This window comes from Emys orbicularis, chromosome 3, assembly GCF_028017835.1.
Source record: "Emys orbicularis isolate rEmyOrb1 chromosome 3, rEmyOrb1.hap1, whole genome shotgun sequence".
Taxonomy (NCBI): Eukaryota; Metazoa; Chordata; order Testudines; family Emydidae; genus Emys; species Emys orbicularis.
The window spans coordinates 172,499,251-172,927,771 of NC_088685.1; the positions used below are offsets into that span (position 1 = coordinate 172,499,251).

The following is a 428,521-nucleotide window of genomic DNA, read 5'->3' on the forward strand; positions in this document are numbered from 1 at the left end:
CCATGGTTCACAGCAACTGGAAGAAAGAATGATGACTTAACCATAAGTACAGATTTGACAGAGGTCAAAGACTGGGGGCCCGATACTTCTCCTTCTGATTGATCACCGATTTACACCAGAAAGCTAGAATTCTATTTTTCAAAATCTGACTTTAGTTATTTGTATGTTATTAACTGCATTAGTCATGTCTGAAAAGAAGTAGGGAGAAAAGCAAGACTGCAAATCAGAACAGTAACTTCATATTTTTCTCTCTCAGTTTTGCCAGAGTTTGAAATAGATACACCATTAATTTCCAGCCTAAATGGTTCACAAAGAAAAAAAAACCAGACCTTAAATCTGTCACAGGTCCCTCGGTCTAGCAATACATTTTTCCAACGGGTCTAGGACTGATAATAGCAAATCCTTACCTTGAACCAGTGTAATTTCCATTCCTTAAGACTCAACATACATAAGAATTTATTTTTTTTCTGCTCACGTTGCTGTTTACTGAACAACAGTGACGTTTACTTAGTGATGTTAACCTAATTAAATACATTTAGTTATGGGATGTGTGTAGCCGTAGAACACCTGTCATATTAACCTACATTTAAGTTACAAGTTCACTCACAACACACACTGTTGGTCATTTTTCATCTTCTTCCTTACTCATAGCGTAGAGCACAATTAACTCATGCAAACATGGTTTATGGTAAGGTAATTAAAGTGTTTACTTTTCTTTTACAGCACTGTCTTTAGGGCAACACCGATATACAAGTTATCTTACTGTATATCAGTGTGTAAGAAACTCAGCCAAGATCTTAGGTGCTGTCCAGGGCCGTCAAGCAATTACAAAAATTAATCATGATTAATCATGCTGTTAAACAATAATAGAATACCATTTATTTAAATATTTTTGGACGTTTTCTAGATTTTCAAATATATTGATTTCAATTACAACACAAAATACAAAGTGTACAGTGCTCACTTTATATTTATTTTTCATTACAAATATTTGCACTGTAAAAAAAAACAAAAGAAATAGTATTTTTCAATTTACTGTAGTGCAATCTCTGTCATGAAAGTTGAACTTAAAAATGTAGAATTATGTACAAAAAATAACTCCACTCAAAAATAAAACAATGTAAAAGTTTAGAGCCTACAAGTTCATTCAGTCCTACTTCTTGTTCAGCCAATCGCTCAGACAAACAAATTTGTTTACATTTACGGGAGATAATGCTGCCCACTTCTTGTTTACAATGTCACCTGAAAGTGAGAACAGACGTTCACATGGCATTGTTGTAGCTGGTGTCGCAAGATATTTACGTGCCAGATGTGCTAAAAATTCCTATGTCCCTTCATACTTCAACCACCATTCCAGAGGACATGCGTCCACGCCGATGACAAGTTCTGCTCGACAACGATCCAAAGCAGAGCCAGACCGATGCATGTTCATTTTCATCATCTGAGTCAGATGCCACCAACAGAAGGTTGATTTTCTCATTTTTATGGTTCGGATTCTGTAGTTTCCACCTCAGAGTGTTGCTCTTTTAAGACTTTTGAAAGCATGCTCCACACCTCATCCCTGTCAGATTTTGGATGGCACTTCAGATTCTTAAACCTTGGATCGAGTGCTGTATCTATCCTTAGAAGTCTCATATTGGTACCTTCTTTGTGTTTTGTCAAATCTGCAGTAAAAGTGTTCTTGAAACAAACAACTTGTGCTGGGTCATCATCTGAGATTGCTATAACATGAAATATATGGCAGAATGCAGGTAACACAAAGCAGGAGACATACAATTCTCCACCAAGGAATTAATTCACAAATTTCATTAATACGTGATTTTTTGTAATGAGCATTATCAGCATGGAAGCATGTCCTCTGGAATGGTGGTTGAAGGGGCATACGAATGGTTAGCATGTCTGCCATGTAAATACCTTGCAATGCCTACTACAAAAGTGCCATGCAAATGCCTGTTCTCACTTTCAGGTGATATTGTAAATAAGAAGCGGGCAGCATTATCTCCCATAAATGTAAACAAATTTGTTTGTGCTAGCGATTGGCTGAACAAAAAGTAGGACTGAGTGGACTTGTAGGCTCTAAAGTTTTACATTGTTTTAAATATTTGGAATAAAAAATAATATAAATGAGCACTGTACACTTGTATTCTGTGTTGTAATTGAAATCAATATATTTGAAAATGTAGAAAAAATCCAGAAACATGTAATAAATTTCAATTGATATTCTATTGTTTAACAGAGCGATTAAAACGGCAATTAATTTTTTAAATTGCGATTGATTTTTCTAATCATGATTAATTTTTTTGAGTTAATCACGTGAGTTAACCATGTGAGTTAACTGTGATTAATCAACAGCCCTACTTCTATCATATCTTGTTGGCAGGATTCCTTTTTATGGCTGTTTTGTGGCACATTATTTCTCTTCCACAGTTATCCCCTACCCCTTAACCACTTTCTGTTCAGATATATTTTGTGTATTTTCGCTGTTCTTTGAGTTTTCATGAAATTCTTACCGGCACAAGCAGCTCTTAAAGGGCTGAATCCAGATCCTATGAAGCCATTGGGAGTCTTTTCATTCACTTCAGTGGGGGTAGGACTGGGCCCAAAACATAATCTCTAATAATTTGACTACTGCAATAAATGATATACCACTACTGATGTGTTCAATTCTGCAACATAATTCTGACCCGAGAAGCCCCTCTAGTGTGGCTATACTATTATAGAAAACGGAGACACTACCATACCACTTTCCAGCTCAGGTTCAGTAGATACAATTAACCAAAAGTTTAAAATTTAATGTTAAAGGCAAATAAGAGTGTGAGATTAAAAAAACAATGAATTTCACGATAAACATTTTCATTCTCGTCCCAGGTCAGTGTCCTACTTCTGATTTTTACATTACATTTAAAGTGCCAAATTCATCTCATAGAATCATAGAAGATTAGAGTTGGAAGGGACCTCAGGAGGTCATCTAGTCCAACCCCCTGCTGAAAGCAGGACCAATCCCCAACTAAATCATCCCAGCCAGGGTTTTGTCAATCCTGACCTTAAAAACCTCTAAGGAAGGAGATTCCACCACCTCCCTGGGTAACCCATTCCACCCTCCTAGTGAAATAATGTTTCCTAATATCCAACCTAGACCTCCCCCACAGCAACTTGAGACCATTGCTCCTTGTTCTGTCATCTGCCACCACTGAGAACAGCCGAGCTCCATCCTCTATGGAACCCCCTTTCAGGTAGTTGAAGGCTGCTATCAAATCCCCCCTCACTCTTCTCTTCTGCAGACTAAACAAGCCCAGTTACCTCAGCCTCTCCTCGTAAGTCATGTGCTCCAGTCCCCTGATCATTTTTGTTGCCCTTCGCTGGACTCTCTCCAATTTCTGTACTGGGGGGCCCCCAAACTGGACGCAATACTCCAGATGTGGTCTCACCCCCTTTGCCTTCATTTAGATAGAATGTCAGACTTACACAAGTGTCTCCAATCAGGCATCATATAATGGCTGCAACCCATAGGGGATATAAGCCCTAATAACACTACACAAGCAAAAAGCTTTAGTATACAGCAGGGGTTCTCAAACTTCACTGCACCGTGACCCCCATCTGACAACAAAAATTACTACACGATCCCAGGATTGGGGACTGAAGTCTGAGCCCACCTGAGCCCTGCTGCCCCGGGCAGGGGGCCAAAGGGCTTCAGCCCCAGGCATGGGGCCTGTAACCTGAGCCCTGCTGTCCAGGGCTGAAGCCCTTGGGCTTTGGCTTTGGCCCTCAGCAGTGGGGCTCGGGCTTCAGCTTTGGCCCCAGCAAATCTAAGCCAGCCCTGGTGACCCCATTAAAATGGGGTCCTGACCCATTTTGGGGTCCCAATCCACAGTTTGAGAACCACTGGTATACAGTAAATCCAGACAGAATATATATATTGTACATATGGAACTGCTTGTGTACAAAACCACCCTTGCAGATTGTTCTGTTTAGTCACCCCCCAGTGAACAGTCTTCTGTTTCAACCCAGGGGCAATTTTCCATTTCTCTCCGTTTATTTTACAATTGCTGATCCTTTCCCCTCTGAAAATGGACTTCCTACTTCTCTGGCACTGAAACCTTGATCAGGGACAATTTTGCTTTTCTGCCACTAATTACTACCCCCTTCAGTTAGTGGCTAGAGTGCCCTGAAACTTTTCTCTTTTTTAACCCCTCTCGTCTATGTACTTCCACAATGCTTTTTTGAATCCTACTATGCTCCTGGACTGAGCAACCTTTAATGGTGATGAATTCCACAGATTAATTGTATGTTGTGTTAAAAAAGCACCATCACCTCTTTGTATGAGTTTTAAAAAAATTTGTGGCCTTTACATTAACTGTACCGTTGTATTTATCTTCTCTTGTAATATTTTTGCCCAGCTTATCTATGCCGTTCAGTATTTTATATACCTCTTTAAGGTCTCCTTTGAACCAGTGTTTCTCAACCAGTGGGCAATGAAAGGAAAGCAAGGGGCTGAAAATTTTATCACATTTCCTATACGCCAGGAAAATAACATTTCAAAAATAAATTTGGGGTGGCCACAACCTTCTAAGTTTGTGGGGTCTAATATAGTAACAGAAACATTTTTTCTTACTTTTATAGCAAATGTGATTATTTATTTATTTATTTACTTAAAATAAGCGGTGGCCAACCTGGAAAAGTTGAGAAACACTGCTCTAAACTAATCTTTTCAATTTTTCCTCATATGGAAGTCTCTAAACATTTGAAACCCCCTGAAGTAAGAGATATTTACAGCCAACACAGGAAATTATCCAACATGCAGGCATTACAGTCCACTCATCTCATCAAATTAAATAAGAAAAATGTTAACCAAACTAAAAATAATCAACAAAAAACACAACAAGAAGTCTCTAAGCAAAAATAGCCAGAGGTCTCCAGCATGGTACAGTTTAATATCAAATAAACCTTAGCACAGAAAAGTAAATAGAAGAATAGCTTCCAGCCAATAAAGTTACTGGTAAATACACTCAAGAGAGAAAGGTCAAGGCTTGAAACAGAAAGCCTACAGAACGAATATAATCAGTGTTATGAAAACACACTGGAGTTACAGCCACAGCTATTCCTAAACCTCTCTATGTAACACTGAATCGTAGGAATGGAAGGGACCTCGAGAGGTCATCTAGTCCAGTCCCCTATACTCATGGCAGGACTAAGTATTATCTAGACCATCCCTGACAGGTGTTTGTCTAACCTGCTCTTAAAAATCTCCAATCATGGAGATTCCACAACCTCCCTAGGCAATTTACTCCAGTGCTTAGCCACCCTAATACTTGGGAAGTTTTTCCTAATGTCCACCCTAAACTGAATTTGCTGCAATTTAAGCCCATTGCTTCCTTCTTGTCTTATCCTCAGAGGTTAAGAAGAATAATTTCTCCCCCTTCTTCTCGTAACAACCTTTTATGTACTTGAAAACTGTTATCAAGTCCCCTCTCAGTTGTCTCTTCACCAGACTAAACAAACCCAATTTTTTTTTCCAATCTTCCCTCATAGGTCATATTTTCTAGACCTTTAATCATTTTTGTTGCTTTTCTCTGGACTTTCTCTGATTTGTCCACATCTTTCCTGAAATGTGGTTCTCAAAACTGGACACAATATTCCAGTTGAGGCCTAATCAGCGTGGAGTACAGCAGAAGAATTAGTTCTCATGTCTTGCTGACAACACTCCTGCTAATACATCACAGAATGATGTTCGCTTTTTTTGCAACAGTGTTATACTGTTCAGTCATATTTAGCTTGTGATGTACTATGACCCCCAGATCCCTTTCTGCAGTACTCCTTTCTGGGCAGTAATTTCCCATTTCGTGTGTGTGAAACTTATTGTTCCTTCCTAAATGGAGTACTTTGCATTTGTCCTTATTGAATTTCAGCCTATTTTTTTTCCACACCATTTCTCCAGTTTGTCCAGATCATTTTGAATTTAATCCTATTCTCCAAAGTACTTGAAACCCCTCCCATCTTGGTATTGTCCACAAACTTTATAAGTGTACTCTCTATGCCATTATCTAAATCATTGATGAAGATATTGAATAGAACCGGACCCAGAACTGATCCCTGCGGGACCCCACTCTATATGCCCTTCCAGCTTGACTGTGAACCACTGATAACTACTCTTTGGGAATGGTTTTCCAACCAGTTATGCACCCACCTTATAGTAGCTCCATCGAGGTTGTATTTCCCTAGTTTGTTTATGAGGTCATGCGAGACAGTATCAAAACCTTTACTGAAGTCAAGATATACCACATCTACTGCTTCCTCCCTATCCACAAGGCTTGTTACCCTGTAAATGAAAGCTATTAGGTTGGTTTGACATGATTTGTTCTTGACAAATCCATGCTGACTGTTACTTATCACCTTATTATCTTTCAGATGCTTGCAAATTGATTGCTTAATTATTTGCTTCATTATCTTTCTGGATACTGAAGTTAAGCTGTCAGTGGAGATGAGGATGACTCTGTAGTACAAGGTTATTACAATGCCTAGCACCTACTTAGTGCTTTTCATAATCAACGTGCTCTACCAACACTAATTAAGTCATTTTAATAACACCCATGAGTCAGAGGTGTTAATAGCCTCAATTTACAGGTAGAAAAATCGAGGCAGAGAGATTAAGGTCCAAATTATCAAGTGTGTCCACTAATCTGTCAGACCTCAGTTGCGACACCTAGGATCCAATTTTTAGAAATGACACGTACTCACAATTTGACTGAAGTCAGTGGGCGTTTGGGGCAAAAACCAGGCCCTAGGTGTCTCAGAATGAATATTTTAAAAATATTTAAAGCACTGAAAATTAATGGACACTTTTGAAAATTTTGGCCTAAGCAATTTGCCTAATGGCCACAGGAGTCAATGTCAGAACTGAGATTAAGATTGTGGAGTTCCCAGTACCCAATCCCATATTCAGATCAGAGCCCACACCTCTTTTCTGAACACATCCAGAACGCAAATTTCACCATCTTCAACCCCTCACATATGCACCTGAAACAAAGTTCCTTCACCTAGACTTGGAGACAATATCAAACAACAAGATAAATTCTTCCCATATGGGCTACCAATAGCTGTGTCGTATCCAGTAACGTCAATACATAAACACACAAATCAGTGATATAAAAATACCAACAAAAACCTGAAATAATACATTTAATTAGAAATGCAATTGTGATCTAAAGTCAAATCCAAAACCTCGTTCATAAATCTCTTTGCTAATTAATTCAACAACACTAGTCTCTATCTCCTTCTGAAAAGCATTCTTTTATTTCACCAATAGCTTCTGTCATAACTATAAAAGGAAGGGTAACAGCTCTCTGTGTACAGTACTAAAATCCCTCCTGGTCAGAGACTCCAAAATCCTTTTACCTGTAAAGGGTTAAGAAGCTCAGGTAACCTGGCTGACACCTGACCCAGAGGACCAATGAGGGGACAAGATACTTTCAAATCTTGGGGGGGGGGAAGGCTTTTGTGTGTGTCCTTTGTTTAAGGGGTTGTTCACTCTTGGGACTGAGAGGGACCAGACATCAATCCAGGTTCTCCCCATCTTTCTAAACAAGTCTCTCTTATTTCAAAATTGTAAGTAAAAGCCAGGCAAGGCGTCTTAGATTTACTTTGTTTTCTCAGCTTGTAAATGTACCTTTTACTAGAGTGCTTATCTTGTTTGCTATACTTTGAACCTAAGACAGAGGGGATTCCTCTGAGCTCTTTAAGTTTGATTACCCTGTAAAGTTATTTTCCATACTGATTTTGCAGAGATGATTTTTACCTTTTGCTTTAATTAAAAGCCTTCTTTTTAAGAACCTGATTGATTTCTCCTTGTTTTAAGATCCAAAGGGGGTTTGGATCTGTATTCACCAGGAGTTGGTGAAAGGAAGGAGGGGGGAAGGGTCAATTTCTCCTTGTTTAAGATCCAAGCAGTTTGGATCTGTATTCACCAGGGAATTGGTGAAAGGTTTCTCAAGGCTTCCCAGGGAGGGAATTCTTAAGATGGTGGCAGCGGACCAGAGCTAAGCTGGTAAATAAGCTTAGCAGTTTTCATGCAGGCCCCTACATTTGTACCCTAAAGTTCAAAGTGGGGATACAGCCTTGACAGCTTCCAACTACTTTGCTGGAATTAACATATTCCCTTCCTCAGGCATTTTTAAGATTCACACAAGATCTGAAGATCGTTACTTTTAGCAAGGTAAAATACTAAGACTATATTCACCCCCCTCACACACCTCTTTTCTTCATGAAGGCTTCTCCTCCATTTCAGCAATGCTTACATGTTTACAGAAAATTGAAAAAGTCCAAGTGTGCAGGGAGGAGTACTTTCAACGAAGTACTTTCTATATGCAAGTCTGCCATCAGAAATCTCAGCTAAGAAGTCTTCTTCATCCAATGCAGTCAAAGCACATATAGGGTCATTTAAAGGCCAAGTTTCCTATCTGCCTCCCTTCTAGGGGATGGAAAGGGGAGCTAGCTGTGGCCTTCACAGGTTCAGCACGTAATGATGGGGACTAAGTTGTGGAGCACGTGACTGCAATTCCTTGTCCAATAGGTTTGTATTTTCTGGTCCAGGCTTCGATTACAAACTAATCTTTCAATAGAGAAGTAGACCATCAATGGAGTCAGCACCTGTAGCATTCCAGGTCTTGCACAGCTCAAAAAGATCATGGGTTCACACTGCTGAATTGAGCTATTAAGGCCAAATTCACTACTGGTATAAGTCACTGAGCTGCACCTGTTTACATCAGTGATGAATTTGGCCCAGGGTGACTAGTTCAGCAGTGTAGCTATACATTAAAACAAGCCTGTTGCTACACAACATCCAAGATGGTATGATCTGAACCATTACAAATAAACATGATGCCTGGATATGAATGTGTATGTCCTGTGTAACTCACGCTAGACACAGGAAACTAGGGTGCAGACACTGTAAATCCACTTCCGGCTTCAAGTATTTGATGCCTGTGTTCTTTCAAGTCACACCAAAGCAAAACAGGCACAGGAAAAAGTAATTTTTGCAATATAAAGAGTTATATGGGTTAACTGAATCAATTTCCTGCTTAAACTGATGTCTGACCAACACAGTAGGTACTGTATGCTTTAACTTTTGCATGTCAAACAGCTAAATATGCAAAGTGAACATACTGTACTATTATAATGTGAGCACGCACACACACATCAAAATATTATTTTAAAAATATTAAATGGGGGTGGATAATATGAGACACACTTGTGTCAGAAGGGAAACCTAAATAAAACAAAAAAGATTTGATTTAGAGTAATTTCTATAGGCTGTATTACATAATTAATTTTAACCCTACATTACAAAAATGGATTTAAATAGTGGTCACAAAGCCCATGTCCCACATTAGAACTAATCATATAGCTTCACAAGAACTAGACCTTGGTAGCAACACAATAAAGAGCTGCTCACTGTCACCCCTGCTTTTTACTTTAGCAACCCACACCCATGCCACCATAATAAAGGCCAACCTCATCAAAGGCAGGATAAACACAATGCATACAAAATATCTTTCTGTATGCAGATGCTATTTTACAATAGGTTTCTCACTCTCATAAATCCTTAAGCCACACTGTTTTGAAAAAAAATCTACTATGGGAAGTTTTCAGTACCAAAAAAAAAAAAAAATTGTTCTAAATCAGGGCAATTCCCCCTTAACTAGCACCCGACCAAATGAGGCTATGCACCTTCTATTTATATAGGCCATGTATAATCTAAATTATTTGTCATACATATATGCAGAACACACAGTAGGACCTGAGTGGAACATGGTATGAGTCAATCAGGATGATACTACTCCCTAGAATGTTGCCCTCATGCCAACAAATTATTGAAACAGGTCAACCATTCCTCTCAATCTTCAAACTTGCCAGTGTGTGAACCAGCAACCACAGGCGTCGACTTCCTCTCTACCCGGGGGGTGCTCGACACCCCCCCCTCCACTCGAGGCCTGCCCCCACTCCACCCCTTCCTCCAAGCCCCCACCCCGCCACTTCCTGTCCTGCTCCACCCCCGGTCCTGCCCCTTTCCCCAAGGCCCCACCACGTCTCTTCCCACCCCTCCCCGCTTCTCCCCCTCCCTCCTAGCACCTCCTGCATGCTGCCGAACAGCTGTTCCATGGCGTGCAGGAGGCAGTGGGAGGGAAGAGGAGGAGTTGATCAGTGGGGCTGTGGGTGGGAAGTGCTGGAGGGGGGGGGGGAGGTTGGCTGATGGTGGGTGCTAAGCACCCACTAATTTTTTTTGTCGGCGCCTATGCCAGCAACCAAAATATGTGACAAATGGCCAAAGTGTGGAATTCCTATATTGTGTGCACTATCAATAACACATGTTTTCAACTATAAAACCAGTTTTCAATATGTTCTCTCACTAAGTGAATTAAATACATTTTAAAAAGAAAACTGGAAAAAAAACAAATTCAATCACATGCAACCATTAAGTCCGCCTATATGGGTCATCAGCTGGATCTGAATCCTAGATCTTCAGATTCCCAGCACAGACTCTACCACTCGAGCTACAAAAGTAACCGTTAACCTCTCTGGGAACCAGCCACTAGAGCGGGACTTGGACCACACCTTGCCAGTATTGCACAACTATTTACTAGACAGCAGTAGAATATTAGAGATCAGGAATCCTCGTTTCAAGCCTTAGCTCCAAGATAGGAGAATGTTGTAATGATTAGAGAGAAGATAACCAAAGCACATTATTTGGTACATTCCCTCTGAAAGGTGGTGCGGCTCAGTGTATAAGAGTTGAGCCTCCCGTACTAGAGACCTGGGTTCTATGCTCAACTCCCTTATCTGTAAAATGGGAGGCAAATCGTGATTGCCTTTTAGGGTTGGGGTACAAGACATTGCTCAGCAGTAAGGGCTATGAAGTACATGGAAGTATAAACAACAGTCATAAGGTATAAAGTTTAAACTCATGGTCTCCTGGCTCCCAACTTAGTATGCCCTTGGCTCCAAAGTATGTGGCAGAGCAAACAGAATCTCTCTGTCCCTCCCTCAGAAAACTGTCTTCCTTTGTGGTACACTAGGATAGGAAGTCTGATCCAGCCAAAATGTCCTGCAAAATCCGGTATAAGTTAGAGGTCTAAGATCAACTCACTGCAGTGGAGGTGTGGGGAGAGAAACATGAAGGAAAAGAAGGGAATACCATTCATTAAATTATCCACTCAAACTGCCTGATGGGCAAGGTGGTCCAACTGACTCTATTATTGGGCTATACAGTTACAGTATCCAGCAATGTGATTTACTGGTAATATGGAGCCCTGACATGCAGTAATTGTACTGGGAGGGTGGGGGGACAAGAGAGTGCTCGAATTATATCACAGTGTGTGGAAATGTAAAATGGGTTAAAGATCTACTGCATATAATTAAATACAGATTAAAGATATGGCAGATTATACTGAATCACCTGAAAATAACAGCTGGCCTACCACATATTAGGAGTATATATTTTAAGCACTGGCAATGCAATCCACATCCATGGATCCCCACAACCCTGTGGAGTGCTTCCCATAGGGGAGGAAAGGATTCTGGATATTTGCTGGGTAGCTTCTCGATCCTGAGGCTCCACGAGTAAGAAGACCCCTTGTTGCATTGGAGGGCTGGCTCCCATTCCACCTACCTGCACAGTCCTCATGAGCTGTTCTGCCACCGGCCTAAGCCCTTAGTGGCCACACAACAGTAGCCACGGTTGGTATGCAGGAGCTAATACTTCTAACAACAATAATTCCTGATTGGATACTAGCCTGAAGATCCACAGGGGATGCTGCTGCAGAAAGCACAAAACCAAATCCAACCTGAATTCAAATGTCACCTTATTATAAAAAAAAAAAAAAGTGAGGAGTCCTTGTGGCACCTTAGAGACTAACAAATTTATTTGGGCATACATTTGTTAGTCTCTAAGGTGCCACAAGGACTCTTCATTGTTTTTGCTGATACACACTAACACACCTACCACTCTGAAACCTGTCGCCTTATTATAAATTCACAGTAAAACCTTGCTAATTATCAGTTTGCTAATCCTCAAACCCAAATTCTCATTAACACCCTGCAGTCTCACTCTACTTCTTTGTGAAGATTTAACAGGCAAGTATTGTAGTGAGATCCCATAAGACTAAGACTTCTTTATTTTTTACAAAGCACACTATGGTGTGTACATATATCTAATAATTAAAACTATAAATGTAAAAAAAACCCCAAAAGGAATTTTTGTGCTGCAGTAGCTTTGAGTTTGTATTTTTCTGCTGACCTGCTTATTTGTAATGTTGGCTGATTTACTATGGATCTCCCAATCATTAATGTTAATTAGCGAGTTTCTACTGTACAAGGAGTTCTCTATAGTATATCTGCATTGCTATATTTGGCAATAACGTGGACAGCATTAGTCTTAAACATACTGTTTTTTAACTATGAAAAAATAATTTTGTCCTTAACATCTAGTAATAGTTGTAACTATAAAAAGGTAACACTCAAGAGCTATAAACCAAGTAAAATTGGTACTGCACTTAGTACACAGTAATCCAGTCACTCATTAAAACACTTTAATTTTCCTACAACAGCATTTCAAGTGTGTAGAGTACCACATTAACTTTATGAAAAAGAACACTGATATGGTAAGAGTCACCTTTCTTGCTCAAACTATAATATGGTGAAATTTAATAATTAAGCCTTTCCTTTTCTACAATCACTTTGAAATTTCTGTGTCCATGCTTGGATGTCTTAATGTCTCTTCTGGCAACAACATAATCTGATGTGAATTCTTAAAGTTAAACTACAAAATCATTCTCAACCCCTTTCAAATCCTAAAGCTTTACATTAACAAATCCACATGTTATTTAAACATCAGGTTTAAAATTAGTTAATATTTGAAGAGTGCTTTGAAGATGGCAAATATAAGTGCCATTATTAGTCTATTGCCAACAGTTACAACATTTATTTTGAAAGAACTGTACCTGAAAACTGTGGCTGTTCCTGAACAGAAAGTGAGATGGTCTGTGGTTAAAACAACACTATGGTAGGTTTTAAACAGCAAGGCAGTGGAAATCCCCCAAGACTAGCTTTGCAAAGATCACCTCTACAAACAAAACAACAAACATAGAAAATGTTGGGACAAAAAGGCAAACCATTAAAGAATATTCCTCCTTTAAACTTCTGCTGCAGTGACTGAAATAATACAACCCTACCCACTGCAGCATGATTGTCTCTGGAGAAACATAAGCTTAGAAATACCCTTTTTCACATGTTTCCTTGCTGAGCATTTTTAGTTTTCATTAAAACGTTGCCAGTTTCAATGGAGCTGTAACTGATTTGACAATTCTTTGGTCACAAGGAAACATGGCATTTGTAAAGATGTAAACAAAACGAAGGGCCTATTCTTGCATTTTCTTACACAAGCAGTCCTCACTCACACAGGTAGACCCACTCATGTCAGGTGCATAAGGGCGTGTCAACACGAGAAATTGCCACCAGTTTAATTTAAGATGCTATTTTAAATGGATTTTGTTAGATCTGTGCAAAAGGCTGTGTGGATAGTCTTATTTTGGTTTAAACCAAACTTTTCAATTTAACTTAAGTCGACACCACCAAAAGAAGAGCGACTATACTGGAGTTTGAACCAGTTTAACTAAATTGGTTTAGAAACAGATTTAAATTAGATCAACATTTTTCAAAGTTTGGGTTGCGACCCACTACTGGGTCGCGGCATGTAAGGCACTGGGTTGCTCTGGTCAGCACCGCCGATCGGGATGTTAAAAGTCCTGTCAGCGGTGCTGCCCAGCTAAGGCAGGCTAATGCCTATCTGTTCCAACACCACGCTGCGCCCCGGAAGCGGCCAGCAGCATCAACAATTTTATTCAACTGGGTCCCTAGAAAAAAAAGTCTGAAAACCACTGAACTAGTTGATCACCCATTTTGTTGCTTCTGTCTGCCAAGCTAAATGGATACACTGAGGGCTACTTTCATCCTTCCATCCCCCCCTCCCCCAGCTTCCTTTGTGCTACCCTCCCAACCCCCTCTATTTCAGTGACTTCCTGAAACCCTACCACTCTTCCCTCATGCCAAGGTGTGACAGTTCTCAGGGAACCCAGGACTGAGGCTACATCTACACTACAGGGGGGGGGGTCGATTTAAGATACGCAAATTCAGCTACGCGAATAGCGTAGCTGAATTCGACGTATCGCAGCTGACTTACCCCGCTGTGAGGACGGTGGCAAAATCGACCTCCGCGGCTTCCCGTCGACGGCTCTTACTCCCACCTTCGCTGGTGGAGTAAGAGCGTCGATTCGGGGATCGATTGTCGCATCCTGACGGGACGCGATAAATCGATCCCTGAGAGGTCGATTTCTACCCGCCGATTCAGGCGGGTAGTGTAGACCGGGCCTGAGAGATACCTTTATACCCTCTGCCACCACCAACCTTTCAGCCACTCAAGTGCTCTCCTCTGGGCTATGCCAGCCCTGTTTTTGCCTTAACAATAGGTGCACCCCAGTCCCCAAGTCCCCTTGAAGCATTCCCCTGCGATATCCAGCCCAACACTGGCTATTCCCAGAAATCCCAGATCCTCTGCCTCCAAAGGAGCATTGTACCCCAGTTTACCAGTTTTACCTTAAACCGCTGCTCCTGTAAACCACACAACACTTGTAATGAAACAAAAGGTTTATTTAAGCAAACAGAGAAATTGCACTACAAACAAGAGTGTGTGATAGAAACAAATGGTTACCATACAAAATAAGACCATAAAACACTAACTTGGGCCTACACTTATTAATACACCTCTACCTCGATATAACGCTGTCCTCGGGAGCCAAAAAATCTTACTGCGTTATAGGTGAAACTGCGTTATATCGAACTTGCTTTGATCCACCGGAGTACACAGCCCCACCCCCCCGGAGCGCTGCTTTACCGCGTTATATCCGAATTCGTGTTATATCGGGTCACGTTATATCGGGGTAGAGGTGCAGTTATTTTTCCTACTAAGGCCTTGGCTACACTGGCGCTGTACAGCGCTGCAACTTGCTGCGCTCAGGGGTGTGAAAACGCCCCCCCCCCGAGCGCAGCGAGTTCAGCACTGTACAGCGCCAGTGTAATCAGCACCTGCAGCGCTGCACGCTCGCTTACAGCGCTGCAAGCTACTCCCCTCGGAGAGGTGGAGTACATACAGCGCTGCGAGAGCTCTCTTGCAGTGCTGGCGGCGTGACTACACTCGCGCTTCACAGCGCTGCCATGGCAGCGCTGTGAATTCCCAAGTGTAGCCAAGGCCAAAAAGTAAGTTCCCTCCCCACCCCCACCCTCCAACATGCAGTCTGTTGCAGAGCTGGGTGGCTTCACAGGAACCACAATCCAATTATTTCATGACAAAAACCCGCATTCAGCAAGATGTCTCTTCAGTGATTGGATCTAGCACGCCTCTCCCCACTCGGTTATACTGTACTGGTCTTTTGTCTTAATTCATAGACCGGACAATTCCCCAAACTGATATAATGTTCCTTTTTTACCTCCAAGTGGTTTTGATTGTTTTCAGTTGTCCTTGATAGTTTTCCATTGACTGTTCTGGGATGGGGCAATGGTAAACAACAGAGCCTTGCATTAGATCACTGGCTAACCAGGGCGGGGTGGCAATGAACAGACCATCACTCCCATATTACTCCCTTCTGACTCCTTTTAACTTTAGGACCATAAGAGTATAAACTTCAAGTTTCATTATTCCTTCAAAACGACCCGCACACAGATCATTCTACAATCATGAACATAAATGAATTGCAATCTTTCAAGAGAGACCTTACGTGTTACCCTTTATGGACAAATACACTGTAAGCAATGCATTTGATGTAGTGAGTTTGTCAGGCTTGAGATGAGAGCTGTTTACAAAGAATAGGGATCTTTGGGTCACACAGGGTCTCTGTGTGTCCACCCCCCTCCCCAACATTTCTCTCTCCCACATTCCATTATTCCCATTTTTCCCCCTCCCATCGAGGAGGGCTCTGGGTACTCGCTTTTCCCCCCATGCCCTTCTTCCTCCCTAACATTCTTATCATTTCTTTCTATCTGGGAGATAAGTCAGGATGTCAACATTATAAACTGCACTGGGACAATGGGCAGAGCTGAGACTGTTGTTATGCTGGAAGTTGTTAATGGCTGCCATCAACCAGTTCTTTGATCTACAGTTACAGAGATGGTTGAAACTGTTGGATCTGCTAACCAGATTCAAGGGACTCCATTTTCTTGTCCTCCATCTCTTTCCAGTATTCTGATTTTCACCCAAATCAACAAGTTTCTACCCACCGATTCCTAGAACGTTTCCTGACATTTGGAATAGATCAGATTGAGTGGTCAAAAGTTATCCTGCTGCATACAAGCAAACAGACAGATAGAAATGCCATCAAGTTTTAGCGTAGGGCCTTGCTTCAGTTGGACAATTAAACTGTTGCAACTCCTGTACAGACAAGGCCTAAGACTACTAGCATGATTAAGGGTTTGCAGGTTTGGGACTTTGATTCCCCCCCCACCCATCTTTACAAATGACATCTGCCCTCAGGACTTATCGTGACTGAGATGTTGAGTATATGCAACCTTTGCACTTGTGGAGGTCAGAATAACTGCTGTTATATGGATTTTCCACAAAAGTCTGGTAGCTGTAGAAGGAAGTGCTACTCCTACTTTATTTCATTTGCATGAGATAGCACTTGGAGGAAAACAATTTTATGTGAGCACAGCACCAGAAAATGTCATCTGCTTCTAGGAAAGCTTAGGGGAAAGCCCTGAAAAGAGAAGTTGAGACGGACTAGGATCCCAGTTTTAGTCAGGTTTCAGAGGGGTAGGTAGCCATGTTAGTCTGTATCAGCAAAAACAAAACAAAACGAGGAGTCCTTGTGGCACCTTAGAAACTAACAAATTTATTTGATTTATTAATCTCTAAGGTGCCACAAGGACGCCTCACAGTTTTAGTCAATTTCACTCTGCAAGTGAAAAGAAAGCACTAGTCTCACGCTATTGTTCAGGTACCCCTTTCCAATTTCTTCTGCAGGTAGAAGTATTTTGCAGACCCTCCAAGAGAAAGGAGGAAGGATGTAAAGGATGGCAAAGGATTATTTATTTTAAGTATGTGGGGAGAGGATGAAGGTAAGTGAGAAAACAGACAGGAAAGGGATAATGAGAGAGAGTGAAAAGAAATGTGGTAGGAAACAGAGAAGGGGGAGTGTATTGGGACAGAGGCAGCACATAGAGAAGTGGCAGGAAGAGAGAAAGAAGAAAAGGATGATGAGAGATAAAGAAAGGTCATAATACTAGTTTTTAAAAAAAAAATCTTAAATGGAAGTGCATTAGGGCCAAAATAAGGTCTCACTTTTGCAAACAAATGAGTCGACCATTGCATTTTTTGTAGGACTGGGGTCTTAGCGATAATCTGCCTATTAACTCACTGACAGCTGCTATACAGGGCTTCAACTGATTTCCCCATCACATCCAGTGCAAGGACCTAAAAGATTTTTGTTTTTAAATTTTCACCACTCTTGGCAATTTGATTTGTTCTGAATGTACTAAACACCATCAGTACCAGGTCGAGTAATTGAGACCGCCAGCCAGGGAAACAACCCACTTCCTTCCCTGATGAACCAAGGGACGCATCCCACCCGTGTACTTATTCACTACACCAATACTGACTTGGACTCTAAATACATTCTATGGGTGGCGTACCCGAGCCCACTTATCCACTGACGTTTTAAAATCTCCCGCACCCCACTCTGGGTCTATGCTGGTTATGTGCTATGTATGTATCTCGTGAACCTTGCAACCGATACTTGTAATCCCTCATAACTCAAGCCTGACCCCAGAGGTACAGTACCTTCCCTCTTAACTTGTGTAAATTTGACTTTAAACATTAACTTTAATAAAAATTTTAATCAGCATGTGAATAGAAACCCCAGAATCAACTCAGCTCATTCATCTGAATTACTACAATAAAGTTACACTCTTATCTTAATTCACCCCCACAAAAGGTTGCCCCCCTCCCATGCTAATTTACATTATTAATGGCTCTCAGATCACTCTCCTCCTTCATGAGCCCTCTTTTTTATTCAGTCACACCACTATGTCTGATATGATTAAGAAAATGTAGATTGAATTTTAGCAATACACTATCAAATGTCTGAAAGCAAAAGTGATTTTCAGTGACCATCTGAAATCACTATTGGCGGCAATGGTGACACCGAAGATTGGCTGCTCTTAAAATAAAGGGGAAATATTAGCTTTAAAAAAAAATCTGAAGAAAATCAGACCATCTTCAAAATACTGTGAACGGTAAACAGAGAAGGATGTTTAATAAGAAAGAATATTTAACATCATACATACTGTATGATTAGAGGGCTATAATTTTACTATCAATCATTTACAGAGCAAATGCAAGCCAGCTATTTTGAGCAAAGCCCTCTCCTTAGCAGCCAGCACAAGCAATTTGACTGGGCACCAGGGATCTCTGCTGGGAGAAGGGGAACGAATCCTTTCTGCAGACGGTGGAGCAGGAACAGACACACTCTGTGGAGACAGCTTTACTGTTTTGTACTGCAGGGGACTTAACATTTAGATCAGCAGTTCTAAACCCACGGCCCTATGCGGTCCAATTAGTACACAGCTGCGGCCCAGCTGTACGCTAAAAAAAATTCAGAATTTGCAGCTCTGATCTGAAAGGGGGCTGGCTGAGGGGGAGACAGCGTCTGGCAGCCTGCATGAGCGCTCCTGCCAGCAGGGGGCTGGTAAGCGCCCCAGGGAGGCAGGGGGCAGGAGAGTAGGTCTCTGGGCAGATTTGTGGTGCAAGCTCTGAGCAGCGAGGGGGTGGGGGGGTGCTGCAGCACCCCCAGATTTTAGGTGGGGCTCTGCTACTGGCCCCGCGCCTTGGGTCCTCACTGCCGGCCTGCGCCGGGTACTCTGCTCCAGGCCGGGTGCCAGGGATCCGGGTCCTGGCGGGTCACGAGACGGGTCCAGCTGCTGCCCAGCCCCACAACCAGGACTCCGCTCCTGCACCAGCTCTGTGGAGGGGTCCCTGGGCAGGGGATGCTGGGCATAGAGGACTGTGGGGAATTTTTTTTTGGAGGGGGGTGCTGTGGTTCTCAACCTGTGGCCTGCGTAACGCATATGCATCCCCCAATGATAAATAGGTTGAGAACCACTGGTTTAGATACAGTGGCCTTACCAACCCCTCTCTCATTGGTAGAGCCCTGCAAATCCATGTATATCCGGGGATGCGGATACAAATGTTGTGTCTGTGCAGAGCTCTACTCATTGGGAAGGAAGATCCTACATCTGGCTTCTTTCTTGAGTGACCTCCGCTGGCCAGCCCTGGGCACCGCACCAACATGGTCCACATGGAGTTCTGACCATTGGTCCTTGAGGGAGGAAGAAAAGCCATACTACATAGTCTGAGGACGGTGGTCATTGATGAGATAAATAGAGGTGGATTTCACAGACAAAAGCAAGCAGCCCACATTTGTATGGTCATCCATTACATTTCTGATTTAAGTAGTTGTGAGATATACCTATTATACTTAACGGAATAGTAAACAATACCTTATAATTTATTATTCTTTGATATATTATTAAGGGCCATATCCTGACTATGTAGGCACAAGTCCAGTTATCCCAGACTTAACAAGGGTAACTTTGTATCTTAAGCCAGACTATGTCCCAAAATAGCAAAGACTGAAAAATGCAATATGACTGGGTGTTTGTATTTTATAATGATTGCGTTGGATGAAACTTGTTTGTAGGTTGCTCTTCTCCTTGTGGTTTATGTAGTCACTAGGGGTTTTTACATAACAGTTCTATTTTGCATTTCTACACTACCTTCCACTAAATGATCTCAATGCAATTTACAATTAATGAACTTAATCTTACAGCACCCGAGTGAGGTAAGGAACACACACACAAGGAAAAAACTTAAGCATACATTTAACTTAACACACTATGAGCTGTCTCCATGAAGTTAACTGGGCCCACATTGCACAGAATTCAGCATGTGCTTAAGTCTTTGCAGGACTGGGGTCAATGTACCTACACGATTTGCCACCTCCATCCAGTCAGTAGGTAGTAAAACTGAGAACAGACCCAGATCTGCCTACTTCTCTACTCTCAACATTGGATAATTCTTTTCATCTTCTGTTTTTAAGTCCACCTTGGACAGAGAGGTCAGTTGCTCTAGGGATCATTTCAGAGCCAGCATACCATGTGCCCCACTATGATGCTAATCAGCTCAAATCATAGAGGAACTGTTCAATGAAATCCACAGGAAAAAAATAAATACAAATGCAAACAAGATATTTATCTAAGCCAATGCCTCCAATACCATAAAGTGACGGAACAGCTGAAGTTTTCTGCTTATTTGTTAATTTTTGTACAGTGCTGTTGCTCTTAGGCCTTCAAACAGAATGGTTAAAAAATATAAGTGTATATTATTGTTTCCAGCCTAGAGCCCCCCACTGACCTGAATACCTTGACAGAATTATTTCTTAGTAAACAAAGCACTGCAACCTTTCATTCACCCCACGTGTAAGAGGAACTTATGAAAGGAAAAATTGTACTGGCTGATGCCAGGAAGCATCAGCCAAATGAACAAAAACCAAAGCAGTACCAGCTTCAATAAATGCAGTATTATCAGCGCTCCTCTCTGCCAGTTCTCAGATGACTGACTGTACTTTACTTGATCAAAGCCTTGTGCCTCACAAGTAAACACACCCCTTGCATATCTTTAATCAAGTACAGCCACATCCCCCATTGCATAATACAATGCAGATTCTCTACAATTTAAAAAGGTCAGAGCTGCTAAAAAGGCATTTGTCAAGAGAGTTCCTCCACTTTTGAATTTGCTCTCCTCCCCTCATCTGCCAGAATCCAGATCTGTTAACTTTCAGGGCATGGTACAAAACACCCACATTTTCCATTGAGCATTAGGGGGGAAGGAAGTGCACTAAGTGTTAAAGGGGAGGTATTATACCTGCTCTGGGGATCTTCTATTTTGTTGGCTGGTATGTATTCATTAGGGTGGTAAGAGAAATTAATGATGTTAGATGCCCTTACCTAATTTAACACAGGAAATGGGTGCTTATTTATGCTTTTATAAATAAAAAGGAAATCATATACTGTGGTGATGAGGGCCTTATAAACTCAAAAATAGAGAAGATAAAGAACTGTATAGTGCATTATCTGTGTTCAGGTTTTTTTAAGTTGACCTTGTCACACTAAAAAGAAAATTATAAAGCGTTATAAGGGCTACATCTAAATTAATAAGAAAAGACAAAAGCACTTGGAAAAGTGTTTTAGAGAGCATTTAGTGTCTTGGCTATATTAAGTGACAAAGAGTCCTGTGGCACCTTATAGACTAACAGAAGTATTGGAGCATAAGCTTTCGTGGGTAAATACCCACTTCGTCAGACGCATTTAGCTATATTAAAGAATGACAATCCAATAGGAAGCTGCTGCTTTGGCAGCTGTTAGGACTCAGGGAGTGCACACACCACAAAACAGGAGACAGTGAATATTGTTGCAAGGTAAATTTTGCTTACTTAAAAAAGGGTGCACATGTGTGTAAATTTAATCTAAATTGAAGGGCCCTGTATCCACCTTGGGCTGTCTCAACCCAGCAACCCTGACCCTAATTCACTCCTTCAGAGAGCCTCGAGCCCTACCAGAAAGTAACTAGGCATAAACATTACTAGAATGATTTTTCTAAAACAACAGAATGGTACCAGAGTTGACTTTACAATAAGTTCAAAAGGTTCCCAGTTTTGTATGGCTCAGATATTCCAGTAACAGCTGCATTTCCGGCCTGCGTTCCCGGCCGGCAGACGGGGCACCTGCTGCCGGGCATTAGGGGAGCTCTAACCGAGACAATACACAGCCATGACTATAGGGAAGAAGAAATAACGGGTACTTCCAAGCACGCAAAAGGCCGGTTCTGCAAACACGGTGCAACCAACGCGCTCGGTGACTTGCAGCGGGACTCCGAGGCGTGGAAGGGCTGCGCCGGTGGCCCCTAAGGGATTCGATGCTCCCAGGCGGCCAGCCAGGCTCGCCCCGGGCCTCCCCCAGGGCGCACACCCCGCAGCAGGCGGGCGCGGGAGCGTTGCTAGGAGAAGCTGAACTTTTGCATTCCCTGGCTCCGGCGCGCTGCGCCTGCCTCCGAGAGCAGGCTCTGGCTGGCGGCATCGCCGCCTCCCCTCCGGGCTGCTGCTAGCAGTGGAGCCAGACACAAAGACCCACAACGCCTCGGCCCAAGCCCCGCACGAGAGCGAGCAGCACGGAGGCGGCCCCTGGCAACCAGTCCAGCCCAGCCCCTCTGCAGCTGGGTCGCTGGCGCCCCGGCCCCGCGGGTGCAGAGAGCTCGCCTCGCACGTGGGGCGGAGCTGTCAATGCAGCCAGGCTTTGTTCTCCGCGCGCCCCGGGCCGCAGGGGCAGAGCTGCGGGGCCGATGCCCCTCCCACCCCCGCACGCCTCGGCCAGCTGGCGCGCTACTCACCGGCAGCGGCTCGCTTTGCTGCGGGCGGCAGCAGCCGGGTCCGGCTCGGCAAACTTTGTCGCCAGCCGCGGTGGCTCCGCAGCCCCAGCCCGGCCCCGTCCGCAGGGGGAAGGCAGCGCAGGGCGCGGCGAGGCTCAGCCGCTGGGGCGCGGCGAAGGGAAGCGCTGGCTGCTACTCTCTGCTTTCGGTTTCACGGCAACTGCGCGCCCTGCTGCCTCCGGGGATGGGGAGAGAAAGGGGCATAGCGCCTCTGCCTGAGCCCGCGCGGGGCTCGGCTCCCCCGGGAGGGGCGGGCCATGCAGCGGGGAGGGGTTTGCAGGGTCCAGGCCTCCTGGGTAGGGCTCATTGTGGCTTTGTTCCCTACCCCCACCCCGCGAGCTCTGGCTCGTCTCTAGCCTCGTCCGCCAGAGGCGCTCAAAGCGCTGTCCCTGCATGGACGGGGGGTGCAGGGAAAAGCCAAGCAGCTCTGTACGCGCTGAGCCTCCGGCATCACCCCACGCGGCAGGTGCGGGCGCGGCTAAGAGCCGAGCAGGTGTCTTCATCTCTAATGACAGTGGTCTTAAATTATACAGTTGCGTGAGTGGGGCTAGTTAAGGCCCCATTTCTGCAAAAGCTTAAACATGACTGTAACTTTATTCATAGTAGTCCCATTGAGGTCCATGGGACTACTCCCATGTAAAAATTACACACCTGTTAAGTCACTGAAGCCACCAACCAAAATTTCAAATAATCTTATGAAATAAGTGTAACAAATAGAAAATATCACCCATTTCCAAAATGCAACTGGCTACATGGAACACAACAAACAGTAATGCTAAACAATGGTAGCATGTAACGCCTCTGATTTTATACAGAAAGCATTCTAGTCTACTACCAAGATAGAGTCAGACATTCACCCACTTTAAAAAAAAATACTTACATTGCAGAAGTAAAGCAGTAGTATGTCTTGATAAATAGTATGATACAGAAATGACACCATGAGGCATTTCCTAATTAAATTAAATACACTAGTAGTCTACTTTTGCTATGGGCTGTTTAGAGAATGTTCACTTTTATCCCAGAAGTGGCTGTTTTTCAATGATGAAGTGCACCCAGCATCCATATATACATAGTTTTAAGATTTGTCAAACACCGTGGCAGATTTGAATGAAAGACAAGATAATAGTACATAGCAATGGAAAAGCACCATCAGACCAAGTTGATTCCCCTTCAAAGACTGAAGCAAGTTACCTGCTAAAGGAAGTAGCAAAATTAATTATTGCCCTGAATCTCAGTTATTTTAAGGCATCCAAAAGGATCCAAAACATTGAAAATGACTTTAGCAATCTGAAGTTAGGCATCCTTGCTTGTGGAGAATGGTACTGAGGAAGCAAGCTCTTCAAAGGGCTTCCATCAAAAGATTCCTTAATTTAAGGAACATTTAGTAGAGAACAAAACAGAAGAAAATAATGGTTTTTTTTTTAAAGGCAGGTTCAATTTTAGTCATCAACTTTGATAGTGTCCTAAGAGCTGTGCAAGTAACTTCCATGCACTTCAAAACATCCCTTTAATAGAATTCCTTGTAAAGCACTTAAACCTGGCTTCCTATTCTTCTCTCCATTTAAAAAAGCAACCAAAAGATTCATATTAATTTGTACCAGTCTATAAATATAATTTTAGCAGAACCATAAATATTGTATTGAGAAGCTTACGTTTGTCTATTACCCTTCACTTACTGTCCTGCTCTCTGAAGACAACTGTCTTTATCATGACATCCTGTAATTACTTTCACAAACCAGAGGGATTCAGCTCTTACTCTTACCAACTTTCAGTCTCAGCATGACTCTGCAGAAGAATTTGTAATCTAACTACATTTACTAAAGTTACCCAATTTTTACATTAAAATAATAAAATGCTTGTTTTGCACACTAGTGATTTCTTTTAAAGGCCTATTTGCTCTTTATTCATATATATATATATATATATATATATATATATATATATATATATATATATATATATATATATATTTTACAAAGACTCCAGAGCAATCCTTCAAATCCGTTCACTGGCTTTCCAGTTTAACACATTTTGAAGATCCTTGCCTTCCTATAGTCCCTTCCTTATTGCAAGCACAACCTATTCCTCTTATTACTCCCTTAATTCCTTGCTCTGAGCTTCACACCTTGTTTCAAGCTGCTTCCTCTCCTTTGCAGGCAAAATACACAAGCCCATACCAGTCAACATTATACGCAAGCCACACTTTTCCAAGAGTGCCTCTTACAGTTGCAATGTCACTACGTCCATCTAGACTCCCCCATAACTTAACAGTTGCTCCATGTTTTACTTTATATGGACTGTAAATTCTTCCAAGTGGGGACTGTCTTATAAGTGCTATGTACACTTCCTTTATGGTACCAAAAGGTAATGTTCCAATTCATAATCAATGTCATTTAAAGCCGAACAACTAAGACTGGAACTTTGTGTGCCTTTATATTCCATTTCTGTGAATCAGTTTCTTGAACCTAGAAACTCTTTGTCCAGATCATACCTTGCACTTTTAATTTTGTCATTCATCTTCAATAGTTGCTGTTTACATTTCTTTATTAACTGAAAATAAACAGTACAAAAGAAGAGCTGTAAAGTTATATTGTTTTCGAACAATGTAGGATACACTTTCTCTGTCAAACTTAATAAAAGTGTGCAATCATTTTATATTTCTTAAACATGACAAAAATAAGACAACTTGAAAATTAGTTGAGTTCATTTCCTAAACTAGTTATAAAAAGACAAAACCAGGAGATTAGTGGTATAGCAAAAACAAAATCTCCACTGAAATTAACACCATTGTATAATTTTATTTCTAATTATTAAAAAAATATAAGTGAATTTAGAAGATAATCACAGTATAAGGGCCCTAAAATTTCAGACCATTACAAGGTACATAAAAATAGAAGACACAGATTCCTTTAAAACTTTAATCCTTTGATTAAGCAGCAAGCATATCACTCTTCCAGGCAAAAACACTGTTTAAAAAACAAACCCCCACCCCCAAAACGAGACGTGCAAACTGTATGCACATATTCTGCAAAGCACACAATAAAAAGGACATTTTGCTATGTACATATTTGTTTAGTACTACAACTGCTAGTTTCCCTACTGTGTGCCACAGTGTACGTAAACTAAAGTACACTACACCCTTGCCCCCCAAATACAGCACCTTTGCCCAGTTACAGAATATTTAAACAGGATTAAATTGAATTACAATGTACTGAACAGTTGATAGCAGTCAGTGGTGTCCAACTGTACTGCAACACCCAACATTTTGCATACTGAAATTCTATTGACAATAGACAAGACAAAAATTAGCAAAGGTACAGTACACACACCAGGGAGACTTGATATCAATACTTAAAAAAATACTGAAAGATGCATTCTACTTAAGTAACAATTAAAATTAGATATTTATTTAAACAGTTATGTCAAAATGCACAAGACAGGGTTCTTGTCAGCCTAAAAGTCTGTCGGTCAGCCAGACTTCATGTAGTTGTTTGAGGGGCCCTTTTGACCCCCCAAAACAAAAAGTTCCAACAATCACGAAGAACTCTTCATAGTTTGTTTTACAATGCTGCTTTTCTTTCTGGAACAGCCACTATCTAATGTCCATGTGGTGGCTGGGAATCTAATTTTGGTGTGAAACCCCCCCCCCAAAAAAGGGACTTTTGAACTTAGAGCTAAGAACATTAGCAGAGACAGATGTTTCCAAAAAAAAAAAAAAAAAAAAAAAAAAAGTCTCCTAAGTTTACCATTTCTGGAAAGTGTTTTTATATAGGGTTGACACTGTAACCACAATTAAGGCTACATGTCTGATTTTAATATTTAAGTTACAAATGTAGTAGGTAAAAGGCTTCTACAAGAACTTCCCTTTGCACAGATACAAGATTTCAGCAAAACTGTTAAACTGTAAAACATCAGGACAGTTGAACCACTGAATCTGTAGGAGACTGAGGATTGTAAATTCCAATTTCAAACTGAAGATCCAGTTTATTTTTAAGGCCCAGTCTGTGTTAGGCCAAGAACAGAGAGTTATGGAATTATACTTAAAATATTCAAACACTGTTCCAGCTAAAAGAGCTTCTAGAACAGTGAGGTGGTCAATATGGGTGCAGGACACAGTGTTTAAAAGCAAACACTTTTCCATAGCTTGACCCAGTCCACACTGGCTCCCAAACAGTAACTTTAAACACTTCCTTACCCAAGTTTCTGGCCTAGGTTTTTTAGGAGAGCTGACAAACTTACAACTTCACATTTTACCTTTTTGTCACTAAAGACACAAATTATAATTTCAGATAATTGGGATAATTTAGTTTCTCCAGAGAAGTCCCCCAACGCCTAACCAAAAAAAATTTAGAAGGATCAATAAACACCAAATGCAGACCTGCATTACTATTTAATTGTTTTGTATTTGATTTAATACAAATAAACAAAAAACCAAACCCAGATGGGGGAAGGGAAAGCTCAGATAACCATTTAGCCTTCTCTGAAATTAGGTTGTTTCACATAGTCCCACCATCACAACATTTGAGGACACATTCCCTGCTAATTGGCATTACCAGTATTTTAGTTAAAGCTTTAGGTAAAGAGCAATAATATAGAGTATGTAACTCTAGATATGACCATTTACAAAGGGATTAAAAACTACTGTACTTCAATTGTATGTGTAATAAGTGGAGTAGCCACATTACAAGTGGTCATTACTGGTATTTTTCATCATCTCCTTGGACGTGGAAGTTGCTGGCACATCCACTTCCTACAATTTTGCACTAGGAAATCAGATGTCTGGTATCAGAGGGTTTATATGATTAGAACACACACTGCTAGATTTAACACGTTTGGTACAATAGCTGAGCAGATCTTCAGATTACTCTTTCAAAAGGAGTATTTAATGAGAAAGTATCTTTTTAAAGAAAGTAAAGTCTGTTTTGAGAAAGCTATAAAAAAGTCTATAGTTTAAAAGTGCATGAAATACTTCTATTGTATATCTGAACTGCAGACTATTAATTCTTGCACTCCTAACATAGGAAAACAAAAAAATAATCCCCCACATTAATTTCTACTGTCAGTTAAGGAGTTGTCACAGTTCCTAAATCTGCCAGACTCTTTGCATTCCTGTACTAAGATGTTTCAATATAAAGAACTTTAATAAAATAAATAGAGTAAAAAATCAGTTAAACAAAATCTTGGTGCACAGAACATTTATTTGCTTAAGAGATTAGCTTCCTTCGACCGTTATTCATATGGATAAGGGTGAACTGTAGGCATTGTTTTGCTGTACAAGACTTCTGCACAGAAGATTCTTTTATACAGATGGTCGTTCATGTGGTTCCACTGCTAAGATTATTAGCTTGCTTCTCTGTGTAAAACTGCTTCACAATACCTTGGAAGGCTTGCTCTTTTCTCCCCTTCATTATTTGAGAAAAGTGGACATTGATAAAATTTTATCGAAGGAGTTACGATAGTTCTGGCCTATTTCACTTCTTTAGTGCAGAGTGGACTGTGATTCTGTCTGAATTCCAATAAGTGAGGGTGGCTGTTGGCCACTGACTGTGGATAATACCGGCCTTGGATTTAGACGAGGAGGCATAGAATTAGCTGGGCGGATGAGTGGTGGGGGGGGCTGGTTTAGGGTTGGTCTTGGCTGAATAAATCGAGCCTGTTGCTGAAGTGGTGGAGGCTGACGATGGAGAGCAGGAGCAGCCGGAAGCGTTGGACGAAGTAACGGAGGAGGCTGGTTCAAAGTTGCTACAGGGGTTGCTGGAGCAGATGCCTGTGCTGGAGGCGAAGGGCCTAAACACTGAGTGATCTGCGTGGCTTGTCCCTACACAAAGACAAAATGTTATGTAAAAAGAGCCATCCTGTCCAGAACAAAATGCAGTTTGGGTTGCCAGTGTCCACTATATCGAAAGCACAAGCTTTTTTTGACATTGAAAAAACAAAAGTTACTGAGCATTTTAATTTCTAAACTGCTGAATAGTGGAACTAAAAATAGAATATTGATGAAACAATAATCTACTTTTTTTTTTAACATTAAATACAGTCATAAGAAATTCACTATTAGAGGCCCAATCCTGTTCCCAATGAAGCTTATAAGATCAAGATCAGGCCTTCAAGTACACTAGTGTATCACAATCAGATTAAGCTTAATTCAGTGAAATATAATGTAAGTGCTATTCCTCAACTCATGCTTACTAATACGTGATACACAAAACACACCTCATCTTCTTCATCAGTGCTCTTTCCTGATGGCACATTAGAAGTATTTTTTGTGTCCTCCCCTAAAGTAGAAGCATCACCATTAGAAGCCAGGGTTCCTTGTTCAGCTTCCCATTCCTGCAACACCTCCTCTAAGTTAAACCGACGCCTGTAGTTTACAAAGAAGTTCTTCACTTGGCCAACTGTCTTGTTGCCAATTACATCTGCAATAGCTTGAAAATCTTTACCATATTTGCGTACACCTGAAAGGCAAAGTAAATAATACACCTGTGAAGGATCAGTCAAGCACAGCTATTTGTGAAGTATGTATACAAATATGGCCTTTGGGGCCTACAGCTAAGGGCTCACTTTAATTTTAAGGACCTCTCCATTAGAAGGTAGACTACAGCTTCCATTTAGAATAAATACATGAAAAACAAAGCAAAAAAAAATTCCCAGAAGACACACTGACTCTTATTCTTTCAAGGCTATCTTTGCAAGGAAATTTTTCACTAGGGTTAGGGTTTGTCACTGATTTTTCTAAGGATCCTGGTAATTGATAGGGCCCTCCCTACAGCCATGCAGGGCTGGTCTCTGATGTGTGAAATAGATCATTTGATATTTTTGGAGGGGGAGAGAACAGTACTCTGTGAGCTTCAACTGATGGTTACAAGTCGTCTTTGTAGGCTTCCCCCAGCTAGCTGCATGCTAAGCTAGCTCTTTTCCCAAGAACCCATGTGACATCTGACTGAAAGGAGCAGCAGAATTCAATAGCAGGAGTCTACTGACTCAGCACAAGGCAGAGCCAGGACACTAGAATTCTAATCCTGGCTCTGACACTTCCTTTGTGCCCTAAGGGGAACAGGCAAACAGCCTGTCATTTAGCTATTTATGAAATGGGGGAACAGCCCTCTGAATATAGGACAAATTGGCAGATATTCACTGGGCTTATTTGGAACAACTGCCCTTAAAAAAAAAAAAAAAGTGATGGCAAAATAGCTCTCAGCAAAAGCACCTGAGACCCAATTCTCCTGCAGTGGGAGTCTATGAATAGTTCAACTCCTCTCCCTTTCATTTATTTTTATATCAATCAGTTTGATTTGGGAGTGCCTCAATTTATTTCTGATCCTCCCCAAAATCCTAAGACTGCTTTTGGAATCAAAAAAGTTAGTTATACCCGATTTTGTGGAAAATTTTTACTTGCCCACTCAAACACATTAAGGCTGGCTCTGTATGCTTCTCTCTCCCAATACAATATACTAGCACTGAAAAATTCCATCTGAAACCTTGATATGTCAGTTATCAAGGAATGGTCGATCAAATAAACAAAATACATGTATTTTAAATACCTGAATCAGGTCGTCTCAAAGTGACATATTGAAGTTTACCAGTTCTCCCTCAATTCAGTTTCCATTTTCTTAAAAACAAAGATATGAGAGTCTCTCCCCTTTTAATACATTAATGGTAACCCTGAAGTTTCTCCACTTTCCTGTTCTCAAGGGGAAAATCCTCATGTTCTCCTGCACTCTGGAGCTTTGCTTTTAGCTACTGTACTAAAAATGATATTTTTGATACCCAAAGAGTCCAAGAGTTTTGTACCTTTCAGACTCCAGAGACAGGACCTGCTTGTATTTTATAGCCTGGGATAAAAATTACTCTACAGTAATCCATAAACTGGAGACAGTCATATGATTTTTGCTTTCTGCTAGGTAACCTTTCATATCATGAGCAAAATAAGATTTGACTTATGTAATGTGGAAAATTGCTGATGACTTTAAGTACTATAATGGATTCTGAATGGGTAAAGGACATGCATTTTCTCCCCCAATAGCAGAAAATTATATGCCAGATGTAATGTCTCATTTCAGAAAGGTGAAGTAAAGGATACAGAAGGAGAGTTATTTATTTCAAATTAGAAAATCTGAAATGTATGCTCTTAGAAACTTGATAAAAAATGACATAACTTTGCTCTTTCTACTTTTCTCTTTGAATAAGTGCTTCTAATATGCAGTGTCTTGTTCGCTGCAGTGAATGTACAAGAGAAAATTCAGTGCCAATAAGTAGTTTAACTACAGTTGAAGCTAAGCTGAAGCTTCCATTTTAGCCATTAAGGGCCAAATAAAATTATGGCTGGTTCTGCACATATGTACTAGTAAGCTCCTGCTCCCCCACATAGAGATCTGCAGGGAAAAACAAAAAAACAAAAAAAACCCACAATCTGGCTGCAGGGAGTCACAGTGTGCAAGACGGAGCAGTAGTGTTTCTAAAGAGGGTAAGTCTGGGCAAGACAGAGACAACCATTTGCTCTGTGCACTGACAATGGCAGGAGATGAGAGAGAAAGACGAGTGATATAGCGACATCTTTTCAAAGTATGCTCCCTCCAGTACTCAGTCTTTTGCCTGTCATAATAGACCTGGCATAATAGGAGAGCTTCACTAAGGCCAGGTCCACACTATCACTTACTTCAGCATAACTTACATCGCTCAGGGGTGTGAATACGCCACCCTCCTGAGCAACATAAGTTACACATATTTAAATGCCCGTGTGGACAGAGCTATGTCAGTGGGAGAGATTCTCCCGCCAACATAGCTACTGCCTCTTGCGGAGGTGGATTTATTATGCCAATGGGAGAACTCTCCCCCGTCGGCATAGAGCATCTTCATCAGACATGCTGCAGCTGTGCAGATGTAGTGCTTCTAGTACAGATTAGCCCTAACTCACACGGCTGATTAGAAGACCCATTGTGACTTATTTACCAATTTGCAAAATTCATTAAGTGAACAAAAGGATAATAAAATGAAATGCATCTCTCTCATTTGACCACTGAGGTTCAGGTTCCTTTCAGATTCCCTTTAGCATACTAGTAAGTATCCAATAGTGTTACTGAGACTGATTTATACAAGACTTCAGTACAGCACTCTTAAATCTTCATTGGGAGACAGAAAACCTAGCATACTGACAAAGCACACATTTATCTTGAAAGGGACTATCAGCTTTCTAGGTCATATAACGGCAAACTGGTGAACAGACTACTCATTACATAATCAAGTTTCAAACACTACCTTAAGTTATTTCCTAAAGCTTTCCTCCCAGGAGACTGATTAAGCTTGATAACTTGCCTAGTCTTATAAAATGAAGCTCAAAAAGTAGAAGCTCTAGCCCAAGTCCAGAAGTCTACACAGCAATGAAACAGCCCTGCAGCCCAAGCCCCGCGAGCCTGAGTTGGCTGGCATGGGCCAGCTGTGCGCTTTTCTTTGCTGTGTGGACATGCCCTAAAAGGCAGCACATCCTTAGGAGTGAAGTTAAGCCATGATCTGGCACAGCACTTAAATGTGTGCCTAGAGTTCAGCACCTGAGTATCCGTATTAAAACTAATGCTTTGCCAGATTGGGGCCTTAGTGAATGGCATGGTTAAGTAGTACTCAGCATATCACTGTACAGTCACTGGACTGGAACTGAAATTGTTGCAGACAATAGATTAGAAGGGCAATGGGAGTGGAGGCTCCAGCAGGGCAGTGGGGAGCATAGGCCACTGACTGCACAGAGGTGGGGGATCACTCTGCAGCCCCCTGCCCCCTTTGGGACAGAGTCAGCAGTGAGGCTGCACCCGACCCTGACACAGCGCAAGGGCAAGGCCTGACCCAGAAACACCCTGGGACCTTACCCCTTCATGCCAATAGTAAGCAAGAGGGACAGAGTATCACATGCAAGCCCAGCCCTGCCACCTGATCCAGGTGTGGGGCAAGCAGGCTCATCCCAGCAGGATCCAAGTGTGGAGGGGCTTAGTGTGGGGGGATCCAGGTGTGGGGTGAGCGAGTTCTGTGTGGGACAATTTAGGTGTGGGCGGCTTGGTGGGAGGGCCAGGTCCAGGTGTGTGTGTGGGGGCGGGGGGGGGGGGGGAAGGGGATCTGGATGCAAAGGGGCTCGTTGGAAGGTCAAGATGCAGGGGGAATAGGACTCAGCAGGGGGGATCCAGGTGAAGGTGGCTGGGGCTCAGCACAGGGATCTGGGTGCAGGGGGGCTGGGAGTGCGGGTGCAGCTCAGTGGGATGGGGCTTGGCAGGGTGGGTGGAGGGTCTAGATGCACAGGGGTTGGGCAGATGGGGGAGCAGCTCACTGTACAGCGACCTCTTCCCCCGCAGCTGGGGAGCAATGGGGGCAAGAAGCAGGGGGTGGGGTGCATGTGCGGAGCTTTCTGCAGTTGGGGGGTTCCTGGGGCTGGGTTGGACCTGGCCCCAGGAGCAGCCGGTGCAGGGGAAGAATAAGTCTTGTCCCCACGCTGGGCTAGCAGCTGGGGGGATAGCTCAGTTGTTTGAGCACTGGCCTGCTAAACCCAGGGTTGTGAGCTCAATCCTTGAGGGGGCCATTTAGGGATCTGGGGAAAAACAAAAAACCACCTGTCAGGGATAGTACTTGGTCCTGCTAGTGAAGGCAGGGGACTGGACTCGATGACCTTTCAAGGTCCCTTCCAGCTCTATGAGATAGGAGTCTGGCACATGGTAGAAGCTACCGGCCAGGTGTCTCCAGGCCTATCCCTTTCTGGCTCCAGGCACATCACGACAGCGAGTGAGAGGGACAAAGTCTTGTACGCATGCCCAGTCCCACCCCCTGAGGTGGTGATTTACATCTTCCCTGGCTGCTCCCAATGCCCAAACCAGACAGTCTGTTCAGGACCACTGCCTGGGAGGGATGCATGAATCAACTATTCTGCAGGGAAAGAGTAAAATCTGCAGGGGACATGAATTCTGCTCTTGCACAGAATTCCCCCAGTAGTCCCAGAGCCAATATGCCAGTGATGCCTTATCTTTTCCCATCGTGCCCCCCCCCCCCCCCCCGACCAGTAATGGAATCTGTCCACATCCCCACTCCGTTACTGTACAGTTAGCTCAGCAGAGGAGCTTGGGCTGACAGCAGAGCTGGGGGCAGAACTGGGGATGGGGACAGAGAGGGAAAGGGGTGAGGGGGCCTGCAGCTGGGGCAGGGCTGGGTGGCACTCCCTCCCCGTCCCCCAAGAGAGCTAGCCTGGGCCCTGCCATGTGCCCCATCACCACCCCAAACGTTCCTCCATGCCCCCCTAAGGGAGCATGCCCCAGTTTGAGGACCAGTGCAATATACAGAGTAAAACATTCAGAAAGATAGTTTGCAGTGATCTTATTTGGGTCATATTTCCTAAGCATGGAATAGGTCTAGTAGTTTATGTACTTGCAGCAATTTGATTTCACAAAGTTAGTGTCATTCCCCCACCATGCGCCATCAAATGTAATAGGTTCTGTACTTGAAAACTGTCGTTTGATTTAAGTTTTTGCAGACCAAATAGTATGAAAAATGACTGAGCATGAACAAAGCTGTGTTTTTTCTCAGCCATTTCAAAACTATGTTCACCAAAAAATATGAGGACTTATTCAAAATAACCAATCCTGTACTAAAAAGCACTATAAGAGTTTACTGGTTGCGTATAAAAAAAATAAAGACCATTCAACCTTTGAAAGAATCCTAACTTTCGAAGCAGAGTCAGAATACTAAAAGTTATCAAATACTGAATGTTCAGTAACTTATACATTATGATATTCTAACAAAACATGGGGCAAGTTATACTAATTAGTCTAAGCATTATTTTAAAGCAGGTCAACAACGTGGAGCAGAGGTTCTCAAATTGTGGTCTGCAGACCACTTCCATTAAGGTGGTCCATGGATAATTCCCTCTAAGGTGCGCACGCCTGGGCGGTAGCACATGAGAAAATGACAGGCCAGCCACCTAATTAGTGGAGCCGTGCAGGCGTGGCTCCACTAATTAGGTGCCTGGACCCTGGAGAAGACGCAAATGTAAGGTAAGGTGGTGGCCTGGGGGGGGGGGACGACAGGGGGCATGTGGGAAGGGGCAGTGGAGTGAGAAGAGGGGGCAGGGGGGAATTTGGGACATGCAGGGCCAGAGAGGCGACTTTCCCCAGCTCCAGGGCTGCGGCTGCTGGGGAGAGACACCCCCCTCCTTCCCAGCTTCAGCTCGGTGGCTGCCGCAGTGGGGGAGACCCCCATCCTTCCCAGCCCAGGAGGTGCCACAGCAAGGGAGAGAGGGCACATTCATCGCATTAGAAAGGTAAGACTACTGATATTAAAATATGAATTGTGTGCTTTTATTTGCAGAACAAAAAACAATTATTATTAATGGTTTTTTTAATATAGCGCTTTTATCCAAAGCGCTTTACAACAGTTCGTCAATGGTACAAACAACATTTAGAAAAATCATTAAGTGGTCCGCTGAGACCCTCAGCAATTTTCAAGTGGTCCGTGGAAAAAAAAAGTTTGAGAACCACTGATGTAGAGAACTAGCTCGATTACTTCACTGAAGTAATATTGAGCTGATGTATGGTATCAGAAAATACAAGAGATGCAACTTATCACACTTTGACGTTAATACACTGAGTTTCATTTTTATGTTTATATTTCTATCTGAATGCTTTTTCTGGACTGTGCAGTGCACTGTTTTAACAAGACAACAATCTGAGATTTTTCATGCTTAGATAAGAGATTATTGCATGTTAACTGTACCCAATATCCTGTTGGTAAAGTGCACTGCTAGCCACTAAGAAAATGTGTTAGTACAGCATCTGTCTCCAGCCTCAAACTTTCACAGCAGGATGTTGGATGGGAAGACTGTATCTTGTCTCTTCATGCCTAGTTAAAGATGACCTGCAAACGAAAGAAATTGGGCTTCTGCCTTTTTGCTTCTTTTTCAATGTATAAAGGCCGCCTGAAAAATATTTTTTCCCCTACTTGTTTCCTACTTTATTTCACGTCTGTTTCGGCTAGAAGACCAGGAAGAAGAGTTAGTGTCTTGTGATGTGTAATTTATACATTAAGAGATGGGATTTTTAGTCAGACTGCTTAGAACACCAGTGGGCTTTAAAAAAAAAAAAAAAAAAAAAAAAAAGTTAATACCCATTTAACTTCAATGACTAAACTCTGAATCTACTCAATGTAGAGTATATACCACTCACACCCCTTCAATTAAAGAAAGGGCTTACAACAACAACCACCACCACTGTGTGTGTTCCACTGGTCTTCCAACAAAGCCAGAGACTTTACATTCTCAACATTTCAAAGGGGAAAATATATATATATATATATATATATATATATATATATATATATATATATATATATATATATATATATATATATATATATATATATATATATTAGCAATCTCCCTCCCCAGCTACCTTTAAAAAAAAGGGAAAAACAAAGCATTTTCTCAGGTGTTCTTTATACATAAAGCAGAAAAAGGGCACAGGCCCAATTTTTAAGAAATCTGCAGGTCACTTAAGATTTTTAATAGTTATAGGTCATTACTACTTTTCTGTAACATACCTTGTACTGCAAGAAGCTGCTCTTCTGTAGTCCAACGGGCATTGATTTTCTGATTCAACTATTAAAATTAGAGAAATTACACACTAAGGTCATTAAAGCACATTCCAAACACATTGTAAAATATCTGAAAGTCATTATAAAAACATTTTAATGCCTGAATTTCTTTGATAGTTTTCCCTGTTTGCAGTAAGACTCAATTGCAAAGACTCAATTGTCACAGAGTAATAATCATCTTCATGAAGGTAAAAACATTGTTAGTTTACTGTTTAATATTAAATTGTATTATTAGAACATAATTTCTAAATTATTTTGCATTTTCAAGTAATATGCTCACCATTAAAAGAGTAGCTTCAGTAATTGAAAAAAAAAAAAAAAAAAAAAAACCCACCCCAATGCTTGTCACATGTTGGTGAAAGTAGAAACTAATTAGCTGACAGTTTCACCAGAAAAGCTGGTTTGTAATGGCACATGATTCAGCTCCCTAACTTCATGTATAATCATGCTAACCTCACTGCTTCTGTTGTCCCTCTATCCACTCCCACTTACCTCCCATTTAAAAGATTGAGGAAAAGCATATTTTGCTGACTTCCTCCAGAGAACCAACATATTTACCATTGCATGAATTTCAGTGTTCCAGTTAAACTGTTGCTGAAACACAAACACTGTTCAGCAGCAAACGACTCAAACTATACATTAATGTATCTTCCCACCAATCCAAGTGCAGTGCCACACATTCTAGCACATTATATTAGTTTACCTCAGGAGGTTTGAATTCTTCAATTCCACCTTCCATTTTTTGTTTCAGTGCACTGTTTACTTGCTTAGCATTTTGAACCTTGGTTTAAAAAAAAAAAAAAAAAAAAAAGTTAATCAGCTCCACAAAGAAATCTGATCACTTCATACAAACATCTCCACTAGGATTGCCACAAGTATGCCTCTTAAATTACAGAAGTAAACATTATGGTTTAATGCTTCTCTACTTTTAACTGCTGCTTCACAGACAAATCATATTTTACCCTGGAGAGTGAATGAGAGAGAGACGACTAAGACAGTGTTCTTTGAAAGGCTGGTTAAAATTTGTCCACCAGGATTATGACAAACCAGGAGGAAGATAAAAGCTAACTTTCACAAAATTACATGTCTATATAGAATAAGAAATATTTAAGGATACTACAAACATCTTTTCATTTGATGCTCTTACATTTTTACTGAGTGAGAGAAATTCTATACATAAGTTGTTTCTCAGAAGGCTAGGTTCTCTCCTTCCCCAACAGAACTCTAAAAAGTGATGAGATATTTCTAGTTACTTTCTTGTCGCAGACTGCTTTTTACTAGTTTTGTTGGCTTCAGGTTATGATCTCCTGATATAGTTCATTTTGGAATTATTTTTGTTTACAAAGGTGTACTTTCTAACTCACACTTGCACATCACTATTAAATTAAAATGTGCTGATGCAATGCACAGATGAACACATATATGAGAAAATGGATTTGCATGGCTGGTTTGACAGCATGCAAGGGCTTGAATGCATGGGAAGGCATTGAGTATGGAGAAACTCTGTTGCACTCAGTCTAGGCAAAGAAAGAGCTGCACCCTTCCAGCATTTTAAACAGAAATACATCTGGATCCATGATTTTTCTAATGTTTTGAGGATTCCCCCATCCTACACACACACACTAAAAAAAGCTATAATATACGATAAATAAACAGATCACATCCACCCCCTATTAGATTTTATTCAGTTTAAAATCAGATAAGATGTTAAAATACAATAAGATTCTATTTCCCTCCAACATAGAAATTAAGAAGCTGTTGGGAGGATTACCCCTTGACAAGAATTAAATGTACATGTGTTTTTAGAAAGAGGTAAATCCCACAAAATTATATCCTCAATAGTGGGCAAGGGTAGCATTAAAACAGAAGAGGCTATTTTCTAACTTCCAGCCTATTATCAGTGTAGAATTAACAAATATAGGAACAATCAATTTAACAAGACACTTGTGTTGAAGCAACTGATACATGATTTCAGAAACCCCATAGAGGGATTAGGACAATGATTCTCAACCAGTGGCCCATTCAGCACATAGCTGTGGCCCATGTGACATCCTCAGGGCCTGACTGATAGTGTGTTTTTTATATCTATATCTAGATCTATATTGTGTGGATGTGGCCCACATAACACAGAGAGCTGCATATGCAGCTCACAATGGTAAATAGGTTGAGAACCACTGGATTAGGAGAATACACACAGTCTCAGGAATTCACAGCAAACAAAACAAGACAGATGACCCAAAGTACCTGGCGCTTCAATGAGATTAGCTCCATGTCCAGCTGTCTAAGAATTGTGTTGGCTGCATTGGGGCTACAGGAAACTGCTACCACATCTTCCTGGGTCAGATACATGCCCTTAGGTGGACGACATTTAGAACGCTGCGAGTGATGGCGATGCTGTAAGCTCTGATACTCTCTTCTACCCAGCCCTATTTTACTGGTCTGAACAGGTTGTTCATTATTGCCCTTAAAAAGTTAGAAGAGGTTGGTGATTAAAGTACACAGCTTTTGAATACCATGCAAGCATATTTTACAAACAGCTTACACAAAAGAGAAAACAAGGCCATTTCTACAGCTACTCAAAAAGGGCATTAAAGCCTTAAGTTAGAGTTATGCTCTCAAGTCAGTTGTTGGATAGGTCTGTCATCAACCTTTAACATATTAACATTTCTTTCAAACTCTACAGAGTATGGTTCCATTACAAAAACTGTATTTTCAATTGGGTTAGAGAAAGGTTAGCATACATACTATGAAAAAGGATGGAGTTTCCTAACCTCCAATGCTTTAAAAAAAAAGTTACAGGTTATAAAATATGCTTTACATAAATCTAGGCTCCTTAGTCTCTATATATTCTACATTAAAAAAATTTAAGGTTGCAAAGTGAAGCACTAGAGCTGGTAAAAAAAAAAAAAAAAAAAACCATCAAAAATACTGTCTTGCTGAAACAGAAATGTTTCACAGGAAGATTTCTCGGTCTAGAATGGACTCTGCTCAAAATATGAGAGAAACAGAAAGAGACACTCTTCCGCCTGGTGGTTAGGGCCCAGGTTCGAGCCCTCTGCTCTGAGAACAGGGTTTTCCATCCCAGATTACTCTGAATGCATTCGAATACAGAAGGAACAAAGTTTGAAACATTTAATTATTTCATGAAATGGAACTGTTTTCTGGACAGCCCTACCAAATGCCAGAATTAAGGTTGCCTGTGCAACCCTAATTCCCCCACCTCCACCCTTTGTATGTATGCATTATGACACAGCCTTTAATAACATGATCACTGGTTTTCCTACAGGACCTCGGCTTCATTCAGTCCACAGGATTTTGTCTCCATTGTTCAGTGTGTGGTTCTAGGCCTTATTTACAGCATACTATCCAAATTTTACTACAAATACCATTAATTTTCTTATAGCTTTTCTAAAGTACTCATATATACAGTTTTTATAATATATATATATATTATATATAAGGTCTTGGATATATATCCTATTCAAGATCTTCACAAACAATTTATCTTCACAAAATTCCTGTGAAATGAGGTAATATCCCCATTTTACAGATTGGGCCTAAAGTAAAAAAAAAAAAAATCCATTAATTTCAGGTGCCAATTTGAGATGCTTAGGACCTGATTTTTTGCCGTATTTTGCATTTTATAGCACTTGAAATATTCTAATACAGCTCCCATTGACTTCATAATGCAGTCAATGCACATCTGCAAATCAGGGTCCAGGGCCTGAAGTCAGAAAATGAGGAACACATGATGAGGGAGCATCTCTGAAAAGTTTGGTTTAAGTGATTTGCTCAGCATCGCATAGGATCTGTGTGGCAGAGGCAGCGATAGAATCAAATTCTCCAGGGCAGCATTCAACTGTCTTAATAATGAAACTATCCTTTCTATTCCTGCAACCCCCCAACTCATGCACTATACACTTTTCAGTTCCTACAATAAATGAGGCAGGGGTCCTACAGACAACAGCCTTCTTTACTACACAACTCTGATTCATCTCCAAAGCAGGTCCATCTGGCACACTGATGGAATGAGACAGAGTTCCTGTGGAAAAAACAGTATGATCATGTAACTGAAGTCTATCAATGCATATGCACAAGAGCGCTGAATTAGATTGCATGGGCAATCCTAATTCTGGCATTTCCTAACTTGTGAGTGCTTGGCTTTTGCAACTTTAATAATGTTCTTTTACATAGTTTGCAATTTCCTAGGTTTTAAAGAAACTGAAAATATAAAAATTCTACCAAAATGATACCCCATGATTCATCAGCAAGGGTGGAACCTTCTGATCCATCACAGAGACTTCTGCCATTTAAGCTAACTGAGTAACTGACCATAGTGATAAGTTGTCATCCTGTATTCCTCCTGGGGGAATTCTGCGCCACTGCACATGCAGAATTTTGCAGAAATTAACATTGAGTGCGCAGAATTTCCTTTCCCCCACAGACATGGGCTGCAGTGCTGCTGGCTGCCACTAGGGGCTGCTGGACCAGCAGAGCCCAGCTCACACACAGAAGACACTGCTGGGGGGAGGGGGAGAGAGGGTTCCCGGCAGCTGCAGTTTCCAGCATGCCCTGAGGCAAGTAGAGGGTGGCATGCAGGAAACTCCATGCAAACCTAGGACTGAGCATCACGCAGTTTCTCCCTCTGGATCCCTGGGCTTGGAGGAGGGGTGTGGGTGTCTGGCCACCCCAGCTAAGCGGGGGGGTGGGGAGGGGTAGAGAGAGAAAGAGCAGAGAAACAGGAACTGGGTTGTTATAGGGGTTTCTTTAACTCTCTACTCCTGGGGGAACTTATGTGCGTGTCTGTATTGTTACAGACATACTTGCTGACAGGTATTTTGAAATAAATTACCAAAATAATTAGGGCTGTCAAGCTATTAAAAACATTGCGATTCATCGTGCAATTAAGAAAATTAATCGCAATTAATTACACGATTAATTGCACTGCTAAACAATAGGATGCCATTTGTTTAAATAGTTTTGGATGTTTTCTACATTTTCAAATATATTGATTTCACTTACAACTCACTTTATATTTATTTTTTATAACAAATATTTGCACTGTAAAATACAAAAGAAATAGTATTTCAATTCACCTAACACAAGTACAGTAATGCAATCTCTTTATCACGAAAGCCGAACTTAAATATGTAGAATTATGTACAAAAATAACTGCACTCAAAAATAAAACGAAGTCCACTCAGTCCTACTTCTTGTTCAGCCAATCATTCAGACAAGTTTGTCTAAATTTGCAGGAGATAATGCTATCCACTTCTTGTTTACAGTATCACCTGAAAGCGAGAACAAGAGTTTGCATAACACTGTTGTAGCCGGAGTCGCAAGATATTTACATGCCAGATGCACTAAAGATTCATATGTCCCTTCATGCTTCAGCAACCATTCCAGAGGAATGTGTTCATGCTGATGACGGGTTCTGCTCAATAATAATCCAAAGCAGTGTGGACCGACGCACGTTCATTTTCATCAACTGAGTCAAAGGCCACCAGCAGAAGGTTGATCATCTTTTTTGCTGGTTCAGGTTCTGTAGTTTCCGCATTGGAGTGTTGCTCTTTTAAGACTTCTAAAAGCATGCTCCACACCTCCTCCCTCTCAGATTTTGGAAGGCACTTCAGATTCTTAAACTTTGACTCGAATGATGTAGCTGTCTTAGAAATCTCACATTAGTACCTTCTTTGCGTTTTGTCAAATCTGCAGTGAAAGTGTTCTTAAAATGAACAACTTGTGCTGGGTCATCATCTGAGACTGCTATAACATGAAATATATGGCAGAATGCGGGTAAAGCAGAGCAGGGGACATACAATTCTCCCCCACGAAGTTTAGTCACAAATTTAATTAATGCATTATTTTTTTTAAATGAGCATCATCAGCATGGAACCATGTCCTTTGGAATGGTGGCCAAAGCATGAAGGGGCATACGAATGTTTAGCCTATCTGGCATGTAAAGACCTTGCAATGATGGCTACAAAAGTGCCATGCCAACACCTGTTCTCACTTTCAGGTGACATTGTAAACAAGAAGTAGGCAGCATTATCTCCCGTAAATGTAAACAAACTTGTTTGTCTTAGTGAATGGCTGAACAAGAAGTAGGACTGAGTGGACTTGTAGGCTCACTGTTTTGTTTTTAGTGCAGTTATGTAACACACACACACAAAAAAAAAAAATCAATTTGTAAGTTGCACTTTCACAATAGAGAGATTGCACTACAGTACTTGTATGAGGTGAATTGAAAAACACCTTCTTTTGTTTGCCATTGTTACAGTGTAAATATTTGTAATAAACAATATAAAGTCAGCAGTCTACTTTGTAAACTGTGTTGTAATTGAAATAAATATATTTGAAAATGGAGAAAACATCCAAAAATATTTAATAAATTTCAATTGGTGTTCTATTGTTTAACAGTGCAATTAAAACTGCAATTAGTCACGATGAATTTTTTTGAGTTAATCGCGTGAGTTAACTATGATTAATCAACAGCCCTAAAAATAATTGAAACTGGCGTGATTATGTAGTGTTGAATTTTTAGTTTTTTGGCACAGAATGCCCCCAGGAGTACCTGTATGTGAGCAAACACTAGAAGGGAATGAGACCCACTGTCAGAAATTTGCTGACATCAGGGGATTGGTAAAATTCAAGAAACTCTGGTTCCATTTTTTTGGGGGGGGAGGGGAGAATGTTCTAGAGGGCACAGACTTTTGCCCCATTCCCCCCCAAGCCTGACCTCTTCACCCATCCCTGGCTCCTTGTCCCAGTCCCATTCTCCTTGTCTACCCGGCCCCAGTTTCTGCTCCTCATCCCAGTCCCATTGCCAGCACCTTCTGGGATCCTTGACTGATCTGTCTCTCCTCCCACATTGGTTCCCAGTCCCAGTTTCCTTCTCTAGGATCCTAGCCAATTTTAGTCCCCTGAATCCCTGGCTCCTTGTCCAAGTCTCTTTGTCCAGCCAGTTCCAATTCTCCCTCCACACACCAGTTCCTTGTTAGATCTCAGTGCCCGCCCCCCCAGCAGCTCCCAGTTCTCATGCTTAGCTAAGCAGTCAGTCAGTCCGTCCCAGTCTTCCCCCTCCAACGTCCAGTCACGTTTCCCATCCCACCCTCCAGTCTTAGTCTCCTTGGACTCCTTGCCCCAATCTATTCCTTTTCCTCCCCAGTGCTACTTTCTCCTTGCTGTCCAAGTGCCACCACGTATACGTGTGTCACTGTGCGCATAGACGAGAGAGTGTGTTTCTCTGTTCTCATTTCCAGTGCCCAGCCCCAGCCAGGAGCAGCCACTACAGGGAAAGTGCCTCTGAGCGCCCACGGTCCTGGGCTGACGCATGCTCAGTCACTCCGTGGGGCTGGTGCACATGCAGTCTGGTCAGCACTAGAAGGTGAGAGAGGCGCTCAAGCACGCTCACTGAGGATACACTCTTTGGCTGTTAGTTCTAGCAAGTCTCTGAGCCTCTGCACAAGTACTCAGTTTAACTTTCCAGTTTTTCAAAGGCTTATAACTTTGCCAAATGTGCATGGAATTTCACTGGGGCAACAAAAAAACATTAACTGCACAGGAGCACGTAGGACCACATTTTTAAAAGGTATTTAGGTGTTGCTGAGCTCAGCATTGCTAGTCTGATTTAAGAGCCTAAATCTCATTTTCAAAAGGGAGTTAGGCATGTAGGAGTCTAAATCTCATCACACTGAGCATAGCAACACCTAAATACTTTTACAAATCTGCGCCTAAAACATTTTTTTAAAAATAAGTTTGCTTTGCCCATGTTAAAAAAAAAAAAATACCCACAATGTATTACTCCCTAGCCTCATTCTCTAGAACAGCTGAATCATTTTGACTGAAAATTTTCCAAAAGCCTAAAGCAAAGACCCGGGTTTTTGTTTTTGCTTTCCTCAGCATGGGCGAGGGGTCACTTGCAGGTTTAAACTAGTGTAAATGGTGGATTCTCTGTAACGTGACGTCCCTCAAATCATGATTTAAAGACTTCAATAACTCAGCCAGTGGTTATGGGTCTATTACAGGGGTGGGTGGGTGAGGTTCTGTGGCCTGCAATATACAGGAGGTGACTGGATAATCATGATGGTCCCTTCTGGCCTGAAAGTCTATGAAAGCATCAGCCGTGCCATCAGCCAACTATAATTATATGCAAAAAAACTAAGTTAAAAGAACCTGGTGCTAAAGTTGCACAGCCAAGCAGTCAAGGAAGTGCAAAAATTAAGGTTTCTTCCTGGCAGCACCTCCTAACTTTTGAGTGCTTGACTCTGCAACCTAATGACTGTTCTTTTAACTTTGTGTTTAATATATACTTACACTTCTCTATGATCTTAGTTACAGATTATTAAATTAATTCCTGAATTGCTCCACAGGTTCTGGGGGTGGGGGAACAAAAAAACCCTCAACCTCTCTCAAATCTGCTTGCCTACTTCATTATTTATAGGACTATCACTGTTCCCTTTCAGTTTTCTGCCATCCCATAGTCATCTGCATACTGTATTTGTTCCTTCTCTTCCTCCCCTCTCCTCTAACTCTAGTATACATTTCTCCCTTAAATTTCTATGGGCTTGTCTTCACTACTGGGGAGATCGACGCTCGATTTAGCGGGTCTAGTGAAGATCCGTTAAATCGACGGCAGCGTGCTCTCCAGTCGACCCCGGTACTCCAGCTCTCCAAGAAGAGTAAGGTAAGTCGATGGGAGAGTGTCTCCCATCAATGCAGCACAGCGAAGACACTGCAGTAAGTTGACCTAGGCTACGACAACTCTAGCTACGTTATTCATGTAGCTAGAGTAGAGTAATTTAGGTTGATTTACCCCAGTAGTGAAGACAAGCCTTATGTTGTGTACCTTCCTCTCTCCACTACAGGATGTTTCATTCTACCTTAGTGGTCTCATGGAAATTTTGTAAGAGATATATGCTTTAGAATAGATCAAAGCCAGAGTTTTTAAAAAAGGATCTACACATCTTTTGATTACTCTACTTTTCATTTTTGAAGCAACAGCCATAGCTTACCTGTAGACTACTCTAAAAATTATGATTTTTGTTTTATAAAATATAGGATTTTTCTACTTGGCTTAATTTTGCTTAGAAAGTCAAGGTATGTAAGAATCAGAAACATCAGACCACAAAATAAATCTTGATTTAGGTCTGACAAACTTCTTAGTCTATCTGGCCAGTTTCTACAAACTTGTTAGTTATTTTTAGACTCTAATTTTATTCTGTATCATATTTAATGGTTCAAATACAGTAATTCATGAAAGCAAATTGGGCAAGTCTTTAAAAGTAGCGTGTCCTCTTTTTGGGGTGCTGAATCCAAAAGAGGACATTAGAGCATTCCCCCATTACGAAGGGATGAACAAGAGCGGCAGAAAGACTCTCTCCGCTGGATTTGTGCCATACCAATTCCAAAAAATGTTGAAGGACACACAAGACAGTGGCAAAACTAAGACTAAGATCCATCTCTTTGGGACTCCCAGACCAATGCCCTGTCTGCTGGACCATTCTATGTTCCAGGTTTCTTTTGGCAGAGATACAAAGTTGTATTAGCAGTGCTATTCCTTTACTGTCTTTGAAAGGACCCTTGCTAATTTGTGATTTTCTCCCCCACACTCAAAAAAAATCTTTTTTTTTTTTAAAAACCAGCAAAATTTTCTAATATTTAGAAATGTTTTCTCTCTCCTGTGGTATGGAAGACCCAAATGTGCTAAGATAACTAAGGAAACTTACTAAATACAAAGGGCTTGGCTACACTTGCGAGTTACAGCGCAATAAAGGAGCCCCGGGCGCACTAGCTCACTTCCCATCCACACTGGCAAGGCACGTAGAGCGCTCTGACTCCGCGGCTACAGCGCTGCTGGTACTCCACCTCGATGACTGGAATAATGTTTGCTGCGCCCCTGCTGGAGCGCCACGGCGCCAGTATGAACAAGGTGTTGCATTACTGCGCTCTGATTGACCTCTGGAAACGTCCCATAATCCTCTTAAATCAAGTGGACACTCTTGTCATTGTTTTGAACTCGCTGTAGGAAAGCGGATATGCCCTTTCAAAGCTTCGTTTCTGACAGCTGGTTGCTTATCTGCTCCGGGACCAAGGAATGCTGCTTGCTTTGAGTGAGTGAGAGAGAGGCGGGGGGGAGGGAGGAGCCACACTTGCATGCTGGGATAGCTATCACAATGCACTGCTCTTTGTGGCATTGCAAGAGCTGCTAATGTGGCCACACCAGTGCGCTTCCAGCTGAGAGTGTAAACACTCGGCAGCATTTTCCCTGCTGCGGTCCCGAAGGCTGGTTTAACTCCTAGCGCTCTACAACTGCAAGTGTAGCCATGCCCAAAGTTGTGTAAATATGTATAGTTTTTTCCTCTAGATTTTCAGTTTTAATAACCTTTAGAGTCTTATTTGCAAGAACAGAAGGTAAAGGGACATCACACTTCTGACTGTAAAGTTTTTAAAGATTAAAGATACTTTTACAGATACCAAAGAATTTCCTTCCCTCTTAAAGGGACAAAGTAAGGTCATATCCACCATAATTTCTACTAGAAAGAAGTATTAAAACAAATTAAAGATATATAGATATAGATATCCTCATTGCTTTGAATGAAGAGGACATGCTATACTTTGAGAAACACCACTTTGTATTTTAATGAACAAAGAAAGTACTTGATATCCAATTACTCAGCATCAGTAAGAAACTAGAAAGAGTATTTGACAGAACAGCCAAACAAGTGTCTCTTATTGATTAGTCGTGACCTATTCTTTGAAATTTCTTCTCACTGGCTGATCAGCAATTTCTTTACTTCTCTCTCAAAAAAGAGGGGTGTTACATATAAGACTGAAATTGTCTCAGCAAATGAAATAGTAAAGGTTAGCTTCATTCAAAAAGCATCAAAAGCTTCTATATTTTAAACATGATATGAGGACTTCACCATGTTGGAAGTTATACTCTTTACAGAAGGCATCATGGAAAAATTACTAACATTCATTGTAATTAGAGTGTTACCTCCTTTTTGGTTTCTTTTTTGGGATCATAATCACTATCGTTTCCATCCATTGGATGTGCTTCTTCCACATCATCATCACTGAGGATAGACAACAGATGAGTAAACTTGGTCCTATTAGCCTGTTGTTCCACTATTTTTGCTGACACTATCTACAATTATACAGTTTACATACATTCTAAATAATGTTATAGTCATACTGTTACAAGACACACACACAGACTGGAGTTATGGTTATTTTGGAATTTCTTTTTAAGATGTAGTACACCCTGGAAGCATTTTTCTTTCATTAAGCTTGTGTATGTTGCCATAATTAAAGTAACAACAGTTGGCAAAAAAAATTCTTCTCTTGGGAAAAAAGCTAAGCAGGAAGACTTGGATACATTTGGATTCAAGTTTATGATGTTTAGGCAATAGCACTTCTGGTGAAATGAAAAGTAAAACACACTCAGGAAGTTCAGTGTGTCTGTAATAACTGGAAAGTCTAACCAGACTGAAAGCAAATGGATTTGATTTTGTAGTCCTTAAGTGACAGGGTCACTAATTATTTTGAATTTATTTAAAAGGCTTGCCTCCTTATGATGATATGTAGTTAGAACCTTTGCCTCTAAAAAACTAAATAGACCTCCATTTTTATGGTAAATACTGTTTTTTAGAATAATAATTGCATGTTAAAATTTATTTTTAAATTGAAGGCTATTTAAAGGTTTAAAAACATAGTACTTTAAACTGCAGAAAGCCAGTAAAACAATATTACTGGACATTTCAGCAATTTGTAGTTGTTTAGTTACCTATTCCTTCCCTCCTAATCCCACCCCCAACCAAAATTTCTAAGTCTTGTTTCATAGGATTTGTTTCACAAGACGATTTGCTAACCAGTCTGCTGTGCAGCTAGCTACTGCATTCGCCACAGAGCTTTTTACTTCCTAGAGCACAAGTAAAATACAGTTTGTCTTTTGAAAGGGCATAAGTCTAAACTAGTGGTACTCTCACCATTAGAAATGGCCTCTTCAGGTTAGAGTTGAAGCACATTGTCAGAAAAATGCTGCCATATCTGTACCTAAACAAAGAACTTCACTCTCGGGCAATTAGCTATTTAAAAGTATTCAACCCACCTGTCACCTTGATTATTTCTATTGGCTAGTTTTCGAGCCTGTCGATCCATCAAGCTTGTCCTAGAGCGAGTTTTTTTCCACGAATAGTAATATTTTACAAGGCTTGCAATAGTCTTGTCTGGAAGCTAGAAGAATTAGTTCAAATATTTAAAAAAAAAAAATTCAAACTATGTAAACTAGTAGCTGAAGCATAAATTACCTTACAATAACCCTTATATGAATGCTTTCTTAATTTTCCATGCATTTAGAGAAAGGAGAAAACACTTTTTTTCCACTTAAAAAGCTATTTCATGCTTTAACCAAAAAAATCTCATGCCACTTTTGTAAATAAATTGAGAGGTTTTACAGCTCTAAAAGACTGAATAATACAGAAGCAAAAACTGAATTTAAGTTTCTTAGACAGAGTTCTTTGGAGTACAACCCCTATCTTTGAATATGTTTATATGGTACTTAGCACAATGGGGCTTTATTCTGATAGGAGCCTTCAGACTAAAAATATTTATATTGAATAATAGTTATAACCAGAAATATTACCTTACCATTTGTTGGATCCTGTGAAAGCTCTTCCCATGGAAACTAAAAGCTTGTTCAAACAGGACTTTATCCTCAACTGTCCATTCATCAGGGAAAGGAGTGAAATTAGGGAGATCCGCAAGGGACTTCTCAATGTTATGTTTATGCCAGAACAACATGCCAAGTGCCTTTGAAAAGAAATAATCCATTTTTGATTTTAGCTGACTTGTTCAAAGCACACTTTAGAAAGTTATATTTAACATAGGGTTTTTTAATGTGACTAAGTATCTGACATCAGAACCCCCACTATCAAAAGAAATTCACACTTAAGCTTCTCTTCTATTGTGCCTATGTAATACAGCTTATAAGATTCTCTCCACAGATACTCTGATCAGTGGGCACTTTTGCATTCCATCCATGCTGCAATACCTGGACCAGTCAGTCAATTCGAGGTCAGTGTGGCAGCATCACCTCTGAATTAGTTAGCATAGAATAGTGGTAGGCTCAAAATCTGACCTACTTTCTCCCTCTACAAACAGATATAGACTATGTAGTTCTTTACAGACCTTCCTGGGCCCATTCAAACAAAAAAGATTTCTGCTGTTCAGTGACCAGAAAGCTTCCCAGCCCTCTACCCTCACCTGCTGCATGTGCACATGCAGTAAAAATATTCATTAGGGAGACAAGGTATTTGCAGTTTTAAAAGGCTGCTAGTGAGTAAATAAAATACAATTGTGAAACTCTGAATACATCCTGAATGTCCTTTTAACAATCCCCCACCTCTCAAATAAAAAACACACACACCAACCAGACTGTCTGGCTTGTGTTGGGCATTTCCATTGTCCATGGCTGTGTATGATACACCATAAAACAGACAATTTTAAATAAATCTCTTTACTGGGTGTAAATAGAGAGTAATCCCTCTGTATTTCTGATAAAGACTCTAGAACAATTGGAGACTTCTCCCCCATCCCCTAAAAAAAAACACCACACACACAAAAAAACCTTCATAGATTTTGCACCAAGGCTTATTCAGGACTTGGGGAATACTCAAACAGAACTGACTAAATTAGTTTCATACACAGTGTATATGATCAATAACAGCTCATCAAGTCTCAGTGCCTTGATTTAATGGATCTACCAGCTTTTCCCCTGACAACATTTTTCCACTGTAAGCACAAACTACCAGCAGTTTGTGTATGCAGACCTTCTCACAAGCACTGTATCTTTTTCCTAAAGAGCACTGGAAAAAACAGTACAAGCTAAACTTTTTTTTTCCTGTACACATTCTAGACACCACAACATTGTCTGCCTCTCCTTCCAACAATACAGACTTAAATAGCCACGTATTGCAATGAGTTCTCATTACTACGGTTTCATTATTATTTGCCCTACTCTTCTTCCCCAAAACAAGGTTATACAACAGGATGTTTTACTGGTACACCAATAACTCAACTTTTGTTTTCTGTTACCCTTACTTTTACTGTATTCATTCACTTGGTAATTTTTAAAATACAAACTTGCTACAGTTCTTAGTCATTAGTGTGAACTAGCAACGTTTACCTATACTGTTTTTCATGGGACAGTGGTTAAATAGTAAAACCAAAACCAAGCTTTAACTACAACCTCCAAACACTGCAAGTTTTGAAACTTTGATAGTGTTTTTCTTGCTTTGAAACATGACAGTTGAATTATTTTTGTATCACCCCATTAGCTGAAATGCCTCTGCAACATGGAGAGCATTGAATCAATGTTAGCATTTAAAAATATTTAAAATTCTTAATTCCAAAATGCACAAGTCCATACCCAAAATTGCTTGCCTAAGAAATCGGTTTTTTTAAGTTACATAAACACACAATTACATGACATGCCCAGTGTACCGAAACATACCAAACCTTTCAAAACTGTGCATTACAAGCTGAGCATGTCATAAAAATAAAGAACTCAATCTTTTGTAGAGAATCCAGACCACAACAGTATGCAGATCCATAAAACTGCAGTGTTTGCTGCCAGGCCTGAAGAGAGATAGCATTAGTTAATGGAAGCCAGATGAAAAAAAGTGAGTTGTGTTATACTCACAGTAAACACCACATTAAAAATCATTCATAGAACTTACCTGTTCCACATTGTATCCATGTTTTTCCTTTGCTATTGCAATATATTCATCCACTGTAAGAAAGCAATGCCAGAATTAATTTCTCTGAAAGTGTTAGTTCTGCTATAAAACTACAAAAAGTTAATCACTTAAATGTAGCAAAGCAGAGGTGCAGTTATCCATAACTGATATCAAAGTTTTGATTATATGTTTCAATCCTTCTTCCCTACCTTTCGTACATTGCTTGTTTTCACAGGGCCTGATCTTGCAAAAGGTTATGCACGTGCTTAACTTTACACACTACAAGCAGTTCCATGGAAGTCGGTGAGGTTTCTTGAAGTGTGTAAAATTGAAGCAGTGCAGAAACTATTTTCCTATGTTTGTACAGTGCCTGTATTGTAGGGACTACAGTAATAAACTGTACATAATGGTATCCACTAAGATACTTATGTCAATTTTAACAATATTTAATTAGTTACCAGAGATTTGTTGATCGAGTGATCTTTCACCGATCTCACCGCTGAGGACTTTCAAAGAGTGGAGAATTGGGACATTTCAAAAGAGAATTGAGAACTTTTATTTTAAACATAGTATATTAAACAGTCAGTTAATCTAAAAAACCCCACCCAGCCACAGCTGCACAATCTCACAGGTCCTTAGTTTTTAATCCCTTGATTATCAGCATTATATTTAGCCATCCATGGAGTCAATTGTCAATAGAAGTGTATATATGAACGTCTGACCATTACCTTACCAACAGTAAATTTGTGACTTAACTGCTATACTCTACTTATGTCTAGCCAAAATGCTTGGACCAAGTATCTGTCACTGACCTTAAATACAGTAACTCCTCACTTAACGTTGTCCCGGTTAACGTTGTATCGTTATTACGTAGCTGATCAATTAGAGAACATGCTTGTTTAAAATTGCGCAATGCTCCCTTATAATGTTGTTTGGCAGCCGCCTGCTTTGTCCACTGCTTGCAGAAAGAGCAGCCCGTTGGAGTTAGCTGGTGGGGGCTTGGAACCAGGGTGGACCGGCAGCGCCCCCATAAGCTCCCCGTGCAACAGCCGCCCAGCAGGCTATCAACTGCAGGGCAGTTCAGCTGTCCTTCCCCCCACTGCCGTGTGCTGCTCTTGCCCTCTGCCTTGGAGCTGCTCCTGGGAGCCTCCTGCTTGCTGTGCAGGCGGGTGGGGAGGGGGGGAAGAGAGAGGAGTGCTAATGTCAGGGTGTCCCCCTCCCCCTGTACCCCATCTCCACAGAGCGGGGGGGGGAACCCCACAGGGCTCAGGACAGACGGCGCTTGCTGGCAGCAGCTGCTGTCTCAACTTGCTGATCTACTTAAAAAAGCAGCGTACTTCAAGTGGGGTCAGCGTACTTAAAGGGGCAATGCGCGTCTCTCTTTCACACACACACACACACACACACACACACACACACACGGTGTGTCTCTCTCTGCCATGCTGTGTCTCCTTCCTCCATTCATGCTGCCTTGTAGAGTGGGAGGCTACATTAACAACAATGTGTTAACACTTGAGGGCTCAGCCGAGTGCTAGTTCCCAGGAAATGCCTTATTGCTAAATGAAATATCCCACCCTCTGACTCCACCACCTCTCTTTTGTCTGGTGAAAACAAATTTCCCTGGAACCTAATCCGCCCAATTTACATCAATTTCCCCATACGAATTAGATTTGCTTAACATCGTTTTGCTTAAAGTATCATTTTTCAGGAACATAACAATATTAAGTGAGGAGTTACTGTATTCTCCATTATTAATTGACCCACCCTCACAACTGAAGAGTAAAGGGACATTCCTTGTAATTGGAAGGTGACAGATTTAAAAAATGATTATAAATTTATATGGATAACAAAAATCTTAATGCGATAGCTGTAAATATTAAAAAGATAAAACCAGAGATTTGGAAAGGATATAAACCCTCAAGCTTTTGGGCTTACGTCAATTTGTTACTATTGTGATTAGGAGGAAACTTTCTCTGGGGTCAGGTTCTCATAACTGCCTAGTGCAAGGTTTCTTCCTCTGAAGCATATACTGCTAGAGGCAAGATACTGGACAAGACTGACCGCTGGTCAGATCCAGTAAGATAATTCCTATATTTTGATTATCTTCTTAGGTGATGAAACAGAATAAGCGCTACTTTTCCAGTAAGAGGGCAACAGGTATCTATGTCTGCATAAGGTCTTCCCCTTGAACTGGTCCCCACTGCATTTCCTCCATGGTAACTCATCTATGCAGACTTCCATAGCAACACATTTTCTCCTGGAATTGTACAATGAGAATTTCTCAAGATTACATCTTTTGCCATACTATTAATATATGTTGTAGAGACCAGTGGTAACAATAGATGCATTTCAAGAGGTCTGAAGGCTTGATTAGACATCAACGCCTTCTTCCCAACCACAGGATGATAGAAACATTCCACCTTTCCTTTCCCAAAATCCCCTGAATGAGAAATAAGTGGGGGGGGGGGGGGGGAAGACACATCATCTTGTTTGTTTCATACACAGTATAACTTTATGCAACTTTCCCACACTGCAAGAGGGATTATGTGCTAAAAATTAGAAGTAGACAGTTCATCAGAAGCAATGAATCAGTTCTAGTTAATAGAGTACAATTTTCTTGGGAGAAGAGGACTTACACTTGGCATCTGGAATACTATGGTATGGAGACCACACAAGCATCCCTCCATTGTCTTTATCAGTATATTTTGTAGCACCTGTAAGAAAAGTTGTCTTTTAGTGTTCATTAATATGACCGAAAGAACAGTGCATTCACAGTTATTTTCCTACACGTATATAAGAAGACTAGCACAACTGAAGTGATCCAACTGCCATTCACAACTGGATATTAGAGATGACTCCAGTTACCAGAATTTGACAATTAAAGCTGCTTGCCAGGGTTGGATTGGATGCAGAGTTTAGGGATCATCATGTTGGGCTAGTTCCTAGTGTAGCTGGAGGCAGTAAGTGTGTTAGTTTCCTTGACACTGACAACGTTACCACAGTCTGATTTGTCATGTGTTCTTGGTTAGGCTTCTTTAAAAGAGGCTAAATTACTTGTTGAACATAGCTGCTCAATGATGCTTGACCCTTAGAGCAAGAGAACAGCTATATTGACTACTATATTCTTACACAGAGTTAATAAAACCATATATGATATAAGCCTTGATTACTACCTTTCTTGCCAAGTCTCTACCCAGCAATAAGAGTAGACACTCCCTGCGTTTATACAGAACCACAGTTTTCCTCAAGGAGCTGTCTTCCTGAGGGAGTCCAGACCCATCCCCACCTTTCTTTACTAGCTACTGGGTTATTTATTTAAGTTACCTATTGGCTCCCCCCACACTCCAAAGATGCCTTCCTTTGTTTTTGCATTATCTCTAGCTAGTAGGAAAATGATCATTTTGGAGGAGAGATGAGTAATGTTTTTTGGATGTGTACTATACTTAGTCAGTTTTCTTCCTTTCGATTTGTAGCGTTTTGTATTTGGTACGGTCTTTGCAGACTAATGCCAGTTACAGATGTTATATCAAAATACAATAAGCAAAAGTTTAATTTTAAAATAATGAAGTTATTTAAAAAGTTAGTTCCTTACAATCACTTTCTACTCTTTGTTTATAAGAAAGAATTCCACTTCGGGTTAATATGAATACAGTAGCACAGGGGTCGGCAACCTTTCAGAAGTGGTGTGCCGAGTCTTCATTTAGTCACTCTAATTTAAGGTTTTGCGTGCCAGTAATACATTTTAACCTTTTTAGAAGGTCTCTTTCTATAAGTCTATAATATATAACTAAACTATTGTTGTATGTAAAGTAAATAAGGTTTTTAAAATGCTTAAGAAGCTTCATTTAAAATTAAATTAAAATGCAGAGCCCCCCAGAGCGGTGGCCAGGACCCGGGCAGTGTGAGTGCCGCCGAAAATCAGCTTGCGTGCCGCCTTCGGCACGCGTGCCATAGGTTGCCTACCCCTGCAGTAGCATCACAATTAGTTATGCAAATATATTAAATGCATCTCCTTCACTTGCAGCACAAGTCAAATTTTTGTCAATTTGAGCCAGCAATAGTAACTCATCTCTTGAATGTAGGATAATTAAAGACAATGAAATAAGAGGACTACCAGAATACATGCTTGTGGAATGTTCAAGTTTAACATGGACATCAAAATCAACTAATGTATGTCCTGGATACCAGCAGCTATTACATATTCAAGTTTAGAAGAAGATTCAAAGCTTGAAGTTATCACACAATTATAAAATGTAGGGCTGGAAGGGACCTTGAGAGGTCATCAAATTCAGCCCCCCACACTGAGGAAGGACTAAGTAAGCCTAGACCATCCCTGACAGGTGTTTGTCCAAAAACCTCTTCTTAAAGACCTCCACTGTCAGGGATTCCACAACCTCCCTTGAAACTCCCTTGTAGTAGTGTTATTTGCACTTCAACATAATCTTTCAAACAAGAGCCTCAAAGCACTATGCAGAGAGCAAAAAGATACAAAAATAGTATTAAAACCAAAAAGTAGTAAATAACGAGATGATGATTTTGTAAGTCTGAGAAACAGAACTCGATTTTTTTTATTATTTTTTTTTATTATAAACAGTGAGCTCTGTGTGTTATCTTGAAGAGCGCTCAGCAGTGGACTAACTTTTCCAAGGGAGAAGTCAATTGAGTCCAAAGCTTAGCACTTCCTATCTTGTACTCAGTGGATTTATTTTTTAAAACCTCACTCTGAAGAAGGAGATAGTTGTAAAGATTGAGACAGAGAAGTTTTCAAAGTATTGTTATTTTAAAAAGCCAAATTGTTTGAAAAAAAGTATCTGAAATGTAAGGTGCTTCAACTTTTTTAACTTAAACCACACTTTTAACCATTTAGGGGAAAAAATAAAGATATCAGAGTCCACCTGGGTTACTTATAAAACAATGCCATATATAGCCAAATATTTTTGTTTGCCAAGCATACATACATAAAAGTCAGCATTTATAGAGTTTATTCTGAACCAAGAAATAAGTCTTGAACAAGCCACCATTCAAGTAATACTGAAAAGGCATGCTAAATTTTAAAAACACTCAATATTTTTCATATTATAAAAGTAATATCTGTTATTTACAGCCAGAAGCTTTGTACTTGGAATGACCATGGAGCGAATAACAATTCCATCATGCCCCATTCCCAAGAGTTGAGCCTAAACCTAAGTAGCTTAACTTTCATGTTGCTATTCCCTCCCCATGTCCTAACAGGATGTCACACTGTTCCCTCCCACAGTAAAGCCCACAGATGGAAGGATGAAACAAACAAGGAATCCTTCCTCTTTACCTTCTCCCACATATTCTACTGCAGGAAGGAGCAACCTAGATCTGATAGGCCATTGCAGTGTGTCCTGTAAGGGACTGATGGGGGCTGGGGGTGGGGGGGGAGAAGAGAAGTTGGGGTTTTAAGGGTTGTATAGGTGGAAGGTTGGAATATTCCATGGGACAAACCCTCAGACCCTTCAGATCCTTTTAAAAATGGGTGATGTTTTTCCATTGCAGAATGGATTTCACATGAAAGGTAACCTTTTCTGGGTAATTTTCATAGGGAGATGTGAATCCCCCCTCCCCCCCATACAAGACCACTCACTCCCTGAATTCAACCAAGCAGAGTTCTCCACAGGATGCAGGAAGGGAGAGGGTGTAGGGAAAGACCATGCTGAAGAGGCGCCTGACCCAACTGCCTTCAGCACAGAAGGGAGAAGTCCACGTGGAGAGGACCCTTTACATGCAATGTAGGGGAATGATGCGTTCCATGGGAACTGGAATGAAAGTACGCTAGCTGAGGAAAAAGGACTCCAGCTCAGAAGACAGCATGGTCTTTGACCAGCCATTCCATTCTGCTTATTGATAAGAGGTAGCGGCAAATAGATGGAAATACTAGGGAATTTAGAGACTAATGAATGTGAAAGGAAATGAGCTATCAGCCAGGGAGGATTAGGCAGAGAACTATGCAGGTCTGAAAAATACTAGAATTCTCAGCGTAAAAGGTTGACCAGTAAAACCTCAATGTAAACTCTTCTGGTAGAGCCTGTATGTTGCACTGTGCATTGTACATCACCATGTACGTCAGTGCTGCTCAACAGTTGATACTTCAAAAATAAGTTTCCATCCAACTGAAGATGGCCTTTAATTCATCAGTTCTCCTATTTGTTGCTGTGCTAAAGTTATTCCACTATAGACTTGGAATGACACCTGTTAGTTTTGAATTAATGTTAATAGCAATTACTTAGGCACACAGGGGGACACACTGAGAAAACGTGATGGGTACAAAACTGAAGACTCTGGATTTGAAGTGAATACTACTCTTAAAAGGATGTGTCAACTTCAAAAATACACCAAAGACAACTAACTGAAAGAGCAGAGAAATTTGTTTCAATTTTACTTTGTGCCTTCAACAGCACTTCGTATGTAGTCAATTTCTCAGCATAGTCAGGTTATTTGGTTTGGGTGGGTCTTTCACTCAGAGACAGGGAGAATGAACATTTTAAAAATAAATAAGCAAGCATCTCTGGAAAAACTGGCAGAGGAACATGGGGGGGGGAAGGTATAATATGTGAGACTAAATACATTTTTAAAAAGCTGAGTAGAACCTGTTCTGAAGAGCTTGTACTGAATATAATGGGGAACATAAGAAGAGCAGTTTTGATACAGGAGAATCTCTGAAACAAGGGCAATTAGGGCCATGAATACTTAGATAGGACCCATAAAAAGGCCTTAAAAAATAGGCAATATCTTAAAGTCCACAGGGGGCTCTTCTGGACACACCTGTGAAAGCTCCAAAAATAAATGGATCAAGTTCAGGTTGTAAGCCTTGCTGAACTCCAAATAAATCAAAATCTATCAGATTTAGCAGAAAAGCCAGACAGAGGACCATCCTTCTCCCTCCCTTCTAAATACAACCAAAACCTTTCTCTGCTGCCCATCTCCTCTCCTTTCTTCCTTGAAATACATTCAATTGACTCATGAACCACACAATGACCCATTTTCCAACACAGCAATTTCTTTATCCTCTCTTCCTGGAGGAACCCAAGGGCCCATGAGATTTAGAAAAGAAACCAGCTTCATGATATTGACACTTCTATGGTGTCAGTGGGATATCAGTAAAAATAGGGGCTTGTTTGATATGGGGTTGAGGGGGTGTAGGACAAGGACAAAGAGACTTCAGTTTTAGAAGACGTAGGAAACAGAATGAGTAGTTCCAGTGACAAACCAGCAGGAGATGACAAAATCTGGTTCAGTTGGGCAGAAGAAAATCAAAAAGGTTTATTTTGGTAATTGGCTAATTTCAGAATTTAGGCCAGTTATATTGTCAGAACTGTTTCTCCCATCCAATACGTTTCTCTTATTCCTATTAAAGAGGTATTCTTGTGTAACTTAGGTGTTAAAGTGACAACTACATTATGTCTCTCCAGCTGTTCTATTTAATGATTATATACATGTAGTTTTCTTTGGTCACACAATAGATTATTTCAACATTAAGGATGTGAACATTTTTAAAAAAAAAAAAGTTGTCTGACACATTGACCTCCCCTCATGCTGCTCTACTCTCAACCAGAATCCCCTTTTCATGTTCTACAATGGCATGACAGCATCAGTACTAACTCTGAATTTTATGACAACTACTTAAGATCCAATGGAGTCCATCCAATTATAATACTTAACATCTAGTTTACCATTATCGGAGTGACACAACTATAACAATTAACATATTTTGTCATTTAATATAGCTACTCGCTCAACAGAAATAATTTGCAACAATGTAATATTTTTTAAAATTTGATCAAATGAAGCTGAGGATTCGCTGCTCACACATGCATTCAAAATCCATTTGTTTTGTAGGTACAACTATCAGAGGCCAAAACTGGGCGTTAGACTTTATAGGCAGTTTTAATCAGCCACTGATTTTTCTCACTGTTTTAATAGAATGATTGGTTTCAGAGTAGCAGCCGTGTTAGTCTGTAGCCCACGAAAGCTTATGCTCTAATAAATTTGTTAGTCTCTAAGGTGCCACAAGTACTCCTGTTATTTTAATAGAATGAAATTTTAAATATCAATTTGATGGCTACCTACATAAAAATCTAATGGAGTGCACCTAATTAGAACAACATTTAACACCTCAGTATACTCTTCATAAGAGGTATCTTAATGCCAAGACCAAAGACATCAGGAGAGACATTTAGCTTTAAAGCTGCAGTGTTATATTTAAAACTAGATATACATTTAACTTTAACAGGCATTACAAAACGTATGTCATCTTATTTGCTATTAACAAAAATGTTGATTTTTCTCTTTTTAAAAACAATGATCACTCCACAGCACGCACAGCTTTGTTACAGCATGATGTCTGGCTTTCAAACTAATGATGCCTCATAAACCTGATCAGAAAGGAGAACAATTGTTCAGATAGATTTACAAGGCAACATCTCTTTCGTTAACACACAGCCTCACTAACGCGGTAGACGTTTATTCTTACAATTCATGGGAGCAGTCATTCCAAGTTTAACTTTAATTTTGTAGTACTAGTATCAAGACGACAATGCAGGAGACATTTTAGAAAGATTTCCATTACTAGTTCAGAAATAGTGAGAATTACAGTTCTTCTAGTTACAAAAATTTTCTGTAAGCGGATATAAATCTTTAAGTTCCTTCCTCTAGAACTTATGCATAAGAGGCAGGAGTACGCACAATCCTAAAGGCAATGCTATATTTTTGGATTATAAAGACCATTAAAAATATGTAACATTTAGTTTTTTCACTAGTTAACACAACAGAAATTGTTGTTTTCAGAGATCACTTCTAAAATGACTCCCATCCACTTATAAGCTCTTGAATGCATACAAATTAATTTTATGCTGGTAGTTTCAATTCTACTGCATGTATGCATAATATATATGGTGTATAAAAGAAAAATTTTAATTGCAGAATTGAATGATTTTGCTGACCTATGAAAGCTGGAGGATGTTCTCTCTTCACTACCCAGTTATTTAAAGTATTAAAACAATTGCTAAACATTTTGCTTCTCTAGGTGGCCTGTAGGCAGTACAAGCCTAGACTGCATGCCAGGAGTGATCATTTTTATCTGTTAAAACAAACACGTTTAGACTTACTAATGTAAACATAATAAGCTTTAACCATAACACTATTTATTAACACAAATAGAAACCTGAAGTATGAAATAAGGTACTAGTTTCCAGAGGAAACCTCCTTACATCTCCCAAATTTCTAAGGGATGTACCCACTCCTAAGACAAAATCATTTTCAAAACTGCTTCCAGACCCAAGAAGCAGGCTAAGGGCAACTAGTCCCCATCGACAGAAGCTCCAACTTGGGAGGTACCATGGGAGGAGCTCTGGCCCAATCCTCTTCCAGGCAGGAATCATCTGACACCAATGGAGCCTGTTTGGAGAACAGGAAAGTAGACAGGCTTCACTGTGACCACCACAGCAGGACTGACAGATGCGCTTAACACATTATTACTCTACTATAAATGTACACAAAATAAGTGTCTGATGTTCAGCTTATTAAGACCGAACGACAGACTGTATGTGGCTAGCCGATATCCCTTTCTTCCCCCACCCTCTGTGTGGGCAAGAGAAGCTAGTCTGCAACAGTACAGATATTGAGACTACTCCACCTTACAAAACAAGGTGCTTGAAAACCCAGCAAAACGGGTCTACATTTTAGAGGTGTTAGAACAAGGTATCCACTGTTTCTGCAAAGATGCAACTCCTCCCACCCCACCCCAATAGAGGTAACATTAAGAGCATTATAAAGCAAAGATTTTTTCATTCCCTCTTGTAACCTGCAACTCCTATCTACAATGGGGGGGGGGGGGGAAGAAGGAGGGAGGGAAGAGACACTGATGCTTTGTCTGTAGCCCTGCCATCCAATCTTGGTAAATTAAACACAGCTTTCCCCCTCTCAATGCTTTTCTCCCCCTCAGTCACACAGCAGATGCTACCCCTGCAATGCTCCTGTGACTGACATAAAACAGCAAACACAAAGCCTAAAAACAAAAATCCACGTTAACCTTTGCAAATGCAATGCTCCCACACAGTATTCAAGTGAAACACACACACACCCCTCTCTATTATAAATCATATTAACCCCCATTTTCAAAACAGCAGCAACAAGATGTCAGGTTATAGTACAAAAGCTATTTACCAGGATCAAAGTCAGGGATTCGAGCTTGATATTCTGCTCCGACCCGCATTCCTACATCTGCAATGCAAGAGAAAACAAATGCATTACTGGGATTTTATCTTTAAAGGCCGGGAGGATGAGAAAGGGGGTGATATTTAAATGAAAACTGGGACATTCAGCGATCTAGACGGTCTGCACTCAATCCGAGGCTACCAACAATCTTGCAAATTCAAGTGCTGCTGCCTGCAACCCTTGCGCTTCAAAAAGCCTCCAACCGCATCTCCTACAACAGCGATGCAAAATGAGAAACCCCTCCCCCCCCCCCCACGGATGAAGGTCTATTACTTAGTGAAGGTGGGAGTTATTTACGGGAATTCTGGCGGTCCGCCGCAGACACTCCGCGCAGCGCCCCGCACCTCCACCCCAGCCCCACATGTGCAGTGCGGTGCAGCGCACGCACGCGCTGGCTGCCTAGTGCGATGCGCACACGCGAACCATGGCAAGGCACCGCGCGCAGCCGCCCGACCTGCACGCGCGCAAAGGTCCGAGATGCGCAGTCCCCCGCGTTGGCCGGCGCAGACGACAGCGCTCGTTCCCTGAGCAGCGCTGCGCCCCGCCCCCTCCCCCGGATCAGCCTCGCCCCGCTAGGCCCGGCAGGGAGTCCGCGGTTCGTACCGTGCTCGTCGCCGCTGTCGCCGCCGCCGCTCTCCGGCTCCGAGTAGTGCCCGTTGGAGGGGCTACTGCTCTTGGTGCCGTTGGGGGTCGCCCGGCTCTTGCCCCCCAGGAACTCGGCTCCCTTCTCCATCATGCCCGGCATGGCGGGGCGGGGAGCGGCGGCGGCGCTGACTGACGAGGGGGAAAGTTAAGACGGAGCCGCCATGTTGCCCCCTCCCCGCCCCCGCTGCTCCAGCCGGCGCCTCCGCCCCCTCACACTCTCCCCCCCTGCCTCGCCCGGCCCGGCCCCTACGCAGCCCACGGCCCGGGGATCCCTCCGCCTCGGCCCGGCCGGATCTATCCCCGAGGAGGAGGGACAGGGAAGCGGCGGAAGGATTATGGTCGGCGGCGAGGGTTCATGGTCCTGGCCATTAGCTGCTTCCGCCCGATCTCCCTCCGGCTGGGAGGTGGGAACTACTTAGTCCTGGCCGCGCGAGGATTGGATGGGAGGGGGGAGGAAGGAGCGAGCAACGAGCGCAACGCCAGAGCAGCCTCTGCGGCGACAGGGACGTGTCGCGGCTAATCCCCGCCACGCACCGCGGGGAGCTCTGCTGGGGCGGGAGAGCTCGCGGGAGGGGCACTACAGGCTGCGAACTGTGCCCTGGGGCGGGGTGGCGGAGCTACAGGCTGCGAGCTGTGCGGGGCGGAGTGGGAGTGATGCAGGCTGTGAGCTGTGCCCTGGGGGGTGGGGTGGGGGGGAAGGGAGCTACAGGCTGTGAGCTGTGCCGTGGGGGTGGGGGGAAGGGAGCTACAGGCTGTGAGCTGTGTCCTGGGGGTGGGGGGTGAAGGGAGCTACAGGCTGTGAGCTGTGCCCTGGGGGGGGGAAAGGGAGCTACAGGCTGTGAGCTGTGCCCTGGGGGTGGTGGGGGGGAAGGGAGCTACAGGCTGTGAGCTGTGCGGGGGGGAGAGATGCAGGCTGAGAGCTGTGCACTGGGCTTTGATGTGGCAGGGGAGTGCTACAGGTGCTGACTTTCTCATTTTCCCTGGGGGTGATGGACTCCTGCTCTGCCCCCACTCCACCGCTTTCTGCCTTGCCTCTTCCCGCCCCATTCCGCCCTGAGTGCACTCCACACACACCGCCAGCGCCTCCTTGCCACTGAACAGCTGATCCATGGCTAGCCGGTGGCGCTGGGAGGGAAGGAGAGAGGGGGAACAGCTGATTGGCAGGGCCCGCCAGTGGTGCTGAGCACTCACTATTTTTTTCCTGTGGGTGCTCCAGCCCTGGATTCAACGCCTATCGGGAGTGCTGTATACTGTGTGCATGGGGAGGGTTGTGCTGGGGGTGGGGGAGGTTGAAAGGAGGAGAGAGGGTGAAGGAGGCCTCCATACAAAGTAGGATAGTCGGCCTGAGTTCCACACAGCAGTGGGGAGATGAGCAATGCCACAGAGTAGATGAGAGCTGAGCAGGGTGGTGAGCTAAGCAAGGCCAAGCTGCATAGAACAGGAAGCTAATCAGGGCCTGCAGGGGTGCATCCAAGATATGGTGCCCCTTGAGCTGGAAGTATAATTTTGAGCTCCAGGAGACATGCCCAGCCAACTCTAATCCAGCCAGCATGCTAAAAATAGAAGTGTGTTAGTAGTGGTGGGAGGGGTTAACTGGCCTGAATACGATCCCATCCAAGACACTAGGTGTGAACTCAGGCAGCTAGTCTGTCCAGCCCTGGGCTGCCACAGCTACGCTTCTATTTTTAGCCTACTAGTTCATCAGAGCTAGCCTGGGTATGTTTCTTCGAGCTGGAAATTACTCCTCTAGCTCAAAGTACAGGCTACCCTGGGAGTTCTGCAAAGTGGAGGCAGCTGAGTAGGGCTGAGGTGGAAGGGATAGCTCAGTGGTTTGAGCATTGGTCTGCTAAACCCAGGGTTGTGAGTTCAATCCTTGAGGGGGCCACTTAGGGATCTGGGGCAAAATTAGTACTTGGTCCTGCTAGTGAAGGCAGGGGGCTGGACTCAATGACCTTTCAAGGTCCCTTCCAGTTCTAAGAGATAGGATATCTCCATTAATTTATTTATTTATTCATTCATAGGGATGCAGGGAATGAGTTCTGCACAGCATGGGGCAAGGAGAGAACTCTTAATAGATGATGGGCACACAAAGTATGACACAGAAGGATTAGGATGAAGGAAGGGGAGGAGCAGTGAGGTGAGTAGTTGCACAAGTAAACAAAGTCTAGATGCCTGTTAAGAGTTTTGCTTTAGAGGAAACAGATCTCTGCATCTAGGGCAGCGAGTCTCAAACTGTGAGTTGGGACCCCAAAGGTGGTCAGGACCCCAAAGGTGGTTGCAACCCCATTTTAATGGGGTCACCAGGGCTGGCTTAGACTTGCTGGAGCTCAAAGCCTGAACCCCACCACCTGGGGCCAAAGCCCGAGCCCCTCTGCCTGGGGTCGAAGCTGAAGCCTGAGGGATTCAGTCCTGTGTGGTGGGGCTCAAGTTACAAGCCCCCCTGCTTGGGGCTGAAGCCTTTTGGCTTTGGCCCCCCAGCTCAGGGTGGTTTAGCTCAGGCTTTGGCCTCTCCCTACTCGAGATGGCGGGGCTCGGGTGGGCTCAGACTTTGGTTCCTCCTCCTGGGGTTGTGTAGTAACTTTTGTTGTCAAAAGGGGGTCACGGTGCAATGAAGTTTGAGAACCCCTGGGTATGGAGTTAAGCAGAGACTGATGGTAGAGGACTTGGGCAAAGGTGAGAGGTAAGCTAGGGAGCCAAGGGTTAAGAATAGATCACAGGTTGAGAAGGGGAGAATTCTGCAAAGGGGATGAGTGAGTTCAGGAGGGAATGCTAAATTGGGGTTTGGGCATGGGGGGAGAGCGCCTCATAGGGCAGCAGAGACTGAGATGAGCTGAGCATAGGATCTAAGAGGGTGACTAACATGAAAAGTCTACAGAGTTGGGGTGCAGATCACAACATAGTAAGAGCTGTGCAGAGCAGTGGGCCTGCTCCTACCAAAATTAAAACTCATTGACTTATGTGAAAGCAGGATTGCACTATGTGCTGCACTACAGAGCAGAGGATAGGGGTGTGGAGATTTTAAGGGTATGTCTACACTGGCAGAGTTACAGCGCCGCTCAGAGAGCGCTGAAGGGAAACCACTGTTGTGTGTTCACACTGTTGCCTGCACAATAGAGTGTTCACACTTGCGGCACTTGCAGCAGTATTCAGAGTGGTGCACTCTGGGCAGCTATCCCACAGAACATCTCTTCTTCTGCCACTAAGAGTTGTGGGAAGGTGGAGGGGGTCGTGGGGCATCCTGGGTCCTCTCCCAGTGCCCTGTGATGCATTGCTTCGCATCCCAGCAATCCCTGTGCTTCCGTCCACATTTGGTGCCATCTCTCAATGGTTTGTGTACTGCGCACTCTGCCTCTTCGGTCTGCAGGAATGGATCCCAAACTGTTGGGTGTTTCACAGACATTATCGCAGGCTGGTCCAGAAAGGTGCATGACGCACATATCTTTCGGAACACTGGCCTGTTCAAGAAGCTGGAAGCAGGGACTTTCTTCCCGGACCAGAAGATCACTGTTGGGGAAGTGGAAATGCCCATTGTGATCCTGGGAGATCCCGCCTAGCCCTTAAAGCCATGGCTTATGAAGCCATACATGGGACACCTTGACAGCAGCAAGGAGCCATTCAACAACAGGCTGAGCAAGTGCAGAATGACTGTTGAGTGTGCTTTTGACCATATAAAGGCCATCATTTGACCATCTAAAGGCCCCCTGGCGCTGCCTATATGGGAAGCTGGACCTGGCTGATGACAATGCTTATAGCCGCATGCTGTACGCGCCATAATATTTGTGAAGGCAAGGGTGAAAGCTTCACTCAGGGCTGGACTGCTGAGGCTCAGCGCCTGGAGGCTGAATTTGAACAGCCAGAGACCAGGGCTATTAGAGGGGCACAGCACAGAGCCATAAGGATCAGGGATTCCTTGAGGCAGTGATTTGAAGCTGAAAGCCACTAATATTTGTTGCTCGGGAGTGCAGTGCTTGTAATGCTAGGAGGTGATTGTGATTGGTGCAGTTGATGCAGTATGAAGGTTTAAGATAATTGTCTGTTGCTTTGCAGGGCTCTGTTTGCTTTCAATTAATAGAATAAAGATTTATTTCAAACCAACACAATTTTTATTAAAAAACAACAACTGAAGGAGAGAGTCAAACAAAAAAACACATCAGCACTGAGGTGGATGGGGGAATGCAAGGTCCCAGGAGGAGGTGGGGTCCTGGGACGGTTAAAGATTTGTGTATGTCCAGAGATTGTATCCAACCTTCTCCTTTGGAGTACAGTGCAGCGGGTACTGTACTTCAGGGCTATACTGCAAAGGGACAGGTGTTGAGTACTGTGGGTACTGGGAGTGCGCAGTGCTGGACTGTAATGGGGGAGGAGTGGAATGCCGTGAGTAAAGACTGGCGCCCGGAGGTTGATAAGAGTGTGTTGGCGGTGTCTGGGAGGAGGGTGGGAAAGAGTTTTGTGACGGCGGCTGCAGGGGAGGGCGGGCACAGAGCTAGTATCACCTGGAGCATGTCCACTTGGAGCTCCATAAAGTTTAAGAGCCACTGCGTGGCTTCATTCTGGTGTGCTGCGTTCTCCTTTCGGTCCCTCTTCTCGCTGTCCCGCCATTCCTTCAATTCCTGTTTTTCGGCTGCGGAGTGCATCATAACATCACGCAGAAAGTCCTCCTTAGTTCTTTGTGTCCACTTTCTAATTCTGTGCAGCCGTTCAGCTGGCGATAAGAAAGAGGGAGGCTGGGCTCCCAAGGTCATCTCTATGAAGCCAAAACGCAACATTTTATAGAAGCAGTATTGTTTGCAACACACAGAACACTGATTCAGTGATTTAAAACACAGCCACTATTCACATACCTGTCACTAACTGGCTGACCCCAGGCAAGCACACATGAGCCACAAGACCCCCAAAATGGTGAGTAGCTGCAGGGGCAGGGTAAATCAGTGTTCCCGGACCCTACTGTACACTGGGCACGTGTCTCTTGGGGAGAGCCAGCTCTGTAAGGGTGGCCTGATAATCATTCCTGGCCCCACATTTTCCACAGGCTGTGTCCATTATGGAAGAGCTCGCTGCTGAGGGTGAGCAGGAAATCAAGGGAGGGTCTTCTCCAAGACTGCGGCTTCTGCCCTGGCCCTTATGCGGCTCACCTGTATGCAGCAATGGTGTCGTGTGTGTCGTTTTCTCTCCCCCCTCCCCCGTGATGGCACAGTGACACATGAAAGTTACCGTTAATGGGGCAAGAAACAAAGCATCATACAGACACAAGCCTGCTTTCTGCAACCCTCCTGCCCCCAGAAACTCACTTCAGTGATTCCCAATATCAAATCAACTTACCAGGGGCCTCCTCTCCTGTTTGCGCTTCGCCAAAATCTGACAGCTGTGACTGGCTAGCCTCATCCGGGGTAGAAAAGAGCTCCTGGCTGCATACATCTCTGACCCCTGGGTCGTCCTCTGCCTCTGGGTCCCCCTCCACATCCTTGTCCAAGATTTCATCCTGGCTCGATCCAATCTCGACTGGCACATGAGCCACCAAAGTATCCACAGTGGCCTTCGCAGTGGAGGTGGGGTCGCCACCGAGTATCGCGTCCAGCTCTTTGTAGAACCGGCAGCTCGTGGGCGCAACACTGGAGCAGCAGTTTGCCTCCCGCACCTTGTGTTAGGCGTTCTGCAGCTCCTTCACTTTTACCCTGCACTGCATTGTTGTCCCGGTTGTGGCCCCTTTCTGTCATGCAACGTGAAATCTGTCCGTAGGTATCATAATTCCTACGGCTGGAGTGCAGCTAGGACTGGACAGCCTCCTCTCCCCAAATGCTGATGAAGTCCAGCTGCTTGGCATTGCTCCAAGCAGGGGATCGCCTGGTGCATGGAGCAGGCATAGCCACCTGGAAAGATGCACTGAGACCACTGCACGCATCACTGAGCAAACAGGAAGGAGACTTTCAAAATTTCAAAGGAATTTACGGGGTGGGGATGACGGTTGGTGCCCTGGGGGCAGGGCAGTAGAGTTCAAACCGATGACCAGAGTGGCAAGAACAGGCATTGTGGGACACCTCCAGGAGGCCAATTGCAGCGCTGTAATCGACCAGGATGTCTACACTGGCACCACGGCACTGTAGCCCCGGCACAGAAAGCTGTACGCCTCTCGGGGAGGTTTTTTTACAGCACTGCAGCTGCGCAGTTTCTGCGCACTAAGTGGCTTGGCAGTGTGTACACCTCAGGAGTTACAACGCAAAAAGCTGCTTTACTGCGCAGAAGCTTGCCAGTGTAGACAAGACCTAAGTTTACAATGCTAATCTTAGGAACAGATAATGGAGGTGGGAAGCTTTTTCTCATAACTCATTTCTTTTGATGTTGTAGAATTTTACATTCTCTTTGACCAGATGTAAATAACTACAGAAGTTGCAACTCTGGAGAAGCACAGGCCTGAAAAGTTTTGTTAAGCTCGGGTGAGCTGATGAGCAGAACCAAAGCAGCATCATGAAAATGAGTTAGCAGACCAATAGTTCCAAGTGACATACGCTTTGTGTATGAAGTATTGCTTTATTTTTCTTTCCAAGCTCTACGTGTTTTCTGTTATGCAGAGCTACTGCTCCCAAATGCTTTGTTGCTACCTTCCATTCCATGTGGATGTTTGCAAATTTCAGGATGATCAAAATGAAACTCCAAGCCAGAGAATAGGGGTGAACTTCAATCTTTATGCATATTGAGAAGGGCTTTTCCCCATATGGACTTTTCAAAACACTCTTCTAAGCAAAATGAGGGAAATATTGCTATAAAAGAGCAGAACCAGAAACAACTCTTAAGAAATTTTTGGCCGAAACATCTTAAGTGGCAACTATTTTGGGTGACCCAGTTCTCGAGTGCTCAACTTTAGACATCTAAAGGCTGATTTTTATTGTTTTGGTTTTTTTTAAATGCAGAGCATGCACATCTGCAACTGAAGTCAATAGAAGTTAGGGGTCCTCAGCACCTCTGATAATCAGCTCCAAGGTGTCAATCTTAAAATTAATAGACATTTCTGAAAATGTTGGTTTAATTGTTTTGTTGATGCAAAAATCAGCAAATAGAATCTAATTTCTGTTCTATGCCAGAATTGCTGGGATTGAACAACTCGAACGTACCAAACTTCATCTGACTGCAATGCTGGTAATTCATTTATGTCCGCTGGGTAAGAATGCTAGCTGTTTTAAAGGTGCTATATTTTAATTAATCTAGGCCCTCTAACACTGCCTGCCCTCTAAAGCTGGCCAAAATTCTTTTCTCAGGATCCTAGAACTCAATGAAGTGCAACCTGTGTGAAGCCAGCTGGCAGCTTTACACTGGGCACAGGGGAGTGTCAGTGTAGTTTTTTTGAAGCCAGCTTTTTCATAACTGACCAGCCTGTCTTCACAGACCCCTGGGTATAGTAACCCAGAGAGCACGGGTTTTTTTTTGTTTTGTTTTTTTTAAATACCTGCTCCCAACTGATCAAAATCTGTTTTAGCTAAAGATTGCAGGTGACTAAAAAGACCTTTGCTGAATGTAGTTGCATTGACAACCTATGTGGTGCACAAGCTAGTACATAGGTGAAGCAGGCATACAAGAATTGTGTATTATATTAAAATATTATCCCTTTGAAAGGTAAACTTGTCAAAATCACTTCCTGCACTGTAACTTACACTATGATAGTTCCTATATTTGCTATCAGACCCAAGGTCCATCCCATCTAGTATCCTATCTCTGACAGTGATGAGAACCAGGTGCTTCAGAGGAAGGTGTCAGAACCTGGCAGTAGTAATAATACTTCGTTCTCTTATAGCATGTTTCATTAGTGGATCTCAAAGAGCTTTACAAAGTTGGTTAGCATTGTTATCCTTATTTTACAAATGGGGAAACTGAGGTACAGAGAGTAGAAACAGCATTACCTAGCTGCTGAGTGGGGAGTAGAACCCAGGTCTCTTTGAATCCCAGGCTAGTGCTCTGGCCACTAAATCATGCTGCTAGTGTCCTCCCCACCTAGTCATATCCTAGTCTCTTAGAGCTAGGTTTAGGCCCTGATGCACAAAGTTTAATATCCCTTCAAAAAATGTGCTGCCATTTAGTACGATAATCCTGAATATTCTTGATATCCATGTACATATCTAACCCCTTTTTAAATCTTGTTAAGTTTTTGGACTCAATGACTTCCTAGGGCAACAAGTTGCATAATTTAATCACACATTTTATCTGTTTTGATTTTCCCACCTAATTTCATTTAGTGCCCCTTGCTCTTGTTTTATGAGATTGGGAAAATCTGTTCTCTCTACCAATCTTTTCTATACCACTATAATTTTATATATTTTTATCATGTCCCTTCTTTCTTTAGCATATTCCTTATTACAACTTGTTTAAAGTTTTTTTAAGACTTTTGTAGGGAAAACTATTCATTTTCTCCTAATCCATGATTAACATGTTACAGACTCTCTTACCGCTGAGCCAAGCCCTGTTTTGCTTATCTGTTGCATGGCCACGGGAGATGATAGCTACAATAGAACCTCAGAGTTACGAACTTACGGGTCAACTACACACTGCATTTGGAACCCGGAGTATGCAATCAAGCAGCAGCAGAGACATCCCCCCACTAAAAAAAAAAAAAAAACCTAGTACAGCACTGTGTTAAACGTAAACTGCTAAAAAATAAAGGGAAAGTTTTTAAAAAATTGACAAGGTAAGGAAACTGTTTCTGAGCTTGTTTCATTTAAATTAAGATGGTTAAAAGCATTTTTCTTCCACATAGTAAAGTTTCAAAGCTGTATTAAGTCACTGTTCAGTTATAAACTTTTGAAAGAACCATAACGTTTTATTCAGAGTTATGAACAACCTCCATTTTCAAGGCGTTCGTAACTCTGAGGTTCTACTGTACTTATTAAACAAAGACAAAATGTGTATGTTTTAAGAAAAACAAGGTCTTTAAACAGCTGCACTCAATGAAGTATGTGCGCTCTGTTGTGCTTAAATTGACCATTTTAATACCCTTCTGTATTGCTCCACTCTGATTTGTCAGCCTGTCCAAGTCTGCATACTGGAAACCATCCAGTGACTATGAGCCGAGCATTGTTCCCCCTGAGATTTTTGAGTTAAGGTATTTTTGCCCTCTCTTGTGAACCAGTAATAGAAAAGGTGCATGCTGTGGAAACCTTTTTATTGCAGCATAATATAGATAATTCTCTTTGCAACTATTTCACTTCATGGAAATATTGTTTAACTCTTAATTTTATGTAACATAGCTTTTCATTACTACTAATTCTATTATGTATCCCCCATCATACAAAGACCGAGTAAATTAAGTCCTCTGCCATGAAGAGTTTACAATCTAATTAAAATGTGATGTTACCAGTGAGTGTAACAATCAATCAGAAAAACAAGGTCAGGAGGAGGGGGGAAACAGTAATAAGAATGTTTACATGCCCTACAGACTAATTTGAGGAGAGTTTTCCATGCATAAAAAGAGGCATTGAAGAAAGGTGGACAAACAGGCAGTGGAGGCTAAGTGCTTGGATTAGGCTGCTGTGAAGTGGTGCAGCATAGCAGCACTTCTTTCATGCCATATTGTTCTTCAGATTTTAACCTTTCTTTTTTTTAAGTAAGTCTCTAGGTATTCCAGTTGCTGAGATACACTTTGTATTTGAGGAACAGAGAGGAGTAGTAAAGGGGCAAGGGAATGCAGTGGGCAATGAGACGGGACAGGGATCAGGGAATGTGGGGAAATATAAGACTGGTGTAGAAGGAGCGGTTTCCTGTAAAGTGCTGAAAACTCTGTGTGGGAGATGAGGGTGCCCAGCACTTTATAGGATCCTTTCTTGCTCAAGAGGGATTTAGAATTGAGTGTTCACCATCGCTGCTATCTTGAGAACAGGATTAGGAAAGAGCATTTGCTTTAGGTGACTTAAAGCAGGTTCCTGAGGTATTTTAGGAGTTTTACTTTTCCTTGCACAGTTCCCCTAAGCTTCAAGAAGGCCCTTCAAACGTTCCTAGAAACCGCTGTCATGGAGCTGTGCAATAGGTACCTGGCAGGCAATGCAGTTGCATAATGTAGAACAGCATGAGTGTGAAGGTGTTGCAGAACTGTACGTGAAACAGCATGGTTAGTTTATGGATACGTTGGACTTTTGTTATTTACATTACGGTTGTTCTACTAATTCAGTTACCTGTGGTTCAGTTCTCTAGTGTACACAAGGTCAAATCGACTCCATTTTGAGTATGTCTGAAATATAGATTCATTAATTGTACTAATATAACTTCTAGTTACGATTTTTTGAAAGACATAAATAAGATTTGTTTTCCTATTTGTAATTAACATTACAAAATAGTTTCACTAGCTCTCTCTAGGAGCATGAGTGGTGCTGTTAGTCTTAATTTCTTTAAGGAAACAAAACATGACTACAATATTTATTTTGGGTGCTTTTATCTGATGCTTTCAAAAAGAATCGTTTTCTGTTCTCTGTTTCTGTTTGTGAAGAGAGAGATTGCATCAAAATACAAGACAATAGCCAATCTATATTATACTAAATTGACATGATAGTAAAAGTGTTGGATGGCACCAGAGACTATTAGAAACATTAGGATCTATAATTCTGCACTAGAGGAAGTCATTACTGCATATATTTAGGGCCAGTCTATGCTAGGGAATTTTAACATTACATTCCCACTGGCTCTGACTCTGGTTCTGTGCCACCAATCTGGAGTTTCACCAGCTTCCAGCATTTTTACTACAATGTTTATTAAATCACAATATAAGACAAAAACAAATCTATAGCATGCTAAACTGACACGATAGTAAAAATGCTGGATGTCACCGGAGACTTTTTGACACAAGGGCTTCCACAATAGGAAACATTAGTAAAAAGTTCCTGGTGTAGATCTGGTCTTAACCAGTGTATTGAATACTTCCATAGTTAGAGCAGGGGGGTGGGATAGCTCAGTGGTTTGAGCATTGGCCTGCTAAACCCTGCATTGTGAATTCAATCCTTGAGGGGGCCATTTAGGGATCTGGGGCACACACAAAAAAGGGGGGGTGGGGGACAGTACTTGGTCCTGCTGTGAAGGCAAGGGACTGGATTTGACCTTTCAAGGTCCCTTCCAGTTTGTGGGGGGAGTTATAGCTCAGTGGTTTGAGCATTGGCCTGCTAAACCCAGGGTTGTGAGTTCAGTCCTTGAGGGGACCACTATAGGGATCTGGGGCAAAAACCTGCCTGGGGATTGGTCCTGCTTTGAGCTGGGGGGTTGACTAGATGAGGTCCCTTCTAACCCTGATACTCTATGATTCTAGACAAAGCTTGTCTTGGAGCATAAGAGTTCAAGTCCCATCTGGCATTTCATTGTTTTACTCAAGGAAAGTATTCATTATTCCTCAGTTTTGTGTATCCCCTAAGTAGAGACGTTTATTTCTTCCTAGTTCTTTTATGTTCTCTGTTTAGTATTTTTGTAATGTGGTAGAGCCTAGAAACCCCATTTGGGGATCTGGGCTCCATGCTACTAGATACTCTATGTTCATATAAAGCAAAAGATTTAAATTCTTTAAACTCTATGGGGCACAGACTAAGTCCAATGAGATCCACTGTATGCATAGATAGTGCAATGCTGCCTAGGTGAGTTAGGATGCCTGTGCTGACCTATCTTGTGCAATTTTTTAAAGTTATAGATCCTAGTTATGTTTTCCCCTAACGTCTCCCATTGTGTCACGGACCACACCCATCTTTTGGTGTAAGTGAATACATTTGGATATTGTGGGGTGCATAATTTTTTGAGTTAGCTCTGATATAGCATTATACCATATAGGCACTTTGTCACAAATGCTTGTGTGCTAAATCAATCAAATTGGATCTATTGTATTCACTCTGCATCACACTGGTCTTATAGCATATAGAAGAATCCTCTTATATTTATTTAAAACATTCTGAATTAATTTAGGTCATCTATATTAATGACTGAACACCTGTGTCAAGCTGATTCCCCCACTCTGGCACTTTGAGTGCAGAAGGTGGGGGCCCGCATGGATTCTAAAAATTAATACAGGTCACTCCAGGCTTGTATTAAACTCTCAAGGTTACAGCTTTTCTCTGACCTTGGATGGGTAGATGCTGCCACCACCCAAGTGTAAAACCCCTTTGAGACGCCCTTGGGAATTCCTTCCTGTGCAGTACCCTCAAGCCCTTTCACCCCCCCCCCCTTTCCGGGGAAGAGCTGAGAAAGGAAAAACATTGGAAATCAGCTGTTGCCACCAGCTAATTAAACAACATGTGCACAAACCTCTTAGGACACAGAACTCCAATCCTGTTCTTAAAAAAAGTAAATTTTATTTTAAAAAAAGAAAGAAAAATACATCTGGAAACTCAGGCTATTGCTAGATTTTAAAAGAGCAAATACAAGGATTAAGCACAAAAAATAGCTTTCTTAAGGTCCAGCTTAAAGGTTACAAGCAAAACAAAAGCACCTGGGGTTAGCACAGAGGAATCCACAAGCCATAAAGAAATAAAAGAGAATCTAATTGCATCTTCCTAGCCATTTCCTGGTCTACTTACATATCTGGGGTTTTAAATGAGTAGTTTCTAGTTAGGATACAGATGATTTTTCATACCTGGCCCAAAGCTTCTTACAGCATCGCTGCAGTTCTTCTTCCCGAGAACAACAACAGACAGACAAAAGGGGAGTATTGTTTCAGTTTAAAGTTCTAGCCTTCCCATTGGCTCTTTTGGCCAGGTGCCCACTTACTTCCTTTTACCTATGCATCACAGTGAGCCTTTTAACCATTTACAGGTAAAGCAAGTAGAGAATAGCTACTAAGAGGGATTTTTTAGCTAGCTGGCTGGCTGGGTCCATAAAAGGAAGCTATCCCCCACCCCCTTCATTTATCACAACCTATAAATATGAGACTCTATAAACCAAGGTACATAGTAATAGGTGAGCTAAATATATCATAAAAATTAACCAGGATTTAGAGAAGATGTAAAAGGTACAGCAGGCAGCCAAGTGTTTACAAATTTGATAAAAGATCTGAGTTGAGGTGAGTTAATATTATTCACTAGAGGGAAGTCATCCAGATGAAGAGCTGGAAGAATTCTAATAAACTACTTAGAGTCTGATGAAGTCTTAAGAACTTGTGTCAATACAGAGAGCATCAGAGAAGAACAGACAGTGAGAGGTCATTTTAGAATCGGGTGATATTAGTCCAGTTTTTTTTTTTAAATTGAGACTTAAGCTGGCCAGTTAATAGCTATTAAAAATACAAAGGGTGTTATTTTTAAAAGCACTTCAATGACTTAGGAGCACAAGTCCTATTGAAGGCACTGTTGAAAATTGTCTTTTAATGGGACTTGTGTGCCTAAGTCATTTAGGTGCTTTTGAAAATACCACCTAGTATCAAAGAAAGAAGCAATGTTCTGATTACATACAAGGCAAATTATCAAAAGCAATTTAATCTGTCAACATGATGAGCTATAAGAGATAAAATATTTGATGAAATGTTAAATCAGCTAAAGACATTCAGATTAAATGACTAGGAAGAGAGCACAGCTTTTGTGACAGGAAGATGTTATTTAGGCATGAGCTTTTTGTATTTTCGTTTCCATGTATTAACAAAAAAAAGTTAGGGATTTTAAAATCCTAACTACAAATATAACTAATAAAACTGTAAGATAAGACAGTCACTTCATAGTAAATATATATTTAGAACAAAATTTGTAAATATACGTAATACAGAAGTTATAAAACACATGCGCTGTATATGCATTAATTTCCTCTTTATTTTACTGAATACTGTCTATATTGGACAGTCTAAGGCAGCTCTTGGAGAGATGACTATAAGAGATGGCAGTTTCTTTATCAATGTCAGGCTTAAAAGGTATGGTATATTTGTCCAGAGGATTCAACCAATGAACAATATGCCTTATATCAACCCATTCTTGTTTTTTTTTAAATGAAACTAATGGTTTTTTGGGGTGTATTATTTGATTTTGAGATTATCTGCTGGGTAAAGCCTATCACAAAATGCCAAGAACATGCCTTCAGAGCTTGTATGACATTTTCCAGGCTTCCTGAGTCAAATATTAAAAGTTTAAATTTGCAGGAAGTGTCACCATCTTTTCCCTCAGTTGTAGATAAACCTCTTTGCCTGTTTCCCTTTATGAAACACATCAAAACTTTTAGAGACTTCCAATGCAAGACCCTCCCCCCCACTGCCTGGTGGAAAAATATTTTGTACCGATGTATTATCTTTCAGCTTAGTGACACACATCATTGGCAAAGCTGTAAATAGAACCCAGGTCTCCTGATGGCCATTCCCAAGACCAGATCACAGTTGATACTCTCAAGTGATACAGTTAATTGATATCTGTATATCTACATTGTGCTCCCAATTCAGGAAGGCACTTAAGCATGTACTTAAATCCCTCCTTATGCACGAAAGCACTTAACCACATGCTTAACTTTTAAGTGTGTGCTTGAAGTCTCTTGGACTTCAATAGGACTTCAGCAGTGTCAAAGCTCCCTTCATGAATATGGATATTTTCTGGAATCTGGACCTAAAAAAGCTTTTTGCCAAGCTTATTGTGGAAAAAGTGATCATTAGATCATTTAATTTTAGAAGCTACTATTACATAATTTCTGCTGATTACACTAAACCAGTGGTTGCCAAAGTGGAAGTTAGACAAGATGAGTGAAGTAATATCTTCATTGGATCAACTTTGGTTGCTGAAAGCCACACAGAGCTCTTTTTCAGGTCTTGGAAGTTGACAGGCCAGATACAGCTGATGGGGTTCTGCAACGTAGCCTACAACAATACTTGACTTTAATGGGAGTCATGGCACATAAGAACTACATGTCCCACCTTGCAATGGGGCCAGAGTGCTTAGATCAAAATGTATATGTAATGTAATGTCCATTTATTCATGCCTGAATACAGGTGACATAGCAGAATTTTTGGAAGCCTCCTAATTAAATCACTAGCTTTGCACACAGCAGCTAACCTCGCAGTGATCTGCCACACACCATCTACCCATGTCCTCACTCATCATCCCCGATTATGATGGTCCACCATCATTCCTTACATGATACTTTTTTGCAGGTATTTCCATCTCTGTGCCTGATGTGACCAAAATACTTGAGTTTGCACCTGTTGATTTCCAGCAACAGAGTCTGCCTCTCTACAGTAATATTTCTAACAGAAGTGTTCATTGTCTTTTCCATCCAGGGTCTTTGGCAGCATCACATCTCAAAGGCTTCAGTTTTCTTCTTGTCAGAAGCATTAGCTTCCCAAGATTCACGTCCATAGTCACTGTGGAAAAAAATAAGCTTTTGACCAGTTGATCCTTCATACATTTTGAGATGCCATGGTTTTTCCACACTTTTGTAAGGGAGGCCACACACAAAAAGTTCATGATCAAAATCATAGATCAAAATGTAATGTGGCATATTGAAGCTTGCCATTACTTCAGTATCCGCCTCCATCTAAAAGATGTGGGGGGAGGGGGGGGACTGCAAACTGTTAACATTTCAAGGTTTGGCTCTCAGGCTCCCAAGCAAGCTGCCTCAGTTAAGTGGTATTTGGGTGCCCCTGTGCTGGAATGATCTAGACTTAGGCGTTCTGAAGCAAATTCACAAAACGCAACAGAAACATCAACAAAAAACCTTACTGGTCCAGAAGAGAAGCAGTCAACAGCAGATTTTCCCTGTTAGCCCACACACATATATTAGGGTGTGCCCTCTCAAAATCTTTTATTTTGAGTAATATTTTTCCATGCGGAACTTAACTTTTGTTAAAAAAAAAAAAAATTTCCCATAAGAAAGCCAGAAGAGTGTTCAATAATTCCCGAACTGGAAAAACATACACTTTTTTTTAATTAGGCTTATTTCTCATGATCATTTAAGTACTGTTGATAATTACTTAATTCCCAGTCCTGCAACCCCTTATGCATGTGAGTAATTTTTTTTTTTTTGTGTGAGTAGTCTCATTTAACTCAATGGTACTACTCACTTGGATGAAGTAAGTCACATGCGAAAGTGTATGCAGGATTGGAGCCTTAGATTGTAAACTTTTTGGAGCAGGGACCTTTTCAGAACTGCTGTATATGTTATTCGGCCTATATAAATAAATCACTGTAAGAACTAAGGTATTTTGATTTTTTTGTTTTACCTTTTAGTTATGATTTATCTATTCTCAGAGTTCAGCTTTTATGTTTTTTGCATCTCTATGAGACAGTGACTAATACAATGTCTTTTATGGTTTGTGTTGTATTGTATTTTATTACTATGTCCCAGCAAAAGCCATATGGCAGTAAGTAAATTCAACTTGATTTAAGGACTAAATATTCCTTTGATTTTCAGAGTTGGCAGTTGTTTATTATATTGTTTAATTTTGTTTTACTTTTTGTTTAACTTTTCTTGGTAGACAACAAAAAAGTTGCGTGCAGAACAGTACAGATCAGAAAAAGATCTTTCATATAATGAGCTGATTTACAATACAAACTAATTAGATTCTGAACATACAGGGCTTAATTAACCGCTGCATTATTTCATTGATTCAATAGTGTTATGCTGGTATAAAAATAGAGTAACATAGGCTCAGATCCTCAAAGGTATTTAGGCTCCTAATTTCCATTGATTTCAATGGAATTTAGGAGTGTAAATACCTTTGAGGATTTGGGCCATAGTGTTGAACCAAGTCCAAAGAGCCTGTTCTCACTAGGCCAGCATCCAATCAATGTGTAACAAAAACAATACTTTTTTTTTTTTAAAACTTCTAGCACAGTGGTTCTCAAACTTTCGTACTGGTGACCCCTTTCACATAGCAAGCCTCTGAGTGCGACCCCCCCTTTATAAATTAAAAACTTTTTTTATATATTTAACACCATTATAAATGCTGCAGCCAAAGCGGGGTTTAGGGTGGAGGCTGACAGCTCACGACCCCACCCCCCATGTAATAACCTCGTGGCCCCCTGAGGGGTCCTGACCCCCAGTTTGAGAACCCCTGTTCTAGCATTTATTATAAATGCTATCTATGTGAAATGGGAGTGCCCCAAAGTCATCCTTTTTGGGGGTAAGGTTTATGTCAGATTCAGTCTATTGTATCGTGATCTCCCAGTTAAGTTTGAAATGGCTATTAATTTATTCATGTAATGGACCTTGCTATATGCCAGTAGCTTTTGTTACTAAGAATTAACTCCTAGACCAGTGTTTCTCAAACGGGGGTCCGTGAGGGTACTCCAGGAGGTCCGCGGACCGCACTGATCAACTCTTCCTCCTCCCTCCCAGCGCCTCCTGCATGCCGGGGAACAGCTGTTCAGAAGCGTGCAGGAGGTGCTGGGAGGAAGGGGAATGGGGTGGAAAGAGGCGGGGAAGAGGTGGGGTGGGGCCTTGGGGAAAGGGAGGGTGTTTGGGGGTCCATAAAATTTTTTAAATGAAAATGGGGGTCCTCAGGTTGCTAAAGTTTGAGAACCGCTGTCCTAGACATAACAGAACAAGAGAAACAAAAGCCAAGTAAATATCCAACAGGCCAGAGAGTACTGAAGAGCAAATTTTTATATGCCTTACCAGGAACCATAAGGTAAGAGGGTCCTAGATTAGAGGATAAAAATATGGAAATTTAGGTTAAGTATCTAGTTTACTATTAGGTCCTACCTTTGGATGCACCTTTGCAACTTTCATTGAAGTCAGTTTGAACTGTGCACATATCCAAAAGCAAATACCGTCAGACCAGATCACATCATTTTCTGTATTCATCTCAGTGATAGGTCCCCATATCTGCCCCCATGAAGTCTACTCAACCATGTGTATCAAATGGTCTCATGCTCTACTGGGTTGTTCCAGTTAGGAACATAGGCTATGTCTACATTGTGTAGTTAACCTGGGCCTTGCCACCATGTTTATGTGTCTATACTGCGCTACACCGACCTAAGACCTCTGTTTGTGGGGGCATATTGCAACATATCCCAGTGTTCCTAGCACCCTTGGCAGCTGTAGCTGCTCTAAGGCTTAGTTCATAATGGATTGTGAGATGACTTGTCTGTTCATACTACAGGACATGACAGGAAGTGGTTTGAGCCTGCCAACGCATGCAGCTCAGCCATTCTTGGATCCACACACTGCCATCAAAATGGATCCTGACCCACTGGAAGAATTTCTGCAACTTGCACTTTCACTCCTATTTCAGGTATCAGACAAAGCACCTGTGAGATGCTGGTGGACATTTTGGTGATGGTATTTGACCTACCAAAGGCACCTCTGAGAAGGGGGTACTGACACACCAGCCATGACCCAGATGCTGCTGCTCATGCCTGTTGTCATAAACACACATTCCCCATGAATAGACCAGTGGTTCTGGAGTAGGACTGTAAACACAGACTGGTGGGATTACACAATCATGCAGAGCTAGGGTGACCAGCAGTAGCTCCAGAACTTTTGCATGAAGAAGCAGACATTCTTGGAGGTTTCTGATCGGCTTACCCTGGTCCTCTAGCACGGGGAAGTATGCATGAGACTATGCCAGTCCAAAAGTGGGTTGCTATAAGCATCTGGAAGATGGCTACCACAGAGTCCTACAGATCTGTTGCTAACCAATTTGGAGTTGGCAAGTCAACTGTGGGAGCTGTTGTGGCAGAGGTTTGTGAAGCAATCGGGACTGTGATTTACCCAAAGGTGGTGGGCATTAAATATTTTCCTGAAATAATTGCTGGCTTTAAGAGAATGTCCTTTCCAAACTGTGCTGGGGCCATTGATGGGACTCTTGTGTCCATAATTTGCCTTGTGCAAGAAGCACATGAGTACGTTACCTGCAAAGAGTGCTACCCTATTGTTATGCAGGCCCTGGTCAACCACAGAGGCAGATTCATGGACACTAATGTGGGATGCACTGGCAAGGTTGCATGATGTGAGAGTTTTCTGGAGACTGGGATTTCATCTTCATGGAGAAACTGGGACATTATTCCCACCAAATTACATGGTTATAAATGGAGTCACTGTCCCCACTGTTATTCTAGGGGACCTTGCTTACCCTCGGTTGCCATGGTTTATGAAACCATACCCTGATTTCAGGGGATCTGGCAAAAGAAGTTTCAGCTACACACTCAATAGCTATAGGATGGTGGTAGAATGTGCATTTGGCAGATTGAAATCCTATTGATACTGTCTTCAGAACCATTTGGCTGCCAGTGTCATCAATGCCATCTGTATTATTGTGGATTGCTGTCTTCTGCACAATGTCTGCGAGGACAAAAGAGAAGTTGAACCCTTTCACCAAGAGTGAACTCTGGATACTGCTGGACTGCTGAACTGGAACACACAGCCAGCAAGTGCACCTGTCATTAGTGGGGCTGGATCCCCTGCAATGGAATTCAGGGTGCTTTTTGCACCCACATAATGGGTTTGTATGGTCCCAGACATGAGGGGAAACAAAATGGTATTTGTAATTGTGCTGTTTCAGGGTGTGGGGCAGCTGTGGGAGTTTTTTTTTTAAATGAATTTGTATTATGAATTTTGTAAACACACTAATTTGCCTCTACACACAATGTATTACTCAATGTGCTGAAATGTATGGATATTTTTAATGCATTTTATAAAAGCTGGCCATGTACTTCAACTCTCAGCTTATGGACTATTGTGATGATGATTATTGAATTTTATTGAGACTGGCCATGTATTTCAACCCATAGCTTATAGATTACTTTGAAGAAGTTCCACTTCATTACATCCAATAAAACTTGCTATTGAAGCCTTGCGTGCCAATTCAAGTTTTTGTACTTTAATACATGTTTAAAATAAAATGGCAATGTAAAACTCAGAAAGGCAGACCAGCTGCTATCCTAATGACCAATAAAATAACCAAATTCAGTGCAAAAACTGAACAGAGCATGTTAGTACATGAAACGGACAACTATTTCTGGGTGTCCCCGGCCCTTTGTTCTCCTTGATCATTAGTGCATTTTGCATGTGTGGGCTATGACAAGTGGAGGGTACAAATGCACAGGGTACAAATATGAAAGTAAAAAAATTGCTTGAGCCCCGGCACCTCTTTCATTACAAATTAAGCACTGGACGTAACCCCATGCTTTGGGTGTCCCTAAGCCTCTCACTGCCAGATGCTGGGACTGGATGGATCACTCGATTACCCTGTTTTGTTCTTTCCCTTTGAAGCATCTGGCATTGGCCACTGTTGGAAGACAGGATACTGGGCTAGATGGATCATTGGTCTGACCTAGTATGGTCATTCTTATGTTCTTACAATCCTTTCAGGTGGGGCAAGCTCTGGAAGAGGTTATTCTGGAGGTCCCTAAGTGGAAGTGTGAACTTCTTTTCCAGGCCGGTGGAGGACAGAGATCTGTGTAGGCTGAGGAGATTTTTAGGCACTTGGTGACTGACCAGCATCTCCAAATATAGGGAGCTTATGAGCTACAAAAGCAGCCTTAATAAGCAGAGGAATGTAACTGACCATCTGGAGTTCCTACTCCATGAGAAGTTTGCATCATCACCTGCCAAAAATGGGTGAAAAATCATGGTAAAATCAACAAGCTGCTAATTTAGCATGGAGACATAGTACAGTCATCTTACAAGCACCCTGCATCCAACCATAAATCCAACAGATTGCCAGCCATGGGGAGGCCTAACACAGACAGACAGACATCCTGTGCTGTAATCTGAACTCCAAACACAGGCATCTGTGGACTAAATACACAATATGGTATTGTTTGGACTCATATTTCAGACAGCTACGGGACAAATACACACACTGTTTTGTTTTTTTGGGACTGTGTACAGGTGGTCAATTTACAAGGTACGCTGTATTAGCAGGGAGGGTTATGTAAGGCTCATAAATGTAGCTCCCCAACCCATATTTCTAACAACCAGTGAGAAACTAGTAAAAATTTCACGATACATGCTTGTTTAACATTTCTCCCTCAGTTCCTGGTGTCCATTTTGAATCCCAGGTGGGGTGTGGGTGTGAGTGCAGGGGCACTATGGAATTGGTGTTCCACCCTGAAGGAAGCACACTATTATCCTGGCTTGTATTAATAATTTCATAGGGCTACAAGCCAGAAATCCCTCCCATTCATATATTAATAACAAACATAAAGGCAGAAACTTACCAGTCTCTGTCTGAAGTGCTTTCTCTGCTGCTGGTTCCACTATGGGCTGTTCCCTAGAACTGTCCCCAAACAGCTTCTCTGAATACAGATCCAGGAGGTGCTGTAGGTGCTCCAGAGGCATAGTCTCTTCAGGTGTCAGCATTGGGGTCACTTTGTGTGCTTCATCTGGCAACTGGCTCACCTCCAGCAGTGTCTGTGACTGGGGGTTATAAGGATGCCATCACTGCTCAGCAGATTGTCATGCACTATTGTCAGTGCACTATTAATGCACTATTGTCGTGTGCTTGGTGAAATTCTCAGCACCCAATAAAATCATCTTAAAAGAGACAGGAAGCTGGAGAGTTCCCAGAGGTACCATTAGCATACTTGACTGGGTAGCAATCAGTCTTGAGGTGCTTGATTCTCTCTCTGTATTGGTCACCAGTCCGGTCAATCCCCAACACCACGAGTCACTCCAATATAGCTCTATAGACATGATCATTTCTTGGTTCTTGCTGAAGTCAGATGTCTTGCTCACCTTGCACTGGAGATTAACCAGAATCCAGCTGTGTTCCTCTGACTAGCTTTAACTTGATTGTCAGTTAACTTGGGTTAATTAACACAGTTTTATGTTCTAGTATAGACACTTGTCACAGGGTGCCTGGCCCCTTTAAAAGGGAACAGGACCAGTCCCCTGTGATTAATTAGCTGCCTCCCAGTAGGAACTGTTTAGCTCACTTGATTCCCCCAAGCCAACTCAATGAGTTATTCATCTCAGCTGAGGAGGGGCTAGGAGTGTCATAAAAAAGGAGCGGAGGGTAATAAGAGTAAGTGGTAGGGTAAAAAGAGACATTTTTTGTAGGCCCTTTTTGGGGATGAGAGTGAGCTGTATCAGAGAAGTGCAGACAAGGGGGAGCTAGGGAGATCTCCTAGCTTCCCAATATGCAGGAGGAAGTTTCCTGTGGAGGGTTGAGAGTTCATGTCAAGGCTGTATCCCCACTTTGAACTTTAGGGTACAAATGTAGGGGCCTGCATGAGGACTTCTAAGCTTAACTACCAGCTTAGTTCTGGTCCGCTGCCACCATTCCCTACCCTGGGAAGCTTTTAGAAACCTTTCACCAATTCCCTGGTGAATACAGATCCAAACTGCTTGGATCTTAAATAAGGAGAAATTGACCCTTCCCCCCTCCTTCCTTTCACCAACTCCTGGTGAATACAGATCCAAACCCCTTTTGGATCTTAAAACAAGGAGAAATCAATCAGGTTCTTAAAAAGAAGGCTTTTAATTAAAGAAAAAGGTAAAAATCATCTCTTATCAGCCCTTAGTGTTAAAGATAAGGCTGGTAAGGGAAGCAGAGAAGTGCTACTGAGAGAGTGTGAGGAGGGAAAGGCTCAGGGGAGTTGCCCTGGAGCCTACTATCCTGCCTAAGGGACAGGATAGGTGTGAAATCTGGGTTAGCTTTCCCAAAAGGAGCTTGGGAGGGATGTATACTAAATGTGTGGGACTGTTGTTTCTTCCTAGCCTGGGAAGACCTTGTCTTAAATTTCTTCATTTCTCAGGCTTCATCTGGAGCATGTGCTTGTCCTAGACCCAGAAGGGTAAGCTGCATGAGATGGGAGAAAGGTCTGGGTAGGGAGTAAACAACAAGAAGAGTCATGTGAGAACCCTTAAGGTGTGACATCTGAACTCTTCTTTAAGGCTATCATGGGGTGGTTTGAAGCTTGTAAGCAAGTAAAAGAGCCCTCAACAAGAGTGGCCTTTGTTGAAATCTTTGCAGAGTGATTGGTAGGAACTGCAGGGTCATGTTCCTACCACAAGGTGGCATCAGGAGGCCTCTACATGTTAAGACCCTACAAACATTTGTTCTAGGAATAAATGTTTGTCTACTCTGGTATTGACAAATGTGTAAGTGCATCAGTGCTAGAGCCTACAGTTGTGTTAGCTGGGCCAAGTTGCAATCCACTCTTGAGTTCTAGCATCATAGACAAGCTCTACTAGAAAAAATTCTCAGTGTTTCTATGACTGACTTCCCCTGAGAGGTTTGGTAGTGAAAGGCAAACTTTGATGCATGTATAGGTGTATAATACTATATAGTCATCTCACTCACTCTAAATAAAGTGGGCTCCAGATGCTAAGCATATATCCTTGTTTAGAAACACAAATCATCTCAAATTTGTACCTCCTAAAGAATGGAATGTGCCTAGTGACCAATATTTACCTGAGAAGAGTCCTTCTAAGAGATTAATAGCTGTTATCCCATCAGTGAATTGTCTAATATCTCTTCCAGTTCATTCTTTTAGAATACCTGCTCTGAATATTACTAAAGGCATATTTGGTTTTAACTGGGTTTTTTGGGGGGGAGGAGAGTTGTAGAAATGATCTATAACTTTCTTTCAGACCAATGAAAATGATAGCCCAGTAAAACATGAGTGACTGTTCCTATTTTGCTGGACAACTTGGCCAATCTGATTCTGACTGACAGCTGGTAGCTCTTCCTAACAAGGGGGAGGGTCAAGATTATTCCATTTTTAAGATCTGCCCAAATGCCTTTACTGAACAAAAACCAGCACCTTATATTTTAAAGTCCTAAAGATACCTGAATAGTCATCTCTTCAGAGGACCATTGAACTGTAAAGGCAGGTGGATGACCCAAGCAAGGTATTGCATCTGTCTTTGTAACAGTTTAAATTTTTCCAGAAACCGAGCTAAATTAGACTCAAAGTTGGAATGTCCAGTGTGAAGCATCAGTGCAGTATCCACATATTAACTAAGGGAAAATTCACTACATCTACACAAAGCCTGAGTAATCAGGCTTTGTTGTGGGTGAAGTCTAGAGAGGAGGAGATAAGGAGAAGTCTGTTTGCTTTCCACCTTATATCGCCATTTAAACTGTGCGAAGTTAGAGCACAATGGGTATAGAATCCTGCATAATCATAATAGTAGCCTTTTATGCTGAATCTGTATAGATGGTAATGAGTAGGCTTTGGAAAATCCCTTCCTTGGAGGGAAGGGAATTCTTACTTGCAAAATGAATTAATTAATGTCCAGAACCTGAGTTGCAGCCATCAGTGCTTGGTGCAGTTCAGGAAGGGGAAGGGGTGTATGTGTGTAAAAAGGTGACTTTACCTGTATGCTTCTCTGATCCTGGGTCTGGCCAGCTGCCAGAAATAACGGGAGCGGGGGATACCTGGGGAAATATTCTGCTGACTGGTTTAAAATGTCTTTAGGGATGCTTTACACTGCTGGTGTCAGCAGGAGTCAACTGCATATTCTAGCTCTTGATAGATGCCTAGTGGGATTTTCACAATCATGTATCTGCATCTTTAGACACCTAACTACCTCTTAAAAATTTGGCCTTTTGAGACCATAAACATAGAACCCATAATGCTACTTCCACAGAGTGATTCTTCAGTGTGGAACCTGTGTGTGTGTGTGTGTGTGTGAGAGAGAGAGAGAGAGATCTTGGGTGTGTTGCATATACACAAGGAAGCAGAGTCTGAAGGAACTGCACTTTAAAAGGCACTATAGTTAGTAAGAGCCAACAGTATTGGGAATAAGATATGTACCTCTATCTTCTGTAAATTAAAGAGAGCTGAGTATGCCCTTACTCCCATTTATCACTAGAAGGGAGAAGAATAGTTTAATCCATTAAAGAGAAACCTTTACAAATTAAATAGATCAAACTCTTTGAAACATCAAAGCTTACACTATTTAAATATATCTCTCTTCACTCTAACTGAGCTGATGTTTAGCCCCATAATACAAAACAGCCTTTTAAAATAAGTCATTTTAGGAATGAATGAATCAGAGTCCTTAACTTCTAGACCTTAGTTGCTCCATTTGTAAAACAGGGGCAGTAACTCTTAATTCCCTCAGAGGGGTGTTGTGAGGCTTAATGTTCTTAAAACATGTTGATATAACACTTTACACTTCATTAGTATTTTCCATCTGAGGGTCTCAGTGTGCCTGGTAAAGGTTAGTAAGGGTGTATTTATTATTTCATTCTTAAGTGATAAAAGTTTTGGGGGATGGCTCTTAGGGGGCAGCAGAGATGAATACCCAGACATTATTTGGTGTAGTAGTCAACTCTTGTTAGAACTCTGAAGCCCTGGGTTTATTTCCCCCCCTTTTCCCTTACATTGGGATTACACCATTGTTAAATCAGTGGAGCTATTCCTAATTTACAAGGTTGGGAGGGTGACTCCAGCCCTCTGTTTTGGCTGGCTGGATTCACGCCCTAAGCTTTGCCTGATAGGTTTGAAGGATCTCTATAATTCAAAGCAAATTCAGATGAAGTTGATATGTTTGGGGGTTTCCCATGATTTTTACCCTAAGCTATGAAGTGGCCTGGGTGTGCTTGGAACTTGGCCCTGGTCTTACAAAGCTGACCCCAGCTGTACAGGTTAAAGGTCCACACTAGTAGTGTGTCGTTAGGATTTCCCTTCCCTTTATGCTGGCTCTTTGCCTGCAGAAGGGAAGTCGGGCCAGGCACGCTTCAGACAGCGCCATATTTCTTTGTGCCCAGGTGAGGGTGCTGCAGTACAGGCGTTGCCTGTCTCCTCCAGCATCCTCGGGCTCCCGCAGCCTGAGCATCAGGACCTGGGTTGGGAATGGCTGAGCTTGTGCCCAGCAGAGGGCGCTGCCGGACCGGTCCAGGCGGCGGCCGAAGCAGCAGGGATGCAGTGGGAGGCTGGGTGGCTGGAGAAGCTGATGCTGCAGAGCCGGTGGGGTCCCAGCGGAGAGCATGAGGCGCTCAGAGCGGGAAGAGCGTGGAGTGGGAGCGCTTAGCTTCGCGCAGCCCTGATCCAAGCCTCCGCGCTGGACTCCGGAAGACATGACTATGGCTGGGGGAAGGAGAGGGCTGGTGGCTCCTCAGAACACCTTTCTGGAGAACATTGTGCGAAGATCTAATGGTAAGGGGAGGATTGCATTCACCAGCGGCACGTACCGTAACGGGAGATGCCTCGGAAGCTGCTTCCCAGGGGCGTCCAGAAATGCTGCTGAGAGTGGGGCTTGCAGGGGGCAGTGGCAAAGAAAACACAGTAAGTCCTTCCTGCAGCCGGTCTCCGGCCAGGGGCTGCCCAACTGGCTTTGAACCATCACGGCTCGGAGGTGATTGAATGAAGCGGTCTATGCCGGTGCCCTTGGAGAAACGATCCCGCATGCGTTGCCTTTTCAAAGTCCCACCGAAAGTAGAGGGGAGAGTCTGAACGGACCCTCCAAAGGGGGGAGGTGGGGGAGGAAGCCCAGGCTCTTGGGTTGCACGAAACCCCCGTGATCTGGCGTAAAGCACCCGGGACACCTATCTGCAGGGCTCAAGTGTCTGCTGTAGAGATGTGAGAGGGTGAAGGGTTTGGGGGAGAGAGGCTCGTGCGTGCTTTAGAGCTGCCTGGATGCTGCCCCAATGAAGACCCCGCCATACTCAGGCTGAGACTCCCACCCTCTCCTCGCAGCTGGGACTGCACCCGGACCCCTCCTCAAGCCTCTTCCCCCATCACTGGTGGTGCCCTCCTCCTTGCTCAGGGGCTGCATCCTTCCTTTCCACTGGGACGTGCTGCTCCGGGGCTAGGCGACCCAATGTGCCTGGCTTGGCAGAGCCCGCTACTGTTGTTTGGTAGTTGGCGATCGCCTTAGTTTTAATTTGCTTTCCGGGAGATCTCTCTGCTGTTGGCTTAATTCTATTCTACCTCTTAGCTCAGGTGCCAGGCAGGGTGATAGAGTTCAGGTGCTGCTGTAATCACAGATATGATCCGTGGATCGGTTTAAATTAAGGATATAGCAAAAAGCCCATCCTGTGTCTGGGTGTCTAAGGAGGGGGTATATTTCTTACGCATTCGCCTTATACACAGCAGTGTATGCAGGATAACCTCATATATCAGCCATTCAGTACTCTTGTCTATTAGATCTAAGTAGCTGCCTGTCACTTCTGTAATAGTAAGGAGTGAATAGGTGTTAGCCTGTATATGGTTTAAATTGAATACTGAAAATGTTATAGTTCTTCTATAGCCAAATGTCAAAACCATCAGCCATACTATGGGCCCGATCCTGCCGAATTCACTCATTCAAGTAGTTTACACTCACCCGAAGGATCCCACAGACTTCAAGGGAATACAGGGTATGTAAGAAGTCATTTGACTGTCAGGGAGATTCTTTTGGTCTGAGAAATTGCTTTTTAATGACTAAATGATTCAGAAATTCAAGATGGTCTCTAGGAAAAAAAGGAAAAAAACCCTAAGTCATCTTGGAAGATACGGGAGGTCTATCTCGCTGAGTTGAAATTAAGTTTCTTTTTTAAGTAAAGAATATGGTATTTGCAATTTTGTGAGCCTAAGGATGGATAATTTTTCCAAGAATACAGTAATCAGTATATTGTTGCAAGGGGAAATGTCTAGAATTGCACAACTGCATGTGAATATGTATTAATGTGATCTGGATTTTGCTAAAAGGCTGTTTCCTTAAAAAGGCCTCAATCATGCAAATATTATGCGTAATACTTAAAACTAAGAACATGTATGTTAGCAGGGTCTTGGCCCAAGTCCTACCAATTTTTAACTCCGATTCACTTCACTGAGGATGCTAAGCAATTTAAGGACTTCTTGGATAAGTTAGCGTGTAGAATCAGGAAAACACAATTAGTGAATTACAGTATTTAAAAAAAATCAGCTACATGATGAGAAAGCGAAGAAAGACAATTCCTCATTTGATCTGGGGCTGGAAACTCAAATGACTCCAAGGAATGATTTTCAATTTATTTTTTTTTAAAACTGGAGGCTCTTATTGAAGCAGCAGCATTTTGGAAAGACTTGGAGTGCAGAGAATCTGGGTACTACTAATGCATCTTCACACGTAATTGTGACTCTAAAAAGGTTGCCTTCCCCCACTCTCTTCCTAGAAGCAGCAAAGAGTCCTGTGGCACCTTATAGACTAACAGACGTTTTGGAGCATGACATGCATCCGAAGAAGTGGGTATTCACCCACGAAAGCTCATGCTCCAAAACGTCTGTTAGTCTATAAGGTGCCACAGGACTCTTTGCTGCTTTTACAGATCCAGACTAACACGGCTACCCCTTTGATACTCTCTTCCTAGAGAAATGTTTGATTGCTGTATTCTTAGAACAAAAGATACTATCCATCCTTACTGAAAATCCTGTTATTTATAAACAAAATATTTTGGCTGGCTGTGGTGAAATAGAACCTCTAATCTTCCAACTTCAATTATTGAAATGTTTCCTAGAGACTGTTTTGAGTCTTTGAATAATTTCATCATGAGAAAAGTCAACTTCTCACTTTATTCAGCAGAACTGATGAGTCATCAATCTGAACATATAATCAGTTTTCCATCCCTACACCCCCACAATCAATAGAAGCGGTGTCAAAAGTTACCTTGACATTATTATTTATATGGTGCTGTGGGTGAGCAAGGTGCTTCACGGGACAAATAAAAAGACCAGGCCCCTGCTCTCAGGTGTGCATTAGTTCATGAGGGTTGTAATAATACTAGACTGAACCTCTAAGCTCAACCTTGTAGGAGGGGATGGAACACAGCTGTACCACACTAAGGAGGAATTTGGGAGGAATTGTGACTCAAGTTACAGTCCCTTCCCTTGCTGTGAAGAGGGTGTAATTTAGTGAAGTCCTTTCCCCACTTTGTGCTGGCTCAGCTCTGCTGGCCACTTTAAGGGAGGCATGGGGGAGTCAAGGCTCCTCCCATTTCCTCTTCCTCTGTACCTTCTCCTGGCCTACCTGCGTGGAAGGAGAATACTGGGCTGCAGTCTTTACTATGCCTCCTATACCCAAGCTGTGCGGCAGGGGAAGCTAAAGTGGCCATATAAAAGTTAAGGTTTTGGTCCCCCTTTATTCCCCTGCGCAGTCACATTTGGCTGGGCCACAATCTGACTGACAAGAAAAAAATATAAAATGATGGGATTTGCCATTGAAATGTTGGGAGTTTTATCAAGCTAGTACTTAGCTGGCAGCTCAGAGCAGGTTACACACTGCCTCCAAATATTGAGTGGATAAACATACACAAATGCATGCTCTTGGGAGTCTGTTCTCCCACTGAAATGTGGGGGACTTAGCATTAATGTCAGTTCTATGACTAATTGGTGTGATGCATATGGACCTTGCTGTGAAGGGGGAGTAGAATAGTACCCACTCTGTTTATATCAGAGATACAAATTAATTGAGGACCACATTTGTACTCTCTTTTTAGAGACTGAGAGAAGCTAGCTATCTAAATGAGACTAGATAGCAGTAATAAAGCAATTATCTACAACCATTTATTGGGAGCAATAATCAACACACACAACTAATTATGCCATTTCACCATTAGTTTAAAATGTAATTCTATTAATAGCATTTGATATGAGATGTGAAGCTTGAAAGCTGACATGTCTCCATTGCCAAGTATAGCTCATAAAGAGAATACATGTGGTTTTAAATTTATTGTGCATGCATGTTCAGGTCTTTTCATTCTGGCATAGTGTTTTGCTCATGTCTATAGCGTGTCTTCAGGAGGAAGATTGTCATATCCATGTGCAGTGATTTGGGGTAAGGGAGCTTAAGTACCTCCCCACCCCCAAATGTGGCTTGCCTGAGTTGCCACCCCAGGTGCAGGAAAGAGAGCAGGTTTGTGAGGTCAGTGCTGTCTCCCCAACCCTGCGTAGGAGTGGGCTGAGGAAAAGCAGGGAGATGGGGAGCAATGGGTCTTCTCCCCTACATGCCAGCCAGAGTGAAGGGGGAATTAACATTTCAAGAGCTACAGTAAACTACTTCCCTCATAGTGGAGCAAAGAGGAATCCCTTCCCTGAGCTGCTCCGAGGATGGCATAGGCATGTACCACCCCATACATATGTTGTTTACAATTCTGCTTGTGAACAGCTTGTCTTATGTTTAATATTTTAAAACAGTGCTTCTGAATTACCCATGTATAGTTAGAAAAATAAATGTTGTGCATAGGACTTAGTCAGGCTTGGTGAACAGAAGTTTTTTTTGTTGGTTCTGAAGAAGTGAAAAAGCTAAAAAGGCCAGAACACCCTGTGGGGTGGAAAATTGCCTATGCTGTAAAATAGTTCAGTACAGAAGAAATCACTAGGCTGCTGATGGATATTGCTAATGTCATATTCATGTTTTTCCTGCGGTAACACAATATCCCTGTGGTATACAGCATGCTATAACAGTATCACAGCTATCATCTTGGTCTGCAGCCAGTGCACTCCATTCAAATGGTGCAGTATGTTATAGGCAACTAATTTTTATAAAATGATATTTTAATGCTTTATCAATAATCTAGAGAAAAAATCCTTTAAGTTTACAGAATTATAGGCCTGAGTTTTGCAATCCTTACTCAGGCAAAATTCTCATCGAGATCAGAGGGAGTTTTGCCTTGTAAAGGCTGCAGAATCCAGCCCTATTGTCTAATGACTATTGAATTTCAATAGAGTGCAGACACTTCTGAATATTAACGATAAAAGTAAGGAAATATATCACCAAACCAGAACTTTGTCCAGATGATGACATAGCTAAACAAAATATTAAAAAAGAGATCTATTCCAGATCTCAGCTCAGATCATACAACCCTAAGACCAGTGTGAGGAGCAAGTGGCTTCAAACCTTTGAGCTACATGTATTATGCAAACAAAGATTGGTAAGGCCATATTTCTAATCTGTTATAATTAGTTTTAGCTCAAGGTCAATCTATTTATATGCTGAAAGACACTGGCATACCTACCTGAGTATCAAAATTCTGCTCCAATACCCATGAATCTACCCATATATAAATCTTTTACCAACTACTTATAGACTTCTCAATGTACAATAATATGGTGCTAAATAACGCATTAAATAAGAGAGGTGCACCAAATACTCGTGTTTTCTTTTGTATAACAATTTTGCTTCAAATGCTTATAGAACAAAATAAACAATTCTTGTATAAGATAATGTTTAGGCAATAACATAGATGTATCTTATCTTTTTAGTTTGAAAAGGATGCGCCAAACTTTTATACCTCAAGGTCCAGACTCTTGGTTCTGCCTAAGTCCCTTTTGAGCCAAAGCTGCCTCAAACTGGGGCCTAGCACAATCTGGCTCTGGTTTTGGTTGGGGTCTTGAGGTACTACTGTAATACAAATAATGAACAGGTCATGGGGTGCTGAGAGGGGGCCACTCTAATGGAAGTAACTTAGAGCAGCCCAGGCACTGCTCTAAGACATATAGAAGGCTCTTTCTATTCCTCTGGTTCTGGGACTGCTGGGTAGGTGAAAGGTGGCTTAGGGGGGCATCTATCCTTGCTCACTGTATCTGAGGATCTGGGCCCAGTCCTACAATTCCAGCACACTCAGATTTTCCACTGACGTCACTGGGAGGTTTGGATGGGCTAGGAATGCCAATACAGACTTCAAGAGGGTAAACTTTGGTAAAAATCAGTTAAGTGTCTTTCCAGTAGGGCTGTTTTGTGTGTTTTTTAGTACTGAGGCATTCATATCAAAGCACATTATAAAAGCACTTACATTCATGCACAGGTAACTTTTCCCCCACAAACAGGCTGTTAATGTTATCAGACCACATAGAAGATTTAATTTGGGTCAAGTTGTTAGTACAATTAATTAGTAGAGAGGATGAGACACTGAGACTTTTTGGTCTGCACAGATCTTTTTTGAGCTACAATGCATCAAATCAGGAGAAAATAGCATGGCCCTGGATAGTCTCTCTTAGATCCACAGATGCAGGAGACCCTTCACTTGTGGATCTCCCCAGTCCTGTGCTGATGGGTAGCTCAGTCACTTCTGTGGCACCATTTCTCCCTTCCCATCCTCCTCTGGACCTCAGAGAAGATGCTCTGCAGGTTTAGGTTTCGCATGGAGGAAGGGGGCAGAGTTTGGGTGTGGGAGGGCAGAGGTGGGGCCCAGGAGAAGCACCTTGTACCCTTCAGGGAAAAATAATATAGCCTGGGGCTCTAATATCTCTTCTGTGGTGCTCACTTCCCATGGCCAGGCCAGGGAGAGCCCCTAGTAGCACTGTTTTAATGGAGCAGAATAGTAAGAGAATCTGGAGGAGAGGAGAGAGGGTTTGGAAGCACAGGACTTCTATGAAGTTGGCCATTTCTGTGGATTCCCCGAGATCTGCTTTGCTCACTGGGGACTGATCAGGTTCAGGGGCAAATCCTGTATCTCTTGAAGGAAGAGTGTAGAGGGATCTCCCTGAGAGGAGCCTCACAGAGACTTCCCTTGTGGGTTGTACTCTGGGAGGGAAAATCAGCCCTGTTGATTATGCCATATTTTAGGGTTACCATATTTCAGCAAGCAAAAAAGAGGACGGGAGGAGCCCCGCCCCTGCCCCTCCCACTTCCCGCCCCCCTCAGAACCCCCAACCCTCCCCCCGTTCCTTGTCCCCCGACTGCCCCCTCCTGGGACCCCTGCCCCTAACTGCCCCCCAGGACTCCACCCCCTACCTAAGCCTCCCTGCCTCTTGTCCCCTGACTGCCCCCTCCTGAGACCCTCCCCCCATCCTAACTGGCCCCCTAGGACCCTACCCCCTACCTGTACCCTGATTGCCCCAACCCTTATCCACACCCCCATCCCCAGACAGACCCCTGGGACTCCCACGCCCCATCCAACCACTCCCCACCCCCTGACAGCCCCCCCAGAACTCCCGACCCATCTAAACCCCTCTGCTCCCTGTCCCCTGACTGCTCCGATCCCTCTCCCCACCCCTGCCCCCTGACAGCCCCCCCCAGAACTCCCAAACACCCCCCCCGCTCCTTGTCCCCTGACTGCCCCCTCCTGGGACCCCTGCTCCTAACTGCCCTCCAGAACCCCACCCCCTACCGAAGCCTCCCTGTTCCTTGTCCCCTAACTGCCCCCTCCTAAGACCCCCCACCCTAACTGCCCCCCAGGACCCTACCCCCTACCTGTACCCTGACTGCCCAAAACCTTCTCCACCCCCCCAAAAAAGCCCCCCCCAAACTCCCGACCCCCCCGTCTCTTGACTGCCCCCTCCAAAATCTCCCTGCCCCTTCTCCTGCCCCCTGGCCCCCTTACCCTGCCGCTCAGAACATGGTGTTGGGCTCTGTGCAGAGCCGGACACGTGGCTGCGCTCCCCAGCGCAACACACAACCCGGTCCCACCCCACCCAGTGCTGCCGGAGCGGGGCGCTGGGCAGCAGGGGAGGAGGAGCTGCCGAGGCCCGATGCAAACGGCCCGGCAGGCCGGCCGGCTCAGAATGCGGGGGAGGAGGAGCTCTACAGCTGCTCCGGAGTCCAGCCCGGCAAGCTGCGGGGGAAGGGCTCTGGCTGCCAGAGCCCCATGTGAGCAGCTGAATTTCCTGCAGCCCTCCCAGCCGCGCCTCGCTCTGCATGGGGGGGAAATCCCGGACATTTTTAGTGATTTACAAATTCCCCCCCGGACGCTATTTTTAACACAAAAAGCAGGACATGTCCGGGTAAATCCGGACGAATGGTAACCCTACCATATTTAATAGAATAGGCCTTTTTCCTTGGTACTGGAGAACATCACCAAGACCCATCCTTCTAAGGGATATGGTGAGTAGAATCCTATTGACTCTAGTAACCCATGTGGATTCCTCTTGAAGGGTTCAGACCTAATTCTCACATTGTGAATCAGACAAATCTCTCAACCTCCCCACTCAGAAATGGTCTGACTCCACAGTGTCCAATCAAATTTGGTCCTAAATTTAGATTTTTTTTTAATAAAAGAAAAACCCCTCTTACAAATCCTGAATGACAGAATTGTTTCCACGATTGTATCATTAATTCCAATGGAAATAGTTTAAAAAAAATCAAACAAGCATTCCATTTTATTGTCTGCAAACCAGACCTTGCAACATTGTGCCATACATGAGGCCTGTAAGAGAAATTAACTAGCAAGATAAAAAATGAAACTGGCCAGGCTATGTTCTGTTCAATCTGAGAGAAATGTAACAGGAAACAGCATAAAGAGTGGAAAAAACTAATTGGATTTCTAAAGTGTTTTTGCATTTTAATAATCTAAATTGTTCTTAGTATCATAGGAAACAAGAAAAAAGATCTTAACCTGACAATGTGGCTTTAGCAGCAGAGTGCTGCATTTTGGTATCACTTTACTAAGATTTACTTTTACAAGTTATGCATATAACTTCCTATACTATGAGATATTTACTTAGATGGTAAGATCTTTGGGGCAGTGACTGGTCTTGTTTATTGTTTGTTCAGTGCCTGGCACAATGGGGTCCTGGTTCCTGACTGGGGCTCCTAAGTGCACTGTAATTTGGATAACTATTAAGTGTTTTCATAATTTAAACTAAACGGTGGTTTTCAAAATAAATGAACAGAGTATAGTTTGGGGTCTATTGTATTTTTCTTTTTGATCATGTATCTGTTTATCAAAATTAATGAATTTGCAGATTCTGCAATGTCTCCCAACCATTAGTAGGTGAAATTCACTCTGTGCAGTGGGCTGGCACATAGGCTTTGTGGCATTTAAGCTGTTTTTTGAGAATGTAAATGGGTGCATATGCCTTGTGCTGCTTGTGAATTTCATTCCAGCATGATTGACTGAGTCTTGGGTGCATATTGCCATGCATTTTAGTGAGTATCTCTGATACACAAATTGCTGGAATGAACAAAGTTAACCTTTAAACAGGTGTTGCAAGTGGCAGGGGGTATTGACTTTGCTGTGGAGTGTCTGTGGAAGAATGTCTACACCAGTTAAAGCTTCTAGAGGGGCTGATGGGAAATCTAGAGCAGACACAGACCACTTGTTTTTCTGCTCCTTTATACTGGTTCAAGGCACTATAACTCCATTGGTTTCAGAGGTCTCTATGCTAACCCAACATAGGCCAATGCAGAGGTGGCACTGGGGACAGTGGAGTTGTCAGTTATGTGGCTGCTGGGGCCTAAAACCCTGAAGAAATGGCAGCGAAGGCTGCTATTTCACCTCATAAATTGTAGTAGCACCTGCAGAGTGGTTTTGGCTGGGAAGTGAATTTTACCTCCCTCCAATCCCTGTCACTTCACTTGCATAAGGCAAAGTGAATTTCACCTAAACAAAGTAGGCATCTGATATACGAACTAACTTGCTACACATTTATTAAAGGCAAATGCATAAAGCTGACATTCCTTAAGTACCCAATCCTGCAAGACTGTGTGGGCAAGATTCCATCCAATGGGAGTTTTTGCTTAAATAGGGTCTTTAGGTTAGGCCTGATTCCAGTGGCTCTGATTCATCAAAGTATTTAAGCATATGAGTAGTCCCTCCCGGGCTTCACCACGACCATTCAGCTGCTTAAAAGTAAGAACATGTTCAAGTACCTTGCTGAATAAGGGCCAATGTGAAGCAACAATGGTTTTTGTTCTTGCTTGGTCTCGCTCCTTTTGAAGTCAATGGCAAAACTCTTTTATTAACTTCATTGGGAGCAGTACAGATCTAGAGTTTGCAATATAACTCTTTTACTTCTCTAATAAGCTAATGTTATCCCAATATTTTGCCCAATTTGAGTACTGAAATTTTTCCTTGCTAGTTATTACGAAGCTAAGAGCTTCTAATTTTTATAGTGTTTGGAAATGTATGACCTGATCTAGTAAGAAAAAAAGAATAAATCATAAGGATGATAGATATGCATTTTAAAATTAATGTTCTGTACGCCTCAAAAGTTCCACAGTAGTAATTCAACTCATCCATCAATCAATCTCTGTATTAAATCCTAGAACAAGATCATAAAACAAATCTTAATGAAACCTGTTTGCTAGAGAACTTGCTAATGCATTTTTGTAATGCATACCGTTAAGACTTTGCATAAAATTAGGTCTGGTCAAATGCTTTTAAAGCTCTTGATGGCTGAAAATATCAATAAACCAAGTGGTTTATTTTAAATTGTCAGAAGACCTATATGACTAACCTACCCCAAAACAGGCTCTTCACTGGGTTTCTTTTTAAGACCAGAAAGGGAAAAAACAAACAATTAAATGAAGTCCAACTGTTAAACATTATTATCTTTGTTCTTTTTAAAACAAAATAATACATTATATCGCTTTTGCAGATTTGTATAGGGTGAAGTTTTAACATTAATTTTATTGACTGAACTTTAATTTTGGAAAGTTACTTCATTCTAGATGCCACATTTGCTTTAACATGCTTTCTTTTTTTAACTTTCAGTCTGGACATTATCTCATAGACAGACAGGTACAGAATGATGCTATGTACAATATACACATGACAGCTTCCATGCATTCTGTCCATTTCAGCCATTACTTCTCCATTGTTCTGTACCAATTTCTGTTAATTTACAAAGGGGGGAAATGGTTTGCAAAAGTGTTTATTTAAAAAAATTATTTTGTAGACTTAATTTGATATTTGACTATCTTTCTGAAGATATGTAATCAAAAGAGCGAGGCTTATCACTGTTGGTGGGATGTGTTGCTGTTTGCCGTTGACACTCTTCTGGTGGTAGAGGTCTATTGTGAAATATTTACTATAGCAATGTAAAATAACAAATGTTGGCATGGAACTATTAATCTCTGTGTGAACTGCTGGCTGAAAGTAGCTTTCATTTTTGTGCAATTGTTCAAACCGAGTCACTTGAAGTTGTTGTTTTAGTTAGTGTCTCCTTTGTTTTTTGTGGTAAGTATGATGAAATGCATCTTCTGCAATTCTTTTCAGTCTGTCTGTGTACCATGCTCTGTGTGCAAATAGTAGGCTTAGAATGCAGCATTGAAATGTGTGTACTGCACTGAAGCTTTGCTCATACCCTAGCAACTGTAGAGTTTTTAAAACCCTTTTTGTCTCAGTAAAGTATGTGTTTTATTATGTGAACCTTAATATATACATACAAATGGCCATATTTAGGTCTTTATAATACATTGTTTTGAACTGTAGAACCAGGCTGTATCTGAAAATAGAGGTAGAATATTGAGGGCTTACATTACAATGGCCACAGATTTCATTACTCAGCACAGAAGATTCATTTTAACATGGCAAATCAGGTCACATAATGTGGTGATCTTTAAATATCAACCCATTCCCACCCAAGAAATCAGCTCAATAGATACTGAGCCAAAATGTGCATCTGTGCAACTCCATTGATCTCAGTGGAGTAGCATGGATATGAGAGCAGCATGTTATCCCATTGGCTTTACTCTGCTACCCAATACCTATATAGCAGTATAAGTTGCTGTTTGCATTTGAACAGATTAATATTTTCTTGAGGGCCCAGTACTGCACTTCTTATTCAGACAAAAATTTTGTGATTAGTGGGTGTGTCCCCCTACTCTGCATCTGAAGTTTAGGCTCTCAGCCCCTTGTGCTCAAAGAAATAGTTACATTAATCTTTTGAAAAGAATTCCAAGAATGTATTTTCTTACAAAGTTGTCTAGATGTTGGGCCTTATTCTGATCTCACATTGGTATTACACCAATATATCCCCATTGGCCTTGATAGTTACTCCTAATTTACACCACTGAGAGCAAAAGTCTGCACAATTTAGGGATAGACCTGAATTAAAATGATCAAGTAAATAATTGCTCTGTGGGAATCACTAATGCAAACTGTGAGTGTAGAGGTTTTGAGAGAGATGTATTTACAAGGGAGTACTATATTTTTTTAACTACATTTGCTATCAAAAATGAAAACCAAAATACTATATTTTTTTAAAAAAATCTTCAGGTTGCAAAGTCAAGTGTTCCATAAATTTGGAAATACCAGAACTAAGATTGCCTGGCAAACGTAAACTTACTCCCCTTATGTTTATGCTTTTTGGTGTAGTTAATTACATGATTGTTACATACTATTTTTTTCACAGGACCCCTTGTTAATTTCAGCAAGGGAAGGGGTAGCATGTTGCATCTATTTCAGTGACGTGAAAACATAAGAATGGACACACAGGGTCAGACCAGTTGTCTATCTAGCCCACATCCTGTCTTCTGCCATTGGCTGGTGTCAGATGCTTCAGAGGAAATGAACAGAACAGGTCAATTTATTGAGTGAGCCATCCCTTGTCATCCAGTCCCAGCTTCTGGCTGTCAGAGGTTTACAGACACCTAAAGCATGGGGTTGCATCCCTGACCATCTTGGCTAATAGCCATTGATGGACCTATCCTCCATGAACTTATCTAACTCTTTTTTTTTTTAACCCAGTTATGCATTTGGCCTCCATAATATCCCAAACTATGTTGCACTCTGCCATTGGTTGTAACGTGCCATCTATGCAGTTCAATGCCCAGCTAACTAATGTAACACTATCTAAGTGTTCTATGTCTGCAGATAGGATAAAAGACTGCTACAGATATCAACTAAGAGGGTTACTCTTTTACCTGAAATGTAGAGGCCCATGCTGGGTTCAAACTCTACTGAAGATCTATGAAGTGTTGTCATAGTAATTTGGGGCATAACAAGGGGAGGTGGTGTGATGTACTCTATACATAGGAGTGTGACCACAAAGTGGTTACCTGGGCTCTAAAATCCCAATCCTACATAACCTACTCACCCAAGCAGTTCTTAATCATGCAAATAGTCCTACTGACTTCAAGATGCCACAGACCTTCATGGGATGACTTCTATGGATCTGCTTGCATGAATAGCTGTGCATCTCATTGGGTAGAAGAATTTATAAGCTTAGTTGTGGAAGCACGAGGAGACTGGGTCTAATCTTGTGTTGCATCTCCAAGAGCTTTGTGCCCTATGGATTCAGGATGTTCCAGATTGCCTATGGCTTGTAGCTCAACCCAGAATCCCCATAGTGCTCCCAGTTCCACCTCTTTTGGAGATCACAAGGGGGCAGGGTTAGGGGTCTTACAGCCTATGCTGTGGCAGGGGCATTCTTGCCCAGCCAGCTGCTGCTCCTGCACAGCCCCACTACGCCACTGGAGCGATGTGTAGGGAATGCTATGTGGCCAAATGAATATTGTGGTAATACCTTGGGCCTGATCCACCAATATATTTTGCACCACTTCCCCAGTGCAGAACAGCCCTAAACACAGCTTAAGTAGCCAGTGGAGGATTCTTCTTCGTCCCCCACCCTCCCCAGGCATAGCGATTCCTATGTTACCTCCCCTCCTGGTCACTGGCATAGACTCGAGGGTATGACCTCTTTAAAAAGGTATGGCTGGGACACCCCTTCATCCAGCTGCAATAATGGTTCCTGGGGGGAGTTGGCAGAAATGAGCCACTCTAATCTACGCTGTGGATTGGATTGGTACCCAGCCAGCTCCAGGACTGGGCATGGGGGCAGGGAAGGGTGGCTTGGGGGCACTTTTGCTGTCAGGTCTTGACTCCTGCTGAGTGCTCCTCAACCAGACTGGAGAATTGGGGCCCTGTCCTCTTGGGATTTGAGAGCTCCATTTCACAAACATTGTGATGCATCCAAGCTAGGACTTCGTGTGTAATACGTGTCCTTGGCAGTCTAGTCATGTTTGGAAATGGTGCCACAAATCCATATAATGGGGTAAATCTTGTCTCTGGGAGCAGCCCAAGTAACCAGTCTGGGAGATAGCCTCACAAAGAGCTGCCCCTGGGCCACTGCTGTGGGCTTCAACAGCTCCTGTGAGTATTTTCACACACCCTCTGTGAAGAGGCGTGGCCTGTGTTTTTTGTCTAATCACGTCCTTCCTCTTGCCTATTCTTTTCCTGGCCTCCCATGCCCTCCGGGAAGTCCCTAAGGGGCTGTAACATGTTGCACAGGGGTCTACGAGGGAGTCCCTCCTTCCTCTTGTATGGCAGCTCCACAGCAGTGCCACTGCCTCCAGGGCGGGTGCCCCTGCAGCCGGGAAGGCAAGGCTTGCCTCAGTAGAGGTTTGATATCTTCTTATGCGAAGGAATGACTGCTTAACTGATTACCAGCTGTGTCTTGTCAGAGACCTGTCGGAAACGTAACGTCAAATCAGTGCAACTGAGCACTGACTGTAGCATTGGGGATGTTAGCTGACCACAGCCCTTCTGCCTGGGGGACAGTTGATCAGAAGGAACTGTGCAGGGTAAGTGATATGTAGGATTCCTTATTTTGGGCCCTATCCTGCAGTGCTCTGCAAAGGCAGGACACCCAACAACTGAGATGCCTGCTGGGTTATACACATGGAAGGCCCGCTCTGTGGCAGGTGGGATGGGGAGAGGGCTGTACAGTAGAAAGCAGAGTAGTTCATATTTTTCTGTGACACTCCATTCTCTTCTATGAGGGTGAAACCCCCCAGCCCACAGACTGTGGAAACAAGCAGGGTTTGGTGGGATGGAACCCCCCTCCCAACTTAGTGGGCAGGATGCTGGGGAGCAGCTCTCCCCCTCTGCTGCCTGTGACATGCTTTCTGGCCACTGGATCCACATAGGCAAATATCCAGGAGCCCTGTGTGTAGCCTGCTTCCAGCTCTCCTTCTGCACCCCCATATCTACAGCCAGTACACAGCTGACCTTCTTGGTGCACACGGGGCTCCAAGGATCTCATTGCATGGCAGCGTGGTCCACATCCTCACGATGGGGTACTCTGGGGTTTCTGCGGTGTGCAGGCTTTGTGTGGGCTCTTCACCAACAGACGGACTTCTCACCTTGTGAGTACTAATGGAGTGGGGCAATAGAGCTGGATAAGGAAAGGAAGGATCATCCAGTGGTTGTGGTGCTGACCTGAGACTTGGTAGACCTGGGTTCAGTTCCCTGTTCCATCACTGACTTCCTGTGATCTTGGGCAAGTCACTTAGTTCCTCATCTGTAAAACGGGTATTGTGACTGTGAAGCACTCAGATATGACCGTAATGGGGGGGCCATAGAAGCACCTAAGATAGCTATAGATAAATTCAGGTCTCTAGTTCTAGAACTTGTTATCTGGAGCCAGGTTCTGTGCTCAGATGCTTGGGGAGAGCCACCCTATAAATTAATAGGAGCCCCTGTACACAGCTCTGGGAGTAGAATTTCCTTTTTGGGACGAGGAGATGATAGTCAAACTAAAATGAATGGGCAAAGTCATCAAAATCATTGCTATTGGGACAGAATGTGACCTGAAGTTCATATTTGTGTATTTCACTGCTGCTTTTTGTTTCCTGATACATTTTTTTCAAATGCATCCCGACAAGATACAGTGCGGTGTTCGTAGTTAAAAAAAAATCTCAAAAGTACTTGATTCAGGCAAAAACAATAAGAAACAACTTATCTTAGTGAATCATAGTAAGGGGTAAAGTACATGTATTGCTTCTGGAGCAAGCTGCTTTGACTAAGAAAAACCATGGTATTTAAAATGGTTGTGAGAAACAAAGCAGTTAAGATGTCCTGCAGATATATTACCAGCATATTTCACTCTAAAGTGTGTATACAGATACTTCTCCTATTGCAAGTAGGATTGGGCAATGAAAGTAAATGGATAAAGACTTTTCTTTTTATTTAAACCCATTTTATGCTTGCTACAAAATTTTGAAAAGGAAAAAATCCCCCCCCCCAATTAATAGTTAAATTGCCTTTAGTCTTTCACTTTCAGGAATCATTAATGACTGCCATAAATACGTTATCGGCCAGAGTGTGCTTTAAATACAAATATGGAGACCTAGATAACCCTTTTTATTCTTTGTTTAAATTCACTTGGGTGTCTAGCCACCCTTCATAATGGTGGTGGGCCTGATTCTTCCCTGCCTGGCTCCTTGTGTCATCATTGATACCTGTGAGAAGTCACTGCTAAAATGAGAGCAAATTAGATTCCTCTGCATGAGTGAGTGGAGCGTCGTGTTTTGATCTCACGTTGTGCAGATGTGGCTGGCTGTGCAAGGTCCAGGGCAGTGAAGAACCTGGCTGTATGTACAATAGTCAATCTGCTAATTATGTAAATGATACATCAATTCTACAAAAGCAGTAGTAAGCATTAAGGCTTGAATCCTGCTCACTAAATTCCTGCTGGGTGAAATTCACCCTGGCATGGATGGCCAGCAAAAGGCCCTTAAACAGGGCTGGATTTCCAATTAGGCACAGTAGGCACATGCCTAGGGGTGCCTGGCCTCTCTAAAACTGGGTGCAACACGAGGGTCACATGTTGGGGGGAGGGGAGCGCTGAAGATGCTGTGCCTACAGGTGCAAAAGTGTAAATCTGGCCCTGCCCTTAAGCACCATGTTCAGTCTGCTAGTGGGGCTCTGGGCCCTGTATGCCATGGAAAAAGGTGTTTGCATAAGTCCCAGATAGGTCAGAATTGACAACAGCAAAGGGTGAAGGCAATAGGAGGGGCCACTGAATCCAAATTCAGAGCACATGCCAGACAACTGTTGCACAGAGGTCTTGCCACTTATCCAGTGGGTGGAGCTGGATTGGTGAATGGCGGTGGGATGGAGAGGGGGAGGAGAGAGGGGAAAGAGGAGCAGTGTTGTAATCCATATGTTAGCCCTGGATTGGGGATGGGATTCACCTCCCCATACCCTATATTTTACCTGCATAAAATCCAATCACTCAGGCTTTATGCCAGTAAAGTGAATTTAATCTGTAAATAATCCTGTTGATTTCAGTAGGAATACTATGTGAGTAAAGTGAGTGGGATTGGGCCCCAAACAATTAAATATATATAGGAATGCAGCCACAGAGCTACCTAACTGTCTAACCAATGTGTTCTTTCAAACAGATACTAATTTTGTCTTGGGTAATGCCCAGATAGTGGATTGGCCCATTGTATACAGCAATGATGGATTTTGCAAGCTATCAGGATATCACAGAGCAGAAGTTATGCAAAAAAGCAGCACCTGCAGGTATTTGAGTGCAGATTTACTTTCTATTAAATAACTTGTAGTGTTGTGTTGTCGCTTGAGAAAAAAAAATCTGTTTGTTCCATTTTTCTCTTTAATTTCCCTAGGATGCATCTGTCAGTTATGCTTTGCAGGTGAAATAATAGGACACCGTCAAACAAGGGCAATTTTTGTCTAGGCCCTCTTTCACGCTGTAAACAAACGGCTTTGTACGTCTCTCCAATATCTTACTTGAATTCCTTGGTTTGTTTGCAGTTTTATGTATGGGGAGCTGACAGACAAAGACACAATTGACAAGGTGCGGCAAACGTTTGAGAACTACGAAATGAATTCCTTTGAAATCTTGATGTACAAAAAGAACAGTAAGTTGGGTTTTTTTGTGGGGGGGGGGGTAAAGTGTGGGGCGGGGGAATGGTGATGGTGTGTGTGTGTTTTTAATACTCATGAAAGCTACCAGTTTGCTAGCCTGGGAGACTGCAGTCTTATTAAATTAACGTTAATACCCGATTCTGCAGTCTGATCCATAAGGGCAAACCCTTTCACCCGTACAGAGTCCCAGCCAAGTCAAGGGCTTAGGGGTCTGCCCACATGCATCAGATTGCAGGATTGAGGCCTTCACTTGCTCACACCTATAATATTACAACTACTTCAGTTTCCAGAACAATACTTCAGCATGTCAACATTAGAATTCAATAAATAATACTGCGTGGACTATCCCATGACGACGACAAAACCCATCCACCCAACCTGACCTCTCTAAATACAAACCTATGGAGGCTCCAACTTGCAATCCACCAACTCAACTCTGTCCCAAATATCCAATTAAAAAGATTAGCTTTGTAGCTAGCCCAAGTGTTAAACAAATTTGGGCTCTGTCAGATCAGTGAGGGAATCCATCCCTAGTGAAAGATCCCTGACAGAGAACCCTGCTAGCAGCTGCTTCCCATTTAAATCCAGGGGGCTCCCAGGCAAGAACCTCTGCTGACTGTAGCATTTAATGGAGAGGCAATCACCTCTTTGCACCAGCCTATATTGTACTTGTTCTGTGAGTAATGTAACCTTCCCTACTTTGTCTCGTCAATGCCCTTCAGCCTTGACCTACAGGAACCAGCTCATTGGAAAAGGGTAATCCAGTCTCTTTGCATAGTTGGTCCTTGGTCTCTCTGCTGAAACTGCCAATTAGTGCCAGCTGTGGTGTAGCCATCTGAGAGACTCAATCACTTCACATAGGCTACTGAAGGGTAATAAATAGGGCCCTACCAAATTCACAGTCCATTTTGGTCAATTTCATGTTCATAGGATTTTTAATATTGTAAATGTCATGATTTCAACTATTTTAATCTGAAATTTCATGATGTTGTAATTGTAGGGGTCCTGACCCAAAAAGGAGGTAGGTGTGTGTGTCGGGGGAGGGGTCACAAGGTAATTGTGTGTGTGTGTGTGTGTGTGTGTGTGTGTTTGGGGGGGGTGTTTGCAGTACTACTACCCTTACTTCTGGTGGCGGCACTGCCTTCAGAGATGGGCAGCCGGAGAGCGGCTGCTGGCTGGGAGCCCAGCTCTGAAGGCAGAGCCGCTACCAGTAGCAGCGCAGAAGTAAGGCTGGCATGGTATGGTATTGCCACCCTTCTGCACTGCTGTCTGCAGAGCTGGGCCTCAGTCAGCAGCCACCACTCTCCAGCTGCCCTGCTCTGAAGGCAGCAGCACAGAAGTAAAGTGGCATGGTATGGTATTGACATCCTTACTTCTGCACTGCTGCTGGTGGGTTGCTGCCTTCAGAGCTGGGCGCCTGGCCAACAGCCACCGCCCTCCAGCCCAGCTCTGAACGCAGCAGGGCAGAAACAAGGGTGGCAATACTGTGACCCCCCTAAAATAACTGTATGTCCCCCCCCCACGATCCTCTTTTGGGTCAGGACCCCAAATTTGAGAAACACTCGTTGTCCCCATGAAATCTGTGTAGTATAGGGTAAAAGAGCACAAAAGACCAGATTTCATGGGGGGAGACCAGACTTCACGGTCCGGGATGCATTTTTCATGGCTGTGAATTTGGTAGGGCCTTTGCAATAAGGACTTTGTACACCAGTGCCAATCAGTGGGTGCCCTCAGTCCTTTGTTTTCTAAAAGAATCTACTCAGTCCTGTAAGGCTGCTGATGTCACATCATTGGCCTTTGTCGTCATTTTCAAATAATCCTCAAACCACCTTTTCCACCCCCCCAATCTCCAGCCTCTAGTTTTGCTGCCTGTTACCATGCAGTCTGAGGCACTATTCCATCTGGGACTGCACCATGGCTTGGGGTGCTTTCCTGGAGCGCAGCCTTGCTAATACCTAGTCACTAGAAAAGCCATGTGCACCGGCTGACTAATGCTGAGCATTTTTGATTCTTTCATTCCTCAGTGTCGTCTGCCTCCTGTGTTTACCTGTGTCTTGCTATTTTCAACCTAGTTAGCAGCCACAGGGACAAATACAGCTCACCTCCATGCATGCAAAGCCAAGTAAATGAGCAGTTGTCAGGGTATCCAAGAGGGGCTGGAGGAAGGAATCGTCTCACCATTAACCAGTGACTTGGCACTGAGTGGCTATGCAGCCACTCGTCTGTCCCTGCTGCAGCGTATGGGCTATAGTCACATCTGGGGACTCTTGCTGTCCCCCATACAGGTTTAAAGCATCCAAATTGTGGGGGATGCACCGTGCACTTCCCTTTCTCCAGCCCTCCCATGCACATAGCCATAAGGAAAGGCACTGTGGAGCACATTCCCCTGTGCAGACTCTTCACCACCTGCCAGGTCAAAAAAGTGGTGCTGTGGTGGTTCTGCTGCATTGAAGGAATTTCAGGCCATTGGAGAAGGGAGGTGCAGGGAAGAGGCAGCAGTTAAATCTGGTATTTAACTCTAGTAATGTTTTAAATTAAAAATAGTGAAGATCTAGGTAAATGATGGCACACTGGTGTAACTCAATGAAGGATCCCACTTCTTAGAGGCCAACAGATCTTGTTTCCTATTGCTTTCCAGGATATAACATAGACCCATGATTACAAAGTTGTACATTTTTCAACCCCATTAGTCATATTAGAGATACCTGGTCTATTGTGAGACAGACCTTGAGAGAGAACCTATACATCACTAGAACCAAGGTATAACATATAAGGCAGAGGTTCTCAAATTTTTTCATAGCATGGACTGCCTCTTAAAAGAGGCTTGTGGCTAACCTTCCCCCGCTCCCTTCATTATTACATAGACCACAACCCTTTCTCCCCTGCACCCCCAGCCTCCATTTGTGATCACATAATAGCCCTGTGTAAATACAGCAGTTGCTTATTTGGAAAATTAATATTGGATAAATATTGAAGTAGAGCTGATCAAACAATGGTGAATATTGCATGAAAAATGTGGAAACTTTCAAATTAACTTTCATTCAGCAGGTTTTGAAAAGGACAATTTTTCCCCTGAAACTTTTTTCACAACAAAGTTTTGGCTTTGAACACTTTTTTTTTATATAAATTATATTCCTCCCGTTTTCTACTTTTTTTTTTTAAACCTGTTTTTGCTCTTTTTGTTGCCTTTTCCCCCTTGTAGCCACTGAAATAGGGGGGACAGAAAAATTAAATAGTTCTATTTTTGTTACTAAATAAACAGAATATTTTGAAAAAATGAAAATTTGTTTTAGAAAAAGGCCATTAAACATTTTTGTTTGAAAAGCATAGACTAGCTCCACATTTAATTAATGTATTCTTAGATCCTTTTAAATGTAACTTACCAGATGGAAACAAGGAATACAAAGCAAAATTTTCAGATGTATCATAAGTGGGTATTGGGGACTAATCAGCATGTTGACATGCATTTCATACATGATGGCTTTGCGAATGGAAATCCCATCTCTGCTCACATTCCAGTTTTGGGAGATTTATGTCCTGATCCTAAACCATTGATTTTTAAATGGAAGCAGGAGCAGGTGTATAGTCAATAGATGGAAGTCCTTTAATAATGTAATCTGGGTTGGCATAGACTGCTGACACCACAATCTCACAAGCAGTGACCTGATGTCAATATTTACTTAGCAGCACTAAAAAAAAAAAAAGTGGTCATTGTAGGCAAGTTCATACCATCACTGGGCTAGTACAGAATGGCTGTGAGCCTACGCTGGTTCACAGTACTGACTTAGCCTCTAGCATTCTATGATGTATCCTAAAGACAGTGAATCTGTATTCTGCCTTCATGTTAGCGTGTGTTGGTACTTTTTCTCTAAATAAGTATGCAGTACTACTCTTCACTGAACTTTAAGGTTTGGAGAAGATTTCATAGCACTGTATGCTGGGGTCTTAATTTTGCAGCATATATATGTGGAAACGTATACAGGTAGTGCTTTATAGAACTGTAACTGCAGAAAGTCTACAGATGAAGTGCAAGCAGTTAAAATTTCGGGCAGAGAGAGACCAAATTTTCCTCACAGTTACGCTGGTGAAACCCAATGGAGGGGTGTCATAACTATAAAGGGAAGGGTAACAGCTCTCCTGTGTACAGTACTAAAATCCCTCCTAGCCAGAGACTCCAAATCCTTTTACCTGTAAAGGGTTAAGAAGCTCGGGTAACCTGGCTGACACCTGACCCCAAGGACCAATAAGGGGACAAGATACTTTCAAATCTTGGGGGGGGGAAAGGCTTTTGTGTGTGTCCTTTGTTTAAGGGGTTGTTCACTCTTGGGACTGAGAGGGACCAGACATCAATCCAGGTTCTCCCCATCTTTCTAAACAAGTCTCTCTTATTTTCAAAATTGTAAGTAAAAGCCAGGCAAGGCGTCTTAGATTTACTTTGTTTTCTCAACTTGTAAATGTACCTTTTACTAGAGTGCTTATCTTTGTTTGCTATACTTTGAACCTAAGACAGAGGGGGTTCCTCTAAGCTCTTTAAGTTTGATTACCCTGTAAAGTTATTTTCCATACTGATTTTACAGAGATGATTTTTACCTTTTTCTTTAATTAAAAGCCTTCTTTTTAAGAACCTGATTGATTTCTCCTTGTTTTTAAGATCCAACGGGGGTTTGGATCTGTATTCACCAGGAGTTGGTGAAAGGAAGGAGGGGGGAAGGGTCAATTTCTCCTTGTTTAAGATCCAAGGAGTTTGGATCTGTATTCACCAGGGAATTGGTGAAGGTATCTCAAGGCTACCCAGGAAAGGGAATTAGCTTTGGGATGGTGGCAGCGGACCAGAACTAAGCTGGTAGTTAAGCTTAGAAGTCTTCATGCAGGCCCCTACATTTGTACCCTAAAGTTCAAAGTAGGGATACAGCCTTGACAAGGGGTATGGTGGATTTGAGGGGGAGAAGTTGGCCCACTGAAGGTAATTTGTAAACCTAAGTCTCCCAGAGCCAACACACAGGTTTACAGTAACTTCAGGAAAAAGCTTGAGCAGTTTAACGCCATTATTTTATTAGAGCTGGATTTGCAGTGGTGTCAATGTTCTGAATGTTTAAGGAAAATTAAAGCAATGATGTGTCTGCATTGAAGTCAAGGGAGCTGTGCAGATATACAGCAGCTGAGAATCTGGCCCAATATATTCTGTTCTGAATAATACCATTAGATTAACACTCAAATGGCTTTAAAAGTCTAATTTACTCTTCACTCTTTGAAGTGTATGTTTTGCTTTTGACGTTTCTCTCCGTGTGAAAATGAAAATGGATGAGTAAATTTCACTTGTAACTTCTAATCAGTTTCATTTCCTGGTTCCCACACCTTAACACAACGCTCTAGGATTTGGGTTATGAACAATGCAGGGGCAGGTTTGTCTTTTATTCCATTGCTTCCCTTGCAGCTGAAACAACTATGTATTTGGTTTTGTAAGACTGTAACTTTACATGCCTACGTTTTTGTCCAAATTTGAACAGCTAGAAAGGCATTTTTGTATAGTAAATGGATACTATCCAGTATGTGGTGGTGCTGCCTCAAAGGAAGATTGCTGTAGCGGTAAAGACTAGCCTAGACTCTTAGGAGCAAAGACATAAGAGTTCCAGGATTAAACAGACCAGCCTGAGAGGCAAAATATACTACTTAGTAGTTTTACTGTATTTTAATGAGGAAGATTCCCTTCTGCTAACAGAAACCTTCAGATTGCATAGCTTTTCTTCAGCTGCATATGGAGGGTTTTTTTTGTTGTTGTTTTGGCCTAAGAAGGGATTTTACTGTAATCACTCACCTCCATAAGCAGATACAGACGTTCTCCTGTTGTGCAGGTCTGAGCAAGGACCTTTGTGCCACTTACAGACCACGCTGAAGCATTGTGAGAGGTGGGATGGGCTGCAGCTATAGAGGGGAGTCTCCTCCTAAAGGGGTTTCTGTGCCAGCTCTGGGTAGGCCAAGGGATGGGCCACAGGCTCTGTGATTAGGAAGCGCTGGTATTCTCCCAAGTGGTTCAGAGGAGCTGTGACTGATATTCCAGAACATAGGCTGAAGTAGTGGCTATTGTGTTGGGAGGATGGATTTCACCTCCCTGGATGCTGTGCTTTTCATTTGTGTACAACCTGCTGCCTGGCTGTATGTGGGTAGAGAGAATTTCACCAATAATGCTATCTGCTTATTAAGTTTAATGAAATTATTTTTTCCATCGTACATCTCTCAGTGCACAAGAAGGCACTCAGGTAGTACACAGAACGGTGTATATAAGCCCAAACGAGTGACTTGGGCCAGACTGTGTACATGCATATAAATAAGTATAGTGCTTTCTATAGGGTGAAATCCCTCCCCCACCCCTCCGACTTCTACAGGGTTAAAATCACTGAAACGGAGATAGGGCTTGTGTTCGCCCTCTGCACCAGGTGAATTTTGCCCAGTTGACTTAAGCAGAACCACAGGAAGCAAGTTGCAGTAGGCCTGTAGTGTTTGCAGCATAGACCATGTAGTGATTTATGAACTGGTCCAAATCATTGTATGGGAGCAGAGGGTGGAGAAAGTGAAAGAAGGGTCACAGTGGGTCACATTCTCAGCTGCTATAAATTGGCATAGCTGAGGATTAGCTAGCTGTGATTCTAACCCAATGTCTTGTTAAATCATAAACCCACTGCCTTTCATCCCCGTAAAATACATACGCCTAACTTCAGTTTGTCTCAGGAAGGCCAAACTAATATGGCTATGTCACCAGGCGACATCCTGCTCCTGTCTGATCTGTCTACACAGACTCTAAATAAAATAATGGAAATATCCTATCTCCTAGAGCTGGAAGGGACCTTGAAAGGTCATCGAGTCCAGCCCCCTGCCTTCACTAGCAGGACCAAGTACTGATTTTGCCCCAGATCCCTAAGTGGCCCCCTCAAGGATTGAGCTCACAACCCTGGGTTTAGTAGGCCAATGCTCAAACCACTGAGCTATCCCTCTCAGAGAAGACTCTGAGGCCTTCAGTTGTTAAACTGTGCTGGGGTGTTTTGTTTACACTTGCAGTTCCCCTACCTTACCAATCCGTACACCATGTTATTTAGTTTCAGTCTCTCCTCGGAAGAGATCTCTCTCTACCCAGAAATCTCTCCTTCCTGCCTCTCTCCCCCCCCTTCCTTCCTGTGCTGCCTTATACTTCCTGTGTTAACAGACCATTTCTCTTGGTAGTCCTCCCACAGCCCTTCTAATCCATTAATTTGGCCCTGCCAGGTCCACCCTGGGGAAAATTAATTGGTGTTTAAGTGACCAGAGTGCTGGCTCAGCTGTTGGTTCCCAGCCTTCTGTCACAGGCTAGGACTCATAAAACTGATAAACCAAGTTCCCATTGACCATGGCAACTTTACCTGGACAATGTGTTTGCAAGAAGTAGCTACCATCAAACAATTTCTCTGATGTATTCACTGCAGAGACACTTTCCGATAACTTCCCTCATTTCTTTTATCTGAAGCAAAAGCAAGGGAAATCTTGAGATGTACCTGCCTTCCAATCCCTTACAGCACATCAGAGCTTCATCTAACATAAATCATAACAAATTGCTGTAGTACTCAGAGCTGGCAATAGGCATAAGCAGACTAAACAATTGCTTAGGGCCCTGATCAGCTCAAGGGGTGAGGGGGGCTATTAATTATTAGTATGTGTTGTGTGTGTGGGGGCAGTCCCCCCCAAATATTCCTACGTAGGGCCCCCAATCGACTGGCACCAGCACTGGCAGTAGTGGAGCATGTTCCAAACCAATTTTTGTTCTTTAGTTACCCTTCGGGATTCTAGCACGCTAGAGTAACCTCTGTGTCCAGAGACTTGACCTTTAGGGACCTGAAATTATTTTTCTTTATCTTACCATGTAAAGATCTGACCTATTGACCCATTATTTACTAGTGTAAAGTGGCACCTAGTGCAGAAAATGTGAAGGCAGTGCTTTTAAAGCACTGGAAATGGCACCATAAAGTCTATCAATATAACCACACTGTGCTGAGTGCTTCTAGACACTAAGCTGGTTGGTTCTCATTCAGTGCACACTGCCTGTTAAGAGGTAAAATCTATGGTAAGGCTTGAGCATTTACCTTACTTTACATAGTCAAATGTCAGATACTCCTCTCTATTCATAGTTAAAACTTGTATTGAAAATGCCACTTGCCTAGCCTCCTAACTGAACACCCACGGTTAAATTGTTTGTGTGTTTAATTAATGTTGGGCAAAATACACGGCCTCTGCTAGGTCGAGAAACAATGTAAAAATGAGAGGGCATTAGTGAAATATTGAGGGGGGGGGAATGTAAAAGTCCGCTGTACCTCTTATGTAACTGAAATTCAGCTGTCTGCTTCACTGCACGCAGTAATTGATAAAGATATTGCATGTGGTTCTAACCTTTCCAGCACCAGTGTGTGTGGTAGCTTTTACATCCAAAGTAATACCGCCTCGTCTGAGTGTGTGACTGGAACTTTATCTGAACGTTGTATTTGTGAGCGCTGTTTTTCACCAAAGTTACCAATTCCGTAACACCATCTTTGCCATCAAACATGATTTCCATTGTGTTTACACATGAATCTTGTTTTATTCTGTCAAAAGATAAATATCACCTAGTGTGATTTAAAAAAAAAATTAGGCTTTTTACAGCTAACACAGTATTTTACACCTACTTAGCACTATTCATTGAAGGATGTCAGACTGCACATTGAAACATAAATTAATCCTCATGGTGCCCGGGGAGGTAGATACTTAGGTCTGATCTACACTACAGAGTTAGGTCGATAGAAGCCGCCTTAAGTCGACCTGTTAATGTATGTGTCTACACTACCGGGTCCTTCACGCCGACCTAAGTCACCTTTAGTGTCTCCTACTGTCAAATGAGCGCCACCAGGCAGAGAAAGTAAGTGATGTGGCTACAGCACTGTAAACAGTGTGAGAAGCAACGATAGAACTTGGGATCTCCTGCCTCACTTCTGCAGAACATTAGCATCCAGAGGATCCAATCAAGAGCAGGCCTCATTGTGCTAACCACAGTACCTAGCCAGAGTAAGGTAGTTTTGCCCTACAGATATTGCAATCCAAATAGACAAGAGAGGAAAAAAGGTAGGAGAAAGGAAGCGTTTTTCCCATTTTTATATTTGGAGAATGGGGACGCAAAGAGACGAAGTCACTTGTCCAGGCCAGTGCTGGGAACTGACCTAGCTCTCTCGAGACCTAGATCAGTGCCTTATCCACAATACCATCCTGTCTCTGTGTCCTATACTCCGATCACTAGACACCAACTCCCTTAGTGCTGGATTAGATAGGTAGCAATAGTAAACATCATGCAGCATGATCCCAAGGGCCATTGCAGTTATTGTGTAATAGTTTTTTCACTCCCCCCCACACTCTGCTCAGAATGCTTCCTTACAAACTTGAAAATCACATTCCTTTCCCTCACAAAATTGGTTCTATTCCATTAAGCAGGCACTGGATTCCTTCACTGTTGATTCCAATATAACAGAAGTCAATCTGGCTCAGGAGGGTTTACTTCATTGTTTGTGCACTGGCATCATCATTGATCTTCACCAGGAAGAGAGTTTGCCAAGTCTAAAAACAAAACATAAATGAAAGTAGTTGTATTGTTGGAGACACTGCTAAACAGTCTATGCCCCCATACATCAGTCCAGAGGGGTGCATGAGGAGAGGTATAAATTGTGGACTAGATTTGAAAATAACACTGCATTAAAAGAGGCATTTCTGAGCCAAGAGTGACTGTCTGGCTGAGCAGAGACGTCAGCTTTGACGCTGATAGTGTGGGGTCTCCCTGTTTAGAGGCTGAAATCCTAGTTTCTGGCTTGATTTATTACTGGTTTACTCTCAGAGCTTTCATATTTAATATTAAAATAAACTGTTTAATGTTTTTAAAAAGTAAAATTCTTCTGATAATTAAGCCAGGCTGCAGAAAATAACTCGGTACAGCCACAAGCTCACCCAAACCTTTCCATGTATTCCTACAGCTGAGACCTGCTATCAATAATCTCTGAGCAGCAAGAGCATTGTGGGTAACCATATGCAAATGAACACACCCCGCTTTATTATAGAAATTCCTCTACCCAGTACCTGTCTCCTAGCCCCAGAAACATTTAAAATGAGACTGGACAAAGCACTAGGAAATATAGTATCGGGAACATCTGTGCATTACCTCCAGGGATGGGACTGAATCAGTTAATAGGATTTTTCCATTCAATAATCTTTGCTGTTGCTATTTACATATAGTTCCAGAAATGGAGTAGGGTTTACCCAGACCAGCTCTGCAACCATGAGCATGTTTTGCCATGGGAAGTCCCATGACTGCTCCAAAGGATACCTAAATAATGGCAGTTACTAAAAACACCTCCTTGTTGTTTGGTTGTTTCCTGCTGTTGCTGGCCTAGGTGCAGAGAGCTAGAAACTCTACCTGGCTCTCAATAAAACGTTCAGTAAGAAACTGCAGCTGGCGCATAATGTGGTGAGGTAGGTCATGAGAAGGAAATAGCTGATCAAAGCTGGTTACGTAGGAATGCTACAGGCTGTGTTTGCTTCCTGTTCACTGCCAAATCCAATGCAAGGTTATGGTACTGATCTATAAAGCCCTTAGAAAGAGCTCACAGTCTCAAAGATTCTTCTTCTGAGACCAGCCACAGCAGTTACTTTCATCTGGCATGTTATTATTGAAAGAAAACACACATGAAATTGAGGGAGCCATAGTGAGAACCTTCTTGATAGAAACCCATGGGCTGGTACAGCCTCCCCAAGCAGGAAAATTCCGTTGCCTCATTCAGCTTATGCTGTAAAAATCACCTTTTCAATCATTTGTCCCTCTGTAGAACCAAAGCACCAGAAAAAAGCAGCATGTACCAGAGAAGAAGCCAATGTTTAAACCAGAGCAGGAGGGTAAATTGCCTATCTTTTCTGGGGAGAACCCACTATTTTCTCTAGCTTTTATACAACATCTAAATGCCAAGGTGTTTTGGAAATGACAGGTGGAGGTGAAACTGGGTATATGACACTGCCAAAGTACTATGAAGGTTTAAAATTAAGCGTAGCACCATGGCAATAGCTTGCAGTGCAACAAGGCAATTTGGGGTGCTTCTGGCTGAAAGAAAACACTAGTGCGAAAAGCTAGTGACCGCTGGCTATTGGAGGAGATTGGCTCACTCCCAGCTGCACTGTAGACATGCCCTAAGTGTAGGGTGACCAGACAGCAAATGTGAAAAATCAGGACAGGGAGTAGTAGGAGCCTATATAAGAAAAAGACCCAAAAATCGGGACTGTCCCTATAAAATTGGGACATCTGGTCACCCTACCTAAGTGTGCAGAGGAGTAGGAGAAGCTGGAACACAAGTGAGTGGGTACGCACATGGGGTGTGATGGAACAAGTGAAGGTGAGCGGTGCAGAGCTGGACGTGCATTTGGTCAGACTGGGGACAATGCATGCATGAAGGTAGGAGGGAGGCCAGATGGGAAAGGATGAAAGAATACACATGCATGGTAAACTGGGTGGGAGTTAGGGATGTGGCTAAGAAAGGATCCAAATATAGAAAGGTGAGTGCAAAGGGGAAAAAAATGTTACAAAAAGATTCTGGCTTCTCTGTAGATGAGACTCTTTACGTTAATTAATAACTTGCTAATGATTTTTATTGGGGCAGTCTGTTGTCACAATTTTGTAACTGCTTTAGGTTTTATTTATTTGTTTAAGGCTTGCTCAGGCACTTTAGTGCCTTTCTTAATATAGAGCCCTTAAAATGTCTGTGCTCCAACTCTTCTCCCCAAATGGCCTTCAGTGACTCGAAGTCCATCTGTTGGCTTACCCTGCTTTTTGAATCAGAGACTCCATCATTCAGTTACCCTGAAGTTCACAGGGCTTGCAGCAAATATGGTCTGGAAGTTCATTCGATGTCTGAAGCTGCCTGCAATATCCAGGCACAGCGGGATGTGTTAAAGATTTGAGTTTCATTTTTGGAAACTGTCTATGGGCCTCTGAGCTTTCCTTATCTTCAGTGGCCCAGGAAGACTGCTACATGCAGAGGCTGGGGGAAGGCTGGGTGATGCATCAAGAGCAACATGCTTCATACACATTAGCACAGTGGGAAAATTGCCAGTTGCTTATTTCAACAAACAATTTGTGAACTTCCTGAGGGCCTTGTGCTCCTCTGGGAGCCATGAATAGCCACAGTCATTACTAACATCTGAGTGAATTATGGACTATCATGTAAATACAGTTTGTACTCTTGAAAAAAAAAACCTGGATAGTTCAGCTGATAAGTAATGCGATATGCCTCTCTCATCTTCAGGTTGCTGGAACCAAATGAACCTAGGTAGGGGTCATATGGTGGGGAAGAGGTGGTTCTCTTCAAGGCTCCACCCACAAAATAAGCTCCACCCATGTGAGGTATAAAAATGAGATGCTGCTTGCTGTAGGTTGTGCAGATGGTCAAGATATAATTGTGCAGCTCTTTGAGCTCCACTGGGCTTCTAAAACTTGGCTACCCTCTGTGGGCTTAAATATACCCATGGGCTGTACTAGGCCCCTTGGGCTGAGGAAATAACTAGTGGTATCTCCCAAGCATCACTCACTGTGACACCAACAAGTGGCACCAACATGGGACCTCGCTCTGTGAATTATGTAGATCTGTGAATCCTCCCTTTGGTTTCTTATATGCAGAATGAAGTAAGTGTTGACTTCTAAATCACCATCTTTAGGTAGCTTGGTTAACACCTCACTGGGATGAATGGGACAGCTCACACCTTTTAGAGCTAATGTTCCAGACTCTCTGCAGCCTCACTTGGACATCTCTGCATGGGTTACACTTGGTTTGACCTCTTGACGTTTCTGTCACAACCATAACAGTTAGAGACTTACTTTTTATTTTTAGAAGAAAGCTGAGATTCTGGGGGGAAAGACTAGCTTCACGGAGGAGCTGGTATGGTGTATGGGCACATATTGGCTCTGTTTGAGCCCTTCAGCCTGCTAATACCCAAAAGTCTCTAACATCTGACAGCTGTAGTTTGTGTGAAATGAGTCTGTTGAGATCAGTACTGGAGCTAGTGGACAGGGACCCCATCAGTATAATTGACATCATTTTGGCAGCCTCAGCAGAAACATCAGGGATTAAATGGACCTGGAGATTGAACCTGGAGATTGAATTACCCTCTCCCCACTAGAGATAGTCTGTCTGTCATAGTTGAGGAACTCTGGCAGAGAAGCTGGTATGGCCGCTGTCTGTGTGATATTTTTACTGTGATAAACAGAGGACTCCAATCTTCAGAGCTGTCATTAGCACTTAATCCATTTAGGTAATTACAAAAGCACAGCTATATTGAAGTGTCAGTCTTAGTCACAATCTGTGGGCCTGATCCTGATCACATGCACACTGATGTAACTCCATTGACTTCACTGGAGTTATTCCTGCTTTATAGTGGGGGTAAGCGAGAGCATCATCAGAATGAGCAGATATTGAGATGGCCTGAGTGGTCAGTGGAACGTTTCCTTTGCTCAGAGGAACCTTCCGGTAACACAGATCTAGCATAGCCAGTCCTGTGCCATCCTCCTCACAGCTCCTGGCACTGGGGGCATGGCTTGACCAAGGCCGTGCTTTGGTCCTCCCTAGCTGCCAGAATGGCCCTGTGGGACTCTTGCAGTTAGGCATAACTTAGAGCCAAACTGACCTCCAGCCATCCCCAGGATGGGGTGTGTGATATCAAGGTGGCATATAACTACCTTTTCCCCCTTACTCAGGCCCTCAGCTCCGAGAACAGCTCAACTGGTCTCAGGGATTGGGCCTTTGCACTTGGGATGTTTTCATCTGTAGATCTCAAAGCACTTTATAAATGTGGGTAAAAATTATTTTAACCATTTTGCATATAGGAAACCCCAGGCACAGAGTGGGGTAAGTGACTTGTCCAAGATCACACAACAAATGAGAGATCGAGTTGAGACTACAGCCTCCCTGGCAGCTGCTCTGTCCTTTTTCATTTGGGGTGTTTGCGAAAAAGTAATAGTCACAACTGACTTCTTTTAAAATCTAAACTTAAAAAAGATCCCATTCAATGTTCTGTCTACTATTGACCAACTTTTTGATTTTTTTTTTTTTTTTTTGCAGGGACACCTGTCTGGTTCTTTGTGAAAATTGCTCCGATTCGAAATGAACAGGATAAAGTGGTTTTATTTCTTTGCACTTTCAGCGACATAACAGCTTTCAAACAGCCCATTGAGGATGATTCGTGTAAAGGTTTGTCTGTCTTGTCATACAATTGTGCATTGTGCTGCTTCTCTTGGTGCACGTTGACTGTGAAATAACTGAAGACCTCTAATACCCACACTAAGAATTGGACTTTAAAACAAGTGGTAGCCATGCAGTGTCAGGCACAGCCCCATGTGGAATGACTACGAGCGTTAGAATGATCTAAGCAGGATTGACTCTAGTTAGTGCTTGGATGGGTGACCACTAAGGAAAAATCCAAGTACTCTTGGAAATTGGGGCTGAGGATCCAGTGGGTGGAGCTTTTCCTTTTAATTCAGTTCTGACCAATGCCTCAGCATGGTATTGGGGGCACAGAGCTGTTACAAGTGCCAGCTTTTGGATGAAGTGTAAAACTGAGGTCCTGACCCCTTATCGTTATTATAGCTAGTGAAGGGTGCCGAGTCCCTTCTCTGAGGCACTGAGCCAACACAAAGCCTTTGTTCTCGGTGGGAACGGGGGCTGTTCAGCTTCTCTCAGGGCAGGTCTTCACTACGGGGGGGAGGGGGTCAATTTAAGATACGCAAATTCAGCTACGCGAATAGCGTAGCTGAATTCGACGTATCGGAGCCGACTTACCCCGCTGTGAGGACGGCGGCAAAATTGACCTCCGCGGCTCCCCGTCGACGGCGCTTACTCCTACCTCCGCTGGTGGAGTAAGAGCATCGATTCGGGGATTGACTGTCGCGTCCCGATGAGACGCGATAATTCGATCCCCGAGAGATCGATTTCTACCCGCCGATTCAGGCGGGTAGTGTAGACCTAGCCTCAGATCCGTTGGCACTCTGTGGAAGAGCGAGCAGAGGCATTAACCCTGTTGCTGGAATCTAGCCCAGACTTGGGTAATTTCATTCCACCTGCCTAAATGAGGGCCTGATCCGATTTCCATGGAACTCAATGAAAAGACTCCCAATGACCTCAGTGTGAGCTGGATCAGGCCCAAACTGTCCTACATTGTTAGGTAGAGTTGCTGCATGCTGTTAATCCATTGCTGACTTTCACCCCAGAAGCTGTGGCCCTTCAGCAAGTCCCTGATCCTGTGCATTTATGGGTAGATTCCTGTGTCCGTGCAGAGCTATATATGAGCTTGCAGGAGAATAGTTTGTAAAGGGAGATGAAGCCTCAGAGGCGAGAGGTACATAAAGCAAGTTCTCTTGTTGATTGCATTTCTTTTTAGTGTTCAATAATATCAGTAGTGTAAAACTTAACAGGAAGTTGAATTTGTTTACATTTTATTTTAAAAATATAGCGTTTCTCAAAGTGGAAACACCCGTCACCATCCCTAATGAAGAACAACCTTTAAAAATAGACTCTCTGCCAAGCTGCATGGAATTGGTTTCTTTTTTTTTGCTATGTGTTTGGGTTTTTTGGTTGCTCTAAGCAAACTAGAAAGTGGGTTTTGTAGTCAGAAAGATCTGTCCCATGGAAAATTGCTTTCTGCCAGGCACCTCGTGGTCTTCACTTCACACTGACAAGAACTGACTGCAGAGATAAATCAGTATTAGGTAGTAAAGCTAGCTCTAGCTTATTCACTGGGAATGAAGTGCATTTAACCAGACAACGAAGTGAGTTTCTTTCAGGAGTGATAGCCTGTAGTTCTCCCCTGCACTTCTGCTGAAACCAACATTCTGCTGAAGAGCCTCATGTGCTAGTAAACTATGGACTTGGGAGCAGAGATTCCTTTTCTCTCTGAAGATAAGGACACATTTGATTTTGCAAGAGGAGTAAGTAGGAGAAAGAAAACTCTAATCAAACATTTGAAGAAGTCGCACCTGTTGGATCCCCAGATTGTTCTATGCCTACAGTGGTGGTGATGATGCTTAGCAGTTTCACGTCCAAAGCAATGTACAGAGTTTAAACTAATTATCCACACAGCATCCAAGTTAGGTGGGTGTTATGTCCATTTTACAAATGGGCAAACCGAGGCAGACAGCTAAGTGCCAGATTTTTGAACTGTGAGTGCCTAAAACCAGGCATGGAAGTAAAGGTGGCCTGATTTTCAGAGGGGCTAAACTCCCACAACTTCCCCCAAAATCCTCCTCTGACTTGGATGAAGTGACTTGTCCAAGGCCACAGAATGAGTCAGTGGCACAGCTGGAATTAAAACTTGAGAGCTGTTGACTCTCAACTCTACGCTCATTCTCCAGACCTTGCTGTCTCTTCACATAACAAAAGTTACATGATGCTATTTGTAAGTCTTCCAAATATTAGTCCCAAATCTACTGAAGTCAATGAAGTTCTACCAGTTTTGCATTGGTGTGAGTGAAAAACCCATTATTGCTACACAAGCAAGTCAGAAGATGTGATACCATGGTAATAAAGTTGCAGGTACTGTCATAAACCTTAATATATCTCCAAGTCTTTTTACTCCCTGCTACTGCTTCTTCCTAGAGGCTAGCTCCGCACCGTCCCTATACACAATATACTTGCAATGATTTGATGAATTAGAAGCCCAAGGCCTTACAAAAATACATGTTGTCAGACACTTAGGGTACGTCTACACTACCCGCCGGATCGGCGGGTAGCAATTGATCTATCGGGGATCGATTTATCGCGTGTAGTGTAGACGCGATAAATCGATCCCCGATCGCTCTCCCGTCGACTGCTGAACTCCAGCTCAGTGAGAGGCAGAAGCAAAGTCGACGGGGGAGCGGCAGCCGTCGATCCCGCGCCGCGAGGACGCGAAGTAAGTGATTCTAAGTCGATCTAAGATACATCAACTTCAGCTACGCTATTCTCGTAGCTGAAGTTGCGTATCTTAGATCGATTTCCCCCTCTCCCCCAGTGTAGACTAGGCCTTAGAGACTTTTATATGTATATTTATTAGTAGAGCTTATTGAGCCTTCATACCTTGCATGAAAAAGTTGCATGTCTGGTAGGTGGCTCACAGAGTTGTAGAGGGGAATGAGAATATTTTTGGAAGATGTAAGAGGTAGAAAAACTGGTTATGATTTCAGAGGAACCTTCAAGGAATAAACATTCGGGGTCTGAGTTTTGAAGAGGACATATTCTTTGGGCCACATACAAACTTGCATTGGCATTTACTGTAGAGCTGATCACAACCTATTTTAAATGAAAAAGGGCTTTTTGACCAAAAAGAGTACTTTTGCAGAAAATTTTCATTTGAGTAGAAATTTTCCTAATTTTCTACAAAAGACAGGAAACCCAAAAGTGAATATTTTTATTGAAAATGACTTTTGGATCTTTTTGCTGGAAAAAATGAAAACTCTTAGTGGGAAATTATTTTTCAAAATTTCCTATGAAAAGCCTCTAGTTTAGTGTGAGTGTGCATGCAAATCAGTTATTTCATGTGCAAATCTCCAGTTAAACACCTAATAGTCCCTTTATACGTGCAAAGACCTCATTTGCATGTGCAGTTATGTTTAGTTTCATATGCAGTGGATGTAGCCCTAGGTGCCCGATCATTTGAAATCAGGCGCTGTAGCTCTGCTTATCGAAGCAATGTTATCTTATGCAAAGAGTAGCTGTCTATTTATCTCTGCCCATGTAAAGAGCAGCGTATGGCTTGGCCTGAGCACACTTAGCTATGAATATCTTAGTAACCCACTATCGAATGTTTAATTTCAAGCACGTTGTTTTGAGCTGTCAGAGTCCTTGTGACTTACTGAAAGATGTGTGTGTCTAGCACTAAGGACTGGAGATTGACATGTATACAAAAGTGAACAGGCATCTTTTATCTGAAGATGAGTAGAGGAAGGCAGAGATGAAAATGGTACCGAGACCACCTATTCATTTAAAAAAAAAAAACCCTAATAATCAGACATTAAAAAAGCTGAAATTTGAAAAATGTATGTCTTATACTAGGTACGCTTCTAATTATAGGCTCTTTTGTTTTTTGGTTCAAAGAACTCGTTCACTTTTAATACTGCATAATTTATGACTGCCGTGGAAATTTAAGTAAATTTGCTTTTAAACATAGCTGCTTTAAAAATATCATGCACTAAATATAGCTACTTGAAAAATACTATGTCAGTGGTGTTTGAAGATATAAATAAAAAAACTTTTTTCTTCCTCCCCACACATGTTCCCCTTAAAATTTTTTGGGAAAATTTAGCCTTGTGCAATTCCATTCAAGTCAATCGAGTTATATTATGGCTGAATTTGCCACTTGATGTTTTATGTGGACCTCATAGCAGGCCCTAGAATGTCCAGTATGTCTGAAACTAATCTATTCTTTTGCCCTTTTGGTTTATGATTACATGAGGTTTGGAGCACTCCAAGGAGCAGATGTTCAAAATGATCTCTAAATTTGAATGCACAGTTTTAGGGGCATAGTAATTTGTGCATGCAAACAGGATTTGTATGTACAAATTGAGTAGTCAGACATTCAGCAGGTTGACAGGAACAAGTATTTGTGCATGCAAAGGAATGTGCACAAAACTAGGGGCTGTGTTGAGGTCCATTTGAAAATGTGGACTGGAGGGAGCTCTGCTGACTTACAGCAGCTCAAGATCTGTTGCTTAGATCCAGTGTTTTTGTTTTCATTATTTTTGTAACACAAAATGATGTGGGTGAAAGATTGCTGGCCTGTCATCTCCTAAACTGCTATGTTTCCAGCAGTAATTGTTATAACTGCCACTGCAGAAGAGGTTTTATTTCATTTTGTGTTTATGGTAATCCTTGCGATCACAATCAGGGCTGTGAAAAACCCAACTGGCTTTGTTTGCTTGGTTTATTTTAATTCAGAAAAACTTCAACCCAATGGGTTTTTTCTGGTCTGTGAGGTTTTTGTGTTTTGTGTGGGGAGGGAGGGGAGATTTTTTTAAAATAAGTTTTTACATGAACATAATTTATATTTGAAGGTTTTTTGTTAGTAGAAACATTAGGCTTCAGTTTCAATGTCTGAATGAAACCTTTAACTTAAAAAAACAAACAGAGAAGTGATGAGAACATAAAGACTCTTGTTTACGCTTCTTAGGTCGATTAAGACAAATAAGAATGTTCTAGAACTCTCTAGAAAGGAATGGGAATGAACAGAGTCACTGATGATTGGAGAGACGTGATTGGTGGGCGAAGTTAGCTGTAATTGGATATTGAAGAGAAGGGAATGGATGGAAGGGAGAACTGTTCAGGAGCTTGGTTTGCTAGAATCCAGACAATTCTAAATGCAGATGAGGCATCTGGTAGTGTGCTAATCGGATAATACAAATCTAGCTACCCCATCTTACTTTTTCAGTCTTCACAATGTTAAATTCACGAGGCAGTGGCTTTTAATTCTAACTCTAGGGAACAGGCCAGGAATCCAGGATCTCAAATAATTGAGTAACCAGCCAATCCCCCAGCAATGAACACGCAATGTCCACGAACTAAGTAAGAATATCAAAATGCCTCAAAAGTCTCCCACAGGCTGCAGCTTGTTGTTGGAGCTCAGTGAAAAGGGCTGGCACACCTTCCTGGTAAGCTGATAGCTCTCCCCTTCCAAGGGAAGGGGCCCCAGTGCAGAGGCAGCTTACAGGCACAGCTGGCAGTCAGTCCTCACAAGCAAAGCAGAGTCTTGGGGCTCAGTCTCTCATTTGTGGAGCTGGGGTCAGTCCCAAGCCCTCTGACCAGGTGAGACAAAATGGAGTCTCCCCTTCTGCTGCATGGTGAAACTTCTGGGCTGCATTCCCTGTAGTTGCTGTAACCCGACTCCCTGTTTCCAGGTGTCTTCTACAAAACCACCCCTGCCCAGGCTCAGAGATGCTTTTGGGGGCCTGCAGTTGGTCACCCAGGCCTGGCAATTGGGCTCTGGCCAGGTAACTCCTCCTCTCAAACATGAGGTCTGTCCAGGCTCAACTCGTATGCTGGGGAAGCTCCAGCCATGAACAGGCTTTCTGGTGCCTGCAGTCAGTTGCCAGGCTTGTCTATGGAGCTCCTGGTCTGGCCCCCACAAAGTGTTTGTGCCCCTCTAACAGGTGAGATCAGCAGTCTGTTTACACAATTTCTATGCTACAGCTGGGAGAGAGCCTCATGCTGCGGGGCTTGTACTAATATGCCTGGATGTTGCGACACCAGCAGTGGCTCAGTCTAGACACCCAAGTTTAGACCCAGGGGGCAGGGTGGGCTTGTGCTCGGGTAGCTAGCCTGAGCCTACACTGGTGCCACAATGTTTGTGCAACTAATTTTAGCGTGATAGTGCAAGCCCCACTAACATGAGTCTGTTTACCTGGGCTGGGGGGTTCGCTCCCATGTAGTTAGACATACCCTTGGGAATTGCTTCTCTCAAGCCTCCAAATGGCTAGTGGCCTTCATTTACAAAAGCAACTGAAGCAGATTTAGGGGGGACTTAACAGGTCACAAGTGGAAGACGCTACTCTTGTGGTCTCAGTATAAATCTGGCTTGAGCCAGTTAACAACAAAAGAACTAGAACTTCACAAGAACAAAATACAAAATCAATTCAGCAAAGCAGTGGGATGTTTCATTTTCTTAGCCAACATAACTGATGCCTAATACAAAGGCCATAGTGGAGCCCAGAACAGGAAGAAGAGGAGGTTGAAACACAGCTGATGGTTTTGTGATCCTGAGTTCTTTCCTTTTCTTCTAGCATTCGAGATTGAAGGTCTAGCTTTCTGCCCACATCTACGGTTGCAAAGGAGGTTGTATCACAGTAGTTGCATCAAAATGATGAAAAATTGTGACAGTGAAGTCATGGACAGCAGGACAGTTGTATTCAGAATTTTGTCTTTTTAAGACCTCCACTCTTATTGAGCCAGCTCAGTATTAGTGGAGTGAGTTTTAGTATGTTCAGATTGGTTTGGTCAAAACTTCATCACAGGACAGGTGCTTAACGTATCAACAGAAGAACAAAAACAGAAGAGTGGGAGGCAAGACTAGTTATTAGATTGGATACTGGTATTGTTCTATTCCAGAAATGCAAGCTGGCTTCTTGGACAATATTATATGTACTTTTTGATTGTTTGAAAAATAAATATGCTTATAAGGTGAATTGCATAATGAGTGTCTTGAGTTTCACATAATACAGTTTTAACTTTTTTCCAGAGGGAAAAAGTGGGTGGTTTCAGGTATAGGAAAATGCCTATCACCTTTGGGGGGGAAGAAAACAACTGTTTAATCTAGGTGGTCTAGTCTGTTTCCCCCTCATCATGGCAGGATTGATGCCATTATACCTTTTTTTGAAACATAGGTCAAATCTTGACTTCAGGAGCTCCAATGCTGTGATTCTAGTCTTCCTTTGCATTTTGTTCCACTGCCTAATGGCTCTTAGTTTTAATGTTTTTTCTGAAAGTTAGAGCAGAGAAAATAAATAAGTCCATCACTTCTTGGTCTGTCTTTATTGACTAATGAGAGTAATCAGTCCTTGCCCTAAATGTCTGCGTACCTACAGGCAGTTTATGTCTTCCTTCAGGCTTCTGTAGTAATGTGTTGTAATAAGATCAAGAGGGATTCCTTCCTCTTAGGGTACTGAGGCCTGGTCTACACTACGTGTCTAGGTCGACTTTAGCAGCGTTAATTCGAATTAAGCCTGGACACGTTCACACGACGAAGCCCTTTCTTTCGACTTAAAGGGCCCTTTAAACCGGTTTCTTTACTCCACCTCCGACGAGGGGATTAGCGATAAAATCGGCCTTAGGGGGTCGGAATTGGGGTAGTGTGGACGGAATTTGACGTTATTGGCCTCCGGGAGCTATCCCACAGTGCTTCATTGTGACCGCTCTGGACAGCACTCTCAGATGCACTGGCCAGGTAGACAGGAAAAGCCCTGCAAACGTTTGAATTTCATTTCCTGTTTGCTCAGCGTGGACAGCACAGGTGACCACGCAGAGCTCATCAGCACAGGTAACCGTGATGGAGTCCCAGGATCGCAAAAGAGCTCCATCATGGACAGAACGGGAGATACGGGATCTGCTCGCCATATGGGGAGATGAATCAGTGCTAGCTGAACTCCGAAGCAGTAAACGAAATGGCAAAATATTAGAAAAGGTCTCCAAGGCCATGAAGGACAGAGGCCATAACAGGGACGCACAGCAGTGCCGCGTGAAAATTAAGGAGCTACGGCAAGCCTACCACAAAGCCAGAGAAGCAAACGGAAGGTCCGGCTGTTATAAAGAGGATGGTGATCAAAAGGCAGGCAAACATGCCGCTTCTACGCGGAGCTGCCTGCCTTTCTAGGGGGTGCAGCCACCACTACCCCAACCATGTGCTATGACTCCCTCACTGGAGAAACACACAGGGAAGCGGGTTCGGGGTACGAGGAAGATGAGGATGGAGAAAATGTAGATAGCTCACAGCAGCAAGGAAGCGGAGAAACTGGTTTCCCCAACAGCCAGGTTATGTTTATCACCCTGGACCTGGAACCAGTAACCCCCGAACTCACCCAAGGCGTGCTCCCATCCCCTGAGGGCACACAGGGGACCTCTGGTGAGTGTACCTTTGTAAATATTACACATGGTTTAAAAGCAAGCGTGTTTAATGATTAATGATTAATTTGCCCTGGCAATCGCGGCCAGTACAGCTACTGGAAAAGTCTGTTAACGTGTATGGGGATGGAGCGGAAATCCTCCAGGGACATCTCCAGAAAACTCTCCTGGATGTACTCCCAAAGCCTTTGCAAAAGGTTTCTGGGGAGGGCTGCCTTATCCCGTCCGCCATGGTAGGACACTTTACCACGCCAGGCCAGTAGCACGTAGTCTGGAATCATTGCATAACAAAGCATGGCAGCGTATGGTCCCGGTGTTTGCTGGCATGCAGACAACATCCATTCCTTATCGCTCTTTGTTATCCTCAGGAGAGTGATATCATTCACGGTCACCTGGTTGAAATGGGGTGATTTTATTAAGGGGATATTCAGAGGTGCCCGTTCCTGCTCTGCTGAACAGAAATATTCCCCGCTGTTAGCCACGCGGTGGGGGGGAGGGGTGAAGTGATCATCCCAGAGAATTGGGTGTGGGGGGGAGGGGAGTTAGTTGGGTTTGTGCTGCATGTTAACCCTGAAACTGCAGCCCCTCCTTTTACATTGCAAACCCATTTCAAATGGCCAACCCAACGGGTGCTTGGTATGGGAAATGAGAGCACTACTGTTTGAAACCATTCCCACATGTTAAGAAGGTTAAAAAAGCCAAAAGACTGTGTCTTACCATGGCTGCCTGCAAGCCGAAATCTGTGGCCTGGCACTGCGTGAGTGATCTCTCACAGCAAACCGGCAGGCCCTCAATATAAGAGGAAAAATGCGACCTTGTAATGAAAGCACACGTGCTGTGTAATGTGAACAGCAAAATTTAACGTGAAAGAGTGTACCCATTGTTCTCTAAAATGTGTCTTTTTTAACCACCTCTCCCTTCTCCTCCACCAGCTGCAAATCTTTGTCCTTCACAGAGGCTAGTGAAGATTAGAAAGAGAAAAAGGAGGATGTGGGATGACATGTTCACAGAGCTCCAGATGTCCTCCCACGCTGACAGAGCACAGCAGAATGCGTGGAGGCAGTCAATGACTGATTACAGAAAAGCACAATATGAACGAGAGGAGAGGTGGCGTGCTGAATCGCGGGATGAACAGAGCAAGTTGCGGGCTGAAGATGATAGGTGGCGTCAGCTTGCAGACAGAAGGCAAGAGTCGATGCTCCGGCTGCTGGAGCATCAAACTGATATGCTCCAGCGTATGGTTGAGCTGCAGGAAAGGCAGCAGGAGCAGAGACCGCCGCTACAGCCCCTGTGTAACCAACAGCCCTCCTCCCCAAGTTCCATAGCCTCCTCACCCAGACGCCCAAGAACACGGTGGGGGGGCCTCCGGCCACCCAGTCACTCCACCCCAGATGATTGCCCTAGCATCAGAAGGCTAGCCTTCAATAAGAGTTAAAGTTTTAAACTGCAGTGTGTCCTTTTCCTTCCCTCCTCCCCCACCCATCCCGGGCTATCTTGGCAATTATCCCCCTAGTTGTGTGATGAATTAATAAAGAATGCATGAATGTGAAGTAACAATGACTTTATTGCCTCTGCAAGCGGTGCTCGAAGGGGGGAGGGGAGGGTGGGGTGGTTGGCTTACAGGGAAGTAGAGTGAACCGGGGGGGGGGGGGCGGAGGGTTCATCAAGGAGAAACAAACAGAAGTTTCACACCGTAGCCTGGCCAGTCACAAAACTCGTTTTCAAAGCTTCTCTGATGCGCACCGCGCCCTGCTGTGCTCCTCTAACCGCCCTGGTGTCTGGCTGCGCGTAATCAGTGGCCAGGCGATTTGCCTCAACCTCCCACCCCGCCATAAATGTCTCCCCCTTACTCTCACAGATATTGTGGAGCGCACAGCAAGCAACAATAACAATGGGGATATTCTTTTCGCTAAGGTCTGAGCGAGTCAGTAAGCTGCGCCAGCGCGCTTTTAAACGTCCAAATGCACATTCCACCACCATTTGGCACTTGCTCAGCCTGTAGTTGAACAGGTCCTGACTCCTGTCCAGGCTGCCTGTGTACGGCTTCATGAGCCATGGCATTAAGGGGTAGGCTGGGTCCCCAAGGATCACGATAGGCATTTCAACATCCCCAACGGTTATTTTCTGGTCCGGGAAGAAAGTCCCTTCCTCCAGCTTTCGAAACAGAGCAGAGTGCCTGAAGACGCGAGCATCATGTACCTTTCCTGGCCATCCCATGTTGATGTTGGTGAAACGTCCCTTGTGATCCACCAGGGCTTGCAGCAGCATTGAAAAGTACCCCTTGCGGTTTATGTACTCGGTGGCTTGGTGCTCCGGTGCCAAGATAGGGATATGGGTTCCGTCTATGGCCCCACCACAGTTTGGGAATCCCATTGCAGCAAAGCCATCCACTATGGCCTGCATGTTTCCCAGAGTCACTACCCTTGATATCACCAGGTCTTTCATTGCCCTGGCAACTTGGATCACAGCAGCCCCCACAGTAGATTTGCCCACTCCAAATTGATTCCCGACTGACCGGTAGCTGTCTGGCGTTGCAAGCTTCCACAGGGCTATCGCCACTCGCTTCTCAACTGTGAGGGCTGCTCTCATCCTGGTATTCTGGCGCTTCAGGGCAGGGGAAAGCAAGTCACAAAGTTCCATGAAAGTGCCCTTACGCATGCGAAAGTTTCGCAGCCACTGGGAATCGTCCCATACCTGCAGCACGATGCGGTCCCACCAGTCTGTGCTTGTTTCCCGGGCCCAGAATCGGCGTTCCACGGCATGAACCTGCCCCAGTAACACCAAGATTTCCACATTGCTGGGGCCTGTGCCTTGTGAGAGGTCTATGTCCATGTCAATTTCCTCATCACTCTCGTCGCCGCGCTGCAATCGCCTCCTTGGCTGGTCCTGGTTTTGCTTTGGTATGTCCTGGCTCTGCATATACTCCAGGACAATGCGTGTGGTGTTCATAGTGCTCATAATTGCCGCGGTGATCTGAGCGGGCTTCATGATCCCAGTGCTAGCTATGGTGCCTGGTCTGAAAAAAGGCGCGAAACTAGTATCTGACGGACCAGGGGAAGGAGGGAGGGAGGGAGGGGCGAGTGATGACATGGCGTACAGGTACAGGGAATTAAAATCAACACAGGTGGCTGTGCATCAGGGAGAAACACAAACAACTGTCACACAGAATGGCCCCCCCCAAAGATTGAACTCAAAACCCTGGGTTTAGCAGGCCGTTGATTTCACGGCGGGAGGGGGAAGCTAATGAATACAGAACAAATCTATTTTTTACATCTTAAGACGACAGTGCAGCATGACTGATAGCCCTCGGCATCTTCTGGGTGCTTAGCAGAAAATACTGGGCGCTTGGCAGAAAATAGCATACTACGACTGATAGCCATCATTGTCAAGACAGTTCGATAAGACTGAGCATGTCTGCCCAGGTGCCCATGATTGACAGCCACTGCAGTACGATGACGACGGTTACCAGTCGTAATAAGCCATCTACTGCCAAAAGGCAAAAGGCAAGGGCTGGTGCAATGCAGCCCTACAGCTGCCAGCCCCACGGCTGCCAGCACCCAGATCGCCGATGAAGGCTACCAGTCATGCTGCACAGTCTACCGCCAAAAGGCAGTTAGCTGCTGCTGCTGTGTAGCAATGCAGTCCCACGTCTGCCGGCACCCAGATGACATATGGTGACGGTGAGCTGAGCTGAGCGGGCTCCATGCTTGCCGTGGTATGTTGTCTGCACAGGTAACCCAGGTAAAAAGGCGCAAATCTCTTGTCTGCCGTTGTTCTGACGGAGGGGGAGGGGCCTGACGACATGTACCCAGAACCCCCCGCGACACTGTTTTGCATCATTCGGGCATTGGGATCTCAACCCAGAATTCCAATGGGCGGCGGAGACTGCGGGAACTGTGGGATAGCTACCCATAGTGCAATGCTCCGGAAGTCGACGCTAGCCTCAGTACTGTGGACGCGGTCCGCCGACTAGAGCACTTAGAGCATTTTATGTGGGGACACACACAATCGGCTGTATACAACCGATTTCTGTAAAACGGCTTCTATAAATTCGACCTAATTTCGTAGTGTAGACATACCCTGAGAGACAAATGAGCATTCTACTGTAGGTGCTGTTGATGCCAGTGTTGTCTCTGTGATGCAATATATAGAACCACTGTATACGCTGGAGTTTCCACAATTTTCTTTTCCTTCCATTTAAAAATAAAAGGATGGCGTTTTACACTAATTGCCCAAAACACAGCAGTATTGCTACAGTAAGCAGTAGGGTTTAGACCATTACTGTAGAATATTCCCAGCGCTTTTTAAATAAGGAACAGAAATGAACAAAAGAAGTGAGAGAATCTCTCAGTTTCATAATAGCTAATGTTACTTGAAAAGCATAATCTACTTTTTGGCCATAGATAGGCTTTGCATCTACATGGCACTGCTTAAATTTCTGTAAAATTTAATGACATTTACTAACCCTTTGTTCTATGGTAAAAATTTCACAAAGCTCAGCTCCGCTTAAGGCATACTCACATACTTATTATGCACTCTTCAGGCACAGGGCCTGATTCTTCTTCCAACTGTAAATCTGAGGCAATTCCAGTGAAATCAATAGTTACAATGATGTAAATCTGGAATAAGGAAGAGGAAAATTGGGCCTGCAGTCTCATTATAGGCAATACTACCAGCTCTGCTTATATAGTTAAGTTCGCATGACACTTCTCTTTATATGATCCTGTTTTCAGTTGCTTATAACTTTGCCCATCACTAACTGTTTGGACTGAAATTTTCCTCACCAGGTGTCTGCCACAGGCTGAATTTATTTTTAAAGTTTCATCATCAATGGTTGAGCCATATCAGAGAATGAGATTAGGTTAAAATATCTTCGCTTGTCCATGGTGTTAAAAAAAAAAAAATCCTATAATTGTTTCTTTGAGACATTCTAATGCTTTCATTCTTTGGAGCAAAGACTTAAAATTGCCCTGGGCCAGGGATGTGCCTTTTGCCATCCCTGTAAAAACAGCTCAAATTTGGCCAAGTTATAAGCCTTTGAAAAACTTTGTTTCCACATGCTCAGTAGAGACTTGTTAAAGTTTGTCAACTAAATTCTCTCAGGATTCTATCTGTACTGAGCATGCTCCAGCCCAGGGCTGCAGGGCTGAGCAGGATTTTCCCTGAAATTAGTGCTGCATGTCATCCTGGTCATGGAAACCAGAATTAAGAACAGGGAGAGTCTCTCTGTGATCTCAGTGCCCCCTTGCTGGTGACCACGCAGTATGGAGGAGGAAGTGACCTGTCTCAAATGCAGAAGGGACAAGAACCAGACTGGTGGGTGCAGGGGGGTGTAGATTGAGACAAGGAACCTGGGATGGGAAAACTGGGATGGGGAGTTAACAGGAGGAAGTTTAGAGAAGAGCCACAAGAATGATTAAAGGATTAGAAAACTGTCTTGTAGTGATAGACTCAAAGAAAGCAATTTATTTAGCTTAACAAGGAGAAGGTTAAGGGGTAACTCTATTAATTTAGGAGTAACTACCTGGAGAACAAATATTTAATAATGGCCTCTTCAGTCTAGCAGAGAAAGCTATTCCCCAATCTAATGGCTGGACGCTAAAGCTGGACAAATTCAGACTGGAAAAAGGTGTACATTTTTAACAGTGAGGGGCAATTTACCAAGCACCAAGATGGATTCTCCATCACTGATATTTGTAAAATCAAGATTGGATGTTTTTATAAAAGCTATGCTGTAGGAATTATTTTGGGTAAATTCTGTGGCCTGTGTGATAGAGAAGGTCGGACGAGCTGATCACAGTGGTCCCCTCTGGTCTTGGAATCTATGAATCTATGGAACTAGGACTGAGAGCTGGGAAGGGGCGAGACTGGGACTCTGGGCAAGGAGCCTGTGGATAGACTGGGATGAGGAGCCTGAGGTGGGGAGAAGACTGGGACTTGGACAGGGAGGTCAGAGGATTAGAGTAGAACTGGGATAAGAAGGTGGAGGTGGGGAAATGCAATGAGATGCTGCAGGGGGGCAATGGGGAAAAGACAGTACTAGAATAGGGAGAGACTGAGGGAGACAGGGGCAGAAGGGTGACCACTAGAATAGACTCCCTTCCTGAACGTGGAATGGGACCCCAGATTTCCAAATCTCCTCATTCTTCTGCTCTCAGCAAATATCTGTAAAAACCACTGGCAATGTGTGTGTCTCATCTGCCTCTACCCTGGTCCACATAAAGGATGACAACCTACTACTGCTATTGGTAAATCCATTAACTCAAGGGGCAAATAGCCTTGCAGTGGATCTAAAGGTTCCAATCCTGCTGATAACCCATGTGGGTGTCAATATGATTCCACAGTTTGCTTTTTTAAAAACCTAGAAAATTACACACACACTCAGGGCAGAGTTTGAATAGTGTGAATTAAATAAGGCCTAGGGCCACACATTGTTCAATGAAGATAAAATAAAATATTGAATAATTGCTCATTAATTGAGCTCTGTCCATCCTGTGCACTGAGTGAGGCAGGGATCCTGGTGGGAGAATTGTATGTGATCACGTAATTAAAGACTGTATCTTAATGCATGTGGACAAGGGAGTCAAATTATGCTTGTGTATACAGCCTTAATTCTGGCATTTCCTGTCTGAGTGCTTGGCTTTGCAACATTTAGGTACTATTTAACATATTATTTTGTGTGTAACCTTTACACACAGCATAGTACACTTCATTTCAGCACCATGGACAGCATTAATGGCTAATAATACGCATATGGTGTGCATGCTTTATTTATATCACATACTATAAAGCTGAGACTGTAAACCCATGTGATTCTATTTACTGACACTTGAACAAATTCTCCCCCAGTTTCTCTGGATGCACACCACTGTAAATCCAGTGATCTTGATTTACAGTGGTGTAAGTCAGTGAAGAATCAGGAGTAACTCCAGTGAAGCCAGTGGAGTCATGCGATATCCAAGTTACGTCAAAGGAAGGTCTTAGGGCCAGATTCTCAGCTGGTATCAATGAGCATAGATCTTCTAAAGCTAATGGAGACACACCAACTTACACCATCTCTATTAGCTTTAGAAGATCTATGCTCATTGACACCAGCTGTGGATCTGGCCCTTAGGAGCAATTTCCCCCAGCATGTTCTCATAACGCCAACTGGCCTACTCAAAGTTTTGCCTGAATAAGAAGTGAGTAATGGCTTCAGGACTGGGCCCATTAATGTTAATGAGACTTACTCATAGACAGCAAGGGAAGAATATTCCCTTAGAAATGTACTGTGTTAAAAAGCTGCCATGAAAATGTATCAGTCTGACTATTGTGAAAAATAACAGATTTGGGGCCAATTAATATAGTTGCACTGGAGTCAATAGAGCTGTGCTGATTAACCTCAGCTGAGGATCTGCCTCTGTATTTGGAAAGGTGATCTGTTTCTCTGAAGAGATCTCTTTCTTTCTGGGGCAAACACTGTGCTCCTTACTCAAATGAGATTTGCCCCAATGGATGGAAATGAAAAGTCTAATTACTGCAGAATTCTACAGGAAATAGGCAGTTGGTTCCAGCCAGCTCTATCAATCAGACCTCCTTTAAAAACATGGGGGGGGGGGAGGGGCGGCGGCTTCAATGTTGGCTTTGTAAGAGACATTCTTTGCCTCAACAATTGTTTTTGTCTGATTCCACACCTTTTTTAGGGTTGCTCCTTTGCACTTTCCTTAAGAAACATATGTCAAGTCACCTTTTCAGCCCCAGGCTAGGAAGGTTCTGCTGAACAGCAAATCCATGTAATTTGCTTCTTTATTGTGTCACCCTTTTATTCCCATACATTCCAGCAAACACTTTCACAACAGGGCATTGACAGGAAATGTTCAAAGTACTGGGCAGCACTCTAACCACTCAAATCCCAATGACTTTAATAGGAGACTTGCACATTAGCAATCCAGGCTGCTCTTTAAAAATAGTATAATTTCTTTTCTTAATGGAGTCAGAAGGTTATGGAAGCTTTCCCAGGAGCAGAACCACATTAAGAGAGACAGTCTGCAAGGTGCTAAGCACCCTTAATGAGATGGCCAGTGACTCCCAGAAGGCACTAAGTATCTTGCAGAATTGGGACCTAATAATATTTTTCTTTTAGGAAGCTAGAGAAGTTCAAATGCATGTCCTAGCTGAGTTTCTGCGATTGCAAAGTAATGATAATAAAAGTCATTGTTACTGCTAACTCTGTTGGTGTTTTGTTAAAGGCCCCTTATTTTGAGGGGTTTATGAATCGGTTGTAAAAAATTGTTCTGGGCTAAAATTCAGCATATAAATTCTACTCCCCAGCAGCTGAATGTTTTTGCAAAGTTTGAAAAAAATATTTGCTTTTTCCTTCCTCTCATCTGCAGAAGGTATCAAATCATGTTGCTGGTTTCATCTGCACTTTTTTTGGTTAGATCATATAGTATGGTCTATTTCCTTGCTTACATCCACACCATCCCCTACACATCTGGGGTCAGATTCAATTTTTGTTATAACTCTCATTGTTCCTGATTCTGGCCTCTCACCTGGATAGGCCAGAAGCATCTCCTGCGTTGATGTGAGATCTGAATCAGATCACTTATTCCAATAGGTGATTCTTCCAGGGCAGAATTTTGTCCCCAGGAAATACTCAATCCATGTAACTGTCCTCTTGCACAGCCATTGAATTGCCACACTTTTTGGCCACTTTGCCACACTGACACCTGTTTACTGACTCACTTCCACCTGGCATGTGGTTAAATTATACCACGTTTATCACTGCTGAATTTGATCCCTTGAGTTAGGAGAGTCTTCCTGAAATACAATTGCATATTGTTTCTTGTAACTCTTGTGTAATCTTTGTTCTGTTTTCTCAAGGCTGGGGGAAGTTTGCTCGCTTGACACGAGCCCTCACAAGCAGCCGGGGCGTCTTGCAGCAGCTTGCTCCAAGCGTGCAGAAAGGAGAGAACGTTCACAAGCATTCTCGACTTGCCGAGGTAATGTCTCATTTCCCTGAGAGAGAGAGAGAGAGAGAGAGAGAGAATATGGAGCATGTGACTAGATTGTGATTGCTGAATCAGTACGTCTGTGTATGGAATTTCAACTTGTGGTCAGAAGGCAAGATTCATAACCCTAAAATCACTGTCTTCTAGTGCAGTTTGCAGATGAATGACCCACCTAAATGCACTGTAAGTGAAGTACTTCCATCTTTACTGTGGTAGATGTAAGTAGGTCTCATTTTGCCCCAAATTACCAAGACCTTATTTATGGAGAAATTACACTAGACCTAGTTTACATACCTTTTGCATATGGTGAAGAGGAGAAGGAAAGTGGGAATCCAGTGGAAAAGGTGCCCAGAGGGCTAACGATGGGGAAAGGTGGCTACGTAATATTTCCATATCCTCATGTAACTGATAATGTTCTCTCTCTACTAGCTATGCACCATCTGTGCTCTTTAGCCATAGGGTTTCAGGCTTGTTGGAAGGGAGGGAATTCAGGAACAAATGTGCTATGCAGGAAGTCCTCCTGGACAATGAATCAATAAGTGATGTCCATAAAATGTCATGTAAACTAAGCATAATATTAGGATCTACACTCGTATGATCACCAGAGAGGTCATATAACAATATTAATACTAACCAGTATTTTTCACTTATGTTGCCTTTCTTCCAAGGATCTCAAAGTTCACTAGGATCTCCAAGTGCTCATGTGAGCATAACTGAGGTGGGAAAAGCTATGTGTAGTACAGCAGAGAAGCCTGGGAAATACCTATTGGCTGAGGACTATCAGTGTAGGAAGGGCTGGGAGAACACCTAGGAGGAAGCTGGATCTGAGGATCTGTGGTCTTCCGAAGTCAGATGTCTTCTCTTGTTGCTGTTGATCAATATTGTAGCCATCAACTCACTTTATGGAAGCTTTCCCAGGAGCAGAACCACATTAAGAGAGACAGTCTGCAGGGTGCTAAGCACCTTTAATGAGAAGGCCAGTGACTCCCAGAAGGCACTAAGTATCTTGCAGAATTGGGATCTAATAATATTTTTCTTTTGGGAAGCTAGAGAAGTCCAAATGCATGTTCTGGCTGAGTTTCTGTGATTGCAAAGTAATGATAGTAAAAGTCACTGTTACTGCTAACTCTGTCCGTGTTTTGTTAAAAGCCCCTTATTTTGAGGGGTTTATGAACTGGTTGTAAAAATTGTTCTGGGCTAAAATTCAGCATATAAATTCTGGGGTAATTTAGGAATACACTTCAAAAGGGCTTGTCATTTTCCATGAGGTTCCACACATGAACCTCACTCATTCATCTGAATCTCTTAAAGCAAAGAGTTCAATAGGCTGGCAGGTGTTTTTAATACTTATCCTATATAAGCCATGCTTGTTAGCTCTCATACAGTGATTTTTATCTGTAGATCTCACAGTGACTTATAAGAGAAGATACATATCTTTATTCCCATTTTACAGGATGTGGAACTGAATCACAGAGAAGTGAAGTGATTTTGCTCAAGATTACCTAGCTTGTCAGAGGTAGAACTGAGACAAAAACCCAGCACGCCTGACTCCGAGGCCAGTGCCTTATCAATTAGACCACACTGCTTTTGCTATGTGGGAGCTTAAGAAGGTCACTTTGTCTGTAATTGGTTTTGTGTCCCTTTCATTCACACACAGGGCCTGAGATTGCCCAAATATATTTGTGTCTACTTCTACTGGAATTCATTTCATTTAGAAAGACAATTCTGTAAGTAAAATGGTTGAAATTCTGCACAATAATTTTCCTTAATCCTGTTAAACTCCACAATATCATTATGACAAAAAAGGAGGGAGAAATCTTAAGTGTCTTTCAGCAGCTAGGGCCCATGTTGAGTATACAGCTTTATTATGTGGGGAAAAAACCCAACTCTGCTGCCATTAGTCACTGATGTCTACAGTAGTGCATGCTCCCAATATTGTACTCTGTCTTAAAAATATATCCAACTCCTGGAGCCCAATTCTGCCCGCAAGGATGCAATTCTTCTTCATATCATTTGGAATTGTACCCATATAAGAGTCTGACCCAACTCCCACTGAAGTCATTTACAAATTGCTTTTTGGCCAATAGGATCCTGAAACGTTTAAGACTGATTATAAACTATGCATGAGCTACTGCTAGAGTGGACAGAACCAGCTGCATAACTGCACATAGCAACACTGCAAACTGTTTAGGGAAGTGAAGGACACTATTTAGTTGACCCTGTAAATAATTTAAGGAGGCCGAGTGTCAGGCAAGGATTTGAAAGAGGATCAAATAGCATCATGAAAAGGTCAGGCGTTAGGTGGGCTATGGTCAATGCAGATGTGTGAGTATAGAACTTACAACCACCTTTTCCAAAAGCACATACCTTTGCCATCTGAACTCAAGGAGAAAGTATTAGTAGTGTAAGGGTTTGTACCCTCTTGGTAGGGCTCTAGCCACTGGAGGGAGAGACAGTCGCAAACATCCTGCAGTGGGTTCATGCGCTTTGCCTACATGAGAACATCCATTGTCAGCAACAGGTGAAGCCGCACTGGTGATAACAGTTTAGAGAGGGTCTTCCTGATGTGGCGTTGAAAATGGGTTAGCCCAATATACCCGAGCACTTCAACCAGCCATATGGGTTGGTTGTCTGTACCAAGGAAATTGCCACAATTGCTGACAACAGGTACAAAATGTCTCGGTGCAGATAAGACTTTAGTGTAGCTAAATCTGTCATTGCTTAATGGTCTCTGTGGGAGGTGTGGGTACTCAGCACCTCTGAGAACCTACTCCAACATGTATCGTGATCTCTATGAAAAATACGTGAACTCTGGCCAATATCTGAACTATAACTTAACATGCGCCTGAAATGCACATGTGTGTGGCTGTGACAAGGCAGACTAAAGAGCTTGTGTATTCTGTCTTTGATTCTTCTCTGCACTCAGTTAATCAAGAATGAAAAACTGATAGTGTCCTATATGGCTGGCACTGCTGGAAAAGTCTTCACCTTGTGGTAGTTTAGGTATGGCAGAATTTTGTGCAACTTTCTTCCCCACCTCTGCCTTCTTTACACACCTCTAAAGAACTTCAAGACCTATCATCAGTCATTTACTTGATGAGGGAGGGATAGCTCAGTGGCTTGAGCACTGGCCTGCTAAACCCAGGGTTATGAGTTCAATCCTTGAGGGGGCCACTTAGGGATCAGGGGCAAAATCAGTACTTGGTCCTGCTAGTGAAGGCAGGGGGCTGGAGTCAATGACCTTCCAGTTATGAGATAGGTATCTCCATATATAATTCTTTCCTTTACTTCAAATGTTTGCCTTTTGCCAGTGCATGCTAGAACTTAGAAACACAAGGTCAGTTTCTGATCTCATTTAATAATAATAATAATGCCTAGCTGTCATATAACACTTTTCACTGGTACATCTAAAAGCAGTTTACAAAGGAGATAAGCATCATCCCCATTTTACAGATAGGGGAACTGAGGTACAGAGGTTAAAAGCCTGCTCAATATCACCCAGCAGGCCAGTGGCAGAGCCAGGAACAGAACTCAGGTGTCCTGAGTCCTAGCTGAGTGTTCTGTCCACTAGGGATCACTGCCTCATGATGTCAATTCACAGTTGCTCCAATGAACTCAATGAGTGGATAATATGTTCAATAAGACTTTGCACTGGTGCAGATGGCAGGTTCATTTCTACTAATAAAGGGCAGGAACTTATTTTACATGTGTGGAATGAGTTCCTTTAATTGACACCTGGATATTGGACTCATTGTTTTAAAATGATCATTGGGTCTGATTCTGATCTCATTTACATCATTGTATATTGGGAGTAACTGTACTGAAGCAAAAGGCGGTAGACCAGAGTAAAAACTGGGTATGTGTAATCAGAAACAGGACCATTTTTTCTTTACTTAGAGTGTTTGGTTTGGTCTAGCTTGGTAGCCTTCTTGTTCTATAAAAGTCTCTGGACTGTTTTGGACATGCGACAATGTATTTGCAAGCTTTATGTGAGAGCTTTTTTACCTCTCTGAACAAACTTCAGTCAGTTTAGAGTATTAAATTCAAGTTAAAAATTCATCCTTTTTTTCTCTACTGACTGTCAGTGATATTTGCTCTAGAAGTCTCTGTATTTATTGGAGTATTATCGTTTAAGTTAACTTAGCTCAAGAAAGGTGCTTGATTGCAAAAGGCCTTTGTTTATCCACAGAGCAGGTAAAGTGTGGGAAGTGTCAATGTAAGCTTCTACCCTCTATCAGTATGACCTGAGAGGATAATTCTGTCTTCATCCCATTCTGTTCTTGGCATCTCCACTGAGAGTACTAGTTTGTGCTATGACAGTGGTGGTATGATGTAGACACTCATTCACCATGCGCTAAGTTGAGACCACCGATTCATTTCATGTGGGCCACTGAACAGCTGCCAGATAGTAACAAGTTTAGATCTCTCTGGCCATGGCAAGCATAAGTTTTAATAAGGAAAACTCCGAAATGCATTGTATAGTAAATGCTAAGATGTGCTATGATTTTGAAAGAGACACAATGAAGTTGCAATGGAATATAAACTAATCAATACCCTTTTACGATTTGACCACCACACAGCTGACTCATGAACGATTGTCCCTGGACATTGGGCACTGTAAGTGTTCTCTGTATCGATGGTACTGGCTGATTTATTCTGTACCTTTGCAATGAAGTTCTGTGTTCACAAGATTGTTACAATTAAAAATGCAATAGGTATAAGCTATAAAAGTAGTTAACTTTATAGTGGCTCTTGGCAGCACTGCTTAATAAAGGGTATACCAGCATTTCCATGGTCAACCCTCATTTTCAGGGATTTATAACTTATTAATATCTACTTCAAGTAGAAACTTAGAATGAGGGCTCTTCGCCCACCAGGTTTGTGTTTGTGTGTGTGAGAGAGTGAATGAATGCAAAAGGGAGATTTGGCTGCAAATGATTTGTTTTGTTTTTGTTTTTGTTTTCAATCATAAAAGACCTTAAAACAAATTACAGTGGCAACTTGTTGATTCACTTTGAGTACTGACTGTTGACACAATCCCCATTTCTGTAACTAGTCTGTGGTGAAATATTTTTATTTTGTGATATGTTAAAAATATTAATACAGCCTGGCAAAACTTTGATGAAAATTGTCACTTCTCCACTCTAAATAATATTCTATGGCTTTAAAGAGCTATTAAAACACCAGGCATTGTTACCAAAAATAATAAACACAGATAATACTATTTAAGTAGCAATACTTAAAAAAAATTTAAGTATTGCCCCATAAATAATTGGGGCAATACTTCTATTAATAACTTTCTGAAATAAATAATTCTTTTATTGTGCTATAAACACAAAATGGAAAAAAAAACACCTCCTAACATAGGCCTGTTTCACTTATTTAGGCGTGTAGTTCTGACAGTAATGAGGTATTTGCTTATTACATGTATTGGATTGCAACCAACATCAGTTGCTTACATTTTCTCCATAGTTCCTTTTAAATTCATCTTCTCCCCCTGCCCCTCCCCTGCTGGAGCAGAAATGCATGGCTACTAGCTGGAATAGAATTGGCACATAGGCTGGTAACCACCACAGGTCTTGGGGCACAGCTCCCAGGTGGGAGCTCCAAAGGGATTGTGCTTCAGGGTGGCACAATCCTTTCCAGCGCTCAGAGATGCATGGGGAGAGCATCCCCATACACCATCCTTTAAGCTGGTGCAGCATGTGCCTCTCTCTGTGCTTGGCTAGCTTTGCTGGCTGGTGCAGAGGGTGTGGGGATAAGGCCCTGCTCTTTTATGCCCCTTTGGGGTGATTTACACTCTTGGCGGCATTATAAAGGAGCAGCTGGGCTGTGCATCACCCCTCATGTAAGGGGCTCAAGGCAGGGAAACAGCTCTTCCCAGTTTTCCATACACCTATATAGCAGACAGGCAAAATCTAGCCCTTTGGTCATAATCTTCTTGGGTCTTTCTCTGTGTTTTTTGTGCAGTGCTAGGCACGCGGCTGGTGCTTAATGACAAAAGCAACCCTGTGATGCATTTAGAAGGCTCAGTTTCATTAGAGGGTTTATTCCTCCTCCAATTATTTTAAAAAAGATCCCAGGTTGGCAGCTCCAGAGACAGAAGTCATGTTGTTTATCTACAGAGCAGGTAGAGCACTGGCAAAGACAGTGCAAGCTGACCGACTGCTCTGCCTGCCTCTCCATGGGTGAGAGGATAGCTCAGTCTCTGTGGCTTTGGATTTCCTTCTGAGAATGGCAAGAAGGCTCCAGATGCGCTGATGGTGTTTGCAACATGCACATATCTCTGTGAGGAACTCAGCTAAAGCTGAGACTACCTACTATTTAAACAGGTCAAGTAGCCATCAGTTGTTAGCTATATTTGGTCCTTATCAACCTGGACCAGATTGAACTGGAGACCTAGAGGTGAAATATCTATTACTAAGCCCTGAGCCTTTAAGTTCAGTGCAGAATAGCATGATCTACAAAACAAAAAGGAAGATAGACTTAAGTCCTCTTATTTTCTATGCTGCAGTCATTAGGCCTCTAATACATAATTAGAGAGTAATTATGTTGATAGTTGATAATATTTAAGAAAACTGAAACAGTCAAGTTGTGTATCTTCATAATGACTTGAGCCCCAAGGTCTGATTCTCCTTACACTTAATTCAGTTGTGCATCAATGTAACTTCACTGACTTTACTGAAGTTACTCCTGATATACATCAGAGTAACTGGGACCAGAATTTGGCCCTTAGTTTCTAGGCCAGACACAGATAGATCTTACCTTTCTTTGTTTCTATCATACATATACGTGTGTGAATACATGAGTAAGCTTCCAGACAGTGTTTTTCTAATTTACATAAAGCAAGATTTTCAAAAGCCCTTAGTATTAATTAAGAGTTGGGGGTTTTACCATTGAGTTTAAGGGTCTCAGGATTAGGCCAATGCTGAGTGCATTTGAAAATTTCATCTGTAGAACCTAAATTCTAAAATATAGTTTACTCCTAGTAAGGACAAGTTATTTTTCCTTTCCAGGGGTTTTCACTGTCGAGATTCATGTGTACGTTTCCAGATTTAAAAGGTGGTTGTCAGGATGGTTGTCAGAATGTCTGCCTGTGGCTATATTAAAGTAACAATGTCGGTAGAGATTAACGTAGATGTATGCCAAAAATGACAACCCTAGTCTCCAAGGACCTTTTGATGGCATAAGTAGTATGACCCCAAGAGCACCTCCGTGCCAGATGGCCAGGAACTACCTGGCATGTACCAGTGAGTTTCAGCTGGTCTAACTAGGCCAGTGTACCCCAACTCACTACTGTCACAATTTCCATGACCCATTTTAGATACAGATTATCATTTACGAACTGGTGACAATGGTGATTAATATCATTGTGAAATGTATGTATTAACACTAGATGAGGAATTACGGTTACTCACTAATATTATGCTTTAAAGTCTGTGACCAAAAGGAGAGAATCAGTTTTTCTCCCAGACAGGAAGGAAGACAGCTAACTACCTGTCTTGTATATAAATTAAGATTAGTAGAATTAAAACAATGGAAGCCCAATTTACATATGAATTAGCAGGGGGATGGGAAGCCCACTGGAAGAGAAGAACAGCATGAGATCATCTTGAGTCTGGGGACAAAAGTGTGAGTTTAGGAAGATATAAGGAGAGAGAAGATGCCATCTTGGTATCCATCACTGGACAGACACAAGGGGCCAGAGTTCTTGCAAGATGAGAAAGATGGGCCCTTCAACCAAGAGTATTGAAGTCTCAGGGAACTGAACATAGGTGAGAAACCTGCTTAGGCAAAGATCTTTCACCTAGAAAGAAAAAGGAAACCCAGCACCTTGTTGTTCTGTGGAAGGTCCTGACTGAGAGAGAGTCAGCCATGGCTGGAAATAAAAAGATTGGTAAGAAATCGACCTTGAACCAAGGCTGTAGCTTATTGAGTTTAAATTTTAGACTTTTAGATGTGCATTTTCACTTTTATTTGCTTGTAACCATTTCTGCTTGTATCTCTTTTATTTGGTATCACTTAATCCATGCTCTTTTGTTCATAAACTTGTTATAGTTTTACTATAAACCAATTCAGTGCTGTGTTTGAAGAGATGGGTGTGTTTACCCCAGTTAAATGAATAAGCTGTGATGTATTGACTCTTCAGCAGAGCAGCAAACTTGATCTATTCTGTGAAAGCACAGTGGTGGGGCTGTACATCGCAGAGCAGCATCTCTGAGGAGCTTGTGGGCTGGATTTCACTGATAGTTACCTGCTAGGCTGGGAGATCCTTGAGGAGTTTGCTGGTGAGGAAGACGGGCTGGTGTGGCAGGAAAGTGAGACACAATCTAGTCACCAGCAAAACTCTTTCTTGCTTAGGCAGAGAGGTCACACAGTGGCTCACAGCTCTGGGTATCCCCAGCTGTGTGTTACAAGAAACAGTTGCAGTTTTGCCCTGCATTTAAGAGATGGTAAAAATGTTCTAGCAGTGGCTGGGACCATTAAGTACTAGAACTAAAATCTACTTAACTAACCCGCAGAATGTCACTCTGGGATATACCTGCTATTGTCAGAGATGGGAAGTGCATGCTGACCAATTATTGCAATGGATGAGTAGTCTGGATGAGTCCTCTTGCCCATCAGACTGCATTTCAGACTTGGGACTATATCTTACCATTGCTACTTCTGCAGAACTCCCATTGAAGCCAATAGTTGGATCCACCCACAGTGATTCAAAGGGGTACACACATTGCTGTGCTCCAAAGGGAAGGGCAGGAGGTATTTGCAATGCTGCCTCCGTGGCAGGGCTTTTGTCAGAGGAGCACACCTCATAATTTGTGGCTGGAGCTCCATATGAGGCCTGCTGGCAAAGCTGTCCAGCGGATGTTCTGAATCAGTTCATCCATGGGCACCTACCCAAGCCGCTGCCCTAGCCAATACCACATACTTTTGGGGGGATGGCAGTGGTAGGCTTCAGCCTCCTGATAGAGAGGGGGTTATTGCCACCTTGCATCGCCTCAAGCTTCTCCAACCATCCAAGGGCAGATTTCCTGTTGCATGGAGCCCTGGGTGAATAAGGTCCAGGGCTGGCAGGATATGGCTCCAGGAATGCTTTGTGATAGCCAGGACCAAATCCTAGGCTGGAGTATTCTAAAAGGATTCTAATGACAGCCTCACATGCTGACCCTCTCTTTTGTGGCTGTGTATGGAAGGGTAGGGGGGGGTCTGGGTGTATGGGGTGAGGCTTGGCAGGGGTGACTGGGTATGGGAGGTCCAGATGCACAAGGGTTGGGTGAACAGCTCCCCATACAGTGACCCCTCCACCCTCAGCTGAGGAGCAATGGGGACAGGAAGCAGGGGAGGATGCTGAGCTTCTGGGGGTGTGTCTGACACAGCTCTAGCCACTCTTTGCAGGGGAAGAGGAAGTTCCATCCTCTCCTGCCTCCAACCCAGCTGGGACTAGCACCTGATCCTGGATCAGGGTAGGAGCCACTGGCTGGAGTGTCCCCAGCCCTACAGTGATTTATCTCTCCACTGGCTGCTCCGGCAATGTACCTGCACTGCTAGGGAGTGGTGTGTGACTGTTCTTGCAGCTTCCCTTTGCTTCCCTGTCAGAAAGTCATTTTTCTGTGAGGGAAGCAAAGAAATCTGCAGGGGACGTGAATTCTGTGCACGTGTAGTGGTGCAGAATTTCCCTAATCTATCTATGGCTCTGATCAGCCCAACACTGTGGCATTTAATTTCAGAAAGGGGAACTATGCAAAAATGAGGAGGTTAGTTAAACAGAAATTAAAAGGTACAGTGACTAGAGTGAAAACCCTGCAAGTTGCATGGACACTTTTCAAAGACACCATAATACAGTGGTCCCCAACCTTTTTGTGGCCAGTAGCACATTCATGTTTTCAGAAGAGTGTGGCGGGTGCCAACAATTTTTCAAGGCTTATTTTGTATTTGTACATTAAATAATATGAAAAACATCATATTTAATATTACATAATATATTAATCCAGAGAGAAGAGAGAAGTCGGAGAGAATCCGCGAGGACAGAGAACACTGGCACCCGCAGCCCCGGAGTATTCTGTCCCCAGCAGGCACAGAAGTATTCTGTCCCCCCCGGCTTCTCTCCCCTGCTGGGCACTAGGCAGGCCCCATGCCTACCAGGGCAGGGCCGGCTCTAGGTTTTTTGCCGCCCCAAGCAAAAAATTTTTTGGCTGCCCCCCACCCCAGCCCTGGGTTCTCTCCTCCCCCACCAGTGCCCTCCCCCACCCACACCCAAATGCACATGGAAGGCATAGGGACTAACCCTCAAACCTTGTACCCGGAAAGGGATGGGGATCTAGTAAAGAGGGTTCAGGCAGAGGAGCGGGTGTGGGAGTGCTTGGGGGCTCTACACTGGCAGAGAAGTGGGGTGTGATGTACTCGCAGAGGAGGGTGGAGGAGGAGAGGGGGTATCAGGAGGGTTGCGGGAGAAGAGGTGCAGGGGAAGGGGGGAGGTGCGGGAGGAGAGGGCTGGGGGAGGGTACAAGAGGAGAGGTGCAGGTGAAGGGAGAGTACAAGGGGAAGGGGGTTGGCGAAGGAGTGATGGGGGGGAGGTACAAGTGAAGAGGCTGCAAGCGGGATGAGGGGTGCAAGGGCTGAGAGGGGCAGGCGCTGACAGCTTCTTCCCCAGCCCCGTGCAGGCAGAGCCGAGAGGACAGACACTGACCCCCAGGTGCCCGAGCCGCGGGGGTCCCCCAGCGGGGCAGTATCCCCCGTTGCCCCGCTTGGAGCCAGGCTCTGCCTCTCTCCGCCCCTGGCGCTGTGGGGACCTGGGGCTGAGGCGGGGGAGGTGCATGGTGTGCTGGGTCCAGGGGCAGCTCCCTGGCAGCTTGGGCTGCCCAGCCACTCACCCCATCAGCGTGCGAGCCGGGATCCACGCCTTCTGCCCATCCCGGCGGTGCCCTGCACAGCCCACTCAGGCGGGGAAACGCCGCACCGCCCTGGGGAGACTCAGAGCAGCAGCAGTGGTGGTAGCGGTGGTGGCAGCAGGACCCCTCCTCCCACCCTGCATCCCGGGCCCCGCTTCCCTCCCTCCCCGGCTCCTCACACACTCCGGGAGCCTCTCTTGCCGCCACAGCCTGGGCTCGGCTCCAGGGGACGATGCTCTGGCTCTCCAGCGGCAGTGCTCTGGCCAGGGCCGGCTCCCAGCTTTTTGCCACCCCAAGCAGCCCCGGAGTTCTCTGTCCCCGACAGGCATGGGGCCGCGGCTTCCCCCCGGCTTAAGCCACGGCCCCGCGCCTGCCAGGGACTGAGAACACCGGCACCTGCAGCCCCGGAGTTCTCTGTCCCCGGCAGGCACGGGGCCGTGGCTTCTCTCCCCTGCTGGGCACTAGGCGGGTGCACATAAATGCCCCGGCGGGCGCCATGGTGCCCGCGGGCACCGCGTTGGGGACCACTGCCATAATAGAGGCCCAACTTAAATGTATACCCCAAATTAAAAAACACAGTAAAAGAACTAAAAGAGTCACCATGGCTTAACAACCATGTAAAAGAAGCAGTGAGAGATAAAAAGGCATCTTTTAAAAAGTCGAAGTCAAATCCTAGTGAGGTAAATAGAAAGGAGCGTAAACACTGCCAAATTAAGTGTAAAAATGTAATAAGAAATGCCAAAAAGGAGTTTGAAGAACAGCTAGCCAAAAACTCAAAAGGTAATAACAAAATGTTTTTTAAGTACATCAGAAGCAGGAAGCCTGCTAAACAACCAGTGGGGCCCCTGGACGATCGAGATACAAAAGGAGCACTTAAAGACGGTAAAGTCATTGCGGAGAAACTAAACGAATTCTTTGCTTCAGTCTTCACGGCTGAGGATGTTAGGGAGATTCCCAAACCTGAGCCGTTCTTTGTAGGTGACAAATCTGAGGAATTGTCACAGATTGAAGTGTCACTAGAGAAGATTTTGGAATTAATTGATAAACTCAACAGTAACAAGTCACCAGGACCAGAAGGCATTCACCCAAGAGTTCTGAAAGAACTCAAATGTGAAATTGCGGAACTATTAACTATGGTTTGTAACCTGTCCTTTAAATCGGCTTCTGTACCCAGTGACTGGAAGATAACTAATGTAATACCAATATTTAAAAAGGGCTCTAGAGGTGATCCTGGCAATTACAGACCAGTAAGTAATTAACATCAGTACCGGGCAAATTAGTTGAAACAATAGTAAAGAATAAAATTGTCAGACACATAGAAGAACATAACTTGTTGGGCAAAAGTCAACATGGTTTCTGTAAGGGGAAATCATGTCTATTAGAGTTCTTTGAAGGGGTCAACAAACATGTGGACAAAGGGGATCCAGTGGACATAGTGTACTTAGATTTCCAGAAAGCCTTTGACAAGGTCCCTCATCAAAGGCTCTTATGTAAATTAAGTTGTCATGGGAGAAGAGGGAAGATCCTTTCATGGATTGAGAACTGGTTAAAAGACAGGGAACAAAGGGTAGGAATAAATGGTAGATTTTCAGAATGGAGAGGGGTAACTAGTGGTGTTCCCGAAGGGTCAGTCCTAGGACCAATCCTATTCAACTCATTCATAAATGATCTGGAGAAAGGGGTAAACAGTGAGGTGGCAAAGTTTGCAGATGATACTAAACTGCTCAAGATAGTTAAGACCAAAGCAGACTGTGAAGAACTTCAAAAAGATCTCACAAAACTAAATGATTGGGCAACAAAATGGCAAATGAAATTTAATGTGGATAAATGTAAAGTAATGCACATTGGAAAAAATAACCCCAACTATACATACAATATGATGGGGGCTAATTTAGCTACAACTGATCTGGAAAGAGATCTTGGAGTCATCGTGAATAGTTCTCTGAAGATGTCCATGCAGTGTGCAGCGGCAGTCAAAAAAGCAAACAGGATGTTAGGAATCATTAGAAAAGGTAGAGAATAAGATGGAGAATATCTTATTGCCCTTATATAAATCCATGGTACGCCCACATCTTGAATACTGCATACAGATGTGGTCTCCTCATCTCAAAAAAGATATACTGGCATTAGAAAAAGTTCAGAAAAGGGTAACTAAAATGATTAGGGGTTTGGAACGGGTCCCACATGAGGAGAGATTAAAGAGGCTAGGACTTTTCAGCTTGGAAAAGAGGAGACTAAGGGGGGATATGACAGAGGTATATAAAATCATGAGTGGTGTGGAGAAAGTGAATAAGGAAAAGTAATTTACTTGTTCCCATAATATAAGAACTAGGGCCCACCAAATGAAATTAATGGGCAGCAGGTTTAAAACAAATAAAAGGAAGTTCTTCTTCACACAGTGCACAGTCAACTTGTGGAACTCCTTGCCTGAGGAGGTTGTGAAGGCTAGGACTATAACAGGGTTTAAAAGAGAACTAGATAAATTCATGGAGGTTAAGTCCATTAATGGCTATTAGCCAGGCTGGGTAAGGAATGGTGTCCCTAGCCTCTGTTTGTCAGAGGGTGGAGATGGATGGCAGGAGAGAGATCACATGCTGCCCCCTCCTGGAGAAGATGTTGGACTCTTACAATCAGGAGGCCTGATTTTCTGCAGCCTTGCACCTCACACGGTCATTTACATCTGTGCAAAATGAGTGTGAAATGCTACCATTCTGGTGTGGTGCTGTTTTGCACTCACTCTGCACAGGTGTAAATGACCATAAAAGGTGCAGAACAACAAAGAATCCGGCCCTAGGATGCTTATACAGACAGAATCTCAGAGCTGATTGTTCTCCTTTTTTCCTTTCAGTTTAATCTGTTGGAAATAGCCATCAACTCACAAAAGATAATTTTAAAAGGTTCAGCAAAGTCTGCAAATCAAAGTCTGCATATAAATGATATTAAAAAGCTGATGTGTAGATAACTCCTGCGAGGGCATATTGTCTGATCTCCTCCTACAGATGGCAGCAATTTATTTTCCCTTCCCCCCATTCTCAAAAGCAAATTAATTGGCATGCTAGTAGTAATAATGGGGGGGAGGGAGGGGGAAAGGAAGATCTAAAAAGCTTTCCCAGACTCTACTTGTCTGGCACTGACTCACCTCCCTCTGGCAATGCCTTTTCTTCCTCTCAATTTTCTGAGCCAATGCAAGCCTTCACATTTTTTATTTGAGAAAAAAATGTAAGGGCCTGATTCTGATCTAACTGATTTCATGCCTATGTGCCTCCATTGACTTAAATGGAGTCACTCCTGATTTACACTAGCAGGAGATGATCATCAGGTCCAAAAACTTCCAGGCCTGATTCTATGTAGTTATTCCAGTGTATAAATCAGGGGTAACCGTAATGAAGGCAGTGGAGTTACACTGGGGTAAAACCAATCCAAGGCCCAATTCTGAAAAGGACTTAACTTCAAACTGAGAATTGCTCAATGAGTTTTAAGCATATGCTTAAAGTTAAGCCTTTGCTCAAGTGCTTTGCTGAATTTGGGCCTACATGAAGTCAGAATCAGATCCGAGGTCTTCGGATATTCAGTACTCCTGATGTCTGAATTATTTTAATGGAAAGTGAAAGTTAAAAGCTGGCATAATTTACTGGGCTAATGGCACAATTTTGTGGTGTTGAAAGCAAAGTGAGCTTTACTCTTATGCCCCACAAAATAGTACAACAAAGTCCAATTAATTCATGCCACATCATAGCATCAATATAGCAGAGAATTAAATCACCAGCGTTCAGAGACAGTGTGGTCCAGTGGTTGTGGCACTGGGCTGGGAGTAAGGAGAGCTAGGTACTCTTCCTGGTTTTGCCAATGACCTTGTGCAAGTAACTCCTTGCCTCTGCTTCCCTTCCCACCCTTTGTCTGTCTTGTCTATTTAGATTGTAAACTCTTCAGGGCAGAATCCGTCTCTTGCTATGTTTGTTTTCAGTGCCTCATGTCATGGGGCCCTGTAACAGGAAGGCCTGCCCCGTAGGGTAAGTCTATACTGCAGCTGGGAGTGAACCCCCCAGCCAGGGGAGACACAGTCACGCTAGTGGGGCTAAAAATAGCAGCGTGGACATTGTGGCTTGGGCTGGAGCTCAGGCTCTCAAGCCAACCCGATCCCCTGGGTCTAAGCTTGTGTGGCCAGCCTGGGTCTCCACCGCACCTGCAATGCCCACGCCTGCTGTTTTTAGTCAGGTCGCTCGAGCCCCACTAGTGCGAGTCTGTCTACCTGGGCGGGAAGCTCACTCCCACTAGCAGGGCAAATATACCCTTAAGGGCCAAGAAGCCTAGACTAGCCAGCCCTGTTCCATTAGCCCTGCCTGTGCCATAGGTAGCTGCTTCCCAGCCTAAGAGGGCTGGACTAACTGGGGTCAGGTGACACCCTGAAACATCTGGGTCTCATGGGAGAGCTGAGAAAACTCTGTTTGCAGGAAGAACCACAGGGAGCAAGTTGGGCTCTTGTGGGAGGGTCTGGAAGGACTCCAGGGAAGTAGCCAGCATCCTATGTCGGAGTAGGGAAGATAGAAAGGTAGCTCCAAGAGGAGCTGAGACTGTGAAGGGACTCCAGGGAAGCATGCTGATTTAGTTGGGAATTGGTCCTGCTTTGAGCAGGGGGTTGGACTAGATGACCTCCTGAGGTCCCTTCCAACCCTGATATTCTATGATTCTATGATTCTATGCTCCATCCCAGAGCAGAGAGACTTAAAGGGAGCCCAGAAAGTGCTCAGAAGAGGAACCAAAGTGGGGCAAAAGTACTTTTGGATTGTTTGGAGTTGTGTGGACTGAATTTTGAAAGTGACCTAGCTGGAAGACTGAACCATGTCTATTCTCTGGGAGAGAGACAAAACCCTGGTGATGGGAAAATGAGGCAGAGTGCTGGCAGGAGCCATGCTTGGCCAGCAGGGGGTGCTATGGGACAGCCATGCCCTGTGACAGACCCTGATCTGGGGTTGGCATCAAATTGCTACCATAATGCAAATAGGAAGCTACAACACCATAAAAACGAATAGTGAAAGGATGTAGAGGCAACCGGTTAATTTAAAAGGCTTCTGTTGTACTTGCAACTCTTCAGTGTTAAAAGGAGTCTCAGCTTCTTGTAATGGGACCTATTTCTATGAAACGTTTTGCTGAGCTCAATAATCAAAAAAGTGAAAAATGTTTCCTTTTTTCTGAACTATCTGTTGTTCCAGGTACTGCAGCTGGGCTCTGAAATCCTTCCACAGTACAAACAAGAGGCACCAAAGACTCCACCACATATCATTTTACATTATTGTGTTTTCAAGACCACCTGGGACTGGATCATCCTGATTTTAACCTTCTACACTGCTATTTTGGTCCCTTACAACGTCTCCTTTAAAACCAAACAGAACAACGTGGCCTGGCTGGTGGTAGATAGTATTGTAGATGTCATTTTTTTAGTAGACATTGTGCTTAATTTCCATACCACTTTCGTTGGGCCGGCCGGAGAGGTGATCTCAGACCCAAAGCTGATCCGCATGAACTACCTGAAGACCTGGTTTGTGATTGATCTGCTTTCATGCTTGCCATACGACGTCATCAATGCATTTGAGAATGTCGATGAGGTTAGTATACCAGACTCATTTCCAGGGCTTTAATTTTTCTTTTAATGTTTGCCTCCCCCCAAAAGAAGGAATTAATACTTGTAAATATGCTGGCTTAGTGTGTGAGCATGTCTCCCTTGAGTAGCTATCTACAGCAATTGCTGCTGCTTATTCATAGCTATGCAACATAACATAGATATTGTCTTGCACACATCACCTCCTAACCCAGGGCTGGGCCTAGATGTGTTGCCACCCAGGGTGGAAAACCACTTGGTCCCCTGCCTGAGCGGACCAGCCAAGTGTGTGTGCCAAAAAAAAAAAAAAAGGGCAAATGACGTAGTGCCCCTAGAAGTTACTGCTCAGGGCAACAGCTCTGCTTGCTGGCCCTATCTCCTCCCGCTGGTGATCAAATAACATCTCTTTGGCAATTAGTGGCAATTTTTATAGGAGAAAGTAAGAGCAGGAGCGTATTCACTGTTTTTATCCAGCTGTCTTTAATTTGATGTAGCAGCCAGAAAGGAGGAGGACAGCCAGCATGATATGGCTAGCGAGCTCTCTACACTATGGTGGGTCCATGCACCACAGTTTGGAAGACATGGCATACCAAACATTTATCTGAAACTACCCTTCTCCAGCTTGTTTTGATGACTTACGGTCTAGGAGAAGGGGCAGAAGAGAGGGATCATGGGACCTTCCCTCCCTCCTTGCTCCCTTTCTTCAGGGCTAGCCACAAGACAGCTGGGGAGCACAGACATTCCCCTGGGCTAATCCCACCAATGACAAACTAGGGGGGTAGGTTGTAGCTTTAACAGTTTTACTTTTAGTCATTTAGACTAGACTGCATTTAGACTAGACTGATCACCTTTTATATTAGTCACATGTGCAAATAGTTTATAAAGGGCGGTTAGATAACTAATATCTTAATAAATGGTTAATCAATTAGTATAGATGAGTCCAACAGGTTGCTTATAACTAAGGCTACGTTTATGTCACGGAGGTCATGGAAATCACAGAATCTGTGACTTCCAGAGACCTCACTGACATTCTCTGCTTCTGCCCCAGGGGCTGTAGGACTCTGGAGCTGACAGCCAGTGGGGCCCTGGCAGGGTTCCAGCGACAGACGACAGCTTCCGCCGCCTCGGTCTAGCGGCTGGGGTGTCCCATTTTCTCTTTGGGAAATATGGTAACCTTGCAGCTCCCAGCCACTGTGGGTGAAGGGGGAACCCCACAGCTCCCAGCCACCAGGGTGGCGGGGGAAACCCTGAACCCGCATCAGCAAAAGTCACAGACAGGTCACGGCTTCCATGAATTTTCATTTATTACCTGTGACCTGTCCATGACTTTTACTAAAAATAACCATGACAAAATCTTAGCCTTACTTATAACCAGCTATAACACCATCTGGTGATGTGCTTATAACCAGCTGTGACACACCGTACTTGTAGTAAAGTGGTCATCATGACGTTAACAGGATTACTCAACATATTATGTGTTAGAATCATGCTCCTGCCTTCCCTTATTTAGTGGGACTTCCCCCACCCTCCTTCTGTTTTGATGCAGTTAAATAAAACAGCGAGTTGTCAGTCTGTAGTCCTGTAAGTAGACTTATTTTTGTTGCATAGAAGGGTCCCTTTACAAAACTACTCATGCCTGTAACATGCTTCTAACACCTGTTAATTGTTTATTCATCCTTTATAAACATAACCTTAATGTAAAGTGTGACCAATCTCTGTCCTGAAATCAGGACATTCCTTAAAATAATGTCCAATGAAATATCTGGATAATACCAAAAAAACATGTTACTTCTTGTATAATTAAATAAAAAAAGCCTTGGGAACGAAGCATTGTTCGTCTCATTAGATCCATGTAAAATATTTGTTTTTCACTTTGACTGGGGATAGCTAGACAAACTATTAAGTGCAGTGAAGCAAATGTAATGTTATGTGAGATTTAATTCCCTGAAGATAGATTTTGTTTTATATACAGCCACAGACTGAAATAACACAAGTGAAATCACCCCCAAACCCTTGTAAGCCCTGTCCTTAAATATTCGTTTGTCATACATTGTGCCAAAGGGAAGATTTATGTGAAAGACTGACATTTTGCTGTTGTAAATAATCATGGTACTGGTAAAGCAATAGAAGGATTGATCATGTGATCAACAGCTGGCATCTACAGTAAAGTTAAAAAACAAACCAAACTACTAGAGTCAACTTTCTTTACATTCCTAGAACAGTAGCAAATCATCATTGACCCAGCTGGACAGGCCCTTGATAACCTTAGTCTGATTCTGTCAGGATGACATACAGAACATGCCCAGGTGTGAATGTTTATGCTAGAGGCCATTACACTGAAATGAAAAGCCTTAAAGTGAATAGAGATAGGTACATAGTTACTGCAATGATTTTATGAAGTGATTATTATTGTTATACTTGGAACTTGGTTTTTCAGAGTCTTAGGATAAAGCTGTCATTCAAAGGGGAACAACTGGTTCATACTGTAATTATCCTATGGTTTGTCAATAGTTTCTTAATCAGAAAAGTACAATAGTGTTATTCCTGGTCATTCTAGCTATCCCATTCAAGCAAAGAAAACATCTTTCTTGATGTTGTTATTCTAATGCTGTTCACCATTACTTCCCCTAATGGGGCCAGATCCTTAGTTGGTGTAAATCAATGTAGATTGACTAGGGCAAATCCTCAGCTGGTGTGAATTGTCACAGCTCCATTATGATCAATGGAGCTATGACAACTTACACTAGCTGAGGATCTGGCCAAATATGCGGTGTCCATTTCACTATGAACTGCTTCAGAGGAGAGCTAAAGACAGCCCATCTCTTTGAAGGGCCAAATTCAGGAAGTCTGAGTCTAGAGAGAGAGCCTAAGTTGTAGGCATGTAACTCATGCCTTATTACAGCTCTTCTGCATGGTGGGTGTTACATCAGCTCCACTTTCGTCAGACTTAATGACTTCTGCAGGGTCTGACACGCACTGGTGTGAAACAGAAGTAATACAAGGAATCTTCACTGGAATCTAAAGGCCATATTCACTAGGCTGCTCCAACTGCTTTGAGGAAACTTTTACATCGGAAGGGTTGCCCTGTTTAGCCTTATGGTAAATACTTGAATAAAAAATCATAATATAATATTGCCAGAAGGGAAGTGTGACAGAGTTCTGGACAACAGCAGCTGATCCAGCACTCTGATCACTGCAACTTCCATTAGCTGCCCCTTGCACCCCTGAATATGGGAAGGAGGACAAATTGATTGAAACAGGCTGAAGAGAGATACAAACTAATTACCTCATTAACTTAGAAAGTACACAGACACAGGAAGGAGCTGCAAAGGGGAAAGAGAAAGCTGTCGCTGGTAGAGTGACGGACATAGGAGGTCTCTCTCCCCGTTGGGCTCAAAAGCCGTAGAGCCCCAGGATTCTGTTCAACTGCTGCACAATCTGTATGGGTGGTGGGAACAAACTTGTAAATAAATCACTGGGTGCTTTACCTGACGGTCTCTGAATAGTTTGTTCCTCTGGAAAGAGGCAGGAACGGAGCATGCCCCTGCCATAGGGAATGACACTTCAATCATGGTAATAAAATGAAGTAAAGACTATAAAATCCCATTTTACTCCTTCAGTATTTCTCTGTGTTGACTTTAGCAAGAGAGAACATAATCCTTATTTGGCTGCATCACAGCAGGTGAAAGCTGAGTAATTTTGTCTGCATCTAATCATTCTTTGTAAAGAAAGATGGATGTCAGTAAAGAACTAGCTTGACAAGCCAATTTTTTCTTAAAAGTGCCAGAACTCATGTGATGTACATGAAGGATTGATTTATATGAGGTGCCCCATCTGAAATGTGTGAAATGCTTTGTAGCTACTGCTCAACAGACCTGTTGGCTCTCTTCAGTTAACTATGACACTTGGAGTCATTTAGCTCTTGAATCTTCTTGTGGAGGAAGGCTGGAGATGATCATGTTTGCATTTGAACATTGAATGTATTTGGTGTCCATGCCCATTTGTATGCAGGAGTTTGGGTTTCTACAATTAGTGCATGCATGCTGGCAAAATCATGTGTTGGTAGAGAAGTGTGATAGAGTGCACTTTTATTTTGTCCTTATGTTGTTTGGTTTTCTGGGTATTAATAAACTGGGACTTTTTTTTTTTGGTACACTGGAATCTGTGCAGTTTTATGCTCTGAGATCCTGATGTCCCCATACCACAAAAATTATAATAGAACAATTCTTGAGTTATTGGTCTCAGTACAGATGTAACTGGGTGAAATTCTATGCCCTGTGTTATATAGGCCTGACCAGATGATATAATGGTATCTTCTGGCTTTGAAATATATAAATCTATGAACAGCATGTGGTATCATGAGCTGACACCTGTATTCTCCATAAGTGACACTATTTTTTACTGATGGCAAGATTGACTGTGGATAATATTGTAGAGCAATTTGGGCCAGCTTTGGCCACAACTTCTAAGGCCAGATCACGTAAATAAATATTGGTGGGTGCCAAATCAACTGTTTTAGATAAAATATTTTTAACACTTTCGCCCCAGCATAAAAATAACACACACAATCCCAAAGCTACTGATTGATCCACCATCATAGGAATATTTAGAACTAGAACTGGTTTGAAACTTTTTGCTTTGGGGGGAAAAAATGAAGGGAAGTGTTTCAATAAGGTCAAAATGTTCTGTTCTGTCCTTATCAGAGCAGCAGGCTTCAGCTTTTTGGTTTACAATTTTATTTTATAATTAAAACATAAAACAAAATATTTCAATGGATCTGAGGTGATATTCCCGCCCCCCCCCCCCCTTTTTGTTTTTCACTTTGTGGGCAATCTCAGAATTCTTCGGTTTTGTTCTGATTAGGAATGAAAATAAACTTTGAAATCACAGAATGTCCAACAAAATGAAAATTCCAGTTCCATACAGCTTTATTTATAATGTCTTGTCTCTAAAACACTTTGTCATCATTAACTATCTTATCCGCACAACTCCCATGCGAAGTAGGTAAATGTGAATAGCCACGTGTTACAGATGGGCGGAGGGAGACAGGTAAGTGCTTGGTTCAAGGCCACAGAATCAGAGATGATATTACAGTAGGAATTGCTGGCTCCAAATCCTGCATCCAAACATCTAGAGCACCAGTCTCCCTCTCAGTGTGCCCCACCCTCTCAAAAGTCATATTTAGAAAAAAGAGAGACTATCCATAGAGAGATTTCCTTCTTGCTCCAAATAAAAGGAACACTGAAGAACTTTTCTCCAGTCTTTTCCACACTGGTGAGTTATTCATACAATTAAAAGCCAAAACCCTTCCTTGAACTGGTAAAAAAAAAAATTGAAATAATGGAAATCTTCCATTGACTAATGAATCATCATGGTGTCAGAGTTAGATTTATAACAGTACATACTGAGGTAAAGATGGTACAGTGGATTCTAGTTTAGCTTGCCTACGATGAGGTGTTGGTCTAAAATGTCTTCCGCTTCTCATAAACCCTATAGTACTGATTTCGCTTGAAAATGTGCATCAAATATCATATGCCAGTATTCAGACTGACCATAAATTTTTCCCCATTCAAGGAAAATCCACATAGATTTGGGTATAATGCTACTTTTTTTTGTGCTGAGGCTTCAGTTGCCAGAATTTACAAAAATAGAAATCAGTGACACACTAGACTTGTATCCCTCAATAGATTTAAGGAGATTCCTTGTTAGGAATTTGTCAAGACCAATTCAGTCTAAGACCTTAAATGCCAAAGCTAAGCTGAAGCATATTTTTGCAGTGGCGGTATGAGCAATTTCACACGGACCTTTGTATCTTATGCAGTTTTCAGCCCATAACTTCATAAGACACTGGAAACAATGACTTGTTACCCTGGTAACATGTGATCCTGTCATGAAATCTCCTGGCAGGAATGGAATCCACTCGTGTCACCACCATATAAATCTCTGAAATAAGGGACTTTACAGTGGAAGTGCTGAAGGGCCTTAAACTCTAGCTGCACTAGCATGAGCCACTATAATCAGTTATTGGCTGACATTAGCTAAATTGAGAACTATCCATCACTCTTATGAATTGAGGTGACAGAGATATTGTCAAGGCTACTTCCCCACTCTGAACTTTAGGGTACAGATGTGGGGGCCTGCATGAAAACTTCTAAGCTTAACTACCAGCTTAGATCTGGTCTGCTGCCACCACTCTCGATGCTAATTCCCTTCCCTGGGTAGCCTTGAGAGACTCTTCACCAATTCCCTGGTGAATACAGATCCAAACCCCTTGGATCTTAAAACAAGGAGAAATTAACCATCCCCCCTCCTCCTTTCCACCAACTCCTGGTGGATCAAGATCCAACCCCCTTGGATCTAAAAACAAGGAAAATCAATCAGGTTCTTAAAAAGAAGGCTTTTAATTAAAGAAAAAGGTAAAAATCATCTCTGTAAAATCAGGATGGAAAATAACTTTATAGGGTAATCAAACTTAAAGAGCCCAGAGGACCCCCCTCTAGCCTTAGGTTCAAAGTTACAGCAAACAGAGGTAAACACCCTAGTAAAAGGTACATTTACAAGTTGAGAAAACAAAGGTAAACTAACACGCCTTGCCTGGCTGTTTACTTACAAGTCTGAAATAGGAGAGACTTGTTCAGAAAGATGTGGAGAGCCTGGATTGATGTCTGGTCCCTCTTAGTCCCAAGAGCGAACAACCCCCAAAACAAAGAGCACAAACAAAAGCCTTCCCCCTCCCAAGATTTGAAAGTATCTTGTCCCCTTATTGGTCCTTTGGGTCAGGTATCAGCCAGGTTACCTGAGCTTCTTAACCCTTTACAGGTAAAAGGATTTTGGAGTCTCTGGCCAGGAGGGATTTTATAGTACTGTACACAGGAGAGCTGTTACCCTTCCCTTTATAGTTATGACAGATATGCATACTGAAAAGTTGTGAGGAAAGATGTATTAAATATAAATGAACTCACGTTTGCTTAGCCAGATGAATTAGAGAAAAATCTAGCATTCAGGCAAAGAAGATACCTATCTTCCAAAGGAAGGGGTTTTGATAATGAAGTGGAAGAACATCATCCCTGACCTTGAAAAGGATAAAGGAATAGATGGTGGTGAAAGGTATGGTTTGGGCTCTGTAACAGGGTGGCCTGCCCCTTTTAAGGATCAGAGTCTTGGGGCCAGCCAGCTCTATTTACCAATCAGATGCAGATGAGAAGGGGGGGGGGGAAGAGAAACAGGTGTTCCTTATAAAGAGCTGCAGGAAAGGGGGATACAAGCTGTAGGAAGGGGTAGTCTCCCTTCCTCAGAGACCATTTCAGGAGACTCCTGGTGGGAAGCCTGGGTGTCACGTGAGGGTAGAAAGCTCTAGCTGGAAATGTTTGTTTTCCTTTTGTGAGTTGTTTGGTGGTTTGGACAACAAATGGAGTCTGGAGGCAAGGGCTAAAGACTGATTTGAATGGGACTGATAATTCCCCAGGCTGGTGAGGAAGGTTGCCATCTTACAGGTCCAAAGAGGAGTCTTCTTGGGAAGAAAAGACTTTAAATCAGGTGAGTTTTATGGAATCGTGCTAACTTTGAAACCTTCCAGTTGCTTTTAAAAGACAATCGCAGCTACATTTCAAGTAGTGTAAAAGTTATTTACTGGAATGTGTAAGCAGATTCCTACCTAGTTTTGTTCATCTACCTTTCCTGTTTGTTGTGATTAGGAAACAACAAAGTGCTTTGGATGTGGGTTTGTTGACTTTGGTAATTAAATGAATCTTCGCTAAGGTCATTTTACAGCATACACTGTACAGAGTACAGACACTGCACGCCCAGCTAGCCTGGGTATAAATAGCAGTGTAGATGGTGAGGCATTGCTTAGGTGAGTAAAGTACAGGCACACCAGAACCTTAGGCTATACACCTGTAGCGAGGTGATACTCACTGGCACTGCGCCTCCTGCTGGTCATCTTGGGAATTAGCTCAACTCCAACTCTCCTTCTGGCCAGTGTCTTGGCTGCATTAGGCACCATGTCCCTCCCAGACCCCTTTCCTCAGGGTTTTGCCCCCAGCAGTACTCCCTGACTCTGGGTTTCCCCTCCTAGGGGAACCCCCAACCCTCTAAATCCATCTTGCCTCAGTGGCTACTGCCAGTCATCATCTAGTCCCCGCTCGCTGGGGCAGACTGCAGTCTGTAATGGCTACTCATCATTGGCAAGGAGTTAGGACCAGCTGCCTCTGCCTAACCCCGGACTGCACCTCTGCAGCCCCAGTACCTTTGTAGGCCTTCACCAAGGCCTGCAGCCTGGGGTTTTACCAGGCTGGAGGCCCCAGCTCCCTTTGCCCTTCCTTAGGGCTGCTCTACCTCAGGTACCGTGCTCCCAGACAGCTAGCGCTTCCCACTCCAGAGCTAGAGTGAGCCTCCTTCTAGCTCCTGGCCCACAGCCCTCTTATCAGGGCCAGCTGAGCCCTAATTGAGCTGGCCACACCTGTGGTCAGCTACTCAGGTGTTTTCACTCCTTTTCCCAGCCACAGCCCTCTCCAGGGCTGCTTTTACTATTGGCTCCCCAGGGCAGTCTTCTTCCAGGGCTGTTTTAACCCCTTCAGGGCCGGAGCGGGGTAACCACTCCACTCCACCACCCTGCACTGCTCTCTGTTCCCTGCAGTTGGGGAGGCAGCAGGGAAAGGCTCCAGCAGCTCCCTGCTGCCATAGTCTTTCACTGCCACAGGTAGCTACACATGACAGCCTGGGCGCAGATTGCTTTTCACCATAGTGTGTAGCTACACGTACCCTCCCGGTCGCTGCGAGTGTAGACAAAGGCTAAGTGTGTGGCTAAACTAAGCAAAAGGAAAACAATTCCTAATCCAACTTCTGTGTAGTGTTTTTACACAAGAGGCAGATTATACATGGCATAGTCCAGGCATAAAGAAAACTGAAATTCAGTTCTTGGGCATGTATATTGGGAAATGGATACTGGCTGCACTAAAAATGGCTGGAATTAAGTGGAGATACAATGAAACATTTAGAACTCTGAGCTTTTGAGAAGTGTCTGATTCAGTATGATATAAGCCTCTCCCATTTTGCTGTGCTCTTAAACCTTCCCCTCCGTACCCTGCCTCTCAAAACTCCATAGCCCCCCTTCCCCATATCATTCAATCATTTTGACACCCCTCTTTCAAATGTAATGCCACTCTTTTTTTCCTTTATAGAGTGTCCACTTTCATGAATACCAAGTATATAGCAGTGTTTGTAGAGGGGTGAATTCCACTCTTTATTGTCTATTGTGCAGATTTTGAATGTGCAATATTCAGGGTCCAGTCAGACCTGTGCTTTTGTGACAATCTCTACTGAGGCCCTCTAAAGTGCAAAAAGTGGGGAAATTTTTTTCCATTCCACTAGAATATTTGTGCTTTTTACCAATCGGATTTCTTGTTGGCTTTAAGATACTTTATTGGAATCTTGGTCCAAGCTCCCTTTCATCTGATTTACCCCTTCCAAGCCCACGTTCCAGCTGAGCAACAGATCTGCTGGTCTCATCAGCCTCCAGTATAACTCAAGAGGGACCACAGAAATAATCCAAGACAAGCTGAATGATTCTAGTGGAGTCTAGTGGAATTTCCATCAGGGTACATTAGAAGGAAGTTAATGTTCTTCACAAATTGTTTAGCTCTTGCTTCATATTTATCATCTTTTCACTTTTACCTGTTATCAGCTCAAATCTTAAGGCTTTTACTCAGACCTCACTGACTGACTAGGGGCTTCAAGAATAGGTCCTATGGTTTGATTGCCATTCAGTTAATCTCTACAAGCTATTGGCAACCCAGAGCAACTAATCAACTGTAAGCTGTGCAGAAATCTGGCTATATAATTGACCAACTCTAATTTGAATTAGGCATGTCATAGCCATTCTGTAAGTTCATCGCTTTAATTTACACGTTAGCAAAGAAGGCTTATGTGAATAGGGAAATCACAGGAGTTTCCCACTTTTAAAGTTCTGAGCATAAAATCTCCCAGTGAATGGAATCATACACTCCTCACAAACACAAATAGTGTATAACATGAATAAATCATGATACTAGCATATACTTGTCCCTCCCCTTCTCAGGTACGTCTCACATAATCACCGAATCCAATATAACAATCCGTTTGCCCTCAGAACTACCATTGACACAGGTATGGAACTTTACAGATTGTGGTTGCTGTTGTGGTTACTGCAACTTTAAGGTTTGGAAAATTGTGTTTAGCAGAGTTTGAAAGAACCTTGTCAGCTGGAGTTGTAGCTGGAATCTGAATTTAAGAATGAGGCCGGGCTGGATGTAGTGTCATGACAAGGACCCTCTCACAGAGCTAATTTGATTATTTTAATTGCAAGTTTACTTTTTGGCTATTCTGATTTAACTGCAATAATTTTAGTTATCCGGCCAGATTTGGGTGTTTTTTGCAGGGGGTGGCATGTAACAAATGATTGCAGTAAAAGAGCAATTATTGGGGAAAAGTTTTTAGAGCCAATCACTGCTCTGATACACCACTGTCAACCTGGCAGCTCCACTGAAATAATTGGAGGTCTACAGCTATAGATCCAGGGTAACTGAGAGCAGAATTTGGTCCATGGACCTTATTCTTATTGCTCTGATGACCTTACTTGTGGTTCTGATCAACTGAAAATGTGCTGCTTCATGACTGCATTGATTTCAATGACAAAATAACTTCTCAAGGGAATTTGTATATTGTCTTAATGCCACTAGCTGACTTCCTGCAGGAGCAATTGCTATGTCAGTGCTTAAAGGGCAGAAGCCGCAAATTTGTTAAAGCTGAGGCTTTAGATTTTATTTTCATTTGGGGCCTGCTCCTGCTCCCACTGAAATCAATGAATCCAGTATTAAGTAAACAAATGCCAGATGAAGAGAGAACTTTGACATAGATGCTATTACACTATTCAGTCACTGGGCTAGATTTTGCCTTCTGTTGAACTGGGAAGAACAACCTAGAGGAATCCTCTTCTCCCCCCACCCCCCAATAACTAGAAAAGGATCTCTTCTCCGCGCGATAGGAGAGAATACTGGTGAAGACGCCAGTGTGTGCACCACATCTCCATGTGGATGCAGTTGGATGGCAAGAGGACTTATTCAGCTGCAATCAGCAACACACAGTAGCTGGGAGTACACACTGTTCTTATTAGAGCCGCAGCAAAGAAAACCCTACCGTGTCCCTCGGACCTGCTCTCTGGACTCCTGGCTGGCAAGATAACTGCAGCAGAGTGTCCATCTGCCAGCATCCCCTATTTTCCCTTGTAGTGCTGGCCTGGATAGGATTTATCTCCAAGTCGCAGATAAGTAGAGGTATAATTTATACATTGGGTGCCAAGGCTACTTTCTCAGATCTTGGCAAAGCATGACACGTGATTTATCACACTGCAGAAGAATGAGTAGCTTATGTGGGCTGCTATTCTAGCTATATAAATCTAAAATAATTAATATATCAAATTAAATCTTCAGTGAGAATATATGGTGATAGCCGTTGTCAGAGGAGAAGAGCTAATTGAGTTTATTAAATTGTGCATTACCTCAGAAAACTGCTGCTAGAGTGATACCTAAAGTGCTTAGAAAGGGAAACATCTTCTAGAAGACTGGATTCAGTTACTCTAAACTGAAGAAAACAGGGTATCTTTATCGATCTGAGGCAGCAAATAAGATGAGATAGCAAAGAGTATTTATTTGAGTAGCTAAATGGTTGGTTGCTTTATAATCTATTTCATAACAGGTATCGGATTATAATTTAAGATGGACTGGTACTAGATGCCAAAAGTAGTTCTGACCCCAGATATGGATTGGACATTTGTATTTTTTTTAAATTTTTTTTCAAAATAGGGGAAAAGCTTCTGGAGTTGACTTGCTTTATACCAGTATCACTGAAACAAAGGTAAATGGATCTATTAATTTGAGGGTGACTTCTTAATTTGACACTCATCCCCAAATTACAATTCTTAATGAAATGTTAGTTTACTGACAAATTTCCTTTATCTTTGTTTTACATTGATCATAAAGGGAAACAATGTGTATCTTTTCCTGGACACATTAGCCTTTTATCAGTTTTAAACCCATCTCTACATTTACTTCCCATGTATTTGCTGTGGGTTTTTTTTCTTGATTTCTCTTTTCCACCTCTGTATTATGGGCATGGTTGGTGGCTATGTTCTATCTGGATGCTGGAAAACTGAAATCTCAGAGCTCTGACCAAAACAAGCTTTATTGATCTTAGATCTCCAGCTGTTCCCTCACTAAAAGCCCTAGCAGTAACCAGAAGGCTTAGATTTTAATTACAGCTTGTGAATATAATGTTATCTCATAACTTGGCTGCAAAACATTGTAATCTGTAGGAAAGGTCATGTTCAATAACTTAATTAACAGAAAATCAGAAAGTTGAAAATGACAAAGTGAACCGTTCTAATCGTGGTATTGTTTACAGTCAGGGTTATCATGACACTTCAGATATCTAGAGCAATGCAGTGGTGAAACTGAATCTAGAATCACATTAAAAGAATTGGGGCAAGATTGGTTTCAAGGACTATTGCCTCACTTACGCCAGTGGTGAATTTGGCCATCTGACTGCAATTTTGCACAAATAACTCATTCACTTTTGTCTAGTTTTATTCCAATCCTTATAATGATTTACTCTTTGGCCTCCACATCTCACTCCACTTATATTAAACCTCATCATTGCCATAAACCTCCCCTTAGCCCTTTGTCATAACTATAAAGGGAAGGGTAACAGCTCTCCTGTGTACAATACTATAAAATCCCTCCTGGCCAGAGCCTCCAAAATCCTTTTACCTGTAAAGGGTTAAGAAGCTCAGGTAACCTGGCTGACACCTGACCCAAAGGACCAATAAGGGGACAAGATACTTTCAAATCTTGGTGGGGGGAAGGCTTTTGTTTGTGCTCTTTGTTTTGGGGGTTGTTCGCTCTTGGGACTGAGAGGGACCAGACATCAATCCAGGCTCTCCAAATCTTTCTGAACAAGTCTCTCATATTTCAAACTTGTAAGTACAGCCAGGCAAGGCGTGTTAGTTTTATCTTTGTTTTCTCAACTTGTAAGTGTACCTTTTACTAGGGTGTTTACCTCTGTTTGCTGTAACTTTGAACCTAAGGCTAGAGGGGGGTCCTCTGGGCTCTTTAAGTTTGATTACCCTGTAAAGTTATTTTCTATCCTGATTTTACAGAGATGATTTTTACCTTTTTCTTTAATTAAAAGCCTTCTTTTTAAGAACCTGATTGATTTTCCCTGTTTTTTAGATCCAAGGGGGTTGGATCTTGGTCCACCAGGAGTTGGTGGGAGAGAGGAGGGGGGATGGTTAATTTCTCCTTGTTTTAAGATCCAAGGGGTTTGGATCCGTATTCACCAGGGAATTGGTGAAGAGTCTCTCAAGGCTGCCCAGGGAAGGGAATTAGCACATTGGGAGTGGTGGCAGCAGACCAGATCTAAGCTGGTAGTTAAGCTTAGAAGTTTTCATGCAGGCCCCCACATCTGTACCCTAAAGTTCAAAGTGGGGAAGGAGCCTTGACACCCTTAAACACGCCAGGCAGGATTTTCAGAAGTGGTGCTTTGGCCAGTTGAAATCAAGGGGAGCCAGTGTTAGGCTAACAATAAGCCCTCTTTTAAAAAGTTCTGCCCTCTACCTCTGGTTAACACTTGGTTCCCAACCACAGTGTTTATAATAAGAGTGAAACATTCCTGCATTTTATGCATGAAGAAGGCTATACACAATGTCCTGAAGAGTAGAATGTGACTGTATGTAAATGTAACCTGTACCTGCTATTCTTAATGTAGGCTCCAGGAGATATAAATAGAAAACTATTTCCCTGCTTCCCTAAAATTACTCATCCTCCATCATGCCCTGAGGGAATTATAAAGTGTGTTCACTTTTCAACTGTGGTGTGTAAAAAATGTGATTTAAAATTATTTACATAAAATTGTACTTTCTTCAGCTAGAGCCCTGTCCTTCAGTGATTTCAGACCTGTGTGAGCTTAACTATGGATGACAAAATATGCCTCTCCCATACAAATTAACAGCAATAATTAATAATAAATGCTTTGCAAACTGAATTAACCCTCCCTTTACCCATGTGAGCTAGGGATGACTTGTTATCCCTATTTTACAGATGGGGGAAATCAAGACACAAGGCCTTGCATGGCTCACCCAAGGTCTTGCAAGCAGTCTGTTGCAAAGCCAGAGCTAGAACGCAGATCTCCTGACTCCCAGTCCTGTGCGTCAATCCAAGATTAATCTGTGTTTTCCCGAGCTGTGAGTGTGTGATATGAGGAATTCTCAACCAGTATGTGGCACAACTGAAAAGGGGGAGGAGAATGAGACCAAAACATGCATGATACAAAGCAGTGATGCACAACTGGCAAATCAGGTGCTCATGTGTAGAGTACCTAATGAGTAGCTTTAATTTGGGGCATATGACGACCAACATGTTCTTTGGCAGCATTTCAAGAATAATCTTTTTGCTAACTCTTCTTGGCCTGAAAAGCATGGGTCATAAATATACTTCTCTTCAGCACCGGGCTTGCTTGTCTTTATGCTACACAAAAAGTGCAGTTTTCTTCAAGTGCAGTTCTAAGCTGAAAAATGACTTTGCAAAAGTGACATCACAGGGCTCCATGTTATTTGTACATGCAGCAGGTCTTATCAGGAGACTTTGAGAGACAAAGCAAAGACTTGTTTCCTCTGAATGCCAATGCTATACACTCTTATGTCAGAGGAGACTAAAGCTGGACTTTCTTTCTCATGAATCACCAATAACAAAAATAAGTTCTGCTGGCCATATTCTGCTGTGAAGAACAACTGTGCACCTTTATCACCCTCCGTGTGTTTGCATGGCTGAATCTCACTAGAACTGGGTAAACAGTTCTGTTGATGATGCACTAGAAGGAATGGAATCTGGCTTGCTCTTCCTTTGTTGTGTTGGCTCTGCATGGCAAATAAGACTAAAACAGAGAAAAAAATCCTCATTTTTACTCCTCCCATCTTGGTTACTCAGGTCTGTTCCTAACCGCTGAAAGCACCCAAGAAACAGATCTGATGAATGAGGTGCAGTTTTTACATAACTGCTTAACAGTGTGGAGCAACACTTCACAGAAATATGTCCAGTCGCTGTTCCACAGGGGACTGCTGTTATTTAGAATTTTGTACTACACTCACATCTTCCTTACGGGTGTTCCCTAAAGGGCTCCTTTGCCGTACAGAAATGGGTAATGCTTGGTGGCGATGTGCAGCACCATTTCCAGCTCTAACGAACTGAAACTGGTCCATTTCCTTTTTAGCAGATGCTGCTCAATGTGTGTCTCTTAACCTGTCCCTCAAGTGTGTATATGAGAAGTAATCCTGAGAGAATTAGAAGCATCAAGTGGGAGTATATTGAGTTCAGGCATTTCTTTTTCACCTCTTGAAGCTAACCTGTTGCTGTCTGCTGTATGATGAAATAGGTTGTTTCTGTGTCGATAAGAGCAGCATTAAAATAGACAATAACTGTAAAGTGTTATTCTACTCTGGAAAGTGGCAATCTAAAAATGGCACATTCATAGCCAAGAGAGGTATTATTTGTGTGCATTCAAATCTTACCCCTTCAGTGACAAAAATAAGTCTTTACTGTTTCCAACAGAGGCAGCACAGCTAAGATAGAGCAAACTGGGTTCTATTTCTTTTAGTGCATCAACATACAATTTTTACTAATTTCAAATCACTTGCGCACCTGAAAATCCATAATGACAGTCCACTCCAAAGCCTAATTGGGAGCAACAAAGAGTTAATCTTCATGGGTGGTTTCTTTTAATTTCTTTTATTTAAAAAAAGAAAAAAAATTAAATGCAAAATATGCTCATACAACAGCTTTTATATAAAAATATATGTCAGAAAAAGCAAAAAATAAGGTTCTTTTAGTAACATTTAACTACTCTACTTTTGCAGTTACTATATAGGATGTTAAACATGTAACTAAATATGCATGTTTGTTCAATGTGAGCAAACTAGTGTTAGTACAAAAACATTAACTAGAGCTGGTCAGAAAAACTATGAAGGAACTAGGGCTGTCAAGTGATTAAAAAATTAATCGTGATTAATTTCATGATTAAAAAAAATCTCGATTAATCACGCTGTTAATAACAATTTATTTAAATATTTTTGGATGTTTTCTACATTTTCAAATATATTGATTTCAATTACAACACAGAATACAAAGTGTACAGTGCTCATTTGATATTTATTTTTTATTACAAATATTTGCACTGTAAAAAACAAAAGAAATATTTTTTTTTCAATTCACCTAATACAAGTACTGTAGTGGAATCTCTTTATCATGAAAGTTGAACTTACAAATGTAGAAATATGTACAAAAAATTACTGCATTCAAAAATAAAACAATGTAAAACTTTAGCGCCTACATGTCCACTCAGTCTTACTTCAGCCAATCACTCAGACAAACAATTTGCAGGAGATAATGCTGCCGCTTCTTGTTTACAATGTCACCTGAAAGTGAGAACAGGCGTTCGCATGGCACTGTTGTAGCCAGTGTCACAAGATATTTACGTGCCAGATGCGCTAAAGATTCATATGTACCTTCATGTTTCAACCACTATTCCAGAGGAATGTGTCCATGCTGATGATGGGTTCTGTTCAATAATGATCCAAAGCTGAGCGGACCGACTCATGTTCATTTTCATCATTTGAGTCAGATGCCACCAGCAGAAGGTGGATTTTCTTGTTTGGTGGTTCGGGTTCTATAGTTTCTGCATCTGAGTGTTGCTCTTTTAAGACTTCTGAAAGCATGCTCCATGCCTCATCCCTCTCAGATTTTGGAGGGCACTTCAGATTCTTAAATCTTGGGTCGAGTGCTGCAGCTATTTTTAGAAATCTCACATTGGTACCTTCTTTGCGTTTTGTCAAATCTGCTGTGAAAGTGTTCTTAAAATGAACATGTGCTGGGTCATCATCCAAGACTGCTATAACATGAAATATATGGCAGAATGCGGGTAAAACAGAGCAGGAGACGTACAATTATTCCCCAAGGAGTTCATCACAAATTTAATTAACACATTATTTTTTTAACGAGCGTCATCAGCATGGAAGCATGTACTCTGGAATGGTGGCCGAAGCATAAAGGGGCAGTTATGTAACAAACAAAAAAAATCTACATTTGTAAGTTACACTTTCATGATAAAGAGATTGCACGGAAGTACTTGTATAAGGTGAATTGAAAAATACTGTTTCTTTATCATTTTTACAGTGCAAATATTTGTAATAAAAATAATATAAAGTGGGCACTGTACACTTTGTATTCTGTGTTGTAATAGAAATCAATATATTTGAAAATGTAGAAAAACATCCAAAATATTTAATACATTTCAATTGGTGTTCTATTGTTTAACAGTGCAATTAATTGCGATTAATTTTTTTTTTTAGTTAATTGCATCAGTTAACTGTGATTAATCGACAGCCCTAGAAGGAACCATTTTCCATGGGAGAATGCAGTTCAATTTGTACTGCTTGGAAAATTTGTAGTGTTTAAACAGAAGTTTCATTTTCAGAGAAATGATGAGGGGAGGAACCAAACACTTTTAGAATGAAATGTTTTGATTTTTGTTTTGAAATTACTTCATTTATTTTTTTATTTAATATTATAAAGTTGAATTTGGATCACTTTTTACTGATCCAATTTTTTTTATTTTTTTTGGCATTTTCCTTCACAGACAACGTTGACATTTTTTGGTGTTTGTTCCAAGTTGGAATGAAGCCAACTTTCAAAATCTCAGTCCTTTATGAAACAGAATTTCTATCCACAGCACAGCTCTAACGTTAGCATTTTGGAACTGTTTTTCAGTGATGATCTGTAACTTGTAGGCTCAATTTTGCACAAACAGTGTTAGCCCAAATCAGATTGCATATGCAATAAGTCTGTTTTAAGCTTCTATTTGTTTGTACTTGCAACTTAAATAGCTAATATCTAAACCAGGGGTGGGCAAACTTTTTGGCCTGAGGGCCGCATCGGGTTCCAAAACTGTATGGAGGGCCAGGTAGGGAAGGCTGTGCCTCCCGAAACAGCCTGGCCCCCATCCCCTATCTGCCCCCTCCCATTTCCTGCCCCCTGACTGCCCCCCTCAGAACCTCTGACCCATCCAACCCCCCCTGCTCCTTGTCCCCTGACTTCCCCCTCCTGCAACCCTCTGCCCCTAAGGACCCCCCAGGATCCCAACCCCCCCGCTCCCTGTCCCCTGAAGAATATTTACTGAAGTTTTCAAAAGTGCCTAGTGATTTGGGGGGCCTTAATTTTTGGGTGCCCAAGTTCAGATATTTTAAAGGGCCCTGATTTTCAGAGGGTGGGTTCTCGGCACTTGCAGAAAATCTGGTTCCTTTAAGGTGCCCATCCCAATATTGAGGAATCCAAAAACCCTAGACATTTTTAGCCTTTGTAGTTAATCTTTGTGGCACCTCTGAGGTAGATATGGTAAGTATTATCCCCATCTTCCAGAAGGGGGAACTGAGGGCTTGTCTACACTGTGATGTTGTCAACAAAACTTTTTTGTCTTTCATGGGTACTTAAAAAAGCTCCCCCACGAAAGATACAAGTTTTGCTGATGCAAGTGGCAGTGTGAATGCGGCTTTGTCATCAGGAGCGCTCTCCTGCCGACAAAACTAATGCCACTCGCGGGGCTGGAAGTATTTTGTCAGCAAAAGTGCCAACAAAATACCAACAGAGCGTTTACACATGCTGATGTTTAGCGACAACGCTGTCTCGACACAGCCTTGTCACTAAAAGCTGTGTAGTATAGACAAGCCCTAAGGCTGAGAGGTGAAGCAACTTGCCCAAGGCTACACAGTGAGTCAGTGGCAGGGCTTGGCTTAGAAATAAGGAGCTCTTGTCTCCAAACACTGAGCTCATTCCACTACATATGATGTGTCTCAAATCTATCTGATATATAAGCACAATAATAAAAAGCTTAGACTGGTCTTTGTTTGCAGGTAATGACTGTTCTATTCATTTATTGGCCCATACTTTCAGCCAGCCTCAAAGTAGCATCTAAATATTCACAACCAATATCATCACAAAATTGGGCTCGCAAATGAGACTTCCCTATTCATATAAGATGCCTCTTCATATGCAGAGATGAAACCTGTGAACTTGTAGCAAAGCTAAGACATGGCTATATATTTGATCAACTCTAACTTGCATTATGCGTATTTCAAACAGTCTGAAATGAGAAATTCAAAGAGAAACCCAAGGCATGTGAAAGTGAATCGAAACAGAAGAGAAGGTTTGCATGACCCCCTGAAAACACAGGCCACTGAGCTTCATACACTTCACTGTAATGTCGCTTTATAGGCATATGTCAGTGGCAAGTTGGCATGCCTAGATTATGAACACTGTTGATGGAAAACATTAAATAATGTAATGATGAATTCTAATAGCCTGCTCTGCTTTATTCTTTTAGGGAATCAGTAGCCTGTTCAGTTCACTGAAAGTAGTCCGACTTCTTCGGCTGGGGCGTGTGGCTCGGAAGTTGGATCATTACATTGAGTATGGAGCAGCTGTCTTGGTTCTGCTGGTGTGTGTGTTTGGTCTTGCAGCTCACTGGTTGGCTTGCATTTGGTACAGCATAGGAGATTATGAAGTTATCAATGAGGATACAAACACAATCCGAACTGAAAGTTGGCTCTACCAGCTGGGGGAGTCCATAGGAACGCCTTATCGGTTTAACACAACAGGTTCGGGGAAATGGGAAGGGGGGCCAAGCAAGGATTCTGTTTATATCTCCTCGTTGTACTTCACAATGACTAGCCTCACCAGTGTTGGATTTGGAAACATTGCCCCCACTACAGATGGAGAGAAGATCTTTGCGGTTGCTATGATGATGATTGGCTGTAAGTACCAGAGATTTCATTTTTTTTCATACAAAACGGCCTATAAAGTCTTCCTGTGCATGTTAACCTTTATAAAAATTTCCTACACAGTATCTTAAGGGTTTCTAACCAATTTTTAAAACTCAGGTTTGTGACAAAATTTAAACGTCATTACATAAAACATTATGATTTTTCTGGTATGGTATTTTAAAGTCAAGGGTGAGAAATCTTGCATTAATGTTGCATAATATTAGAATAACTTTTTCTGTAACAAAATATAGTTGAATTTCTGCTTACATTTAAACAATTAGAACATGCAAGTTCTGGGTAATTAAAGACCATATATATGCAATCAAACAAGAATGAAATGTATTAATATTTGTTTGATTTGAGGATTCTTAGAAACTAAGTCCCTAATCCTGCAAACATTTCTCTGTCTGAACAACTGTATGCTGTGAAGAGTCGCACTGAAGTCAATGGGACTATTCATGTATGTAATGTTACTTGTGTGTATAAGTGTTTGCATGATTGGGAACTAAGTGCGTAATTCAAAAAATCTCATCTTTCAATTCACTACTCTCTGGATTTTACAGTATCTAAATTTACTTGTACAGCTCTTATATTCAGAGATGGAAATGCTTCCCTTACTATATTACACAAATTAAGAGTCAAGCTGCCAGAATAGAACCTAGAATAGTTTATTATAGAGGGCGCTGGTAGCGACACACATGTTCAGGTTTCCTAACCCTTTCCCATAAGAATCTTGCAATTTTTTTATTTATTTTTTTTAGAAGCTCTAACATCTATAGTATTTGCAGTAGGGCTTTGAAATTCAACAGAGAGAGATCTTGGGGCCAGATAAGTGCCTTTTCTTTGTTACGTAAAATTCCATTCAGCTTTAATTGAGTTATAAACTGTTGAAAATTGCCTGTCTGTTGTCAGCAAAATGTTGCTAGTATGTCAGACCGGTATCTTGAATACTAACGTTCTAAAGAGAGACAGCAGTGCTGCCACCAAAACAATAGCAGTACAAACTGCACAGCAAACCCTGGTAGCAGACGGTCTCTCTGTGATGGTGAGAGAGAGCTGGGTTGAAATCCCCTTACAACCTACCTTGGACTCATCAAGTGGCTGCAGTGGTCCTTCTCCCTACCCTCGGGGAGCATCACACTGGGCAGGAGTGCCTGGGCAGAGGAGAGAGACAGTAGGGGCTGGCTCCTTCCAGACCCAGTACATGGTGCAGTAGCCTATTCCACACTCCTATAAAAGCCTCCTTCTGCTTTTAGCTAATGTAATCAACCCTGTAGCAAAAGTCTGTATTGAAACTTCAGGGTTCAAACCCTGATGATGATTGATGGGGGGGAAGGAGAAGGGAATGGGTTTGTAACAACTGACACAATAGAATTTGTCACCTTTTTTCCTTTAGTAAAAACAAACCATAGGAAATTGCCAAACATGCTCTTAATGTTTTGTGTGTTTTGTTTTTAAGTTGCAAAGTCAAGCACCCAAGTTGCCTGTGCAACCTTAATTCAACCCCCTTGTGCATCATGATATAGTTTTTAATTGCATGATTAAACCCTGTTTTGCTGCAGAGGACTCCTACCTTATTCAAGATGGACCTGCTTTTGGGGTGAAGCAGGGCTGTGTAGTGAACAATGCTGTTTGTCAGTCCCCTGCCTCGTTTGTTTCAGAAGTAGGAACCTGTGAAGTAAATGAAGGGAAAAAGGATGATCTCATGACTAAGGCAGTCGAACACCACACAGGAGAATTCAGTTCTATCCCTGCCTGTGTCGCAGAGCTTCTATGTGATGCTGAGCAATTCACTTAAGCCAAAATGTTGTCAAGTGAACACTAATTTGTTCCTTATTTTATGGGCACCCAGATTGAGACACCTGAGGTCTGATTTGCAGAACTGCAGATCACTCAGACCTACAACTCAGGTCAATGGGAGCTGTGGATGCTCAGCATGTCAAGAAGTGTGATCTGGAGGAATGAGCACAGAGTTAGGAGTCAAGAGGTCACGAGTTCTAATCCTGATTCTACAAAAAGAACAGGAGTACTTGTGGCACCTTAGAGACTAACAAATTTATTAGAGCATAAGCTTTCGTGGGCTACAGCCCACTTCTTTGGATGCATATAGAGTGGAACATATATTGAGGAGATATATATACACACATACAGAGAGCATGAACAGGTGGGAGTTGTCTTACCAACTCTCAGAGGCCAATTAAGTAAGAGGAAAAAAACGTTTGAAGTGATAATCAAGATAGCTCAGTACAGACAGTTTGATAAGAAGTGTGAGAATACTTACAAGGGGAGATAGATTCAATGTTTGTAATGGCTCAGCCATTCCCAGTCCTTATTCAATCCTGAGTTGATTGTATCTAGTTTGCATATCAATTCCAGCTCAGCAGTCTCTCGTTGGAGTCTGTTTTTGAAGTTTTTCTGTTTTAAGATAGCCACCCGCAGGTCTGTCATTGAATGGCCAGACAGGTTAAAGTGGTCTCCCACTGGTTTTTGAGTATTATGATTCCTGATGTCAGATTTGTGTCCATTAATTCTTTTGCGTAGAGACTGTCCGGTTTGGCCAATGTACATGGCAGAGGGGCATTGCTGGCACATGATGGCATATATCACATTGGTAGATGTGCAGGTGAACGAGCCCCTGATGGTATGGCTGATGTGATTAGGTCCTATGATGATGTCACTTGAATAGATATGTGGACAGAGTTGGCATCGGGCTTTGTTACAAGGATAGGTTCCTGGGTCAGTGTTTTTGTTCAGTGATGTGTGGTTGCTGGTGAGTATTTGCTTTAGGTTGGGGGGTTGTCTGTAAGCGAGGACAGGTCTGTCTCCCAAGATCTGTGAGAGTAAAGGATCATCTTTCAGGATAGGTTGTAGATCTCTGATGATGCGCTGGAGAGGTTTTAGTTGGGGGCTGAAGGTGACAGCTAGTGGTGTTCTGTTATTTTCTTTGTTGGGCCTGTCTTGTAGGAGGTGACTTCTGGGTACTCGTCTGGCTCTGTCAATCTGTTTTTTCACTTCAGCAGGTGGGTATTGTAGTTTTAAGAAGGCTTGATAGAGATCTTGTAGGTGCTTGTCTCTATCTGAGGGATTGGAGCAAATGCGGTTATATCTTAGAGCTTGGCTGTAGACAATGGATCGTGTGGTGTGTCCTGGATGGAAGCTGGAGGCATGTAGGTAAGTGTAGCGGTCAGTAGGTTTCCGGTATAGGGTGGTATTTATGTGACCATCACTTATTAGCACAGTAGTGTCCAGGAAATGGACCGCTTGTGTGGCTTGATCTAGGCTGAGGTTGATGGTGGGATGGAAATTATTGAAATCATGGTGGAATTCCTCAAGGGCTTCTTTTCCATGGGTCCAGATTATGAAGATGTCATCAATGTAGCGCAAGTATAGTAGGGGCGTTAGGGGATGAGAGCTAAGGAAGCGTTGTTCTAAGTCAGCCATAAAAATGTTGGCATACTGTGGGGCCATGCGGGTACCCATAGCAGTGCCGCTGACTTGAAGGTATATATTGTCCCCAAATGTGAAATAGTTGTGGGTGAGGACAAAGTTCAGCCACCAGGTTAGCTGTGACGTTATCGGGGATACTGTTCCTGATAGCTTGTAGTCCATCTTTGTGTGGAATATTGGTGTAAAGGGCTTCTACGTCCATAGTGGCCAGGATGCTGTTTTCTGGAAGATCACCTGATTCTGCCACTGATTCACCAAAGTCTTGCTTGTCTCCATTTTTCCATCTGTAAAATAAAGAGAATAGTATGTGGAGATTAATATTTGAGTCGCTTGGTTATAACAATAATGGGTGCCTTAGAAATGACAATGAGGAAATAAATAATTCCATATTCAGTGCAAGGTTTGGATAGTGAGCTCCGGTTTTATTTACTGCTATGCACTGAATGATGATAAAAAGAAATATTGAACACTTACATTCCTTAATCACTGTCCATCTTGAATACAGAATGAGGCAGGTCTCCTGTGGGGAAAAAAATACTAGGTGATCATGTAATTAGACTGTATCATTGTGTGTGTGTGTGTACGCATGCAAGGGGGCACAATTAAGGATGCACAGGCAACCTTAATTCTGGCCTTTCCTAACGTTTAAGTGCTTAATATTGCAACCTAAGTATTGTTTGGTTATTGTGGTTATTTATAGAGTGCCAAATGTGTACAAGCCTCTCTGTATAGATCATGTGATGTGCTTTAGATGAAAACAGTGATGGGCCAAATTCTTGGCTGGTGAAAATCAACACAACTCTATTGATGTCGATGGAACTACACCAGCTAAGGAGCTGGCCCCATAGGTTTAGAAATGCTCAACTAAATCCTACTTTAAATTAAAAAGTCTGACTTACCCTTTTATACCAGATTGTGAACCTTTGCTCCCGGTTGGTAAACATTGACTTTGATGGGACTGCTTGATTGAGTAAATGGAACAACTCATGGGAGTTAATGATAACTGAAGGGTTCACAATCGAGTTTTTTATGTGTTATCTGTATTGCATTTATTGTATTACATTTCTACTGACTTTCTAGTTACACAATGCTCAATAACATGAGATGTGAACAAAAAATTGGAACAAAGCTTGAACCAATCACACTATCTACTGCTGGAGAACAAGTCTGACACAGATTGGAAAGAATATGTCTAGGTCACCTGAAATCAGTATGACAGACCAAGCAAATGGAAACCTGGTGCTCTCTCTTAATAAGAGACTATATGATAAATGACTTCAAACATTTTTTAAATCTTTGGAAAAATGGCCAAAACAAACACTTCAATAGGCTTCATGTGTAAATTGATTTGAATCAAAGTGCGTGACTTGCAGGGATAAAAGAGAATTAGGTGATAATGTAAAAGACCTCAAGAAATAAATTATGGAAAGAATTATCTTGACTTTTGAGACATTTTGATTACAGTGGAGACCAAGAAACAGAAGAATGAAAAGCTAGTGGATATTCTGTGGACAAGGGAAGGAAGAAATATTTTCTGGACAAATGGCCTTTGGGACAGATCCTGCAGGCTGCAGTGCATCCCCTGAGAGGCGGTGAGCACCCTCAGCTCCCATGACTTTAAAAGGAGTTAAGGGTGTGCTCAGCGTGTTACTGGATCATGTGTTAATGCAAAGGACAATACCTTAAATTCTGAATAAGCAAATATGCCTAATACTCTCTTATTTTTCCTTCCCATGACTACGGGGAAAAACGTGTATACTCTGACTTCTCAGAATAATGTTCCGATGGCTAAATGTTCTCTAAATGCTTCCGGAATCCTCCTCAAAAATCTAATAATCCAAGGCCTGCTAGTTTCTTCTGGTGAAGGACTCCTTGCTTATCCTAAAACTCCAGTTGAAGTCAGTGTGAGTTGAAGAGGTGCAAGGAATGCAGATCAGGCCCAGAATTTGCTCCTCCTGTGATGTTCTTCCCACTCCTCTTCCAAATGACAAATCTTTCAGAGCTGCATGAATTAGTCTTATTGTTCTTGGCATGGAGGGACACCTTATGGCTAGCCTCTGATGGATTTTATGACGTTGAGTGGTCATTCTTACCATACAAATGTTATTGCATTGGGATAGATATGCTGTATTTTTTTTTCCTCCTTCAGTTTTACAATTTGCATGTGCTAGTGTTTTCTTTGGGTACTGCTGACGGGTTCTAGCCAGGGCATTGTGTTGTGATCTCAGGTGACATTGGCATAAAATGTTGCACTGCAACTATACAAGTTGGGCCTGGTGTTCTTCTGTTATGTAATGTTTGCTAAGGAGACCAGTAACAATCCACTGCATCTCATATCTTGACAGCAATGAATAGGATGTCTGAAATTAGAATCAGGAGATAGTCTTCTACTCTGCTTTTTATTTTCAATTCCCTATTATGTGCTGTGTGCATCTTGGTTTATATGTATTAAATAGATAACTCAGCACTTCTGCATAGGTATTGCAAGGCCATGCTGATTGGGGTTTATTATTCTGTAGACATGGCCTCCTGTGGTATTTTTCATATGTAAAGTGTTCCATGTTGTGATGCGTGAGTGGGTTCATAAAGCAAAGTCAAAGAGTCCATCTAGTCTAAGTGTCTCACATTTTCTCTAAATGCTTTAGAAAACATCCTCAGAAGTCTAATAATCCAAGGCAAGCTAGTTACTGATGGTGAAGAAAACAAAAGGCCCAATACTGTATTCCTTGCTTTCGCCCAAACTCCTCACACCATGACTTAATAGAAGTTTGTCTTGCAGATGTCGCCCCTCTGACTGCCAATGGAATAATGTCCCTGTGGCAACTACGATCTTTATTCACATTGTTAGTAGGAAAGCTTGTATTTAGCTGTGTCTTTATACACTGAACTGGTGGGAACAGAAGAGGAGCCAGACCCATATGATCAGGCAGGTCTCCACTGACCACCACTAAGCTGAAGACGGTTGGTGGCAGAATTCAGCAGCATATTGGGCAGCTGATCAACGCCCTTGCTGTAGTGTTTGTAGCGCAGCTTCAGCAGTTTGGGTGCAGTGCGGTACCCAAGATAACTGACATAGCCTGAATAAATTGTTCCAACCAGCCCAGGAGGGGGTTGGACTGCTCCAAGAGGGTAGAGGCCCAGGCCAAGGCCTCCCCACAGTCAGCAGACTGATGATGAGCCCTACTTGGGCCTGGTGTGTGGGGAACAATTGAGGGGCACAGTCAGAAGAGGAGCCAGCATTGGTTTAGGAAATCTAGGAATTGAGCACAATCACCACTAAACTTGTCTGGGAGTGGGACCTTCGGCTCCCGGGAGGCAAGAGCCAGGGTTGCCAGTGGAGCTGCTTGGGCTTGTAGGGCTGCATTCTGCACCTGCAGGGTGGACACCTATATCTGCAAGTTCTGAATGGCCCCAAGCAGCTCCCCCAGGGAAAAACCTGGCCTGAGTGGGGTCTATGGCAATGAGGTGGGCTCCTATGCTTTGCATTGGGCTACTCAAACTGTAGCCAACCAGGCTGTTGGCAGTCAAGCCTAGTGGTGGAAGTGAGAATTCAACCTATGAGTTAGAGCTGGGTCTAGGATGGGCAGCGTCCAGGAAACAAGCTAAGGGTCAGTACCAGAGGGACAGAAGCCAAATGCCAGAGCCAGAGGGCAAACTGGAGTTGTAAGCTAGAGGCAGATCCAGAGATCAAAGTCAGAATCAAGCTGGAGGGGAGCAGGGTCTAGAATAAGGGCAAGCCCATATGCAGGCATGCTGTGCATTGAGCAGCCGCTGATCTGAGGTGGGGGCCAGACTGCTAAACCAGCAGTCTATGATGGGCAGGGGTCACTGCCAGTTCCAAGACAGTACATTGGTTGCCTAGCCGTGAAGTTAGGGAGCAGGTCAGTAGCTCATCCTAGCTCATCTGGGTCCCTGATACCCTCCAACCATTCTGAAACACAGCCAGGAACACTATTACATTGCAACAGTTGTCACTTCACTGCACTCCAAACCCCTCAGCCCCAGCTCCACACCAGAGCCCACACCCCCAGCTGGAGCTGTCACCCCCTCACACACCCCAACCCTCTGAGCCAGTCTGGTGAAAATGGGGGAGGGAGGGTGGGGAGCGTGAGCGACTTGGGGAGGGGGGGCAAGGCAAGAGTATTCGGTTTTGTGTGAGTACAAAGTTGGTGACCCTAGGACCAGATGGTATTCACCCAAGAGTTCTGAAGGAACTCAAATGTGAAATTGCAGAACTACTAACTACAGTTTGTAACCTATCATTTAAATCAGCATCTGTACCAAATGACTGGAGGATAGCTAATCTGATGCCAATTTTTAAAAAGGGCTCCAGAGGTGATCCTGGCAAATACAGGCCAGTAAGCCTGACTTCAGTTCCGGGCAAACTGGTTGAAACTTCAGTAAAGAACAAAATTGTCAGACACATATATGTACATAATTTGTTGGGGAAGAGTCAACATGGTTTTTGTAAAGGGAACTCATGCCTACCCAATCTACTAGAATTCTTTGAGGGGACTGTGACGGGTTGGATCACAGAAAACCCCTTGGGAACTGCCAACTGATGTGCTGAGACTACCTCTAACCCAGCTTGGGACTCCAGAACCTTGCCTTGTTTGAGCCAGAACTGCTAGCCTGCTGCAAACACAGACCCAGGTCTGAACTATGCCCCCTGAAAGCTGCAGGCGTAACTGAAAACAGTTTAAGAAGCGTTCCTGTCTCCAATACCCAGATCCCCAGCTCTCAATGGGGTCCAAACCTTAAATAAATCCGTTTTACCTTGTATAAAGTGTATACAGGATAAACTCATAAATTGTTCGCCCTCTATAACACTGATAGAGAGATATGCACAGCTGTTTCTCTCCCCCCCCCTCCCCCCAGGTATTAATACATACTCTGGGTTAATTAATAAGTAAAAAGTGATTTTTATTAAATACAAAAAGTAGGATTTAAATGGTTCCAAGTAATAACAGATAGAACAAAGTGAATTACCAAGCAAAATAAAATAAAACATTCAAGTCTAAACCTAATACAATAAGAAAACTGAATACAGATAAAACCTAACCCTCAGCTGTTTCAATAAGCTTCAGTCACAGACTGGATGCCTTCCTAGTCTGGGCACAATCCTTTTCCTTGGTACAGCCCTTTCTTCCAGCTCAGGTGGTAGCTAGGGGATTTCTCATGATTGCAGCCCCCTTTGTTCTGTTCCACCCACTTGTATATCTTTTGCATAAGGTGGGAATCCTTTGTCCCTCTCTCGGTTCCCACCCCTCCTAAATGGAAAAGCACCAGGTTAAAGATGGATTCCAGTTCAGGTGACATGATCACATGGCACTGTAAGACTTCATTACCCACTTGCCAGCACACATGTATACAGGAAGACTTACAAGTAAAATAGAGCCATCTACAGTCAATTATCCTGGTTTATGGGAGTCATCAAGATTCCAAACCACCGTTAATGGCCCACACTTTGCATAATTACAATAGGCCCTCAGAGTTATATTTCATATTTCTAGTTTCAGATATAAGAATAATACATTCATACAAATAGGATGAACACACTCAGTAGATTATAAGCTTTGTAATGATACGTTACAAGAGGCCTTTTGCATGAAGCATATTCCAGTTACATTATATTCACACTCATTAGCATATTTTCATAAAATCATATAGGGTGCAACATCACAGGGGTCAACAAGCATGTGGACAAGGGAGATCCATTGGATATAGTGTACTTAGATTTTCAGAAAGCCTTTGGCAAGATCCCTCACCAAAGGCTCTTAAGCAAAGTAAGCTGTCATGGGATAAGAGGGAAGGTTCTCTCATGGATTGGTAACTGGTTAAAAGAACAAAGGGTAGGAATAAATGGTCAGTTTTCAGAATGGAGAGAGGTAAACAGTGGTGTTGGGACCAGTCCTATTCAACATATTCATAAATGATCTGGAAAAAGGGGTAAACAGTGAGGTGGCAAAATTTGCAGATGATACAAAAATACTCAAGATAGTTAAGTCCCAAGCAGACTGCGAAGAGCTACAAAAGGATCTCACAAAACTGGTGACTGGGCAACAAAATGGCAGATGAAATTCAATGTTGATAAATTCAAAGTAATGCACATTGAAAAACGTAATCCCAACTCTACATATAAAACGATGGGGTCAAAATTAGCTCTTACAACTCAAGAAAGAGATCTTGGAGTCATTGTAGATAGTTCTCTGAAAGCATCCACTCAATGTGCATCGGCAGTCAAAAAAGCAAACAAAATGTTGGGAAATCATTAGGAAAGTAATAGATAATAAGAAATATAATATTGCCTCTCTATCAATTCATGGTATGCCCACATCTTGAATACTGGAGCTGGTCTCCCCATCTCAAAAAGATATATTGGAATTGGAAAAGGTTCAGAAAAGGGCAACCAAAATGGTTAGGGGTATGGAACAGCTTCCATATGAGGCGAGATTAAGAAGACTGGGGGGAGTTTTAGCTTGGAAAAGAGATGACTAAGGGGGGATATGATAGAGGTCTATAAAATGATGACTGGTATGGAGAAAGTAAATAAGGAAGTGTTATTTACTCCTTCTCCTAACACAAGAACTAGGGGGTCACAAAATGAAATTAATAGGCAGCAGGTTTAAAATAAACAAAAGGAAGTATTTTTTTACACGACACACAGTCAAGTTGTGGAACTCCTTACCAGAGGATGTTGTGAATGCCAAGACTATAACAAGGTTAAAAAAAGAACCAGATAAGTTCATGGAGGATAGGTCCATCAATTGCTATTAGCCAGGATGGGCAGGGATGGTGTCCCTAGCCTCTGTTTTCCAGAAGCTGGGAATGGGCGACAGGGGATGGATCACTTGATGATTACCTGTTCTGTTCATTCCCTCTGGGGCACCTAGTATTGGCTACTGTCAGAAGACAGGATATTGGGCTAGATGGACCTTTGGTCTGATCCAGTGTGGCCGTTCATTTGTTGAATGGTGTCCAGTAAGTATAAGGGAATTGCAAAAGGCTGTGAAATGGTTCTTAACTTGCACACGTGCTATTCTTTTTGAGGAGTTGGCTAAGTGTGTGAGTGTACACCAGGATATGGAACCTCCTGAATCTCACACCACACACTCTCACTGGCCCTTGTCACTATGTGCATACTGAAGCATTGCTCAAAAAGAGTAGAAGGAAGGTGGCATAGGCAACCTTTTTATCCCCCCCCCTTCTTTTTGTCCTTTAATAGGACAACAGATTCCTTTGGGTGAGAGTGAGCGTAATGTAAAAGGAGATTAAGAGCTTGTACATTTAAACCATTATAAGCAAAGTAAAGGTGTGTGTGTGTTAATGGCACATATTGGGGCTTTGCTGAAAGAGGGCAGAGTTAAGGTTGCATGAACAACCGTAACTGTGTTTTCTGATCTTCAGAAATTTGCGTTTCGGTCAACTCCGTGTTCTGCAAGAAGACAACATACCACCCAGCAACCTGAAGGCAGAGTGTAGTTTTTTGCCACTGAATTGCTACAAAAAAGACTGGTAAATGTTGCCAATAATGCTCTTTGGCAGAAAAAAATTACAGCATTAAATTCAGTGTGACAGCTAGCTGGGCCTACTGGTTATTCTGTCTTAATAGTGGGACAGCAGAGATCATTCACTCTTGTTGAGTACGTTTGCTAAACTCCTAAACCGCCCCCCCCAAAAAGTACTTTCAGACAGCATAGAGTATAATTGTTAATTTCTTGTTTCAAAATAATTTTAGCATTAATAATGTTTGTTACACATCTGTCTACTCCCTAAAGAACGTTCTGCTGGTGAGCTCCCAATGGCACGTATAAAACCTTAAAAAGCAATCTATCTAGCATATTGCCTGCTTTATTGCGTTGCATCAACAAAAAAACCCAAAACAAACAAAAAAGCAACTTGGAAAAAAGAGGTAAAGCAGATTGCTGATTACAATTTGAATAGAAAGGGATGTAGCTGACTGACACCTCTCTTATTTTATTGACTTTTTATTGAAAATATAAATCTAAACTTCAGCCAGAAATAATTGTGCTTATACAGATGAAGATATCTGAGGATGCTCAAGTACTTTAGATGTTATTCAGGACCCATAAAATTGTTATATATACACCTCTACCCCGATATAACACGACCCGATATAACATGAATTCGGATATAATGCGGTAAAGCAGCGCTCCAGGGGGCGGGGCTGTGCGCTCCGGCAGATCAAATCAAGTTCAATATAACGCGGTTTCACCTATAACGTGGTAAGATTTTTTGGCTCCCGAGGACAGCGTTATATCGGGGTAGAGGTGTAGTTGTAGATTAAGGTCAGAAGGGATCATTATGATCACATAGTCTGACCTACTGCAAAACACAGAACATAGAGCCCCACCCAATAATTTCTGCACCACACCCATAAAGATCTGTTATAGCTCAAACAGAAGTTAAGAAAGCCACCAACCTTCAGTTAAAGACTTCAAGTGATGGAGAATCCAACATGCCCCTAGGTAAGTTGTTCCAATGATTAGTTACCCTCACTGTTAAAGATGTGATCCTTATTTCTAGTCTGAATCTATTGAGCTTCTGCTTCCAACCCCTGGATCTCATTAGGCCTTTTCCTGCTAGATTAAAGAGATATCTACTGTTAGAAATCCCTCCCCCATGTAGATACCTTTAGACTGTGATCAAGTCACCTCTTACCCTTCCCCCTACATATCAGATATTGTTCCCAAATCCATTTTACACATAAGTAAACTGAGGCATAAAAGGGTAAAATGGCATGCCTGCCTTATCATCACAAGTACTGGGAATAGAAGCATGAGGCATTAACCTATATACCAAATGTGATTATTATATTTATGTTCCCAGTCTCTACCTATAGTTGACAAGAAACCTGAACATTAGAGAAAAATACCAATTCTGCAGCACAGGTTATAGGACAAGGAAAAGCCATCATATTCCCTATCTCCTTGATAGTGGCAATGACAAATACCAGAAAAATGAGGGGCAAGTCTTCCACGTCTCTCCAAATTTGACTTTCTCACAAAACACAGGGTCCAAGGGTGCTCACATACAACAATTTCCTTCCTTCTCGCCAAGCAGCGTAGGAACTGGTGTTTTAAGGGAGTATCAGTTTCAGATTGGGCTGAACGATGATATAAAGGATGAACTGGCACAGGTCAAGCCAATGTCCCGTCTGGATGAACTGATCGACCCGAGTATCAGAATTGACGAGTGGCACCATGAACGTGGCCAAGCCCTGCCAGTGCCCCTGCTTCCCACCTTTCAATTGTGCACCTGGCTCCAGGGCCTGGAACCCATGCAGGCCCACCCATGCCTGGGTGAGGCTGAGAAGAACCAGTGCCGAAACTTTCAGGCCTGTGTCTGGGTTGTGGGGGCAGCGGATGCTTCGCCTTGAGATGCCCTGCAACAGTCAGACAAGCTTCAGGGTCAGAAGATACCAAGGTCGGGTTGGACTGATTCCTTTTAATCTCCACATGCCTTTTTCGGGATGGCAGCAACTGTGAAATCACCCTTGATGTGTCTCCGATTGCCCTTACAGCACCTAATCTAGACAAGGCTAGCGGTCTACCTGGAGGATCTGGCTAACTTGGGAGCTTCCAGCAATTTTATGGAGCAGGATGTGGTTAAGGCCCAAGGGATTACTGACATGCATAAAAATTCCCTGGATCTGGTTGAAACTATTGATGGGTCGTTCCTAGCCTCAGGACTGGTCACTCATCAGACCACCTCCTAAGGGGTCATTACACTTCAGGGGTACCAGGAAACTCTGCAGTTCGGATTGACTCAGGCACCCCCACTCTCCAGTCATCCTGGGAATGCCCTGGCTCACTTCCCCTGACCCCTGTATCCATTGGCAAAAAGGGACAATATTCTTTTGCTCCCAGTACTGCCAATGATTCTCCCTTCCAGAGGCCACAGAGAGAATTGGTATCCTCTGCAGCTCATGGCATCATTTGGGGAATCTGTGCTGCAAGAGAATGGGCTCATGGGAGTTGGCTGCACCCCCAATCATCCCATCTGCTGCTGCTGACAAATACTTGGCAAGTACCACAGCCTTGTAGATGTACAAGGGAAATGTGGACACCCTACCATCACACTGCAAAGACAACTGCCCAATTGACCTTCATCTAGATGCTAAAATTCCCCTTGGCTGTATATACACCCTTTCCAAACCAGAATTCCAGGCCTTTTGTGTCTGTCTGCAGGTGAATCTGCAGAAGGGGTTCATCTAGCTGTCCACGTCTCCAGCCAGGGTCCCAATCTTCATTAGACACAATGGTTCCCTGAAGCCCTACATTGACTAGTGGCCGTCAATAAGGTGATGGTTCGGAACTGTTAACTACTTCCCATTCATGAACTCCTAGACTGATCATGCGCTGCTCAAATTTTTATAAAGGTAGGCCTCCACGGGGCCTATAACATGGTGCGAGAAGATGAGTGAAAAACCACCTTCTGCACCCCGTATGGACACTTTGAATACCTGGTGATGCTGTTCAGTCACTGTAATGCTCCTGTGACCTTCCAGCACTTTATCAATGACATTTTCTGGGACATGCTGGTTACATTCATGATTATATGTTGATAACCTTATTTTTTTTTAAACAACCAAGCACAGCACAACCAGCATGTACGGCATGCCTTAGAAAGGCTCTGCCAATGCCTCCTGTATGGCAAGCCAGACAAATACCAGTTGGACCAGGACACAGAGTTTCTCGGCTATATCCTCTCATCTGAAGGGCTGGATGGCTGTCACTTTTTGTGGGTCCACAGCAATGACTGGGTGGCACCTAGGGGGAGCACTGCATTTTGGGCTTCGCCAATTGCTATAGATGGTTCATCAAGGGTTTCTCAGGGATGGTTCCCCAATCACAGCCTTCCTGCAGAAGGGAGCCCATTTTTCTTGGTTCCCAGAGACGTGTGTGTCTTGCATGTCTAAAGCAGAAACTCACCACAGCCCCCATTTTGGTTCACCCTGACCCCGGCCAGCCATTTATGGTAGAAGCAAATGACTCAAACTTTGTACTGGGAGCAGTCATCTCCCAAATGAGAGCCTCCAATGATCAGCTTCATCCTTTTTGTGCTTTTTACTCATGCAAAATCATTCCAGTAGAGCAAAACTATGAAATAAAAAGCTACTGGCCATTAAAGCAGCCTTTGAGGAATGGCAGTATGTCCTGGAGAGTGCCAGATTCCGAATCCAAGTCCTCACCAATCACAAAACTTGGAATTCTTAAAGAGAGTTCAGCACCTAAATTTGCGACAGGTCTGCTGGTCCCTCTTCTTCATGCTATTTGACTTCTTGGTGACCTATTGCCCTAGGACCAGCAATAGGAAGGCAGATGTGTTATCTTGAAAGAGGGAATATGGTGAACTTGACTATCCATAATTCTCAAACCATCAAATTTAATCTCTGGTACCATTGTCTGTGACCCGATACACTCCATACGTTCCCTGCTGCCCAACGATCCCTTTGCAGTCAGATCCACCAAGCCTCCATCTTCACCATCTCAGGAATTTTGTATTGGAAAGGGTGCATCTGTGTACCTGATGGAGCAAACTATGTCTGGTCCTGTGACCTTTGTGCCTATACCAAATCTCCCCTGTTTGAAACTGTTCAGTCTCCTTCAGCCCTTGCCCACTCCACCTCAGCCTTGGGTCATAGTGTTGATGGAGTCCATTGTGGAATTACCACCCTCCCAACGGTACACCAAAATTCTAGTGGTGGTTGATGTCCTGACAAAGATGGTGCATTTTATACCATGTTTCAGCCTCCCCCATTGCCCATGAAACAGCCCATCTGTTCAAAAATATGACATCTTTTGCCTTCATGGGTTGCTCACAAGCGTAGTAGCCTACTGGAGGTCCCAGTTTGTTTCATGCTTTTGGTGAGAATTTCTGCACCTCCTGGGCATCAAACCTTGTACCTCGTTGGCTTACCACAGTCAGACAGAGAGAGTCAATCAGGTCCTGGAGTAGAACCTACACTAATTCCTACATTGCCACCAGGACAAGGGGCTGGCATTCATTCCCCACACAGAATTCACCTACAACAACGCCACACACAACACGACTCAGAAGACCCCTTTCTTTGTGAATTCTGGGTTCCACCCTCTAATCCCCCTCGACTCACCAATGCCCACTCTTGCTGACCTAGCTGCATGCATCCACCAAGTACCTCAAGAACTCTGGCACCAGTTAGAAGAGGCTAAAACCGCATACAAGTGCCACGCTGACCGACACCATCAGCTGACTGCCTCAAAGTAAGGGATAAGGTTTGGCTGTCCACCCAAAACCTGTGATCCACCCATCCATCCGCAAAGCTGAACCACAAGAACTTGGGGCCATGTGCAATCATGGAATAACTTAATCATGGCAAGTGTGGGCCCCTTACTGAATGAGGGAGGCAACCTAGTAACAGAGGATGTGGAAAAAGCTAATGTACTCAATGATTTTTTTGCCTCTGTCTTCACGAACAAGGTCAGCTCCCAGACTGCTGCACTAGGCAGCACAGTATGGGGAGAAGGTGACCAGCCCTCTGTGGAGAAAGAAGTGGTTCGGGACTGTTTAGAAAAACTGGATGAGCACAAGTCCATGGGGCCGGATGCGCTGCATCCGAGGGTTCTAAAGGAGTTGGCAGATGTGATTGCAGAGCCATTGGCCATTATCTTTGAAAACTCATGGCGATCGGGGGAGGTCCCAGATTACTGGAAAAAGGCTAATGTAGTGCCCATCTTTAAAAAGGGGAAGAAGGAGGATCTGGGGAACTACAGGCCAGTCAGCCTCACGTCAGTCCCTGGAAAAATCATGGAGCAGGTCCTCAAGGAATCAATTCTGAAGCACTTAGAGGAGAGGAAAGTGATCAGGAACAGTCAGCATGGATTCACCAAGGGCAAGTCATGTCTGACTAACCTAATTGCCTTCTAAGAGGAGATAACTGGGTCTGTGGATGAGGAGAAAGCAGTGGATGTGTTATTCCTTGACTTTAGCAAAGATTTTGATACAGTCTCCCACTGTATTCTTGCCAGCAAGTTAAAGAAGTATGGGCTGGATGAATGGACTATAAGGTGGATAGAAAGCTGGCTAGATCGTCGGGCTCAACAGGTAGTGATCAACGGCTCCATGTCTAGTTGGCAGCCGGTTTCAAGTGGAGTGCCCCAGGGGTCGGTCCTGGGGCCGGTTTTGTTCAATATCTTCATTAATAATCTGGAGGATAGCGTGGACTGCACTCTCAGCAAGTTTGCAGATGACACTAAACTGGGAGGAGTGGTAGATACGCTGGAGGGTAGGGACAGGATACAGAGGGACCTAGACAAATTAGAGGATTGGGCCAAAAGGAACCTGATGAGATTCAACAAGGACAAGTGCAGAGTCCTGCACTTAGGACGGAAGAATCCCATGCACTGTTACAGACTAGGGACCGAATGGCTAGGAAGCAGTTCTGCAGAAAAGGACCTAGGGGTTACAGTGGACGAGAAGCTGGATATGAGTCAACAGTGTGCCCTTGTTGCCAAGAAGGCTAACGGCATTTTGGGCTGTATAAGTAGGTGCATTGCCAGCAGATCGAGGGACGTGATCGTTCCCCTCTATTCGGCATTGGTGAGGCCTCATCTGGAGTACTGTGTTCAGTTTTGGGCCCCACACTACAAGAAAGTTGTGGAAAAATTGGAAAGAGTCCAGCGGAGGGCAACAAAACTGATTAGGGGGCTGGAGCACATGACTTATGAGGAGAGGCTGAGGGAACTGGGATTGTTTAGTCTGCAGAAGAGAAGAATTAGGGGGGATTTGATAGCTGCTTTCAACTACCTGAAAGGGGATTTCCAAAGAAGATGGATCTAGACTGTTCTCAGTGGTACCTGATGACAGAACAAGGAGTAATGGTCTCAAGTTGCAGTGGGGGAGGTTTAGGTTGGATATTAGGAAAAACTTTTTCACTAGGAGGGTGGTGAAGCACTTGAATGGGTTACCTAGGGAGGTGGTGGAATCTCCTTCCTTAGAGGTTTTTAAGGTCAGGCTTGACAAAGCCCTGGCTGGGATGATTTAGTTGGGAATTGGTCCTGCTTTGAGCAGGGGGTTGGACTAGATGACCTCCTGAGGTCCCTTCCAACCCTGATATTCTATGATTCTGTGATTCTTTGATTAACCTAGTAGCCTTTCAACTGCAGCTGCTACACCCCCTCACGATCCACCTCATGTTCCATATTTCCCTTCTTTAAGCTTTAATCGAGAATCCCTTCCCACACTGCACCACTATTTCCCTTTTGTTGATAACCATGGATGGCCAAGAGGAATATGTGATCCAGCAGATTGAGAACTCCCACCAAGTCTGGGGAAGACTCCAGCTTATAAGCCTGGACCCCACTGCAGATCAGTGGCTGCTCAATGCAAAACATGCCCATGACTGCGCTTGCCCTTGCTTCAGCTCTGCTCCAGTCCTGATTCCAGCCCCTGCTCCTGCTTTGTTCCAGCCACTGCTTCCCTCTGGCTTCAGACTTCCGACTTCAAGCCCCAGCTATGCCTCACAACTCTGGTTGATCCCCTGGTTCTGGCACGTGGCTTCTGTCTCTCTGGTACTGATCCCTGGCTCTGCTTCTGGCTCACGACTCCAGTTTACCCTCTGGCTCCAGCATTTGGCTTCTGTCCCTCCAGTACTGACCCTCAGCTTGTTTCCTGGACCCAGTTCTAATCAGTAGGCTGAACTCTCACTTCCACCACTAGGCCTGACCTCCCACAGCCTGGTTGGTTATGTGGGGTGGAGTTTGTGGCAGGGTCAGAGAAATCACAGACAGGATTTCTGTTTGAAAACACTGTCAGTTTTATGCTTGAGAGAAAGATCCCTGTCCTATAGATGTACCCCCATGTGTGACAAAGAGTGAGGTGTGAGGTGTAACGTTTCTATGCCGTTTAGTACATGTTTTCTGGGCAGCCATGAACACTTCACTTCAATTTCTGATTAATGTTCTTCCAACACTTTTATTAATGGTGTTCATATTGTTGCTGTAGCAACTAGTCAGATGCGCAACCCAATCAGAGAAAACTATCACAGCTCCTAAACACAAATCTCTGATATGGTCCAATCTCATCCCATACATAGTATAGGGTGCACAACAGGAATAAGGTCCAGAACACTTGTGCCCAAGTGAATCACCACAATGGCTGGTAGACCACGACCTCTTAAAGTCACTGGATAGATGCTGCAGAGTGGACAAAACATGATGCCAACATAGGCAACCTTTCTACACACAAATCAGCCTGTAGTCAGTCAACTCCATGTCATTCTGTTCTCCTTGCTCTTCCATAAACTTCTGCAACCTCATGATCGAGGAATCGCCCAGAATCCACATGCTGGCAACCCAAGTAGCACACACTTCTTTTGTTTCAGTTGTCAAGGTCCCAGCACTGTCAGTTCCAAACCTTCACGCTGTCTCTCTTTGGAAACAACATATTAATTCTCCCTGAGATCAAGAAGTAGCTACTTGTCCCCTACCCTCACCAGGGTCTAACAAAATACAGATATTTCTCAAACAACCAATTCAAGGCTTTTCCTAACACCCATCCTCATTCCCTGCCCCCTCCACTGTAGCAATCCTCCTTCTAGTGCCCCGCACCCCCACACCTGGCTGTGTCTCTGGCTCCTCCCATGTAACAAAAACGTTGTTTAGACTGGGATAGGGATAAGACTAAAAAGGGATAGGTGCCCCAGGGGCAGGGGCAGGCCTGGAGCAGGTAGGGTGCCCTGGGGGGAAGGCAAGGGTTACACAGGGGGTTAGGAGTTGGGCTGGTAGGACTCCCCTATCCTAGGATTAGAATTATAGATGGTATGAATCTCAAGGCTAGGGTTGTGGTTATAAATTGTATGGCTCTCTTGACTAGGGTTAGAGATACAGAGGCTAGGGTTCCTGGGCTAGGTTTAGGCCTGAGGCCAGTAGGGCTTCACAGGCTAAGGTTAGGTTTATAGAGGGCTGGCTTTCCCTTGGGAGGGTTAGGGTTACAAATGGTAGGATTACCTGGGTTAGGGTTATAGAGAGTAGGGCCCACTCAGCTAGGTTAGGCCTGGGATAGGTGGGGTATCCAGGATAGGGTTAGGGTTAAAGAGGGTAGGGCGGTCAGGGCTAGGGCAACAGTTAAGGTTAGAAAGGGTAGGCTGTCAGGGTTGCAAAGGATAGGGTTCCCTTGGCTAAGGTTATGCCTTGAGCCAGTATGGCTCCCGAGGCTAAAGTTAGACATACAAAGTGTAGGGCTCCCTCAGGCTAAGGTTATGTTGTGGGGCCATTAGAGGTTTCTGGGTTAGTGTTAGGCTTAGAAAGGGAAGGGCTGCCCAAGTTCGGGTTAAGGCTTGGGCCAGTAGGATACCCTGGGCTAAGATGAGTGTTACAAAAGGTAGCACTCCCTGGGTTATGGTTAGGGTTACAGATGGTTGAGCTGTCTGGGCTAGGTTATGATTAGAAAGGATAGGGCTCCCCAAGCCAGTAGGGGAGTTAGGCCTGGGGCCAGTAGGTCTCCCTGGGACAGGACAAGGGTTACATAGGTTAGGGTGTCCCAGTCTAGGGTTAGGGTTATAAATGGTCTGACTCCCCAAGATCAGGTAAGATCTGGCCCATTAGGGCTCCCCACGCAAGGGTTCAGGGTGAGAGAGGGAGGAACTTCTCAGACTAGGATTAGGATTACTGAGGTTAGGGCTTCCTAGGCTTGTATTAGGGTGACAGAGGGTAAAAACACCAAGGTCTGCTTATGGTTGGGGCCCATAGGTCTCTTCAGACTAGGGTCATGGTTACAGAGCTTAGGGCTCCCTGACTAAAGTTAGTGTTAAAAGTGGTACGGCTCCCCAGACTCTCACTGGACTTACTGTCAGTAGGTTCCCCAGGATAGGGCTAGGGTTACAAATGGTGGAGCTCCCTAGGGTTAGGGGTTAAAGAGGGAAGGGCAGCCCATTGCAGGGTGAGGCATGGATTTGGTAGAGCTCCCCGAGTTAGGGTTAATGTTACAGAGGGTCAGTTCTCCCTGGGCCAGGGTTAGGGGTACAGAGGGCCCCTGAAGCTAAGGTTGGGCCTGGGACTGCAAGGGGTTTCTAGGCTAGGGTGAGGAGTACAGCTGGTAGGCCTGTCAGGGCTATGGTTATGATTATTAAGGGTAGGTCTGCCCAGGCTAGGCTAGAGAGGGCAGTGCTCCCTGGGTTAGGGAACCTTACTCTTTGATAACCTTTTGCTAGGGTTAGGCTTGGGTCAATATGGTTCCCCAGGCAAGGGTTAGGGACGCAGAGGAGCAGGCTTCCCGGGTTTGGGTTAGGGTTGCAGAGAGCCAGGCTCCATGGGCTAGGGTTAGAATTAAAAATGGTATGGATTGCTGTGTGTGGGTAAGCCTTAGGCCACTAGGGTTCCCCAACCTAGGTTTACTGTTACAAATTGTACAGCTCTTGGGACTAGGGCTAGAATGGGTAAGGCTCCCCAGGCTAGAGCTAGGGTTAAAATGAGTAGTGTTCCCTGGGCTAGGGTGAGGTCTAGGGCCAGTAGGACTCTCTGGCCTAGGTTTAGTGTTAAGAACATAAGAATGGCCATACTGGGTCAGACCAAAGGTCCATCCAGCCCAGTATCCTCTCTACCGACAGTGGCCAATGCCAGGTGCCCCAGAGGGAGTGAACCTAACAGGTAATGATCAAGTGATCTCTCTCCTGCCATCCATCTCCACCCTCTGACAAAGAGAGGCTAAGGATACCATTCTTTACCCATCCTGGCTAATAGCCATTAATGGACTTAACCTCCATGAATTTATCTAGTTCTCTTTTAAACCCTGTTATAGTCCTAGCCTTCACAACCTCCTCAGGCAAGGAGTTCCACAGAGAACTATTCACGATGACTCCAAGATCTCTTTCCTGATTAGTTGTAGCTAACTTAGCCCCCATCATATTGTATGTATAGTTGGGGTTATTTTTTCCAATGTGCATGACTTTACTTTTATCCACATTGAATTTCATTTGCCATTTTGTTGCCCAATCACTTAGTTTTGTGAGATCTTTTTGAAGTTCTTCACAGTCTGCTTTGGTCTTAACTATTTTGAGCAGTTTAGTATCATCTGCAAACTTTGCAACCTCACTGTTTACCCCTTTCTCCAGATCATTTATGAATAAGTTGAATAGGATTGGTCCTAAGACTGACCCTTGGGGAACACCACTAGTTACCCCTCTCCATTCTGAAAATTTACCATTTATTCCTACCCTTTGTTCCCTGTCTTTTAACCAGTTCTCAATCCATGAAAGGATCTTCCCTTTTATCCCATGACAACTTAATTTACATAAGAGCCTTTGGTGAGGGACCTTGTCAAAGGCTTTCTGGAAATCTAAGTACACTATGTCCACTGGATCCCCCTCGTCTACATGTTTGTTGATCCCTTCAAAGATCTCTAATAGATTAGTAAGACATGATTTCCCTTTACAGAAACCATGTTGACTTTTGGCCAACAAGTTATGTTCTTCTATGTGTCTGACAATTTTATTCTTTACTATTGTTTCAACTAATTTGCCCGGTACTGACGTTACAGAAGGTAGGGCTCCCCCGGCTTCATTAGGGTTAGAAAGGGTAGGGGTCTCCCTGGGCTAGTGTGTGGGTTACTAAGGGTAGGGGTCCTTGGGTTTGGGTTAGGCCCGGGGTCAGTAGGGCTCTCTCCTTGTCCTCTAGTTATAGTCAATGATCTGGAGGCTGTGTTGCTTTCAGGGAATTAGGTGTATGATGTTTTACTGTTATCCCTGAAAGCAGGGATTGATCCATGTGCCATTTTATCCTCTGAACCTGGGCTGGTATTTATGTGTAAATGGATGAAGTTATATTTAGAATATAATACATAGACTCTATATCACTGATTTATTTTCAACTCCCTGGTATCCGCTCATAAATAGCACGTAGCAGCACTGAGTATCTCTGTAATAAAACATTTAATTCACCTTGCTATGTGGTAGTCACTCCTGAGCTTGTGGTAAGTGATAGTTCTATAAAACATATGCTCTCCAAGTCTGTCAGCAAATTGGTCTGCATATGTTCACCTCTCGATATATTAGTATACATAGCCACTGACAAATATGAAAGCTATTGATAGAGGTAACAGGTATTGATTAACTTCTCTGCATCATTGCAAATTAATCAAAATAAATTTTGGTTGTCCCTTTGCACCAGTAGGCAGTGACAGAATACTTTGAATCCAACATGTCTTCCATGTAGTGTCAGTCCCTCTGGAAGGTCACCCTGTAAAACAGGCAATTTTAAAGCAACTCTCAGGGTCTGTGGAAAAAAGAGTTCACTTTATATTTTTAATACTGGGAAAAATGTGGTGTTTCACTTTCTCTCTTCCCCATGGAGATGTATGCCTTTGATTAACAGTTTCATATATTTTGTTTGGTGAAGCGGTCAGGTTTTGGATTTTTTTTGTTGCGGTGACAATCATTTTCCCAGCCAAGAAATAGTGGAAATCAGAGGTTTCTTTTTTATGTGTTGTGTTCACATCTGAGCATTATTTCGGCAATCTGTTTCATGTGCATGTGTAGAAGGGAGGCACAGTTTAAGTGCTCTGTATTCTCTATCTCTGACATATCAAACTACTGAGATGGGTATTTTCAGCAATGCTTAGATGCTCAAAGTTCAGGTTAAACACCAAAGTGCAGTTTTTCCAGCTCTGCTTTCCAGTGTTTTCAGTTGTAGTCAAAGGTCCTAATCCTGTAATCAAAGGGCCTGACACTTACTCAAGTTGGATCTCCATTGGTCAGTGGGAAGTTTCTTGGAGCAGGAAGTTGGGAATAGGGCCCCATTTTTCCTTCAAGGTAAAAGCGTTTGAACATGAGGCTAAATAACAAAATTCAGATCAGTCAAAATAACTTGCTCAGACAGAGAGGCTAGAAATAGAATGAAAGTGGAAGCTGAAGGGTCAGGTTCACGGAAATATATGCTTATATGTTTCAATAATAGATTTCAGCCATGGGAATCCATCAAATAAAGTGGGCAAGTGATTGATCTTATGCAAAATTAGCATCATAAAGTCCCTCTAGCACTTTTTAGGGGTTACTCTGTATTTTGGAGAAAGGTAGAAACAAAACTCCTGGAACATTTGACAGAGTAATAATGGTTGTACTAATTTTGTTCAGTTTGGCTATGCATAGACTCTTGCTAATTGAAGCTAGAATAGGATGCTGGGAAAACTGTTGAGTAAGTATGAAAATGGAACCAGATGATGGCATTTGACCAAAAGCAGCAGAAAGCTGCCCTCAGGATATGTCTACACTGCATCTGGAAGCGAGCTTCCCAGTCTGGGTCCACAAGTGGCTGGGGCTTGCACTAGCACATTAAAAATCATAGTGTGGATGTTACTTTGACATTGTGGCTCAGACTGGAGCTCAGGCTCTCAAACCACACTTCAGAGGCCAAACTCCAGCCTGAGCCATGACATCAAAGCAATGTCTGTATAGCTATTTTTAGTGCACTGGCGAAAGCCCCACTAACACAAGCCTGTGGACCCAGGTTGGGAGACTTGCTCCCAGATACGGTGTGTCCTTGTCTCGTTTAGTGATACGTACCTAGCTGTAAGTCACGCCTTGGTCGAGAGGATGTGGCCAGAGCATACTGCTCTCTGGTGATCTCTACTAGCCTAATGACTCTTTGGGAGCTGGTGTGGATAGGGCTGGCAGAAAACTGACTTCAGGATTAGAAAACTGCAACTTTGTAGCTCATTGCTTCCCCACTCCCTGGTGCTTAGTGCTGGCTGCCCCCTTTGTTGGGTTGAAGAAAGGAATTTGAATATAGAAATATTATGGAACCTCGTTAATTCTCACTTTGCTGCTCCATAGACCTGCTGGCTCTCCCTTGTGTTCTCCCTTGTTGACAAAGATTTACTAGCCAAGCACTATGGAGAGGATACGCTTACAAAATATACTCAAGCACATTTTCTGGCAAGTGGTATCATAAGTAGCTAAAGTTAATCCACCTTTATCAAAATACATGGAGCATCTAATGATGTAATGGCTTTGATGTGGGTTTTAAATCCTGGTGGTTGGCTTACTTGTTAATTCTGCCAGGGGTGTCCCAGCCATTAGAAGAAATGAACCAGGCTCTGCAACACATGCATTTGTAAAAAATATAATTAAAGGTGCCAGTTATGGTTAGAAATATTTTAAAGTACATGTAATGAGTGTTGCTGATAGCTCTGCAGTGTGTGCTAGAGTGGGGAGAAAAGAGCCCAGGAAGCCACTTCCGTTAGTGATCCCACATTGGGAACAGACATAGGGTCAGATCCTCAGGAAACTATGCCCAAATACAGCGGCTCAGTATCTGGCCCGTAGTCATTTATTTTTTAGTGCTCCAAGAGCACGAGGAGGAGACCCTGGCTAGTGGTGCCAGCAGCACTATCTGGGTTAGAGGGGAAGGGGTGTCAGGATGATGGATTTTGCCACAGCTCACCCCCCCCCCCCCGACTGACGCTGGCCGGAGGTTGCAGAGCGGCATCATGGGGTGTTCAGGCTAATGATCTGAGGATGGCATGGACTGGCGGGGGGAGGGATAGCTCAGTGGTTTGAGCATTGGCCTGCTAAACCCAGGGTTGTGAGTTCAATCCTTAAGGGGGCCATTTAGGGAACTGGGATAAAAATCTGTCTGGGGATTGGTCCTGCTTTGAGCAGGGGGTTGGACTAGATGATCTCCAGAGGTCCCTTCCAACCCTGATATTCTATGATTCTATGACTGCACTTTCAGCAAGTTTGCAGATGACACTAAACTGGGAGGAGTGGTAGATACACTGGAGGGTAGGGATAGGATACAGAGGGACCTAGACAAATTAGAGGATTGGGCCAAAAGAAACCTGATGAGGTTCAACAAGGACAAGTGCTGAGTCCTTCACTTAGGATGGAAGAATCCCATTCACTGTTACAGAATAGGGACCGAATGGCTAGGAAGCAGTTCTGCAGAAAAGGACTTAGGGGTTACAGTGGACGAGAAGCTGGATATGAGTCAATAGTGTGCCCTTGTTGCCAAGAAGGCTAACAGCATTTTGGGCTGTATAAGTAGGGGCATTGCCAGCAGATCGAGGGACGTAATCATTCTCCTCTATTCAACATTGGTGAGGCCTCATCTGGAGTACTGTGTTCAGTTTTGGGCCCCACACTACAAGAAGGATGTGGAAAAATTGGAAAGAGTCCAGCAGAGGGCAACAAAAATGATTAGGGGGCTAGAGCACATGACTTATGAGGAGAGGCTGAGGGAATTGGGATTGTTTAGTCTGCAGAAGAGAAGAATGAGGGGGGATTTGATAGCTGCTTTCAACTACCTGAAAGGGGGTTCCAAAGAAGATGGATCTAGACAGTTCTCAGTGGTAGCAGATGACAGAACAAGGAGTAATGGTCTCAAGTTGCAGGGGGGGAAGTTTAGGTTGGATATCAGGAAAAACTTTTTCACTAGGAGGGTGGTGAAGCACTGGAATGGGTTACCTAGGGAGGTGGTGGAATCTCCTTCCTTAGAGGTTTTTAATGTCAGGCTTGACAAAGCCCTGGCTGGGAAGATTTAGTTGGGAATTTGTCCTGCTTTGAGCAGGGGGTTGGACTAGATGACCTCCTGAGGTCCCTTCCAACCCTGATATTCTATGATTCTATGATTCTACCCCTGCTGATTAGGCATAGAATCATAGAATATCAAGGTTGGAAGGGACCTCAGGAGGTCATCTAGTCCAACCCCCTGCTCAAAGCAGGACCAACTAAATCCCCAAATGGCCCCCTCAAGGATTGAACTCACAACCCTGGGTTTAGCAGACCAATGCTCAGTGATCATAACCATGCTACCCCGGCATACTGAGGCTCCTGACACGTTCCTCATTGCCCAGGATCATGGAGCCTGGATCCCTTGTTTTAAATCTGGTTCATTGTTAGCTCTGACTTCTCTTTCAGACTGGATTGCAGTCATGCTCTGAACATGGGTTGCAGAGGCTTCGACATCCATGTTTTATTCACAAAGAATGATGTAGAATGCAGATTAATTTGAACAAGTGAGACTTTATTAAACCCTGTGGAGGGCTCTGTCCATGTGGATGAGTTGTTTCCAGCCAAACACCCTGCTTCCGTGTTCCACTGGTGTCCCCTAAATAAGTGTCTCTCCGGGGAACGTTGGCCTTCTGACTCCAGATCCACTGATCCTGACACATCTTCCCTAATTTACAAACCTTTTAATATAAACATTAAAAACAAATAATTGACTCCCAGACCCCCACCTGGATCCCTTCATCCAGAGGTTGCTAGCACATAGCCAAATTGGAGTCTCATCTGTACCAGAGACTCAACTGGTTACATAGACTTTGAGAGAGTTTGGTCTCCTCAACAGGCGACCACACCAGAAGTGACCTGTTTCCCTGTTGCCTGTCTCTGAATCTGGCAAACTATCTCCTCTCCCTGTGGGCTTGGCCTCTGGGTGGTTCTCTATGTCTCCATTCTGTGATGATCACTGTGTCTCTATAGTCTCTCTGTGGGTGTTGTCTGCTGGCTTGTGTCTCCTTCTGCTTCTTTGGATCACTTGTCTTTCTTGCACAGTCACTTTGTATGACCTGGGTGTCACTGCATCCCTCATGACTCCTTTAGTCCACTCCTTCTCATGTCTCTCTAATGGTTGGATCCTCACAGGAGTGCTTGTTTCTAGGGCTGGTAGGTCCGGGGCTGACCTGTCATTCTCTACTGCATGATTTCTTGGATTGTTGGCTGTCTCCTCTCCTCCCCATACTTCTGGCTGCAACAGGTCTCCCCTCATTAGTAGCAGGGTCCTTTGTCCCATCAGTGCCTGTGCTGGACTATTTTGACACCCATGTGATGGAGTATTCCTGGGTACCAAAATGCTAACAAGGAACCTGAACCAGAAGCAGTAGCCTTGTGTCACAGTCTCTTAGCTGTTTTGGCAGCTGATTCCACCTTACCATTACTCTGTGAGTATGCTGGGGGAAAGGTATGGTGGTTAAACTCCCATTTGCATGCAAATTCACTGAATTCTTCTGAGGAAAACTGGGATCCATAGTCAGTGAATACAGTGAATGCCACACCTCACAAAGTGGACCTTCAGTTGGCCAGTCACTGACTTGTTTCTTGTATCAGGCAGGACAACAACCTGCCAAAAATGTGGCTAGTAGTCAAGCACTGCTTTTGCTTGAAAGTAAATAAGTCCACTCCCACTGTTTCTCATGGTTGAGTGGGTAGCTCATGTGGTAGGTCTTTCTGCTGGCTGTTATCACATGACCAGGAGTGGTGTTGTGTATTCATTTCTGGCCAATAAACACACACTTGGTCCTAAGACAGCTGTCATACCCAGGTGTGAGGCATGTCGTTTTGTATGAAATCCTTATGTAATGAGGTGGGGACAACAATTCTTGGTCCTGAAAATAGGATTCTATTCTGCACATTCAGCTCCTCTTTAATCTGAAAATATGTTTGTTTCTGTTGGTACTTCGCTTTTTGTATCCTGGCCAGCCTGCTCATTTTGCTCTCTTAACTGCCTGCTTCTGTAGCCTCTTTTATTTCCATCAGCTTTGCTGTTGAAAATGGGAGATAACACAGCATGTTAATGATTTCTGTGTCCTGATCACCTTCCCCAACTCACTGATGCTGGGTATATGCTCTGCTCAGGGTGTCAGCTAACACCAGTAATTGTCCTGGATGATATTTGAGCTCTAGCTGGTAACACTGGAGGTGCATCATCATGCACTGCAATCTCTTTGGAGCACTAAGAAGGGATTTTGCCATGATTGTCTCTAGGGGTTTGTGGTCTGATGGCACTGTTACTGGCTGGCCATAGGTATACTGATGGAATCGCTGCATTGCAAATACCACAACCAGAAGCTCTTGTTCTATTTGGGTGAACCCCTGTTCAGTCTCTGACAGGGCTCGGCTGGCATAAGCAACCAGCTGTTCCTGCAAAGGGGCTACATCCTATGCTTTCTTTGATGCACCACACTAGAGTGTCAGTGGTCTCCAGGCTGGTAATACTTCAGGACAGGGGCATCCGTTATTTGTTTCAGCATGTCAAATGCTTGCTGTTGGGTTCCTGCCCAGTCCTACTCAACATCCTTCCTTGTGAGCAGACGTATGGCTTCTTCCACTGCAGCGAGGTGTCAGCAGAAGCTGGACAGAAAATTTATCATTCCAATGAAGTGCTGCATTCCCTTTCCCATCCACTGCAGCTGGCATGTCTCTGACTGCCTTGATTTTGTTTGGATCTGCTTTCAGCCCCTCTGCTTTGAGCAGATGTCCAATGTATATCACTTCTTGAGTCATTTTTTTCTGGGTTGTTTTATGGTTTTGTCCCTGCATCGCTGTAGAAAAGCTTGTCATTTTCTGTCGTGGTCTCATTCTGATTCTGTATCGTTGCTCCCTTTGTTTACAGGATCTCATCTGCAGTTATTTTCACCCCAGACAGTCCTTCCGGGGCCTGGGTGAGTCTTTTTTTCTTTGGAATGCCTCTGGTGCTGGGCTTATGCTCATTGTTATGGCCCGCCATCTGTACTGACTGAATGGTGTTGCAAAGGTTGTCAGCATGCCGACTCCTTATTCCAGTTTATGTGCCAAAACCTAAGGTACATCACAGGCCATAAAGATTCTGGCTTTGGAAAGTTCTGGCAAGATGTCATCAATTGGGGGCATCTTTCAATGTCTGATTAAGTGGCTTTGGGTCTATGCAGATGTATAATTTTCCTGATGGCTTCTTTACCACCATCATGTTGCTTAGCCAGGCTGTACTGGCCTGTAAAGGTGCTATTGTGCCCCTGCTCTGCAGACTTTCAAGCTCCTTGTGTATTGGATTATGTAGTGCAACTGGAATTTTCCTTTGTGCTAAGTTCACATCTTCCACTGTGGAATCTACTTCCAGTCGCAGCTTTCCTTAAAGGCATCTGTCACCTTTGAAAACATCCCCAGATGCTTTTAAAATTGTCTCTGTTGTTCATGGACCTCCCCTTTTTCTTCTTGCACTGCAGCTATAGAATTTTGACACTGTCCCCTGATCAGAACCAAGAGGGATCTGTGATTCTTACCATTCACTACCACAAACTTCAGTCATTAATGCAGCCTGTTGTTTTTCTACAACTTGCATTATGCTCTCATTGTACTTTTAGTTCTTTGTAATTGTCACAGAGTTGGTGCAGGCTCTCCCACTTTTGTGCCTGCACCCTGTGTTTAGGCTGGTATAATAAAGAGTCTTCCACGCCTTCTTTTGCTGGATCACCCAAGTGTCTTTATTTACAGCGTTTGTGCAGTTCCCCGGTCTCCCAACAGCTAGCGCCCCACAGACCCTCCCCATGGTCTCCTGCCTTTGAGGCTTCCCTCTTTGGTAAGGAGACAGCGATACTACCCTCCTGTCTCCTCCCAGTCTAGCCTCCTCTGAGGTTTGTTCAGGGTTTTTATCGCCCTCCCATGCCTCAGCCCAGCTGTCAGCACTCAGCTCAGTATGTTCCTCTGAGCCAGCCCTGATTAGGGCTTGTAACTGGGCTCACTGCTGAATACCTGTGTCTCTACCCTGGCCTCCTGGCCAGAGAGCAGACTGCAGCCAGGATTTTGGCAGGGCTTTAAAGGGGTTTTACCCCTGCCCTGCCACAGTAATGACTATGTTCAAATCCAATTCACTCCGAGGAATCACATTGCAGCAAGCCCCACTATCTAGCTGAAAGCACACAGGGAAATTCCCTATTACAGTTGTTGCCTGTATGGAAGTTAGTAGCGTCCCTTGTTGCTTTCCTGTCCCAACAGTCTTGAACCTGATATGCTCTGAGATGTGAGGAGAGAATCAAACTCACTGCTGTCTGTTATGCCATCCCCCTCTTGTACAAGTCTGACTGAATTTTGCCGGGACCGTCCTCTGCTCTTGCACATGTTGCCAAAATAGTTCGACTTGCCACATTCTTTGCAATGCTGCCCTAGTGCGGGGCAGTTCTCCTTTACCCACTTGTGCTATGTCCCCAAGTACATGCATCTCACTATGGGTCTGGAACCCTGGCCACCTGCTCTCCTTTGCTGTTGTCTTACTGTATGTATTTCAGGGGGTGTTGTGCTCCTCCCGCTCTCATCCTTTCTCTTGGGGCTTCTGCTGCATGTCCCATGACTGAGTTCCATGGCTCCTGCTGGCTGCTGCACTGCAGAGAACTCATGGTTCAGGCGCTGCCATGATGTTTCATAGACAAAGAATGATGCTGAATGCAGGTTGAGTTGAACAAGTAAAACTCTGTTAAATCCTGTGCAGACCTCCCAACAGTCCCAGGTTTCAGGGACTGTCCCACTTTGGCCCCTCTCCCCCCTGCCCCGAAAGCCTCTGTCCAAGTTAAAGCAGAACATTTCCTGCATTCAAGCCCGCTGGGTGAAGCTGGGGGCAAAAGGGGCAGTTTGCCCTGGCCTCCCATTTGAGAGCCCTCAAACTGAGTGGTATTGTGACCTGGAGCTCAGGGTCGCAGTGCCAATCAAATTTGGCACATCCCCCCAACCCCATCTCCAGCTGCAGAGGAGCAGTTGGGCCAAATCTGAGTAGCACTGTGTCCCACTTTAGCCCCTTGAAATGTTGGGAGATATGCCTTTGGAGTCCTCTGTACATGTGGCCGAGTTGCTTTAAGTTCAATGCCCCTTGTTCGCTGTTCCCCAGTGTCTCCTCAGTACCAGTCCCCCCAGTTCCACTGATCACGATACAACCCCGAGCAGTTTTCTTTGTTCCTGTCTTTGTTTCTGTCATGAGTGCAGGTCTGCTCTTTCAGATCATATCCGTGGCCTAGATGGGCAGGAAACAAAAGGAAGTCCTGCTATAAGAAATGATCTTTTGGAGAGTCAGCCTCTATCAGGCTGCCCGGGTTTACAACAAACATCCTGTTAAAAATGCCAGAGCTGTATTTACATTTCAGACCTCTTGCTAACTACTGAAGTTTGACTCCAGCTGAACACTTGCTTAATATTAACAATGGTTGCATTGCTGCTGCATCTTGCTGATAGGTTTGCATGGCTTCTCTCTCTCTCTGTCTTGTCCCAGCATCAGATAGCTCTTGTGGACTTGTGTGGCAACTTCAAGATTCTAAAACCTGGAATTATTCATTTTTTTTTATCAATAGTGGATTAGACTGAAGGGGGAGCCCTGACTCCTGTCAGGCTTATTCTCATGTTCTCTGTTTCACTGTTTGTTTGCTGATGTCTGTCAAGATGCCTGAAGAGCTGGTGCAGGCTTCAGTGTAACTGCTGATGAAATGTCAGGTGTTTATTTCAGATGCCATCCTCCCTTGACTCACCTGTTAGCTTTAATCAGTACACGTCACATGCTAGTCTCTCTGCTGTGTCAAGTTTTGGCTCGGTGCTGCAAATAGAGGAGGGCTTTCTGAGAGCTTGGAACAGCTCCCTGATTCTTGCCCCAGTTCAGGTCAGAGCAGCCTTGAGGATGGAGCATCTTTGAGATTACTGGGGGATGTATATCGGAGCAGGCTTTGGTCCAGTTGCCACATCTCTTTGCGATGCAAGAGAAGGAAGGAAGAAAGAAAAGAATGGTTTAGGTTTTTGTACACACCATCCTTTTGAGGCTCAAGTCATGATGAATATAAAGCTTTCAATCAGGGCTTTGGAGCTGTGCTCCGGCTCCGCTCCAACTCCAGGCAAAAACCTGCAGCTCCACTGCTCCGGAGTTGCTCCGCGCTCCAGCTCCAGGCTCCGCTCCAAAGCCCTGCTTTCAATGGGGTGAACTGGTGACTGATGTGCAACTCATCAGTACGTTTGGGAATTGTGGGTCTATTGCACTTGTGGTGAGATTTTTCTAAGCACCTAAGGAAGAAATTAAGGGAGCTTTTCCTGAGTTAGAAGTAGCCTTGATTTCTAGTTTACAAACAGTTGCAGTGGTTTGATAGTTACTTGACGCTCAGTGCACGCAGAGCATGTTAAAGGAATGTGGTCCATGCCAAATTTTGAAGTGTGTCAGCAAATTCCAAAATGAAAGTTGCAACTGTCTTAAAATCCTCTGCTCCTAGACTAGACAGAAAACAGGTGCCCATGCACATGCTCTGACAGGCCATGTGAATGCTGTGCAGTCCTGCTCTCCTTCTTGGGACCATTCCAGAAGGTGATTGATAATGGAAAGATTCCTGGGGAAGTAACTGTCTTTTTTACTTATGTTTCTACAGTGCCCTGGCCAATGGGGCACCTATTGTGTATTTGACTTTTTACACAACATACATAATATAAAGGAACCACTGCGCATGGCGGGGTTCTAATAACCATGTTTACTGAACAGGCAAGGCCCAGCTGTGCGTGTGTGTCTCTGCATACGCGCGCACACACACACTGCTGCTCTGGTAGGATTCTGGTAGCTTCTGAAGCATAGAGGATAGTGAGGGCTTCTAAAGGCCTCACAAGCTATTTAAAGGGATACTGCTCTGTTCCTACACACATGGTGTGAAAAGTGGCAAATTTTTAATTGTTGGCCACCAAGTAATTTTATTTTAAAAATTACTAAAAATATTTGGTTTAGTGAAACAAGAAATGGTAGTCCCGCGCTGACTAATTATTTCTTTTACTGACATCTCAGGGATGTGACTCTCACTATCTTAGTCATAGGGTCTTTTTTACATATCTTATAGGACACCAGGATTAAAAACAAGCAAAATAACCACCATCGTTAGCCATGCTATTTTATTAAAGAAAGAGGAAGAAAACATTAAACAAACCAACACAAATGACAGAACACATGTGCCAATCAGTGGTTACTTCCATTACAGCCCCTTCTGTATGTCTTTCTGTAGAGAGCTTTTTACCAGAGATTATACCCTTGAGAGTGAAGTGCCCCTGGGGGATGTTCTTTGTTTGGTAATTCGTTGTTTTAGTGTATGCGAAATGTGCCTCAGGTGGCACGTGACCAGGATTCATCATCAAATTTGATCCGCTGGTTGGATCGTTAGCTTCCTCGGTGTGGGCTGGGTACTGACTGGGAGCGTGACGTGAACGCTGATTTAAGACCAAAGTGGTTTCCCAAAGTTATTGTGAGTACAATCTTAGGGTACGTCTATACTTACCTCCGGGTCCGGCGGTAAGCAATCGATCTTCTGGGATCGATTTATCGCGTCTTGTCTAGACGCGATAAATCGATCCCGGATCGATCCCGGAAGTGCTCGCCGTCGACGCCGGTACTCCTGCTCGGCGAGAGGAGTACGTGGAGTCGACGGGGGAGCCTGCCTGCCGCGTGTGGACCCGCAGTAAGTTCGAACTAAGATAGTTCGACTTCAGCTACGTGAATAACGTAGCTGAAGTTGCGTATCTTAGTTCGAAGTGGGGAGTTAGTGTGGACCAGCCCTAAGTATCTCATAGATACTTAGGCTAGTCCCTACCTGTCCTGGCTCTTCGCTGCACCCTGGAAGCGGCCAGCAGGTCCGGCTCCTAGGCGGGGGGGGAGGGAGGGAGGCCACAGGACTCCGTGCTCTGCCCTCCCCCGAGCACCAACTCCGCACTCCCATTGGTTGGGAACTGCAGCCAATGGGAGCTGGGGGTACGGTACCTGCAGGCAACAGCAGCGCGCAGAGCCACCTGCCACACCTCTGCCTAGAAGCCAGATGTGCTGGCCGCTTCTGGGGCACAGTGCATAGTCAGGACAGGCAGGAAGCCTGCCTTAGACCTGCTGCACATCTGACCAGGAGCTGCCCAACCCCCTGCCCCAGCCCTAAGCCCCCCAAACCCAGAGCCCCCTCCTGCACCCCAAAAACCTCATCCCCGGCCCCACCCCAGAGCCTGCACCCCCAGATGGAGCCCTCACCCACCCTACACCCCAAACCCCTGCCCCAGCCTAGAGCCCCCTCCCATACCCTGAACCCCTCTGTCCCACCTCCCAGCCTGGAGCCCCCTCCTGCACCCCAAGCCCCTCATCCCCAGCCCCACCGCAGAGCCTGCAACCCCAGATGGAGCCTTCACATTCTCCCACACCTCAACCCCCTGTCCCAGCCCAGAGCCCCCTCCCGCACCCTGAACCCCTCATTTCTGACCCCACCCCGGAGCCTGCACCCCCTGTTAGAGCCTGCACCCCAACCCCCTGCCCCAGCCCAGTGAAAGTCAATGAGGATGGGGGAGAGTGAGCCACTGAGGGAGGGACAATGTAGTGAGTGGGGGGCGGGGCCTCAGGGAAGGGGTGGGAATGTGGCCTCAGGGAAGGGGTGGGGCTAAGGTGTTTGGTTTTGTACGATTAGAAAGTTGGCAACCCTATCTACCAGTCGAAGTCTAGAATAACTCTACTGATTTTAATGGAGTTAGTCCAGATTTATACTGGTGTGAATGAATCCGAATCTGGCCTGGTTCCAGTGTTACAGAAATGGGTTGAAAGAAGTATCTCTTGCCTCATAACAGGTTAGCTGTATTCAGAGACCCTAAATCCAGGAAGCATTTGATTCCCCTATGATGGATGGAAATGATGACTGATCTTTGAGCATTACAAGAGTTTAATTTGTAGCCAGCCACAGGTCCACTTCAGTATAAGAAAAAGATGTTAGACAGGAAAAGGGAAACTTTCTATGCAAAATAGCGCATCCAGTGGATTTTCTGTCACTTATCCACGATGTAGAATGTGATAGAAAACCTGGAGCATCTTCCACGCACCTTTTATTTCTAAATACTCTAAGCTATTAAAACAGTCTGGTTATTTTGCTTTCTAATTGTTACCAGACTCAGCCAGACTTGCTACAGGCTATAAAATGTCAAGCAACGGAGACAGTTTTTAGTACTGTAATATTTAATTAAGTGGTTTATGGATCATGAGTTGTCCCTAACCGCTCTGATGTGCTATCAGTGTGCTATATATCTAGCTTGAGAATGAATAAGGATTAGTTGTGCTTGCCAGATCATGGAGTTTCAATGCATTTGGACACTTTTATATTTTAAAGGCAGATTTGTCAGTTTATTAAAATAAATAAGGCGCAAGAGGATTTAAAGGGTCTTGTGGGTCGTGTGCAGTTTATCTCTCAAAGCTGAGAGCTCTGAGAAATTCTAAAGTGGAGGTTAAGTCGGTGTTTCAAGAAATATCCTGCCTTCAGCTGCAGCCTGACGACACAAGCTCTGCTCTCTTAAGAAAGCATGGAACATATTTGGAAATGTCAATACGTAGCAACTTGCTTTTTATCCACAGTCCACTAATTTTCACTGCAACCAGTATGAAAAATCTGCAGGGAGACAAGTAACTTATTAATATCTTCTTTGCTAGAATCCAAGAGGAAAATTGTATTCTTCTTACACTGAAGATTCTAAAAGAACCAGCAGGTTCTAAAATGCTAAATATCTTGTAGCAGGGAGTGAAACAATTGGTAATTTGAAATCTTAAGGCCTGATTCTTTTCTCACTTACTCAAGGGTGAATTGTGAGTATTTCCTTTTTTTTTTTAACACCTGAAAACAAGCCATAATAGCACCAGTAAATCTCCATGGTGAACTCAACTCAGCTTAATGGGCAAGCAAAAGAATTTTGCCAGTTTTAGCCTCAAAATCAAAAACAGACCTAAGGAATTTGGTTAAATCAGGAGAATGGGATGATTCATGATCACAGTTTGTTTTGATGCTCATTGTTAATGGGATTTGGAAGGTGTGGAGGATTTCAGACCTATAAAACAGAGGCTAGAGATAGTGACAACTATGAATTAGCCAACAAAGGGATTCTTTAAAAGGGCAAACTAAACAAAAGGAAATCCTATTGCAATGTCATTCTCCCCACTGTAATTAAGTCTAAATTGGCTTTCCTAACTAAGTAGGGAGTGTGGAGCTTTGCTATAGAAAATAAAAATAAAAATATAAAAAATAACACAAGTCTTAGAGAATTTCTGCTCCCTGGAGATATTTGAAAGGCTTGGGTCCTTCCAGCCCATTCATTTGTAACTTGTAGGAACTCCATAAACCCTAAGTCTGTTTTGAATAGTTGTTGTATTTGATTTATATGTTATTAGATTAGACACATAACTTAATGGACATTTTGTAGCAAACTTCATATCAAGTATAAACTCACCTACTTGCAGTAGCAACTTGGATTTAATTTGCTTCTTTCTTGTTACCTGTATTCTTCCTGTATCCTCCTTATTTTCCTGCACTATAAAAATACCCTTTTTTCACAGCATTGGGGTCAAATCAGTGGAGTTTTACTCACTTGGCCCTCTCTATGTGTGCAGTTGGACGGAAGCAATCCTTTGGAGCTCTACAGGCTTGTTGGCGCTGATAATTATTCTGTTAGCAGAAACCACACTAAAACTGCTGAGGACCAGTGTATGAAAATTCATCTTCTTATATATGCGAGGGGTGCAGATTTACCACCCTAGCACAAAAGGGAGCAATGATGCAACCCACAGAGGAAGAGTTTTGCATTTATTGTTTACTATTTGTATTATGACTGTGCTCACAGGTCCCAACAGACATCGGGGTCCCCTATGGTAAGGGTATGCCTACATGGCAAATGAAGTTGTAATTACAGCATGCCTAGGCATACCCTCGCTAGTTTTAATCTAGATGGTGTGGGTAACAGTGCTAGGGAGGACATGGTGGTATAGGCTACAGTGCAGACTAGTCGGCCCAGTACAAGCCCTTTGGGTTTGTATTCTGGATTCTGGTCTGTGCTGAAGTCTGTGGTATTGTCTTCATGACTGTAGTTACTTGTGTTAGGCATACCCATTTCAGCTAGCTTTTAATTTAGCTACCTGTGCTACAAATACACCTTCACTTGCACTGTAAACATACCCTTAGCGACGTTAATATGAGCCAAATCCTGAGGTTCTTAATCCTTGGATGGGATTTCCAAAAGCACCTAAGTGATTTAGGAGCACAAGTTGCATTGACATTCATTGGAATGGTGCTTCGAAGTCACTTAGGACAGGTGCTTTTGGATTCCAACTCCTTGACTCTACTGGGAGTCTACTCTGAGTAAAAACACAGTGAGGACTTCAAGGTGTGGTCCTATAACTGCAAAGCTGGTAAAGGTATAGAGCAGGTTTCATTGAGTTTTTCCATCTCAAAGTGTATTCTGATTTGAGTGTATGCCAAACTCTTCTGATTCTAGAGTTTCCTGTGCCATACTTCAGAGATACCTCTTGCCCCGGTCCCCCTGCGGAAACAATAAAATGAATAGTGGCAGAAATTGAGATAAGTGCTAAATTTTTAGACAGCTGCTTTTTTACACTCTTTGCAGGCAGTAATGTCTACTACAATCAAGTAATTTATTTACAATGACAGAATGTGGGAGAAGGGGTAAATGAGCTTTTTCTGAGGAAGAGCTGTAACCCAAATAGAATTAGACTCCCCCTTGTGAAAATTGTAGTGAAATTACCAAATAGTAGCTTACTCAGAGTAATTTGCCTATTTCATGTAGGTGCTGCAGTGAATGCCAGATGCTAAAGGGTGGGGGGGGGGGAGGGGGAGAGATTGAGCTACGTGCTATCTCTAGCTTGTTATGCTATCTTGACCTGTTCATGTTGAAGGCAAATTATTTCTTATGCTGGCTCTAACCTTTCTGCATGTAAGATATTACTAGAACAAGTCAGAAAATAGATTTTCCATCCTGCAAAAGAAAAATTTCAGATGGGAGGGGGAAGGAATAAGATACAGAAAGAAAAGGCAAAATTTTGAAATTTTTCATTAAATGACACTAAATTAAAAATAAATTAAAATAAAACATGAAGTAAACTTCCAAGTGAAAAGTCATTTCAAAATGAACAATCGAAACTTTCCATTCTGAAAATGGCAAAACCTCTTTAACACTCCTTTTTTTTCAGAATGAAATGTTGTCCAAATAGATACAGGTTTGTGTAAAAATCAGTTTTGTCAAAATGGCATTTTCCAACAGAAAACTGTATCTGAGTCGTCAATGTCATGCAGTTGTGAAAAAGGCTAATATCATTCTGGGGCCTATTAACAGGAATGTCATATGTGAGACATGGGAGGTAACTGTCCCATTCTACTTGGCACTGGTGAGGCCTTAGCTAGAGTACTGTGTTCAAATTTGGGTACCATACTTTAAGAAAGATGTGGACAAATTTGAGAAAGTCCAGAGGTGAGTAACAAAAATGATAAAGGGTTTAGAAAACCTGAGCAATGAGGAAATGTTGAAAAAACCTGTGTATGTTTTTAGTCCTGAGAAAAGAAGATTGAGGGGGAACTGCCTTGATGCAGGGGCCTGGACTAGATGCCCTCTCCAGGTCCCTTCCAGCCCTACATTTCTATGATTTGATGGAAATTTTTGAACCAGCTCAAGATATCAAGAGACAGGAAGCTGTGTGAGCAGCCGCCCTGGAATGGCAGCATGCGACTACAGAACTGGAGACCAAAGTTGTACACGTATTCCTGTTGTGCTTTTAACCTGCTAGGTGGCCTTGGGCAAGTCAGTTTAGCTCTTTCCCCTCCCACCCTTTTGTCTCCTTTGTCCGTCTAGACTGTAAGCTGTTTGGGGCAGGACTGTGTGTGCAGGGCCGGTGGAAGGATGTTTCGCGCCCTAGGTGAAACTTCCACCTTGCGCCCCTCCCCGTCCCCAAGCCCCCGCCCTGAGGCGCCCCCCCCTGAGGCAGCTCCCTGAGCCCCCGCCCTGAGGCGCGCCCCCGCGGCAGCTCCCCCCACACCCTGAGGCACCCCCCTCACCCCAGCTCACCCCTGCCCCGCCTCCTCCTCGAGCACGCCGTGGCTGCTTCACTTCTCCCGCCTCCCAGGCTTGCGGCACCAATCAGCTTAGGCGCCGCAAGCCTGGGAGGCGGGAGAAGTGAAGCAGCCACGGCGTGCTCGGGGAGGAGGCGGGGCAAGGGTGAGCTGGGGCGGGGAGTTCCCCTGTGTGCCGCCCACCCCGCCTTGCTGCAGGCGGCCCTCCCCGCGCTCCACTGCCCCAGCTCCCTCCGCCTAAATGCCGGAGGTGACCGGGGCGGCCGAAGATCTGGCCGCCGCGGTCGCTGCCGAAGAAAATGGCGCCCCCCAAATCCTAGCGCCCCGCCTAGGTCACCTAAATGGTTGCACCGGCCCTGTGTGTGTGTGTATGAAGGGGTGGGGGATGTCTAGCACAATGGAGCCCTGATCTTGGTTGCAGCCTCTAAGCACTACTGAAATACAAATAATAATATAATACCTTTCCTTGTATTCTCCTTACTGTAGATCTGAATAGCAAGTATTTTTTTGTGCCCAATCCCTCTGAGATACTAATGCCTGCCCTCCTGTATCAAAAGTCTTGGGAGAGTTGAAGTTAGGCCAACATCTCCATGATTTCTAGGTGATTGAGGCTCCACCAAGTCATCCTTTTTGGGAGTGGAGTTTGCCTCATCGCACAGCGGGCAGTGTTATGACCTTGATCTCCAGGGAAAGCTGGTGGATTGTAGGGCATCTATACTGAGGCATGTTGTGTCTTTGTGCTACTCCTCAAGCTATCTTACCCCACATGACAACATGGCTCCTTCAGGAGCTGTACTACCAAGGATTCCCCACCTGCACTTGGACCTTAAAAGGGTATGACACTGGTGGCAGGGTTAAGATTTTCTTATCCTGGAAAATCCAGATGGCAAGATACTGTCAAGAGTAGCACTTTTCTGTTTGCTCCAAAGTCATGAAACACCACATGAACAGAAGAGCTTCTGCAGCATTGAACGGAGGGTACATTGGGTCAGCCTCCTGGTCTTTGAAAATTTGAAATAAGTGAGTATCACTTGCCAGCATTTAAATGCTATAAGTGTTTATCTGAGGAGAAAATAGGGACATATGTTTGAAATCCATGGATGTGTTCAATTCCTTTGAACTACGCTATCTGACTATTGAATGGAGCTTTCCAGAAGGACAGAAAGGAAAGAAAATAGCTATTTGTTTGTATCTGCGGTGCAAAAGAACATATCACTGTGTACACAAAAGATATGCAACACAGATTAATCAAAGCATTTCCTTGTACTTGGAAATGCAGAGACAGTAGCACCTGATCACCTGAGATACTTATGCCATTGCCAAGTATCTTCTTGCGATACTTCTTGATACTGACAACCGGACAATTGGTCGTATCTTCCAGTAGTGGAATAAACAGGTCTTCCTTTCAGAACTGAACAGTTGCCGAGCTGCATTGTGGGCTCCTGCTGATATGATTAGTAGACACTGGCAGGTGCTAGATGGAAGCAGGTAGCTTCCTGAGTCTGCGTCTCACGTCGCCTGTCTTCAAGTAAGGGTTTAAAGAGAAAAATCAAATGGGCAGAGACAGCCTGAAATCGAAAACTAAGTTCACATTATTTTTTATTAAGCTTGATAGCTTCCAGAAAAATGGCATCCTGCATAATGCAAGATTAAAACCCTTTTGCTGCTATTGCTCATTAGGTAGCTGTTGTCCAACAGATAAGCAGTATTTCCCGTCTCAAAACCTGTCTTCGTTTCTAACAGTGTGCTTAAGCATGCCTGTGTTTTGAAGTGGCTAAAGGAAATTTGAGAGAACTGTTTATGTAGGCAGTGAAATGAGTGCTGTTACTCTAGGTCAGTGTGGTTAATTGTCTGCATGAGTATTGTATATTGCACAGGCATAACAGATCCAGAATCTCACCCACTGCATACAATGTAAATCCATTGACTTCAGTGGAGTTACTCCAGGTTTACAATGGCATAATTAAGATTCAGAATCTGGTCCTTTTATTTCTTTATTTGTATTGGAGTAGCAAAAAAGGCTTCTGTTTGGATTGGGGCTTCATTTTGTTAGCCACAGTACAAATACATATGAGGATATGCTGTCTGTCCCAAGAAGTTTAGGATTAATTTGAAACAAATGCAATAACTGAATGTAACAAATAGGAAGGAATGGGAGAAGGAGGAGGTTAATAAGATCCCATGGTTACATAGCTTAGTGATGTGCACTCATTAATGGTTCTAAAAGCATTTGAAATAGAAACCCCAGTGAAATGTTTGGGATTCTGGGAAGCAGGGAAATTAGGTGAGCTTGAATACTGCCGCAGGCCTCAGGCTGTTTGCTGGTGTGTTCTAGTTACAAAGAACAACAATGTCAGGAGGAGATGACCATTGTGTATGACTTGGCTCACTACACAGCACTGTTAGACCTACTGAGGTATGGAAAGGGATCAGGGGGAGAACCCCTAGCCCTGAGTACTTTAAACAAACATGAAAAAAATCATTTTGATGTCATGGTAAATCTTACCTTTTAGAAGTATTCACCAATTCTTTCTCACGACTATTTATTGGGATGACGAGACCCGGCTGTGATGTGTTTCCAGCTGAGATTTGAAATGTGATGGAGGGTCTGTGAGGTGGAGAAACATAAGAAGGCCATGCCAGTAGTTGGTGCTGCGGAGGACAAGACTCTCACCCCAAGACTAGACAGTGTGTTTGTGTCACGACTGGGTCGTGGGCAGCCAGACCCAGTAATTGGAGCCAGAGTCTGCAGTTACAAGACAGGAGTCAAGAGTTGGCTAGGTCAGGATACTCGTAAGTCAGAAGGAGACAAACTGGAGATCAGAACCATGAGTCAGGAACCAGAGTCAGGCCAGGTCAGGATACCAGAATATCTAAGGCAGGAGGCAAACTGGAGGTCAGGAACCAAATGCAGATGCCAGGAGTCAAGCCAGGTCGGGATGCCAGTAAGTCAAGTTGGGGGAGCAGGAAGTACAAGGCACACTGTCCAGAGCAGGGTGGAGCCCAGTTGTTTGGATAGCTTCCTGTTCCTGCTGCTGGCTTATCTAGGGCCAGCGGCCGATCAGCTGCTCTGGGACTCCACAGTTAGAACCTCAGAGGTGAAACCTCGCACTGGGTTGGGCTTTGTGGGTCCCAGGTAAGCAGTTGTCAGCAGCGGGTGGAAGGTTGGAGCGTGGCTGTTTCCTTGAATCCTGTGAGCCCAGATTCAAAACCTGTGGATCATGACATCACTCCCACCCCTACAGGTGCCCTCTGGGTTACGTGGGTCCAGCTTTCTCAGGGTGGCGCCTATGGAAGCCTGAGCCAGGGTGGGAGTGTGAAAGTTTTCAGCTGGCTCCCAAGTGTGTTCCTCTGGGCTGTGAGATTCCCAATCAATCAAATACCATAATTCAACCCACTTGATCTTAGAATCCAGGACTTCGTGAACAATGTATTCCTCCTGACCCTGTATTTGCACTGTTGGGGGGCAGTGATTGGGCTGTATGGGAAAATGTGTTCTTGGGGTGTGGTTTTAGAAATGAGATGTGGAATATGGGAGCGAGGGAGCTGGAGCTCGAAGGGGGTCAGGTTGATTTGTTGCCAAATCTGGTATGGGCCAAAGAACTGGTAGTCTAATTTTCAAGAGAGTCTGTCAGTGCAGAGGTGCCCTGTAGAAAGCCATACCTTTTGTCCTACAGGGTAGGTGGGAGTCCTGGTGTCTATGCTTGTCCATGTGCTTTTTGTAGTCTTTTGCCTTTTCAAGATGTCCTTTCACCTCCTCTTGAGTGTGATGGATGTGTTCTAAAAGGTCCAAGATAGATGTGTTGGGGGAGGATGTGGGTAGTTGTGAATGAAATTGGGACTGGTACCCATAGTTGATAAAGAAGATGTGTGGGCACACACCTGGCAGGAAGCTACAAATGTCTCTATTGTTGGGCACATTTGGGGCCATGAAAAGAAATGGGATGTTAATTGTCAGGTTTTATATTGCCTAAGTCTTCTGCCAAGGTGGAGTTGTGGCACAGCTGAAGAGCTACCACTCTCGCAGGTCCTGGGGGAACGTAGATGCAATCCCTTACAAATGTGATCCCCTCATGGGTGCTGGGCAGTTCTCAGTTGATAATGGCCAACTCGTTGGGTGGAATTCTGGAGACAGAGGCAGAGTGGATGAGCATGAGCAGGCTCTGGCAGCGAGTTGCATTGAGGAAATTATGGGATTTAAGAATGTGGGCTAGTTCCAGACTGGGGCCTCCTGGGTTGGAACCACATCTTTGGGACAAAGTGTCGGCCTTGCCATTTTTGGTCTCAGTGCGGCCAGTCAAGATAAAGTTGAACCAGCAGAAGAATGGGATCCACCAGAGCTGTCTTTAGTGTAGGGCATTGGCCCTGAGCAGGTAGTCCAGGTTCTTATGATCAGTGAATACTTGGACTGGATGATGGTCCCTTTCCAAGTAGGGTCACCATTCTTCAAAGCCAGTCTCAATTGCCAGGAGCTCCTTGAATAATAGGTGATGGGGTGGAGTATTTGCTTGGGTCCATGCCTTTGAGAGAGGTGTAGATTTCCACAATGAAAGCTTGTATATGGGTGGGCCAGTACTGGAGCAGAGGCAAGCTTCAACAACTCGAATATGTGCTGGGCCTTTGGTGACTAATGTAACTGGGTATTTTTCCAGAGGAGGGCAGTAAGGAGTTCAGCTTGTTTTGAAAAATTTGAAACGAACATCTGATAAAAGTTCACAAAGCCTAAAAAATGTTGTAGGACACACATGTTGCAGGGGGCTGCCCTTTTGTGGACATCTGTGACCTTGTGTGGATCTATTTTGATTCCTTCTGGGGACAGGATGAAACCCAGGAAGTTGGTTGATGTCAGGTTGAATGTACACTTCTCAAGTTTAGTGTAGAGACCATGTTGTCATAGTTTCTCCAAGACAGTATAAACATGAGTGGTGTGTAGGTCTATATCTGAGAAGATCAATATATTATTTAAGTAAACCCCCATGAACTGGTCCAGTAGATCTCAGCACATTGTTAATGAAGTGCTGGAATGTCACTGGGGCATTAGCCAGTCTGAATGGCATAAATAAATATTCAATGTGGCTATAGTGGGTCCAAAAGGCAGTATTCCGTTGGTCGTGCCCTTGGATACGGATGACACTATGAGTGCCCCAGAGACCTAGTTTAGTGAATATGTGGGGCAGACCCCATGCGGTCCAATAGCTCAGGGATCAGGGTAGTGGGTAATGGTTCTGGATTTTTATCTGATTTACGGCTCGATAATCGACTGGAAAAGGACTGGGGCACGAGCTGGTGAAGGTGACTTGTGAATGAACCCCCTGGGCCAGGTTCTCGTTGAGATATTCTCACAATGCCGCCAGTTCAGGCTCTGGCATTGCGTATATCTGCCCAAATGGTATCTTTGCCCCTGGGTGAAGGTCTATGGGGCAGTTGCTGTCTACTGCTCCTGAATAAATGAGGGCCTGTTGGAGGGAAATCCATCGGGGGTACCCCAAGATGATCAGCTGGATTGACCCCTGCAAATGAGAAGCCCATGGATGGGGCTTAGGGTGCATCTAGGGAACAGGGAAGGTATCTTCTTTGAAGGCCCATGCTGGTTTCCTCCACCGTGCCTGGACCGGCTTATTTACCCGAGTTCCTCAGCATTCATACTGGGCAAGCTAAGATAGTGTGGCCAGGTTCATCGCAGCAGAAGCATAAGTCATGCTGATGGCACTGTTTCTTTTCTTTGAGTGAGAATCACTGATGAGCCAGCTCATCTTGCATAGGTTTGGCGGACAATACACAAGGTGAGGTCACAGTATGCATGTAAGGGGGTGGCAGGGAACCTCTTGGTGTGGGTCATCAAAGATGGTTGACCTCAATTGTAGAAAGGCATCCCAGTTCGAGAGCACTGGGCTGTGGCCTTCAAGCAGTGGGGAAGCCCAGTCTAATACATCTCCTGTCAGCAGGCTGGTTACCAAGGCCCCCTTGGCCCAGTCAGAGACATAGATCTGGGGAAACATCAAAAATAGAAAGTGGTTTTGGTTCATGAAACCCCAGAACTGCTAATGATTCCCGTCAAACCACTGGGGCAAGGGTATTGCAGGCCCCAGTTTGGGACAAGATGGTGCAGGCTGTGATCGCAATGTGGTATTCTCAGTGCTGAGCTGCCTTGTTTGCTCCTGCAGTCGTTGGTCTAAGGTCAGCTGTGCAACTTGGGTCTGCAGTACATGTTTATCTGCCTGGAGGTGGAGGGCCCATTCAGGCGAGTTGGGTGTCCGTGGTGGTGCTACTTTGTCCATCCTCCTCACACCAGGCTCGGGCCCTCAGGGTTATTGTGGTCTGAACAAGCTATTGCAGCCAGGTCCTGAGTGGCCAGAAGTAGTAATAGGAGCCAGAGTTGAAAGTCTCTTGGCAGAAGTCAAGAGTCAGCTGGCTCATGATACCTGGAGACAAACTGGAGGTCAGGAACCACAAGTCAGATGCTAGGAGTCAAGCCAGGTCAGGATGCCAGGAAATCAAACAGGGGGAGCATGGAGCACTGTGGAGCCCAGTTGTTCAGACAGCTCCCTGTTCCTGCTGCTGGCTTAAGTAGGGTCAATGGGCCTATCGCCGACTCTGGGACTCCACCAAATGGAACTCAGAGGTGGAACCTCACTCTGGGATTGGGCTTTATAGGTTCCAGGGAATTGTCAAGTGGTAGGTTGGAGCATGGCTGCTCCCATGAGCTGAGTGGGCCCAAGTTCGAGACCCGTGGGTTGTGATAGTCAGAGCTATGCAAGCAGAAGGAGTGGGGGAGAAAGCAATGAGAGACAAAGGTAATTAACAAAGGATAACAAAACCCCGTGGAGGGTTTTAAAACCCAGCAAGACAACTTTTCACTGGATCCTGAAATGAAGGAGGAGCAATGGAGTTCCTTGAAGGTGTGAGCTTGAGGTGGGGGGAGAGAGTAAATTGTATGTGTGAGAAAGGGGGCAGTGATGTTCTCAATATGCTGGATTCAGAGAGCTGGGACTTGGGGAGCCCGTCACAGTGGTCGGGTAAGTGGATGAAGGTCTGACTGAGGATTTCTGTAGATCTGGCAATACAGAGGCAATGCAGTGGAAATGGTGATAAGTAGATCTGCAGACAAAAGAGATGTGGGTGGTGAAAGCATAAAGCTCTAAGTCTGACTGTGCTATTTTATTTTTCCTGCATTAATAGACTTGTGTTACTGTAGTTACTATCTATAGCCTAGTACTGCAAAAATACACACTACCTTACAATCAAAGAAGATTTCATCTTTCTTATGCAGGAGTGCATAGAATAGATGATGCACAGCAATCTTTCCCTGGGGCATGTACAGCCAGATTCTCCGATGACTGATCACAGAAAAGTTCCACTCCTCAGCAATTAGTTCTGCTTATGTTTTAACATGCCATGCGGGGGCTTGCCATCCAGCCTCTGATTGCATAGTAGGCCCATCACTTTCCAGCTAAAGCAGGACTTTGCTTTTTCCCCTGATAATCCACTGTTTGAAATAGCCATTAGTTGCAGGTCATTTTAAATGCTGCAGGCATGCCCGTGTCTAACAATTCAATGGAATGTAACCACATGTAAATGAGAAAACTCACTTGCTGTAATTATATCTGAAAAGCAGCAGATTGCTTACTGCAGTGCCCTGATCCTAGCCAGGCTCAATAGAAAAGAAGGGTTGCTGTCCTGTGCTCCAGTCCTGAAGCTGATAGTGGATAGCTACATGACTTACTTTTAGCCATGTACTCTATCAGAGGACAACACCCAAATAAGCCATATTGAGGGAGATGATTGACACCCAGTCCTAAAAATCTTCATACTTCTCAGACCTGATTCTCTTCTCACACCAGTTTTAACTTAATTGACTAATGGAGCTCCTCTTGATTTTCTCTACTGTAAATGAGAAACTATTCTGGGCTCTTGAGCGTTTGCCACTGGGGCCTGTTCTTCCTCCAGCTATTATAATTACAGAGAGACAAAACACCTTTCACAGAATGAGTCTCTCCTGAGTTTGTTCAGCTCAGGGAATCTATTTTGCAAACCCATTCCCCTTCATCATTGAACATGTGAGGTCATATTTTCAAATTTTAAAAAGTTTTGCATGTTCAAACAGGCAGATATTCAGAGTTGCTGAGCGCCTGCAGCTCCCATTGACTTCACTTCTGAAAAATCAGGCCTTTGCCATCTCAAACTGGGTACCCAAAAGCTGGGCAGCTCAAAAACAGTGGCCCCTTTGGAAAACATTGGTCATAAAGAAGAGGGGGAAGATAACATTAATAAAATCACATGGTTACACAGGTTAGCTATCTACACAACTACAAGTCAGAGGAAGTGCTGAAGAGAAACCTTAATTTAGCTGAATAGTACTGTAAAATTAAAATGTAAATGGGCAAATGAATTACTTTAATAGGAAAAAGTAGTAATATGAGGCTGATTTTCCTAGTCTGAAGCCTTTAATCCGCTGTGAAACAACTGCACTCTGCGATGTAGGGCATTATGCTAATATACAATTAATTTGTCTGGTCTAGTCAGGAAAGAGTTGCAACTGCCAGAAATATGGTGTCTCTAGTGAAGGAGATGAATGCAGCTTCCTGGTATCAACTGACAAGTTTAATGCTGTTATCTTTGGCACAACAAAACAGTACTCTGCTTCTGTATTCCTTGAGCAATCCTGATGCTGTTTCTATGTCTTATCGCCATGTAGCGAATACACTGGTGCACTGCAATTCAGGCTTTGGGCTTTTAAAATTACAATCAGATAAGTAAACAGAGCATAAAAACTATGATCATCAATTCAAAGCATCTTGATTGGACCAATGTCTTTCTATTTAAATAAAAAAAGACATCTGTAAAAAGCTCTTTGTTTCTGTGTCTGGTCTGTGCCACAAATTGACAACATGTATTTTATGTAATTGTTTGGATTACTATTCCTTCCCACCACTCCTGATTTTTTACTGTCATTATTTATCTGCTGCCATCATGGAATTTATACAAATGGAATATTAGTGACATCTATAGTTAAGGTTGCCTAAGTGTGTTCATTTCTACGTTCCCTTATACAGTTGCTCATAACTTTCTGAATCTTTCACCTGTCAAGCTGAAATTGTCAAAGCCTGGTCTCTGTGTGAGTGTTTGTTTGTTTTTAAGTTTGTACAAAAATGGTTCAGCCACTTTTGAGAATGAGGACTTTGGAATGAGGGGGGAGGGGCAATTCAAGTTCCCATTTTATAAAGCAAATTTTTGATCTCTTTTAACAGTCCTAGTGTCAAATCTATTGTGTACTGAAAATTGTGTTGGAACTGCAGGTTGTAACTTTAATTTGTAAGGGATTCTCGTCATACTTGCATGAATATAGGGAAGCATGCAATCAGAGCCAGTCTGCAGCAAGGTGGAATGAGCTGTGATGCTGCGTTAGGGAGCAGCCTGCTTTTTCTCCCACTGTTTTGGTTCTTGTGTATTATAGTTCTGGATTTTAAGAAATAAAGTAGTGCTACATTGCAGCCTTCCTGAAAGAGTATTTTATGTGTTTTTCTGACTTCTCTGTTTGTATGCTGTGAACATAACAACATTGACTGAGGCTAGAAAGTTGAAATTTTGGCAGGGAGATAGGCCTTAGGGAGAACAGTTTCTTTGTGGTATCCTGGTGAAAATTGTCTTTGTTTAGCTGAGTTCCAAGGGTTTGAAAAATCATAACTGAATCATGCACAGTTATTGTTTAACAAATCAAGGGCATTGAATAACAACCTCTTGATTCTCTGCAGGAAGGAGAAATGGTTAAAAACACCAAAACAAAAAACAACCCCCTACACAGATGAAATGGTTTCTGCTTAATGACTAATACTGTGGTTTAGGATTGGGGATAAGGCAGTGTGTATGCAGCAGTAGCAATGTTGGGGGCAGTGCAGTGCCCAATGGTAGCACTGGCAAGGATTGTGCTTATTATGTAGGAGGAGTGGGCATGGCCTTGCCTCCTCTCCACTCCCTTTGGGGCAAATTGTGCCCAAGTGAAAAATCTCTGTATCTCCAAGTGCTGAGACTGCAGTTGTCCCAGGCCTTTGCCTGGGGCATAAAATGAGGGGAAGGGCTTCTTATTTCCCCTCCGCAGCTCAACTGTACAAGGGCCAGGGACACTTGGGACCAGATTCACACTTGGCTGGCACCAAGCTTTCACCAAGCTGGTGAAAAGTGCTACTTTTCTGATTTGCTGGCATTTTATACCCACCTTGCACTGGTGGAAATGGGTACACAAGATGCTGGGCAAGAGTGAATCAGGCTCTCTGGCCCTTAATAAGGCAGGGCTGCTTTTTTGGATGTTGCTTACTGCACCTTTCAATTACAGTGCGCTCTCTGAGACACAGATTCCACAAGAGCCCCTGCCTCCTGCAGTGTCTGGGGCAGGTAAGTGCACACGTTCCGCATTGTTGCTGTAGATGACGTTTATGGACATCCATGAGCAAAATCCGGCTTTCATGCTACTCTGCCCTTCTTCTCTACCTGTGCAATCTGCCTATCAGGAGATCAACAACAAAACGTGTATGGTTACACTCATCCCCCTGACTTAACTGCAGTTATGTTGCGGACTTACACCAGGACTTAATTGAACTCACATTAATCTCTAAGAAATGTTTCCCCTCCCTGTTGTTAACAGCATTAAAGGGGGCACCACATGCAATCCCTAATATTTGCGGCCCCTGTACTTCCAGAGTCCCAGGTAATCTTGGATGGTGGCTGCCAACAAACAACCTGAAAATGCCAATTTTAACTGAAACCAGTAGGCCAGATCCTCAGCTGGTGTAAATTGACATAGCTCCATTGAAGTCATTGGAGCCATGCTGATTTATAGCAACTGAGGCTCTGGTGAAAAGTGCTTTCAGAATATTGTGTCGTTTCCTTTGTAAGATACACTCTTTCTCTCTTATGAGGATTTAGATGCAGGATGTGGTGAATCCTTACTTACAAAGTCTTGAAACCAAATGGTGTGGAAGAACGCACATTTATCAAGTAGTAGCCCCCTGCTCAGTAAAAGGAACTCAGTAATACTTTGCACTTGATGTATTGTTTAGCACCCGAAAATCCCAAAGCATTTTACAGAGCTGGGTAAATATTGCCATTTTAAAGATCGTGTAATTTAGGCACGGTAAAGTTATGGCCAATTTTTTTTAGATGGCCACTATTTTGAGGTGCTCAACTTGATGCATCCAGGCCCAGATCCACAAAGCACTGCATCCAAGTCTAAAATGTAGGCACCTTGGCTAAGCCTAATTCTGTAGGTGCCTAAAATCTCAGGGGGAAGGGGAAAGGAGGAGGCCTCCCTTATAACCTTTAACCCAGTGGGTAGGGTACTTACCTGGAATGCGAGAGACCCCAGTTCAATTACCTCCCCCTCCTGCTTGATGAGGAGAAGGGCTGTGAATGGGGTTCCTCACCTGTCAGGTGAGTGCCCTAACCACTGGCCTCTAGAGTGCTTCTCACTCTGTCTTTGGCCCAATGTGTATTTACTTAGCTATAGAAAGTGGAACAGCTTCAACAGGAGACATTGAGAGAGACCCACATCAGAACATCCCATAGTTCAGTGGTTAGGGCACTCACCTCAGAGGTGGGAAAGCCCAATTCACATCTTTCCTTTCGCCTCATCAGGCGGAGTGGGGAGTGAAGCAGAGTCTCTCACCTCCTGTGTGAATACCTAACTGCTGGGCTAAAGGTTATAAGGGAGGCCATCACCACCTCCTCCCCAGTTTGTGTAGAGTTAAGTATGCACCACAGCTGTTCTTTCAAAAGGTGACTTAGGCACCTGACCCCAGGAGAGGGTTCCTGCCTGTGGATGCCAGGCAGCAATAGGCACCTCCTTCCAGTCCACACTTGGGTGTCTAATTCCATGAAGAGACACCCCTCTCATCAGTATTTCCCATTGGCTTGCTTAGGTGGCTCCCTGCCTAGCATGCTGGCCTTTGTGGATCCTGTTCTCAGGTGCCTCTCTCTCTCCATTCATTGCATAGAGACCCTAGCACCTAACTCAGGGCTTATGGATTCCACTGGGTGGCAAGGTGCCTGTAAAGCCTGGTCTACACTACAAAGTTAGGTCAATGTCAGCCTCCTTGTGTCAACTAGTTGTGCACGTGTCTACACTTAAATTTGTCTCCCACCGATATATGCGCCCCATTATGCTGACATAGAAACACCAACTCCCCGAGCAGCATTGAACCAAGTCAAAGCAGCATGAGTGTAGATACTGCATGTTGACCCTAACTGTCCTCCAGCAGTTGTCCCACAATGCCCAATACTGACCCCTCTGATCACAATTGTGAACTCCACTGTCCAGAGGTTCTTGCCGCCCACCAATTAAAATTCCTGTGAAATTTTGAAATGCCTTTTCCTGGTTGTCCAGCTTGGTAAGCACACCTCTATCTGCTCTCCATTGTTGTGCGCAACTGTCCAGCTGCTCCAGATGCACTCTGGCCTGGAGCAGACAGGAGATATTGGATCTCCTGGTCTTGTGGGGAGAAGAGACTGTGCAGGTACAACTCTGAACCTGCCGTAGAAACATCAACATCTATGAGCAAATTGCTCAGGGGATGCAGGCAAAGGGGTATGAAGGGACCAGCAGCAGTGCCGTGTGAAAGCCAAGGTGCTGCCACAGGCATAGCAGAAGGCCAAGGAGGCCAACAATCAATTTGGTGTTGAACCGCAGACCTGCTGCTTTTACAAAGAGCTGAATGCCGTACTTGGGGAAACCACCATCCCGCACACCACCGTGAATACCTCTGAGAAGCCTGAGTCAAGTCTCCTGCTGTGAACAGCAAGGAGAAGGAGGGCCAGGAAAAGGAGGAGAAGTATGGCGGACAGGCAAACGAGGGGTTCAGCTGTGTCGTGAGCCAGGATCTGCTTTTGACTCCACTGCAGTCCAGCCAGTCCCTAAAGTGGAGCACAGGCAAGCCCAATGGAGGGGAAGGAACACTAGGTAAGTTTGTAAATAAACTCCCCATTACAGTTATGGCACCCCCAGCTTAGCAGGACACAGCTATCAACTTTGCATTAATTTTCTCATACAACAATGAGAGGTAGAGTTGCAATCTGCTTTCCATTCCCCTGTAGAGTTTGATGGGGGGACCATGCGGAGCAATTTGTTTAGGTACTCAGGATATTCCTTGGATCCTCCTGAGAAATCTTGATGAAACTTTCATGAAGGTACTCTGCAGTCCTCCCCCAGAGGTTTCTAGGCATGGCAACCTTCTTTTTGACTCTGCTGTAGCATGCTTTCCCATGCCAGTCAGTGATAACTTCAGCAGGCACCATTGCAGTAAACAGGTTAGTGGTGTATGGGCCCAGGTGACTTTGGGATGCCAGCAGCAGCTGTGATCTTTGTCTTTGTTACCCTCAAGAGTGAGATATCCGCTAAAATCACCACTGGAAAGGGGGGCCAGTATTCAGTGCCATTGTGCAATACTCATAGGTTCATGGAACTGAGCAATTCCCTTGTCATTTGCCTCATCCTTGGTGGGTCATACCCACTATGGCTTGAGCTGAGCGTGGCACTGGGCACAAACAGTCCAAAGCAGAAATGTCAATAAGCATGTCTTGCTTACCACTTGAGGGGAGCAAGAGAAGGGGAGAGTTCTGAATCTTAAGTTTTATTTTCTGTTCCCCTACTATGCTGACAATGATGCCTCTGTGCATTTTATCTGTAGCTGCAGCCATGGCGGCCTTGAGGGGTTCTCCCTCCACACCAGCAGAACGACTGACCCAGATAAGGAGGAGAAAAAAAGAGGACGCAGGAGAATGTATTTGTGAGATCCAGGAAGCCAGTGCTGCATCAGACCTTGAACAGAGAGCCTGGAGGGTGAATATGCAGACTGTATCGCGAAGGAAAGAGTGGACAGGAGAAAGTCCCAGCAGGAAAAGAAGAGGGAGATTCACCAGGACAGAATGGGGCTTCTCTGCAGACTCTTGTGGACCTGCAGGTTCCACAATCACGGGCTCAACTCCCATTGCAGTCTGTGGAGAAATGCAGCAAAGCACCTCCCAGCACCCCCTTCCCTCAGCATTCCACGTGGCCTCAGGGCCTGCATGTCTACTCTTACAACCCCATGCCAGCAGAAAGCATGGAGAACCAGAGCTTCACATACACTGGCCTCTGAGGACCAAGATTGATGTACATGTAGCTACAATGGGCCTGAATTTTCCTTCATTTTGTTTGTTTATTAAGGTTCATACATTTAAGTTACTTTAAGTTCTTCAGATTTTTTTAAAGCTGTTTTTGTAAGTGAATAAAACTCTTGTTCTGTAAGTTATTTATCTTGAGTAGCTTACAACACATGATGTATAATTCCTGCTGGCAGTGAAAGTAGGGGTCTTGTACACTCACAACCCATAGGATCAATGCCAAACAGTGTAGTTGTCATCAATGTACAGCAAGCACCCCAACGTTAATAGCTGCACTGGCAGTGATATATGCACAGATGTGCAACAAACACCACACAATTCCTGACAGGCCCCAAACTGCAGAGCCAGGTTGAACACAGTACATCGCAGCGGCTCGCTGTTAAAGTGCTCTTTCAAAGCCTCCCTAAGCTGTATAGCTCCGCTTGGAGCTTGTCTGATAGCCCTTGTGTCTGGCTGTTCAAACTCAGCAGGCAGCCGCTCCACCTCTACGGCAAGTTTTGCCCTATGCAGGACCCTACCGACAGCTATAACCATTGGGATATTTTTTGCACTGAGATCCAATCTTGTGAGTAAACAATGCCAGTCTCCCTTCAATCTACCAAAAGCACATTCAACTGTCATTCTGCACCTGCTGAGTCTGTAGCTGAATCTTTGCCGTCAAGGTGGCTGGGGAGCAAGGGGTAGGCTGGATCCCCAGGATCACTATTGGCATTTCAACATCACCAGTGGTAATCTAGTCAGGAAAGAAGCATGTGAGCGGCATGCACCTTCTCTGACCAGCCAACATGGATGACACTGAAACATCTCTGGTGATCTACCAACGCTTGCATAACAATGGAAAAGTAGCCCTTTCTGTTGATGTACTCTGGCAAGGTGGTCTGGAGCCAAAATAGGGATATGCATGTCATCTATTGCACCACTGCAGTTTGGGATCCCTACTGCTGCAAAGCCATCCACTACTCTCAGCCTGCACATGACTGTGAGTCACAGTCCTACATAGCAGGAGATGATTAATGGCCCTGCACACTTGCATGACTTTGGTCCCCACAGTGGATTTTCCCACTCCAAAATGACTGCCCCCTGACCAGTAGCAATCCAGCATTGCAAGTTTCTACAGTGTGATCGCCACTTGCTTCTCCACTGTCAGTGCAGCTCTCAGCTTGGTGTTCCTACATTGGATGTGAACTCAGCACACACATCCAGGAATGTGGCCTTGTGCATTCAGAAGTTCTGCAGTCACTGCTTGTCATCCCAGACCTGCCTTATGATGCAGTCTCACCACTCACTGCTCGTTTCTTGGGCCCAGAAATGACACTCCACTGTTTGCAACTGCTCTGTGAACGCCAGCAACAACCTGGAATTGGTTCTCACTATGTCCCACAGCAAACTGACTGCCAGGAAATTGTCCATGTTCTTCTTGGAGCTCTGCAAATACCAGAGGATTGCGTGTCCAGTGCTTGCAATGTTCAAGACAATAGTGCAGAGCTGTGCAGGCTCCATGCTTCTGTCAGAAGATGGCGGACACCGACAAGTCCTGTGTGGGTTTGTGGGAAATTGAAAACAGGCGTGAAAATTATGAGACAGAGATGATGATATGGGATGGAAAACATTGCATTATGGGATGTTGAGCTCCTGCTCCCAGTCACTTGGGGCAAGTCATTTCTGCCCCACCATGCACTAGCAAAATTCCCAAAAGATAGTACACTGGATGGTGGCAGGTTGCACACTGAGATAGCTCCCCCTGGTGCACCTCACTGTGCATCGAGGTGCATTCCTGGTGAGTATGTGCAGTGCTGGCAAAAGAAATCAAGTATGCACGTGCACAAGAGATATACTTGTTTCGACATAACTTGCAGCAGCAAAACTTTGTAGTGTAAACATGGCCTAAAGCCCCTTTGTGGATGTGGGCCCCAGGGCTTGATTCTCCATTACTTAGCTTCTTGTATGGTCATTTACACCTATTCACAGGGCATTTAAAATGTTACCTTTCTGATTTGGTAGCATTTTACACGCAGTTAGCACAGGTGTAAATGATTATATCAAGTGCAAGGCTGTGAAGAAGCAGGTCTTTAGGGCCTGATTTTTCAGAGGTGCTGGGTGCTCACAGATTCCACTGACTTAAATTGGAGTTGTGGTTGCTCTGCATTTAAGAGAATCAGGCCCATAATAGGTGTCTCAAGTTGGGCACCTACAAATTGATGTACCCCAAGTGGTAGCCATATTTGAAAACTTGGGCCTAGACCAAGATCCTCAAAGGTTTTAGGCACTTGACTCCCATTACAGTCAAGAAGAAGAATTAGGTTCCTGATTACCTTTGAGGATCTGGTCCTAAGTGACTTGCCATGAAATAGACTCCTTAGTCCCAGCCCAGTGCTCAAACCTGCTTTTCTTAGTAGGACCATTCTCTTCAACATATGTCTTCACAGTAGTTAGCTTAATAGGATCCTGATCCACACCTGCAGTTTCTAGGCATTACTGTAAAGTCTATAATAATACACTGGAAAATGCTGCTCCTTTTTTTGGTAGGCATAATTAGGCCAAACACTGCCTCCTACAGATCTCAGTGGTCACATCTGTGTTAGGCCTAGCCCAAGCTATGTTACCATGATCTTGAATAGAATGAAAGGTGTATCAAGCAGGACTGCAGTTATGCTGGTCTGAGCTAGGGTTGCCAGGTGTCCAGTTTTCGACTGGAACACCCATTCGAAAAGATTCCTAGCGGCTCCTCAGCACTGCCAACCGGGCCGTTAAAAGTCCGGTCGGTGGTGCTGTGGGTCTAAGGCAGGCTAGTCCCTGTCTGTTCTGGCACCACACGGGGCTCCACACGCTGCTCTCACCCTAAGCACCGGCTCCGCACTCCCATTGGCTTGGAACCGTGGTCAATGGGAGCTGGGGGGGGGGGGGTGCCTGCGGGCAAGAGCAGCGCACAGAACCTCCTGGCACCCCAGCCTAGGATCCAGACCTGCTGGCCACTTCCAGGGCACAGCATGGAGCCAGGACAGGCAGGGAGCCTGCCTTAGCACCAGTGACCGGGAGCGGCCTGAGGTAAGCCCACACCCCAACCCCAAGTCCTGTCCCATTGACCGGGAGCCACCTGCAGTAAGCCCGCACCCCAAGTCCCAACTCCCTGCCCCAGCCCTGAGCCCCCCCCAAACCCAGAGCCCCCACCTGCACCCCAAACCCCTCATCCCCAAAGCCCGCACCCCCAGCTGGAGCCCTCATCCCCCACACCTCAAGCCCCAGCTCAGAGCCCCCTCCCACACCCTGAACCCCTCATTTCACCCTGGAACCCAAACCCCAGCCCAGGGTCAGTACCCTCTCCCACATCCCAACCCCCTGCCTCAGCCCAGAGCCCCCTCCTGCACCCCAAACCCCTCATCCCTGGCCCCACCCCAGAGCCTGCACCCCCAGCCAGAACCCTCACTCCCTCCTGCATCCTAACCCACTGCCTCAGCCTGGAGCCCCCTCCCCCACCCTCAACTCCTCATTTCTGGCCCCACCTTGCAGCCCAACCCCATGAGCCAGCCACATGAAAATGAGGGAGTGAGTGAGGGTGGGGAGAGCGAGCAACAGAGGGAGGTGGGGATGGAGTGAGCGGGGGCAGGGCCTCAGAGAAGGGGTGGCGAATGGGTGGGGCCTAAGAGGAGGGGTGGGGTAGGGGGACGGGGCAAGGGTGTTCAGTTTTGTGCGAGTTGAAAGTTGGCAACCCTAGTCTGAGCATTTGTTTGGAGACAGCTGTGCTGTATTGACCTTGTATGTAATGTCGATCACACATTTGGAACTCTGTGTTGTCTTTCTCTTTGTGACCCTCCAAACTGTAGTGTTTTGTCTGCTTTTCAAACCCTGCCTAATTACTGGGAAGACAGTCCCATTTCTGTGCGTTCCCTCTTGATATGTGACACAAGGGGCAGTAGTATGTGCTATTAATTGCAGGCCCTGTGATTATAAGCTATGCAGGCTTGGCAATTTGTGAGCTAATTGGTGATGCCTGTTTGCTGCAATTAACCTCATTATGGTTTTGATTACATTAATTAAACTCTTGTCCAGGACAGCAGCTGTTTAATCATTTGCCTTCAGGCTGCCCCCTCTGTGGGGGTCATTCTGAAATTTGCTGTTTTGCATTGTGACAGCAGAGAGTGGGAGGACATGAGTGGTGAATGTGAGCTATCCTCATGAGAAAGACAGCCTTGAGATTTTTGTTTTGATTTTACACTTTCCCTTCAAAAAACCCAAACCCTACTGCAGAATTTTAACTATCGATTGGTCTGTGATGCTGCTATTGTTAGAAACTGCTGAAGGTGTAAATCTTCAGGGCTGGCAGGGAGAGCCAATCAATTTGCCCTTCAATACACACACACACACTTTGCATTAGAGTTAATGGGTATTATGTGGGATGCAATCATACTGAAAGGAGAGCAGACTGCTTTGCTCTGCTGCACAGAGCTCAAAATATGTCCTTTTCATTCCTTGCTTTACCAACAAACGAACAAAAAAAAAAAGTTGAAGCTCAAAAGTCATTTTGAGTAGAATCTAGATGTCTTCTCCATGAATGCCCAGTGCCTCCCACAGAAGGTAACAGCGTGAAGGGGGAGGTAGGATTTGGGGAGCCTGTGTGAGGACTTGGTGTCCCCAGTGAGATGTAGAGCCCAGCTTTGTTTGAGCGACTTGTGGCCTAGCATGCAGCTGGGATAGGAGACTGTAGGGGGCAGACAGGACTGGGTTAGTGAATATGCCACCATGTGAACTTGCTGGGCATTCCCTGCCCCATGAAGGGGAGTGTGGGTATGGTGACACAGGCTGCTCTAGCCCACAGTAACAGGTGCAACGTGGCTCAGCTGCTCCCTATTTTAGGGAAGGGAATGATTCCTTTTTTTCAGCCCAAAGTAGATCCCCAGCCTAGATGCTCAGACTGTACACTGGGAAGTACATTTGGAACAACTGAAATACAGGGTGGACATGTTAGCCAGTGAGAGAGCTAGATAAAGCTGGATTAGGAACCTCCTCCAGTATAGACTCTTCTCCCATTCCCTCAGACAACCACTGTCTCTATCCCAAGGTTCCAGCAGAATTTTATTTGACCTTTAGTTACAGACCCTGTGTTTACTAAGCAACAGTTTTTTGTTAGTCCTTTGGGTGGCGGCTTCAGACAGGTCTTGCTGTACAAGTGAATACATTTTAAAAAAGAAACTATTTTTTTTTAACCTGCCAAGACCTGAGTTCAGAATTTCTCCTGGAAGAGTTGAAGCCAGCCCCTAAGGCCCAAAGCACCAGACCGTGGAGCTGCTTCCTTCCCTTATAGGCAGTTTTGATGCAATCAGTTCCAGCAGGGGAACAACCATTAACTTGATCTTGGCAGTAAGTGTGTAAGTTGTTAAAAGTTCCCACACTTTTGTTTTCAGGCAATATATGTTTGTCACTGATTCTATACTGAAGTCTATTAGTGATGTAGAACCGTAAGTAACTTTTTGTAATTTTTTATAAAGCACTTAATGACACAGAAAGATTTATACCCATATTTCTCAGTGCCTGAAATCTCCATCTTTAATTTAATCAGTGTTTTGGTATTAATAGCATAGGCGCCGACTCCGTGGGTGCTCTGGGGCTGGAGCACCCAAAGGGGAAAAATTAGTGGGTGCTCTGCACTCACCGGCAGCCAAGCTCCCTACCTCTCCTCCTCCCCTGAGCGCACAGCGTCCCAGTTCCTCCGCCTACCTCCCAGCGCTTGCTGCCACTAAATAGCGGTAGCAAGCTCCAGGAGGGAGGGGGGCGGAGCGGGAATATGGCGCACTCAGGGGAAGAGGCGGGGCCGGGGCGGGGATTTGGGGAAGGAGTAGGGTGACCAGATAGAAAGTGTGAAAAATCAGGACAGGGGGTGGGGGGTAATAAGAGCCTATATAAGAAAAAGACCCAAAAATTGGGACTGTCCCTATAAAATCGGGACATCTGGTCACCCTAGGAAGGAGTCGAATAGGGGCAGGGAGGGGGCGGAGTTGGGGCGAGGACTTTGGGGAAGGGGTTGGAATTGGGGGCAGGGCAAGGATGGAGTCTGGGTGGGGCCGGAGGTAGAGGGGGGTCGAGCACCCACTGGCGCCATTAGAAGTCGGGGCCCATGATTAATAGTATTAGTGTGGGAAACCTTTGGCAAAGAGACAGGACAGGAGCTTTTGTGTAAGGGGGCAGGAAGAGATCATAGGGAGACTGGCTCTGTTCCAATGTCTTGTGCAAATAGCAGCTTAGGAGCTCTACCTGGAGCTCAGAAAAGCACTAGATGAGATGGTTATGCTATCTTATACGTCAGACCTCCAGGAGGGTATGGTCTGCCAGTTCGGGGCTTGTCAAACTTCCCTGCCTTGCTAGCATGTAGGCTGCAGTCAGCAGCAAATGCCAGAACCAGGGCCGGCTCTGGCTTTTTTGCCGCCCCAGGCAAAAAAGCCTCCGCCGCCCCCGCGGAGCTGGGGGGGGGGGGGGCGGCGAGCCCCAGCGGGGGCTCCGCTCTCCCGCCGGGGGGAGGACGGCCGGAGCCCCGGGGCGAGGGTGGCGAGCCCCGGCGGGGGCTCCGCTCTCCCCCCGGCGGCCGGGGGCAGGGCGCCGGGGGGGAGGGCGGCCGGAGCCCTGGGAGGAGGGTGGCGAGCCCCGGCGGGGGCTCGGCTCTCCCCTCCCGGCGGCCAGAGCGCCGGGGGCAGGGCGGCGAGCCCCGGCGGGGGCTCGGCTCTCCCCCCGGCGGCCAGAGCGCCGGGGGCAGGGCGGCGAGAGGGCGGCGAGCCCCGGCTGGGGCTCGGCTCTCCCCCCGGCGGCCAGAGCGCAGGGCGGCGAGCCCCGGCAGGGGCTCGCCGCTCTCCCCCCGGCAGCCGGGGGGAGGGCGCGGGGAGAGGGCGGCCAGAGCGCCGGGGGGAGGGCGGCGAGCCCGGCTGTGGCCCCGCTCTCGCCGGCGGCCCGAGCGCTGCGCCGCCCCCCTCCAGGTGCCGCCCCAAGCACCAGCTTGGTTGCCTGGTGCCTGGAGCCGGCCCTGGCCAGAACGTAGCAGGCAAGGCCTGACAGAAGTGTGAGTAGGATCAGGCCCTAAAGCTCTAATCCTGTAAGGGAAGACCCCGTGCCCCACATGAGAGCCAGTGTGGCTGTGTATGGGCACAGGAGTCTGCCTATCCCGCTACGTCTGCAGACCTGGCCTGTCTGCAAGTTGCAAAGCCTTAGGGGATTTACTGTGCAGGAATCAATGTTTAAACTTTTGGTATTTTTTTCAAAACTGTTTTAAAAATTGGTATATAAAATGAACTCCCAGGCAAAGTGTCTGTACCTGATAAATGCTTACAACTGAGTAGAAACCAATACAATGGTTGTAATATAAAACACTTATTAGTTATCATAGCCATGACAAATGTCATTTTGTTAATTGATTTTCTTACTTCAGCAGAAATGCCATTTTATTATGCTTGCTTTGATTTCAAATGCTATCTACATGAAAACCCCTTAGTCAAATATTAACAGTTGTAAAAAAAAAAACCCACCAGTTGTTGAGACAGAAATCTTCAAAGTTTCAGTAAATTCTGAATAAATGTTTGAGCTGTAATTTTTAAAACATCCTCTACCTGTCTTGGGTCAGGTTGCCAACCCTCCAGGATTGGCCTGGTGTCTCCAGGAATTAAAGATTAATTTTTTGTCATGTGATTAAATCTCCAGGAATACATCCAACCAAAACTGGCAACCCTAGTCTTGGGTATGGCAGCACGGATGATCCTTTGTTAATGACTGATCGAAAGTCCAGGGAAGTCATTCAGTTGATCTCAATGAACTTTGAATCAGGCCCTTAGAGAATGCAACAAGGCTGGGTAATGTAATGTTACAGAAGATTTGGAAAATGTAGGTCAATTCCACAGCTGGCATAAATTGTTGGAGCCCCACTGACTTAAATGCAAGTAGGCTGATTTACACCAGCAGAGGATCTAGCCTGTCGATATTCCACAATGGGCTAGTAATGAGGTTTAATATATGGTAGCATACAGCTCCTTGGGGCACCAGTTAGCATGCCCCAACAGGCTCCTTCCAATTAGCATGCTGAAATCCAATTGATGTCAGGAAAAGTTCTGCATGTAGGATAAATTGTGAATATTCCCTTTAGAGACTTTTAGAACAAATTTTCAGTTGTGATGAGCAACCACTGCTCCCATTCACCTCAACTGGAGTTGAGAGCTCAGCACTTCTGAAAAATCAGGCTTCAAGTGCATGCAGCTCTCATCGACCACAATGTGCGCAGATCAAGGACAGAGTATTGCTAGGCTTGGAAGAATTAGATTTTTATCAGGAAATGCTGATTTCATTGCGTACACACAAACCAATGGACAAAATAGTTCCATTGATGATGATTAGGGCTGTCAAGCGATTAAAAAATTAATCACGTGCTTAAAAAACAATAGAATACTATTTATTTTAAATATTTTTGGATGTTTATTACATTTTCAAATATATTAATTTCAATTACAACACAGAATACAAAGTGTACAGTGCTCACTTTATATTTATTTTCAATTACAAATATATGCACTGTAAAAATGATAAACAAAAGGAATAGTATTTTTCAGTTCACCTCATACAAGTACTGTAGTGCAATCTCTTGATCATGAAAGTTTAACTTACAAATGTAATGTACAAAAAGAACTGCATTAAAAAATAACACAATGTAAAACTTTAAAGCCTACAAGCCCACTCAGTCCTACTTCTTGGTCAGCCAATCACTCAGACAAACAAGGTTGGTTACAATTTGCAGGAGATAATGCTGCCGCTTCTTGTTTACAATGTCACCTGAAAGTGAGAACAGGCGTTCACATGGCACTGTTGTAGCCGGCGTCACAAGATATTTACATGCCAGATGCGCTAAAGATTCATATGTCCCTTCATGCTTCAACCATCATTCCAGAGGAAAATCATCCATGCTGATGATGGGTTCTACTTGATAACAATCCAAAGCACTGCGGACTGACGCATGTTCATTTTCATCATCTGAGTCAATGCAACCAGCAAAAGGTTGATTTTCTTTTTTGGTGGTTTGGGTTCTGTAGTTTCCACATCAGAGTGTTGCTTTTTTAAGACTTCTGAAAGCATGCTCGACACCTCGTCCCTCTCAGGTTTTGGTTGGCACTTCAGATTCTTAAACCTTGGGTCGAGTGCTGTAGCTATTTTTAGAAATCTCACATTGGTACCTTCTTTGCGGTTTGTCAATCTGCCGTGAAAATGTTCTTAAAATGAACATGTGCTGGGTCATCATCCGAGATTGCTATAATATGAAATATATGCAGAATGCAGCTAAAACACAGCAGGAGACATACAATTCTCCCCCCAAGGAGTACAGTCACAAATTTAATTGACACATTATTTTTTTAATGAGCATCGAAGCATGTCCTCTGGAATGGTGGCCGAAGCAGGAAGGGGCATACGAATGTTTAGCACAGTGGTCTCCAACCTTTTCCGTGGGGCAGGCGCCGGATGACTAGCCGCCAAGGACCGTGGCCGCCGGACAAGCAGCCGCCGAAATGCCGCCGTGAAGCAGCAATGTCAAGAGGCTTCGCTGCCAAAATGCCGCCGTGAAGCAGTGTCATCAAGAGGCGTCACCGCCGGCATTTCGGCGGTAACGCTTCTTGACGTTGCTGCTTCTCGGCGGCATTTCGGCGGCTGCTTGTCCGGCAGCCAGTAGGCGGGCGCACATGGATGCCCCGGCGGGCGCTATGGCGCCCGCAGGCACCGCATTGGGGACCCCTGGTTTAGCATATCTGGCACGTAAAGACCTTGCAGTGCCGGCTACAAAAGTGCCATGTGAACTCCTGTTCTCACTTTCAGGTGACATTGTAAACAAGAAATGGGCAGCAGTATCTCCCGTCAATGTAAACAAACTTGTTTGTCTTAGCGAATGACAGAATAAGAAGTAGGACTGAGTAGACTTGTAGGCTCTAAAGTTTTACACTGTTTTGTTTCTGAGTGAAGTTATGTAACCAAAAAAAATCTGCATTTGTAAGTTACACTTTCATGATAAAGAGATTGCACTTCAGTACTTGTATGAGGTGAGTTGAAAATACTATTCCTCTTTGTTTATCATTTTTACAGTGCATATATTTGTAATCAAAAATAATAATATAAAGTGAGCACTGTGCACTTTGTATTCTGTGTTGTAATTGAAATCAATATTGAAAATGTAGAAAAACATCCACAAATATTTAATAAATTTAAATTGGTATTCTATTGTTATAAGTGCTATTAATCGTGTTTAACTTTTTTTAGTTGTGATTAATTTTCTTTAGTTAATCGCGTGAGTTAACTGCGATTAATTGACAGCCCTAATGATAAAAATTTACAGATAGGCAAAGTAAGAAAAATGCTGCTTGAGTATTAGAGTTTGATGTAAGGATATTTAGTTTGTATATTTCAACATGTTGACCATTTGTGTGTTAACAGCTAGAAAGCTTTAACTTTTTGAATCTCAGTACCTTCTGTCATTAAATAATTGTCTGACCCCCCCCCCCCAATTTCCTGCAATTCTGAAAATTTAAATAAAAAGCTTAAAGTAAATGTCATTTATCTGTTGAAATTATGTAAAAAAAATTGAATTTTGCCAAGCCTAAATATAACTCATGGAAAGCTTGTGAGTCACAAGGCAGTTGTTGAAGCTGCACTTGGGATACAGCAAAAGCAATAATTCTGACATTTTTTGCTTGAGTGGGGTTTGTTTCTAAAGCCTAACATTGTTCTGATACTACTTCTTTCATGGCAGAGCTTTGATCTTAAATGACACTTCCAGGGTGTGGAATGATGCTGATCTGTGAACAGGCAAAACATTTCTTACTGCTAACAGTTAACAGCTGAAATATATACACACATACATACTTGACTTGGTGCTTCCAGCAAAGAAAGGGTCTGCAGATAAATCTTCTAAAAGTGAGAAGCAGGTGCTCTGAAAAGTATTATTCCTCCCATAGACCAGGAGAGATTGCAAAGGTTTAGTTTGGGGAGGTACCTAGATAGAAAACAATAAAAGACTGGTTACCTGACCAAGAAAGACTGGAGTGCTACCGAGTGAATTGAAGATGGAGTCTTTTATAGCAATGACACCTGCTGTTGTGGTTTGCTTTTTAAAAATGGGTCAGATCTTCTAGACTGTGGATTTTAGTACTAGAAATCCCATCCTAGGGCCAGATTTTTCTGCTGCCTTGTACCATGTGTAATCATTTGTACCCATATAAAATGTTACCATGCAGCTCTTGTAGCATTTTACATTCACTCTGGGGTGTAAATGACTACACAAGGTGCAGTGAAGTGGAGAATTAAGCTCTTAAACTCACACGTACCCCTGATGTAAATAGTGACGTCAGTGGAGTTACACAAGGAATGACTTTAGCTTTAAATATGTAGCTGTGGACAAAGTGTTAATGAAAGAATAACCTCAGTAAAATCAGGATAATTTTATTGTAATCAATGCAAAAAGGTTTTTGAATTCAGCGAGAGCAGGACTGGGCAGGGTTTTATAAATCAATGAATGTTACTGTTTACAGAGAACTTGGATTATTTATGGCTAGTTTGCCTCTTCTCTCGAGCTCCAGTCTTTTGAGATGCTCAGCGTCCCCAGCTCACGCTGGTTTCAGTGGTAATTGGGAATGCTCTTCAGCTCACAGTATCAAGCCTTAGGTTTGTAGGAGATGCTGTTCATAACTGAGAAGCATTTTAAATTTACTATGCGGTGAATAATTTCCCAGAAGGCAGAACAGCAGCAAGCCTACAGAAGCCGATTCCTTCATGCATAGAGAGCCTGATCCCTTGTGACTGACTATGACGATTAAATAACTTTAGTGTAGAATAAAGTTGAATGGCATTTGCCCTGAGCATTCTTCTGCAGTGCTTCTTTTAATGAGCACCCACACTTCCAACATGCAACTTCTGGTAATTAAAGCTTTTCTTAGAGGGTGACTTTTATTTTAAGGTTGTTTTCTTTAAGAATCTCTGGTATTTGTAATTTTAAATCTTTTGCGTTTGTGTGTAAAACATCAGGTTAAGGCTGGTAAAGGTTTTAGGCTAATTTATAAGATAATTCAATTGTCCTACATCAGTCCCATTAAAGATTTAGCTCTGTCAGGCTTTACAAAGATAATGTAGTATAGAACAAAACTAATTAGCATTTTCATCATCAATGTGCTTTACAAACATTAGCTAATCCTCAAAACCCCCTGTGACCACACATTCCCAACATAACACAGCAGCCATACAGCAAGCATTATTTCCATTTTTGAGATGGAGATACTGAGGCAGAAAGGGTAAGTGACAACAAAAGGGAGTTGGTGTTGGAGCCAGGATCTCTATTATGTGCCAAGACCACTAGGTCATTCTCTTCTGTCAAAGCTTGAAAGGGGAACTATGTCATTGCATTTGTAGTAGCAAATTAGAAAGAGCTTTCTATTTAAGCACATCATTTATACCACAGATGTGGTGGTGGTGATAGCCATCTAATAAATTGCAGAGCTATGCGATAAATGAATTTTGATCATGCTCTTTTCATAGAATATCAGGGTTGGAAGGGACCTCAGGAGGTCATCTAGTCCAACCCCCTGCTCAAAACAGGACCAATCCCCAGACAGATTTTTGCCCCAGATCCCTAAATGGCCCCCTCAAGGATTGAACTCACAATCCTGTGTTTAGCAGGCCAATGCTCAAACCATTGAGCTATCCCTCACCTGCGCTCAGATCACTAAGCCATCTTCCCTGGGTGTGCTACTAACATTCCATACCTGAGCAGCTTCAAACAGAGGTGTGTGTGTGTGTGTGTGTGTGTGTGTGAGAGAGAGAGAGAGAGAGAAACTATTTACTCCTAATCTTGGCTACACAGATCTATTATCTGAAGCCCTCTGCTGTCGTTTTGTGGCCTTCTCCTCTGCATGAAAACCTGTTTACTTGGGCTTTTCATGAGCAAAGTGATTTGGGCCTTTGTATTCTTGTTCCATATGATCTTCTCTATCCGATCACAGTCTATACATGTTTCTTGTACTGTTCCCTTGGTTTGAGCTAAAGTGTTCATTCCTGTTGTCTTTTTGTTTTGTCCCTGAATTGTTATCCCTTTGAGGAAGTTAAAATATGTTTGGAAAAAAATTACAACTTTATTTGCTTTTAAAAAAAAATTCAAAATGAGCAATTTTAGTTTATTTCTGAAGGCAGTATTCTCCTTGTGCTATCATTATTTCAGCCAGTAGACTTCTCTGTTTTGACCAAAGCAGAGAGAAACCTCTAGCGCCATGATCATATATCGCTGACATGCTTTTCAAATACAGCTTTTAGGGAGGCTCATTAACCACATCCTGCTTTCCTCCACCTGAATGGGCGGCATAACTGGTGCCACGGAAGCTAAGGTGGGCAAAGGGAAAGCTTATTCCAGAGGCACTGGGAAAGGCAAAAAGGATTGACCCCTTACCTCTGCAGTGCCAAAAAATAAAGCAAGTATGTTGGGAAAGCTGCATGGGATGGAGCACTGGACTTGGAGTCAGGAGACCTGGGCTCAGTTCCCAGCTCTGCCACAGACCTGCAGTGTGACCTTGGGCAGATCACTTCTCCTCTCTGTGCTTCTGCTTCCTGTCCCACCTTTCATGTCTTGTCTTGTAAGCTCTTTGGGGCAGAGCCTCTCTGTGTGTGTTCTGGAGAAGGCCCAGCACAAGGAGACTTCACTCTTGGGGCCCCTAGGTGTTACTGTCATACAAATACTAAGCATGTTAGAGTGTCTTTCCTGAAGTGCACCTTGACTTACGTATTCCTGTTGAACGGATACAAAATTGCATATAGAGCCTAGGGGCCACGAGAGGTTTCAGAGCATTGTTTGACTGCCGTTGAGCTTTTTTTCTTACATTGCTTATGCCACCTTTTTGTCTTTCTTCTCCCTTTGGGGAACTCGCTGTCAGCATCAAACTTAGGCATCACTTCTATACAGCTGATGCAGAACATTACCTCTCCGCTAACTCGTTCCCTTAGCCCACATCCTCCCATACAGCTGCCTGTCTGAATTCTGCCAGTTCCTGCTTCACCATAACTTCGTGCTATTGAATACTCTAAAGTCCTTTCAGCTCCATGTTTCTCACTTAGTTCAGTGCACCTGAACTTAGGTCCTAGGGCTAGAAACCTTGGGGTCCATCTCCCCTACTTCTCCCCTCTCCACTAGAGCTGGTTGGGAATTCTTCCGCTAAACAGTCTTTTGTCACAAAATGCTGATTTGTCAAAACTAAAACTTCGCAGAAACATACCAGTTTGGGCTAAACTTTTGTTGGGAAGAGAGCTCAGGTGCAGGGTATATGAGAGAGATGGGGAGAGACCGACTCCTCAATAGTCCAGAGGGTAGGGCCTCACCTAGCATGTGGGAACCCAAGTTCAAGTCACTGCTCTGCCTGATTCAGAGCAGGAACTCAAATCCCAGCCTCCCACATCCCAGGTGAATGCCCTACCCACTGGGCTACTGGTTATTTTGGGTTTGGGGGGGGGGGTCCCAAAATGTGTTGCACCAAAACAGTCTGTTTCATCCAGAGGCAGAGCAAAACTTTTCACGAAACAAAATTCTTATTTTCCAGCGAACCCTACTGCCTACTTCCATACCACTCCTTTATCTTTAACGCTGCTTTTCCACACCTTTGCAAACTGGCCAGCATTTCTTTCCCTTGACCATGCTTCTACCAAAATCTTTATTCATGCTTTATTCGGAGTTAAGTTTTGCAGTTATTGTTTTTCTAGAAATCTTAGGAACTTAGGCTGAGATGTTCAAATTAATGGGAGCATCCAAATTCCCTAGGTGTCTTTGAAAATCTCAGCCATAGATGTTCTATATGTTTGGGTTCCATATGATCCATGCCTGTTCTTTCCTTTTCCCCTGAGCTTCTAACCTGACCTAGCTTCTCCTTCCTCCTGACACCCAGTCTTACCTCTTTTATCCCACTATCCCCTCCAGTTGTCCAGCTTCTCTCTCTCCTGACCTGTGAAGATTCTGCCAGTTCCTCCTACCATCCAATTTACTTGTGACTCCCTCCCAAGTGTTAGGATCCTATATGGAGATTAAGAAGGTGTGGCAGCTTCTCTGCTGTGTATGGTGAGTTGGTGATTTAAATTTTGAAGGCTGTCTGATGCAGAGAGATGACTGAATCCCATGACAGATTTCTGAAACTCAGGAGGCAGATAAAGGAGTATTGAGTAGAAAAGTGGAAGTGGTTGGGGAGACAGAGGACTATTGAGGGTCAGGAAGAAAGCCAGGGGAGTAGTAGTAAGAGATGGCCAGATGAAGCCAGTGATCTGATCATTAAAGGAGGGCAAGGTAGGTAGATGGGCTATCGGGGAGTCAGAGAGAGATGGAACTCAAAACCACAATAACCAGAATCTAACCCCTGAATGTCAGCAAGCATGTACATCCCTAGGGTGTTTAAGGATAACCCCAAAGGGCACTCATGCCCAAACAATGTTGCTAATTCACAGGTAGCATACTGATGATTGGCAGAAAAAAAACATGCTTTGAATGGAAAATATCCTCAGGAATATCAAATGATCTTGGATTATTAAAATGTTTTCCTACCGGTGCCTGTATTCTGACTGATTACAACAGATCGAAGCTGAGACTGCTGTCCAGAGTCACTAATATCTGACAGCAAATATTCACTATTAACAGCCACAATTTTTGAGTTATCATAAGGCATTCCATCTGCATTAGACTCCTTCCTAAAAAGAAGAGAGGAATGTAGACATGAGGATGCACAACCTATTAACGGTTCTTTAGCTTCATATTGTCAGCCCTCAAAACATGAACAGGCAGATTTATTGCCATAAATTATTAAGTGCTAAAATGTGTTTCTGCATTTTTATGACTTTATAATTTGATAACTTCAGTGCCACTAAATGACATGAAATATATTTGCCACAATGATTTGCCCAACTCATGCTGTTACGTTTGTCAATTACAGTGTGAAGTGTAAGTTCTTAACATTGCTTCTAATGACTGTAAGAAACTTGGGATAACATTATGGAATTCTATTGAAGGGATGATGTGCATGGCAAGGGAGTGCAGAAGGCAATAAACTGCCTAAATAGGTGATTAAATGCTGATGCAAGGCGAAGACGGTTTTAAACTGCAACAACTCGTGTTTTGAATATGCTCCGTCATGAACATTATGTCCAGTCTACTAAGAATAAAGACAGAAATTTCCCTAGTTACAGTGGTGGCCTCAGAATTGAGGCTAGACTCAGTATTACAGCAGCAGGGTAATGGAGGATTTGGACAGGCAGGGCATCAAACTTTGCAGTCAAGATTCATAATTTTTTAGGCTGGAAGGGACCATTGTGCTCATCCGGTCTCACCTTCTACAGGCCACAGAATTTCACTTAAAATACTGGACTCCGTGCCGGAATTACTATTACTGAACTAGAACATACTGTTTAGATCTACTCATTCACTTCTTTGTCCTCCCTAATTTATCTCCCCAAACCAATATCCCAAATCTGGAAGGCTTGCAAGTAGGAGTTTATTATATTACTTTTGGCTATATGAATTTTCATTGACATCCTTCTGTGACCTGCAATTTTCATAATATATAGTAGTTGGTTAGTGACTTTGTGCATTTTCATAAACGTTAGGTGGTTTTTGTTAGTTCTACTACATCTGGCCCCAGGAACTTGCCAACTAAGACAAGCACAGAGAGCTAAGTAACCCTTTTGTTTATTCGGTGGCTGAGTTGCTTCTTGCTCTGGCACCCTGAACTGCCCCCCCCTCCCGCTAGGGATCTTGATATGTACATATTCTCTCTGGGGATTAGGCATGGAACATGCACAATTACATCACACATTACAATTTCTATGCATGTATGCAGTGCTGTAGCTTGTCTTTCCCAGGATATTAGAGAGGTGGGTGAGGTATAGGGTTGCCAACTTTCTAATCACACAAAATCGAACACCCTTGCCCCACCCTTTCCCCGAGGCCCTGCCCCCCACTCACTACATTCCCCCTCCCTCGGTGGCTCACTCTCCCCCACCCTCACTCACTTTCACTGGGCAGGGGGTTGGGGTGCGGGAGGGGGTGAGGGCTCTAACTGGGGGTGTGAGCTCTGGAGTGGGGCCAGAAATGAGGGATTCAGGGTGAGGGAGGGGGGCTCTGGGCTGGGGCAGGGAGTTGCAGTGCAGGAGGAGGTACAGGCTCTGGGCTGGGGGTGTGGGCTCTGGTTGGGGCCGGGGATGAGGGGTTTGGGTTGCAGGAGGGGGCTTCAGGCTGGGGGGTAGGGCTGATGAATTCAGAGTGTGGGAGGGGTTGGGGTGCAGTACGGGGTATGGGCTCTGGGCTGGGGGTGCGAGCTCTCAGGTGGGGCTGGGGATGAGGGGGTTCAGGTGTGGGGGGGGGGGCTCGGGGTTGGGGCACAGGCTTACCTTGGGTGGTTCCCGGTCAGCAGTGCAGCAGGTCTAAGGCAGGCTCCCTGCCTGTCCTGGCTCTGCAATGCATCCCGGAAGCGGCCAGCAGGTCCGGCCCCTGGGCGGGAGGTGCGGGGGCAGGAGGCTCTGCACACTCTCTCGCCTGTAGGCACTGCCCCCCCCCAACTCCCATTGGCTGTGGTTCCCAGCCAATGGGAGTGCGGAGCCGACGCTTGGGGCGGGGGCAGCACGTGGAGCCCTGTGCCTCCCTGCCTAGGAACCGGACCAGCTGGCTGATTCCGAGGCGCAGCGCGGTACCAGGACATGTAGGGACTAGCCTGCCTTAGCCCTGCAGCACTGCCAACCGGACTTTTAACGGCCTGGTCGGCGGTGCTGACTGGAGCTGCCAGTGTCCCTTTTGGACCAGGCATTCCGGTTGAAAACTGGACACCTGGCAACCCTAGTGAGGTAATCTCTTTTATTGGACCAACTTCTGTTGGTGAGAGAAACAAGCTTACAAGCTTACACAGAGCTCTTCTTCAGGTCAGAAGAAGAAGCTGAAGAAGAAAGTACTGAAGAAGAGCTCTGTGTAAGCTTGAAAGCTTGTCTCTCTCACCAACAGAAGTTGGTCCAATAAAAGATATTACCTCATACACCATGTCTTTCCAATTTCAATGCACAGTATTAACATACATTTGTCAACATGTGCCCTTAGTCCCCGATCCTGCAGACACGTAAGCATTTGCTTACCTTTACTACCATAAGTAGTCCCATTGACGTCAAGTAGTAAAGTTAAGCATGTGTGTAAATGTTTGCAGGATCGGATCCTTCATGTCAAAACAGACAGAAGCAACTGTCCATTACTTCCAAGGCAAGGATACAATCCATTTCACTGTTCTACAGTGGAATCGTTCCCTCCTGCACAACAATGCACAGTTTGTTCTTTAAAACCCAAAGCAGACGATTCTGGTTCCTTTTTTTCCCTCAAGTGCCCCAAACATCATTGCTAATTTGACTTTCACTCTTCAGTACACCACACTACCAAAAGAAGCCACCCAGCATGGTTGTCTGTCAACTCTGACATCTTTCCATCTTATATTTTTGTACGCATCGCATGCAGCTGTTGATTTTAGGCTGTGAGTACAGCTAACGGTAATGTGTGTGGGATGATTGTGACTCATATAAAAGTCATTTGAATGACTGGGTCTTTTCAACTACTGCAGATGAATCTTGAAAAGGGGAATGTCTTTTTTATCTCCATCGAATTCACTGGCTTACTAGCCATGTTGAAAATGTCGTCAATCTTAATTGGGTCATTCTATATGTTAAAATGCTTAGTGGCTTTGCTTATTTTCTTTCGGAATGTATTTAAAATGAATCTTCAGCCTTTTCCACTGAGAGACTGAAGAGAACACCAAAAGGTTTCAAAGAGAGATGGTTGTTATGTTCTCCAATAGGCCTCATGTTTGTTGGGAAGTTATTTGTAAACATCCTCCAGAATATGGACATTTATATTCACTACAGTCGGGGGGTGGGGGAGGAGGAGTATGTATGCATGACAGGACTTGTGGTCACTTGGTGCATGCTACAGGGCATCCTGGGGCACTGCAGTATCCCTACGAGTCTGCCTTACCAAGGCCGGACAGCCCCATGCTTATTATTGTAAAGTCCGGGCAGAGGTTTCAGAGGCCCAGCTGGCAAAGCCTCTCTGAACTGAGACAGTCAGTACAGCTGAATCTGGTTAGGGGAAGAAGCTTTGACTTCACTGGCACAAAAGCATAGGTCTTTTTACACCAGAATAATGTATAATGGTTATCTCACTGTAGAATCCTAAGTGGAGACAAGGCACTTGTAGTTTTTACAGTGAGCTAGTTATAAGGCCAGGTCATCAGTAATATTGCCTGCCTCCCAACCACTGGTGGTTGATCTGGCTTTGTTTATCTCATGGTAAGACTGGAGTGCCTTGTCTCTACTGTGATTTTACAGCAGGACGGTGAACGTGTGTTACTCTGAAGTGAAAACACACCTTTTTGTCAATGAAGACAAAGTCAAAGCCTGACAGAGACTGGGAAATTCCTAGCCCAGAGACAGACAAGGATTTGCTGACTGGGTGCCAAGTCGGGTTGTTGTGGAGGCATTAGAGCTGCACCGTGTATGTGGTTGGGTTTTATATTGTTTGTTTGGTATTTAGATTGCTATGCTGCCTGGAAGGAATGTGGCCAAAGCCTTTGCAGACGTGAGTTATTCTGGTTTCCCAGAACCCTGTAAAAAATCAGAAACTAGAGAGAGTGTTTTTATTTTATTTTATTTTATTTTATTTTATTTTATTTGCTTAATTGAAGCCTGCTGTGAATTCTCTCTTCAGCTGCTCTGACTCTGGCCCTGCCACAACATGTAAAATCCACAAATGCTACTCATGAGACAATTATGAGACTATTCATGGATATATACGTAATGGCGGATATACTGTACTTATTAAAATAAATAAATTACAATGCAAAGTATGTGCGTGAAAAACTGAACAAAATCACATATATGGGCTGATTAGGTAGCAACAAAGACCAGGTCAGAGTTGAAAGGGAATCAATTATCTAAAACACACACAAGCAGTCAGTCAGGAATCACTCATAAATGAAATTAGACTAAGGGAAAATTATTTGTTTTGTTGCTGTCCTTACTGAATGGGGACAATCCATTTACTTTCACTGAAAACTGGTAAAATCTTTTGAGTTCCTAAGCAGTCAGGGCTTTCCAATTTAATGGCTTTATTTTCACCTTTTTCACTGACAGCCAGTATTGCTTGTATGTTTCCTACGTCAAGTTCACATAGTTCAGTTTGAGAATTTGAAAATTTTAATTATCTCTTTGTGAGATTTCAACTTATCCAGTTAAGTGCAAAGTCCCCAACTCAGCAAAGCACATCCTTAATTTTAAGCACATGCTTACGTGCTTTGCAGAAGAGGGATGGGATTACTCATATGTTCAAAGTTACACAGGTGCTTAAGTGCATTGCTAAATTGGGGCTTGAGCTCAACAGGCAATGAGTATCTGTAACTCCTTAAATAAAATAGTGGGTGTTCAGTATGTCTCAGAATGGGACTATAGGAAACTGCTAATTGAAAATATTGGTTAAGTAACAGTCAGCATGGATTTGTCAAGAACAAATCATGTCAAACCAACCTAATAGCTTTCTTTGACAGGGTAACAAGCCTTGTGAATGGGGGGAGGCGGTAGACATGGTATATCTTGACTTTAGTAAAGCTTTTGATACTGTCTCGCACGACCTTCTCATAAATAAACTAGGGAAATGCAAAGTAGATGGAGCTACTATAAGAAGGGTGCAAAACTGGTTGGAAAACCGTTCCCAGAGAGTAGTTATCAGTGGTTCACAGTCATGCTGGAAGGGCATAACAAGTGGGGTCCTGCAGGGATCAGTTCTGGGTCTGGTTCTGTTCAATATCTTCATCAATGATTTAGATAATGGCATAGAGAGTACACTTATAAAGTTTGCAGACGATACCAAGCTGGGAGGGGTTGCAAATGCTTTTGAGGACAGGATTAAAATTAAAAATGATCTGGATAAACTGGAGAAATGGTCTGAAGTAAATAGGATGAAATTCAATAAGGACAAATGCAAAGTACTCCGCTTAGGAAGGAACAATCAGTTGCACACATACAAAATGGGAAATGACTGTCTCGGAAGGAATACTATGGAAAGGGATCTGGGGGTCATAGTGGACCCCAAGCTAAATAAAATAAAAAAAAGAGCGAACATCATTCTGGGATGTATTAGCAGGAGTGTTGTAAGCAAGACACGAGAAGTAATTCTTCCGCTCTACTCTGCACTGATTAGGCCTCAACTGGAGTACTGTGTCCAGTTCTGGGTGCAACATTTCAGGAAAGATGTGGACAAACTGGAGAAAGTCCAAAGAAGAGCAACAAAAATGAGTAAAGGTCTAGAAAACATGACCTATGAGGGAAGACTGAAAAAATTGGGTTTGTTTACAGGGCTTTGGAGCTGTGCTCCGGCTCCACTCCAGCTCCAGGCAAAAACCTGCAGCTCCACTGCTCCGGAGCTGCTCCGCGCTCCAGCTCTGGGCTCTGCTCCAAAGCCCTGTTTGTTTATTCTGGAAAAGAGAAGACTGAGAGGGGACACGATTACAGTTTTCAAGTACATAAAAGGTTGTTACAAAATGGAGGGAGACATTTTTTTCATAACCTCTGAGAATAGGACAAGAATCAGTGGGCTTAAATTGCAGCAAGGGAGATTTATGTTGGCCATTAGGAAAAACTTCCTAACTGTCGGTGGTTAAGCACTGGAATAAATTGCCTAGGGAGGTTGTGGAATCTCCATCATTGGAGATTTTTAAGAGCAGGTTAGACAAACACCTGTCAGGAATGGTCTAGATAATACTTAGTCCTGCTGTAATTGCAGGGGACTGGACTACATGACCTCGTGGGTCCCTTTCAGTCCTATGATTCTATGAAGAACTGCACCTGATCTGGCAGTGGGAGTGGACGGAATCCTCCACCTCACAGTAATCAGTGAGCATCCAGCAGGGCTGGATCCTTAGAAAGAGACCTGTTGTAAAATACTGTAAGCTTGCTCCTTTAAGATGAGGTAAATCAATGAAATGAGGTCTAGACCAGTTATTAAATAGTAGAATTAATGTGTAATTCTGCATTTTACACTATGGAGTGAATGTTTGAGCAATGCAGAGTGACTGACTCTTATGACTCTAGTTACTGAACTATACACCAGGGATGAAGGAAAAGCTGCAAAAACTTTACTACATTTAAGCAATAAGGGAGAGGCTCAAGCTGCAAAATTCAGATTCATTTCTTAACTCCCAAACACCTCTGGATCTGGGTAGTAAACATGGTGCACAAAGATATCTGGGGCACAAAACAAAAACACTAACACAATCCCACAGATTGTATTTGATGGAGAAAGCTAGAGAGTTTAAAAAAAAAAAAAAGAGTTAAAAGACACTAATGCCTTTCCCTGAATCCTTCTGCCAATTTTTCTGTTTTACAATCACGCATTCCTATTTTTAAAAAATGTTTTTCTCTCTCCTCTTGCTTTTGTGGAAAAACTCACATAAACCACAGGGGAAATTGACTATGTAGACGAAACCGCAAAACTGATTATACGCAGAGTATTGTCAAATTCAAAAAGCAAACTGCAAACAAAGAATGTTTGTTTTCTTTAATATTTGTTGTTGTTAGAGGTGTGACTTGTAACAATATAGGCTAAAAAAACGAACTGTTCAGACAGAAGTTTGATTTGGTGATGTCCCTCTATTTCAGTCAAACTTGGTGGATATAGCAGACTTCAGAACAAAAGCGTTAGTATTTGGCACAAATCAGCAAAACCTAGCATTAGTATCTGGAGATTTAATTTAGGTCAGGTAATTGAAAATGGCCCATGCATTATTCTGTAAAAGAAAAATGATGCCCTTAAATGACTCAGTCATCATTTAAATGGTGATCTGTTCATTAGCACTGGGAAATGAAATGGAAATCCACTTTAATTTTCAAGACAATTTCATTTTGATTGTCCATAAAATTCTACAAAACAGTACAATAGTGCCCCTTCTTTCTAAATTGCAGGGGACTTAATCAGATCTTCTACCACTTTAATAATTCTCCCCATGATTAAATCTGCTAGTGAATACATTGAGCTAAATTCATCCCTGTTGTCAGTAAAACTATTCCAGCAGTGAACCTGCCCTATTGTCCTTGGAATGCCAACGTTCTCAGATATTGTTTCAGAAAGCTTTTGATGCCAAATATTTGTTCAGGTCTTATGGCATTGAATAAAGGGGCAATCTGATTAGCTAATAAAGCCAACTAACTTTTCATCTGAGCTGGAATTTGGCCTCGCCAGAAAGATTAACAGCTCTGCCCTTATGAAAAGTATCAAGGAGTTTCTAATGACCATGAGTGATTAGGACCTCTCTCTTGCATTTTATCCAAAAGACCCACACCTGTCTATTGGGAAGTCTCCTTCTCCTGCTGTGCCCTACCTTGCTCCTTCCCATTGATAGGGAAAGCCTAGAGATGCAGCACCTGCAGGGACAGAGCAAAGACTTCCTGATGTACAAGCAGTAAGAGGAGAAGGATCTACAGCATGGAAGAGTGTGGCCATCTTTTGGTGCCTGGAGGATTCAGAATGGAGAAGTGGGAGCTTGGGAAGTGAGGGAGGGTGCTCATTCAGGAGACAGAAAGGGAAGGGAGAGAGGGTAAGTGGCATGACTGATGGCAAGGAAGAGAGAGATGGTAGCTGAGTTTTCTCTTGTTTTAAAGGTTATGACACTTATATGTGCTTCAGTACAAGATGCACTTTTCATTGGTCTCACTCTCATACTGTATGAGTATAGTTTATTCCATGGAGGTGCAAATTGGCTGATTATCTTGTGTGCCCTAATTTACAGTCTTTAAGGTGGGAACACACAACTCTTGCAGCTGCACTCCTTGGTTGGGGAATCTATTTCCTGTCGACATTCAAATGCACTTTGTCTGTCACAGGGTTTAGAATTAATTGGAAGAGACATAGGTTTGCTTCTGCTCCTTGTAAGTGTGCCTAGAGTAATATCTTGGAGACACTCTATTGCAGAAAGCACCCCAGCGTTCTCCGAAGGATACTCTGTAAATGCTACTTGTTCTTCTTGGGATGTGTAGTTGTTGATTTTTTTTGCCTTTCTCCTACCAGGATGCACAAATGAAAATGTCCAAGGTCATAGGTCAGATCATTCCCTCTGTTTGCACCAGCGTGGGCAGGGGTGCTGGAACAATTTTTATAATGGGGGTGCTGAGGTGGAAACCATGTATTTTGTATTTGTTATTACTGCTTCAAGCCAGGGGGTGCAGGAGCACCCCTAGTTCCAGCCTCACTGGCAGAGGGGACCTGGATAGAGTGTGGGGCAGTGCTACCTCTGTGGTATCACCTCTTTTTTCTGGGCCCTGCAAAAGTCCCCCTTTCTCTCCCCACACCATGCATATGTTGCAGGGATTAGGCTGTCTGAGGATGATCTTTTAGGTAGTCTAATTACAGAAAGACTTCACATATCCACACTTTACCAGTACACAAATGGAAATCCTTGTCTCTAGAGAGATGCATAGAAGTCTGTTTTACATAATATGCTACAGAGCATTGACTAATGTGACGTGTTTTCATACTTAATTGTACTGCACACAAGCCTTTGGTGAGTACAGTTTCAGCTTGCTAACGGTACCTCTTGCGTCAGGGAGGTAGTGTATCTCCCTACTTTTTTGCTTCACTGCATCATGACTGAAATAAAGCCAGATCTTGCAGTGAGTTCTGTGTTGGGCACACATGGAGCTCATTGCAAGACTGATGCCTTTAGGCCCTGATCCTCCGTATTCACCACGGGGGGGGGGGGGGGGGTCGGTCGATTTAAGATACGCAAATTCAGCTACGCGAATAGCGTAGCTGAATTCGACATCGCAGCCGACTTACCCCGCTGTAAGGACGGTGGCAAAATCGACCTCCGCAGCTTCCCATCGACGGCGCTTACTCCCACCTCCGCTGGTGGAGTAAGAGCGTCGATTCGGGGATCGATTGTCGCGTCCCAACGAGACGCGATAATTCGATCCCCGAGAGGTCGATTTCTACCCGCCGATTCAGGCGGGTAGTGTAGACCTAGCCTAAGACTTGTGCAGGTGCTTAATTGTATGCACTGTGAGCAGTCCTGTGGAAGTCCTTTGGGTTATTCCAAGTGCATACAGTTAAGCACATGCACATGTTTTTGCAGGATTGAGGCCTTAGGGATGCTGAGACATGAACCCTGTTGTCTTTACTTGTTCTGTGAGGCACCTAGTCTACTTTTGGATGCTGTAAAATAATGTTGTCCTTTTGGCCTGAGTGGTTAGCCAGTGTTCTGGGCCTTGTAGGGTTGAAAAATCAGTGATATGAGTCAGGTGTGTTCTTGGTGTAATCTTGTGTATTTACAAAAAATAGACACACAATCCTATTTCACTGAACACAGAAGAAACTAACAGCAGGCAGTTTCCATGCTCAGAAATCCCCAAATCTGTCATGCCAATGAGTTCTGTGCCCCAAATCCTCTGTTTCCTTTTCAGGATCATGCTCACAACTGCTTCCTAGGGCTCTCTGCCTCCAACACACACAAAGAGTCTACAACCCATCTCCTAGCCCCCATGGGTATGTCTACCCTGCATACCCATGTTAGCTTTAATTTATCCAGCATGGGTAACAATAGCAGTGTAGAGGTGGTGGCATGGGCTAGCAACCAGAGCACCTACCCGAGGTCCTTAGCGATATGTCCGTACTACAGCTGGGACTGTGCTTCCCAGCCTGGGCAGACAGACAAGTGTTTGCTTCGCTCAAGCTAATGCCCGAAATGGTAGTGTGGATGCTGTGGCACAGGTCGTGGCTGGGAGCCTGCGCTGCGCTACCCTGAGGGTGGAGGTGGGACACCGGCACCGCAGCATGTCAGGTATGGGACAATGCTGGATGGCCATCCTGGGGTGTGGGCTGGGGGAAGGCTCAATCCCTCCCCACCCCCTGATTGTCTGCATGACGTCGGGTGGGCAGAGGTGCTGGGGCTGTCCAGAGCCGCTGTCTCGTGGCTGAGCTCCCTGGAGGGGAACGTGTGGGAGTGACCGTCCCAGCCCTGTAAGAAGGAGCCCTGGCTGAGTGTGATGTGTCGCATGGCGTCTGTGCCCAGTAGTACCATTGGTGGAGCTCCCGCGGGGTGTGTGGAGCACAGGGCTGGAGATGGGGCAGGGAATGCAGGACACCCAGAGTCCAGCAGGGGTCAGGAGCCGAGGCCTGGGGTGGGGCAGCAGTGTGAGGTGCAGGCTTCGGGCCTGACCCAAACCTGACAGGACCCACCAGATTACAAGTGTTAGGGTTGGGTCAGGTATGAAAACAAATGGACAGGCTCGGGTCAGGTTCAGATTGGCTGTGATCTAGTTGGGTTCAGATCAGGTATCAAAATTCGGCCCAAATATACTTCTACCATGTGGTTTTTTGCCTTGGGTGGTCCCCACAGACCCTAGCTGTTTTTACTACATAAAGGGGAATGATTGCTTCTTCCTTTGAACTTGAGAGAGAGAGAGCGTGCTTGGTCTATGATCGTCTTTGGATCTAAGACCCACCTGCTGGCAACCATTAGCACCTTTCAGCATAAAAATGATTAATGCTAAACTATAGCTGTCAAAACATATAATAAACATGGTATATTTTGTGAGGCTATTTTAATTGCCTGTACCTTGCTAATGCAAAACCTCCAGTCCTTTGCCCTGTTTCTTCTAGTGATTATTGTAAATTAGTGAGGTTCTGCAGTACCCGGTTAGAACTGGCCCATGGCACTGAAGTGAAGGGCTGCCTCCCCTCTTGTACAAAATGCCCTGGGATCCTTAATGATCTATCTATGATAGATAAGTAAAGATCTTGGTTTTAGCTCCCATCCAAAATGCAGGCGCTTCAAGAACACAATGCACTGCAAGGCCTTGGGCATTGGCTCAGTACTGGCTCAGAGGAAAGAGTGCCACTTACTGAATCACCAGTGCCATGTCTGGAGAAAGGTGGCAGACTAGTATTAGATCTGTGTCTCTTGACTTTGATTCACATTGGTTTTAATCGGGACTTTTGTTCATTTTGAGTTTGCGTGGGTTCCTACACTCTGATTTGTCTCTCTTTTTCTTGCTCATTTGAACCCAGTGAGTGGAAGCAAGACCAAACTAGAGATTTTAGTTGAGCTCTGTGCACTGCACAAGTGTTGTAGCAGTTGGTCTTCTGAGCCAGTCAAAGTTGTTAAAAACAAAATCACAAGTTTTTTGAAGCCAAGTTTCTTGCTTAGGTAGAGACATCAAAATTCAATATTGTTGAAAGGCTTCAGGTTCCAAAATGTTTTTCCCAAAACTCATCTGACTTTTTTCCATATTAAACCTGAAACTAGCAGAATTTTAAATGGTTTCAGGTTTTTTTTGGTGAAAGATAGTTATTTGGCAAAGTGCCATCTTGTCTGCAGTACCAGCCACCCCGATTCTGTGTCTTCAGAAATGTGTGTGAGGAAAGAGTTATTGGTATCTGTGCCTGGGAGGGTCTCAGTCCTGTGCTTCTACCCAACTGCACTCCTGGTAGCCCGTTTTAAGGTGCACAGGTGTTTCAACCTCTCTATCCCCTGCTTCTTTTTTAAGTAGCTTCTCAGAGCAGCTGTTCCCTTGTTTGAATTCTTGTTCATGCTACCCACGCTTTCAATAGATTGCATTGCTGCTTTCTTTGAAGTCAGGAAAAGGGAGAAAAAAACAACTACTGTTGCTCTGGGGTTTTTTCCAGACTTTATCAGCTATATTTTTACCAGGTGCATAAACTTTACTGACAATCCTCCTGCAAAGCAGCTGTTTTCATTGGTGAGGGAGTGCAGTGTGCTTCTGCTGTTCCATTAGTTATCAGCAGAGGGCACTTCACCCGTAGAACACACAACTATGAGTGAACTCATAGGGGCCTTAACTCAGACTGCAGCATACTTTGCTCCAGTCTCTTGCCCTCCCTCTATGGAGGAACACAGCTTCTCTTCCCCCATAAAAGAGGCTTCTCATAATCATAAGGGCCTACCTTGGATTTCCACTTCTGCTGCTGCTGACCCTGTGCTTCAAACTCTCTCAATTAATGGCAATGGGACAGTTCCTCCCTACCCTCCCCGCCCCAGCTAATGCTGCAACTTATCTCTCCATGGTGGGTTTCCAGCCTGAGGTTGAGATTGTGAACTGGCAGTGGAGTGAGGTGGGACAGCCCACAAGTGTATGCGGGGGGGAGCCTGGAGAGACAGGAAAGATGGGACGCCTCCCAGTGATTGGAATTCCCTCTTCTACACAGTTCCCAGTAGTGGTTTCCCTTAACCTTGGAAACAGGCATTTTTCCAAGATGTGAATGCAGGAATTCATGTACGGTAGACTGATTACATCATAGCTAATATCATTCCTTTTCTCACCAAGTGAAAATATTAGGGTAATTATGGAAAAAATGTGTTGGTTGAGTAAGTTTAATCAACCATTTAACCAACCATGCCATGTTTCTCCGTAAATTGTTTTAATTTTGGTTTGCTTAGCTAAAGAACAGACCTGAGAATTATGTATTTATAGGTTTTATTAATCAGAATTTAAAGATATATTTTCAGAAAAAAATATTTTAGTGTGAAATCTTACCACAAAGTATTAAATGAAATCTTAGTAAATCAATTTTATCACAAAGCCATAAACCTAACCATTCTGGGGAGCTGATAATCGGGACCCATTTAGAACTATGGATTTTTAAGAAAGGTCCTTATTAATTTTTCAGTCAAGCTTATATTGCTCAAAAGTTATTGAGCTGTCAGTGACAGTTCAACCAAAAGTGATTCTAAAATTAGAAATTTAAACAATTACTTACTGAAATGTCAACTCTCAGTTTGAAATTCCTCCCCAGATCATAATTTGTAGCCAACCCTTTCCCTTTCACACATGCACACAAATATCACACGCTAACCACAAGTATGCATTTAATGATTCCAAACTACTTCTGGTTTATTTGGGAACTCCCAGTAGGAATAACCATAGGTAATCTGTAATCATCATCTTGATTAACTACAAGCTCATATGTTATCCTAATCATATGTTAAAAACAATCAGCCTGTTCACTTACAATTCATACATTCATTAATTTCAGTTTCTTTCTCTTTAGCTGATAAGATGTTAATTTTGTGTGACATCACAAATGCGTTATCTGAATAATCGTTAGACTGTAATTGCTTTAGGCATGCTTGCTTTTTTTTTCCAGCTAATTTTTCATTGCATTCAGTGTCCTGTTAGAAGTCATGTTTTGCTGAATTAGTGTAATGAATCTTCCAGTCTCAGCGTGCACTCAACCATTTATTGAATTAAAATTATTTATAGTAATCTAGGATAAAACTTGTTCATGAAACATACATTACAAGCCAGTAAACAACTTAAATGTATAAACTCTTTGAAAAGTATCCAGCATAGAACAACCTAGTCAATAAATATGAGTCTTTGTTACTTATCAAGTGGAACTGTTGTGTAGATAGATCCTCCAGCTCACTTCGAAAACTGCTGGTTTCTTGAGACAGGTAGAAAGTTCAGTTCAATGTAGAATTGCAAGGTTGTTGGGAGGGTTTTCACTACTGGACATTGGGATAATTTGTTGCTGTATAGTTTGTATGAATATAATCTGTATATGCGCAAGAGCTTGGGATGAGTGCATGATCATAATCAGTCTGATGATTCATCTTGGGAAACATGCACAGCATTCAGATCTATAATTGTGAAGACTGAGAGGCTCGCAATTACTTCAAACAGAAACTTCTGTCTTTTACAGTTTTGAAATCAAACCCTAGAGAGGGGTCTCTCACTTTGGTATCCATATACATACATTTCTCGTGGAGTTATTTATTTTTACACTTGTTAGATCATTAGAAATTGCAAATTATTAGGTGACCTCTGCAACCTGTGCCTGACCTTCATGACTCATGTGTGCGAGTAATTGGCTGTAGAAATTACTGTGCTTTTATCTTTGATGTTATTAAAATACTGGTTTAAATGAGGTGACACGGACTGAATTGTTAATAAGTTGCCACATTGTTGGGGGCAATGTGTTTTACTTTTGTCAGAGAAAATGTAACTGGCAGACAAAAAGCCGTTCTGTCCTGTCTGACAGTTGTGTGTGTGAAATGACATTTGCTGAGAGAACTCGGTTTGTTTGCTATCCAGTCTGGTTGGTGCAGATATAGAAGAATAGTATAGGTAACCCTTCTACCAGGTGGAGTCGGCAGTAGCAGTGGCCAAGTTCAATATCTAAGGGTTCCTCTTAAAAATACAAAACAGAAGTGTCTTGAGCCCTCAGTAATCTGGGGAAACCTAAAATCACCCCTGGGCGCCTCTAAGAGGCAACACTTCCCCACTCACAAGCACTGAGTCTGCGTATAATGAAAGAGAACTTTTGTTAAATGGGAATGGGAACCAAGCATTAATTTGGGAAACACCTCAACCATGTTCAAAAGCATGTGACCATAAGCAAACCTGACCCCACAGTGCTTTGGGCAGTGTCCTTTGCTTCAGTGTCCAACGAACAAATGTCCCTTTTACGCATCACTCCTCTCTCCCTCTGCTGTGCCCCACTCAGTTAGCAGTCCTTGGTTAGTGAAGACCAAGAGTTCAGAAGTGTGTTCACAGGGTTACCTCCCCCACTGGGGTGGGGTGGGTGGGAGGGGCGGGAGGTGTCGAGCAATGCCTCAGCAACTGGCTCTCTGCTGCCACCAGCCACCAATGCTTGCTGGTCCCACGAAATCACATTCTGAAGTTCTGCCACCTAACCCAGCTCTTAGTGATTTCAGCAGGTAGTGGGGAGCTTCCAGGCCAGTGCAGTCTCTGTGTTGTCTTTCACTGTCCCCACGCAAGGTCGAAGGCTAATCTTCTAGAACTGGTCAGCAGTGTTGTCAGCTCTAGGAATCCCCAACCAGAAACAAAGAGACTCAATTGAGTCTAATCAGCTCTGTCATTAAACACTGGAGAGGAACAGGTCAAATGGTGTCTAGGACTCTTTAGGCAGAGTCTACACCATTAGGTAGGAACACCTGTCCCCACTCACTCATCTTCGCTGGGATTTGACACCCCTACCCTCTGGTTAGCGAGTGAGGTTCAGTTTAGTGTGACCCCCCTCAACCAGGACATGCTAGGCACATGCTAGTTCTGCTGCCCATTACTTGTACAATAAGGATAACAACATTTCATTACCCCCGCACTCAAATCCTAGAGTGATTTGCCACCCATAACCAGCCAAAATTGATCATTTTGACAAAGCTGCGCACCTGGGCTGGGTAGGTGTGTCTGTGCAAACATGGTCTTCCCCCAGCTTATCACTAGCTGTCAGGGGAAAGCTCATTCAGACCCTGCTTACATCTGGAATGTGGATGTCGCTGATGCTACGTAAGACGCTTCTCCTTCGTTCCTATGTGGAGATGGCTGCTAAGGCCGTGATCCTGTAATTGATCTGCACAGAAAACTCTTATTGTGACACAGTGGGCCAGATTCACTCCTGTGATGATGCAGGCGAGAGGATGGAGGGGAGGCAGCTTGTGCCTCCCATTCAGGGCTGTTGGGGACTAGTTCAGACCTTGGTGCAGGCTGGGGAAGCCCCTCGGGGCTGTCCTAACTGGTTTCTCTTTATAGGCCACTGCTGGGCTGTTGATCCACCCTGACCACACCCCCTCTTGCTCAGATCCATCTCCTCCTTCCTCTGCCCCACCTCCGTTCAGCCCCAAACTGGGCTATTGCGGAGGTGATGCAGAGCTGGCACCAAACAGCTGTAGAGCAACAGTACATCAGGCTCAGTGCCTCCAGAGAGCTTCCCCTGGACCACCAATACAGGGCAGCGGCTTAATGCCACCATTTAGCCTGCAATTTAGGGTTGCCAATTTTGATTGGACGTATTCCTGGAGGTTTCATCACATGACATAATCTTTAATCAAAGAGTAATTGCTGGAGGCTCTGGGACAATCCTGGACGGTTGGCAAACCCGACTGCAATTTAGTGTTTGAGCAGTAACGTTCAGTTTGAAAACAGGAGTTTGTTTTGCCATCCAGTTCTTTGAAAGCGAAGAATTTTGATTCTGAATTCCTTCTGTGGCTTTGAACATCTTATTATGGATTCATTTCATTATTCTTGTAGAAAGAAGTGAAGATATGCAACTAGCTATCCTCTGCAGAAACATTACGGGTCAATATGCAATATGCTAATGTTATCTCCCCGTACAGACTGAAATAATCCTCATCCTTCCTGTGTCCATTTAATCCTAATAAAATGGTTAACTAATGATAAATTAAGATTTGGAATGTTTTTTAATAAGAAATTCATGTATGCGGCAATAATTTCCCTTGGCAAGGTAATTGTAATATCGGAGCATAGTGGCTGCAATTAGCAATTGAAATTGCTGTTAAATTGCACACATGTACTAATGAAAATGAAGTATTGGGTGTTGTTTTTCACCAGACTTCACATTGCTTGATTTTCTTGGACAATAACTCGGAGACATCGGGTTCAATTTACCCCTTGTGGCAGAGGGGTTGTGAATTCCTACTCCCTGAGCCAGCTGGAGTCACTGCTCCATAGGTGACAATAGACCGTTTGCTCGCTCCAGTAAAGGCCCGCCAATGAAAGCTGTCCAGAAGGTACTGAATCCATAGCTAACCTTGCTGACTGCCATGCCCCCTCCCTACTCAGTGGTGCCCATTTTGGGGATTGCGTTGGCTAGCTGAAGGCTACCCAGTGGAAGAGGGTTTATAGATTCCTTGGGCTGTCACAGATTCCTTCCAGGTGGACTTTCCACTGCTGGGGGCCCTGTGTTCAGGATTACGCCAGATAAGCCAGCAAAAGTCAGAGTTGAATCTAGGCCTTGATATTTAGCGTCCTAGCAGGTAGCAGAAGAGCATCTAGTAGGAAAAAGGTGATAGTGTTTAAATAGAAAATCTGCTGATTAAATTGCTTTTATATTAAATGTATTGATAAAAGCATTTCTTCCTCTTTCTCCACGAGATGTGGTACTTGCATCCCGCAGGCTTTTAGGTACAGTTTAGCTCATGCAAACCTTAATGCTACAAATACATAGGAAATCATTTGTACACCACCAGGCAAAATCCATATAAAAATTATTCTTCTTGACTGTTTGCATAATATATTGTGCAGCAGCACAAGCTGAAATCTTGATTTTGATTGGTGGAAGAAAAGCCATTTAAGAAGTACATGAAGGGGCAAATCCTGCCCACTGTTCACAGCTGTGAAGAGCCTTTAACAGCAGCAGCAGAAGGGTGGGGAAGGATTTGAAGAGCTCATGCAGGAGGTCTGCACCTCCAAGGTCTGCACAGCTCCAATCAGGGTCTTCTGTATCCCTATGCAGAGGGAGCGGAGGGGTAGAGGCATACCTGGAGGAGGAGGAATGGAGCCTTTGAATCTTCCTTCTCTTTTAGAAGAGGCATTAGCATCTACTTCAACTCCCATGCAGCCACTTTGTGCTAAGCCCATTTGCCTGGATGTAGTGCAAAGGCTGGGTCTGTGAAAGCTGAGATGGACCAGAACATTGTATCTGGACATGAGCTGATAGCCAAATTTGAGGGTTGAATCTCTCTCTTTAATGGGCTTATTGGGGAAGTGTGAATCTGCACTTTAAACACTCACATTTCAGGGGTTTTGAATCCATGATTTTGGCTGGGCTCCTTTTTATATAGATATAAAGTTTGGATTCAGATCTGGAGTTAGATCTGTTTTTGATTTGGGCCTATCACTGCAAGGACTTGTTTTTTTTTTCTAGGTCCATTCTGTACCTAAGTCAGCTTGGGTAGGGCTTTGCTTTGCCACACTAAAGGTAAATAGGACCCAGAGCCACCTTTTCTCTTCCTTTCAGCATTAAGTGCATGCTAGGTCAGACATAATCATACCTCTGGTGTCATAGCCATTTGCTTAATGCTATTTTTAATTTAGTCATATCTTTAAAATTTATAAAGATTGCCCTTGAAAGCATAACTCTACCTTAAAAAACAACAACCCAGTAGTCCTATTTGCCATATTTTGTGGGATACCTTCTGCTGTTTGCATTGGCGTTCAAATATTTATGTATTTCTACCACCAGCAGAGAAATCAAGTGATAGGTGTTGGCTCTCAACAACAACTGGTTATAGTGCATGAAACAATGCAATTGGATATTGATTAGCTATCCTATTTAAAATGATATATTTTGTTTGCTTCCCCTAGTTGTGTTGTGCCTTATGATTTTACAACATAATGTAGTGTAATACAATATAAAGTAATTATCGTAGGTGTAAAACCCAACATGTAGCATATCCGGGGGGGAAATTGGATTTGTTACCTACTATTAATTTCATTGATGGCAAAACCTCATTCTGATGGGGGCAAAGATTGACCAGAAAGTTGTTAACTTTCCTCCTTTAGGAAATGTGAAAAGAATGAGGGGAAAATACTACTAACAAGAGGCCAAATGCCCTAAGTCCTCCTTCAGTGTTCATTCAATGCAAATTCAGGCAGAACTCCCAATGGTTCATAGGTTATAAGGCTGAAGGGATTGCTGTAATCCTTTAGTCTTACCTCCTGAATATCACAGGCCATAGACTTCCCTGAATTTCTGTTTGAACTAGAGCAGATCTTTCAGAAAAACATCTGATCTTGATTTTAAAATTGCCAGTGATGAAGAATCCACCAGAGTCCTTGGTAAGTTGTTCCAATAGCTTGTAACTAGAGCGGGACAAAAAAATTGATTTTTCAGTTTGGACCAAAAATTGTTTTGTTTCTGGTTGACCCAAAAAACAATTTTTTTTCTTGCTGAAATGAACTACCCTGCCACCCCCCGCAAGTCCAAAATTTTATTCAATCTGATCCGAAACATGTTTTTATATTTGGGGTAATTTTTACCCTTTGTGTTAAATCTATCTAAATTTCTAAATTAAATGTTTTGAAACAAAGTTGAAACATTTCTCTTAGAAAATGTTGCAACAAACCATTTTGACTTTTTTGAAAAGAAAAACTCCCTCATTTTTTCTGCCAAAATTATTTGCCGAATTCAACCTGAATTTTGTGACCAGAAACTGCATTTTTCAGCAAATAAATTGCTCATTGAATTTTTTTTGCACCGCTCTATTAATTATCCGCACTGTTAAGCATTTTGTCTTTATTTGTCTAAATTTGTCTAGCTTCAACTTCCAGCCATTGGATTGTGCTATACCTTTGTCTGCTAGACTGAAGAACCTATTATCAAAGTTTTGTAGGTACTTAGTGTGATCAAGTCACCCCTTGACTTTAATGGAAGGGTTTGTCAGCATAAGGACTAAATAAAAACTGATGAGGAAGTGGTCCAAGGGGTTGGTCCAAGGTCCAACCGGTTGGTCCAAGGTCCAACCAGCTCTTGGTTATTTGATTTTAAAAGCTGGCCTTCCTGTTTTTCTTTTCTTTATGGTATTCTGCTACACTTGCTCTATGTGATTAAGTTAGCAAATATATGTATTTTAATAGGGTTATGTAATATTATGTTGGGCCAAATCCTGAAGACCTTTCTCAGCTTTTAAGCAGTGCTTATACTAAGGCACTATGGGTCCCAGGAGAGGTGTGATTGAGTTGAAACTGAGTAAGGTCCTCAGGATTTGGCCCATTAATACATAAATAATTTATTGAACTCCGATACTTATCAAAAGTGCCCCTGGACACTGTATACAGTGATGACTGAAGTAGGGAGAGTGGTCCAGTTACATTCCCCTAGCGCCAGCCCCCTATCCATCTGTGCAGAAGGGTAGGTGGAAAATGGGCAAGCTAATGGGCAAGCTGGTTCAAGCAGAAAGGATTTATGAGTTCTGAAAATGGTTATGCATCCTCAAGGAGGCAGTTCGACGCATGGGCATGTCCTCCTGAGAAGTCCCTGCATTGGACTAAATCCAGATTGAACCTATTCATCTGGTCTCAATGGCCTAAGGAGATCATAGAATGTCAGGGTTGGAAGGGACCTCAGGAGGTCATCTAGTCCAACCCCCTGCTCAAAGCAGGACCAATCCCCAGACAGATTTTTGCCCCAGATCCCTAAATGGCCCTCTCAAGGATTGAACTCTAACCCTGGGTTTAGCAGGCCAATGCTTAAACCACTGAGCTATCCCTCCCCCTCCTGAAGTCTTCTCTCTTGTGCTTTGATGCATTGTTGTTGTCACGCTGAGGTGGCTAATGATGGCTCGACTGACTACTGTAGTAATGCATTTAAAGCTGGGAAATCTGTCACTGATGGCATTTTAACACAGGAGCAATAGACCATAGATGAAATTTTAAACTATTTACTGTCAAACTATTTGTCTTAACATTCTTTTATCTTACATTTTGTTTTTATATGGTTTTTGATGCTACTAAATTGTTTGATGGACAAAGACAAATGTATAGAATATGTTTTGGTAATTCCCTTTCACTTCCCAATACTCACCATCATAAATTATACAGCCATCCTGAATTTGTAGTGCTACAAGTGACCCAGAAATGTTTGTATTTGTGTGTTATAAGATTTTACCAGCCTAACTTGGGTGAAGTGATCACATACACTTCTGTGGACCTGACATTACTGTTGCCCTTGGATATATGGACACACAGACATTGTGAGAGGGCAGACAAACCAACACAACATATTATTACGTAGTTCTCCAGTCTGCTGCTCTTTTAGACTTTAGGAAAATACCTACCTTACTTTTTTTCTTTTGTTTACAGCACTTCTGTATGCAACCATTTTTGGTAACGTGACAACCATCTTTCAGCAAATGTATGCCAACACAAACCGGTACCATGAAATGCTGAACAGCGTCCGGGACTTCCTTAAACTCTACCAAGTGCCCAAAGGTCTGAGTGAACGTGTGATGGACTATATCGTTTCCACTTGGTCAATGTCCAGGGGGATAGATACTGAAAAGGTGAGAGAATGCAACCTGAAGGAAACATATCACTTACTGAAAGCTCTTCCAAGCTTGCAAACCATTTAATCCCCAATGTTGATATTTTTAGCTGTTGAATTATTGAGATGCCAAGATTACATCGAACAAACAAAATTTGCATTGATGGTAATAGGTTTTATATTCTCGTAGGGCTAGAGCAGTGGTTCTCAAACGTTTGTACTGGTGACCCCTTTCACATAGCAAGCCTCTTAGTGCGATCCCCCTTATAAATTAAAAACACTTTTTTATATATTTAACACCATTATAAATGCTGGAGGCAAAGCGGGGTCTGGGGTGGGGGCTGACAGCTCGTGACCCCCCCCCCATGTAATAACCTTGTGACCCCCTGAGGGGGTCCCGACCCCCAGTTTGAGAACCCCTGGGCTAGACTGTGCGCTGATCAAGTCTGAGTATCCAGGGGGACAGGGCACAGGCAGCCTTGCCTTCCTTTCCACCCTCCGTGCCAGGGGCCAGGCACAATTGCAGTTTCTGTAATCAGAGGGTGTAGGGGTTGGTCATATCCTGGGCCCTAAGGGATGCATGCCACCCAAAAGGAGGTTGGGAGGAAACAAGATCATGCTGCTCGGATGAGCTGCCTGACCTCAGAGAGAGGCACATGTTGCAACTGTGGTTCTGTGCAGAGTCTGCTCCTGTCACATATTAATAGGGGTATAGATTACCATGTAGACGTTCAGGGTATAGGTTATTAATATAGGTTAGCTATTCTTGTAATAAGATAGTTTGGGTTCTTCCTTTTAGTAGGGGAATATTCTCATTTTAATTCATTGGATTTACAGGCACAACTCCCTTTGTGTGTATTGAGATAACATACACCTTCACCAAAACAAAAACATTTCTCTTTCGTCCCTTCATATTAGGTGCCTACTTTTCTAGAGATGGATATTGTTTTCCTTTTGTTAGCAGAGAAATGAGCCTGGTGTGTGTTCCAGGGCTATTAATTCAGGAAATTACAACAACGTTCCAATCACCAGCCTTCTGGTTGGTTGTTTAATTTATTGTTCAAAATGGTGGATGATGCGACTTAAAAACAAACAAACTCATTGCTCTCTAGCACTTAAAACGTTGTTAGAGATGGGCTGAGCAGATGCAGCCTGGAGATGGTTGCCTGGAGTCCCATAGGAAGACGGGACTGTTTGACTTCCGGATGGGGCTCTTTAGCATTGCTTTCTGCCATCTGGATCCCAGAGTGCAACTCGAGGGGGTATTGTCCAGAACAGCAGTTCTCCAGGAGGAATGATATTGCAGTGCTGAATGTTACTGATCAGCAGCGGCACTGATCATATCCTCACAAATACTGCTTTTTGTGGCCTTCAGGGAAGGATGTAAAGCCACCTGGGAATATACCTATGGAGGAATATAACCTGGGAAGGATGGTCTGGGGACACCCAGGGCACACAGTACAGTGGGATGCTCCATCAACAAAAAGTAATTCTGCATGTAAAAATATTTGCGATTCATCCCTGGCTTCCCTTGCTTAAAACGGAAATACTAGATACGTACTGCTGGGAATGCCTTTGGAGATAGCAAGACTCAAATTAAATCACATCTGACTCATTTCACCGTCTAGAATTATTTTAATATGAAAAGTCTCCAATTATCAGAATCTCAAAGAGCATATGATGTAGCTTTCAGTAACTGACACTTTGGAAGCATAAGCGCCAATATTTATGGCTATAAAACAAAAAAAAATCAGCCTCAACATTTATAACAAGGACTAACAAATATACCACTGACTAATGGTTGTACCAGTCCATAAATTCTCAAGTCTGAGCTCCATTGATTTTTGCATTCATCCACAACTTCCAGAATGCTGCATAATGAATAAAACATGGTATCACTTCCACATGCCTGCACAGCTGCCATTGTTAGTGTGTAATATAATGCAACCCGCTACAGGTAAAACAAATACTTAAAGGTGAACTTATCCTCAGAATCAATCTTTGTAATATGGTGCTTGAACTGGTGCTGATTGTGCATAAGTCTGGGGATGAATAACCAACTAAAAGCAAAGGCAAGCCTTCAGGTTTTGCAAATGTCATTCTAATCAAGTTTAACCAGGAACCAGTGGCAAACACTAACTAATCCATGATGATCCACATTTGGCTTCTTTGCGATATTCATACTGATGAAAGGCTACTACAGTCCTAGGAACTCTCATAGACATCAAGAGTTACCTATAGTGGGTTTAACATATTTGAAAATCTGAAGGCAATCCCCCAAACTTCTCTAAAATGGGAGTGAGAAATACAATAATCTCCTATTCGATAGGGGGAGCCAGAAGCATTTTGGATGAGAGTTTCATAAAATCATTGTCTCCTCCTTCCAACACCAAGGTTGGGTAGGGCCAAAGTTATGAGAGGATTCCATCCACTTCTGTTTTGAGCTGTCATTGGACCCTGTAGGAGAGTTTCCTGGATGGCTTCATATACCATGTTATACCACTATCTCAGTGGATGTCTGCTGCCTCTCTCTCCATGCATTATTTCCATACAGAACAATTTTATGCAGGCAGTATGGGGTCATTTTAGCAACATTGCCAAACCACTGTAGTTGGCACCTTTTTGATGATTGTAGTCACTCACTGTACTTTTAGTCTTCTATGGATGTCATCATTTCTTTAGCCTGTCTAACCTTGTCATACCTGGATATGGTGCAAGCAACTCATTTCAGATATTTGCAGCTCTTGCTCCAGATGCTTTATCAGTAAATTAATGGAGATATCCCATCTCCTAGAACTGGAAGGGACCTTGAAAGGTCATCGAGTCCAGCCCCCTGCCTTCACTAGCAGGACCAAGTACTGATTTTGCCCCAGATCCCCAAGTGGCCCCCTCAAGGATTGAACTCACAACCCTGGGTTTAGCAGGCCAATGCTCAAACCACTGAGCTATCCCTCCCCCCTGTACCTATGTTTCATAACCATGAAGTAATATGGGTACAATGAGCACTGTATATAAACTAGTTTTAGCTATCATGGACATGGTGAGTTAAGGTTCCAAACATTTATATTCAGGCAAGTGAACATTCTCCCGGCAGTAGCTATCCACTTGTCAATGTTGTCTTCATAGTGGTTGTCATACCTTATGATGGAATCTAAGGAGCAGAAACTCTCTACTTGTTCAATGTTGACACTGTTAATGATGAGTTTAGGCTGTTTCTTGATTTTTCATGTTTCAATTAGTTTGGTCTTTTGTTCGATTTTAATCTCCATTCTGTGGCTGTTGTGTATAGGTTAGTTGCGGCTTCTTGGTTATATTCCTCCGTAGGCCTTACCATTATGATATTGTTTGCAAAGTCAAGGTGATTCACATTTGTCCTGATATCCTGTGGCCTCCACCAATGTTATTCAGGGAACTGGACAAGAAATTTTCTAAGGATAGAGCAAAAAGTATGGGACTGAATATACATACCTGTTGGACTCCAGTTTTCGCTTCAAACCACTTGGTCAGCTCACCACCATCAGTAATGCTGGTTTATATTGTATGCCTTCATAAAGTCGTCGTTAGCAAAATCAGAGGTTTTCCTGTAATTGCCCCACTTATAACAGCACCTGAAAATATGTATGTGACAATAAGATAATTGTGAAGTGTGTGCGCACACACACACTTCCTAGGCTAATCTCTGAATGGCAAGTTTCTGCAAATATGGTACGTATGTGTGAACATAAACATTCCAAGTGTAAATTGGGTAACTGTACAGCTAACTACCTCATTTGTGTGTGTCCAAGCCAAATGATGTTCCCTCACTCCTAATGTGGGAATGTAGAGCCTGAAAAGTTGCAGAACTACCGCCTCCTATAGTAGCATGGCTCCTTGGGGGTGGGACTAGGAAACTTAAACCTTTAGCGGATCTGCAACAGATCCGCTTGCCTCCAGACTAGGGAGCCATGGTAGTTAAGGAGACTCTTACAGTGGCTGTCGATTAGTTTTCTTCTGGCACACTGCGCTCTTGGTTGTAGAATTCCATCCCTCCAGCTCTGCAGAGCAGAGGTCTCCAAACTTTTTTGATCGCACACCCCTATCAGTAAAAAAATTTTGAGCACGCACCCCCTGCCGCGCCGGCTCTACCATTTTTGCCAAAGCGCAAAAAAAAAAAAAAGCCACTCGGACTCCCGCCCGAACTGCTGAAGCAAAAAAAAAAAAAAAGTGCTCCTCCTGCCACGCACCCACAAGGATCCTCTTGTGCACCCCCTGGGGTGTGCGCACCCCACTTTGGAGACCACTGCTGTAGAGGACTCATGAGCAAAGCCTGGTACCTAGGCTTTGGCCAGTGATAGAAGATTTGACCCTGGAGGCATATTTGCATACACAAATAAGAAGCTGTGTGCAGGGCTGCATGCACATAGTTAACATGCCATATAGGTGTCTATCTTTGAAAATATGGGCCTTGGGAACTCTAGTTTTGTACCATGGTGGTCCCTTATTATAGTCTCTGGTCTCTGATAAGTCTAACTGTTTTACCCTTGCCCCTAATACCTATGAGCTTTTGCACTGAAACCACCACCCTCCTTCCATCAAGGATGGATGCATGGGAGTAACTTTGGAGCTCATGAAGGTTGTTCCTTAATTGGATGAAGTAGTTACTTTTGAGAAAAATGAGGCAAACACCATCTGCTCTATTAGACGTATTTCTCTCAAATAATGAGTGTTGATGTCCAGTCCATCAGAGATTAATCCTGCAGGAAAGCTTGTGATCCCAAATTCCTATTCATGTTGTACAATTCCAGAGTTTTCACTAGTAATTTTAAATTTGTATGTACACTGGCAAATCCACTGTCCCCACTTCACTCGTGTCTGTAGCATATCAACAATCTCCCAAGGTAGATGTGACACTGGACACAACAGGATCACTGATGCAGTGGCACAAATATACACATAAAGATAGAAGTATGTTAATAAAAAAGCCTTGATAAACAGAAACCCATTAGGATGGTGCACTAGAAGAAATGTTGTCCCTGGAAGGTTAAAGATTCCCCACTATGGAAAACTGGGCGTAAGACAACTTCTCACACACAAAGGACTCTGTTCATTCTTGCCAGCGGGTGAGGTGTTTATACTTCTGTAGTTAGCCACGATAGGTTAATACATTTTCTGATTATTTAGCTTAAAGGAATCTATGACTCCCCTTATCATGCACACTCCAAGTAGGTAATGCATATGCACAGTTTGTGCAGATTTTTCATGGAATTTTCCTATTAAGAATGAAATATCCATCAAATACAAGCCCATGGCATTAGCAGTCTTTTCTACACAAGCTTTGTGCATTGCTGTGCTGTTAATTTTACTGTTTTAAAAACCTGCAGCATTTATTCTAGTAATTCAATATCCAGCAGAGCATGTAGCTGAGATAAAACATTATTTTCCTTCTGGTATTGTAAAGTAGACTAAGTTAATGTTATGGAGCTTTTTCTTTTAACTGAGGGTGGAAATGTCTGAGAAGAATGCTGTAGTTCTTAAACTCTGCTATAGGTTAAAAAAAAATGGGATGACACAATGAAGGCAACCAGCCGATAGAATGCTCTAGGACTCTTGCACAGAAACTGATGATCTAATCTCCTTTTAGGTTTTACAGATCTGCCCTAAGGATATGCGAGCAGACATCTGTGTGCATCTGAACCGCAAAGTTTTCAAGGAGCACCCAGCATTCAGACTGGCTAGCGATGGGTGCCTTCGAGCCCTGGCCATGGAATTTCAGACTGTACACTGTGCCCCCGGGGATCTGATCTACCATGCTGGCGAGAGTGTGGACAGCCTTTGCTTTGTGGTTTCAGGGTCTTTGGAAGTAATTCAGGACGATGAAGTTGTTGCTATTTTGGGTACGTCTCATCGTTTATAGTGCATGCGCGTGTGCCCCTACCTAATATAATGCTAATCTTCTGCATTCTGTAGCACTTTCCATTAAAGAGTTTCACCATGCTTTCAAACCATTAATTAATTTAGCCTCACAATGCCCTAGTGAGGTATCTGTGTATTATCACCCCCCTTTAACAGATGAAGAAACGGAGGCAAAGAAGAGATTGTGACTTGTTCAAGGTCACATAGAAACCTGGTACAGAAGCATAAGAGCCTCCTTTCTACCTCATGTGAGTCTGTGTAAAGGTGCATGCACCTCACCTGTGACTGTTTTCCAAAGTGCTCAGCCCTGGCCTAACTGTGCTCCCATTGAAGGCAATGGGAGTTTTAACGCTGCCTTCAGTGTGAGCAGAGTTAGGTCAGTGCTGAGTGCTTTTGAAAATTGTACCTATAATTGTTTAAATTCAGTTTTAAAAAAAAAGGTTCTGTTTTCAGTGTCTCAATAATAAAATGAATATTTTAAAACTAAAAGCAATTCTTGTTGGATGACTCAGGAGAAGGTTTACAGACAATGCTGTCACACTTAACCAGGTATGTGTTATAGTAAGCAAACGCTAATGTCATTTATAATCCCTTTTCAAAACAATATTCTATCTCCCAAGGTCAAAGTAATCTAAAAATATAGAGGATTTAAACTAGGAATGGCACTCTAGGTTGGAGGCATTAAAACCATACAAAGAGCTCGCAGTGATGTGAACAACATTCTGAAGGAGAAAAGACGGATAATCCAGTAGATGTAGCTAAATCATGAGGTGGCTAGAGCTTTGAAAAGGTGATATTTATCCCTTGATTCTGTCTGACCTTTTTGTGAAAACATAGAACCTCACGGTGACTTAAACCAGTATCTGTCACCCATACCAGCCTTAAAAAAACAAACAAAAACAAAAATCTCACCAACCCAGTAACCTTAATCTTTCAGAACAAATATACCCAACTCTTCTTCGAGAAATTTCTACTGGCAAAATAAGGCTACTATACTGGTCTCAGTTCTCCACTGTGCCTGAGTAGAGCTGCATAAGTAATGTGGTTAGCTTAGAGGTCTGGAGAACTTTGCCTGTAATGTTTTACACTCATTTTTGCACATGTGTAAGTGAGTAAAGATGGTGCAAGGCAGTGAAGTAATCAGGTCTATTTTGTTCTATAGCAAAGTGTATGTGTGCGTAAAATACATGTAATAGTTTAATCCTGTAAGATACTGAGCAGTGTCCGCTACTCCTGAAGTCACAAATCCAGGCAGACACTTATTCCATTTTCACATGCTGACTTCAGTAATTAATATGGCTAATGTGAAACAATGTCTTAAGTTGAAGTATCACCTTGTATCCCATTACCCTATTTCCCCCCCTACTTTCCCCCTACTATATTCATCAGAAGAACGCAGAATATCTACTACTGTGTTTGTTTAATTGAAACTGAAAGGAGTTGAAATAGGTCATTTTTTAAAAATATAAACAAATTCCTTCATGTTAGCATCACCATCTACCCTTGTTTAATTTTCACGACTATTTTTAAAAGAAGTCAGCATAAATTCCTGAAGAAATTAATGTTAAGGAAACCTAAGGCTCCAATGCATTGACAGCTGATGTTGTCATCGTTAAAAGATTATGGATAGATAAATAAATAAGGCTACTTAGTGCCTGAATGAATAGAAATATTATTTTGTATTATCACTGCTCTCATGGGACAATAAATAGATTGAGTCCCCTGATATTCTCCCCCCCCCCCTTTTTTTTTTTTAAATAAAACTTGCAAGCAGAAGCAGCTCCCATGGCAGTTTGAGTGGACCCTGTGTTTTACTTGTGAGACTAATAGACTAATGCAAAAGTCAGGAGATTTGGGTTCTGTTTGTGGCTGTGCCAGGACTAGCTGTGGGACTTGGACAAGTTTCACAGGGGCAAATTTTCTGTGTGGTTTCCAACCTGAGGAATTCCCCTCCCCGCCCAAATTCAGGGTGTGGAGCCGTCCATGGAGGCTACTCCAGCCCAATGGTTGGAGTGGGTTCTGCAGACTGTTTAAACTCCCATTCTCTTGTGTCAGGTTGGAATAGCAAGTTCTCTGGCCCTGCCCCACTTACCCTGCACCGTAGCATCCAGTGGTATCTCCAAAAGCTGAGCTCTGCACAGCAGAGGGCATATGCACGCTCCTATGCAATCTTGGCACTTTCCCTTCCTCCAACACAACAGAACCTCACCAGTTCCATTGTCCAGGGTGCCTCCAAAGAGGCAAGGATAGGGTTTCCCTTTAACCTAACTTCACTGTAGTTTCTTATCTGTAAAATGGGGATACTTTTTTCTACTCCACGGGACTTATAAAAGTGCTTTGACACCCTTAGATGGAAGGCACTACAGAGGAGCAAAGTGTTATTTATTTAAATCTAGTCCATTTCAAAAGTATATTTTGCATATAAATTGTTCCTTGGCCTGATCCTGCATACCTCCCAGTTTGTGGGTGTTGGGCCTACATAAGGAATACAGGTTCTGGTGCTATAAGTGTATAAAAAAGCACCACCAATTTTTTTCAACTAACTTGTATAAGTGGTGTATAATTGTTCTGTTATCTGAACTTAAAGGTGGCTTGTCAGTTCTTAACCTCAGCTGAAAAGGAAGGGGTTATGGCATGGCATGCATCCAATCAACATTGAAGGAAGAATTTCTCAAAAACAGGCTCTCACCATTGATTCAAAGACCTAATTCTGCACCAGGCAGGAATACACCACCAAGGAAGAGTGTGGCCTAAATTCTGTCTGATGGCCTCTTTTCATACTAGTCCACACAAGTTATTCAAATGGACCAGATACATCTGAAGCAGGCCCAGGAAGATAGCTTTCTGTTAACATTCAGGGAACACTTTTGAATCACCCTCTTCTGGATAGAATATACTGATGAGTCTGTTCAGGCATTGTTCCATCCCAACCAATCAAATGAATTATGTGTGAGCTCTTTTTTAAAGATATCCTAAATATAAATGTACATTGTAAACAGTAAAAGGCCCCATTCCTGTGAAAACTTATCTGCTTATTTAATTTTACACATGCGGTGTAGTGCGTTGGAAGTCAACCCAGAAGATTTAAACACGTGTAAACCTTTTGCAGGATTGGGGCTTCCCACTGCTTACTACGTGTTGAGTGACTTATGAGGCCATTAAGACTGTCGCTAGAGCTGAGTGAATAACACAAAAAGTTTTCCTCAAACAATCATTCAGACTTAAATACAAATATGCTTCAGCTCTGTTTGCTCCCCTTATGCATTCGCTTCCCATGAACATTCATGCAACACATATAACCAGCAGTAGTACTCACTGAGGAAAAAAAACACCTATTCTGAATTGCATGAGAAACATGATTGTTGATGTATTGTTGAGCCAGAAAGCAGACGTGATTTGTCACCAATCATAACTAAACAACACAGCTTGAATTTTAAATATCAAGCATCAAATAGGAACCCACAGAATACATGAAATTTGTGAAAATTTGTAGGATAATTTTGACTAATGAACACATTGGGGGAAATTATAATCTCTTCAGTTATTCCAGGAACAAACAAACAAAAAAAGATTAATTAATAAAACGAGCATTGCAATTAGGAATACATGCTGCATCTTCCTGTGCAATAAATTGCATCTCTAAATTACTCTGTGTGAATGTTGTACAGTATTATCTAAAATTAAGACAAGACACCCTTAATCTTCTAAAGATTTGAACCAATTTAGAGCCAACATTTTCTAGTACTGAAATTATTTGCCCTCAAAGAACAGCATATTAAAAGTGTGCTGCAGTTCGCTGGTGTTTGGAATACTCTGTGTACTCTTCCATAATATCACTGTAAAACAAATCTACCTAGTATCCAAATAAAAAGTCTGGTTTCAGTTCAAACTCATCTTCTCAGAACAAGTGATTGACTTTGACTTCAAAATGGAGTGACGCACAGACTGGCCTAAAAGAAAATTACATACAAGGCAGAAGAGAAGAATCAGGCATTTTCTGTGGCCATCTAATTAACACGCATTCCTTGGTAATTAGAAGGGGAGGGAAAGGCAGATAAAGAGCATGGTCAAACAATTGATGTATTTTACAGGATTCATGGTTTGTTGTGATGGAAATTTTTGTTGCTATTGTCTGATTTTTGTATCTTATTTCTTTAACTCTGTAGAAACTTTACTTTAGTAGCATTCATAAAGTACAATATTTTGTGTGACACTTCACAGAAATACAGGACAAGAAGTTCCCTGGAATAGGGAACTTACCATAAACTCATGTATTGTTATTTGTTATCGATGTGGGAGCTAGGGAAAGGGGAGAGACAGCAGGGAAGGCTGTTGTTTATATAAGGATTATTTTGTATGTTTTTTTTAAATGGGCAGGTGTGAGACCAGGGGTATATAGATAAGGTAAGCGTGGAGATTAGTTGGAGGGAAGCTACCCAGGTAACTTTTGCAAATAGTGTTAGACAACTTTTTCAACCCTTAGGTCCTCTGATCTCCTTAAGGATCTTGTTTTGTGTAGGAATACAATTTGAAGCTAAATTATACCTTCGGATACATGAATAAAAGAGCCATAGACAGTCAAGCATATGACTCTGAAATCAGAGGACAGAGTTTGGCCAATCATATTTTTAGGTTTTCTGCATTTTCTCTCTGGGTCTCAAACAAATACTTTGTTAGGTTTTCTATAGCTTTCTGTTCCTTCCACTCACACCATTACTTAGTGCTATAGGTGTACTCAGTACTTTTACAGTAGGCAGAAAGTGCAAGACAAATAACAGAATCCCTGCCTTGAGAAGTATTATAGGTGGCACAGGTAGCCTGACATCACATTATCAGATCCTGTTTCCAGTTGCTTATAACTTTGCTAAACTTTAGCCTTTTGGGCTGAAATTTTCAGTGCTGGGTATGTGTCTCAGGCTGAATCTCTTTGGAAATTTTTCAGCAAATATCGTTCAGCTGTTTCTCAGAAAAAGGTTAGAGGAAAATACATTGTTTTGCCCATGTAACAAAATTCTTACAGATGTTTAGTTGAGGAGCTCTAGAGCCTCAGTGCTATGGAGCCAGGGACATGACATTTGGCAGGGGGCTGGCTGTCATGTCAGGGATATGTCTTTTGCCCTCCCCATTAAAATCTGCCCATATTTGGCTCAGATGCAAAAAAAATCATGGTTTGAATATGCACAGTAGAGACTTGTTAGAGTTTGGCAGCTAAATTCTCTGAAGATTCCATCAGTGCTGAGCATGCTCTGGGCTGGGACTGAGCATGACTTTCCCTGCACTGTGGGGGGAAAAATAGTATTTAATTACATAATCACATACTATGTCATAATGCATACTCACAAGGGGGCCAAATTAAGGTGCAAAGGCAACCTGGATTCTGGCATTTCCTAACTCTTGAGTGCTTGACTTTGCAACCTTAACATTCTTTTAATGTAGTTTCTGTGTGTAATACAGTTTAAAGACAGACAGGTGTACAATGCAGTCAAACAGTATGGCTCAGTAATATCCGAGGAGCCATAGAGTGTTGTACAGTCATTGTATCTGGAATATTTTATGGAAAGGATGGGTTTGATGGAGGATTTTGAAGGAAGAGAAAAGGCTTGGCATATGTTAACTGGGAGGATGCTCCATGCTTAGGCATTGGCATGAGACAAGGTTTGGAGTTGTAAATAGAGAAAGGAGAAAAAGGGTATGTGTATACCTGGAGCTGGCAGTATGATGCCCAGCTCTCATTGAGCTAGCGTGCTAAAAATAGCAGTGTAGCCATGGTGGTACAGGCAGTGGCGAGCGGCGGGATGAGCTAGCTGCCCCGAGTACAAACCTAGCCATTGGTACATACTTGAGCTGCTAGCCCGAGCGGCTGCCCATGTTACTGTGGCTACGCTACCCTAGCACAATGAGAAGTAGTGTGAGCATGTCTCCTCAAGCTGGGAATCACACTCTCCCCAGCTGAAGTGTAGACATACTCAAAGGAAGCCATAAGGAGTGAGTCTGGGTGGACTGGATAGTCACTGTTAAGAAACCAGGGCCGGCTCCAGGCACCTGCCCACGAAGCATGTGCTTGGGGCGGCGCCTGGGGGGGGGCGGCGCGGCGGGGCGCTCCGGCCCAAGAGCGGGGCCGCGACTGGGCTCGCCGCCCTCCCTGCGGCGCTCCGGCCAGTCGGGGAGAGCGGAGAGCCCCGGCCGGGCTCGCCGCCCTCCCCCCGGCGCTCTGGCCGCCGGGGAGAGCGGAGAGCCCCGGCCAGGCTCGCCACCCTGCTCCCGGCACTCTGGCCACCGGGGAGAGCGGAGAGCCCCGGCCGGGCTCGCCGCCCGGCTTCCGGCACTCTGGCCGCCGGGGAGAGCGGAGAGCCCCGGCCGGGCTCTCCGCCCTGCTCCTGGCGCTCTGGCCGCCGGGGAGAGCAGAGCCGCGGCGGGCTCGCAGCCCTCCCCCCGGCGCTCCAGCCAGTCGGGGATTGCGGGCCCGCGGCCGGGCTCGGCGCCCTCCCCTGCCGCAATGGGGGGGGGCGGCCGGTGGCTTTTTTGCCTCGGGCGGCAAAAAAGCCAGAGCCGGCCCTGTAAGAAACACACAACCACATTCTCCTTGTATATATACCTCTCTTCGTCGTCTGCCTCTTCATATCTCCTTCCTGTTGCCATGCGAGATGACAAAACTGGTGCTATCTCTCCAGATGTAGTCTAGATAGTTTCTGGTTTTTATAGAAAACCACATAGGAACAACATTACATATTATTTATAAATAACTTCTATAAATAGACTAATGATCAATAGAATGCTTTGTTATAAAAGCTGATAAATAGTGTTCAACCCAAAGGCAGTGGCCCCTAAGCAGGAATATTTTTGCCCCTCCCCCACAACTCATACTAAAAAAAGCAAATAGGGGGCCACCTTGAGCTGCTTGGGGCTCTAAGCAATTGCTTCGTCTCCTTATGCCTAACGATAGCTCTGGTTCAGCCTCTACAGTGATGGGATACATAAATACCTAGACAAGAGAGTGATCAAGAATGCTCTCGCTCTCTTTTAGTAGTGGTAGTAAATAATAAACAATGTAGCCTAAATCTGACTTGTTTGACATGAAAACGGGACTACCAGGGAAAACCCAACTTGCTGGAAAATTTGAAGGAAGGAAGCAAGCAAAACCTGCTACTTGTACTAGACCCAATCTCTTATGTTCAAAGATTGTGTTTTCACAGAATATCAGGGTTGGAAGGGACCTTAGGAGGTCATCTAGTCCAACCCCTGCTCAAAGCAGGACTAATCCCCAGACAGATTTTTGCCCCAGATCCCTAAACAGCCCCCTCAAGGATTGAACTCACAACCTTGTGTTTAGCAGGCCAATGCTCAAACCGCTGAGCTATCGCTCCCCCCTGTGGATTGGGTAGTATGGCGCAAGGGATCAGCAGGAACCTGTATATATCTTGGAGTTGACCAGGGCTAGGAAGCAGCCTTGCGGCATGGGGCCTGAGAAATTGGTCTTGTGGAGACTTATTTTAACCTGAGATCACTGATTCTTGTTTACTAAACTGACCACCTTTTTATTAACCTGAGAAGGCCATGGAAAATAGTAGAAGTGTCCTGTCTTTGCTCAACCAAATCTGTAAGCAATGACTGGATGCAGAGGATACACTAAATGTGATAAGGCCATAACTGTCCTTGATGTTAATGCCTAAGGCCAACATTTCCCAAATTGGATGCATAAAATGAATAAAATGGGTCTAATTTTCAAAACATTCCCAGTTCCCATTGAAGTCCATTAGAGTTGTGGGTGATTTGAAAATCAGGCTATTTTTCTTTTTAAGTGCTTAAATATGGAGGTAGGTGCCTAACTTTAAGCACTCACTTTTTGGAAATGTTGGACCTCATTTTCAAATGAGGGCATGTAAGCTGAGCCCCCCACTAAATATGTGCAGGAAACAACTGGGTGTTTGCTTATGCCAATAGGGGAGCTATTAATAAATACCTGTTTGTGCATCCAGGTATCTGATTCTGTGCACAGAGTCCAGATTTGTCCATGTGTGGGGGCAGTTTAGGTGCCCAACTGATCATTTGATCCTAAGAGTCACTGTCTCAGCTCCACTACATTTATCATGTTCTCACATTCCGTGTTTGAGCTAAAATATGTTACTCTTATGTGCATATTGTTTGTCTTAGCAAAAGGCACTAATGGCTAACCCCTCAATCTGTAGTGCAACAGTGGCATTAAAATACTACAGCAATGGGGACCATACTGGTCGAATCCCCATTGCGATTGATGAGTTAATGGGAATTGAGTGCCTGACCTCGAGTATGGAAGTGTATAGCTCTACAAATAGACTTTGTTTCCCCATAAAGGAGTTGTCTACAGCATTTCTTAGATTTCAAATAGGAATGTATAATGGTTTTGCTCTTCTTTACTATTGGCTACTATAGAGGATTTTAGTTCAATGGGCAGGTAAGGTGGTTTTTGCATTATCTGCGCATGCTGACCTAAAAACAAATACAAGTTAGGATATGAATTGTTTGCATTCTGTGAAAAGACCAGGAAATGATGAAGCTTCATGGCAGAGTCGTTAATGCAACCTCATAATTCACTACGACAATATGCATTTTCCTTTCTGTGTTTTCCTGTTACTCAGTTCCTGTCAGGTTTGTTCAAAACGTGCTGCTGTAAAGACACATTTTAGAACATTTACATTTTTTGTGGAGCTGTAGGGGTTGGAACATATTTGCTGACTCATGTAATTGGCAGGTGCTTGAGAAATAGTGTAAAAATATTATTGAAACACCATGCGTACATTACTGCTTAAATACATTTAATTTGAGAGTATCTGTTGTAAACAAGAAAACAGGAGGCAAGATACTAATTTTTCCTCAGTTATACAGCCTGTGTCCTCAGATCCCTGAATCGTATTGGCGGGTAGCAATTGATTTATCCGGGATCGATATATCGCGTCTCGTTAAGACGCGATATATCGATCCCCGAATGTGCTCACCGTCGACTCCGGAATGCCACCAGAGCGAGCGGCGGTAGCGCAGTCGACGGGGGAGCCGCGGCCGTCGATCCCGCGCCGTGTGGACCCCAGGTAATTCGATCCAAGATACTTCGACTTCAGCTACGCTATTCGCGTAGCTGAAGTTGCGTATCTTGGATCGATTTCCCCCCCCCCCCCCCAGTGTAGACCAGAAGTGCAAGTGATGTTCCCATTGCTTCCTTCCCCCAAGTTCAGCTGGCAGGGAACAGCTTGGACCATAGGGGCCCCGGCAGGGGGAGGCCCCTATAGGCTTTGTGTTGAGTGACTGCATCACATATTAAGCTGGGGGGAGAGGGGAGGCTGTTGCCCCGCTTGCTAGAGGAAAGTGTGTACCTCTTTAAGAGATAGAGAGGCATGGAGTGAGTTTGCAGCAGCTGGGGAAAAGATCAGTGTGGTGATACTGACGCATTCCACCCCCCTCTGTCCCCCCCCCGTGACGAGAAGAGAGGGGATGCTATATAAGTAGATGTCAGGGAGAAGCTGTCTCTCTCCACCTAATCTGGCCCTGGCCCCTCTTTGGACAATTCTGAGGCAGATCTGGTTGCCCGCAGCCCCAGGAAAGAAGAGAGTTTGAGGGCACTTGGCACTGCTGCAGCCTTCCCCAGGCATGCTGGAGGTCCTTACTCAGGGTTATTCTTGAAGAGATTTTTATTTTTAAATCAAGCATATGAGACATAGTTGAAAGTTATTAATATAGGTTAGCTTTAGTTGAAATTGACATTGTAACAGACAGCATACGTGCACCTGTTGTTTGATTGAACCATGGTCTAGCCAGGAACTCCTGAGTTCTGATTCCGCCTCCAGTTCCGATTCTCTTGGTAGCCTTGAGCAAGTCCAATAAATACCCTGCCTCGGTTTTCCCACTTGTAAAATGGGATAACTATATTTGCCTATGGTATATATCATAGTGCATGCTGACCCTTTACAGTAGGCTCAAGGCCCTGCACAGCTCTCTTTTCAATTCAGCCCAGAACCAAGGCATTCTGTGACTTATAGTCCAGAGCTATAAGCCTCCCAGCAAGGAATAAAGATAAAAAGCTCCTTTTTTCACTGTGCAAGAAGAGACCTGAAAGGACAGGTGGTGGGTCTCTTCTGGCCTAGCTGGCTGTTGGAGGAACTGCGCAAAGCTGTCTGGATGGAGCAGAAAAGCTATGAGAAGTAGATTTTTTTTCCTTCTATTTTGAAGTTGCTAGGTTCTGGAGAGAGCTGAATCTCTCAGGAGGAAGCAAAGAAAATAGTCCTGGGTGAAAAGGTAACTTAGAGAACAGAACAAGGCACTTGCTGCTTTTTCTTGGGGCCTGTGGCCAGAGCTTCCTGCAGAGGATGGGAGAAAAATACTCTCATCCCTTGGACTCAAATCATAGGAGGGAGGAGCCGGACTTTTGTCACCCTGAAAGAGGTGTAATTTTGATTCAGCCAGAAGGCTAAATGAATGCATTGAAGAGGGAAACTGAGTCAGTGGCCACATATTCATGAAGAGGCAAGCCACTGCTACAGCACCTCACACTTTGACAATGGAAAAATCACAATGTAGATCCACGTGTGATTATTAATACTGCTATCAGAGCTGACGGAACATAACATAATGGAAAAAATTGTCAGAATGATTTTGTATATAACCCAAGATGAGTTTGACATTCTGTCTATGGAGTTTGTAAATGGATATTGAGTGTGAATTTGTAATCCAGGTACGGCTGCTTTAATTTATTTATCATCACCAGGGTTCTGTGTGTGTCGGATGTACATTTATTTACTTTATTTAAGATAACCTGTTGGATGGGAGAAAAGTGCTGTTTGCATGTCCCCAGAATACAAGTTTTTATTATTTATAAACCTATAACTCTGAGGAGGAGACTACTTTCTCTCTCTCAAAATAACATGTGAGCTTGATGTGTCACATTCTGTTTCAGAAGAACATTAAATGGTCCGTTTACTTTGGGTGGAGAAATTCCTGCTGATTTAATTTTATCTAATTGCAATCTTAAAGGACACAAACAGAATTGTTCTTATAATGTTCCTTTGAAATTGCTTTAGTTTCCTCATTTAGCCATAAGCTGTTGTTCAGCTGTAGGCACAGAAGGCTAGATTCTGATCACATCAGGACAGATTCCTCTCATGGCACAGGGTGAGTGCGCGGGCAAATCACACCCATTTACACTGAGAGGAGTGGCTATACCAGAGGGGTAATCTACCTTGGGGAAGGGGAAGTGGAAATGCAGGATTTCCATCCGGGAAGGCAGCTGTAAAATCTGTCGGGTGGCCCACCAGCACTGTCTCCCATCTTGCATGTCATGTGGAAGTCGCAGCTTCCAACCTGTCTGGCTTCACTCGGTGGCCATCCTCCACCCATGTGTTGAGTGGCTCACCCTCACTGATGGAGTGGGCTGTGCAGATTGTTTGTGCTGCTGTGCCCTCTCACCAAGTGAGTTTCCATCACGTGAACGTGGTATTCCACTGCCAACAGCTGAATCTGGAACAAGAGACCGAGTAAGGCCTGCTCAGCACTAGAACGTCCTACTGGCATAGCTACCTCATATAAACTGTATAAACTGCTGGTATAGGCTGTGTCTTTATTAGGAGGATTTACCAATATATCTATCCTGGCAAACCCTTCCTAGTGTAGATAAGGCCTTACTGTGATTTATACTGGCAAATATGGGACTTGTTTAGAGTTGCATTTAAAATATACTCAGAACAAAAGCAAGTAGTCATCAAAGTAAAGTATTTAAAACCTTTTAGGAAGCACAGATAATTTTACTAAAGTGCCCAGGTGACTTAGGAGCATATGACCCTTTTGCAAATGGGGCTTAGGCTCCTAACTTTTGTAAATGTTACCCTGCATCTCTACTTTATTCCCCATCTGAGTTTAAAATGCTTTTCCTTTCACGTTATAGGATTTTGAATGAAAACTATCAAGCTGCTGTCTTTTAAGTACCAAGAAATAAATTGTGTGTGGTGGATTACAAGGTGTTAGCAGGGTTTCCTGAACCTCTTAACAAAGTAATTAATGTCACAACGCTGCTTTAAGATGGCACTTTATAAACTGAACAGTAATTCACTTTTGAAAGCAGAATGATTAATTAAAACCCGCCTCCATCTCTTGGTACTGGTATTGAGCCCCATTTTTTTAAGTGGGTCTGTTCAGAATTGCAGGCCGCCTCCAATCCTCCCTGCTGCCAGACTGCTATCCCTGATGCAGGCAGTTCAGACTAACCTATGGTTTTCGTTGTGTATTCAATGAACTTCACTGAGGGGAAAAATCGGATTGGTCTGATTTACTAATCCTGTGTTTGGGATGTGTCCTACAAAAGAGTCTATTGTAAAAACTAATACACATCTTGAGGCTGATCCTGCTTCCGTTGTCTCAGTGGGAGCAGGAGCTGTCACTATATATGTGGATTTTGCTTTCTAATGGAGGATAGGAAGAGTGAAACAGTGCAGCCAGTACTCACATACTAAGGACACCAAGGAAAAAGCACTGTTAGTTGGTATCAGGAGCCTCTGGTTTGAGGGTTTGTCTGGAAATCTGCTGTTTGTCTCCAATTTCTGGTAGAGCATGAAATGTAGAAGTCATCTGTCACAAAAATATCCATTCCTTGCTTAAGCCTGCAGATAGTTTAAAATGAGAGATGTGCGTAATGTGTAGGTATCACATGGCTTCTAACCAATTGACAAATTGCTCCTTAGAGACTCTGGAGAGGAAGGGTCTTACTGCAAATACAGGCCATGTTCATGAACCTCAGCCAGTTCTTTGAGGAAGTTCGGCTGAATATTTGACATCAGATGAGTGTCATGTGAATTTGTTTCATAACACACAATTTATGCAACTCTACTTAAAATACCCCCTCGTCCTGCGGGTATGCTGAGGTGCCAGATTCACTGCGTTATTTGTGGAAATATTCCCTTAAGAATGACTGTACCTCTGCGAACAGCACACAACTGCAGGGCTGACAAGTGTTCTAGTTACACAGGAGAGACAAGGTGGGGGAGGTAATATCTTTTATTGGACCAACTTCTGTTGGTGAGAGAGACAAGTTTTCGAGCCACGCAGAGCTCTTCTTGAAAGCTCGACTCTGTCTCAGCAACAGTGGTTGGTCCAATAAAAGACATTACCTCACCCACCTTGTCTCTCTCACATCCTGGGATTGACCCAGCTACAACTACACTAGTTACACGTGGACGGTTTCTAGTTTGACGTGGGCAGTATTGATCACTGATGTACAAATACACCAGTACCCAAAATGTGAAGATGCTACTACATATCCAAGTGTTGTAAGAGTCTAGGGACCTGCAACTCCTATTCACTTGGCACCTTTCAAGATTTGGCTTACAGCTGGAAAGGTGTGTCATAGACCAAATAGCAGCCTGCCCATACCACTGATTACCATATTTGAATATTTCCAAATAGCGGTGGTTGAAAATTGTCAGTGTATTTTGGGAAAAGCCTCAAAAATGGATTTTTTCCCCATTTTTTTTTTTTTTTGGACAAAAATCACCCCTCAATTTAATTTGCTTTTTTCCACCCTTTTCTTCCCATCCTTTTTTCAGTGGCCGGAAGGAAAAAGGAGAAGAAAAGGAAATAGAATGTCCAAAGGGAGAAAGAGGGGAAACTTGGAAAAACCCTCCCATTGCTATCATGTGGGCCAATGTCTGAAAACATATGTAGCCACATACATGTGTACATATATCTCATATTTTATATTCACTTTCCATCAGGAAAGGCACCCTTGAATATCATTCTGAGGCTTCCTAGCTGAGGCCATGATCCAAAGCCCATAGAAGTCGATGGAAAGTCTTCCTTGGACTTCAGTCAGCTTTGCCGCCACCTGCATCTGCAGTATGTTTTGATTAAAAATAAATATCAGTGCAACACATCCAATAACATGGGATATTGGGATGGATTTTCAGGCACTGTGCTCTATTTAGGCAAATGCAAATAATTCTGGTTATAGTTGTGGGCCTGCAGTTTTGATCACTCACAAACCGAATTCTGATTTGTCAGCTCAACTAGACCTTGGCCACACTTAAAGTTGTGCCACTTTAAACATGCTGATATAGTAAAAGTGGCAAAAACTGCCAGAGTAGACATAGTTATGTTGGCATAAAAATGCTTGTTCTGCTACAGCTTTATTCCAGTTTGGCAAAGTGAAATAAGCTATACTGGTATAATTGCATCTCTACTAGGGCTTATACTGGCATAGCTATGTTCACCCCTCTTCCTCCTCCTCCCCAAAATTGCATCCCTAACTAACATAGCTATGCCAGTAAAACTTTTGCATGTAGACGTAAGGCCTGATTCTGTGAGGTGCTAAGTGCACTTCTAATAGTTTCATGCAACATTAAAGCTGAGAAATCAAGTCCTCAAAAATCTGGTAATTCCCAAAGGTAAGGCTATTATTACAAGCATTAACTCAGCCATGTATTTATGGTGTTTTTATGGTAACTGTTAAAAAAACAACGTAAGAACAAATTGCAACTTCTTGTGTTGCAAACTGAAGCTCTCAGTGGAAATGGTGATTTTTTGCCGCAGTGATCTGAGTCATGAGATGTATTCCATTCTCTTTTTCTTAGAGATAAACATGTGAATTATAACAGCAACAAAACCCCTTATTATAGGATGCTAGGTCAGGGCAGAGCGTTAGAGCAATTGTGTAAAATTTTCCTTTGTCCAGGGTCTTGTTTTAATAGAGGAAAGCTAATTGCTGATGCAGATCACATAGTGATTCTTATGAAAGTCAATGGTACCAAACACGTGTTGAAGAAAACACTGCATGCCACAAGACCTAGTGCTATAGATAGTAAATTATAATAACTTTATGAGAGATTAGGTTATGTACAGAAATACAATTATACAAATGAAATTTATTTGCAGGTTGTTTGAAGTACAAACTATACCCTTTATGGTTTGATCTGCAATGGGTATATGGATTATAGATATGGGTACATAAGAAATTTTAGATTTGTATAGTATCTAAGTACTTTATAACTATCCTCTTATCACCTGAGTAGCCCTTACATGAGTTTGTTCATGAATATGTGGGACCAGGGATGTATGCAGGGTTCATTTCCCTCCACCAATTCAAGTGCAGCCAGTTCTGGTGTGGGAAGAATCAGCTGTTTAACAATGCACAGCATCTCTACGCAACAGTTTAGGACAGGAAGTGAAGCCAAATGTGGTGATATGTTCTTTACATTAAGCATTCAGGAAAAGAAACACATACAAAAAGGAAGCTATAAAACTGTTATTAAAAAGCAAGATTAGTTCCAACTTCATGTGTTAACAAAACAGAGCATTATAAATAAGCTTTTAGCTCATGTAGTTGAGGCTCATATACTAAGCTTCAGAGGTCCCAGGTTCGATCCCACTTGCTAACGACTGGGATTTGACGGCGTTACAAAGATACAGTGTAAATATTTGAAACTGCAGGGGGAACGCTATCCTACCTGGAATATGGCCTGACAGTGAGGCTAAAACCTTGACTTCTGTGCACAGTGCAAGGGAATCTGTGTTGACCATAAGTGGTCTATATCATCATTTCACTGTGTGCCTCCTCCAGGAGACATTACCTCCTACAACCCAGTTCCTCCACAGCTAACTACATGGCAGGATGTTGATTGAGTACTGATTCAAAAAGTGTGCAACCTGCTCAGTCAAGGACACCAGTGCTTGCAGCACCCGGAGTTTATCCAGAAAGGTTTCCATCCAGCAAAGCACTTAAGCACATGCATAACTCGAAGCATGTGGATAGACGTATCGACTCCAATAGAATGTTGAAGTCACTATTGTGACACTATTCATGTGCTTTCGTGTTTTGCTATATCAGGGCTCAAGTGCTGACAAAGTTCAATCTTGCTTAGCCTGTGATATCTGACTGTACGTGGAACAGCTACTAAGTCACTTTGAGCCAAGATCTGAGAGGGAATGATTAGGATGTATGTGCATACCACATTGTTCCATCCACTAGGCAGACAACAGAGCAGTGGTTCTCAACCTATTTACTATTGTGGTCCTCATATGCAGCTCTCTGTGTTATGTGGTCCGCAGCAACGCAATATACACCTCTATCTCGATATAACGCTGTCCTCGGGAGCCAAAAAATCTTACCGCGTTATAGGTGAAACCGCGTTATATTGAACTTGCTTTGATCCACCGGAGTGCGCAGCCCTGCCCCCCCGGAGTACTGCTTTACCGCGTTATATCCGAATTCTTGTTATATCGGGTCGCGTTATATCGAGGTAGCGGTGTATATACAACCAGTATGGCCCTGAGGATGTCACATGGGTCGCAGCTGTGGGCTGACTGGGCTCTATGGCAGGTTGAGAAGCACTGCCATATTTGTGGTTTAACACCTGTTAAACACAAAGTGTATATTTGTGTTTAAACATGTGGAATACTCAGCTCACAATGTATGCCTATCTAGTCCCAAAATGGAAAACTTGCTGCCAATTCTTGCTGTGCGGGCATGTTGTCAATTTATCTAATTTTGGAAAATCTAGCCTAGGGATTATATAGAAAAATAATGAAATTACAAAGTATCCTTCAATCTGAGGAGTTAATGTGAGGTTGGGATACGTTGTCTATCTTGTCCTCTAGCACTCTATTTTCTTTGACTTGCTCTTTAATGTAACTATAAAAATATTTCTCTGTTTTCTGTCTGTAAATCAGACCCAGAGCAGATCTCTCAATCCAGTCAGTTACAAGGTTCTTGAAGCTCAAAAGTTAGTGCCAGTTTGAGTAAATATACTTGAGCAACTACCTCAGAATATTCAAAATTATATTTCAGCATACATGAATTTTAAGAACTAAACCTGTAAAATTACAAAATGTGCATACTCATATTTAAAAGTTGGCATTTTACAAATCATTTGTGAAAAGTAAAGTGACTTGGAGCAAAGTTGCATATATTTTGTTTCCAAGAAATGTCATGAAATAATATTTGCTATTTTTGCACGACCCTATTTAATATGCATTTTAGTGTATCTAACTGGACTTGCTAGGTTTTATAAAATAAATTTTAAATAAAAACCCTACAAAAATAAAACATTCCACTATATACACACTTCTCTCCCTGGAGAGATGGTGAGAAAGAGAGCTTGTCACGTAATGTGCTCTCATACCACAGTAATGAGGATGGTGGAAGAGCCTATACAGAGTAGAATAGAACTATACCTTGCCCAGCACTGTGGAATCTGAGCCCCTAAGTGTAAATTAGGAAAAAATGACAGCTCTAAAGAACAATTTCCCTTTATGCTAGCACTGTGAGATTGCAGCCATGAGTAAAGGTTTTTCAGATATTCTCCCCAAAAAAGAAATTCCTTTCATGGATGTTCTGCTGATCATACAGTAGCCATCGCTGCCACATGCATATTTGAATAGTCAATTTTGTCTTGTATTCAGCGTATATTCTAGAAAGAACATTACCTTACCTGAGGCTTGGGTGATTATGGAAAAGGGCCATAAAGCTATAAGGCACAAAGCTGCAATAGATTTCAGTAGCTGTAATTGGAAGAACCAGCTGGCAGCAAAGCCTGATCCAGCCCCACTGGAGTCAGTGGCAAAACTCTTATCAATTTAAATGTGAGCAGGATCCTGGCCTTTTCTGTGTGTGGAAAGGAAACGGAAAGGGTGATAGTTTGGCTACTGCCCTTTTCCCGTTGGACTCTAGTTAATGTTTTGCTAAGGTCAAGTGGAGGAAAAGGAACAGAGAAATATCATGGTGACATAGGACTGGAGGGGACCCCCTGAGTAATTGAGGCCAGTCCCCTGCTTTCACAGGCAACCCCTACCACATAATTTATCAAGCTTCATTTTTAAAACTAATTAGGTGGTTTGCCCCCACCACTCCTATTGGGAGCTGTTCCAGGACCTCACTCCTCTGATGATTAGAAACCTACTAATTTCCTGAATTTATTCATAGCTGGTTTATACCTATTTGTTCTTGTGCCAACATAGTCCTTTAGCTTAAATAGCCCTTCTCTCTCCCTGGTGTTTACCATTCTGCTATATTTATAGAGAGCAATCAAATCCTCTCTACGACTTCGTTTTAAAAGGCTAAATAAGCCAAGCTCTCTTAGTCTCCGCTCATAAGATGAGCTCTCCATTCCCCTGATCATCCTAGTAGCTCTTCTCTACATCTGTTCTACTGTGAATTCAGATTGGAGCCTTGGCTAGTAGAAAATAATATAGATCAGCTCCATACTTGAGTAGTGATTTGTGTCTTATTACTGGCTCAATTTGGACTTTGAGTCATAGCCTAAATAGCCTAGAACAGCAAATCACCTTCATATGCCAACCCCTGCCAAGGGCATTGTGTTGGAGGACCAGAACAAATGTCCCTGAAGTGGCTGAGAACTTGTGCAAACGATCTGTGGGACAGAATGTGTTTTTCCCCCCCTCCCCTGATGCCATGTTCTTACTAGAAAATGGTTGCCTGGGTTCAGTGCTTTTCTGATCCTTTTTCACTGCCTTAAAGTTATGTCAAGAGGGAAGATGATCTTTTGTTTTCCTCTGGTGCTTGTACTTGTCCTCAGAAGTTCCTCTGAAGTCCAATATTCTTCATGTAAAAATAAGGGGAAAGGTATTCATTTACATTTTATGTCCAACTTGGGGAGGCATTTAATTAAAACTACCCCCAAAAAATTAAGCCTTTCGGGGCCTGATTTCTGGTCTCGCTTACATCTCTGCATGGCTTTCCCATTTTGTGATCACACTTCATTTTGCAATAGTCTGAGCCTCCACTTGTTTGGATGGAGGGGAAGAATCCTGGGGACTCAGCTCTATGGAAGCCCTTTATTGAGGTACATAGAGGATATTCTGCTTGGATGCTGCATATCAGCACATGTGTAATTCTGAAAAGTGTCAGACACCAATATTTCCTGAAGCATGATCTCCTAGGCCACCGTTAGGGCTGCACTGCTGTTGAGATATTATACCAGGGGTGCTGGAACAATTTGTGTAGTAGGGGTGCTGAGAGTCATTGCACCAAACTGTAAAACCTATATATAATGTAAACCACTTCAAGCCAGGGGGTGCGGGAGCACCCCTAGTTCCAGCACCTATGCATTACACCGAGCAGCGTCAGGAAGCTTCCACAAAATTGCACCACGGTGGCCTTGGATCATATCAGCAGACCATCATACACAGTAGCCTTGAAGTATCTGGCATTTTTAACATCTCTTTGTATCATCTCGATAGTGTGTGGAAGCAGAGTTCTTGGACGTTTTTAGTAGTTTGAATGAAACTTCATCTCTTGTGTAAGCCATTAAGCCAGATTCTGGCCTCAGAGGGTATGAATCTTGAGTTGCTTTTTTGATTTGAGTGCAGCTCTCAGATGTAGATTCTGTTTGACGCACATTGAAGACCACCTGATCCAAAGCCCACTGAAGGCAATGGAAAAACGCCTATTAACTTTAATAAGCTTTGGCGCAAGCCTTAAGATACAGAGCCCTGCATATCTCTTGTAGCTAGGCCCTAATAATAGGATCAAGCCAAAAATATACCATGAATCCAAGCATCTCTGAATTTTGTGGAGTTGTAAATTTAGACCTAGATTCAAAATTTGCAGCATGAGTCCTAGATACATTACTCTCTTACTCAGCTACTGAATCTACTGCCTGCACTAGTTTGAATAATGTCTGCTTGCATTACTGAGCAAACCAAGTTTTACTTTTATTAGCACTTCAGGGCAATATAGCTATGGTGAGCTGAATTCTGTTCTCTCTACCACAATAGCAACAAAATAATCAGTAAAGTTCCAATGACAGCATCTTCATTACTGATGCTGCGTTTGAGAGGCAGAAAAAACACAGGTTGAGCATGCTGTGCAGGCAGTTGGAAAAAATCATCTTTTGACTTGTAAACTGAGCAGCAGATTTGATATGGAGTCACTGGAAGAAAATAAATATGGCATACTGTTGTGTCAGTTTTACTGAATCACTTTTCAGAGTCTACATAAACTTTAAAACAAAAACCAAGCAATGAATTATTTGGTTTTCCACAGAGCGGCAGTGAGCTGAAAGTGGAAGCGGGCCCCAGCCCACAATCCTCAGGAGGTATATAAATGATTGATGGTAAAAGCTTAGATCATCTACTTTAGGAGTGACTGAAGGATAATGTCCCTGCGTGTGTCTGGAATGCAGTGGGAGAGGGGTTCTGAGGGAGAACACCCTGTGACACGCTTCTGAATTTATTCTCTAGATTCTCTTCCTCAGGAGTCGAGGTGGTGGTAGGGGCGTAGGTGAAGAGAGACCCTAGTCTATGTTTTCCCTCTGCCACCCTTGGACACTTCTTCACCAAAGAGCTTTCGAATCCATTTTGCTCCCTCTCTGTTTGCTTTACTTTACTTTTCAAATTATAGATATTTGGCACAAAATTCAGCCATTTAGTCTTGCCCATTTTTACTGATCACCTTGCTTTATTGAGAGCATGAGAAGAGGAGGTATGTGGATGTTGAAATTGTTAGGTTCTTTGTTGTGAGTAGGAAAGTGATTGTTCTGACCTGATGTGTAAATAAGTTTCTGCTGCCATGGGAGTCTTCCCCATCCTCTTTTGACAATTTTTTTCAAAGTTGGTCATAAATTTCCACCCATTCTCTCCCCCCCCCCCCATCTTCACTTTGTTTTGAAGCTGACAGCCACAGGTAGGGCTTTGTAAATGGCAGGAAAGGAGCATTTAAAAAAAAACGTGCTCTTGACAGAAATACAGCAGTGTGAAGCTTGCACAAGTAATTATTTGAAAAATCAAACCTGGATATTTTAGAGATGTTGGACCACATCCTTGGCTGATGTGAATTGGCATAAGTCCATCAACTTCAATGGAGCCATGTCTGTTATATAGACCAGCTGAAGATCTAGCCCATCATTCCAAAAAAAAAAAAAAAAAAAAAAAAAGAGAGAGAGAGGGAAATTCCCTGGGATTTGCCGTTATGATAATGACACTCAGCCTGTATATATAATGCTTTTGCTTACAAATTAACCTTCATGCCTCTGTGAGGTAGGTAAGTAAGTAAACTAGCTCAATGTTACAAATGAGGAAATTTGCCTAGGAGGTTAAGAAACTTGCTTAGAGCCAACAAGAGATTTAGGAGCAGAGCTGGGATTTAACCTTCAAGAATTCCTCATTTTGCTCAGGCTACTAGGCAGACATCCTGTCAATGACAGCACACTTGCATACTTGGTAGCGTCACATGGCATTAATTTGAAACAGTTGTCCAGCTAATTGCATGGCAAATTCTGGATTCAAGGCATATTTATTACAAAGGTCAACAACCCCCTTTTATCCAGTAAAACGCATATTTCTTATGGTGCATAAAAATCAGTACACTTCAATGACTGCGGTGAGTGAATGCCTTCTGGGAGAGGGCCTGTGTTAAGTCAGTGGATGCTAGCTTCTTATGAGGCTTGGGACCATGTTTTAATCATTAATCTTGATCTATGCAATTTGATCCAGAAAGCAAATATTTAAGACAGAAAAATGTCATTTAAACAATGAGCACTATTATTATTAATAATGATGATAAAGCTATTTATTGCAGCAGGGTATTTAGCGTTACCATGATATTTGCAGATTCCCTATTGTTAGAATATGAGATCAGGCAAATAAGATGGTAAATTTATACTGCACTTGGCACATAAATGTCCAGTTTTAATAACGTGCATGGTTCTCTGTAAGGGGAGTAGAAGGAGAGGGAACTAACCGACATGGTACCTTTACTAATGTCTCTGACGCTAGCCCTGGGGAAAACAAATTGTGCCTACAGAATAGGTGGAATTGGAGCTTATAAGGATGGGTTCAATACATACTGACGCTTGAAATATAGCTGACATTCCTCCATAGAGTTCAGAGATAAAATTGGTTCATATGTTACAAGGTACCAAACTGGATTTTACAGAAGAATGTAGCATAGCTTATAAAATACAGTTTGTCAGTACATATGGATTAATGTACCAGACGGCCAGTGTCATCCACTCAAGAGGAAAACATTTATACTTTAGTGGAAAAGAAGGAAGCGGAAGGAAAGCTCATGGAATCGCACAGAAATTCTGGTTTGGTGGTGAAGTTTTCTTGATCTCTTACATATTTCTTCATTCTTAACCCTCTGTGGCAAAGAGGCCCATTTGCTGGTTCATTTCTCTTGTCAGGCCTAACACTGTTGTCATAATCGGTATCTAAAAAGTGTTGTGTAAGATATAATTGGAAAACTAATAACTTACTGATCTTTAGTATTCTTGTGTGATGTATGTATGGGACGGGTACAAAGGAAATTGTCTCATGACATTAGTATGAGTGTGGCTTGGTTTTTAGGGAGTTTTTGCTGAACTCCCATAATTTAACACAGAAAATGAAAAAATGGCAAATTAAAAAAAAATTATCACTTACAAGAAATGAGGCTGCAATAAAGCAGAGGTGCTGGGTTGAAATTTGGAGCTCAGAAATTTAAACAATCCTTACCTTGCAATAATGATACTTTTGACGCATGTTTTTCTCTAGGCAAAGGAGATGTTTTTGGCGATGTGTTCTGGAAAGAAGCTACCCTTGCTCAGTCCTGTGCTAATGTAAGAGCCTTGACTTACTGTGACCTTCATGTGATTAAAAGGGATGCCTTACAGAAAGTGCTGGAGTTCTATACAGCCTTTTCTCACTCCTTCTCCAGGAACCTCATCTTAACCTACAACTTGAGAAAAAGGGTAAGGAGCTTCATTTTTAACATATGGATTCTACAAATAATCACTTCTAAAGACTGTCCCTGTAACTGGTTTGAATTTTGCCGTTTCTCTTGCTCTTTCATAAAGGTGTAGGTTGATCAGCGACATTGCTAGAGTCAAAAAGTCACATCTGTAGGTGCATAATCAGATGTGGGTATGTCAAAAGTCCTTTATTTTAATTTATAAGAAGTAATCTCAGAAAAATACTTGTAAGTTGCCATGCTATTGTGATCAGTTGCTCATTGTTTTTGCACTGTTGATAAACTACATTCACTGATTTCTGCTGCTTTAGTGTGGCAGAATAATTAAAAAAGGAGGGGGCATTATTTAATCAGTTATGAGAGACTGAGGAAAAGGCATGAAATCTGATATATGGAAGAAAAACCTTTGCAAGTTTGTAATTCTGCAGTTGCAATAGCAATATAATATAAGCATGAACGATTTTATCAGGAGTTGTTTCTTCTAGCTACAAATACATTTTGGAAGTACTTTGCTGACTTAATTGATTTGTTTGTTCTCTCTCTTCCTCCTTTCCCCTCCCCCCCTCCCCCGGTTCAGGTTTTTTTTTCAATTCTTCTTCTTGTGTGTTTTAAATCCAAGACTTACTGTGTCAGGTGCAAATTATAAAAAACAATATACCATTTTAAATTCCCTATGTAATCTCAACAAGGAGTCTGGTGGCACCTTAAAGACTAACAGATTTATTTGGGCATAAGCTTTAGAGGGTAAAAAACCACTTCTGAAGAAGTAGTTTGGATAAGTGGTTTTTTATCCACAAAAGCTTATACCCCAATAAATCTGTTAGTCTTTAAGGTGCCACCAGCCTCCTTGTTGTTTTTGTGGATGCAGACTAACACGGCTACCCCCTGATACGTGACACTATATAATCTCAGTGAACCACTGCTGTGGAATTTTATTAAAATGGTAGTACATATAGTTCAATTAATATGATTCCATGATGCAGTGTAGAAGAGAGAAGAATATGAAATTGTGAATAATTGGAGTCCACTGGAGCTATTTTTTAAATAATATTTTAATAGAAAGCGGTACATAATCACCTAACATGTATTTTTGGTAGACTTTTTTGTTCCTAAGAAATTCTCCATGGTAACTATCAAGTGCCACAAAACTTCTAGCTAATTATAGCTGAATACACAGCAGAACTCTTTTTCAGCCTTTTTGTAAAATGATGACAGTGTGAAAGTAGAATTTAACCCCAGCTGGCTAATTCTTGGCACTCTGGGTCTACTCTAGGCATGTTGAAATTTATAATACTTCACACATCAATAACTCATTCCATCCATTTGCACCCTTTACAAATATCAATTAATTTCGGACCCTAGTATGCTATAAGGTAGGTAAGTATTATCCCCATTTTTGACACAAAATCAAAGCAACAATGACAAATTATTATTACAAAATTAACAAGCCAACTCCTGGACATGTAAATTCTATTTGTTTTTCAGGGAATCCTTACCTTACAGGATGAATTCCACTGAATGGTACTGAGTTTCTGTCACAGACATTTGCTTCCTATAGGACAAGGGGAAATGCAAGGCTACACGACTGTTAACTAACATCCATTCTTATATGGTTGCAGTTAAGATCATCTGGATATTGGTCCTTAAATGTTGTGGCTTTAATAAAGCCCTCTCAATATAGAGATCCTCTGAAGAGTCAATACTCTTGACTCTGTGGGATGAAATAGCCATAGTTATGGTTGTTTAAATATATTGTGGTGAAGGGTAAGAGATTGTGTTAGAACTTTTACATCAGCAATTTGAGAATCAGATGTCTGGTCCAAAGCTGTGGATCCTTCCACTGACTCTAATGGGCTTGGATTATGCTCCGGATTCCCAGGCCTGTGTTACAAGACCATCTTTAACCACAAAACATCCTTCCTTCCATGTCAGGTTCTTCTGTGATGCATTTATTACAGAAATGAATTCTGTGATAGCAATTTCCATCAAATTACAGAGCTAATTGGATTTTAATTAGGTTGCAGTCAGTGGAAAAACTACGCTGATTGATAGTGGAAGTAAGATTCAACTGATTCTAGGTTAGCAGGCTGTATTCTTATTTATTTAGTTAGTTTTTTACTTGAAAGAAAGCTGATTGCAATCAGAGGAGCAATCATAAATAACACAAAGAATATACATTTCTGGGGGTTTATTGAAGTGATGATATTTTGTAGTGCTCATGCATCAGATCCATCAGAAAGTGACTTTTCAGAAATTGGAATTTTAAATATTTGTTTTCATACATAATCCATGAATTACTGTGATATCATCACCGTTTAAATACCTGTGTCCAATTTATATAGGAAATTCTCATTAGGTTGTGGCTTTCTAACATTTCTCTGTATTTTTTTTCTGAAAAGAAATCACAGCCAGAAAACAGAATTTTATATGAATTATCCTTGTGATAACTTTCAAAATATAAATATTATAATAGTACTTTGTGCTCCACTAGCACCTTTCATCAGGGAATGTCAAAGTGCTTAACTGGGTGAAGGGTAGCTACTGTATGTGCCCTCTAAATATATTTGTACATTATGAAAGTTCCTGGCAATTAAACAGCAATTTTTGATTGTCAAAAAAGACACCATTTCCCCACTAGCGGTCTCCACCTCTGGGGTGCAGACTCCTTGTTAATAGGAAGCTAGGAAAGTGATCTCCAGAAAAGTCTGCAAGCCCTTTAAGAGTCTGTCTGGAATAGAGCTGTCAGTCTGGGGAGGGCAAGGAACCTGCTCTTCCTGTGACCATGACCTTCCAGAAGCTCTAGTCTGTCATTGCAGACAGTTACTCATATCATGCAGCGGGAGCATTGGGGCCCAGAGTTGTTTCACTGAGTCCCAGATACAGTTGCGTTTGTATCCTGGTGGAAAAATATGGCAGAATTAAAGCTGCTCAAAGCAACATTAGCTCCCCTCCTGAACCCTCAGAGAGGGGGGTGAGGCAAAGGCACTGGGGACATGGGCTCAGCCAGTGGCAGTATAGCTCCTAAGGGGGCCATGCTAAAAGAGGCAGAAGTTCCATGGGTAAACCTTGGAGGAACCCACGATCTCCAGGGAAGAAGCCTGCCTTTCCCCCACAAATTTTCTGACACTGTTGGTTTCATGCTCCCATTAGGAGTCTAGAACTTTTTCTCTTTAAAGGAACAGTGCAGAGGAAAATTCATGGGGAGATGCTTGCACAGTTCCCAGCCACTCTGTCTCGTCCCTCCCCTTAGGCTTTTTTGTGATAAGGCACTTTCTGGCCCTAGATCTTTAACAACATTTGCTAGCATTCAATTTTTGGATAGCTGTCATTAGGATAGTTGGTTGAATGGTTCCCGTCCTTTCTGTTTTTAAATATTTGCTCTCTGGTTGTGTGCATGCTTCATACCCAGTATTTATTCCCACTGTATTGGGGCAAGGTATATTGTCTCCTTCCACTCAGATGCAGCCATAAATGGTGTTATTCCTTTGTTTATTCTTCATGTGATAGAGAACTCTCATTCATGTTTTACTAAAAAGTTGGTCTCGTTAGTGCGCCGTGCTTTGAATACTTTACTGTGCTATTTAAACATTAGGCATTTTAGCTTGGATGGGAAATTAAACAACTGGTTTTGAATGCAGTAGAACAACACAGTTCACAGGTGGAATGGTTCAGCATTTTAATGTTGCCAAATAAACTCATTATAAATGCTTGGAAGGTCTAGACGGGAGGGGTGAGGAGTTTTCCCGATGACAAATTTGTGTCCGAGGTATAGGGAGAAAACGAGAAAGCATAGATTTAGAAAACTAGATGTAGATACAAATTATACTGAAGAGTTACCAGGCAGAAAAGTATGGTACAGAATACGGTCAGCATATAAGTAGAGCAGGCATGAGCTAGTGCCTTAAAGCTCAGGACTCAGAATGGGAGATCATGTCATAAAAGAATGCAATGATGGAAAAGACCTAACCATCCATCTCCCTGCCAGTGTGGAACTGCTCCCTATTGTACATTAGTGTTTCGCTCCATTTGTTTTTTAATTGTGCCATTTGATTGGGGTTCCCACCAGTTCTCTTGGGAATCTATTCCACAGATTAATCAATCACACTGCCAGGAAACTTTTCCTGATATTTAGCCTAAATTTCACCTTCTGTCACTTCTAGCTAGAGTGACTACCCCTCTCATGGGACACTGTGGAAGCTGGGTTTGGGTAAGATACTTGAGCTAACAGTCTCTTGGTTTAAATGTGAGGGGGCTTCTCCCCTGTGACAGCCTGAACTTGCCAACCTTCAGTTCATGCCACAAGATCTATATGATCTCCCAGGCTGGTTCTTTCTGATGAAGAGAACTGAGTGGATGAAAGGCTATGATGGGACAATCTTCATTTTATGGGGGAATCTGGAGGGTCCTAATGTTTGTTATTGTATAGTATTTGTTGATGTAATTGATAGAAGCTGTCCAGATTTTTTCTGGCTCCATTTTAAACAAATAAATCCTCCCTCTTCCACTAAACAAAATTCCTCCTTTCCCACCTTGTTGTTAAAAACCTTCAAATATTTGTATACTATTACGTTCCCTGTCATTTCACCCTCAGTTGAACTATATATATGTTTACTTCTTCCAATATTTCCTCTCAAATAATGCCCTGTGTTGTGCTCCTGGCTCTGTCACAGACTTTGCGTGGCCGTGGGCAAGTCATTTAACTTCTCTGGGCCTCTTTCTCCCCACCTGTAAATGGGTATAGTAATCCTTCCTAGATCAGAGGTTTGTGTGCAAATCACTTTGAGACTCTTGCTTGAATGTGTGATGGGAAGTATAAGGTAGTATTACATATCCACCCACACATACAATAAATAGTCATAGAACTCAATCCGGTGCTACTCCATGCCCTCGGGGTTGGATTTCTTTCACCTCCTCTCCTGAAACTCCACGGATCTCGTTAACTCAAAGCCCGGTCACTCAGGCTGTGTGCTAGAGAGAGTCTGAAGTATGAGTGAAACTTGTATGAATAAGCATACAATTATTTTTCAGTACAGTTGGAAGCTTTCCTAATTTTGAGTCAAGAATAACTCCTTTGCCTTTCAAAGAAGTCAGCTGAAAGAGCAATTTCCCAAACTTTTTCAGTTCTAAGGCTCTTTTGATCATGATTTTAAAATGTTGTATATTTTTCAGCCTTAGGTCCTAGTTTACATTATAGAGGAGCTGGTTGCAAATTCTAATGATATACTTTACATAGTTTGAATATATACACACATTCGTGCTGTAGCGTTAATAAGCTTGTGTTCTGGATCAGTATTAAAGTTGGTTGTATTATGTGGAAGATTCATTTTAACACGAATATTGTCCATAACTGACTGTATGAACAGTGCAGTCAGATAATGAAATCTTTATATAAATGATCTGAAATGGTCATTCCTGTACTTTTATGTTTTAATCTGCAGCATTCATCACTGTGTGTAGTATAGATCATGTGTAATGCTAAGCAGTGTTTCATACGTTTAGACATTAGTTTAGCACCTGTAGAATTGTCCCCTAGAAATAGTTAGTTGATGCTATGCAGAGGCAGGGGCTGTTTTCCCAAAGAAAAAATAGTTGAGACAATTGAAATGATTGAAACCTACATACAGTGTTAATCATCTGGGAAGCAATAACTGTTTTAATAGATGCAGCTCTTCACCACCAGAAGAAATTGATGGGGGGGGACCAGCTGTTGATGGCCTTCTGAATTATGGTTTTTTATAAATTCTATGAATTGTATCTCATCATGGGATGCTTTTATACTGCAAGTAGCATTAAAAAAACCAGCACTTAGCTGTCCCAAAGCATTTGCAGTAGAATATTTCCTGTTCTGTGTTATCATGAGTACCTGGAGCATATGAAATGCTGTTTTTATGTGTCACTCTGAATTATTTGATACCATCTGGCTGATTTCTGAAAACTGAATTAGGAATGCACATTGTGAGGGCAGGATTTATTCAGTCAGATATTTCCTAGTTTATTTTAAAACAAGAGAAAGCCGAATATTTGACAATAATTGAAAAAAAAGATGTAAGAATAACAGGCAAATCCTGATCCCACTTAAGTTAAAAGCCTCCCTTTTGAGGAGGACTAGGATTCTGTACAAGGTCTATTGAGTTTTGATTAGAACTGGTTGAAATATTTTGATTCTAAATGTTTTTTTCTTTAAAAACAACTAAAACCAACCAACAAAACAAAAACCTTGGTAAAGCCTTTACAAAAATTGCAACAACAACAAAATGGATTTTTTCAAACTTTTAATTGAAAGTGCTTACCAACATTTTCCATTTATCCCCATGCTCAAAAAGTGCTCATGCAGCAGTTTTGGCTAAATGAAAAATGTCATAAACAATTTCAATAACATTTTCAAATAGAATTTTGATTAACAGTTTTGCAAAACATTTACTGTAGGTCCATTTGAACTCTGGGAATGTTTTCCAGTCGCAAGTATGTGTGAAAAGTAGGTGTTTCCTCCATTTTCACACAATTTTTTTTTTTTAATCTAACACCACTTTTATTTTTCCCAGTGGAAAAAACACAATGGGCTTGATTCGGCAACTTTACACTCATGTTGAGTAGGACTTACAGGAGTAATTTGAAATTAATTCTTCACTCATATTTCACTCCTCAACACGAGCAAGGGGCCCTATGTGGGTAGCATTCTAAAAATTATTTCATGGGCCTGGGGCCCTTTCTATCACCGTCCCAAACATCTTCTCCTCTGGTCAGCCCCTTCCCTATTATCCATAAAATAAACTCACAGTGTAATAACATTTTTTTCATGATTGGTTCTCACAGTTGACATCAGAAACTCCAAGAAAACTTCTCCCCACATAATTTCATAACAAATTAGACCATTTGCTGTAAAATGCCCTAAGTACTATCTTTGTGTTGAAAATGCAGGCTTATGTATCCTTTTAGGATAAATTTTTTTCTTGATTCTTTTTAAAAACCTTGAAGACAAATTCATTTAATGAGGTAACAGCAGATGTAGCTCTTGTCTTACTAAAGTAACATTTTATAAAGACCAGAAATATATAAATAATCATGACCTCTAATCTCCAAAAACTTCCTCTTTTTTTGGCTACTCAGAAATTTAATAAATCATGGTGTCAGACTCTCTACCATCACATAAGTGTGGCTTGTACAGTCCTTTTGCAAGTAAGATGCATGCAATTCATTAATTGCTCTTCAGGGTTTCACTGTCACCCAGCAATAGCAGATGAGGTATTAGTTATGGTGAGTTATTATCTTGATTAAAGAATGTAAAATCATTGTCGACTTCCATCACACACTTGTTAAAGTAGCTTAGGCTACCAATGACAATATAGGTCATGCTCAAAGAACAGCATTGAAACAGCTGTGAAAGAACAGCAGGGAAATGGGACAGAGTCTAAGCTCCAAAGAACAGTCATTGGCTTTGCTGCTGCTACCTGTGATGTAGTCTAAAGATGTCTTATTAGGCTTTGATTTCCTCTGCCTGCTTCCATTTTAACTCAATCATCAACCAGCAAGTCCTGTGCAGCTGCTAGTGGCAGTGAAGGCTGTAGCTAGCAGTTCATTGGTTTACAAGATTTCAGTGAATACCTTCTACCTGGGGGTGAGGGGCGTTCGTTGCATTTAATCCAATGACAAATGCAGTGGGATAAGTGAGAGAAGTAATCATGGAAAGCTTTTAGTTGCTATGTCATTTGGGAACAGTCCTATCCAGTTAACATAAAAGCTTTGTGATGTTCTTTATCAGTAACATTCAAAACTGTAATTTGCTTTTGACAGTCACAACATGATTTGGAAGTGACCTTTATATTTTATTCCTGGACCTTGCTTTACTGTAGATTTGCATCCATGAAGGGTAGTTCAGAAAGCTAGTGAATTCCATGTAATGTTATATTTCAGAAAGAGGAAACAATTTGTCTGGATTTTTCACCATTCCTGTTTATCCTCTTAATATACAAAGACATTAAATGGAGAAATAACCTTGGATATATCATGAGTTAATGTTTTGGTGGTTGCAGTAGTTCTGGGACTTTCCTCCCACTAAATTTCCCTTTTTTTTGCTTCCCGAAACTCCTGGACTAATGCTTCTTTCTGACCAGGGTGATCCTCCTGAGGCCATCAGTATCACCTTGGAGTTAACTGAGAGGATTGCTTGACAGAATTCTGAAGCCCCTGCCAAATTACCTTTCAGAGCTAATTGCAATAACCCATGCATTGGCCAAAACTGTATTACCCAGCATTTTGAGATCCCTGAATTTAGCATTTGTCATCCAAGGATCTCAAAGCTCTTCACAAAGGTGAATAAATTGTTATGCCTATTTTATAAATGGGAGAAACTGAAACAGAGAGAGGTTGTGACTTCTCCAGGTCACACAGCAAGTTTCAATTTCACTACGAGGCATAGAACCAAAGTTTCCTGCTCCCAGTCCCCTGCTTTACCCACCATGACACATTTTGGTACATCCTGTACCAATTCTATTATGACTAGTGGAAGAACAGACTGTGTTCTACAGAGTTTGATTTACACTGTGGTGGGATATTATCATGTGGACTCATGCAGAAAGTGTTTATAATTGGTTAAACTACAAAGATCTATTGTCCCATTGCTTCCTGGGGCAATTGTGATAACTCCTATTCACGTTAATGTTAAAAACTATTTTCCAAATTGTGCTTCCTGCAGCTAGTAGTTCTGTATTTGTAGTGTTTTTAGCAACACCTATAGTAGACTGAGAAAATACATGTGATAATATACCGTTACCATCTTAATACAAGCAAAGATTAGTGTCAACACGTAGCAGCATCACTAATAAACAGCTGTAAGCAGGTGTGGAAAGAAAGAATACACCCTGTATTTAGATCAAACATGTGCCCTTTCTGGGCTTTGGCTTTACTTGGTGACTTAGATAAAAATAAACTTCAGTCTAAACTTCCTTTCCAAGCTTGGCTGCCCTAGGATTTCCCTTTAACACCTTCTCCATCCCTGACCCTAGTTCCCTCTGCCTCTTAGAGCGACATTTCAGCTCCTTCTGTGTCCTGGTTGGATATGACAAAATGCATCTGTCACTATGATTCACTAGTAATTACACCACATCTTTAAGTAGGAATCAGACACCTGATGGCAGGATGACCCAACAGAGGAGCACTGCAATCCTGTGCAGGGCCTTGGCATCTGCTCTCCTGTTACAGATGCATGTCTGACGAAATAATCTAAAAGAAAGGCACCCCCTCACATGCCTTTTAATAAAAAGGAATAGTATTAAATATAGCTGGACACCTGATTAATGGTTGGAAGTGTATTCCACGGCTTGTCAGATGACAGATTGTACTTTTGTATTGCCTTAAATGCGAGGAGGGGGAGCACTTTTTAAGTTTTCTAACCAACTGAGCAGAAAGGTTAGGATACATTAGAACCATTTTATCCTACAGTCTGTGCTGCAGGGCAAGCTCTCATCCCTCCATTCCCGGCACAGCAAGAAGCAGCTTCATAGGAATGAAAGCTAGGTCAGGAATGTAAGAGGAAGTCACAAAAAGGCTACTTGCTGCACAAACACCAGAAATTCACAACCCTGCCCCATTGGGAAGGTGTGTGCTGTGAGACACTTGCGCCTCATTGTGGAGTGTGTGCACAGAGAGGTTCTCTGAACTAAAGGGAAACGCCTCTCAATAGGCGAGCAGATGAACACTGCATCCAATGGAAAGACAAGCAGAAAAAGACAGGAGCAGAACTGCTGGGTGTCTCCCAATGGAGACATCTGATATCATCAGAGGTAAGAGTTCCCTGGGGCAGAATGGCAAATGATTAGTGACTGAGGAAAACCACTCCCATACCAGTTAGGCAAGACCACTAGCAGTAAGGGGAGACCCACCCACCTCTGTGTCCAAAGGGGACTCATTCCTCAACTGTTGACCCAGTCTGACACCAGAAGGAAACACTCCCCTACTCCATCTCCAAGAGCCCACCTGCCACTCCTGCCGCCAGCAGAGCCCCTCACTGCTGCTGCTTCGAGGAGTGTCCCTGTGGGTGCTCCACTTCAGGTGAATGTACGCCCCTTCGACTGGAGAGTTTCAGCAGCAGTGCTTGTCTGGGTCGTGCATGCACTATCCCCGTCTTGCACCATTGACAGTACCTATGTAGCACATGCAACCTGACCCCCCTCAGTTCCTTCTCAACTGTCCTCAGCTGGAGACGGAGCTCCTAGCAGTGCGAAAACAGTTTCTTAGTGCTCAGAATAGTTTGTTCTTAGAATTAGTTAATGGATTAGTTAGTTACTTATCCTTCCTTTCCCTGTTTATTTTCTATTTGAAAAAAAATTAATACCTTTCTTTTCTACCCTTTAGAATAGTTACTGTTCATCCTTAGGGCTGAACCGTCAGAGTTCCCGCATGCCCGGTTCGCTGGGCTTCAAGTGTTGCCTTTCCATGCAGGAAGCGATCCCCATATTGGGTGGACACTCTGTGTGTCTACTGCTTAGATGAGACACACATACCTCCGAAGGGCTCTCACTATAGCAACTTAAAGGCTCGAGCCAGAAAGGACAGAGATCTGCGTCTCAAACTTATACTCATGGAGAAGTCTCTACGCCCGGCATCTGATCCTAGCCAGCAGACTCCCTCTGGACAAAGATCTCCAGAGACTTTATCTTCCCTACACAAGAAGGCTCATTCCTCCAAAGAGGCTTCAAGGAAAAGAGCATCAACTCATCACCTGAAAGACCTAGCAAAAAAGAAGCAGTCTTTGGGTCATTCTGTATCCTCAGTACCGACCGCACCGTGACTGAGTACGTAGGAGGGACTGTGATCTACCGCACATACCGTGACAACCACTGACCCCAAGTGGGCAGACTCGGAATCGAGAGGCAAACAAATGCCCACCTCCTCCATTACGGCACCAATGGATTCGGATGCGGCACTGAGGTGCTCCCCATAGCCTATGGCGCCACCACCTGTTCCATTAGCGCAGAGCGCTCAGAGGTCGGCACCAACACCCGCATCTGCAGCAGTATCATCAGCACCAACCACTTTGGTGCTGAAGCCACTGACATTGCACTATTTCCTACATCACAAGGATCTACTTGTCTAATCGACGCCAGAATCTCCAATTTCTGGCACCGATGTCTCTCCAGTACGCACGGTACCAAGCCAACCTGCTTCACCACTTGCTCCTCCGTTTTGTAGTGAAGAGGAAGTTATTGAGGAGGTGGAAGAGGGTGCCTTTTCCTCACACCATTCCTCTCCCATTCAACTACTACACCCTTAGGCCCACCTGTACATACTGAATCGTTTCACAGGATAGGGACCCAGTCCTGGTATGGACACCCATGGTTACCACCACCTATACCCTTTCCCACACAGTGGCCTTACTGGGATACCTGGGGAGCATACGGGGGACAATACCCCAGGCCCCTGAGTTCCTATAGGGAGACAACTAAGTCTCCCCCACCACCCTCAGTAGTGGCACCATTAGAGCCCCCTGAGGAGAGCTTCGAGGAACAGGAGATGGCCCTGGAACAGGAACCTACAGCCAACATTTTCTCTTCTTCCACAGATGAGGCTGTAATGCTTCCACCACCCACAGCTGCTGATGATTTCAAACACTTCCATGAGCTGTTCAAAAGAATCACAGATTCCCTAGAGATTCCTCTAGAGGATGTCCCAGAGTCCCAACATAAACTACTGGCTATTCTACACACCTCATCTGCATCAAAAATAGCACTTCCTATAAATGTCGCTCTGAGGGAACCAGCCAAAGATGTATGGCAGACTCCAGCGACAATTCCGCCCACCTGTCAGAGAGGGGATAAAAAGCACTACGTCCCCTCAAAGGGGGTGGACATTTTATTTTCTCATCCCACACCAAACTCTTTAACTGTTGATGCAGTCAGTCCACATGGTAACAACATCATTTCAGATCCATGCCATACGACAAAGCCTGGAAACAACTAGACCTTTTTGGCCGCAAGGTCTACTCATCAGCCACTCTACAATTCCGGATTGCCAGTTATGCCACATAGATGGCTAAATACAACCACTCAAATTATTCTAAATTCACAGACTTTATTGATTACATCCCAGAAGACAAAAGGGACTAATTCAAGACTATGATATAACTTAGGATCATCTTCTAGATAGAATGGCCTTACAGGCATCCTTAGATGCATCAGACACGCTCCACAGCTACCGCTATAGTTATATGCTGAGCATCATGGCTCCATCTGTCTGGTTTCCCCAAGGAGGTCCAATCCACAGTGGTGGATCTCCACTTCGATGGACAGAAGCTATTTGCCACAAAGATGGATGAGGCTCTCCACACGCTGAAGGATTCTTGGGCAACCCTTCGCACCTTGGGGATATATGCACCTGCAACCAGAAAGAAACATGGTAAATACCATCCTTCCCAGTGCACAAGATCCACCCATATGCACAACAACCGAGGCAATACAGTACACAACGGCAGAGGCAGAGGCACCCAAGGCATCGACCATCTCCACCTCAGTCATCAGCGACCCAACAATTCTCTGCGAAACAACAATTTTGAGAGTTTGGTTGAGGGCACGAATGACATAAGAAAGGCCATACTGCGTCAGATCAAAGTCCATCTAGCCCATTATCCTGTCTTCTGACAGTGGCCAATGCCAGGTGCTTCAGAGGGAAGCATCCTTCTTCCCCGGTGCCCGCCATTCATCACTGCTGACTCCATCACCGATCATTCCCCATTTTGGATACGATTGACCCCTTTCTATTCAGCATGGAAATCCATCGCTATAGACAAATAGATCCTAGAAATAATCCTGATAGGCTATACGATACCATTCATCTCCTCCTCCCTCTGCACCCTCCCTCCCCATCCCTCTTCAGGGACCCCTCGTACAAACAACTTCTACGGTACGTAGCAAACCACCTCCTACATCTCGGTGCCGTAGAACCGTACCATCTCAACACAGAAGGAAGGGCTTTTATTCCCACTACTTCTTAACCCAGAAAAAAATAAAGGCTAGAGGCCTATTCTAGACCTCAGAAAACTCAACAGATTCGTAAGGGTCCAACAGTTCAGAATGGTCACACTAGCAACAGTAATACCAGCACTGGAATGGGGGGATTGGTTTTCAGCCCTGGACCTCCAAGATGCATATTTCCATCTAACGATACATCCCGCTCACAGGACGTTCCTCAGGTTCATTCTGGGAACAGAACACTACCAATAGAAAGTTCTACCAGTCAGTCTCTCAACAGCACCACAAGTCTTCTCCAAAATTCTTGCAGTGGTAGCGGCACACTTCGGCGAGCAGGGGGTAATAATATTCCCCTACCTGGACAATTGACTACTAAAAGGCCCTACCCGGGCAGATGCCCTCAGCATTACTCAAAGGACAATCACCCTCTTTTCACGACTGGCCTTACAACTAAGCATGAAAAAATCAACCCTGATACCCATCCTGAAACTGGTCTCCAATGGGGCCCATCTAGATTCTCTGCAGGCCAAAGCATCACTACCGCTGAACAGATGTCTTACTATGACCACTCTGATTTCCTCAGTACTGAACAGTCCACACATAATGGCATGAACCCGTCTACAACTATTAGGCCACATTCATAGTACGACCCATGCGTTTCCCCAGGCATGGCATTCAGGGCTGGCTAAGGACCATCTACATATCACACAAACACAGCGTGAGCAAACACCTCATGCTGCCACCCCAGATCAAAGAGACTCTGCACTGGTGGACCCAACCCTACAATGTGTGTGTGGGAGTCCCTTTCAGACAAACTCCACCTTCTAGGATTCTGACAACTGATGCCTCCTTGATAGGCTGGGGAGCCCATCTACAGCACCACACCACAGGGCTGATGGTCCCCCTCTGAGATATGATTACATACAAATCTCCTGGAACTGTGAGCAATTTGCAACATGTGTTTGCACTTCCTGCCCTTGATCAAGAATGAGACTATATGAATAATGACGGACAACATTGCCTGCATATTTTATATAAACCGGCAGGGAGGGGCACGGTTGCACTCCCTTTGCACTGAAGCCATGAAACTATGGAACTGGTGTATCCGGCACAAGGTCAGCATATCAGCCTCGTACCTCCCAGGTGGCCAAAACACTAGAGCAGACACGCTGAGCAGAGAATTTTCTCAGGATCACGAGTGGGAACTAAACAGCGCTGTCCTACAAAACAGTCAAACATTGGGTCACCCATCTACTGACCTCTTCATGACATCCCAGAACCACAAATGCCCACAATTCTGCTTCAGAGTGGGGTTGGGGGTCCCAATCCCTGGGAGACACCTTCTTCCTCAAATAGGATGCACCTCTGCTATACACGTTTCACCCAATTCCCCTGCTATAGAGGGTTATATACAAAATACGAACTGACAAGGCCAAGTTATCCTGGTAGCCTCCACATGGCCCAAACAAACTTGGTACTCGTACCTGTTGCAGGTGGCCATATGCACACCGCACATTGTCCCACATCTGCCAAACCTTCTATCACAGGCTGCCAGACAGGTTTACCACCTGAATCTGGAGAGGCTTCACCTGAGAGCATGGGTCCGTCGTGACTAACTAACCGGCTCGGAACAGGTGAAAGACATATTACTGACCAGCAGAAGGATAACCACGCATAATATTTACCTGCATAAATAGAAGAGATTCAACATATGGTATCAAAATAAACAAACCAGAGCTGTTCCTCCCCCCTCCCCCTTTACCATTGATACTGGAATACATGCAGGTACTAAAGGCCTCTGGACTATTGCTTAGCTCGGTCAAGGTACATCTCGTGGCTATCACCCCTTTCCATCACAAGGTCGACAGGATGTAGATCTTTGCCCTTCTGATCACCAAATGTATCAGAAATGTTTACCCCAAAATATGTACACCCCCATCCCACCTCGGGATTTGAATTTAGTACTACGCTGCCTCACTGGGCCCCCATTCGAATCCTTAGCAACATGCTCTCTGACACACCTATCGATGAAGGTGGTGTTCTTAATAGCTATTACATCAGTGGGAGAGCTAGGGGCCCTCATGGCACACCCACTTTACACCATCTGTGTTAAGGACAAGGTCACTCTAAGATCTCACCCCAAATTTCTCCCTAAGGTACCCTCATCCTTCAATATAAACCAACCAATCCGTCTTCCCTCATTCTTCCCTAAACCTCATGGGAGAACACAAGACATGGTACTACGTGCTCTAGATGTCAGACGCGCCTTAGCGTTCTACCTTGGCAGAACTAAGCCCTTTAGAAAATCACCGAGACTTTTCATTTCCCCTGTGGAATGCTCTAAGGGTTCCACTATTTCCAAACAGAGACTATCTAAATGGATTTCCTGGTGCATCCACCTCTGCTACCTACAGAAGAACCTGCAACCCCCATTGGGGATCCAAACTCACTCCACTAGATCCCTTTCAGCTTTGTTAGCATTCTTAAGCAACATACCAATCATGGACATATGCAGAGCAGCCCCACACACCTTCACAAAGGATTACGCAGTCGACCAGGCCTCACGACTCGATTCATTGCTAGGCCTTACGGTATTCTCTTCATTTACACACACAACTCCGAAGCCCCTGCCGTCCAATGAGGGGCACTGCTTGACAGTCACCTGAAGTGGAGCACCCACAGGGACACTCCTCGAAGAAGAGAAGATTACTCGCCCTATGCAGTAACTGAAGTTCTTCGAGATAGGTGTCCCTGTGAGTGCTCCACTACCCACCCTCCTCCCCCCTACTTCGGAGTTCAATTTCCGGTGCTACAGTAGAGAAGGAGCTGAGGGCAGTCGGGTCGCATGTGCTAGATAGGCACTGTCAATGGCACGAGACGGGGATAGTGCATGCACGACCCAGATGAGCACTGCTGCTGAAACTCTCCAATCGAAGGTGCAGGGACGCACATTCATCTGAAGTGGAGCACCCACAGAGACACCCATCTCAAAGAACTTCAGTTACTGCACAGGGTGAGTAACCTTCTCTTTAAGAATAGCTGCGGGACAGGTCAGCCAACTTGAGGAGGAGCTTCCCCAAGGTGTTGGGGCTGGAGAAACCATACTTCTGTTAGTCTTAAAGGTGCCACAGGACCCTCTGTTGCTTCATTCTGGGTTGAGAGGCTGGACACAGACTGATGGATCTGGGTGAGGGAGGAGTGGAAGGACTGATTGATTATGGGGTTTGTGAGGAATGGGAAGAATTTTTTTCTAGGAAACATCACTTGTTTCACCAACTGAGGTGGCACAGTTTTGAGGAGCCTTTTGTTAAAATTTTGGCAGCACTTCACTCTGTTGAATTGATGTTCCCACCAGGGGTGGGCTTGCTACACAGGGTGCTTCTTTGCATCATCAATATTTTAATAAGCCTGACAAACAATGTAACCTCCCCACACGTTTCTGAGAAACGAGACTCTTGCTGAAGCTTGCAGTCTATTCTTTGTGCCTCTTATCGTCCTGAATAGTTTGACTATTGCGGTTCCATGTTGGGCATGAAAAAACTAACTATTGTTTCTTCTTCACATTTTCCCTTTTGCTTGGGAGAAAACACAAGCAGATTAACATTTTAAATTATTGATATTTTTCCTCTATTTCATTGAACCAAGTCACAGTAAGCCTCAGTTCACAGACAGCTGCCCACTGCTGGCAGATGTAATTTGCTACATTGCACACACATTACTCTGTGTGTGTGTGTGTGTGTGTGTGTGTGTATAACAGTATAGAACCTTTTTATGCCCAAGATCACTTTTTGAATGTAAGGGCAACCCAGGATTTACCCTGCCCCTTCTCCAAAGCCCCGCCTCACTCACTCCATCCCCCCCCTCTCCATCACTCACTCTCCCCCACCCTCACTCACTTTCAACGGACTGGGGCAGAGTGTTGGGGTGCGGGGTGTGGGCTCTGGGAGGGGTTCCGGGCTCGGGCAGAGTGTTGGGATGCAGGAGAGGGTACAGGGTGCTGGCTCTGAGAAGGGGGTCAGGGCTGGGGCAGGGGTGCAGGAGGGGGGTCAGGGCTGGGGCAGAGTTTTGGGATGCAGGAGGGTGTTTGGGGTGCTGGCTCCAGGAGGGGGCTCAGGGCTGGGGATTGGGGTGCGGCCTCCCGTCGGGCAGCACTTATCTCCGGCAGCTCCTGGGTGGTGCTGCAGCGTGGCTGCTGCTAAGGCCCCACGCTGCTCCCAGAAGGTGACCACTGCTATAGAATATAAAAATGAAAAAAAAAAGTCTTTATTCTTGCATTAGTTATGGTCTGGTGATTGGTCTGCACAGAGCATTGAAAGCAAATAGGAAAGATCCCTCCTAGATACTATGAGTATCTTCAGTAAGGTACCTGTTTGGTGGCTTCACCATTAAATATATAGTCAATGAGTTCCATCTGAATTAAGGTAATAGACCCTGCACCCAATCTCATCTTGCTGAGCAACATTGGAAGTGTCAACCCAGTGGGTATGGCATGCACTTGACTTCTAATACTTGTGCTTCTGCTGCACTGATGTGGAATGGCCCTAGAGTGCTCCAGGACCTAAATGGTTTCTTCTCTGTAGTGGGATGTTAATGTAAAATAAAAGTCAGAAGACTAGATATTAGCCTGTCTTGGGAATAATGGTCCTGAGTGACTCTGACAAAGTACCTTTAATTCCTTTGGTACTTCAGTAGGCGCTGGAAGTACTCAGGGCCAACGAGAGCGGGGGGGAAGCCGGTACAAATTACCGGGGCCTGGCGGTCCGGAAGGGGGCCCGGGGCCCGGCTCCCCTGCCCCCCTCGTTGCCTTACCGGGGCCCGGCGGTCCACAAGGGGGCCCGGGGCCCGGCTTCCCCCCCCCCCCATCGTCGGCCCTGCTTAGCCGGTCCGCCCTTGCTGGGGGGCCTGAAAAAAAATTTTCACCAGGGCCCTAACCCGCTCTTGGTGGCCCTGGAAGTACTCCTCACATCACTGAGTTTCTCAGCAATTTTAGGATTGGAACCAATGTTACCAGTTTTTCAACGTTTCTTAGCTCAGTGGCCATTCTTGTTATCCACATAGCTGGCAAAAGAAAGGAGGTAGAAAACAAACAAGAAAGGATTTGAGACATCTTTTTCCTAATGTCATGTAAATTGATGTTCATTTTACTCTCCATTATGTTAAATATTCTTTTGTTTAGCTTTAATGTAATAAAACCTACAATTGTTCATAAATATTTAGAGGAATAGAAAAATTATCCAATTTTGTTTTTGTTTTGGATTCCAGTGCAGATCAGGCAAACAACAGAGTTGAAATAAGCTGTTCACTAGATTTTTGAAATCAGGCTATTCTTATTGGGCACTGATAGGGACATTCTGCCTTTCCCCTTGTGGGCAAGCTAGCCTGAAATACATGGGCACTCCCCACATTCTCCTATCAGGATTGCATCTGGCTCCTTTTACTTCCCTGCTTCTGGTTCTAATGTTGCTGCCTAACCGAGTCTTGCTGTGAAGTCTTGAAACTCATGGTTTTCCAGAGAGGAGGCTTTTTCTGACATCTGGGGTACATTTTGTTGTGAGAGATTGAGTTGCAAAGCTAGACCTCCTCTTCAGAAGAGCTATTGCATTTAGAACACAGAGGCTTTTCAGACCTGTCACTTTTAAGTACACCTGCCTCCACTTGGAAGCAGCTCTTCAGCGTGGTGTTGGAGCAGAAGCCTCTGAAAGCAATAGTAGCTGTATTTTAAGCGACAGGTCTAATTTTTTTACAGCACCTCACAGAAATCAGTGTTTTGATGAGTGAACGCAATACTGTGAAGCACTTTACCGCATGTGGTTTCTAGTCCTTAGCAAAGTTTTCTCATATTCCAAAGCCAGCAGTCAGCAGGTTTTCATGGAACCATCAGAATAGGAGCCTCAGCTAGGTGGAGAACTATCCTAAATACTTTAAAGGAACCATGAGAGCCTTTCACCTGACCTCTTATGCTATCTAACTTGGAGAGAATAAAAGAGGAATCTCTTGCCTGACTGATATTTATTTTCAGTCTCTCAAAGTGCTAGTAATAACCCATTTTCTCCAAAATTGTTTAATTTATTTTGTTATATTCAAAAAAATTGCATTGGCAAAAATTCATAATCTGGGTACCTGAAGTTCATCCTAAATCCACACATTGGCACCTAAGTAGAAGTGGCTGTCACTCTGCCTGGTATGGGACACAGCTGAGAGCACCAATTTCAGGTCAGACTGCCAGAATACAGGGCATATCTCACAGATTGGTGGTATAATCTATCATAAGATTTCACGAAGCCAATAACAAATGTGTGCTTCCAAAATACTATACTAGTTATTATGAAGCCACAGACAGTCCCCTTCAGGCCCTCTAGCCCCTCATGCACCACCCAGACAAACCAGACTTCTATGATAAAAAGTTATTAAAACCAGAAATCACATACACCTCTACCCCGATATAACACTGTCCTCGGGAGCCAAAACATCTTACCGGGTTATAGGTGAAACCGCGTTATATCGAACTTGCTTTGATCCGCCGGAATACGCAGCCCCACCCCCCCGAAGCACTGCTTTACTGCGTTATATCCGAATTCGTGTTATATCAGGTCGCGTTATATCAGGGTAGAGGTGTATATTCGGTTCTTCCAGTTCCAAAGAACCAGACACTCACCCCAGGTCAATAGGTACAGTACTTCAGGATCCCACCAAATACCACACTGAGCCCATCCTTAGTAAACTAGCTAAAGATCTATTAATAAAAAAAGAAAAGAAGAGAGTTATTAAATGGTTAAAGTGAATCATATACATTACAGTTGATTTCAGCATCTGTAGATCAGGATAATAGCACTGATGTTAAATCTGCCAGTTTGTAATAAGTCTCTCTGTTTACATCCAAAAGATTGGAGTCCTCAGTGTGTTATTCAAAGCTCCCTTTTGTTAGAAATCACAGTCCAGAGATGTGGAGCAAGAAAGAGGCAAGGAGGTGATGTCATGGTCTCCCTGGTCTCCTCAGTCCATCTGCATGGAAAAATACTGGCTCAAACATGTAGTCATGGATCACATGTTCTACCTGCCCTGCTGAGTCATGGGCATCCATTGTCCGTGTGCTCTCTGAGGCATCCTCCGGAAGGGCCCACTGGAAGAGCTGATCCTCCTTAATGGCCCATGAACACATGGCTGGCTAGTCTTGATGTCAATCTGTCTTGTTGCTGTCTGCTTTAGTAACAAGCATACAGCAAATTTTCATAACTTTATACACTATGGTGTTACAGACATTTCAACAGGATAATAACACTTAGCAGATTATAACTTTTCCAGTGATACCTTACAAGGCATGCTTTGTACAAGATTTATGGCAATTGTGTAACACTGGTAACAACAATAGTACAGCTGGTCAATTCCCTTTTTATACAGTGTCACAGTGGCATCACCTCCAGAGATGGTTAGCACACTCAAAATTCATTGATGTCAGAGATGTCATAGTGAAAGATCATTTAGATCCCTAAACAATGCTATAATACACTTTTTGTATAACATCTTGCAAGGAAATTGTATCAAAATGTTTTACAGATTTAAATAATACAAGTATACTAACTGCAATGGTGACCTTTAAAAAAATAAGTTAGTTACTTGCCTTAGCCAACTAAATATATATCTGTAGTTGGCAAATGTCACTGTTTGTAGTATTCAAGGTATTTCTAGTAATAGGTGCAAGGTGGATACAAGAGAACGCTGCAGTTACCGAGGTAACCTTATCTTAACTATATAATTGGCCAGTTTCTAAGGGCTATCACTGTAGTGTAACAAAACTGCTAAAGTCCCCAAAATAATAAATGCTTTCAACTAAGTGGCATTTCAGCTGCTCCCACCCCTGCATGCTTTGGTCTTAACAACTCGGTGCTTAAATCGACAGTGTGTTAGTTTTCCATCTTACTGATTCACAAGCAGAAGTTCCTTTCAAATTAAGATAAAATATATCCCTTTTGGGTAAGCCAGGCAACCCCCAGATAGCTGAGTACCTGACATTCTGAGCGACAGCCCGAGTCTTGTCATTGGGCAGTTCGTGTGAAAGAAATTGGCTGGAGGCTTAGAGTACTGGGTTTGCTGGAGTTCTAATTGTGTCTAAGTGGTGGTGGTGTTTGTTCATCATTGTTTAGAACAGTAAATCAGGACTGTGACCATACTGTAAATAAAAATAGATTAGGAAGGAATAGCTTTAGTTTTTACATGCAATTGCTCCTCTCCCCAAAGTGGAATAACGTGCTGCAAACGTCCAAGCCCTTCTTGACTGCTCAGACTGGGGTAAATTACAGAAAATAGCAGGATATGAAGATTGCAGAGGGAGTTGTCAAAGTGTTTGCCCATAAGGTCAATGGCAGATGTGCCAGGAAGGCTGTAGGTCGGTTTGGCCTAGGGTCAGATGCACTGCCCTTAACACTAGGTTGGAGGGAAATGTTCAAAAGACAAGCACTGAGTCCTACAATTGTGTGGCTTTTGAAGAGCCACTCGTTTGCTTTATCATTTCCTCAGAATGGGCATCGATGTGTGGAACAGGAGGGAGTGCCTGGCTAGAATTTCTTGGGTAGTATGGGGATCCACAAAATAGAAGATGTCCCCACAATCTTGGAGCCTACAGGTGTACCCCTTTGCCTTCAGACTGTCTTTGGACAGAGTCGGGGGCCCCAGCATTGGTAACACAGCTGCTATGTTGCCACTGGCTGACTTCCCTTCCCACCAAGCACTCAAACCCCACAGTGGTGTGTAAATGCGGGGTGGGTGGGGGGTGGAGGAGGGGCTAGTGCTGCTGAGTGCACAGAAACATACACTGGAAATTGCATAATAAATTACAATATATTCCAGAGGAAAATGCTTACATAAGGTCACTCCACCCTCTTTCTAGCTATGATTTCCATATCTCTGCAGAGCTGAGCTTTAGCGTAGAGGAAGCTACATGACAGGGGAGACCACCATGCACGTGGCTTCTTCTCTGCCACTTCTAAACATGATTGTACCCTGACTGCTCCCTTTAGTGCTGATTAAGGGTAGGGAAGCATATGGCTCAAAGTTTTAGCTACTGGAATGTAGGAGGCTGTTGTGAAAAGGAAGATAGGGGGAAGGTAAATCAAGAAGTTCTTTCAAATGTGTTAATGCTGTAGAGTAGCTTTAAAGAAATTGAAAATATTCTGTCATAAATTGCACTTAAATTGTTTATTTTCCAGGCACCATGCTGTGTGCATTTTCTGTTAGCATTGCAGACAACGTTGCATTTAGTAACTGTAGTTCATGGTGTCAGACACATTCAGGAACATACCAGACTCCTTGATGCCAATTAAGCTTCCACTAATACAATCAGGGGAGTAGGTAATAAGCGTTTTTTCTTTTTACCCGTTGCCAGCATACATTATTTAATGCCTGACAAAACCCCCAAGTGTAGGTATAAGAGTGGCCATGTTTGCTAACATTCACTGGCAATCTGTTTGCTTTGCATGTTTTCCAAGCCCTTTAAGGATCCTTAAAATACTTTACACAAAGCCACACAAAAGACTATAGACTTTGTATTAACCCTGATTTATTTTAACTATTACACATGCACTAGTGGTTTTCTCTAAAGTAGATAGCTGATCATGTAACCCAAGACTATATGTACAACAATAACATTGGCTGCTGTGACACCTACTGGCAAAGCAGAGTGGAACAGGAAAATGCCTCCAATTATTCCTCTATTCTTTTTTCCCATTTCCTTCCAATACTTGTATTCCCCTCACAGTCCTCTATGCTCTGCATGTAGAAATTTCTAGCGGTCTTTGGGAAGGACTGACATGTCTCACCTTCTGGAGCAATCCTGGTACTTTGTTTTTAATTCATTACATCCAACTATGTCTTTTTTTCTTTTCTTAATTTCTCTCTTTTCTACCCTCCTCCCAATAGTTCTTTAATCTTTATCCCCTTCGTTTAATCTCCTGTGTAAGTTTCTTCTATATCAGTGTTATTAATAAAACGTTAGAAAATTCCAGGAAATCACTTTGAAGTCTTCTCTGACTTGCCTTTTCCCACTAAAATAGCTCATCTTTCATGATCTGCAATTGTAACTTTAATCATGGGGACACATTATCACTCTTATTGCTCTCTATTAGACATCCCACCTTTCAAGGATAGATTGAGACATTTATTCCGTTCTTTCCATGAGATCTCATCACTAAGCAGTTTTTGTGAAATGGCTTTAGAACTATGGCCAGAAATGAGCTTTTCTGTATATTATTAACTATGTGATAGGGATCTTAGCAGTGCCCGGGCATGTCAGCCCATTTCCCCAACCCCTGGAAGAATAAATCAGATTTCATAAGTGAAGCAAAATTCACAAAGTGCTGTTTTTTCAGGGGGCTAGTTTTGCTGCACTCAAGGAATACTATAATCTTCCACAAGTACATTGCCTCTTGTGTATTATTTCTTGAAATTGAGTCTACTCCAAAAAAAAAAAAAAAGACACAGTGGGTGTCTTCGTATATTATCTTTCAATACCTTCATTTCAAATATGCTCCTTTTACCAAGAAAAAGAGGGTTTTTCATATCTGTCAGCCCTGCAGACTCCACCTGGATTGAAAGTCGAGTTAGATTCTCTCTACCTCTTCCATTACCACTAATAAAGTTTCTGCTATTAGATTTTAGCTGACAAATTTGTTGATGATGCAAGAGGCTTAACAGAATCCAGAATTCTATTCTATTCTGAATAGGTTCTTATACTATGCTCATGACCCAAATGCCTTCCAGTACTACATGAAGCAACATAACTAACATCTGTCGTGTGTGTTCTTTCATCCTCTCCCCAGGGAGAGAAGTGTGTGCAGGGGAGTGTTTTGGATTTTTTTTTTATAATATACACAGAGCTATATGTTTTTATATTGGAGAATAAGGTCAAAAATGCACCTTGTATATGGAGCAGTTGGTGGTGAGATTTGTGTTAGCCCTTTGTTTCTGTGGGAGTTCATTCCAGTCTCAGACGGGACCCCGAGAAAGCCTTGCCTCCTGCACAGATGAGCTTTATCCTTATTGAAGTGCCACTGTGCCAGAGAAGAGAAGTTGTCAGCTACAGTCTTAAAAGATCTTAGCTGATCTTTTAAAAATCCTCTGCCCTGTCCATTGAGCTCCTTGACGATAAGGCCTGAGATCTTGAACCTAATTTGATATTCTATGGGAAGCCGGTGTAGAGTGTGGAGGACAGGTCTGATGTGATCATGGTAGCCTGTGTTGCTGAGGGGATGTACAGTAGCGTTCAGTCCCAGATGGAGTTTCCTGAGCTGTGAAGGCTTCATGACAAGGTATATTGCATTGCAGTAGTGCAGCTAAAGAGAGAGGCCAGATCATCATGTGCCAGGATGGGACAGAGACTCCTAGTCAACTAGAGTTGGTAGAAGGCGTTACTTGGATTACCAGTCACTCACACAGCTGCATTGGCTCTACAGTGCCAACAGAATAAATGTGTTTTAGTCACTAAAATGAGCAGATGTGAATCAAAGAGCCAAGTGGAAAGATGTAAAGGGAGATGGTGTCAGTTTTCCATAGCTACTTTTCTGTCCATACACCTCTTTGTCCAGTTTTAGAATCCACTTTAAGGATCTGATCCTGTGAGATGCTGTCTATCTCTGAGATGCTGAACACTCTTTATTCCCAGTGGTTTCAATGGGAGTTGAGGGCAGGGGTGATGGTGATGATTTATTATTTGTATTTCGGTAACACTAAGAAGCCCAGCTGAGATTTGGGGGCTGCATTTTGTTGTTCGCTGTCCAGGATTAGAAACAGACAGGATCTGTCTCAGAGCTTACAAAATAAGGACGAAGATTGGGGGAGAGGAAATATTATCCCATTTTAAAGGTGGGTAACTGAGGCACAGAGACTAAGGGCCAGGTGTACAAAGGTATTTAGGCATCTACAGATGCAGGTAGGCCCCTATTGGATTTACAAAAGCACCTAACCAGATTAGGTGCTTAACTCTTGATGGAAGTCGGTGCGAGCTAGGTGACTAATCTCTTTTGGTGCCTAGTGGGATTTACAAAGGCTCCAGCTGCATCTTTGTAAATCTGGCCTTTAGTGAGTAGCTCAAGGTCAGGCAGAGAGTCTGTGTCAGAGCCAGTAACAGAACCCAGCTATCTTGATTCCTAGTCCAGTTCCTCAACGACAAGACCATCCTTCCTTTCCAGCACTTCTTAGGATTGGCACATTATGAGCAAAATCCTGGTGAGAACCTGCCTGTCAAGTGGCGCTTCCAGCAAGCTCTAACGCTGATTAGACTAGAAACATGCAGATTAAGCTAGTGTTCCGCTGCTATTTTTTTTACATGGTATTATTCCCATAGTGACATACCACTAAAAGCAGTCACTTAAAATCTCAAATTACAGAAAAATCTCATAATGTCCTGCTCTAATCATAATAATCTCCTTTGCTAGAGAGCTCTGTACTGAGATAATTGGCCTTTACTTCTTTCTGCAGTCACTATTTCAGCTTTGGATTTATGATTTACGTTGCCATCAGTTATCTCAGTGTGGAGTGTCTAAGAGTGGAGGACTGTAGCTCAATTCCATTCTTTCCTTGCAAAGTCATGGCAATTTGGCTTCATCCTTTGACATATAGCTCTGAAGCCTCCCGTGCCCATTATGTTGCCACGCCTTTCCAGCAGCATGTACTCCTTCTTTTGAATCCTTGTCATTGGACTGTAAGCCCAAATATTTAAATTACCTAGAGGAACGCCTGGGGGCCTTCATGAGGTTTTGTGGGTCTCCCATTCATTCTTAGGAATAATGACATTGGCAGGTTCCCCTTATCTACTTGCTCTCCTTTATGGCATTGTCTTCACACTGGGAGGGTTGTAGGTGTGCCCAGAGAACACTTGTGAGCAGGAGTTGTCAGTTATCGAGGAGATGCATATCCCCTGAGCCACCTCATCCTAGAGACCAAGGATACAAATATCCTTCTCCTTGTAACTGTTCCTCAATTTCTCTGTACATCAGCTGGAGTAGTCTTATTCTCTTCCACTGCATTTCACTGCCACACTACCATAAAGACATCTAGTTGAATTTTCGCTTATGGGGTCACACACCATTCTTGTATCATATTATTGTGCTGCTTCATTGTAGCACAAACTGTGATGACTCATAAACTTTGCACACATATTGCTCTCCTCTGAAATCTTGCTGTGATTAACTACAGACAATGCAGTACAATGGAGCAAAGAAAGACCCTCTTGGGAAAGTCTGGGAGATTATGAGCAAATTTGCAGGCCTTCTCAAGTACTTGCAAGTGTCCCATTAAGAATGAATAGGAGACTTCACAACTTCTTAAAAAGATCCACAGAATTTTTTTGTGACTCCTGCTATGAGGCTTCCCAGTAAGCAGTTTACAGCCCCAAGAACTCAGAGAGACCTGCTGTTTCTTACTTTTTCAGAATAATATTGTCCATTAATATGCATCATCACATTTGAATCTCAAGCTTCTGCAACAAGATGTGCTAAATGCTATGCCACCGGCCAAGATAAAGTGTATCTATTAACCCTAAATTCCCTGGTTTTGGCTGCTTTTTTCCCCTCTCCAAAACTATTCAAAAGTCCTAATCTTTGCTGTGCAGAGGAACAGTATTTCATGCACTAGTTCCCATTTTTGTGCTTTTTCTTCTCCTAACATTCTTAAATGAACTATGTGAACTCCTTTATTCTCTAAATCCAAAGTGAATCAAAGGTCTGTGTAGCTGATTTGTGAGTGCAATATTTAGACAGTTAAGTGAAGTAAATTGTGTACAACATTCCTTCATGGTAGCATTCTCTGAAATGCTTCCAGTTCCACATGCAGGGCCAGTTAGACAGGCAGAACTGCAGGTTCTCAATGCGTGGATGAGACGATGGTGTAGGGAGGAGGGGTTTAGATTTATTAGGAACTGGGGAAACTTTTGGGAAAGGGGGAGCCTATACAGGAAGGATGGACTCCACCTAAACCCAAATGGAACCAGACTGCTGGCACTTAACATTAAAAAGGTCATAGAGCAGTTTTTAAATTAAGGGCTGGGGGAAAGCTGACTGCTGCGGAGGAGCACCTGGTTTGGACAGAGACATCCCTTAGGGGAGGATCTATTAATGGAGATTCTCTATATCCTAGTAAAGAGGAGAGGATGGAAGATGAGAAACAGTCAAATGAAAGAGAGTCCCATTCAACTATATCATGTAATGGCAGACAGCTAAAAAGTGACGATTTAAGTGCTTGTATACAAATGCTAGAAGTCTAAATATGGAAATGGAGTGCCTTGTAATAAATGAGGATATTGATATAATAGGTATCACAGAGTGGCTCTATATATGAAAGAAAGCATATAATCAAATGAAGTAAAAATCTTAAATGAACCAAACTGTACCATAGAATCTCTATGGATAGTAATTCCATGCTCGAATAATAGTAATATAGCAATAGGGATATATTACTGACCACCTGACCAGAATGGTGGTAGTGACTGTGAAATGCTCAGGGAGATTAGAGAGACTATAAAAATAAACTCAATGGGGGATTTCAACTATCCCCATGTTGATGGTGTACATGTCACCCCAGGATGGGATGGATGCAAAGATAACGTTTTTTGACACCGTAAATGACTGCTTCTTAGAGCAGCTAGTACTGGAAACCCACAAGAGGAGGGGCAATTCTTGATTTAGTCCTTAGTGGAGCACAGGATCTGGTTCAAGAAGTGAATGTGGCTGGACCACTTGGTAATAGTGACCATAATATAATTAAATGTAACATCTCTGTGGTGGAGAAAACACCACAGCAGCCCACCACGGTAACATTTAATTTCAGAAAAGGGAACTACACAGAAATGAGGAAGTTAAACAGAAATTAAAGGGTACAGTGCCAAAGCTGAAATCCCTGCAAGCTGCATGGAAACTTTTTAAAGACACTGTAATAGAGGCTCAACTTAAATGTATACCCCAAATTAAAAAACATGGCGCACCAAAAAAGTGGCTGAACAACGAAGTAAAAGAAGCAGTGAGAGGCAAAAAGGCATCCTTTAAAAAGTGGAAGTTAAATCCTAGTGAGGAAAGTAGAAGGGAGCATAAACTCTGGCAAATGAAGTGTAAAAATATAATTAGGAACGCCAAAAAAATTTTTGAAGAACAGCTAGCCAAAGACTCAAAAAGTAATAGAAATTTTTTTTTAAGTACATCAGAAGCAGAAAGCCTGTTAAAAAACCAGTGGGGCCACTGGACGATCGAGATGCTAAAGGCGCACTCAAGGACGATAAGGCCATTGCGGAGAAACTAAATTAATTCTTGGCATCGGTCTTCACGGCTGAGGATGTGAGGGAGATTCTCAAACCTGAGCCATTCTGTTTAGGTGACAAATCTGAGGAACTGTCCCAGATTGAGGTGCCATTTGAGGGTTTTTTGGAACAAATTGGTAAACTAAACAGTAATAAGTCACCAGGACCAGATGGTATTCACCCAAGAGTTCTGAAGGAACACAAATGTGAAATTGCAGAACTACCAACTGTAGTCTGTAACCTATCATTTAAATCAGAGTCTGTACCAAATGACTGGAGGATAGCTAACGTGACACCAATTTTTAAAAAGGGCTCCAGAGGTGATCCCGGCAATTACACGCCGGTAAGCCTGACTTCAGTACCGAGTAAACTGGTTGAAACTATAATAAAGAACAGAATTGTTAGACACATAGATTAACATAATTTGTTGGGGAAGAGTCAACATGGTTTTTGTGAAGGGAAATCATGCCTCCCCAATCTACTAGAATTCTTTGAGGGGGTCAACAAGCATGTGGACAAGGGGGATCCAATGGATATAGTGTACTTAGATTTTCAGAAAGCCTTTGACAAGGTCCCTCACCAAAGGCTCTTAAGCAAAGTATGCTGTCATGGGATAAGTGGGAAGGTCCTGTCCCAGATCGTTAACTGGTTAAAAGATAGGAAACAAAGGGTAGGAATAAATGGGCAGTTTTCAGAATGGAGAGAGGTAAATGGTGGTGTCCCCCAGGGGTCTGCACTGAGACCAGTGCTGTTCAACATATTCATAGATTATCTGGAAAAAGGGGTAAACAGTGAGGTGGCAAAATTTGCAGATGATACAAAACTACTCAACATAGTTAAGTCCCAAGCAGACTGCGAAGAGCTACAAAAGGATCTCAGAAAACTGGGTGACTGGGCAACAAAATGGCAGATGAAATTCAGTGTTGATAAATGCAGAGTAATGCACCTTGGAAAACTTAATCTTAACTATACATATAAAATGTTGGGGTCTAAATTAGCTGTTACCACTCAAGAAAGAGATCTTTGAGTCATTGTGGATAGTTCTCTGAAAAAATCCACTCAATGTGCATGCATTGGCAGTCAAAAAAAGCTAACAGAATTTTGGGAATCATTAAGGAAGCGATAGATAATAAGATAGAAAATATCATACTGCCTCTATATAAATCCATGGTATGCCCACAACTTGAAATCTGTGTGCAGATGTGGTCACCCCATCTCAAAAAAGATATATTGGAATTGGAAAAGGTTCAGAAAAAGTCAACCAAAATGATTAGGGGTATGGAACAGCTTCCATATGAGGCGAGATTAATAAGACTGGAGGGAGTTTTCAGCTTGGAAAAGAGATGACTAAGGGGGGATATGATAAAGGTCTATAAAATCATGAATGGTGAGGAGAAAGTAAATAAGGAAGTGTTATTTATTCCTCTTCATAACACAAGAACTAGGGGTCACAAAATGAAATGAATAGGCAGCAGGTTTAAAACAAACAAAAGGAAGTACTTCTTCACAGAATGCACAGTCAACCTGTGGAACTCCTTGCCAGAGGATGTTGGGAAGGCCAAGACTATAAAAGGGTTCAAAAAAGAACTAGATAAATTCGTGGAGGATAGGTCAATCTATGGCTATTAGCCAGGATGGGCAGGGATGGTGTTTGTTTGCCAGAAGCTGGGGATGGGCGATAGGGAATGGATCACTTGATGATTACCTGTTCTGTTCATTTCCTCTGAGGAACGTGGCATTGGCAACTGTCGGAAGACAGGATACTGGGCTAGATGGAACTTTGGTCTGACCCATAATGGTCATTCGTATGTTCTAACTATTGCACCAAAATAATTAGACACACAAAACCTCATTAAAACTTGACTCACAATTTGAAGAAAAATTTCAAACCTGGGAACAGGTGCAACCACAATAATGTACTGTACTCCCTTTCACTCTCACAGATTTGCACAGTTTGGATGTAACCGTGCACCTCGTTACCAGAACTGTGGGCATGCAGTTACTCAATGTGCCTGAACGAATCAGGCGTTTTCTATTTAAATTGCTGCAAACTTCTGTGTTGTATTTTGACATTTCACCCGTTGGACCACATTTTGAAAACCATCTCAATGGCCTGGTCTACACTAAAAAAAAGCTTTTATACAAACCTTAGACCAATAGCAAAATTTCTGTAAATTAATGCCCCAATTCAGTAAAGCATCCCTTTTCAGGAGGCAGTAAATGTTAACTGTATGGACATCCTAGTCTATTGATTTGAAAATGTTTCCCATTGCCATAAATGAGGCTTCAGAATGCGCCTAATGGTAAGCCCATACTTCAGTGCAAAAAAGGGATGGAAATAAGCACATGCTTAAATGCTTTCAGGAATTAAAGGCTAAAAAATCCAAAGAAAAGTGAAAGCAGTTGTTTTTAAATAGACATTCCCCTGCAGTGTTTGAAAGACAAACATCACAGCACTAAGCACTTGAAAGTGAAATGGACAAAAAAGTGAAAATTTCACTGATTTTTCACTACCCAGACTGAGAGAAATTGGAGGCCAAAGAAATGTAAACATTCTTTCACATTTAATAATTTAGGTATTTATTAGTGACCGAGATAAAGAAATTTGTTTACCAACATGCGATCTTAAAGTGGAGTATATCCCTTTAACCTTTTATCAGTTCCAAGAGTTAATATTCACAATCATTTATGGTGTTACTTGAACACTTCCTTGTTTTTATTCTGCTATATCTGGAAATATTTCAAGGTCCTGCTCAGTGCAAGTATGCCACTCAAGCTATCAGCAGGTGTTTCTACTGAATACCTCAGTGGGAGTTTTATGGACTGGTTCCCCTTTGAGTACAAATAACAGTGTTTTCAAAATGTGGAAGGCAGCCATGGAACAGCAAAAGAATAATTCTGGCCAATCAGGGGCCTTTGCAAAACAGTTTGCAGAGAAGTGAAATGGCTGACAAAATATCATGTGACTTAGCTCTTTTTCTGACGTTATCAATTTATTTTGAGCTCTGCAAACCACAGAAAGATATTTGTAATCCCAAAATGCATTTGTTTGGTGCGACAAATGAAGCTTATTGGTGTATTTTCCTTAGAAACCAAATCAGATATGCCATTGTTCACTAAAAGATATTTGACTTCTGCCTATTTCATTAGTTTGTCTCAGAGAGTCATTGATTCTAAGGCCAAATTTGTGAAGAACTTTCTAAAAATGGTGCTTCATTTATTTCCACACACAGTTAGTTGAAAATCTACGAGGGTCTTCTGGACATGCCTATGAAATTAGTCTAGTACAATCAGCCCACCCCATGTTACTGACACATGGTCTTAATGACTTCAGGGAAATAATTCAAGCCAACATTTTAAAGATACCTCTGATTCTGGGTGTCTCAGTTTGTGGGTTTCCTACTTAACACACTTTGGGCCTAATTTTCAGAGGAGCTAAGAACAGACCTGTGCAAATGAAGGAATTTTTGGTTTACTGGCAGTTTCAAATAATAATAATAATAATAAAAAAGTTTCAGGTTAACCTGAAAACAATTTTGTTTTCAAATTTTTGATGAATTGAAATTTAAAAAATGTTTGGGTTAAACAAAAATGTTTTGGACTTGGGTGAATTTAAGCAGGTTTTAAAATAAAATTGAAGGAAAATTCTAGACAAAATGTCCTTTCAATCCCTCAAATTGAAATGTTTTGTTTTAACAATGTTGATATTAAATGTTTTTACTTATTTGGAATTTTTTGTTAATTTTTGTTTTACTGAAACAATTGACTGAAATTGACTGAAATTCATGACATGTTTTGATAGACCCAGATCTGCATTTTTCTAATAAAAAAGTTTTGGCTGAAAAATTTCACCCAGCTTCAACTGGGAGTGCTCCGCACTTCTGCAGATGAAGCCATACGTGTCTCAAGCCAGACACCTTAAAAAACAATGCCCCAAATCAGAGGTCACCTTTGAAAATGTTGGTCAGTTTACCCACTTGTAAAATGGGAATAATACTATCACCTGCCTTACAGGGGAGTTATGCGTAGGAGGATTAATGATGATTGTTGTTGCAATAAACAAGACTGAAGTTAGGGAGCACTTTTCATTTAGTGACCACGGTAGTATTAGACTTGATCTGTGTGGATCCTGTTTGCAGTAAACACCGGGTAGGAGGAAAAACTGAGGCAGTAAAAATGATGGATGGGACTTAGAGGAAATGGAAATGAAACTGGCTAAGCAGTTAGTTAACTTTCTTTACAGAGAAGAAAAATGTAGAAAACTGATAGGGGCAAGGATCACATTTCCATTTATGGTGTATGGGAGAAATGATTGTGAAAAGACTGTGCATTATAATTATGTTCAGTCTACCTGGTCTACATAATATGCATGCACAAAACCTAAAAGAAACCGAATGGAAATGTCTTTTTTTCTGCTTTTAGGAGTCTCTTTGATAAGTCAGATTTTTAAGGATCGCATATGGCAAATATACCACCAAAATTCTGAAAAAAGGCTGCCTGGTAAACTGTAAGATATTGTAGAGCAGTTAGTGCAACATAAGTATCAAGGAACATCCAGCTACACAGAGAATACAGTGAAAAGTATAATTCATCTGAAACAAATATGAATTTGTATCCGCTCTCTTTGGTGTGTGTATGTGAGAAATTTCAATAAGCAAGGAGTATTTGCAACCAGAAATTATTTGGGGTTGAATGTGCAGAGGTAACATATAGTGAAACAGGGAGATAACTGTCTCTCTTGTATAACACTTGTTTGAATGCAGCTGGAACATTACATTTAGTTCTGGACACCGAATTACTAAAGATATTGGTAGATAAATTGAAGGAAGCTCAGAAGAGCAACAAAATGTTTAAGTAGCTGGAGGGATGGACTTATGAGAAAAGATTTCTTTGGGGAAAAAAATCCTCAAGTCTTCCAACCCAGTGCATGGCTGCAATAAAAATGGCAAGTTGGAGTCTTCGGGGGGAGAAATCAACAATCAGAGAACAAATCAAAAGAAGCTGCAGCTTTTACTAGGCATCTGGAATCGAGAAGGATATTATCACTCTGGAGATGGCACAGCCTGGGATGGTGCTTGGTTTTTAGCATATGTATCGCAAAGTAAAGCTAGAGATTCTCTCTAGAGGAGGGAAGAATTTAAAATGTTCTAACCAAGGTTTTCAGATTTCTGACAAGTGATAAATTGGTACTATGGAACAAGATAATGTGGAACAAGATAAATTGCTTAGAGTGAGGGGTTTAAAACCAGGGTAACACTTAACAAGTAGGACATTTTCACAAGTAGGGGGCTATGGTAAATTTGTGCACTAGCAACTGGAGAGGTGTGCGTGCACATGTGCTCAGAACATGTTTGTGCCTATGTCTGCATGTTGTTTTGACTCAACTTACGTGCCCACCATATTTTTGAAATTTGTCCCTATGCACGGTGTACTGCCCTTTGTTCATATGCACAAATCCAGTGGTGAATAGATGGCCAGAGAAGTTGTGTTATTGGTGAAGGAGGGGGGGAGGTTGAGGGGACAGTAAAGAGAAGCAAGAAGAATCCAGGGAACGAGCAAGAGAGTTTGAAGAGGAAGAATGAACAGGTGGTTTATGCGCTAGCCTGGGACTCAGGACACCTGGGTTTAAATCCCTGCTCTGCTGCAGGTATCCTGTGTAACCTTTGGCAAGTCACTTAGCCTCTCTGGGCATCATCCTCAGTTCCCCATCTTACATTAATATTGATCCCCTGCTATAGTGTACACAGCACCCTAGAGTAGGCAAGCTGTCCCCCAGCTAAAGCACTTGAAGCATATTTTATTTTTCACACACCACATATTTCACATTTTTACAACAGATGTGAGTACAAAGTCAGATCCAATTTTGCTTTTTATCTATTTATTTATGCATTTATTTTTTTAACCAGATTCTGGACACACATTTCAGAAGTGCTGTGAAAATGCACCAGCTTTCAGCTCAATAGACAGCAATTAAATTCAAATAATTAAGCAAGTAAGAGGCCAAAGGTAATCTGTACACCAGCTGGAAGGAAGAAAATTACTCTTGTAGCCTACTCTTGTCTCCAGTTTTATGCTTTTATTATTTTACTCACTGTAAACAAAAACCAAAGTATGTCTAGTTAAAGTGTAGGCATAATGTCACTTAGCAATAGTGTCCAAGATCATTGAACGGGGTAGAGAAAGCAGAGGGATTTGTTTTAATCTGGCTTGTTAATTACATTGCATTGCTGACCTTTGCAGGCATTCTTTCCCTGATTCCAATTAGAAAGATGCAGTGGCTGAGTAATGAGTGGGTGTATCAAAGCAGGCACCTTGTTGTTTTTAAATCAAAGGAGTATTATTATTTTTTCTGTTCTTTCCTTATGTAACAATGTGATTTTTTTTAAAAAAGTAATCGAATACCTTTTCCAGCTATGTTCTCCAAACATTTTCACTGCACCTTGAGGTTCTGTGGCACCTTTAAGACTAACAGAAGTATTGGGAGCATAAGCTTTCGTGGGTAAGAACCTCACTTCTTCAGATGCAAGTCATCAAGATGTCTTGCATCTGAAGAAGTGAGGTTCTTACCCACGAAAGCTTATGCTCCCAATACTTCTGTTAGTCTTAAAGGTGCCACAGGACCCTCTGTTGCTTTTTACAGATTCAGACTAACACGGCTACCCCTCTGATACTTCACTGCACCTTGCGTCATGGGCAACAGAGCTCTCATATGATGAGGAGATTGCCTCTGGATGGGTGTGCGCATCGAGATGGAATCAGATCTGTTTTGCTAGTGTTGGGAAAAGCAAGTGGGTTTCATGAAAAGCTAGCAGAAGATTGGCAAATGGTATAGAAACACCGAGAAAGGGGAGGTGTTTGAAATAGTGCAAGGAGAGTTAAGCAAGAGCAATAGGATGAAATTAAGTAAGGAACATTTAAAGGGCATGGGCCAAATTCTGAAATGTTATTGCTCTGGAGAACTCGTATGTCTGGAAACACACATGCTTGGATTGTGTGCCATAGAAATAACCTCCTCAAATCTCTACAGAGGAATGCAGAGGTGTGGAAATGAGGATGTTGCTCACTAGTTGGTGGTGTGGCATTGAGTGGATAACTCAAACTCTGCACCTTGGCCTCGTTGGCTGCCACCTCTTACCTGCACATAACCAGCTGTAGCTGGCCCTGGGCAGGCACTCGGATGTTCAGCAGCTGGGGGCCATATAAGTACCTAGATAAATAGAGAGCTGCCCCTTCATAAATTGCAGAGGATGGAGATCCCTGCCCTGCTATGTTTCAGTATGGCCTCAAGCAAGCAAAATCCTTTGCCTTTTGGTTTGCTCATTTGTTTATTTATTCAGTATTGAGCCCAGTAACAGGAAGAACGTCCTAGAGTATTCTGGGCTGCTAATGGTGAAATGTATTAGTCTGTGAAATTCCATCCCACAAGAAGTGGAGAGCCATGTGAAATTATACTGGGCAGAGCACTGGGGAATACCCTGTTAGGAACAATCTTGCACTGATTGGGAGACGGACTAGCTGATCCGACTGGTCTTTCCAATCTCTAATTTCAACAGGTCTATAAATGGGAAGGCAAATCCCCAATATTTTCCAGCTCCTATGAACTGAAGTGGGACTTCCTGAGGAATTGAAGTGGGACTATTCTCATTTTACTCTGTACAATCTATAAATATATTGTAGCATATCAAAATTACATTGAGGATGTGGATTTTATTTCCATGTAAGATAGGGATGAAACGTGGCACAGCCAATGTAGTGGAAGCCCAGATCCCTACTGTGGTTGTAGAATATTTGACAAATATATGGTCCCTCATCACACATGCTGAAAGTATTTAGCTGGGTTTTAGTGTTTAGTTCTTTCATTTGCTTCTAATGAGAAGTTGTGATCAATAACTATTATGATCAGAAGTTATTTTGCTTTTCTGTTTTGTGTGTGTTGCTGCCAATCATACCCCATTTGTCTGCATTGTAAACATGAGCTAACGTCTATATCTATCAGGTGCCAAGAATGTGTTGCGGGCAAGTGTGTACCAGTAGAGGAGCAGGTGTTTCCCCTGGGGTCATTGCCACCTGTCTGGTTTTTCACAATGCAGCCAGATTTTTAAAGCTGTCACTTGCTGTTGGTTCAACATCAAACCTTGCTTATTAGCTGACCTTTGCATTGCCAGGTATTACATTGAGAGTTGTGAAAAGCTGCTTCTTAACTGCTGCTGACCAACTCTCTGCCTGCCCATAGAGTGATTGACAGGAGGGCCTGTTTCCAGTGGCACTGACTTAGGAACCAGTCCTTAAAACAAGCTCTCATTGACATAAGGCACTGGTTCAGTTATTTAAAATCTCTCACCAGTTTCCCTGGGGCAACATTACACTTGGATTTCACAGAACTAAACTGAAGAATTTAGTTGATGAAGTTGCAAAGAGTCCTGTGGCACCTTATAGACTAACAGACGTATTGGAGCATGAGCTTTCGTGGGTGAATACCTGCTTCGTCGGATGCATGTAGTGGAAAATTACATTGAGGAATTACATTTCCACTACATGCATCTGACGAAGTGGGTATTCACCCATGAAAGCTCATGCTCCAATACATCTGTTAGTCTATAAGGTGCCACAGGACTCTTTGCTGCTTTTACAGATCCAGACTAACATGGCTACCCCTCTGATAGTTGATGAAGTTGCTTCATAAGAGCTATTCCTGGCAGGAAACAAGATAGGCTGAATTAATCCATGGTGGAGTTATAATGGTTGTTTTTACGTTGTTTTAGGGGTTTGGCTGTCTTTTGTTAGGGTGTTGTTTTTTTTTTTTTGGTTGTTGCCAGATTACCACATTGACATCACATTGACATTTTTGTATCTGGGACTATCAAGTTAAAGCTTTGCTTGTATTGCTTTGCTTACAGAGGAGAAAGTTATGGAAGTAGATGTCAACTTTCTTGAGATGATTGAAAAGATTTCTCAATGTAGAAGAGTAAGTGTAGCTGACAGCCAAGATCAGTGAGACAAGGTGGGCGGGGTAATTTCTTTTATTGGACCAACTTCTGTAGGTGAGATAGACAGGCTTTTGTGCCACACAGAGCTCTTCATCAGGTCTGGGAAAGGTACTCCGAGCATCCCAGCTACATGCAAGATGGGGCAGATTTTCTAGCATAATCAGTGAGCACATATTGTAAGGGACCATTCAAGGTAGAGTGGCCCGTTAATAGTTCGGCAGTCATAGGACAAAGGGGGATTATTGGGTTACAGATTGCTGTAATAAGAAATAAATCCAGTCTCTCTGTTCAGTCCATGATTTTTAGTGTCTAGCAGAGTTATGAATGTAAGCTCCCAGGCTCATCTTTTGAAAGTGTTGTGCAGGTTTCCTTTGAGGATGAGGACTAATAGGTCAAATATAGAGTGATTGTTCTGTGAAGTGTTCACCCACAAGTGACAGGGTATTTTTTGTCTTTTATCATTTTCCTGTGTAAGCTCATTCGAGAGCATAGTGATTGTCTGGTTTCTCAGACGTAGTTGTTATTGGGGCATTTAGTGCACTGGATGAGGTATGCCACATGTTATGATAGACGTGTGTAGGACGCATGGATATTGAAAGATGTGTTGTGGAGGGTTTGACCATTGCAGCAGTGGAGATATGTCTGCAGGTTTTGCATCTGTTGTTCTGGCAGGGTCTGTGCTGCTTTGAGTTGTTGTATCCTGGTCTGTGGGGAGCTTGTTTCTGATGATGAGCTTGGAGAGGCTGGGGGTCTGTTTGAAGACCAGACATGGGGGTTCAGGAAAGATTTCTTTCAGGATGAGATCCCCATCGAGTATAGGTTATAGTTGATGATACCCCCTGTGGGGTGGGAGGTGAGAACTGGGGCATGTGGTTGGAGGGGTTTTATTTCTTCATTGAAGCAGGTTCTCTCAGGTTATTTGGGTGGCTGGAGCACCCACAGGGAAAAATTGGTGGGCACACACCGGCAGCCAAGCTCCCTGCCCCAGCTCACCTCTGCCTCCTCCCCTGAGCACGCCGCGTCCCCGCTTCTCCTCCCAGTGCTTGCCACCATAAAACAGCTGTTTTGCGGCGTAACAAACTATGGGAGGGAGGGGGGAGGAGCGGCAACGCAGCATGCTCAGTGGAGGAGGCGGGGCCGGGGTGGGGATTTGGGGAAGGGGTTGGAATGGGGGGCAGGGCAGGGGTGGGGAGTCAAGCATTCACCGGCGCCAGGAGAAGTTGGCACCTATGATCTCACCCACCTCGTTTGTGTAGAATCCAATGCACACTGCAAGAGCGCAAGTGTATCTGTTTAATAAAGGGCAGATCTGTATCACTTAGTGATCACATTTGCATTCGCATGACAGTCTATTGTTTGCAGTATTTAGCCTTTGAGAAATCTGCTCACATTATGAAAGAGGTGGAATCTATGCTTGTCTTTCTTCTAGTTTTGAGAGGTTAAATTATGATGGTTTTATTGTGTTCATAAAACACTCTCCCTCCCTGACCCCAGAAGGTCTTTTACATAGTTAAAATGTGAACGCTGTCTTATCCTTGGACCCCAGTTTATTTCTAGGAGCACATTACATATATCAGGGTTCAATGTCTACAGTGCAAACAAAATGAAATAGCGTTTTGTGGCCACGACTAAATTATCATTATATTGCATATTAATTGCAATTCTTGCCAATTTTTCACACTGCGTGCCCAGGATTGTATAGGCAATTTGTGTGATTTGCTATTTTCCACCAGAAGTGCTTATATGGGCATGGTGGGGAGATAACATTAAGGAAAAATGTAGAATTATTAAACCATAGAGAATGAAATTAAAAAGACCTGACATAAAGGTTGCCTTTTGTACTTGTTTCAGGATAATCTAACATAGCAGGCATCATGTTGTACATACTTTTTCTTCAAGGGTAAATTGTAGTGCTCATAATAAAAGCAATTAATGTGTTTTCATGGATGTTGGTTAGATATTTATTATACCGAATATGACCACTTGCCTAATGATAGGCTCTGACACTTGCAATTAATTAAATTACCTGTATGTAACTCATCAATATTAAAATGAAAAGGCCACTCACTATCTGCTGACTGATTTATTAATTTTTAAAGCATCTAACAATATAGCAGCTAAGCACTTAGTAACTAAATTAAAACAATAATGAATTCGTTAAACCCATCTACAGTGGGTAACATTAAAATTACAACTCTTTTTTTCAAGAATAATAAAATCAAAAATCAGACAAAAGCTAAATGACGTCAGAATGTCTTAGTGTTGTTAGACTGGAGCTTTGGTGGACTGCCAAGGGAGCAAATTCCAACTGTAATGCCCTCAAGTGAAAAAAAACCCTTTGCCTGTTATGGAGTATTTGGAACCCTTATAACAGATGTTAATTGCTGGGATGGTGTACAGTGACTGAGCTGGGTTCCACACCATTCAGGTCTTTACAAATCATTGCCAATACCTTGAATTGCAATCAGAAGCGAAAAAGGAAGCCAAGGCAAAGAGTTGAATTTGGCTGTTCTACGTGTTCTAGTGTCCCACCTCACTTGGAAGACAGGCAGCTGCGTTCTGAAGCAGTTGGAGATTCGGAATGAATAGAGGGCATTCCAGGAGTACAGCCTTGAGGTGATGGGCATGGATGACTAACCCTACATCACTCAGCACCAACCCTTGTCTCCTTTCATATTCTCCCCTTTTCCTCCCATTCTGACAGTGACTCCAACCTTGAGTGTCCCTTTCTTTCCATCACACACCAACACCTCTGTGCCATCTTTCATATCATCCCCTACCTGCATCACCAATGAACTTCAACCATATTCATGAGGATACCACCTCTAGTAAACATGATTTCTGTATTGTGCATTTCCCTTCTTTTGTCATCCCAACAAGAGTTGTATATGCAGTGTGATGAGTAGTGTAGTATGGGAGTAATTGTGGTACAGGAACTCCTCACTTAACGTTGTAGTTATGTTCCTGAAAAATGCGACTTTAAGCGAAACGATGTTAAGCGAATCCAATTTCCCCATAAGAATTAATGTAAATGAGGGGGTTAGGTTCCAGGGAAATTTTTTTCACCAGACAAAAGACTAATATATATATAACACACACACACACACACACACACAAACACAGTATAAGTTTTAAACAAACAATTTAATACTGGTGCACAGTGATGATGATTGTGAAGCTTGGTTGAGGTGGAGGAGTCAGAGGGTGGGATATTTCCCAGGGAATGCCTTACTGCTAAATGAACTAGCAATTGATTGAGCCCTCAAGGGTTAACTCTCACAACACTCTACAAGACAGCAGGAAAGGAGGGAGGGCAGACAGAGACACACATCCTGTGTGTGAGAGGGAAAAATGTGCATTTCCCCTTTAAGTAAGTGACCCCAGGCTTAAGTACACTGCCTTGTTAATTAAATCAGCTTGCTGAGACCTGAGACGACAGCGACTGCCTAGAAGCTCCCTCCCTCCGTCATGTGTCCCCCCTGCTCTATGGAAGATGGGGGTAAGCGGGGTGCAGGAGCAGGGGGGAGGGGGAGACACCCTGACATTAGCCCCCCCTCCCCCCGTACAGCAAGCAGGAGTCTCTGGGAGCAGCTCCAAGGCAGAGGGCAGGAGTAGCACATGGCAGTGGGGGGAGGGACAGCTGCAATTGCTAGCCTGCTGGGCAGCTGCTGCACAGGGAACTTAGGGGAATGGGGAGCTGATAGGGGGCTGCTGGTCCACCCTGGTTCCAAGCCCCCACCAGCTAGCTGCAACAGGCTGCTCTTCCTGCAAGCAGTGGACAAAACAGGCGGCTGCCAAACGATGTTAGAAGGGAGCATTTCACAACTTACTTAACATCGAAACAACGTTAACCAGGACGACTTTAAGTGAGGCGTTCCTGTAATTGAATGATGTAATGTGACGTATGGGGCTATGCTAATTCTAGTGTTAATCTTTCAGGCTGAGGATGTGAACTAGACCTTTCCAGAAATCTGGCCAGACTCCAGAGTGGGCTGAGTACTTGGGTACCTGATTGTTTAAAAATGTTGTGCTTTCTCCCCGACAAATGTCATCCATCCATGCTTATTAATCACTACCCACAGGAAATATTGGTCTATAATGCTTGACAGAAGTCCATTTTATCTTTGAGCTGCCTGAGGTGGCAGGCACCTTTTTTTGGTGAATTCATAAAACAACTAGATATTTTAAACATTCATGAATTGTTAGTGTCCAATGTGTTAGCGCCTCGTGGTGGCAGTAATTTGTGTTCTCTTCTCAGATAGTTACCATAACTATAGACTTTATTCTAGGACTGCTCTGGGTGTAGAAAGAGAGGGTGCCTGGGAAGTGGGAGCTTGTTCCGGATATAAGAGGAGGTACAAAATTACAAATGTGGCTTTTGTTCATGGTCCATACAATACTGTGATAAGAAAGAGCTTTGTATTGGTGGGGAGGAATATTGCATGATGCTTGAGAGCTGGGAAGAGTAACTCTGCTAACTACCTCCCTGGGAGCTGAAGTCATTGGTGTTAGTTAAAATGGATTTGTTTCCTTTCAGAATGTACTTCACCAGCCTTGCGTCTGATGAAGTGGGCATTCACCCACGAAAGCTTATGCTCCAATACTTCTGTTAGTCTTAAAGGTGCCACAGGACCCTCTGTTGCTTTTTACAGATTCAGACTAACACGGCTACCCCTCTGTTACTTCACCATGATAGTTAACCTCTTATAGCACTCTGCTTTTCCTTTAATCCATTAATTTTACAGTTTAATATAGGAGCTCAGTGTTTGCATCAGTTTTCAAGGGCTTCATTGACTTCATTTATCTACAGCACTGAAGTTTCCTATCCTTTGCTTTGTGTGCATGGTCATTTGTCATAGCTTTTGCCAAGATATGTTAAAAAAAAAAACAACAACACAGTGTTGTTTCACTGGGCACCCTCAAAAGTGGAAAAAGTTTGGAATTAAAAATAACATCAAAATAAATGACTTTTGTTGTTTCTTTAAACCAGACACCTTTAACTTAGCCTATGGGAGGAGAAAGGGGTGTGAACAGCTGCAGACAGGGTTGAAGAACAACACTGGGAATCCCTATTAGGTAGGGTGTGTGTGTGTGTGTGTGTGAGAGAGAGAGAGAGAGATTGATTTATTAGTACTTGAAGGAAAATCTGATCTGATCTAGGCACTGCCAAATGGACTGCAAACTAGCCAAAAAATAGCAGCACATAAGCAATAAAGCTCTTCCTGTATTACCGCTCTTCCTTCCTCCATTTGTTTCTGTCATTGCTGATGTTTTAGCCTCTAAGTTACACTGAAAAGTGAACACTGCACAGAATCCGATCATCATGCAGAAGCATCTCTTCACTCTGAAACATCTTTACATCAGTGACGTTATTTGTCTTTGTAAACAATACTGGGAACCCCTATCAGCATAATGATGCAGAGCTTTTAATCCCCATATTCTATCTAGCCGAGCCCTGCAAGGTGTTCCCATTTCCATGCCCTTCAGCTGTTGGCCATGATTCCAGGAGTTGGGGCTTCAGGAAAGATACCCAGTATTGCAAGATTACACAATAAAATGTCAAGAATTGCGGTGTTGCCAACTCTTTTGATTTTTTTTTTTTAAATGTATCTGTCTCAATATTTGGTGGGTTTTTTAAGGCCCATCTCCTGAAGACAAGTGAATGTGAAAATCACAGCTTTTAAAAAGGAAGTTTCAAGCTCTCTTGGTTGGGTAAAAAAAGCTTGAAAATGTTGGACCCTAAAGGTTCAAAAGCAAGAAGGAAAACAAGAACTCCAAAATTGTTATTTAGAAAAATCTTGTGATTTTTAAGCCAGTCTGAGGAATTAGCAATACTGGCGTCAAAACATTGATGTTCCCTTGTTAGCGGGAAGAAAGGAAACAAGGCAGCAACTTTCTTTGTTTTAGCTCCTTTCTTCATATTTCTTTTCAGTGTCTCTAATTGGTCTTCTGTACTTCGTATCCCCAACATCACTGAAGTCTTTAGAACAAGCTGTTTTGTAGGCAAGCTGTGGCAAAAAAGCACTAGACAATTTTCAAACTTTAATACCCATTTTTTCTGCCTATCTTTAGAATAGCTTGTCTCAGTAATCTCAAATATGGTTTAAAAAATTGTTCACTTGGTCAGACCCCATATGTGCCACATTTCAAGTTGAAAGAGTATTTATTGGGGATTTTGTAGGTAGGAGGGGCAAAATTGGGTTTACAATGGAGTGGATTTTGCTGTTCTATTACGTAGATATCACCTTTTGCTGGATCCAGGGCCGGCTCCAGGCACCAGCCCACCAAGCTTGTGCTTGGGGCGGCACCTGGAGGGGGGCGGCGCGGCGCTCCGGCCGCCGGGGAGAGCGGGGCCACAGCCGGGCTCGCCGCCCTCCCCCCGGCGCTCTGGCCGCCCTCCCCCCGGCCGCCCTCCCCCTCTCGCCGCCCTGCGCTCTGGTCGCCGGGGGGAGAGCCGAGCCCCAGCCGGGGCTCGCCGCCCTCTCGCCGCCCTGCCCCCGGCGCTCTGGCCGCCGGGGGGAGAGCCGAGCCCCCGCCGGGGCTCGCTGCCCTCCTCCCAGGGCTCTGGCCGCCCTCCCCCCCGGCGCCCTCCCCCTGGCTGCCGGGGGGAGAGCGGAGCCCCCGCCGGGGCTCGCCGCCCTCCCCCCCCCGGCGTTCTTCCCACTGGCCGCCGGGGGGAGAGCGGCGAGCCCCCACCGGGGCTCGCCGCCCTCCCCCCGGGGCTCCGGCCGCCCTTCCTCCCCCCCCTGGCTGGATCATTTTTCTATACTTCTATATGTTAATGTGATGTGCTTTTATGGGCATCAGATTTAAAATCTTATTAGGTGACTTAAATTGTTCATGGTAATTAAAAGTTCTACACCTTCATTTGGAATCCAAGCAAGAACTCAGGCAACCGTGTTATGCAGTCCTACGCAACAGCCTGCTTTAGAAATGTAGTGTAGTAACAGAACAAAATCATCTGACTTTCATAATCAGTAAGTATAAATAGCACAAAATAAGAGCCATCTGAAACAAGCACACAGAAAAATCTCAACAGTTTCCAAGTAATAGGGTTCTTCTGAGCTGGATTAACTGCTATGGAGCAATCTGATTGCCAGCTGGGCGCCTGCCCTGGCTGGCAAAACTAGCATTTTTTGTATCCTGTTTTCTTGCCAGCAAGGGGCACTTCACAGTTTGATCAAGGACAATATGCCCTCCATCAATATTTTTCATCTTTTCATCTACTTTTTAAAAACATGATGTTCTTCAAACTTGTCCTGGCTGACTGGCAACTGGCTTGCTATCAGTAAGATTTATTTAGTCCTCTCGAGTCCTGGATGCAAAAGCACGCCCATTGGAGTCCTCATTGGTCTTATTCCACATGTACCATACGTCTCTCGGGGAGATGAGGTTGAAATGCTTGTGCGAATGTGCTGGAGTGGGATAGTCATGGTCTGAATTCTGCTGGGTCAATGTTGCAGCACAGGGGCTGGGTCACACAATTTCACAATTTTTCACCCTGAAGCATATTGATGTTACACATAAATGTGATACATTGGCCCTGAGCCTCTTAGTATAGTTGGCTTTCAGCATTAATGGCAAAGCGATTTCTTTTAGTATACGTCTGCTTGCTTATTTTATCAGGCCTCAGCTTTAGTCAAGTCGCTGTAACCTACACTGCAAATGCCCTTTCTGTGTTTGCTTCTATCACTCCTGAATTATTACAGTCCATTTACAAACAGCCTGTTAGTTGTAATAGCTTTTGTGAACAATTAATCTGAGTTGAAGCTTCTACATCCTTTTCTGCTTGATTATGCAGTGGTCAACTATAGCAGGGGTTCTCAACCTTTTTCTTTCTGGGCTTCCCCAACATGCTATAAAAACTCCACGGTCCACCTGTGCCACAGCAAGTATTATTCTGCATATAAAAGTTAGGTCGGGCATTGGGGGTAGCAAGCAGGTCAATTTCCCAGGGCCCCCTGCCACAGGGGGCCCCCGTGAAGCTAAGTTGCTCAGGCTTCGGCTTCAGCCCTGGGTGGTGGGGTTAGGGGCAGTGGGGATTCAGCTTTCTGCCCTGGCCCCCAGTGAGTCTAATACCAGCCCTGCTTGGCGGACCCCCTGAAAACCTGCTTGTGGCCCCCCAGGGGGCCTCGCACCCCTGGTTGAGAAATGCTGGACTATAGATCACCAAATCAGGAAGAAGAGGTGGATGGGGCATTTGTAGAACATATAACAGAAATATTCAAAACACAAGACCTGGTAGTAATGGGGGACTTAAACGACCCAAATATCTGTTGGAAAAGTAATATCGCAAAACACAAAATTTCCAATAAATTCTTGAAATGTATTGGGGACAATTTTTTGTTCCAGAATTGGAGGAAGTAACCCGGGAAGCAGCCATTTTAGACTTGATTCTGACCAACAGGGAGGAATTGGTAGTAAGTCTGAAGGTGAAAGGCAATGTGCGTGAAAGTGATCATGAAATTACAGATCATGAAATTACAGATTTAATGATTCTAAGAAAAGGAAGGCGTGAGAACAGCAGAATAAGGACAATGGGCTTCAAAAATAAAAGCAGACTTTAACAAACTCAGAGAACTGGTAAGTAAGGACCAGTGGGAAGAAAATCTAAGGGAAAAAGGAGTGCAGGAGAGCTGGCAGTTTCTGAGGGGAGACCATATTAAAGGCACAACTGCAAACTATTTCAGTGCAAAGAAAAGATAGAAAGAATAATAAGAGGTCAATCTGGCTCCATCAGGAGCTCTTTAATGATCTGAAAATCAAGAAGAAATCCTACAAAAAGAGGAAACATGGACAAATTGCTAAGGAGGAGTACAAAAGAACAGCACAAACATGCAGGAACACAATCAGAAAGGCTAAAGCACAAAATGAGTGATACCTAGCAAGGGAAATAAAAGGCAATAAGAAGAGGCTCTTTAAATACATTAGGAGCAAGAAGAAGATGAAGAAGAAAGATAACTGATGACATCAAGAAAGCTGAGGTGTTTAATGCCTATTTTGTTTCAGTCTTCACTAAAACAGTTAATGTGACCACATCCTCAACACAATTAATGTTAACAAGGAACACAAGCCAAAATAGGGAAAGAACAAGTTGAAGAATATTTAGATAAGTTAGATGTATTCAAGTCAGCAGGGCCTGATGAAATTCATTTTAGGATACTTAAGGAACTAGCTGATTCAATCTCAGAACCCTTAGCAATGATCTTTGAGAACACCTGGAGGATGGGTGAGGTCTCAGAATACTAGAGAAGAGCAAACATACCTATCTTTTTAAAAAGGGAAACAAAGAGGACCTGGGTAATTATAAACCAATCTGCCTAACTTTGAAACCTGGAAAGATACTGTAACAAACTATTAAACCATTGTTTTATAAGCACCTGGAGGATAATAGGGTTATAAAGCAGGGATCCTAGAAATCTGTTTGCCACGAAAAAAACGCGGAATGTGTTTCTTACAGAGAATCTTTAGTTTTTACATTTGTGAAAAAATAAAAACATATATTAAGTATTAACAAATTTTACTGAAAGTACCAGTGTCTCTTATTCAGTGCCCACAACCTCCCCCTCTTGTGGTTGATTTTTGAATGTGCTTTAAATTTACATAGCTAAACATATTCCAATAAGCTGCTTCTGGCATATAGAGGTTACTCTATGGCATATTGGGTTTCGCGTTTTAATGCATCTCAAATTTCTCTTCAGCCTCCAGATGTGAGTAATTAAAGTTATGAAAAGATGCTGAAAACTTTTAAAAATCACCCCTAAAGACCGTGTCACTGAGTTTGGCGAGGATAAATTTCATGTTGATGGTAAAGTGCTGTTCTGTTCTGTACTGTATGTAGCAGGACTGTGGATAACAAATTGCAATTCTATTAATTTTATTTTATTATAGTGACTGATGGCACTGCTATGTTTTAAACTTGCTTAAAAATTGTAAATATGTCAGTAAAACATTATGTTCAACTGATACCCATATATATTGTGGCTAGGGAAACTAAAGTTCAGTGTTTGCATTTTTTTTTACAATTAAAATGAGATTTTCATGTTTTATGAGAGAATTTAGGGGTTTTTTTAATCGGGAAAACTAGGATCCCTGATTATAAGGAATAGCCAGTATGGATTTGTCAAGAAGTCATGCCACAACACCCTAATTTCCTTCTTTGAAAAGGTTACAGGTCTAGTGGATAGGGAGGGAGAAAGCAGTAAGTGTGATATATCCTGATTTTAGTAAGCCTTTTGACATGGTCCTACATGACATTCTCATAAGCAAACTAGTGAAATGCAGTCTAGATGAATTTACTATAAGGTGGGTGCACAACTTTTTGAAAGACCATACGCAGAGTAGTTATCAATGGTTCGCTGTCAAACTGGGACAGCATATCTAGTGAGGTCATGCAGGGGTCAGTCCTGAGTCTGGTACTAATCAATATTTTCGTTAATGACTTGGATAATGGAGTGGAGAGAGTACCTATAAAGCTTGCAGATGACACCAAGCTGGGAGGGTTGTAAGCACTTTGGAGGACAGGATTAGAATTCAAAAGGACCTTGACAAATTGGAGAATTGGTCTGAAATCAATAAAGACAAGTGCAAAGTACTTCACATAGGAAGAAAAAAAATCAAATGCACAACTACAAAATGAGGAATAATTGGCTAGGTGGTAGTACCTCTGAAAAGGAACTGGGGGTTACAGTGGATCACAAATTGAATCTGAATCAACAACGTGACATAGCTGTGAAAAAGGCTAATATCATTTTGGGCTGCATTAACAGGAGTGTTGTATGTTAGACAAGGGAGGTAATTGACCCGTTCTTCTCAGCACTGGTTAGGCCTCTGATGGACTACTCGTGCCAATTCTGGGTGCCATGCTTTAGGAATGATGTGGACAAATTCAAGATAGTCCAGAGAAGAGCAACAAAAATGATGAAAGGTTTAGAAAACCTGACCTATGAGGAAAGGTTAAAAAAACTGGGCATGTTTAGTCTTGAGAAAAGACAGGAGGAGGAACCTCGTAAATCTTCAAAGGTCTGTTATAAAGAGGACTATGATCAATTGTTCTCCATGTCCACTAAAACAGGACAAGAAATAATGGGCTTAATCTGCAGTAAGGGAGCTTAAGGTTAGACCAGTGGTTCCCAAACTTTAACAACCCGCGAACCCCTTTCACGAAAATATCAAATCTCGTGAACCCCCTCCTAAAAATGAATATTTCCAGGGATTTTCTCACTTCCCTGAGCATAAATTATAGAAGCGGTGATCTTGGAAATAATTTGGGTTTTTTGAGACACACTTATTACACACTATTTATTATTACATTATTATTTATCATTACATTATTAATTTTATTACATTATGAAAATGGCAACACTCTTCAAGATTTCACTTTTGTAGCTCATATCACTTCGATTAAGCCTCCTACATGTTTCATCAAGGAGTACCAGACAGGAAACAGCATGAAGATATTTAAGAAGCCAACTCAAATGAAGAGGTCCTCCCACAAGCATTCGAGTCTTGAGCAGTCCAGGCAAACAATGCATGACTACAACAAAGCTTAAACTTGTTCTTCATAATAATTTTAAAAACAACACTAGCAGCCTATTTAATTTTAGAAACAGCAAAAAATATCCACCTCCCTTTCCATTTCTCATAAGGAGTCTTGAACTGTAAATCTCCTCAGTGTGATAGATATGCTTGCTTTGATCTGCATAGCTCTTGGAAGTCCGGAACCATTGGGAGAAAGATAAAGTCTCAGGTCTGGTTTGGCATTGAGTCTGCTTCTGTATTTGGTTTTCAGATGTGCATAAGAGGAAAATGCTTTCTTGCATAAGTATGTTGTTGAAAACGGTAACAAAACGATAGTAGCTTTTTCTGCCAGCAGGGGGTACTTGTTTCTTAAACTCAGCCAAAAGTTGATCAATGACAGACTTCTGAAACTCCTTCTCAGTTCGTAATCACAGGAGATCTCAGTCAATTTCTCTTTTTCCTCAGTGCTCAATACCTGCGTTGAGAAAGTGGTATCAGCAAAGGGGTTGCGAATCCAGTCATCATCATCTGATGTAGCTGGAAAGTATTGCCCGAATGTTGTGCAAAGTCCTTTTAGGTGTGCAGTTATATTGGTTTTAGTGTACTGATCCAACTGAAGTTTGTTCTGCCAGGAAATCATGAAGAGTACTGAAATACTCAGTTTGATTGTTTTCCAAACACCTTTCCCAGAACTGCAACTTCTTTATCATGGATTCAACTCAGTCTTGCATGTTGAAAACTGTTGTATTGAGGCCTTGAAGAGATAAATTTAGGTCATTAATCCTCAAGAAAATGTGTGCTAAATAAGCTAGGCTCTGGAGCCGGACATGATTTTCCATACAGCTGGCGAGGTGGAAAGGGTGGCTGTTGAAAAAAACAAGGATTTCCGTTCTAAGCTCAAACAAGCACACAAGGATTTTTCCCTGTGAGAGCCATCTAACTTTGGTATGGGACAACAGACAATTGTGCACACTACCCATTTCTTCACAAAGTACATGAAATATTCTGGAATTTGTTGGCTGTGATTTTATTAAATTCACCATTTTCACTGCATTGTCCAGCACTTCCTTCAGTCCCTCAGGCATGCGTTTTGCTGTGAGGGATTGTCTATGGATACTGCAATGAGTCCATGACACATTTGATGCAACCTTTTTTGTTCGAGCTACAAATCCGGTATACTTCCCCATCATTGATGTGGCCCCATCAGTGCAAATGCCTAGGCAATGAGACCAATCTTTCCTTTTCTTGAAAATATGCATTAGTCAGATTGAAGATATCTTCTCCAGTTGTACGTTCTTTCCATGGTCAGCAAAACAACAAGTTGTCTTCAACCATACCTTCATTCACATAACATACAAACACTAGCAAAATAGATAGATTAGCAACATCAGTTGATTCATCCAACTGTATAGCATAATATGGACTATTTTTCACTCTATGTACAATTGTGGTCTCTACATTACTTGACATCTCATTAATTCTTCGTGACAACGTATTATTGGACAAAGGTACTATGTCAATCTTTTTGCAGCCTTTTCTCTGAGCATGCAATGAATTGTGTCTTTTATACATGGACCAATCAAGCTCTCTGCTATGGTATGGGCTTCTGATGCTTTTGCTGCTTGGTAGCTCACTCACTACGATGCTTAAAGTGCATTTTCGTTATCAGTACTTGCTTTGGATACAAAACTGGTAATGTCACCTTTCCACTTGGCTAATTTTCGATTGAAAAAATCAACAGGCTTGTTGAGTTGTGTGCAGTGCCCACTTTCTAAGTGGCGCTGAAGTAGAGAAGGTTTGAGGCTGCTGTTTGCTAGACTATCACCACAAATTACGCACTGTGGTTTTGGATGCTCTTGATCAACAATGCACGTAAAGCCATATTTTATGTAATCATTGTCATATTTTCTTTTCTTCATAAGTGACTTTCTAGGACCATCGTGATCATTTTACTTAGATTTTCCACACTTGGGACTTGACGAAACACTAGCTGATGTCGAACGTTCGTTTTCTCATGTCTTTACACTTTCCGTTTTCAGTCACTTGTCCATATTGGGTATACAACAGTTCAAATAAAAATAACACACTGAGAATGCAAACAAACAAACTAGTAAGTGAGAAGATTCACTCATGTCTCATTGGAGCAAAATGGCACACTACAGAGAATGACTGAGTATGGACTAACTGAGGGTCGTTACCGCCACATTGGCTACAATGACTTTGGTTCCAGCTGATTTGACATGCAAACACTTTTTCTTCCGCTATCAGGGGGATGCGGGGCCAGGGACAAATTAGCCTGGACAGCCCCCAGGGACAGCGCAGCTTCCCCCCCATTCTGCCTCTCATGCCGCCCAGCTTCCCCAGGGTTGTGCACCTGGGGTCCCGGTTCCCCGCCCCCGCCCGCCATGGGGTCCCTAGGGATGGCTCTGTCTGCCATTTACAGAATTTTTTCTGAGAACCCCCTGATACGTTTTACGAACTCCCAAGGGTTCACAAATCCCACTTTGGGAACCACTGGGTTAGACATTAGGAAAAGCTTTCTAACTATAAGGGTGGTTAAGCTCTGGAATAGGCTTCCAAGAAAGGTTGTGGAATCCCCATCATTGGATGTTTTTAAGAACAAGTTGGACAAAAACCTGCCTGGCATGGTCCAGGTTTACTTAGTCCTACCACAGCACAGAGGGCTGGCCTTGATGATTTCTTGAGGTCCCTTCCAGCCCTACATTGCTATGATTCTATGAATAATAGGGGTGTATGACTCACTGAAATGGTACTGCGGCTCTGATGTTGCCTTTCTACACAGGATGTCTGGCCTAACACAGTGAAGATACATTCGCAAATTATTCATACGGTTGTATCTACCTTTAATGTGTTACATGGCCATAGGCAGAATAGGCTGAGTTAAAAAAAAAAAGTAAAATTTTAATTTAATTCCATTAAAAGAGGTAAAATCCATTATATATAGCACTGTCGGGCTAAATCTGGTGAATTTTTAATCTGTGTTATCACATTGACTGATGGTGTATTATAGTGATGGAATTTGTATCCTCTTGATAACCACTTGAAACAGTCTCTTAGGTCAGCATTTACAAATACTGAATATTTAATGCAAAAATTAGTTTATAATGTATTCAAACATAGTCATTAATGGAATAAAGGCAATATGAATAACAGCTTAATAAAACTGAATATCTTTGGTGAGAGGGTAAATCTTAAAGCAGGGAATTTTAAAAAATATTTCCTCCAGGGAGAAAAGAGTTAAACTCAAGACAGTGATGTGTTGATAACTAATATTAACCAAGGCTTTATTGCAGTGTGATTTGGAGATGTCTTAGAGAAAACAGCAGTGCTAGCTAAGATTTTTGGGAAAGCAGGCATTTAATAGAGTAAATTATTTTCTATCATTTACCCGTGACAGGAAAAGTCAAAGTGAGGAGATGCTCTGTTCCATGATGTAGTTATCATAATAGTGAAAATATCTTGATGTTTCTTCCCTAGAAAATAAGAAATCTCAGCTAAATATTCATTGAAAGTGGCAGTCCAGTCTGCTAGTTTAAATGTATGGTATGGTGTTTTGGCGGTAAAGAAGGCGTTACATTGCAAAGGTAATAAGAAAAAACCATTTTTGTAATTTACCTTCTTATTGATTGGCAAAATGAATTGTATTTTAAGTTAGCATATTTAAAGTTTGACCAGCCAGTAGTTTATAATCTGGTTTTAACTGCGAGCCTCTTAGTTCTTACAAAAGCAATAGCACTTAATGCATACAAAGGCAGTGAAGTGGATCCACTTAAATTATTCATTGTGCAAAACACATTTTTCCAACCAGAAGTCTTTTTGGGCGGAAGGAGGGGGGCATTTTTAACAGGCTACTGCATTCTATAATGCTCTCTGAGAAACAGAACATTACAGAGATGTTTGGAAATGCTAGGAAGGGCTGGTAATTTAATGTAATGAAGAGCTAATGTCTAGAATAGAGGCATGTGCACGTGCACACTTTCCCCAGAGTGATGTGTGGCTCTACAATGCCCTTTACTCAAGGCTGAGTGTACTCTTTTAGAAAAGGCCTATAGAATTGACTAGATGATGATCTCATTGATATAGGTTGTGTGTGTTGGTGTTTGGAATCATTCTACACAATTGAATGAAGAACTCTATTCCTTTTATAGAATTGTATGGGATGGTCTAAACACCTATGGGTAGGATATTATTCCCTAGTATACTCTGTAACTCCTTAGAGTAATTTCTGTAGAGCCCTGACATTTTTATAGAAGTCTGTTGCTTCAATCCTGTTAAATGATTTAGGCCTGTTCCATAACAGTAAAGGCCACAAATGATGTCAATATGAATTTCAATGTGTATCTATTATGAGAAGGGTATATTTCAATATTTATGGGCAGTGAGTGGCTGAAATGCTGTCCTATATTAATATCTAGATCAGAAAAGATATATTTACAGTACAATGTGGCATACATTTTTTCGACTAGTATCGATACTCTGTCAAGCCATTTGCAAAGGGTCAAATTCTGCTCTGTTACTGAGCAGAATCTGTACATATCTGAAGTAACTCCACTGGAAGAAAATCTCAAAAGAAGATTGGTTTGTGCAGCGCGCAATTAGCAGGAAACAATATAGGTGGTGAATGGAGTTGTACAAATGATGATTTTTTGGTTCACTGGCAGTTCTGAAACATTGGAAAAATTGTTTTTGCAAATAATTTTTTTTTGAAAGAACTCATTTTGATTTTAGCCATTTTTAAGAGATTTTAATAAAAGCAAAGGAAATTTGGAAATCAAGGACTAGATTCACAAAGGCACATTCACCAAACTGTTACGGTGGTGCTGCCACCCTTAGACCCGATAGCTCCATGATTCAGGCACCCCCTTGGGATGTGGAAGATCCAGGTTTGAATTCCTGTTCTGGAACCCAGGTCTCTATTCCTAACCCCCAGGCGCTCTATAGGATATTCTGCAGTGGGGGCTCTGTCTCTCCTGTTGAAGCAGCTCCACTTTGCATAAATAAATAGTCACTGGGTCTGAGCAAGTGCGAAGGAGTCTCTCGTCTGATGGTTATGGCATTCACCTGGGAGTGGGGAAGTCTGGGTTCAAGTCCTTTCTCCATAGTGGGGATTCAAACCTAGATCTCACACATCCCAAGTGAGTGCCCTAATCACTGGGCTATTGGGTATAAGGGGATCATCACCACCTCTTCCTCCTCTGTTTTGTGAGTGAAGGCTACATCTCCTTGTGAATCTCGCACCCCAGGCTGAAATGTTTCATTTAGGAAATGCCAAAATGAACTGTTTTCTTCTGAACCCCCCCACCCCCGCGACTGACATGAATTCATGATGTTTTCTGGTCAAGCCAAATCAGCATTTTTTGGCAGAAAAAAATGTGGATGAAATTTTCCCCTAGCTCCAGAGGGGAGGCAGGCTGATAGGTAAGTAGGGGTAAAGTTGTGAATGGCTCTGATGGCTAGGAGAAGCAGCAAGAACTTCATTCAGAAGAGCAGAAGCCAGTGCATGGTTTTAAGGAGAGCAATGATGTAATTAAACAATGAGAGACGAATGTGATCTTCACTGCTGTATATTAGATAGTCTGAAGGTGAGGGAAGTAGATCTTTATGCTTGTTATTAGTTAATATTTATATTCCCTTGGCATCCAGAGTCCCTAGTTAGGATCAGGATCCTATTGTTTGAGACGATGTACAAGCAAATAGGAAGACACAAACCTCGTCTGGAGGAGAATACAATCTAAGCAACTTAATATTTAGAATCTTTGTAAATTCAGTGAAACACAGTCAATGACACCCAGCTATTAAACTGTAAATTGCTACACTGATGCTTCAATTCAGTCAGACACAAATACTTTTTTAGCATGTGGAGATCTGTCAACAGTCAAGCAAAAATGTGCTTGATCCTGAACGCATTAAAAATAAATGTGTTTGGACCTTAATGTAGTGAAATCTGCTACATGAAGGTTATAAAGAGTAAGAAAGAATAGTACCACACTCATAGGCACCAACTCCATGGGTGCTCCAGTCCCGGAGCACCCACGGGGAAAAAAAATAGTGGGTGCTCAGCACCCACCGGCAGCCTTGCCAATCAGCTTCTCCCCATCCCCCCAGCACCTCATTTCCACCAGTGATCAGCTGTTCAGCGGTGTGCAGGAGGTGCTGTTGGGGGGGAGGAGGAGCGGGGGCAGGAAGAGGCAGAGCGAGGGCGGGGTGCACTCGGGGGCGGAAATAGGTCAGGGGAAGGGGTAGAGTGGGTGCAGGGTCTGGGGCGGAGTGAGGGTCGAGCACCCCAGGGGAAATTAGAAAGTCGGCGTGTCTGACCAGGCTGCACTTAATAATTAGTAACACAAAGATAGCTGCAGGTGTACAGCTTCTACGACACTGTGGCATAAAACTTCCCCTTATTTCTGTTTTATTCCAATCTTTATGCCTTACAGTATATGGCTAGGTCTACACTACCCGCCTGAATCGGCGGGTAGAAATCGATCTCTTGGGGATCGACTTATCGCGTCTCGTCAGGACGCGACAATCGATCCCCGAATCGACGCGCTTACTCCACCAGCGGAGGTGGGAGTAAGCGCCGTCGACTGGGAGCCGCGGCAGTCGATTTTGCCGCCGTCCTCACAACAGGGTACGTCGGATCTGATACGTCGAATTCAGCTACGCTATTCGCGTAGCTGAATTTGCGTATCTTAAATCGACCCCCCCTGTAGTGTAGATGTAGCCTATGTCTCCAGGCAAACTCCTTAAAAGGCAATAAGCATTAGAAAAGAACTATTTTCTTTCTTAGTAGTCGAGAGAAATCTCCTATGTATTAGCAAATCTGTAATATCATGTAAATAATGTATTATTATTTCCCCCTAAAATTAGAGTCCTGGAGCTGTTGGCAAATTATCTCTGCCCTTGAAATATCATGATGTTAATCTGCACTGTGCTCTTGAATTTGCACATCAAAAGTTTGCTTTGCAGACTGTCACCGTGGGATTAGTAATTTCTTTTGTTGCTGACATGGTTGGAAGTTGATCCTGGAAGGAAAGCCACCAGCCCCTGACTTGGCATAATTGGAACCACAGTCTTCTAATGATAATCAGACTTGCAGCAGGCAAGCACTTATAGACAAACTTCATTCAAATAGATCCACAGGCTGGTAGAAATTCACTGGTCTGGGAACAGATTTTGTCTGTGATTAGGACCAGCAACTCTCATCTTGTCCTTGGTCCTTTGACCTATCCCATTGTGTTTTCATGTAGTAGCCCTATGGCAACATGACTTATTGGGATAAGGACACCTTTTGTCCAGTTTAACCTTCACCATCATTCCGTAGAGGCTTCATGGTTCTCTTTTCTCTGTAGATGTCTGTGTGAAATTACCGATACTGCAGTATTTTAACAAAACAAGATTTATTAAAAGGAGAGAAAATGGAATAAAAATGAAAGAAATGGTTTACTTAACATATCTAGATTTGCCCTTCTCATAAACTAAACTAAATTAGTAGAGCTTTTCTCTTCCCTGTAGCAAATTTTGACTTTTTGGCAACCAATTGAAAACCTAAATAGATCAATTCAGAAATGCCTCCATAGTGCCTCATGGGAGTTGTAATTTTCTCCCATTCTCCTCTATCAGACTCATCTCTCATGATTCTCCATGGTCTTCCAGTCTCACCAGGCTAAAGATGCCCTTTCAAGTGTCCTGGTAAATTCTGTTTGGGGGTTGAGTATTTAAACTACATGAGCCTCCATTTATTAAACTCTCATTTTATTCTCCTTTGTTGTTGTTTTGCATGAGTCTCAGTGCTTTGTGCCCAAATGTGCACTCTGATTTGTTCCAATACTAGACGGTTGGTCCAGAAAAATCTGTATTATAATCCTTTTCCTGATTTACCATTTGAACCTTTTCTAATTTGTTAATTTGAGAAGCAGATTGTGTCCTCTTATTCTGCTGTGCTAAATAGCCACCCCTCTTCAGAGGCCTCCTTAAATTATCCTGTTTAGTTATTAAGAGTTTATTATATTCACACACTGGCCAATACACTTACTCAAGGACATTTTTGTAAATTGAAATCCTGATATGGTTGTTGATACCAGCAAAGAGAAGTGAAGTTCTCAGACACCTAAATTCACTTGCCTGCTGACTTCTGGGATCAGAGTTAGACCAGTGAATGATAAGGTAGACCAGTGAGTGAGAAAGACACACTGTGTAAGACTGTGTTGTCTTGATCTGTTTTTTGTCCCCTTCATAAGATTGACCTTGGGAAATTAATTACTAGTGTGGTATTTCCTGGACTACTATAGCCATACTAACCCATGCATCTCTAAAATATAGCCTTCTTTATCTATCCACACAACTAAAACTCAGCATTTTGTGTCATGATTACTGCAACATGCTTCTCCCTGGTCTTGACAAAAGCCATCTTGAATTGCTCATATCCATTCAGAATGCTGCCGCAAAGATCATTTTCCTGGCCCATTGCTTTCACCATGTCACCCCTCTTTGAATCCCTCTACTGACTCCTCTTTCACATCAAACAAACTGCCTGTATTCACTTTCAAAGCCCTTCATATTCAATCCCCATCCTATCATCTCTCATTCACTATCGAGCTATGGATGCTCACCTCTGATCACACCAGCCTCCACTGCCAAGTCGTTACATTTTCAAACAAGCACCTTTGTGCTTCCTCCCATGCTGCTCCACATGTTTGGGAGGTGTCCGTTGTAAACAGCTGCAACGCTGCCTCATTACTCACCTTCAAATCCATCCTAAAACCCCCTTTGCTGTGACAAAAGTTAGGCTGTTAATGTGCAAAGACCACTACCTAACATACTGACCAATATTGTCTCATTGTTTATTTGTACTTCCCTGTCAGTCTATATCCATCTGTTGTCTCTTGTGTTATACTGGGATTGTAAGCTCCTGGGGGCTGGGACCATGTATTTGTACAATGCCTAGCACAATGGTGTCCTGGTTCTGTCTCCTTCCCCCATGGCTCCTAGACATGATGGTAATACAAATAATAAAGTAACTACCACAGGCTGTAGTCTCCACCAGACCTCACAAGCTTAGGTGCAGGTGAGCATAGTCATTTGGATGGGAGATCTCCAAGGAAATCTCAGTTTCTGAATCTGGACATGCTATTCCTTCTTAACCCAAAGCATCACTGTGCTGTTGGAAGAGTCATTTTGTTATAAAGTACATCTTGACCATACATGCTCACTAAGCCATGACATTTCTCACTAGTGTAGTGTGTTAGCTCCAGTATCTTGGAAAAATTCCAACTTGAGTAATTGTGTTCTGTCTCCCTAAATTCCCCCTGAATGTATAGCTGAATAATATGGTATTTTTTCATTTCCTGTCATAAACTTTCAGGAGTATTGCTGGGCACTGTTAAACAGGTGCCCACTTTCACTCCAGAGGTGACTGAATTTCAGTGGGGAACAAAGTAATTCTTGCAAAGTGCTTGGGAACCTAACAAAATATTAGTGCAAGATGTTATTACTATTTTATTTAATAGGAATAAACTGCTGGCAAGGTTGGACTTCCAAGATCTACACTTTTTGTGTTTTAGCAGATTATATATGGTTGTTTCTGATTAATATAAGAGTTTTCTTCTTACTAACGATAATAGTCCTTTTAAACCTTGCAATAGTTTTTAAGCCTAAAGAAATTGAGATGACTGAACAGAGCAGGAGTGGCAGGACATATGGACTTTTAAAGGTTTATTTTTATCTTAGTTGATCAAAAAAACATCCTGACAAATATTCCCCTCACCATAACACCAAACACAGCACTGAAAAACTTGACTATCAACAGGAAAGTTTGGCAGGTGGCAACTGCTGTAGTATCCTCTGATTATCAGCCTTCCAGAAAATAAACACTTTAGAAATGTTTCTCTTTGTATCCTGCCCTTAGAAGGAATTTCTTCATTCCATCCAGAATGCCATACCTTCCATCCACGATTTCATTAAAAAAATTAAAACGGGAGAATGCATAGGGCCCTGATTCAGCCCACCCCTATTCAGCAGGGGCTGATCCAACACCCCTTGAAAACAATGGAATTTAAGCACACATCTAAGTACTTGGTTGAATAAGCATGGACTTAATCACCTACTTAAATTCTGTTCTGAATTGGGTAATAGATGACTTCAATGGGACTACTCAGATTCTTAAAGTTAGGTACATGCTTCAGTAGCTTGCTGAACTGGGGCCCTCACTCTCTAATCCAGACTGAATCAGAAGAGTTTACTGTCCATCAGACTAGCAGATCATATTTTCTGATGGGAATATCTGTATACTCTGAGGAAGCACCATTTAATACCAGAGACAGTAGCAGAGCAGAACACACTACTTGCGCAGGCATGTGCTGAAGATGATCCTAAACATAAGGCAGAAAAATCTTTTTATTGTAGATATAGGGGCCTACACAAAAACAAACCATTTTAAGACATGTTCATCTAGATCAGACCAGCTGTTCTCATTCTGCCATATCAGAACTCCCCTGCTGCCCCCTACCATCTGGCAGGCATCGAACTGGGAAAGCTCTCTCATTTAGCAATATGGGATGGGCAGAATGGTTGCAACTCCCAGATGAAGGACCCAGTATCTGAATAGGCAACTGTTAGTTAGCTACATTGATAATCTCCCCTTGCCCTTTTCTTAAGTGATATTGGCAGAGCCCAGAATTCAAACTCTACAAGACCCGTGCCACTACATTTTGGTGCTTTGAACCAGCTTTAGTTTTTGTTGGGGAGCAGATAGTGACCCTGTAAAAGATCCTCAAATCAAAGGGCAGAAAACAGCCATTTCTTATGAAATAGTGAACCAGTGGTGGATTGAATGCCACAGCACTGCAATATTTGTAAAATCCTTTCTCTCTCTCTCTCTCCCTCTCTATATATATATAAATACACAGATACCACAGTATATGTTGTAAAAAAAAATTCATATAAATGCTCCTCTGTGATACATCCTTTTTGTTTACAAAATTCTATGAGTAAAAGTAACTTTAAATAGATAATTTCGCTTGACACTGTTTTCACCCGTTATGGATTGGTATGAAATTTTGCAGTCTGGCATATAAAACAGTGCGTGGCCCAGTCAACAATTCTGATTTGTTATCAATCACTATGAGATGCCAAAGCACCAGAAAGAATGAATGTGTAGATGGCACTTCTGCCTTTCAATTTTGCAACTTGTATAAAAATTGGTGCAAAGCTGATGAATTCGGGTGGAAGGACCTGGAGGACAGGTGACAGTCCAGGGTGGAGGAATAACCATAACTGAGATTGCTTCATTTTACATCACTAAAACCAGCTGCAAATTGGTAGAGTTACTTAACAATAGCAAAATGTAGCTGCAAGGGGGTTTCCTCAAGGGATAACACTTGTACCCAGAAATCAAAATAACTCAGCATAAGTATGGCGGAGCAGTGGGTTATGTAAGCAGAAACAGAGTAACAGAAATCTCCCCCAGCCTAGGGGTTCAACCCAGTCTTATGATCCTGGGTGTGGAGCCCTGCCTTACCGCAGATTGTCTCCTGTCTCTCTTGCTCAGCGTGTCAATTTATATTCCTTCTCCCTGAGCACCTCTGCAAAGGGAGGGGATTAATTCTTAGTAAATTGGGGAAGGGGTACTGTCACCGCATCTGATAGCACCAATAGTGTGTTTTCTCCATATGAGACACTTCATATTATCACATTATACTGTGGCACAGCAATACCAAAGTTGTAGGAGCAGGTTCACGTTTTCCTGTTCTTCCTTAAAATGCATCACTATACTCCACCATGAAAGCATGTTCATACTGAATCTTACTGACAGTACCACAGGAGGTCACATACAGCACAGAGGGTGCATTTAGTTGATTGTGTTGTTCAGACAGCATCAGTGTAAAAACAGCCAGCAAAGGTAGGTTTCAGTGATAATCGTCATTTATGATTAGAGTTGTAGACCTCTGCCTGTGATTGTTAGTCTGTTTGCTAAGGAGAGAGATGCGTAACCATTGCAAACTGCCCATAATAATTAGTTCATGATTGGAGAATTATGCCCTGGTGATTACTATGCAGAATCCTGAGTGTATGTGTATGGAAGAAATTAACATTGCTAAATTAAAACAAACGGAACTAATTCTGTTGTTAAGATTGATATTCTATGTATATCTTGTAAACAAATCAATCTAACTAATGGCACAATAAACAATATATAAAATTATGAATGAAATTATTTAACAGTAAGGCAGCAAGCAAAGGAAGAACTCCTACTTTTTTATCTGGTATGTATGTTTCAAGGGATAACATGGTCCCTCTAGAAGAGAGCTCTAACTTTCATTAAAACAAAAGGACTCCATTTATTCTGCAAACAAGTTATTTCTTTTCTTGCCTAGGGTCAGCAATCAAATTACCTAAATAGAGCTCCGCAAATAGGTCTAAAATGATAGGTTCTTTGCTATGGCATTATTCCTTTATTGACATCTCCTCCCCAGCAAGGTGGCATTTCTGATGCTGCAATTGCAATCCAAGCAGTTCTGCAAGTGGATTATTTGATGGTTCTGGAAATGGCCATGGCTAAGAGACTGAAGGTGGGTTTCAGAAAGATCTATCACACTTTTTTTTTTTTTGAGGGAAATAAATTTGTCCACAGCTTTCAGGGCCATACACATCGTGTGGAGAAAGTGGCTAATAGTCCCTCTCTGTGTGATATTCAGCATGATGCTGAAGGTGCATTCAAGGCCCTCCACGTGATTTTAAATTTGCCACAGAAGTGAGAATGAGTTGGCTGTTATCCTTTATGGGGACCAGCCATTAGAGAGGGGATGTGACCCATATTTTGGCAGTGGGTTACACAATGGTTTGTAAGACAGCAGTGGAATGCTGAGTATAAGGATTCCGAAGTTCTGTTCCTGGCTCTGGGAGCAGAGTGTTGTCTAGTGGCTAGAGACAGCATAGTTAAGCACACAGATATGGCATATTCATCTTGAAAGGTGGTGTTGATGAGACTTGGCTCTGATATAGTTGAGACCTGGATTCTGTTCCCAGTTCTGCCTGAAGCAACGCTTCTGTTGCCTGACTTGTCAAATGGGTGAAACTTGCCTGCCTCCTAGGGAAGGGGCATGAAGGAATGGGCTAGGGGCTCTGTCAGTGAAGCAAAGGCTAGCCCTGTTAACAGGGGGCTCCCTCCAGCTCATTGGCAGAGTTGGGACGGGCATAAAAACATGAGAAGATTCCCCATTTTCTGTTAGTGGAAGTTTAACTCCCTCAAAATAGCTTTAATTAAAATGTTAAATGAGTTTTACAGGGAATATTCAGCAGAGCTACATGGTGGGACATGTGAACTTTCAGGAGAGACAGTAATAGAGCTACTGTGGGTAATAAGAGAACCGTCTCTAGTGCTTAATCCTGTTCATAGAGCTCACTGGATCTGGCATCTTTAACGCAACAAAACATTATAGAAAAAGTAAGCTGGTGGCATGGTGAAAGGAGGAGCAGCAGGCGGCTGGCACAACGCTCTAGGCCAAGGAAGTATCTCTGCAGTGTCTTGCAGTTCTACTGCTGTGATTGAATACTGGGAAAACAGGAATCGTGATTCCAAACATCTCTCAAGCAGATTGCACTCCCTCTTAAATAGTTAACCTCTGAAGTGCACTTTCTTTTGTGGACATGAGCTATCAGGAAATATTCTCTATTCACTGCCATCATCATTCACTCCAGGGTTACAGCTATAGCTGATCAGAGGTGACAGAGATTTGCCCTTCTGTTCTGAAGTTAAAGGATGCTGGGACATCAGATTTCCTTTGTGGCTGGACAGGTCAGATAATCTATTCATGACGTGATACTGGTGCTACATGTTTTATACACACAATGTTTTTTATTCTCAAATATTCCTAAAATCCTTTCTGTCTGGCATATCGGTATTTTTCTTCTCAGAAGGATGAGGTGTCCTTGGATCACCAAAACTAGTCATGAATATAGTTACAATTCTGATTCTCTCCCTCTTAGGACAGATGCTGGCCCGAAGCCACAGCCTGCATTGGAAAGTGTTGACAAGGAGCTGTAGTGGAAGCCCCCAAGAAGAATTCTGGCTGACTCAGGGTATGTCTACACTGCACTCAGGAGGTGGGACTGCAGCTCCTATAGACACACCCGAGCTAACCTCCATTAGCTAGACCAAAGCGAGCTTGGGTCTGTGTGTGAGAGCTGCAATCCCACCTCCTGGCTGATTGCAGCATAAACAGACCCTCAGATTCTGAGGGCTCCTTGGGAGCGTACAGCACATTGCAGCATCAGCTCCACTGCCCGTGGGCTTCCAACCCTCCAGGATTGTCCTGGAGTCTCCAGGAATTAAAGATTAATGTTTAATTAAAGACTGTCATATGATGAAACCTCCAGGACTATCTCCAACCAAAATTGGCACCTTACACCACCCTTTTAAAGGGGACAGCACATATTTTCCCCTGGGTTGGACTAGTAGAGGGTGAGAGGGAAACCATGGCCCTGCCCTCTCTGGACCTCTCTCTGCCTCTCCAGGCTAGCAAGTAGTTCTTGCATTCAGGGAGCAGGGGGACTGTGATTGTGCTCAGCCCCTGCATTGGGTGCACTCTTGGGTAAGCATCCTGGGCTCCCTGACAAAGGACCAGTCATGATCGGGGCCATCATGAACATACAAAGTACAATATCTCATAGTAAATTAAGCTCTCTCGCCTTAAATGGATCTACATGTACTACACATACACAGAGCTTTGGAAAGAGAATACGTGTATGGGGAACCTTTTCACGTGACCAAGTATTGACTGATTTTATTTCTTACTCTCTAATAAATATTGCAGTAGCCAATTTACTACAGGATGCTTGAATCACTAATTTATACATTTGTTTGTGTGTATATCCTGCCCAAGTGTTCAGGTCCTAATCCTGCTCCCACTGAAGTACTATTGGGCTTAATCCTGTTTTCAATCAAGTCAATGTTATCAGGGCAAGGTCTTTAATGGCCCAAAGTTAACTAACAACTAACTGTTATTGGCACTTGCTGTGGAGATAACTGTTAGGTGCTATCCTGGGAGCTGGAAAAAAGCACAGAGTAGTAACAGTGATTGGGATATTTATGGTAATTAAACAACACGCAAAATGATAATGAATGTAAATTGATAATACGCTGCTTGCATTAATATTAGTTATTTCTGTCACAAAACAAACTGAAGGGTACACTTTAAAATTTGGTCCGCTAATGGTTATAATAACAGGCTTAAAATTATCCACTTACTTAATACATTTAGGACTGACTCAGTTTTCAGTATCAGAAGTTATATAAGTAAATGGTCTTGAGCTAAACTAGCAAAAGCAAAACCTATAAAAAGAAATTGGATATAAAGGCAAGGAAGGAAATATACTTTACATATACTGAAAACAGGAAATGGTGAAGATTTTTTTTGTTACTCTTTATCACATTTCCCCTTTCTGTTAGGGATCTTAATCTGTCACCTGATGCTGTGCAATACCCTATTCTGTGAGTTGTCCTATGGATTGCAGTAAGACTATTTGCAGGGGTCCATGCCTGTGCTTAATATGAGTAATGGTAATAGAATATGGCCCGTAGACTGAAAGGCCAAATTCACAATCTGCGCTTTGTGAGGAGTGGCACCATAGCTATGCTACCGCAGGAGCCCCTCAGGAAAGAATTGTGACTCAGAGAGGCATATTCCCCCCCCACACACACCCTTGCTCCAGGGGAGTAGTATTTATTACTGGTGCTGACCAGTAGTAGATTACTATCCCTGCTCCTGCCCCTCTGCACCGGCTGTGCTGCACTGGCTGGTGCATTGAGATAGGAGCTGGAGTCACCGCCCCACCCATTCCCCACCCACCTGCTTAAGTGGGGGGTAGCAAGCCCATAGTTTGCCCCTATACACCCATACCCAAGACCTGGGGAGGTTGCACTGGGGTGTCTTTGTGGCATTTTATGTCCCTCATATGGCCATACAGCTCAGGCCACAGTCTAGCTCTTTCAGGCATGGACTTGTCATCGTATGTACTTCTAAACCAACCAGCACATTTTGGGGTCATGTATAATCAACAGTAATGATGATGTGATTCTGATTCTAAGCAGGTTTAAGGGATTTGCAGTCTTACACTGAAGAGAAAGAAAGGCAAGGCCAAAGTGTTGATGTTTCTGGAATTTGTAGGAGGGGATGGATGATTGTACATTTTGAGGCCAAACTGATATTTCTTGATTCTCTTATGTATTTTCATGTCTTTCTAGGCCATAAACATAAAGTAGAAAAAATGTTTAAAATGGAAAAATTGATTGAATCAAGAGATTTTGCTTTGCTGCAGGTATTTTAAAAAGTGAGTTTAGGAGGCAAAAAAACCCATGTAGGTTTAATGTCAGCCAATGAAGCTCGGTCATTTTCAAAGCCAGCTGCTTCCTTTCTGCATTTCACAAAGAGGCGGGGTCAGCTTTGTAAGTCACTAGGAAGGGAGGGCAGAAAAGTTGCATCCCATGAGTTGTTTCTTGTTAAAAATGATAGGCTAGAGCTCAAACTATAGTTATGCTCAGAAAAGTACGACTCTTAAATGGCATCTTGGTATTTTATATCTAGATAACTTCAATAGCCAAATGCTAAAATTATTTAAGCATAGCTGAGAAAACATATATTTAAAAATCTCCATATTAAGGGCCATATGCTGCCTTCAATAAGAAAGAAGTTCTTAACTTGAAAATATTGATGCATCAAGAGCCCAGTGTAAGGGCATCGGAGCTTTCACCAGAATGTATCTTGTGACCTTTACAGATTTGGGTTTGCTAATATAGCCGTGGGAATGGAAGTACAGTTCGAAAATACAGTTTGGTTCTGATTGCTAACCCTGTAGGTATATATCTGTGTCAGGGTGTGGAGAGTAAGCTTGTCCTCCCATATATTTTGATTGGAAGTTCCTTGGGAATGGCTCGTCTCTTATTATGCATTTGTATAGTGTCTAGCACATTGTGGCCCCTTGGTGTTATCGCAATATAAATAATAAGATGCCTCTTTCTGGCTTTGAAGTGCAGAATGGACTCCTTAGTAATTCTCTGATCTCTAAATGCACTGATCTGCTTCTCAACTGGGTGCATCATTTTCTGAAGCCCATTTACAGTATGTCTTTGCCAGAAATCCAGGTTCTCAGTGTGTAATCCAAAAGATCAGTTAATGAAAGATTATATGGATTGAGCGAATGGGCTGAGAGAATAACACACACTCTGGCAGTATAATGTGGACAGTAACACAGTCTAATGTGCTAGGTCTGTAAAAAGGTTTACACAGACTTTGCCCAAAGAGCAGTCTTGTGTGCCTTCTGCATTTTCAATATCAGATAGGATGCTTTTAAACCCTGAATTATTTATAACTTGGTAAGATAGTATACTTGACCTTTATATATTGTAGCATTATGCAGCAGCGAATGCAGTATTTTATGGCAATAGCTCATACATGCAATTGAAGAGACAGGATTTTTGTATGCATGCTTTTTTCATTTGTGGTAAGTCATCTAGCTTTGCCATGTCACTGCCAGCTTCTGGCTTGCATAGCCTTGGTGTTATGGCTTAAATGAAAAGCAGGGGCTGCAAAGTACTGCAACCCCATCTCACATTTTGCACAGGCATTTTCCATTTTGGCTGTGATTGATCACATATGGTGTTACAAAACCAATTTGAGAACTGTACCCATTTTGCTGATCCCAGAAGGCTGAGGTTTCTAATAGTGCTTTTATTTCCCAATTTAGTCATTGTGAGTGATGTCTTTTACCTGCGTCGATTCAAGGGTGTTGGTACAAAGAAAACGGGCATTGTGTTCCTTTGAATCACAGGAACAATAGTAAAACAAGATCATACCTATAGCCGGTGAAATTACAGTGTTTACTTGTGAATCTTTTAATTTGTTCTTTGCTTTGTGGACCAAAATCCTAAGCATGTAATAAATCTCCAGAACATTTCTGAGTGTTAGGGTTTGCTTTTAGATGCCTGAACTAGTTAACAGATATTGATATGTAAAATCATATGTGCCTAGAAAAATACCATATATACAGGAAGCTTAGGAGAGCCAGTTATTCCAACTATTGTCAGCATTAACAAACTAAAATCTTTCGCTTCCAATTACTAATTGTCATGGTGTAGATCTGCTGGCTTTACAGAGTTTCCAGCAGAAACTTTGCCAACACAAAAGTGGAAGACACATGGGACTGGAGATCTGCCCTGTTTTCAGGACAGTACACTTTGGCTTACTCAATTGTATGCAGAGGATGCTGATGATCTATTAAGAGTCACACCCTGATCTTCCCCCCACCTCCATCCATAGTCATGGAGGAGCCTCATCCAATGGACCCAGCACAGTTCCTCTATGGAAGGAGGGCAGGAACTGGAGACCCTGAGCAAGGGGTTCATACATGCCTCTGTGGTTATATCTACACAGCAATTGGACATCCGCAGCTGGCCCATGCCCAGGGCTCAGGCTAAGGTGCTATTTAATAGCGGTGTAGACATGTGAGCTCTGGCTGGAGCCCAGACTCTAGGACTCTGATCCCAAACATCCAGACCACAATTAAATAGCCCTTTAGCCCGAGCCCCATGAGTACAGGCCAGCTGTGGCTTTTTAATTGCAGTGTAGACATATGTCACTTCTCTGCGACTCACCACCAAAGCCCCTTATGTGCTGTGGCTGGTAGACCTATGACTATGCTGATGCACCAGTCATTATCCTTGCAGAAGGGGATTAAGGGGATTTCGCTGGCTGCCGTGACAAACTCACTCTGTGGCCTAGGGTGGAGGATTCTTTCTGCTCCTCACCTCCCATAAAGCTCTGCACCTCGGAATCTGATGGCTAGGGCTGCACACTAAGTCAAGGATTTTCACCTTAATGGATTAAATACATCCACTTCAAGAGATCTGCGATGAAAGCCTGAAGGTAGTTTCAGACTCTGAGCATGCCCTAGGTAAAAGGAGCAAAGCCGAATCTGAATCAATAGCATAGCTGATTTGGACGTTGCAGTCAAGCAGGCCTTTTTTTTTACCTAGCTCGGATGGTAAGGTAGGGCCATGTAAGTGTCAGGCTGAACAAAATGCAAATGTGAAAGGCCCATCAATCCATCCTTGGTTGAAACATCATTGTCCATTAAGGTAGCACTGCGGGTGTTGGAGGAAAGGCAGAGAAAGCAGAAAAATTACTGCATTCAGACAGACGTGAAGTCACAATTAGGAGTTAATAGATTGGAAAATTAAAAGAAAGACACACAAAGTTGAGAATAAGCCTTTTCCCTTTGAAACTTCAGCTATAAATGCTATAAAAGCTTCAACAGACAGGCTGCTGGCTCGCAGGTAACTTCCTTCTGTAGGCTGCAGAGGCTGCAGCAGAATTTCAACATTACTCTTGTGTACAGCATTTTTTTGCTATTTTGTCTCCCCATTTCAGTTTATATGCAAAAGATGCATTTGAAGTAATTGAAGTTACTCCTGGTTCTCATATGTGTGAGATCAGAATAGAATGAGAGCTTTCAGCCACCTTTTGTGCCCTCCTGATTCTGGCTGGAGAGAGAGAATCTCCAGAGCTGTGTGCAGTACATCCCCTGTGACAGGGTTTGTGAGGGGGTACTCAGAAGGCAGCCAACTGTCTTCTATAGATAGCTACTGTCTTCTGTAGAGTCATAGAATTTAAGGTCAGAAGGGACCAATATGATCGTCTAGTCCAGTGTTTTTCAACCACTGTTCCGCGGCACACTAGTGTGCCGCGAGATGTTGCCTGGTGTGCCGTGGGAAAAAAATATTAAACCCAGGTTGCGCACTGAATAAAGTATTTTATAATTTTTCATATTTCTGTTTACTTACTATTTCATAATAAAGTAATTATAAAATACTTTCTTTGTGTTTATTTGATTCCTATTCAAGAGAATTACTTTATATATAGTCAATATAGGCACAGAGTTAAATTTTTTAACATTTTCTAATGGTGGTGTGCCTCGTGATTTTTTTCATGAAACAAGTGTGCCTTTGCCCAAAAAAAGGTTGAAAAACACTGGTCTAGTCTGACCTCTTGCACAATGCAGGCCGCAGAATCTCATCCACCCACTCCCGCAACAAATCCCTAACCTATGTCTGAGCCATTGAAGTCCTCAAATCATGGTTTAAAGACTTCAAGTTGCAGAGAATCCTCCAGCAAGTGACCCGTGCCCCACACTGCAGAGGAAGGCAAAAAAACCCCACGGCCTGTGCCAATCTGCCCTGGAGGAAAATTCCTTCCCGACCCCAAATATGGCGATCAGCGAAACCCTGAGCATGTGGGCAAGACTCACCAGCCAGACACCCAGGAATGAATTCTCTGTAGTAACTCAGATCCCACCCCATCTAACATCCCATACAGGCCATTGGGCATATTTACCGCTAGTAGTCAAAGATCAATTAATTGCCAAAATTAGGCTATCCCATCATACCATCCCCTCCATAAACTTATCAAGCTTAGTCTTGAAGCCAGATATGTCTTTTGCCTCCACTGCTCCCCTTGGAAGGCTGTTCCAGAACTTCACTCCTCTGATGGTTAGAAACCTTCACCTAATTTCAAGTCTAAACTTTCTGATGGCCAGTTTATATCCATTTGTTCTTGTGTCCACATTGGTACTGAGCTTAAATCATTCCTCTCCCTCCCTGGTATTTATCCCTCTGATATATTTATAGAGAGCAATCATATCTCCCCTCAGCCTTCTTTTGGTTAGGCTAAACAAGCCAAGCTCTTTGAGTCTCCTTTCATAACACAGGTTTTCCATTCCTCGGATCATCCTAGTAGCCCTTCTCTGTACCTGTTCCAGTTTGAATTCATCCTTCTTAAACGTGGGAGACAAGAACTGCACACAGTATTCCAGATGAGGTCTCACCAGTGCCTTGTATAACGGTACTAACACCTCCTTATCTCTACTGGAAATACCTTGCCTAATGCATCCCAAGACCGCATTAGCTTTTTTCACAGCCATATCACATTGGCAGCTCATAGTCATCCTGTGATCAACCGATACTCCGAGGTCCTTCTCTTCCTCTGTTACTTCTAACTGATGAGTCCTCAGCTTATAACAAAAATTCTTGTTATTAATCCCTAAATGCATGACCTTGCACTTTTCACTATTAAATTTCATCCTATTACTATTACTCCAGTTTACAAGGCCATCCAGATCTTCCTGTATGATATCCTGGTCCTTCTCTGTATTGGCAATACCTCCCAGCTTTGTGTGATCCGCAAACTTTATTAGCACACTCCCACTTTTTGTGCCAAGGTCAGTAATAAAAAAAATTAAATAAGATTGGTCCCAGAACCGATCCCTGAGGAACTCTACTAGTAACCTCCCTCCAGCCTGACAGTTCACCTTTCAGTATGACCTGTTGTAATCTCCCCTTTAACCAGTTCCTTATCCACCTTTCAATTTTCATATTGATCCCCATCTTTTCCAGTGTAACTAATAATTCCCCATGTGGAACCGTATCAAATGCCTTACTGAAATCAAGGTAAATTAGATCCACTGTGTTTCTTTTATCTAAAAAATCTGTTACCTTCTCAAAGAAGGAGCTCAGGTTGGTTTGGCATAATCTACCTTTTGTAAAACCATGTTGTATTTTTGTCCCAATTACCATTGACCTCAATGTCCTTAACTACTTTCTCCTTCAAAATTTTTTCAAAGACCTTGCATACTATAGATGTCAAACTGACAGGCCTGTAGTTACCCGGATCACTTTTTTTCCCCTTTCTTAAAAATAGGAATTATGTTAGCAATTCTCCAGTCATACGGTACAACCGCTGAGTTTACAGATTCATTAAAAATTCTTGCTAATGGGCTTGCAATTTCATATGCCAGTTCCTTTAATAGTCTTGGATGGAGATTATCTGGGCCCCCCCAATTTAGTCCCATTAAGCTGTTCAAGTTTGGCTTCTGCCTCGGAATTGGTAATATCTACCTCCATATCCTCATTCCTATTTGTCATCCTGCCATTATCCCTAAACTCCTCATTAGCATCATTAAAGACTGAGGCAAAGTATTTGTTTAGATATTGGGCCATGCCTAGATTATCCTTAACCTTCACTCCATCCTCAGTGTTTAGTGGTCCCAGTTCTTCTTTCTATGTTTTCTTCTTATTTATATGGCTATAGAGCCTTTTAGTGTTGGTTTTAATTCCCTTTGCAAGGTCCAACTCTACATGGCTTTTGGCCTTTCTCACTTTATCCCTACATGTTCTGACCTCAATTAGATAGCTTTCCTTGCTGATCCCTCCTTCCTCTCTTTGTAGGCTTTCTGCTTTTTCTTAATCACCTCTCTGAGATGCTTGCTCATCCAGCTTGGTTTACAACTCCTGCCTATGCATTATTTTCCCTTTCTTGGGATGCAGGCTTCTGATAGTTTCTGCAACTTTAACTTGAAGTAATTCCAGGCCTCCTCTGCCTTTAGATCCACAAGTTCTTCAGTCCAATCCACTTCCCTAACTAATTTCCTTAATTTTGTAAAGTTAGCCCTTTTGAAATCAAAACCCCTAGTCACAGATCTATTTTTGTTTATCCTTCCATTTAGTTTGAACTGAATTAGCTCATGATTGCTCAAACCAAGATTGTCCCCTTCAACTATTTCTTCTATGAGGTCTTCACTACTCACTCTATAGTGCCTATAATAGGGGAACTCCCTTAGCTGGAAACACAGATTTTAAGGCCCCTTTTCACCACCTCAGTACTTTTTTACCTGGCCATATAGGGGCTGGAGTGGGGCTGAAGATCTCACTCTAGGCCTTCAGCGTAAAAAGTTGGTAGAGCCCACACAGAGACAAGTTATATTCAGCAGCTGAGTCATTTATATAGCTTGGAGAAAAATGCCCCGCATTTACAATACAGCATAGCTGAAATATCAAAACAAAGGGGCTATAACGTCTTCAAAGACTAAACACAGCTGACCTAGCAAATGTATTCCTCAAAGTGGACTAGATGAACAATGGAGTTGTCATCTTTTTGTTGTCAGGTACGGAGCGTCTACGTAATGGCCAATTTATTTTGTTGTTGTCGAAGACGAGTGACCATGAGCTAATTCGGTTTAAACTAAATGGAAGGATTAACAGAAATAAAACTGTGACTAAGGTTTACGATTTCAAAAAGGCCAACTTTAATAAATTAAGGCAACTACTTAGGGAAGTGGATTGGGCTAACATACTTAGGGATCTAAAGGCAGATGACGCCTGGGATTATTTCAAGTTGAAGTTGCACGAGCTGTCCGAGGCCTGTATCCCGAGAAAGGGGAAATGATTAGTAGGCAGGAGATTTAGACCTAGCTGGATGAGCGGGCGTCTCAAAGGGGCGATTAGGAAAAAACAGAAAGCGTACAAAGAATGGAAGAGGGGAGGGATCAACAAGGAAACCTACCTTATTGAGGTTAGAGCATGTAGAGATGCAGTGAGAAAGGCAGCCGTGTAGAGTTGGACCTTGCGAGGGGAATTAAATCCAATAGTAAGAGGTTTTACAGCCATATAAATAGGAAGAAAACAAAGAAAGAGGAAGTGGGACCGCTGAAGAATGTAGATGGAGTGGAGATTAAGGATAATCTAGGCATGGCACAATATCTAAATGAATATTTTGCATCGGTCTTTAATAAGGCTAATGAAGGGCTTAGGAATAGAGGGAGCAGGACAGAGGGGAATAAAGGAGGGGGGGTTGACATTACAGTATCAGAGGTGGAAGCCAAACTTGACCAGCTAAACGGGACTAAATCGGGCGGACCGGATGATCTTCATCCTAGAATATTGAAGGAACTGGCGCGAGAAATTGCAAACCCCTTAGCGATAATTTTTAATGAATCTGTAAACTCGGGGGTGGTACCGTTGGACTGGAAAATAGCTAATGTGGTTCCTATTTTCAAGAAGGGGAAAAAAAGTGACCCGGGTAACTACAGGCCTGTTAGTTTAACTTCTGTAGTATGCAAGGTCTTGGAAAAATTTTTGAAGGAGAAAGTAGTTAAGGACCTTGAGGTGAATGGCAATTGGGACAAATTACAACATGGGTTTACGAAAGGCAGATCGTGCCAAACCAACCTGATCTCCTTCTTTGAGAAAGTAACAGACCTTCTAGATAAAGGAAATGCGGTGGATCTAATATACCTCGATTTTAGTAAAGCGTTTGATACTGTGCCGCATGAGGAATTATTGGTTAAATTGGAAAAGATGGGGATCGATATGAAAATCCAGAGGTGGATAAAGAACTGGTTAAAGGGGAGACTGCAGCGGGTAGTACTGAAAGGTGAACTGTCAGGTTGGAGGGAGGTCACCAGTGGGGTTCCTCAAGGTTCGGTTTTGGGTCCGATTTTATTTAATCTATTTATTACTGACCTCGGAACCGAAAGTAGGAGTGGGCTGATAAAGTTTGTGGATGACACAAAGTTGGGAGGTATTGCCAATTCGGAGAAGGATCGGGATATTCTGCAGGGAGACTTGGATGACCTTGTAAATTGGAGTAATAATAATAGGATGAGATTTAATAGTGAGAAATGTAAGGTGATGCATTTAGGGATGACTAACAAGAATTTTAGTTATAAGCTGGGGACGCATCGGTTGGAAGTGACGGAGGAGGAGAAGGACCTCGGAGTCCTGGTTGATCGCAGGATGACTATGAGTTGGCAATGTGACGTGGCTGTGAAAAAAGATTATGCGATCTTGGGATGCATTAGGCGAGGTATTTCTAGTAGGGACAAGGAGGTGCTGCTTCCGTTATACAAGGCGCTGGTGAGACCTCATTTGGAGTACTGTGTGCAGTTCTGGTCTCCTATGTTTAAAAAGGATGAACTCAAACTGGAACGGGTACAGAGAAGGGCTACTAGGATGATCCGAGGAATGTTAAGAGATAAGGAGGTGTTAGTACCGTTATACAAGGCACTGGTGAGACCTCATCTGGAATACTGTGTGCAGTTCTTGTCTCCCATGTTTAAGAAGGATGAATTCAAACTGGAACAGGTACAGAGAAGGGCCACTAGGATGATCCGAGGAATGGAAAACCTTTCCTATGAAAGGAGACTCGAGGAGCTCGGTTTGTTTAGCCTAACCAAAAGAAGGCTGAGGGGGGATATGATTGCTCTCTTTAAATATATCAAAGGGATAAATACCAGGGAGGGAGAGGAATTATTTCACCTCAGTACTAATGTGGACACGAGAACAAATGGATATAAACTGGCCGTGGGGAAGTTTAGGCTTGAAATTAGACGAAGGTTTCTAACCGTCAGAGGGGTGAAATTTTGGAACAGCCTTCCGAGGGAAACGGTGGGGGCGAAAGACCTCTCTGGCTTCAAGATTAGGCTAGATAAGTTTATGGAGGGAATGGTTTGATGGGATAAGTGATTTTAGTCAATTAGGCAATAACGTGCCATCGCTGGTAAAATGAGGGTCTGGCTCGAGAATCTTGCCTGTATGCTCGGGGTTCTACTGATCGCCATATTTGGGGTCGGGAAGGAATTTTCCTCCAGGGTAGATTGGCAGAGTCCCTGGAGGTTTTTCGCCTTCCTCCGCAGCATAGGGCAGGGGTCGCAAGCTGGAGGATTCTCTGCGACTTGAAGTCTTTAATCACGATCTGGAGACTTCAACAGCTGAGTTAAGGGAAAGTGGGGGGGTCAGCTTTTGTGGCCTGCATCATGCGGGAGGTCAGACTAGATGACCATAATGGTCCCTTCTGACCTTAAAGTCTATGAGTCTCTGAGTCTATGATTCTGGCTTCACCCAGCATGTAGCAATTTATGGGCTGCTCTACTTCCTTCTCTATTTAGGGCCATGGATTCTACTGGATAACAATACCCTAGACCATCTTCTTTAGTAGTATCACAATTTTATATTACCATTCCACAGTATAAAATCCCAATGACTATTTCCTAGAGATTTACATAATAAAAGAAAAGAGGTGAATGCAGATATATTTGAAAGCAAGTCTAGAGACTGGAGGTCTCTGGAAAATGGAAATCCCTTTCTGTGGAAAAATCAAATATGTGAAAGGGATTTCCAGGAAAATTCTGTCTTGGGAAAAGCAAGTTTCTCCTGAACCAGGGCCGGCTCCAGGGTTTTGGCTGCCCCAAACAGCCAAAAAAAAAAAAAAAAAAAAAAAGCCGCGATCGTGATCTGCGGCGGCAATTCGGCGGGAGGTCCTTCGCTCCGAGGCGGAGTGAGGGACCGTCCGCCGAATTGCCGCCGAATACCTGGACGTGCCGCCCCTCTCCAGAGCGGCCGCCCCAAGCACCTGCTTGACGAGCTGGTGCCTGGAGCCGGCCCTGTCCTGAACTCAAGGAAAGTTTCTACTACATTTGCATCCAAAGGTCTTTGGAGGACTTGGTTTTCTTAGTGCTCTTCTCAAATGTCAGCTAAACATCTATCTATTGGTATTCTTTCCAGATTTTTTTCATAAGGACTTAAGCTTTAGCTTCCTGAAAGTTCAGGCCTTGGCTCTAGGTAAGAAGTCCTCTGCTCCAGACTATTTCTGCATCACACATCCCTCACTTCCTTAAAACAATCACCTGAGAGAGGCTGCCAGCCAGCCCGTGGAATAATGGAGCCGTAATCTAGTTTTGTAAGCTATCACTAAATTCCCTTTTGGGCCCCAATTGTGCCATGGCTCTGCTTTAGGAGCCTCAAGACCAGGGGTTCTCAAACTGGGGGTCGGGACCCCACAGGGGGTTGCAATGTTATTACATGGGGGCTCGTGAGCTGTCAGCCTCTATCCCAAACCCTGCTTTGCCTCCAGTATTTATAATGGTGTTAAATATATTAAAAAGTGTTTTTAATTTATAAGGGGGGGTTGCACTCAGAGGCTTGCGATGTGAAAGGGGTCACCAGTACAAAAGTTTGAGAAACACTGCTCAAGACCATTTTTCTAAAGAAAGGAGGAAAAAAGATCACCGAGTCCACTTTTTTTCACTTTTGCAGGTGACCTTTCACTTTCTCATGTCAATGCATCCTCCAGCAATAACTTTTTAAAATTTCTTTTGAGTTTTAACCCTCTAAATTCATATCCTGAAGCACATTGTCCTTACCTGTGAACGAACAGTCTATTACTATCGCTGTATCTGCATTACACACTCATTGGCTCAGGTGGCCTATGATTTTCTGTAATAGAAAATCTTTCTTAGTATGATGTTTGGGTGTTGGGTTGAAATATGCCTTGAACATCTCTAAAAGCCTATTTAGTTTTTTCTGCCCTTGGCCAGTAACTTGCTACGCAAGATCTAGGCTTGACACATCCCTGTTTTTCTGACCATTTGAAAATGAGCAGCTTTCCATGCTTTTGACCACATATCCTGCAAAGACATCCTCCAAGCTCTATTAATTCCTTCCATCTGGCTATTTTCTGAAACATTTCAAGCATTGTGTATGCTATAGCCAAGGACTGTTTTGATTCTGTCTGTGCTTTCTGTTTTAAGTTAAAGAATCAGTTACATGCACTCAGGATAAAGAAACAATCTGTCATTATTCACTGTGCTTCTGAAACAACAATTAAGTGCAAGGATGACTCAGGAAGAGCCATGCATCCCGTCCTGTGCTCTTCTTAAAGAGAAACTATATAAACTGCAACAGTACATTTGAAACATAATCAGAATATCCGAATGTAATACAGTTAACAAATATAAGTGATCAGTGTTTAATAAAGAAGCTTTTTAAACCAAGAAAACCGAAAGGAAAAGAAAGAAATGATTACCATTTTATCCAATACCCAGAATTTTTCACAGGCACTTACTATCAAAGGCATCTACTTTTCTAACTAACATTTTAATAGATCTCCAGCTCACAGCTGCATTAGAGCACTGAGATTATGTTTGAGATGAAAATTCTCAGTTTTGTTTTGGTGTTGTATCTCTTTGATTTCCATATGTTGTTGAGTTTAGTGAATGCTGTGGATGCCTTTCCTATCTTGGATGTTCTTAAGGTCTCCATGGGCTAGTATAGTACTGCCCAGGTAAAATGAACTGTTCCACTTTCTTGATGTTTTTGCCTTCTAATATGATGTTACCGCTTAACGCCTGTTAGCAATATGTACATGTTATACGTATTGCACACCATATTCATATGTATTACACATTATATTATAAATAAATGTTAGCACAAAGCTTTATATTTGAATGGTATTATGCTTACTCTTGTTCACTCATGCTAAGTATCCCATACGACTTTGCAAAGCTGAAGTCCACTTTGCCACTAGCAAATACGAAATCTGTCAAAATCAACATACATTCATTCTATATCCTAGTACAGGTACCTTCATGGGTAACTGGTTTGGAAGGTAGTATCCAAAACAGAGATAATAAAAGTATAGAACAAAACAACAAGTTAAGGAACAGTTATGGACTGGTGGGTTGGATTTTAGTGGCGTGTAAAGAGTTTTGTAACTTGCAAAATCATACTATATGTATTACTCGTCGAAATGCATATCATGGAAGCACACCTTCTGTGTAAGGGGAACTGAATATGCTGAGACAAAAGAGTTGCTTCCTGAAAGGAAGGGTATGTATGTTTCAGACAATAAACTTGGCTAAGTTAAGTCATTTGGTCTCTTGAACGTTTTTCATGATGAACAAGAAGTGTAGTAAACAATTAACTACGTGTCTGTGTTTCAAGGATGTTTGTTTTGGCCTAACTGATTTTGAGCCTTGTTTTTGCCAAGGTGTTTTTTTGTTTTTTGGGGGTGTTGCTCAGTAGCACAATATCAGCAAAGTCTAGATTTTCTAAGCATTTGCTATCTACCCATGCTATGCCAGTGTTTGATACCCTTCTTCATTATCCAGTCTATGGCAATGTCAAACAGCTGCAGAGATAGAATGCAGCCCTGTGTCATGCCATTGTCCACACTGAACCACTCTGTCTGGTTGTTCATCCTTACAGCATACTTTGCATTGCTGTACGTAGCCTTGCTGATGTTGATGACTTTAGCTGGATTTCCAATGTATGCCTATGCAGGCTATCAAATGCCTTTTGAAAAATCAATGAAATTGATGATAGGGGGAGCCTGCCATTCTATACATTCTTCTATGATGGTCCTGAGTGTGAATATCTGATGTGCACAGGATCTCCTGGGCCTGAATCCACCTGTTCTTCCCTAAGCTTTACATCCACTGCCTCTTTCATCCCATGTAGTATCACAGTACAGAAGACTTTCCCTACAGCAGATAATACTGTGACTCCTCTCCAGTTGTTAGTCAGTAAGATCACCCTTATTGGGTAGTCTGACAGTTATTCCATGTCTCCAGTGTTCAGGGGGGGTCTCTCCTAGACTTCATTGGACAGCTCTGCCAGTTTCATTAGGGTGGTAGCATCCAGTGCTTTTAGCCTTTCTGCTATGATTTGATCATCTCCCTCTGCTTTGTAGTTTTTCAGCTTCTGGCATCTCTCTGACTGGAATTAGAAACCATTATTCCTGAGTCTCAACATCCCTTGCTGTCTAGCAAATAGCTGTGAAAACCACTGGCAAAGTGTGTGTCTCCTGCTCTAGTGGCAGGTTGACATCGATAACAGCCTTTCTTCTGCTTCCGGTTACTCTATTAGCTCAAATGATAGAGAGTTGTGCTATGGATCTCAAGATCCCACCTCTGCTGATGACCCCTGTGGGGAGGGGTTCAGTATGGTTCCTGTGATGAACTTTGTTCTTCAATGATAATTTTAATGAGACGCCTGGGGTTTGATTTGCAGAAGTGCTGAATACTCACAACTACACTGAGCTCTATGAGAAATCCGCTGTGAATATATAAAGTGCTGCGTAATGCTGTGCACTCTGAAAATCAGGCCCTGGGCTTCTCAGATTGGGCACCCAGAATTAGCTGATACTTTGACAATTTTGGCTTTAATCTCTGTGCTTCAATTCCCTATACAAAATGGGGATAATAATGCTACCTCACCTCACAGGGGTATTGTGAGGATCAGTTCATTAATGTTTGTAAAAAACCTAAGATACTATGGGGAAAACACCACAGAAAAGCTGACGAGGAAATAAATAACACATTCAATACAGGGTTTGAATGGTTTGCAGAAAATAAGGCTAATAGGGGATAATTCAGGTTTTTATATCACTAGAAGTAAGACATAAGTAACTCCTCTGACTTCAGCAAAATTATTATTGATTTATATCTATGTAATTGCATTTAGGGGCAGGCCCAGAGTATCCCCATACTGGTATATCTTTTTCTTTGCTTAGAAGCAATGGTAGATAGCTCACCAAGGATTAAAAGGAGTCGGCTCTCATGGGATAGAAACAGTAAGTTGATTTTGATTTCTGTACTATAATTACATTGTTCCAATAATTTGTACTTTATTTCAATCCAAGGGAAAGGGTATATTTGTGACAAAAGCACAGGACTGTGTGTCAGGTTTATTCCTATGTCTACCACAGACTTTCTGTATGATGCTGGGCCAGTAACTTACTCTGTTTATTTCCCTTCTGCACAACAGGAATAATAATAATAATTAATAATACTTTCCTGCCTCATGGGATATTGTGAAGTTTAATTTATTTAAGGCCCTCAGATGAAAGGTGCTATAGAAGTACAAGGTATAGTTATTATTTAAGAGTACTAATGCATGTGCTGCGTTGTTGTGCACAATTTGTATGAGAAACTATTTTTGTTCATTTAACCTCGGACCAAATCCTCAAGCGATTTGCCTGAAAAGTGGCTTCAGGATCCAGCTTCTCGTTTTTAAGTCTAATGATGATCTTTTGAAATGTGGGAGTCTGTGACATTTCCTGTTGAATCAAAGAACTGTCTCCATTTCAGCATCCTGTAGATCTATAATTTCCCTGGTACACTTTTGGTGTTGGAAATCAGGTCATAGATCTAGACTGTAGAGCTGCACTCCATTTTTTTTAATTCATTTTAAAATTTCTAGGTGTGTGTGTGTGTGTGTGTGTGTGTGTGTGTGTGTGTGTGTATATATGTATGTATGTATGTATGTATGTATTCTGTTCCAGATGATTTGTTGCTTCAAAAGTATGTCTAATGATGTAATTAACAATAACATAGCTAAGGACAATTGTAAACAAATGTAGACCTAAATCAATAATAAAACCTAATTTAATATACATTTAGAAATAATTGTGCAAGAACATCTAAAAGTAATTATGCTAACTATAATATATCAGTTTATTTTAATAATTGATACGTTACTGTATCTAAATGTTTCTATCAGTCTATATAAGATTTGCCATACACGATCTGCCAGATTCATCTAGTCAGGTATCCTGCCTACGCTAGTGGCCAGTACCTTATGCTTTACACAGTAAGGTGACCTTGCAGCCCCCAAGCTGGGAAAGTATGGGTATGTCTATACCTACAGCGTTGCAGCAGCACAGCTGTGGCAATACAGCGGCATTGCAGCGTGTCTGCTGACGACGCTCTATGCCGATGGGGGAGAGCTCTTCCGTTGGCATAAAAAAACCACCTTTGTGAGTGGCAAAAGCTTCTCCCGTCGACATAGCACTGTGCACATGAGCGCTTATGTTGGTGTAATTTATGTCGCTCAGGGGGTGGAATATTCACACCCCTGAGCAATGCAAGTGTTGCCAGCATAGGGTGTAATGTAGACCTAGCCCGAGTATTGTTTTGACATGACGTGGGGGAGAGGGTATAGCTTCCCAGTCCCTATGGGGGATCAGGGAGATTATGCCTTGAAGCATGAGGTTTTGATTATTCTTGAAGCACTGTTTTACCTTGCATAATCCCTTTCCTGAAACTGCTGTAGCATTTACATTGCTGACCTTGTGTCAGTGAATCCCACAGATTGATTATACAAAGAGCTGTTTTTTTGGGGCCTATGAGTCTCACAGCCCAAGAAGAACTTTGTTTACCTCTCTGTCCTGCCTCCCACGCTCTAGGTGATGGAGGGTCTTCAGTTTGCAGAAAGTTCTGACTTGACAGTGGAACTGAGGGGGAGTGGCTGCGTGAGTGCAGTAGTCGGTGCTCTGCTAATTGTGTCTAAATTTAATGTCTGACCTACACTGGAGAAAGTTCTAGTGACCTGGGGCCAGACTTAAAAAGGTATTTAGGCACCTAATGATGCAGGTAGGCACCTAAAAGGATTTACAAAAATGCCAAAGTGAGTTAGGAGCCTAATCTGCTTAGCTACTTTTGAAAATCCCATTAGGTGCCTGTCTGTATCTTTAGGCACCTAAATATCTTTGTAAATCTAGTCTCAGATCTTTAATCTTCTCTGAGCTACAACAAAATAGGGGGGATAGAGAAGATCTGCCATTTCCTTCTTTTCTGTGGTGAAGAGATGGCTGCGGAGGGGGAGTGTAGCTGTTAGAATCCCAGTGGTGGAGCACAGAATGTTTTGGGCTGGAGGTGGCTCATGAGACATTTTATTGTGTTATATTTTCCATATTATGATGCTTGAGCCATAGCAGTAGAAACCTGACCACATTAGGTGTCTAGTGGAGTGGTTTTGTTTGTGGCTGTCAGTCTCTGTTACTTTATTTCACAGTTTTGAGTTCTTTTCCCTTTGAGTTTTGAGTAAATAACAAAGCTGGGTCTGCCTCTCATATACAGAGCATGACAGTGATGTTTTGACAATGCTCATTAGGCTTTCAGCAAAATGAAAGATTTCACATTGGTGTACCCTTGCTACCCTACAATGTGATTATACCATTGGACACTCATGGATGCTTTTTGTCCTGGGATATCCCAGGAGGTTCAAATTGGAAGCCTGAGGGGAGACAGTAGCTGATTGTAGTGTTAAGAGCATCTGAAAAATATTTCGTGTTCTGGATGTTACAAACTAAGGCTTTTTATTGTTGGCTTAATAGGTCTTCATCTGTGAAAAACCAGCTTCAAAATAAAATCAGATGTACCACAAATGTCTTGCTTAGAAAAATGTTCAATATTTAAAGATTACAACAAACCACTTGCAAAAACAACTACCCAACCCTTATTTTACTTGCACTGTTCCTGATTTTTGTTCCTTGCAACTGTTACTTTCATGTTGACTCTTTGTCAATTTCCTGCACATGACAGAGTGCAGGGGACATTTAGATTTCAAGATGTTTACATAGTTGACAGCAAGTGGCCAGAAAATGGGATTGTATGGGATGATATTTATTTCTTGAGTTGAGGACTGAATGTCCGCCTTGCATTTAAATTTCAGAGCTTTTTGTTTGTGACACACACTGCCTTAAAGTTATTTTAAACAGCATTTCTTTTCCGTTTAAAAAGCACTTTGGTTGTCTGTAGTTTGTTGATTTTGGTTTTATTAATTTTAATAAAACCTTGAAATGGTTCCCATCAGCATAGTGTCATTTTTAAACTAGTGAACATGCCAGCACATCCAGCTGTGTGGTGATGGTGTTTCATTTCTATGTCTGCGCTGTTAAAGAGATACCATCAGCTGAGGCCCCCATCTGGCAATGGGCTTCTTGGGGATTGACTGCTGCATTTGTGCAGAGCCCCACTGGAGGGTTCTGACCAGGCAGGTCTGACTGCAGGATCAGGGCTTTAGGCTTTCTGTAATAAATAGCTGGGTTTACAAGACCTTATATGAATAATAGCCTTGTCAGAGCAAAGATGGTCCCATAGTTGGGGCATTAGCTAGGACTTGAGACCTGGATTCAAGTCCCACCACTTGTGACCTTTGGTGAGTCACTTAGCCTCTCTGTGCCTCAGTTCCTCATAGGTAAAATGGGGAAAATAGCACTGCCTTGCTGTAAAGGGATGTTGTGAGGATAAATACACTAAAAACCAGGGGCGGGGGGCTCAGATACAACAGTTATAGATACTTATTTGGCCCTTAAGATTGTCATGGTTTTTTACAAATATAATTAAATGAAAACACTTTTTTTCACTCACATATTAATACTTAACACTTTCCATCTATAGACCTTAAAATACGTTATCAATGTGAGTTTCAATTATCCATCCCCATTTATATTTCGAGGAACCCCAAACACCATTGCTTTGTGTTATCACATGAGCTGGAACTGACCAAGGAAGAGAAGTGAAACCCGCCAGTCTAATTTCATTGTTCAAGCTGAGTGAGGTGAAAAGTGTAAACCAAGAGCATACATGTGGTGAAAAGCAAATTAGATGATTACAATTGGGAAGGATTTTAACATTCAAAGCTGGTAACATCGGGGAGGGCTCTGAATCTCTGAATTTTGAATCTCTTAAATCTCTGAATTTTGTCTTGACAGTGTTGCTTTTAACACTTGTTATGGCAGTCATCCTGCTCATTTCCTGGAGCAACCTAAGGGGAAATAGAATGGCCTTGCCAGTAGGGGTTCCCATTTGGTTGAGGCTGAGGGGCTTTGCTGGAACTGTAGTGCAGTCATGTGGCATCTGATATCTGACTGGACAATGAATTGCTGCATTAAGCTGGCAAGATAGTCGGCATTCAGTTTTCAGAGTAGCAGCCGTGTTAGTCTGTATCCGCAAAAATAACAGGAGTACTTGTGGCACCTTAGAGACTAACAAATTTATTAGAGCATAAGCTTTCGTGGGCTACAACCCACTTCTTCGGATGCATATAGAGTGAACCATATATTGAGGAGATATATATACACACACATACAGAGAGCATGAACAGGTGGGAGTTGTCTTACCAACTCTGAGAGGCCAATTAAGTAAGAGAAAAAAAACTTTTGAAGTGATAATCAAGATGGCTCAGTACAGACAGTTTGATAAGAAGCAAGTGTGAAAATACTTACAAGGGGAGATAGATTCAATGTTTGTAATGGCTCAGCCATTCCCAATCCCTATTTAGCCCTGAGTTGATTGTGTCTAGTTTGCATATCAATTCCAGCTCAGCAGTCTCTCGTTGGAGTCTGTTTTTGAAGTTTTTCTGTTTTAAGATAGCCACCCGCAGGTCTGTCAAAGAATGGCCAGACAGGTTAAAGTGTTCTCCCACTGGTTTTTGAGTATTATGATTCCTGATGTCAGATTTGTGTCCATTAATTCTTTTGCGTAGAGACTGTCCGGTTTGGCCAATGTACATGGCAGAGGGGCATTGCTGGCAATAAATTTGTTAGTCTCTAGGGCATTCAGTTTTCTCACCCTGTTGCCCATTATGTTCATAAACACTTAAAACAGAAGTTTTGAAAACAGTCCTAATAGGGTAGCTTTCTTTATTGACATTATAAAAAAAAAACAATTTTGGAGTGCGTGAGGGAAGGGTGGTATTTTTTTCCTCACCAGTCTCTTTACTTTCAGTAATTGCTTGCAGTAGCCTTGTCCTTGAACAGTTCTTGAATATAAATATGTCTCCCTGAGAACCATGTACTGTACAATAGAATGTATAAATACCTTCGATATTGCCAGACAATCTAGAGGGGTGAATCACTGCTTCAACACCTGTCCTGGAGTTCATTTTGCAAATTGCAGTTTAAATAACCGGTGTATGGACAAAGTCCAAATGTTTTCAGATGGTGAAGGAGCTAATTTAGCCTAACCAAATGTAGATGGATTCAGGGTAGAGAACTGCCAAAGCCTCCCTCGGTTCCTGATCTGAGGTAAAACAGACCCTGCTTTTTTACAGGTCATTACAGCTATTTGCTGCTCCCGGTGTCTGGGCATTCCATCATTTATAGGGTGTCTTGTCATTCTGAGTGATCTCTCATCAGAGCTTTGGTGGTGATTGTACCTGATGCATGTTGGTTCCATGAAATAATGAAATGCAATATGATGTGATGAAATATTTATTAAATAGTGAACCCCCCCCCCTACTTTTTCCTATCTCAGTTCCTTTATTGCTGGGACAGGCAAAGGTGAAAGCTGCATGTTACCTGGTCAGCCTCCACACTGCATGAAATAATTTGAAATGATCAAGAAAACCAGTTCAGTTCCTGTTCCTCTGGCTAGTCATTCTGGGTCCTGTACATCACACTTGCAACAGACAACCAGACATCTGCAATCAGTTACGCAAATCTGGGGCACTTTACAGCATGGAGCTTTTAACAACAAGGACAAAAGGATCTGCGTTTAATCACTTGTTTACCTGATGCGCTTGGAAGGTTGGATGCAAGCTACATAATCGTACAACAGAAGACTATGTTGTTGTAATTCATATACTCAACTTCAGTTTCATATGGCACATGGTAAGGCAGACTTTAGTTTCATAAGGTACATGATAAGGAGTTCTAACCAATGGCTAGAATGGGGTGAGGCTAGGAAGGAAGCACAGTTAAGGTTGATGCTGGATATTTGCTTGACTTTCTAGATTTTCAGGGTTTTAAACTATAATGTTCTAATGAGGTTCTTTTAAAGGGCAACATCTTCTGAATCCAACTCTATTTTAATCAAGTCTTTATTCTGGGAATAATTGTCTTAATAAAACAGATTATTTCTAAAAAGCCATTTATTAAAAGAGCAAATGCTAAGTGAAAGGAAGGAAATTAGTACAAAAGAGAAACCCTGGTTTGGACATTGGATCTAGCAAATTTTCCTACTTATATTAATGCCCAACAAAGACTGGAACTCTTTTTTTTGTTGGCTAAATGGAAGAGATTTGAGAACAGACTATTTCATTTGTTCATCAAATTGAGAAGGACTTCTAGCTAATTTTAATGTAAGGTAAATTTCTGAGTAATCCCAACATCACAAATGGCAAAGGTGCATAACTGATGAATAATTGATTCCTCAAGGCATTGCTGGATATTATGGGCTCCTTTACTGTACTTTTCCAGAAGCTCCAATCACTGAGCAGCAAAAGCAGAGTTCAGGAGATTATAGCGCTTCCTCTATTTCAGCCAAACAGGCTTTTGGGCTTGATGCCTCCATAACAAATAAGAAATAATGGGAGTGATAGCTGATGTACCAGGCAGCAGAGCTTCTGAGCCAAATAGTTTCCATCTGAATATACAGCAAATTTGCCATTGCACTAATATATAACAAGTGCACAATGTGTTTGCCAGCTGTGTGTATGAGAATCCAAATGTTTACTAGAAAGTCTAACATTTTTCCAATATTTTCTTAATATTAGAGAAAGCGGTGAGGGAAAGGGGAGAATTCACTACTTTAAAACATATAGCTCAGTACCTCCTTTGAACACAATGTACTTTAAAATGTCGTAAGCCAGTAGGTGTTGGCAAATGGATGAATAAGGAATGGAATATCCTTCTTTAAAGAAGACCATATGAGCTCTAGGCATAACAGATTTTCCACCAACAGATGTTCAAAGGCCCCTGTTGCAGGCCAAATGTGCAGGTGCTGTACAAACACATCTTAGCACGTGGAGTAAGATCTTCACCCCTGCTGCAGCACCTTTACATCATGTGAAAAGGCTGGAGTGGCATAAAGGAGCCAAGCCCTAAAAGCTCCATATCCAGCCAGGGGAGGATGCCCCGGTGCAGGCACTGCAGAGTCAGCTGCAAGCAGCCCTTCTGGGGGCTTCATCTCACAACACCTGAAGTAAGGGATGTGCCAGGGGATGGTTTGGGGCCAGAGGGGCATGTTGGGGCGGAGCCAAAGCACCGGAGACTCCAGACAGCATTGTGGCCCATAGGGCAGCCTGGAGGAGACTGCGGTAAGGGCCCCCAGGGTTTTCTGAATCACACCAGAGTCCAGGATTGAGAGGCCACACAGGTGGCTTGTGGCCAATTTGGCTCCTGCTCCCCTTTAGCTGTGAGTTCTGTGCTGCATCTCTTAGAGGCATAGTCTGGAATTTTCAAAGGGGCCTGAGGGAGTCAGTTACACATATCCCATTGAAATCCAATGGGAGTTAGGTGCCTAAGAGGCACAGGTGTGTTTAATGGGAGGTGAGATGGCCCTCAAAGCAGGGATTTGGTAAAATATGGTCATACTACAAAAAATGTGAGAACCCCTGCTTGAAACAAAACTGGTGCTATTGCCAACACTGAGGTTTCACTCCCTCTCTGACTGCTTCGTAACTGGCTACTTTGTGAGTAGATTAAAGAGAAGGTCAGTAAGGGATTCTACAATAGCTCACCATATATCTGAACAATTTGTTTGCCCTGGGCTCTCATTTAAATTTCTCCAATTTAAACATCCAAAGGCTAATCCTCACACCTTGAGCTAATGGGCTGACTCCAATTCCATTCACACTGGTGTAATTCCTGAGTAATGCCATTGGCATTGCTTGATCCTTTGAGATGAGCATCTGGCCTGGAGTAATACTGTATGCTTCCTCAGTCAAGTTAGGAGTGTCCATGAAATGGTTGTTCCCAGTATGTTAAAACATTGTCTTTCAGGACTCCAGTGTGGTTTCTACACATGATTAACTAATGAGAAAGAAGCTCCCAGCGACACTCTTCAGTCGCCAAGGAAGTATCTCATATCTCATCCCATAGATCAAGTCTAAGGTCATCCATCTTGCCACTTGAGCTGGTTGAGGTGCTCCTTAGGGCTGTAATAATTTCTGCAGATTGAGTGGTCCCAGAATAGGAGTATAGATGGTAAAGAGAGCACAGAAGGGAGGGGAAGGAGCTCATTTACATGAGTTATTTTTTCTCCTGGTCAGCTCTGTAGGCTGCAGTTTAAACTAGGTTTAATGTCCTAGTAAAGAACTTCAGCACACACATCGCAGTGCCTACTAATCATTACCCTGCATTTGGTTTGGGGGCTGTTCAGTGATGCAGCGGTTCTCAAACTGTGGGTCGGGACCCCAAAGTGGGTCACCAGGACCAGCGTTAGACTTGCTGGGACCCAGGGCTGAAGCTGAAGCCTGAGCTCCACCCGACCTGGGGAAATGGGGCTTGGGCTGCAGCCCCCTCTCCCCCCCCCCACCTCGGGCAGGAGGGCTTGGCCTGAGGCCCCCTTTCTTCCCCACCCAGGGCAGCAGGGCTCAGGCTCCGACCGCCCTCCCCCTTTATTGTCAGAAGGGGGGTCGTGGTGCAGTGAAGTTTGAGAACCCTTGCCCTATTGGATAAAATGCCTTATGTTGAGGTGCATTATGTGGGGGAGGGAGGTATGTTACAGGCTTTTTCTCCATCTTCCTTTGACCAGTGGTCTGATCCATATGGCAAATCCTATGTTTCTATCCAGCCTCCGGATCTTTGTAATCCTTGCTGTGCTCAGAAAGCTGAGGATACATTGTGCTGGTCAGGCCCTGACTTTCATTCATGTTTAAATATAAGATTTATCAAGTGCTGTAGGATCAAGTTTTTTATTCCTTGCTTCCTGGGTGGTAACTGATTAGTACACAATGCAGAATAACTCGCAGTGCAGTGTGAAAAATCTCCATGAAGACTTGTTTCTTTTATGGACAATTTAAAAAGAAGAAAATGATCAAATGGAATAAATGCTGACCTCAAACAAAGGGTCTGTTCTGGCACACGCATCCCTACTTACATCATCAATAGGAGTTACGTATACATCATTGGGCCTGTCTTCATTGCAGTGCTAACGTGAGGTATAATTCAAGTGTTGCTCCAAACCTGACCCCCCCCTCCACACACAAAAGTCTCTAGGTGGAACTCAGTGGTGCCTTAAACTCAAGCCAGCTGGCCGGCAGGAGGTGCAGTGAGAGCTTGAGTGCTGTTGACACTGGAACTAGTAATGCGGTGGGGATGCAGCTACTCAGAGCTGTTAATACAATCGTTCTGTGCAGCCCGAGTGGTGTTTTGCAGTGTGGCTGTTCTCACTCAAGCTAGGCTAACTTTGAGGGAGGTTGACTCGAGTATAGGTAACCCAAGCTTCCACAGTGCAGTGAAGACAAGTCTATTGTCATGCGTCTCTTTCTGTTCCCATCTCACAACGCTGGATGAAGGGAAAGGCAGTGTTATGGTGCTATCTGCAGGGAAGCCCTAGTTATATAACCGTTGATCCGCTGTGATATGCTAGGAGAGGAGACTACAACAAACAGGACTTGCCAGTAAGTGATTTTTTTCTGGTATTTTATTGATTGCATAATACTTTAAAAACAAACAGTTTAGACATGGTTCCTCCCCTGCATAGCTTACACTCCACATATAAAATAAGAGGTGTGTGAGGGGATTGAAGACTGGGCCAGAGGTTGGTTTTAGGCAGCGGTGGATAGTTCACAAAATAAGTGGTGAGGCTGGAACTGGTAACTGGATACTTCCTCCACTGCACCCTGTCCCACTCCTAAAATATATATAACATCTCAAACATGCACACAGTCATTTCTAATCTCCCAAATAACATCGACCAACCTTCCATCTAGCAAGGGTGGGCACTTCCTAATCAATACATTCCATCCCCCCCCCTCCAGCTTCTCTCTTGTAGCTCCCACCACTGCTCTCCTCCTGAGGAGGCACTCGCTCCAATCTGCTCCCTGCCTCCATCTTCCTGCCTGAAAAAAGGTCAGCTGCTCTGCGTCCTTCCTGCTGCTCTCTGCCCCAGAGAAGACCGAAAAGTCAGCTGGAGCATGCTCTGATCTCAGCCCTGCTCTGTACCTTAATAGAGGGAGGAGCTCTCTCTTAGGCCTGGTCCACACTACCCCCCCACTTCGGACTAAGGTACGCAAATTCAGCTACGTTAATAACGTAGCTGAATTTGAAGTACCTTAGTCCGAACTTACCGCGGGTCCAGACGCTGCAGACAGGCTCCCCCGTCGATGCCGCGTACTCCTCTCGCTGAGCTGGAGTACCGGCGTCGACGGCGAGCACTTCCGGGGTCGATCCCAGAACATCGATTGCCTGCCGTCGGACCCGGAGGTAAGTGTAGACGTACCCTTAGCCACCAGCCTCTCTCGCCGCTGGCTGCATTCTATGGTGCAGCTAAACTGAACGGGTTAGATGCTGCCTGCTCCACTCCGCCCAGCCTACCCTCTGCTAGGCTTTGTTCTGCTAAAGAGAAGTGGGAAAAGAAGGATGTCTGCCACAAAAGTGTGGTTTTTATGTGTTTGAAGAACCAATAGAGGAGATTTAATTGATGGCATGAATCCCACCACCGGCCCCCACTAGTTTTAGGAGATCTGAAGTAGGAATGAGAAGATGCTTTTCCAATGCCGAGAGTGGGAGAAGTGGACAAAGACAGCTGAGGAGAGAGGCTTAATCAGAGCACAGGACTGGAGAGTGGGTGGACAATGAGGGGAGCATACATTGTACATACCCCGTTAATTGCAGATACCTTGAATTGAAGTCTCCCTTCCAAAATGCATAATGCCATTTAAGCAGCTTATAAGGATTTTGTTCTATAGCTGGCTTTAAAAACAGCTGTGAATTTATTGCTGCTGATAGAGGCTGGTTGGCAACCCTGAAGAGCGAATTTCTCTTTCTTTGCAAAGCATGTAGGCATCAGGCAGGGGCAGTAGAACCCTGACCCACACGGCCCTGCCCATGTGCCTTAATAGGCACTAGGGCGGGTGTCACCTCAGGGTTGATGGCTTGTCCAGTATCTATAGCCATTCAGTCCTTGGCGTCTCAGCTGAAACTACAGGCATCAATTGTAGTGGCAGAGTTTGTTTTGTGATCCCTGCTCATCGGGAACCAGAATAAGGCAGGCACTGAATGATTTTGTGATCATTATCAGGGAAGGCAAAAATTGCCGCCTCCTTTCTGGGCAGGGAGAGGTCTGCATATAGAACAAATATAGGCTCTACCATGTGGATGGAGGGCAGGATTTGAAGTTATGCAGGCAGTGCATGTTCCTTGTGCACCATGCAGACCAGCTCTGCATGCACTCCCCCTGCACTGCCTCTACAGGTGTATTGGATAGGCTGGGAGAGGTATGGGCCTTATAGATACACTGTATTTCTCATGCACAGTATATGTGCAGTGGTTGTGGAGGCTACTGCAATCACAAGGCTGGCCATGGAGCAGCCAGAAGTGGGGAAAGATTCCCCCCTTCCCCCCCCCCCCAGCTCCCAATGCACAGTTCAGCTGCTCATGTTGAGCTCTGGGGCCAGGATTTCAGTCTGCAAGAACACAACACGATTAAACAAAGATTCCTCTGCTTTGTCCCTTGACTGTGTTTATAGTTCTGAGCTCTGTGGCAGGCTGCGAGGGGTTTAGCAAGCTTGAAAAACTTGCTGATGTTACTGCTGTTTCAAGGAGTGGGCTAGTGGTAATTTTCAGAATGGGGATCACTATGAGGTCATGACTCACAGCTCCTCTCCTGGGACCTGGGGGATTGCTAACCTAAGCCTGCCTAAGAGGCTGCTTATAGGGGGGTGCAATTTGTCACATTCCGGTTTCAATGTATGCACCTGCCTGCAAAATTCAAATGCAAAACCTAGATGTGAAAAACTGCTTACAATTTTGAGACCACATTGAGGCCTCTCTAGAAATTTGTCCCACAACTGTTATACATTGGGTTTACCTCTACCTCAGGCTTTAGAAAGTGAATATATTTCATATCCTCATATAAACAAGCCCCCGCATTCCTGATGCCTTTGTTTTTAACGTTACCTAGAAGGGTACCTGCGGCTGGTTTAGATAGGACACCAACAGGACAATAAAAAATGGAGACGTGTCCCCTCGTTTTCTCCCCTTGGCTGTGCATATGCTCGGGATTCAGTCCTGCTGATTTAGCTCAGAGAAAACTCCCATCAACTTACAGGAATTGAGAGCTCACAGGATCTGGCCCATACTGAGTAACATAATGGGGTAATTTTACAGCCATATGTTGAGTAGCAGATGGACAGGAGCCCAAGATATCCATCGCCTTATCTGTGAAATGGGGATATTTGTTAAGACCATGAAAATAATTCAGCCATCACAGATTTTAAAGAGAAACTGACCGTTTGCTGTGGAAAACATAAAGTATATTGAAAAATATGAAATTGAAACTTTCTGCTGGCCTGTTGAGCATGTGCAGAGAAAAGCCTGGTTAATGTGATGGAGCAATCAAACTTTCTGCAGAAGGGATGAGAGCAGTGAGAGTTGAGCATTGGCCCTGGGGGTAGGGGTCTCCCTTTGCACGCTGCTCCTGCCTCTAAGCACCGCCCCTGCAGCTCCCATTGGCTGGGAATGGGGAGCTGTGGCCAATGGGAGCTGCGGGGATGGTGCTTGCAGAGAGGGGCAGTGCACGGAGCCATGTGCCGCCCGCCCCCTCCCCAGGGGTCGCAGGGGCGCGTTGACCCTTTCCAGGAGTGGTGTGGGGCTGAGGTAGGCAGGGAGCCTGCCTGAGTGGCAGCCACACTGCACCACCGACTGGGAGCCTCTGGAGGTAAATGCTGCTCAGTGGAAGGCCGCATCCCATCCCTGAGCGCCCTCCTGGAGCCAGCACCCTGAGCCCCCTCTTGCACCCCGAACTCCCTCCTGCACCCCCAGCCTTGAGCCTCCTCCCACAGCCAGCACCCAAAACCAGCCCTGAGCCCCCTCCTGGAGCCAGCACCCCATACCTCTCCTGCACCCTGAACCCCCTCCTGCACCCCAATCCCCAGCCCTGACCCCCCCAGAGCCAGCACCCCATACCCCCTCCTGCACCCTGAACCCCCTCCCAGAGCCAGCACCCTTACCCCCTTCTGCACCCCAACACTCTGCCCCAGCCCACAGCCTCTTCCTGCACCCAAACTCCCTTCCAGAGCTTGCACCCCTCACCCCCTCCTGCATCCCAACCCCCTACCCCAGCCTGGTGAAAGTGAGCGAGGGTGGGGGAGAGGGAGTGATGGAGAGAGGGGAGGTGGAGTGAGTGGGGTGGGATTTTGGGGAATGGGCGGGGCCTCAGGGAAGGGGTAAGGTAGATCCTGGGTTGCCCTTAAATTCAAAACGTGATCTTGGGCGTAAAAAGGTTGGAGACCACTGTATTAGGTGAATTGAAAAATACTACTTTTCTCTCTGCTGGAGAACCTTTTTTCTACGGGTAGAATGTTTAAGTTAAATACATTTACTATATTGTTGAACAATGGATACTCAAGTTATCCACTGATTCTGGAATCTTTCAAAGTAAACTTCTAACAGACTATAAAAGAAAGTGGAAACTCTTCTGCAGGTAACATTTCTAGCAGCTCAGAAAGCATTACTTGCCTGGCACTGGCCATTACAATATGTGTGTGTGGTTTGTGTGTGGTCATGTTTTTTCATAAAATAAGCCATTTTGCTGCATTTCTCTATAGAGAAAAAGTGTAACCTCTCCCCTCCCGCAATACAGCCTTAGGCGCTACTCCAATACAAATAAATGATAATGGTGGTGGTAGCACCTATTTAATGCAAAGGAATATTATGAGGATTAATTAATTGCTTGTAAAACACTTGGAAATCTTTATATGAAATGCACTATTACAAGTACTAAGTGTCTGCCTGTTTTGGCATTTATAGCTGTATTCTTCACCACTGTGCCTTAGTGCTTCATTTTAAAGAATAAAAATAAATGAAACAACTTCTAGAATTATTGCTATTTTAAAGGCTGGTCTGTGACAATATTTGGGGTGATCTGTTGGTTCTGTCGCCTGGATAATTAGCTCATCCCTGCATTTGCCTGATAGGAGACAGCTGCCAGCACTGAAACTAGAGTAGGAAGGGTCAGCTGGAACCATACCTCAACAGAGTGTCAGAAGGCTATTCCCTAGAGCTGCTAGTTAAGAGCAGTTTCTTATAATGATAAGATGAGCGTCTGCGATAGACATTTTGTTTTCTTTCCCCTGAAGGTTTTAAGCTTGGGGCTATTAAGGTTGAAGAGGTTTGATAGCCACGAGGGGTATAACAGAAGCTCTGCTGCAGTGTGCTTTTTGATTGCTGATTCTCACCCAGCCATTAATATTTTGTTTCCTTCCTATTTATTGTAAACCCAAAAGTGTTCCTCGACACAAAAAAGGACAGAATAGCAGACTGGAATTGATTCTCCAGTTGAGGCTTTGTAGGTTGCTCATAGCTACAGTACATAGGTAAGTTAGGTTGCCTAACAAATAGGGTTTATTTCCTTTTCATGTAGCTACAGTAATTTTTAAAAAATGAAATGTCACCAAGTTTCAAAGCATGTTAACCTATTGAAATACATGCAGAGATGAATTCACTCCAGCTCAGGCAACCTGTGCAAGGACCTTTACGCCAGGGGGAATTTCATTCACAGGGAATAATTTCATCAGCCACACAAGCATTTTGTATCAAGGAAAATAGAATATTAATTGTACTTTACTGTAGGAATGTTTGCAATGGATCGATTATGCACGTAAGTCGAATTAGGAGCACAAGCCGCATAGAAAGCCAGTGGGCCCAGTGTTACTGACTCACTGGGGTGCTTTTGAAAATCCCACCCAGTGTTTCTTTGGAGAGTGCAATAGGCATGGAATGGTTGACAGATAATGACAGAAAACAGACAACTGACAATCAAAAGGGAAAATAAAGAGCAGGAAAGAAAGATACAAGGAGAGCAATAGGAGGGGGAAGAAATGATACTAAGGGGAAGCCAGTGTTTCTGAAATGACATTATGAACAAAAGACACAATGTCATTAAATATCATCTAAACACATCACCATCATCCACAGATACCTCCATAGGCTCCCCACCCATTTCAGAATTCAGTTCAGAAGTGCCCTTCCTGTGTTTAAAAACTCCTATGAACTTGTTCCAGTTCCTCCCACCAAACTTCTGATGCTGCAAGCAGAAGGGAGCTGCTTTGTGCGTTGTCCCCTCGTCTCCTGGCCTGTTGTCAGGGGGAGGAGGGAATTCTGCTCTTCCCTCTTGTCTCTTGGCTGCTGAGAGGGTGTGTGCATGCAATCTCTGTTCTTCTGCCCCTCCCTCAGCCTCCTAGCTCCTGCAAAGGGGAAATGGAGTTTCATGAGTTAGCCTCCCACCTTCTTCCTCCTCCCCCAACATCATGAGATTGGCTTAAAAATGATGAGACTTTGGGAAAAATAATATTTGTTGTGTGTTTTCTTTGAATTCTGTGTATTTGAGCTTTAGAGGACACGCCAATCACATCTTCCACCATTCCTCTACAACGCCAAGGACTAAAACCTTACTGTTAAACCAAATTAAAGCTGAGATTCTCCTGTAATCTCTGGACTCCAGGAGCTTTAAGAAAATATATCATGAGAGTTGCAATAAAATCACGAGAGTTGGCAACACTGCAAAAATCAGGAAATTCAAAGTTGTGGTTCTTGTAGTTATTCAGCCCTTTATGTAGTATTTTGTATTACAGTGTGTCATGGTTTGCAGGGCTAGCTGCACCTTTGTCCCCTTCCTAGTCTCCCTCTCAGTGCCCCCCCCCGGTCTTTACCTGTGTTAAGGTGCAATCCCATAATTCTGTCACTCTTAGACTGGGCACTGGGCTACAGTACCTTGTATCTCAACCGTGCTTACCCAGCAGATCCAGCTGGTTTTGGCACCTGAGGTTCTTCCCTGTGGGAGTCTGTGACCAGTGGTGTATGTAGAGATCTGACAGCCTTCTTAAACCAACATACTGTTTATCCTAACAGTAGGAACAAAGCATTTTGAGAGAGAGGATTTTAAAACAACAAACACATGGGAGCCCAGGGAGCCTGTGACAGAAAACTGTTCAGTCGGAAAATTTTTGACCAGCTTTACTGTTAACACCCACTACCTACAAGCAAGGCTTTTAAATATAAAGAGGAGGGCATTTCTCTCATCTCGCTGGTTTGAATGTACACTACTGATGTATCTGTTTACAATTGGTGGTTTAAATTGGTTTTGATTGTTTTCACAAAGTATCATTCTACAGCATCTTTGTAATCACAGATATAGTACTGAAGTCTGAGTGTCTGGCACACAGCAGGCCCCCAAATTAATGTGTGTTTCCTATTTTACATGTTTATCCAGTTTTCCTAGCTTATTAGAGGCATGAGGTATTAATAGCTTATAGCAAATATGTTGTCACCTAGGAACTATAATGTTATCATTGTCTTTACAATAATTAGTTCTCTTCTGTAATTAGAGCAGTGAATATTACATTGCTGCCATGGAATGGTGAGGGATTACTTGGATAACAATATCAATAAATGGCCATAAATCTGATCATGTAAACTGTTGCTCATGCCACTAGTCTTGTTTAGGTCAATGGAACATGTTGGGTGAGTGAGGGTTGCAGGATCAGTCCTAATGTTTGGTGGCGATGCTATGTGCATGGAAATGAGAATGTCCATAGAAAAGTGACATTACTAGTGATATTGGGTGTTAGCACACCAGTCCCACTGCGTTAGTGCTTTATGGGCTAGTTGGATCATTTAAGAACACTTGGGGCAAAATCAAACTATTGTTTGCCCCTGTTTCTGATGTTAAGTGTCCCATTCTGACACTATAATTTTTATGATAAACAGCTTCCCAGTAGGGGGCATAATAGCATGGTTATTTGTAGGAACTCTACTTTCAGGAAGTGCTTGATGTGAGAGGACACTATACATGGAGGAAGGAATAAAGCCTGAATGTTGCACTGTCTTGGCTCTGTCGCTTTGTGCTCGCGCCTGCAGGCACATGGAAATCAGAAACTAAGACTATTGCACACACAACAAAAAAGAGAGAGAAGAAACAGTAATTATGGCAACTACCAGATTCCTGTCCCTGAGTAGGCGGCTGTGAAAGGAGATGCTAGACATTCTTTAAATCACAATGGGAAACCTATGAAATTGCAACGGGGCTAGATAAAAAAGAAAAAAAAAATAGAGCAGCCACACTTTTAGCTGTAATGATGAGCAAAGGCTGTCACATGCTCCAACAGCATTTGTAGATCTGTCAGCAGCAGCCTGGGAGAAACCATGTCAAATCACAAAAGCACTCCAAAGCATTTTCAATTAAAAAAAAATCATATGCAAAAAGGTGTCTTTTTAACAAGTTTCATCAAAAATCTGGAGAAACAATAGCTCTGTATGTTGCCAAACTGTGCAAAATGGCTGATTCATGCAATTATCATATCTTAAAAGATGAACTAATTTGTGAGACAAGGTGGGTGAGGTAATAGCTTTTATTGGACCAACTTCTGCTCATGAGAGAGACACACTTTTGAGCCACACAGACTCTCTCTCACCAGCAGAAATTAGTCCAATAAAAGATATTACCTCACCCACCTCGTCTCTCTCATAACCGGGGACCGACATGGTTACAATTACACTGCATAGAACTGATTTGTGATAGATTAGTAATAGGAATGAAAGGTGCAGGAGCTCAAAGGAGAATGCTCAGAGCCCACACTAATTCTGACGAGAGCTACAAATGTGCATAGCTAGTGAACAAGTTCACGTCCTAATGCAGAGCATAAGTGGAGTGCAAACAGAGATAATTCACCTCCTAGTTTAGGGAAATCAAAAAAATACAAGGGAAAATGCACCAAAAATTGTGCAAAAGCAAATGCCCAAACACAAAGCAGAGAGGATAAACACAAATGCAAAAAAAGACCTGTGGATACTCTGGAGAAACCCCCCCACGTATAGTGTCATGTGCAATAATTGTGGCAAGACAAATTGTTATGGCAAAGCTTGCAGATAAGAAAAACAAAGAAAAAATGCACCAAATTGAGGAAGCAAACAGTGACTTAGTGGCCTTAGATTTTGCATGCATATGTCATCAATGAAGTGCAAAGCAGCAACCATAAAATGGCTTGTAAAGCTCAGACTAGCATCAGATGCAGAGACAAGGATGAAGCACACAAACAGAAAATTGAATGCCAAATAGTCAGTGGGACATCCGTGAATGTGCTAGGCTACAAAGACTTTCTCAGCATCGTACGAGACAAGAAAGCAAAATTGCAAGCAAGCAAAGCCAAATTAAAATTACACCTCTACCCCGATATAACGCTGTCCTCGGGAGCCAAAAATTCTTACCGCGTTATAGGTGAAACCGCGTTATATTGAACTTGCTTTGATCCACCGGAGTGCGCAGCCCCGCCCCCCCGGAGCGCTGCTTTACCATGTTATATCCGAATTCGTGTTATATCGGGTCGCGTTATATCGGGGTAGAGGTGTATATGGTGGCACAATCATACCACCACCAGGACAGTATAAATTACAAGCAGAAAACCCAGGAAAAGTATACAGACTGACATGTCAAGTAGTACAGACAACACGGAAGCCACTGCTTTCAGCTAAAACAAGTATATTCACAAACCTAGTGACACTAAAGGCAGGTCTGCACTTAAAATGCTGTAGCGGTGCAGCTGTAGCGCTTCCGTGCGATGCTACTATACCGGTGGGAGAGCTTTTCCCATCAGTGCAGTTAATCCACCTCTTTGGGAGGCAGAAGTTGTGTCGACGGGAGGAGCCCTCCCATCAACCTAGCACTGTTTACACCAGGGGTTAGGTCTGTGTAACTGCTTCGCTCAGGGGTGTGGATTTTTCACACCTCTAAGACACGGAATTATACTGATGTAAATTTACAGTGTAGACTTGGCCTAAAACTAGGACAAATGATCGATACAATAGACACACAAGTAAAACAAGAAATGTGTCCAGAGCAGACAATACGTTGTGGCATCCCTCTAACAAAGCTGCTAAAAGATTACCCTTTTTTGGGAGGGGGAAGGAGGAGGGGGAAGGGAAGGGAAGGGCTGGGATGTCATAGATAAAACAATTCAGCCAATACAAGCATTGCCTCACAGAGCCCCTAAGTTAGATATGCAGCATGAGAAGCCAGGCAAGCTTGTGGCCAGTTCTTGGAGTGGTAGAGCAGGGCAGTCACTCTGGGCACCAACCTCCAGGGGACGCTGTGATGCTGGGCTTTTTTTCCCCCAGCTCTGCTCTGATTGGCTGGCATTTTATTTTGGCTGCTGAGGGAGGCACCAAAAATATTTTCCATCCTGTCTGGCAAACTGGCTAGGATCCCCACCTGGGTAAGCTGCCTGTTTGCATAGAACCAACCAATATATGCAAAGCACTAAAAAGAGCCCAGTACCAAATACCTATGATTAAAGAGATACTACTTGACTTTGCAAAAAGCAAAAATATTCCCAGTACTTGATGCCAAAGATGTGTATTGGGAAGTGCTAGTGGATTAAGAAAGCAGCTACCTTACCACACTTTGGACACCAGCAGATAAATATATATGGTTGAAAATGCCATTTGGGATCAAACCTGAAATGGGAGAATTTCAGTGTCACCAACAAGATATACGAACAGGATTTTCAGCGATCAGCATCCTAGCCGATGACATTATGGTGTACAGATATGGAGACAGCATGAGGGAAGCTATGGCAGATCATGACCACAACCTCATCTGTCTGCTAGAAAGTGCCAGGGAAGTGACATGTTTCTAAATGAACCATTTCAACACTTTTAATATTGTTCTTTTTAGGAGCTGGGGGGGGGAGGGCTGAAATTTATTTGACAAATTTGATCTGAATTCATGAATAGCTTCAGTGCCCCAAAAAATGCATCTTTCTGACCATTTACTTTTTGCTGAAAAAATGTCACCCAGCTCTACCCATTGTACATATAGTGCAAAGATGAAAATACTGCAGATACTTGAAAATTCATTGTGACTCCCCTCTATTAAAATATTTCCCCTCCACTAGGTCTAGCATATTTTCATCAAAAGCATTTTGCTGAGTTTCTTAGTAGTGTGTGGCAGTTTTTATTCCCCCTCAAAATAATGCAGTACTAATAGAGTTGTAACTGATACACACTTTGTCAGCTTAATTATATTTGCTTTTACTTTATAAGTTAGAAGGACAAGTGCACTAGAAAAATAGCAGTTACACTTAATTCTTATTTACTCTGAGTACCTATCAGAGCTCATGATCAGGCTCTGAAGTTTTAAGTGTATAGACACTTAACTGTATTGTTAGTAGAAATGTTTGAATATCTGTTTTTAACAAGAAAAAAAATTGCCTCGATGCCTCGTATCTTGTTACAGAAACTGTGGTTTATTCATCAAGTTATACTAGATTCAGCTATTTTTTCTCCGGTAATCACGCTGTATATATGTTATCTTATTTCCAAAAGTATTTTGATCAAAAGATTTTTCTTTCATGTTATTCTCTGGAGAAAGTGCAGCATAGTCTGCACACATGAAACAGAATAAGTATGAAAAAAGGGAATTGTCTTTTGGTTGTGTGCAACTTCTGAATAAATATGAGTGACACGATTGAACAGTAATATTCAAGTCACTGTTTATAGCATTTTTAATTAGCCTTCAAAATATCATCTCACAAAGAAGAAACTTGCAGCATCATTGCTGCTAATGAAATTCAGGCTAACAACATTTAGCTCATTCACTCAGCTTCAGGCACTAAAGCTCGGCATTAGTACGAGTTATATACATTAAATCAGATTGTGTATGTTGTCCTCAGACTATGATTTCAGGCTTCTCCCCAACAAACTCTTGTGATGATGATTCTGTTGAATATGTTGTGACAAAGTTGGATTTTTTTGTAATATTTTTGAGTCCTGTTTGTGCCTCAGTTTACCCTATAGGCTGCCTTGTTACCCAGTGGGGTGGAAAAGGGCAGTTTGCTCTCAGGGCAGGCTAAAAGACATAGGTGTGGGTGTCAACTAGCTGTCTGGGCCTTGGTCCCTGTATCGATGGAACATTTGAAAAGACAATGGCAAATCCAGTGTGCCGGACATTGATACCTAGCAACCAGCACCCCAGAGGGATACAGATTTTCCCACCTCTCCACAGGGAGGCTGGGCAACACTCCTCAGCTCAAGAACAAAGGCCAGGAAGATGTGAAGTGGGGGGATAAGAGCTGGCTGCTAGAAGGTGTCGGGGCTCTCATCTGGAGTCAGAGGCGGTGGAACCGCACCCTTGGCTTGAAGTGGTTTCCATCATATACAGGGTTGACAGTTTGGTTCAATGGCTCTGAGCACCCCCCACTACACAAATTGTTCCATCTCCCCTGCCTGGAGTCTGACCAAAGGGTCAGATGGAGAGACAGACAGAACTTGAACAAAGGGGTTCGCTACAGCTTGGCTGGGCTCTGGGCTAACCAGAGTGGACTATTGTCATAGGTTTCACCCCCACTCTGAACTTTAGAGTACAGATGTGGGGACCTGCATGTGAACCCCTAGGCTGAATTACCAGCTTAGATCTGGTCTGGCTGCCACCACCCAAATATTTGAGTCATTTGGGAAACTCTGTCTTCCCCCCAAAACCTTTCCCTCCCTGGGTAGCCTTGAGAGACTCCTCCACCAATTTCCTGGTGAACACCGATCCAAACCCCTTGGATCTTAAAACAAGAAGGAATTAATCATTCCCCCCTCCCCTTTTCCCCCCACCAATTCCTGGTGAGTCCAGATCCAATCCTCTTGGATCTTAAAACAAGGAAAAATCAATCAGGTTCTTAAAAAGAAGGCTTTTAATTAAAGAAAAGAAAGGTAAAAAAAAAAAAAAACCTCTGGGAGATAGCATACATGCTGATCTCACAGACAACAGATTCAAAACACAGAGGATGTTCCCCTGGGCAAAACCTTAAATACACAAAAGAAATCCCAATTTGATTATTCCTCTAATTGCACAAGACAAGTTACAAAAGAAAATAAACATAAACCTATTTATTCCTTTTCTAATACTCACTACTTTGATAAGAGGCTGATTCCTTGATCTTTTCCACTCCGTCCAAAACTGAAAACTGACCCAGACAAAGGGAACTTCCCTCCTTCCTTTTGAAACATTTTGTTCCCCCATTGGTTCCTCTGGTCAGGTGTCAACTAGGCTAGGTGAACTTCTTAACCCTTTACAGGTAAAAGAGGCATTAACCCTTAACTATCTGTTTATGACAACTATGCTTTAACCTTCAATTCTCTATAGTACCCTCGGGACTTCCTATGCTGTGTTTTGACAGTGCTGCCCTCAGGAGTCTGTCTCAGTTGGACTTGCTGAACGGAGCTCACGATGTGATGCAGGGTGCTGCAGCCCTGGAGATCCAGTCTAAGGAGGTGGTGAAGCTGTGCGGCTTACCCTAGAGGAAGAGTGAGACCCCTAGGGGGTCTGGCACATGGAAGGGGTTCCTCGTAGAGACTGTTCCAAAGCTGGGGGCATAGCGCTGATCCTGTGGATCCGTGGCATGTGAAGAGGTCCGATTTTCAGAAGGGAGGAGCACCGACCATTCTCTCTAGAGGGCAGGGTTTGCTCCCCCCCAGCACAAAGAACAGTCCACACTCAGAATCCTTGGAGCTACCAGAGGTCCCTGTCCATTCACGTGTTGGTCCAGCTCCTCCATGCACTGACTCTAGGGCTCTCTACCCCCAGTGTCAGGATCACTGGTAACACGATTCCTTTGTAGCCACATTGCCAGGGCCATTCAGACCTTGATTTCCTTTAATTTTTCAGAGCATTTCTCATGGAGGTTGTTGAGGAATATGGTGACGTGCATCCACGAAACCATCACACCAATTGGGAAGAAAGTCTATTTCCCTTCAGAAGCCGCTACAAACGGGGGGTGGCAATTCTACGGTCATGAAGACCCACATAAATCTGGAGTTAACGTACTCACCTCAATGGCATTATTTTGGATTTGTGCTCCTGTGTGATGCCATTAGACCCATGCACAAAACAGCCAAGACAAATCACAGTGGGCGATGCTTAAATAGGGTCAAAAACTGTGGAAGTCGCTTTGGAAAATCTACATCGCCCACCATTACATGCTTGCAGGCTTACGTCCACATCTAACAGTTTAGTTGCCTAGTGTAATCCTCACCCATTTTTGCTGTAGATGAACCCTGTGTGCTTATAAAGCTTCTAATAGAAACAGGCTTCACATCACTGAGAGGTAACTGAGAGCAGAATCTAACCCTGGAATAGCAGCAGCAGTAGATTATAGAAGAGAGATCTATTGCAGACTGTTTGGGGAAGTCCTGCAATTTTGTGAGAAGCAAACTCACCCCAAATAACCCCCTCCTGCCAAAACTCCTTACTAAGTTGTAAAAGGACAGACGGTCTCAGTTCTGCTCTAGTTTTTCTTCTGCATATTGCCTCTTAAGTACCTAATAAAGCATCACTATGGTGATTCTCTACCATACTGTATTAGGTTGATGATATGCAGTTTTAATTTTCTTTAACAACATCAGTGTCTTATGCATTTTTGTTGCTGCCTCAGTGTCTGTCTGGCATTTTTTTAATAGATCAGCTTCAGTTTTCTTCAGTGTAACATAAGCCTGAAGATATTTTCATCAATTCCCAGCAGATGCTAGATGGGCTGGGTAGTAATAAATGGCTTCTTGGTGATTGTTTTCCTCACGCGTTAGTCCATTTTCTGTGCGGACCACATCAAGTAATTTAAGCTTTTGTTTATGATATCTAGGGCTTGCAGACTCTGTGGGTGTTTTTGTATTTGTAAAAGTGAATTATTAAGCACGAGAGCAGAATACTACCATGTTATTTGCAGTTAACACTAAGGAAGAACTGCCAAGTCCTGGCACTGCCTGTGTGTGCTATAGAGGTGGGAGGGTGGGAAGCTGGGTGGAGTTAGTATAGTAATAGATCCATGGCTAACTAAGGCCTTGTCTACACTACGAGAGTACTTCGATTTTAGTTAATTCGACTATGTGGAATCGATATTACAAAGTCGAACGTGTGTGTCCACACTAAGGACAGTAATTCGACTTTGTGAGACTTGGTGAGTCCACACTAACGGGGCAAGCGTCGACATTGGAAGCGGTGCACTGTGGGCAGCTATCCCACAGTTCCCGCAGTCCCCGCTACCCATTGGAATTCTGGGTCGAGCCCCAAATGCCTTCTGGGTAAAAAAATGTGTCGAGGGTGCTTTTGGGCACATGTCGTCATCCGTCCGTCACTCCCGCCCTCCCTCCCTCCCTCCCTGAAAGCGCCGGCGGGAAATCAGTTTGCGCGCTTTTCTGATTACTGACAGCGCGGACGCCACAGCAGTGCGAGCATGGATCCCGCTGCGACCATCGCTGCAGTTGTGGCAGTTCTCAACGCATCGCAGCTTCTCATCCACCTGTACCAGAGGCAGCTGCAGATAAATCATGAGAGGAGGCTACGGCACCACCGTGACGGCATGAAGTCGGACACTAGCTCCGACCTCTCAGAGATCATGAGACCCAGCGCCCAGGACATCTCGCTGTCACTGGGTCTTGTGGATACTGTTGAACGGCGATTCTGGGCCCGTGAAACAAGCACGGAATGGTGGGACCGCATAGTGCTGCAGGTCTGGGATGAATCCCAGTGGCTGCGCAACTTTCGCATGCAGAAGGGGACTTTCCTCGAACTGTGTGAGTTGCTGTCCCCTGCCCTGAAGCGAAAGGACACCCGGATGCGGGCAGCCCTGACTGTCCAGAAGCGAGTTGCCATAGCCCTCTGGAAGCTCGCAACGCCAGACAGCTACCGGTCCGTCGCTAACCACTTTGGTGTGGGCAAGTCTACCGTGGGGGTTGCTGTCATGCAAGTAGCCAAGGCAATCGTCAAGCTACTGCTATCTAAGGTAGTGACACTGGGAAACGTGGAGCTCATCATAGATGGCTTTGCCGAGATGGGATTCCCAAACTGCGGTGGGGCTATAGATGGGACTCACATCCCTATCCTGGGACCGGACCACCAGGCCAGCCAGTACATCAACCAAAAGGGATACTTTTCCATGGTGCTGCAAGCACTGGTGGACCATCGGGGACGTTTTACTAATATCAACGTTGGATGGCCTGGCAAGGTTCATGACGCTCGGGTTTTCAGGAACTCTGGTCTGTTTAGACGGCTGCAGGAAGGTCTTTACTTCCCGGACCACAAAGTAACTGTTGGGGATGTGGAGATGCCTACAGTGATCCTCGGGGACCCTGCATGCCCGCTAATGCCCTGGCTCATGAAGCCCTACACTGGCGCACTGGACTCAGGGAAAGAACTATTCAACTACCGGCTCAGCAAGTGCAGAATGGTGGTGGAGTGTGCTTTTGGCCGTCTCAAGGGGAGATGGAGAAGCCTACTCACTCGCTGTGATCTCAGCGAGACCAATATCCCCATTGTGATAGCTGCTTGCTGTGTGCTCCACAATTTGTGTGAGAGCAAGGGGGAGACCTTTATGGCGGGGTGGGAGGTTGAGGCAAATAGCCTGGCTTCTGATTACGCCCAGCCAGACAGCCGGGCGATTAGAAGATCCCAGCGGGACGCGCTGTGCATCAGGGAGGCTTTGAAAGCCAGGTTCCTGACTGAGCAGGGTCTCCAGTGACTGTTTACTTTGTGGACACAGATGCTGAACCTACCCCCGTTTCTTTACCCAGTTACTGTTGACTATCCTTCCAAGTTACATACCCCCTTCCCCACCTTCCCAACAAATAAAATCTGTTCCGTTTTGTTAATGAACAAGGTTCTCTTTCTTACTGTTTTCGCGGGAATGTTTTAAACCGGGGACGCAGACTGTGGCGGGGGGCGGGTTTAGTGTTCTGATGCAAATGATGCTTCTAAACTCCGGGAATGACAGGCTCCGCAGTGCTGGATTGGTTGTTTCAACGCAGCCTGCCAGCAGTCCTGGGCGGGACTGCGTGTATGTGTCGGCCAAGTGACTTTCTGGCAGGGGGCGGAGGGTAACAGACCCCCTGCTGCGTGGCTCTGTGATCCAGGATAAGGACCGCGGCAGAAGATCTCTAACTGCCCTCCCCCGCCACAAAGTCACAGATCAACCCCCTCGCACCCCAGAACATGACCAGGGTAACTGGTGACTGCACTGTGTATGTGTCCTGATGCTGGACCTGCCCCCGCCTCTGTAGCCTGCTACAGGTGACTGTCCTGTCCAAGTAACAAACCCCTTCCCCCCCTTCAGACAGAATCCCCTCTAAAAGACACTCTCGGAAACAGTACTTAACAGAAACAGATGTTTTATTATGAACCGCACATGAAAAGGGGGGGGAGGAAACTTGGACGTGGGCTAGTGTGAGATGGGTAGGAAAGGACTTTTCAAACTTTGTGGAACGAGAGCCTTACAGTGCTGCAGCAGTGTGCAGGGGCTGACTGAAAGTTTTAACGGCCCTTGCCGCCCCTCCTTCTTTGTACTTTTGGTGAGGGGGGTGTGGGACTTGGTGGCGGGGGAGGGCGGTTAGAGATAGACAGCAGCAGGGCTCTGTCCTCCTGCCTCCGGTCTTGCAGAACATCCACTAGGCGCCGGAGCGTCTCCGTTTGCTCCCTCATTAGTCCAAGCAGGGTTTGAGTAGCCTGCTGGTCCTCCTGGCGCCACCTCTCCTCCCGTTCCATGACTGCTCTGTGCATTTGTGACAAGTTCTCCCTCCACTGTGTCGTCTGGGCTGCCTGCTCTCGTGAGCAGTCCATAAGTTCATAAAACATGTCTTCACGCGTCCTTCTCTTCCTTCTCCTAATCTGCGCTAGCCTCTGGGAGTGTGATGCCAGGCTGGGTTGGGAGACAGTCGCAGATGTGTTTGTGGGAATGGGAAAAAGGGAGTGAATTCCTGAGACAGATAAATGAAGTTGCTAACAAAGAACATAGTCTTTCTCTGTGAACAACACCATGCACTGCACCTTTCACATGCGCACTCAGGACAAGGTCGAATTTTCAGCCCTCGCCTTCAGTGCCTGGGGTCTTGCAGTTGCGATCAGAGAAGCATTGCAGGACACCTCTACTTCTGTTGCAGGAAAGCATGGTAAGCCGTAGACTTGTGGCAGCTTAAAAATGTAATAGTAGCACTGGGCTCCTTTCGCACTGAATGCAAGGCCACTCTCTGCTGGCAGCAATCAGGGAAGCATGAGCTCTGCCCCTGTCCCACCACCTCGCGGCTGTCCCCGGGAAAGCTCCCTGTATGCTGCCCCTCTGCCGCCTCCACCGCGTGGCTGCAAAGCAGTCCCAATACTAACATTCCCCTCCCTAATTTAAAGCAGGGCGTCATGTGTGATATCACTCTCATGAGGATCTCGGAGACCGAGAGGGGAAGGATGCTTCGTGAGACCATGCAGAGGCCAGGGCCGTATGCCGCCATGCTGTGCCGTGCAATGATCCCGGACTACCTGATGGACTCATGGCGTGGGAACGTGTGTTACCACGGGGGACCGAACAAGATCGCCCTGCCGCGGAACCTCATGCGCATGCTTGAGCGGTACCTCCAGGAGAGCTATGCCGAGCTATCCCAGGAGGACTCTCTGTCCATTCCCGGGCACATTGACCGTCTTTTCATTTAAGTGCAGCATAAGGGACTACAGAGTGGAGCGTCCTGTGGTGGCCTAATCATGAATATCCGGACATTATTTGATTTTCTATACATAGTTAGGAGTAAATAGTTGACTAAGCCAACTAAATCATGAACAACAAATTGCTAATATAGTTAATATTCCTTTTTTGTTATAAATAAAAGTTTCTATGTTTACATGAGTGACTGAAAAGCCCATTCTTAACAATATAAATATTCCAGTTATGTTAAAATGAAATGTTTAGATGTTTAAAGCACTCACTGCTTGATCCTTCCCCTGATTCGGTGTCCGGGGTAAGGGCTGTGGACGGTTGGTAGGGGATCTCGGTAAGGGTGATGAAGAGCTCCTGGCTGTCGTTGAAATCAGCGGTGCAAGCGCTGTCGACTGCCTCGTCCTCCTCATCTCCTTCCTCATCTTCCCCGTCCGCTAACATTTCCGACGAGGAACCGGCCGCGGACAATATCCCATCCTCAGAGTCCACGGTCACTGGTGGGGTAGTGGTGGCGGCCGCACCTAGGATGGAATGCAGTGCCTCGTAGAAACGTGATGTGTGGGGCTGGGATCCGGAGCGTCGGTTTGCCTCTTTGGTTTTTTGGTAGCCTTGTCTCAGCTCCTTGATTTTCACGCGGCACTGCGTTGCATCCCGGCTGTATCCTCTCTCTGCCATGGCTTTAGAGATCTTCTCGTAGATCTTTGCATTCCTTCTTTTGGAGCGCAGCTCTGAAAGCACGGACTCATCGCCCCACACAGCGATGAGATCCAAGACTTCCCGATCAGTCCATGCTGGGGCCCTCTTTCTATTCTGAGATTGCACGGCCATCTCTGCTGGAGAGTTCTGCATCGTTGCCAGTGCTGCTGAGCTCTCCACGCTGTCCAAACAGAAAATGAGATTCAAACTGCCCAGACAGGAAAAGGAATTCAAATTTTCCCGGGGCTTTTCCTGTGTGGCTGGTCAGAGCATCCGAGCTCGAAGTGCTGTCCAGAGCGTCAACAGAGTGGTGCACTGTGGGATAGCTCCCAGAGCTATTAGCGTCGATTTCCATCCACACCTAGCCTAATTCGATATGGCCATGTCGAATTTAGCGCTACTCCCCTCGTTGGGGAGGAGTACAGAAGTCGAATTTAAGAGACCTCTATGTCGAACTAAATAGCTTCGTGGTGTGGACGGGTGCAGGGTTAATTCGATGTAACGGCGCTAAATTCGATATAAACGCCTAGTGTAGACCAGGCCTAAGAACTTCACAACTGTCAGTATGCTACACACTATGGTGATACAGGTCTGTATCCAAAGCCCAATGAAGTCAATGGGAGACTTTCTACTGATTTCAGTGGGTCTTGGATCAGGCCCTCAAAGCCACGGTGGAAAGAGAATTTGGATCCTCCTGCTTCAAAATAATAGTTCCCCTCCACTTGAGAGATAGACTCTCCATTAGTTGTTAACCGTCTGGGATCTGACACACTGTTGAACAGTTCTGATTCCATCCAGTGGAGGGCTGTGTATACAGACACAATAGCCAGTTTATTACAATATCAAATATTGTCAGTGGAGCACTGCTGCTGATGTTGGCAAATGTGAAGTAACTTCCTCTCCTTGACACCTGAAAGTTGGATGATTGTTCATTTTGTTGATGTGATTATACTTGTGTTGATCTTTGAGGCCGGCTATGTGTTTGATTAAGTGTAGGTAAAATTTCCCAAATTACAGTGTCTGTGTCTATGAAAGATATGCAGTCTTTTTGTAGCCTTGTCAATCCCAGGATATTAGGAGGCAAGGTGGGTCTGTAAAATATATGTTCACGAGTGGAAGGTGGGTTGTATAGAATTTAACTTAATAAAAAAAAACGACTGACCAGCATCTAAGTTCTGCTCCATATGCAGTTCTAAGATTTCAGCCGCAACACTTGAATTTCCTACAGCATTGTGCATTCATTTAAATACAGCCAACTCACACCAACTTTAGAAAAACTGACCTGCCCAGCCCTTTCATTTATCTCCTTGTGTGAAATGTTGGATGGAGTGATAAAACAACAAACTCCCAGATGCTACGTACAACAGGGTAACGGTGTGCCTCCATCCGGACATGGGATTTGAGTTATTTCATTCAAACCGGACCAGCTGCAAAGCCATGCCAAGGCTACTTACTGAGTGTTTCACACAAATGGCTATATCATACTCTCTCCCCCTAGATGGAGTTCCCATTTGTGCATGTGCAGACCAGGGCACAATGGTGGCATATCTGGCTCTCTTCAAGTAAATGTCTGAACAGGCTGTTTTGTCAGAGGTTCAGCTCTCAAAGCCCTTACTCAGATTTTCCTCTGAGTTTTACTTCAGCAATACAGTACTTCCGTGGGCTGCAATGGAACGTTTCCTCAGTATGGACTGAGTAAATACTTCAGGATATGTCCCCTATGATTATTTAAAGGGAAGAAAATAGCAGATAGATGTTAATACCTTGAAAATTAGATCAGACTGGGAATCACCAAGATTCTAGGAATTCCATTAGCGAGAGGATATCCATCTCTCTTTTAATAATGTAGGCCCTGATCTTGCAAAGGGTTATGCATGTACTTAGCGTTACTTACTATGAGTAGTCCCACTGAAAATTAGGTATGTACCAAGCCTTTGTAGGACTGCGGCCACATGATTAGCCATTTCTCCCCTACCATCATGAAGTCTGATGTTGCTGATTACCTGCTTTCTGTCAAATGGGGGATACTGAGGAGCTAATCTAAGTAAATCTCTGACTACCTTGTCCAAAGGGAAGGACTGAGGTAGACTGAACTACTCAAAATTCCCTATTGTTCAGAGCGCCATTGGGACAGATTTTGACTTCTGTTATACAAAAGTAAGTCCATGGATGTCAGTGGAGTTATTCTGGACTAGATTTACACCAGTGTAACAGAGATCAGAATCTGGCTCATTATCTTTCTTCTGTCCATAAAGCACCATGTACAATACCAGCACTGTCTGAATAAAGAAAAAAGTGTTACACCACTAAAGAAAGAACATATCAAAGCCAAAGGACTCACTCTTTCTTGGATCTTGCCACTCAAGAAGAAAAAAAAGCGTTGACAAAATGTTTTGCAGGTGAAAGGATTGAGTATGACATTTTAGTCCTGGCTAAAATAAAGACAAGGTGATGAGGTAATATCTTTCACTGGACCAACTTCTGTTGGGGAAAGAGACAAGCCTTCAAGCTACACAAGCTCAAAAGCTTGTCTCTTTCACCAGCAGAAGTTGGTCCTGTGAAAGATATTACCTCACCACTTTGTCTCTCTAGTATCCTGGTACCAACATGGCTACAACACTGAAAACTGGCTAGAATAAGTCATTCATGGTGGTCTAACATTTTATGAGGAGGAAGGGAATAGAGCCTCTAAAGCTAAACTGCTCCAGTCATTTTTTTTTTACCCTTGAACAAAAAAATGCAGATTATGAATATGAGGAAGTTGAGGATCTTACCTATTTTTTCATTACAAACTCTCTCTCTCTCTTTCCCACTTCACTTGCCTGGTTGTACTAGATTATAATGGCTGAGGTATAGTAACATTATTCGGTATATTTCTTATCTGGATTATTGCTCATGTGTTGTTGCAGTTTTAGGGACTAATCCTACCCTTCTTGGAGTCAGGAGGTGTTTGGCCTTTGCCTTCAGTGAGAGCCAAATTGGACCCTTAGACTATTTCTAAATGGGTTAATTGTCTTAAGATAACATATGGCATTCATGAAGTACGTCAGCAATTATTATTGCAACTGTTTGGTCGGCTGCTTTTCTTCTCCTCTCAGATCAGCCCCTTGTGACAGGGTCCCTGGGTTGCAACCTGGATGGTGGAACCACTGAGCCCTCCAAACTTACCAACCTGGGCTGCCTCTCACACTGTGATGCTGATATCAAGCTGCAAGCCTCTGACAGGCACTGCACGTACCCAGACATCCCCAAGCCGGGACACACCCAACCGAGTTACATGAATGATCTCCCAGCCACTCATGAACCAGCAATAGGGAGGCTCAGCCAATTCCCCCCAGTGCCCCAGTCTTGCACACCAGAACTGTACGGTCTTGCACTGGTCAGAAGCCTGGCTAGTGTAAGCTCATTATCCAGTTCGCCTCTTCTTCATAGGAAAGTGGACATGTACCAGCCTTTGTAATCTGAGCTGAGATTTCCCCAAGCACTTCGACCAAAACACACTGTTTTAGGTAAAATATAAAACAGGTTTATTAACTACAGAAAGATAGATGTTAAGTGATTATAAGTAGCAGGCATAGAGATCAAAGTTGGTTACTTAAGAAATAAAAATAAATTCACAGTCTAAATTCTACAAACTAAGCAGGATTTGAATCAAGCAGTGACTCACGCTGACAGATGGTACAAGCAGGTTACAGATCCTCAATCCACAGGCTGGAACTACCTTCCAGCCTGGCACCAAACTTCCCCCGTTCAAAGTCTTTGTCTTCCAGATGTGCTTCCAGGTGTTGAGATGGGGGGAGGAAGGCCAATTGATGTCACTCTCTCTCTTTTATACTTTCTTCCAGCTGCTAGAAAGATCCTTGCTGTGACGTGGGTGGTCAGGGCAGTCCCCATTTCGTACCTGCCTTCTCTAAGGAGTCTCAGGGATAGTGGATTCTTTCCTTGATGGGCCATCAGCGCTGTCTGGCCATCCCTTGTTGTAACTGAAACACTGGCTTGTGGACATTCCCAACCTCATACCATATTTCAGTAAGGCATATAGCAATATTTCATAATTTCCCATACAATGTTAGTACATACAGTTCAACAGGATATTAATGTTCAGCAGATCAAGACTTTTAAAATGATACCTCACCAGGTATACTTTGTACAAAACATATAATATCACAATGGTGAACATGGGGGTTCCGGGGTGCTACTCTGAGGTGCAGAGTGCCACACCCTTCCAAAGCTGTATCCAGATAGGAATTTTTCTGTCTTTCCCTTGAAACTCATTAACTAGTCCTTGAAAAGTTTTTTCCTTTATTAATTTCCCCACTGCGTGTAAATAAAAGGTCTGCTTTTGTTATTGCTCTTGCAGTGTGGATGTAGGAAAGAGTCCCGGATTTCTGATTTCTGAAATAATTTAGATGATTGCGGAGTCTGTCAAGGGGAATACAGGGCTTTGGGTACGTCTACACTTACCTCCGGGTCCGACGGCAGGCAATCGATGTTCTGGGATTGATTTATCGCGTCTTGTCTAGACGCGATAAATCGATCCCGGATCGATCCCGGAAGTGCTCGCCGTCGACGCTGGTACTCCAGCTCAGCGAGAGGAGTACGCGGCATCGACGGGGGAGCCTGCCTGCAGCGTCTGGATCCGCGGTAAGTTCGGACTAAGGTACTTCGAATTCAGCTACGTTATTAACGTAGCTGAATTTGCGTACCTTAGTCCGAAGTGGGGGGGTAGTGTGGACCAGGCCTTTGTTAAAGCCAGACTGTTATTCTTCAGTGATTCTTTCAGTAATTAACTGCAGGTATTTACTCAGCTTCATAAATCTGATATTTCTCTTGATCTGCTAGACAGGAATGTTGTTTGTTCTTGGTATAATCCATACATGAAAACTTTTTCCCCCCTGCTGATCATTTGATCTGTGATATTCCACTAAAATGTGAAAGAAAAATAAAGTTGGGGAAAAATAAGTTAAGTTGAACCAATATTACTTTCCAAAGTTCTTTCTAGTTTACTGGCATCTACTCTGCTTCTTGGACTGGGGCAGTCTTTTGTTTGTGAAATAAATTTATACTTAGTCCAGCATTGGGATGGGAAGAGTAACTATGGAGCAGAGAGCTGGCAAGTGGAAGTGGTTGAAGGACAAGATTTTTGTTTTTTTGTTTAAAGGATCATATGTTTGGTTAAACCATCTAAGTACTCTATGTGGGTGTGAGGGCTTTGCCACTGCTATGTGGGGTGGAAGAAGATGGTGTCTGGGAAATAATTTTAACATCTCCAAAGCTTTAGTTAGAGTAGAAATAAGATCTGAAATTAAGTTCTGAACTTTGTGGCTTTGCTCATAAAGTATCATCAGTAAAAAGTTGTCATTGTCATGTCTAAAACTGTTCCCGTCATGGTAGTGTGTAACTGCCCATGACACTTTGGCTGAGATTTTCAGAAGTAAATGCCGAAAGCTGGATTCCTAAAGATAACATTTGAAGACGTGACTAAAGGAGTTAGAAGCACAAGTCCCTTTGAAAGTTGTACTCCCAGGTGCTGTGCTGAGGCTTTTAAATAAGTGGCCTGATTTTGAAAAGTGCTATACACCTCACATTTCCTAGTGACTTTAATAGGAGTCATTGGGCATTCAACATTTTTGAGAATCAGATACTTTGTTAAGGGCCTAAATATGAAATTAGGCTCCTAACACCATTTTTGAAAAGCCTTTATCTCTCAGGGTACAGCTACGCTGCAAAGAAAAACCCACAGCACCACATCTAAGAGGTCAGGTCAATTGACTTGGGCTTGCAGGGCTTGGGCTGAGGGCCTAAAAATAGCAGTGCAGACATTTCCTCTTGGGCTGAAGCCAGGCTCTGAAAGTATGTCTACACTGCAATAAAAAACCCGCAGCTGGCCCGTGCCAGCTGACTCAGGCTTGGGTCTGTTTAATTGAGGTGTAGATGTTTGAGCTCTGGGACCCTGGTTCCAGCCTGAACCCAGATGTCTTCATCGCAATTAAACAGCCCCATAGCCCAAGCCCTGTGAGCCCCACCCCAGCCAGGGGTGTTAATTACATGTAGACTCACCCTGAGGGCCTTCAGAGGCCAAGCTGGAATGTTTACACTTAGGGCATGGATATACTTGCAGATGTAGAGCGCTGTGAGTTAAACCAGCCCTCGGAGACTGCAGCAGGGAAAGCGCTGCCGTGTGTTCACACTGTCAGCTGCAAGCACAGTGGCGTGGCCACATTTGTGGCACATGCAGCGGCATTGGGAGCGGTGCATTATGGCCAGCTATCCCACAGAGCACCTCTTCCCATTCTGGCGCTGTAGCTTGTGGGAAGGGGGTGGCGAGGTGCGGGGCATTCTGGGTCCTGTTCCAATGCCCCATGATGCATCGCTTCGCATCCCAGCAATCCCTGTGCTTCCGTCCACATTTGGCGCCATCTTTCAACGTTTTTTGTACTGCGCGCTGTCTCTTCCCTTTTGGTCTGTGGGAATGGATCCTGAACTTGTGAGGAATATGATGATGGGTCTCACTAGCACGTCACAAATTGCAGTTGAGTTACTCCTTAAGCTACAAAGTGACAGTGAGGAGTCCGACGATGATGTCGACTCGCATAATGCGTATAACACGAGATTGCTTGTGGCATTCACAGACATGCTCACTACAGTGGAACGCCGCTTTTGGGCTCAGGAAACAAGCACTGAGTGGTGGGATCACATCGTCATGCAAGTCTGGGATGATGAGCAGTGGCTGCAGAACTTTCGGATGAGGAAAGCCACATTCATGGGACTGTGTGATGAGCTCGCCCCCACCCTGCGGCGCAAGGACACAAGATTGAGAACTGCCCTGCTGGTGGAGAAGCGGGTGGCTATTGCAATCTGGAAGCTGGCAACTCCAGACAGCTACCGATCGGTCGCTAACCAGTTTGGAGTGGGAAAGTCAGCCATTGGAATTCATGTTGTTGCAAGTTTGCAGGGCTATTAATCGCATCCTGCTCAGAAGAACTGAGACTCTGGGCAACATGCGTGACATTGTGGCTGGCTTTGCACAAATGGATTTCCCTAACTGCGGAGGGGTGATAGATGGGGTGCATATTCCAATTCTGGCACCAGACTACCTAGCCTCCAAGTACATAAATCGGAAGGGGTATTTCTCTATGGTTCTCCAGGTGCTTGTGGATCACCGTGGGCGTTTCATGGACATTAACGCAGGCTGGTCCGGAAAGGTGCATGACGCATGCATCTTTTGGAACACAGGCCTGTTCAGGAAGCTGCAAGCTGGGACTGTCTTCCCAGGCCAGAAGATAACCGTAGGGGAAGTTGAAATGCTCATTGTGATCCTTGGAGACCCCGCTTACCCTTTAATGCTGTGGCTCATGAAACCCTACACAGGGAGCCTTGACAGCAGCAAGGAGTGGTTCAACAATAGGCTGAGTCGGTGCAGAATTACTGTTGAGTGTGCTTTTGGCCGTTTAAAGGGCCGCTGGCGCTGTCTGTATGGGAAGCTGGACCTGGCTGATGACAACATCCCCACGGTTATAGCCGTGTGTTGTACCCTCCATAACATTTGTGAAGGGAAGGGTTAAAGCTTCACTCAGGCATGGACCATGGAGGTTCAACACCTGGAGGCTGAATTTGAACAGCCAGAGACCAGGGCTATTAGAGGGGCTCAGCGTGGGGCTGTAAGGATTAGGGATGCCTTGAGGGAGCAATTTGATGCTGAAAGCCACCAGTAATGTTTGGTGCCCTGCACGGGAGTGAAGTGCAGTGGTTCCAATGCTAGTAGGCATCTGTGTTTGCTATGTATGATGCACTGACTTGCAATGCCTGTTGCTTTCCTGGGCTATGGTATCTTTTACTTAATGCAATAAAGAATGTTTTCAAAGCCAAAAAATTCATGTATTGAAAAGAAACACAACTGCTTGGGAAACAGAAAGGGCATGACACATCTGTGCTGTGTGGGAGGAGGGAAGGGAGCGGGGTGGGGTGGGGACAATCACAGATTTGCGTATGTCCTGTTATCATACTCAGCCTTCCTGTCTGGAGTGCCGTGCAATGAGTGCTGCACTTCAGGCTGGCTAAAATGAGTGCAGTGGGTCGTAGTTTGCAGTGATTGGAAGCAGCTGGCGGCGATAAGAAACTGGATGTTGGGGGAAGTGGGTTGGCGGTGACATGGGGGCACAAGGGAAAGAGTGCTGGGACAAGGGCTGCAGGTGGGGTGGGCACGGATGTGCTCCATCTGCATTGCTATGAGTGCCTGTATCTAGTCTATTTTTCTCCATGGACCCCTCTAATGCACCCCTCTGAGATATAGGCCGATGGATCTATACTATGGCTGATGAACTGGGCATACCCCTTGCATGTCTTTCACCTGCTTCTTAAATGCTTTGATCAGTAGTAAAATAGTTATCAATGCCAACATTTAAATGATCATAATTAGATATTTTTGTTTACAGTGTTGTTGTAGCCGTGTTGGTCCTGGGATATTAGAGAGACAAGGGGGGTGAGGTAATCGCTTTTATTGGACTTTGTCTCCATAATAGGACATGTCAATAAAAGCCTTATTAAAATGACTGGAGGCAGTACACCCCTCCGAGCTATTTTTTCAGGCTTTCAGCACACTCAGCCTGACATCACTGTGATAGTTATGCTCCTGGCTGATCTGAAGATTTTTTTTGCAACTATTAAGAGGCAGAAACTTATTTTTAAATGGAAGGTGAGATTCTGGAACGTGAGATGGCAGCTCACGGAGATGGAGCTATATTGTACACCTAGGTGATCCCAATTATTGCACACACCCCTTACATGACCTCTGAATTTAGCCCTCTATTTCTTCAAGAGCTAATATCAATTTGAGCCCTTTTGATAGGATATTTTTCCTCTCCTTATCTTCACCCTCTCTCTTTGCACACTCCCCCCCTTCTTTCCTCTCATCAAGTGCCCCAATATAGCCTTGGAAGGAGTTAAGGAGCTACCGCTGCAAACCTTTCCCCCATATTAACTCTGTGCTTCAGCGCCTGAAGAGGATGCTGTGCTACAGCAGTGCCTATACTTTTATGTTCGAGGTATAAATAACACATATAACTGGTGCAGCTATTGCTCACCTTTATAATGGCTTCAGTTTCTGAGTAGAGAGTGAAATTATGTTTCAGAAGATTGCTAGTGAGTACAAGCTAAGCGATACCCCCAGAGAGGAATATGTTTCAAGGTAGTGATGAGGCGGACCCTGTGCAGCACGAGTGTAAGAACCCTCCTAGAGTCTTTGCCCATTGTTCCGAAATATGTTTTAGTTCGAAACGTGTAAAGCTCTGCTTTGGTTAAAATCAGTATCTCTAACTGATTCCATAAAAAAATGCTATAAAAACATCAAGCGTTTTCCTTCTCATACCCAACAAAAGCCACTTCCAGGTCTCTCAGACTCGTATTGCTTGTGTGCCTAGGCCCATGAATGTCAAGGTAAGTTTAACATTTGAGCCTCTCTGGGATGCTTCCAATATTGTTTCTCCACCATTATCGTTTTTAGTAAGACTATTCCTGAAGCCAATATGGCCCCTATTCATTGAATCCATATATTTCCATTTTTACTCACACTTTCCTGCCTGGCTACTTACTATGCAACATGGTCTGATCAGCACCTATTCACGATGAGAGAACTTTGGGACCACATACCATTCCAGGACATTTAACTGAATCCCCAGCAATTTTAATGGAAAACTGTGACAGGTTGGATCACAGAACCCGCCCTGGGAGCTGCCACCTGATGTGCCAAGACTACTACTATCCCTGTTTTCCCTGCCAGCTCAGGACTCCAGCACCCTGTCTTGCTGAGCCAGACACTCCCGTCTGCTCCAACACAGACCCAGGGTCTGAATTACTTGCCCCAAAGCTGCAGGTTTACCTGAAAGCAGCTCACAGAAGTGTTCCTGTCTTTAACACTCAGATGCCCAACTCCCAATGGGGTCTAAACCCAAATAAATCCGTTGTACCCTGTATAAAGCTTATGCAGGGTCAACTCATAAATTGTTCACCCTCTATAACACTGATAGAGAGAGATGCACAGTTGTTTGCTCCCCCAGGTATTAATACATACTCTGAGTTAATTAATAAGGAAAAAGTGATTTTATTAAATACAGAAAGTAGGATTTAAGTCACCAAGCAAAATAAAATAAAATGCGCACATCTATGTCTAATCAAACTGAATACAGATAATCTCACCCTCAGAGATGCTTCAGTAAGTTTTTTCCTCAAACTGGACATCTTCCAGGCCTGGGCACAATTCTTTCCCCTGGTACAGCTCTTGTTCCAGCTCAGGTGGTAGCTAGGGAATTCTTCATGTTGGCTCCTCTCTCTCCTTTGTTCTGTTCCACCCCTTTATATATCTTTTGCATAAGGCGGGAACCCTTTGTCCCTCTGGGATTCCAGGTTAAAGATGGATTCCAGTTCAGGTGACATGATCACATGTCACTGCAAGACTTCATTACCCACTTGCCAGCACACACATATACAGGAAGACTTACAGGTAAAACACAGCCATTTGCAGACAATGGTCCTAGTTAATGGGAGTCATCAAGATTCCAAACCACCATTAATGGCCCACACTTTACATAATTATAATAGGCCCTCAGAGTTATATTTTATATTTTTAGTTTCAGGTACAAGAGTGGTACATTTATACAAATAGGATGATCACACTCAGTAGATTATAAGCTTTGTAATGATACCTTACAAGAGACCTTTTGCATGAAGCATATTATAAGCATAAGTTACATTATATTCACTTATTATTAAATTTTATAAAACCATATAGAGTGCACAATGTCCCCCAAATCACTTATGGAATGGGAATAGTGGGGAGTAGGAAGAACCCCAGTGGTACTTCAGACTGGTCTTCCTATCAAGCACATTCTACTTACCCTCTTTTTCCTGTGTAATGAGAGAGCTCTCCGAGATTCCTTCCTTAAAATGACAATCTCAGACTTCCTTTGGGTCCATTCAGTGAGCACTTAGCTTTTCAAGCTGTGCAAACGTATTGATCGTCTCCTATCTGAAAGATCCTACCAAGTCTATATTCCAGGCCATAGTGTTTTAATAGAAGAGTTTCTCATGCTGTTCAGTGGAGGGCTTTTTGTTTTGTTTTGTGATTCCATGAATCATGGTGCAGTAAGCATGGTACAGCATTAAAATGTGAAACACTGCGGGAATTCTACAGGGTGTTTGAACAACCTCAGGATTGGGTTAAATTATGTGTAAAGTGTATCAAGCTGCAGACTATACTGGTAACAGAATTAAACATCAAATTTAAATCAGTTCTGTACCGCCAGTGGACCAGTTTAAGATAAGAATTTCTTAATTCTGAGAACAACTAATTTGAAAATATGATCTACCCACTGCAGCAATTCTCACTTGCAATATTAACTTGTAGCATTTTAAATTATTGTAACTTTGAAATCCTACAAGGATTTCTCTTTCTCAGAAGGACCAATTAACTGCTCATTAAGAAGACAAATAAACTTAATTCCAAACATTATTTTGAGTTAAGAGGTAACATTTTCAAAAGTGCCTAAATGTTTTAGGAGCATAAGGCCCATTTCCAAAAGTGACATATGCACTAGGAGCCTAAATCCCATTGACTTGCAAGAGACCTAGGCCCCTAAGTGAAAATGGAACACTTAGTACTTGTAAGTGTTAAACAAATGTCCCCAAACAACAGTGTGTTGATGATGGAAAATAATCAGAGACATGGAAATAATTTTATATGAGGGCAGTTTGAAAAGAGTCTCACTGTTTAGAGAGGAGACTAAAATGGGACCTAGATGATAGTGAGCAATAGAGAGAGAAAAATCAGGCTTCCCTAGCTGCTATTTCCCTTCATTCAAGGGACAAGTAGACATTCAATGTAACTGAAAAGCAGCAAATTTACAACTCATAAAAGGAAATACTTTTTACATAGTGCAGCTCATTGCCACAAGATATCATTGAGGCCAAGAACTTAGTAGGAGTCTACAAAGGATGACGTATTTATATGGATAATGAGAACATCCAGAATAACATTAGCTAGGACAATTTTTTATAAGGAATATATCTCTCTCTATCGTGAAAGTGGTTTGAGCATTGGCCTGCTAAACCCAGGATTGTGAGTTCAATCCTTGAGGGGTCCATTTAGGGAACTGGGGCAAAAATCTGCTTTGAGCAGGGGGTTGGACTAGATGACCTCCTGAGGTCCCTTCCAACCCTGATATTCTATGATTCTATGACATTCAGTGGGAGTCGGGCACCTACCGGCCAATAAGATCACATGGTTACACAGTAAGACAAGTATCTACCTTCACTGCATTGTTAAATATTTTTTGCTCATTTTGCTTCATTTCCTCCTTCTCATTTCTTACACACGAGATGTCAGAAGTGACATCTGAATGAGCTGCAACAGGCATGTAGAGGATGTTTAAAGCACAGTGGGCTCCCTGGAAGCAAGCACCTTTGTGCAAAGAGAGAAAAAGGGGATATTGAGGCATTTGTCACTGGTATTGCAGCCTTGTTTCATGAAAACTCATGTTCATTGATGCAGACTTTGAAATATAATTTTAAAAGCATTTTTGGCCAGCTTTTCTGCTGGTGTGTATTGGATTTGCTCCGTTGACATCCAGGGAGCTATGCTGATTGGCACCAGCTGAGGACCCAGGCCATGTTGTTTGGGAAAACAAATACCCACCTAGCTGCCTGTTGTAAAGCTTTGACTGCAGAAGAGCAGTTGTAAAATCCACCATCACTTTGGTTCACTGCTCTCTCTTTTACGTATATTTCTGAAGTTGCGCTATTTGTTAATCTTAATGTCCTATCAGTAGTGATGGAACAGAGATGTTACCAGAGTAGAGAGTTGTAGGGTTATCAAGGTGTGACTAACGGCGCTTCAGGTACGACAAGCACATCCCTCTGGTGGACTCAAATGGACGATGACGGAAGGGGGCTAGACTCTTGGAACACATCAAGCACAACTCTGTGCTTTGCTTTCATTTCAATGAGCAAAATGTAGCACTTCTCTCTATTCTCTGTTTAACTCAACAGACCAGATTGCGGCCAACCCCACATAGGTGCACAAGAGGGGTTGGAAAGAGCACACGGAGGAGCCTACGCCATCCATCCTTTTGTAGAGCCCAGCCTGAAATCCAGCGGGCAGTGCAAAGTGCGCACACATCTAATGCCAGCAGCAGCACTCGACTCCCCAAAGGACCATGACCTCGGCTTCCCTTCCATAGCAGCAGCAAGGTTGAGCTGCTGCAGGGGAGTGGGATAGTCTAGTCCCGTTGCTCTCTATAAATGGGGGCTAGAGCTCTTTGTTCCAGTGCGTGCTCCTGCAGAGCCCCTAGCGGCATTCAGGCCGAGGCAGCTGGATTGCTTCCAGGACCAGCTCCTGCTGAGCAGCTGCTCCACACTCCCCCATCCCCAGTTTAGGCTGTAGTTTCTAACAGCACAATCTAACCCAAAGTGTAGGTTGGTCACTGATTTAGCAGCATGCCCTTTTTTAATTGGAGCATAGGATTTCATACAGCTGGTCCCTCTAGTTAAGTAGCCTGCCTCGTGCTATTGGCAGTAACCTGTTGTTTTAGGCTGAAATCAATCCATCAAGAAAACTGTGCAATACCATACAGGTAGCTAGGGATGGAGCATCTGCCTTGGCACCGTGGTACTTAGCTTGCATACAGGAGTATGAGATTTGATCACCCTTCAAAGCAATTACAATAATCTCCTTTTAGTTAAGCAAAAATGCGAAATCTTCCAACATATGGATGTGATGTTTCCACTATAATTCATTGTGAATGATAGCAAAATCAATACAGCAAGCAATGTAGCATTTCTAGAGCCTGAAATATAGGGCTGGGGGTTGCTGCTAGGAACCACAATACAAGTTTGCTCATTACACCCAGTCTATTCTAGAGTATCATTGTCGTTTCAGTTAGTTAACTAGCTAATATGCATGTCACTGTGTTACACACTTGATAAGACAACTCTATAAAAGTACCTTTCCCTTTTTCACTAAGGAATCAATGCAAAATTTTAGAAAAAAAAAAGCTGAAATAAAAATGACCTCCTTTTCCAGATCTTGCATCTTCCTTTAGACCTCATATACTCTCTGTCTGTCTGTCCATCTTCCTCTTTGCCTCAGAATTGATCAGAAAACAATCCACCCAAAACAGCTATTTGTATTTGTTTCTTTGTAAACAGTTGAATCTCCCCTTTAAAACAAACACAAACAAAACCCCCAAATGCAGCCCTGTAAAGCCTCTTTCATTCCCCCTTCTCTTTGCACAGTTACCGTAAAACTTCAGTGGAGTCAAACTATTCAGTAAGGAGCAGCCGTTGGAAAAGCTGCCAGAGCAATGGATATATTGTGACATGTAGTTGTGCATCGTTCTTACAAATTTAAAAAGGAGAATCTCACTTCTTACCCACGTCTTCAGCTAAAAGAGCCAGCACACCAAACTAAGGGGGAATCCCCAGACAAACACATTTCGGGTTTGATTCTGCACAGTAGGGGTGCGGGATACTGCACAGATATGTCATCAAAAGAGGAGTCCAGGGGATCTGATTTTACATTAATGAGAGTGCTGCTGTGTGGCTGCCTGGTAGCTAGAGAAACACCTAAGAAGTAACCTGAAGAAGAGCTCTGTGTAAGCTCCAAAGCTTGTCTCTCTCACCAACAGAAGTTGGTCCCATAAAAGATATTACCTCGCCCACCTTGCCTCTCGCAGATGGAAATAGGTAGCGAGGCGCTTGATTACGATAATGGGGATGAGCTCATGCATAAGCCGATGTCTCAGACAATCCCATTCTTTACACGTGTCCCCACCGGTTTCACCATGTGCGTTTCAGAGTACAGGAATAGTTGTGCATTGGGGCTTGAGACTCTCTACCACACCGCACGGAGAACTGTGCCAGTGGCCACATTTTCAAGAGTTCAGCACTCAACAGGTCCCATTTAGGAACCTAAATGAAAAACAATGGGAACTGCGGGGTACTGACCACTCTTGAAAACCTTCCCCACAGTGTCCACCTTATTGGACCTGTTCATAACTTCCAGTCACTCTTGTACTGAAGCCCAGCAGCCTGGCATACCTTTCCTGCGCAGCATGCAAGAACGTGCACAAACGAAGATTTGGACATACTGCTGCTTCCCAGAACTCTCACCAGCTGATTCAGCACCTGAGTGCATGGCATACTAGTAGCAGCTTCAGTCAGATCTTACTGTCAAACTGAATTACAATGTCCAGGCGTAAACAGTTTGAGGCCCTCCCTGTTTGCGGGAACAGCAGGCTGATGTCAAGCTCTCCCAACAGTTGATATGCCCCCCTAGTTGTAGTTGTGATTACAGCCCACTTCTCATCACACATTTATCTGTGTACATTCTGCACTTGTGAGGAATAGGTACGTGCTGAACCAGTATAAGTCAGGTTTAAACTGATCTCAGAGCATCCATGTGCAAAGTTAAATCATTTTAGCTAAATTGGTTTAATGTATCACCTTCAGTTAAACTGGTGCAACTGTTGTCTGTGGACAAGCCCTTATTTTGGAGCATTGTATTAATTATTTATTCCGACTGGGTGTCATGCCTCTCCTTTTGCAAATTAGACTCCTTTGTCTGAGTTTCCTAATTATTGCCATTTCCTGAAAGGACACTGTCAAACACTTTGTCATTCTTAGTTTATGTTTAGACTCCCCTTTAAAGTTTGAAAATAAAATGTCCTTTCCTACTTATTTCGTCCTTTCCTATTTGGCAAACGTTCCATGTGTCTCCCACCACTGACTTCCTCTCCTTTCTAAATACCCAGCAATTAACATAACACTTTATTTGCATGCCTGCATCGCACTGAGGAGAATGTCAAGGAGCTTTAGAGCTAGCAGAGCAAGCACAAAACATTCCCATTGGGTGTTGTGAGAAAACAGTGCCTTTTCTGATTCTTTAATAGAAATTCCTCTGTGACAGAGGGGTGGGTTTGTTTAATCAGTTTCAATTCATATTTAGAACCTCAGGGATATTTTCTCCTGTATTACAATAACTTTAGACTGGGTTTTTTTAAGGAACCTAAGGGGATTGGCACCCCACTCCCTTGATTTTCAGTGAGAGCTGGGTACTTAACTCTTGTAGTTGGTCTCTTTGAAAACTCCAGCCTTAATGTACATCACATTTTGGAATTGAACTACTTGAATACCAGATTTGAGTGCACCCTGTTTTCTTGTTTGGAAAATACCAACAGTGATAAAGAGTCTACTGTTATTGAGGGGAATATTCTTCCTGTGAGCAGTATGGGATCATCCATTAGTAGCGTAAGTTTGAGCAGCCTCTAGACCAGGGCTGGGGCTGGCACAGATCAGCCCATAGGATCAAGAAGTTGTTAGTAGAGATGGTCAAAAAACAGGATAACTTTTTATGAGAAACGTGTCCCTTTTTTAGTCAAAAATATGTCAAATTTTGAAGTTTTTCCAACTAGCTCTAATAATTAGCTCCCTGGCAGCTCCCACCATTCCAATGAGCAGAGTAGACTCAGAGAGAATCGTTCTACTATTTTGTCCATCTACTCAAATGCCTTTTATCCTCCAGAGTAACTTATCAACCTTTCTCTCATACAACACGTGTAACAAGAAAAGGAAGCAAGAGGGAAAACAATTTCAGTAAAGTACCTCAGAGACTACAGTAAATGAGCATTGATATGAGTTAATCTTGGTCGTACAAATCTTGGCCGAGTTGCACTAAAACAATTACAAAGTTCACGTGATGTGCAGTAAGTGAGCTCAAGGATGAGTAGGCAGAAAAACATAAGAATGGCTATTTTAATAGTGAAAAATGAGTACACTGATAAACCCCAAGACCCAGCAGTAATAATCCGTGTTAGAATGGAATGACTGTGATTATTATAGTTACATTTAGTGACACCATCTCATCTCGCCTCTCAGAACTGAAAAGGTTATTTTCCAGTACCTTTGTTTGGAGCCATATAATGGATGTAGCATGCTTCTAAATATCAAGATAGCCCACATTATACACAACATAAGCCACCCTAGGTATTGAGCAGTAACATTAACATAAATGTGTGTCGCTGCTGTAGTTAGCAGCAGTTTGCTTCTAATAATGTTAACAGAGATCACGCTTCTCTACTTCCCTTTCCTCCCCACCGTGACCTTTATGTAATTCATAACAGTGTGAAATATGTTTCTTCTCTGCAGATTGTGTTCCGGAAGATCAGTGATGTCAAACGTGAAGAAGAAGAGAGGATGAAAAGGAAGAATGAAGCGCCTCTGATTCTACCACCAGACCACCCGGTCCGTCGGCTGTTTCAAAGATTCAGGCAACAGAAAGAAGCCCGGCTAGCGGCAGAAAGGGGGAGGGATCCAGATGACTTGGATGTGGAAAAGGGCAACATCCTTGCAGAGCACTCTCGCACTATTGTGAAAGCTAGTATTGTAACGGTAAGGGAGAGCCCTGCAACCCCTGGTTCGTACCAGTCTGCTTCAACATCCGGTGTGCCTGATCATGCCAAATTGCAGGCCCCTACATCAGACTATGCAGGGTGCAAAGTGTCCGGTGACTACCCAAGACGCAAAGGCTGGGCCAAATTCAAAGATGCTTGCGGAAAGGGGGAAGACTGGAACAAAGTATCCAAAGCAGAATCCATGGAGACTTTACCAGAAAGAACTAAAACTTCAGGAGAGACTACACTGAAGAAGACAGACTCTTGTGACAGTGGCATTACAAAAAGTGACTTGCGCTTGGATAATGTTGGGGAGACAAGGAGCCCTCAGGACCGAAGTCCTGTCCTTACAGAGGTCAAGCATTCTTTTTACCCTATCCCAGAACAGACTCTTCAGGCTACCATGCTGGAAGTAAAACATGAGCTGAAAGAGGACATCAAGGCTTTAAACACAAAAATGAGCAGTATAGAAAAACAGCTTGCGGAGATACTAAGGATATTAACCTCAAGAAGAAGCTCTCAGTCACCACAGGAGCTGTTTGAAATATCAAGGCCCCAGTCTCCAGAATCAGAAAAGGACATTTTTGGAGCAAGCTGAGATGTTTCTTTTTAAAAAAACAAAAAACCACACAAATAAACACCACCCCCCAACCATTTTAAATTTAGCCTTTCTTGATGAAAACCAGTGAGGGACCAGTTCATTAAGCATGTTCCCTGTTTCTAAAAAAAGGTACGGTAACAGGAATTGCAACCTCATGTCAAGATGGCAGCTGACACTGAAGTCTTTTTGACAGCAAGGGTACAGTTTATAAAGTTCTTTTCATCTCCTTCATTGGTGCATATTTTTTTCCCCCTACCCTTATGATATTTGGATAATTATTTTTAAAACAGCAGCCAATCCTGCAAGCATTAGGTAACCTCATAGAGGTTTTTGGAGCATGCCTTAGGTAACCAGCTCAGTTTTTGTATCGATACATAAGGACTTGCCAGGGTGCTTAAATTCTCTAGCAATTTTTTTTGTTTTTTTTGGCTGATGCTGTCTTGATCGAGTGTACATGTTAAATGTCACAGTATATTTTCCTACTGCAATGATAATGTGATGATATGTGGGAGGTTTATACGGTTTCTTTTCAAAAGAAATATGCACTACTTAATTTCCAAAGGTATCTGTGGGTGGTATTATGTGTTATCACTTGAGGAAAAAACCTGAAACTTCCTACATTTCATTTCAAATCTAGCACATGATGTTAAAGTAATTGTAGTGGGCAAAACCCTCAGATAGCCACTGTACTGAAGATGAGGTCCTCCACACCCCCGACAGCAGGGATACTGGATTCTCAAAAACTAACCATTTATAAAGATGCCCTTATACATTGTTAGTTTTGCTTTCCAATACCTAATTTTTTTTACATAAACTCCAGAGGACAATTAAAGAACTGTGCATGAAGTATGCTTGAACATGGTGCTTCTTAGAATATGAAGCATTGCAATGTATCTGTCATTGTCCCATTCACCAGGTTTCCAGTCTATTATGAAAATATACTGTGCCATTGATGGTTCTAGTTAGAATTATCCTTCAGACGTTTCTATTTTGCTACTGTTCTTTGTTCATAGTCAAAGGCTCTCACAAGGCTTTTTAATAATTTAGATTGTTGGAATTCTTTGTTTTCTCTCAACATCTAGTTATTGTACTTATGCTAACCTAGCTAGAACTTCAATGGAAATGGTAAATAAAAGGACCATGCTTAGTATATGCAAGTGTCAAGGGATGCCCCCAACCAAAAAAGAAAGCTGCTTCTTAAAGGACTGTTTCCAAACCTTATGTTTTCATAATGCTAGTGGATGTAGATACAAGCACTTTACCAAAGCTAGTAAATAGCATTTAGTAATCATTAGCTAAGGTAGTTTAGCCAGCATCCTGGCCTTGATAGATAGGGATACTGTTACAGTAAACACTCTAGCATTGTATTTAACAGTGCTTTAGGGATCTAACGTGTGATATAACATTTTCTGGTCTTTCAGTCTGATAGACAAGGGGTCTTTCCACTGAGAGGGGTAGTGACTTTTGATCATTTACCTTTTGACAATACAAACTTACTTCCAAAGGAGGTGTGATCGTTGTTTAAGGTTTGTTTCACATTAGATAATGGGGTTGCAAGGGAAAACAAGCCATTTGAAAGAGTTCCTGGTGACACGCTGTCTGTAAATATTGCTATTAATTGAAGTATTCTTGAGAAGCAGCTGTGTGGGAACAATTCTTTAGGTTAGTAAAGAATAAAAACATATCAGTGACTCTCACATAGAAGCACAGGTGCCATTTTGCTCACTTTATTTAGGACTCCATGGTTAGCTTTTTTTAGTGCTAATTGGTGTCTGTCATGTACCAAAGACATACAGTATTAAGGAAAACTTTATTTGAACAAAGAAACTCACTGTATGTTTGCAGACCTATTGTAACTGCTGCTCTATAGCTAATTTACAAGTAATAACTATGGTGTGATTAGCAAAATAAACCCAAACACATGCACTTTTCAGTTCCAGACCATTAAGTGACTTTTCATAGACTCTAAAATCAATATATCTATTAAAGCCTATGTGATATTTAAGTCATATTAATTTTTAAAGCCTAAATCACAGTCTTTGAGACAATGAATTATTAATTTATATTGGTATTTAGGGGCCTGAAAGTCCCAACAAATTCTTTGGCCCCAGGTAAGAGTCTAATTTCTAAATCCATTCTAACTGAGATTAGTTCATCTTCCAAACACTAGTTTTTCTGGATAAATTTTTCAAAAATGCCTAATTCCCATTGAAAATCAAAGGGACTTCGGCACTCCCGAAAATTTTACCCATCCATCTTCCACTGGAAAATATAATACCCATGTTTCTAGTTGGTGGGCTAGGAGGAAACTATACAGCCTTCTAGTAGGTGGCTGCTTCCAGAAGTACTACAGTATAGGTACAGGAGAGTTAGAGACATAATCACAGTTATCTGGCCCTGCCTAGCTCATATCTGATTCAATCTGCTCAGTCAGCCAAATGACGTTTGTGTAGGTCTCTCAGGGAAACTTTAGTGAATATTTTGGTGTTGGTGTTGCTGTTGCTGAGTGCCTAACATTGGAATGGCAGGGCTAGAACTCAATAGCTCTATAATTACGGTACCTCCAGCATGGGAGGTCAAACTAAACTAACATGGGTCTGCACTTCTTGTGGCTAAATTATTACTGTCTGAGGTCCTCCACCTGTGTATTACACAATCATAGAGCACCGAGCTCTATACTAACTGGTGTTTGAAGAACAGAACCCACCTGTAGCATTCTCTGGCTTGTGAAGACTTCGCGAGTTATAATGTGCTTTAGAATTATAGTTAACATTTAATGACTGTATGGGCCAAATGTAGCTTTGTTACACTCATGTAAATCCAGAGTATCGCCCCTTCAAGTATCAACTTCAAGTCAGCACCGAAGTAAGTGGATGTACTCCAGATTTACACGGCTGTAACTGAGATCAGACGCTGGCCCATTAAGGCTGTGTGAACCATCAGCTGCTCAGACTCGTTGGAGGATATAGTTACAGCCCTCAGTGATTCCCATACATTGTAAGAGCAGCTTAAAAAAAGTGTTTGTTTAGGACCGCGCTCAGTTTTTGGATACACATACACACAGGCCTCCCATTGGGCTGTGAAGTCAACAAGACGTATATGTTCCTGAAGAGAAATCCAGGCTCTGAATTGTTATTTCTTGTTCTTCGATTTTGTTTCGCTCTGCTGCCTTATGTATTAGATAAACTTTTGTGATCTTTTTTCTTTCAAACTATTTTTAAAATGTCCTCATTTGATTCATCTTAGAAATGGATGAATCCTACCTATCGAATTCTGTTAACCACCAAACCTTTGGAAATGCTATAAAAACAACGTTCACCATCTTCTGGCATAGTGCGGCTGCAGTTGTACAACTTGCTGAATAGTCTTCATTTCAGCAGAAAGCCGTTTCACACTTGATTTTTTACTTTAAAGTTGTAATTAGGTTGAAAATGGGATGCAGGTAGTTCAGATAAAGTAATAATGTGTTTTGGTTTAAATGGCAGGGTTTAAGAGTCAGTACTTAAATTATGTAAAATACCCTAGGCATTACATGATTTAAAAAAAATCTCTGTTCAGATACATTTACTTCTGTCTGATATTACATGTATGCTGTTATAAACATTATTCTTGCTTTAAATTTCATTCACAGTGCTGTCCCGCTTTCCAGAGAACATCCAGTTTAACATCTGCGAAGGTGATGTTCTACTTCTACAGCACTTCACTTTAATGAGCCGAACGAGCTATTTGCTGTGAATGTCCTGGTGATTTTTTTTTTTTTTTTGACACAGTGTTGATAAGTTTGTGGAACAACTTAAAACACGATTTTTGTCTTTACTATATAAATTTCAGTGTATATGATAACATGTATACATACATACATACATACACACACATATTATATATATGTATGTATAGATAAGTCTATGGATTGTATATCAGTCAAATAACAGCACATCCTTCATTTAATGATAAAGGTTCAAGAAGGGAACATAAGTTTTCCCCAGTAGGTATCCATTGAAATGTTCTAGTCCGGTATGTTTCTATTGATCATTAACCTTTTCAGGCCATGGCGGTTCTTTGGTTTCTCTGCTAGGCCTAAAGTTTATTAACCTGACTAGCTTATGATACTATGACTGCGATGGGATCTGGCAAACATTGTGACAGCCAGAAATTGGAAACACACACGAGGTTCAAAAACACGTTGGCATAATTGCTGAGAAGCTGGTTCATAAGCCACAGCTTGTTGCCATTCACTGTATCATATCTCTAAAGCAAAGTTGATCTAGTACTGGTTCTTGTGGTTTCTCCCCGAGGATGGAGTCCAGAATAAATGTGTTCTTTTTCTGGTACCAGGTGCTGTCTCAAAGGTGCTGAGAATACTATATTTACCCTGGGGCAAAGTGTCTTTCAATGACTTAAGTCTTAAACATTTCTTGTCACTGCACCTCTATTTTCTTATCCTGGCACTAGGGGTAGAAATGCACTTGCCATATTGGCCTCTGAATTCTTGACTTCGACACAGAGGAAGCCAGTAGCCGAAGGCTCTCTCCTGTGAGTGTATAGGCAATAACAAAGTCTGTATTTCATCTGCACTTCTGAGTAATAAAGACAAACATCTCAAAGAACGCCCCACTAATTCAATGTGAGGTACAGTAAGTACTGAGGTTTACTGTACTCTTGTTCTAGACCACATTGTTGTGGTGAACATTGATTCAATTAATTTAAAAATAAAGCTTCTTGCAATAAAACATTCAACACTTAGCCTTAAGACCCTTCATAAGTGAGTTCAAACTGTGATTCAGTTCTGTAGTGTTTACAGTGTTGTCTAAATATAAAGCACTTTGATTAGCTTTCTAAGTCTAATGGAAGTCACTTGTAGGTAATTACTTATTGCCGCCTTATTAGTTAAATAAATTACTCCAGCAGCCCTTTCCCCCAAACAAAACATCATCGTCTAAACACTTTTGTATATCAGGGAGCTGACACATCTATTGCTGAAGTGTTTGTGTTTAGGTGGTGGTTTGGGTTTTTTTTTACAGTTCAATAAAGCTGATGTGACTTTACCGCAGCTGTTATTTGTTTCAAACTGATTGAGTGTTGTGTAAACACGTTTGATGTGTAATCCCAGAGCGTCTCTGTAACTGGATTTAAATGCCCAATGTTAATGAAGTAACTTGGGGTTTTCATGAAACTGCTCTGAAAAACTGGTGACTTTATTTTTTTGGTCTTATTCCCACTGAATACGTCACTAAAGTAGGAAAAGAATCACTTTAGCTGTAGATGGGAAGTTCAATAATCTTGTATCAGGATTAACTGCTATATAAAGAAATATGACTTTTTCTAATGAATGTGCTATATTACTGTACTACATAGAATCAATATTTGTACATCTGTTGGAAATCTGTCTGCGTTTAAATATTTAGCCACCACTGCATGGACACTTTATTGATATGCAGTTATGCAGTTGCTCTGGCGCTTTTAAATGTATTTCACTTGTTTTCATCTCTTCAGAAACCCACTCTCTTGGGTTTTTTTCTTTGCATTTGTCACTTTGTTCAATCAAGCATGAATTAAAAAAAAAAAGAATGAGTAGATACTATTTTTGTGGTCAGCAGAGACGCTGCCAGTAGATATACTGTATATCTCCTGTTTTGGAATGTTCAAATACAGTTGCAGTCACCTACATTAATATTCCCTTATCAACATTTTTAAACAAGCACAAATACTATTTGTAAAAAAAAAAGTTTAATTTTATTTATTATAGTAATAAACTATTTTATACATTATAACTGTCTGTGTGTGTTTTATATTTGCATGGAGAAATGACAAGGGATAATTTGCCAAACATTTTGGCTAAATTTCTTCTTTTGTTGTTGTTGTTAGGTAGCTGATTACAATGTGTTCATCTTGATATATTTTTGGCATCTGCAATAGAATCTATAATACCAGTTTTAGTCAATTGTGTTACAGCTCATACAGATTATATAAAAGCTAAGTATTATTATTTTGGTTAATAAAAAAACCTGAGTAATTTGATTTCAGTTGGTTGTGCACCATTAAACCCTACAGTCAATTGAATAGTTCCAGGATCATTGTAAATGGAACTCGGATAATTTTAAGATAAACAACGAACCTGAGGTCCTAGGTGGCTGCGTGGAGTGGGGATGGAACATTAAGACTATCGTTTATCCAGCTTGCGATGAAGTCACTAGTGATGGAGAATCATTCCCATCTGAAGACTGGTTGGTGGCCTATTTGAAATGAGCTGGTGGACTCAGATGCCAGAGGATGAGTATCCTTGTAGACTTACGCATATTGCATTTGTTGTTGCCATATCTAGGTATATCTTACAAGAATGTAATACATTTGCTTCTAACAATTAGCATGGGTCAAACACACCATGCCCCCGCTCCCCCCACCCACTGATGAAAAAACTACCCAGGCTCTGGCTTCAAATTAAGAAGCCAAAGTGAACACATGCATCTTGTAATGCAGTCTAAAAATTGCCAAGGTTGAGAGCATTCCCCAAGACAAAGTGAATTCCAGATGTCCTGCCTGGCTCCAGGAGGTCAATCCTGGATTGAGGTTCATGAGGAGGCACCCATATCATGACTATTACTAGTACAATTGGCTATAATTAACACCCTTGTTGGCTGTCTCAGCAGAAAGACTGAGGGCCAAACATTCAAGGAGACTGAACTACCGTTCTCAGTCTAGAAGTAGTCCTTGCAGGTCAGGGTTGAGGCATATTGCTGGAGTAGTGTGGGGTAGCTTGTATTGCTTCTGCTCTTGGTGAACAGCACCCTGACTGTGGCTAAGGAGAAGGTTTTGGTCTCCAGGACTGTCAGCCTGGATTCCTTGTTTCGACCCTGTGACCTGCAACCCCATTCCTGTTTTTCATTTTGTGTCCCCTGTAATCAATTAATTTCTGGGTTTTGAGGCTTATCCCCCATATGACGGGGTGGGCCTTTTGTTGTTGTTGTGGTTGGTTCTGCCCACCTGCCAGGATTTAAGTCAACTGGTACTGTTCATCAGCACTGTTACCCTTACGCTTTTATAATTACACTCTTGTGTATCTTTCCACTCTTGTTAATCCCACAGTGAAAAATCCTGTCATATTTTCAAACTTAAGATGCTGAATTGCAGCATCTTTTTCAAGGTCCACCATGACAAATTGCGAGCAGGCAGGTGCAACATGCTAGTCCTTAAGCTGAGATACAAAATGAAAGAACCTGTGTGGCTAGCTGCAACCACTGCTCCAAAGGTTATTTGCCCAGAGATATACCTGTATTTCCAACGATGCTTTAGAATACTGCATCTGTGCTCAAATACGCTGGAATGGGGCCATGTGTTCTCCAGAAGTGGGATGCTCTGTGCTTACAGACTGCCATCAAGAACAAGTATAGCTGTGGCAGATTTTACACACATGTGCAAGATGGAATGACCAGTTCCCGGCAGCCTCCTGAGCTACGTAGTCAATAAGGAGCTCTGTGCCTTTGCCATAAGTAATTTCACACAGATTTTATCTAATCATGGACATGTCAATCTCAGTACTATATAAGACTAGTACTATGAAATTCTATTGGGCCAACCTACCTGCAGGAATATTTGTTACCGTCACACCTATCACCGAGCTTGAGGCCAGTGGGGGGAGGGGTACCCTTTCTGAGAAAAAGAGGAAAGCTTTTCTCACTGTGGAATCTGCAGTTTTGCACAACTCTGCCACTCAGTCAGTGACATCCTGCCAGGCAAGGTGAAAGCTTTGGTTTCCAGAGTAATTTGACATTAGTGGGTTGTTGGATGTTGTTGATGCTCTTTTGGTACTCTGATGGGTGATGGGGTGTTAATGCCGTATTTTGGCTCTTAGTTTACTTTGGCAGCATTCAGGGTCCCATGTTTTTCTGCATCAGTGTACTGTTATTAGATGTAAAGTCCAGCTCCTGGAAACAGCATGGGGATTTGTGACATTTTGCAGAACAATGAAGCCATAAAACAATTCATTTTTGCTGAGTCACCCATGTGCAGTAGCAGTAATCTTTACCTGAGTATGTCCACCCAAGTTACTAACAGAACTGCAAAAAAAAAAGAAGCCTTCATTGTCTTAAACCTCAGAACAATATGAACTAGAGAACTTCTGAACATTGGGTAGGTACAGTAAGAGAGAACACACTGTATGAAATAGAAAGGACTGCAGCACTTTGAGAACACATGGTACCTCTCTCAGTGAAGGGAAGGTTCTCTGGTTTATGCACTGAGGCATGTCTCCTGAGATGTGGGATGTCTGAGCTGACAAGCCAGCTTGTGCTATCCTTGTGTTTCACTGAGACACTGCACGCCATGAAATGCAGCATCCCCAACCACAAAATGTTGCAAGACATGCAATATTTTTATGAATTAGAATAACCAAAATGTAGGGCTGGAAAGGGCCCAAAGAAGTCATCTATGCCAGCCTACAGGATCACGTAAACTAGACAATCCCGGACAGGTGTCTGTCCGGTCCGTTCTTAAAAACCTCCAATAATGGGGATTCTACAACCTCCCTTGGAAGCCTATTCCAGTGCTTACCTACCCTTTATATTTAGAAAGCTTTTCCTAATAGCTAACCTAGAGCTCCCTTGCTGCACATTAAGCCTGTTACTTCTTGTCCTTCTTTCACTGGCCATGGAGAACAATTGATCAGCTCTCTTTATAACAGCCCTTAACACATTTAAAGACAGTCTTAGTTTCTCAGGCCTAAACATGACCAGTTTTTGTAGCCTTTCCTCACAGGTCAGGTTTTCTAAACCTTTCATCACCTTTGTTGCTCTCCTCTGGATGCCCTCCAGTTTTCCCACATCTTTTCTAAAGAATGGTGGCCAGAATTGGGGACAGTACTCCAGCTGAGGTCTCACCACTGCTGAGTGGACCAGGACCATCACCTCCTGTTTACATACAACAAGTCTGTTAACACACCCCAGAATGATATTTGCCTTTTTTGCAACTGTATCACATTGTTGACTCGTACTCAATTTTTCATCCACTTTTACTGCAGTATTGACAGCCAGTTATTTCCCATTTTGTAGTTGTGTATTTGATTTTTTTCCTTCCTAAGTGAAGTACTTTGCACTTGTTTTTATTGAATATCATCTTGCTGAATTCAGACCAATTCTCCAATTTGTCAAGGTCCTTTTGAATACTAATCCTGTCCTCCAAAGTGCTAGTAATTGCTCCCAGGTTGGTATCATCTGTATATTTTTAAGCATACTCTCCACTCTATTATCAAAGATAGTAATGAACAGGACCGACCCCTGCAGAACCCCACTAGAGATGTCCGCCCAGTTTGACAGTGAATTATTGATAACTAGTCTTTGAGTGTGGTCTTTCAACAGTTCTGCTTGTGCAACCAGTTTATAATAATTTAATCTAGGCCGCATTTCCCCAATTTTGCTTATGAGAATGTCATGTGGGACTGTATAAAAAACCTTACTAAAACCAAGATCTATCTTGTCTACTGCTCCTCATCCATTAGACCAGTAATTCTGTTATAGAAGGAAAATAGGTTGGTCTGCCATGATTTGTTTTTGACAAGTCTATGCTAGCTATTCCTTATAACCCTATAATCCTCTAGGGTTTACAAACTGATTGTTTAATAATTTGTTCCCAGTATCTTTCCAGGTATCAACGTTAGGCTGAATTCCCCAGATGGTCTTTGTTACTGCTAATCCATATGCAAGGTGTGATTACAACTAGGACAAACGGTATAAGAAATGATGCCAAATATATTGTTCAGCTAGAGGTTTGCTCTTTGTCATAGAATGCTAATGACAGTGGATAGTACCTGTAAGAAACTAGCTAGGGAGCTAGTCCTGGATCTGAGAGGCAGAATGTGATTCAAACTTGTAAAGATCCAATTAGGGCATAGGAATAGCTTGCTCTCTAAACATATGTATGTGTCAGATGCACAGATAAGAAACCCCCATTCACAACCATATCTGCATGCAAAACATCTGTGTTCAAGACAAACACAGGCATATAACCTATGTTTTGCTCCTAGGCTGAATAGCAAATAACATATGTTCTGCTCCATTTTTTCCCAGATACTTTTCTCCTAATCAACCTCAAATTCAAGCCCTCAGCTGGCAAAGGTATAGTTTAAAACACACATTTTTTGAAGTTTCATCTGTAATTTCAAATTCCCAGCCTTTTGTTCTTAAAATTCTAGCTTGTGCTATATAGCAGGGAGAAGTACATGAATCAAAAGAGACAAGGACATCACTTGCTTCACTGCTGGAATGACATGCAATTCTTACTGTATTAGCAATATTGGTATTGCTTTGTCAACCTTTGTGTTATATTAATTGATGCAGTTTGCCTTACTATGAATAAAGATGAATGTTTCTAGTAAATTAATGTGAAAGGAATCTAAAGGAAAGTGGTTAGTAGACGGCTAAAGTCTGCCTTCAGATACACATGTAAGTCTCAATGAAATCATTGGAATTTGTATGTATGTATGAAGGACATGCTTTGGCTCAGTAATGCATCCACATCCATGTTCTCATAGCTGGTACATGCTACCCACAGGGGAAGGAATAAACTATATAGTGAAGAAAATTTGGTTTGATGTTGTGACTTTCATATGCAAGGCAGATCAAAGTACTTGGAAAAGCAGGGGGTTAACAAACGTGTGTGTGAATATTAGGTATTGTTAACATGCTGAATGTTGGAATTAAACGCAACAGGCATTACGTAGTCAGCAATAGCTCAAACACGGCGTTACAACAGTCTGTTCTTTGTGAGCAAAGATTTAGGATGAATGAAAAGTGGATTACTCACAAATCCTTTCTAGCAAGCTGATTTTGTGAAATTTGTTTTACAGCTAAGGAGCTGAAAATATTTCAAAGGAACTTCACTGCTGACTGTAAGGGAGAAAACTTTATAAATCGTCTGTTTGAAGCTCCAGAACAGACTAATATTATGTTGAGTAGATGATAAAAAGTTTGGCCTGTGTATGCATACAGACCTTGAAGCAGACCGACTTCTAAATTTTAGAATCCAAATTTTCTTGCTAAATATGGACCCTAATACCATTAAACAATTCCAGTCTTGATCACAATGAAAATAAAACCTTGCCCTTCCTTACACACCAAATTTCTTACATTAGTCCCTAAAAGATTTTAATCTCTTATATTTGCAGTGGGCTACATTTTCTGAACTGTTAGTGCCTAACCTTTCAGCATAGCAAGTGTGTAGAACAGGGGTCGGCAACCTATGGCACGCGTGCCAAAGGGTGCATGTGAGCTCATTTTTACTGGCACGCTGCTGCCAGCCGGGGTCCCGGCCGCTGGCCCTGCTCAGCCCCCTGCCTGCCTGGGTGAATGGAATCCTGGGCTGCTCAGCCCGCCGGCGGTCTGGGGTTCCGTCCACTGGCCCTGCTCAGCCAGCTGCCGGTGTAGGGTTCTGGCTGCCAGCCCCTTGCCAGCCGAGGTCCCGGCCCCGCTCAGCCCGCTGCCAGCCTGAATGGACGGAACCCCGGGCCGGCAGCGGCTGAGCGGGGCCAGCAGCCGGGACCCCGGCTGGTAAGGGCCGGAGGACAGAACCCCAGACCGGCA

The 428,521-nt window shown here is 43.1% G+C and overlaps 2 protein-coding genes across 9 annotated transcripts; one reads left to right on the forward strand and one right to left on the reverse strand.

The window, feature by feature from the left end:
• Positions 1-27,761: 27,761 nt before the first annotated feature.
• On the reverse strand, positions 27,762-61,992 carry RCOR3 (REST corepressor 3). Of its 8 annotated transcripts, none has more exons than XM_065402198.1 (12): positions 61,777-61,992; positions 61,123-61,179; positions 53,571-53,648; positions 50,935-50,987; positions 48,845-49,006; positions 48,306-48,430; positions 47,193-47,271; positions 38,438-38,656; positions 36,897-36,974; positions 36,140-36,197; positions 28,793-29,034; positions 27,762-28,397 (listed from the first exon to the last, which is right to left on the reverse strand). In XM_065402198.1, the coding sequence occupies exons 1-12, from the start codon at positions 61,916-61,918 to the stop codon at positions 28,059-28,061; spliced, it is 1,632 nt and encodes a 543-aa protein (XP_065258270.1). In that variant the 5' UTR covers positions 61,919-61,992; the 3' UTR covers positions 27,762-28,058. The 8 variants fall into 8 exon arrangements, 7 of the variants coding, with proteins under 7 accessions (XP_065258270.1, XP_065258272.1, XP_065258271.1 ...); XM_065402200.1 differs by lacking the exon at positions 61,777-61,992 and adding an exon at positions 61,628-61,658; XM_065402199.1 differs by lacking the exon at positions 61,777-61,992 and adding an exon at positions 61,471-61,541.
• Positions 61,993-87,709: 25,717 nt separating this feature from the next.
• On the forward strand, positions 87,710-416,948 carry KCNH1 (potassium voltage-gated channel subfamily H member 1). The gene is made up of 11 exons (XM_065401041.1): positions 87,710-87,788; positions 104,440-104,563; positions 104,816-104,922; positions 119,068-119,196; positions 136,447-136,565; positions 152,674-153,066; positions 172,518-172,947; positions 262,840-263,039; positions 268,641-268,893; positions 291,413-291,609; positions 416,106-416,948. Exons 1-11 carry the CDS (start codon positions 87,710-87,712, stop codon positions 416,946-416,948), a joined length of 2,874 nt encoding a protein of 957 aa, XP_065257113.1.
• Positions 416,949-428,521: the final 11,573 nt, after the last annotated feature.

What these genes read in the sequence shown, in the direction of transcription:
- RCOR3 (XM_065402198.1), bottom strand. Translation starts at nt 61,918, where the DNA reads ATGCCGGGCATGATGGAGAAGGGAGCCGAGTTCCTGGGGGGCAAGAGC. An exon ending in TAGTATTCCAGATGCCAAGT is followed by an intron (nt 50,988 to 53,570) that starts GTAAGTCCTCTT and finishes GCTTTCTTACAG; the next exon opens with TGGATGAATATATTGCAATA. An exon ending in AAGAATTCAAACCTCCTGAG is followed by an intron (nt 36,198 to 36,896) that starts GTAAACTAATAT and finishes TAATTTTAATAG; the next exon opens with TTGAATCAGAAAATCAATGC.
- KCNH1 (XM_065401041.1), top strand. Translation starts at nt 87,710, where the DNA reads ATGACTATGGCTGGGGGAAGGAGAGGGCTGGTGGCTCCTCAGAACACC. An exon ending in TGAGGATGATTCGTGTAAAG is followed by an intron (nt 119,197 to 136,446) that starts GTTTGTCTGTCT and finishes TGTTTTCTCAAG; the next exon opens with GCTGGGGGAAGTTTGCTCGC. An exon ending in CATTTGAGAATGTCGATGAG is followed by an intron (nt 153,067 to 172,517) that starts GTTAGTATACCA and finishes TTATTCTTTTAG; the next exon opens with GGAATCAGTAGCCTGTTCAG.